This window comes from Myotis daubentonii, chromosome 1 (assembly GCF_963259705.1).
Source record: "Myotis daubentonii chromosome 1, mMyoDau2.1, whole genome shotgun sequence".
Classification (NCBI taxonomy): Eukaryota; Metazoa; Chordata; class Mammalia; order Chiroptera; family Vespertilionidae; genus Myotis; species Myotis daubentonii.
The window spans coordinates 58108942-58630074 of record NC_081840.1 but is presented as its reverse complement, the minus strand read 5'-3'; the positions used below and the strand labels follow the sequence as shown (position 1 = coordinate 58630074).

Genomic DNA, 521133 nt, shown 5'->3' with positions numbered 1-521133 from the left:
CTTCCCCTGCGTCAGGGAGGGAGGAGTGGGCACTTAAAGGGATGCTGGCTGGCGCTATGCTCAGGAGCAGGCAGATGTTAGCATCTTGCACAATGAATTTTTTTATTGCTACATAATACGAATTGTTGTAAAGAGATGAGAAAACACAGATAAGTAAAAAGAATAACAATCACCAGACATAATCACTTTTAGCACTTGTCTGTGTGTGTGAGAGAGAGGAGAGAGAGAGAGAGAGAGAGAGAGAGAGAGAGAGAGAGAGAGAGAGAATGCATAAAGGGACATACAGAAGCCTAAATGTTCAGAGCAGCATTATTCATAACAGCCAAAAAAGTGGAAACAACCCAAATGTCCATCAACAGATAAATGGAGCGATACGATGTGACAGCCATTCAACAATAAGAAGGATGGACGTGCTGACACGCAACAGGAAGAACCCTGAGAACATTATGTTAAGTGAGAAGAGCCAGTCTCCAAGCACCACATGTTATAGGACTCCATTTATTGGAAATGTCCGGAAGAGTCAAATCGATGGAGACCGAAAAGATGGTGACTCGGGCTCTGGAGTGGGGGTGTGAGAAGAGTCAGAGGTTGACAGCAAGAGGAACAGGTTTGGGGGAGTTTCTTTCTGGAGGGTTGCTGGAAATGTTTTAAAATTGGTTATTGTGGTGGTTGCACAACTCTGTGAATATCTTAAAAGTACTGAATTGTACACTTCAAATGGGGGACTTTATAATATGGAATTATACCTCAGTAAAGCTTTGCTTTATGGGAAAAATAATATTGACAGTGGTAATAGCTGACATTTATTGATTCATTAAAAAAGTACCAACACCAAGTTTGGCAATTTAAATGGAAAATTATCCGTTATTTTCTCATCAAGCGTTGCTTCTGCTCCATTATCTCTCTTCTATCCTCTGCAAGTCCAATTATGCTTATGTTAAACTTTTTTACCTTATCTCATAAGTACATAACATATATAATTGTGTATGTACATGTGTGCATATATATTATGATTATTGTATAATATATACATTATAGATATAAATTATATATATATGATATTCTTTTTATTTTCCACCTTCTTGTCTCTGAATTTCAGTTTAGAAATTTTTTCTAACCCATCTTTGCTTTCTCTATTCAGATATACTGTGTGTGTGTGTGTGTGTGTGTGTGTGTTTAAAATTTGGTAAAGAATTAAAAACTGCCCTAACCGGTTTTGCTCAGTGGATGGAGCGTCGGCCTGCGGACTGAAGGGTCCTAGGTTCGATTCCGGTCAGGGGCATGTACCTTGCTTGTGGGCACGTCCCCAGTGGGGGGTGTGCAGGAGGCAGCTGATCGATGTTTCTCTCTCATCGATGTTTCTAACTCTCTATCCCTCTCCCTTCCTCTCTGTAAAAAATCAATAAAATATATTTTTTAAAAAAAAAGAATTAAAAACTATAAAAAGTGAAAATTCTATGCCTGGTGATGTGGCTCAGTGATTGAGTGTCAAGCTATGAACTAGGAGGTCATGTTTCAATTCCTGGTCAGGGCACATGCCTGGATTGTGGGATCAGTCCCCAGTTGGGGGATTGCAGGAGGCAGCCGATCAATGATTCTCATCATTGACGTTTCTATCTCTCTCCCTCTCATTTCCTCTCTGAAACCAATAAAAAATATATGTTTAAATAAAAATTCTACAACTGAAGAAAATACAATAACTCTGAGACTAGGAAATCAATAAGTAGGTTTATCATCATACTAGATATTTTTTCTTCATCACTTTCCCCTAATTGCTCACTTACTTGATAAATATTTTTTGGCCCTCTTCTATCTTACAGTTGGTGATACAGTGGAGACCAAGACAGACACCAACCAAGGCATAAAGAGTTTATAATCTAGGAGGACAGATGCTCCAAAGTTTTCTCAAAGGGGCACTAATAGGATGTCCTTCTATATGTTTTGAAGTTTTTATTAAAACAACCATGAAAAAAACCTGAGTTGTACCTAACAAAGATAGTAAACATTATTCTGAATAATGTGCCTCCTCAGTGTTTGATGCCAAGTCTCTGAGATCCTGGGCAAAGATGCTTGGAAGCAGAGTCAGTTCCCTGGCAGACAGAGAATTTTTTTTAAAGCAGTTATAGGCTCATTCAAGTGTGAGCTTTCTTCATATATATTTTCTATAGCAAAGTAAGTGTGAAATTTTAAACTGAAATAATTCTTGAGAGTTATAATAAGTATGACCAAGTCTAGAATAATTATGAAAAAATTATAATACAAAAATGAATGCTTGCCCAGCCAGCGTGGCTCAGTTGGTTTAGCATCATCCCATGCACCAAGAGTTTGCAAGGTCAGGGTTTGATTCTAGGTCAGGGCACATGCCAGGTTGCAGGCTCAATCCTGAGTAGGGGGCATGCAGGAGGCATCCAATCAATGTTTCTCATATTGAAATTTCTATCTCTCTCTCTCCCCCTCCCTCTCCCTTCCTCTCTCTCTCTAAAGTCAATAAAACATTTGTTTAAAATGAATGCTTTACTGACAGTTGCCTGGCATACAAAAAATTCTTACCAAAAAATCAGAAAGACAATTAAATAATCCATAAAATTCACAATTATAAATCATGTAACCAATCAGTAGTAAGATTGGAATTAAATCATCTATTTTCTTTTTTAAATATTTTTTTTATTGATTACAGAGAGGAAGGGAGAGGAAAAGAGATAGAAACATCATTGATGAGAGAGAACTATAGATCAGCTGCCTCCTGCAGGTCCCCAGTGGGGATCAAGCCTGCGACCCCGGCATGTGCCCTTGACCAGAATCGAACCTGGGACCCTTCAGTCCGCAGGCCAATGCTCTATCCACTGAGCCAAACCGGCCAGGGCTACATCATTTATTTTCAAATGGTGTCCCACAAGAATTTTTAAAACATGCAATACCTGACTATTTAGTCAGGGGCACTGCCCTTTCCCATAGACTGTCAACTTTAAGAAATAACAGCCAACACAACAACAGCTATCCTGTGTAAATGCTCTGTTTTGAACCATGAATGTATAGATCATATAATAAAGTTGCATCTTTTTGTTGTTGTTAATCCTCATATGAGGATGTTTTTAAAAAAATAAGCGCTGCAGAAAACTTTTAATGGCACATTTAAATGGAACGCCATGACTTGCAGGTGTACAGATCCTCCAATATCCTTTTCTTCTTTTAAGTGGCAGAATCTTTAAAAAAATTCGTGGGGTAGAGTTAGCTTTTACTCACTTCCGCCATTGGCAATCCAACTTACGCATTACAGGGAGTTTTAATTTACTCATTTCAACGTCATGGTCAACCCTACGTGAAGTTGGAAAGAACAAAGGAGGAACGTCGCCTCGGTCCGTTTTCCGTGTCATTTCCTCGGGCGAGAGGGGGTTTCGCCGGAGACAGACAGGCCGGGGCCGCCAGCGGGTGCGGGGCTGCCCGCCGGTCCTCCCGGCCGGAACGGCGGCCGCGGCGTGGGAACCGAGGACCCCGGGCGCAGCCCCACGCGCGGGCCGGGCACCGCGCTGGCGTCGTGACGTCCTCTGCCCGGCCCACGCATCACCGGCGGAACCAGGTTCCTTTCTGCTCTTTTAAAATAAAAATCTTGAGAAAAGTGTGTGCGGGGGGGGGGGGGGGGTGGGGGCGGGGGCACGTCTCGCTCGGGCTGACAGTCGCGATCTGGACCCCGCGCCCCACACGCGGGGTTCTCCCCGTTTGACTCCGGGCCTGCGCCCCTCCGCTCCCTCCGCGGAAGCGCCCTGGCTCCCATCTTTCAGATGCCCCCCCCCCCACGCGCCCTACACACCCGCCCGCGAGGACCCGGCCCGCGCCCACAGCGTGGCGTCACCCCGCCCAGGCCGACCAGGAGGTCTCGGGTGTGAGTCACACGGAAAGACCACCCTCGTGGGCGTCCCTCGCACCCAGCGCCGGCCCCGGGCCTCCCCGGCCGCCCCGCGTCTCTGCGCAACATGTTTGGCTCCAGCTCCAGCCCTTGACCCAAAAACCTCCGAGGCAGAGCCGCACAGCCGCCCTCGAGGATATTTTTTTTTCCATTGCTTTTCAGAGTGGAGGGGAGGGGGAGAGAGAGAGAGAGAAACATCAATATGAGAGAGACACATCAACTGGTTGCCTCCTGCACACACCCCGGCCAGGGACGGGAAGCAAATTCTCAATCCAGGTACGTGCCCTTGCCTGGGATTAAAACTCCCAAGCTGCCTAGCAGGTTTGGCTCAGCGCATTGGCCTGCAGACTGAAGGGTCCTGGGCTCAATCCCCAGTGGGGGGCATGCGGGAGGCAGCCAATCAGTGATTCTCTCTCATCATTAATGTTTCTATCTCTCTCTCCCTCTCCCTTCCTCTCTGAAATCAATAAAAATATATTTTAAAAAACAAACACAACCTGCCAGTGCTTGGGCGACACTCTAACCACTGAGCAAAACAGGCCAGGACTAGAATTGCATCTTATTGGCAACATCGCATAATAAGGTTCATCTGATTGGTTCATTCTTGGTACTAAGAATCTTTATATACAAGTACAGGCACCTGATTTTTTAAAAAGTCACTTTGGAGCAAAACAAGTAATTTAATTACTGTTATTATTTTTGTAAATCAATCAAAATTATACCTATTTTAGTGTCAGATTGGCAAAAAATACATTTTTTGGGGTGTGCCACAGAATTTTAATAATTAGTTTATATGTGCTATGAGAAGAAACAGGTTGAAAATCACTGGATTATATAGTACTATGTATTTGTATATGGAGGAAACATTACATATCAACTGTGTACATGAGATCTAAGCTATTCAAATGAAAAACCAAATAAGCAATTAATAAAGTGCAGTGAACAAATTCATAGAGATCAGGTGAAAACTTTTCCAGGAAGCAAATGGTAGTTTTTGGGGGTTACATATATATCTAAAAATGAAAAGCCCTAGGAACTGCATCCAAATTACATTCACTATTTGATTTTCATGGAAGTGAAATATTTTTAAAAGAGCTCAGACCATCAAATGATTTTTTTTAAAAAACCTATAAGACTATCTGTATATCTTTATATTTTGGAAAATACTGTTAGCAAGTCACAAAAATGTTGATACCAAAATTTTGATTTGGAACCAGAAGTATATCTCCAAGGATGAAACTGTGTTTTCCATCACAGGTTACACAGAGTAATCTGAGAATGAATTCAGAGAGCTCACGTCAAACTGAACCCATGTGCATTGAGATGTTCTCATAGCATGGAGAAAGCAAATAGCAAACCTCATTCAAAACTACAATATACCAGTTATCTATAATTAAATCCAAGTACAGTAAATAGTACTCAATGAACCAACAGATACATTAGTTAGTTCATTCCTAAGTAGACCTGACATGATGGGAGGGGTTATTTGTTCAACAGAAGCCAGGTGAATAGAAGAGGCTTTTTTTTTCCTATTTGCTATATAAGCCTGAGTGCTAATGCCTTGGGAACCTATCCATATGGACATAAAGTTCCAACAACCATATTGTGTTTTTATCTGAAAAGGTTCTTCTTCTTGATATATTTTGAATCCATTCTCAAGGTCTTCCAGGTATAAAAGTACAAAGAAACTATAGATTTTATCTGGAAGAAACTTTGTATAGAGTAATGCAGGAAAAAAAAAGTCACTTTGATATAAAAAGTCATATCGGCCAAAAGCATCCATGAATATGTCTATCAACTTATCAATTCCTGTTATGGGCAAGTGTTTGTTCTAATGTTCAATAAATAATATCAGAAATGATCATATTGAAGATATATTGAAGAAACACATATTGGCATACATTTTCATTTAGCAATATGTCTTGGATAAATATATTGGTATACAGATCTTTTTGTTATAAACAAGCATCATCCAAATTACATGGGATTTCACATGTATTCCCTTATCTCTTTCACTTTGCTCTTTTTGAATGCCACAGGAAAAAGCTCCCCAACTCCCAACACTCCACTGCAATGAACAAATAGAGCCACTCAGTGACAGAGTGAAGTAGAATAATTACTTTGCCACTCACATCATGAGAGATTGACATAAGAAGATAATTCCTAAAAGCCAATGAAAAAAAATGACATCCCAAGTCCTTTGGGGAAGGAATTCGGATATAAATAAAATAACAATAAATGAAAATTAGTTGAGAAGCACAGTCCCTGCAGATATCACTCTCATCAGATGAAGATTTCCCAAAGCTTCAGACTCAACTTCAAATTTGGAATCCTAGAGTTCCATAGGGAAGTGTTAAATCTGAATCAAGAAAAAGGCAACAAGACATCTAATGAGTTCAGTGTCTAAGACAGTACATAACCAGTACTATTCTACATGTATAGAAAAGAAATAATTAATTACAAGGAATTAATTCATTAGGCCTGAACACTCAGGGCATTGGGCTTGAATCTCTCATGAACCCTCACCGAGAAAGGCTACTCTGGAAGATATCTGTTTACACATAAAAGGAAATAGCTAACCACCAATGTGGCAAATCCATGCTTACATCATGGAAACGCATTAAGTGCAGATTTCTAAAAACTTTTATATTATTTTATTCTGTACATTCTTTGAACCCTCTGCTCAGAACACCATTGAGAATGATTAGAGTGCAAAGCTTTTCCAGCCCACTGAAAACAGAAGCTCAAAAAGAGAAAAAGGCAACCCATTGCTTTAGTTATAAATTCTTGTCTTGATGATTTCATAGAACAGTGAATCAGGTGTAGTCGATTGAGGATTGATACGAGTCCTGCATAACAATCAGATCTGAAAGAAGTGAACATTGCCAAAGACACCTGAATATTCATTGATACTACCATAGATTTCCTCCCTTTAAGTGCTAATTATTTTCTCCCATCTATGCCATGATATTACAGATCAAAATGCTTTCTCGCACAAGGTTAGCCTCTAGCAGAACAGAAAACTAGAAATAAATTAGCTTTCAGAAGCTTGTTTCCAACAGTCTCAAGGCTCTTCAGGGCCAAACTTAGTCTGGAGGCAAGACTGTACCATGGCTGGGCTCTGGGATGAACACAAGGGTCCTTCTCCACTTCAACGCCGCATGTCAGGGCACCCCACCTAACGTAAGTCCATATATGCACTAAAGTAATGAAAAGCAGACATAGAAAAAGTAGCTTCATGCTACTAAAAATAAGAACTTGCATTTATAAAATGTCGTTTTAGATCATTTAAAATTTATATCAAGGCATTTTTATACACTAATAATGAAGTCTCAGAAAGAGAAACTAAACAAATAATTTTATTACCATAGCAACAAAAAAATTTTACGATACCTAGGAATAGCCCTGGCCAGTTTGATTCAGTGGATAGAGCATCTGCCAGCCGACTGAAGGGTCCTGGGTTTGATTCCAGGCAGAGTCATGTACTAATTCTCAGCCTTAGTAGGCGTGTGCAGGAGGCAACCAATCTCTTACACCAATGTTTCTCTCTCTGCATCTCTCCCCCTCCTTTCTACTCTCTCCATAAAAATTTGTTGAAAGAGAAAGCAGCAGTGAGCCCTGTGGCAGCCACATGTGTGCGAGTTGCCATGATGGAAGTCAAAGCAAAACAAAAATTCACAGAAAAAGGTGCAAAGATGTCACAAGAAAAAAACAGATTTTATAAAAACAATGATTCAGCTCGTGTGATGCAATGTTACATTCAGTTTGGCGATAAAGAGCAGAGGAAACAGGCTTTTGAAAGACTGCGAGATGACTTGGTTGAATTACGTAAAGCTAAATATTCCAGAAATATTGTTAAGAAATTTCTCATGTATGGGGGTAAACCGCAGAATGCGGAGATAATCAGAAGTTTTAAAGGCCATGTGAGGAAGATGCCCCGACACGCGGAAGCCTCAGCCGTCAGCCGTCAGCCGTCGTGGAATACCATACAATGACAAAGCCATTTTAGAGCAGAGAAACATGACAGAGAGCCCTATGGGAACACATTTCAGCTTTACAGGTCAGCAGATCACCCAACTCTGGACAGTGTTAGAGGAACAGCCAGAAACACTAGAACTTATCATGGATGAAATGAAACAGATTCTAATTCCAATGGCTCAAAAGGAAGCTGTGACTAAGCACTCATTGGTGCATAAAGTATTCTTGGACGTTTTTACCTATGCGCCCGCAAAGCTAAGATCAGAAATGATCGAAGCTGTGAGGCCACGGCCCGCGTGGCCTGGGTTCAAATACCTGAAGAAAGGGCTGCATGCAGATTAACACACAAGACAAGAAATATAAATTTGGAAATTATGGGGAAACCAGTTGTGAACTTAGTTCAAGGAACTAAGCTCCACTGAATCTCCATACCCATCTGCTTTTTATTTACTAGAATACACACTTGCCTTTTAGGAATGCAAACAGGCATATCAAAGGTGATGTTTAGTAAACAGTAAAGAGATCATCAAATTTGAGGGGTTGCCTTCGGCTATTGAGTCAGCAGCAGGTAATAAAATGCAGATATCCAGCCTTCTGAACATCAAAGCCCCATCAAAGCCCCATTCTGACGAACTACTCACATTTTTATTAATTACTGTTGATCTTGGCTTCCAGCACGAAGCCATCTGTGAAGTGGTGGTCTACTTGGCACACACACATAATGGTGCCAGAGTGGCCATGCACCGGCACACCCAAGGACAGGACAGTGATTGTGAAAACAATGAAGACTTCTGTTAAAAAGGTGGCTAATGGCCAATACTCCCATTTGGTTTTACTGGCAGCATTTGATTGTGAAGCAGATAATCATATCTGAAACTATTAGTTCCTTGTCTAACATATTAAATGACAAATATGGAAGAAAGGTCCTGTTGTCCTACTAAGACCCCAAGATCCTGCATATACAGTATGAGAAATTATTGAAGTTCTGCAGAAAGGGAATGGAAACGCACACAATAAAAAAGATAACAGAGATCCGTCGCCGAGAGCTCTTAGAATCCATCTCCCCAGCTTTGTTAAGCTAAATGCAAGATCACACTCAAGAAATGGTACTGGGTAAGTCTGCCTGTGTGTTGGTGTCTTGCATTCTGGAAGCTGCCACTGGAGACTCTCAACCTGCCATGAATGCCATCGCCAGCTTGGCGGCAGCAGAACTGTGCCCCGGAAGCAAGGATGGAGAGCTTCACATTGCAGAACATCCTGCAGGGCATCTTGTTTTGAAGTGTCAAGATAAAAAGATGAAAGAAAACAGAAGAGATGGTTATTTTGCAAAAACCATTGTAGAGCATGTCGGTATGAAGAACCTCAAGTCCTGGGCTAGTGTAAATCGAGGTTTCATTATTTTTTCTAGCCTTCTCCAGAGTTCTGACAAAGAAATTGCAAGCAAAGTCAAAGCTGGACTGGAAAGCCTGATTCCCACATTGGGGGGGGGGGGGGGGGGGCGGCGGGGGGAAGCACCAGCAAAGGAGTAGAAATGCCGCTTAAAAAAAACTGTCTGTGTAGATGTAAACAATTACCAAGATGGAATCATTGTTTCTCTTCTGATCTGTTTTCCCAGAGTGGAGAGAAGGCCTAGGGTCCACCTCGCTGGTAATTTGTGTATTCTGTATATGTGTTTCTTCTTTGTATAACAATAAGTGCACAGGTGGGGTCCCTCAGCCTGGCCCGCGATTGAGCTGATCAGGCCGTCTTGCCCAGTCCCAATTGGGGCCATGGGGGCAGGCCAGCCGGGAAGGGACCGAGGGAGGGCTCCATGGCGTGTCCAGCCCTCTCGCCCAGTCCCGATTGGCCAGACCCCAGCAGCAAGCTAACCTACTGGTCAGAGTGTATGCCCCCTGGTGGCAGTGTGTGTCATAGCGACTGGTCGACCAATTGGTCGGACACTTAGCATATTATTACGCTTTTATTATATAGGATGCTTTCTAAAAATGGCCTGTAAAAATAAAAATCTATGGGAATTGAAGGTCAGATAAAGAGCTTCACAGATAAGAAAAAGCTAAAGAAGTTCATCACCACCAAACCAGCATTATATGAAATGCTGAAAGGTATCCTTTAAGAAGAGGAAGAAGAAAAAGGTAAAGATACAAATTATGAACAACAAATACACATCTATCAACAAGTGAATCTAAAAATCAAGTGAATAAATAATCTGATGAACAGACGAAACTGGTGAATATAATAGAATCAGGGGCATAGAAAGGGAGTGGACTGACTATTCTCGGGGAGAAAAGGGGCGTGGGGGGTGAGGGAAGAGACTGGACAAAAATCGTACACCTATGGATGAGGACAGTGGGGGGGGGGGTTGGTAAGGGCAGAGGGTGGGGTGGGTACCGGGTGGAGGGGAGCTATGGGGGAAAAAAGAGGGAACAACTGTAATAATCTGAACAATAAAGATTTAATTTTTTAAAAAATCTATGGAAAAATATCCTCAGGTGAGAATTAACAAAAAAATGAAAATAAATACCATAAAGAACTTGTCAATGTTTCATTAAAAAAAAAAAGATACCTAGGAATAAACTTAATTAAGGAGGTAAAAGATCTCTACTCAGAAAACTACAGGACGTTGAAAAAAGAGGTAGAGGAAGATATAAACAAGTGGAAGAATATACCATGTTCATGAATTGGTAGAATTAACATCATTAAAATACCCATACTACTAAAAGCAATCTATAGATTCAATGCAATCCCTATTAAATTACCAATGGCACAGTTCACAGATCTAGAAAAAATACTCCAAAAATTTATATGGAACCAAAAAAATCCCGAATAGCTGCAGCAATCTTGAGAAAGAACAAAGCTGGAGGGACCACAATATCAGATATCAAGTTATACTACAAAGCCAATGTAATCAAAACAGCCTGGTACTGGTATAAGAACAGACATATAGACCAATGGAACAGAACAGAGACCTCAGAAATTGACCAAAGCCACTACACTCAATTATTAATTGAAAAGGAGGCAAAAGCATACAATGGCATTAAGACAGTCATTTCAATAAATGGTGTTGGGAAAATTGGACAGATACATGCAAAAAAATATATGAAACTAGACCAAAAACTTACACCATACACAAAATGGATAAAGAACTTAAATGTAAGTTGTGAAACCATAAAAATCCTAGAAGAAACCATAGGCAGCAAAATCACAGACATCTCTCGTAGCAATATGTTTACAGATAACCTCATAGGGCAAAGGAAACTAAGGCGAAAATAAACAAATGGGACTACATCAAAATAAAAAGCTTCTGCACAGCAAAAGAAACCATCAACAAAATGAAAAGGGAGCCCACTGTATGGCAATGATACATCTGATAAAGAGTTAATATCTAAATTACATAAGGAACTCATACAATCTAACAAAAGGAAGACAAACAATCCAATTAAAAAATGGGGTAAAGGACCTAAATAGACACTTCTCCAAAAAGGACATACAAATGGCCGAGACATATGAAAAAATGCTCCAAGTCACTAATCATCAGAGATGAAAATCAAAACAATGAGGTACCATCTCACACCTGTCAGAATGGCTACCATCAATAAATCAACAAATGACAAGTGTTGGCAAGGATGTGGAGAGGAGGGAACACTAGTACACTGCTGGTGGGAGTGCAGACTGGTGCAGTTATTATGGAAAACAGTATGAAATTTCCTCAAAAGTTAAATATGGAATTACATTTGACCCAGTAATCCCACTTCTAGGAATATATTCTAAGAAATCTGAAACACCAATCAGAAAGAATGTGTGCATCCCTTTGTTCATAGCAGCACAATTTACAATGGCTAAGATCTGGAAACAGCTCAAGTGCCCACCAGTAGATGAGTGGATAAAAAAGCTGTGGTACATGTACACCATGGAATACTATGAGGTAGTAAAAAAAGGATCTCTTACCCTTTGAGACAGCATTGGAGGGAACTGGAGAGTATTATGCTAAGCAAAATAAGCCAGTCAGAGAAAGGCAAGTATCACATGATCTCACTCATATGTGGAATCTAATGAAAAAAATAAACTGTTAAACAAAACAGATCCAGAGACACAGAAGCATGGAACAAACTGTAATGTCAGAGGGAAGGTGGGGGAGGGTCGACGGGTGGGAAGAGATCCAAATAACTTGTATGCATATATGCATAACCCGTGGACACAGACAATAGGGTGGTGGAGGCTGGGGCAGGGGGCAGGGGTGGGCTTATAAGAGGTCAATAGGAGAAAAAAGGGCCATATGTAATACTTTCAACAATAAAGATGTTTTTAAAAAATAAAATTTATGTCAAATTTAGTGGAAAACTGAAAAAAATATTTTTTTCTCTTCCTTAGTTTTTAAATTTGCTTTAGAATCTTTATAACATTTCCAAGTAACAACTATCAAGATGCTAGTTCACAGATCATTTTACTATATTACCTACCGAACTGATAACTGCAGTAAGAGAATTAACAAATTCCCAAGGAGCTACCTCAAGGACTTTCAAGACAGTGTGAAGAATACGTATTTTCATATGGTAGAATATGGCTTTAATACACAGAACAAAATTTTAACGTGTGAACAAAATATGGTCAAAATATAAGTCTACACTGAATATATGTGGAAAAGATATTTAATTGTAAAATAGAAAAGTAGGCCAGAGTAATTGTTTCTTAAGGGTAATTGCTTCTTTTTACAGTATAGATCATCTAGTAGAGCCTTAGGGTTAAACATTTTCATAAAGCAATAAAACATTAATGTAAGAAATAAAGCAAGAAAAAATATATGAAGTTACATTTTACAAAAAAAGAATAAACAGTATGTCAGAGTGTAATGTTCATACATTGTGGAATTCGACAATATTGTGATGAGAGTAGTCGCAGCACGGACATACAGCTTTCACAGGGAAAAGTAAAAGTTATGGTAGACATCTCTATAGCATCACTGTGGTACAAAAAGTTCTTGTTCTACATACAAAAGCATTTTTTTCCATAAGAATAATTTCCTGGGGGAGGGAGGGGAATGAGTCCATGAAATATTTCAAAAACCCATATGCTTTGAGTTTTCCAAAAACATTATCTTAAAACATACTGCCTTAAAGTGCTTTCATGTGGAAATCATGATGGAAGGCACAGAATACAGTTTCACGTCCCCACTATGAAATTTTCAAAAAAGCATAGATTTTGTAGTTTTCAAATTCAAGTTATCTTGTAAGCTGCTCCTTCCAAGAACACTATCATTCCAATAAAACCAGCTGCTAGTTTACTTAGTTAAGATGACCTACAGAATAAAAGGAGGGTTTTTTCCCCCAAATAACTTTCATTATCTTTGTGGGGAAAATACCTATGCAAGTGATACATTTTGAAATTATAAAACATGCAGGATATGTACAAACACAAAGTTTAAAAAATATTTGCTTCATATACATGTAAATCTACTTGGGTATAGCTGAAGTTGAACAAATATAAAAATTTGTTTTCTAAAAAATGTTTTCAGAGAATCTGAGACAACTTAAAGCTGTACAAACATTTCCTGGGAGAAATCTTCTCTTCACACAGAAGCTTTAACGTACAGGAGCAATTCCAGTATCAGTCCACCACATAATTATGACACATTTGGTCTAATCAACGATCACCCTTAAAACTGTTCTGTTTCTGAGAAATTAAGGTTCGTTCGTACTAAAATCAAAAAGAATTCACAAAAACAGTGGCTTATTGTGTTTTTGGATCTCTTCAACAATCTTTATCAACTCATTTAGAACTGTAAAAAAAACAAAAACTATTTACAGAATTCAGTTTTAAATACATTTGACAACTTCAAAAGTTTTATGTTACAAGGATTCAGACCACATGGCTTTAGTCCAATTATCAATCTGTAGTCTCTTCTAGCATCCTGTCTTCCCATGACTGCACCTTCCTGTGTACAGTTCAAGATTGTATTCTTTCTTGACCAAAAGTAACTCAAACTACATGTTCACTTCAACTAAACAGCTTCTTTATTAGTCTGAAGACGAGTCATGGCTTCTAATTTCTGTCTGTAGGCTTCTGCTTCCTGTTCTTTCTTTAGAAGCTGCTGTCGGTATTTTTGGGCTTCTCGGTTTGCTTCATCCAGCTGTTTCTGAAGAGCTTCTCTCTCCTAATTAAGCAAACAAAAAGTTGTTTTTTTCAATTTTTGCACAAATACATTATTAACATCTACAAGCATACATCCTTTAACAAAAAAAATAGTAGCTAAAAATAGTTACCTATTGATATTTCCTAGACAAGTTGCCTTTTCAACCAATTTACTAATAATTAAAGCCCTCAATTTTGTGTTCCACACTGTGAAATACAGATTGCAAATTTGTTGTTGTTTTTTTTATCTCAAGGAAATTATGCCTAAATAGATATAAGACTAACATAATGAACCCAAATAGGTACTTGTACTCTCATATGTACTACAAAAACTGGTGAAGAACTTTAAGACGAAAATATACCATCATAGCTCTCCATATCTTTATCTGCATTTTTATTTAAAGATAATACTTAAAAAATAAAAATTAAAAAATAAAGATAATACTTAAAAACAGTATTTATTAAGCACTCATTATATGACAAAACAAGGTGATTTCCAAGGACAAGCCTCTAAGACAGATATTATGCCCATTTTACAGATGAGGAAAATGATGCTCGGAGATGATGTGGCTTTTTCATGGTAACATGGATAGGAGTCAGGTTTGTGAGATTCTAATATTACTGCTTATAAAACTATCTTTCTCGATAGCGAGCAAGATTCCTCATCTCTAAAATGAAGAGTGCTGGTCTAAATTAGTTTCCTAAATTATATTATTTTACAAATCAATAAAGTACTGATTTCTCTATTGTGACTAGTGAATTACTCAGGTATAAAATATATGTACTGAATTTCTCAATAAATTGAGAGTTGAAACAAATCTGGTCCTCCTCCTCACTCTGGCCCTATTCAGCTGCCCAAGGGAAAGCATTTCACGGGTTCTTTTCCCATAGCTCTAGTAAGCACAAGAACAAAAGCTCACTCTGCACACACCCAAGCTCAAACACCTTACAGAGAGAGGCCCAGGATCTACTAGTGTGGTGGGGGGTAAGGGTAAGACTATTAATCATAAGAAAGGCCACACTCACACTGGATAAGACACTTGACCAGAGGAAACTGAAGGCAAGGGGTCAGCATCTTGCTGGGGAAAAGGGCAGTGTGAGAGTCTCATCCACTGCCTTCTTGACCCTTATCCATTGTGAAACCAAAAATTCCCTCTTCTTCATTATTCACCTGGTCCACAAGGGGGAGCATATTTACTACGTCTGCCTTCCTGTAAATCCCATTCCCTTCCCTACACTGGGAATAAAGCTACATCTAACATTTATTTTTCCCATGGGTTCATCAAATGTGGGAGTGGTTGACTACAAAAGTAGCATTCAAATCTTCCAATTACACAAAATGTACAAGTAGAAAAAATATGTGCTCTTCACCTGCAATTTAAGAAATTCCCAAGCCCTACTTTGCTACCCTTTTCTTACCCACTCCTTATCCCAGGCAAGATTACAGAGTAGGAACAAGACAGAAAGAACACCCAAAAGATGAGCCTCATGTAAGCAATCAACACCAGTCCCCTGGTAGTGAACCATGGAAGACTGAGCACAACAATGGGAAAGGGGGAGATGGGGCTGCTTCCCCAGGAGCTAGCTAGACCCTCACCAGCTAGCACAGTGATGGTGAACCTTTTGAGCTCAGAGTGTCAGCATTTTGAAAAACCCTAACTTAACTCTGGTGCCATGTCACATATACAAATTTTTTGATATTTGCAACCATAGTAAAACAAAGACTTATATTTTTGATATTTATATTATATTTAAATGCCATTTAACAAAGAAAAATCAACCAAAAAAATGAGTTCGCGTGTCACCTCTAACACGCGTGTCATAGGTTCGCCATCACTGAGCTAGCAGGAACACTTACAGCTATTCGTATGTGTTATCAAATTTCACTTGTGTTAAGAAATAAGATCCTTTGGTAGCCAAAGTTTTGAATGTGGATAAAAGAAATTTGCCCTGATTTGGTAGGAAAAATTAAAACAGATACTCTAAGGTATCTTTTCCTGGTAGCTATTTATTAACATTTAGAAACAGCAAGGGAGTCACAATTATTTCAAAGGATAAAAGCAAACTGAGATAAATAGTCTAACAGTGAAAACAGTTTAATCCTATTTTCCTTATTTTGTATTTTTATTTCAACTAGTAGAATGTATCTTAATATAAGTTAAAAGCATAGTTAACATTATTAAAGTTTGTGTTTTCATTTTTTACTTCTCAGAAATATAGGTATTTGGGGAAAGAATCTTTTTGCCATCTCACTTAGCAAAAAAATAAAAATCTCTAAAAAGTGGAAAATATTATTTATTTTACTCAAAAGATCCTGTTTCCAAATTCATTTGTTCATTTACTGAACATATTTACATGTAAAATACTTTCTAAATACAAACAGTAATTTGGTTTTTTTGCATATAAATAGTGCAACAGACTCACATTTTAGATTTATATTTAAATAGAAATGCCAATCCAATGGCTTTGACCTTTTGCAATAAAACCACAATAAAAAGAATTTTGACATTTTTCAATAAATATACTAATATTATTAGTATTAAATAATTGTACTAATATTAATCCTAAAGTATTTTTCCTTTAACAGACTAACATTGAAAAATTCCAAAAAAATAAATTCTGATAAGATTTGGTAGCAATAAAAGAAAATATTTGTCTTACACAACTCTAAACAAAAGCAATATATTACTACTGCATTAGGCAATGGGACAACAGAGCAAGGAAAGACTTGAGTTTGCTTTTTCATTTTCAAACAAGATTCTTGAATTCTGCTTCAGCTAGTAGCAATTATCTTTTACTGAGCACTTACTATATGCCTACCACTGTACTAGTCTTTCACATGTACCCTCCTTTAAACCTTACACAAACTGATAACGGAGGTGCTATTATTTCCCCCTTTTTATTGGTGGGGAAGCCAAGCCTGCAAAGGTTACATTAACTTGAACAATATTACACAATCAGAAAATTATAGAGTATAATTTAAATCTAAATCTGAGTCCAGACCCATATTCTTAAATTATTAAATGTTTTGTTTAGTTTTGTTTTTTAACATGGAAACTGGACAGGGTGTGTGAGCTGTCCGTTTGTTTGTGTGTAAACATCAATTTTCTAACTGTCATAAGCCAAATATGAACCTAGTTTTATAAATAAAGTTTTATTGAAATACAGCCATACCTACTCATTTCCAAATTGTCTGTGGTTGCTAACCTGCCACAATGACAGAACCAAGTAGCAAAACACAGACTATATGGCCTAAAAAGCCGAAATTATTAGCCTACTGGCCCTTTACAAAAAAATTTTGACTACTCCAGCGCTAGAAAAAAAAATTATCAAAAAGGGATATAACTGCCCAACCACAGTGGCTCAGTGATTGAGCGTCAACCTATGAACCAGGAGGTCACGGTTAGATTCCCGGTCAAAGTACATGCCCAGGGTTTCGAGCTCGATCCCCAGTGAGGGGTGTGCAGGAGGCAGCTAATCAATGATTCTTTCTCATCACTGATGGTTCTCTCTCTCCCTCTCCCTTTCTCTCTGAAATCAATAAAAATATTTTTTAACAAATAAAAGGGATATGACTATAAAAAATTTTAAACTTTGGAAGATCAAAAGGTCCATCATTAATAAAAGGAAAACAAATTTTATTTATTTATTTATTTTTAAATATATTTTATTGATTTTCCACAGAGAGGAAGGGAGAGGGATAGAGAGCTGCAAACATCAATGAGAGAGAAACACCGATCAACTGCCTCCTGCACACTCCCCACTGGGGATGTGCCCGCAACCAAGATACATGCCCTTGACCGGAATTGACCCTGGGGCCCTTGAGTCTGCAGGCCGACACTCTATCCGCTGAGCCTAACCGGCCAAGGCGGAAAACAAATTTTAAAAATTGTATCAAATGAAACATTTTGTAAAGTTTATAGAAATTAATTTTTTAAAGAACACTAAGGATCCCAATTTATCACTGGTTAAAAGATATAAATTATTCATTAAAAAAACCAAAACTTGCTAATAAACATTCATCTTTAATCTCCACAGCAAAAAAAAACAGATAAAGGTATTTCCTGAATTCACATAATTAATAATAGGAAAAAAATCTGTTACTCCTAATATACTAATTACATCTCCTCCCTCCCACATGTACAATTAAGTTTGAACTTCAATTCAGATTAGGCTAGTGTTTATTTATGAAAGAAATCCAAAAACAGCACACTTCTTCCAAAAATATACTGTACAGTAATATCAAGGGGTGATAAAATGATATACATTATTTAGTTTTATTCATACCTTCCTCTAAAAAATAAATCTATTATATTTCCTATATTGCTATAATGCAGATGTGAAAGCCACATTTACAATAAACTTTCTATAATTTAAACTAATTTTTCTGGAGATTATTGATAATCTTTCCAATGTTAATTTGGAAATTGTAAATATAGGGTGTCCCAAAAAATGTATATACACACTTTGAATAATTATAAAGGCAGTGTTTATTAAAATACATTTCATTTTCAAAATTGAGCTATCAGCTGCTAAAGTGTATATATTTAGGGGGGATAGCCTGTATATATTAACACTTTCTTTATAGACAGTCACTCTGGTAGTTGTGGATACACACAGAGAAACCCAAACATGTTAGATTCTATATAACGAGTTAATTTAATTCCTTTACAGCAGTTTCTCTGTCCTGTGCATCATTGTAGGACGTTTAGCAGCATCCCCCTGGTTTCTACCCAAATATCAATGCTATGCCCCTAATTGTGATAACCCAAAACATCTCCAGACATTGTCAAATGTCCCCTGGCATCAAAATTGCCCCAGGTGAAACCACTGCCTTAGAGAGACTTTTGTGAGAATGGCCAAACTGCCACTCAGAGAGGAGTATTAAAAAAAAAAATCTGTCCCAAGACAATTCTATTGATTAAGAAAATAACTTCAAAAAACTACTTCATGTGTTATATGGAAATGATTACCTGATCTGATGAAAACACTAGAGGTCTCCTCATTCTAGACTCCAGCCCACCTCTACCATCTAAACTTACTGCATCCTTCAAGGTCTTTCTATAATAGTTCTAAGACATCATGCAACCTTGGCTTGAACATTTCTGTGGATGGAGAATAAGATTTCCACCACCAGAAAACTCTGCTTACTAAAAACGAAACAAACACTCTTCTTTATACCAAGTTAAAACTCTATCCCCTGAAGGTGTATCTCCATGGTTCTAGATAATTTACACATCTCAAGTCATACTTTCCTGTTATTTACCATTATTTCCTCTTGGTCTCTGAAAGACTGTAAGAGAGGAATCAGGTGGAACTTTGAGAAAACAGCAATTCTCATATTAGATAAATAAAGCTACAGGATGCACATTCAATGATTTAAAAATACAATTGATTGAATTCAATAAGTTTATGTTTAATAAATTTCAAGTAATGCCCTGGCCAGGTGGCTTAGTTGGTTGGACTGTCGTCCCGTATACCAAAAGGGTGAGGGTTTGATTCCTGACCAGGGCATAGGTTGCAGGTTTGGTCCCCAGTCAAGATTGGAGCCCATATGGGAGGCAACCAATCAATGTTTCTCTCACACATCAACGCTCTCTCTCTCCCTCACCCTGTCTCTATCTCCCCCTCCCGCTTCCTCTCGCTAAAATCAATAAACATATCCTTAGGTGTAGATTTTTTTTTTAATTTCAAGAACTTTAAAGATAATTTTTATTAAATAGTTAAAGCAAAGTACACGACAAAATATTTTTCACCTTGCCCTGGCCAGTGTGGTTCAGTTGGTTGGGCATCATCTGGTGCACCAGGAGGTTGCCGGTTCCATTCCCGGTCAAGAGCACATGCCTGGGTTGCGAGCTCAATCCCTGGTGGGGGTATGCAGGAGGTATCTGATCAATGTTGCACTCTCACATCAAAATTTCTCTCTCCCTCTTCCTTCCTCTCTCTCTAAACTATTTAAACTATTCTTTAAATAAAAAATAAATAAATCACTCTTTAAAATATATATATATATACACACACGCATATATATACATATATATACATACATATACATATACAGGGTGTCCCCAAAATTGTATATACACTTTAACCTCTGATTTCTATTACATTTTAAAAATGAAATGTATTTTAATAAATACTGCCTTTATAATTATTCAAAGTATGTACATTTTAGGGAGACACCTGTATATATTTTTTACCTTATGTGCCAGAAAAGATCATCTGACATATCAGAAAAAGATATTTAAAAGATTACTACATAATAATCTAAATTACTAAATAATTACTAATTACTAAATAATAAATAATAGATATGATACTATTCAATGGAATAAATTGCTAGTTTGTAAGAACTTCAATGTACTGAATATCACTTTAAATTTTGAAGAAATAAAACAGCTCACCGTCAATAACTAAAGAGATAATTTTGCCAAATATTATGATTACAAGATGAACCAGATAATATTTTCACCACAAAAATTCTTTGTGATTGTGGCCAATATACCAGTCTTACATTTAAATGAATTTGGGCAAAGGATATTTTCTAATTGTCCTCACTCAGGATTATGTTGCCTTCTAGTGACTTTTTTTTTCTCAAATCCTCTCTTTTCTATTACAAAGAACCTTAAATATTCACCAACATTTACTATTCACATATATCAGAAATTATGAATTTGTGTATAATGAGTATGTAATTTTTTAAATTCTCACAAAAACTCCAAAATAACTTTTTGAATAAATGTATTGTCATTTGATATAAGCTAATATCCAATTTGGGGGACATAATTTTATCTACAGTCATGTGAGAAAAAAAACCTGCAAGGTAACTAAAGATTAGTTATACTTATACAATGGTTTGCATTTATAATCTAGTTTGGAAGAGGGTAAAAATGTCTAAATTTAATTTCCCTAAAGGACTTATTAAGTAAAATAAGCAGTTATCCATGGCTTTATAATAAATCCAGTTGACAAGTATCAACCTTCTTTACAAGGATATCCCCAGCCTAAATAGGCATTTGCACTTCGCTTTTGAAAGAGATAACAATTTTAGTCAATATACAGTGATATTTTTTTTAGTGACTTGTGAGAATGATGTATGTAAATTTAATGGAAAATGAAGGATGGCGTGCAAGAACCAAAGACATTCCAATGTTACCAGGATGACAGACTTCATTACAAACAAATTCTTCACTCATTCATTCATTCATTCAATATTTATTTATTGAGGACTTGCTATATGTATAAAGCAAAAATTAAACAAAATAATACTATATACTTTCCGTATCAAAACAACAGTCAGTAATAAATATAAAAGACCAAAAAAAAAGCAAATTGAATTTATTTTGGATGACTGCAGCAAAACACACCGGGTAAAAGACTCCTTACTTCTATTTCTGCAGATTCCACCCGGTTTTCAATTATTTCAATACATTGTCTCTTAGCTGGTGGTTCTTCACTTATAACAGTTTCTTCAGCAATGTCCGTTGCTGGTACTGTTAATACTAAAGTGAAAAAATATATATGTTACTTCATTTTCAGATAGGTTTAGTTGAAATAAAAATAGTCAACATTATTATGCAACTCATCTAAAATAAATTATATTCTAAAACAATTTCAAACCACTGATTTACTTTTTGAGGATGTCCATATTTGTCTTCATCTTCTTGCTTTTTTACTGCAAATCTCTCCTTGTTTAAGCACCTACTTATTTTTTTTAAGTTTTATATATAAGCATCAGCTAGTTTGGCTCAGTGGATAGTGTCAGCCTGCAGACCAAAGGGTCGCAGGTTTGATTCCAGTCACGGGCACGCACTTCGGTTGCAGGCTCCTCCCCAGCCGGGCCTTCGTCAGGAAGTGTGCAGGAGGCAACCAATCGATATGTTTCTCTCATCAATATTTCTCTACCTCTCCCTCTCTTTTCCACTCTCTCTAAAATTCAATGGAAAAATATCCTTGAGTGAGGATTAAAAAAATTTTTTAAATATTTTTATTGATTTTTTACAGAGAGGAAGGGAGAGGGATAGAGAGTTAGAAACATCGATGAGAGAGAAACATCGATCAGCTGCCTCCTGCACACCCCCTACTGGGGATGTGCCCGCAACCAAGGTACATGCCCTTGACCAGAATTGAACCTGGGCCTCTTCAGTCCGCAGGCCGACGCTCTATCCACTGAGCCAAACCGGTTAGGGCAAAACATTTTTTTATATATAATATGTTCATTCACATGATTCAAACTCAAAACAATATTTACCAAGCATACTTTCAGAGCTCGCACTCCACTCGTAAAACAGATAATCACTTTTATTGGTTTCTCATGTACTATTCTTGTTAATTTATGTAAAAACAAACATGAACATACATTCTTTTTTTGTTACACAAAAGGTATCATACATATAAAACATAGTCAAATATATACACAACAGATATATCATTCTGCAGTTGCTTTTTTTCATTGCACATATATAAGTTGTCTTTCATCTGTATATATAAAAGCCAAAGTGACTGGGTCAACCGGAAAACTGGCCAGTAGCTATGATGCGCACTGACCACCAGGGATCAGACGCTCAACACAGGAGCTGCCCCCTGATGGTCAGTGCACCCCCATAGCGGGAGCGCCGCTCATCTGACCATTGGGTGCCAGACGCAGGGCTCACAGCTGGTGCAGTGCTACCGGCTGGCGCAGTGCTACTGAGCGGCAGCGGCATCAGCAGGCACAGCAGGGCCGGGATGAGCAGGAGTGGCAGCCTTCATTACAAACAAATGAAGTGGTGCCGCGACCACCTACCACTTTGCGAACTACTACAACCCTTGGGGGAAACCAGCAATCCGACATCCCCTGAGGGGTCCCAGATTGCGAGAGGGCACACGCCAGGCTGAGGGACCCCACTGGTGCAAGAATCCATGCAATGGGCCCCTAGTCAGTAGATAAGAGCTTTCTTTTATTTAGTTACATAATAATGTGTGGATATGCCATTATGAATGTTGTCTGTTTATACACTTTGCTTGCTTCTCTACTGGGTTGTTGGACTTTGTCCCAATTTTTAGTATCTCTTCATATGAATGTAAATTATACAGAGAGAGACCGTCCTTGCTTTACTTAACCGTACCTTAGCAGTACGGGACTATAGAAATGGCTGTGCATACTGAAGCCATGCAAAACAATGGGGAAAATTACAATTGTTCCAAAGCCTTTAATGTTTTGTTTTGTCAAAACATTAAAACCTGTCATTTACAAATGTAAACACAAATGAAAAAAGTAAAGCTAATATTTAGTGTAATGTAATTGAAAACATTAGAAATAATGAGAATTAAAGTTTTATTTCTTTTAACTCATATTATATTGTTACACTTACAAATTAACTCAAAAATTTGAGAACCTTGTATTTGTTTCATTGAACTGTCTACATAGTATATATGTTCATATGTCAGTTAAACATTTTAAAATTATGGAATCTTTAAAAGTTTATTTTAATATTCAGTAGGTTTCTCTTATTGTTCTTCTTTTCCAGAGTTTTCTTTCTTTTTCTTCTTCCCTCCTCCTCTATCAGTATAAACTTAGAATCTGTTTAGCTACTTGCAGAAAGAGACCTCTGGTTTTTGTTATGGGCTGAATTGTGTCCCCTCAAAGTTCAAATGTTTAAGTCCTTACCCCCAGCACTTCAGAATGTGACTGTATTTGGAGATAAGGACTTCAAAGAGGTGAATAAGGTCAAAAATAGGGTCATTTGGGAGGGTCCTAATCCAATATGACTGGTGTCCTTATATGAAGAGATGACCAGGACACAGACAATACACACATATGAGGGACAACTATGTGGGGACACAGCAAGAACGCAGCCACCTGCAAGCCAGAGAGAGGTCTCAGAAGAAACTAAAACTGCCAACACCTTTACCTAGGATTTCAAACGTCCAGCACTGTGAGAAGATAAAAAGCTGTTGTTCGAGTCACCCAGTCTGTAGTATTTTGTTATAACAGCCCTAGCAAATTAATAGAGTCTTTTTAAAATATCACACTACACTTACAAATCAAGTCAGGAAAAATTGAGAGCTTCTTGATAATAAGTCTTCCAATTTGAAACTATGAGTTTCTTTCCATTTGTTCATCAGTGAGATTTATCTGTATAAATGTTAGGTTTGGGAAACAAAGTTGTATCTGCTTAATACAAATACTCTGAAAGCTTTCTTCTTTTCTGTATAATTGGATTCGTTCATTAAGGCTTTGCGAAAGCACCTAGGCCTGATGAGCTCTTAGAGCAGCTATCAGCAGGTGATTTCTGCAGAACAGGAAAGAGGCCTCTCAGGCTTCACAGGTCAAGATCTGCTCCTGTCCTGCTACGGTGACAAACTCTTTCCTAAGTGTCATACCCCCTCTGCCGCTAAACCAAATGCAGTTTACAAGAACTTCTACCTCCAGCCTTTCCCTTCTGTAATTCCTTCATTGGCTGTGAGGAGGCATGGTCTCTGCAATCCTACTCATTTTCTAAAAGTATGTGTGTGCACATAAATTTTTTTTCGGGGACTGGGTGCAGGGTGATGCTTTCTAAGCTAGGAACTTTCTGCACCTTCTCTTTCTGCTTCCTCCACTATTCACATCCGATTCTATCTATCTTAGCCCAGTTTTGCTGCACTGCACTTCCTATTCAGTCTGGGCCCTGTCTTGCTTGGGAGTGTGTACTTATTGCTGATTTCTGAGCTCAACCCTTTTATTTTCTTGATGCAACATTGTAGGTTTTCATGAGAGTTCTCTTGCCCTGACTATAATGTTCTTAGATGTTTTTGGAGCACTTAAAATATGGAATTCTGTGGTTTTCTCAACCTTTTAGATTCACTGAAAACATAGTTGGGGCTTCTACTTCATCCATCTTATTGCTCTCTGTGGTTTCCGAGAGGGGAAAAAATTGGAAAAACTGTCAAGAAAGCTGCTAAAAGTTGCTACCACATAGCTATTACAAGTCTTAAGTCCAACTTTTTTTAAGTAGGGTTTTCTTACATGATATTTTTAAAAGCTCATAATATATCTGAATTGCATTAAATGGCCTTAGAAATTATCATCCAATGCTGATTTTGAATTATTTATTTAAGCTCATTTCCAAGCAGAATACTTAGGGGCCAATTCTTCTTTCCACCTGGTATATACTCAGAAAAAGCAAGCTAACTTTAATATTAGCCTAAGCAAATAAAGTGAGGCAACTAAATCTGTTGCAAAGGGTTACAAAACATAACGTAAGGTAAATTGAGAATAAATAGCAACTTTATGGAAATGCCTACTACTCACCTTGCTGTCCATCTGGCATGGTCACAATGATGGGCTGGCCTATTCCACTGGTTGGAATGGAGTGCAAATTTCCAAGCTGGATTCCATCTGTTACTATTGTGATGACTTGCTGACCCCCTGAACTAACTACTTGCTGAATTGCACCATCCACTGATTCTGCAGTAACTACTTCCTCCGTAGCCACTACTGGGGGAAAAAATATAAATGTGAAAATCAGTGACCATATATAAAGATAAAAACAGAAGTTTCTTTTTGCTTTAGTACCTTTGCCTTCCCTGCTTCTTCCTTACACAGAAAAGCTTGTACATGGTTTTAAACTTTAGTCTACAGCGGTGCTATACATATCTATGTAAACATTATGACTACAAGCCCCACAATTTACAATAAGTAAGTTCCAACTATTCATGCATGTGAGTGTTTAAATAAACAATTCCTCTTCATTTAGTTATATGAGGTACAAAATTTGTAAGGTCTCCTAAAGTCACAGATATAACAAAGGGTACACCTGCTTAATAAAATTCCATAATCCAAAAGATGATTTTATATGTGGTTATACTCCATTTACATTTACATAGGAGTTGATAAACATTTCAATATCCAATGAAACATGAAAATTTGTATTTTCCAAGTAGCCAGACTAAACAGTATTCCCTTTTTGAATTAAGTGTACAGGGGTTGCCTTGTTAATAAGTGGCATGCAGATCTGGTATCATATGAATATATTATATTTAACTAATATGTACTTTATTAAGCATAATATATTATGTTATAGTAATATCCTATCTAATAAAAGAGAAAAATGGTAATTGGCGTACGACAATACCCTTTTCATTGGCTAATAAGGCTATATGCAAATTAACTGCCAACTAAGATTGGCAGTTAACTGCCAACAAGATGGCGGTTAATTTGCATATGTAGGCACAATGCAGGGAGGCGAAAGGGAAAGCAGGAAGAAGCCCCCTGCCACTGACAGTGATCGGAAACCCAGGGGGGAGCTAAGAGCTGGGGGGCAGGGCAAAGGCGGCCCTGGGAATGCCTTTGCCCTGCCCCCCAGTCATGATCGGAGAATCAGGCGCCTTTGCCGCCCTGGCCAGTGATAGCAGGAAGTAGGGGTGGAGCCAGCGATGGGAGCTGGACACGGTCGAAACTGGCAGTCCCAGGAGCTAGGGGTCCCTTGCCTGGGCCTAAAGCGAAGCCCACGATCGCGGGGCCGCTGCAGCTGCGGGTCCCCGCTGCCCGAGCCGGACGCCTCAGCCAGAGGCGTTAGGCCTGGGCAGGGGCGGAGCCTGCAACCACGGGGAGCAGGGGGTCCCCTGCCCAGGCCTGACACCTCTGCCGGAGGCCTCAGGCCTGGTCAAGGGGCCGATCCGGTGATTGGTGATCGGAGGGTGATGAGGGTCAACTCCTCTGGTCGAGGCATTAGGCCTTGGCGGGGGGCGGAGCCGGGATTGGAGGGATATGATGGTCCCCTTGCTCAGGCCTGAAGCCTGGGTCAGAGGCGTCAGGCTTGGGCAAGGGGCTGATCAGGTGATCAGAGGGTGATGGGGGTCTACGCCTCTGGCTGAGGCATCAGGCCTGGGCAAGGGGCAGAGCCAGCAATCGGAGGGGTCTGGGGGTCCCCTGCCCAGGCCTGACACCTCTGGCGGAGGCATCAGGCCTGGGCAAGGGGCCGATCAGGCGATCGGAGGGTGATGGGGGTCTACGCCTCTGGCGGAGGCATCAGGCCTGGGCAAGGGGCCGATCAGGCGATCGGAGGGTGATGGGGGTCTACGCCTCTGGCCGAGGCATCAGGCCTGGGCAAGGGGCAGAGCCAGTGATGGGGGAAAATGAGGGTCCCCTGCCCAGGCCTGATGCCTCTGTCAGAGGCGTCAGGCCTGGGCAAGGGGCCGATCCTGCGATTGGAGGGTGATGGGGGTCAACCCCTGAGGGCTCCCAGTATGTGAGAGGGGGCAGGCTGGGCTGAGGTACACTCCCCCCCCCCCACACACACACACACACCCAGTGCACGAATTTCGTGCACCGGGCCCCTAGTACTGGTTATAACAATATATTAATATATGACATATTAACATTTATATTAGTAAAATTCAAAACTATGCCCCTTAATATTTTAAGAGAGGCTCAGAGAGTATTCTAGCATCTGAAAATAGTACTCCTGGATTTGTCTGGGTAAAGAAATCACAAGTTAATACTGCCAAAATCTTCTCCTACAGGCAATGCTATAACCAACTACTCATCACAAAAGACAGGAGCATTCATTGTAGCTTTGCTTAAAATAGTTAAAAAACTTAAAACAAACTAGATAGCCATCCAAAGTAGAATGAATAAATAAACTGTGGTATATTCATACATTGGATACTACACAGCAATTTAAGTGACTAAATGCAAAACATGGATAAATCTGACCAAAAAAACATGCTCAGTGATGTAAATCAGACACAAAATACATATGATGTACTTTCCATATATGAAGTGAGCAATGATTATACATACAGGATTGATCATTTTGTAATACGAGTAATTCATTATATGGCATGCTATGATCTATGCACTTTTCTGTATATGTTATACTTCAATAAACCAGAATCAATAGGAATGAGTCATGAATTATAACACACTGAATCTTTTAAAATCCATTTATCTATGATAATACCCAATGAAAAAGGAGAGAAAGGGAGTATGAGGAAAGTGTCATCTTGATAGAATAACACTTAATAAAGTAAGAAAAATTATCAATGTAACCAAAAAAAAATTATCATTGCACATCCTAAAGGATGCTAAAACCATTGGTGAAATGTTTTGAGGAAACAAGATATTTAAATGTTCCCAGGGTATCACACCAAAGATTAGCATTTGTTTGAAAGGAGGAACTACAAAGACCTAGCCGTAGCCACTCTAACCAGGCGGTCATTATCAGGACAGCCTGACAGGATGTGCCTCCTGATGTGATGCAATGCGAGATTACAAATATCATTGCGTTCTTCCCGGAAATGTTTGGCTTGAATCTAATTATTAAGAATTAAATGAGCCGAAACCGGTTTGGCTCAGTGGATAGAGCGTCAGCCTGCGGACTGAGAGGTCCCAGGTTCGATTCCGGTCAAGGGCATGTACCTGGGTTGCGGGCAAGAGGCAGCTGATAGATGCTTCTCTCTCATCGATGTTTCTAACTCTCTTTATCTCTCTCCCTTCCTCTCTGAAAAATCAATAAAATATATTTTAAAAAAAAAGAATTAAATGAATCCAGAATGTGGGTGATCCTGCAGACAACTGGCTTAGACTACAAACATTTCAATGTCATAAAAAACAATGAAGACAGTAGGATTGTTCTAGATTGGGGGATACTAAAGAGAAACAATAACCAAATACAATGTGTGAACTTTAATTGGACCCTGAATGAAAAACAGAGTTTAAAGGACATCTTGGGGATAACTGAGGAAACTTGAACTATGGACCATATGTCAGTAATGTCACTAAATTAGTACTGATGCTTTTAGGAAATATAATGGAGATATGAGTAGTAAAAGGCTGCCCTTATTCTTGAAAAATACATGCTGAAGTATTAAAGAATGAAGTGTCATGAGGTCTGCAGCCTACTTTCAGATAATTTGGCAAAATAAAATAATTTGCGTCAAATTCTTAAACTTTGGTGGTGGGGATGAACATGCAGATGTGGCAAGATATAATAGCTATGAATATAGGTGAAAGGTATAAAGTTCATCCTCCAATTTTTTTATGGGTTTGAAAACTGTCAACATAAAAAATGTTAAACTATTTCTGAAAAAAGAAGTGACATAAGAACTATTTCTAAATAATATGGGGGGTTTTAATGAGCTATCTGAGGCAACTTTTTACCAAAAGTATAATTAAAAAAAAAAAAATTCTCTCAAGTGCTACTATTCAGATACACAGATGCTCAGAAACATGCTCAATTCCCAGCAGAACATCATGGATATCAATGACCACAGGATTTACTGAAGAAGAGGCCCTACATATGTACCAGTACACTACTTTTTTTTTAAGGCAGGGTAGTACTGGGACCCTACTTTCCAAGGATACACACATAGCACCAGGCCTGGCTACAATTCTGTTAGTGCTTTATTTTATAATCAAGGGTTATAATACAAACTGTAGAAGATAATACTCAAAATGCAAAGAACCTTTGTGCTTTTGATTTCTCTCATTTTTTGTTTGTCTTAAACTATAATTAGGCTTTATCATCAAGCACTTAAGAAAATTTCAGGAAGATAATTATAAAATGAAATGTAGGACATAAAATAGTAATATATTCAATAGAACAACTACTCAGGTTTTCAAACACATAGACTATTGCTTTGATTTTTTTAAGAAAATATCCATATGAAAAAGAAATGTTCACTCAGGTTGAATGCTAACTACAAGTAGTGACTATTTCCAAGCATCATCATCTGTGAGAAATTTCTGAGATCACAAACAATCAAGGCACAACTCCAGAACTTTCATCTTTGCACTATCTGCAATGACTGTCATTAAAATAATAAGAGTTCTTGCCTTTCATCTAAAAGCTTTCTTTTTAAAGATGTGCTATGGTAAGGAATTTAAGAAAAAATAAGGAAACCAATTACACAAGAAGACAATGGACTCCCAAGAAACCCTAAGAACTTAGCATAGAATACATGCTCAGGTGCCTTAAAAAATGGGCTGGCCAAAGACAAAGAAATCAGCAGTCACAAGTTAATCCCTTTAGTTTTATGCACAGGAAAGTACACTATGAGAACACCTCAAATATATATGTTTCAGGAATATACTTGTTTTTTCCAAAATTAGTGAAATGAGAGCATAAGGGGATAAAACAACAAATACTTTAACAGAACCTCTGCAAATCTTGACTGTCAAAAGAAATGTTTAATTGTGCCTAAACACATAGAACTTATACATTATATTAAGACTACAGGCCTGATGCACGAAATTTGTGCAGGGGGGAGGGGTTGTCCCTCAGCCCAGCCTGTGCCCTCTTGCAGTCCTGGAGCTCTCGGGGGATGTCTGACTGACAGCTGAGGCCCGCTGGAGTAGCGGGCCTCAGCTGTCAGTCAGACATCCTACATCCTTAGCGCTGCCAAATATCCTAGCACTGTCACAGAGGTGGGAGAGGCTCCTGTCACTGCCACTGTGCTCGCCACTGTGCTCACCAGCCGTGAGTCAAGCTCAGGGCTTCTGGCTGAGCGGCGCTCCCCCTGTGGTAGTGCACTGACCACCAGGGGGCAGCTCCTGCATTGAGCATCTGCCCCCTGGTGGTCAATGCATGTCATAGTGACCAGATATTCTGCCATTTTGTTGATTTGCATATTAGCATTTTATTATATAGGATGCTAAATCTCTTAACTAGCTAGGTACCTACCATAACAAATCAAATAAAGCAAAATAATCAAAATACTAAAAAGAAAAAAGGAGCCAAAACTAGATTGCAAATTAGATTACTAATATGATCCTGGAAGATGAAATATTAGTAAAAATAAAAGTATAATTCATAAAATTATCAAGTTGAGCAATGGAAGCTTCCAGCAAATATAGTAGATAGCTACTTAACTTAGCGGTAACTAAAAGATAAGCATTCCCTTAGTTTAAGTAAGTAACTACATTTAGTACCATCTTTTTATTATTTTCTTTATTGACTAAGGTATTACATATGTGTCCTGGTCCCCACATAGTCCCCCCACCCCCTAGTACCATCTTTTTAATAAACAGAGGTAATATTAATTTTCTTTAAACCACAATGTTATTAATGCTCACTGATCAGCATCTGTTAAGATATGCAATTTCATGGGAATTCCCATAATCTAAAAAATGTTTCTTAATCTTTGTGAACAGAAATCAATGTGTTAGATAACAGCATATATAAAGAAGGGAAAATTTAAAGATAAGTAAATCCTCGTGGGGCTATAGATTGCTGACAGTGAAAAATTATTTTATTTTTAAAGTGCTTAAGATAACATTTTTCTCATCTCAACATGAGAAATCTGGTCTTGATCATCAGTGTCACCTTTCTGTTTTAATTATATCCTAATTACCTAAAGTCTGCTCCTTAATCAACTCCTGAAAACATTAAGTAGCAAGCATCTAGATATATTTAACTATTAAAGCTATTAAGAAAGCCATTCCTCTCTACCACATCTTTTCCTTGTTAGAGATTCATCTATCCTCCTAATAAATAATTAAATAAATGTAAAATTACATATAGAAATGAAAAAATTGGGGTCATATTCTTAAACTTTGGCGTGCCTTCAGAATCACCTTTGGGAGCATGTTAAAAATACAGATGTCAAGGCCCTCACCCCAAAGCTATTCAATCAGAATCTACTGAAGTGGAACTGGGGCAAATGTATTAAGACAATTCTGATTAACACAAAATTTAAGAACCCTGCTCTTGTTGCTATTATCATATTAGTTAAAACTAACTGAAAGGAATTCAAATTAGTGAAAAACGTGAATTAGAGAATATTTAAAGGAATACAGCCTTCTAATCATTGGGTACATAAATTAACAAATTAATTCCCAACTATTTCCAAGCAGAAGTTCCACTAGTTTGTTTTAATAATGTTAAAAAAAAATAATGACAATTATATTAATGTTGAGTTGCCTGATATTTCTCCTGAATTACTACTCCACTCCCAAATTCTGAAGGATGGTTTAAACAAGGTTTTTAAAAATTGTGTGTGTGTAGCCCTGGTCGGTGTGGCTCAGTTGGTTGGAGCACCATCCTGGGTGCCAAAAGGTTGTGGTTTGATTCCCGGTCAGGGCACATAACTAGGTTGCGGGTTCAGTCCCTGGTCAGTTCTTGCAGGAGGCAACCAATCGATATTTTCACTCTCACACTTATGTTTTTCTCTTACTCTCTCTCTAAAAAAATCAATTAAAAAAAAAATAGAGTCCAGCCGGTGTGACTCAGTGGTTGAGCGTCGAGCCATGAACCAAGAGGTCCCTGGTTCCATTCCCAATCGGGGCACGTGCCTGGGTTTTGGCCTTGACCCCCAGTAGGGGGCATGTAAAAGGAAGCCAATCAATGTCTCACTCCCATCGATGTTTCTATCTCTCTTCCTTCTCCCTTCCTCAATCTCTAAAAACATCATTTTTTAATGTGTGGATTTTTTTTTAAACTTTTAAAAATGTGTGTGTATGCTTTTAAATGCTATAAATTTTTTCACTGACTTCCAAAATGAGTAAGTTAATTTCATATATCAAAAGACAATTATATCCTTCCTTAAAAATAAGTAACAGCATTCTGATTTGGGCATCACCTTTGCATGACTTTGCTACATGTGATTCAGTCCCTTATATCAACTCAGGATATAGGAATAAAATATTTCTGAAACGTCAAAGCCGAAAATCAAACCATGGAAGTTCAATGATAGTATCTTAATTCAGATGACTATTGTAATAACAAAATGAGATAATGCATGTAAAGCACTTGGCACAGCAACAAGCATATAGCAAGAACCCAATAGATATTAATCATTTTTCCATAATTCATTATGCCAACTCAAATTTATGGCTAATATAAATTGTTTCATCATCCTTCTTTGGCGTGGCCTGGACCCAAATAGAACTAATGATTACTTAATAAAACTATGCACATTTGCAAAGGCCTATGGGCTCAGGAAGTGAAATATGTAATTCACAACAAAACCAGTCATTTATTAAAAGTGAACATTAGCAACAAACTCTTCACAGTATACTGAGATTTATCAAATTATTTTCTATACCTCTCTTAGATAAAGAATCATGAAAATTATCCATGGAGACTTACAAATTTAATCAAATAAGTTAAATACTTTTAAAAATAAAGGTTTATGAGAAAAGAATAAAACTGAAAATTATTACATTAAAAACCCCCACTAGATATTCTAATCATCAAGCATTAACAATCTGCAGTTGTATTTGCTTATATCATCAAGAAAAGACAGTGATATAATTTGTTTTCACAATGAAAGCATTCTATCCTTTATCCCATTGGTCTAACATTAAGATTTATCTGTGAAAGATAGCCCTAATGTAATCATGAAGTTCCCAGGTGAAGTGAGTGTATCCTAGACCTAGACCAGTGATGGCGAACCTCTGACACGCGTCAGAGGTGACACGTGAACTCATTTTTTTGGTTGATTTTTCTTTGTTAAATGGCATTTAAATATATAAAATAAATATCAAAAATATAAGTCTTTGTTTTACTATGGTTGCAAATATCAAAAAATTTCTATATGTGACACAGCACCAGAGTTAAGTTAGGGTTTTTCAAAATGCTGACACGCCGAGCTCAAAAGGTTCACCATCACTGACCTAGACTATCACAAGTACCTCCCCTGTATATATAGGACCATGTCAGCCAGCCAGCATCCATTTCAAATGCAGTCCCTCTGCTGCAACATTCTAGCTATTTGGTATCAAGAAGATGTGTTTATTGTACTACTTAGCTGGTAAAAGAAAAGAATATGCGCAGTACCAATTAATGTACTAGTGGTTCTTATATTATGGTCCTCAGTCATTTAAAAAGGACAAAAGAGGAGTAGAACATTTATTTCAACAGACTGCTTCAACAAACACATCTCAAAAGTAAAAGTAGAACAGTGGTACTTTTGATACCACTGTGGTAAAATGATAATCGCATAAATATCTATTTCTATGACAAACCAATCTATAAACATTCTAAAAGAGACCAGTCCTCTGATCACCAGAAGAAACTGAATAGAGGAGACAGTATATTACAGTGGTCACAGACAAACAACTTGGGAATCAGATCTTCAGCACAAACCTCTTTTCACCACTTTATTGCCATGAAACTTTGGGCAAAATTATGTAACCTTCACAAACCTCAGCTTCATCATATGTAAAATGGAAGTACTACTTTATTTCCTAGATCTTAGGATGTCCTTGGAAATATATATATAAACATTTCTAAAACGAGGATGAATCTAACAAGTAATGTTAAAAGAAACTGGAGAGGCAAGAAGCAGAGAAATAATTTGTCTGAATACATACGAATGTATTTCATTATGCACCTTAGCTGAGTAGTTTATTTACACTGGTGGCAATGTACTCACCTGAACTTAACCCAAGTTCTTAAATTATCTTCAAAAAGATTCTGTTATGATACTGCATTGAAATGAAAAATTATTGTGCTCACAGAAGTTTGTAAGTCACATGTAATAGAAGTCCAGTGAAATTACTAATTCTCTCAGTCTAGACCACACAACATTTTCAAAGGTAGAAGTTAGAGAAGTTGGTATGACCAATTCATGGAGCCAAAGATCTAAATGTCAAAACTTCCAGCTGACTTTTAAGAAAAATTATTTAGACCTAAGAGGGTGTGTAGGGGCTAGGAAGAGAAGGATAAAGGGGAGGAAATTGGGAGATAACTGTAATACTATCAATAAAAATATATTTTAAAAATAATAATAAAAAGAAAAAAGAAAGGTTATTTAATTTTCAGATATATACTTCAAATAAAGACAAAAATATGCAAGTTTAACCAAAGAGAAACCACCAATGAAATTAATTTTCTTTTATATGCTTATGTAATTACCAAGGTGGCAGAGATCTGGACATAGGTTATAAAAAGAGCATATCAATATGATGATGCACATAATTGCTAACAGCCAAATGTGATTCAGAAATATCTAAAGACTCAAATACAAAAGGCCTAGACTCAAGCATTAAATGGATAAATGTTTATTATCACTAGTTTGCAGAAGAAGAGAGTGAAAGACAGAAATGAGAGAGATAAGTAGGTTTTCTTCCCCCTAAAAAAAACACATCTTTCAAACAATAGCACTTTAAAGAATCAAATCCAGTAATATCTACCTTCAAGCTTTTTAGTGAAGATTAAATGAGATGATAAATAAATAATTACCCTAGCTGGTTTGGCTCAGTGGATAGAGCGTTGGCCTGCGGACTGAAGGGTCCTGGGTTCAATCCCGGTCAAGGGCACATGCCCGGGTTGCAGGCTCAATCCCCAGCAGTTATCATTAAAATTATTTATAATTTTATAAATATTAGTCCAAATGTTGAAACTACAGTAAGAAGAATTTTGTGGAGTTCTTTTAATTCCCTAGTTAAAAAAAAAATATTTTGCTTACATAATAATTATAGCAAGAACTATTTTAGTTAAGTATAAAGGTAAATTTTACCGAAACCAGCTATTAATGCTGATTATCATCCCTTAGTCATGTCAGTATGCTATTTCCTAATTCTGTCAGTCATTTTATTTATTTATTTTTAAATATACTTTTATTGATTTCAGAGAGGAAGGGAGAGGGAGAGGGAGAGGGAGATAGAAACATCAATGATGAGAGAGAATCATTGATTGGCTGCCTGCTGCATGCCCCCAACTGAAGATCAAGCCCATAACCTGGGCATGTGCCCTTGACCGGAATCAAACTCAGGACCCTTCTTCAGTCCACAGGTCGACGCTCTATTTACTGAGCCAAACCAGCCAGGACTATTTATTTTTTTAATATATCTTTAGTAATTTCAAAGAGGAAGGGAGAGGGAGGGAGAGAGAAACATCAGTGATGACAGAGAATCATTGCTCAGCTGCCTCCTGCACGTCCCCTACTGGGGATCAGCCCTCAACTTGGTCATATGTCCTTGACGGGAATCAAACCCAGGACCCTTCAGTCTGCAGGTTGATGCTCTATCCACTGAGCCAAACCAGCTAGGGCGGTCAGTCACTTTAATAGAACTAACAAAAATATATATGTATACATATATACTTTATTTACACAGTCACAGACTAGTAAAACAAAGGCCAAATTGGGTAGACAGAAATGTTTTCTGTGAACCACACGTTTTTAAAATTTAATTAATTGGCAACATTTAACATTCTTTTAAAATCCAGATTTTCAGCTCCCCATGAAAGAGTAGGATCTGGCAACACTGAGCATATAACTAGAAATAGCTATAGCTGAGAAGCTGAGGCCTCCCTGCCCTGCCCTACTCTCTTCAGAAGGCCATAATCTCAACCCTGCCTAATTTAGCCTGTTATATGACACTAGGAGCCCAGCGCGTGATATCTCGTGGTGCTGCCCACCCACCTGCAGCCCTGCCTTGACACCCGAACCTGTCCACGCAGAGCTCCAGGGCGCCTGGCCCAGTCCCCAAACCCTCTGGCCTTCTCTGGCCGTTTCAAGCCCCAACCTCAGTCCCTCCAGTCACCTCGGGCTGGTCCCACCTTCTCTAAGCGCCTCCCAACTCCCGCCCCCGCCCCCCCCCCCGCCCCCCCCCCCCCCCCCCCCGTCTCTGGAGCAACGTGGTGGCTCCGCCCTGTCATGGCGCCAGAGGAGAGCATGGAAGCCTCCCGCCTGCTGTGCTGTGCTCCTTCCCCTGGCAGGCAAACCGCGGGGCACTCAGAGTGAGGGCAGTGGGTGGTGAAGGACTGATGGGGGGGGGAGGGGTGCTATGGGCTCTCACCCCTGCCCTCCCATGCACGGGATGGTCCCACCTCCTCCAGGTGCCTCCCTGCTTCCGCCCATCTCCAGAGCAATGCCCCAGCTAATATGCTAATGACCTGGTCGTTACCCATTACGGTGTCCCACTCATTAGCATATTAGCTCTTTATTAATATAGATTCCTGGCCTTTGTGACTATCTGAATCTCCAACTTTTAATGTACACATGTGACTTGTTTTGCTAACCTGGAGTTTCTGAAGAATTGGATAAGGGAGCAGAAGCTTCAGCTAAGGCAGCTAATGTAGCTAATACTGATGTAGAGGAGTTTCCAAACTGAACAGCAGACACACCTGTTTCATCTGTGAAAAAAGAGAAAATAGATTTGAATTTTTAAGGAGCTTTAATCTGATATTCTGTTTTACTTTATTCGACTCTTAAATGAAACCTGGATATTACTTTTGTGAAAGAAAAACAAGCTTGGATAGCATTAGTTTTTGAAAGATAATACTGCAGTATGTTTTGCAATATCACCTTTCTTTAAATTATTTTCTCATAAAAATGTAGGTGTTTTTTTAATTATACCAAAGAAAACCAAGGTTTTTCTTACCCTCATTCTCCAACTGTCCTTTCTTAAAAGGATGGATACCTACTAAGGCTTAAAATCCCAATAGCTATCCTATATGCATCTCAATACCTGTTGCCTTGGATGAATTTTCTGAAGATACCAGACCTGTTAGGTTCACCACCCCTCCAGGTCCGATGATAAACTGTGGTGTTGCAGCATGTATCGTCACAGTGTCGGGACTCTCTGGGTTTGTGTTGATTTGATTCTGCATAGCAATCTGGGGGACAAATCACCACAATATTTTCAGAATTATAAGCAGAACATATAGCACAGGCTCTCAACGTACTACAAACACAAATATAAAGGAACATTCTGTAATCTAAGAAGAATCATATAATATAAATGGGTATCTTTTTTATGATCTACTAAGAATATAGTGGTAAACCAAAAGTATTCATTTATATCCTAAGTTCCCATTAGCTAAAGCAGCAAAATCCAATGACAGGAGAAATGGATATCTGAAAGGCTTTTATAGAACACAGCTGAAAGATATGCTGCTGCATTGTGACTTCAGAAATTAAATTATTTAAATCAAATTATTTCCTCCACTATATTCAGCAATCTATAACACTACATATATAAAGCATGTCCTTTCCGATTGTTCTACATCTTCAACCTAACCCCCAAACTGCACTCCTAGGAGTAAAAGAGTTGGAAGAGGCCTGGCAAAGTTCATTTGTCTGAACATATCCTTTAAGTAACTAACTGAAGTTCAATAGAGTCAGATGGTCTTAGAGAAGACTTTTATTGGGAAGGATAACAAGAAGACATGCAAGAAGAGGCCGTAAGTAAAGAAGATAATTTACATCAATGTTGTCTAGCTGAAGAATAGAAATGTTGGTTATTAGAAAAACTTGACCAAAAGCCATAAATAACCATGCTCACAAACAGATTTTCCTGAGGATGGTGAGAAATAAAAGAAACCACTCAGAATGATAAAGACTGTATCACTCACTCAGGGGACATTATTATGGCTGCAAACAAATTTATTTTTAGTGAAATATAACAGACTTTGAAATACCATATGGTCGCCAAAACCATATGGTATGCAACAAAAAGAATAGAATAAAATGTCTAGAAGGAGAATTCAGGAATTTAACAAAGAAAGTAACATCTTATCTAATCTTCTAATGTTACATGCAAAAACTACAGTCTTACAATCAGGAAAATGAAGAGTAATGAACAAAAAGCAAAAGAGGAAAAGGCCTGTCCAAAATAACTTAAATCCAAAATGAAATGCTACAAACTGAATAGTTCAAATCATCCATAAAACAGAGATCTTTTGTTTATTTTCTTAAATTAAAAGAAAAAGTTACCTGTAATATCTCTGCTAAATCTTCATTCCCATTGTCTACTGAAATATCAAATGCAGTTTTACAAAATTTACTCTGCGTGTGTACATCAGCACCATATTTGATTAAAAGCTCCACCACATCTTGATGGTTGTGTTCTGTGGCCCAATGTAGAGCTGTCATCTTTAACATGTCCTTTGCATTGACATCAGCACCATGCTACAAAAATATTTCAAAACAAGAGATTTCTAAAATATGCAATATTAAAAATTGCTGAAATGAAAATTCTAGACATTATACTTTAGAAGAATTTGCTACTAACATGATCAACCATTTTTTGTGTGTTGAATAATCTATATGCTCCAGGATCACCACACATCTGTCACTTAATCGATTTTCTATCATGATGACTTTCCTAATTGCTTTCCTTCTAATTTCTTAGGAGAGCAGCACTGATTTTTTCAGTCACCCAGCTGTGAGCATGAAGGGCTAGAACAGAATAAGAAGTGAAGGAAAACTATGAGCATTCCTCCTAAACCCTATTTTTAACTCTAGTTCTTTATTTACACAAAAATATCCTTTGCTTTCAAAGCCAATGCAATATAAAGAATTTAAAGGGAACCACCTAGAGGTACACTGCGCATTATGGTAGCCACGAGACACATGTGACTAAGCACTTGAAATACAGCTAGTCCGAATAGACAAGTTCTATATGTGTAAATACACACTGGATTCAAAGACTTAATAGCAAAATAAGGATGTAAAATAAGCAATATAATAATGTTTATATTGATTTCATGTAGAAATAATATTTTGTATATATTAAGTAAAATAAAATATAATATTTAAATTGCTTTTTACTTTTATAAAGTAGAAAATCTAGAATTACATACGATTTGCATTTGTAGCTTACATTGTATTTCTTTCGGACAGGCTGATCTAGAGCAGAGATTTTCAACCTTATTCATTTCACAGCACACATAAAATAATAAAGTTACACAACACACCAAAAAATGTATCTTTTGCTGATCTGACATAAAATAGGTATAATTTTGATTCATTTACAAAAAAAATTAATAAGTAATAGTAATTACCTACCCTTTTTGCTCCAAAGTGACTTTTTTAAAAATTAGGTGCCTATCTCTCTATATATAAAAGCCTAAGCAACCAAAGGGCACCAGACGCCGGGCTCACGGCTGGCAAGCACAGCTGTGGCAGCCTCCACGGCAGCCTCCACAGCAGCACTACAGAGCAGCACTACGGAGCAGCACCACGGAGCAGCACCACGGAGCAGCACTACGGAGCAGCACTACGGAGCAGCAGCGGCAGCAGGCACAGTGGGGCTGGGTTGAGTGGGGGCAGCGTGGCGCCTGGCCGGGGCTCAGGCTCCTCCCTGGCCACCTGCTGCTTCGCACACTATTACATCCCCCAGGGGGTCCCAGATTATGAGGGTGCAGGCGAGGCTGAGGGACCCCACCGGTGCACAAATCCATGCACTGGGCCTCTAGTACTTACATATAAGGATTTCAGGTACCAAGATTTAACCAATCAGGAGTAACCTTATTTTGAGACATGACCAATAACATTGGTCATTTTTTTATTTGAAATCTAAGGGAAAGGAAGTCAGAGCTCCTGACTAAATAGGTATTGCATGTTTTAAAAATTCTTGTAGCACATCAGTTGAAAATTGCTGGTCTAGAGGCCAGAATAAAAAGGATTAAGAATACGTAAATCTATCATTCTATTTCAGAATTTTCTTTTTGGCATTTAAATGATTAAAGAAAAATCCCCATTTGCATTATCTGTTTATTTGTTAATTATCCAAGCCTAATATTCCTTTTCCATGAGCATTTTAGTGTTGTGTTAAGACAAAACTATAGTCCCTCACCATGGCAGAGATCAAGGTGTGAGAAATCAATTGTAGGACTTAACTAAGAACGTACCTAGAAAAAGTGTTTTATCCCCTCACAAAGGAAAACTTTAAGATAATTTACATTTGATCTTACACACACAAAATGAGATAACATGGGAGGAGGGATAGATATTCAATACAACTAGTTTTCTTCTTCCTCTTGTAAAACCATAAGTCCTTTAAGGGTTTACTTTTTAAAGTAAAGTACAAAGAGAAAGAACACATACCTGAAGCAAAACCTCTACTATGCTGGCATGGCCCTCAGAAGCTGCCATATGTAAGGGCGTTCGGTCCACTTTGGTTCTGGCATCCCTACTTACACCAGCTCGAAGTAGTACTTCTGTGGTGGAATAATGCCCGTACTGTGCTGCCAGGTGAAGTGGAGAAGTTCCCAGCTATACCACAAGAAAAAAAATCCACATTTATAGTCATTTTAGTACACTTCTTTACTACCTTCTATTTTATATTTTGTTTACATAGCAAAAGTATACTATCTGTTTACATAATTCAAAAGAAAGAATTTATGCTCATGACATTTTCTTCATAGAGGCCTTCAGGAATTTCCTCAGTGAAAAGGAAGCGTCAATATTTCAGATAAAATAACCTAGACAAAAATTAATTTCATCAGGAATTAGAGATACTTAGGGTTTGAGAAATTTTTCAGAATATTGGAATCTTTTCCTCATATCAACCATACAAAACTTCCTTTCATCTATGAAATTCTTGTCAAATAAATGTAATAGTGTTTGTTTTTATATTAAACTGCTTTATATAGGACTTAAAAAAATAAATTAAAGCACCTCAGTGATATTTTTAAAGGAGCTCATATAGTCATGTTTTAAGAAAAAAATATGGCCCTAGCTGGTTTGGCTCAGCGGATAGAGCATCGGCCTTCGGACTCAAGGGTCCCGGGTTCGATTCCGGTCAAGGGCATGTACCTGGGTTGCGGGCACATCCCCAGTGGGGGGTGTGCAGGAGGCAGCTGAATCGATGTTTCTCTCTCATTGATGTTTCTAACTCGCTATCCTTATCCCTCTCCCTTACTCTCTAAAAAAAAAAATATATATGATCTGAGATGTGCTGTCAAAGGTCAGTCAGGACAGAACCAGAACAGAGCCATTATATTAATTTCATGTGGTCTAGGCAAGCCACCACATTAACACCACATTCACAATATACATGGCAGTACTAAAATGTGAGTGAAAGCTTGTTTGGAGATTCTAGAAGGGGAGCGCAACTACTCGTATACCCTTAACCCAATACCGGTTCTCTCCTCTGGAGGGAAGGTCGTCCTCTTTGACCTAGACCTAGCATGCAGCTTCAGGAGGGACATGGATCGGTGAGGGAGGAGCGGGATACCTGCCTTGCCAGCTAGATCAGCTGAATCAACCCCTGGCCATCAATAGGGTGACAGATGTCGCTGCCACATCACCATCACATCTGCTTTGTTTTGTTTTTGTTTTTAAATCACTTATATATCTCTAAATAATATACTTTGGTTTTGCCTATTTTAAACTTTGTTTAAATAGAATCATGTAATGCTCAGTGACTTACCTTCTTTTGCTTACCAGTATATTTATAAGATTCACCCACGCTGGTGAATTTAAGTGTAGTTCGCTTATTTTCTCTGCTCTGTAATAGTCTACTGAATGGATAAGCCACAATTAATCTAACTAATCTACTGATGAACATTTGGGTTTCCAGTTTTGTTACTAAGAAGTATGCTCCTGCTAAAAATAGCCTTATACATGTCTCCAGTTCATAAACAAGAGTTTCTCTTGGGAATGTTTTCAGAAGTTCAACATCACAAGTATGCACATGTTTGAATTTACTAGCTACTGCCAAACTGCTCCACACATCTCCTCACCACTGCTTGGTACTGCTAGACTTTTTTTTCTGGCTAAGCTGGTTGATATACAATGATATTTCATGATTTTACTTTGCATTTATCCAATTAGTAATGTAGCTGAGCATCTCTTCATGTTTATTGGTCAAACTTTCTCTTTAGTATAGTAGCATATCAAATCATCTGCCCATACTTCTTTGTCTTGTCTTTTTACTACTGCCCTGGTAATCCCATGTTTTATGGACACTAATCCTTCTTAAGATCCTTTTGTCTTGATGTACTGTGGTATCACTATGATGTGTCTGCATGTGGATTTTTTTATTGATCCTGCTGGAGATTTTATGAGCCACTTCAATCTGTGAGCTGCCATCTTTCATCAGTCCTGGGAAAAATCTCAGATATCATGTTTTAAAATTACTTCATCCCTATTCTCACTCTCCTGGTGGGTTTATGGCTACATATATCTTAGACTTTCTCACACTAGCCTTCATGATTCCTGACAGCTTTTTACATTTTGTATCAATTTCTGCATTGCATTCTAGATGATTTTTTTCATATATTTCCGTTTACTAATTTTCTTTCAGCTATTCTCAATCTGCTTATACTAAAAAATTATCTGAAGTTCTTATAAGTCTTCTGTTGTCAGTTGTTTCAGTAGGTTATTGTTCAAAATATCTTGTTTCCTTGTCTGTTATTTTTTTGTTTTGTTTTGGTTTTTGTCTGTTATTTTTGACTGTTCATTTTTCTTGGAATTTCATTTGTGGATATAAAGCCTAGAATGAAGGTAGGTTCCCTCAGAAAAGATATTCATTTGTTTCTCCCAGGGACCTAGGATCTAGTCTAAAGATCACTTTACATTCATTTTTCAGTTTATGGTTTTATAGAATGTACAGGACATAAATGTGTGCAAGTAATGGCTTGTGACTCCAAATCTTTTCCTCTCTCCATTTGATGTCTTGGTTCAAGTCAGTTCCTTTACTTTGCAATACCCTAATAACAGGGCCAGGGGCAGAGGCAGGTAGGAGGAGGAAATGGTACTTCTGACTTATCCTTGTATTGAAGGTGCATCTCTTTGGGATTCCAGAGTTTTGGGGAGAGACTTTCCTAGGAGACTTCTCTCTGTGAGCAGTCTCAGATCTTTGCCTTCAGTAATCCATGCCAGTGAGATGGGAAAACCAACAGGCAAATTTACTTAGTTCAGCAAATGTTCTTGGGTAAAATTTCTCTGGGTCCTGCCTTTCACTTAGTTCTTCAGGTTGATAATCTCTATTTTCCCTCTAACTCATGAGTGCACTTAAGATTTTTTTAAATACTTAATCAAAATATCTTTATCTTTAAAGACAGATGTTAAAATATGTATGGGTGAGATGGTTCCTGGAATTTTCTTTAAAATAATACATAACAAAAAAAGTAGATGGGGTTATAGAGGGAACAAAATTCATCATGATTTGATAATTTTTGAGGTTGAGTAAAGGCTATGAAGGGGTTGATATATGTTTGAAATTTTCCATGTTAAAAATTGTTTTGTTTTGTTTTTAATGAAAAATAAAAAAGAACACAGGACAAGCAAGCCAAAAACAACCAAATTAAAAATCTGGAATTTTTAGTTGTTACCAGTGGAAGGGTTAATCTAGATTCCTAACCCCCCAAACTCCCAAAAGCAACCCTTTTGGTTGCACCCCAGAATTAAATAGAATTATGGTTTTTGTCTTCCTCACAATTGCCTTCTATAGTTACTAAGAACTTCCCATTCCACTCTTCCTCTTTGGTCATGTTTGCAATAGTTTTACAAGTATTAATTAAAATGCAAACATTTTTTTTCCTTTTTAGAAACCATTATAACATTAACCCCAATCTTTACCTGTTATTTTCTGAATTAGAAATTGTACCTGTGCTATTTGTAAGACCTTTAAATTAAATCACAACCAGTTATATTTTATATTCATCCTATCTTATTAAACTCCATAGTCTAAAAGAAGAATCCTTTTGTGAGCAGAATACTTGGTAGGGTTATCAAATATCAAAAAAATGATACAAACCATTCCCTTTAAAAGACAGCTATAATTCTAAAGTTGCAAGCAAATTTGAAAAATTTTTACCACTTATAATCACAATACTGACTAATTTTTATCTGAAAAAAACTCAAAAATGAGAAGAAAAATACCACATTAGAATCATTCTTTACCCAGTCTGTAGTAAAAGGAGCTCCATTTGCCATCAAAATACGAACTTCATCATCTTGACCTGCTCGTGCCGCCTCTAAAAGCTTCTTTCCCAAATCTACCAGGGACATCTAAACAAAACATAGATGAATATAAAATCTCCAAAGTTACAAAAATGTCCCAGACTACTGAACCAATAAATGACCCCACTTTTGAGATCTACTCAGAAGAATAAATAAAAATATATTGAAACAGATCTATCAAGAAAGATTATATAAATAAATATGTACGTATATGTACCTACATATAATCATTTTTATAATATGAACAATCTAAAGCCTGGAAAATGGTTAAATTGTGAAATCTAGTAGAATAATATGCAGTAATTTAAAATAAAAGTTTTGGCCCTAACCGGTTTGGCTTAGTGGATAGAGCGTCGGCCTGCGGACTCAAGGGTCCCAGGCTCGATTCCGGTCAAGGGCATGTACCTTGGTTGCGGGCACATCCCCAGTAGTGGGTGTGCAAGAGGCAGCTGATCGATGGTTTCTCTCATCGATGTTTCTAACTCTCTATCCCTCTCCCTTCTTCTCTGTAAAAAATCAATAAAATATATTAAAAATAAATAAATAAAATAATAGTTTTGAAGTTACAAAATAACATTAAAAAGTTATGTCATGTTAAGTGAAAAGAAAATACAAAATGAATTTCTGAATGGCAAAATATGCATAAAGAGAACAAAATGCTGAAAATTATTTTTTTAAAGTTGTGTGATTATAGAAAATTTGCCTCCAGTTCACAAAGCTTCTTCAATGTTAGTATATTATCTTCCTAATTTAAAAAGTGGATTTCTAGGGACAAATTATATTGTGTGGCTGTTAAATAAGGAAATGCTGACATTAAGGAAAATTATATACTACTGACTTACTAAACAGGAAGAATGGGGGGAAAATAACGAAAATGCAGGATATTGAGAACTTAAAATAGCAAACTTATTGATCTTCTTACAAGAATTGGAAAACGATGCATTTGAACAAATCCACTTCTCCCATAATTCTTCAATTATCTTAATTATTCAAAACATCATACTTAAGGACCTAAGATACTTAAGTTACTATGGTTCCATGAGCAATACAACTGTGTAGCAGATTAATATAGCTAAAAACTTTTAAATCAGTGGTTCTCATTGGTAGCAACAATGACCCCTAGAGGACACTATATATGGAGGCATTCTGGGGATTGAGGTCAGAGGAATGGGATGAAAGCTCTACTAGTATTTAATGGTCACGTGCCAGGGATACTAGAGGAGCAGCAATACAGGGAACAATCCACTATGGAGAATTGCCACAGGTCCTGGATGAATTTCAAACATTCTACTGAATACATATATCTAAGGCTAGAATTCAGTATATTAAAAAAATGTATTTTCCACAGTTATTAATGTATCCCAAATTTTCCAAAATGCAACCATACTATAAATCGATTTGTTTGTTCAGGACTTTACTAAGAGTTGTTCACCATTTTGGAAAATCATGTCACCAATCTCAATGCCACTTGGGTATGTGAATTACCACTATAAATGACACTGTATCAATTATGCTTTCACAGCTGTCACATTCACAATGATTCTATGTGCAGGTGGCAACCATTTGACTACCTCTTGTGCCATCTAGTGTGGTGCACTTGAATATTTACATACTGAAATACACATTTTATTATAAGTTGCTTTCCTTCTATTTTTCCTGTATATTAAAATTAGAGTATTATAATGATTCTTTAATTATGCAGATAGGTAATATTAACTATGATTTCCATTTCCAGTTAGAAAAGGGGCAATATAAAATATTTATTATAAAAAGGCAGCCACATTTAAAAAAAAAAAAAAGGCAGCCATAGATCTAGTAAGATTAAAAAATCAATTTCTAAAAAATATACAAGCCCTGGCTCATTTGGTTGGGTGTCATCCTTGTACCAGGAGGTTGCCGGTTCCATCCCCGGTCAGGGCACATGCAAGAATCAACCAATGAATATATAAATAAGTGGAACAGCCAATCAATGTTTCTCTCTAAAACAAAAACAAAAGTCTAAAAATGAAATCTACATTTGCTAAAGGACATGCTAAGAAGGCCATCTAGTGGTAAAAGGAATTACACAAAATTAAATTTTTAAAGCTTAAAGTCTATTTTGCTTTGAATTTCTGTAATTCATAGCTCATAGAGCTTTTGTGAGTTTATAGCATCTACTGGACATGAAAACACTGTAAACTGTAAAATACTAACTTGATCCATGTAAATTGCTACTAGCACTCTTAAAAATGAATATGAGTAAAAACACTTAGAAAATGTAATGCTCTAATATACTTACTAAACCTCAATTGTCTCATTAAAATTTTTAGAATAAAATATCACTTCAATAAAATTCTTCTAAAGTTCTTCATCAGGCAATTTAGCAATATTTATGAACCAACATCCTTTAAGATGTTCATGTTCTTTGACCTAGTACTAGTAATGTCACTCATATAATCTATCATAAGGAAACTATTTGAAGCATAAATGTAACATAATGTTATAAAATGGGCAAAATTAAAATGCCCTAGTGTAAACAATAAACAAAATTTTTTAAAATAAATTTATTGATTTTTTACAGAGAGGAAGGGGGAGGGATAGAGAGTTAGAAACATCAATCAGCTGCCTCCGGCACACTCCCCACTGGGATGTGCCCACAACCAAGGTACATGGCCTTGACCAGGATCGAACCTGGGACCCTTGAGTCAGCAGGCCGACACTCTATCCACTGAGCCAAACCGGTTAGGACCAATAAACAAATTAACATAGATGATAATGGAATACTGTGGGTTTTATTTTTTACTTTTTATTATGAAAATTTCTGAACAAATTCCCAATAGAAACAATAGTATAATGAATTGCCACTAAGCCACCACCTAGCTTCAAAATCATCAATTCATGGCCAACCCATTTCACATGTACACGTATTATTTTGAAGCAAATATCAGACATATTTTATCTGTAAATACTTCAATATATATCTCTAGAAAATAAAGATACCAAATTGAATTCAAATATTTCAAATTAGTATGTTCTAGAACTGAGTTGTCCAATACAGTAGCCACTAGCCAAAAGAAGCTACTATTGAAATGTGGCTAGTCCAAATTGAGGTGTGTATAAGTATAATGCACCCAATTTTGAAGACCTGGTACCAAAAAGAATGTAAAATAGCTTATTAATAGCTTTTATATTGATTACATGTTGAAATGATAGTAATTTTGATATATGGAGTTAAATAAAATATATTATCAATATTAATTTCATCTGTTTCCTTCAGGCTTTTATAATGTGCCTACTAAAAAAGTTTAAATTAAATATGTGGCTTGTATTATATTTCTATTGGACAGAACTTCTTGAAGGCAGCAACTTTAGAATTTGCAAAAAGTTGCAACTTTTTTTGTTGTTGTTGTTAATCCTCACCTGAAGATATTTTTTCCCATTGATTTTCAGAGAGAGTGAAAGGGAAGGGAAGAGACAGAGAGAGAGAGAAATGTCGATGTGATAGAAACACATCGACCAGTTGCCTCCTTCACGCATCCCAGGCTGGAAATCGAGAGTGCAACCAAGATACATGCCCTTGACTGGAATCGAACCCATAACCCTTCAGTCCACAGGCCGATGCTCCAACCACTGAGCCAAATCGGCTAGCTAGAACAAAGGGTTGCAACATTTTAAAATAAGATATAGGGCATTCTTTTATTTATTTATTTTTTAGGGCATTCTTTTAGAAAAACTGCATCTGATGAATTACCCATTATGACACTGGATAGACATTCCTTCTAAAAACTATAGGAGGGTATGTATGGCCTTTGTCCTAAGACTTCACAAATTCATTTGGAATAAAGATACCCATAAATTCTACTAATCTTAAAAAAAAGTGGGCCATCTTGCTTCATCCTACTCCTTTCTAAAAAATATACTTTACACCCTAACCTGTTTGGCTCAGAGGATAGAGCGTCAGCCTGCGAACTCAAGGGTCCCAGGTTTGATTCCGGTCAAGGGCATATACCTTGGTTGCGGTCACATCCCCAATGTGGAGTGTGCAGGAGGCAGCTGATCGATGTTTCTAACTCTCTATCCCTCTCCCTTCCTCTCAGTAAAAAATCAATAAAATATATTTAAGATATATATATATACTTTACAGCTGACACATGGCATTTGGTTGTTATAGCTCTAAATCGATTTTCTTCTAGGACAATTTTCCTTCTCCCGTATCAACCTCACCTTGTTTTTCTTTCCCATGACATTTAATGACCAGTTCACTGGTATGTCACCTAGATTTTTCTGATTGCTTCAGGGTCATACTTAATTTCTTTCATCTCTCCTATTCTTATAAACTGAAAGTTAGCCTAAACTTGACTAAATTTAGATTTTAAATTTTGGACAAAAATATTTCATAGTTGATGCTATATATTTGATACTGAATCATAGAAGGAAGCAAATTTTTTGGTTCCTTTTTAGTGGTATTAAGATTAATAATTCGGTTGGTATAGCCTGATTCTTCCACCATAAAGGTATATTGTTTTACTTTGAGACCAACTAATACTCTGGAGTTGTTACTGTGGCACCATGTGAATATCCAATTCCCAATAAATCTTTTGCCTAACAGTTTTAGCATCCATTAATGGTCCTGGCATCAACTAATTTTTAACAGGTTGTAATAAATTATGGCTTTCTAATTCTATGATTCCTTCTATATTTATTATCTGGCATTCCTCATTGACTGTAATAAGTTTCTACTAAAGCAGGACTTCAAGCGCTTTTTAAAAATTTTTATTTCTTTATTGACTTTAAAGAGAAAATGAGAGGGAGAGTGGGAGAGGGAAGAGAGAGAGGGAGGGAGGGAGGGAAAGAAGGGAGGGAGGGAGGGAGGAAGGAAGGAAGGAAGGAAGGAAGGAAGGAAGGAAGGAAGGAAGGAAGGAAGGAGAGGGAAGAGAGGGAGGGAGGAGGGAAGGAAGGAGACAGACAAATATGCTGTCCCATTTATTTATGTGTTCATTGGTTGAGATATACACACACACACACACACACACACACACACACACACACACGAGAGCCAGTGCATGAAATTCATGTACGGGGGGGTTGGGGGGCTGGGGGGTGTCCCTCAGGCTGGCCTGCACCCTCTCCAATCTGGGACCCCTTGGTCCGGGACTGCTGACTCCTAACCACTCACCTGCCTGCCTGCCTAATTGTCCCTAACCACTCTCCTGCCAGCCTGATTGACACCTAACTACTCCCCTGTTGACCTGATCGCCCACTGCCCTCCCCTGCCAGACATCTTGTGGTAGCCATCTTGTGATGACATTGTGCAAGGGCATGATGCCACCTAGGCTTTTATTATATAGGATTTGTTTTTATTGATTTCAGAGAGGAAGGGAGAAGGAGAGAGATAGAAACATCGATGATGAGAATCATTGTTTGGCTGTCTCCTATATCCCCCCTACTGGGAATCGAGCCTGCAACCCAGGCATGTGCCCTTGACCAAAATCAAACCCGGGACACTCTTGTCTGCAGGCTGACACTCTATCCACTGATCCACACCAGCTGGGGCCATTGACTGATTCTTATATGTGCCTTGACTAGGGTTCTGAACCCACAACCTTGGCACATCTGGATGATGCTATAATCAACTGAGCTACCAGCCAGGGCGTAAATGCTTAATCACCAATTTTTAGGATAAAGAATAGATCTATAACAGTCATCTCCATTTCTTTTTATTGTTATACTAGAAGCCCAGTGCACAATTCGTGCACCAGTGGGATCCCTCAGCCTGGCCTACGGGATCAGGCCAAAACTGGCTCTCTGACATCCCCTGAGGAGTCCCAGATTATGAGAGGGTGCAGGCCAGGCCAAGGGACCCCACCAGTACATGTTCAGGGCCAGGGAGGGACTCGGGAGGTTGGCCAGCCAGGGAGGGATCACGGAAGGGCTCCAGGGCATGTCTGGCCCATCTTGCTCAGTCCTGATGGCTCGACCCCAGCAGCAAGCTAACCTACCAGTCAGAGCGTCTGCCCCCCAGTGGTCAGTGCACGTCATAGTGACTGCTCAAATGTCTGCCTCCTGGTGGTCAGTGCACGTCATAATGAGCAGTTGAGTGGCCTTAGCATATCATTAGCATACTAGAGGCCCGGTGCATGAAAATCAATGCACTGGAGGGGGTTCCCTCAGCCCAGCACAGTCCAGAGCCCTCAGGGGTGGGAGGCGACCCAGCGATCAGGGGAAGGCAATGCCCCCATCACACCTCTGCTGCTGCCACTGCCAGCAGCACAAGCCTCAGCCAGACCTGATTACCTGAGCCTCGGGCAGCCCGGAGCAGCTGGATAGCTGACATCCAAGGCTTGCCTGCATCGCAGGCCAGCCCTGGGCGGCTGGAGGGCTGAAGGGACTGGGGGACTTCAGAGGCAGGCACGCGGAGCGGCTGGACCCACCTTGGACAGGCCTAACCGTGCCACGCGCCTGCTGCCCCAGCAGGGCTGAATGGACTGAGCACTGCCATCTTGCGGCTGTGGGCACCATCTTTGAGGGCATGGCAGTCAATTAGCACATTCCCTGTCTATTGGCTGTGAGCACCACCATCTTGTGAGGAAGTGATGGTCAATTAGCATATTCCCTCTTTATTATATAGGATTACGCTTTGATTGGTTGAATGGCCGACTGGATGACTAGACACTTAGCATATTAGGCTTTTATTATATAGGATGTTGTTTCAATACAGCCAGTTTTTCCTCTACTGATGAAACACAGCACTGTTTTCTCAATTGTGCTCTAGAAGTTGGCCTGAATTTATTGGCTATGTTGTAAAAAAAAAAAAAAAAATTATATATATATATATATATATATATATATATATATATATATATATATATATATATATATGCCGGGAGCAGGTCCATCCTTGCTGTTTCAAGGGACCTGGCATATATGGCATACGGTTCTTAATACGTTTGCTCACCTTCTTGGCGCTGTGTTTTAACCAAGGTCACCTCTCCGAGAAAGGTTGAATCCCCAGGTAGGGATTTTCCCCTGAAGTTAGGGAGGGAATAAAACCCTTCAACTAAGTGCCAGGCGGGTAATTAATCAATTTAACTACAAACAATCATGCTTAAGCTACATAATCTTTACTCCCTGGAATGGAGATAAGAAACGCCCTAACCTTTGTAATAGAAATTGACAGGATTAGAATCAACTGGTATAAATACAGATGCAACAAGACAAAAACAGACAGAACTCAGAACACAGGGCTTGGAAGACAGGACCAAGAGAGACAGAGCCTAGGCACAGAACCTACACAGAACGTTCTCTAGAGACAGAAGAACTTCGCTGGAGAGAGCATGCCGGAGGATCCTGGAGAGGGACTGGCCTGGGAGCCTGGAGGTGGAGCCTGGCGAGAGAGCATGGCAAGGGATCCTGGACTGAACCTGACTGCGGAGATTGGCAAGAGAGCCTGACTAGAACCTGGTGACTGAACCTGGCTAGAGATCTCAGACAGAACCTGGCTGGAGATCCGAAGCAGAACCTCTCTGGAGATCGAGACCAGAACTTGGCTGGAGATCCTGGCTAGGCTGCTGATCAACTGAACACTGTCTCCGTGTCCTTCCTTCTTCGCCGACTCCGTCTACGCCTTTGGGGACCCCTGGACCTGCTGGGGTTGGACCCCGGCATCTGGCGCCCAACGTGGGGCACGAACCCACGACCCTGGGATTAAGAGTCCCATGCTCTAGGTCCAGTGGTTCCCAAAGGCGTAGACGGAGTCGGCGAAGAAGGAATGACACGGTGACAGCGTTCAGTTGATCAGCAGCCTAGCCAGGATCTCCAGCCAAGTTCTGGTCTGGATCTCCAGAGAGGTTCTGCTTAGGATCTCCAGTCAGGTTCTGTAGCCATGTTCCCTCGCTAGGTTCTCCAGCCAGGTTCTGTCTGAGATCTCTAGCCAGGTTCGGTCACCAAGTTCTAGTCAGGTTCTCTTGCCATGTTCTATAGTCAGGTTCAGTCCAGGATCTATTGCCATGTTCTCACCAGCGAAGTTCTTATGTCTCCAGGCTCCGTGTAGGTTCTGTCTTCTGAATTCTGTCTCTCTTGGTTCTTACTTTTAAGTCCTGTGTTCTAAGTTCTGTGTTCTGAGTTCTGTCTGTTTTTGTCTTGTTGCATCTGTATTTATACCAGTTGATTCTAATCCTGTCAATTTCTATTACAAAGGTTAGGGCGTTTCTTATCTCCATTCCAGGGAGTAAAGATTATGTAGCTTAAGCATGATTGTTTGTAGTTAAATTGATTAATTACCCGCCTGGCACTTAGTTGAAGGGTTTTATTCCCTCCCTAACTTCAGGGGAAAATCCCTACCTGGGGATTCAACCTTTCTCGGAGAGGTGACCTTGGTTAAAACACAGCGCCAAGAAGGTGAGCAAACATATTAAGAACCGTATGCCATATATGCCAGGTCCCTTGAAACAGCAAGGATGGACCGGCTCCCAGCATCCATATATATATATATATATATAAAACTTTCCTTCATTACAATGTGAAGTTCACGCTATAAGAAAGATTTGAGAATTGAGACCTACTTAAGAAATGGGAGATTCACAATTTAGGTTAATTCTGGGACTTACGTTTATGAAATAGAATGGTAGGTGGCCAACTACTTAATTATTTTTTACTTAAAGTTAATCCTGTATTCTATAGAGTGCATCCAAGCCCAAATGTAGCCCAACCCAATTCAGCATTTCTCAAGTTGTGTTTCCCAAAGCTCCAGAGGAAGGCCATACTATGAAAGCCAGTGGGAAAAGAAGTAAGCACAGGTTGAAGGTGACATAACAGTTTCATCCTCACTTAAACAAGATCATCTCTAATTGTTATAGGATTCTATATATAACATTATTTGTAATTTTAATAAATAATTAGCATTAGTAAAACTATTTTCAGTAAAAAATCTCCTCTTCAGATATAAAATGGTTAAAATGTTAAATCTCAAGTGAGAATTACTTAACTGCTCTTTTTTTATTGCTAGTCAACACCCAAATCCTTATTAACATAAACTCAGAAAAGAACTACTAAATTCATTTGCAAGTCCTGACATGTATATGCTTTACTTGTGTTATCCTTTTACTTTTTTGAGTCTAGCCAAATATAATCAGGTAAAAGTTGTATGAGAGAAATTAGACCGCAGAAATCAGATTCTGAAATAACTCATTCAAATAAATTTTAAACCCCAAATTATATTACAAGAGCTTCTTTTAGGCAGCACCCACAATGTTGTGACTCTTTTCCTCCATTAGGATAAACCTCCCTTATATAGTTACTCCCAAATGCACTATAAAATATACTTTGGGCCCTGGCTGGGTGACTCAGTTGGTTGAAGCATCATGTATACCAAAGGGTTGCGAATTCGATTCCCAATCAAGGCACATAACTAGGTTACGGTTCAATCCCTGGTCGGGGTGCGTGTGGGAGGCAACTGATCTGTTTCTCTTTCATACCAATGTTTCTCTCTCTCCCTTCCTCTCTCTCTAACATATCCTCAGGTGAGGATTAAAAGTATGTATATGTATACTTTTGTCCTCTACTATAATCTTCCCTAAACCAGTTTTAATACTGCTTTAAAAATTACAACATAATCTCATCTACCCTAAAGATTACGTCTTCATTTGCCGGGGTCCAACCCCAGCAGGTCCAGGGGTCCCCAAAGGTGTGGACGGAGTCGGCGAAGAAGGAATGACACGGAGACAGCGTTCAGTTGATCAGCAGCCTAGCCAGGATCTCTAGCAAAGTTCTGGTCAGGATCTCCAGCGAAATTCTGGTTAGGATCTCCAGCCAGGTTCTGTGTCCATGTTCTCCAGCCGGGTTCTCCAGGTCCTCCAGGTTCTCCAGCCAGGTTCTGTAGCCATGTTCCCTCGCTAGGTTCTCCAGCCAGGTTCTGTCCAGGTTCAGTCACCAGGTTCTAGTCATGTTCTCTTGCCAATTTCTGTAGTCAGGTTCAGTCCAGGATCTTTTGCCATGTTCTCTCGCTAGGTTCTGTCTCTAGGTTCTGTCTCGTTTCTGTCGAGGATCTTTTGCCATGTTCTCTCCAGCGAAGTTCTTCTGTCTCTAGAGAACGTTCCGTGTAGGTTCTGTGCCTAGGTTCTGTCTCTCTTGGTTCTGTCTTCTAAGTTCTGTCTCTTGCTGTCTTGTTATACCAGTTGATTCAATCCTATCAATCTCTATTACAAAGGTTAGGGCGTTTCTTATCTCCATTCCAGGGAGTAAAGATTATGTAGCTTACGCATGATTGTTCGTAGTTAAAGTGATTAATTACCCGCCTTGCACTTAGTTAAGGGGTTTTATTCCCTCCCTAACTTCAGGGGAAAATCCCTACCTGGGGAAACAACCTTTCTCAGAGAGGAGACCTTGGTTAAAACACATAGTGCCAAGAAAGTGAGCAAACATTTTAAGAACAGTATGCCATATATGCCAGGTCCCTTGAAACAGCAAGGATGGACCGGCTCCCGGCAAATTCCCCCTTTTTTATTTTTTAAAAAGCAGGCATTAAAAAGAAAAACCCCAAATGCTCTCTTGTATCCATTTTAAGAGTAGGATTGGTGCTTTCCGCTATTATCTGAGTCCTGATCTATCACCCCAGGGAGAACTTGCCAATCCTGCACTTTCCCGGGGTGGAAAGGCTGCAGTGGGGTTAAGGATAAGGCTCCTTGGGCCTACCTTCTCCCATGCCTCTACATTTACCTTTCCGGCACCTTTCCTTCCTCAGAAAAGCATGGACGTATTTCTTGTATAAAACGTTCTGTCTGACTGGGAGTAACCTTAACTCCTCTGCTAGCAAGCATATGTGTTAAAAGATCAATACGGAGTCTTTTTTCTTTAGACTCAGTATGGCACATCTTCTTAATCTAAAGATCAATACAGAGTCTTCTTTCTTTGGACTCAGTATGGCACATCTTCTCAATCTAAGTTCTGTACTATCCACCTTCTTACCCTACTTATCCTCTATAGAGGGGTCTGCAGTACCCTGGTGGAGTCCTATCCGTCCCGAGTGTGGGGTTCTCAATGGGGGGGGGGGGGGGGCTTACCTATGGGAATCCTGTTCCAGGGGGTCCCAAAGGTGTGGACGGAGTCGGCGAAGACTATCCACCCTCTTCCTACGGTGGAGTCCTATCCGTCCCGAGTGCGGGGCGCTTACCTAGGGGTCCCTGTTCGGGCGCCATATGCTGGGGTCCAACCCCAGCAGGTCCAGGGGTTCCCCAAAGGTGCGGACGGAGTCGGCGAAGAAGGGAGCCAAGTTCTGGTTAGGATCTCCAGAGAGGTTCTGTGTCCATGTTCTCTTGCTAGGTTCTCCAGGTTCTTCAGCCAGGTTCTGTAGCCATGTTCCCTCACTAGGTTCTCCAGCCAGGTTCTGTCCAGGTTCTCCAGCCAGGTTCAGTCACCAGGTTCTAGTCAGGTTCTCTTGCCAATTTCTGTAGTCAGGTTCAGTCCAGGATCTTTTGCCATGTTCTCTCCAGCGAAGTTCTTCTGTCTCTAGGTTCTGTCTTCTAAGTTCTGTCTCTTTCTGTCTTGTTACATCTGTATTTATACTAGTTGATTCAATCCTATCAATCTCTATTACAAAGGTTAGGGCGTTTCTTATCTCCATTCCAGGGAGTAAAGATTATGTAGCTTACGCATGATTGTTCGTAGTTAAAGTGATTAATTACCCGCCTTGCACTTAGTTAAGGGGTTTTATTCCCTCCCTAACTTCAGGGGAAAATCCCTACCTGGGGAAACAACCTTTCTCAGAGAGGAGACCTTGGTTAAAACACATAGTGCCAAGAAGGTGAGCAAACATTTTAAGAACAGTATGCCATATATGCCAGGTCCTTTGAAACAGCAAGGATGGACCGGCTCCCGGCATTCATTCAAAGCTATTTTTATTTCTTCAAATTTCAGGTACCAGAAGATGTAATTAAATTAGAACCATGCTGATAAATCAAGTTCCTATTTTCCACATTAGCTATGTATTTATCAGATATACAAATGCTTAATCTAGTTCTCTAACTACATTTAATGTGTGCATACCAATGTCCCTATTTGACAGTAAAGTTATGACATCATTTCAAAGCTGTTCTCTATAAAACCTAGAATACCAATGTCTGTAATCTAAGGATAAGATATACTTATTGCCCTGGCCAGTGTGGTTCAGTTGGTTGGGCATCATCCTGTGCGCTGAAAGGTTGCTGGTTCAATTCCCAGCCAGACCACATGCCCAGGGTTTTAGGCCTGATCCCAAGTAGGGGGAGTGCAGGAGGCAGCAAATGATGGTCAATGTCCCTCCCTCCCTTCTCTCTCTCTCTCTCTTTCTTTTTCCTTTCAGAAATTTCTCTCTTCTTTTCTTTCTTTCTTTCTCTCTTTCTTCTTTTTCTTTCTTCCTTCCTTTCTTCCTTTCTCTCTCTCTCTCTCCCTCCCTCGCTGCCTCCCTCCCTCCCTGTCTCTCTCTTTTCTCTCTAAAAATCAATAAAAATGATCTTTAAAAAATATTTATCGATGGCTATTTAATATTCATGTGTAATATGAGGTCAAGTTCCATACCTAAAACACATAAATTATATACACACATGCTCTAAACTGAAAAGGAGTAAGAATTTTTCAATTAGCACGTACAGAACTTCCCACGCACATGCCAAAACCTAATCTTCCTCCTGTACTCCTTGAGGATGCTACCAAACTCTCTACCTCACAAATCAAAAACCTAGTAGCTATCCTCAACTCCTTCTTCTCCCTCACATCTCTCCACACAGTTAGTAGGTCATCAAGTCCTTTAGGGTCTACTTCACATCTCTTTTTCTTTTAATTTCTTTTTTCAATAGGCAATGCTTTAGTATAACTCAAAAATCCAAACACAGAAATGCATACATTGAAAAGTCTCAATGAAAGCACTTACACCATTCCCATCCTCCTCCCAGGCACAATAAGTAACCACCTTCACTAATGTCATGGATATCCTTCCAGTATTTCTATAATTACCAAGACAGCATTACTATATACTTGTCTGTACTTGCTTTTATTAAAAACATCCTGAAGATCTTTTTTCCTATTAGTTCATAGAGAGCTTCCTCATTTTTTTTTGTACAGCTGCTTAGTATGCCACTGTGTACATAAGCCTTATTTTATTATTATGCACAACATTCATGCACTGGGGGGGGTGGGGGGGGGAGTCCTCCTTAGGCTGGCCTGAGCCCTTTAGCAGTCTGGGAGCCCTCAGGGATGTCCGACTGCAGCTTAGCGCTGCCATGGAGGCAGGAGAGGCTCCCACCACCACCGCTGCATTTGCCAGCCATCAGCCCAGCTTGTGGTTGAGCAGCGCTCCCCCTGTGGGAGCACACTGACCACCAGGGGGCAGCTCCTGCATTGAGTGTCTGCCCCCTGGTGGTCAGTGCACATCATAGTGACCGGTCGTTCTGCTGTTCAGCTGATTTGCATATTACCCTTTTATTATATAGGATAGATGGTCACTGTTGCTATTATAAACAATGCTATAATGAATAACTTTGTAGATGTATCATTTCATTTCATATTACTGTAAGATAAATTCCCTGAAGTATAATTATTGGGACAAAGATAAATACAGTTGTAATTTTGATAGATATTGCCAAATTGCCCTCTCATTGTTAAATTAGTCCTTTTCTCACCATTCTCTTTACCAATGTGTTCTGATGCCTATATTAATGAAGTTCCCCAACCATTATCCACCCTATTGCCAAACTGATCATTATTTTCAATTTTTAATATACACTATAATATTCTAATTTTAAATGTTTAAAATTACTGAAAAGGCTTAAGTTCCTCTGATCATCCCTCATCTCTACTCCCAAAACCCAACTTCTATCCACCACCCATGAGTTAATTACTATCATAAGTTTAGTATTTTTTAAAATAACCTTTATCTTTTTATTTTAATGTGTTTTTATTGATTTCAGAGAGAGGAAGAGAGGAGAGAGGGACAGAAATATCAATGGTTCATGGGTTGACACTCAAGCACTGTGCCACACTGGTCAGGCAAGTTTAGTATTTATCTTGCCAGACCTTATTCTTTGCATTTGCATGCATATAATATAATACTGATCTGGCATTTTCCTTATTTATATAAATACTATCATACTGTATACACTGCTCTACAACTTATCATGAAATCATTTATGTAATTACTCACTTTTTAAATTGTTACGTTATTCCACAGAATGACTATAGCAACTTACTTGCTCATTTTCCTACTTATAGCCAGTTTTGTTTATTTTTCCAGTTTTTTAAACATTGAGGTGTGAGAGACACATCAATTGGTTGCCTCCCACATGTTCCCAACGAGGGCCGGGGATCAAGCATGCAACTAAGGTAAGTGTCTTTGACCAAAACTGAAGTTGGGGCCCTTCAGTCTGCAGACCAATGCTCTATCCACTGAGCCAAACCAATTAGGGCGGGAATGGCATTTTAAATTAATAGATACTACCAAACTACTCACACCAATTTACACCCCCAAATTGGCTATGTAATTTGTACTCCAAACAATAGTTTATAGTATTTATCATTACCTTACAACATAGTCAATGTTAGTATTACGAAGCTTTTTAAAGTTTTGCCTATATGAAGGGTAAAAAACAAATTATCTTTCTGCTTTAATATGTATCTCTCAAATTACAAATGAGATTGCATATCTTATCAAATGCTTGTTGGCCATTTATGTTTCCTTTTCTGAAACTGACTGTTCATATTCTTTAATAATTTTTCTATGTTACTTTCTTTGTAGGAGTACATTATGTATATTTGTTTTATATGTTGCAAATATTCCTCCTAGTTTTTAAATTTTCTTTATTTTGAGTGTTGCCAAAGTCTTAAACTGTGTTCAAATTTCTCAGAATAGCTTTCTACAACATATTTATAATCATGTATTCCAATCATCCATAGAATACAGGATTAACTTTAAGTAAAAAATAATTAAGTAGTTGGCCACCTACCATTCTATTTCATAAACGTAAGTCCCAGAATTAACCTAAATTGTAAATCTTCCATTTCTTAAGTAGGTCTCAATTCTCAAATGTTTCTTATAGAGTGAACTTCACATTGTAATGAAGGAAAGTTTTATATATATATAAAATTTATTTATTTTTTTTACAACATAGCCAATAAATTCAGGCTAACTTCTAGAGCACAATTGAGAAAACAGTGCTATGTTTCATCACTAGAAGAAAAACTGGCTGTATTGGACTTATTGAGAGATGATATTTGAAAGCTATATGAATTCAGAGCAGCTTTAAGTTACCAAACAAAATGATGTAGTCAAGGAAGACTTTTCTTCAATGAAAGACTTAACCATTTGAAATGTATACTACCTCTCTAATCTTATCACTCCCCCTTATTTTTCTGCTGTAGCCACACAAGTCTTTGTAGTTATTCTTTTTTATTTTTGCAGTTGTATTTTTTTTTGCAGTTGTATTTTTTTTTTTTGTAATTATTCTAACAAGCTAATAAACACGTTCCCACATAGGGTCTTGGTTGGACATGTTGTCTCCTCTGCCTACAGAGCCCTTCACTTAGATAACTACATCGTTCCAGACAGGCAAAGCCAGAAGCTTTCCCTGACGACCTTATATAGTAACCATCTCCCACCATTCTATCTCTTTATCCAGTGTTATTCCCTTCATTGCACTCATTAACACCTGACATTTGTTTACAGTGCTCCTCCTCCTCCCACCCCCAATGTCAGCTCCAAGAAAACAGAGACTTTGTCTCCTGTTTTGTTCATTACTATAACACCAGAGATGAGAACAGTGCCTGGCAAAGGGCAAACATTTCTGAATAGGCTTTGACAGACAAGGAAAAGGAAAAGGAAGCTGAGCCTGAACATGGCATATTACAGAGGAGATACTAGCTTGATAATAATGTTAGGAGCAAAAAAAAAAAGAAAAGAAAAAAAGAAAGAAAAAATGAAATTGAAGATAATAAAAAGGTTTGAAAACCAGAAAGTAGAGTTTGAACTTTGTCCTGCAGACAATTGGGAGTCATTCAACATATTGAGCAAATGGTGATCCATTCAAACATTTATTCAACACAAGTTCAACTCACTTCACTTGGCACAATGGAGAGTGCAAAGGTCTATACCACATGTTCTCTCCTCAGACTGCTTAGGTTTAGTAGCAATGGGTTCAAAAAAGTTTTAGGAAAATTATCTGGCAGTCATATGCAGGATGGATTTGGAGGAAGGAGACTAAAGTTAGAAAGGGCAAATAATAGGCAATGCAGAATCCCAGGACAAACTGCGATCCAGTAAAGAGTAAAGAACTGTACTGATTGCTGGATATAAGAAACATGTATCACAGAAAACTTTAAGATTTAATCATGATGATGATAAAATTAACAGAAAAATCCCCCTTTCTCTCCTCTCTCTCTCTCTCTCTCTCTCTCTCTCTCTCTCTCTCTCTCTCTCTCAAATCAATAATTAAAAGTGATGGAAATTCCTTGAGCCTCCCAATGGACATACTCAGTAAGCCACTGGGAGATACAAATCTGGAGAGTACACATTTAGGAAACATCAGTATATAAAACATCCATCTGAGCCCTGGCCGGTTTGGCTCAGTGGATAGAGCGTCAGTCTGCGGACTCAAGGGTCCCAGGTTCGATTCCAGTCAGGGGCATGTGCCTTGGTTGCGGGCACATCCCCAGTAGGGGGTGTGCAGGAGGCAGCTGATTGATGTTTCTCTCTCACTGATGTTTCTAACTCTCTATCCCTTTCCCTTCTCTGTAAAAAAAGTCAATAAAATATATTTTAAATAAATAAATAAATAAAACATCCATCTGAGAGAAGACAAAGAAAGGGGAGGATGGGACCAACTACTGAGGGGAATAACTACAGTAGTAAAAGGATCATGAAACAACAAAAACTGAAGGTAGTAGTCAGAGAAGGAAAACCTGGATAGCACGCTAACATGAAGGGCAAGGAGAGAATGTTCCTACATGGGACTTAATATATTCATTCATGCACTGCCTAATGACATTTCAATCATTGACAGACCACATATACCATAGTAGTCTCTTAAGATTATAATGGAGCTGAAAAATTCCTAACACCTAGTGTTGGCATAGCAGTCTTAAGGTCATGTTCAACACATTACTCACGTGTCTGTGGTGACACCAATGTAAACAAACCTACTGTGTTGCCAGTCGTATATAAGTGTAGCAATACAATTATGTATAGTGTGTAATACTTGATATAATAATAACCAACTATGTTACTGGCTTATGTACTTTACTATACTTTTTTAATCTTGGAGGGAGGGATAACTGGAAAGAATAGTAGCAATAGTTAATCAAAGTTGATTTTTTCTCTTCCCCAAATATAGAAGTCTGTACATATTTGAAGGCAGGGAGAAACAACCATTGCATACAATGATCAAAATGATCAGTGAGGAAAAATGTGGCACCAAGATTCCTACAAAAAGAAAAGATTCTACTTCCATTCAGTCTGCAACCTGAAAGAGACTTCTCACCAAAACCCAACCATGCTGGTGTCTTCATCTTGGACCTAACAGCCCCAGAATTGTGAGAAATAAAATTCTGTTGTTTATAAGCTACCAGTCTCAAATGAACTAAAACAGCATCATTCACAATAGCCAAGATATGGAAGCAACCTAAGTGTCTGTTGATCAATAAATGGATAAAGATGTTGTATTACACAATGGAATATTAGCCATAAAAAATGAAATCTTGCCATTGATAACATGGACCTAGAGGATATTATGCTAAGTGAAATACGTCAGACAGAGAAGGACAAATACCATATGATCTCATTTACATGGAATCTTAAAAAAAAGTATGAAAAAACAAAAGACTCAGAGCTATAAATAATAAACTGATGATTGGCATAGGGGAGAGGATTTGGGGGATGGGTGAAAAAAGTGAAGGGAAGTAAGAGATACAAACTTAGTTATGTCACAGGAATGTAATATACAGCATATGGAATTTAATCAATGTCACTATAACTTTGTACAGTGACAGATGGTTACTAAATTTATCATGAACACATAAGGTATATAAATGTTGCATAACTATGTTGTACACCTGAAACTCATAATATTGTATGTCAACTATACTTTAATAAAAAAGTAAAATTAGTTTTACCTGTTTGGATATACGGTAAGTGCTATAGACACAAAGGAGTACAGGAGTAGAAGGGCTGCACATCCAATAACTTTATCATGAGATAAGTATCTGTTGGGGTCCAACCCCAGCAGGACTAGGGGTTCCCAAAGGTGTGGACAGAGTCGGCGAAGAAGGAATGACACAGAGACAGCATTCAGTTGATCAGCAGCCTAGCCAGGTTCTATAGCCAGGTTCTATCCAGGATCTCCAGCCAGGTTCTGTGTTTGTCTTGTTACATCTGTATTTATACCAGTTGATTTTAATCCTATCAATTTCTATTCCAAAGGTTAGGGCGTTTATCTCCATTCCAGGGAGTAAAGATTATGTAGCTTAAGCGTGATTGTTCGTAGTTAAAGTGATTACCCGCCTGGCACTTAGTTAAGGGGTTTTATTCCTTCCCTAACTTCAGGGAAAAATCCCTACCTGGGGAAACAACCTTTCTCGGAGAGGTGACACTGGTTAAAACACATAGCGCCAAGAAGGGGAGCAAACATATTAAGAACGGTATGCCATATATGCCAGGTCCCTTGAAACATATGCTGTGCAGATGTTTCTTCCCTGCAGCGACTGTGTCAAGCAGCAAGGATGGACCGGCTTCCAGCAAGTATCCTGATTCCAATGTCCAATTCTATAATATTACGGCTTAGGATAAATATCCACCTCAGTTTCCACATTTACACAATAGGAGGGTATATTAAAGTGAGGTGCCATGATGGCCTCTACTCAGCTCCCTTAAAGAAATTGCTGGTGTAGTAAAGCACCATAGTAAAAACAAAAAAGGCCTTATCCCTCCAGTGTAATGAGACAGAAAAAAGCTAACTGGGTTAGAGGAACTCTCAGGCCTCTTCCAGAAAAGATTCTACACTATGCAATAGAATCATAGTATCTGTGGGTTTAGCATATTTTTTAATCAAAGGAAATGTAAGTGAATATTTTCTATTTAATTTTTAAAAAATATATTTTACTGCTTTCTTACAGAGAGGAAGGGAGAAGAATAGAGAGTTAGAAACATCGATGAGAGAGAAACATCAATCAGCTGTCTCCTGCACACCTCCTACTGTGTATGTGCCTGCAACCAAGGTACATGCCCTTGACCGGAATCGAACCTGGGACCCTTGAGTCTGCAGGCCGATGCTCTGTCCATTGAGCCAAACTGGGTAGGGCTTCTTTTTAATTTTTTAACTTCTAAATTATTATGGATTACAAAGTTATATAACATGAAAATGTGTATATTTTAATATTAAAATAGGACTCAAAATTGAGTAAATATTCTACAGGTTCCTTAACTGCAATTCCAAAGTCCAAAAACAGCTCTGAAACCCAAAATAATTTATTTAGCAGTAAAAACTAGACCTGAACTGACATGAAGCTATTTATAGTCTTTATTTACTCCATTTAGTGTAAATGTTCATACATTTTCCTGCAGAAATAGTAACGTGTTTAAGAAGCTCTGTTGAAAAGTTATATAACATTATTACATTGCCTATATGCAGAAACAATTCTTAATTTCAAAGCCTATTAGACTCCAAGGATTTTAGTGGGCTATGACCCTATAACAATAATTGCTACTATTTACTGAGTTATCAACTATACATCAGACACTGTTCTGATCACTTTATATGCAGTAACTCATTTAGTCCTCCCAACTACCATAAGGAAGGTATTATAATTATCCCTATTTTACAAAAGAGGAACTGAGGCACAGAGTGAACAAGTTGCCTAAAGTCACATAGCTAGAGAGTGACTTGGCTAGAATGCATACAATATTTAAAATATTATACATAAGTGGGAAAAAAATCATAAAACAGAGAACTGATTATTATAGTAGAGTGGTAGGAGTCGGTGATATGTTTCTCCATTCAAGTAATATGTTATTTCTAGAATGTTAAGGGATAAAACAAACAAAAAATACAAAACATTTCAAGCACTTACAAATTCTCAATTATGTGAATTCCTAATTTGCATCAATTGCATAGTATAAAATCCAAACTCCTCAGCTTATGTTACTATCTTTAATTTTAATTGACATATAGCATCTTAATCTTTTCGATTACAAGTAATACACAATACATATTCATAGAAATTAGAAAATTTGAATAAGAAAAAAGAAAATAATCACCTGTAAACCTACACTCAGAAATAACCATTGAACAATGTGGCACATATCCTCCAGATGTCAATGTGTTTCATATCCAAAATGGAATTTTTAAATGGTTTTTCACTCCCATATACCAAGACATCTTTTCCTGTCTTACATTTTTCTAACATCATTTTAACAATGAGGCAGTACCCCACAGTGGGGATATACCCCAGCAATCACTGAAATATTTAGGTTGTTTACAACTTTACAGCATAATGATCAAGTCACTGGCTCTTGAGTCAAATGGCTTGGATCCAAGCTCTGGCTCTACCACTAACTCTGCTACCTTAAGCAAGCTACCTCATTTCTCTACCACTAAATTTTCTCTTCTCAAAAATGGGATGTTATCTACTTTATATGAGTAAGGGGGGTAAATGTTATTACACAGCTTTTATTATCAACAATGCTGCAATTGGTATGTTCATAAGCTACCAATTTAATAGTATCTTTATTAGATCAAGATAAATTCCCTTAAATGGGAATTTCCATATCAGAAGGCTTTTGAGTCTGCCAAATTAAAGCTGGGTTTAAAGACCTCCTCAAATAGCTCTCTCACTTAACACTCTTTTCTTTCTTTCTTTTTTTTTAAATATATTTTATTGATTTTTTTACAGAGAGGAAGGGAGAGGGATAGAGAGTTAGAAACATCGATGAGAGAGAAACATCGATCAGCTGCCTCCTGCACACTCCCCACTGGGGATGTGCCCGCAACCAAGGTACATGCCCTTGACCGGAATTGAACCTGGGACCCTTGAGTCCGCGGACCGACGCTCTATCCACTGAGCCAAACTGGTCAGGGCAACACTCTTCTTTTTAATCCAAGAAAATAAAAACTATGATCCAGTTAAGCTAACCAGCTTGGTTCACTCGATTAGCTTTTGCTCTTCCACTTTTGTAGCTGCAAACTTAAATATATTCCATAAAATCTCAAAATTTGTAGGAAACTTAAGGACACCAAGCCCAAATGTTCACTCTGCACAATTCCTCTAAAGTCCCTAATTTGAACACTGTTGGTGACAGCAGACAACCAACCACCCAAAACAATGTATCTTGGAAGAATAATGAAATCTGACTCCTTCTAACTTCTACAGATTGATCCTAGTTCTTTCTCGTCAGATCAAACCTGGTCTGTGTGACAGGCCTCCAAATATTTATAGACAACTATCATTTCTCAGATAAGCTTGTTGAGCCTTTCCTCCTTTTCATTTCCCCCATGATCAAGGTTCTCTGGTTTTTGTGTCTACCACCTAGGGAACTTGAAAAAAAACTTGTGTCTACCACCTACTGGCCCACATCCTATGCTACTAAAGCGTGGGCCTCTGCGGGGGTGGTGTGCATGTGCATGTGTTGTTCATTTGTTTTAATATGCTTTTATTGATTTCAGAAAGGAAGAGGGAGAGATAGAAACATCAATAATGGGAGCGAATCATTGATCGGCTGCCTCCAGCACACTCCCCACTGGGGATCAAGCCCGCAACCCAAGCATGTACCCTTGACCAGAATCGAACCCCAGTCCTCAGGCCGATGCTCCAACCACTGAGCAAACTGGCCAGGGCAGGTTTTTGTGTGTTTTAATTAGCCTGCCGGGTTATTATGATATAAAGTCTGAAAACTGATACAAGGTCCCACTTATGCTGACATAATGTCCCATCTTTAATACAACCAGCACAAAGTAAAGTAGGACTAACATCATGCTCTTTATCTATGATGTTCTACCAACTTCAGGATGTCATATACTTCAAAAAATAAAATTAGCCCAGCCCGTGTGGCTCAGTGGTTGAACATTGGCCCACGCACCAAGAGGTCCCCGATTCAATTCCTAGTCAGGGCACATGCCTGGGTTTCAAGCTCTCGATCCCTGGCAGGGGCCATGCAGGAGGCAGCCTCAATGATTCTCTCTCATGGTTGATGTTTCTATCTCTTTCTCCCTCTCCCTTCCTCTCTGAAATCAATAAAAATAAAATAAAATTTTAAGAAAACTAGGGCTAAGAGATTTAGATTTCTATTTCTAAATGTATCAATAGCCTTGCATATGGATTTATTATGTTCAGTAGAAAAAAATAACTTCATGCTAAGCCTCTACACTTATGTCATGGACATACTTAGACCAAATAAAGGTGGAGTAGCCCACCAAAGACTGAACTGACAGCTGATTACACCAATGTATCTTCTCCGTGCAGAACACTGTTGTCAACAGTGTGAGCAAATACAAGCCCTAGTACTACTAAGATTTAATAGATTTGCCTTCTAAAGAACATGATGAAACAAGCATCTTCAGAAAATTTAAGTATAATACTAATTATAGCTGTAGAGACTTTAGTGTTATAGAAACATGATTACTAGTTGGAAAGCTGTGGAACCAAAGAAATGATACTTATTAGAAAACTAGGTTGCCCTGAACTCTAAGGTTTGTTTGGCTTGTTTGCAGAGAAAGAAGCGATGGAATCCATCAGTGAGTTCCTCCATGCTCAGGCTACTTGCAAAGGGACAGACACCGCTCAGCCAAAAATGCATGCTCAAAATGAAGTCATGATTCAAGAATGCATGCAATAATCTGAATTCCTCATGACTTGTTTGTTCTACCTGTTACCATTTCTAACTCATAAGGTACTCAAGAGCGGAAAAAAAAAAAAAGTCCATTCTATGAAAGATGTGGCCCATTATAAATACATCTCAGAGATAAGGGCGTCAGGGGCAAACCAAGATCCAATCTGATATTTATTTTCATTTGAATAGCAAACATCAAAAATATACCTGGCATTTTCTAACAATTACAGAATGACCAGATGCTTCCTGTTGATGGAACAGTGTAGAACTACAGACAGAATCTGACTAGAGTTCACAGAAACAACTGGAAATGAATTTAGCTTCATTTCAGAACCATTAAGTCAACGTATGGCCTTAAATTTTCACATCTACATTATAATTGCCCCTCGACATAGAAAACCCAGACTGAATCAGAGATAGAGAACTCAAACTCTAAGTTACAGAACTCTGAGTTTACTTGAAGGGTAAATATATGCATTACAAAAGTATTGTTTACCAAAGGTTTCACTACAGGATTCCTTTTAAATCTAGAGTTCCTAAAGTGCTTTGAGAAGTGTCCTCGCTTCAAAAATTACATTTACATACAAGTTTTCACAAGCACATCCAATATGGCACTCACATTTCATTTGTGTACAGAATCACAAGGGTTATGCAATCTTTATTCATAATGCTGTTTATGCATCTAATTCCCAAACTGAAAAAAGTTAGAGCCTAAGAAAAAAGTGTAGAAATAAGCCATCTTATCCATACTTTTAAAGTGACTGGTAAAAAAAAAAAAAAAAATTCTGGTATAATATCCTGACTTGACTTGTATGGTGAGCACAAGCTACAAATGACACATTTCTCAGTTTTTTTTTAAAAAAAGTATATAGTGGATTGTTCCAGAGGTTTTATGGTGTGATACCACAATAGATTGAATGCAGAAGTAGATTTAAGAATCTGTCTTCCATTCAACCAGTCATTTAAAGTCTTGTAGAAATGCTAAACAATGTCACTCTTCGGCCAACATGTCACTTCTGTTAACATGCAGTGAATTTATTTATTTTTGTTATTTTAAATACTTAAGAGGAAAGTTAAGAAACGCAGATAAAGCAGTCTTTTGTTTCCTTACATTCAAAGTCTGAGCCTGAAAGTGGAAGTGTCAAGGCTGATGGTTACATGTTCCTGAGAAATTTAAACCAAACTGGGTGGACCTATATGTGAAATAAAGTAAGCTATCTGCAAAAAGAACGTGCGACGGCTAACTCCGACCTAACAGATTAGAGTGCACCTTTACTGCTGATGGCACACGACAAGGATCCCTTCCTGACTGCAGCGAACCATTTTCCAGATAAATACTGTACTTCCGAAAGTAACTTGCCTGAACGCAGACAGCACCTCGCTGTCCAGGGAGCACTTACAAACACTTGCACACTCCCAAGCCCCCTCCAGACGCTCTGCGGTCTCCGCCCCTCCTCTGAGCAGATGTCTGCCTGCCACAGTCCAATCAGCTTTAAAGCAAGTTGTGTGTTTCTGCAAACAAGCTTCAAGTGGGGGGACGCACGCCCAGCGGGCCTGCATCGTTCCTCGGGGCTCCGTTCTCACCCTGCACCCCGAGGCCAGGCACCCGGGGAGAGAGCTTCCACGAAGCACGCTTCAGGGCACACTAACAGCGCCCGGGCAGACATGACCCGGCAAAACTCTCCACTTCTCCCGCAGCCAAGCACCGCAGATCCCGCGGCCACGTCCCCCAGGCAGGTCCCAGCGTCCAGGGCGGCAGGCTTCGTCCCCGCAGGGCTCCGGTCCCCGAAGCCGAGGCAGTCGCCGCGGCAGCCCCACGCGGGACGGGGCGGGAAGGGCTCCAGGGTTAACCCTGTCAGGACCGCCCGCACTGCCGCGGCCCCAGCGCCTCCCGGCCCCGAGGGCTCCGCGGCCCAGCGCGCCCGGGCCCGGCCGCCCTTTTCCCGCTCCAGCGAACCGGACGGGGCAGCCAGGCCGCCCAGACAAAGAGATCCGCGGCTCCCGGAAGGTAGGCGCCGAGGCCGGGCCGGGCCGAGCCGCGCCAGCCGCTCTACCCCGCTCGCCGCCCGCAGAGCTCCCGCCGCCCCGGCCCGACACCATCCCCGCCAGAGCCGCCGCTCTGGACCGGGCCGGGGAGGCCGCGGCGCCGGGGCCGAGGAGGGGGCGGCGGCCACCACCATGTCTGCCCGCCCCTCCCCGAAGCGGGGTGCCCAGCGGACAATGCGCGGCGGCGGCGCGGGCGGAGCGGGCGCCCAGGCCGACCCCGCCGACCCCCGCGGAATAAGCGGGGCCAGGAGCCCCGGAAACCCGGCGCCTTAATGCAATAAACAGGAAATCGCGGGGATGATCTGGGTTCCGGGGGAAGTGGAATTATTTTTTACCAGCGAAGAGATCAACTTCCACATCCGGTGGTAACAGGGCCCTACACAGACCCGCACTGACCTGGAAAAGCTTTGGGAGCGGCGGCGGCGGGGGAGCGGCGGGAGGGGTGCGGGACCCGAGGCGCTCCGTACCCGGCCGAGCTGACGCGGCCCCGCTACACACACAGCGCTTCAGCTGCACAGGGCGCTATTTTCCGAAAATGCCGCGTCTGGTCGGCGCCCAAAATCCCCACCGAAAAGTCCCCCGTGTGCGCGCGGAGGGACACATCGTGTGCGAGTGAGTCCGCCTCCCAGCATCCCTCCCGGACCGGCCCCCGGCGGCCGCGCGCCGGAGCCCTTCCGCCCGGGCCGCGTCAGCGGGTCCCCCTCCCACCCGCCGCCCGACCCCACTCCGGAGGGGAGAAGGGGGCGAGAGGGTGTGATTCTCGTTTTTAACGGAGGGGCAGGAAATGGGCCATTTCTAGAGTTGGGCCACACAAAGAAACCGGCGGAATGATCCGCTCTCGGCGCCCGCGAGTCCCGGCTCGCCCGGCGCCTGCGCGCACGGGTGGGAGTGCAGCCATGTGCGCGGGAGCGGGCCGCCGCCACCGGGCTTTCCCGCCTCCTCCTCCTCCTCCGCGGGCTGGGAGTTGGGCAGCGGCAGTGCGTGTGCTAACCTCCCTGTCTGTCCGGCATGAACTCTGCGGGGCGGGGAGTCCGGGCTCCGCGGTTCAGCCAGGCGCCGCGCGGAGATGGAGGGCAGTCGGGTTTCCCTGAACAGCGGCCTTAGGTGCAGCTAGGCAGGCTGGGGCAGGAGTCGCTGTTGCGGTGCGAGGGGAGGAACGAGGATGGTCAGGTTTATGACGTATGTATCACTGTAGCTTTTTTTTAAAGCCTGATGCTGTCTCATACTTGGAAGGTCCTAATAACTGCTCTCTGAACTCCCCTGGGTGACTGTCACCGGAGTTAGAAATGTGCTTTTTTTATTGTGGCCAGAGTGTCAAGAGTTATGTTTTGTGTTGTGTTTAGAGGAGCAAAAGTTTATTTAGATACGGTGATGTGCAAAGTAAAGCCTTATGACTTTAATGTACGCGGGCCGACTTGCTAAGAAACCCAACGCACTGCTTTGTTTGTGGAGGTTTTTATTATTGATTTATTTTAGAGAGAGAAACATCGATTTGTTGTCCCACTTATTTAGGCATTCATTGGTTGCTTACTTTTTTTAAAAAATTAAATCTTTATTGTTCTGATTATTACAGTTGTTCCTCTTTTTCCCCCCTGTTCCCACCCCACCAGGTTCCCACCCCACCCTCCGCACTTATTCCCCCCCCCCCCTCCTCATCCATAGGTGCACGATTTTTGTCCATTCTCTTCCCGCACCCCCCACACTCCCTTCCCCCCCGAGAATTGTCAGTCCACTCCCTTTCTATGGCCCTGATTCTATTATAGTCACCAGTTTATTCTGTTCACCAGATTATTTATTCACTTGATTTTTTAGATTCACTTGTTGATAGATGCATATTTGTTGTTCATAATTTGTATCTTTACCTTTTTCTTCTTCCTCTTAAAGGATACCTTTCAGCATTTCATATAATCCTGGTTTGGTGGTGATGAACTCCTTTAGCTTTTCCTTATCTGTGAAGCCCTTTATCTGACCTTCAATTCTGAATGATAGCTTTGCTGGATAAAGTAATCTTGGTTGTAGGTTCTTGGCATTCATCACTTTGAATATTTCTTGCCACTCCCTTCTGGCCTGCAAAGTTTCTGTTGAGAAATCAGCTGACAGTCATATGGGTATTCCCTTGTAGGTAACTGAGTTTCTCTTGCTGCTTTTAGGATTTTCTCTTTGTCTTTTGCTCTTGGCATTTTAATTATGATGTGTCTTGGTGTGGTCCTCTTTGGATTCCTTTTGTTTGGGGTTCTCTGCACTTCCTGGACCTGTAAGTCTATTTCTTTCACCAGGTGGGGGAAGTTTTCTGTCATTATTTCTTCAAATGGGTTTTCAATATCTTGCTCTCTCTCTTCTTCTGGCACCCCTATAATTCTGATGTTGGTACGCTTGAAGCTGTCCCAGAGGCTCCTTACACTTAGCTTCGTATTTTTGGATTCTTTTTTCTTTTTGCTTTTCCGGTTGGGTGTTTTTTGCTTCTTCGCATTTCAAATCTTTGACTTGATTCTTGCGATCCTCTAATCTGCTGTTGGAACTCTGTATAATATTCTTTATTTCAGTCAGGGTATGCTTAATTTCTAGTTGGTCCTTTTTCATATCCTCAAGGGTCTCACTAGATTTATGGACAGTCTTACTAAATTTATCGGCGGTTTCTAGAAAATTCTTGAAAAACCTTATAACCGTGGTTTTGAACTATATATCCAGTCGTTTGCTTTCCTCCATTTCTGTCATTTGTGACCTGTTTCTTTGTCTCCGCATTTTTTATGCTTCCCTGTGTTGATAGAGTGGCTTTCTGTGCTAGGTGTCCTATAGGGCTCAGTGGCAGATTCTTCTTCTTTGTTTGGGGTTTGGAGGTGCCCAGATGAGGCCCAGCTGTGAAGCAATGCAAGCTGCTGCGGGGCCTTGGGCCTTCTTTTGGATGTTCTGGGTCTCTCTGACCCAGCTGCAGTTAGGTAATTTTGATTGCAAAGGGCCAGGCCATTCATATGCAAAAGTCTCTGCGCACAGCTTCGTGGGGCGGGATCTCAGGGAATCATCAGGGCAGAGCAAACAGCTATGGCTGCTCCTTAGTCCTACCCTAAGAGGCCCTGGGTCTCATTGTCCTGGTAATCGCTGCAAGCGCCTCTGAGAGAAAGCCGCCCTCGGGTTCCGCCCGATGCCAGACAGTCCAATTTCTCCCCATATGAGTCTGGATCCCCAGAGACCCGCCCGGAACTGGAGTTGAGAGCAGTTGGGAGCTTGTGACTCCCTCCCGATTGAAAAGGACAACCGCGCCAAAACCGGTTTGGCTCAATGGATAGAGCATCGGCCTGCGGACTGAAAGTCCCAGGTTCGATTCTGGTCAAGGGCATATACCTTGGTTGCGGGCACATCCCCAGTAGCAGGTGTGCAGGAGGCAGCTGGTCGATGTTTCTCTCTCATCGATGTTTCTAGCTTCTCTATCCCTCTCCCTTCCTCTCTGTAAAAAATCAATAAAAATATATTTAAAAAAAAAAAAAAGAAAGAAAAAGAAAAGGACAACTGCGTCCTCAGCTGCCAGCCCTTTCTGCGCGTGCCTCCATACCTCTGCACTTTACTTCCACACCTCCTCTGAGTCTCAGTGTGCTTTTCTCTTTCCTTCTAGTTCTAGAATTTCCACTCAGCCAGCCTTCCTGTGGTTCTGGATGATGTCCGTTTTGTCTTTTAGTTGTAGTTTTGAAGTGGTTGTGCCAGCCAGCAATTTCAGGCGTTTACCTATGCTGCCATCTTGGTTTCCTTTCCCATTGGTTGCTTCTTGTATGCATGCTGACAGCAGATCAGGTCAAAGCTGTAACCAACTGAGCTACGGGGCCAGGCCCACACTGATGTGTTTTTAATAGAGGAGCCTAGGAATGACTTCCCTTCCCAGCTTCCCCAGCCTGCTATCTGTGCAACTTTTAGCATACTGTATCTAGGAATTGAGGCTGAGACAAATCAAGAGAGCTGACAGGTTTAATAAAATCCATATTGCCCACTGATTTTTTGTGGCCTGGGATAAGTAATTGTTTTCTTCACTTACGCTTTTCCAATATTGATGTGGTAAAGAGATTTGTACAGTTTTTGTGTGACTTTTTTTTTTTTTAAGGGGAGAATGATGATTTTTTAATTTTTTTTTAATATATTCTATTGATTTTTTACAGAGAGGAAGGGAGAGGGATAGAGAGTTAGAAACATCGATCAGCTGCCTCTTGCACACTCCCTACTGGGGATGTGCCCGCAACCAAGGTACATGCCCTTGACCGGAATTGAAGCTGGTACCCTTCAGTCCCCAGGCTGACGCTCTAGCCCAGGGGTGGGCAAACTTTTTGACTCGAGGGCCACAATGGGTTCTTAAACTGGACCAGAGGGCCAGAACAAAAGCATGGATGGAGTGTTTGTATGAACTAATATAAATTCAAAGTAAACATCATTACATAAAAGGGTACGGTCTTTTTTTTTTTTTTTTTTTTTTTTTTTTTTTTTTTTAGTTTTATTCATTTCAAACGGGCCGGATCCGGTCCGCGGGCCGTAGTTTGCCCACGGCTGCTCTAGCCACTGAGCCAAACTGGTTAGGGTTGCGTGACTTCTTAAAGCATTGTGCCTAAAATAGAAGCAGAGTGAACGACCTTGGGGCCATCTTCTGTGTTTCCTTTTGGTCTAATATGTTCATTGCTTCAGTTGATAAGGATTTTGTCAAATTTTCGGTCAGACATTCTTCTGTAACTGAGTTCTTTGAATTTATTCAGCTGATGATTTCTCTAGCATCCTTGCCTTCATTGATCTTATGCTGTAGAATGCAGACAGGTAGGGATCATCAGTAGAATGAGGGTAAACTGTTGACAACTGTGAAACCTCAGAGGAGAGGAATCTCTTACCTTGGGAGGCAGGAATGGAATGGGACTGGAGAAGCAGTTAGCTTTAATAAGGAAATTTTGGAAGGTCCTTCCAGGCAGAGGAAACAGTAAGTGCAAAGGTTAAGACGCAAACTCTGAAGAAATTGTTGGGTGAAGAAGATAATGCTATTTCAGGAGTGCCTGAGAAGCCTAGTCGTGAAGGCCAGAAATGCCATGTGCAGGAATTAGCTTTTGAGAGCTAAGAAGAAGCAGTTGAAAGATTTTACGTAAATAGAAGCATCATAAGGATTTGCATTTTAGACAGATGACTATTGTGCAAAAATCAGAGGCATGGCAAACAGTAATGGGTGAGAGATTATTGAGATACAGTGGGGCCTTGACTTATGAGTGTCCCGACTAACGAGTTTTTTGAGATACCAGCTGTCTCTCGGCAGATTTTTTGCATTGAGTTGACAGAATAATTTGAATTAATGAGCTTCTTAAACTCGTAAGTCAAGGCCCCACTGTAGAGGCAAATAGGCCTGAAGAATACTACCAAAGTGGTTGAGAGCTTGGTGAGTTGGTCGACTGGGAAAGGGAATAACTGAGAGGTAGATGTCAAAGATGACTCCCAAAGTTTGTTGGGAGACCAACTGGGAGAATGACAGCATCTTCATTGAGATTAGAAACCAGGGGAAAGAAATACATATTAGGGAAGGAAGAAGGTTTTTCTACGACCTTGTAGAAATTGAAGTGCTTGTGAAACAAACCAGCAGGTACGTCTAGTAGGTAATTAGAAGTTTATTCATTTATGTTGTTTCAAGAACACCCATCTGTAATTGGCACTGTTCTACGCACTGGAATAGATTAAGCAGCAGCAAGATCAACAAAGGTTCCTGCTTCTGATGGAGGGAACAGACTATAAGTTTTACAAAAGAGGAGGAAAAATAATATCCTATAATATGTTCCATGAAGAACATTGAAAAGCCTTGTTCTGGGGCAGAGAGTGGACAAAATTTTGGTTGTTGGTCAAAGGTGGCCTCTCTGAGAAGGTATTCTCTGCTAAGACTTGAAAGATAATAAGTAAAGGGCAGTATTTGAGACCAAAGGGAATAGCAGGGCAAAGTCCAGAAGTGAGAGTTTGTTGTGTTTAGCAAAGAAGCTAGTGTGGCTGAAGTCTAGAGGGCAAAGAAAGGAATGGTAGAAGATGAAGTCTGCATCCTTGATAAGTTTAAGTGCTCTAGAACAGCAGTTGCCAACCAGTGGTCTGTGAGGTCAAAAGGTTGGCGACTGATGGTTTAAGGAAACCATTGGAGCAGTGGTCATCAACCAGTGGTCCGCGAACCACTGGTCCGTGAAGTCCGAAAGGTTGGCGACCCTGCTGTAAAAGCCATTGAAGGGTTTTAAGGAATGGAGAGTAACAGTAAAGATAAAGTAAATGGGTTGAAGATGTAGTTTGTTGCTAAGAAATCAGACATGAGTGAGGTAAGGGGAAGAATAGTGATTCCTGTCTGGCTAGTGTGGCTCATGGTTGAACCTCAACCTATGAACAGGAGGTCATGGTTCAATTCCTGGTCAGGGCACATGGTTTGCGGACTTGATCCCCAGTAGAGGATGTGCAGGAGGTAGCTGATCAATGATTCTCTCTCATTGACATTTCTATCTCCCTTACTCTCTTAAATGAATAAATATATATATGCACATAGTAGAGGCCCAATGCACAATATTCGTGCATGGGTAGGGTCCCTAGGCTTGGCTGGCAATCAGGGCCAATCTGTTGGGCCATTGGGGGCCCCCACTGGCACCCACCTTGGCCGGCCTGGCACTGCCCACCAGCCCTGCCACCAGTCACCTCTCTCTGCGAGGCAACCGGCGGGGTGATCAGGGGGCCCCAGCTCACACCCACCTTGGCTGGCCTGGGGTCTTCGGGCTAGGGGTAGATCCTGTGTTAAGTGTCTGCCCTGTGGTGGTCAGTCCGTGTCATAGTGACCAGTTCCACTGTTTGGTCGATTTGCATATTAGGTTTTTATTACATAGGACTAGAGGCCTAGTGCACAAAATTCGTACGGGGGCAGGTCTCCCTCAGCCCAGCCTGCGCCCTCTCACAATCCGGAACTTCTCAGGTAGGGTCCCTAGGCCTGGCCAGCGATCAGGGCCTATCGGGGCTTTTCTTCCCCTGGCTGCCAGCAGCTGACCGTGCCCCCACACTGCTTGCCATCTGTGTGGCGCTGCCCTTCCCTCCCCCACCACCAGTTGCCTCCCTCTGCGGGTGTGGGGTGCGATCACTTGGCTGGCCTGGGCCTCCCTTGTTGGGCGATCGCTGGCCAGCCCCACACACCCGCCACAGCATTGCTGGCCTCCCCCTCTGTGGGGCAATCGATCGTGGGCCCCCCAGATTGGTCACCCCGCAGAAGGAGGCCCCTCCCACCCCTTGCAGCACCACTAGCCGGGTGGCCTGGGCCTCCCTCTGCAGAGGAGCTGCCCCAACCCCCCATCGATCACCCGCCGGCCAGTGGCCTTGGCCTCCCTCTTTGGAGCAGTTGATTGCAGAGCTTCCCCATCAGTCGCCCCACAGAGGATGGCCTGGGCCTCCCTCTATGGGGTGAGCATGGGATGATGGCAGGGTCCCATCGACCAATCGCATCGCACCTGCCGTGGCTGGCCTGGCACCAGTGCATATCATAGTATGGTTGTCCAGGTCATTCTGCTGTTCGGTCAATTTGCATATTATGCTTTTATTATTATAGACCAGAGGCTCAGAGCATGAAATTCGTGCATGGAGGTGGGTGGGCGGTCCCTCACCCCGGCCTGCACCCTCTTCAATCTGGGACCCCTTGGAGGATGTCCAACTGCTGATTTAGGCCCAATCCCTGGGATCGGGCCTAAACCAGCAGACAGACATCCCTCTCAATCCAGGACCACTGGCTCTTAACTGCTCGCCTGCCTTCCTGATCAGCCCTAACCCCTCTGCTTGCCTGCCTGATTGCTCCTAACTGTCTCTGTCTGCCTGTCAGCCTGATTGCTCCTAATTGCTCCCCCCCCCCCCCCCGCCAGCCTGATCACCCCTACCTTGCCCCCTGCCGGCCTGATCACCCCTAACCGCCTCTGCCTCTGCCCCAGCCTAAGCTGCAGTCTGGCCTCCCTCTGCCAGAGGTGACCTGGCCAATCGGGGGAGGGCGCTGCCCCCATCACCGTACTGCTGCTGCCCCTGGCAGCCACCATGGCTGCCTGAGCCTCAAGCCTAGCAGCCAGGCACGGCTGCCTGAGCGTCAGGCTGGCCCTAGGCAGCGGCAGCCACCATCTGCAGCTTGCCTGAGCCTCTGGCAGCTGCTGCGGCTTTGTCCAGAAGAATGTCTGGCAGATGTCCGCCCTAATTAGCATATTACATTTATTAGTATAGATTTTTAAAGTGATTCCAAGGTTTGGGGCATGGTTGTCCAGACAACTGTCCAATATAAATATTACACAAGCCACATGTATAATTTTATAGTATCCACATTAAAAAAGTAAAAAGGAACAGTAGTTTTTTATTTAACCCAGTTTATCCTAGAGTATCATTTCATATGTGATCAGTATTAAGTATTACATATTTTTAAAGGTTTTACATTTTATCATTGCTAAGTGTTTGAAATCTGGTGTGTATTTTACCTGACAGCATATCTCAATGCTTGATTTTATAAGATTAACAGTTAAAAAGCACAGTCATGCTCTAACCAGTTTGGCTCAGTGGATAGAGCATCGGCCTGTGGACTGAAGGGTCCCAGGTTCGATTCCAGTCAAGGGCATGTACCTTGGTTGTGGGCATATCCCCAGCAGGGGGTGTGCAGGAGGCAGCTGATCGATGTTTTTCATCGATGTTTCTAACTCTATATCCCACTCCCTTCTCTGTATAAAATCAACAAAGTACATTTTTTAAAAAAACATTCACATACCCAAGACATTCCAAACATGCTTGAAAGTATTGCAGTATTTGAATTATGTATCAGTTTTTTAAATGCAATTTTAAGATTACAATTTCAGATCTTAAATTGGCCACATTTCAAGTGCTCAGTAGCTACATGTGGCTAGTTGCTACTGCATTGTGCCATGGAATCTAATGGAATGTGTAGAATCCACCTGGGAAGGCCTTGGATGCCGTGTTACAGGGTTGGGATTTTTACCCTACAAAAAAAAGGAATAGTGGATAGTTTTTGAACTAAGGAGTGACAATGTTGTCCTTGAGGCTAGGTAAAGGCCACTGTGTTTCCAGCCGGTGATTCAGGACCAAGAGCAATCCTGCATTTCAGGCTCTGGCCCTTAGCCCTTTCGATTCAGAAGTCTGATTTTTGTCAGTGCTCTATAAAAAGTGGTCCATAGGACAATGCCAGTCTGCAAGCCCTTTATTATTGGGCCATGATTAGGCATTTACAGAAATTGAGAGTAAGAATTTAGAAACTTTTATAGCAACTTAACACAAATTTATTGTCTGTGGATCTAATAAAAATATTGGTCTTATATTGTATTTAACTATTTTCTTTTTTATTACCCTTTTCTAGTAATTTGTTTTTATCTTTTAAGATCTTTCACCCCCAATGGTTTTTGAGGCACTGCTCCAGAGGCACTCAAGATGAAGGAAGTCATCCTAGCTGGTTTTGCTCAGTGATAGAGCATCGGCCTGCAGGGTGAAGGGTCCTGAGTTCAATTCTAGTAAAGGGCACATGCCTGGGTGGCGGGCTCAATCCCCAGTAGGAGGCATGCAGGAAGCAGCCGCTCAGTGATTCTCTCATCATTGATGTTTCTCTCTCCCTCTCCCTTCCTCTCTCTGAAATCAATAATATATATGTAATAAAAGTGTAATATGCTAATTAGACTGGACAGCTGAACGACCTTCCGGACAAAGCCTGGGCTGCAAGGGCCGAGGCAAGCCACCGCAGCTGTGAGGGCCAAGCCACTTGGATGAATTTCGTGCATCAGGCCTCTAGTCCTATATAATAAAAGGGTAATATGCAAATGACCAAACTACTGAATGACGGGTCACTATGATGGGTCGCTATGACGTGCACTGACAACCAGACGGCAGACGCTCAATGCAGGAGCTGCCCCCTGGTGGTCCGTGCACTCCCACAGGGGTTCACCGCTCAGCCACAAGCCAGACTGAAGGCTGGTGAGCACAGCAGAGGTGGCAAGAACCTCTTCTGCCTCTGCGGCAGCCCTAAGGTTATCTGACTGCTAAAGGGCACAGGCTGGGCTGAGAGGACCCCACCTCACTCCTCCAGTGCACGAATGTTATGCACCGGGCCTCTAATATATATAGATGTAGATATAGATAGATATAGATATAGATATAGATATAGATATAGATATAAAAAGATGAAGTCAGGGCTGGACCGATGGTGCTCAGTTGGGCTTTTGTCCCGTGTACCAAAGGTTGCCATTTTGATTCCTGGTCAGGGCACATGCCTGGGTTTTGGGTTCGATCCTGGTAGGGGGCTTACAGGAAGCATCTGATCAATGTTTCTCTGTCCTCTAAAAAATTTTAAAAAAATTTTTTTTAAGTTGAAGGGAGTCAAAAGGGCCCAGTTCCCAGAATATTTATCTAAATCCAAATGCCATTTTTCCATTATAGTGAGAACTCTAACAGCTAGGAATGACATCTGCTTCATTTCTCCTTTCATATAGAAATGGAAGGCTACTAGGTTTACTGGTTAATAATGGCAGATTTTGTAATCAAAACACGATAATTTCAAAAGAAACACCAAAAGTGCTTTATTCAAAGTAATGCCTATCGCTAGCTACACATTTTCCCCATCTTTCAGCTAATTTATGGATACCGTCCCAATAGAACTTTTCTTGTTTTGAGGCAAACCATTCAGAGACCCAATTTTCCACTTCGTATGTTTTGAAGTGCTGCTCAGAAAACGTGTGTGCTATCAATCGGAACAAGTGGTAATCTGAAGGAGCAAGGTCTGGTGAATATGGCAGGTGGGTTAATACTTCCCAGGCAAGATCTTTTAACGTGTCTTTAGCTGGTTTTGAAGTATGTGATGGTACATCATCATGAAGCAAAATTACTTTGCCGTGTCTTCTGGAACATACTGTTCGTTTCTCCGTCAAAGCGTGGCTCACATTGATTATTTGTTGTCGGTAGTGATCAGTATTAACGGTTTCACCTGGTTTCCTGATCCCACCAAATGCAGAGCATTGTCTTCTTTCGAAAGCGATTCGGCCTTGCATTCGATGTTGATGGTTGACCTGGATCAACCCATGATTTTGTGAATTTGGGATTGAAAATAAATCCACTTTTCATTGCCAGTTCCAATTCGATGCAAAAAAGACTTTCTTTCATGCCGTTGAAGCAATATTTTACTGATGACTTTTTGGTTTTCCATTTGTCTTTTGTTCAGTTGATGTGGCACCCATTTTCCTTCCTTTAAAATCTTTCCCATTGCTTGTAAATGATCAGAAATTGTTTGCTGAGCAACATTTAATCTTTCTGCAAGTTGTTTTTGAGTTTGACACGCATCTTCATCCAATAATGCTTGTAATTGTTGGTCTTCAAACTTTTTCAGTTGACCTGGACATTCTTTGTCTTTCACATCGAAATCATCACTTTTAAAGTGTTTAAACCAGCATTCATAAGTATCTTGAGATGAAACCAGCATTCATAAGTATCTTGAGATGGAGCATGTTCACCATAAGCTTCCCAAAGTATTCAGCAGCACTTTTCTTCAAAATAAAATATTGAATAAAAACTTCGCGCAAATGTGTTTTTTTTGGCATGAAATTCGACATTTTTAAGTGTAAAAATACCTATGATGTTAACACCTTCAGCAAATTTGACATGAAGTTTTGCAGCTTGTCAATACAACAAAATAGCATACATGTCAAATCGCATATATATCAACAGATGTATAACTCCATCTATTGAAAAAAATCGGCATTAACCAGTACACCTCGTACATGGCAATAACCAAATTGATAATAGTTACCATTTATTAAATGCTTCCTATGTGCTAGCCACTGTGCAAAGCCTATTACATACATTGTCTCATTTAGTTCTCACAACAACTCTATAAAATAGGTATTAATAGCCCCATTTTTCCAACAAGGAAACTACGGCTAAAATAAGTAGTTGACTTCCCTAAAGTTACCAAGGTGGTAAACGTTAAAGATAGGATTCCAATAAAGGTCTAATTTCAAAGTTATTGTACCAATTCACTTTTTTGCCATTATATTCCTAATACCTAGCAAATTCCCTCGCACAGCAATTCTACATTGTTTTTGAGAGAATACATGAGGTTGACTACAAACATACCTCGTTTTATTGCACTTCATGGACATTGCATGTTTTACAAATTGAAGGTAAGACCGTCTGCTAGCAAAAAGATTACAACTGGCTTTATTGCAATTCTTGCTTCATTGCAGTGGTCTGGAACCAAACCACAGAATCTCCAATGTATACCTGTACATCTCTCCCAGATGATTCATTGGTAACTTTTGGACCAGAGTAAGGGGAGGTAGCAGTATTCTAACAGCATCAGGCAAATGAGTTCATTTCTACAATATCTGCTCTGCTCCTACCTAGAATTTATAGAACCACAAATCAATTTTTTAAAAAGACAACTCAATGTTAAATGAGTAAGAGCTTTGAAGAGACCTCATAAAATGACATCTAAGTGGCCAATAAACATGTAAAGGTGCTCAACCTTTTTAATTATTAAGAAAATACAAATTAAAACTACAGTGAGATACTACTGCATGCTCACAAAAATGGCTAAAATGGAAAACAGAAAATGCCAAAAGTTGGAATAATTGATACTACATTGCTGGTGGGGACGCATATTGTTATAGCCACTTTGGAAAATTCACAATTCAAAAAACAGGCCAAACCAAACTACATTTAGGAATATGGAAGTGTAAAAATTAAAGAAAAGAAGAAATGATTAGCTTTAGGGGAGGGGAGTAATGCTTAGGTGCAAGGGGGTTTTTGAGGTGTGCCAATGTTCTTTCTGGACATGAGTGGAGTTACATGGGTATTCACTTTGTGATTCACTGAGCTGTAGGTTTGGGGGTGGGTGTGCTTTTTAGTATCCTATCTAATAATAGACTGTTTGTAATTAACCATAACTTTGCTACCCTTCCCATTGGCTAATCAGGGCGATATGCAAATTAACTGCCAACCAAGATGGCGGCTGGCAGCCAGGCAGCTGAAGCGAATAGGAGGCTTGCTTGCTCCAGTGATGGAGGAAGCCAAGGTTCCCCGCCTGCTGCTGCTGGCCTCTGAGCTGCACTCTAAGAGACATTGTTGCAATTATAGAAGATAAATAAACCCCAGAAACCTGCTTTCAGCCAGCCGGGCCTCAGAGCTGGAGCTGCAACAGAGTTTCAATTATAGAACCCAAACAAACCCAGATTCCTGCTTTCAGCAGCTGAGGCCTCAGAGCGGGAGCCGAGCCTCAGAGCTAAAGCCGGCTCTCAGTTCCAGTGACAGCCATGGAAGGTAAATAAATCCCAGAATAAAGAAAAAAAGGAGCGGTTGGGAGCTTCAGTCACCCGCCAGCCTGAAAAAGGCCCTAAGCCCCTCACCCAGACTGGCCAGGCACCCCAGTGGGGACCCCCACCCTAAAGGGGGTGCAACCAGCTGCAAACAGCCATCATCCCCTCATCCAGGCTGGCCAGGCACCCAAGCAGGACCCCCTATCCTGATCCGGGACACCCTTCAGGGCAAACCAGCCGGCCCCCACCCGTGCACCCAGCCTCTATCCTATATAGTAACAGGGTAATATGCCAACTGACCCTAACAGCAGAATAACTGGAAATGACTGGTCACTATGACACACACTGACCACCAGGGGGCAGTCGCTCAATGAAGGAGCTGCCCTCTGGTGGTCAGGGCGCTCTCACATGGGAGGAGCTCTGCTCAGCCACAAGCCAGGCTGATGGCTGACAGTACAGCGGTGGTGGTGGGAGCCTCTCCTGCCTCCTCAGCAGCGCTAAGGATGTCTGACTGCAGTGTAGGCCTGCACCCCACTGGCAAGTGGACATCCCCTGAGGGCTGCCCGGCTGCCAGAGCGATGTCTGATTGCCATCTTAGACACAATCCCCCGGGGAGCAGACCTAAGCCAGCAGGTGGTCATCCCCTGAGGGGTCCCAGACTGCGAGAGGGTACAGGCCGGGCTGAGGGACCCGCCCTTCCCCCCCCCCCCCGAGTGCACAAATTTCTGTGCACCAGGCCTCTAGTCTCTATATAAAAGTCTAATATGCAAATTGTCCCCTGGGGAGTTTGATCGCTCACTGTGATGTACACTGACCACCTGGAGGGGCAGCAGGGAACGAAGGAAGGCCCTGGCTGACAGCCAGGGAAGGAAGGCCCCGGCCGGCAGCCAGAAAGCCCTGATTGGCTCTGATTGCTGCCCAGACCTAGGGACTTACCCGTGCACAAATTTCGTGCACTGGGCCTCTAGTATTTAATGCTTTAAATTTTTCTGGGGTTAAATTAGAAAGTTTTCCTGGCAAATTCTAGGTACATACTACCAACAGTTTACCTTGCTAACTGAGCCAGTCTTTCTATATTATTATTACAAATGTGAAAGATAAGGTGGGCCTGATTTCTGGGGATGGCAATCATAAAAGAGAAGAAAGATACAAAAAAATACTACAGAACTTGAGGCACTACGTGAAGGTGAAAGAGCATGGCAGTTGGAGTGAGGAGCCTCAAATTCAAGGCTTAACTTACCATTTAGTCTAGGCTGTAACTACTCTGTAGTTACATAACCTGGGCATATCTCAAAACCTGCCTAAAATTCATTTTTCTTAATTGTAGTAAGGGTATTAACTTTTTTTCATTTATAACCCTTTGTAACCTATTAAAAGGTGATATTAGCCCATCCGGTGTGGTTCAGTGGTTGAGGATTGATTCCTTGTCAGGGCACATGCCCGGGTTGCAGGCTCAATCCTTAGCAGGGGACATGCAGGAGGCAGCCAATCAATGATTCTCTCTTATCAATGTTTCTATCTCTCCCTCGTCCTTCCTCTCTGAAATCAATGAAGGTTTTTTTTAAGGAAAGGGCATATTAAATTTGATGTCTTCCATGTCTCTGGATTCACTCAGTTCATCAGTTTGTTGCTTAGATTCCACATAATGATTGCAATCATGTGATACAAAAAGCTTTTTAAACATCAGTGTGAGCGGTAAGGAGTTAAGGATGGTTGAGATTTGAGTCTGATGGAGATAATAGTGATAGCCTGAACAAAACGAGAAAACCAAGAGAAGGAAAAGGAGATTTGGAGAAAGATAACTGAAGCAGGGGGTCCCTTGGGGGTGAGGAGGACGGAGCCCCAACGCGCTAGGGCGTCTGCATGCACGACTCCGGAGACCAGGTTCAATGACACAGATCCGTTTTATTGTGGAACTACAGGGGTATATATAGCATGAGGGGACCAATCAGAGGGAGACACGTTGCTACAGGCGACCAATGGCTGAAAGGCTGGGGTACTGTGTACGTGGCTCTAGGAGTTCGTTCAGGTGGGCGTTGCTACTTCCTGGTGTGCAGAGGAAGCATGTCATGGTGGAGTGTGCTCACACCATTGCATCAGCCGCAGCGCTGAGACATACTTCCCAAGCTCTACATACATCTCCCCCTTCCTTTCTAATTAGCGCCAAAGCAAAGGAGTTGTCACTACTCAGAAGGAGATAGAAGGGTGGCCTTATAGACGGGTAAAAGGAGTAGCAGAGGCACGTGCCACTGGAAACTGAGTACTGTCTACTACACCAACTGGCATGAGAACTCGAGGGTGAGGTGTCACAGCCCACAGTTCTTATCTGTGCGCCCCCGTGCTATTAGCTGTGATGATAGCACACATTAATAAGAATAACGTTCCTGCTGACGGGTTCCCCTCTGGCACCATGCGCGCAGCTTGGTCTTGTAGAGCCTTGATGTCACCCCATGTGATGGGGTGAGCTCGTCGGTGTCTAGGTTGTCTCCGCCGTCGGGGCTGGTTCTCTTCTATGGTCAGGTCCTCCATTTCCTCCACGGGGGGCGATGGTGGCGATCTACGGCTCATCGCTGATGGTGTAGGGTTTGACGTCACGAGCAGGGATCCACACGGGACTTTTGTCGCCTTCTGGAAAAATACAAGCAAACCCTCTCCCCTGGGCTAAGAGCGGGTTGGGGCCTTTCAAGGCTCCGGTGAGTGGGTCTCTCCACCGGACCAAAGGAAGAGGTCTTGGTATGTCCCGGAGTCCTCCCCAATGTTTATACATAGGGGTTAATCCATGCTCATCAAAATGAAAATAATTGAGGGTAGTTAAGGCTTGGGTTAGCAGTGTATGAGGATTTCTCCCTATCACTCCCCCTTTTTCTTTAATCAGTTGGGCCTTGAGTTCCCTGTGTAGTCTTTCAATAATTGCCTGTCCCTAGGGGTTATAGGGGATGCCCATGGTATGCTTGATGTCGTGTGATTTTAAGAAGTCTTGAAATAGAGTGCTGGTGTAGCATGGTCCATTGTCAGTTTTTACCTCCCACGGGAATCCAAGGATGAGAAAGGCAGCCTTGAAGGTGGCAATGCTATGTTTGCTTTTTCCCCCATTTGGGCCTGGGCGAACGTGGCTCCTGAGGAAGTATCTATGACTGTGTGGACATATTTCAATTTGCCAAATGCTGGGACATGCGTGACATCCGCTTGCCATATGGCATTGGGCTGTAGTCCTCGGGGATTGGCCCCTCTGAGTTGTAAATGCCCGAGGGGTAGTAGAGGGCCACAGGATCGGCAAGCACATATGAGGTGCTTGCACTGAGCTAGGGGCAGATGGGGGAAGAGCTTATGGAGAGAGGAGGCTGACATATGAAATTTGGTGTGTAGGAGTCTGGCCTCTTCTATGAGTTGTAGGGTAAGAACTAGCTTGTCCGCTACTGTGATGCCTAGGGAAAGTGGGCCTGGTAGGCCAGTATGAGACCGTAAGTGTTGTATATACCAGGGCTGTTTACGGTTCTCTAGAATGTCCTTTAGGAGTTGGAGGCTCTGATCTAGCGGGGTATCTTTAACTCTTAAGGTGGAATACCCTATATTTTTTGCCATATGCACCGTGTAAGCACTATCTGAGAATAAATTGACTGGACTATTTTGACAGTAGAGAAGGGTGTATTTTATAGCTCTGAGTTCTCCTACTTGTGCTGAGCCTTGATAAGTATATCTAAGATTAGTGGGGTTGGTGGAAGTTTTAGGGGACTTTATTATTGCTGCACAGTAATGCTTCCCCGCGTCAGTGAAGGCGCAGGGTGCCCAGGGATAGGTTTACCAGAGGGGCGTACCAGACCTAGTGTCTCTAACGGTACCTTTTGGAGGGTTTGGAGGAGCCTATGGTTGGGTAGGTGATTATCTACCTGCCCTGGGTAGTTTAGGAGAAGTAACTGTGTTTCTAGATCTGTGGTTAATAGATGAGAGATTTGTTCCTGCGTACAAGGAAGTATGAGAGTGTCAGGTTCTTTTCCATATAGGGTAAGCGAAGCCTGCCTGAGCTTCCGTCCTATGAGGGCGTAGGCCGCTGTTGGGGGCGTTACTTTAGCAAGCTGGCTGTAGGCCAAGTGTACCCAATAAAGAGGACCCTCCTGAAATAGTACTCCTGTAGGAGTCCCAATGGTGGCCAGTACTATCGCTTAGATTGGCTGGGCCAAGTCTATTCTGTGTAGCTCTAGCTCCCTTAGAGCCTGGTTGACAGCTTTTAAGACCTCTTTGGCCTTGAGGGTTAGAGAGCAGGTACTAAGGGGGTCTGTGTCTCCTGCAAGCAATTGGAAGAGGGGGCTTAGGGCCCCGGTGGATATTGATAAGCTGTTCCTAACCCAATTAATCTGGCCACATAGTTCCTATAGCGCATGTAGGGATATGGTATCAGGAATTGCAAGCTGAGGAGCTATGGGTACTATTTGTTCATGTATTTTATATCCTAAAAAGGAGTATGGAGGAATGGTCTGGACCTTTTTGGGAGCTATATGGAGGTTAAGAGCTCGTAGGTTGCTAATAAGTGTTTGGTAGCATGCCTCGAGCCATATAGGGTCCCTATGGGCAATAAGGATATCATCCATGTAATGAGTGATAAAGCATTGTTTGGCTAGAGGTTTGGTTGTCACTCCAACGTAAGCCTGGCACATGGTAGGGCTGTTCTTCATGCCCTGGGGGAGTACCTTCCATTGGTATCTATCTGCCGGTAGTTGATGGTTGGTAGAGGGCACTGAAAAGGCAAAGTAGGGCCTGTCCTCCGGGTGCAACGGGATAGAGAAAAAGCAGTCTTTAATATCTATGATTTTTATATGTGCTCCCCTTGCGATAGCCGAGGGGTGAGGCAGTCCCGGTTGTAGAGGGCCTAGTTTTTTCATGTGTCTATTTACAGCTCTGAGGTCCTGTAGAAATCTCCATTTTACTTTATCCTTCTTTTGTATGACAAAGACTGGTGTATTGTGAGGGCTGAGAGAGGGTTCAACATGTCCAGCATCTAGTTGTTCCTGTACTAATTGCTTAAGGGCAAGTAATTTCTCTTGCGGTAAAGGCCACTGTTCTACCCATATGGGTCGGTGGTGTCCCATGATAACTTTATTGGCTGTGGCGCCGGTGGGTGAACAGTGGCCCCTAGGATTGGGGGGCGGGGCGGTGTATATGATTGCATTGACCGCCTCAAGGATGTCTTGGCCCCACAAAGTGTGGGGGATGTCAGTCATGAAGAGTGGGCAGAAAGTCCCGGTGTTCCTGTCTGAGTCCGCCCAGGAGAGTCCCCTGGCAGCTTGGGCAGCCCTCTTGTAGCCGCTGACTCCCTGAACTAGCGGACCGGAAGTGGTCGGCCATTTGGAACTCCGCTTCTCCTCTTGAATAACCGACACGTCTGCCCCAGTATCTCCTAGCCCTTCTATTCTCTCTCCCTCGACTATTAAGGTAAGGAACGCCTTGCTCTGTGTAAGAGGTAGCGTCCAATATACCCCTTGGGTCGGCTGCTCTCTTACTGGCGGGGCTGAGAGCTGCCCTTCTGCTCATTTAAAGGGGGCAGTGGATTGCCATCTTTATCCTTATTGGATCTGCAGTCCCTGCGCCAGTGTAGTCCCTTTCTACAGCGGGGGCAAACGGAGGGGGGTTTTTCCCTTCCCCTCCCTGTTTTCTCTTCCTGTTAGGGCAATCCTTCGCAAAATGGCCAATCCCTTTACACTCATAACATGCTCCTTTCTGTCCTCCCGATTGTCCTCCTAGATTGATATGAGCGGCCAGCGCTGCCGCAAGGGTGGCAGCCGACTTACTGCCTACATCTCGACAGGTAAGCACCCAGTCATCTATACTGCCTGCTTTAACCAGAGCGATTGCCTGGCGGCACTCAGTATTAGCCCCCTCCCAGACGAGCTCCCTGGTAAGGGCTTCCGCGGCCTGGGCGTGAGTAACCTTACGGTCCACAGCTTCCCTGACTCTATGTAAAAATTCTGAAAACACTTCATTGGAACCCTGTACAAGCTTGGACAGTCGTGTAGGCTTACCCCTCGGATTTATTTGGGCGAAAGCGCGCATAGCACAGAGGCGGACTTGATCAAAATATCTAGCGTGCCCCTGGGCCTGGACAGCAGGGGAAGAGAAAACTCCTTTTCCCTGTAGTGCATCTGCCCCATCGTGCGGATTATGGGCTTTTCCTGCTACCGCGGCTCGATTGCGTTCGGCCTGTTGCTTGCACTGTTCCTAAAACAAAGCCACTGAATCATGTCCCCTGGGGCTAGTATGGTGGGAGAGAGGCGTTTCCAATTATGAGGGCAGTTAAGATTTATACTAAAATTTTCAAGTAGCTGTTGCGTGTACGGGGCTGATAACCCATCCTCCTGTACTGCCTTTCTAATGGCTAGTAGCTCCTTTTGGTTAGGCGGTATCCATGCCTGAGGTTGTGGGGCGGTAGGATTAGTGTTGATGGGGAAAGCCTGAGTTTCTAAGCCCAAAGAGAACCGTGCATGTCCCTCTGCTGGCATTGGGATTGGTATAGCCCTGTCCAGGGATTATCATTCATGTCCCCAACAAGGGGGGCCAGAGCAGTCTGCTGCGAGGGACCTGCGTTTGGCTTCCTGCCCTGCGCTGTTTCGGCCGAGGTAGCGGCTTCCCCGTTTTAGTTTCGTTTTGTTCCGCTTCCTTCTGAGCTCTGTTGGTGGTAGATACTTCCCAATGGTCAGCCTCTGGGGGACCCTCAGGTGCCGAGGGAGTGGTGGTAGTGACCGGGGGATTGTAAGGTGGCAAGGGAAGCTTAGGGGGAGGCTCATCCTTCACTGTGGCTGAAAAGGCCGTGGGTACTGGGAGTGGCGGTTCGGGCGGAGCACCGGACAGGCAAGCCAGGATAGCTAAGATGGCCGGTGTCAGAGAAGGGGGTAACGGTTTTTCCTGGTGGACCTCAGCGGATCGAATCCTTTTCAAGACCTTCTCCCAAGTGGAGGGGTCCCAAATGGGAGCCTCAATTAACCACAGATTGGACTGTAATAGATTTTCCCAATGAGTTTGGAGTTCCTTTTCAGAGACCTTAACTCACCTGCTCTGCAGCAAGACGTGGAGCGCGCGCACTTGTGGCACTCTCGCAGAAGGGGGTAGGTTTCCCATTTTACTGTAGAGGGTTGCTCACCCGTGCAGCCGTTCCAGGGGCCCCACGTTCGGGCGCCAGATGAAGCAGGGTGTTCCTCGGGGGTGAGGAGGATGGAGCCCCAACGCGCTAGGGCGTCTGCATGCACGACTCCGGAGACCAGGTTCAATGACACAGATCCGTTTTATTGTGGAACTACAGGGGTATATATAGCATGAGGGGACCAATCAGAGGGAGACATGTTGCTACAGGCGACCAATGGCTGAAAGGCTGGGGTACTGTGCACGTGGCTCTAGGAGTTCATTCAGGCGGGCGTTGCTACTTCCTGGTGTGCCCAGGAAGCATGTCATGGTAGAGTGTGCTCACACCATTGCATCAGCCGCAGCACTGAGACATACTTCCCAAGCTCTATGTACAGATAATATTCTATTTTATATATGTGTTTAAGATCATGACAGAACATCAGGGTGGCCCTAAATGGTTTGGCTCGGTGGATAGAGCGTCGGCCTGCGGACTGACGGGTCCCAGGTTCAATTCCGGTCAAGGGCATGCACCTTGGTTGCAGGCACATCCCTAGTAGGGGGTGTGCAGGAGGCAGCTGATCAATGTTTCTCTCTCACTGATGTTTCTACCTCTGTACCTCTCCCTTCCTCTCTGTAAAAAATCAATAAAAATATATATTTTTTTAAAAGAACATCAAGGTGGAATTGTTAAACAGATACAGAACTTACAGTTTGGTATTCAGAAAAAAGGTCAGAAATGTTGACAGATAACTAGAAGTTATCCACAATAATAGCGAAAATTAAAGCCATGGAGTAAATGCGATCAGTGGGAGAGAATATCCTATCTAATAAAAGAGAAAAATGGTAATTGGCGTACGACGATACCCTTTTCATTGGCTAATCAGGGCTATATGCAAATTAACTGCCAACTAAGATTGGCAGTTAACTGCCAACAAGATGGCGGCTAATTTGCATATGTAGGCACAATGCAGGGAGGCGAAAGGGAAAGCAGGAAGAAGCCCCCTGCCACTGACAGTGATCGGAAACCCAGGGGGGAGCTAAGAGCTGGGGGGCAGGGCAAAGGCGGCCCTGGGGCCGCCTTTGCCCTGCCCCCCAGCCATGATTGGAGAATCAGGTGCCTTTGCCGCCCTGGCCAGTGATAGCAAGAAGTAGGGGTGGAGCCAGCGATGGGAGCTGGGCACAGTCGAAGCTGGCAGTCCCGGGAGCTAGGGGTCCCTTGCCTGGGCCTAAAGCGAAGCCCACGATCGCCGGGCCGCTGCAGCTGTGGGTCCCCACTGCCCAGGCCGGACGCCTAGGCCAGAGGTGTTAGGCCTGGGCAGGGGCGGAGCCTGCAACCACGGGGAGCTGGGGGTCCCCTGCCCAGGCCTGACACCTCTGCCAGAGGCCTCAGGCCTGGTCAAGGGGCCAATCCGGTGATTGGTGATCGGAGGGTGATGAGGGTCAACTCCTCTGGCCGAGGCATCAGGCCTGGGTGGGGGGCGGAGCCGGGGATTGGGGGGATATGATGGTCCCCTTGCCCAGGCCTGAAGCCTGGGTCAGAGGCGTCAGGCTTGGGCGGGGGGTGGAGCAAGCGATCAGAGGGAGATGGGGGTCCCCTGCCCAGGCATGATTCCTGGGCCAGAGGCCTCAGGCCTGGGCGGGGGCCAGAGCCAGTGATCAGGGGGAGATGGGGGCCCCCTGTCCAAGCCTGACACCTCTGGTGGAGGCGTCAGGCCTGGGCAAGGGGCCGATCAGGCGATCGGAGGGTGATGGGGGTCTACGCCTCTGGCCGAGGCATCAGACCTGGGCTGGGGGCAGAACCAGTGATGGGGGGAAATGAGGGTCCCCTGCCCAGGCCTGACGCCTCTATCAGAGGCGTCAGGCCTGGGCAAGGGGCTGATCCTGAGATTGGAGGGTGATGGGGGTCAACGCCTGAGGGCTCCCAGTATGTGAGAGGGGGCAGGCTGGGCTGAGGGACACTCCCCCCACACACACACCCAGTGCACGAATTTCGTGCACTGGGCCCCTAGTAGGAAAATAAGAGTACTGAGGACAGAGGCACTGAGAACTAAAGGAAGGGAGGAAATCAGCATTCATTGAGCACCTATTAAACTTCGTGTCAGCTGCTCTACGTTGGTCATCTTATGTATTTCCCTCAGATTTCAAGGTAGCTAGTTTAGCCTCATTTGGTTAATTGACTTTGTAGACTCAAAGCAAGAAAAAGAGCCAGCACTGAAGATCAGCTTGACTCAATTTGCACAGTACACTACACCATTCCCTGTAAAACAAGTATCTCTTGCAGAAACCCATGGAGAATTTGACTCAAAGAAAGGCAAGCCCTGAGGGAAAAAACCATTAGATTTTTGTGATGTGTCACCAAGGGATTCCTGGAAAGTGTGTAGCAGTGCCTGCACTCCTGTTTGTTTTGCTTCTATGAGTGTGGGTAGTCCAGACAAACCTTTGTGTTTTAGACCTCTAACAGTAAGAAGACATTGAAAATGGCAACTGTGAAAATTAGTATAATGAAAACAGAGTCATTTGTTAACACCTAGCTAGATACTCTTGCCAGCCAAGTGCTTTGAATCTGAAGGCTTGAAAGAGACAGGGAATAACTCAGTGATTGGTGTTCATGCTTTGTTCATGTACTGCCTGGAACCGTCTTGAGCATCGCCAGTGGTATGGGTCCTTTACATTGGGAAACACTAGGATGTTATGTAATAGTGTTCGCTGTTTACAGTGCAGTTTCAGTCACCTGAAATTCTTAGTGAAAACATCAAGATGGCTTTGCCAGCCACGGTCATTAAAATTTGAATGAAAGATAGCCCTAGCCAGGTGGCTCAGATGGAGTGTCCTCCCGTGTAGGAAAGAGTTGTGTGTTTGATCTCCGCTCCAGGCACATACGAGAGGCAACTGATCAATATTTCTCTCTCATATCGATGTTCCTTTCTCTCTGTCTCTCCCTTCCCCTCTCTCTTTCTCGAATCAATAAAAATACATCCTTGGAATATATATATATATATATATATATATATATATATATATATATATACACATACATACATACATACATACACACACACATACATACATATATATTTGAATGAAAGATAATTTTTGCTGGTAATGAACACATACCTTTTAGAAAGCAGCCTCGCCGAAACCGGTTTGGCTCAGTGGATAGAGCGTCGGCCTGCGGACTGAAAGGTCCCAGGTTCGATTCCGGTCAAGGGCATGTACCTGGGTTGCGGGCACATCCCCATGGGAGATGTGCAGGAGGCAGCTGATCGATGTTTCTCTCTCATCGATGTTTCTAACTCTCTATCTCTCTCCCTTCCTCTCTGTAAAAAATCAATAAAAAAATATATATTTTTAAAAATAAATAAATAAATAGAAAGCAGCCTCAAAATTTAGAGTAATTGCTGTAATCAATGAGGAAGATTCTTTCCTATTAGATTTATTAAAACTGTTTATTTACTATTAGAATAGCATTTTAGCATTAAAGAAAAGTAAAAATATTCCACCACAATACAATTACTGGTTTCTTCCTGCATGTTTTTAGATTGACACATGAATAATGGGTGCATTTTTGGCAGACACTGCTGAAGAATGTTAAATTGATTGCAGGAGCATGATGTCTTCTATCTTTGTCTACCTCCTCTTTCTAAGTTCTAGAAAAGACCTCTGATAAATAAGTGAAATTCTTTGGCAAAGTTACTTACTGATTTCAGAATTCCCCAGACTCACTAAGAACTTTGATTTCCAGGAATTGGTTAGGCACAGCCACTTTACTCAAGCTTATATTTTGCACACCACAGTTAAGGTTGCATTTGGGCTGTCTTATATTCTTAGTCTATTTTAAGATAGTCAGCTTTTAATAATTGTTGGTTGGTTATGGCTCCCAGCCAGATTTTTAAAAATTATTTGAATAATCTATCCACTGGTGCAAAAAACTTTTTTTTTTATTCTCACCCGAGAATATGTTTTTTATTGCTTTTTTTAAAGGGCGAGAGAGAGAGAGAAACATCAATCAGTTGTTTCCCATAGGCACCCCAACTGGGATTGAACCCGAAACCTAGGTATTGTGCTCTGACCCAGAATCAAACCCACAACCTTTTGGTCTATGGCAGCGGTTCTCAACCTGTGGGTCGCGACCCCTTTGGGGGTTGAACGACCCTTTCACAGGGGTCGCCTGAGACCATCGGAAAACACATATATAATTACATATTGTTTTGTGTTTAATCACTATGCTTTAATTATGTTCAATTTGTAACAATGAAATTGGGGGTCACCACAACATGAGGAACTGTATTAAAGGGTCGCGGCATTAGGAAGTTTGAGAACCACTGGTCTATGGGATGATGCTCCAACCAAGTGAGCCATCTGACCAAGGCACAAAAAGCTTTTTAAACATGATCAGCTGTCTTCCATTCATACAGTTCCCACTCCCAAGGTAACTAACCTCTACTCTTACTTTCTTGTGTATTCTTTCAGTTTTTTTATTGCCTATACATATAAGTAATAATAAATATTCTTATTTTTCTCTTTTTATTTAACAGGGAAGATACCATATACACTCTTGTGCGCTTTGCAATTAAGAAATCTTGGACTTCTTCATATTAAATGCATAAAAGGCATCATTTTTTTTTACTCCTGCAGATAATTTAACCAGACATTATCCAGTTGAGGGACATTGAGTTTCTAATCTTTTGTATTCAATTCATGCTTAGATAAGTATCTTTATACACACATCTTCTTTCAATTATGACTTCTCTCAATTCCCGAGTGGATTTGCTCTGCAAAATGGTATATATGTATTTTTAATTTTTAAAATAAATCTTTATTGTTGAAAGAATTACATATGTCCCCTTTTTTTTCTCCATTGACTCCCTCCAGCCTGCCCCCATTCCCCCTCATCTCTATCCCAGACCTTCAGCACCGTATTGTCTGTGTCCATGGGTTATGCATACATGCTTTCAAGGTCTTTGATTGATTATCTCCCACCCACCCACCTTCCCCCACCTTCCCTCTGAGATTGCACACTCTGTTCCATGCTTCCATGTCTCTGGATCCACTCAGTTCATCAGTTTGTTACTTAGATTCCTCATAATGATTGCAATCATGTGATACTTGTCTTTTTCTGACTGACTTATTTCACTTAGCATGATACCCTCCAGGTCTCTCCATGCTGTCTCAAAGGGTAAGATATTCTTTTTTACTGCTGCATGGTATTCCATGGTATAAATGTACCACAGTTTTTTTATCCACTCATCTACTGATGGGTCTTTGGGCTGTTTCCAGATCTTAGCAAATGTAAATTGTGCTGCTATGAAAATAGGGGTGCATACATTCTTTCTGATTAGTGTTTTGGGTGTCTTAGAATATATTCCTAGAAGTGGGATCACTGAGTCAAATGGCAGATCCATATTTAATTTTTTGAGGAAACTCCATACTGCTTTCCATAATGGTTGCACCAGTCTGCATTCCCATCGGTGGTGTACTAAGGTTCCCTCTTCTCCACATCCTTGCCAGCACTTGTTATTTGTTGATTTGTTGATGGTAGCCATTCTGACAGGTGTGAGATGGTACCTCATTGTCGTTTTGATTTGCATCTCTTGGATGATTAGTGACTTTGAGCATTTTTTCATATGTCTCTTATCCCCTAAAGACTTCACCAAAAAAATATTAGATATAATAAATGAATTTAAAATGTCCTCCTTGGAGAAGTGCCTGTTTAGGTCCTTTGCCCATTTTTTAATTGGACTGTTTGTCCTTTTTTTTGTTAAGTTGTATGAGTTCCCTATAAATTTTGGAGATTAAACCCTTATCAGAGATAACATTGGCAAATATGTTCTCCCATGCAGTGGGTTTTCTTGTTGTTTTGATGATGATTTCTTTTGCTGTGCAGAAGCTTTTTATTTTGATGTAGTCCCATTTGTTTATTTTCTCCTTAGTTTCCTTTGCCTTAGGAGATGTATCTATAAACATATTGCTATGAGAGATGTCTGAGATTTTGCTGCCTATGGTTTCTTCTAGAATTTTTATGGTTTCATGACTTACATTTAAGTCTTTTATCCATTTTGAGTTTATTCTTGTGTATGGTATAAGTTGGTGGTCTAGTTTCATTTTTTTGCATGTATCTGTCCAGTTTTCACACCACCATTTATTGAAGAGACTATCTTGACTCCACTGTATGCTCTTGCCTCCTTTGTCAAATATTAGCTGAGCGTAATGGGTTGGGTCGATTTCTGGATTCTATTCTGTTCCACTGATCTATATGCCTGTTCTTGCGCCAGTACCAGGCTGTTTTGTTTACGGTGGCTTTGTAGTATAACTTGAAATCTGGTATTGTGATTCCTCCAACTTTGTTTTTCTTTCTCAAAATTGCTACAGGTATTCGGGATCTTTTTTGATTCCGTATAAATTTTTGGAGTATTTGTTCTAATTCTGTGAAATACGCCATTGGTATCTGTAGATTGCCTTGGGTAGTATGGACATTTTAATGATGTTGATTCTACCAGTCCATGAACCCGGAATAGTCTTCCACTTGTTTATATCTTCTATCTCTTTTTTCATCCTCCTGTAGTTTTCCTAGTATAGGTCTTTTTCCTCCATGGCTAAGTTTATTCCTAAGTATCTAATCTTTTCTGTTGCAATAGTAAATAGGATTGTTTAATTTCTTCTTCTGAGAATTCATTATTAGTGTATAAAAAAGCCATAGATTTCTGGATGTTGATTTTGTATCCTGCTACATTGCCTAATTCATTTATTAAATCTAGTTGTTTTTTGGTGGTCTTTAGGGTTTTCTGTGTACAATATCATGTCGTCTGCAAATAATGAAAATTTTACTTCCTCCTTTTTTAATTTGGATGCCTTTTATTTCTTCTTGTCTGATCACTGTGGCTAGGACTTAGAGTACTATATTGAATAAGAGTGGTGAAAGCGGACATACCTATCTTGTTCCTGTTCTTAGAGGAAATGCTTTTAGTTTTTGCCCATTGAGTCTGATGTTGGCTGTAGGTTTGTCATATATGGCCTTTATCATGTTGAGGTATGCGCCCTCTATTCCCACTTTGCTGAGAGTTTTTACCAAAAATAGGTGTTGGATTTTGTCGAATGCTTTTTCTGTGTCTATTGATATGATCATGTGATTTTTGTCTTTCAGTTTGTTTATGTGATGTATCACATTTATTGATTTAAGAATATTGTACCAACCTTGTATCCCCAGAATAAGTCCCACTGGATCATGGTATATAATCTTTTTAATATATTGCTGGATGCAATTTGCTGATATTTTGTTGAGGCTTATAGCATCCATGTTCATCATGGATATTGGCCTGTAATTCTCTTTTTTTGTAGTGTCTTTACTGGTTTTGGAATTAGGATAATGCTGGCCTCATAAAAAGAGTTTGGAAGTGTTCCTTTTGGCGGGGGGCGGGGGGGGAGCAGGGGGGCGGGGATTGTCTGAAATAGTTTGATGAGTATAGGTGTTAGTTCTTCTTTGAATGTTTAGTAAAACTCCCCTGTGAAGCTGTCTTGACTTGGGCTTTTGTTTGCTGGGAGTTCTTTTGATTACTGCTTCTATTTCATCAGTTGTTATTGGCCTATTCAGGTTTTCTGATTCCTACTGATTCACTTTTGGGAGATTGTATTTTTCTAGGAATTTGTCCATTTCATCCACATTGTCCAGCTTGTTTGCATATAGTTGTTCATAGTATTTTCTTACAATCCTTTGTATTTCTGTGGTGTCGGTGGCAGACAGCAACCCCGCTGCTTTTCACAGCCAGGTGTTATGTGGGTATCCTTCGTAGTTGCAGTGCTCTGTGCTGGGGAGCCCAGCTTGGAGATTAAATCCCAGAGTTCTCAGCGGCACCCCCCCCAGAGCTGAGATATAGCTCTAGAACTTCAGCTGCTGTCTGTGGATGCCCAGCCAGCCCTTTTGCACCTCTACCCCTCCTAGCAGTCTCTATGCGGTCTCCACTTTCAGTCCTCGGCTATCAGGGTTCTCTCCTGCCAGTCTTCCATTGATTATTCAGGAAGTTTTTCTTATTTTATTTGTAATTCCAGTTTGTTCCTGGGAGCATGTCCGTGCAGCATCCGCTTACTCTGCTGCCATTTTTAATTAGTGCTCAAAATTTTTAGAATAAATGAACAGAACATTTCTGAAGTAGACTGAAGAAATGAATGAATTGGATGAGGTCCAGGAAGTCTGTTGAAATTGTTAGAAAACTTGAATAGGTGATTTTTATTTGTGTTTAGGAGTGCAAGTCTCATGTGTATTTTTAATTTTGATAAGTACTGCCAAATTGCTCTCCATATACCAAATGTTTCTCCATAGCATTGCTGAAAGACTAGAGTGTTACCCCAATTTTTGGATTTTTTCTGCCAGCTTTTGAAGGGCAGATTATTTCAGGTCCTGCCTAATATTTTCAGGACTAGTAACAAAATCACTTGGTTAAACTGGGAGAAATAGGGTTCTGTTTATAGGATTAGTTCAGAATACAGAAATGCTTTGCTGCAGCTCTTGCAGCAAAACACCCACAACTAGTAAAACATGGTTGCTTATGGAGTAGAAGCAACCAGAAAACCTGGAAAAGGACCCAGAATGACTACAAAATACTCCACCTACTTTTTTTTTTTTTTTTTTTTTTGGCAAATTTGCAAGCTTAGCAGGATCTAAAAAGATCCTTCAGCCTTTGTGTGAATTGCAGAGATTCAACCTGGTAAGAGGGAGGAAATTAGTTTATTTCATGAAAAATTCCCCTAATATGATAGGAGCTAGAGATTTATTATTTTTATGTTATTTTGCTTCAGTGTTGAGCACAGGAAAGAAGGAAGTAGGTGTATTGGGTCATGAGTTCTACCTGCACTGGGATTATATGGTATGAAGAAAGATTTCCAGGAACGATGATCTCAGATACTTGGAGCCTGAGTAACTTAGGCAGAGATAAAGAATTAGTTGTGACATGCTAGTTTACTGGCTTCTCAGACTTTTTAATAATTTTCTAAATGTGTCAGTTTGTTATGGACTGAATGTTCACGTCCCCCTAAAGCCCCTAATGTGATGGGATATAGAGATGGGACCTTTAGGAGATAAGGAGGGTTAAATTAGGTCATGAGGGTGGGGGCCTCGTGATGGGATTAGAAGAGACCTTATAAGAAGAGGAAGAGAAAAAAATCTTAGCTCAGCCACAGAGGAAAAGCCATGTGAGGACAGTGAAGAGGCCCTCTGCAAGCCAGGAAGAGAGCTCTCACCAGGAACTGAATCAGCCAGTACCTTGAACTTCCCAAATTCTACAACTGTGTTGTTATTATATACTAGAGGCCTCATGCACGAAATTCGTGCACGGGAAGGGGTGTGTCCTTCAGCCCAGCCTGCACCCTCTCCAATCTGGGACCCCTCGAGGGATGTCCGACTGCCCGTTTAGGCCCGATTCCAGTAGGATCAGACCTAAACGGGCAGTCGGACATCCCTCTCACAATCCAGGACTGCTAGCTCCCAACCGCTTGCCTACCTGCCTGCCTGATTGCCCCTAACTGCTTCTGCCTGCCAGTCTGATCACCCCCTAACCACTTCCCTGCCAGCGTGATCGATGCTTAACTGCTCTCCTGCCAGCCCGATTGCCCCTACAGGCCTGGTCCCCCCCAACTGCCCTCCCCTGCAGGCCTGGTTTCCCCCAACTGCCTTCCCCTGCAGGGCTGGTGCCCCACAAGTGCCCTCCCCTGCAGGCCTGGTCCCTCCCAACTGCCCTCCCTTGCTGGCCTGATTGCTCACACTGCCCTCCCTTGAAGGCCATCTTTGACCACATGGGGGCAGCCATCTTGTATGTTGGAGTGATGGTCAATTTGCATATTACCTCTTTATTAGATAGGATATTTGTGTGGGATACTGTTCAAGATACTGAACTGAGCCTAGCCATTGTGGCTCAATGGTTGAGCATCAACTTACAACCCAGGAGGTCATGGTTCAATTCCCGGTCAGTGCACATGCCCTGGTTTCAGGCTCCATCCCCAGTAGCGGGTGTGCATGAGGCAGCTGTTCAGTGATTCTCATCATTGATGTTTCGATCTCTCCCTTTCTCTGAAATCAATAACAGCATATAAAAAATATTTTTAAAAAGGGATATTGAACTGATACTCTCATCTCACTTTTAGCACATAAATTAAGAGCTCAACCTTGAGGGCATTATACTAAGTGAAATAAGTAAGACAGTGAAAGACAAATACTGCATGATCTCACTTATATATGGAATCTAAAAAAACCAAACTCATAGAAACAGAGTAGATTATTTGCCAGGGGTGGGGTGATGGGGTGTGGTGGTGAGGGGAATGAATAAAGGTGACAAAGGGTACAATCTTCCAGTTATGAAGGATGAGTACGTTCTGATGATATAATATACAGCATGGTAACTATAGTTAATAATACTTTATTATATAGTTGAAACTTGCTAAGAGAGTAGACCTTTAAAGTTTTCACTACACCAAAAAAGGTAACTATGTGAGGTGATGGTTGTGTTGACTAACCTTACTATGGTAATCATTTTGCAAAATGTATGTATATTTAATCATCATGTTGTACACCTGCCAGAGCTGACCAGAAGACCCTGAAAGATAGATGAATGATTACTCTGACCCACATTTCTGTGAAAAAGAGGCTTACAGCAGTGATGGCGAATCTATGACACGCGTGTCAGAGGTGACACGCAAACTCATTTTTTTGGTTGATTTTTCTTTGTTAAATGGCATTTAAATATATAAAGTAAATATCAAAAATATAAGTCTTTGTTTTACTATGGTTGCAAATATCAAAAAATTTCTATATGTGACACGGCACCAGAGTTAAGTTAGGGTTTTTCAAAATGCTGACACGCCGAGCTCCAAAGGTTCGCCATCACTGGCTTAGGGTAGGGGCTAGTTGGCATAAGGAACCTAAAAAGCCGTATTCGCCTGCCTCCTTAGGCTTTTATTGTAACAACAGCTTGAATATTGTATCTGATTAACCTCTAGATACAATCAGCAGGCTAAGCATCCTTGAGAAAACACCTGCATCTGTAGTGTCTTTCAAACAAGGACATTTTGAAGTCTAAACATAAAGATTCTAGTAAAACACCTGGGGGCCCAGACTTTTTTGGAAAAGTCAAGGCAGGGTTTGCTGCCTTCAGCAAGGTCCCCCTAAGAGGCCTCTGACCTTTCAGAGAATCCTCCTTACAGACTTTTCAACCAAGTCCCATGCTTCCCCACATACACCTTAAACTTATATAATGATATATGTCAATTATCCTATCCTATCTAATAAAAGAGAAACATGGTAATTAGCCATACCTTCGCTACCCTTCCCATTGGCTAATCAGGGCGATATGCAAATTAACTGCCAGCCAAGATGGCGGCCGGCAGCCAGACAGCTTGAAGCGAACATGAGGCTTGCTTGCTTCAGTGACGGAGGACTCCAGCATTCCCCGCCTGCCGCTGCCGGCCTCTGAGCTTGCAGTTTGAAACATTGTTACAAATACAGAAGCTAAACAAAACCCCAGAAACCTGCTTTCAGCCAGCCGGGATCTCAGAGTTGGAGTTGAAACAGTGTTTTGATTATAGAACCCAAACAAACCAGATACCTGCTTTCAGCAGCCGAGGCCTAAGAGCTGGAGCCAAGCCTCAGAGCTAAAGCTGGCCCAGAATAAAAAGAAAAAAGAAAAAAAAGGAGCGGTTGGGAGCTTCAGTCACCCACCAGCCTGAAAACAGCCCTCAGCCCCTCACCCAGACTGGCCAGGCACCCCAGTGGGGACCCCCACCCTGAAGGGGGTGTGACCAGCTACAAACAGCCATCATCCCCTCATCCAGGCTGGCCAGGCACCCCAGTGGGGACCCCTACCCTGATCCAGGACACCCTTCAGGGCAAACCAGCCAGCCCCCACCCGTGCACCAGGCCTCTATCCTATATAGTAAAAGGGTAATATGCCTCCCAGCACCGGGATCAGCGGAGCCGCGAGGCCTCCTGGCACTGGGATCAGCGTGACAGGGGCCAGAGCCCAAACCCCCTGATCGCCCTGCGGCTCTGTGTGTGACAGGGGGCGGGGCCACAACCTCCCTATCCACCCTGCTCTGTTCGTGACAGGGGAAGGCGCCCCAACCCCCTGATCAGACCTGCTCTGTGCCTGATAGGGGGGAGCTCCCCAACCCCTTGATCGCCCTGCGGCTCTGTGTGTGACAGTGTGCGGCGCCCCAACCCCCTGATTGGCCCTGCTCTGTGTGTGACAGGGTGTGGCCCCCCAACCTCGCCCCCCACGGTCCCTGCTCTGTGTGTGACAGGGTAGAGCCATAACCTCCCAATCGGCCCTGCCCTGAGTGTGACAGTGGCGGTGCCCCAACCCCCTGCTCGGCCCTGCTCTGTGGGTGATGGGGGGAGCTCCCCAACCCCCTGATCAGCCCTGCTCTGTGCGTGACAGGGGAGAGCTCCCCAACCCCCTGATCGGCCCTGCCTTGTGTGTGACAGGGGGGAGCTCCCCAACCCCCTGATGGGCCCTGCTCTGTGAGTGACAGGGGGCAGCGCCCCAACCCCCTGATTGGCCCTGCTCTGTGCGTGACAGGGTACGGAGCCCCAACCCCCCTGATGGGCCCTGCTCTGTGAGTGACAGGGGGCAACGCCCCAACCCCCTGATTGGCCCTGCTCTGTGCGTGACAGGGGGTGGCGCCGCAACCTCCCCATTGAGGGCTTCCAGACTGCAAGAGGGCGCGGGCCAGGCTGAGGGATCACCCCGCCCCTGCATGAATTTTGTGCACCAGGCCTCTAGTATCTCAAAGCTTTGAGGGAAAAGTTCACTTTTAATACAGTTACCTCTTTTCTGTTCCTTCTGCATCCCCACTTTACCCTATCGACTTGCATCCCTCAATTGAAGCCATGCCTAAGTACCTCAGGAAATGGAATAAGTGCAATATAGAAACATCCCCCAACTACACCAGTTGGCCCTGTCAGTCATTGCTTTCTCCTTTCTCTTCCCAAGGACATGTCCAGTTTGCACTTTAAGGGAGCTTGTGACAACACCCTACTCCCAAGATACTTGTAACAATGGAACTTTAAGAAAGAATACTTATGTATAGTGTGGCAGAGTTTAATAGAAGCCGTACACAGAAGTGTGTGGAGGGAAGAGACCAGATTTTATAAACTCTTATAGTTAAAGCAGACTTGAATCCAAGAAAGGGTTCCCCCATTGAGGCCTTAATGTCAGATCTAAGTACTTATACTCCTTTATTCTCCCTCTCTCACCCCCCCCCCAATAAATAAATAAATAAATAAATAAATAAATAAATAAATAAAAAGCGCCTTACTTGGGCAAATGTGGGCTCAACTATGGTTAAAACAATCCCTTGCTGACTACACCCCCCACCCCAGGGTGGGTCATGTGAGACTGACTTGAAGCTCTGTGGGGCACCTTCTTTGCTCCTGGATTTCTGCATCTCCAGCCCAGAGAAAGTTAACCGGACAGAGTTAATAAGAGCACAAACTCCAGTTTTATCCAGAGATGTCCTTTGACCATGCAGAAACACTGAATCACTGGAGGAGCTATGCCACGTTTGATTTTAGAAAAGACTTGAAACTTGAGCCCAAAGAGATTGGAAAACTAGGAAGTGAGAAATTAAACTTCAAGTTCGAGTAAGAGAACACCTACAGATTATTTAAGGGCATAAACTCGAAAATGCCCCTGCCCAACCTCTGGAAAAGGCTTTCAGTAGGATGGCAAGCTGAAAGCTGAGTTTTCCCCCTGGCTAACCCACCTGTCCCTGACAGCAGGCAAGCAATAGGGCATACTGTATTATTTAGTAAAACGTTTTAAACCCAAGTCTTGGTTAAAATTTGGATTTTTAGTTTCTCACAGGTACTAAAAACTGATTTTTCTGCCATCTGCACACAGGTGTATACAGGTATCCCTCTCCCCCTTAAACTCTTCAAATGAAATTTGTTTTGCTTTTCCCCTTCAAGGTACCATACCACCCTTCTCCAATAGTCCAGGCTCAAAACTTTGTTCATTTGTTTAGTTTTTGTTTCATCATCATAAACTTTGCAATCCAGCTAGACTTGGAGAACTGAAGTGAGAGCACAAAGATTATAGGATATAGAGAGCAGATGAGTGTGGTGGGGTGGGTGCCCTCCTGAGCAGCAGAAGGGCTGGTCTGGAGGTTAAGATAAAACACAAGTCAAGTTGCCCTAACTGGTTTGGCTCAGTGGCTAGAGCGTCAGCCTGCGGACTCAAGGGTCCCAGGTTCTATTCCGGTCAAGGGCATGTACCTTGGTTGCGGGCACATACCCAGTAGGGAGTGTGCAGGAGGCAGCTGATCGACGTTTCTCTCTCGTTTCTCTCTCATCGATGTTTCTAACTCTCTATCCCTCTCCCTTCCTTTCTGTAAAAAAATCAATAAAATATATTTAAAAAAAAAAAAACACAAGTCAAATTTATTGGAGTTGTCCACAGTCAGCAACAGGGAGCTTTGTGGTCCTGCCATTCCTGGGCCTACATGCTCCGTGGCTTCCACAATATTCATGTACTCTCCCACCTTCAGGATAAAATTCATCAGATTTCTCCCCACAGAGGGACTTGCTGCCAGTGCTGTTACCGTGTGTGAAGTCACCACCCTGGCACATAAACCCCCAGAACTGAAAATAGGAATGTTTATAACCAAGTCTCTTTTTCCCCAGTGTTCGGAATATGGAAGTTTTCTGGCTGCCTTTGGAACTTTGTCTGCTAACAGCTAGAAGCAGACGTGACCAAGGGCTTGCTACGGAGGGTAATGTGTCCAAGAACGGGTTGACCTTGGCTGCATAGTAGTAGCAGCAGCAGAGTCTGCAAAACCAAATTTTCTTCATTCTTTAGTCCAAAGTGCTTGTCCTCCCTGGAAAGAAACTATGTTCATACCTTTATCTCCACAAACAAGGACTCCACCCTAATGAGCCTTTGTCACTTTTCTTTCAGATTACTGAGTCTTGCTGCCGTTTTTGAATTTAATCTTTCCTTCCTGCCCTCAGATTATCCTGCCTGACCACCACTGTGATCTTCCTCAAGTATTGCTTTCATCTTGAGAGTCTTCTGAGCATTCCCTACAAGGTATCTAGGTAGACATCTAGGCTCCTCCTTGACCTGGCCCTATCTAGCCCTTGGTTTGGGCTGACCTGCAGTCAAGGATGATAGTATTTGAGAACACGTAGCATGGTTCCTGACATAAAAGGCACTATTGCTTCTTTTTTTCTATTCTTATCAAGTTAGTTTCTTTATTGCCAAAGAGTATCACTGGTTATATCTGCATCATAGATTATTCTCCTTCCAAGAAATGTATTCACTCCCATCTTCTGTCTCTCCAAATCTATCAAACATGAACAAATTCAAATTCTACCTTCAAATTTTAAAAGTCTTGAAAATCACAAAATTAGGAACAAATGAAAAACCATACCTTGCTCTTGGCTAAGGAATTCAGCATCATAAAAATATTGTTTACTTAACATATGTCAAAAATACTAACAAGGTTTTTGGGAGAGCAAAGGTAATAATAGAGAGGAGCTAGCCAAGCTAATTCTAATACTCCTGTGGGGAAAATAAACAAGCAAAAATGGCCAGAAAGGCCTGGCAAAAGAAGAGTGATAAGAGGAGAGTAGCACCTGCTAGGTATGAGTCAGATTGTAAACCCTCAGTAGGGGCACTAGTCTACCTTTTATGTCCTAAACAGCTCCAAATACCAGCACATTGGGAGTTAGGTTTCAACATGCAAATTTTGGGAGGACACAAACATTATCTATAGTACAAGATACCCACCTATATAGCGCACCATATTATAGGGGATAAAAGGGATCTATGATTACTGAGAGGAAACCATCAGCTTAATATAAACTTACATCATTATTAGAAAGTATATATAGTGTACTATCTTTTAACAAGGGGAGAAGAGATATATGTACTAGTATTCACTTATATTTATATAAGGAAACCCTTGACAGATTCTAATAAAAGTGGGTACACAAAAAGTTAAGCCCACAGGGACAGTGATGAGAACAAGGTTTTTCAGTGCACACTTTTTGATATTGCTTTGTTATTTAACAATAAGAATTAAATATATTTAATGTCTATTTTAATATGTATTAAAAAATATAGTATACAATATAAATAAAACATTTAGTATAAAACATTATTTTATACAATATAAATAAAATAGAGTATACAATATAAATAAAAGCATATATATATATATATATATATATATATATATATAAATGCTTTCCCCATCTATGAATATAAATGTAAAAATTAAGAGTTGGGGAGGCCTTCAGATATCACCTAAAACAGTTTCCTCATTTTATAAGGAGAAGATGAATGAATATAAGGGCAAAATGTTCTGCATGAGCTAGTCTGTTAAAGAACTGGAATACAGGTCTTGATGGTGTCCCTCTTTAGTCTCTTGAAGTGTTCCTACTCTAGTTCATGCTGATCTCACTTTTGAATAAATCACTGATGTCTCACCTTGTTTGCTGATTAGTTCTTAAAGCTATTCCTCTATAAAGCCTATAACACTTTACACAGTGTTTGGCCTATAACTGCTTTGTTCATTTATTCAACAATTTATTAAATGTTCACTAAATGCCAGGCACACTGATAAGTCTCCAAACTGTTGACTGGAACACTGGAAGTGAAGATAGAAGTTTTAATCCTTGTTTTAAGCATTGAGATAAAGGCAGTAAAGCCTCTAATTTATTCACCTTCCTATGCGAAGCCATATTTAAATTTCCTCTCTTAATTATTCTTCTTGAGGTAGGGCCTAGGCCAGGGGTGGGCAAACTTTTTGACTCGAGGGCCACAATGGGTTCTTAAACTGGACCGGAGGGCCGGAACAAAAGCATGGATGGAGTGTTTGTGTGAACTAATATAAATTCAAAGTAAACATCATTACATAAAAGGGTACGGTCTTTTTTTTTTTTAGTTTTATTCATTTCAAATGGGCTGGATCCGTCGTTTGCCCACGGCTGGCCTAGGCATTGGGTGACATGCATCTTGCTGCTCATATAGAGGTTGTAGGTAGATAAGACTACTGATCATCAAATGCAGTGTTAGGTAAACAGAGAACCTTGGCCTGCCTGGTGTTAATATCCCATAGGTTCCCTTCTATCACTCTTGGTTTTCAGTAGCCTTCTAGAAAAGACTCTCCTGTTTTTATCAACAGTGTGCCCCATGTCAGACTGTCAGTCTCTCAAAGACAAAAACCATTTGTTTCTTTGTATTCTTAGCACCTGTTATAGTGCCCAGCACACTTTACATGTTAGTTGAACTAAACCTAGCAGGTCTAGGGCCATATGCACCCCTGACTTAAGTTCCAAATGTGTCCCCTTCAATGTGTTTCCCACAGAGTGAGTTTCACTTGATTTCTAATCTGTTTTAATGTTTCTGATTCCTAGCTATAAATCCTATAGCCTCCATTCCATTTTCCCACAACCATAACTATCTTCTTTATCCTTTCTGGAAACATTTCCTAATCCCTAAGCCTACTGAGAGGTAAGTGTTTCCCTGATGCTTGAGATAAAACTTGGCAAGTTTATTTGTGTTCCTCAAGGACTTCAATATAAACTTTGATGCAAGCCTGACTCCTGATCCTGGCAGTTATACTTCCCCCAGGTTCAAGGGTTTCTCCAGTCATTTCTCAAAAAACCTTCTGAGTGTATTTATATTTCATGATGAGGTGGAAAAGAGCTTGTGCTTAAGAGTCTCACATACCTGCTTTCAAATCCTGGTTCTGTCACTCACCAGCTCCATTGTATTGAATAAGTCACTAAAGCATTCTGAGCCTTGTTCTCCTTATTTGTCAATTTAGAATAATAATGCTCATCTCATAATGTTATGGTGATTTAGACATAAGGCATGTGAAAATCCCTAGCATATAGTAACTGCTCTAAACACATCCCCCTTTTCTTTCCACAAAGTGGTTTACAAATTAATGAATAAACAAATGAACAGCTTTGCCAAGCAGCAATATTTATTTATGGAAACCTGTACTACCACTTCATGAAGACGGGGACAAACCAGGTCTCCTAGTCGCTTGCCTTGGCCTGTCTTTAGCATTTTAAGCTTGGAACGTTGTGCTCTCGAGGTGTGTCATAGTACGTTCTGATCAAGGGCCTAGTCAATTGTGCCAATGATGTTGGTATGTAAAGGTCCCTCTTGGTAGACTCCATGAGGTCCTCGGATATGACAAGGTGGGGTCTCTGGCCCTTAGGTAATAATCATCTATCAGAGAATATAAAATATTTACATAAATAACAATTACACATGGTAGAAAGTTATATGACATAAGAGGTATATAGAGAAAATGCTATAGCAATTTAATAAAACCTACTTTCAGCTAGAGATCAGAAATGGGTTTACTCATTCAGTCAATAGAAATCACAGGTGTGTCTGTGTAAGGTATTAGACCAGACACTGGGATCCAAAGATTAAAATTGTACTTGCTCTTGAGGAGCATAGTAACTAAAAAGTCACAGAAAAAAAATAACCACAGTGCTTTGGAAGCAGAGATCAAGAGTAATTAACTCTGCCCGGCTAGCGTGGCTCAATGGTTGAGTGTCAACATGAACCAGGAGGTCACAGTTCTATTCCTGGTCAAGGCACATGACCGGGTTGTGGGCTCAGTCCCCAGTGTAGGGCGTGCAGGAGGCAGCCAATCAATGATTCTCTTTCATCATTGATGTTTCTCTCTCCCTCTCCCTTCCTCTCTGAAATCATTACTCTTAAAATATATATATTATACACACACACACACACACACACACACACACAGGCCAGATTATTATGACCATCTGATGTTTGTAGGCAAATTAGCTATAATTTCGCGCTGAAGTTGCTAGCAGTGGTTCTCAACCTTGGCTGCACATTAGAATCACCTGGGAATCTTTTTTAAATCCTGATTTCTGGGCCTCATCCTCGGGAAATTCTGTTTCTTTGTTATGGGGTGGGGCCACAACATTAGTAACAAAGAAACAGAATATCCAGAGGATGAGGCCCAGAAATCAGGATTTTTAAAAAGATTCCCAGGCGATTCTAATATGCAGCCAAGGTTGAGAACCACTGTGCTAGTGGGCCAGATCATTATAAACATCTGAATAGCACAACATACCTAAGTATCATTGCTGATCAAGTTCATCCTATCATGTTGATGGCGTATCCCAATGGAGATGGCTTCTTCCAAAAAGACAATGCGCCATGCCACAGTGCTCATATTGTGCAGGAGTGGTTTCAAGAACATGAGGGAGACTTTACCTTGCTTAGGTGGCCCCCACAATCACCAGATCTCAATCCAATTGAGCATTTGTGGGACGAAGTTAAAAGAGCCATCAGGCAGCTGGTTCCACAACCATCAAATCTCACAGAACTGGACAGTGCTATTCATCAGGCATGGTGTCAGATTCCTCACATCACCTTTCAACATATCGTGGAGTCAATGCCAAGAAGAATCACGCAGTATTGAAGGCAAAAGGAGGCCCAATGAAGTACGGATGGGGTGGTCATAATAATCTGGCCACTCAGTGTGTGTGTGTGTGTGTGTGTGTGTGTGTGTGTGTGTGTAAAGAGTAATTAACTCAGCCCTGCCCGGTGTGGCTCAGTTGGTCGAGCATCGTCCCATGCACCAAAGGGTCACCAGTTCAATTCCCAGTCAGGGCACATGCCCAGGATACAGGTAAAATTCCTGGTAGGGGTTGCATATGGAGGCAACTGATGGATATTTCTCTCTCACATTGGTTTCTCTCTCTCCCTCTAGCTTCCTCTCTCTCAAATCAATAAGAAAAAGCATTTAAAAATAGTAATTAGTTCTTTCTCCTCCATCGAGGTGTGTGCATTTGATTCTCCTTCGCCATGTCTTCCCAAAAGACTTTCAGAACCAAGAGATTCCTGGCCAAGAAACAAAAGCAGAATTTGCCCATTCCCCCAATGAATTAGGATGAAAACTGGTAATAAAACCAGGTACAACTTGAAGAGGAGACATTGGAGAACCAAACTGGGCCTGTGAGAAATCACACATGAGAGATGGCGCATATATTTTTGCTGTATCCAGGTTGCCTGCATCTTTAAATGATTGAAAAGATCTCTTGTGTCTAGTCTAGACCAGTGGGTCGGCAAACCGTGGCTCACGAGCCACATGTGGCTCTTTGGCCTCTTGAGTATGGCTCTTCCACAAAATACCAGCACTTCCACAAAATATCGACTTTTGCGCATGGGCCACGAAGTTTCAAACGCACCTTATGTGCACGCCCGCATGTGGTATTTTGTGGAAGAGCCACACTCAAGGGGCCAAAGAGCCGCATGTGGCTCACGAGCCGCAGTTTGCCAACCACGGGTCTAGACAGTTGGGCGTTTTAATTGGAAAATTATTAAACTCATGATTTTGCTCTGTTGACTTTTTTTTCTGCAGTAGTAGGTTGGTTCAGTAATGTGTGAGACATTTTAAACTGAAAAAAAAAAAAATAGTAATTAGCCCTGGCTGGTTTGGCTCAATGGATAGAGCATCGGCCTGCAGACTGAAGGGTCCCAGGTTCGATTCCAGTCAAGGGCATGTATCTTGGTTGCAGGCACATTCCCCAGTAGGGGATGTGCAGGAGGCAGCTGATCGATGTTTCTAACTCTCTATCCCTCTCCCTCTGTAAAAAATCAATAAAATATATTTTAAAAATTATTTTAAAAAATAGTAATTGACTCAGTTTACAGACAGTATATAGAAAAAAAATAATGTTTGAACTGGTTCTTGAAGGAAGAGGAGTTCACCAGATAGAGAAGGTAGGAAAGGGTATTCATTAAAGACCTTTTATCTTGAAAAATGGGAAGAATTTAGATATTCAGGAATGGGGGGAAATCTAGAACTGCATCAACAAAGGTAGAGAATTTAAAAGAAAGCATGAAGTAAAATAGTTTTTGTGTTGCATCAGCACTGCTAAGGGTGAACCTGAGGAGGGGTGGTGAAGGATTGAAGAAAAGACAGACAAGAGAATACAGCTGGGGCTTGGTGGATCTCCCGTGCCTGGATGAGGACACAAAAGACCCAGCCTGTAACCCGATGCTTTATTTTATAGTCTAATTAAAAACAAGGTTAGATTAACATGTATACAAATATTCTTGTTTTGGCAACACTTGCTGCACCTCCTACAGTTCATTAGCTACTTGGGAAAGAATTAAGGAGGGCTACAAGGTCAGGCTTAATTATGGTAGGAGAGTTTTGCCATCCAGGCTGAAACTTGTTTGTGGCCCTGCCACAGGTCAGCCTGAGGCTTGACCCTAGAGCCGCTCCCTACAAGTTTTTACTATAGTAAAAATAAGTTAATTTGATCCATTTTGTGATGGTATTAAGGACAATGGGGTGCCCTGGCTGGTTTGGCTCAGTGGATAGAGCACTGGCCTGAGGACTGAAGGGTCCCGGGTTCAATTCCAGTCAAGGGCATGTACCTTGGTTGTGGTCACATCCCCAGTGGGGAGTGTGCAGGAGGCAGCTGATCAATGTTTCTCTCTCATGGATGTTTCTAACTCTCTATCCCTCTCCCTTCCTCTCTGTAAAAAATCAATAAAATATATTTTAAAAAAAGACAATGGGGAAAACTATCTCTTCAAACTAGGACATGATAAGGTTAGAACTTGGAATTAAGAGGATTAATCTAGTTTTGTACAGGATAGATTGGACAAGAGCACACAAGGAGCAAGGAGGGCAATTAGAAGACCATTAAAATAGCTTGGTAAGAGATAATGAGATCATGTAGAAAATGGCAGGAGGAATGGAAGGCAGAAGACAAGTGGAATAAGTTTTGTAGACACAGCTGTATAATTGGCAACCTGAGTGTTTGAGAGTGACCCTTAACAGAAAGAGACATGTAAGGTTTGGGGAAGTGAAAAATTCAGTTTGGATACACTAATTTTGAGATTCGTCAAGGGAGTAATTTCCACAGACTGGTATAAACAATAAGATTGGACAAGTGGTTAAGGAGAAATGGGAAGTGAGAAAATAGAGACAGCAAATGTGACTACTTTTTGTGTGCACTTTGGTGATGAAGGAAAAGTGTATAAGGAAAGAGGTTGAGGGTTTTTATTGTATGATGAACTGGGGAGGCTGAGCTTGTTTGTAAGTTGAAAGAGAAAATGAAGAACAGACCAAACACTGAAGGTGAAAGAAGAGATAAATGATGGAGCGAAGGGCAGTGCCCTCAGCGGTCCTGGATCTGTCTTTTGCTTCAACAGTGTTTGGACACAACAGATCCAAGGACACCCTTTCTTCCGGTCTTTGACCACTCTCCTGCATCTTATCCAGTCACCACCTTCAGGAACACCTCCAGGACAGCCAACTGGTTTTTTTTCTACCTTAACTCCTATTGCTGAACCACCATGAGCTCCCAAATTTGTCAGAATTATTCCACCCAGGTGGAGGCTGCGGTCAACGACCTGGCCAACCTGCATCTGCGGGCCTCCTACACCTACCCCTCTGGGCTACTATTTCGACCTGATGATGTGGCTGTTGAGGGCATGGGCCACTTCCGTGAGTTGGCGAGTTGGCGGAGAAGAACATGAGGGCGCTGAGCATCTCTTAAAGTTGCAAAACCAGTGTGGCGGCCGCATTCTCTTCTAGGATGTGTTGAAGCCTTCCCAAGATGAGTGGAGCAAAACTCAGGATGCCATGGAAGCCACCCTGGCCTTGGAGAATAACCTGAACCAGGCCCTTTTGGAGCTGCATGCCCTGGGCTCTACCATCGCAGACCCTCCTGTGACTTGCTGGAGAACCATTTCCTGGGTGAGTGGTGAAACTCATCAAGAAGATGGGCGACCACCTGACTAACATCCACAGGCTGGCTGGCTCTCAGGCTGGGCTGGGTGAGTATCTCTTTGAAAGGCTCCCTCTCAAGCATGACTAGGAGCCTTTGGAGCCCAGAGGCCTTTCAGAGGCCCCTCTGCATTTCCCTGGTGTCTCTGGCTTTTACTAGTACCTGAGCCTCTTCCCGAAACTACTAGTCATTCTTTTAACCACCCTGGAGCCCTCTCCCATGCATTGGACCAAATGAAACAATAAAGCTTTTTGCAGGAAAAAAAAAAAAATGATGGCGCAAAGTCATGGTACCAGGGTATTAGTGGAGGGAAAGATATAAAATACTCCCTGATACAATTGAAAACTTCCAGACACGAGAGAGAAAGAACCTCAGATTCTACTTCAGATGATCTCAGTTTTTTATTTCAGTCCCTTGCAATTAAATCATATCCTCACTGGCTTGCAATATGGCCTACTTGGTAAAAGAGACACTTTGGCTAAAGTAAAGTGGGAGTTGTGTAATTGCTTTCCCTAGGGTTCTGCTTGCAGAGAGCTGCTTGTTCCACTACTTCAGATTTGATATCACAGGGCTCTGTGGTTAGCTTTTAAAGTAGCTCTTCAATTTGGATAGACGTTGGTTTTCAAAACTTTCCCAACTCAAGACATTTAAAAAGTCACGAGTGAAACAATATAGCCTCTGGTAGAGAAGCCAGGTCTTTGAGCATGGCCTCACCTGTGACTCCAGGTTTGGCTCCATTTCCTTAAAAAATAAAGCTTTACTTTCTTGGCTGCAAACTCCTGTTCACATTCGATTGGGCTTTGATGCGTGCAGGTGAACGAACCCCTTTAGTTCAGAAAAATAAGCAGATGGGGAAATTTTTTTTAAATAATAAAGTCTATAGGAGAAAACCTTTTTGACCTCAGAATAGGCAAAATTTTCTTAAACAGGATACAGAAAACACTAACCATGAACGGGGGAAAATGTGATCAATTGGGACTATTAAACAATTATAAATTTTTGTTCACCAAAAGACACCAATAAACAGTGAAAAGACAAGACACAGAGTGAGAGAAGATATTGTCAATATGTAAATAAAAAAGATGCATACCCAGAATATATAAAAAATTTCTGCAAATCAGTTAAAAAAAAAAAAAAAAGCCCAATCAACAGGCATTTCAAGAAAGAGACTATCCAAAGGACATTATCCAATAAACATTTTAAAGGATGTTCAGGTTCTTTAGTCATCAAGGAAATGTACATTAAAACCACAACAAGCCCTAGTCAGTGGTCGGCAAACCGTGGCTCTCGAGCCACATGCGGCTCTTTGGCCCCTTGAGTGTGGCTCTTCCACAAAATACCGGCTCTCCCACAAAATACCGACTTCTGCGCATGGGCCATGAAGTTTCAATCGCACTGTACGTGCACGCCCGCATGTGGTATTTTGTGGAAAAGCCACACTCAAGGGGCCAAAGAGCCACATGTGGCTCACGAGCTGTGGTTTGCCGACCATGGCCGTAACTGGTTTGGCTCAGTGGATAGAGCGTCTGCCTGCAGACTGAAGGGTCCCGTGTTCAATCTGATCAAGGGCATGTGCCCGGGTTGCAGGCTTGATCCCCAGTAGGGGGCATACAGGAGGTAACCGATCAATGATTCTCAGCATTGATGTTTCTATCTCTCCCTCTCTGAAATCAACAAAAATATATTTTTTAAAAATATACATTTTTTAAAAAACCCACAACAAGGCATCATTTTGGCTATCAAAATGGCTAAAATGAAAAGAACAGAAAATGTGTTGGCAGGGGTTTGGAGCAACTAATCTCATACACAGCTTGTGGGAGTATTAGTTCAACCTCACTAAAAGGCAGTTCAGTAACAGGTATAAAAAATCTCGGGATTTCCCATGCCATTTTCAGGAATATCACTTCTGAAAATTTATTTTAAGGTGTCTATCATGGATGTGCAGTAATATTTATGCTACAAATGTAGAGTATATATTTTTATACTCAGTGCTTTTTATAATATTGTTAAATCAGAAATGTAAATATCCAGTGTACTCTTAAATAAATTAGGGGATTATAAAATAATATTTTACAGTAAAATAAAAAACAATTATTTTTAAGATATATCGTTTTGCTATCTGACAATTAATAGTAATTGAAGCTGGGGGATGGGTACATGGGTCTTCATTGTACTACCCAACTTTTTTGGGTATTTGAGAAAGTATCTTTTGTGACACCTTCATGGACTCAGTATTTTATATAGCTTATTCTTTATTAAAATGTGAATCCATATCTTTCATCATAACTGACGCTTCATGCTCAGAATCTCTAAAAGACTTGGCTCAATACTCAAAGTCTCTAGAAGACTCACTTTAAAGCTGTGTAGCAAATACAAGCCTCTTTTAATTTAACATGGAGTGTTTACGCCAGATTACTCCAGAAAGCACTGTGTACCCTAAATACCCACTTAAAATCTAAGCCTGTGGGAGTTTTCAATTTTTAAAAGATTAATAGTTCTTGGTTGATAGTTCTGACCTGCAGCAGAAAAAGTGTTTCAAAACTAGACACAGAAACTCTTTGTTTGCCCCCGTTTTCCTTTCTTCATGTAAATAAAAATATTCCTTAAATTGACGAGCTGATTATTTAACAGTTATCTGTGATTAAACTGTCACTCTCTGAAGCACTTGCTTGAAATACAGTCTTTCTAAGCTAATTGTCTCTTGTGTTTCAGTCAATAGTCTCTCTTACTTGCTTGTACTTACTTGCTGATGACTGTTCTACCACTAACTTATATAAATTGTCTACTTTAATTTGAATGAGAATTTCCTTTTACACCCTGAATCTTTGAATTTAAGAGAGACCAAGTCACATTTCCTTTCTGAGCCCTAAACCCATATTTCTAATTTCTTTAAATATCTAACTCCATTTGGAGGCCTCCTGGCCACTTGAAATCCTCAGTTCAATATTGAGTCCTCTTCTTTCCTCCCCCAACCTGATTGATTCTCTTCTAGTGTCCCCACGGTAGTGAATGACTGCAGCATCCACCCAATGGCTCAAGCCAGAGTCCAGCAGCAGCCTTTTCCCGCCCCCCTTTCCCTGTCCACATTTTCTCATACCCACCTTTAAACTATTCTCTCCCACAGCAGGAAGAGTTATCTTTCTAAAAGTAAATCGAATCCTGTCATCCCTTTGCTTACAATCCTCGAGAGGCTTTTCATGGCTTTTAGGGTAAAAGCAAAACCCTAAATCTATGTATGGTCGCAGTCCCAAATGATCTGGCTCCCAACCATCTCTCCAGCTACCCTCAGCTCCTATGAGTTCCCCCTAAATGCTCTACACCTCCTTCCTACTTCAGGGACTTCAGGTATGATGGTTCTTCAATCTAGAAAGCTCTTTCTCCCCAAACTCCACTGCACGCCTAATTAATTCCCATTAGTCATTTAGGATTAAGCAGCAGTGAACAGCAGCTGGGATGGGGCGGGGGCGGGGGAGGGGCGTCTCAGGGAGGGGTGGGTGAAGAAAGTGATGTCTTTGCAGGAGACTAAGAAGGAACTGTCCACGAAGTGGAAGAGGTAGCAAGAGAATGAGAACTCGCAGAAAGCAAAAGAGGAGAGTCACAGCAGATGCCAGAGAAAGGCTAAGAGGGACAAGGACTGGAACGTCTCCACTAGATCTTGCATTTAGGAGGTCCCTGGTGGCCTCAACCACAAGAGTTACCCCTAAAAGAGGTGAGAAGAGACCCTAAATTTAGACATTCTTTTAATAAACTTGGCTGTGAATGGAAGAAGGGTGAGAGGATGGTAAAAGGGGGATGTGGGATGAAAAAAGTTTGTGTGTGTTTGTGCTGGATCAGAGAGCCATTGGCAGATCCACAGTCTGTGTATAGAAGGGTGCTGGAGCCCAAGTGGGTTGGAAGGGCAGGCTTGAAGTTGCTTTTTCATAGCACTTCACCAAAAAAATTTGATAAAAATGTTAACTGACCCCATTCAAGGATAGGGGGTGCTGATGGAGTAAATTAAGGGTGTTAAACACTCCTCAACTTTCCCTCCAGGATGCTAGCCACCTTTGCATCAGGTACCATGTTTACTGAGCACCTAATATATGCCAGGTATTAATTAAATCTCTTGTATCATAAATGTGATTTCTTTCATATACAAGATAATATGAACGTCTTATGTTTATATTGAAACATAAATTGGAATAATAAAAATCATCTATATAATCTACTAATGGTATTATGCACATTTATCCTAAATAGAAGAAAAATATAGATCTGTTGACCTATTTCATATAGTCCAATGTGTGGTGTGGTGGTGGGGGGGAATGTACTTAACGCAATTTTTAAAATATATTTTATTGATTTTTTACAAAGAGGAAGGGAAAGGGATAGAGAGTTAGAAACATCAATGAGAGAGAAACATCGATCAGCTGCCTCCTGCACATCTCCTACTGGGGATATGCCCGCAACCCAGGTACATGCCCTTGACCGGAATCGAACCTGGGACCTTTCAGTCCGCAGGCTGACGCTCTATCCACTGAGCCAAACCGGTTAGGGCACTTACACATTTTTTTATCCCAAATGATCACACTACCAGACACAGGCATATAAATAGGCTCATCCATTCAATTTTTATCCATGAATATACTACACAAAGAGAGACAGTCACCCTATTACATTCTGAAATACGCTCTCTTGTCTGTAGAGGTACTGTGTAATCACTGAGGTACTTACCCACTTCCAGACTATATGACCCACCGAGAGGAAGCACATTCATACTCTGCCTACCTACCTGTATGTGTAATATACTCACACCTCTGAAATAAAACTACCATAGAATAGCTGGCCATCAAAGAAACATCAATTGGAATAGCACCTCACTCTCACACGTCTACCACAGAAAGGACCGTTAACAATGGCTTAGACAATGCAGATTATAGAATGAGATGCTGATGGACTTTGAATTTTAAAATACTTCAGAGATAAGACTATAAACTCCCCAGTAATTGCATAAAGAATCTCGTTAAACTTTCAAAAATCTTTCTCAAGATTTCTCACAGACAGCTATTTTAAAAATAAACTCAAGAGTGAAGAGAATGTTTTCTCATGACCAGGTGAAGTAACATTTCTTCAGGTCTCATCCATGACCACCAGCATCAGAGTCACCATGGACATCTTTTTTTTTTTTTTTAAATATATTTTATTGACTTTTTTACAGAGAGGAAGGGAGAGAGATAGAGAGTTAGAAACATCGATGAGAGAGAAACATCGATCAGCTGCCTCCTGCACATCCCCCACTGGGGATGTGCCCGCAACCCAGGTACATGCCCTTGACCGGAATCGAACCTGGGACCCTTCAGTCTGCAGGCCGACGCTCCATCCACTGAGCCAAACCGGTTTGGGCACCATGGACATCATAAAATGCAAATTGGTGGCTACGCCGGAAGAACGCCGGGCTCAGAGGCCGAGGGACCGGAGAGCTCGCCTCGGTGCAGCGTAGCCCGGCCCCGCCCTCCGCCCCGCGCACCCGCGCCGGCGCGGCCCGGCCTGGGGAGGAGCCCGGCGGCCGCAGTGCGCGCGCGCGGCCCCGCCCTCCGTGGCGTCAAGGCGAGACGCGTCGCAGCGCAGTGCAAACTGGGAAAGGGGGATGAGCTGGGCTGGCTTCGTCGGGATGGCGAAGGCTGTTTGCTCCTGAGGTTGGTGGGAGATGGGCCTTGGGCGAGGAGGCCGGCGGTAGTGAAGCGCGCCTGGCGCCAAGGTGAGTGCGGGTCTGGGTCCTGGCCTTCGTTCCCCGCCAGCCGTCCGCGGGGAACCCCCTTCCCTTCCTCCGGCTGCTGGTCACCCGGGAGGCGAGCCCTGACGGCGGAGGGGGTGGGACCCCCCGAACTTAGAATGGGCTTTCGGAGGAAGGGCGCAACCTCGACTTTCCCCCGCTGCCCGCCGACGGCTGCCCGGCGAGTTTGGTGAGGATTCCGGCTCTCCGGTCCTACCAGGTGGCCTTGACCATTCCTCCCCCTTCGTGTACACTCAGACCCGAATTTGATAGACTGCCTTTCGCTTCCGTTTTCTCCGTTTTTGCGAACGAGCTACAATCCCCGGCCTGACTGTAACCCCTCAGGGTGTTTCGCCATCCCTCCCCGGTCCCAAACGTGCTTTTAGCGAAGTCCGAGTATGACTTTAAAGAACCTCTAAGCTCATCAGAGTTAAAACTGTGACTTACCTCAAAGAAAAGCTTTTCTTTCTTAAAATGTGGCCTCCCCTAGCGTCGTGGGACAAGTGAATTTCACCTCCACTCCACCTTGGAAATTCTCAGAAACCTGAATCGCAGTGATGTTCATTTATGCATAAAACTGCAGACCACTCTTCTGGGTTTATTTTGTGCCGCCGGTTCATTCTGTGACCTTGAGGCAGGTCACTTAATCACTAACAAATGTTTACCTGAAGACAGGTGTTGCAGAGCCAAAGGGGTTTAATATTTGTTAAGAGCTCAGAGAATTTAAGATGAAAGGGATTCCGAACTAATGGATGTTACTCTTTCTGAATCTGCAAGCATCCTTAGTTTGTAGAGCTTCTGTTGCAGCACTTGAAATTGTGAAGTGATTACTTGTTAAGGATGGGTTCCTCTTCTAGGTTTGCTCTGTGGCTTTGCTGTGTAAGCAGATTTTGCATTTCAACAGATTTTTTTTTTAAGTCGTTAAATGTCTTTCATGATGGATTCAGATAGTTTCTTATGACTCCATAGCACTTGGACCAGTTTAAGTGAAAGGTGATGTAGGTTGTGCTTTGTCTTCATCATATTGCTATGATTGCCTTAAATGTGCATTTCCTTTTGACACATTAGATGCATCTTTAAAATTAGATAGTAAGGACCTTATAATTGTAAACAGCAACAACCTGTCATTAATGACATAAATATGCATTAATTGCACTTAGGTATGTATTGTATTTTTTGAGAAACAATGCATGAGAAAAACTGACAGAAAGTATTTTAAACCTGTCTTTCTAGCCTTGATTTTTTATATATATTTACTTGAACTTTATCATTATGGTCATTTGTTTATTAATGTGAACATAATGGAAAGAACAAGAAAGACATTTGTGAAGTATGACAGTTGGAAAATAAATCCAGCACATTCAATTTTTTTTCCATAAAATTTCCAGCATTATATATATAAGTTGTCCCAAGAAAATGTATACAAACACTTTGAATAATTATAAAGGCATTGCTTATTAAAATACATTTCATTTTTCAAAATTGAGCTATCAGCTGTTAAAATGTATACTTTTTTGGGGACACTGTACACACACACACACACACACACACACACACACACACACACACAGCCCAGTGCACGAATTTGTGCACCTTGAAAGGAACTGTTGGCCGAAAGGCTATGGTGAGGACAGGGGTGGGTCTTAGCCCATCCTCCATGTCCCCACCCAGCCCCTCCTGCCATGGCTCTTCCCCCTCCCTCCCACCCCAGCCCCTGTCTGCTGGCAGCCCTGCTCCCGCTGCCGCCACTTCCATGCGCTGATGGCACATGGCCCTGCTCACACCTGCTGACAGCACGGAGCTATTGAGGCTGGCACCAGCAGCAAATGCAAGCGGGCCTGGCGCCATCAGCCAGTGTGAGCAGCGGCTGCTGGCCCCGATCGCCCCTCAGGAGCAGGGGGAGGTGGAGAAGCCCTGAGGGGCGATCAGGCCAGCAGCCACTGCTTACACCAGCTGCCAGCACCAAGCGATCAGGGCCGGCACCAAGCGCCTGCAGCGGGTGCAAGCGGCGGGTGGGACCGTGGAGCACAGGAGCAAAGAATTTTTAGTAACAACCAGAGACTTGCCCTGATGACAGCGACTGGTGCCCCAACTTGGTCTGGCGCCCGGCCCCACTCACCTGCTCCACCATCCTGCCGCAGCTGACACCTGCCATGTTCTGCGATATGCTGCCTGCTGCTGATGTCCGCCATGTTCCGCATACGCCCCCTGGTGGTCAGCACACGTCATAGCTACCGGTTGTTCGTTTGTTCCGCCGTTCCATCTATTTGCACAAGAGGGTTTTATATGTGTGTGTGTATATGTGTATATATATATATATATATATATTTCTCTTAACACATTTCGTACCGCTCAGGAGTTTTCTCGTGTTCCGTGCGCCATCTGTTAAGGACCGCTCACAAGTGTTCTCGTTTTTCACACCCATGGAAAAAGGAGCAAATCTAGATACTTATGTAAATTTTGTTTGGTCCCTCTTCATAGAGGAAAATGCTTTACGCAGTACCATACGTTAAAAAAGTACTAAGAACTTTAATTGTTTGTTTTTGTAAATAAAAATGTTATAATTATTGAAAAACAACACCTAAAGTGCATTATGATGATTTAAATAACGTGCAGTTTGCCCAAAAACGTGTGGTCCCTGGCATATGTCTTAGAGATTTCTATGTGGTACGCAATGTGTAAGGTAAAAAAAATTTTTGTGTGTAATTATTTTGTTAGAAAAGCAAGCAACAAGTTATAGAATGCCTCAAAAAACACTTAGGACAGTGAAACAAGGACGGGTGTAGAAGAAGCAACGGGAGGGCCTAGGCTGGGTTGCTTTGTCTCACTGGGAAGTCAGAGAAAAGGTTGGCCTGGGATGAGCTGCCACTGCCCATTGCTCCCCTGTTTCTAGCATTATATTTTATTATCCTATCTAATAAAAGAGAAACATGGTAATTAGTGTACGACCGCTACCCTTCCCATTGGCTAATCAGGGCAATATGCAAATTAACTGCCAGCCAAGATGGCGGCTGGCAGCCAGGCAGCTGGAAGCTAACATGAGGCTTGCTTGCTTCAGTGACAGAGGACTCCAACGTTCCCTGCCTACCGCTGCCGGCCTCTGAGCTGCAACTCTAAGCAACTATGTTACAAAAATAGAAGCCAAACAAAACCCCAGAAACCTGCTTTAGTCACCGGGCTTCAGCCAGCAGGATCACAACATTGTTTCAAATACAGAAGGTAAACAAAGGCCAGAAACCTGCTTTCAGCAGCGGAGGCCTAAGAGCTGGAGCCTCAGAGCTAAAGCTGGCCCAGAATTTAAAAAAAAAGAAAAAAAGGAGTGGTTGGGAGCTTCAGTCACCCGCCAGCCTGAAAACAGCCCTCAGCCCCTCACCCAGACTGGCCAGGCACCCCAGTGGGACCCCCACCCTGATCCAGGACACCCTTCAGGGCAAACCAGCCGGCCCCCACACGTGAACCAGGCCTCTATTCTATATAGTAAAAGGGTAATATGCCTCCCAGCACCGGGATCAGCGGAGCCGCGAGGCCTCCCGGCACCAGGATCAGCATGACAGGGGGCAGTGCCCAAACTCCCTGATTGCCCTGTGGCTCTGTGTGTGACAGGGGGCAGGGCCACAGCCTCCCTATCGGCCCTGCTCTGTTCGTGACAGGGTAGAGCCATAACCTCCCCATCGGCCCTGCCCTGAGTGTGAGAGTGGCAGCGCCCCAACACCCTGATCGACCCTGCTCTGTGCGTGACGGTACGGAGCCCCAACCCCCCTGATGGGCCCTGCTCTGTGAGTGACAGGGGGCAGCGCTCCAACCCCCTGATTGGCCCTGCTCTGTGCGTGACAGGGTACGGAGCCCCAACCCCCCTGATGGGCCCTGCTCTGTGAGTGAAAGGGGGCAGTGCCCCAACCCCCTGATCGGCCCTGCTCTGTGTGTGACAGGGGGTGGCGCCGCAGCCTCCCCATCGACCCTGCCTTGAGTGTGACAGGGGGCGGTGCCCCAACCCCCCAATCAGCCCTACCCTGAGCGTGACTGAGGGTGGCATTGCAACCTTCCGATCCGCCCTGCTCTGTGCATGACAGGGAAAGGCGCCCCAACTCCCCAATCGGCCCTGCTCTGAGCCTGACCAGGGGCTGCACCTAGGGGTTGGGCCTGCCCTCTGCCACCCGGGAGCAGGCCTAAGCCAGCAGGTCGTTATCTCCCGATCGGTCCCAGACTGCGAGAGGGCACAGGCCTGGCTGAGGGACCCCCCCTTCCCCCCGAGTGCACAAATTTTTGGGCACCGGGCCTCTAGTAAATTTTTATAAATGAAAATACTTATTTTGGTGGACATGAAAGGAAAATACTAGTAATGTCCATTAAATATGAGTTGCTAATCCTATATAATCCTATATAATAAAGCGGTAATATGCAAATTGAGCATCACACTCTCGCACAAGATGGCCAACAGGGGAGGATAGTTGTGGGCGATCAGGTAAGCAGGGGAGGGAGGGCAGTTGGAGGAGACCAGGCCTGCGGGGGAGGGCCGTTAGGGGCAACCAGGCCAGCAGGGGAGGACAGTTGGGAGCGACCAGGCCTGCAGGGGAGGGCAGTTAGGGGCAACCAGGTGGGCAGGGGGGGACAGTTGGGGGCGACCAGGCCTGCAGGAGAGGGCAGTTAGGGGCTACCAGGCCTGCAAGGGAGGGTAGTTGGGGGCAACCAGGCCGGCAGGGGAGGTCACTTGGGGGGGGTGGTACCAAGCTGGCAGGGGAGGGCAGTTAGGGGCAAATAAGCCGGCAGGTGAGGGCAGTTGGGGGTGATCGGGCTGGCAGGGGAGTGGTTAGGGGCAATCAAGCAGGCAGGCAGGCAGGCAGGCGAGTAGTTGGGAGCCAGCAGTCCCAGATTGTGAGAAGGATTTCTGTCGGTCGTCAGACATCCCCCGAGGGGTCCCTGATTGGAGAAGTTCAGGCTGGCCTGAGGGACACCCCCCCCCCAGTGCACGAATTTTATGCACCAGGCCTCTAGTATTACAAATAAGAAAGACTTATTAGTTCTTCAAATCTTGGTTATTGTTCCAGTTACCTATTGCTCTATAACAAATTGTTTTAACACAAAATGGCGTAAGACTACAATTTATTTTCCCCTGTTTCTCTGGACTGACTGGACTCAGCTGGTTGGTTCTTGCTTGGGGTTTCATGCACTTGTAGTCATCTGAAATCTCCACTGGGCTGGACATCCAAAATAGTTCATTTGCATAAATGACAGTTAATGTTGGCTGGGAGTTAGCTGGAGATGCCAACTGGAGTGCCTGCATGTAGACTCTTCATGTGGCTCAGATTTCTCACGATTATGGAGGCTGAGTTCCAAGAGCAAATGATTGAAGAGACAGGAAGTAAAAGCTGTCTCTTAAAGCCTGAACGCAGAAATTGGTACAGCATTACTTCCAACATTCTCTATTGGTCAGAGCAGTCAGAGCCCTTCTCCCATTGGATGATAGATCTCTATCTTTTGAAGGAAAGAATGTCAAAGAATTTGTGGATTGGAAGAAGTGCCCCCCGCCCCAAGCTACAATAGAATTTCCCATTTCTTTTGACTCTCCAGGGACTGGAGTCACATATTAGTATATAGTGTAACAATTAATTGTTGGCTTAATATTTAATGAGTATTGGTTTGGTTTTGGTAATTAGACTAAGTTAGATATTTGTGATCAGAAGGCAGATGGTGGTACTCTCTTTATCCCCTAGAGCAGCAGTTCTCAACCTGTGGGTCGCGATCCCTTTGGGGGTCGAACGACCCTTTCACAGGGGTTGCCTAAGACCATCGGAAAACACATATATAATTACATGTTGTTTTTGTGATTAATCACTATGCTTTAATTATGTTCAATTTGTGACAATGAAATTGAGGGTCACCACAACATGAGGGAACTGTATTAAAGGGTCGCGGCATTGGGAAGGTTGAGAACCACTGCCCTAGAGCAATGTTACTCAAACGAGCCAGTCTCTGTAACAGGCTTGCAGCTAATCACTGCACTGCTTTCTTCATAGAGAATGTCACTACTATGAAAAGTTCAGTGTGTTTAATTGATTTACATCTGTCATAAGCTTTGTATTTTATCACAGACTTAACAAAAAGTTTCCCAACCTGCACTAGCCTATGGACCACACTTAGGGTAGCATTGCTTTGTGGAACTTTCATACTTTTCAGTGTGACCTATTGTATTAAGAAATACATTTTACTCTTAAAAAAATTATTGATTTGAGAGAGAAAAAGAGCAATTTGTTTCATTTATGTATGTATTCATTGATGGATTTTTTAAAATATATTTTTATTAATTTCAGAGAGGAAGGGAGAGGAGAGAGAGACAGACAGACAGACATCAATGATGAGATAGAGTCATTGATCGACTGCCTCCTGCATGCCCCACACTGGGGATTGAGCCCACAACCTGGGCATGTGCCCTGACTGAGAATAGAGAGAATAGAACCGTGACCTCCTGGTTCATAAGTCGATGCTCAACAACTGAGCCACGCCAGCTGGACCATTGATTGATTCTTGTATGTGTCCTGACCTGAGATCAAATCCACAACCTTGGCGCACTGGGACAGTGCTGTGACCAACTAAACTACCTGGCCACAACCAAGAAATGCATTTTACATTTCAACTCAGTGCTCTATATAAGCATACATACATGCACATAACCAAAAATAAAGTTTCATGAAATAGTTCTTTACTGTGTGTAACATGCTCTCACATTTTCTCTTCAGTTTTATATTTTTAAAAGCTGGTTGTGACCGAAATGGATTTTAAAACCACTGCTCTCATTTAGTACAGTGCTGGACACATAGTAGATACTCAGAAAATAACCAGAAATTTTAGCAGTGACATTTCTTGAAAAGGTTGAGCCTTCTTAATACTTTAGAATTGCTTAAAAAAAATAGATTATTTCATCAATATTCACGGTATGTGTGGCATTTTAACTAGAATGAGTATAAAATGGATTATATGAAATTTAAGACAGTCAGAACATATAATGGATACTCGTGCTGTTGACGGGCAAAGGTGAGGTGAGATGATGGGTGGCAAGGAAGACAAACTTTGCTTTCCTTCCAGCGTTGCCAGGGATCTCCACAGTGGCTGGCATTAAACCCTAGTGGAGATATCAAGACCAGTTTAAATGACCACAAACCTCAGTCTTCACATTTGTAGTCTTTACTCTGTGGTTCAAGTCATCTAATCTCTGCTCTTTCTCTTTGGAAGGATCAGAAGGATGTCAAAAAGAGATGGATATATGTGCCTTCCATTTTCTCCCCACTTGTTAACTTATTTTCTGCACTGCCTGGGTTTTACTTTTGGAGCATTGCTATTTAACAGAAGCTGGAGTTCTTAATCTTTTTTTAAAATATATTTTTATTGATTTCAGAGAGTAAGGGAAAGGGGGAGAAGAAAGAGAAACATCAATGATGAGAGAGAATCATTGATCAGCTGCCTCCTACATGCTCCACACTGGGGATTGAGCCCGCAATCTGGGCATGTGCCCTTGACTGGAATCAAACCCAGGACCCTCAGGGCACAGGCCAGTGCTCTAACCCACTGAGCACGCTGGCCAGGGCTGTGCTGTATTTTTTAATACCAATCACCTTTTTTAAAAAAAATCCTCATCGAAGGATATGTTTTTACTGATTTTAGAGAGAAACATTAATGTGAGAGAGAAACATCGATCAGTTGTCTCCCATATGTACCCTGACCAGCGAGTTGAACCCACAACCTAGGTATGTGCCCTGACTGGGAATAGAACCTACAACCTTTTTGGTAGATGGGACGATGTTCCAACTAACTGACCCACCCACCCGGGGCAACACCAGGCATCTTATTTGACAATATACCTTATACTAGAGGTCCTCTTGAAATCCGGGACCCCTCGGGGGATGTCGGACTGCCAGTTTCGACCCAATCCCTACAGGCCAGGCTGAGGGACCCCACCAGTGGATAAATCTGTGCACCGGGCTTCTAGTATGCATATAAGATCTTTGGTTAATCTCTTCTCCCTCCTCTCCTCTTCCCTTTTGAGATTCATCAGTCTGTTTCATGTTTCCATGCCTGTGTGTCAGTGCACGTCATAGCTACTGTTCGAATGGTGGTTTAGGCTTTTACTAGTATATATATATAGACTAGAGGCCCGGTGCACAAATTAGTGCATGGGTAGGGTCCTGGTGGCCACCGCCCCCCCCCCCCCATGGGAGCCAATCTGGTGCGGGGAGGGGAGGTTGGCTGGCCAGGCCTGCCTTTGATCAGGGGAGGTGGCGGCGGGGGGTTGGCCGGGGGAAGGGGCTGTGGGCGGTTGGCCGGCAGCAGTGGGCATCATAGCAACCAGTGGTTCCAGCATTCCGGTCACTTGGCTTTTTTATATACATACATATATATGTGTGTGTGTGTATGTATATATGTATGTGTATATATATATATTTATATATATACACACACACACACATACACACACACACACATATAATTTTATGAATGAAAGTAGAAACAAATGTAGTTCTTTGGTGACTACTTATTTCAGCTGTTCTCAAGAATCAAATAAGGACAGAAAAGGTAACTTTTAAAAAGTGCAATCTTTCTCATAGAAACCCTCACTAAAAACTTAGATGTCATCATAATCCTATTCCTGTACTTTGCCTCCATGTGTCTAGTCATTTGCCAAGTCCTGTCATTCTACCTTTGCAGTTCCTGTCATTCTACCTTTGCAGTGTCTGTTGTATCTGCCTCCTTTATTCCATCTCTGTTGCCCTAGTTCTGACCTTCATCATCTTTCCTTAAGATCATTCTGATAGGTAACCAGAGTGTTCCTTTTCCCAGTCTTTTAAAGCCTTTGTACTGTTGTCAATTTGGATCACATAACTCAATTGTTAGAACCCTGCTATGGCTCTGTTACTTTTAGAAAATAAAATAATAAATGCTTTATTGTGACATTCAAGGCCTTCCATTTTCTGTTCCTAGACTATTTTTTTAGGTTTAGTGTAGATTCTTGTTCATTCTCTGTACTCACTAGTTCCTAAAGATATTCTTTACTTTTTTTTACTTTTCCTCACAGTGTTCTTAATCTCTGTCAAAAATCTTCTCCCACCAAGATTCACATAAGTGTTATCTCTTCCCATGATGCCTCCCAGGATCCCACTTACTTAGTCATACTTAATCTTTCTTCTTAATTTTCCCATTGTACATTATTTGTATCTCTTTATAGTTTGACATCATATTATATTGTATTACCATTGCTTACAATTTTCTGTCACATTGGTTTTTTAAACTTTGTGAGGAAGCAGATCACATCTGATCTTTGAGTTCCTAAAAACACAGCAGAATACCTGTGAATGATAAAATACAGCAAAATACTGTTCAATGTAGTTTGTTTTTAAACTTTATACAAATGGTGCCATGTAATATGTATTTTATTTAACTTTGAAATAGCTAATGATTTATGATTTTAAGTTGCCTAGGTAGCATAGATAGTTTTAATATTCTTTGTCTTTTAAAGATCCAAACTTTAAAGGTAATCATGAGAAACAGATTCAAATGAGAACATATTTTAGACCTTCATTTTAGAAGGTTCAAATCAATAGCTTTCTTTTCCTAGCCAGGAAGCCTAATTGTCATGATCAACAAAATAGACTCCACCCGACTTTTTTTTTTTTTTTTTTTAATCCTCACCTGAGGATATGCTTATTGATTTTAGAGAGAGGGAAAGGGAGAGAGAGACATCAATCGCTACCTCCCTTACGTGCCCCGACCAGGGATCAAACCCACAACCTTTCAATATAGGGATGATGCTTCACCCAACTGAGCCACATTGGCCAGGCCTCTATCTGACTTTTTGAACATACCGGTGCATTCTGTGGTTAGACCAGTAGTAGTTATGACCCAGATAGAGAATGGAATTGGAAAAAAGATACTATCAGACTGATACTTGGTTACTCTGCTTAACTCTGGCTTTAGTTTTTATCTTAGTACACTTAGTAATGTCACTAATAAAAAATGATTGTTGCTTTTGGGAATTACATTTCAAGAGCTGGCCTGTGTCAGGGGAGCAAATGTTGCCTTCTGTGGTTGGGTAAGCAGAGCTAGTTGGGAGCAAAAAGGTCAGGGATAACTCTTGTTACTGGTCTCTTCTTACTGTCTTCTGGACCTCATTAATAGTTAAGCTCCAATGTCCCCTGCCCTCTGCCACAGTGATGTCTGTTATGGTACCACTAAGACCTCATGTTTCCTTGAGCACCTTCCTGAAAAGTTAGTTCTTTTTTTTTTTAATCCTCACCCAAGGATATTTGTCCATTGATTTTTAGAGAGTGGAAGGGAGAGAGAGAGACAAAGAGAGAGAAACATCAATGTGAGAGAGACACATCAATTGGTTGCCTCCTGCTCATGCCCCGACCAGGGCCAGGGATGAAGCCTGCAACCAAGGTACATGCCCTTGACCAGAATTGAGCATGGGACCCTTCAGTCCTTGGGCTGACTCTATCCACTGAGCCAAACCAGCCAAGATAAAAAGCTAGTAGTTTCTTGATCTTTCTTTCTCTTAGTCAAAAGTATTATTCCTCAACTGCTACTTCTTATATTTCAGAAATCATGTTTTAAAATACCATTCCATCCAATTCCATCATTCTCTCTTTTTTTTGCCAATTTTTAAAAAGTTATCTACAACCTACTTCCATTTCTTCATTCCTCAGTGTTCGTGCTCTTGCTTCCACTCACACCCCTGTACAGAAGCTGTACTCCACAAGGTTTTACACACACACACACACACACACACACACACACACACACACACTCTGAGTGGCCAGATTATTATGACCACCTGATGTTTGTTGGCAAATTAGCTATAATTTCACGCTGAAGTTGCTAGAGGGCCAGACCATTATAAATAGGGAAGCAGGTTGTTTACCACAACAGTAGAAGTGATTTTTTTCTGAAGATATGGGTAAACAATGTGATTTAACAGCCTTGGAACATGGGATATATTTGAACGTGAGTGGCCAGATTATTATGACCACCCCATCAGTACTTCATTGGGCCACCATTTGCCTTCAATACTGCGCGATTCTTCTTGGCATTGACTCCACGAGATGTTGAAAGGTGATGTGAGGAATCTGACACCATGCCTGATGAATAGCACTGTCCAGTTCTATGAGATTTGATGGTTGTGGCTGCCTGATGGCTCTTTTAACTTCGTCCCACAAATGCTCAATTGGATTGAGATCTGGTGATTGTGGGGGCCACCTAAGCAAGGTAAAGTCTCCCTCATGTTCTTGAAACCACTCCTGCACAATACGAGCACCGTGGCACTGCGCATTGTCTTGTTGGAAGAAGCCATCTCCATTGGGATACGCCATCAACATGATAGGATGAACTTGATCAGCAACGATACTTAGGTATGTTGTGCTATTCAGACGTTGTTCCACATGAATTAAAGGGCCCAAATCATGCCAGGAAAACATGCCCCAAATCATAACACTGCCCCCACCAGCTTGAAGGGTTGTACTCATGCATATGGGGTGCATGCTTTCATGCTGTTTCCGCCAAATTCTCACTCTGCCATCTGCATGATGCAACTGGAAACGTGATTCATCGGACCACATGATTTTTTTCCAATGCTCGACTTCCAATCCTTGTATTCCTGTGCGAATTGGAGACATTTTATCTTGGTAACTGCAGACAGAATAGGCCTTTGGCTTCCATATCCCATACAATGCAGTGTGTGTGGCTAATTTGCCTACAAATGTCAGATGGTCATAATAATCTGGCCACTCATGTTCAAATATATCCCACGTTCAAAGGTTGTTAAATCACGTTGTTTACCCATATCTTCAGAAAAAAATCACTTCTGTTGTGGTAAACAACCTGCTTCCCTATTTATAATGGTCTGGCCCTCGAGCAACTTCAGCGCGAAATTATAGCTAATTTGCCAACAAACATCAGGTGGTCATAATAATCTGGCCACTCATTGTGTGAGTGTGAGTGTTTGTGTGTGTGTGTTTATGTGTATTAGGCTCTTCCAATATTCCAAATATTTTCTTAAATCAGTATTTAACAAACACATATTTTGTGTTTGTTTCACCTATAACATTTTTTAAAAATATATTTTTATTGATTTTTAGAGAGAAACATCAATGTTTATATACAATTGCATATTTTTATTCATACTTGCATTGTTATGCTCATAACTTTTCTTTAACATTTTTTTATAAAATACTAGAGGCCTGGTGCATGAAATTCGTGCATTGGGGGGGGGTGTCCCTCAGCCCAGCCTGCACCCTCTCCAATCTGAGACCCCTGGAGGATGTCCGGATGCCTGTTTAGGCCCAATCCCACTAAACGGGCAATCAGACATCCCTCTCACAATCCAAGACTGCTGGCTCCCAACCGCTCACCTGCCTGCCTGCCTGATTGCCCCTAACTGCTTCTGCCTGCCAGCCTGATCAACCCCTAACCACTCCCCTGCCAGCCTGATCACCCCCTAACCACTCCCCTGCCAGCCCGATCGACGCCTAACTGCTCCCCTGCCATTCCAATTGCTCCTAACTGTCCTCCCCTGCAGGCCCGATCGCCCACAACTGCCTTCCCCAGCAGGTCTGGTCCCCCCAACTGCCCTCCCCTGCAGGCCTGGTTCCCCCCAACTGCCCTCCCCTGCTGGCCATCTTGTGTCCACATGGGGGCTGCCATCTTATGTGTTGGAGTGATGATCAATTTGCATATTACCTCTATTATATAGGATGTTAAGTACATCACATAATTCTTTTATATGCTATAAAGCATGATAATAAAATGGTCACCTGTCAGTGTACCACCCAACTTGAGAAATAAAATCTTCCTGATACTGCTGATATTCCTTGTGTATGCCTCTGATTATATCTTCTGCCTTCTCAGAAGTAGAATTTGATTATCATTTCCTGTTTTTCTTTATAGGTTTACCTCATTTATATGAACAATATACTGTTCAAGGTAGTTTGTTTTTATGCTTTATACAAATGGTGTCATGTAATATGTATTCCATTTTATTTTAAAGTATGTGTCTATTCATTTTTCAAAATATGTTTTTATTCATTTTGAGAGAGGAAAGGAGAGGAAGAGACATCATCAATCGGCTGCCTCCTGCACACCTCCTGGTAGGGATCAAATCCACAACCTGGACATGTGCCCTGACCAGGAATTGAACCCACAACCTCCTGGTGCATAGGTCAGTACTCAACCAGTGAGCCCCACCAGTCTTGCATGTATTCTTTTTGTATTCAGCATTAGGAGGATAGGCAGGAGGTGAGGAGATGGTGTGTGTGGGAAGGTAGGGTATGTTCTCTGGCTAAACTGTTCATCATGGGCGGTCAGGGACCATCCTATATAATCCTATGTAATAAAAGCCTAATATGCAAATCAACCGAACAGCAGAACAACTGGTGGAACAACCAGTCACTGTGATGCGCACTAACCACCAGGATGCTCAACACAGGAGCTGCCCCCAGCCTTGTGGCCCCAGGCCCACCAAGGCAGGTGCCTGCAGGGGCCCCCCAATCGCCCCACTAGTTGCCCCACAGAGGAAGGTGACCCGCAGTGGGGATGGGGCCAGCTGGCGAGCGGGATGGTGCTGAGCTCATTGTTTTTAAATTCATAGATCTGATGTTACTAATTAAAGTGTTTGGTTAAAAGTGTTTGTAGATATATAGAGCAAATTTAAATGGAAAAAATAGAGAATCATAAAAACGTGACTTTAGAGAAGGATATAGCTAGGTTTGCTAAGTCAGTGGATTAATGGCACAGGGTTAGAAGGGATGAGTATCAAGAAATCAGAAAATATTACTATTTAATGTAAATGTGACTAGAATCAAAGTAGATTGGGCTGCTTTTGGAGTTTCACGTAGGTGAACAAAAGCTGTTTCTCCCTACTGTTGTGCTTTACTCAGCTTTTTAGAATTAGATGTTAATTGATGTCCATTTATCTAATAATAGTGAAATGATAGAATGAAGAGCATTAAAACAGTGGAAATAAGTGGTTAAAAAAAAAAAAAAAGTCGTGCCCTGACTGGTTTGGCTCAGTGGATGGACCGTCGGCCTGCTGACTGAAGGGTCCCAGGTTCGATTCCGGTCAAGGGCATATACCTTGGTTGCGGGCACATCCCTAGTGGGGGGTGTGCAGGAGGCAGCTGATCGGTGTTTCTCTCTCATCGATGTTTCTAACTCTCTATCCCTCTCCCTTCCTCTCTGTAAAAAATCAATAACATATTTTTTAAAAAAGTCGTAATGTTTTAATATTGCCCTATCCAGTTTGGCTCAGTGGATAGACTGTTGGCCTGCGAACTAAAGGGTCCCGGGTTCAATTCCGTCCAAGGGCACATGCCTGGGTTGCAGGCTCGATCTCCAGTAGAGGGCATGCAGGAGGTAGCCGATCAATGATTCTCTCTCATCATTGATGTTCTATCTCCCCCTTCCTCTCTGAAATCAATAAAGAATATATTTTAAAAATAAATAAGTAAATGTATTAAAGTTGTTATTTATTCAAATTGTAATTAGTTCCTCACAGCTAAAGATCTTGCATACATTTAATTGGGTTACTGAAGTTTTCATTTGGTGACACGATCTTGCCAAGACTCCCCATTTGGTGTGCTCCCCTGATCTGCCCCATCTACATGCATCCCTGCACATGTACATACACACACCACTTAATTGGTATATGCCTAGCCTATTGTTTTTATTTTGTTTACAACCTCCTCCATCTTCCTAGTCATAATTTACCAAAGCAAATGAGGAAATGAAGAATGTCATGAAACATCAATGAGCTTTGCAGAGTAAACCAAAGTACTTAGGTATATTCTGCCAGAAACATGTTCATGTGTCCTTAGCTCCATATAAAGTGGCCTTACCTGCCTGTCCCCCGCCCTCCTCACTTGTTTCCTTTTATAAATAGACTAGAGGCCCAATGTATGAAATTCGTGTAAGAGTAGGCCTTCCTGAGACACAGCTGATTCTCACAGCCAGTTGTCCTGGAGGTCAAATCCCCCTAGTATTAACTACAACAATCAAGGCTTAACTACAACAAGACTGCGCACAAAGACCACTGGGGGTGCACCGAGAAAGCATAAAAAATGTGGAGACAAAGAAACAGGACAAAACTGTCAATGGAGGATATTGAGTTCAGAACCACACTTCTAAGGTCTCTCAAGAACTGTCTAGAAGCCGCCGATAAACTTACTGAGATCTACAAGAAATCTAATGAGACCCTCAATGTTGTGATAAAGAACCAACTAGAAATTAAGCATACACTGACTGAAATAAAGAATATTATACAGACTCCCAATAGCAGACCAGAGGAGCGCAAGAATCAAGTCAAAGATTTGAAATGTGAAGAAGCAAAAAACATCCAACCGGAAAAGCAAAATGAAAAAAGAATCCGAAAATACGAAGATAGTGTAAGGAGCCTCTGGGACAGCTTCAAGCTACCAACATCAGAATTATAGGGGTGCCAGAAGATGAGCGAGAGCAAGATATTGAAAACCTATTTGAAGAAATAATGACAGAAAACTTCCCCCACCTGGTGAAAGAAATAGACTTACAGGTCCAGGAAGCGCAGAGAACCCCAAACAAAAGGAATCCAAAGAGGACCACACCAAGATACATCATAATTAAAATGCCAAGAGCAAAAGACAAAGAGAGAATCTTAAAAGCAGCAAGAGAAAGAAAGTCAGTTACCTACAAGGGAATACCCATACGACTGTCAGCTGATTTCTCAACAGAAACTTTGCAGGCCAGAAGGGAGTGGCAAGAAATATTCAAAGTGATGAATGCCAAGAACCTACAACCAAGATTACTTTATCCAGCAAAGCTATCATTCAGAATTGAAGGTCAGATAAAGAGCTTCACAGATAAGGAAAAGCTAAAGGAGTTCATCACCACCAAACCAGGATTATATGAAATGCTGAAAGGTATCCTTTAAGAAGAGGAAGAAGAAGAAAAAGGTAAAGATACAAATTATGAACAACAAATATGCATCTATCAACAAGGGAATCTAAGAATCAAGTGAATAAATAATCTGATGAACAGAATGAACTGTTGATTATAATAGAATCAGGGACATAGAAAGGGAATGGACTGATTATTCTTGGGGGGGGAAGGGGTGTGGGAGATGCTGGAAGAGACTGGACAAAAATCGTGCACCTATGGATGAGGACAGTGGGTGGGGAGTGAGGGTGGAGGGTGGGGTAGGAACTGGAAGGAGGGGAGTTATGGGGGGGAAAAAAGAGGAACAAATGTAATAATCTGAACAATAAAGATTTAATTAAAAAACAACAACAACGAGTATGCCTTCGTTCCCCCAGCTGCCACCACTGGCTTCCCTCTGGCACCCGGGACCTGGGCTTCCCTCGCAGGCCCAGCTTTGTCCAGAAGGTCGTCTGGAAGGACTTCAGGTCTAATTAGCACATTATACTTTTATTATTATAGATACCAATGAGAAAGAGAAATATAGGTGTCCCAAAAAGTGTATTCACACAGTTTGTATAATTATAAAGACAGTGTTAGAATACATTTCATTTTCAAAATTAAGCTATCAGCTGTTAAAAATGTGTATACATTTTTGGGGATACCCTGTATTTCTAAATTAAGCTTCCTATTTTTGATCTATACATTCATGCAGATTTATCAAGAAAAACATAAAAGCTTTTATTATTCTGTTAGTTCCTTTGACAGGAAAGATTCCTAATACTTAAGGTAAAATGATACAAACAGTAATTAGTTAATGAAAATTTTAATTGTTTATTAATACCCTGTATATCGTGAACTCCTAAAATAGATATATTCAAGATAATTTAAAATCAACTGTTAGCAAAGAATACAGGTTAGCTGTTTTATTTTTTAAACTGCTCACTTGTTTTGTTGTTAATGAGGAAAACTAGTGGAATCATTTGTGTTCATTTTGTTTCAGAAAAGAACTACTTTTACTGACGTACACCATCCATTGTAAAAGTGGAAAAGTAAGGTTTATTCATCATGCCTTCCGTGGCTTCAGATCCTAAAGAACTCTACCTCAGTTCTTCACTAAAAGACCTCAATAAGAAGACAGAAGTTAAACCAGAGAAAATAAGCACTAAGAAGTATGTATCCATTGTTAGTTTGACTGAGTCATATATTAATTTTTAGTTCAATTCCATGTTCTTACATGCGTTACGTGAGTAAATTTAAAGTTTATTTAAACAATGGCATCATCTCTCTATCTCCCCCATCTCTCCCTCTCCCTCAAAAAAAAAAAAAAAATCAATTAAAAAAAAAAGAAAGGCGCATCTAGCCAGCCATATACCAGACTTAGGTAAACAGATTTTAGAGATTAGGGAAAAATACGTGTTCCATGGCTAGAGATAAATTGGGTGGTGCCTCAGTTTATTTTTATGATCCCAAATGGACATTGCTCATTCCTGAACGTTTATAGAGAATCTCCTTACTGTCTTTGGTTTGATTTACCGCTGCCATGTGAGGCACAGCATACACACTGACTGAAATGGTCCTTGTACAGGACCATCTTTGGTCTTAAATAATTGTGTGGTGGTCTAGTTCCTTGGGCTGACCATCTTCATCATTAGTCCATGTGGTGGTCTAGTTCCTTGAGCTTACCATCTTCATCATTAGTCCATGTCTCAATCTTGGAACACAGTTTGAAAAATACAGAAAACAAGATTCACTGCTTTATATAAATAAGTATTGGTAAAGCATATTATATATAGGCATTGGCACTATAACTTGGTTGCCAAAACTTTAGTCCTAAGTGAATGAAATTCTCTTGCAGAAATGCCTATTTTATTAATTTGCTTTCTAAAGACCATCAAACAAGGAAAATGTCTTAGGAATTAATGACATAGAATCCTCAAATTATTTTACTGAAGTAAAATTTTAAGATGACATATTTTTGGACTTTAAGTCTCTTTTCTTCCAGGACCAATGAATCAGAGTGTAGTTCAGCCATTTTGTAGAAAATCTTAATCAGATAAAAAGATCAGGCTTGTGTCCTCTTTTCTTTCCCTAATTTCTTGGATTTTCAAGTGGGGGAGATTTTACATAATGGTTAGAAAGGAGTGAGTAGAATGGAAAATATTTGTTTTAACATTAAAATAATAAAAGATTTTAGCTCCCCTAATTCAATACAAATGGTATGTTCTTTAATTATAGAGTATGGCTATTATGTGGCTGTCTGAGGACCACTTGTCTCAGGATTATCTGTTGTAGCAAGTCTTTTAAAACTGGACTCAAAGCAATTTGAAGAGTTTGTGGCATATAAACAACTCTTATGAAACTGAAGTATTTACTTGTAGCATAAGGGAAATTTTCAGATTGCATCCAAACTTGCATCTAACTTTGTGTCAATTCTGAAATAAATTATGAAATATATTTTATCGAGGTTCTCTGTGGGCTTTATTGCATTACCCCCCCCCCCCCCAGATGTCAAGTGTTTTATTTTTTCTCTAATTTTAAGTTATGTACAGAGTGCCCAGAAGATCTTCAAGACAGCAGAAGAAAGCAGGTTAGATCGTGATGAGGAAAGGGCCTACGTACTATACATGAAATTCGTGACTGTTTATAATCTTATCAAAAACAGGCCTGATTTCAAGCAACAGCAGGTACCTTTTGTTTCTGCATTTTTATTTGCTAAGTTATTTTTGCACAATGGACTTATCTTCTCTAAAAGTTTTAACTATGTTGAAAAGTAGATAACATTATGTAGCATCAAGTTCAAACTCTTATGAAGATAGAAAAGCAAACTGAAGATTTCATTTTATTTGCAAACGTGGATACACACACTATACACACATTCTTTTTTAAAATATGTTTTTATTGATTTTTAGAGAGAGAGGGAGAGGGATAGAGAGATAGAAACATCGATGAGAGAGAAACATCATTGATCTGCTGCCTCCTGCACACCTCCTACTGGCTATCAAGCCCACAGCTGGGACATGTGCCCTGACCTCTTGGTTCATGGATTGACGCTCAACCGCTGAGCCACACCAGCCGGGCTATAGATGCATTCTTAATTTGCCTTGGACTAGTACAAATTTATAGCAACATATAGAAACATAGTTTTCTGTTATGATACATCATTGCCAGGTCAAATAGAATATTCCATTTACTCATGCATTAAGTAAGAAAAATATGACGAGATTGTACTTTCTCAAGATTCAAGGTTTAGTCATTTGTTTTAATGTGACAGTTTTTAATATATCACATTGTCACCATATTAAAGATCTGTTTGAAAAATTAATGCTCATTGTTTCCATTTTTGTATATTATTATTTTACTTTTAATCCTTTGAGCAGGTGCCTTTCTTCCACTTTGCTGAAGCCATGGGCAGTAAGGAATGGAGGGAAGAGAGGGGAAGTGTAAATGAAAAAAGAGAACTGATGACTAGATAAGTGTTGCTAAGGAAAATGGTTGCATTTCAGCTACACCAGCAACAGGCAATAAAAGATCATGAAGACTAGGTGAAAGAAATAGGAAGAATTTTATGTTGGTGGTTCCACCTTTACTTAGGAACAATCTTGTTACCAGACAATAAATAGTATCAAAATACTGCCTATAGATCTTAAGTGGTGGAGAAGCCATTACTTAAGAAAAAAAAATTTTTTTTGTTAATCCTCACCTGAGGATATTTTTTTCCATTGCTTTTTCAGAGAGAGTAGAAAGGGAGGAAGTGAGGGCGAGGGGGGAGAGAGAGAGAGACAGACAGACATGGGCATGAGAGACACATCTACTGGTTGCCTCCAGCATATGTCCCAACTGGGGGCAGGGAGCGAACTCAAAACCAAGGTATTGGTCTTTGACGGGAATGGAGCCCTGAGACCCTTTGGTGCGCAGGTTGACACTAACCACTGGGCAACACAGGCCAGGGCAAAGAAGCTATTCTTGAATTAATATTGAGATTTTTATTTTATTCACTGGTGGTGGAATTTCCTTTGCCTCATTAAAATTATAGAAGTTAAAAAAATTTCTTTTTTAATAGCCTTATATGAATTACATATTACCGCAGACCACTGGTAGTCTGTGAGGTCTGAAAGGTTGGTGACCGCTGGGTTAAGGGATAGCATCATTGTTTTATTTAATGGTGTTAAATCATTGCTGGTATTTCTTCTTACCAATAAGGTTATACTAATAATAGTTGTGGGATTTTACGTCTACCTTTGAAATGGTGGCCCCTTGCATTTAAGGTTCATCCTCCACGAATGGCTGGATTGGTCCTGTCCTTGGAACATTCTTGGGCATATTTATCTGCAGATAGAGACAGAGGCCTGCCCAAATTTAAGCAAGTGTTTGCATGCTCTTCGATGATTATTACAGTTTCTCTTAAAATGGAATTGCTTAAAAAGAAATGTAAAAGTGTCTGCTAAAGTAATTATTTTTGAAAAATTTGCAGATTTGGGTAACTGATAGTTTTGGTGTTTGCTATTTTGTCTATTGTTGTAGGGTCAATTTTTTAATATACTTTTAATTTTTTGCTTTGTTTTTCTAAGTTAGTAACTACTTTTCTTCTTTGACAAGATTGGGAGTGTCTTTGTAGCTACCTTTTTTTTCCTTAACCTGAGAAGGTTGGGAGTAAATTATAATAGGTAAGAGATTTTTTCCTTTTCCACAGACTATTTATTCCATTTCCAAAGGGAGTGTATAGTTGAAAGTGGCAGAAGTTGTTCAGGTTAGAAAGCTCCCTGTTACTCCATATGTTGCAGTTGTTCAGTTTCTGGTTGTCAGTATAAGGATTAATTTTCTTTGCTCTGTCCAAGATACCACATCTGCTTCTGTCTTAGAACTGTTTGTCTTTTATTTAGCCCAACCTCTCCAGTATACTTCAGTATGTGAAATGTTACATTTATTAAGTAAATTTTTTTAAAAATTGATTTTAGCGAGGGAGGTAGGGAGAGACCCGACTTGGGATCTAACACATACCTAAGTATGTGCCCTGACCAGTAATTGAACCCGCAACCTACCCATGCATGGGACCACACTCCAACCAACCAAGCCACACTGGCCAGGACACTAACTAAATTTTGGTTTTTACCTTTTAAAGCCAGTAGGAACAGAATGTAATGTCATCAGTCTTTAGAAACTTTGTCTTTCACTCTTATTTTATACTAGGGAATAGGTAAGATTTTAGATGAAACTTGATAATTTAGCAAACTCACTAGTAGAGGACACATTGCATTTACTCTAGTGTCGTGGTGCGCAGATTCATGCACATTGAAAGGAAATTAATTAGAAGAAATATTTTAATATTGCTATTTGCGTCTTGCTAATGAAAAGAAAATAGGATTCTACCAAGTCTCCTATCTACCTACCCCAGGACTTCTGTGAGGATCAAATGAGATGAGGCACGGGAAAACACTTCACAAACATTTGGTTAAACTGTAAAATGTTTGCACCTGGCTATAAAGCAAATCATGTTCCTGGGCTGAAGGATGCTAGTCACTAAGAAGAGGAAGCCAGGCGTTGCTACGTGACCTCATTACCCGGTGCCCACAGCCACTGTTTCCAGGCTAGGCTGGGCTGTGGGCTGCAGTTTGCACCATGGGGTCTTTGGCAGCATTGGTTGTGGTTTGGTGGGGTGTCGCTCTGGGGCCTATGTCCCACTGGGGGGAAGCTGAGTGTTGGTTTGTCGGCGCCAAGTCCCTGGTGCCGTTTATTTTTAAATCCCAGTGCGCGTCATAGCAGCTCCTGCATCGAGCGTTTGCCCCCTGCTGGTCAGTGCGCATCATAGCTACCGGTTGGACTGATGGACACTCAGCCTTTTGTATATATAGATTGCTTACTCATTGAAAAAAATCAATACATGAATTTTTTCGGGGTTATCTGAAAAGGGAGTAAGGCAAATATGTCTTACTAATAATATTAGTAAGTCTAGATAATATTAGAATGATATTTTTAAATCTGTGGCATTCTTGATAATCTTGAATATTACTGGTAAACCTTTTTATTTGTGAAATCATGAGAGTTGCTTGAATCTGTATGTTCAAGGATAGGAAAGTTCTACTTGGTAAACCTAAATGTTTTTAGTTGTATAAGAATTGGATGTTGTTATTAAAATTCTGCCAATTGTCAGTACTGTTGAAAATTTGAAAATATTTATGCTTATTTTAACTGTGCTCCATTAACAGTACAGAGAGATAATTATTGAAAGGAAACCTCACCGATATTAAGGGAGTGTCTTTTGAGAGTTGGTAATAGGCATAGCCAAACACAAACAATTTTTTCAGCATTTAAACAGAATTATGTTGAGCTTACAGACTGGCTTCTTAATGAGTTTCTATTTAAAAAATTAATAAAACAAGTCATAGTATTTTTTTGTTTTGCTTTGTATTTTGTTTTTATTGGAGAAACCTTACAGTAATGATTAGATTTTATTTTCTGTTAGAAAAGCATTGTGCCCTACCTAGTTTGGCTTGGTGGATAGAGTGTCAGCCTGTGGACTGAAAGGTCCTGGGTTTGATTCTGGTCAAAGGCACATGCCCAGGTTGTGGGCTTGATCCCCAGTAGGGGGCATGCAGGAGACAGCTGATCAATGATTCTCTTTCATCATTGATGTTTTTATCTCTGTCTCCCTCTCCCTCCCTCTCCCTTCCTCTCTGAAATCAAAATATATATATATATTTAAAGGTATTGTATCAGCCCTGGCTGGGTAGGTCAGTTGGTTGCAGTGTTGTCCCGTACACCAGTTTGTGGGTTCAGTTACCTGTCAGGGCACATACCTAGGTTGTGGGTTCATCCCTGGATGGAGTATGGGAGGCAGCTGATCTGTGTTTCTCACAGTTGTTTCTCTCTCTTTCTGTTCCTTCCTTTCTCTGTGAAATCAATTACACATCCTCAGTGAGAGGGGGTGAATATTCTATCAGTTGTCAGGACATTGTGGTAACTAAAGTAATTATAGTTTCCACTGTAATGTTCAAGTGATAGAGTATTGAACAAACTATACTTTTATTGAAATTACATAGTGAATGGCCCTCTTTATTTATTTAGTCTTTAATCTAGAAGAATATACTCAACCAAAACCTGAGCTACTTTTGGGCTAGATAGACATATGATAGCTGTTACCAACAGATTTATTCTACCCAAAGCTCTTGGTGAGGGTCTCTCCATGAGCCAGAGATGGATATTTTTGACCTTCTGGCCTTGCTTCTTTTTTAAAATTTGATTACTATGTCCTTTGTGATGAACTGTACTCGTAGGCTCTATTTGTAGTCATACTGACAAGTTGTGGCAAATTAGATCCAATAATTAGCCTAGTCTAACTGCAGTACTGTCATGTCAAACTAACTTTGATTTGAAATTATCTTTGATTGCAAGATCTAAGGAGTGACCTCTTTAGTGAAGTGATTTTTTAAAAAACAACTTCATTATGCCTATTAGTAAATTATGTGCCAAAATGTGTGTGTGTGTGTGTGTGTGTGTGTGTGTGTGTGTGTGTGTGTGTGTTTTAGAAGGAGGAAGGGGGAGAGAGAAAGAGAAACATTTGATGTGAGAGAGAAACACCGATAGGTTTCCTCTGACCTGGGATTGAGCCCACAACCTGGTTATGTGCCCTGACCCGTAATCAAACCTGCCACCTTTTGGCGAATGGGTCGATGCTCCAACTGAGGCACACAGGCCATGGCTATTTTGTGTTTTTGTGGGGTTTTTTTTGTTAATCCTCACCTGAGGATATTTTTCCCATTGCTTTTCAGAGAGAGTATAAGGGGAAGGGGAGAGAAATATGGATATGAGAATGTTACATTGACTGGTTGCCTCCCACACGCACCCCCAACTCAGAGGCGGGGAGCAAACCCGGCACCCAGGTACATGCCCTTGACTAGGTTTTTGAACCTAAGACCCCTGGAGGCACAGGCCGACTTCTAACCTTTGAGTAGTACTGGCCAAGGCAATTTTGTGTTTTTTTTAAAGGTAGATTATATTATTGATGACTTATTTTCTGTCATTTGACTTTTCATTATTCAATGTTTCCTTAAATATAACACTTGTTTTATGTCTAAAGTATTGAAAGGCCGGTAGCTATAGAAAAGAAAGATGGAAGCAAAACATCTCAATTTAAAACAAAAGAATAAATCCCATACTGAGGATTGACACACAATTTGTTTTACTGCATCTGAGACTAGAGAAAAATAAAACTAGGAAACCTCCTTATAATGGCGAGATATATTATGCCCTTGAAAGCTTTGTGGGGGTTTTTTGTTATTTATTTATAAAATTAAAAAAATAGTACTTATTAAAAGGTGCCTTACAAATAAGTAAAACTGTTACCTACTCGAGTTTTTTTTTATACTAATGCTATAAGATGCTTTTGAAACATTTTGAGAATAAGTTGTGCATTCATGTAGGTTAAAAGTTTAAAAAAATACTTCAATCATAGTAATGTTTTCATCTAAACTTTGCTGTTTTAAGTACCATGATTTTAATGTCTTTAGCATTACAGCTGTGTATAGTACCTAATGCTAACACTATAGGATGGTTTTCCTATAATTTTAGGACTATGTTCATTCAATGCTTGGACCTGCAAACATCAAAAAAGCTATTGAAGAAGCTGAAAGACTTTCTGAAAGCCTTAAACTCAGGTATAGACATTATTTTCAAATCTAATTCCTAAAAATAAGTCCTGTGTTAACAGAACACAAAAATTAAATTTGTTTGCTATATCACTACATTATGTTCATGTATTACCATTAATATTCTTTACTGATGTTTTTTAAGTGCTTAGAATGATAGTTTATTAAGGTAAGCATTAGTATAGTAGTTTAGAGCTTAGGTCTCATTTTTCCCCAAGTTTCTAACAGGATTCTTCAGAAAAATATCATTCCTCTGCTCCATGTTGTGATGTGCTACTGGACACTGGTCTGATGAGAATAAAGTATTTACTATAGTTTTGATCTGCCTGGTTTCAGAAGTTATATATGTGTTGTTTTTTTAATCTAATCCTAGTATTTTCCGTGATTGGTTTGCCAGACTTATAATTAGAAATTAAAAATAGTATGTTTCAATTTTTAGTTATTCCTTAAACAACAAAATAAAAAGGGAACTATTTAGTTCAATATTTTTTCTTTAATGGTTTTTGTGCTTGGATCAGTTAACTATTATAGTTATATACATCATAGCCTTTACTTAAAACTAAACTGCTATATTCTGTTCATCCTTTTTAGAAATTACCAATCTTGGGTCTGGAATATGTTAAGGTGGTTGATGTCATTAAGAATCACTATTCTCTTTCTCCTTTAGCTAGTTAATCAATTAAGTAGAATAGCATTTCTCCTAATCTTTGGATTAGCCATTATTAACTGTTTTTTTTCCTTGGGTTTGCCTAGTTTTTCTCTAATCATACTATTATAATAATCATGTTTCTTTACCTCCTCTTTTTTTGTGTGTGTATGGGGGCGGTTAGGTCCTTTCACTTATTTGTCTTTACTTTTTAGCATTTTTAATCACTTTATAAGTGAGTGAGGTTTATAGTTAATTTTAGGATTATAATTCCTTTCAAAAGGAAATTGTAGCAGATTGGAGTCATTAAAAGGTTGAAAATAATGGTAGGGAAAGAGCAACAAGAGCATTAAACAACTTTAACTTGAAAGCATAGAGTTTCTTTCAAGATTTTCGGGCAATTTATGTAAATCTGCAAAGGGCAAATTTGTGAGTTGTGGCTTATAATGACCATTGGCAGTATTGAATATCAGTTGGAGGGAGAAAATATGTACCCAATGCAGGGTACTAGTATCATGTAAACCTTTACTTTTCATGATCATTGCAAGACATCTTGACTTCTTTTTTCAACTAGATATGAAGAAGCTGAAGTTCGGAAAAAACTTGAAGAAAAAGACAGACAGGAGGAAGAGCAACTGCAGAAACAAAAAAGACAGGAAGCAGGAAGAGAGGATGGTAACACATCAGCTAAAAATTCTTTGGAAAATGTATTGGATTCCAAAGACAAAAACCAAAAGGTATTTTAAATTTATTCTGTGAGATAAAAAGACTCTTCTCAGATGATCTGTTTAAGAAGAGTTGAGATATCACTACAACGTTCATTTGGGCAACCAGAGTAAAATTTGATGTGTTTTTATTAGAAATTGAATAAAATATTCTAGCTTCAGTTGGTTCTCTTACAGGTTTTTGGTTTGAGATTCATATATAACAAGCTGTGTTTATTGCAGTCTGTTTTAAGTTGATCGCTTACAATTGCATTTTAAAAGCTCCATTTTAAAAAAATGTTAATGAAGACTATTCAAGACTATTGTAATATGGGAGATTGAACTCGATTCTTAAAATGTAGGCAGATTTTTGTTCATTTATTTAGTTTAAATTATGTTGATCAGGTTTTCATATTTTTTAAAAAAAATTTTTATGTATTTATTTCAAAGAGGAAGAGGGAAAGAGATAGAAACATCAATGATGAAAGAGAATCATTGATTGGCTGCCTCCTGCACGCCCCTACTGGGGATCGAGCCTTCAACCCGGGCATGTACCCTTGACCGGAATCGAACCTGGGACCCTTCAGTCCGTAGGCTGAGGCTCTATCGACTGAGCCAAACAGTCTAGGGCTAGGCGGATTTTTAAATGCTGATTAGTTCATGGAAAAGTGTTAGAGTATGTTAGTATAGAAGGTTGGTCAATGTGAGAGGCATCTGTGTTTGCTAATTGTCAGTTATGGAAGTTAGGCTCCTACCCTCCCAGAGACTGGGAGATAGGGGCCCTACATTTAAAAATGTTTTTATTGTTGTAAAATACACATAACATAATATTTAATACCGTATCTAGGTCAGTGGTATTGAGTCCATTCACACTGTTGTGCAGCCATTCACTGTTCATCTCCAGAACTCCTTTTATCTTGCTAAACAGAAACTCTGTATCTTTTAAACCAGTGGTCGCCAACTTTTCGGACCTCACGGACCACCAGTGGTTCATGGACCACCAGTTGGCGACTGCTGCTTTATACAGTAACTCCCCAAACTTCCCTCCCCCCAGCTCCAGGCACCTACCACTCTATTTTCTGTCTATGCATTTGACTACTCTAGGTACCTCATATGAGTGGAATCATATACTACATTTTTACTAATCCTCAGTGTTTATGTTTTTGACATATTTTACACCTTTTGTGTGAGTGTGTGTGTGCATGAATCCATTAATTACTATAGTTACACATGATCTTACTTTGTCTTTTAACCTTCATACTAGTTTAATCCATGGTTGACCCCTACTTTTACTAAATGTTTGCCTGCATTAGTGTGTTTTTTTCTTTCCAATATTTTATTTTATTTTTTTAATATATTTTTATTGATTTCAGAAAGGAAAGGAGAGGAAGAGAGAGAAACAACAATGATGAGAATCATTGATTCAATGCCTCCCGCACACCGCCTACTGGGGGTAGAGCCTGCAACCTGGGCATATGCCCTTGACTGGAATCGAACCCAGGACTTTTTAGTCAGCAAGCTGACTGACACTCTATCTGCTGAGCCAAACCAGCTAGGGCTCTTTCCAATAATTAAAAATTTTTACTACTGGCCATTTCTTTTCCGCTTAAAGAAGTCTCTTTAACATTTCTTGTATTGCTGGTTTAATGATATTGAGCTCCTTTAGTTTTTGCTTATCTCAGAAATTATCTCTCCTTCAATTCTGAATGATAACTTTGCTGGGTAGAGTATTTCTAGGTTTTCTCTTTCATCATTTTGAATATTCCATGCCAGGTAATAGCCCAATTTTTATTTCATTGTAAGGAATTTCTCATTAAATTAAATAATAAATTTCTGTAATAATCTGTGCTTTTAAATTATATTTAGCCATCAACTGAAGAAAATTTTGAAGAAATGTCATATGATTCAGATATGCTGCTAGTTATTTTAGCTGTTAACTACCGCCATAGTAACCTGGTAATGCCATTACTGTTCATGTGCATTTTTATAAAATGACAGTACCCTGAGCCCTTCATTTCCTAGGCTTTCAGTTTCAATGAGATATTAAAGTTGAACTTTTTGTTTCTATGAACATTTTTGTTTCTATTATTAATTTTGAAATTTTCTTTTCTATGAAATAGATAAATGGTGAAAACAGTGAAAGAAATGAGACCACAGAGAAAGGTAAGTGTGTTAGCTTCAGATTTTATACAGTGAGATTCTAATATTGTCTCATCCTATATAATAAAAGGCTAATATGCAAATCGACCTAACAGTGGAACAACCATGATGCACACTGACCACCAGGAGGCAGATGCTCAATGCAGGAGCTGCCCCCTGGTTGGTCAGTGCTCTACCACAGAGAGAAGGCTGCTCAGCCAAAAGCCAGGCTCACAGCTAGCAAGTGCAGCAGCGGAGGCGGGAGCCGCTCCCAGAAACTAGACATCCCCCAAGGGCTCCCAGACTGCGAAAGGGCGTAGGCAGGGCTGAGGGACACCCCCTCCCCCCCAGTGCGTGAATTTCGTGCACTGGGCCTTTAGTCTGTATATAACCTTGCCTGTACAAATATACTGAAAATGTATTCTATTCTGAATTTATATATCGTGGGTTATATTTATACTGCTAGAGGCCTGGTGCATGAATTCATGCATCAGTGGGGTCCCTCAGCCTGGCCTGTGGGATCCGGCTGAAACTGGCTCTCCAACATCCCCTGAGGGGGTCCCAGATTGTGAGAAGGCGCAGGCCAGGGTGAAGGACCCCACCAGTACACGATCAGGGTCGGAGAGGGACACAGGAGGTTGGCAGCCAAGGCAGAACCACGTGAGGGCTCCAGGGCATGTCTGGCCCGTCTCAGTCCCAATTGGCCGGACCCCAGCAGCAAGCTAACCTACCGGTTGGAGCGTCTGCCCCCTGGTGGTCAGTGCACATCATAGCGAGCAGTTGAAGTGGCCTTAGCATATCATTAGCATATTACACTTTGATTGGTGGAATGGATGAGTAGACACTTAGTATATTAGGCTTTTATTATATAGGATGCAATTGAAAACATCAAAACCACAGTTAGTCGTTGTCATTATTTTCTTTTCAAGGTAGTTTAACAGTAGTTAAGAACATGGACTCTCAGAAGTGAGACTGCCTGGGGTTGAACATTGGCTTCTCTGAATTTCCATGTGATCTTGAGCATGTTAACCTCTTTAACTTAATTTCCCTTTTTTTTTTACTTTCATTTTAAATAAGTAATTGTTTTTATTTATTTTTATTTTTTTGTTAATCCTCTCCTGAGGATATTTTTCCATTGGTTTTTAGAGAGAGTGGAAGGGAGGGGGAGGGAGAGAGAGAGAGAAAAACATCGATGTAAGAGAGACACATCGATTGGTTGCCTCCTGCACACGCCCCGACCAGGGCTGGGGATCAAGCCTGCAACCAAGCGAGATACATGCCCCTGACCAGAATGGAACCCAAGACCCTTCAGTCCATGGCACAAAGCTCAATACACTGAGCCAAACCAGCTAGGGCTTAATTTCCCTTTTCTAAAGTGGGGATAATAATAGTACCGATTTCATAGGGTTATTGATGAGGATTGAATGAGTTAATATATGTGAAACTCGTAGAATGCATAATAAACTTTATATAAGTGTTAGCTAGTACTGCTTATTACTCTCAGTTGAATACTTAATTATCTAAAAATCTTCTTTACGCCCTTAAAAAATCTAAACCAGTAATTTTGATATTATCTACAGGTGGTGTGGATGCTGTAGTGCAGCGGTTGCCAACCGGTGGAACGTGAGGTCTGAAAGGTTGGCGACCGCTGCTCTAGTGACAGATATATAACCTAAAGAATAAGACTTAGATAGTTGCCCTAAGTTTTTGTCTCAGAAAAGGTTTAACTTAAATATTAATTGAGTATAACACTAAAATAAATAATTTATTTAAAATATTGCCATGCAACAAAAATTAAACCTAGTAAAGTACCTTACTAGAAGCTGTTATCAATTCATTGAGTTCGCATGTCACCTCTGACACGGGTGTCATATAGGTTTGCCATCACTGCTTTAGGTGGTAGAAGCTGGAAGAGGAAAATAGCAACATAGGGAATGTTTATTTTGGCTAAATATTAAAGGATTGGATAGTAAATATTTTAGGCTTGGGGGGGCCCTGTGGTCTTTGCTATTGTAGTGTGAAAGCAGCCATAGACAATATGTAAACAAATGAGTATAGCTGTGTTCCAGTAAATACAGGTGGCCATGGTCTGCCAACCCCTCTCATGGAACACAAATAACAGGCTTTTGGCTTGTTGCTTGGGGGATACATGAAAATCTAAAATAGCTCTCATAAAGCCCCATTAAAGAATGTAGACCCTTTCTTTTTTTTTTTTTTTTTAAATATATTTTATTGATTTTTTACAGAGAGGAAGGGAGAGAGATAGAGAGTCAGAAACATCGATGAGAGAGAAACATCGATCAGCCGCCTCCCGCACATCCCCCACCGGGAATGTGTCCGCAACCCAGGCACATGCCCCTGACCGGAACCGAACCTGGGACCCTTCAGTCCGCAGGCCAACGCTCTATCCACTGAGCCAAACCGGTTCCGGCAAGAATGTAGACCCTTTCAAGAATTTTTGAGCCATAGAACTTTCTTCTAATTGACATTTTTTAAATGGCTTAATTTTAAAAAATGTAATATTTTCCTGAGATGTACTTATTAATTTCCTTTATTTTAAAACAGTAACAGAGCCAACACCAGAAATAATTGTAAACTCAACAGCAAATTTTATTAAGTCTTTATAAATAGAGCGTTGAGTTAGTTTCTTGGTAAATGTCAAAAATGCATGTTATATTTAATGTTAGTTTAAAAGGTAGTAAATAGTGTGATGGAAAAGCAAGTATGTAACACCCAGTATATTTTATTCTTCTAGAAAAAGCTGTGCTTGCCCTGTGTTTAGTGATAACACACAGAACTGGGTGTTACTTATCACAAATATCATCTCTCTTGATTCCTAGGATCAATCACAGCAAAGCAACTATACACAATGATGATGGATGAAAACATCAGCTTGATTATAATGGATGCTCGAAGAATGCAGGATTATCAGGATTCCCATATTTCAGATTCTCTAAGTGTTCCTGAAGAAGCCATCAGTCCAGGGTGGGTCATTGTGTGTTTAGATAGAATGGTAAACTGTGGAGAGTAGTAAATGTTAATTATTAGCATCCAATCTAAATGTGATATAATAGTGTTTTCTTTTCCCATTGACCTTTTCATTTTTGCTTGTAATGTACACCTTACCCAGTCTGGGTGCTCTCTCCTGTCTGTGGCATTTGGAGCCTTAGAAGATAAATGAAGCCACCCTTGTGTACTCTCTCTCCCCAGGTGTTTGTTGACTAACTTCTCATACTGTTTTTACATATGAGCTTTTGAAGCATATGCATCAAATAGACTAAAATTGTGAACTAATTGAATTGTTTTTAATTGGAGATTTCTCATGCTGTTATCTGTGGTAAAAGAGCACACAAATACTTTTTGGAAGAAGACAGTGTATAACCAAGCCATTAAGAGAGAGTAAAGACTCTAAAGGCAGACTATGGTGAGATTATAAATGTCTTTTATTAGCTACCTTACTTCTACCTAGTGACTTAACCTCCTAAGCCCATGTTCCCATCTATAAAATGGGGATAATAATAGTACTTATCTCAGAGGTTTTGAGAAGTTTGAGCCTGGCATTTGTAAGGACTTAACTTAAAAATGTACTTTCTGTCTTTTTTGATAAAAAAGCTTTTAACCTATAAAATTAAAGTTACCATGCATGGGTATGTTGTATATTAGAAACTATCTCATCAGTGACAGAGTTAAAACTTCAGATCCAAGATTATTTTCACTATTTTGAGTATTACATAAATTATGTAACCTCTCTGGGTCTTAGTTTATGGGATTGGAGTAGGTCCATTCTAGGACTAACAATATTAAGAAGATATTTTTAAATTAGGTAATTAATAAAATTTGCATGATATTTAGTATACTGCAGATGTTTGCTAAATGTTTGACCTGAAGAATAGCATGCATTGTAAATATGTTACCTGTCTAATCTGTGTATCAATCTATCCAGCTGTTTATTTACCTGAATTTTAAATTAACTAGTATAGCTGAATGATTTCCTTTTTTACAAAACAAGGTGGCTTCTGCTATTCCCTCCATCATTCCTCTACTGTGAACCACCAAACAGATTAGTAACTACATTATTTAAATATGAGATTCGAGTGCTTAGTCTAATCAAGTAGGTGGGAATATATTCCTAGGATTTGAAAAGAAAAAGAAAGGTATAGTCTAATTTGTACTAACAAAAAGTTCATGGTTTTAACTGAGTTTAATTGTTTCCCAAAATGTGGGATTTGGACTACTGGGAAACTCAGGTGAGTTTAGGTTGAAGATTAAAGAACAACGAATTGCATACCAAGAAAAGCATTCCCTTTTAATTTCTGTTTCAGTCCTGGATTAGTTAAAAGAAGTCTCAATTTGGTGCTACCATTACCTTTTAATATTTGCTAATCTCTCTTTCTTACTAGAGAGCAGGCCTCAGAGTTTTCTGTAGGCAGCAGTGTCTAAAGCTACCTGACCGTGATAACTCTGTTTTTTTATATTAAAACAGTGTAATATTCATATGATAATGCTTATGTAAGTGTTTAGCCCAGTGAATTGTCAAAAATGGAATGCATCCTTTGAGTTAGTATCTGGACCAAGAAACATTAGCATCACTCCAAAAGGTCTTCATAAGCCACCTGCCAGTTACTACCTATACCCCCACCCACCCAGGGAACCACCAACTTGGAATAGATTCCTTTTTATCTGTTTTTGTAGTTTATATAAATGGAATCCTACAATCAGTAGCCTTTTATGCCTGGCTTTTTGTACTCAACCTAATGTTTATGAAAGTCATATATATTATTATATGTTGTTGTAGTTTATTTATTCTGATTGCTAAATGGTGATCTATTGGGTGGATATAGCATAATTTAGTGATCTATTTTGTTTAATTTTAGGATTATTTTTAGGATTATTCTTTATTGGATATGATTCTATTTTTCCATGTATATAGCAATATACATTTTTCTGTTTATTTAAGTAAAGAATCACTTTCAATTAAATTAACAAATAATTAAAGTATTAAATAGTAGACAAGGTAAAGCAAAGTTATAGCGGTGTGTGAAGATGGTACTGGTTGATGCTATTGTTTTCCGCAGAATAGTAATCTTGAGTTTTTAGATAAAAAGTATTTAGGCAAGTATATCCCTGCAGTTAAAAATAGTCCTTAAGAATATCACATTTCATTTTTTCTCATTCTTTGTTGACTAAGCATTTTTTTGATTTCAGTATATCAGATGAGAATTATTATGAGGCATTTTGTATTTCTTCTTTTTTTCTTTATATTCTAACTAGAGGCCCGGTGCACAAAAATTTGTGTACTCAGCTGGGGGTCCCTCAGCCCATCCTGTGCCCTCTTGCCATCTGGGACCCCTCAGGGGATGACCACCTGCTGGCTTAGGCCTGCTCCCCGGGGGATTGGGCCTAAGATGACAATCAGACATCCCTCTGGCAGCCCTCGGGGGATGTCCACTTGCCAGCGGGGAGCAGACCTAAGCTGCAGTCAGACATCCTTAGCGCTGCTGAGGAGGCAGGAGAGGCCCCCACCACCACTGCTGTACTGGCAGCCATCAGCCTGGCTTTTGGCTGAGCAGAGCTCCCCCATGTGGGAGTGACTGACCACCAGAGGGCAGCTCCTGCATTGAGGGTCTGACCCCTGGTGGTCAGTGTGTGTCATAGTGACCAGACCAGTCATTCCCAGTCTTTCTGCTGTTAGGGTCAGTTTGCATATTACCCTTTTACTATATAGGATAGAGGCCTGGTGCACGTGGAGGGGGCTGGCTGGTTTGCCCTGGAGGGTGTCCCGGATCAGGGTGGGGGTCCCACTTGGGTGCCTGGCCAGCCTGGGTGAGAGGCTGATGGCTATTTGCAGCTGGTCACACCCCCTTCAGGGTGGGAGTCCCCACTGGGGTGCCTGGCCAGCCTGGATGAGGAGCTGATGGCTGTTTTCAGGCTGGCCACACCTCCTTTAGGGTGGGGGTCCCCACTGGGGTGCCTGGCCAGTCTGGGTGAGAGGCTGAGGGCTGTTTTCAGGCTGGCAGACGACTGAAGCTCCCAGCCTCTCCATTTGTTCTTTTATTCTGGGATTTATTTACCTTCTATAATTGAAACATTGTTGCCGTCACTGGCACTCCCAGTTCTGAGGCCTCGGTTGGCTGAAAGCAGGCACCTGGGGTTTGTTTAGCTTCTATAATTGAAACATTGTTGCTTCCAGAGCTCAGAGCCAGGCCACAGCAGGCGGGGAACCTTGGCTTCCTCCATCACTGGAGCAAGCAAGCCTCCTGCTCGCTTCAGCTGTGTGGCTTCTGGCCACCATCTTGGTTGGCGGTTAATTTGCATATCCTGCTGATTAGCCAATGGGAAGTGTAGCGAAGGTACAGTCAATTACCCTTTTTGCCTTTTATTAGATAGGATAGATAAAGTAACCTGCATTATTATATACAGGATTTTTTAAAAATGATCTTAACGCCATTTAGTTTTACTTATGAATAAAAGTTTCACCAGTCCTGTCTTGCTTGCCAGTATCGTCATTTAAATAAATGCCTAGGTGCTTTGTTAGAAATAATACGGAGTTTCTTACCTGGAGGAGCAAATCTGTCTTACTGACTCAGTTATTCAGCAGATGTTTACTGACACTTGCTATGGGCTGGGTTCCTGTGGTTTGCAGTGCTGGGACTAAGTCAGTTGAACAAACAAATCTTTGCTTCATGGAGCTTATATTTTACTAGAGGCCTGATGCATGAAATTCGTGCAAGGGGCTGGCCCCTACCACGACAGCGGCTGCCTCTGCCTTGACCCTCACAGCCCCAGCTTCGTCCAGAAGGTCGTCCAGAAGGACGTCCGGTCTAATTAGCATACTATGCTTTTATTATATATAGGATTAACAGGGAGATGAGGTAGGTGAGACAATCAATAAAACATAAATATATGTCTGCTATTGATAAGATGGGTGTGTCAAGCTTGTATATTGGGGTATTAAAGTGTTAATCCAGCTGTAACCGGTTTGGCTCAGTGGTAGAGCGTCAGCCTGCGAACTAAAGGGTCCCAGGTTCGATTCCGGTCAAGGGCATGTACCTTGGTTGCGGGCACATCCTCAGTAGGTGGTGTGCAGGAGGCAGCTGATCGATGTTTCTCTCTCATTGATGTTTCTAACTCTATCTCTCTCCCTTCCTCTCTGTAAAAAATCAATAAAATATATTTTTTTAAAAATGTTAATCCAGTATGGCTTCACTGAGAAGATACTAGTAAGCAAATCTTGAAGGGATAAGGGGAATGACTGATGCATTATCTGAGGGAGTCATACCAGAAGTTATAAGGAAGCCAGTGCCTGGAGTGGGTAAAGGGGCAAGTACATAGTTAATGATGAGGACATTGAGAGAATAGGATTTGGGGGAGGGACCATGTGGCAGGTCCATTGTAAGGACTTCAGGAAGAACTTCAGCTATTCTGTAAGCAAAAGAGGAAATGAACAGCATGATTTATCATAGAGTTGATAATATTCGCAGTTGATGATGTAAGAGGCAACACAACAAACCAGCAAAGAGCTTGGACGTGAACCAAATTGCCTGAGTTTGAATTCTGGCTTCACTTCACAGCTGTAACCTTAGGCAGATTATTAATGTTTTGTGCCTCAGTTTCCCCATCTATAAAATGAGGATAACAATGCCTACTTTATAGTATTGTTGTGAGATTCAGAATAAAGCGTTTGGAATAGTACCTGGCACATAATAAATGCTGTATGTGTTTGTTAAATATTTGGGTATTTGGTTAACTATTAATTATAGGTATCAGAACTGAAATATAAATAATGTTACCTGGGTGATCTTCCAGTCGTTTATACTTGGCTGAAAGATGCTCATAAGGGTTCCTGTTTTCAGTTTGGTCCCCCATTTTTTGGTAAAGGGTCAAAATTTTAGTCTCTAATACTAAAATATATTCCAGTATTATGCAGTTGTGATGTTATTTAACATTTTAGGGTATTTAATATCTTAACACATAGTCTGACCTTAGAAAGAAATCTGTCTTAAAGTTTGCTATGGTCTGATACAGACTGTAGATCAAAACTCAGTGTCTTATATTAGTATATTAGGACCTCTCATCTACTTTTGCCCCAATATAAATGTTAATACATTTCAGAATCACTGCTAATTGGATTGAAGCAAAACTCCCAGATGACTCTAAAGACAAATGGAAGAAGAGGGGGAATGTGGATTATGTGGTACTTCTTGACTGGTTTAGTTCTACAAAAGATTTACAACTTGGAACAACTCTACGGAGTCTGAAAGATGCACTTTTCAAGGTTAGCAAGTTTCCTTAATTTACTATAATTGCAAGCCTTCTCTGAATGTTAGAAAGGTATGTTGACTAGTTAAGGACAAGAAGATCCATTATGCTTTGGTTGTAGATTTTTTTGATATTTAGATATAAAAGACTAATTTTGAAATAACAAATAACAGTTTAAAGCAGAATATTAGAATTTTCAGAAATAGAACTTATCTGAAAAAAGAAATTTTTTGTTTTAAGAATTAGATTATGAAACAAAGACAAAGGAAGGTGTCACTAAGAAAAAAGAGATTGATTTGACTTCATAAAATAAAAACTTAGATGTGAAAAAATACTGTAAGAAGACAGAGACGAAGAGAAAGATATCTGCCTAAAGTCTGAAGAGATTTTACAAATAAATAAGAAAATTAAGATGAAATCATAAAATAAGTAGTTGACTTATTTTATTCTGACATAAACATAAAAGGATATGTAAGTGATAATAACATAAAAGTGATCAAATCAGAGAAACTCAAATTGAACCAATGAGTACCATTTTCACTGATCAGATGAACCAAGATAAAAATACTCAGTTTAATTTGTTAAATTATTAAACAATGATGGCCCTGAATGTTGGTGAGAATGTGGTAAGAATAAAACTTACCTGCTGGAAGGAGGGTCAATTGATGGAACATTGTCTTCTTCCAGGAGGGCAATCTTAAAAGCCTTGAAACAGTTCATGCTTTAAAATAGGGAATCTAGCCCTAGCTGGTTTGCCTCAGTGGATATAGTGTTTGCCTGTGGACTGAAGGGTCCCAGGTTCCATTCCAGTCAAGGGCACATGCCCGGGTTGCAGGCTCGATCCCCAGTAGGGGTCAAGCAGGAGGCAGCCAATCAATGATTATCTCTCATCATTGATGTTTCTATCTCTCCCTCTTCCTTCCTCTCTGAAATTAATAAAAATATATCTTAAAAATACATACATATACATATATAATAGAGAATCTAGAAATATACTCAAGGATAGGTTGATAAATGAAAGTGCCAATGTTTAACTACTACTGACCTACAGAAGAAGCAATTTCTTAAAGTTCAACTTAAGATATTTGAGAATTTAGTGTATGATAAAGGTAACATAACAAATTAGTGAGGAAAAGATGGATTTAAATGAATGGTTTAGGGACAGCAGCAGGCTAGCCAGTAAGTAAAAGAAAGGGATCCGTACCTTAATTTCTTTGACTACACTAGACTCCAAATGAGTCAAAGATATAAATATGTTGATTAAAACAATGAACTACTAGGGAAAAGGATTTTTATTATCTGGGGGAAAAAAGTGTTTTCATTTCTTGATCCTAAAGCAAAACACCATTAAGGAAAGTCAGTATATCTGTGTTAAAAACTTCATAAACAAGGTAAAAATCAATCGGGACAGATTTTGTAACATATGACAAAGACCTATTTTCTTAAATATTCAAAGTACATTTACTATTTAGTAACAGAATAGCAAACTCTGTAGAAAAATGGGCAAAAGATGAGATTAAATCATTTCTATATATAAAAAGCCAGTGTCCGTGATGACCAAACGACCCATCACCATGAGGTGCATTGAGCACCTCTTGGTCCTTCCCGCCCGCCCCCCTGCACCCTCCCCTGGCCCACAAGTGGGGCGGAGTGGGCCTGGGGACTGGTGAGCTGGCTGAAAGGCTGACCTCTTGGTCCCTGCCCCCGGCCCACAGGCTCTGATGGATCAGCAATGGTGAACGGGGGGATCAGCGTGGGTGGCAGGACAACCAAGCTGGCTGTCAGGCTGTTGGGTTCACCAGCTCATCCCCAGCTGCTTAGGGGCTCAGTGGGAAAGTAGGTGCTGGTGAATTCACTTCCATGGGCGTACACAAGGCTGGCCGCTGATGGAACGCGCTGCCCGCTCTGTGCCGCTCATGCCGGACGGGTAGGTCGCGGGCGAACCCCGCAGCTTCCATCAGCCCCTCAAGCCCCAGTGGCAGTGGCAGCGGTGGCAGCTTGAGCGCCCCTTAGTGGGCAGCACGTTCCCTCAGCGGCTGGCCTGGCTCACGCATGTGGAGGTGAAGTCGTTGGCGCCCGCTTTCCCACAGGTCTGAGCCCCTGAGCAGCCGGGGTTGAGCTGGTGATCCCAATGGCCTGACATCCCAGTGGCGGAGGCAGCGTTCAACCTGGGGACTGGCGAATGGGAGTGACAAGAAGATGGCCCCGATTGCAGGAGGCTAGGCCCTAGGGACCGTACCCGCACAATTTCGTGCGCTGGGCCTCTAGTATAATATAAATGACTAATAAACATATTAAAAGATGTTCAGTTCCACTAACAAATGCTAATTAAAACAAAAGAGCATTTATGCCCACCAGTTTGGAAAAATTGTAGAGATTTATAATTGGCATTCTCATACACTGTTAATATATAAATTGGTATTGTTCTTTTGAAGGGTAATTTAGCAGCATCTACCAGACTTTAAACCAATAGTTCTACTCCTGGGATATTATTCTACAAAAATAAATATTTTTTTAGGATCCTTTCAAAGATTAACAATATAAAGATGTTCATGTGCATTGGCTTGGCAACTCCACTTCTGGGGATATTCCCTTATGGAGTTGATTGGGTGTATACATTTATAAGGAAGGATCTTCAATGTTTATAATTAAATGGGGAAAATAACAAGTGTTCAAATGATGAATTCAGTTTTGGTGTATGTGTATGTGTGTTTATATGTGTGTATACAATAGAATATTAGCTGATCATTACAAATGACATACAGCTCTTTATTAATAAACAATAGACATAAGAGCCCTGGCCGGCTTGGCTCAGTGGATAGAGCGTCAGCCTGCGGACTGAAGGGTCCCGGGTTCGATTCCGGCCAAGGGCACATGCCTGGGTTGTGGGCTCGGTCCCCAGTGGGGGGTGTGCAGGAGGCAGCCGATCGGTGATTCTCTCTCACCATTGATGTTTCTATCTCTCTCTCCTTCTCCCTTCCTCTCTGAAATCAGTAAAGAAATATATATTTTTTTAAAATAGACATAAGATAAAAGCATCATCATAAAAGTTTCATTGTTTTGTAAAAATGATGTTAAAAACGTGTGTATCTATGTAGAAAAGTAAGAATAACTGAAATATTAAAGTGGTATCTCTGGGTAGTGAGGTTATGGATGGGTTTTATTGCATATAGACTTATTTTATTTTTCTTCTAAGATCATTGATTGCTTGTCTGACTTTAAAAATCTGATCTACCCATTTGTTTCATTTAATGTTAAATTTTTAATTCCGCTTTCAATTTTTTTTTTAATATATCTTTATTGATTTCAGAGAGGGAGGGAGAGGTAAAGAGAGATAGAAATATCGTTGATGAGAGAAAATCACTGATTGGCTGCCTCTGCACTTCCCCTACTGGGGATCAAGCCCGCAACCTAGGCATGTGCCCTTGACCAGAATTGAACCTGGGATCTTTCAGTCGCAGGGCTGACACTCTTTCCACTGAGCCAAACCAGCTAGGACCCACTCATTTTTTTTTTTATCATTTAGAGGATAAATCTTAAAGAGAGCAATTTTTAAATTCAGGTTTGTTGTGTTCTTGGCTGCCATATTAAAAACACTATTTCCTTATTTTACAGTGGGAAACTAAAACTGTCCTGCGCAACGAGCCTTTGGTTTTAGAAGGAGGCTATGAAAACTGGCTTCTTTGTTATCCCCAGTACACAACAAATGCTAAAGTCACTCCACCCCCACGAGGCAAGAATGAAGAGGTGTCTATCTCATGTATGTATGTGAAAATTTTTTATTACAGTTGCTTCAGTAAAATAAACTTTAAATTATTTATGTTCTTAAGGTAATGTTATTGGTTATATGTGCATTTGTTCTATTAGCTAGTAACTTGTTTTCAGGCATAAAAAATACAAGATGTTCATAGCCTGGAATTATTGTTTAATTCTTTTTTATTTTTTTTAAGAATAGTTTATTGATTTTTAGAGAAAGAGAGGAAGGGAGAGGGAGAGAAAGGGAGAAACATGGATGTGAGAAGGTAACATCAATAGGCTGCCTCGTGCATGACCCCTCCCAGGGATCAAGCCCACGGACCTGGGCATGTGCCCTTGATGGGGAATCAAACTGGCAGCCTCCTGGTGCACCAGACAACACCCAACCAGCCAGGGCTAATTTTTAAATTTTATTATTATTATTTTTTTAAGCAAAGGTGGAAATTTATTGAAGAACAAGTACATACTCGCATGTGGGGAAGGGAAAAGAATCTCACAGCACAGACTCCCACGTTGGGAGGGGGAAAGAGTTCCCTAATTTTTTTTTTTGAGTCCCCTAATTTTTAATTTTTTAATACTATTGTTACCTCATTTAGTTTACATTTAACTGTCACATACAGCATGCATGAGTTATGTCAGTACTGTTTATAGGGTGTGCTATTCTTTTAATTTCTTATTATTCTTTTGGGGATTTTAGTGGATTTTACTTATCCCTCACTGGAAGAACCAGTTCCTTCTAAACCTGCTGCACAGATGCCACCTCTTCCTCTGGGTGAAAATATAGAATTCATAAACAGTCAAGATGAGAGAATGAGACAATTGACTTTACCAACTTCAGTTGAACCAATTGTTACTTCTAAGTCTGATGTTTCACCCATAATTCAGCCAGTGCCTATTGTAAAGAATTTTCCACAGGTATGAATTTTCTTTGATAGTTAACCTCATCTTCATAGTTTCTTCCCACTTCATTCTCTTCTTCTTTTTTAAAAAAAATAATGTTTTTATTATTGATTTTAGAGAGAAAGGAAGGGAGAGAGAAACATCGATGTGAGAGGGTAACATCCGATTGGCTGCCTCCTACACACCCCTTACTGGGGATCGAGCCCACAACCCAGACATGTGCCCTGACTGGGGAATCAAACTAGTGACTTCTTGATGCATGGAACAGTGCTCAGCCAACTAAGCCACATTGGCCAGGGCTGTCTCTTTTCTTTAAAGGATAGAAGTAAAGGTTTATATATAACCTTTAATATTTTAAAAAGAAAAATATCAATGAAAAGAATCTATGCTTTGGTACCCTTATTGCGGTAAAATATTTTTATTATAATTCAGTTCTGTTTAATACAGCAATATTAAAATAGATAACTGGAAGGATTTTTAAACCCAGCTAGCGGTCTATTTACTGCAGGCAATACCAATAAAAGATTATATTATTACCACAGTAAACTTGAACAACTCTCAAGTTTCTGGATTTTTGTTTTTGGGGTGGTTTTTTTGTGTGTATTATTATTTAACCCACAGTATTTTCCCAAATAGCTTGTCTTACAGATGATAAATACGTAATGTCAATATTTGGTTTTGAAACAATGCTTTGTTTCCTTAGAATTTGGCACATAAATAACAGGCGTGTATTAACAATAATAATCTAAAAAATTTTAGAATTTTTAAAGCTTATGTTATTGCACTTTTTTCAATTTAATCAGTGTTATTGAACCCTTATTCCTTTGTGACTTTGAGATATGTGCAATTTATCAAACATATTTTGAAGATTTTCTATATGAAACAACATGAAGGTTTACACATATGATTAAGCCATGGATTCTGTCTGATGTTTAGGAGAGTCTTGTACAAAATCAGCCATAGCATAAGGCAGAATATCATAATTTTTCTAGTAGTCACTGGAAAGAAATTCTGACTGAGGGGAATGTCTTTATGGAGTTTTTATCTGGGCTTTAAGAGTTTAGTAAGATTTGAGGATGGAAAAGACAGTAGAAAATTGTATGACTAAAGGCTCAGAGCATGCTTTGGGGCTCGTAAGTAGTTTTGGCATGCTTGGACGCAGCTGTCTGTTGAGTAAGGTGACTAATAGTAGGTAAGAATGGAAAGATGGGCAAAAGTCATCAAGAGAGATTTGGATGAGATTGGAATTTTATCCTGTAGGCTCAAGGAAACTAAAGAATTTTAAACTTGAAAGTAACATGATCGTAGATATGCTTTTAAGATTAAGGAAAAAGGGATTGATTTACCACAATGTGTATGGAAACATTTATTTTGGTTTCTATTCAACCTATTATAGATAACCTCGTCTTCATAGTGGTTCTTCCCACTTCATTCTCAAGTGTAGAAAGCAAGAAGAGAGAAGAGATTTAAAAAATACACACACACACACACACACACACACACACTAGAGGCCCATTGCAGGAAGATTCCTGCAAGAATAGGGCTTCCTGCGGTCGGAGCAAAGCAAAGAAGGAAGTGAAACCCGCCGAGGTGGGCTTTGCTCCTGCCTCTGCCTTCCCGCTTGCTTCCCTCCCATTTCCACCACCCCGCTTGTTTCTCCGCAGCTTCACTCCCTTCTGCAGCACTTGGCTTCCTTCTACGTTGTCTTCAGTCTTTGCTCCCTGCCTGTGTATGCAGATTAACTGCCATCTTTGTTAATTTGCATACTCATCTGATTGGCTGGTGGGTGTAGCAGAGTGACACCAATTTGCATGTTTCTCTTTTATTAGTGTAGGTAGGTGTGTGTGTGTGTGTGTGTGTGTGTGTGTGTGTGTGTGTGTGTGTGTTATTGATTTCAGAGAGGAAGGGGGAGAGATAGAAACAAATGATGAGAGATCATCATTGATTGGCTGCCTCCTGCATAACCTCTACTGGGGATCAAGCCCATAGTTGTGGGCTGGTGCCCTTGACCAGATTCACAAGCTCTATCCACTGAGTCAAACCAGCTATGGCAGTTGTTTGTGTTTTTTTAATATATTTTATTGATTTTTTTTTTTTTTACAGAGAGGAAGGGAGAGGGATAGGGAGTTAGAAACATCAATGAGAGAGAAACATCGATCAGCTGCCTCCTGCACACTCCCCACTGGGGATGTACCGCAACCAAGGTACATGCCCTCGACTGGAATTGAACCCGGGACCCTTGAGTCTGCAGGCCGAAGTTCTATCCACTGAGCCAAACCAGTCAGGGCCAGTTGTTTTTGTTTTTTTTATGTGACAGGGCAAAAAGAGAAGTGAGGAACAAAGGAATGATTTTTTTCTTCACTAACTTCTTCCTATGATATTATTTTTTAGTGGAAAAACATACAATCCATTTTATAGGACTGCTATGCAGGTTGTTATTAGAAGATATTCTTATAAGTTCTCATTTTTGTTTTAGTAAACTGTCCTCACCAAAAATTATGCTAACATCACTTCTAAAGATTTTGTAGGGCTAGTATGCAGTTAAATTGAAATAATAAACATTTAACACATTAAATCAGGAATTTAGGTGGTTTACTGGTCAACTTGTATTTAGGATCTTATCTTTTAGGAATATTTTATTCATTCTCACAACAATATATGTATTTTACACATTCAGCACTGAAACTTATATTCTAGGAGGAAAGAAGGTTTTAAACAAATAATTATAATTATTTAATCAGAATTCTAGTAAGTACTATTAGGGAAAAGAATCAGGTATTAGGAGGATATATAGATATAACGATACTTATCTAGTTTAAGGATCAGGACAGTCTTTTCTAAGGGAAAGATATTTGCAACAAAATGTAATGCTGTGGTGGGAATTTTCTAGATGAATAGCTAATATAAAAGCTTGCGTTGAGAAGGAGCATAGCATCTTTGAGGAACAAGCATATAGATCAGTAGAACAGAGTAGACAGCCTAGAAAAAAACCACGCCTTATGGTCAATTGACAAAGGAGGAAAGAGCATACAAAGGAGTAAAGACTTCAATAAATGGTGTTAGGAAAATTGGACAGGTACATACACTATTAACAAGAATCAACTCAAAATGGATAAAAGACTTAAAACGCAAAACCATATAAATCCTAGAAGAAAACATTGGCAGTAAACTCTCAGACATCTCTTGTAGCAAAATTCATTTTGCCAGTGCATCTCCTCAGGCAAGGGAAACAAAGAAAAAAATAAACAAATGGGACTGCATCAAACTACAAAGCTTTTTGCACAGCAAAAGAAACGATCAACAAAATGAAAGGCAACCTACGGCATTGGAGAACATATTCACCAGGGATGCATCTGATAAGGGATTAATTTCCAAAATATGTAAAGAACTTGTACAACTGAACACCAGGAAGACGAACAACGCAGTTAAAAAATGGGCAAAGGACCTGCATAGACATTTCTCCAAAGAGTATATACATATGGCCAATAGACACACGAAAAAATGCTTAAAGTCACTGATCATCAGAGAGATGCAAATGAAAACCACAAGATACCATCTCACATCTGTCAGAATGGCTATCATCAATAAATCAACTAACAACAAGTGCCTTGAGAACTTGGAGAAAAGGGAACCCTCATGCACTGTTGATGGGAATTCAGTAGTGCAGCCACTGTTGAAAACAGTATGGAGTTTTCTCAAAAAAGTAAAAATGGAACTGCCTCTTGACCCAGTGATCCCACTTATGGGATATAGCCTAAAAAACCTGAAACACTAATTCAAAAAAATACATGCACCCCTATGTTCATTGCAATGCCAAGATCTAGAAAAAGCCCAAGTGCCCATCAGTAGATGAGTGGATAAAAAAGCTGTGCTACATCTACACAACAGAATACTATGCAGCTGTATAAAAGAAGGATCTCTTACCCTTTGAGATAGCATGGAGGGACCTGGAGAGTATTATGCTAAATGAAATAAGCCAGTCAGAGAAAGACAAGTATCACGTTCTCACTCGTATGTGGAATCTAATGAACAAAATAAACTGATGAGTAAAATAGAAACAGGTATAGACACAGAACAGACTGACAGTTGTCAGAGGGGACTAGGGTTGGGGGACTAGATGAAAGAAGGCGAGGGATTCAGCAAAAAAAAACCCCACAAACCATATATATACTAGAGGCCCAGTACATGGATTCATGCACTGGTGGAGTCCCTCAGCCTGGCCTCTCGCGATTCAGAACCCCTCGGGGATGCCAGCCTGGCCTGCAGGGATCGGGCTTGTTCCTCAAGGGATATAGTAGTGGGCAAAGCAGCAGGCAGCCAGGGAGGAGCCAGAGCCCAGTTCAGGCGCTGCGCCACTCCCACTCATTCTGGCCCCACCTCGCCTGCTGCCGCTCAGTAGCACTGCTGCAGAGGCGGGAGAGGCTCGTGCTGCCACAGATATGCTCGCCAGCTGTGAGCCTGGTGTCTGGCAGCCATCTGTCAGCTGAGTGGCATTCCTGCTTTGGGAGCACACTGACCTCCTGGGGGCAGCTCCTGCATTGAGCGTCTGCCCCCTGGTGGTCAGTGCACGTCGTAGCGACCAGTCATTTGGTCACTTAGGTTTTTTTTATATATAGATATAACACAAAGACACAGACAACAGAGTGATGATAGAGGGGAAGGGGCTTAGGGGGTAGGTGGAGGTGGGCAAAGTGGGGTGGGAAAATGACGGAAAGAGACTGCTTAGGGAGTCGGGCGCATGATGCAGTGTGCAGATGGTGTTTTATTGAGTTGTACAGTTAAAACCAATATAGTTTTGTGAACCAATGTCACCCCAATAAACTCAATTTTGAAAAAATGAATAAATAATAAAAGAAGAAAGTATGGATGGACCTAGAAAATATGGATGGACCTTATACTAAGTGAAATAAGTCAGAGAAAGACAAGTACCGTAGGAACTCACTTCTATATGGAATCTAATGAACAGAATAAACTAACAAATAAAATTGGGTGAAAACAGTGGAGGGAATAAGCAAAGAAAAAAAACCCTCATGGACACAATAGTATGGTGATTACCAGAGAAGAAGGGGGTGGGAGGTCGTAGAAGAGGGTAAAGGGAGATTTAATAAATGGTGATGGAAGGAGACTTGACTTGGGGTGGTGAATGTGCAGATGAATATATAATACAATACACAGATGATGTATTATAGAATTGTACACTTGAAATTTATAATTTTATTAGCCAGTGTCACCCCAGTATATTTAATAAGAATGGGGTGTGTGTGAAAAGGAAAGTATGGCTGGTGTATAGGATGGTGTGAAATAAGATTGGAGAAATAGGCAGAGGTGAGACCACCATGGTAAGGATTTTAGATGTAATCTGGGTACAATGAGTTGCTGTTTAAAATAGGGTTTTAAGCAGGTGAAGAACATAGATTTGTGTTTTAAAATTATTGCTCTGGCCACAATGTAGAGAAATAGAAGGGAGGCAAGAGAAGGAATGAGGCAACTGGTTGTAAGCTATGTAAGAGAGTGTTGGCATGGACTTGGTTGTTGCTAATGGAGAAGGAGGGAGAGATAGAGGAAGATCATCAGACTGTGGAAGGGCAGGGGAGACCAATATGAGACTCAGTTTTCTAGTTTGAGCTGCTGTTTTGATAGCGTTTATATCCACAAACTAACCATGTTTGTGGGGGGAAATCATGGAATTCAACTTTGGTCATATTAGGTTTGTGTTATATATGAGATACTCACATGAAGTTATTGAGTAGGCAACTGAATATGTAGTAATGGAACCTAAGTCTAGGTATGCCCAGGTCTAGGATTTATGTTTTAGGATGAACTCTTCCATATACAGAACACACCAGGATATACTGAATGGGTGGAATTGAGAGTGCCAAGTGCCTCATGAGGGTAGTTTACAAATAGATATTCTGGCAGATGTCTCCATAAAGTGATGGTTTTTTTGTTTTTGTTTTTGTTTTGTTTTTTATCACAACTTGACTTCAAGACATGAGTTCCTGGATTTTGACAAAAGTATATTTTGTTCTGTTTTTGTTGCTATAGATTGATCGTACTAAAAAACCAGCAGTCAGATTGCCTGAAGATCATAGAATAAAATCTGAAAGTACAGATCATGAGCAACAGTTTCCTCCGAATGGAAAAGTTGTTCCTGATCGTTCCACAAAGCCAGTACTTCCCCCTCCAACTGCCATGTTAACAGATGAAGAAAAAGCTCGTATTCATGCAGAAACCGCTCTTTTAATGGAGAAAAACAAACAAGAAAAAGAACTTCGGAAAAGACAGCAAGATGAACAGAAAGAGAAACTGAGGAGAGAAGAACAAGAACAAATAGCCAGAAAGAAACAAGAAGCTGAAGAAAATGAAATCACAGAGAAGCAACAAAAGGTAAAAGAAGAACTGGAAAAGAGAGAGAGTGAACAGGCCAAGAAGGAAGATAAAGAAATCTCAGCAAAGTGGGACAGAGAGATAACAGGAGTAAAAAGACAAAGTAAAAATGAACATGAAACTACCGATGCCAAGAAATCTGTGGAAGACAGGGGGGAAAAGTGTCCCACCACCGAGGTACAGAAAAAGTCAGTGGGAGATGTGCCCCATTCCTCTGTGGCAGGAGATGCAAGTTCAGGCAAGGTAAGCAGACAAACAGTATTAATTGTCAGCTAAGGGAAATAAAATGTACATAAAAAGATGACACCAGGAGGATTCCATAATCAGGGCAGGCATTCTAAGTAGTTTGGTAGAGGGGGATTTGTACTGATCCATCTGCATTTGCTCACATATTCTCCTTTGATTGGTTGAGAATGGAATTGCTCTTTATGTCTGTGAAATACAACATAATTTTAATAATTGAAATGAATAGCGACATTCTTTTTATTTTGATGTATGATCATCAAAAGACTAGAATGAAATACATTCTTCCTTTCTCTATGGAGGAATTAGGTGCCCAATCCTATCTAATAAAAGAGAAACATGGTAATTAGCTGTATGCCGCTACCCTTCCCATTGGCTAATCAAGGCGATATGCAAATTAACTGCCAGCCAAGATGGTGGCTAATTTGCATACTGCAGGCAGGGAGGGCCAGCTTGAGCTGCTGTCCGGCCCGTGTGGCACCTAAGCCCCAATGCCAGCCGGGACCCCAGTGTGTGGCCCAGGGCGGGCGGGGCCTCCGCAGCTGCAGTGTTTGGACCCAGGCCCCCAGCCTGCCCTGGGCTTCGCTCAGGGAGGGGCTGGGGGCCTGGGGTTTACTAAACTTTACTGGAGCTGCTCCTCACACCCCAGCCCCTGCCCCAGAACCACACTGCCCGCAGCAAGGCTCCTGGCAGCTTCCTGACAGGTGGGCGGCCGGAGAGCTGAGTAGAGCGGGGCTGCAGGGAGCCACGGAAGGGCTGGGCCGCGGGATCCAAGCTCCCGGGGGTCTGAGGAGAGAGCCTGAAGGTAGAGGAACCTTTGGCAAAGCGACTCCCAGCCAGGAGCCCGGCCATGGGGTCTGCAGGCGTGCAGACAGGCCTCCGCCTGATGGGCGATCCTGGGCAAGCGCCATGGCTTCGGGGAAGCGGCTGGCCAGGAGGCAGGCGGCCCAAGGGGCGCAGAGCGGCCCAAGGTGGGGTGCACTGGAGAGGGCTCAGGCCTGGGCAGAGTGCTGGCGGGTGGGGATCTGCCTCACCTGCAGAGAGTGAGGTTCTGTATTGGCCCCAATAGGCGGGAAACAAGAGGCGATGACTGCAGGCGTGGAAGGACGCCCGGGCGGAGGGGCGCAGACTCTCAGCCCTGAGGCGGGGGTGGAGGGGCAGCGCCACCTCAGTGGAAGAGCGCCCCACTGCTGGGTACCCCACTGCGGCGGTTTGGTGAAGCTCCGGGCGCTGACCGGGTCTCACTGCGGCCTGCACACTTGAGAGGCCAGGACTCCTGCTCCCGCCTTGACCCAAAAACAAGCCTGCGCCCGCCCGGCCCCCAGTTCTCACCCCACCCCATGGGGGTGCACACCTGCACAGTGAGTGCAAGCCTACCACCTGCTCCCAAGAATGGGGTAGGGGCAGGGGAGAGGAAAGAATGTGGAGCATCCATGATGAAGAGGTGCTGGAGAATGAGGCTTGGAAGCCTCATGGGGAGGTTTGTTCTGTTTGCCCTGCGGCTGTCCCTTAGGAAAGGCGGAGAGCCGGCTGTGAGGGCTCCTGCGAGGAGTCCAGTTCCTTAGCCAACTGGAATTGGCCTCAGTTTCCTGCTCTGTAAAATGTGTTAAGCATGTCCCAGTGCCTTCACTGAGCTTTGAGGGCCAATTGAGATACTATATAAAGAAAATGAGGGAAGAAGTGAGAAAGAAAAGGAAGGGCAAGCAACACAAAAGAAAGATTGAAAGGAACCTGTAAACCTATTGTCACTTAAATAGGGAATAGCGTCAACAGTGTTGTAATGATGGTATGAAGCCAGGTGGGTACTGAAAATATCAGGGAACACTTTTTAAAGTATATGGTTGTCTAACCACTATTCTGTAACTAATAAACCTGAAACTAATACAAAATAATATTGAATGTAAAGAAATGAAAATAGGAGTGAAATTTTTCTAAATTTCAAAGTTTAAATAAAGGCTATAAAGGAAGGAAGGGGGAGAATAAAAATAGTGTTTTTCATTTTACCACTTTATTGTCTTTTCAGTATATGAAAAAGACAGTTGTCTTTATATGGTGCTTTTATGCTTTTCTAAGTCAGTATCTCATTTGATGTTCAGGGCAATTTAAAGACAAGATAATTATTCCCTCCACTATTCAAAGAAAGGAAATCTTGGTGCCTGGCCCCAATGATTCAATCGTCAATCCCTTATTATAAAGCAGGGTTAGTGAAATTTTCTGTGAAGGGTCGTATCTATAGTAATAAAAGCCTTGGGGGTGATCTGGCCAGCAGGGGAGGGCAGTTGGGGATGATCAGGCTGACGGGAGTAGTTAGGTGTCAATCAGGCCGGCAGGGGAGCTGTTAGGGGGCGATCAGGCTGGCAGGCTGAAGCAGTTAGGGGCAATCAGGCAGGCACGCAGGTGAGTGGTTAGGAGACAGCGGTCCAGGATTGTGAAAGGGATGTCCAACTGCCGGTTTAGGCCCGATCCCGGCAGTTGGACATCCTGGGATCAGGCCTAAACCAGCAGTTGACATCCCCCAAAGGGTCCGAGATTGGAGAGGGTTCAGGCTGGGCTGAGGGACACCCTCCTCCCGTGCACGAATTTCGTGCACCAGGCCACTAGTCTATACTAATAAAAGGGTAATATGCTAATTTGACCAGACGACCATCCGGACATCCTTCCAGACAAAGCTGGGCCTAGGAGAAGCCGCCCACCCTGTGGTCCCGGGCACCAGTGCCTGCGGCTGAGGCCCGGGAGAGGGAGAAAAGTCTCCCGCCCTGCGGTCCCAGGCGCCAGCGCCTGCGGCTGAGGCCTGGGACAGGGAGAAAAGTCTCCCGCCCTGTGGTCCCGGGCGCCAGTGCCTGCGGACTGGGAGAGGGAGAAAAGCCACCTGCCCCACGGTCCCGGGCGCCTGCGGCTGTGGCCCAGGCGAAGCCACCTGCCCACGGTCCCCTGTGGCTGTGGCCAGCCTGGGCGAAGCCAGTCCACGTCCCAGGTGCCTGCAGCCTGCCGGAGGAGGCAATCCTGGGTCCTGGGTCCGAGACAGAGGCAATTAGGGGCAATCAGTCCAGCAGGGGAGCATTTAGGGGTGATCAGGCAGGCAGAGGTGGTTAGGGGCAATCAGGCAGGCAAGCAGGCGAGCAGTTAAGAGCAAGCAGTCCCAGATTGCAAGAAGCATGTCCCCCGAGGGGTCCCAGATTGGAGAGGGTGCAGGCCAGGCTGAGGGACCCCCCCCACGTGTATGAATTTTGTGCACCGAGCCTCTAGTATTTTTATAATAGATTTTGTATCTGTTTAGAATATATGCTAAATCAGTGATATCTAAATGGACTGATATTTTTTTGTTTACAGTGATTTTTTAAAACTTTATTTGGTCAGGTCTGCCATTTTGTTTGTAATGGCATGTAATCAAGAATACTGGCAATAACCCCATTCATGTAGCCTTTCTTTGCCCTGGGCTATCCCCCAGAATTGGTTTCTTTAACTATTGGGGACATTTTTTGTCAATTTTTTTTCTCTGTTATGCAATTAACAGTGCCTTTCCCTTTTGAACACTAAATAAGTTTCTATAAAAGCAGGAATAGTTACAGCCTTTTTAACCTACATTTAAATGGAAATACAATTTTGGTAGTGTGAAAATGACTTTTGATGGAAGGTGAAATGCCATATTTAAAGATTGTTCATTTCTATACTTCTCAAGCAGCAGTTCAGGCATATACCAAAGTTAACAATTATTAATGCCTCACTTATCTAGGGAACTCTGATCTGGTAACCTTAGCTATCAAAAATATAGCTGTAACCTTTCTAAACACCCAAAGTTAGAGAAATGAAGCCCATGTACTAATACTTTATTCATAGGAGAATCAGAACTTATGAGCTCTTATTATTTAAATATTATTCATTGAGTAGCTACTATAGATCAATGTTTTTCCCTACATTATCTTATTCTTCCTATTGATAACTCCATGAGCTATTCTATTTACAAATGCATTGAAGTTTAGATGTTAACTTGCCTAAGATCACATATGCAGTGAGATTCCAGAGTGACTTTCTTTCCATCTTGCTATACTTAGCGGTAGGCAGTCACAAGAACATATAAAGAACGTAAAGCATTCATATTTCTGGGGTCATTTAGTATAGGTGCCAAATATTCCTACAGATCTAAATATCCCCGAGATTACCACATATAGTGTTTGCTATTTCTAATAACACACTAGAGGCCCGGTGTGTGAAATTTGTGCACAGGTAGGGTCCGTAGGCCTGGCCATGATCAGGGCCAATCGGGGCCTTCCTTCCTCCGGCTGGGGCCTTTCTTCGTTCTTCACCGCACCCTGGTGGTCAGCGGTCAAACTCCTGGTCGGTCGAACTCCCAAGGGGACAATTTGCATATTAGCCTTTTATTATTGGGGGGAAAAGTTAAGATTGCCTTCGTTCTTTTAAAAGTAAGCGAAATATGTAATTTATTCTGGAATAAATTTTATTAGAGTTATTACACATGCCCTAACCGGTTTGGCTCAGTGGATAGAGCGTCAACCTGCGTGCTGAAGGGTCCCAGGTTGGATTCCAATCAAAGGCACATGCCCGGGTTGCAGGCTCAATCCCCAGTAGGAGGTGTGCAGGTGGCAGCCAATCAATGATTTTCTGTCATCATTGATGTTTCAATCTCTCTGTCTCTCCCTTCCTCTCTGAAATCAATAAAAAATATTTTTTTTTAAAAAATGAATAACTGCCCTAACCGGTTAGGCTCAGTGGATAGAGCGTCGGCCTGCGGACTGAAGGGTCCCAGGCTCAGTTCTGGTCAAGGGCATGTGCCTTGGTTGCAGGCACACCCCCAGTAGGGGGTGTTCAGGAGGCAGCTGATTGATGTTTCTCTCTCATCGATGTTTCTAACTTTCTATCCCTCTCCCTTCTTTCCTGTAAAAAATCAATAAAATATATTTTAAAAAATGAATAATTATCTCTAAAAAATTATTACACATTTTTTACTTTACTGTGGTTATTTTTAAATGAAGTATAAAATAAAGTGAATTTTTCAAATGTTTTACTGATTTTTTAGAAAGAGAAGGAGAGAAAGAAACATTGATGAGAGAGAAACATCGATCGGCTATCTCCTGCACAGCCTCTACTAGGGATTGAGCCTGTAATGGTGGCATGTGCCCTGACCAGAAATTAAACTGGTTATCTCTTGATGCATGGGACAATGCATCTGAGCCACACCAGCCAGGTTAAAGTGAATTTGTAAAATAAATTATGCTATGTTCTAAGAGGAGGTAAAGTGGGATTTTACACTTTTGAATATCACTATAAAATTTTACAATCTCTTTACTCTCTTTAATACATTATTTTTTTTTTTTTTTTGGAACATGCCACCTTCAAGGTAACCAAAATCATATGAGGTTTAAATAAAAGCATATTTATTTATTCTTCAAAAGAGGACTTGGTGAATTACACTAATGACTAATATCTTGTACTTTGCTATGTATTATGAATCAGTGCTTCACAATCCACTCTGACTTGCGTCAGTGTTTTTACCCTACTGATTCATCAGAAATTTTTAGTTCTTTATCTTTAGTATTAGGAAAACTCACATGGGCTCTACCACCTTTACTTTGACAATAAAATTGCATAAACTTTTCAGAGGTCTCAATTTTTTCTCCTTTTATATTTCAGTTTGGTAAATTTGCCTATATTAGGTAAGTAGGTGTATATTGGGGGGAAATTCAACTGTTTTTTCACTTCTGAAATTTTAATAATTTTACAGCCTGTTAAGATTAAAGGACAGCCAGAAAGTGGAATTCTAAAGACTGGAACTTTTAGAGAGAATACGGAAGACACTGAAAAAAATAAAGTAAGTAGTCGTTCCCTGGGTGGAGAAAAACATGGATTATAACATACCATATGTTATTTGTTACCCTAGCATTCATTCTCTATCTTAAAATCTCTCTGAAGGAATCTTTGCTACCTCTGGTAGCTGATTTGTGTTTGTTTTTACATGATTATATGCTGTTTGTCCTCCTATTTAAAGTACAGTAGTATATTCTATTTATTTTACGAAATTAAAAAATACTTAGGCCTTACTATATGATCCAGGAATTCTACTTCTGGATATGTACCCAAAAGAATTGAAAGCAGGACCTCAAAAAGATATTTATACATCCATTTTCATAGCATATTATTCACAGTAGTTAAAAGATGGAAGCAACCCAAGTAACCATCAGCAGATGAATGTATAAACAGATGTGGCATGTACAAACAGTGGACTATCAGCCTTAAAAAGGAAGGAAATTCGGACACATACTACACCATTGATCTATCTTGAAGATGTTATGCTAACTGAAATAAACCAGTCACTAAAGGACAAACTGTGATTCCATTTGTGTAGGGTACCTAAAGCAGTCAGATTCATGGAGATAGGAATTAGAGTGGTAATTGCAAGGGGTCCAGGGATGGAGTGAGTAGGCAGTTGTTTAAATGGGTACAGAGTTTCAGTTTTGCAAGATGAAGAGAGTTCTGGAGATGGATTGTACAACAATGTGAATATACTTATGCCACTTAAAAATGGGTAAGATGGAAAGAAAAAGGCTAAGATGGTAAATTTTATGTATATTTCATCACAACTTTTGAAATAGGCCTTTTATGAGACATCTTTCTTTGCCTCTGTTTTTAAGAGCTTTATTTAAGAATCTATATATATAAAAAACCAGAGACCAGGATGCTAGAACAACTGGTTGCTACGACGCCCACTGCGGACAGCGAACCGGCCTGATCAGGGGGTGGGGCCGGCTGCCCCTGATCACCCAATAGGGTGCGGGGCTGGCCGGCCAACCTCCTGCAGCCCCTCCACCCAGCCCCACCCCAGATCGGCCCCCCACTCTGATCATGGGCAGGGCAGGCAGGCCAACCACTCATGGCCCCTCCCCCAGGCCGCTGGCCCCTGATTTACCCCCCATTAGGGGCGGGGCTGGCCAGCCCATTGCCCACAGCTGGCCCCACCCCCAATCGGCCCCCCACACACACACCAATCGGGGGTGGGGCCTGCCAGCCAACCTCCCACGGCCCCTCCCGTGCCTGCTGATCCCCGATTGGCCCCCACCCCATTTGGGGGTGGAGCCAACCGGCCAATCGCCCACAGTCCCTCCCCCCAGCTGGCCTTGCCCGGATCAGGCCCCCATTGGGGTGGGCCAGCCAGCCAACCTCCTGCCATCTCCTCCTCCTGATAGGCCCGGCCCCAATCTGCCCCTATAGGGGCCAGGCCAGCCAGACCCCACCTGTGCATGAATTCATGCACTGGGCTTCTAGTAATATATAAAGGGTAACCAACACAAGGTTTTTGGTTCTCTGGTACAAGTAGCTTAAGTTTGTATATGACAAAACTTATTGAAAAGTCAGATTTTTTTTTTCTCTTTTTTAAATAAACAAGGCCCGGGAGCCTTTGACAAGAGCACGAAGTGAAGAAATGGGGAGGATCGTACCAGGACTGCCTTTAGGCTGGGTCAAGGTAAAATTCAAAATTAGCACAGAAATAAATACATAACATGGTCATTGTATTCTTTGGTGGGGGAGGGGAAGGTTTTTTGTTGTTTATTCTACATTTTTAATGCACTCAGTTCTGTTTCATTATAGAAGATTTAGCTCATTTCCCTAATTATAGCAGGGTTAGATTTTTGAGTATCCAATCTGAAATGCTGTGTGTAATGTATGTGAGCATTACTGTCATTTGTCATTTAAAACCTGAAGTTTTTTGGAAGTTTAATTATAGAAGTGATTATCACCATTCTATATAAATTATTTTAATTCAAAAGCAAATTGAGTAGTGGAATACTTTTGAGTGTTTTTTTTGTTCACATACTGGTCATTGTTTTTTGACCTGTTTCTATATTTTTTTTTTTTTTCTTTTCCAATGAAGTTTCTTGACCCAATCACGGGAACTTTTCGTTATTATCATTCACCCACCAACTCAGTTCATATGTATCCACCGGAAATGGCTCCTTCATCTGCACTTCCTTCCACCCCTCCAACTCATAAAGCCAAGCCACAGATCCCTGCTGAGCGGGACCGGGAACCGTCCAAGCTGAAGCGCTCCTACTCCTCCCCAGATATAACCCAGGCTATCCAAGAGGAAGAGAAGAGGAAGCCAACAGTCACTCCAACAGTCAATCGGGAAAACAAGTAAGTTTATCCTAACTCCTGAAACTAGAATGATCTGCTACATTTGTAAGCTACTCTGAACATAACTTATTTATGTCAGGAAGTCAGAAATTTCTGTGGATGGCTTCACCAGCCACTGTTTTTTACCATAGAGGGAAAAAGAAATTACTGGATTAAAATGTCCTTGGTTTTTCTCCCAAGTGCTAATTTAAATATGTCAGAGAAGATTATCATAAGCATTAAAGTAGATATAAAGGTATATTCATTGTTACATTTTAAGACACTATGCTATAGACTACCTAGAAGTTTTCATAATTCTTTTTTTTTTTTTTTTTTTTTTTTTTTTTTTAATATATTTTATTCATTTTTTACAGAGAGGAAGGGAGAGAGATAGAAAGTCAGAAACATCGATGAGAGAGAAACATCGATCAGCCGCCTCCTGCACATCTCCCACCGGGGATGTGCCCGCAACCCAGGTACATGCCCTTGACCGGAATCGAACCTGGGACCTTTCAGTCCGCAGGCCGACGCTCTATCCACTGAGCCAAACCGGTTTCGGCTTTTCATAATTCTTATATCTCTTTTTAAGGAGCATAATTTATAAGCTTGTTGAGTTTACCTTGTTGCACCTCTCAGATTCTAAACTTTTTTTAAGTCAGTAATGTGGGAGCAAACTTATATAGTATTAAAATAACAAGCGTTGTACTGTGTGTCAGCTCTTAATCCTTATTCTCTTCCCTTTTTCTTCATTACATTTCTGCTATACTGTTCACAAACAGTGATCCATAGGTTCATTAGTTTCCCCAAACAGTATCTTGTTATATGTTCCTGGCTTTCTCTCTTGTGAATACTCTAATGTTACCAGCTTCTGATCGATAGGGTTATGAGGAGATAATATTTAAGTCCACTTACCACTGCTAATATTTACCTTTTTGAGGAGGGGAATAGATGGAAGTATAAATAAATGGCTTTGTTTTCCTGTTTATAATATACACCTTGTTAATTACTAAGGAATTCCAACTAGGCTGTCTTTTTGGTCCCTTTGGTAATACTTCCCAAAAATGTAGTTGATATATATTCCTCATGAGAAACTTACATTGCCAATTGAGGACTTACTTGGAGATTTTTTTTTTAATCTGTAAATGTAGTTACAGATGTTAGGGCTCACTATTAAATATTAAAACTGGTGAGATTTAATTCCTTCTTGCATCATCATTCTTTTTTTTTTTTTTTTATAACACCAAGCAACTTACAGGGCTACTGCTTCTTGCATCATCATTCGTAATAGAGCTTGTTAATTTCACAGTTTTAAAGACTATTACATGTGCACTTTATGTATTTTTATATATATTGAACAGAGAAAGAGTAAATGAGTGCCAACACCTGAGCACATGTAAAGAAAAGCAATTGAAATATAGTTCAGTGTGTTCTCAATATTCCTTCAGGATGGCCCTAGCTGGTTTTGCTCAGTGGATAGAGCGTCGGCTTGAAGACTGACAGGCCTGGGTTTGATTCTGGTCAAGGGCACATGCCTGGGTTGTGGGCACGATCCCCAGTAGGGAGTGTGCAGGAGGCAGCTGATCAATGATTCTCATTATTGATGTTTCTCTCTCTCTCCCTTCCTCTCTGAAATCAATAAAAATATATTAAAAGTAAGTATATATATACATATATATATATATATATATATATATATATATATATATATATATGTATTATATTCCTTCAGGGTGGAACTATTAATGATTAGGATCAATAATAACAGAAAGATCTACAAGTTAAGATTTTTCTTAATGCTACAGTAGTTCAGATATCCTGAATGACAAAGTCTTTGAGGCATTCACTAGTCTAATGCTATCCAGTAGACATGTTGATAGAAATATTCTCTATCTTTGATGATAGAGGTGTTTTGGATCTGTACCTCCAATGAGGTAGTAGCTACTTTGGATTGTGACTAGTGTAACTGAGGAGCTGGATTTTTTTTATTATTAATATTTTTAATTTAAATATCCATCCCTCTGTAGCTAATGGCTACCATATTTGTCAGCACAGTTCTCAACCTTAGGGAATAGTACCCAAATAACCTCTTCCTCCTTTGATATACTCCATAGTAATATACAGGTCTACAACTGTGAGTACATGAAACAGAGTTTATTCTTGTACTATTATTTATTAATGTATTATTTTCCATATAAACTACTGTTGCCCACCCAGGTGTGTATGTTTTATTCCTTTTTTGCCTTCTGTTGAATTCAACATTTGGTAATACTAAACTTCCCAGAATCATTTAACGGAGTTTGAAAGAGCCTTCTTTACTATAAGACTCTACCTATTTATGAGAAGCAGAGATCTCAGGATGTCTGAAGACCCATGGACCCAAAAAAGAGGTTAAAGCAGCAGTTCTCAAACTGTGGGTCGCGGCCCCTTTGGCGGTCGAACGACCCTTTCACAGGGGTCGCCTAAGACCATCCTGCATATCAGATATTTACATTACGATTCATAAAGTAGCAACATTACAGTTACGAAGTAGCAACGAAAATAATTTTATGGTTGGGGGTAAAAATATGAGGAACTGTTTTAAAGGGCCAGAAGGTTGAGAACCACTGGGTTAAAGGTATTTGTTTCATGGGAGGGTCACAGGATATGTGTCACCTAGATGGTAAATGTTTAGTAAGACCTAGGACCTTAGAGCTAAGTAATTAACACTTTACAAGATTAGTGTGTACTATAGTGTACATCCTAGAGTTTGCTGCCATTTGTCATTTAAACCTTATTTTCACATGCTGTGCATTCTAAGACATCTTGTATGCTTTTTATTCCTCAGGCCAGCATGCTATCCTAAAGCTGAGATCACAAGGCTTTCTGCTTCTAAGATTCGGAACCTCAATCCAGTGTTTGGAGGATTTGGACCAGCTCTCACTGGACTTCGTAATTTAGGAAATACTTGTTACATGAACTCAATACTGCAGTGCCTATGTAATGCTACACATTTGGCTGATTATTTCAACCGAAACTGTTATCAGGATGATATTAACAGGTAAAGAAATACTTTTTGCAGTATAATATTAAAAGAGTGATATAGCCCAGTTGGTGTGGCTCAATGGTTGAGCATTGACCTATGAATCAGGAGGTCATGGTTTGATTCCTGGTCAGGGCACATGCCTGGGTTGCAGGCTCGATCCCTAGTAGGATGGGTGCAGGTGGCAGCTGGTCAATGATTAACCAGTTAACTGCCACAATATATTTAATTAAAAAAGGTCCGCTGCTTCCGTCTATAGAAGTTTAAGGCTTACAAATGGTTAATTCTCCCTCTCCCTGATATCAATTAAAAAACAATTTGTTCTTAAGAGTGATGTAACCACCCAGCTCCTTCCAGTGAAGTCAGAGTAGGAAAGGGGAAAATAACTTTTTTCTTGAAAAGCCTCCTCTAATAAATAAAGGACAGACAGGAAAGGAGCAGTGCAAGAGGCTAGCCAGCCATGGGCAAACTACGGCCCGCGGGCGGGATCCAGCCCGTTTGAAATGAATAAAACTATTGAAAAAAAAGGCCGTACCCTTTTATGTAATGATGTTTACTTTGAATTTATATTAGTTCACACAAACACTCCATCCATGCTTTTGTTCCGGCCCTCCGGTCCAGTTTCAGAACCCATTGTGGCCCTCGAGTCAAAAAGTTTGCCCACCCCTGGGCTAGACCTTCACGGCCATAAACTGGAGCCTGTGGACGAGTAAAAAGAGACAGTAAAGGGCTGGCAGCCATAAAGAAGCCAGTCAGAGGCATGTAATCAAAGTCAGATTCAGATGGGTGTTTGGTAATAAACCTATCAATAAGTATTTTAGCATAAGGCATAGTACATTAATAATTTAATGTTGACATCAAGATCCCACTGCACCTTGACTGCTTACAACTTCCTTTATTGCTTTTTTGTAATTTCATTTGCCAAGGTCGAATTTGTTGGGTCATAAAGGTGAAGTGGCAGAAGAATTTGGCATAATCATGAAAGCATTATGGACAGGACAGTACAAGTATATCAGTCCGAAAGACTTTAAAATCACCATTGGGAAGATCAATGACCAGTTTGCAGGATACAGCCAGCAAGATTCACAAGAACTGCTTCTGTTCCTAATGGACGGTCTCCATGAAGATCTAAATAAAGTAAGAATTTTGATTGTTCTAAGTTGCAAAGGCTCTTTAGGGTTGTTCAACATGTAATTTTTATAGCAATTTAAAATTATAGTTGGTGCTTGTCCAGTGCTAGTTTATCATGTCTAGTGACTTTGTACTAATGCGTGAAACTATAAAACACATATATCAGATAGGTCTAGTATTTGAAGAAGTATATACAATTTGTAGTTACTCACTAAAATGTTAGCAGGTTGTATTGTGAGAAATTTATAAATGTTAAAATAGTTATTGTGTTTGTGACCCACATGTATGTGAAAGGAAAATTATAAACATGACTAGAGGCCTGGTACACAAAAATTTGTGCACTCGGGTGGGTCCCCCAGCCCGGCCTGTGCCCTCTCGCAGTCTGGGGGCCCCGTCCCCTGGCTGCTGGCACCAGTTTTCCTCGGGCGCCCAGAACCCAGGCCTTCGCTCTTTGCCGGGAAGGGCTGGCGCGGCGGGCAAGGGGCTTAGCTCCTCACTCACCACGCGCGGGCCCCGGGGACGTGGCGGAGGCTGGCGTGGCAGGCTTCCTTCTTTGCTCTTCGCTCGCCACGCTGGCCTTCGCTCGCTGCTCCTGCCCAGGGCCAGCCGGCTTCGCTCCGTTGCTTGGTGCCTAGGTATGCAAATTAACCGCCATCTTTGTTGGCCGTTAACCACCATCTTTCTTGGCAGTTAATTTGCATATCGCCCTGATTAGCCAATGGGAAGCGTAGCGAAGGTACAGTCAATTACCCTTTTTGTCTTTTATTAGATAGGATTTTATACAAGATTAACTGTGGACAGCCTGAGCATCTTTTTTATTACTTTATATATTACTAATGGCCCAGTGCACAAAATTCGTGCACGGCTGCGGGGTGGGGGGGTTTGTCCCTCAGCCCAGCCTGCACTCTCTCGAATCTGGGACCCCTCGAGGGATAACCGGCAGTCGGACATCCCTCTCACAATCTAGGACCGCTGGCTCCTAACTGCTCGCCTGCCTGATTGCCCCTTACCGCTTCTGCCTGCCCTCCCCTGCCACAACCAGACGCTGGGACTGGCCTCCTCTGCGTCGCACAGAGCTGTGGGACCCCTAGGCCTCACTGCGCAGAGCAGCCCCCAGGCCCCGCCTCTGCTGTGCACGTGGCCATCTTGTAGTGGCCATTTTGTGACGATGTCATGCGCGAGGGCCACCTAGGCTTTTATTAGTATAGATTGCATATTATATGTATTTATTATGTTCTGTATGTATTATAATACTAGAGCAGTGATGGCGAACCTTTTGAGCTCGGCGTGTCAGCATTTTGAAAAACCCTAACTTAACTCTGGTGCCGTGTCACATATAGAAATTTTTTGATATTTGCAACCATAGTAAAACAAAGATTTATATTTTTGATATTTATTTTATATATTTAAATGCCATTTAACAAAGAAAAATCAACCAAAAAGTGAGTTCGCGTGTCATCTCTGACACGCATGTCATAGGTTCTCTATCACTGTATTAGAGGCCTGGTGCACGCATTCGTGCACTGGTGGGGTCCTTCAGCCTGGCCTACAGGGATCAGGCCAAAACTAGCTCTCTGACATCCCCCAAGGAATACTGGATTGCAAGAGGGTACAGGCCAGGCCCAGGGACCCCACCAGTGCACAAATTCGTGCACCAGGCCTCTAGTATGCATATAAGCTCTTTGGTTAATCTCTTCCCACCGTCCTTCCTCCCCCTTCCCTCTGAGATTCATCAGTCTGTTCCATGTTTCCATGCCTGTAGTTTCCGCTGCTGCATTGAGCATCTGCCCCCTGGTGGTCAGTGCGCATCATACCTACTGGACAGTCGGCTGTTGGCCAGTTGCTTAGGCTTTTATATATATAGACTACAGGCCCAGTGCACAAAAATTTGTGCACTGGTGCCGGGGGGGTGGGGGGTGTCCCTCAGCCCCACTTTTGCCCTCTCACAGTCTGGGACCCCTCGGGAGATAACAACCTGCTGGCTTAGGCCTGCTCCCGGGTGGCAGAGGGCAGGCCCAATCCCTAGGTGCAGCCCCTCGTCAGGCTCAGAGCAGGGCCGATTGGGGAGTTGGAGTGCCGCCCCCTGTCATGCACAGAGCAGGGCAGATCAGGAGGTTGCGATGCCACCTCAGTCACGCTCAGGGTAGGGCTGATTGGGGGGTTGGGGCACCGCCCCCTGTCACACTCAAGACAGGGTCAATGGGGAGGTTGCAGCGCCACCCCATCACGCACAGAGCAGGGCCCATGGGGAGGTTGGGGCGCTGCACCCCGTCACACACAGAGCAGGGCCAATCAGGGGGTTGGGGAGCTCCCCCCATCAGGCACAGAGCAGAGCTGATCAGGGGGTTGGGGCGCCTTCCCCTGTCATGAACAGAGCAGGGCGGATAGGGAGGTTGTGGGCTCGCCCCCTGTCACACACAGAGCCACAGGGCAATCAGGGGATTTGGGCACTGCCCCCTGTCACGCTGCTCCAGGGACCAGTAGGCCTCACGGCTCCGCTGATCCCAGTGCTGGGAGGCCTCGCGGCTCCGCTTGACACTGGGGCAGTGAGGCCTCGCTGCTCAGCTGATCCCGGTGCTAGGAGGCCTCGCTGCTCCACTGATCCCGGTGCTGGGAGGCCTCGCTGCTCCACTGATCCCAGTGCTGGGAGGCTCCGCTGATCCCGGTGCCCGGAGGCCTTGCGGCTCCGCTGATCCCAGTGCCGGGAGGCCTCGAGGCTCTGCTAATCCCGGTGCTGGTAGGCATATTACCCTTTTACTATATAGGATAGAGGCCTGGAGCACGGGTGGGGGCCAGCTGGTTTGCCCTGAAGGGTGTCCTGGATCAGGGTGGGGGTCCCGCTTGGGTGCCTGGCCAGCCTGGATGAGGGGATGATGGCTGTTTGCAGCTGGTCACACCCCCTTTAGGGTGGGGGTCCCCACTGGGGTGCCTGGTCTGTCTGGGTAAGGGGCTGAGGGCCGTTTTCAGGCTGGCGGGCGACTGAAGCTCCCAGCCTCTCCTTTTTTTCTTTCTTTCTTTTATTCTGGGATTTATTTACCTTCTATGGCTGTCACTGGAGCTGAGAGCCGGCTTTAGCTCTGAGGCTCAGCTCCAGCTTGAGGCCTCGGCTGCTGAAAGCAGGAATCTAGGGTTTGTTTGGGTTCTATAATTGCAACATTGTTTCAGTCCTGCTCGCTCCAGCTTTGAAGGCTGAAAGCAGGTATCTGGGGGTTTTTTTGCTTCTATAATTGCAACATCGTTTCTTAGAGATCAGCTCAGAGGCCAGCAGCGGCAGGCGGGGAACCTTGGCTTCCTCCATCACTGGAGCAAGCAAGCCTCCTGTTCGCTTAAGCTGCCTGGCTGCCGGCTGCCATCTTGGTTGGCAGTTAATTTGCATATCTCCCTGATTAGCCAATGGGAAGGGTAGCAAAGTTACGGTTAATTACCATGTTTCTCTATTATAGATAGGATTATACTTTTTTTCTAAAATAAGTATTCTACGTAACCACAAATAATTCATGTCAACGATGATTATTGTGGCATATCTCTACATAAGTGACCAATCTGTTTAAACACTATGGTTTCCTTTTAGCACCAAGCTGTCCCCCATACATACCTATACACACACTTTTACATACGTAAACATAAATATAGTGTGTGTGTGCGTGTGTGTGTGTGTATCTTCTGTATATGTGTGAGAGGATATGAATATCCTATATAATAAAAGTATAGTGGGCAAATTATCCCCTTGACCAGAGTTCTTCCGGGAGTTGACCAGGGGGCGGCCCAGCCAGGGAAAGGGAGGGAGGCCCTGGCTGGCAGCGGCAAATGACCACGGGAAGGGAGGGAAGCCCTGGTGCTAGCAGGTGGCTGGGGGAAGGGAGGGAGTACCTGGCCAGTAGCTGCTAGGGACCCTGTCAGGCATGAGTTTCGTGCACTGGGCCTTTAGAGTGTATATGTGTGTGCGCGCATCCCTGAGACTAGGACAGCACAATAACATCTGTCTAGTTGTAGCCCAAACTCCCAGCTACATGTAGCATGTTTTCTGTTTCTAAAATCAGACTTTTCAGCTTTTTAAATAAAAATGTATTAATCACTTCCAACAAGTCACACTCTTCTGATAAAGTGGGGTTTTGGGCTAGAATTTTTTTGTAGTGCTTAATGAGATTAGAACTCCTTTATGAAAAGAATCAGAAGTATTTCAAAATCCACGAAGTGTTTGTCTTTAATACATTTCTGTCAATTTTATATTTCCATGCTGACTTTAAGATATTAATATAGAGTTTAAATAATCTTATTTCCAGGCTGATAATCGGAAGCGACATAAAGAAGAAAATAATGATCATCTTGATGACTTTAAAGCAGCAGAACATGCTTGGCAGAAACACAAGCAGCTCAATGAATCCATTATTGTAGCACTTTTCCAGGGTCAGTTCAAATCCACAGTACAGTGCCTCACCTGTCACAGAAAGTCTAGGACATTTGAGGCCTTCATGTACTTGTCTCTACCCCTAGCATCCACTAGTAAATGTACATTACAGGTAAGTTGATTATTGAGAGCAAAGGATTTACTGAATAAAAACACTGTTTGTGTGCATATAAAGAGATACTTTATTCAGTCACTTATGTCTGTTTTTTTACCCCTATAAACATAGGTAAAACTAACACATAAATTGTTTTATGTGGCTTAGAAAAAAATTTCCCCAGGAAAGAATTCTTTTGTTTTACAGATCTATTTTCTTATTAAATATTCTTTCAGAGCTGATAAATAATAGGTGGGTTTTCGTTTTTTTTAAGTTTGTATTTTAAAGTTAATTTAAAATTATGGAAAATTTTGTTGACTTTAGTTTAGGTCTTCTTTTTATAAGAATTTGCTTTACATGAGGATATTAAATAAACATCCTGTTTTCCATACAACAGCAATGTGATTTAGGTCGCTTGTTGATCTCTCATGTTAGCTTCTTTGAGGATGTCATTTCTTCCAGTAAGACTTCCCTGAGCCCCCAGGAGAAGTATGCTCTCAGGAGATGCAGTACCTCTTCTGGTCACCACAGGCAGCACTCGCCACTCTGTGGTGTCAGTGAAGGCTCTCTGATCTGCACTCCTCACCAGATCATAACTTTGTGAGGGCAGGAACTATTTTGTTCTAGTTTACTATTGTACCCTTCATCTAGGCAGAGTAAATTACTGAATAGATGCTCAATGACATTGTGTTAAAGAAATGAATTAATGAGTATCTACTACTTCTTTTTGCCCTCCAGGATTGCCTTAGGTTATTTTCCAAAGAAGAAAAACTCACAGATAATAACAGATTTTACTGCAGTCATTGCAGAGCTCGAAGGGATTCTCTAAAAAAGATAGAAATCTGGAAGTTACCACCTGTGCTTTTAGTACATCTGAAACGGTAAAGGGCACAATATTTTCTACCTGTTTAGATAAAGGAATTCTAAATCCTTTATTCTAAGTCACTTTGTGGTATTGCCTGCTAAGGATGCATCACCAAGGAAGATTTCTCTGGTTAGAGTATCTCCAGGGGAATAAGGTGAAATGATGAGACTCTGGTTCACCTTAGTATTTGCAGTAAGAGCAAAATGATACCACCACTCACTCTTCCATGTAATTCTGTCTTTAAAACATCAGTGAAACTAAATTATTGCATTTCAGATATAAAAATGTTAAATCATTACAAAACATAAGTGAAAATGTATTAATATGTTATTTAGTATAACATTTTAGCAGATAAAATTTATCATTCAGCCCTAACTGGTTTGGCTCAGTGGATAGAACGTCGGCCTGCAGACTGAAGGGTCCCAGGTTCGATTCCGGTTGGGGGCATGTACCTTGGTTGCAGGCACATCCCCAAAAGGAGGTGTGCAGGAGGCAGCTGATCGATGTTTCTCTCTCATCAATGTTTCTAACTCTCTATCCCTTTCCCTTCCTCTCTGTAAAAAATCAATAAAATATATATTTAAAAAAATGTATCAAACAATAAACTAAACATAGATTTAATCTTGTGCTGAAAATGAAATGATATTTTTAAAGTGTCATTTTAAGGTGACATTGTTGAGTGCAGACATAGTTTTGTCCAGATTTTTCCGGCCAGTGAAAAAGATCTGGCCTGTAGCAGTAGAAGGAATAATGGGAAAGAGCTGTAAAATATGTCTCCAGTCTTCTGCTCCAATTCTTTTGTCTTTATGTATTCCATCTGTGGAGTGGTAACTTTGAGTCATTTTTTTGAAAAACTTTTTAAAAGAAATGTCATCTTTTTATTGAGAACTATTTTTTAAATATTTTTCTTCATTTCAGAGAGGATCCATTGCCTACTTTTTAAAATATATATTTTTTTATTGATTTCAGAGAGGAAGGGAGAGAGATAAATATATCAGTGATGAGAGAGAATCATTTATCAGCTGCCTCCTACACACCCCTTACTGGGGATTGAGCCCACAACCTTCAGGTTCATAAGTCAGTGCTCAACCACAGAGCCACTCCCGACTGGGCTATGATTTTTGTTTTATATTTTGTATTATTGGAGATTCTTATATTTTAACATTGACATGTTCAAATTCACCTTGTGTAAATTTCCTAACAAAACTGATTAGATCAATTATCCTTTTCTAATTCTTGAGGACTGGAGATAAACACTACACAAATAATCACACACTTGTTCTGTTAAAATTTTTAATGCTTTGTATTACTCTTGGAGAATATCTAAGAATATAAATGATTCAGAATTCAGGTTTTTTAAAAATGATTCTGAAGTAATCATATTACTCCAACCAAAATACCCGAATTTTGGTATTTAAAGGAGCACAATATGCCAGATAATGCAATGGCATTATTTCAGTTACTAGTCTACATGCTTGCAGTCTCCAGCTCTAGTTTCTCCAAAAGGGGAAGCTTCAATTGAGAGTAGCTCTCTGCAGTCTTTCCTCAGTACTTTGGTAGAGATTAGCATTACAAGTGGGGTTTTTCAGAACTGTTACCTCTATAGAGGATGCATCTAACCATCCTAGCTAGCCTAGGGATCAAGGGACCAAGGTGTGGCCCTATTTCTGCCACTCTAGCTGTTTGACCTTGGGCAAGTCATTTGATATCTATGTGCTTAGGTTTCCTCACTTGTAAAATGCAGTGAAACCAAATGTCTTTTTAAAAAATATATATTTTATTGATTTTTTACAGAGCGGAAGAGAGAGGGATAGAGAGTTAGAAACATCGATGAGAGAGAAACATCGACCAGCTGCCTCCTGCACACCCACTACTGGGAATGTACCTGCAACCAAGGTACATGCCCTTGACCAGAATCGAACCTGGGACCTTTGAGTCTGCAGGCTGATGCTGTATCCACTGAGCCAAACCAGTTAGGGTGAAACCAAATGTCTTTAATAGGGCCCCCCACTACTAAAATGCCGAGTGTGTGATTGAAATGGTCTTTGTGGTCCTGGTTAGATTGTTAAAATGAATTAGGGTTCATTCTTATGTCTTTCCTCTGTCATATAATTGCTGTAATGTTTGGCTTTGCAGTTTTTCCTATGATGGCAGGTGGAAGCAAAAATTACAGACATCTGTGGACTTTCCATTAGAAAATCTTGACTTGTCACAGTATGTTATTGGTCCAAAGAACAATTTGAAGAAATATAACTTGTTTTCTGTTTCAGTAAGTATATCATTGAATTAAATACCTTTTCTTTCAGAGCAAACTAAAAATAATTTTTCAAATGGTTTCTTATCTTGTAGGAAAGTAACAAAATAAAGCTTTGAAATTATTGACCTATTTTAAATAACTCCGTTTGAATTTATTTTCTCATTTATTTGGCACAGAATCACTACGGTGGGCTGGATGGAGGCCACTACACTGCCTATTGCAAAAATGCAGCAAGACAGCGGTGGTTTAAATTTGATGATCATGAAGTTTCTGATATCTCCGTTTCTTCTGTGAAATCTTCAGCAGCTTATATCCTCTTTTATACTTCCTTGGGACCACGAGCAACCGATATAGCCACATAAGCAGTAGGTTGTAAGCTAGTTATCTTTTAGAAGGCTGAGCAACACAACTCTGGAAATGCTTATAAAGATCCTGGCTAGCTCTACGTGGCCATTTAGAGGAATTGTAAGACCATGAGAGCTGTGTTACTAATACCATATATCCCAGGTCAGTGCTATTATTAAAAAACCGACCAATAACATTTAACAAGTATTGCAGTAAGCATTCCTTAGAGGTATCATTGACATCATAATAACTTTTTTAGTTTGTTCCAAAGTTAAAATAAGTAGCTATGCATTATTATTCTACTGGTCTAAAAACTGTGTATCCGTTGTTTTCGTTTTCACTGTTATGGCCTTTTCACATTTCTAAACCTCAGCTTGATCTATGAATATTCTAGAATGATATGAAGCAGATAGGAATGTATGTGTATATATTTATTGCACACTTGCACATCAAATCGATGTACATAGTATCATGTCGTCCTTCCGTGAAATCTAGAAGTCCAGGGATTGCTTTTTTTCTTTTGGCCTATTCTGAGTAACTGCAGTGCTTTCTTAGGGAAATGACAGGGCAAAGCTATTTTTCTTTTGGCTTTGGGCTGTATTTGTGCACTAAATCTTTATTCTAAAGAAATAAATGGAAACTTTTCTCTAATTTTTTTAAAAATGAGAATTTTCATTTACACCTATATTAAAATCTTAATGAAAAAAATAAAACCTTGTAAGTGTTCTGTCTTTAAGTTTATATTATCAATTATAGGACAGTAGAACTATAGATTTTATACACACACACTCTTCGTTACACTACACTGACCTAAAATTCAGTTCACTTACCTTGTTAGCATCAGGATTCAATTCCACTCATTTTTCAACTTGACCCAGAACTGCATCTAGCACTTAGGGTTCTCAGATTTGAGAGTCACAAGATATAACACCCAGACTCATTCTATCAAGAGTAGTAGAATTCTTAGAATTGAGATAAAAAGGAATAGGAATCACATGTTACTGCAAAGTGAACTGCATTATGAACCCCACATCTTTACAGAGTGATGTATTAAAAGGAATAGAGGAGCTTAGAATTTATCATTTACCTCAGGGACTCATTAGTCTAAGAGACATAGTTTTTTGCTAAATTATCTGATCAATTAAATATTTTCCAATCACATTCTTAAGCACACAGAGCCACTAGCACAAAAGTTTTGTTTTATTAAATATTTTTGGAAAATAATTTGTTGGAAATATACATCAAATTATCAGATGTTTTATGATAAAAATCCACCCTAATAAACATTGAATTTTAAAGCCTGAACTCACTGCATAATCTGCAGTGCTTAAAAGGCCCCCAATCCATTAGCATTGCATTATTTTCAATATGCCAGGACCCATTTTTTTGGCTATAGACATCTATAATAATAAAAGCATAATATGCTAATTAGACCAGACAGCCAAACGTACTTCCGGACAAAGCCGCGGCAGCTGCAAGGGCCAAGGGCAGGCAGCCGCAGTGGCCGGCAGCAGTGGGGTGATGGGGGCAGCGCCTACTCCTGATCAGCCAGGTCGCCTCCTGCAGAGGGAGGCTGGAGGCAGCGGCAGGGTGATGGGGGTGGCGCCTTCCCCTGACCAGCCCGGTTGCCTCCCACAGAGAGAGGCCAGAGTGTGGAGCGGGCCTAAGCCGTCAGTAGGACATCCCCTGAGGGCTCCCAAACAGATGGGGCAGACCAGGCTTAGGGCACTGGGCCTCTAGTATCTTATATAAGGTTGTATAATAATACACCAGAAAGAAAAATGTCAGTGATGCAAGTAAGTTACAAGAATTTAATAAGGCAAAACTTAAGTACCAGTTTCTGATTGCTTGTTTTGCAACTTTCAGGAAACACCATTTTCCTAGCATTTTTCTATAGGTATAGAAAAGGGCTGGCAGCTGTAGAACAGGAGATATGCTGTAGCAGTTTGAACTGAAGTATCTGGAATCTCACTGACTCGTGTGTCGTCAAAGCTAAACCACGCTTGGGTCACTGAGTTCTTGCAGAAAGCAGTGTAATGGCCACTGTCCAGATCACCAAAGTGGTTCTAGGGGAGGAAAGAATGTCAGACTTAGTATTTACATGCAAATACTCCAACTATTGGGTCAAAAAAGGTAGGGCCAAGAAATCTTTTTCATAATTGTCCCTTATACTAAATTAAAAGAAAATGATAATTGTGTTCAGTTGAACCAAACATATAATCTGACTTCTATATTGTTTTTTTTTTTTGAATAATTTTTTGTTTTGAGAGAGACATCAGTGTGTTGTTCCACTTATTTTGGCATTCATTGGTTGATTCTTGTATGTACTCTGACCAGGGATTGAACCTGAAACCTAGGCATATTGGGACCACACTCTAACCAACTCAGCTATCCAGCCAGGGTTTATAATGTTTTTCATTTAATTGAACTACTTATATATTGTACCCATTGACTACTCAACAGAATCTGTGAATTAAATCGCATAATACTTGACTAATATTTATCAGTTAATACCTACTGGGCACTTAGCTGTACAATAGACTATTAAACATTAAAGGAAATTTAAAAAGTAAGAAGATAGTCATCTTTCCTAAATGAGCTTATAGTGAAAAAAGACATTTAATATTGGACCAAGACATTTCCACACTGCATATTGCCACTGTACAGTGTGAGGAGGTTGTGCAGCAACAATCCCCTCAATCACTGAGGGCCCCCAAAAAACCTGTTCCATTCTCTTTTTCCCTTATCTCTGCTAACCCAGTAAAGGAATAGTTGAAATAAAGACATTAGATAATTTCATTTCTCAGAAGGTGGTATAGCGTGGAGCTAGGGTGACAAACCATTTGCATGGGCCAAATCCAGCCTGCTGCCTGTTTTTGTATGGCCTGTGAAGACTGTACCGTATATTTGTACTAGAAGCCCAGTGTGCAAAATCACACGACCTCGACCTCGCCATGCTCGCAGCCCCGCCCACCCGCGTTGGTCTTTGGTCAATACGGCGTTGGGGTCACAGGCCTTTTATAATGTAGATATGGTTGAAAAAAATCAAAAGCATAATATTTTGTTATGTGAATATTATATGAAATTCAGATTTCAGTGTTCTTACATAAAGTTTTATGGGAACAGAGCCATGCTTATTCTTTTATGTTTTTCACTGGTTGCTTTTACACTACAACAGTAAAATAGTTGCAAGAGAGACCATATGGCCTGAAAAGCCTAAAATATTTACTGGCCTTTTACAGTTGCTGATTCCTGGTGTTGAAGGAAGAAATGGTTTTTTGTAGTCAATTCTGACTGAATTTAGCTCTAACACTAAGAAAGGACCTTAAGGAAGTTATTTAACCTTTCTGAGCTTTACTTCCCCATCTATTAAAATGGGATAATAAGACCTGCCTTGTCTTATACAGCTATTGTCAGGCATTTCATATTATAGAGGTAGCACGTAGGACGTACTTATTAAATGTTCCCATAGACCTTTATCTTCTCTCCCTTGACATATTAGAGAAATATTCCAAAGCTTACAAAAGATCTAGTCTTGGTCTTTGCCATGTGACCTTAAACTGCCATCTTCAGTTTCCTTATTTATAAAATGGTGCCCAAAATAGTGTGATGTAATTTGAGAAAAACAAAACATCTGGTGGATAAGTAGTGCACAAATATTGAAGTAATGTTCTGAAATGATTAGAACAGAACTAGAGTATTATGTTCAGTTTTGATGACTTAATGTAAAAAAGAAAAATGACATAGAAGACAGTCAAATATTTTTCTAGACTTCCATTTCCAGCAGATAAAGGAGATAATTAGGTAGCCTGAGAGCCTTAGTTATAAAATTGTAAGGAATGCTGGATAAAACATGATAAACATCGTTTGAACTGTATGGCTGACTTTAAAGATTGTTTTTCAAGGGGAAAAACCCCAGGGGCCAGAACCAAAGGAAATAAAAGAGCATGATGTGTGGCCGATGCTGTGACTGCCTCAGAGTAAAGATAATTCCTGGTCTCTGTAACCAAGGTGCTTCAGTTTTATAGGTCACACGAGGACAGGAGGTAAACTCTTAGGTCCTAGCAACGTGAGGAATTGGATTGAGGTCCACACACCTAGCAAGGACTCTTAAAAAGAGATTCATCAATAAAAATCCCATCCTTTAAAGCTTAGCTTAGCTTAGGGTATGGGGCAGAGAATAAAAGTCAGTCATTCCTAGGAATTTATTACCACAGAAAACTGTAAATCTAATGTAAGAAGTATTTTTGGGGTGCCAGGCAGAAAGAACGCAGAGCCCCAGCCCGTGTTGCTCAGTGGTTAGAGCGTCAGCCTGTGCACTGAAGAGTTGCAGGGTGCATGCAGGAGACAACCAAATGATGTGTGTGTCTCTCGCCCCTCCCCACTCCTTTCCACTCTCTGAAGTCGATTTTTAAAAAGGGTGAGAACACAAAGAGAAGGTAGGGGAACTGCAAGAGCTCTACAGAATCAGAGAAACAGTGAGTGCCATTGTTTACGTTTCCCCAGTGCTTGGATAGAGGATGCGAGTTCTAACGAGGTGCTCTGGTTGGCCTGCGATGCTGCTATAATGCCTCCCCAGCCACTCCAGCAGCAAAAGCAAAGTGCCATAGTGCATGCACAGGACTCCACCAGAAAGAGTGCAGAAGTAGCAAAGTGCTGCAGGACCTGCGTGCAGAGCTGTCCCCTCCAGAGAAACTGCAGAGTAGGGTGCACTGCTGCATGAGCACATAGGGATGCCCCATCCAGAGACAGTGTGGAGCTAGGGTGTACACCTGAAACTAATATAATATTGTATGTCCACTGTAATGGAAAAAATAAAAAATAATGATAAAAAAAGAAAATACAGAAAAGAAAAAAATCTCACTGTTAAAGCAAATATATAACAAACAGTGAATCAACCACTTAAAAGACTATTATGGAAGTTAAACAAAAATATCAAAATTAATAAGTAGGGGATATACAAAACAAATGATATAAAACTTTATGACAACAATATGAAGTGTGAAGGGAAGTAAAGATGTAGTGCTTTCAGAATACATTTGAACTTAACAGTAGACTGGTAGAGATATAGATGGATATATATGTGAACTTCATTGTTACCACAACCAAAAACCTGCAAAAAATACACAAGAAAATAAAGAAAAAGGAACCAAAAAAAAATGTTTAAAAAAACCCAGCAAATCAAAAGAAAAAAGATCAAGAGAAGAAGAAAGTGACAGAGAACAGCAAAAACGACCATGAAAAAAATAATGAAATGGCAATAAGTACACACCTACCAATAAAAGTGAATGGACTAAGTGCTACAATCAGAAGACATAGGCTGGACTTCATTCAAGATGGTGGAGTACGTAAACCCTGAAGACCAGCTGAACAGTATTCCCATTACGAAGGATATAAAGAAGCTATGTTAAGGAGGGGTGATGACACAGAACAGGCAGGTCTCACACCCAGGGTGTGTCGTCACCCCTCCTACCAGTCCGTGAAAGTCCCCCCTGAGGAGGGGTCCCAGCCCCACACCAGGCTCCCAAACCCACAGCATCATGCCAGGACGAGGAGTCCCCATAACATCTGACTGCAGACCAGTGGGGAATGCATCTGAGGAGACGGGCTTCTGGAGTCCCAACATTCCTCTTGAAGGGCCATGCATGGATTTGCTACCTCACAGACTCACAAGCTCTTTGCTCCAGTGTGGGGAGACAACTCGAAAAGGCCAGGGACATACAAGAAGGAACCGAATTGCCTAGCTTCAGAGCCAGGGCTGGAGGGGCAAGGGTCAGGACGGCTTTCTCCAGAGACATTCAAGCCGGCAGGTGCCATTTCTCCTTTGTTGATCCCACCCAAATTTCACAGGTAAGTGTGTAATCTTTGCTCTCCACCCACTTGGCTAATACTGTTTGCCCCACCCTGGTGACTTCCTGAGATCCCACCCCATCCAAATTGCGTGCCAGCCTGCTCTGTTTTACGCAGCTTCTCCACACAAACAGCCTGTCTGGGCTCACACTGCAGACTTTCCTAAACTCTCTCAAAGGTCCATAAACCTAAGCAAGCAGTGGATGGCCTCAGTGTGCCCTGTACCTCTTGCTAAGTAGCTAAATTCCAGCACAAGCAATGACCAGTCTCAACTTCCATTATAATTCACTTTGGGTGGCCCCAAGCCTAGCATAAGATGTGGCCAGTATTGACTTGAAATGTAGCTTCGACCAAGTGCCTACAAGTTTGGCACATGTGACAGCTCGCCTCAGTTCCCATTGTGGTGCCCACCCAGTGTCCCAAGCCCAGCACTCGTGGCAGCAGGCCTTGGTTTGCAGTGCAGCCTCTCCTAAGCACCCCCAAGTCCAGCACAAGAGACGACCAAATGTAGCTCCCACCAAGCAACCCCAAGCTAGGCACAAAGGGTGGCTGAAATGGCCTGCACTGGAGCCCCTCCAAAGAGGCTTCAAACCACACCAGAGTTCCAACTAACCAGCTCCACAAATGACACACCTAAGGGTGGATTTGGCTGGCACCACAGCCCCACTAAAGCAACTTCCGTTCCATGGAGTCATCCCCCACACAACAGCTTGTCTGCCCACCTCATGGCCAGCCCTCACAGCCAGTCAGCCTGATGTGCCAACAGCAATAAGAGCTCAACTACAACAGGACACAGACAACTCACACAAGGGATACCCCTGGAGCTCCCAGTAGGAGACAGCCACTGGGCCTCACAGGACACCAAATACCTAAGGCCACTCTGCCAAGACTGAGAGACATAACAGCTCCACCTAATACATAAAAACAAATACAGAGAGGGAGCTAAAATGAGACAAACGTACAAATAAAATAACAGGAGAGCCAAAACCGGTTTGGCTCAGTGTATAGAGCGTAGGCCTGCAGACTGAAAGGTCCCGGGTTCAATTCCGGTCAAGGGCATGTACCTGGGTTGCGGGCACATCCCCAGTAGGAGATGTGCAGGAGGCAGCTGATCAATGTTTCTCTCTCATTGATGTTTCTAGCTCTCTATCTCTCTCCCTTCCTCTCTGTAAAAAAATCAATAAAATATATTTTAAAAATAATAATTAAATAACAGGAGAAAAGAAAAAAAAACCTCCAAAAAAAGAACAAAATGGAGACAATCTACCAGATACAGAGTTCAAAACACTGGTTAGATGGATGCTCAATGAACTCACAGGAAAAATAGATGAACTTAGTGAGAATTTAAAGAGAGACAGGAGCCATGAAAAAGAACCAGTCAGAAATAAATACAATAACTGCAATAAAGAATACATTAGAGGGAGTCAACAGCAGGGAAAGCAAAGGACTGATTCACTCATCTGGCAGACAAAGCAGAAAACACCCAACTGGAAGAGCAAAATGCAAAGAATTTTAAAAAGTGAGAACAGTTTATACCCAGCCAGCGTGGCTCAGCGGTTGAGTATCAACCTATGAACCAGGAGGTCACAGTTTGATTCTCGGTCAGGGTACATGCCCGGGTTGCAGGCTTGATCCCCAGTGTGGGGCATACAGGAGGCAACAGATCGATGATTCCCTCAATCCCTCTCCCTCTCCCTCTCCCTCCCTCTCTGAAATCAATAAAGATATACTTTAAAAAAAAAAGTGAGAACAGTTTAGCTCAGTGGATAGAGCTTCAACCTGCTGACCGAAGGGTCCTAAGTTAGATTCCGGTCAAGGGCACGGACCCTGGTTGCAGGCTCCTCCCCAGCCTGGGCCCTGGCAGGGACTCATGCAGGAGGCAACCAGTTGATACGTTTCTCTCACATCAATATTTCTGTCTTTATCTTTCTCTCCCACTCTCTCTAAAAACCAATGGAAAAATATCCTCAGGTGAGGAAAAAAACAAATGATCCAGAGACAAATTGGGGCGGGCGGTGGGAACCAAGGACTTGGACACAGACACTGGGGCAGTGGGGACTTGCCCAGGGTGGGAATGGCTGGGGGGGTGGAAGGGTTCTATAACTGGGGAAAAAGAAAACATGTAAAACTTTAGACAATTAAAACAAATAGAAAAACAAAAACAAAAAACGATAGCTCATATTCCTAAGAGGGAATTTTGCATGAGGCTTATGCTTGATAGAAAATCACACATCTGGGATGATATTTTTCTATTAAAAAGTATTTAATTTGGGGGGGAAAAAATGAGAAGAGTTTAAGAAACCTCTGGGACAACATTAAGTATACCAACATTGGCATCATAGTGGTACCAGAAGAAGACAGCAAAGGATTGAAAACCTATTTGAAGGAATAATGTTAAAGCGACTTTTTAAAGAAGAAACGATAAAAAATATGAATAACAAAATACAGGAAAGAAAAACTCATTGACAAGGGCAAACATTATAAAAGCAGTGGATGAGCCAACTATATAGCTAGCATAAAAGGTAAAAGAAAAAGGACTATCATGTACAATTACAACAATAAAGGATACACAAGAGGTAAAAAAAAAAAGGCAATAACATAAATATGGGGGAGTGAATAAAAATCGTAGTAATTTTAGAATGTGCCTGAAATTAAGCAACCATCATATTAAAATATACTGCTATAAACATAGCTTGGTATAGGAAACACATGGTAATCACAAAGACACCACACACACAAAAATAATAAAATTATAAGCCAATATCCCTGATGAACATGCAAAAATCCTCAACAAAATATCGGGAAACTGGATTCTGCAATACTTTACATCATGCTCTGGCCTGTGTTCTCCGTGGTTAGAGCAACACATGGATGTTTACTCTCTCCCTCCCCCTCTCCTCTCTTTCACTCTGAAGAGCAATGGAGAAAATATCCTCAGGTGAGGATAAACAACAACAAAAAATCATACTTCATAATCAAATGAGATTTATTTCCCGGATACAAGGCTGGTTCAGTATGTGCAAATCAAATAACGTGACACACTACATAAACAAAATGAAGGATAAAAGTCATATGATCAAATCAATAGATGCAGAAAAAGCATTTTCCAAAATCTAAAATTGATTTATGATAAAAACTCTTAATGGGATATAGTACTTCAGCATAATAAAGGCCATATATGACAAACCCACAGCTAACATCATGCTCAATGATGAAAAGCTTAGACCTTTTCCTTTAAGACCAGGAACACGACAAAGATGTTCACTTTCACCTCTATTATTCAACATAGTATTGGAAGTCCCAGCCATGGCAATCAGACGAGAAAAAGAAATAAAAGGGCCCTAGCTGGTTTGACTCAGTGGATAGAGTGTCGACCTATGGACTGAAGGGTACCAGCTTTGGTTTCTGTCAAGGGCACGTGCCCAGGTAGCATTCTCGATCCCCACTAGGGGTCATGCAGGAGGCAGTTGACCAATGATTCTCCCTAATCTTTGATGTTTTTCTCTCCCTCTCCCTCTCTGAAATAAATAAAAAAATATTTTTTAAAAAAGGAAATAAAAGGCATCTGAATTGGAAAGGAAAAAGTAAAACTATCATTATTTGAAGATGCCATGATGCTATATAGAGAACCATAAAGATTCCACCAAGAAACTATCAAAGTAAGTGAATTCAGCAAAGTATGAGGATACAAAATTAATATTCAGAAATCAGTTGCATTTTTATATTCTTTTTTTTAAAAATATATATATTTTATTGATTTTTTCACAGAGAGGAAGGGAGAGGGATAGAGAGTTAAAAACCGATGAGAGAGAAGCATCAATCAGCTGCCTCCTGCATACCCCCTACTGGGGATGTTGCCCGCAACCAAGGTACATGCCCTTGACTGGAATCGAACCTGGGACCTTTCAGTCTGCAGGCTGATGCTCTATCCACTGAGCCAAACTGGCTAGGGCTGCATTTTTATATTCTAATTAGTGACCCGGTGCACAAAATTTGCGCACATTAAAAGGGAATTAATTAGAGAAAATATTTTAATATTGCTATTTGCCCTTTCTCTATAATAGAAGTGTCAGAGATGAAAGAAAATTAGTAAAATGTATATGAAAATCTTCCTTCTGTTAGAGTCTGGGGCATGCCACAGGAACCAGAGTCAAGTCCCCACCCACCCACATGCGCCTCAAAATCACGTGAGACTCAGACCTGGCCGGCTGGGCTAGATCCAGACCCAGCCAGCCCCACCCCCATCAAGCCCTGCTGGGACGGGGGCCGTGGCCTTGAGGTCCCCTGGCCCAGGTCAGGGGGCATGGCCCAAGGTCCGCCAGGTGGGGGGGCACAGCCTCAGGTCCTCTGGCCTGGCGCTGGGGTGGGGGCACGGCCTGAGGTCCCCCGTCAAGCCCCGCCAGGCGGGGAGTGCACCCTGAGGTCCCCCAGCCTGGCACCAGGGCGGGGGGTGTGGCCTGAGGTCCCCAGTCAAGCTCCACTGAGTGGGGGACGCAGTCTGAGGTCTCCCATCAAATCCTGCCAGGCAGGCGGCGCAATCTGAGGTCCCCCAGCCTGGCACCAGGGCGAGAGGTGTGGCCTGAGGTCCCCTGTCAAGCCCCACCAGGCGGGGGAGGAGGGTGCAGCCTCAGGTCCCTGCTGATTGCTTGTTAAGGCTCGTTATGGGAACTCAGTCTCCACTGTGGGTGCAGCCATCTTGTGTTATGGAATCTCTGCCTCTGCTGTGGGCACAGCCATCTTGTGCTACAGAATTCCTGCCTCTGTTGTGGGTGCAGCCATCTTGACCATTACAGCATGACGGTCAATTTGCAAATCCCCTCTTTGTTACATAAGACTAGAGACTTGGCCTCTAGACTAGAGTCCCTCAGCTTGGCCTGCGCCCTCTTGCAATCCAGGACCCCTTGGGGATGTCAGACTGCCGGTTTTGGCCCCATCCCTGCAGACCAAGACAAGTGACCCCACCAGTGCATGAATCCATGCACCGGGCCTCTAGTACGCATATAAGATCTTTGATTAATCTCTTCTAGCCCTCCCCTCACCCCTCTCCCTCTGAGATTCATCAGTCTGTTCCATGTTTCCATCCCCGTGTGTTGAGCATCTGCCCCCTGGTGGTCAGTGCGCACCATAGCTATTGGTTGAACGGTCGTTTAGGGTTTTATATATATATAAAGATAATGAACTATCAGAAAGATAAATTAAGAAAATAATCCCATTTACAACTGCATCAAAAAGAATAATGTAACTAAAATAAATTTAACAAAGGAGGTGAAATACCTGTACTCTAACAACTGTAAAACATTGAAGAAGACTGAAAAGGACACAAGTAAATAGAAGGCTATATTGTGTTAATGGACTGGAAGAATTAGTAGTGCTAAAATGCACATACTAGTTAAAGCAATTTATTCAGTGCAATCCCTATAAAAATACCAATGGCATTCTTTTCAAAACTAGGACAAATAATCCTAAATGTTATATGAAACCACAATTGAGTACAAATAGCCAGAGCAATCTTGAAAAAAAAAATAATTAGAGGGCCCATCTGGTGTGGCTCAATGGTTGAGCATTGACGCATGAACCAGGAGGTCATGGTTTGATTCCCTGTCAGGGCACATGTCCTGGTTGCAGGCTCGATCTCCAGTAGGGGGCGTGCAGGAGGCAGCCAATAGATGATATTCTCTCATCATTGATGTTTCTAGCTCTCTTTCCCTCTCCTTTCCTCTCTCTGAAATCAATAAAAACACATTTAAAAAAGAGTTGGAGGTATCACACTCCCTGATTTCAAACTATACTACAAAGCTATTATAAAACAGTACTAGAGACCCAGTGCACAAAAATTTGTGCACTCGGGGGAGGGGGGGCCCCTCAGCCCAGCCTATGCCCTCTTGCAGTCTGTGACCCCTTGGAGGATGTCCACCTGCTGTCTTAGGCCCGCTCCCTGGGGGATCAGGCCCAAGCTGTTAGTCAGACATCCCTCTGTCAACCTGGCAGCCCTCAGGGGATGTCCACTTACTAGCAGGGAGCAGACCTAAGCTGCAGTCGGATATCCTTAGTGCTGCTGAGAAGGTGGGATTGATCAGATTTTTATTTTTTTGATATTGAGTTGTATAAGTTTCTTATATGTTTTGGATATCTATTACTTATTGGATATAACATTTATGAATATCTTCTCCTATTCAGTAGGTTGCATTTTCCTTTTGCTGATGAATTCCTTCTTTGTGCAGAAGCTCTTTAGTTTGAAGTCTCATTTATTTTTGCTTTCGTTTCCTTTGCTTGAAGGGATATGATGTCAAATAGGTTATTACCTATATTTTCTTCTAAGAGTTTTATGGTTTCAGGTGTTACATTTAAGTTTTTTATTCATAAGAAAGTGGTGTAGTTTTTGTTTTTGTTTTCATGTATCCAGTTTTCCAACACCATTTCTTAAAAAGACTTGCCCTGGCTGGTGTGGCTCAGTCATCCCATATAACAAAAGGTTGCTGGTTCAATCCTCAGTTGGGGCAACCAATAGATGTTCTCTCTCACAGTGATGTTTCTCTTTCTCTCTCTCTCCTTCTCTGTCTCCCTCTCCGCCTTCTTCCCTCCCTTCCCTTCTCTCTAAGATCAATAAGCATATCCTCAGGTGAGGATTAAAAAATTCTTTTTAAGAGACTGTCATTTCCCCATTGTATATTCTTGCCTCCTTTGTCATCTATTAACTGTGTAAGCAAGGATTTATTTTTTGGCTATTTTGTTCCATTGATCTATGTGTCTGTTTTTATGCTGGTACCATCTACAATCTACACTAATAAAAGACAAACATGCCTATTGACCATACCTTTGCTACGCCTTAAGCCAGGGGTCCTCAAACAACGGCCCATGGGCCACATGCAAATACAAATATTGTATTTGTTCCCATTTTGTTTTTTTACTTCAAAATAAGACATGTGCAGTGTGCGTAGGAATTTGTCCATAGGTTTTTTTTAAACTATAGTCCAGCCCTCCAACGGTCTGAGGGACAGTGAACTGGCCCCCTGTTTAAAAAGTTTGAGGACCCCTGCCTTAAGCCATGCCCACCAGACAATCAGAACGACTATATGCAAATTAACCCAACCAAGATGGCAGCCGGCAGCCACAGAGCTGGAGCGAGCAGGAGGCTTGGTTGCCCAGTGATGGAGGAAGCGAAGCTTCCCGCCTACCACAGCCGGCTCTGAGCTCCACTCAAGGCTACAAAGTTTCAATTATAGAAGGTAAATAAATCCCAGAATAAAACAAAAAAGAAAAAAAGGAGAGACTGGGAGCTTCTGTCACCAGGAGGCTTGGCCAGCCTGAAAACGGCCCTCAGCCCCTCACCCAGACTGGCCAGGCACCCCAGGGTGGTGGTGGGAGCCTCTCCCACCCCCTCAGCAGTACTAAGGATGTCCGACTGCTTAGGCCTGCTCCCTGCTGGTAAGTGGACATCCTCCTAGGGCTGCCGGGCTGCCAGAGGGATGTCTGATTGCCAGCTTAGGCCCGATCCCCCAGGGAGTGGGCCTAAGCCAGCAGGTGGACATCCTCCAAGGGGTCCCAGACTGAAAGAGGGCACAGGCCGGGCTGAGGGACCCCCCTGAGTGCACAATTTTTTGTGCACCAGGCGTCTAGTACTGTTTTATAATAGGCACAGTTTGCTGACCACTGGTGTAGGGTGTGTGTGTGTTCACATCTTTTTTGTTGTTGATGTTCACATCTTTTTTTATCCATTCATCCGTCAGTGAACTCTTGGGTTGTTTTCATATCTTGGCTATTGCAAATAATGCTTCAATGGACACAGGGATGGGGGATATCTTTTTGAATTAGTGTTTCGTATTCTTCGGATAAACACCCAGAAGTGGAATAATTCAATCATATGGTAGTTTTATTCTTAATTTTTAAGGGAATATCCACACTGCTTCATAGTGGCTGTAATTTACATTCCCACCAATAGTGCACAAAGGGCTCCCTTTTCTTTGCATCCTATTCCTTGCTTATTAGTTCTTGTCTTTTTGATGATAGCCATTTTTAAAAAATATATATTTTTATTGTTTTCAGAGAGGGAGAGGGAGAGAGAGAAACATCAATGATGAGAGAGTATCATTGATCAGTTGCCTCCTGCCTGCCCCCCACTGCGATTGAGCCCGCAACCCGAGCATGTGCCCTTGATCGGAATCAAACCCGGGACCTTCCAGTCTGCAGTCCAATGCTCTATCCACTGAGCCGAACCAGCTAGGGCTGATGATAGCCATTTTAATAGATGTGAGGTGATATCTCAATGTGGTTTTAACTTGCATTTCCCTGATGTTGAAGAACTTTGTGTGTGCCAACTGGCCATATGTACAACTCCTTTGGAAAAATATTTATTCAGATCCTCTGCCCATTTTTGTTGTTGTTAATCCTCACCCAAGGATTTTTCCCCCATTGATTTTTAGAGAGAGTGGAAGAGAGGGGGGAGAGAGAGAGAGAGAGAGAGAGAGAGAGAGAGAGAGAGAGAGAAGAGAGACATTGATATGAGAGAGACAAATTAATTGGTTGCCTCTTGCATGTGCCCTGACTGGGACCAGGGATTGAGCTTGCAATCGAGGTATGTGCCCTTGACTGGAATCAAACCAGAGACTGTTAGTCCATGGGCCAATGCTCTCACCACTGAGCAACCCAGCCAGGGCTCCTCTGCCCATTTTAAAATCAGGTTGGTTGTTTCGTTGTTGTTGGTGAGTTATATGACTTCTGTATATAGTGTGTATATTAACCCCTATCAGATGTGTAACTTGCAACTATCTTTCCCATCCAGTGGGTTACCTTTTCCTTTTACTGATGGTTTCCCTTGCTGTGCAGAAGCTATTTATTTATTTACTTATTTTTCAAAGAAGGGATTGCTAGTCAATTGTTTTTTAAAATATATTTTTATTGATTTCAGAGAAGAAGGGAGAGGGAGACAGATAGAAACATCAATGATGAGAGAGAATCATTGATCACCTGTCTTCTGCACACCCACTTCTGGGGATTGAGCTCACAACCTGGGCATGTGTCCTTGACCAGAATCGAACCTGGGACCCTTCAGTCCGCAGGCCGATGCTCTATCCACTGAGCCAAACCGGCTAGGGCTGTGCAGAAGTTTTTTAGTTCCATGTGGTACCACTTTTTGTTTGTTTGTTTGCTTTTGTTTCCCTTGCTGTTAGAGTCTAATCCACAAAAACATCACTACCAGTAAGGCTGATGTCCAGCAGCTTAATGCCTGTGTCTTCTTCTATGTATTTTACGGTTTCAGGTCTTACGTTCAAGTCTTTAATCCATTTTGAGTTAATTTTGTGTATGGTGTCACATAGAGGTCTATTTCATCCTTTTGCATGTGGCTGCCCATTTTTTTCCAGCACCGTTTACTGAAGAGACTTTCCTTTCTCCATTCTATATTAACCCCTATCAGATGTGTGATTTGCAACTATCTTTTTCTATCCAGTGGGTTCCTTTTCCTTTTGCTTGACTCCTTTGTTGTAAATTAGTCTTTCCAGGAGGGAGGCGAGTTTGATTCCAGGAGCTTGATTAAGCCTGAGGGCGGGCTCTTGTTTGGCACACAGCTGGGGGCCTACGGAGGTGCTTTCAGCGAACTTGTGCAGGTGGAATCCATCGTTGCGCTCTCCCCGGGCCTTCCTCCAGCTCACCGGTATCTCCCAGAAGGACCTTATTTTTGCAGCTGCTGCCAGGGAACCCCTCTACCTTGCCTGGCTCTGGTGGCCCTGGGGGCTTAGCCTGTGGGTCCCACAGGACTTGAGCCAACAGAGAAAACGTCCTTAAACTGCCGCCGCCACCAAGGCACAGCAAGAAGCCACCGATCCAGGAGCTCTTTCTGTGGGAAGCGCGCCATTAGCTTATTATGACAGTTGCCTCGGGGACAGACTCCTAACCAAAGACACATCTATGGGCTGATGTAATCCTTTCTGGGGACCTCAGAGGTAGGCACTGTCTTTCCACTCTCCCCTGGCCATGCTCTGGAGTGCCAGTATCGCCCCAGGAGAGCTGCTACATGTATCTGGTGTCCTGGTTTTTTGGGCTGCGGCCCGCCCAGGGGATTCCCCTTGATTTCCTGGCTCTGGTGGCCAAGGGGAGCTTGGGTTTTGGGGTCAACATTCTAGCCAACTGTGCTGCCCGGCCAGGGCTAAGAGGTGGCTGTTTTATCTAATGTATAGAAACCATCACAGAGAATCAAGTAAAATGAAGAAACAAAGGAATATGTTTCAAATGAAAGAACAAGATAAAAACTCAGGAAAAAAACTTAATAAAATGGAGATAAGTAATTTACCTGATAAAAAGTTCAAAGTAATTGTCACCAAACTCAGGAAAAGAACTAATGAACACAGTAAGAACTACTTCAACAGAGAGGGAAAAATAAGACAGTACCTAAGAGAAGTCACAGAGCAAAAAACGCAAAACTGAACTGAAAAATACACTAGAAGGCTTCAACAGACTAGAAATGAAAGAAAGGATCAGTGGACTCAAGGATAACAATGGAACTCACCCCATCAGAGTAGCAAAAAGAAAAAAGCAATTTTAAAAGAACAATAGGAGAAACCAAGATGGGGGCATAGGTTAATGCAGGAGATCGCTGCCTCGAACAACCACTTCAGAGATATAACCAAAGGACAGAACGGACATCATCCAAAACCACAGGAAGGCTGGCTGAGTGGAAATTCTACAACTAGGAGGAAAGAGAATATCATACCCAGACTCAGAGGAGGCGCAGTGCTGAAGTGAAATACTCAGGTGCGGAGTGCGCGCGCGCGGAGCGGGCCGGTGGTGGAGGGCGCGGTTGTTGTTTTCAATCGGGAGGGAGTTTCAGACTCTGAGCTCCAGATCCAGGCGAGTCTCTGGGGACCCAGACTCAAACGGGAGAAGCGGGACTGTCTGGCTTCGGTCGGAACTCAAAGGCAGCTTTCTCTCCGAGGTTTGCAGCCATTGCTGGGACTCTGAGAGGCAGAGCCCCTGGGGAAGGAACTGAGAGCAGCCATAACTGCTCGCTCCGGCCCGCCCTGTAGATCCCCTGGGACCCGCCCCGCCCAAGCCCTGCGCAGAACCATTTGCCGGATAGCCTCAGGCAAAGGCTAGATTAGCACCGCCCTAGAGATCCAGCACAGAAGCCCTCCCACTGCAGACACAGCGGACTCTCATAGCCAGTTAGCCTGGAGGTCAAATCACCCCCGGTATTGCCCACATCAATCAAGGCTTAAAGGCAACAAGACTGCGCACAACGACCACTAGGGGGTGTACCAAGAAAGCATAACAAAATGCGGAGACAAAGAAACAGGACAAAACTGTCAATGGAGGATATTGAGTTCAGAACCACACTTTTAAGGTCTCTTAAGAACTGTCTAGAAGCTGCCGATAAACTTAGTAAGGCCCTCGAAAAGACTGGTGAGACCGCCGATAAATGTTGTGAGATCCTCAAGAAATCTAATGAGACCCTCGATCTTATATTGGGGAACCAACTAGAAATTAAGCACACACGGACTGAAATAACGAATATTATACAGACTCCCGACAGCAGACCAGAGGAGCGCAAGAATCAAGTCAATGATTTGAAATGCGAGGAAGCAAAAAACACCCAATGGGAAAAGCAAAATGAAAAAAGAATCCAAAAATGCGAGAATAGTGTAAGGAGCCTCTGGGACAGCTTCAAGCGTACCAACATCAGAATTATCGGGGTGCCAGAAGATGAGAGAGAGCAAGATATTGAAAACCTATTTGAAGAAATAATGACAGAAAACTTCCCCCACCTGGTGAAAGAAATGGACTTACAGGTCCAAGAAGCGCGGAGAACCCCAAACAAAAGGAATCCAAAGAGGACCACACCAAGACACATCATAATTAAAATGCCAAGAGCAAAAGACAAAGAGAGAATCTTAAAAGCAGCAAGAGAAAGAAACCCAGTTACCTACAAGGGAATACCCATACGACTGTCAGCTGATTTCTCAACAGAAACTTTGCAGGCCAGAAGGGAATGGCAAGAAATATTCAAAGTGATGAATACCAAGAACCTACAACCAAGATTACTTTATCCAGCAAAGCTATCATTCAGAATTGAAGGTCAGATAAAGAGCTTCACAGATAAGGAAAAGCTAAAGGAGTTCATCATCACCAAACCAGGATTATATGAAATGCTGAAAGGTATCCTTTAAGAAGAGGAAGAGGAAGAAAAAGGTAAAGATACAAATTATGAACAACAAATATGCATCTATCAACAAGTGAATCTAAGAATCAAGTGAATAAATAATCTGATGAACAGAATGAACTGGTGATTATAATAGAATCAGGAACATAGAAAGGGAATGGACTGACTATTCTTGGGGGGGAAAGGGGTGTGGTAGATTCGGGAAGAGACTGGACAAAAATCGTGCACCTATGGATGAGGACAGTGGGTGGGGAGTGAGGGCGGAGGGTGGGGCGGGAACTGAGAGGAGGGGAGTTATGGGGGGGGAAAAAGAGGAACAAATGTAATAATCTGAACAATAAAGATTAAAAAAAAAAAAAAAAGAACAATAGCTTAAGGGACTTATGGAACAACATCAAGAGGGCTAACATTTGTATTATAAGGGTCCCGCAAGGGAAAGAGAGAAAGGGGCAGAAAACTTATTTGAAGAAATAATGGCTGAAAACTTCTCTAACTTGAGAAAGGAAATAGATATTAAAATATAAAAATTATATATTAAAAAGATACAGGAAGCCCAGAAAGTTCCAAATAAGATGAACCCAGAGACCCACGCTGAGACACATTACTATTTAAAAAGTCAAAAGTTAAAGACAATGAGAGAATCTTAAAAGCAGCAAGAGGAAAACAACTTGTCACTACAAGGACCTCCCTACCTCCTCTCCCCCGCCTAAGGTTATCAATAGATTTTTCAGCAGAAACTGCAGTCTAAAAGGGAGTAACACAATATTTTACACATACTGGATGTCCTAGGGAGAGAAGTAGGACAAGAAAAATAAACAAGAGATGTAATAATTGGAAAGAAAAAACTGACATTTACCAATAAAATTAAAAATGTAAACAATGTAAACAATGGACACTTTTTAAATATATATATATTTCTTTATTGATTTCAGAGAGGAAGGGAGAAGGAGAGAGAAATAGAAACATCAATGATGAGAGAGAATCATTAATTGGCTGCCTCCTGCACGCCCCCCACTGGGGATCAAGCCCTCAACCCAGGCATGCGCCCTTGGCCGGAATCGAACCTGGGACTCTTCAATCTGCAGGCTGACGCTCTATCCACTGAGCCAAACTGGCCAGGGCCACAATGGACACTTTTAAGAATAATTTTAAAAACTGTGTTAAGGCCCTAACTGGTTTGGCTCAGAGGATAGAGCATCAGCCTGCAGATTGAAGGGTCCCAGGTTTGATTCCACCTAAGGGCATGTACCTTGGTTGCGGGCACATCCCCAGTGGGAGGTGTGCAGGAGGCAGCTGATCAATGTTTCTCTCTCATCAATGTTTCTAACTCTCTATCCCTCTCCTTCCCTCTCTGTAAAAAATCAATAATATATATATATATTTAAAAACTGTTAAGGTAAAACCAAGCTTTTTATATGATAATATAAGTGAATATCTTCATGATCTTTGGGGAGGGTACCTTGTGTCATGTGCCTTCATCATTTAATCTAGTCATCACAGCAAGCCTATAATCGAGTAGCAATGCTACTATTTTACAGATGAGAGACTGGCACAAGAGTCCCATATCCTGTAACTAGTAAGTGGCAGCGTTGGGATTTAAACCAAGATCTATATTTTACAGTCTATGTGTTCTTTTTTCCTTTTACTCTATGTATATGTGTATGTTTTTATATGTATACTAGAGGCCTGGTGCACGAAATTCATGCATGGTGGTGGGGGTGGGGGTCCCTTAGCCTGGCCTGCGCCCTCTTGCAATCCAGGACCCCTTGGGGGATGTCTGACTGCCAGTTTAGGCCCAATCCCTGCAGTTGGACATCCAACAGTCAGACATCCCTCTGGCAATCCAGGACCATGCCCTCCCAACCACTCGCCTGCCTGCGCACTCCTTACTGCTCGCCTGCCTGCCTGCCTGCTCAGTGCACATCACAGCGACCAGTCATTCTGGTCATTTCGTCGTAAAGGTCACTTAGGCTTTTATATATATATATATATATATATATATATATATATATATATATAGAGAGAGAGAGAGAGAGAGAGAGAGAGAGAGAGAGAGAGAGAGAGACTAGAGGCCCGGTGCACAAAAATTTGTGCACTTGGGGGAAGGGGGGTCCCTCAGTCCGGCCTGTGCCCTCTCGCAGTCTGGGACCCCTCGGGAGATAACGACCTGCTGGCTTAGGCCTGCTCCCGGGTGGCAGAGGGCAGGCCCAATCCCTAGGTGCAGCCCCTCGTCGGGCTCAGAGCAGGGCCGATTGGGGAGTTGGAGCACCACCCCCTGTCACGCACAGAGCAGGGCGGATTGGGAGGTTGTGATGCCACCCTCAGTCATGCTCAGGGTAGGGCTGATTGGGGGGTTGGGCACCGCCCCCTGTCACACTCAAGGCAGGGTCGATGGGGAGGTTGCGGCGCCACCCCCTGTCATGCACAGAGCAGGGCCCATCAGGGGGGTTGGAGCTCCGTACCCTGTCACACACAGAGCAGGGCAGATCAGGGGTTGGGGGCGCCGCCACTGTCACACTCAGGGCAGGGCCGATGGGGAGGTTATGGCTCTACCCCGTCACACACAGAGCAGGGCCCGTGAGGAGGGGTGGGTTGGGGCGCCGCACCCTGTCACACACAAAGCAGGGCCGATCAGGGGGTTGGGGCGCCGCACCCTTTCACACACAGAGCAAGGCCGATCAGGGGGTTGGGGCGCCGCACCCTGTCACACACAGAGCTGCAGGGTGATCAGGGGGTTGGGCACCTTCCCCTGTCACAAACAGAGCAGGGCGGATAGGGAGGTTGTGGCCCTGCCCCCGTCACACACAGAGCCGCAGGGCGATCAGGGGGTTTGGGCGCTGCCCCCTGTCACGCTGATCCTGGTGCCAGGAGGCCTCACAGCTCCGTTGATCCTGGTGCTGGGAGGCATATTACTCTTTTACTATATAGGATAGAGGCCTGGTGCATGGGTGGGGGCCAGCTGGTTTGCCCTGAAGGGTGTCCTGGATCAGGGTGGGAGTCCCCACTGGGGTGCCTGGCCAGCCTAGGTGAGGGGATGATGGCTGTTTGCAGCTGGTCACACACCCTTCAGGGTTGGGGTCCCCACTGGGGTGCCTGGCCAGTCTGGGTGAGGGGCTGAGGGTTGTTTTCAGGCTGGCGGGTGACTGAAGCTCCCAACTGCTCCTTTTTTTCTTTTTTTTTTTTATTCTGGGCCAGCTTTAGCTCTGACTCCAGCTCTGAGGCCTCTGCTGCTGAAAGCAGGTATCTGGTTTGTTTGGGTTCTATAATCAAAACACTGTATCAACTCCAGCTCTGAGATCCCAGCTCACTGAAAGCAGGTTTTTGGGATTTTGTTTAGCTTCTATATTTGTAACTATGTTTCAAACTGCAAGCTCAGAGACCAGCAAGGCAGGCAGGGAACGTTGGTTTCCTCTGTCACTGAAGCAAGCAAGCCTCATGTTAGTTTCAAGATGCCTGGCTGTAGGCCGCCATCTTGGCTGGAAGTTAATTTGCATATCGTCCTGATTAGCCAATGGGAAGGGTAGCGGACATATGCTAATTATCATGTTTCTCTTTTATTAGATAGGATATACATACATTTGTATATGTGCTCTTAATATATGTATATACTTTATATATATATTATGATCTAAATGTATATATATGCCATATATATGTATGTACACACCCATTTTTTTTTAAGTTATTGGTTTGAGAGAGAAAGAGAAACATCAATTTGTTGTTCCACTTATTTATGCATTCATTGGTTGACTCCTGTAGTACCCTTACCGGGGATCAAACCTGTAACCTTGGTGTATCAGGACAATACTCTAACCAACTGATCTACCTCGCCATGGCCCACACACCCACTCTTAATATATGATATATAAATTGAAATAATTCTTGACAGACAGATGGTAGGTAGGTAGATAAACATTCCTTCTCTCTACTTACCACTGCACATCCCTTTAATATATTGCCATGGCTAATGACTAAACCACATGGTACCCATCTATAGCACAGGCTTTAAAAATAATTGTACGTATGCCATAGAATTGTTGAAATAATTAAATGGGAAAATACGTGTTAAGTACTTAACATAATACCAGGCTCAATACATGATGGCAATTGCTATTATTAACTACTATCTATATAGTAGACAACTTGGTCTGAATATACCCCATGCTTTCTTTCCTTCTGGGAATCCTCAATGATGAGAGTTGACACAGATCCCAAAGGCGAGTCTGGGGGTTGTGTACCTAGGACTGGATGTATACAGGCAGTGAGTCTGTGACTATTATGTACCTAGTGTTTGGGGGCTTTGGCTGTACAGTGGCTCACAGTTACTCAACATAAAGTTATCGAAACCAACTTCTACTTCCCCCAGAGCACAATCTGCAAATGAGCCTAGATCTGAAACAGCCACTGGGTGGGGGGAAGTGAGGAGGCAGTAAGCAGGGCATTTTATTCTTTCACTGCTCTACAGCTCAGGGTCAAAGCAGGGAGTTTCCAGGCTCTATATTTTGTTTTAAAAAGCAGCATATACTGCCAAACCGGTTTGGCTCAGTGGATAGAGCGTTGGCCTGCGGACTCAGGGGTCCCAGGTTCGATCCCGGTCGGGGGCATGTACCTTGGTTGCGGGCACATCCCCACTGGGGGGCGTGCAGGAGGCAGCTGATCGATCTCTCTCATCGATGTTTCTGGCTCTCTATCCCTCTCCTCTCCCTTCTTCTCTGTAAAAAATCAATAAAATATATATTTTTTTAAAAAGCAGCATATAGGAGAAGTCGGGGAAAGATAGAAGGCGCAGGCATTTAAGCAGATGATTCTACAGTTTTCTTCAAATTTGTGTTTTTTAAATAGTTGTATTTTACTCACCACCACTGCACAGAGATTATATTTAGGATGTTTCCGGAAAACTGGACAAATGTAAGGAGTAAGGTCCAAGTTAGTGAGTGGGTAATGAATATCGGTTCTCAGTTTCCTTTTCATTGTACCCAGAATGTCAAACCTGGAGCGACAATAAACGTGTGAAATGAAAAGTGAGTCTGTGCGGCACTCAGGAATGAAGTCCCCATACCTTGCCCAAATCTAAGTACAGTTCAAAGTAATTTCTCAAACAGATTATTTGGTGCAGATGTGTTCACAGAAGTGTTTCATATCTGCATATACTTAGGAGCTCTACATCCACAGGCCTTGTCAACACCGAGACTGGAGAGGGCCAAGAGCTCGAGTCAGGACCTGAGGCAGTGTGGAGTCAATCCGGGGGGCTCCGGGGAGAAGGAGCCACACTGGCAGCACCTGGAGACTTCACTGCAGAGTGGCTGGTGCGTTCACTCTAGCCAAGCTGCCTCAGTTTCCCTCTTCTGGATATCAGCACACGTGGTCTTGGCGGTGGCCAGCTTGCCAGCTCTTAGGCTTTAACATCTCTTTAATAGGATAAAATTTTGTGAAACGCTTGCCACATTCTCTATTTGCTATATGGAGCAGCAGTTCCCATCTGAGTCCATCGCAGAATCACCCCGGAGCTCCTTAAAAATAAGTTAGGTTCATTTTGGAAAAATGGCTGATTTAGGTCTGGGGCAGGGCAATTCCTGGATGAGCCTGAGGTAGGCTATGCCTGAAAGCAAGAAGCCTTGTTTGCACAAATGAAGGGACCATATGACCCAGCAATCCTATGCCTAGGTATCATATGAAAAGAAATGAAAACTTATATCCACATGAAAATCCATATGCTAATGTTTATAGCAGCTGTATCCGCATCTGCCTCAAACCGGACACAACCCAAATGTTCATCAACTGGTGAATGTGGTTCCTTCATAAAAGTGACTACTACACAGCAATAAAAATACTACACTACACTGCTCTACAACACACCACGAATTCATCTCAGAAACATGGTGCTAAGTAAAAGAAGCCAAACTCAAAAGGCTGCATATAGTATAACACAGGGCATTCTGGAAAAAGCAAAACTGTAAGGATAGAAATCAGATCAGAAATTTCCAGGGGCTGAGAGCAGAGAAGGGACTGATTATTAAGGAGCATGAGAAAGCTTTTGGGGGTGATAGAGATAGTCTATATGTTGGCTGATGGTCACATGACTGTGTGCATTTTTAAAAATTCATAAAACTGTGCATCTAACAAGGATGAATTTTGTGCCTGCAATTATATTTTATTAAAACTAAATGAGCTAACTAATGAGGTAACAAAAGCTTGAAGGGATCTCACTGGCCAATTTTAAACAACTTGAACATCAAGAAGAACGATGATAGTAATGGATACGGAACACATAAGGTTTAAGTGTCTGTAGGTCCAGAGTGATACCAATTACAGGGGGAAAACTACAGCTTTAAATGGCGAGATCTTGCAGTCACCACCTTACCTAAGAGATCAAACCTAACAGTACTAATAGTGAGAGAAACTCTTATGGTGTGCCTCCTGATGCAAAGTGATCAGCACACAACATCATCTATGCCAAATTCTTGCTAAAAATAAAATACAATAAAACAAAAATTTAGCCTGGCCCGGCTGGTGTGGCTCAGTGGTTGAGTGTCCACCTAGGAACCAGAAGGTCACAGTTCAATTTCCAGTCAGGGCACATGCCTGGGTTTCGGGCTCAATCCCCAGTGTGGCTGCAGGAGGCAGCTGATCAGTGATTCTCCCTCATCATTGATGTTTCTATCTCTGTCTCCCTCTCCCTTCCTCTCTGAAATCAATAAAAATAAATTTTTTAAAAATTTAGCCTGAATCTAACCATGAGGAAACAGTTAACTAAATCCAGAGCAAGACACAGTCTAAACCAGTGATGGCGAACCTTTTGAGCTCGGCGTGTCAGCATTTTAAAAAACCCTAACTTAGCTGAAACCTGTTTGGCTCAGTGGATAGAGCGTCGGCCTGCGGACTGAAAGGTCCCAGGTTCGATTCTGGTTAAGGGCATGTACCTGAGTTGCGGGCACATCTCCAGTAGGAGATGTGCAGGAGGCAGCTGATCGATGTTTCTAACTCTCTCTCTCCCTTCCTCTCTGTAAAAAATCAATAAAATATATTTTTAAAAAAAACACAAAAAACCCTAACTTAACTCTGGTGCCGTGTCACATATAGAAATTTTTTGATATTTGCAACCATAGTAAAACAAAGATTTATATTTTTGATATTTATTTTATATATTTAAATGTCATTTAACAAAGAAAAATCAACCAAGAAACTGAGTTCACGTGTCACCTCTGACATGCGTGTCAGAGGTTCGCCATCACTGGTCTAAACAATGGGCTCCTCAAAGGCTCAATATAAGAAAAAAAAAAGTTTAGATATATAAAAAGGGGGAAAGACTGTTCTAGATTGAAAGAGACAGCCAAATGCAATGTAGGACCCTTGATTGGATTCTAGATTTCAAAAAAGTAATAAAAGACATTTTGGGGATGGGAGAAATCAGGATGGACTGTATCGTAGGTGATATAAAATTATTGTCACATTTCTTAGGCGTGACAATGGCGATTGTGCAGGAGAATGTCCTTATTCTCAGGTGACACGTGGTGGAGTATCTAAGCATGAAATGCCATGTGCTGCGTCTTACTTCAGATGGTTCAGCTAAGAAAATGGAGGGGGGAAGGAGGGAGAGGAGAGACAGAAAAGAGAAAGGAAATGTGGCAAAGTGTCACCAACTAATGGACGTTTTAGGGCAGATGGGTATTCATGACATAGTTTCAACTTCTTTGTGGATTCGAAAGTTTCAAAATAAAGTTTGGTGGGGGAAAATAAAAATTAAAATAGGAATGCTTAGACTCTGCCTCAGACCTGTGGAATCAGAATTTGTACTGGTGGGGTCAGGGAATTTATTTTTTAAAAGCACTCAAAGTGAATGCCAAATGTCCATCTATAGATGAACAGATAAACAAAATCTGGCATACATACAGTGGAATATTACTCAGCCATAAAAAGGAACGAACTTCTGGTACACATGGACGAACCTAGAAAACATGATGCTAAGTGAAACAGGCCAGCAGAAAGGATGGATGCTGTTTGATTCCACTTACATGAAGCACCTGAAATAGGCAGAATTATAGACCCAGAAAGTAGATGAGAGGTTACCTGGGGCTAGGGGATGAGGAATGGGGAGTTATTGCTTAATGAGTGCAGAGTTTCTGCTTGGAATGATGAAAACATTTTGGAAATAGTGGTGATTGTTGCACAACATAGATGTAATTAATGCCAACAAAGTATACATTTAAAACGGTCTAAAATGGCAAATTTTATGTTACATATACTAGTATTTTACCACAAAATTTAAAAAATCAGTGTAATATATTGGATACCATTGAATTGTACACTTTAAGTGGATGTATTGCATGGTATTGAATTCTATCTTGATAAAGCTGTTCAAAAAATATACTCGCCCTAGCTGGTTTGGCTCAATGGATAGAGCATCGGCCTGCGGACTGAAGGGTCCCAGGCACATTGCCCGGGTTGCAGGCTCGATCCCCAGTAGGGGGCGTGCAGGAGGCAGCCGATCAATGATTCCCCCTCATCTTGGATGTTTCTCTCTCTCTCTCCCTCTCCCATCCTCTCTGAAATTAATAAAAATATATTTTTTAAAATATGCTCACAAAATGTCAAAATCCATACCTTTTCAAGTGAAAGATCATTATTTTCGGTGCTTTGGAAATGCTGGCCCTCACAGCTGCTTCTTGCTTAGTTTCACAAAAGGAGCAGTGAATCTGGTTGTTCCAGGTCAGCGTGTCTTGCTGGAAAAAGCACTGGAGACAGTCCTGTTGAGGTGAAGAAGCTTTGGGTGACCAGCTGGGCCCTCGGTGACCAGGCTCTGTTCATACTGCAGCCTCCGAAGAGCCTGTGAATACAGCCCCTGCTGCCTTCCTCGGCGCCAGCATCACAAACTGCACCTGGGAGGGGGGGCGGGGGGAGGGGGGAGGAGGGGGGATGGGGGGATGGGGATGACATCTCCCTGCAAAGGAGGTGCTTCCTGCTCACTTCCGTCACTGAAGTGGGCCCATGTGCCCATTGGGATCTAATCTCTGAATCAGCATGTTAACTTCAGAATAATATTGACGGTGAAGTTTCCACTAACCAGTCAGGCAGCTGTTTTACATTATTCGTCTCGTCACAGAAGTGACCTGGTGATTGGACAATGACCACATCTCAGTGTTTTGACCTGTGATTGGACCATGACCAAGTCTCGGGGTTTGAGGTGACCCATTTAAAGCCAGCAGAACAGAGAGAACGAGAACCCATGCCCGGGAGATGTCCTCAGTGTAGCCAGGTACCCTCAGCTCTGCAAACCATTAACCTAAAGGGGAGCAGGACAGATTCTGCCTTCAGTAGACACACCAGCACCTCATTTAGAGTCTTTGGGATTCGTTTCCAGCCATGTGTAGCCATTTGATCTGCGAACAAGTCCCGTTCTGAATTAGTAGGATTCTATTCTCCAATTCTGGTAAATGTGTATCACCCTGCGAGGAGACGCATTGCTCCCGCCTCCAACCTGTTCCCTGCCTTCTACCACCACACCCTCCGCTCCGTTAGCTTTTGGTATTATGGTGAAGAAAATTCAAGAAGTAAACTAAGGCACTAGATTCCATTCTATTTTCCCCACACACTTCACAGCTTTTGTCTAAAAATGTAACAGCTTGCCCTAACTGGTTTGGCCCAGTGGATAGAGCATCGGCCTGCGGACTGAAGGGTCCTGGGTTCGATTCTGGTCAGGGGCACATGCCGGGGTTGTGGGCTTGATCCCCAGTAGCGGGGCGTGCAGGAAGCAGCCAATCAATGAGTCTCTTTCATCACTGATGTTTCTATCTCTCCCTCTCCCTTCTTCTCTAAAATCAATAAAAAATATATTTTAAATATATATAAGTAAGAAAATATAAGAGCTCAAGGATGGGTCAGAATCTTTTATATCTAGTTCCCAAAATGGACCTACAGACCTTTGAGATAAGGAAAGGCCAAAAATTTTTTGCAGGAAAGTTTAAATTCCTTATATGTACCACGCCTTGACAACAGATCGAATAAACCCCATTAATCTTTTCAATTTTACAACAAGGTTTCTTTACTGAGTACACAGAAATGCAGTAGAAGTCACAGTAACTTTTGTCACTTTTCTATAAAATGTTATCATCATGGCTTCCATTTTTTTTTTTTTAAGCTATAAAGCAGCCCCTTTCTTACTAGAAAATACAGGAAACAGGCCTAAGAGAATCCAGGGCCGGATAGAACCAGACAAGAAAGCAAGCAGGAGTGAGAGCCCTACCTGGAGAGAGCACTTGTATTCAGATGGGATGGGGAGGGGGAGGACTGTGAAGACTTCGCTCCTGTAGGTGCAGTTCTCACACTTGAGGCACCTGATGCTGTAGCTGAGCTGCCCTTCAAACAGCCGGGTGACGATGGAGGCCTCGCTGGCAATCGCCTTCCTGCAGCACCTCGGAACAGACCCTGTCTCGCACGATCTTCTTCGGTGGAACTGCATCAAGGGATGGAAACCAATGACGGGTTATCAAAAAGGTTTTAATAGATGACTTGCCTTTTTTCTATCAGAACAATACACTGCCGCCAGAAACCATGTTGTGGATTCAGACAATACATAGAGAGAACTTCTTAAGAGCATGTAGTACGTGTGACTTCTGATAATCCAGCCAGTCGCCCCCTCAGTGAAGCTGAGGAGTGATACCCTAACCTGGTGACACACACATGGCCATGGCTCCGGAAGCTCACAGCCTCACGATGGAGTGACAGAAGCAGTTTCTGGGTAAGTTTCAGACTAGCTTTCAGTCATGCAAGCTGATCTGGAGATGCAATCCAGGAATTTGTTCTCTCCGCCAGTCCCTTCAGGCTATGCTCCCTAGCTACTTCTCCTTTTGTTAGAAAACACTTTTTATTTTTTAAATTATTTTTATTTCTTTTTAAATATATATATATATATATATATATACATATATATATATATATATATATATATATATATATATATACATTATTGATTTTTTACAGAGAGGAAGGGAGAAGGATAGAGAGGTAGAAACATCGATCAGCCGCCTCCTGCTCACTCCCTAGTGGGGATGTGCCCGCAACCAAGGTACATGCCCTTGACCGGAATCGAACCTGGGACCCTTCAGTCCGCAGGCTGACGCTCTATCCACTGAGCCAAACCGGTCAGGGCTATTTTTATTTCTTAATTAAAACTTTTTTCAATTACAGTTTACAGTCAATATTATGTTGTATTAGTTTCAGGGGTACAATATAATGATCAATCATATACTTTACAGAGTGCTCCACCTGATATTTCCAGTACCCACCTGGCACCACACACAGTTATTACAATACTAGAGGCCCGATGAACGAAATTTGTGCAAGAATAAGGCTTCCTTCCCCAGGCTGCTGGCACCAGCTTCCCTCTGGCCACCAGCAGTTTGGTCTTGGGAACCAGAATGCTGTTTATTTGTGACTGGCTGACAGTGAGAACCTAGGTGCTTTTTCTGACCACCACCCTCCCTCTGGCTAGAAAAAGTGCAGCCATGAATACTTTATAAGGAGTTAAACTGAACAATGGAACCGAGGGATGCAGATGAGAAGGACCAATGGCTATGTTGTGATCCTTTATGCTGAGTATTTCCTGGAGCCAGCAATGAGGACACCGCCTAACGTCAAGGACACATCTTTGGGGACTGTGGGTCTCCAGTCAAGGCAGAAGGCAGTGAGTCGTGTAAGTAAAAGCAAAACTCATAGTAAGTGGCAACTTCATGGGTTTATTAAATGTCCTAACTGACCGAGGGATTCAGGTTGGGCGTGTTTGGCATGAAGATGGAACGTTACGGTACACAGATCTGCCTGTAATCTAAGACCGAACTTAATAGTTTCTTGGGTTTGTTGTTCCCGGGAACACTTATTTTAAGTTGTAAAGTTCTGGATCTTATAACTCAGGAAGAATATTTTTTATTAAAAAATGTGATTTTCACTTTTAAAAAGTACTAGTAGGCCATGCAGATGTAATTGGCAAAGGGAACAGAATTAGTGGTTCCCACACCTTTTGATCCCTGGAAATACCAGGTGAGCTTTCCCAGAGCACAGCCCAGACATCCCCCCCACCCCCCAGCTCTGGGGCGAGGCCTGGCAGCTGCATCCTGACTCTTCCTGGTGGTTCTGATGACCGGCTAAGTTAGGGAAGCACAGACTACTCAGATGCTGACCTGAAGCCCCTCAGCACCTGTGCTTGGCACGAGCAGCAATACTGACCGAACAGACGAAGGAATGAAAAATGACAGTTGTGGATGGAGCTGAAGGTCTACCCTATGTCAAGGCCATTCATTGTACTGACCTTTTTCAGAGACTCATGAAGCTCGTTCAGGACATAAATCAAGAATTCCTGGGCGTCTTGTTGCGTCTTTTTCATAAACGTCGGGTAGAGGTTGCCAAGAGCTGACCGAAATATTTCTGGCGAGACACAGTCCGAGTCTCCAAGCCACATGTCCGTCATCACGTAGGCAAAAGCAGTGGCGACTTTGCTGCAGTCCCTGGGAGGAAGGGAGCTGCGTGTCTGGGGGCTCTCATGTAAGGGGACACCTCACACTCAAGCATGCGGGCCTCGGACCCCAAACACCCCAAACGGAGCTCCCTTCCCTTCCTGGCCGACCCCCCCCCCCCCCCCGCCCCCGACCCGCCCCACTGCACTCTCCCTAGCCAGCGGTTCTCAACCTGTGGGTCGCGACCCCTTTGGGGGTCGAACGACCCTTTCACAGGGGTCGCCTAAGACCATCGGAAAACACATATATAATTACATATTGTTTTTGTGATTAATCACTATGCTTTAATTACGTTCAATTTGTAACAATGAAATTGGGGTCACCACAACATGAGGAACTGTATTAAAGGGTCGCGGCATTGGGAAGGTTGAGAACCACTGCTAGACTGGTGTCTGGGCGCTGAAGCCCCCACCGGCTGGAACAGGGGCCCAGAGGTTCCCTCCCCAGCCCCGCCGGGGGGCGCGGGCGGGGCCGGCTGCAGGCAGCACCGCGGGCTTACTTGTGAAGAGCCGTGATGTACTTTCCGGAGAGAAAGTACTCCACCAGCGGCGAGATGCTGCAGAGACACTGCAGGACGGCGTTCATGTAGCACGTGTTGCCCAGGTTCCGCAGGCCCGTCACGCCCTGCAAGTGCGGCTGGCTCCCGCCCGTGTGCGCTGGGGGGCCGTGGCAGGGGTCTGCACACTCGGCACTGGGCGCCACAGGGAAAGAAAGGAGCGTTTTGAGGGAACAGAAGACTCAACCACAGAGCTTGTATGCACATCTGCATGACCCATGCACACAGACGTGGGGGTGGTGAGGGCCTGGGGGGGCGGCTCGAGGGGGTCAATGGGGGGAAAAGGGAGACCTATGTAATACTTTCAACAATAAAGATTTTTTTACAAATAATTTAAAAATATGTCTCTTTTCAGGGATGCCCCCTCTCACCACTCCTGTTCAACATAGTACTGGAAGTGTTAGCCATTGCAATTCGGCAAGAAGAAGAAATAAAAGGCATCCAAATTGGAAAAGAGGAAGTAAAACTGTCCTTATTTGCAGACGACATGATATTATACATACAAAACCCTAGAGATTCCATCAAAAAGCTACTAGACTTAATACATGAATTTGGCAATGTAGCAGGATACAAAATTAACCCCAAGAAATCTGAGGCATTTCTATACACCAATAGTGAACTTTCAGAAAGAGAGATTATAAAAACAATCCCGTTTACCATTGCACCAAAAAAATTAAGCTACCTAGGAATAAACTTAACTAAAGAGGTAAAAGACCTCTACTCAGAAAACTACAGGACGTTGAAAAAAGACATAGAGGAAGACATAAACAGATGGAAGAACATACCGTGTTCATGGATTGGTAGAATCAACATCATTAAAATGTCCATACTACCCAAAGCAATCTATAAATTCAACGCACTTCCCATTAAAATAACAACAGCATACTTCAGAGATCTAGAACGAACTTTCCAAAAATTCATCTGGAATAAAAGAAGACCCCGAATAGCTGCAGCAATCCTGAAAAAGAACAAAGTAGGTGGGATCTCAATACCAGATATCAAGTTGTATTACAAAGCCACTGTTCTCAAAACTGCCTGGTACTGGCACAAGAATAGGCATATAGATCAATGGAATAGAATAGAGAGCCCAGAAATCAGCCTGAACCAATATGCTCAATTAATATTTGACAAAGGAGGCAAGAACATACAATGGAGCCAAGATAGTCTCTTCAACAAATGGTGTTGGGAAAATTAGACAGATATATGCAAGAAAATGAAACTAGACCACCAACTTACACCATACACAAAAATAAACTCAAAATGGATAAAGGACTTAAATGTACGACAGGAAACCATAAAAATTCTAGAAGAATCCAAAGGCAAGAAAATCTCAGACATATGCCGAAGCAATTTCTTCACTGATACAGCTCCTAGGGCACTTGAAACTAAAGAAAAAATGAACAAATGGGACTACATCAAAATAAAAAGCTTCTGCACAGCAAAAGAAACCATCAACAAAACAACGAGAAAACCCACTGTGTGGGAAAACATATTTGCCAATGACATATCTGATAAGGGCCTAATCTCCAAAATTTATAGGGAACTCATACAACTTAACAAAAGGAAGATAAACAATCCAATCAAAAAATGGGCAAAGGACCTAAATAGACACCTTTCAAGAGAGGACATTCAGAAAGCCAAGAGACATATGAAAACATGCTCAAAGTCACTAATCATCCGAGAGATGCAAATCAAAACAGCAATGAGGTACCATCTCACACCTGTCAGACTGGCTATCATCAACAAATCAACAAACGACAAGTGCTGGAGAGGATGTGGAGAAAAAGGAACACTTGTGCACTGCTGGTGGGAATGCAGACTGGTGCAGCCACTATGGAAGACAGTATGGAGTTTCCTTAAAAAACTGAAAATGGAACTCCCATTTGACCCTGTGATCCCACTTCTAGGAATATATCCCAAGAAACCAGAAACACCAATCAGAAAGGATATATGCACCCCTATGTTCATAGCAGCACAATTCACCATAGCTAAGATCTGGAAACAGCCTAAGTGCCCCTCAGTAGATGAATGGATTAGAAAACAGTGGTACATCTACACGATGGAATACTATGCTGCTGTAAAAAGGAAGGAACTCTTACCATTTGCAACGTCATGGATGGAACTGGAGAGCATTATGCTAAGTGAAATAAGCCAGTCAATAAAGGAAAAATACCACATGATCTCACTCATTCATGGACAATAGAGACCATTCTAAACTTTTGAACAATAATAGATACAGAGGCAGAGCTGCCTCAAACAGATTGTCAAACTGCAGCGGGAAGGCCGGTGAGGGTTGGGGGGCAGGAGGGAGGGGGGTAAGAGATCAACTAAAGGACTTGTATGCATGCATATAAGCATAACCAATGGACATAAGACACTGGGTGATAGGGGAGGCTAGGGGACTGTCTAGGGCAGGGGGGGGGGGAATGGACACATATGTAATACCCTTTGTAATACTTTAAGCAATAAAAAATAAAAAAAATAAAAATATGTCTCTTTCAACTTCATGACACAGAATTCTTTTTTTTAATTTTTATCCTCACCCGGGGATATGTTTATTGATTTTAGAGAGGAAGGCAGAGAGAAAAAACATCGATGAGAGAGAGAAACATCCATCGGCTGCCTCCTGCCTCCTGTACGCCCCGACCAGGGGATGCAACCTTTTGTTGTACAGGACGGTGCTCCAATCAACTGAGCCACCCGGCCGGGGCCAGAAGCCTTCTTCTTAAGGCTTCCATCAAGCACATCCCTCACAAGGACAGAAGTATTCGAGCTTGGAGTCTAAAACTGCATTACTTAGGCCAGAACTCTTTGAACGGTGCCTGCGGCCAAATAAGCGGAGATAAAGCTTGCTCCTCAGACCGAAGGGGCCAGAACAGAGTGACCTTTCAGAGCCCTAGAATTGCTTGGCTAAAAACGCAGACTCTCCCTCTAAATAGCAAAGCACGTCCCTTCTTGTTGGGCAAGACATTTAATTATTAGTAGTAGTAATAATAGTAGATAGTAGTTAATAATAGCAATAGCCATCATGAATTAAGCCTGGCGCTATATTAAGTACTTAACATGTATTTTCCCATTTAATTCTAGAAACAGTTCTATGGAGTGTGCATAATTATTTTTAAATCCTGTGTTCTAGATGAGGTACTATGTTTCAGTGGTTTAGTCATTGGCCTATGGCAATATATTAAGGGGTGTGCAGTGATATGTAGAGAGAAGGAATGTTTATCTACCTGCCTACCTACCTACCTACCATCTGTCAAGAGTTATCTGGAGTTATATATTATACTAGAGGCTCAGTGCACAAATTTGTGCATGGGTGGGATCTGGCTGGCCCACCCTGATTGGGGCCCATGGGGCCAGGCTGGTCAGAGGGAGGGGCTGTGGCCAGCCCCCAAAGGGGGAAACCTGATTGGAGGCGGGGGGTGGGGGTTGGAGGGGAGGGGCCACAGGCGGTTGGCCAGCCACCCCGCCCCTGGTCAAACTCCTGGTGGAGGGGACAATTTGCATATTAGCCTTTTATTATATAGGATATTAATAGTTGGGTGTGTGTACACACATACATATATACATATTGAGAGCATATTATGTACATATACTAAAAGCACATATATACATATGTGCATATTATATATGTATATATAGACATAGACAAACACACACATGGGAAAGAGAGGACAAGTATGGACCTTGTGTGAAAAACAGCTTGGTTTACATCCCGACCTGCCGCTTACCAGTTACAGCAGCGGTTCTCAACCTGTGGGTCGCGACCCCTTTGGGGGTTGAATGACCCTTTCACAGGGGTCGCCTAAGACCATCAGAAAACACATATATAATTACATATTGTTTTTGTGATTAATCACTATGCTTTAATTATGTTCAATTTGTAACAATGTAAATACATCCTGCCTATCAGATATTTACATGACGATTCATAACAGTAGCAAAATTACAGTTATGAAGTAGCAACGAAAATAATTTTGTGGTTGGGGGTCACCACAACATGAGGAACTATTGAAGGGTGGCGGCATTAGGAAGGTTGAGAACCACTGCGTTACAGGATCTGGGACTCATGCCGGGTTCTCATCTATGGGACAGGAGCACTGCCCGCCTCAGAGGCTGGTGGCGAGGATTAGATTAAATGATGCAGGCCTGTGGCACAGACCGCACAGCGAACAGGAGGTAGCCTAAGGTCTTTTTAAAGAAGTGACTGATCTAGGACGTCCCCCACAGGAAGCTCCAGAAGGAAAGCGCTCAGGTGAGTCAGCCGGACCTGCGCGGGGCGGGGACTCGCTGGGCTCCTGGGGAGTCCTCCTCCCTCCACCGTTTCCTTGTGTAAGTTGGCTATTGGCCAGGCAGCCCGGCATCTTTGTCCTTTATGAGTTGTCTTTCCATCTACGGTGTTAAGTGGGGTCTCCATTGATGGCCACCTCCCCCCGGCACCACCCTGCGTGTCCGAAAGGGCTCACTGTTACATGGAGGGTCGTTTCACTTCTATTTACCGATGTCACGGGAGGTCTGGGCTGTCGCCCTTCAGGAATATCTACTGCCTACATGTCAAATAGCATCTTCCCTTCCTTCCCGGGGACCTCCAGTGGGTAAGGTCTGGGGGAACCCTCCCAAAGGCGGCAGGTTCCCCGACTGCGTTAGCGTGGGCTCCCGCCCCCGCCCCAAGTGAGAAAGCCGCGGGGGACAGAGGCTCACAGGACGTAGTAGATGCCGAAGTCATCGCCGGGGGGAGGCCGCTGCGAAGTCATGTTAGTGAAACCACGCTGGACTTTTCACTGCTATTCGGGAGCCACTTCTAGTCCTTTGAACTTCATTTCTCCGAGCCTGTTATCTTGGCTCTTTTTGTTTGTAATAAACTATATGTCCCTCCCCCCACCTTTCAGTAGCTGCAAACTGGTGTTTATCTGCACGTCAGCTACATTCCAACCTGGATTTTCTATGCATCATAATCCTTTCCATTCACCTTCGATATTCTAACATGTTGCCATGAGATACTGTTACTTGGTTGCTTAAAAACTTTGTAGCCGATTCCGTTTCAAAGAATGAACTAAATATATAACATCCATTCCTCCATCACTCAGGTTCTCTTGTATAGGTTTATTGAGCAAGCGTGCACGTACACACACACGCACACACACGCACACACACACCGGGAATCAGTGGACACCATGGAGACGCCCGCATCCTCCCTCCAGTGACTCACATTCCAGGACTGGGAGTGGGGGGACCGTTTCTTACCCTGGGGAGGGAGGCAGTTGGACTTTCCCGCTTCCAAAAATGCGTAGCACTGAGGTGGACTGGATCATTAATTACAGTGCAAAGGGGGTGCACGCACATGCGTGTGCACACCACACACATACATAATCCCACTAGTGCCCAAAAGGGCAAACATAAAGGGTTTACTATAAAATAATTTATGAGCTAAGCACACAATGATCTCCTGAGCCTCATGTTCTACAGAGAGACCTGTGCTTAAGAAAGCTCTTCAGTCCGCTGGGGTGGCTGAGGCTGAGCGTCCACCCATGGCGCAGGAGGTCACGGTCGGATCCCTCATAAGGGCACATGCGCTGGGTTGGGGGCTGGATCCCCAGTAGGGGGTGTGCAATCAATGATTCTCTCTCATCACTGATATTTCTATCTCTCTCCCTCTACCTTCCTCTTTCTGAAATCAATAAAAATATATTTATTTTTTGCCGAAACCGGTTTGGCTCAGTGGATAGAGCGTCGGCCTGCGGACTGAAAGGTCCCAGGTTCGATTCCGGTCAAAGGCATGTACCTGGGTTGCGGGCATATCCCCAGTGGGAGATGTGCAGGAGGCGGCTGATCGATGTTTCTCTCTCATCGATGTTTCTAACTCTCTATCTCTCTCCCTTCCTCTCTGTAAAAAATCAATAAAATATATTTAAAATATATATATATATATATTTATTTTTAAAACAAGAAAGTTCTTCAGTAAAGAGGGATTCCACCCTCCTCTCCTCCCCCATCCAGTGCTCTCTCTAGAGGAAAAGGGGTCAGAGAATATACGCAGCCTTGGAGAATGAAAGCAACCTGGCCAGGAAGTGGTTTTGTTAGCATGGGGAGCCCCCAGAGCCCCATCACTGGTCCCACCCTGTTCTTCCTTTGTGCTAACTCAGAATCGGTAGGGCAGCGATTTCCCACCTTTTCATCTCATGGCGCAAATAAACTAAATTACTAAAATTCGGCAGCACACCAAAAATATATTTTTGCCCACCTGACAAAATAGGTATCATTTTTTTTTTTTAACCTGAGAGAATTCTTTTTATTCAAGCAAACAGAGAGGAGCAGAGCGTGCAAGGCTCTGCCTTCTGCCCACAGCTGCTCCGCACAGGCTGCCGCCCCGATGCCTCGGTCCCAAGGCCGGCTAGTCCAGGGGTCCCTCTTGGGCGGCAGGGGCAGGAGGAACGGGGACATGAGCTGGGGGGGGGCCCTACCAAGCATCACTGGCCTCCCTCTCGCCCCCATGCTGAACTGCCAACAGCCAAGATCCAGTCGAGGGGAGACAGGAGGAATGTAAGATAACCCGCCCTGAAACAACACAGCCAAGAGGAACCCTGGTCTGCAGCCCCAGGCCTGGGAGGAGCCCCATCCCACTGGCGACTTCTCAGAGGGCAGAGCCGGGGAGGTGGGGCCGGCCGCAGAGAAGGAAGCCCGGAGGAGACAGAGCAGCGTCCCCTCGGCGTGCTGAGCGAAGGAAGGAGTCCCAGGTGCTTCTCCACAAGCGGCACTTGTCCATCCAACAGGAAAGTGGCGCGGGAAGCAGGCAGACGCCAGCACACATGCCACGGTCTCTGCACACGTGCACGGCTGTCTGGCCATGCAGCTCACCTCTCCTTCACATGGTTCTGTGCCCCTGCACCCCCACCGCTGGCCCGGTCCGTGCCGCCCCCACCGCTGGCCCCCGCCGCTGCCCAGCACCTCCGTGAGGTCGTCCATGACGGCGGTCTTTTGGGATCCAGGAGAGTGGACTCCCTGGGGAAGAGGATGAAGTGGATGTAGAGGGCGTTCAAGTGTCCATGCAGCCCGAGCGCCAGGGTCTCCTAGAAGTGGGACGAGTAGAAGCGGGCCAGCACGTGGACCAGGTACCTGCAGATCTTCTTCACCGGGGACTCGAAGGAGCTGGGGAGCGCGTCCTCGTCCGTCACCAGCTTCTGCACAGAGCTCGTGACCAAGTCGACGTCCCGGGGGGCAGTGCACTTGACCTTCGTCCCTCGCTCGTCACACCGGTAGATCCGTGCATTGCACACAGCCATGGTCTGGCACGCCTCCCCCGTGCGGAGCTCCCAGATCGTGCTGTACTGCGGGTTGACGTGGCGAAGAACGTGGTGGTGTTGCGGGCCAGCCACTCGTTGAGGTCGATCTCCCGGGGCGGCACCACCAGCTCCCCGAACTCGCAGTCGGTGATCCTGGGCTTGGCATTCTCTGGCTCCAGGTACACCTTCTTCTCCGGCCGCAGGCTTCTTCCCGTTGGGCTTTGCTTTGGACGCCTCCGCGCTTTGCTACTTAGGAGCAGTGCCACCTAGTGACTCACAAACATGCCTGAGCACTAGCCTGGAGAGGCCATTACAGGAGCGGCCACAGCCAGCCTGGCACCATCGTGGTCATCGCAGAGGCCTGCACGCTTCCTGTCCACGAGACCCGTCCAATGTCACAGCCCCCGCTCACCGGTTGTCGGTGTGGCCCATCTGTGCTGCGCAGGTGTGAGTGAGGCCTGCTGGGCCCACTGGAGGTGCTGTGGGGATGCCCCCGCATCGGCTAAGAAAGGACTCTGGCTCTAGGGACACACAGAGCACTGGTGGGCTGGCCCCAGCTGAGGGGACACACCGAGTGCCAAGCACCAGCCTGCCCCACAGCCCACGGGACGCGGCCCTAGGCACCTGGCTGGCATGGTCCCGCCCTCTGAGGAGCAGAAAATAGGTATTATTTTGATTCATTCACACCAGATGGCTATTGTTGTGTTGGCTGTTGTCATTTTTTAGCTTGACAGTCAGAGGGAAGAGGTCAGTGCCGCTGACCAGTCAGGTATTGCATGTTTTACAAATTCTTGTGGCACACCAGTGTGCCTGCCACAGCATGCGGGTTGAAAATTGCTGATATAGGGAGGAGGTAAGAAACAGCCTTCAGTCCGGAGAACCAAGATGGCGGCATAGGTTAACGCCGGAGTTTGCTGCTTTGAACAACTACTTCAAAAGTGAAACCAAAAAACGGAAGGGACATCACCCAGAACCACAGGAACGCTGGCTGAGTGGAAGTCCTACAACTAGGAGGAAAGAGAAACGCATACGGACACTCAGAGGAGGCGCAGTGCTGAAGTCAAATTCTGAGGTGCGGAGTGCGCGGAGCGGGCTGGCGGCGGAGGGCGCGGTTGGCGTTTTCAATCGGGAGGGAGTCGCAGACTCTGAGCACCGGATCCGGGCGAGTCTTTAGGGACCCAGACTCAAACGGGAGAAGCGGGACTGTCTGGCTTTGGTCAGAGCGAGTGCAGCTTTCTCTCCGAGCTTTGCAGCGGGTGCTGGGACTCATAGAGGCAGAGCCCCTGGGACAGGACTGAGAGCTGCCATAACTGCTCTCTCCGGCCCACCCTGTTGATCCTGTGCGACCCAACCTACCCAAGCCCTGCACAGAGGCATTTGCCGGATAGCCTCAGGCAAAGGCTAGATTAGCACCTCCCTAGAGGACAGAAGTTCTCTCACTGCTGACACAGCTGATTCTCATAGCCACTTGGCCTGGAGGTCAAACCCTCCCTGGAATTAGCTACAACAATCAAGATTTAACTATAAGACTGCGAACAAAGACCACTAGGGGGTGCACCAAGGAAGCATAACAAAATGCGGAGACAAAGAAACAGGACAAAATTGTCAAAGGAAGATATAGAGTTCAGAACCACACTTTTAAGGTCTCTCAAGAACTGTTTAGAAGCTGCCGATAAACTTAATGAGATCTACATGAAAACTAATAAGACCCTCGATCTTATATTGGGGAACCAACTAGAAATTAAGCATACACAGACTGAAATAACGAATATTATACAGACGCCCGACAGCAGACCAGAGGAGCGCAAGAATCAAGTCAATGATTTGAAATGCGAGGAAGCAAAAAACATCCAACCGGAAAAGCAAAATGAAAAAAGAATCCAAAAATGCGAGGATAGTGTAAGGAGCCTCTGGGACAGCTTCAAGCATACCAACATCAGAATTATAGGGGTGCCAGAAGATGAGAGAGAGCAAGATATTGAAAACCTATTTGAAGAAATAATGACAGAAAACTTCCCCCACCTGGTGAAAGAAATGGACTTACAGGTCCAGGAAGCGCGGAGAACCCCAAACAAAAGGAATCCAAAGAGGACCACACCAAGACACATCATAATTAAAATGCCAAGAGCAAAAGATAAAGAGAGAATCTTAAAAACAGCAAGAGAAAGAAACTCAGTTACCTACAAGGGAATACCCATACGACTATCAGCTGATTTCTCAACAGAAACTTTGCAGGCCAGAAGGGAATGGCAAGAAATATTCAAAGTGATGAATACCAAGAACCTACAACCAAGATTACTTTATCCAGCAAAGCTATCATTCAGAATGGAAGGTCAGATAAAGAGCTTCACAGATAAGGAAAAGCTAAAGGAGTTCATCACCACCAAACCAGGATTATATGAAATGCTGAAAGGTATCCTTTAAGAAGAGGAAGAGGAAGAAAAAGGTAAAGATACAAATTATGAACAACAAATATGCATCTATCAACAAGTGAATCTAAGAATCAAGTGAATAAATAATCTGATGAACAGAATGAACTGTTGATCATAATAGAATCAGGGACATAGAAAGGGAATGGACTGACTATTCTTGGGGGGGAAAGGGGTGTGGGAGATGTGGGAAGAGACTGGACAAAAATCGTGCACCTATGGATGAGGACAGTGGGTGGGGAGTGAGGGCGGAGGGTGGGGCGGGAACTGGGAGGAGGGGAGTTATGGGGGAAAAAAAAAAGGAACAAATGTAATAATCTGAACAATAAAGATTTAATTAAAAAAAAAACTCTAAAAAAAAAGAAAAAGAAAAAAAAAGAAACAGCCTTCAGGGCCAACCCAATTTGTCTCCTACCAACTCTTCATCAAGTAAAATGAAGGAGGTAGTAAAAACACCTCTTCAAAAATATCAATGTCAGGAACGATAACGAAGGCTAAAAACGACACCAGATTAAATAAAACAAGACAAATATTATACCCAATCCTGGATGGGATGCTGGATCAGGAAAGTAAAATTGCTGTAAGAGGACATTTTGGGTACAACTGATAAAATCTGCGTGTGGGTTATAAATGGATAGTTTGTGCCAACATTGAATCTTATAAAAGTGTACTGTTTGTGAAAGAGAATATCCTTATTCTCAAGAAATACGTCCTGACGGATTTAGGGTCATGACATGTGCAACCTGCTCTCAAATGGCTCAGGACATGCACTGACACAGACACGTGTGGGGAGACGGGGGGAGTGATTAGCAAGTCTGCAGCAAATGCAGCCAACGTCAGCATGGGATGCCCGGGGGAAGGCATCCTGGAGTTCTTCCTGCTATTCTGCAAGGTTGAAATTATCTCAAACTAAAAAGTTTGTTTTTTTAAAAAAACATATTTTATTGATTTTTCACAGAGAGGGAGGGAGAGGGACAGAGAGCCAGAGACATCAATGAGAGAGAAACATCGACCAGCTGCCTCCTGCACACCTCCTACTGGGGATGTGCCCGCAACCAAGGTACATGCCCTTGACCGGAATCGAACCTGGGACCCTTGAGTCCGCAGGCTGACGCTCCATCCACTGAGCCAAACCGGTTTGGCTAAAAAGTTTTTTTAAAAAATGAATGAAGCTGCCGAAACCGGTTTGGCTCAGTGGATAGAGCGTCGGCCTGCGGACTGAAAGGTCCCAGGTTCGATTCCGGTCAGGGGCATGTACCTTGGTTGCGGGCACATCCCCAGTGGGGAGTGTGCAGGAGGCAGCTGATCGATGTTTCTCTCTCATCGATGTTTCTAACTCTCTATCCCTCTCCCTTCCTCTCTAAAAAACCAATAAAATATATTTTAAAAAAATGAATGAAGCTGATATACTTGTGAATGTGGATTTATCTCCAACTATATCACTGGTAAGTCCAAAAGGCAAGATGCCGGAGAGTTTGCCTATAGTATGCACCCCACTGACGTCCCAATGGTTTTAAGAACATACAGGTCTGATCAGGCTGCACAAGACATTAGGAATTCTTTCTTTGACACCCGGATAAGGGATCCTGGCAACTAGAGGCACCGACTCTTGCAGCTGTTTGATATTCGGTATTTGTGGTCTATTCCCGGAGCTGTTTCTTTCTTTCTTTCTTTCTTTTTTTAAAATATATTTTATTGATTTTTTACAGAGAGGAAGGGAGAGAGTTAGAAACATCGATAGGAGAGAAACACAATCAGCTGCCTCTCACACACCTTCCACTGGGGATGTGCCCGCAACCAAGGTACATGCTCTTGACCGGAATCGAACCCGGGACCTTTCAGTCCATAGGCCGACGCTCTATCCACTGAGCCAAACCAGTCAGGGCCGGAGCTGTTTCTTGAAGTCACGTCGGAGGTGGTTCTACAGGACTTGAGTCCTGTCATCCTGCTCCCTTTGCCAGAGAAGTTCTCCAAAGCCATTGTTTCTCCTGATCAGTAGACTCTTGTTGAAAGTTCATTTTATGTTTGATACTGGTAAGTAAAAACCTTTCGAACCTTAAGTCTAATTTTTATAGTTTTTAAATTTCTCTTCAAACACACATTTAAGTCGTCTACAGAAATACCAGTCTTGTTTTTTCCTTTCCAATCCCTGCGACTTTTCTTTCCTTTTGAACTAGCTGGCACCTCCAGGAAAATAGAAATGGGGATGGTAGGTATCCCTAACATACTCCTTAACTAAGCAGAAAAGCTTTGAATAATTCACCACTAAGTATGATGTTTGCTAAAGACATAGTTTTTTTGTTGTTGTTGTTTGTTTGTTTGTTTGTTTTAGAGTTGTAATCATGAATAGATATTGAGTGTGGTCAGGTTTTTCTGACTTTTGAGATAATCATGAGATTTTTTTCTTCTTTATTCTGTTACTAGTGTCCCAGTGCACGGATTCATGCACATTGAAAGGAAATTAATGAGAAGAAATATTTTAATATCACTATTTGTGACTTGCTAATGAAAATAGGATTCCACCGAGTCTCCTATCTACCTACCCCAGGACTTCTGTGAGGATCAAATGAGATGAGGCACGGGAAAACGCTTCACAGACATTTGGTTAATGTTGTAATTTGTAAAATGTTTGCACCTGGCTATAAAGCAGGTTGTGTTCCTGTGAGGAAGAAACTCCAAGGAGGCTAGTCGCTAGGGAGAGGAAGCCGGGAGTTGCTATGTGACATCATTACCTGGCACCCACAGCCACCACTTCCGGGCTGGGCTGGGCTGTGGGCCGCATTTTGTGCCATGGGGTCTTGGCAGCATTGGCTGCAATTTGATGGGATGTCACTCTGGGGTGGTGGTGGGGCCTGTGCCCTTGGGGAAAGCCAAGTATTGGTTGGTTGGCGCCAGGTCCGTGGTGCCGTTTATTTTTAAATGGCCAGTGTGCATCATGGCAGCTACTATGTTGAGTGTCTGCCCCCTGGTGGTCAGTGCACATCATAGCAACTGATTGGATGGACACACACTTAGCCTTTTATATATATAGACTAGAGCAGCCGTGGGCAAACTACGGCCCGCGGGCCGGATCCGGCCCGTTTGAAATGAATAAAACTAAAAAAAAAAAAGACCGTACCCTTTTATGTAATGATGTTTACTTTGAATTTATATTAGTTCACACAAACACTCCATCCATGCTTTTGTTCCGGCCCTCCGGTCCAGTTTAAGAACCCATTGTGGCCCGCGAGTCAAAAAGTTTGCCCACCCCTGGACTAGAGGCCCAGTGCATGAAATTCATGCATGGGTAGGGTCCCCAGGCCTAGCCAACAATAAGGGCCAATCTGTGGGGCGACTGGTTCACACCCGCCTTGGCCTGGTGCCACCCGCTTGCCAGCCCCGCCCCCCCCACTGCCACCGCTGGTTACCTCCCTCTGCCGAGCAACCTACAGGGTGATCGATGGCCCCGGCTCGCACCCGCCTTGGCTGGCCTGGCGCCACCCACCCACCAGCCCTGCCCTTCACCACTGCCAGTTGGGGCCTGTCAGCTGGGGGCAGCTCCTGCATTGAGTGTCTGCCCCCTGGTGGTGAGTGCATGTCATAGCAACCAGTCATATTGCTGTTTGGTTGATTTGCATATTAGCCTTTTATTATATAGAACTAGAGGCCCGGTGCACAAAAATTTGTGCACTCGGGGGGGGGGGTCCCTCAGCCCGGCCTGTGCCCTCTCGCAGTCTGGGACCCCTCGGGAGATAACGACCTGCTGGCTTAGGCCTGCTCCCAGGTGGCAGAGGGCAGGCCCAATCCCTAGGTGTAGCCCCTGGTCAGGCTCAGAGCAGGGCTGATTGGGAGTTAGGGCGCCACCCCTTGTCATGCATAAAGCAGGGCCATCGGGAGGTTGTGATGCCACCCTCAGTCACGCTCAGGGTAGGGCTGATTCGGGGGTTGGGGCACCGTCCCCTGTCACACTCAAGGCAGGGTCGATGGGGAGGTTGCGGCACCACGCCCTGTCACGCACAGAGCAGGGCCCATCAGGGGGTTGGGGCGCCGCCCTCTATCACCCATAGAGCAGGGCCCATCAGGGGGGTTGGGGCTCTGTACCCTGTCACACACAGAGCAGGGCCAATCAGGGGGTTGGGGCGCTGCCCCCTGTCACGCACAGAGCAGGGCCCATCAGGGGGTTGGGGCGCCGCCCTCTATCACCCATAGAGCAGGGCTGATCAGGGGGTTGGGGCGCTGCCACTCTCACACTCAGGGCAGGGCCGATGGGGAGGTTATGGCTCTACCCCGTCACACACAGAGCAGGACCCGTGGGCGGGGGGTTGGGCGCTGCACCCTGTCACACACAGAGCAGGGCTGATCAAGGGGTCGGGGCACCGCAGCCTGTCACACACAGAGCCGCAGGGCGATCAGGGGGCTGGGGAGCTCCCCCCTATCAGGCACATAGCAGGGCTGATCAGGGGGTTGGGGCGCCTTCCCCTGTCACTAACAGAGCAGGGTGGATAGGGAGGTTGTGGCCCCACCCCCTGTCACACACAGAGCCGCAGGGCGATCAGGGGGTTTGGGCGCTGCCCCCTGTCACGCTGATCCCGGTGCCGAGAGGCCTCGCGGCTCCGCTGATCCCGGTGCTGGGAGGCATATTACCCTTTTACTATATAGGATAGAGGCCTGGTGCACGGGTGGGGGCTGGCTGGTTTGCCCTGAAGGGTGTCCTGGATCAGGGTGGGGGTCCCCACTGGGGTGCCTGGCCAGCCTGGGTGAGGGGATGATGGCTGTTTGCAGCTGGTCACACACCCTTCAGGGTGGGGGTCCCCACTGGGGTGCCTGGCCAGTCTGGGTGAGGGGCTGAGGGCTGTTTTCAGGCTGTGGGTGACTGAAGCTCCCAACCGCTCCTTTTTTTCTTCTTTTTTTTTTTATTCTGGGCCAGCTTTAGCTTTGAGGCTTGGCTCCAGCTCTTAGGCCTCTGCTGCTGAAAGTAGGTTTCTGGCCTTGGCTTACAATGTTGCGATCCTGCTGGCTGAAGCCCTGCGGACTAAAGCAAGACTAAAGCAGGTTTCTGGGGTTTTGTTTAGCTTCTATATTTGTTACATAGTTGCTTAGAGTTGCAGCTTGGAGGCCTGCAGCAGCAGATGGGGAACGTTGGAGTCCTCCGTCACTGAAGCAAGCAAGCCTCATGTTAGTTTCAAGCTGCCTGGCTGCCGGCCGCCATCTTGGCTGGCATTTAATTTGCATATTGCCCTGATTAGCCAATGGGAAGGGTAGCGGTCGTATGCTAATTACCATGTTTCTCTTTTATTAGATAGGATTATATTAGGTGTGCAGCATAGTGGTTAGACATTTATCTTAAAAAGTGATCCTCCAGCCCTAACCGGTTTGGCTCAGTGGATAGAGCATCAGTCTGCGGACTGAAGGGTCCCGGGTTCGGTTCTGGTCAAGGGCATATACCTTGGTTGCAGGCACATCCCCAGTGGGGGTTATGCAGGAGGCGGCTGGTTGATGTTTCTCTATCATTGATGTTTCTAACTCTCTATCCCTCTCCCTTCCTCTCTGTAAAAAATCAATAAAATATATTTAAAAAAAGTGATCCTTCAATAAATATAATAACCATCTGGCAATATACTTATTGACTATATTCCCTATGCTATACTTTACATCCCTATGGTTTTTTTTTATAACTGTCAATTTGTACATTTTAATCCCTTTCCCTTTTCACCCCCCCCCCCCCACCACCAAACTCCTTTCTCATCTGGCAACCATCAAGTTCCTCTCTGTATCAGAGTTTGTTTTTTAGATTCCACATGTTAAGTACAACCATATGGTATTTGTGTTTCTCTGTATGATTATTTCACTTAACATAATACCCTCTGGTCTATGTTGTCACAAATGGCAAGATTTCACTTTTTTATGGCTGAGTAATATTCCATTTGCCTATTGAAGGATATTTAGGTTATTGTAAATAATTCTGCAATGAATATAGGAGTGCATATGTCTTTTCAAAGGAGTATTTTGGAATTCTTCAGGTAAATACTCAGAAGTGGAATTGCTGGTCATGTTAGTTCTATTTTTAATGTTCTGAGGAATCTTCATACTCTTTTCTAGTGGCTGCACTAATTTACATTCCCAACAGTGCATAAGGGTTCCCTTGTCTCCACACTTTTGCCAATGCTTGTTTTTGTTGATTTATTTATGATAGCCATTCTGACAGGTGAAGTAATATCTCCTTAAACTCCTTTTCTTTTAAAAAAATATATTTTATTGATTTTTTACAGAGAGGAAGGGAGAGGGATAGAGAGTTAGAAACATCAATGAGAGAGAAACATCGATCAGCTGCCTCCTGCACACCTCCTACTGGGGGTGTGCCCACAACCAAGGTACATGCCCTTGACTGGAATCGAATCTGGGGCCCTTCAGTCCGCAGGCTGATGCTCAATCCACTGAGCCAAACCGGTTAGCGCTAAACTTTTCTTAACAATATTACTTTGATAGGTGAGAATCCTTAAGTCAATCTGATTTTTTTCCTTTGTAAACTTTTTTCTTCTTTATTTGCAGTCACCAAAAAATGCCATAAAGTAGGACCTTTTCTTTCTTTCTTTCTTTCTTTCTTTCTTTCTTTCTTTCTTTCTTTCTTTCTTTCTTTCTTTTCTTTCTTTCTTTCTTTCTTTCTTTCTTTCTTTCTTTCTTTCTTTCTTTCTTTCTTTCTTTCTTCCTTCCTTCCTTCCTTCCTTCCTTCCTTCCTTCTTTCTTTCTTCTCCCTTCCCTTCCCTTCCCTTCCCTTCCCTTCCCTTCCCTTCCCTTCCCTTCCCTTCCCTCCTTCTTTCTTTCTCTCTCTTTCATTTTGGAACTTTAATAGATATTCTCACTCATTAATCAGAAAATACTGTGCGTGCATCTACTTTGTGCCAGTCACTGTGCCAGGTGTTGAATAGTGATTAAGGCATAGTCTTGGCACCTGGGGGCAGAGCGCTCTCGTGGGTAACAAGTTAACAAGTTTGCCGAGGCGATGGTGGCCTCCTGGACTGCATGCAGCGGAGAAGGACAAGCCCGCCCTCTGCACACCGTCCATGGGGGGGGACGGCCTGATGGAGCCCGGGGGCCAGTGAGTTCTACTCCATCAGAACCCGCCTGAACACGGGGGAGTGGAGGGGAGGGGAGGAAAAAAGAAGAGAGGAAGGGAGGGAGGGAGAAGAGAAGCTGAAAAGATGGGCAGAGGCCTTGGTATCAGGTTAAGATGCTAAGACCTTATCTTAAGGCAGCGGTTCTCAACCTGTGGGTCTCGGCCTCTTTCGCAATCGAATGACCCTTTCACAGGGGACGCCTAAGACCATCCTGCATATCAGATATTTACATTACGATTCATAACAGTAGCAACATTACAGTTATGAAGTAGCAACGAAAATAATTTTATGGTTGGGTCACAACATGAGGAACTGTATTTAAAGGGCCAGAAGGTTGAGAACCACTGTAAGATAAGGGCATTAAACATTTTAAGGAGGGAGGTACCATGATCAGATTTTAGGTTTAGGAAGATTACTCTCATCTCTTCTCGGCCTTTTGGCTAAGATCAAGTGTAGAAAGATTACTCTTAAGATATGCCTTAGCACTAGCTGGTTTGGCTCTGTGGACTGAAGGGTCCAGAGTTCGATTCTGGTCAAGGGCATGCAGGAGGCAGCCGATCAATGATTCTCTCTCATCATGGACGTTTCTATCTCTCCCTCTCCCTTCCTCTCTGAAATCAATAAAGATATATTTTTTAAAAAATATATGCCTTAAAAATGTTAAAGAATGTGAGATGATTGGATTTTCCACTGAGAAAGACTCCCTTATCTAAAACAGCTAAGGGCGGGTAAGGTTTGAGGCGGAGAGAGATGAGATATGCATTTTAAAACTCACTCCCCTATGGGACCTTACAAGGTATAAATGGAGAAGTAACAGGGGAGCCAGAGGAAACGTAGAGCCAACGGTGAAAGTCAAAACCTCCACCATGTCCTCCATCCGCTTCTTGTGCCATTTCTGCCGCGGGCCCCTGAAGCGGACTAGTTCCTCGGAGACCTTGGGCCTTGACCCCAGCCAAGACCCTGCAGCTTCGAAATTCCCCTCAGCCCAGGGGGAGCCAGGAGCAGCTCCGGAGGAAAGCTCTGCCTCCGGGACGGAGACAGGCCTCGAAGAGCTGCAGGAGAGTGCCTCTGGCTGGACCACCCTTAGTGAGGACGAGATTTCCTGGTCCAGGCCCAGCAACTTCACCCTGCTCGGGGAGCTGTGCTCTGTGGGGACTCTCAGTAGCATCCACAGAGCCACGAGCGGTGTCTTTGACATCCTAGCCGGTGAAGAGCTGGACCACCCCGTGTGCGAGGGCTGTACTGACAACCTTCTGGAGCAGCTGGACACCCAGCTCAGGGCCTCAGAATCTGACATTCAGGACTACCAGCGCTGTTTGGAGACCAGGGATGGATCAAGTGAGGACGAGAGGGAGACACTGCAGGAGGAGCTGAAGGCCGTGGAGCTGGAGGAAGCGAGGCTGGTCCAGGAGCTGGAGGAGGTGGAGAAGAACCGAGAACAGGCAGCTGTGGCTCTGGAGGCAGCCGGGGCAGAGACGGAGACGCTGGAGCAGCAGGAAAGGCAGTACTACAGGGACCTCAGTGAGCTGCAACGGCAGCAACTGGAACTGCAGGATGAGCTGGGCAGCCTGGAGGACCGGCTGCTGTACGCCCAGACCCAGCTCACCCGGCTGAAGAGAACCAACGCCTTCAAGGCCGCGTTTGAGATCTGCTGTGATGGCCCCCTGGCCGTCATCAATAGCTTCAGGTTGGGCTGCAACCCCACTGCCCCCTGGAGCTGGAGTGAGATCAACGCAGCCTGGGGGCACACGGCCTTGCTGCTCCTGGCCCTGTCTAACACAGTCGGCCTGCAGTTTCAGAGGTACCGGCTCAGCCCGTGTGGAGACCACTCCTATCTGAAGTCCTTAACAGACGACTCCGTGGAGCTGCCTTTGTTCCACACGTCGTGGCAGAGCGCTCTCGTGGATAACAAGTTTGACGAGGCGATGGTGGCCTTCCTGGACTGCATGCAGCAGTTCAAGGAGGCAGCGGAGAAGGGGGAGCCCGCCCTCTGCATGCCCTACACCATCCACGTGGGGGACGGCCTGATGGGAGACCCGGGAGCCGGTGAGTTCTACTCCATCAGAACCCGCCTGAACACGGAGGAGCGGTGGACAAAGGCACTCAAACTCATGCTTACAAATTTTAAGTGGAGTCTCGCTTGGGTCTCCTTAAGGTATCCTCACAAGTAAGTTTATTTGAACGTTATGCTAAGTGAAATACACCAGTTAGAGAAAGAACAAACGATAAAAACACACTGTAGAACAGGCAGACAGCTCTGATGGGGGAGGGAGGTATGAAAAAGGGAGAGGGGTGGAGGGCTTTAATAGGGGGGTTCTATAATCTGATAGAGCACCTGAATTAATCTGAAAAATAATCATATTTTAAATCTTAGAACACATATACTTATGTGACTAGGGGGCTAAGTTTCTTATATGTGAACAGGGGGTTACATTTTAAGTTTCCTTTTCAAGGCCTGTGTGAAGCGATTAAGGAGGTGAGTCAGCTGTGAATCCAGCAAGCAGAACTGATAAGCAGGGTGAGACGGACCCACCTGGAGTCAAAACATCATCTCATCTACATCATCTCATCACCTGATGACTAAGGACAACAGCGGACCTCCAGGGCTGCCTCACCCCAGCCCCTTCCCTCCATAATCCTGTCCCCTACGCCTTACTGGGAAGACAGGATTTGAATGTTTTTAAGTGCCCTGTCTTCTTGGTTGACTGGCCTTCTCAATAAACACCTTTTGTGATTCAACCCTGCCTTCATTATTGGACACAGCGACAGGCAGCCCGAGCCCAACCAGGGGTTTCCCGCAACAGATTGAGCAAAAAAAGAGAAATCACGGGCACTGACAACAGTGTGGTGATTGCCTGTGGGGAGGTGGGGGTGTAAGAGGGTATGAGGGCATAAATGGTGATGGAAAATAACAAAATAAAATAAAGGGAAAAAAGCTCTGCTGGTGTGGTTCAGTGGTTGAGCACTGACTTATGATCCAGGAGGTCACGGTTTGATTCCCTGTCAGGGCACATGCCCCGGTTGTGGGCTCAATTCCCAGTGTGGGGCATGCAGGAGGCAGTCAATCAATGATTCTCTCTCATCATTGATGTTTCCATTGAGAATGGAAACATCAATGATGAGAGAATTATTGATCAGCTGCCTCCTGCACACCCACCTAGTGGGGATGGAGCCTGCATCCCAGGCATGTGCCCTGATGGGGAATGGAACCGTGACCTCCTGGATCATAGCTCAATGCTGGCCAGGCTCATCATTGATGTTTCTCTCTTTCTCCCTCCCTCTCTGAAATCAATAAACATATATTTTAAAATAAAAAAATAACTTAAAAGTCTTTATATAGCTTACATCCTATCACTTGGATTTATTGTCCTTCCAATTCATTCCACATATTTTCCATTATTTTGACTGTCTTACACATGCACTTGTACATGATTGAGCCCTCGTATGGTAACTTTACTTGAATTCTCTTGATGTTTTAGTTTCACATTTATGCGTATGCCTACTTCTTACACTCCCCCCCACCTGAATTTCACTTAGAAGTGCCTTCAAATGTTGAGATACATATGGAACAGACTTATACAATTTGACACACATTGAACTCAACTACCTATCTCTTAAACTTGTGCTTATGTTAACTATACTAAATTGCAAAGAGAAGTTACATAAATTCCTTTGCAAAGAGAAAAATCACTTAGAATGTTCTCTATGACCTCCTGGTTCATAGCTCTAAGCCTCTTCTAGTAACTAGCTCATTGGAACTTCCAAGAAGGTAGCATGGAGACCCGTGACTTGAGTTTGGCACTGCACCTTCACAACAATATGAAGTACTGTCAGAGCGACTTGCTCAATTAGCTGGTCACTCATGGAATAAGTGGCAGAGCAAGAGAGTCCAACTCTGTCCAGCTCCATTTTGCAGTGTATTTGCAATGACAGAATTGGAAGGCACATGAGGTGTTGTAGAATATAGATAGCATCAGCATTTGCTTTTTATTGCCAGATAACATTCTATTGTGTGGATACACCATATTTCATTTACCCATTAACCTGTTGGACACTTGTTTCCACTTTTTGGCTATTATCGATAATGCTGCTATGGGCATTCATGTACAGGATTTGGTGTAGACATTTAGGGCTGGGCAAAAAGTAGATTTGACAATTGTGAGTACACAAAATAGAGTTTATTATTGTTTACTATTGCATTATTTTATATTACAACTGTAAAACTGCCGGGAGCCGGTCCATCCTTGCTGCTTGACATAGTCGCTGCAGGGAAGAAACATCTGCACAGCATGTTTCAAGGGACCTGGCATATATGGCATACTGTTCTTAATATGTTTGCTCACCTTCTTGGCGCTATGTGTTTTAACCAAGGTCACCTCTCCGAGAAAGGTTGTTTCCCCAGGTAGGGATTTCCCCCTGAAGTTAGGGAGGGAATAAAACCCCTTAACTAAGTGGCAGGCGGGTAGTTAATCACTTTAACTATGAACAATCACGCTTAAGCTACATAATCTTATCCTGGCTACAGAACCTGGATAGAACATGGCAAGAGAACCTGACTAGAACCTGGCGACAGAACCTGGCTGGAGAACCTTGCTATGATGATCACCTGAACACTGCCTATGTGTCATTCCTTCTTCGCCGACTCCGTCCACACCTTTGGGGACCCCTGGACCTGCTGGGGTTGGACCCCAGCATAAAACTACTTTTGCTCACCCCAGTATTTTCCTTCTTTTTTTTTTAGAGGACGAGAGAGCAATAAACATGGATGTGAGGAACACTGAATCCATTGGTTACCTCCCGTATGTGCCCTGACCGGGGACCAAACCCACAATCTGGGTATGTGTCCTGACTGGAAATTGAACCCACGACTTTTTGGTGTATGAGACGATACTCTAACCAAGCCACATTGGTCAGGGCATTACCCCTGCACTTTCAACTCTAGGGCAGCAGTCGCCAACCAGTGGTCCGTGAGGTCCAAAAGGTTGGCGACTGCTGCTCTAGGGTATATAACCAAGGAGAAAAATTGCTGTCCTCTGGTAACTGTCTAATCTTTCAAGGAACTGCCAGACTGTAGTTGGCTACACCACTTAAATTCCCTCCAGCAATGTATGACAGTTCCAATTTCTCCACATCCTTGTCAATACATATATGTTTTGATTCTGGTTATTCGAATGGGTGTGAAGTGGTATTACATTGCAGTTTTGATTTGCATTTCCCTCAGTGCTAATGATGCAGTTTTTCTGTCTTCTTTGGAGAAATGTCTATTCAGATACTTTGCTCAGCTTTAAATTGGGGTTGTCTTTTTATTGATAAGTTGTAAGTTCTTTATACAAGTCTTTCATCAGATATATTACTTGCAAAAATTCTCTCTCATTCTGAGGTGTCTTTTCATTGTTGGTATAATGTGAAGCACAAAATTTAAATACTTTGATGTTCAATTTTTCCCTGGGTTGCTTTTGTTGGTGGTGTCATATCTAAGAAACCACCAAGATTTACCCCCATATTTTTCTAAAAGTTTTGGCTCTTACACTCAAATTTTTTATCCACTTTGAGTTACTTTTTGTATATGGTATGAAGCGGGCATTCAACTTCACTTTTTGCATGTGGATATGTAAAGAGCACAATTTTTTAAAAAGATTACTTTTTTCCCATTGAGTTGTTTTGGCACCTTTGTCAAAAGTCAATTAACCATAAATTTCTGGACTCTTTAATTCTATCTTATTGATCTATATCAGCAGTTCTCAACCTGTGGGTTGCAGCCTCTTTGGGGGGTCGAACGACCCTTTCACAGGGGTCACCTAAGACCATCGGAAAACATATATAATTACATATTGTTTTTGCGATTAATCACTATGCTTTAATTATGTTCAATTTGTAACAATGAAATTGGGGGTCATCACAACATGAGGAACTGTATTAAAGGATCGCGGCATTAGGAAGGTTGAGAACCACTGATCTATATGCTTTAACACACTTCATACAGTCACTCTGTATTTTAATAGCCTTTTCAGATAACTGTAGATATTATTTGCAAAAACACCAAAACTGGACAATAATAGTTTTCTAAAGATCAACTGCAGTGTAGAATCTGAAAACCTATAAACTTACCCTACTCTGCTCTCTGCTAGGTTTTTCACTCATGCATCATTTATTTATTTACGTACTTACTTAGTTAATCCTCACCAGCAGATATTTTTCCATTAATTTTTAGAGAGAGTGGGAGCAAGGGACGGAGATAGAATGTGAGAGAAAAAAGAGAGAGAGCGAGAGCGAGCACCAGTGACGAATTAATAAATCTAGGCAACGGCCATCAAAAAGACAAGCAGACCTTTCTTAGTGGGCGTATACACCACCACCAGAGAGCATTCTTGTCAAAATAGAATCTTGAATCTGACTAAGCCTGTACACTTATGGCATAGACAGGAAGCAGAAACATGTACGACGACACCTCAGGGAACTCAGCAAAACTCTGAATGTGGGAAAGTTTTTAACAAATAAGTTGGTTCTTCAAACAATAAATTGGGGGGAAAGATGGGAGGAGAAACCTATATGTTAGAAGAGATTTTAAAGACAAATCAAGCAACTGCAATGTATGAATCTTATCTGGGTCCTGACTCAAGCAAACTGCAAAAAAATTTTGTTTGAGAATGATTACATTATCTGATGACATTTAAAAAACATTATTTTTCAGATGTAAAGATGCTGGTTTTTATGTTTTAGAAACATATACTAAGACACTTATAATGAAAGTAAAGTTCCGTAATGCAGGATTGCATAGAAATTCCAAAGGAAAGAAGGCATGCCCCACAACAAGGAGGATATGCATCGTTAGGCGATTTCATCCTCGTAGGAAGATCACAGAGTGCACTTACACAAACCTTGACGGTACAGCCCACTGCACGCCTAGACGATAGGGCATAGCCTACGGCTCCTAGGTTACAAGCCTGTACAGCAAGTCACTGCACACAACAGCATGAGATTAAATCAAGCACAAGAGAACATGACGCAATCAAGTGATGTGGTAAACACAAGATGTCTGAGGCTGCTGCCAGTCAGTGTAGCATGGCAGTTTAATAGCAAACTTTTTTTTTTAAGCAGAAAGAGTATACTCTAAAATAAATAATAAAGGTGTAGTATGATAAAAGCATAAAGCGGCAAGATAGCTGTTTATCATCATCATCAAATATTATGTATTGTATATCACTGTATGTGCTACACTTTTATACGACTAGCAGTACAGGTTTGTTATACCCGCATCACCGCAAACATGTGAGTAATGCATTTTGCTATTAAAATGGTGATAGGAATTTTCCGCTCCATTTTCATCTATGGGACCACCCTGGTATATGCAGTAGGTCATCAACTGCAATATTGTTATGCAGCACATGACTGCAAAGGAGAGAGCTAAATGCTGGCGGGGGCAGGGCATGAAAAAAAGTACATGTTTGATTGGTGCTATTTACTGTGGGCCAGAGGTGAAATCATGCTCACCAAGGTGAAATCATGAACCCCAGGAAGGTACTCTGCTTTGAGAAATTCCTGTAGTGCCTAAAAGGAAAACCAATTCCTCACAGGATCAGAACCTGAGCTGGGATTTTTCCTAAGAAAAAGCTCACAGATCATCTAATATTGGAAATATTCTGTGGCACCTTTACAACACATTTTTATTGAGCACCTATTTTCTATGCTACAAACTCCAGCAAGGCACTAAACGAAATACTAAAGTAAATAAGACAGCTCTTAGTTTGAGACAGACATCGGTGGTCAAGAGGTTTCACCCCAATAGATCATTACTGAGCACTTTACCAAGTGCTAGTTGTGACTGGTCTGGGACCTGGTTCCTCTTAACAGTTATCCTATATAATAAAGAGGTGATATGCAAATTGATGGTCACACCCTCACACAAAGATGGCCACCCCCATGTGATCACAAGATGGCCGGCAGGGGAGGGCAGTTGGAGGCGACCAGGTTGGCAGGGGAGGGCAGTTGGGGACAATCGGGCTGGTAGGGGAGCAGTTAGGCGTTGATCAGGCTGGCAGGGGAGTGGTTAGGGGGTGATCAGGCTGGCAGGCAGAAGCGGTTAGGGGCAATCAGGCAGGCGAGCAGTTGGGAGCCAGCAGTCCTGGATTGTGAGAGGAATGTCCCCTGAGGGGTCCCAGATTGGAGAGGGTGCAGGCTGGGCTGAGGGACACCCCCGCCTCCCAGTGCACGAATTTCATGCACCGGGCCTCTAGTCTATAATAATAAAAGCACAATATGCTAATTGGACTGGACAACTGAACGACCTTCCACACGACCTTCAGGCCTCTAGGGGTAAATAAGGAAGATCACAAAAATCCCCGTCCACAGATGCATCCTTTTCTGAAAATAAAGACTTCTCTCTCTTAGAAGTGATGAAAACCTACTTATTGGGTACTCTTGCCTTGATTGTCGACTTAAACACACAGACTATACCATTGTGATCTACCTTCCTCAAGAAAGTTTGATATTGTGGAAAAACGTTCTAAAAGTAACTTTTTTTAATGGTATGCTTTATCACAAACCATGTGCTCTGCAAGCCATGTGATGCTGAAGTAGTGAACTATCCTAAGGGTCCTTCCCTCTGCAAAGTGTAAAATCTAGTGTGGTAAGACATCAGACAGTACTCTTGAAAGCAACACAGTGCAACAGAAAGGTGGAAAGGAGGTACCTCATAAAAATAATCAACATAAAGTTGGGAGAACCAAGATGGCGGCATAGGTTAACGCCGGAGTTTGCTGCTTTGAACAACTACTTCAAAAGTGAAACTAAAACACAGAACGGACATCGCCCAGAACCACAGGAACGCTGGCTGAGTGGAAGTCCTACAACTAGGAGGAAAGAGAAACGCATACGGACACTCAGAGGAGGCGCAGTGCTGAAGTCAAATTCTGAGGTGCGGAGTGCGCGGAGCGGGCTGGCGGCAGAGGGCGCGGTTGTTGTTTTCAATCGGGAGGGAGTCGCAGACTCTGAGCTCCAGATACAGGCGAGTCTTTAGGGACCCAGGCTCAAACGGGAGAAGCGGAACTGTCTGGCTTCGGTCAGAGCGAGTGCAGCTTTCTCTCCGAGCTTTGCAGCGGGTGCTGGAACTCAGAGAGGCAGAGCCCCTGGGGACAGGACTGAGAGCCGCCATAACTGCTCTCGCCGGCCCACCCTGTTGATCCTGTTCGACCCGCCCTGCCCAAGCCCTGCACAGAGGCATTTGCCGGATAGCCTCAGGCAAAGGCTAGATTAGCACCTCCCTAGAGGACAGAAGTTCTCTCACTGCTGACATAGCTGATTCTCATAGCCACTTGGCCTGGAGGTCAAACCCTCCCTGGAATTAGCTACAACAATCAAGATTTAACTATAAGACTGCGAACAAAGACCACTAGGGGGTGCACCAAAGAAGCATAACAAAATGCGGAGACAAAGAAACAGGACAAAATTGTCAATGGAAGAAATAGAGTTCAGAACCACACTTTTAAGGTCTCTCAAGAACTGTTTAGAAGCTGCCGATAAACTTAATGAGATCTACACGAAAACTAATAAGACCCTCGATCTTATATTGGGGAACCAACTAGAAATTAAGCACACACGGTCTGAAATAACGAATATTAAACAGACGCCCGACAGCAGACCAGAGGAGCGCAAGAATCAAGTCAATGATTTGAATTGCGAGGAAGCAAAAAACATCCAACCGGAAAAGCAAAATGAAAAAAGAATCCAAAAATGCGAGGATAGTGTAAGGAGCCTCTGGGACAGCTTCAAGCGTACCAACATCAGAATTATAGGGGTGCCAGAAGATGAGAGAGAGCAAGATATTGAAAACCTACTTGAAGAAATAATGACAGAAAACTTCCCCCACCTGGTGAAAGAAATGGACTTACAGGTCCAAGAAGCTCGGAGAACCCCAAACAAAAGGAATCCAAAGAGGACCACACCAAGACACATCATAATTAAAATGCCAAGAGCAAAAGATAAAGAGAGAATCTTGAAAACAGCAAGAGAAAGAAACTCAGTTACCTACAAGGGAATACCCATACGACTGTCAGCTGATTTCTCAACAGAAACTTTGCAGGCCAGAAGGGAGTGGCAAGAAATATTCAAAGTGATGAATACCAAGAACCTACAACCAAGATTACTTTATCCAGCAAAGCTATCATTCAGAATGGAAGGTCAGATAAAGAGCTTCACAGATAAGGAAAAGCTAAAGGAGTTCATCACCACCAAACCAGGATTATATGAAATGCTGAAAGGTATCCTTTAAGAAGAGGAAGAGGAAGAAAAAGGTAAAGATACAAATTATGAACAACAAATATGCATCTATCAACAAGTGAATCTAAGAATCAAGTGAATAAATAATCTGATGAACAGAATGAACTGTTGATTATAATAGAATCAGGGTCATAGAAAGGGAATGGACTGACTATTCTTGGGGGGGAAAGGGGTGTGGGAGATGTGGGAAGAGACTGGACAAAAATCGTGCACCTATGGATGAGGACAGTGGGTGGGGAGTGAGGGCGGAGGGTGGGGCGGGAACTGGGAGGAGGGGAGTTATGGGGGGAAAAAAAAAAGGAACAAATGTAATAATCTGAACAATAAAGATTTAATTAAAAAAAAAAAAAACATAAAGTTACTCAACAGATAACCCACATCCCCGTTTTCTGACAAAACATGAACAGATGAAAAACAACACAGTAGCCGAAACCGGTTTGGCTCAGTGGATAGAGCGTCGGCCTGCGGACTGAAGGGTCCCAGGTTCGATTCCGGTCAAGGGCATGTACCTGGGTTGTGGGCATATCCCCAGTGGGAGATGTGCAGGAGGCAGCTGATCGATGTTTCTCTCTCATCGATGTTTCTAACTCTCTATCTCTCTCCCTTCCTCTCTGTAAAAAATCAATAAAATATATTTAAAAACAAAACAAAACAAAACAAAACAAAACAAAACACAGTAGGAAACCAAGATCACTTTAAACACTGTATAGGACAGGGGATCAAAAAGCATAGGTATGCAAACGATTCATTTAAAAAACTGATACTCTGAAAACAAATTAACACTGAAAATAGATACTTTTTCAGAATGATTAAACTCACTAAACATCTGTAAACAAGAATAAATTTATTTAATTTCTTTTAAAGATTTAATGATATACAAAATGTATATAGTTTAATATCTTTAATACATTTTTCTCCCCCCCACCCCCATCAATATTAAACACTTATTTTAAACAGTTTCTCTCTCTTCTTGCCTCGTCTGTATCTATGAGATACACTACTGAATACAAGTAAGATTTACACTGCTCTCTCCCAATAAAAATAAAAATTAGTACCTAGGAAAACAAAACAAAATGAAAAAAAATATCAAAGCATAAAACTTTAGTCAGATGAAAAGCTTTTCTTATTGTTGAGTATTCAACAATATGTGGGCAGTTAAATTATATTTTATTAGCATAAAGTTGCATTGCAATCTCCCGACATGATAATCTAACTCAATTTCTTAAATAAGTACCACAAAAAAATTCATGTTTGGATATTTCTACACAATTTTAAATATATGTAAGAGTTCATGTTTACATTCTGATTTGATATACTGGTCAAGTCAACATAATCTTTGGAGAAATATGTAACTTCCAGGTTGCCACTAGAACTATAAATAGGAAAAAAGTACTCTAACTTTTCTCACAAGGTAACTTCTCTTGAACAATGAGTTAAATTTCTCCTTTGATATATTTAGGTTATACAAGTCTACGTGGCTTTCTTCTACTTACAATAACTTCATAAAACAATGCTTAAAAAACCCCACTTATACTTCTGCACAATTTTGGCTCTATTTTACAAAAAATTGGCTCTATCTTTAATTATGGAACCTAACCCTGATTCATAAAGTCTCTCTTAGAAAATGCTTGGGTTTTTTTTTCTTTTTATTTTTTAACTCAGGCTTCTTATACATCCTTGTGGATCTAGAATTATAACAAAGGCATCACCTTTCCCATGGCCAAAAAGCATCTAGCTGCGAACTAGTGCTCCATCACTGAACACCCTAAAACACACTGAGGAAGATATCTGAGTGCCATTTAACCCAAAGGCTGGGGGATTGCTTTATGCACTAGCTGAATGGCAGTAACGCAGCAGCAAGTGACATCTGCACTGACACCTAACTTTGGTTAAGGTATTGCACCACGTGAGAGAGAGATCACCTTCATCAGAACAAAGTCAAATAAAGTCCTCTGCTAAAAAGAGACTTTTATGAAGTTACAAATACTAATTTTCTTTTACCTTTAAATTTTAACAGCTGCTAGCTAGCTGTATCCTATAGGGAGTTCCTGACAGACTAGTTTAATTGCTGAAAAAACAGAAAACAAAAACAAAAAAGATTTGACCTTTTAACTGTTCCAGAACTAGTATATTCAATTTGCACACACTTTTCTGTATTACCAAACTACTTCATCCTGAATGAAAAGTGACACAGTAACATTGTTGTGAGGTGTAGGCAAAACCAATGATTCAGTTATAACATTAGACGAATAGAATGAGTTGATTCTGATTCTTTGGTGGAATTTCCAGGCTGAAGAGTAGAATCTGAAGGCTCATCCTGAGGAAATATAATTTTATCAGGTGTATAGTCATTCCTCTTCAGGTCTATAGTCACCACCCCAACAAAAAAAAGGGAGAAAAAAGTCAGTATTTCTAAGAAATGGAAAATTAAGAACATTTCTATATCAACTTTCACCTAAATATGCCAGATTTATTTTCTACCACATTGTTATAAATTCAAAAGTTACAAAACATATAAACATAAAAATGAAATCATTCATTCATCAAAAAATTACTATGCTGTGACCATGAGTCAATAACTCGTCTAAGTATGGAAACATAACAATGAACAAAGCAGAGCAGGTCCCTGTTCCCATGGAGTTTATTTTCTAGTGGAAAAAAAAAAAAAAAAGAAAAATGACAGAACTATAAGTAGTAACAAGTGCTTAAAGAAAACAGTGTGATGAGGGCCGGATTAGAGATGGCATAAGGCGATTCCTTAGGGTGGAACAGAAAAGCCATAGGAGGCAACATCTGAGTAAAGGCCTAAATACTGAGAAGTGACTATCAAAGCTTCAGGAGGAGTGTTCTAGGCAGAGGGAGGCTAACTGCAGACGGTAAGGAAAGGAACTTGGTGTGTTCAAAGAATGGCAAGAAAACAGCATGGCTTGCATGTAGTGAATGAGGGGAAAACCAGTGCAAAATGAGGTCAAGCAGCAGTTAATGGACAAGGGCTATAAAACCACTAGAGGCCCGGTGCACGAAACTCTTGCAAGGGGCTCAGCCCTCGCAGCCACAGCGGCTTGCCTCGGCCCTCGAAGCCCCAGCTTCGTACAGAAGGTCATTCGGCTGTCTGGTCTAATTAGCATATTACACTTTTATTATTATAGATAGTCTGTGGACCAAATGTGGCTGGCTATTTTTGGCAAATAGTTTTATTTACCAAATAATGAAGCCAGGATAATTTGTTTGGAGTGTCTATGGCTATTTCTGCACTACAATGGTAGAGCTAGGTAGCTGTGACCTGGGCCATATGGCTCACAAAGCCTAAAATATTTGCTACTTCGCCTTTTACAGAAAAGTTTCCTGACCCCAGACTTATGGGATGCAAGCTATGGTAGAAAGTACAGATTACAATGAAGATCCACTGGAAGATATTAAAAAATTAAGCAGTGTTAAGGGAGAAACATAATCATATTTGTTTTAAATGACTATTCTGTCCTGTTAAGTCTTGTTAGAGGCAATTGGCAAGAATCCAGGAAACAAATGGTGGCAACTGAAGATGAAGAAAAGTCAATTAATTTCAATGGAGAGTTCAGAATTACAGTAGACAGACTATGTCAGATTGTCTAAGAAAGCTGAGAGAAAAAAGAAATTGGCTAGCTTTTAGGTTCTGAACAACTGGGTAACCATTAATTAAATGGAGAAGCAGAGTTTTGTGAGCAAGGGTGGGAAATAAAAGTTGAAAGTTCTAGAATGAACATGTTACTTATAAAGATGCTTTAGGGTATCCAAGTAGAAATGTAGGAAACAATATAGAAATAGGAACTCAAGAGAGAAGTTAAGGCTTCAGTTAAATGTGGTCTATCAGTATGTAGACTGCATTTATAGCTATGGGATAGAATGAAATCACTTAGGGAGTTATAGACATACTAGAGGCCCAGTGCACAACTCTTGTGCTTTGGGGTGGGGGGATGGGGGGGGGTCCATCAGCTCACAGTCTGGGAGCCCTTGAGGGATGACTGATAGCTTAGGCCTGCACCCTGTGGGGAGTGGGCCAAAGCCACAGTTGGACATCCTTAGCGCTGCCTCAGAGGCAGGCCATTGCGCTTGCCAGTCGTCAGCCCAGTTTGTGGCTGAGCAGCGCTCCCCCTGTGGGAGCGCACTGACCACCAGGGGACAGCTCCTGTGTTGAGTGTCTGCCCCCTGGTGGTCAGTAAATGTCATAGTGACCCGTCGTTCTGCTGGCCATTCTGCTGTTCTGCAGCTCGGTCGATCTGCATATTACCCTTTTATTATATAGGATAATACAATGGTTGAAGAAATGGAAAACTGAATGTAGTAATAATCAAATTTATAATTTAAACTAATCACAGTCATGCATATACCTTTATACTTTCATCTCCATACTGGAGGCCCAGTGCACAAAACTCATGCATGGCTGGGTGGGGGTGGTCCCCTCAGCCCAGCCTGCACCTTCTCCAATCCAGGACCCCTCGGGGGATCCAACTGCCTTTAGGATCAGGCCTAAACCGCAGTCAAACATCCCTCTCACAATCCAGGACCACTGGTTCCTAACTGCTCACCTGCCTGCCTGCCTGATTGCCCCTAACTGCCCCCCTGCTGGCCAGATCACCCCCAACTGCCTCCCCTGCCGGCCTAGTTGCCTCCAGCTATCCCTGCCTCGCCAGCCTAGTCACCCCTAACTGCCCCTCTGCCGGCCTGGTCACCCCCAATTGCTCCCCCACCAGCCTGGTTGCCCCCAATTCCTGTGGGCCTGGTCGCCCCATGCAGCCTGCTACTCAGTTGTTTGGTCATCCCTCACTAACGCCCCTGCCGCCCTGGTCGCCCCACGCAGCCTGCTGTTCAGTCGTTTGGTTGTCCCTCACTAACCCCCTGCCAGCCTAGTCGCCCCATGCAGCCTGTTTGGTTGTCCGTTTGGTTGTGATGGTCACTTAGGCTTTTATTATTTATAGACAAAATAGAACTGACCTTTAGAATATGAGCTGTTCCTTTTGAGTAACAGCTTATATTTAATTATCCAAGTATGTATTTGCTAGTGCATGAATACTTTTTGATAAATTTTGCAATCAAACCTATGCCAGTATGGACTTAGGGAATGAAAACATATGTGTAGCTGTACTGTACACAAAATACAATTATAATTCAAGCCCTGATAATGCTGTTAACTAATCATGTAACCAGGGGCAAATCAGAGTCTCAAGTTCTGGGGGACAGTATCAAAAGTTCTAATATTCTTATTATGGGAGTCTGAAAAAAAATGAACAGACTGATGAACAACAAATATTTGCAGAACTAACAGCTAAAAACTCCCCCAATTTAATAAGGATCATAAATATGCAAATTCAAGAAGCTAAATAAACCTAAAGCAGAATAAGCTCATAGGAAGCTAAAACTAGATGAATCAGAATCAAACTGTTGAAAACCAGACAAAAAAATAATCTTGAAAGGAGCTATAAGAACAATTCAAATGACTGTGAAGTTATCATCAGATGTAATAGAGGCCAGAAGGCAGCAGAATATTTTTTAAGTGCTTAAAAAGAAAGCAATCTCAACCTAAAATTCTACATCCAGTGAAAATATCCTACAGGAATGAAGGCAAAAATACACACATTCTTAGATAAAGAAAATGAAAGCGATCAGTAAAAAATTAAATGTAAAGATAAAATATAGAATACTAAAACAGAGAGGCATACCCCTCCTCCCAAAAACACAAACCAGATATCAATCAGAAAAAAAATCCACACAAAACAGGTCTAAAACTAACCACATCAACAATTACATTAAATATAAAGGTTCTAAAACATCAATGAAAAGATGGAAATTATCAGATTTCAAAAGACAAATTAAACATAGGACCCAACTATATGCTATTTACAAGAAACTCACTTTAAATATAATCAATATGTATAGGTAAAAAATGGGGAAAAAGACATCTGATAAAACCACTAATCAAGTTAGCTAGAGCCCTGGCCAGTATGTTCAGTGGTTAGAGCGTTGGCCCATGCACTGACAGGTTGAGCATTTGATTCCCAGTCAGGGGCACATGCCTCAGTTGCAGGTTCAATCCCAGGCTCCAGTTGGGGGTGTGTGTGGGAGGCAACCAATAGATGTATCTCTCTCACACCTCTCTCTCTACTTCTCTACTTCTCTCCTTCCCTCCATCCTCCTCCCTTCAACTCTCTCTAAAAAATGAATAGGGAAAATATCCTCGGGTGAGGATTAACAAAGAAAAAAAAAAGAGAATATTATGTTAATATCAGACACAGTAAGCTTAAGAACAAAAGAATTACCATGACATTACATAATGATAAAAACAATCAATTCACTAAGAAGACTAAGAACTGTAAATGTATATGCACCTAAGAACAAAGCTTCAAAACATATGAAGGAAAAACTAATAGAAGTGAATGGCAAAACAGATTAATCCAAATTTATACTTAGAAATGAGGTCTCTAAGTAATCAGAACTGGTCAGAAAATCAGTAAGAATATTAAAACCTAACACTATCAAAAAACTTTCCTTAATAAACAATAAAATTTTTTTAAGTTTATTGATATGTGTGTGTGAGAGATTTGTTGTTCCACTTATTTATGCATTCATTGGTTGATTCTTATATGTGTCGTGACCAGATATCTCTGGCATATGGGGATGATGCTCTAAACAACTAAGCTACCTGACCAGGGCTCCTTAATTAGCATGTACAGATACACTACCCAACAACAGAATATTCTCTTCAAGTGGATATGCAATGTTCACCAGACAGGCTATATATGGTAAAGGTTTTTTTAAAAAATTGAAATCATTTAAAGTATGTTCTCTCATCATAATGAAATTAAATAAGAAATCAACAACAGAAAGATAACCAGAAATTTACAAATATTTGAGAACTAAAAAAAAAATAAAAAATACCACTTTTAAGTAATCCATAGGTCAAAGAAGAAGTCTCAGGAGAAATATAAAAACATTTTAAAGAAACTAAAACATACCAAAATTTATGGGATGTAGCTAACACAATGCTTAGAGGGATATCTGTAGCACTAATTGCTTTGTTAGAAAGGAAGGTCTCACCCAGCTGCTCAGTGGTTGAGCATCAACCTACAAACCAGGAGGTCGCTGGTTTGATTCTCAGGGCACATGCCTGGGTTTCAGGCTCAATCCACAGTTGGGGGTGTGAAGGAGACAGCTGATCAATGATTCTCTCTCATCATTGATGTTTCCATCTCTCTCTCCCTCTCCCTTCTTCTCTGAAATCAATAAAAATATATTTAAAAAAAAGAAAAAGAGATCTCAAACCAATAATCCAAGCCAATTCCAATCTAAATCAATAATAAACCTTAACAAACTAGAGAAAAACAAAGTAAACACAGAGAAAACAGAAAGATGGAAATAATAAAGAGAATAAATCAATGAAAGAAAACATTAAATAGAGTAAAACAATGAAAACAAAAGCTGGTGCTTTGAAATATCAATAAAATTGAAACACCTTAGGCCGACTGACCAAGAAACCAAAAGCATTACCATAATGACAGACATCCTATATAATAAAAGCCTAATATGCTAAGTGTCTGGTCTGTTCAACCAATCAAAGCGTAATATGCTAATGATATGCTAAGGCCGCTCAATCGCTAGCTAGGACATGCACTGACCACCAGGGGGAAGACAGTCGACTGGTTGACCAGTTGCTATGATGTGCACTGACCATCAGGGGGAAGATGTTCCGACCGGTAGGTTAGCTTGCTGCTAGGGTCTGGCTGATTGGGATGAGCAAGACGAACCAGACACCCTGGATCCCTCCTGTGGTCCCTCCCAGGCCCCAATCGTGCACTGATGGGGTCCCTCGGCCTAGCCTGAGCTCTCTCACAATCCAGGACCCCTCGGAGGATGTCGGAGAGCCAGTTTCAGCCCGATCCCGCAGACCAGGCCGAGGGACCCCACTGGTGCACGAATTCATGCACTGGGCCTCTAGTTAAAAAAATACGATAATATAAACAACTCTATGGCCATAAATCTGCCAACTTAAATTAAGTGAACCAATTCCTTGAAAGATACAAACTACTAAAATTCACTCAAAAAGAAACTGATTGCCCCAACAGTCATACATTTATATATAAAAAAAAATTAGTTGAAAACCATCTGACAAAGAAAACTTCAGACTTAGATGATTTCACTAGACAATTCTACCAAACATTTAAAGTAAGGATGATATCAATTCCATACAATCTGTCCCCCAAAAGAGAAGAGGTGTGACACTTCCTACTTATTTTTAAGGTTAGTATTATCTTGATACCAAAACAAGACAAAGTATAAGAAAAAAAATAAAAGGCCATAGATCAATATTCTTTATGAATACAGAAATAAAAATTTTCAAGAAAATATTAGCAAACTGAATCCAGAAACACATAAAAAAGATGATTTATCATGATCAAGTGGAGTGTGCCCTGATAATGCAAGACTGGTTCAACATTTCAAAAATCAATCCATGTAATACTAACCAATTAAAGAAAAACCAAATGGTCACATAAATAGATGCAGAAAAAACATCTGACAAAATTCAATATCCATTCAGGATAAGCATTTTCAAGAAACAAGTACAGTAGGTCCTTGGGTTACGTCGGAGATCCGTTCCTACGGCGTGACGTAACGCAATTTTCACCGTAAGACAGAACCCACCTACATCACTCACATGGAGCACATACACAGCAGTAATGAAGTGAAACAGTAAAAAAAAATTTGTAAGAAAGATAATTCCTGACCTTTACTGCGGTAAATAAATAATAAAAAACATAAAGCACAGATGTACATACGTCAAAATGACAGAACTTTATTTTTTTTAAATAAATAAATGGCAGATGGCGATGTAACCACGAAACGACGTACGTCGAGTCTGATGTAACCCAAGGACTGTCTGTAGTAGTAGAATATGTCCTTAACCCAATAAAGCGCATCTACAAAATCCTTACAGGTAACATCACCTTAATGGTAAAAGGCTGAATGCTTTCCCCTTAGGTTATGAAAAAAAGCAAGGTGTCTACTCACATTATTCCTATTTAAATCAAGTAAAAGGCATACTGGTTGGAAAGGAGGTAATAAAACTGTATCTACTGCCCAGCTGGTATGACTCGGCAGTTGAGTATCAACCCATGAACCAGAGTTCACTGGTCGATTCTGGGGCAGGGCACATGCCCTAGTTGGGGGCTCAATCCCCAGTAGGGGGCGTACCAAAGGCAGCCAATCCATCCTTGTTTCTATCTCTCCATCCCTCTCCCTTCCCCTCTCTCTTAAAAAATAGATAGATAGATAGATAGATAGATAGATAGATAGATAAATAAATAAAAACATATATTTTTAAAAAATACAACCCCCCCCCCCCAAAAAAAAACTATTTAGTGTCTACACAGGAAATTCAAAAAATTTACAAACAAACAAAAACCTCCTAAAAATTTAGAACTAAGCAAGTTTAGCAAGGTTACAGGATTGCAAGATATAAGGTCAGTATACCAAAAAAAAAAAAAGGCCTCTACAAATAGGTATTTTCTGCCCTAGCTGGTTTGGCTCAGTGGATAGAGCGTCGACCTGTGTACTAAAAAGTCCCAGGTTTGATTCCGGTCAAGGGCACATGCCCAGGTTGTGTGCTCGATCCTAAATAGGGGGTGTGCAGGAGGCAGCTGATCAATGATTCCTCTCATCATTAATGTTTCTGTTTCTCTCTCCCTCTCCCTTCCTCTCTGAAATCAACAAAAAAGATATTATAATATAGGTATTTTCTTGAACCATGCAGTCTGGCTCCTAAGTCCAAGCTCTCAACAACTACATTATTACTTATAATGGGAGGGACTTTTAAAAATGCAGCATAAGGGTGAATCCCAGGAATCCATAATTTTTAAAAAATTCCACAAGAAATTCTGATGCACACCAAAAGGTTAGAACCACTCGTTTATACTATAACTTACAATTCAATAATAGCTTGCAATTCTTCAAATACAAAGATTTAGCTCCTATTCCTGCTACATGAAATACTCTTTTCCCAACTCTTCGACAGGCTAACATGAAAGTCTATTCCTTCTTCAGTTTTAGACAAAACTGTCAGTTCCCTTGGTAGCATTCCCTGACCTCTAGGTTTGTATTAGGTAATCTGCTTACCTGCTGCATTTTTTTCTGCCTGTAACTCTGTTAATCTTGTCAGTTTTCAAGATCTGACTAAACTCCAACGAGGGCAGGGACCATGCTTGTCTAGTTCCCTATTGTATTATCAACATCTAGCACAATTCCTGGCATCTAGCACACACATAATAAGTATATATTAAATGAATAAACTTTGTGTTTTTATAAAGAAAGAAACCATCGATTAATGTATAGTCAACAACATATATTTGTGCCTCTGGCCTTATAAAGTACTGCAATAACAAATTTTACTAACAATTTATACATTACACTGATTAAGAAAATGTTTACCTGGAAGTTTAAGCTTTCTACAGCAAGAATTACAGTGATGTTTGGCTCTAAAGTTTTTTATTGCATCTTCTCCTAGATTTGCTGGGCCAAAAACCATATCACCGGATCTATGGCATTGGTAGTTTAAATAAAAAAAGGTTAGTTTATACAAGTAGAAATGTAGAACTTGAAAATATGAAATTGTCTTAATAAACTTATTAAAATTTATTACCTCTTTTCTTCTGCTTTTATCACAGATGGGTCAGTCAAATTTTCACCCACGCCTTTATATGTATATGTAAAAAAGTTAATTTATATAAGTATTGACATTTGGATAATAAAAATAGTCATGAGAGATTTTATAGCAGCATCATTTACATAATGTTAAATTATTCAAAAGAGTGTTTTTCTCTCTTGATATTTCATAGCTTGTCTTATGACTTCAACATTGCACCCAGAACACAACTCCTGCAATTGTGACTCAGAGTTAAGTGTCAGAGCCGGTAGGTGTGCTCCTGATGACACCAGCTTCTGATGCAACACGGCCAAGGTTGCAAACAAATATCTGCTTATACAAAAGGTCTACACGATCTGCCACTGTTGCACTTCATTTAGCAAAGAAAAACTAGGATCATAGAGGCATAATCGATAGGCCATTTAAAAAAACTGTAAACCTACTTTTGCCCCACCCTGTATGACTATATCTTCCTAAAAAAGATTCAGATAACATAAAGAATAAGATTGTGATGCAGCCTGGGTGGCTCAGTGGTTGAGCATTGGTCAACCAGGAGATAACAGTTGGATTCTCAGTCAGGGCACATGCCTGGGATGGGGGTGGGATCCCCAGTAGGGGGCATGTAGGAGGCAGCCGATCAATGATTCTCTCTCATCATTGATGTTTCTATCTCTCTTTCCCTTTCCCTTCCTCTCTGAAATCAATATATATAAAACATAGCTATAATGTAAAACTATCATTCAGGCAGAGCTGGAAACTTGTTTAGTTCTACTTTCCTTTGACCCTGCCATGAAGCTGCACTTGACATTACATTGAGCAAACCTGCCCTCTCCAAGCCACGTTTTGTTTGTTTGTTTGTTTTTTAACATGCTGCTCCACTGATCAAGTGCTGGAATATATTCCCTGCCATTTGAATCTGGGCTGGATCTAAGAGTTTCTGCTTTCTCTCTGGAAGAAACCAGCTGCCATGAAAGAAGCCTAGCTACCTGAAACTCTGCTGCTATGGGAAAGCAAAATGAGCTATCACTTGCTGGAGAACTGACATATTCAGCTATCACTGAACAGAGACCTCAGACATCTGACTCCAGTCAGGCTGGGCAAGCTAGTATCCAGTCATTCAAACCCTCCAAGGGAACAGCAGACATAAGCAATCCCCACTATGCCCCATCCAAATTCCCCAACCAAAGAACTATAAGCAAATAAAATGATTGTTTTAAGCCACCTAAGATTTAGGTACTTTAGTTCACAGTAAGAGATAAAACATAACATCAGGAACAACAGAGATACTGTTAGTGTTTTAAAGAAACAGTCTTCATACTTTTAAAAGAATAAGGCTACACATGTAAGAGCAGAATAGGGTATTTTTGCTTATCAAAATATCTGTATTACCTAAATAACAATTAAGATAGGCATATTCCACGATTCAGGGCTCTGATGGCTATACGCTATGGCTGTTATTGACTTGCTTATAAAACAGATTCTACTGACCTAAGATTTTATCTACCTATAAATTAGCAGATTTCTGTACATTATTCATAACACAGGAATAGTTGAGAACCTACTGCACAATTTCACTTCAGTAATATTTCAATCGATTTACCTTGTAAATCAAGTACCAGCAATTCCCCTCTTGTATATTCATAAGTCCAGTGGCTAAAGGCTAACATGATCTCTTCCAGTGTATTAGTTGGAATAATCTCATCACCGTTATTATTATTGTATTTTCTAAATTCTCCAGTCATACATTCTTCCACAGCAAACCACTGTCCTGCTGAATGGCAATACAGCAGGAAAACTTCAAGGAACCTTATGAAAAATAGTTACAGATATTACTAGCAGTTTTGTTAAAAAAGTTCTAATTGATCTTTAAAATAAACAAATAATTACAGATTCAACATCAATAATAAGGTGAAAAGAGAATGCTATCCACATAACATTTATATATCCCAGAAAAATTTAAAGACTTACCTCGGAGAATATGGTATGGATTTGGGCTTCATTTGGTTGAAGGCAAATGTGAGCTTTTGTGCTGCTCTCTGTTGCTGAATTTCCTACAGAACAGAAAAAACAAGCCCTTGTTCAACATTACCACTAAGATTTTATTTGGTTTATTATACTTCAGAAGTGAAAACATAATGCTCCACCATTATGCATTCAACAGCACTTACTCTGAGACAGAGATGTAGAACCGTATCCTCTTTGTAAATACTTGACCATGTGTTAACCACCTCAGGAAGAAAAGATTTGATAATATAAAGATGCCCTGATTTGAGGATATCATGTTCTGACCAGGTACATTGTACTTTGACAGCTCTCCGTAAACCTCCTCCCATCTCTTCTTTACTTAAAAACTCTATTTTGGCACAGAGGCCTAACTGTGACCAAGAAGACATGCTGTTATTCAATATGCTGGGCGAACTCTCTTCCAAGCGATACACTGTGACGGGCTCACCTGCAACATGAATGAATACATTTTGAGGTCAAATTATGACACTTTAAAAATGACAATGTAGAATAAAAACTGAAAGGTATCTGGTTAAGATAAAGTAAGGAATAAAAGAATGAGTTAAGTTGTAGTTTTATAAAGGGCAACAAACTTTTAGAAAGCGACCAGACTAGTATACACTTCTAAATTAAACTGTTAGACAAGAGGTTAGAAGTCTCTGTTCCACAAACCCCGTGATGTCAATTTATCTATGCTTTCATTACTAGACAATGAATTAAGAATTTATCTGAATTAGAGTTCACCACTGCTTCTGGATATACAAAAAACAGAAATTCAATACTTTTGATACTTCCTTTTTCTATAAACATACCTGACTCTTGTAGTAGTCACGCTAATTAATTTCTATGAAATCAAACACTTCTTGATGTTATTCGTCTATTAACACCCATGTTCTATGTTGTAACTAAAAATCATATATTAATAGAGGACTAATTTTCCCCCTTTCTTTCTTTACTTTTTGGATTTACCTCTTGGAGGCACAGGTGTAAAGGGAATGCTCTGGGATAATCTCATCAAGTTATTTCTTTCCACAGCTGTATAAAAATGAGAGAGAAAAAAAATGAAATCCCTAAAAGCTAAAAACATTATTAAATGTTGTTTTTAATGTTACTGACCTGAGTAATAGTAATTTGTATCCATAACTGCCTTAAATGGAGAAGCAAGACCTACAATATCAAACAAATGAGACCCTTTTAAAGGTACTAATGCAGCATAAATTTTTGCTCAGACAGATATTCTCATACAATCATCCTAAGTTTCCTTTATGTAAACTCTCTCTTCACAAAAACATAAAAAACAACGAAACATGTCCATCATGTGCCATATTACCCCATTGCACTATGTCAAGGTTCATGGTAAGTGCACTCAGACACCGGGAAGAGAAAAAGCACATGCTTTACACTCTGCTGTCCTAAGTGCATGCCTCTACCCCATGCTCAAAAAGAGAAATATCTTTTAGTTTTGGACCTTTGGGGGCTGGGGCCTGTGGCCATGAAACTATTTTAGTGTGATGACCATGAAAAGATGAATTTCTGTATTGTGAAACATATGAAAAAAGCCCCTCCATCTCTAAATTTAGTTGAGGACTTTACTTTTTAATTGTAGTGAGAAAGATGGAAAATAAGTGGAATATGCTGTGTGTTAAGCTTCTAGAATATAAATGAAAAAATATCCAATTGTCTTGCAGGAGGTTAGTCAAAAGTTTTAATGCTGTGTGATAAGCATATAGTATCTATACTAGGGGCCCAGTGCACAAATTCATGTACCTTGAAAGGAACTGTGGGCTGTGAGGCTGCAGTGGGCACAGGGGAGGGTCTCGGCCCCTCCTCCACGCCCTCACCCGGCCCCTCCCACTGCGGCCTCCAGGTCCCCTGTCTGCCAGCAGCCCCGCTTGCAGCTGTTGATGGCGCAGAGCGATTGTGGCAGGCACCAGCAGCAGGTGCAAGCAGGACCAGTGCTGGCAGCAGGTGCCAGCAGTGGCTGCTTCCCTGATCGCCCCTTGGGGGCAGGAGGGGTGGAGAAGCCCTCAGGGGCAATCAGGGCCAGCAGCAGCTGCTCATATCCATTAACGATGCAGAGCGATCAGGACCAGCGCCAGGCACGGGCAGTGGGTGCGAGCAGTGGTTCCGGCGCCGGCTGCAAGCAGGGCCAGCACTGGCAGCAGGTGCAAGCACCAGGCGGGACTGCGGCGTGTGGGAGCCAAGAATTTTCAATAACCACCAGAGGCTCACCCCAATGATAGCGATTGGCACCCCGCCTTGGTCTGGCACCCCTGCTCCCCTGCTCCACCATCCCACTGCTGCCAACATCTGCCATGCTCTGCGCTGTGCCGCCTGCTACGGACACCCACCATGTTCCATGCACACCTCCTGGTGGTCAGTGCACATCATAGCGACCGGTTGTTCAGTTGTTCTGCTGTTCGGTCTATTTGCATATTAGCTTTCTATTATATAGGATATGTAAAAGGCCAGCAACCGGAACGGCAGAACAACCAAGACAACCGGTGGCTATGACGGGCACTGCAGCAGCCAAGCACTGAGGCAGCCAATTGGCCTGATCTGGGCCCCAAGGCTCCTAACACCCTGATCAGGGGCGGGGCCAGCTGGCCAACCATCTACACCTCCTCCCCCTGCCCCACCACCGGCCTGGCCCAATGGGCCCCCATCAGGTCGGGTCAGTCCGACTCCACCCATGCATGAATTAGTGCACCAGGCCTCTAGTATATACGTAACTATACACACACAAAATAGGACTATAGAGGAGGGGGTATCAAACACCTCCTAGTTTAAGAATTTCAGGGCTGATATAAGAATGATCTATAGGGTTTTTTCAACATACACCTACCCAGAGCTCACTCCTAATTATTCTAATTCTGTAGGTATGTATCATCATACAAATGATTCCCTACATATAGTATTGGTTACATACAGTATTCGGATATGTAACCAAGATTGCAAATTAATGAGCAAGATGATAGGCATAGCTATGGGAGGTAAAGCTACAAAAGCAAGGAAAAAATTGTTAAGAGCCAAATATACTGTACTAAGAAAGGACACTGGGCTTTGTACAATGACAGTGAGGAAAATGTAAAGCAGAGGAGTGAAAAGATCAGATCTTTCAGAAGAATCATTTTGGTGACAGAATAGAAGATAGACTAGAAGGGAGGACAAACTGGCACAACCACTTCGGAAACCTATTTGACAGTAACTGCTAAATGTGAACATACTCATACCCTACTACCAGCAATTCTATACCAGGTATATTTCTCAAACAATATAAACAAGAATGCTCCTAACAACACTATTCATAATAGCCACATACTGGAAGCTACTGAAATGCCCATCAAATAATAGTATGGATAAGTAAATTCAGTATTTTCACACAAGGAAATTGTGTATAGTAGTGAGAATGCATAAATACCACTACACACAAGAGTACATATTGTATGATTCAATTTATATACTACACACACACACACACACACACACACACACACACACACTCTCTAACACTCATACAAACCCATCTATTGTGTTATTGGGGACAGAGGTTCTAACAAGAGGACACAAGAAGCTGGAATGTTGGCAATACTCTGTTTCAGGATCTGGGGGCTGATTACATGGATTAGTGAGAATTCACTGACATGGAGGCTTATCTGCACTCTTCTGTATACATATTATACACTTCAATAAAAGGTTTACTGGTAAAAGTGATGAAGTTCTAAACTGAAAAGAGGATGTATAGTGGAAGATAAATTCTAGACATAATTTAGGAGGTAACTACAACAGGACTTTGTGAGTGCATGGTCAAGGGATCAAGAATAACTCCCACTCAGGTTTTAACTACCTAACTGAAACAGCATCATTCACTAACACGGAATAAAAGGAAAAGAGCAGGCTCAGCTGCAGGGAAGCAGGGGGTGGGTAGCAATAGAGAGGTCATCATTCACACGGTGACTTCATGTGTTTGTGAAACATCTATATTGAAGAAAAACTAGCTGCGGGAAGAACTTTGTATTGCATTGGCTTTTTAAAACACAAAATCTAAAATTTTAGGATAATGTAGTACTTGCTATAATAAATCATATATGATCCTCACTTTTTTCATAATAAATCTACCACATGAACTCACCATTTAATGTTCCTTCTTCAGATGGTCTAAAGAAATACCAAAAAATATATTGTAAGTTATGTCATAACTTTAGTTTTAGCTACCCATAATTATTTACTTCATGAAATTATGATTTAATACGTTACTAAGGAATTCTGAGGCTGAGATTCACTTTTTTAAATTTTAATATGTTTTTATTGACTTTTTAGAGAGAGGAAGGGAAAGGGATAGACAGAAACATTGATAAGAGAGAAACATCATCTATCGGGCTGCTTCCTGCATGCTCCCTACTGAGGATCAAGCCCAAAACCTGGGCATGTGCTCCAACTAGGAATCGAACCTATGACCTCTTAGTTTTTGGGTTGATGCTCAACCACTGAGCCACACTGGCTGAGCCAGATTCACTTTTGTTTAAATATTTGCCCTTTCCCTTAAGCCAATGCTAAATGCATACATGAATATGTAGATATCCGTATGTATATACTTTATCAACCTGGACCTCCAATTTATGCCTATATAAATGTTATTAGTAATCTGGTGTCAAACTGATAGTTCAATACTAATGATGCAATATTCCATGACATCTCTATGTGTGGAGACTCAATATAACAATGCCTTAAAATGACTGTAGGATTTTAAAAATAGTTCAATAGAATTGACGGGCAAAGAACTGAGAGGAAAGTAAATAGGTGTCATTTTGCAAAACTCAATGTTGAACAAAATTTTTTCAATACTGAATGTATTATTCATATCAATGTATGGAGGTACTAAGTGTGAAGGTTCTATTAATTCCATGATTTCAGTGCAAATTAGAGAAACAGGTGTAAAGGAGAGTGAAATGGAAAAAGAAAAATGGGTTAGAGGCTTAGCTGTCCCATTATACAGCTCTGTGCCTTGCTAAGGACTGAAAGAACTAGACTAGAAAGGACCTCCGGAATAGAGGACCTTTGCAGTCTCTTTCTAGTTGTTACATTCTATCTGATCCTGATGTTTCCTGTTGATTTGTAATAACATAAACATTCTTTGCTGCCGATAAGCCACACTCTTCTCAGCATCCAAAGAATGCTGACCAGCTCCACCTTTCTGGGTACTTCTAAGGGTCAACATCTTTAAGACAATGTTCTCTTGTTAGCTAAATTAAAGCAATTCTGCCCTAGCCAGTGTGGCTCAGTTGGTTGGAGCATCGTCCCATTTATTAAACGGCTTTGGTTCAGCTCCTAGTTAGGGCACATACGGAAGGCAAACTATCAATGTTCTTTTTCACATCTATGTTTCTCTCTCCCCTGCCCCTCCCCCCTTTGTAAAGTCAATAAGCATACCTTCAGGTGAGGATTAAAAATAAAAAATAAATCAACTTTACCTATTCTGTATTTTACTTTCTATGGTTTTGGCTATAAAAGATAGTATTCTCTGAGGAGGTCTGATATAGACAGGTTTTCCAAATGCCATTCAGGGCCAAGGTACCCAAAGAATTTCAACAACTGCATATTCATGAGGCATCTGGTTTATTTCCTTCTGAATATATTTACATCTATTTCTTTTTTTTAAAAAATATATTTTATTGATTTTTTACAGAGAGGAAGGGTTAGGGATAGAGAGTTAGAAACATCGATGAGAAAGAAACATCGATCAGCTGCCTTCTGCACTCCCCACTGGGTATGTGCCCGCAACCAAGGCACATGCCCCTGACTGGAATCGAACCCGGGACCCTTGAGTCTGCAGGCCGACACTCTATCCACTGAGCCAAACCGGTTTGGGCTACATCTATTTCTGATGCACAAAAGGAAATGGGGAAAACACTGTGGAATAATCTCCATCAAATTGGCTTCCCTTCTCAAGTAGTCCATATCAGAGTGTAACCCTACCATACTTCTAGTATCAAACGGATGTCAAAGGCTTTTTTTAAAAGTTCTTTGGAATCCTAACATACTAATTCCCAAGCTGGAAACACAGAGATTCTCTTTTATTCTTTATCTTTAATCTATACTAAAAATTTTTACTTTCTGGGGATGATTATAGTTCAGATTGCTGTTTGCTTCCAGCTTTCTAGTGGGCCCCCCTGCAGGGAGGCTCTGTGTATTACTGCTCTAATTACCAAAGTGCTTTCCAAAACTGGTGTAAGGTTTGTTGCTTAGAATGAAGGGCAAAGTAATTATGCAAATGCAAAACTAAAGTGTAAAACTAGGTCTTTGAACAAATTTATTCAAGATAAAGTTGAAAACAAAACTAAATAATAAAATCATAATTGTATATTTATAAGGATGATTTTAGTAGTTGTAATTATAATCTGACTATAATTACAGTATAACTAGATACAATTACAAATTTAAATTAATACATTTAACTCATAATACACGAGGTTCCCCAATCTCTTCTATGTTAAGACAGGAGATGCTAAAATAATTATTACCTGTTGATAAAGGAGTGTTACAGGGATGATACAAAGAGAGAGAAAAAAAAGACTATGATACTTGACAGGCTAATAAGAAAAGGCTTACTTACATTTCTCTGTCTGATGGTCTATCTTGTAACCAATCCTTTAGTCAAAAACAAACAAAAAAAAAGTTAAAGAAAAATATCTCTAGATTAATCAGAAATGCTTAGCACTGGTTTGTTTCCTATAGTATGTTTTAAGAATGAAGGGCTAAAAATAATAAATAATGCCATTCCACATATAGCCTAGATTTTGATAGCTAGTTTATTTTCTTTAAATATGCACCTGTTTCTATGACTTCAAAGGTAAGATGTGCCCCTTGCCAAAGGAAAAACACATCAAAGCGTTAAGAGAAAAATTAGCCTGACTTGTGTGGCTCAGTGGTTGAGTGTCAACCTATGAACCAGGTCACCTTCAATTCCCAATCAGCACATGTCCAGGTTATAGGGCTAGATCCCCCCTGGGGACGTGCAGGAGGCAGCCAATCAATGATTCTCCCTCTCCCTTCCTCTCTCTGAAATCAATAGTTTTTTTAAAAAAGAGAAAAATTAAAATACTGCAAATTGTTAACAAAGAAATCACTAGTAATGTTTAGGCACTTTTCATTGAAGTCTTTTTCTGTGTCTATGTGTGCATGTGGTTTTCATTCTGTAGTTTTATAATGATATTTATAGCTGTGGATTTATTTTTACTTCCCCAGTTTGGGCTACACTTCCTGAATTCAAATCCTCATATATTTCAGCATTTTGCAAAATTCTAAGCCATTTATAATCTATTCAAATTCTGTCTATTCTTTCAAGGCCAATTTAGAGGTATTTTCTGTATTTCTTTGTTAATTATATTTTCCATCTAAGTATAATTTTACATTACATTCTGGTCCAATTGAGCAATTCTCTGTTCTGCTGTGCCTAATCTATTATGTTCACCTCCAATGAGTTATTTATTTCTAGATTTTTTTTCAAATTTGCGAGTCTTTTCGAGTAGTATTTTTTCTTTTTTTCATATTTGTAATACTTTCTTTTATGGCTTTAATTACTTTACTCATATTTTACAATCTGTAACCAATAATTCTGCTATCTTCAGTTGTTAGAGTTCTAATACTATCTGTTTTAAGTTGACTCCCAAGAGCTTTGTTGTTCCACTTATTTATTGCATTCATTGGTTGCTTCTTGTATGTGCTCTGACTGGAGGTCTACCCTGCAACCTTGGCATATCAGGACAATGCTCTAATCAACTGAGTTACCGGCCAGGGCTGACTCCCATGAACTTTGTAATTTGGCATTGTGAGGTCATTTTCAATGGAACTGGATTTGGGGCAATGCTGTGCAGCTTTAAGTTCAAGATGGATCCTTCCAGAAAAAGTAATTGTGACTGTGAAACTCTGTTTATGAACCCCCTTTCCCCATTCAAGTAACTTTTTCAAATAACATGAATTTTAATAATATAATCTATCTCTGTATAGCAGAAAGTCAATAATGTTCTTGACAATCCAGGATCAATTAAGAGCACTGATTTCTATACTTAATTACAAAGAAACAATTTTTCTGCTTTCTATCAGAGTCTGCTTTTAAAGAGGGTTTATAAAAGCAACTTATTACCTCAACTGGCTGGGAATTACTTCATATAATAAGTTTCAGTTCAAACAGAGGTTCCTACCTTTCCTTTTTTGAATAATTTTTTTTAAAGAATTCCTGGCTATTCACTACAGGAAGAAACTCTTTTCTAAAACTACCATAGAGATACCAGTTTTCTCAGTTAAAAATTCTTTTGAAAGCCAGATATCATCTAAAATAATCACCGTGTTTTAGCGCTTCTCTAACAAATGTGCATTTAAAAAGATGCACTGTTAGCTGAAATGTACAAACCGGTAGTAAAGCTGCTTTGGAGTCTACTTCGTGAGTTTCTTCTGTAGATGGCCTTCGACTGCTACTTTTCACTTAAAGAAAATTGAAAACAAAAGTTATACAACTCAATTTTTTTTTTTTCAAAAAACAACTAACCAAACACAAAGTGTTTCTAGGCATAGTATAACATTCATAAGATAATTTATCCTTCCCTAAGCACTGCTGAACATCAGAATTACATGAGGCTCATGGGTTTCTTGGCAGGACATAAAAATTACTCAATTTATTTTTGTGAAAAGGCAACAGGAAACAAGAGTATGAAGAAAAAAATCTTGCTCTTCTTCCTCCTCTTTTCCCACATTTCTTATGTATCCTTTCAGGGATATTTTGGGTGTTTGGGTCTATGTATATGTCCCACCCCCCCTCCCCTTCCTTTCATTTTTTTACATAAATGGTAGCATAATATACATTATATACCTAAGGAATTTTGTTTGCTGAATTTTAAAGCTTAACCTTGGAGATCTGTGTATATCAGTACAGAGTTCTCTCTAATCTTAATGCTATATAGAACTTCATACTATGGATACATAATTTATTTAACCAAACACCTACAGATGAACATTTGATCTGATTTCAATATCTTGTCTATAACAAACAATGTTGTAATTAGTAATCTTGTAAATGTATCACTTCATTGTAATGGCAAAAACAGAACACTTCATCTTTCCTCCTGATTTAAGATGCCACATTTGTCATACCTATTTTGTTGATTCTAAGTAAACTAGAAATAAGCCTATTTTTTTAAAAAGTCAGGATGTTAAGTTATAAATTAACTTAGAATTTACCACTTAATGATACAATAAATGAAAACCTCTGAATAAATGGTGAACAGAAATCTTCTAACAAAATTTATATTCTAAGGGGAAAAAGACCAGACTGAAATGAAACATTCATTACTCATATGTGTAACAGACATAAAATACATTTAAAGCTTAAATGTGTATGCTTGGTAACATAATTCAGAGTCAAAACACTTACCTTGTTCTGAATGAAGAGGAATAGAAGTTTGGTGACACTCAGTAAATCCAGCATGAGAACTCAGGTGTTTCAAAATGTTTTCAGAAGGAATATCATTCTGAATATTGTACATACACACAATTTAAAAACAATTAAAATAAACTTCAAATAATTGTCCTAAGTAGATCTATTTAGTTTAATGTGCTTTATTATTCTACTTGGACACCGAACGGTGTATTACAAATTACAATTATTTTCTTCAATGTTAATATAAAAAAACTGCATCAAAATACCCCATCTGCTATTGCTGCTCCTGTTTTATACTAACACTGACAGTGATAATAGTGATTTGGAGGGTAAAGGAGGGGAAGGGTAATTTCGTTTGGGGTATTTTGGTAGCATTCTTATTAGTTGCTATGAGCCATTTATATAACAAAGATCTATCTGACCATTACTTGTCAAATTTCTATTTTTTTTCTAAATTACTTTGACTTATCTATGCTTACATTTTTAAGTACTTAAATCTCTTTACATCCTTCCCTTAATATTTTCTATTCTTTATATGCTTAGAAAACTGCCCTGGTTTTACTAACTTAGTATTTCTATTTTCTAAAGTTTTATATAATTTTTTATAAAATTAAGTTTTTTATAATTTGAATTTTTAATTTTGGAATTCATCTGAGCTTATAAAGTGATATGAGACGATAAAGAGACTTTTACACATTTCTACCCAATTGACCAATTTGTATTCATTGACAATACATTCCGTCTCATCAGTTTCTAACCCAATCCTCCTTATTAAATTCTTATTTGTAGAAGGATTATTTTGGAATCAAAAAAATGTTTCTCTAACTATTCATGTTTCAACTGTTTTACCTACATATTTTGGTATTCAATAGCTAATTCTTCTTTACCGATTTATTTTTCCAGAGAAAGTAATGAATTGCATTAAAGTAATATGGTGAAGATCTGACACCTTCACATTGTTTCTCTTTTCATCTACAAACAGTTCACACTATGATGAAACTTTAAAAGTACTTTCTAAAAATCCGGTTTGGCTCAATGGATAGAGCGTTGGCCTAAAAGTACTTTCTTTGATAAATACGCTATGCTGCAATGACATATTAGTTTTATAGAACCATCAATGACAGAAACTCTAATGTGGGACTGATGAGTGTGTTTCAAGGTATTTGTAAAAATCTATACCTTAATAGAAAAATTTTTGTTTATGTTCATTTTTCTGTGAAGAGGGTCTATAGTTTTGAGATGGGTATATAACCCACAAATGCTCAAGAACTCAGTACCTATATTTTGAATTATAGTTTACCCCTGCCGCCCTCGTCGCCCCATGCAGCCTGCTGTTCAGTCGTTTGGTCATCCCTCACTAACCCCTCTCCTGGCCTGGTCACCCCACGTAGCCTGCTGTTAGATCATCCGCCCTGTTGTTTCGGTCGTGAAAGCCCCTGGCTTTTTACATATTAAGATGTTAAGTCCACTGAACTTATACCTACTTCTTCCATCTTAAGGCATAGGTATATTTTTAATTGACTTTGACTCCCACATATACTAAAGAGAATTTACCTGATATTTAGGCAGCTCCGAATACTCCAGAATTGTATTTCTTCTATCATTCTGCTGGTCCTATTTGAGATAAGAAATATAAACTTACAGGCCAATATGAAAACAAAAAGAACCCTATGTAATCATTCCATCTCAATTTGCATATAATCGCCAATTAAATCTCAAGTTAACAAAATCTAGTTAACAGACATTAAATTAAGTTATTTATTTTGGAGAAACCAAGATGGCAGCATAGGTAAACACCGGAAATTGCTGCTTCACACAACCACTTCAAAAATACAACTAAAAGACAAAACGGACATCATCCAGAACCACAGGAAGGCTGGCTGAGTGGAAATTCTACAACTAGAAGGAAAGAGAAAAGCACACTGAGACTCAAAGGAGGTGCAGAAGTAAAGTGCAGAGGTATGGAGGCGCACGCGGAAAGGGCTGGCAACCGAGGACATGGCGCACATGGAAAGGGCTGGCAACTGAGGACATGGTTGTCTTTTTCAATCGGGAGGGAGTCTCAAGCTCCCGACTGCTCTGAACTCCAGTTCCGGGCGAGTCTCTGGGGACCCAGACTCATAAGGGGAGAAACTGGACTGTCTGGCATCAGTCGGAACTCGAGGGCGGCTTTCTCTCAGCGGTGCTTACAGCGATTACCGGGACACTGAGAAGTGGGGCCTCTTAGGGTAGGACTGAGGAGCAGCCATAGCTACTTGCTCCGCCCTGTTGATCCCTGAGACCCCTTCCCACCCAAGCTGTGCCCAGAAGCTTTTGCATATGAAAGGCCTGGCCCTTTGCAATCTGAAAATTACCTAACAAACAGCAGCTGGGTCAGAGAAACCCCAAACTTCCAAAAGAAGGCCCAAGGCCCCACAGCGCTTGCATTGCTTTACAGCTGGGCTCCTGCTGGGTAGCCTCAGGCAGAGGCTAAATTAGCACCTCCTTAGAGATCCAAGAGCCAGTGTACCCAGTGGTCAGAGTGGGACCATCCAGATTACAACTCCTCAGATCCATAAGGGACACACTCAGGGGGCAGACACAGTGAGCACCAAAGCCCCACTGAAGCAAGTCTTGCCCCAGAAGGGTGTCTCCAGCACAGAAGTTCTCCCACTGCAGACACAGCTGATTCTCACAGACAATTGGCCTGGAGGTCAATTCCTCCCAGTGATACCTACAACAGTCAAGGCTTAACTACAACAAGACTGTGCACAAAGCCCTCAAAGGGGTGCACCAAGAGTGTCCACCTCTGGTAATTGGGCAGGCTGAGCCACTGGGCCCTATAGGACACCTAGCACAGAAAGCCACTCTATCAACACAGGGAAGCATAAAAAATGCGGAGACAAAGAAACAGGTCACAAATGACAAATGGAGGAAAGCAAACTACTGGATATAGAGTTCAAAACCACACGTTTAAGGTTTTTCAAGAATGTTCTAGAAACCGCCGATAAATTTAGTGAGACCCTAAAGAAATCTAGTGAGACCCTCGAGGTTATGAAAAAGGACCAACTAGAAATTAAGCATACACTGACCTAAGTAAAGAATATTATACAGAGTTCCAACAGCAGACTAGAGGATCACAAGAATCAAGTCAAAGATTTGAAATACTTAGAAGCAAAAACAACCAACCGGAAAACAAAAAGAAAAAGAATCCAAAAATATGAAGATAGTGTAAGGAGCCTCTGGGACAACTTCAAGCATACCAACATCTGAATTATGGGGGTGCCAGAAGAAGAGAGAGAGCAAGATATTGAAAACCTATTTGAAGAAATAATGACAGAAAACTTCCCCTACCTAGTGAAAGAAACAGACTTACAAGTCCAGGAAGTGCAAAGAACCCCAAACAAAAGGAATCCAAAGAAGACCACACCAAGACACATCATAATTAAAATGCCAAGAGCAAAAGACAAAGAGAGAATCTTAAAAGCAGCAAGAGAAAAACAGTCAGTTACCTACAAGGGAGTACCCATACGACTGTCAGCTGATTTCTCAACAGAAACTATGCAGGCCAGAAGGGAGTGGCAAGAAATATTCAAAGTGATGAATACCAAGAATCTACAACCAAGATTACTTTAGCCAGCAAAGCTATCATTCAGAACTGAAGGTCAGATAAAGAGCTTCACAGATAAGAAAAAGCTCAAGGAGTTCATCACCACCAAAACAGTATTATATGAAATGCTGAAAGGTATCCTTTAAGAAGAGGAAGAAGAAGAAAAAGGTAAAGATACAAATTATGAACAAATACACATCTATCAACAAGTGAATCTAAAAATCAAGTGAATAAATAATCTGATGAACAGAATAAACTGGTGAATATAAGAGAATCAGGGGCATAGAAAGGGAGTGGACTGACAACTCGGGGGGGGGGGGGAGTGGTGTGGGGGGTGCGGGAAGAAACTGGAAAAAATTGTACACCTATGGATGAGGACAGTGGTGGGGGGGGGAAGGGCAGAGGGTGGGGTGGGAACCGGGTGGAAGGGAGCTATGGGGGGAAAAAAGAGGAACAACTGTAATAATCTGAACAATGAAGATTTAATAAAAAATAAAAAAATAATCTAAGTTATTTATTTTAGTACAATACTTCAATCAAAATATGTTATTAAATATACAAATGTTATTATTTATATCATTAAAATGCATTTGAATCTTTCTTTTATATGCAGGACAATAAGTGATATGTTCTGACAGTAATTACACAATTAACTATGGACATCTGAGGAATAATCACTCCTAGAAACTGGCTATAGATTTGTTTTTCATTATATTTGTCACTTGATTATTTTCACCACTTCCGTTCTTTAAAGAAAGGAGAAGCTTAATACTTCTCTAGTCGTTTTTTTAACCAGTTAACTGCCATGACATTTGAATTTAATTAAAAAAGATCTGCCGCTTGCGTCTATAGATGCTTATGGTGTACAAATGGTTAAAATACGTCTTCTTTTTTTTAATTGACCTTAGAGAGAGAGAGGAAGGGAGAGGGATAGAGAGATACAAATAGAGAAATATCATTGATTGGTTGCTTCCTATACACCACCTACTGGGGATTGAGCCCCCAACCTGGACATGTGCCCTGACCAGGTATTGAACCTCAGTGTGATTCATGGCTTGACGCTCAACCTCTGAGCTACACCAGCTGGACCTCTAGTCTTCTTAATTTCCTTCCTGTAACTACGTTATAACCTCTAAGACTCTAAATAGTTATGATTAATTTAAGAAAGCAACAAAAACTAATTTTCTGCCAGGAAACACAACTTTTTTGCCAGTTGTTCTCTATATTTTAAAACTTATTTAAGAAACATTTATTGTATATTGCAGTTATGGGCCTATCTAGCTCCTTATCGCTAGACTACAGGTTCCTTGAGAGCCAGCCAGGTTTATGTTCTCATAATCTTCTGAGCATGGGAAAGAGTTGAAGTTTGTACATTTTTGCATATTTGTTAATTGTTTCTTTTTTCAAATTATGCTTAGCTTCAAGTATTTGGAATCATCATGTTGATGATGGTCTCTGCTAAATCTATATTTTTACTAAAAAAATGTTTAATTCTATTTTGAACAAAACCCCAAAATAAAATTGAGCTATGTTGTTATAAAAATTTACTTACGAATATTTCTTCCTTATTTGAGGTTTCTTTAACCCTCTGTAAATCCATGCTATCTCTGTGTCCTTAAAGAGAGAAAAAAGATTACAACAAAAATTTGTTTTTTTCTTATCTATCCAAATGGTGTTATCGACTTAAGTCTATATTAACAAGTGATTTGTGTTGTTTTTAAGTAGTTTTGATGGCTTTAGCAGTTTGCTGTAGCTCTTTTGATAAATACTAAAAATATCTCTCAAGAAGCTAGAGAAGATGAGTAGCTTAGTTTAGAATAACAGCAAAAGCCAAAGGCCTCCTACAAAAAAAGTTAACATGTGACAGGAAGTGAACTGCTTGAAATATAAAAGGAAAAAGGGGAACAAACACTTTTATTACTTTTGATTATTTTTACTATTAATAAAATGTAAAAGTATTATATGTAATATATATTACATATACATATTATAGATAAATACATCATATACATATTTAATATATATTATATATACATATTATATAAACACATATCATATACACAGGTATATAAATCTCCATCCTATCAGCAACGTAGTATTAACAAAAAAGACTAAAATGTGTTTTTAAAATATGAATTGGGCCAAAACCGGTTTGGCTCAGTGGATAGAGCGTCGGCCTGCGGACTGAGGGGTCCCAGGTTCGATTCCGGTCAAGGGCATGTGCCTGGGTTGCGGGCACATCCCCAGTGGGAGATGTGCAGGAGGCAGCTGATGGATGTTTCTCTCTCATCGATGTTTCTAACTCTCTATCTCTCTCCCTTCCTCTCTGTAAAAAAATCAATAAAATATATTAAAAAAAAATGAATTGGGATAAATTTCATGTCAGATTTTATGTATGTTTCTGTACAACCACTGAGAACTCTATGTAGCTAGCAGTAGAGACCAGTATGCTCAATACCTAGATAACTTAAAGAGTTGGCCTTAATTTGCATATTTTACATGGATGTAACATATTCTCTGAACTATTTCTATACATGTTCCATGACTTGGTAAATTTCTAGTCCTGGAAGGCTCAAGCAAGTATTAAAAACAAGGTGACAAAGCCACTTAATGGAAAAATTCAAACCTACAGAGATAGACTCATTCATACCTTAAAACAGTGGTTCTCAACCTTCCTAATGCCGTGACCCTTTAATACAGTTCCTCATGTTGTGGTGACTCCCAACCATAAAATCATTTTCGTTGCTACTTCATAACTGTAATTTTGCTACTGTTATGAATCATAATGTAAATATCTGATATGCAGGATATATTTTCATTGTTACAAATTGAACATAATTAAAGCATAGTGATTAATCCCAAAAACAATATGTAATTATATATGTGTTTTCCAATGGTCTTAGGCGACCTCCAAAGGGGTTGCGACCCACAGGTAGAGAACCGCTGCCTTAAAACATTCTGGGTATGGCCACAAACAACCCAAGTTGTTTTCTAAGAACTACTTTGTTATATACTTTGTGGTGAACATACAAATTACAATCTTTAATAATCTAACAGGAAAATTTTTAGAGCAGTATATTCTCACAAACATTATGGACCTAACCAGCTCTATAATGCATGCCCTCCTCACCTTTCCCCTCCATATGGTAGACGGTCAACATTTAAATATGCTTAAGTCTCCATCATCACTAAAACCATAAACATATACACCACAACAGTAGTTATTTCTTTCTCTTACTTTCATTGCCAACCTTTTTGGAGTTGCCCCACCCCAGTCACTCCCTTTACATTCCCTCCTCCTATTCATACTTTGTTTCACTATACTCATCTGGTTTCTTCCTCCACTAATTTCTCCATTGAAACAGTTTTCACCAAGATCATTAATATGTTGATCAATGCCTCTCTCCCTCCCTGCTAAAACCAATTAAAAACACCATCAAAATATTCTTCAGTGAGGATTAAAAAACAAAAAGGGCCTGGCTAGTGTGGCTCAGTGGTTGAACATTGACCTATGAACCAGAAGGTCATGATTCGATTTTTGGTCAGGGCACATGCCCAGGTCCAGGGCTCAATCCTCAGTAGCGGGCGTGCAGGAGGCAGCTGATCGATGATCCTCTCTAATCATTGATGTTTCTATCTCTCCTTTTTCCTTCCTCTCTGAAATCAATAATAATATATTAAAAAAAAAAAGAATGCATCATTCCTGATGGGGGGAGGTAGAAGAGAATAAAGGGCAGATAAATGGTGACGGAAGGAGACTCTTTGGAGTGGTGAACATACTGGTACAATATACAGATGATGTATTATAGAACTGTATACCTTATACCTATAAAACTTCATTTACAAATGTCACTCCAATGAATTCCATTAAAAAAAAGAATGATCACCTTACAATATTTCTGCAAACTTGCTAATATTAGTCTAAATCTATTTCAAAATTAAAAATTTAAATAAACGGACGAATTATTCTTTTTTGAAACGCTCTCTTCTCTGGGTACATATAAACGGGTTGACTGTAAGTAGAGTTCTGGCTTTCATTACTGTCCTGATGTAATTATTAGCAGTGCACCCTTTCACTCTTAGAAATGTACAGGTTTAGATAAAAAATTATATGGTTACCCAACTTATAAGTCAATTCTCTTTTCCAGTTATTTCCAGTTTTCCCTGTACATTCCTATTATTCCCCAAGTAACTAACACTTAGGTTCTTTCAATACAGGTTGATCAAATTCAAGAGAAGATCCTCAAATTCAAAAGACAGGGTTCAAAAAAGTTTCCCAAACAATTGTTATCATAGGAAACTGCACCATAGGTATAAATATTTCTCCCATTTCTGTTTCCTTGCAAAAATTTTGGAATCACACTCTATTATTAGGTCTATATATACTCCATTTGTCACATGAGTAGTTTTAATTAGCTATTTCTAATTTTTATTTCTAAGGTAATGATTATAATTGCAAAGTACATAATATTGATATCCAAACATCACTTTGCCAAACTTACCCACAAATGCTCCAAATTCTATATCTCCTTCTGCAGCTTTAGAGCAAACAGTTCCTTGATCTTTGGTTACAGTTTCCAAGTGGCTTTTGCAACTTGGCTGGGACGGTGTACTAACAAAAAGTTTGGTTGGTGGTGATGATAGATGTGGTATACTGTTAGGTGACCTGCCTAACTTATTTTTACTAAATTGTTTTAAGGTTTCTACCCCATGCAGTCTCTGTCGCAGTTCTGGAGGAGAAACAGCACTTTGGAATAAGGCACCACAAGAGGAACCAGCCTCTGGAAAGTTGAATTCTTTTCTCTGGGGTATTAGAGGTAAATCCTGACCCAATAAGTTACATTGGGGATCTTTTTCATCTTTCATAAAAATATTACAAAGAAAAGGATTATTACTTTCAAGACTACTTTGAGGAAGAGAGGAGCTAAGGGTATTTACAACACCCTGCTTTTTCCATACAGAAGGTCTTACAGGACCATCATCAATAAGGTTTTGAGCCAAATGTTTGGAAATGCTCAATTCTCGTGTAATTTCATTGTGAACTTTACTAGCTTCTGAAGCTTTCTGAGCAGTGAGTGTTTTTAATGTATCCACAGTCAGGGCTGAAAGATCTTGCAAATGCCCAATTTGAGAATCTAATGACTGTAATGATCTTTTTATATAGTTGACTCGATCTCCAACTTCTTTCATCTGAATGCACATTTGCTCCACTCTATAAGGGAAAAACAGGCATTTTACAAATGTTGAAAATTAATGTTTTAGAAATTTTTTTGTAACTTCAATAAATTATAATGGTGAAAAAATTTTCACATGCACTCAAACAAGGTAAGTTATAAATCAGGTATGATTATTTATAGAAAGTACACTTTATATTTAAGAAAGCTCCCGTGCCAATCCCATCATAATTAAATACAAAACTTCCATTACCATTATTATATCTACACAAATACCATATGCTTTCATAATATAGCATAGCTGATAGAAACAAATCACTTAAAATAATAATAGTTTTAATTTTCTCCCACTAGTAAAAACAAAAACCATTAATTCTTCTCTGCCCTCATTAACAAGGATCAAAAATAACATAGGACTGACTTACTGACATACATGAAATATTAGAAGTAAAGAATTGAACTACCTCCCAAAATACAATGTAAAACTATCACTAAACTTACTTGTTTGATAAACATAAATTGAATAATGACCATATGTATAAGAGACATAACTATAAGGATCTATTCTGATATATAATCAATTATAATTAAAGAGCTTCTAAACCTTTCAAAAGTGACACGAATTCTCTCTTCACTCCCAGAATTGAATTTGTCATCTTTTTCATTAAAATACATCTCAACACACTGCTCTTCAAAATCATGAAGTTTCTTTTGATCTTCTTCTGTTAAAAAAAGTTCTATGGCGGGAAAAGAAAAAAATAAATCAATGAAGGCTATCAAGATATCAAACTTTAACTCATGAGTCATGAATTACTCAGGGTTCAAAAGCCTATAAGCATCATTTGCATTTTTTTTTCCTCATTTTATAGCTGTATGTCTAAAGCACTAACAAGTATTTCTGTTTCTTTTTTTATTCACAGTGTGATCTCAGCAGAACAGTTTCAAGTACTTCTGATCTAATGATCTTTCCCCATAAAACACTCTTCCCCAACAATTTCTCAGATCTCTCCCGCACATATCCAGGTAGAGGAATTTAAGAACTGAACTCGTAAAACAGAAAGAGATTGTAAAATTTTAAACAGTTTGATATGATAATTAGTCCCGTGCAAGTGTACAAAATTTAGTGAAAGTACTGTTTCCAAAGCAGCAAAAATGGTTTGTAGAACAGAAAGTGTTAATGTACATATTACCATTTAAAACAAACTGAGATGCCATATCCAAAAAGAAGTTTAATATTAAATTCATTTTACAGATGTCATATTTTTCTTAAAATTCTGTTTTGGAAAATTCAACAAAAGTTTTTACAGTAACATTAATCAATTAAGTCTTTTGAATAAAATTAACACTTAGTCTTTAGGCCCTGGATGGGTGGCTCAGTTGGTTAGAGCACCGTCCTGCATACCAAAAGATTGTGGGTTTGATTCCTAGTCAGGGCACATAACCTACGCTGCAGGTTTGATTCCCCCGTCAAGGTGCATACAGGAGGCAACTGATGGATGTTTCTCTTTCAGATGGATGTTTCTTTCTCTCTATCTCCCTATCTCTCTCTCTAAAAATCAAGTAAATATATCCTCTAGTGAGGATTAAAGAAAAAAAACTAATACTTAGCTTATAGGGTATACTAATGAGTGATAAAATGTAAACACTGGAATAAAAAACAAACAAACATAAACATTTTAATATATTTTACTTACTTGGTCCATCGGAAGTCTTATCTTTTTTTCTTCTTTTACATATGCAGCAAAACAGAGAAGCTATATGGCTAAGAATGATAAGTGGTGGAGGCAGAACTGGTTTCTCATGATAAGTCATAATGAAATGATATCGTTGGTACTTCCATACAATATTGGAAATTGCCTTCACTTGTAAATATACATTGCTTGGATAAAAAAGAATGAAAATAGAACAAACAGCTAATCACATTTTAAATACTAAAAACTTAATTGTAATTCTGTTCTAAACAAGGATTCGAAAGAGTACCTTACCATAAATAAGACAAAAAGTCAAATGAGGAACCGGAAAAAATACATGCAAGTAGTATAAGGCACAAGGTTTGATATTGTTGAGGATCTTAATTACAAACTCCTCCAAAAATGGGCAAAAAATTATTAAGATGTTAAAATTATATATAACTGACAAAAACATAAGTAAATATTCTATCTTAGTAGCAACAAAATAAGTGCAAATAAAAATAAGATCCTTTTATGTACTATCAAATTAATAACCATTAAAAAAGATAATACCTAATGTTGGCAGATTTGAGGACATGGGCCTATTTTGACTTAAGTAAAAAAAAAAAAAAGCCCTAAAAATACATATATTGAACAGTTCTACTTTTAAAAAACATTCTAAGAAAATACCTAAGGACTAATAAGAAATTTAACCACAAAGTCATTTTGGGAACAAAAATTATAAACAATTGAATTGAGCAATATAACATACTAGCTTGAACAATTATGGTCTATATCATGCAATACCAGATAGCTATTAAAAATAAACAAGAGGGCCCTGGCTGGTGCGGCTCAGTAGGTTAGTGTTGCCCCATGCACTTAAGAGTCACCAGTTTGATTTCCGGTGAGAGCACATACCCATACTGTGAGTTTGATCCCTCACTGGGGTGCATATGGGAGGCAATCAATTGATGTTTCTCACATTGATGTTTCTGTCTCTCCCTTCCTCTTTTGAATATCAATTAATATATATATATGAACATTATTATTTTATTGTTGTTAATCCTCACCCGAGGATATTTTTCCCATTTATTTTTTAGTGAGAACAGAAGGGAGGGGGAGAGACATAAAAAGAGAAACATCAATGTGAGAGAGACATACTGATTGGTTGTTGAGCCAAACTGGGTAGGGCTATATGAACATTATTTTTGAAAAGAAAAAATAGTTCCTATGTATTCATAAAAAAATGATAAAAAGATGTACACCAAAATATTGAGAATGGAATTACTGATGAATTTTTTATTTGCTTTTCTGTTTGTATACTGAATGGGTATTTGACAACTTATTAAAAATCCCAAATAAAGGTTCACATTTATAAAAGAACTGCATGTTGAAAGATATTTAATAAAGTCTCGAATTCAGAACTCACTTAATTTGAAAATGAATGCGTTCTTATTTGTAAATTTCAAAGATAATTTTAGTTTAGGCCTCAATAAAATTTTTAGAAAACTTTATTTCCTTCAAACTGAGTAGAAATGTATGCTAAATGATCTCATTACAATAAGCAACTGAATAAAATTCTTACTTGAAAAATGCAATAAGAAGATTGACCATAATGATATACTGTACAAAGAGGTAGACTGCTTGAAGAAATGGAGTCAACCACGTCCCAGGACCACAGATTTCACGGATAGTAGAATCATTTGCACACACTTTAGAAAGAAAATATGTATATACTTAGTACTTCACCAGTAACTGTTTCTAATGAATATTCATGTTTGTTTGGGTAAAGGAAGTTTTGATTATATACAATTCTGTTTTACAGATTGTAGCAAAAGTTCTGGGCAGGCAGCCACAGGAACACCAACTTACAAGTATTCCAACACAGAAGAATTTTGTGAGGGATATGGATATGTATTGTACCACTCTATACCAAACAAGGAAATATATTTTTGCATTATGTCTAACCTTCGAGGTAGGGGTTAGCCTGAGGAGCATTAAGGAGAATAAAATTCCCAGATTCAGCCACACTATAACATTTCCATAAGAAAAGTAATGGAACCATAAAAGAGTATGGTAAACTCACAGTCCATTTACAAACATAAATATTACTGAGTTTATCTAATTATGTCACAAGAGAGGGTTTAAGGAGTGGTTCAAATGCCTCTCAAATATATAATGATTAGGTTTGAATTCTTTGCTTTCATTATCCCCACCGGAAATGTTTCTGAAGTCAGAATATAGCTGAATACAAAAATGTGAAGAGCTTTAAAACCAGGCACAAAGTTATTTGAGTAAAGCAGGCAAAGATTAGAAGTAAGTAATCATTAATTAGTGATAAATTTTATATCACTCTTAAGAAAGTTTACAAATCTATTTCCATTTTACTCAGATTAATTTGATGGAGCAAACCCAAGAAAGAGAATGCAGGAGACTAAAAAACTATATCCAATGCTTTATAACAACTAAACTAAAGCCACATCAGAAAGAGTATAATCAATGAAAACCTGGAAAGGAAACTGAACAAGAAGCGATTAAACACAAAATTTGACCAAACTGGCAAAATCTCATTGTTTCAACATCTGATAACAACTGATGACCACGAACTGGCCATCCCCTGACCCAGTCACCTATAAATAGGTGGGTAGGGAGCAACACAGGTATGGGGTGAGAGAGCAAGAGAGATCAAGAGGGAGCTAACAAAACAAAGATTCTACAACCCAGATGAGGCGGTCAGTAGAAGAACATCTCTGAAAGTTGGCTGCATCACCTATGTTAACAAGTTATTTAGCCCAATTAACTAAAACAATCCAAAAAAACACAAAAAACTTATCACCTAAATCCACCATGATTGGTCTAAACTAATCAATACAACCCCATCACCATTGCCCTGTTTCAGAGCAATTGAAATTGAAGAGCATTTGAGCCAGTGAGATAAAAGTACAGGTATAATAGGGGCTTCTGGAAAAGGGATTTTCCCCTAAAGAGTACAATGGAAAACAGTATCTCCTCCTGTTGCTTGTTACATAGCCTCATAATCATAAGGGAAAGTTGTATCAATCAGACACTATGATTACAAAGCCACGGGAGGCAAGAGAACAGATGTCCTTAGCTATGAATTAACAACCCCTTAAGACCATTCTACCTCTGAACTTTGTTATGTGAACTAGTAAATGTCCCTATTATATAAGCCAGTTTAGGCCACACTTTCACAATTTATAACTAAACAAAAACCTCTACAATACTTTTTTTCAATTAATTTTTCTTTTGTCTCTACTGGGATTTAACTAATGTATTATGCAAAGAGTTAGGCTGGTAAATATGTAATATTACTATAATGCAGTTTCCTACTTTAAACATAAAATAAAAAGTCGAATTTGTAAACATAAATCCTTACCATCAATTTCATATGCATAAACTTCACCAAAAATCATCCAGTATGGATGAAAAACTATATCTTTAGCAAGAGTCCAAGATGGTGCTTCATGAGGATAAAGTATTGCTTTTCTGGGAACACCAAAACTAAGTAATACAAGAGCCATAATCACTACAATGTAGAACATATTGGCCACCTGTTGAAAAATGAACACTGTTAAAACACATGGAGTTTAAACACAATGACAATATTCATCTTAAAAGTTTTTAGTGTTCTAATAAATAACTAAAATATCTGAGTTTCTTTTTATTCCCAATATTAGCATTGGAAAAAAATCTCATTACTATATAAACCTTTAACCAAGGAAATTATGTAAAAAGTAGAGGCCCGGTGCATGACATTTATGCACAGTGTGTGTGTGTGTGTGTGTGTGTGTGTGTGTGTGTGTGTGTGTCCCTCAGCCTGGCCTGCACCCTCTCCAATCCAGGAACCCTTTGGGGATCTGGCCTAAACCAACAGTCAGACATCCCTCTTGCAATCCGGGACTGCTGGCTCCTAAAGGCTCACCTGCCTGCCGGCCTGATGGCTCCTAACTGCCTCTGTCTTGGCCCCTGCACCTGGGACCGGGCTTCCCGCCCTCTGGCTGGCCATAGGCACCTGGGAGCCGGGTCGGCTTTGCCCGCGCCAGCTGCTGGTGCCTGGACCGGAGGCAGCTTCACCCAGGCCATCCGCAGGTGCCCAGGACTGTGGGCAGCTTCACCAGGGCCGGCTGCAGCCGCCCAGAATCCCGGGCGGCTTCGCCTGTGCCCAGCTTTGTCAGGAAGGACGTCCGGAAGACATCCAGACTAATTAGCTTTTTATTAGTATAGGTTGATCTGTGAAGCTAGGCAAGTCATGGACATATTTTATATAATGAACTGTATCAGATTTCTGGTTCTAATTGGAATCTATCTAGAGTAAAGGTCTAGACCAGTGGTTTCTGGATTGACACTCAACCACTGAGCACACTGGCCAGGCATAAACCAGTAATTCTTAAGTGGGGAGAATAGGACATTATCCTGGAGAAAAATGTAGTATGAAAAAGCAAATATAATAATAAAACTTTATATTTAGAAAATTTAAAAATCTTGTTTTCATTATGTAAAGTAATGCTGATCATCCTGTGAGCTACTCTAGTTATTTGGAAGGTAAATTTAATTTAGAAACAAGATTAAGAAAAAGGGTTTCAGAAACTCTAGAAATAGATTTTTATATTTAAGTAGAGGCCTGGTGAATGAAATTTGTGCATGAGTAGGGTCCCTAGGCCTGACCAGCGATCAGGGCCAATCTGCAGGGCGACCGGTGGGGTGATCGGGCCCCCCCCACTGACACCCGCCTTAGCTGGCCTGGGGCCTGTGGGCAGCTCCTGCATTGAGCGTCTGCCCCCTGGTGGTCAGTGCACATCATAACGACTGGTCGTTCTGCCATTTGGTCGATTTGCATATTAAGCTTTTATTATATAGGATAAAAGGAGGCAGATATTTAAAAAGAATTGAGAAACAGCATAAATATAGGCCCATTTTGATAAAACTATTATATACATTTATTTGTGTGAAGTTTGACACAAATAAACACATGTATTCATGAAGGGTGGAAAGGTATACACATATCAAACTGTTAATAGTGGAATAAAATTTGCATTTTTTACCACTGAAAATATTTATGGTAGTAGACCCAATACATTTTAGATGGTTCAGTTCAGTGTATAAAGAACTGCACATTAGCCCTGGGTAGGTGTTTCAGTTGTTTGGAACATTGTCCTATAACACAAAAATGGTGCAGGTTTGAACCCGGGTCAGGGCAATGTGTACAGGAGGCACTCAATCAATGTTTATTTTTTTCTCTCGCTCCACCCCTCTCTTCCTCCCTCCCCCGTCTCTAAAAATCAATAAAAACATACTCTGGTAAGGACAACAAAAAAAACAAACAAAAGAATTGCACATTAAACCTAACATCTACATTTAAAAAAAACAAAAACTGCCAGATGGTTATGCCTATGGGAAAGAGCAAAAAATTGGGCATACTACATCAGGAAATGATTAGATGATCTGGATGTAACTTTTTAAAAAAAATTTTTTTATTGATTTCAGAGAGGAAGGGAGAGGGAGAGAAAGATAGAAACATCAATGATGAGAGAGAATCATTGACCGGCTGCCTCCTGCACGCCCCCTACTGGGGATCAAGCCCACAACCCAGGCATGTGCCCTTGACTGGAATCAAACCCAGGACCCTTCAGTCTGCAGGCCGACACTCAATCCATTGAGCCAAACCAGTAGGGCTGGATGTAACTTTTAATACTAGCCTGGATCCATAAAGACAGGAGGAAAGAGGTAACTAAAGACATAAACTATAATAGTATTTGTCCAGCTGGCATTATCTTGCAAAGTACATTAATAATGGGACAAGACGCCCTGACCGGTTTGGCTCAGTGGATAGAGCGTCAGTCAGCCTGTGGACTGAAGGGTCCTGGGTTCAGTTCCAGTCAAGGGCATGTACCTTGGTTGCGAGCACATCCCCAGTGGGGGGTGTGCAGGAGGCAGCTGATCAATGTTTCTCTCTCATCGATGTTTCGAACTCTCCCTTCAAAAAAAAAAAATAATGGGACACGGTCATGTGGTAGGTTGGAGCTGAGAATGAGAAACAATTGTGAGACATTTTTTGGACTGCCTCACTTGTTGAAAATCATCATAATGAACAATCTGACTAGTTGCTTTCAACACCCATACCAAAATGATAAGGAAAGACAAAGAAATGTCAACTTTTTCCTTTCATGGAAAAGAAGTCAAGTGGGGGCAAAGGCTAGCACTCTTTGATGTTTCCCCCTATATTTTCCTCCCCGAAAGTCCCAGATTTTAGTGTTCGATATAATTCAGGCTATACCCTGCCTATTCAATTTGACTGCTAACTACTCCTTATCTTATATAATAAAAGCATAGTATGCAACTTGTCCCCTCGACCAGTTCTACCAGGGGGTGGGGCCGGTCAGGGGAAAGGAGGGAGGCCCCGGCAGCACTAGGGACCCTACCAGTGCGTGAATTTCATACACTGCGCCTCTAGTCATAAAAGCAGCTCCAGTCATGATATTCTTTTTTACTCATATCTTCTCTTAAGCTTTCTAAGAACAGCTCACATCCCATTAGTTTATTAAATGCCTCCACAGATTAATCTCTATCCATGAATCCCTATATTCCCTAGCCATCAATTTAATCAATAGGCCTCACTGATAGCTTACTAACATTTCATGATTTTCTAAAATACTTTAAGTGGGACAGGCTCCTCAAGCTAGATTACACAATTATTAAAAACAAGTACAGGACTGGTAAAGTCAAAAAAGAGAGACATGGTTTCACAAAGTTCAGAGGCAATATCCTAATACTTACTGCATTTCTTAGGTATCAGTGAGAATATAAGAAACATTAAAAACTACTTGGTAATAATTAGTTTAAATTTATAATTTCATATAAGAAAAAATTTTAAGGATCAACCTATTAAAATGAATGTTAAGCATTTTTATGCTTTGTCGTTTTTCTATTTTATTTTATTTTATTTTTTTAAATATATTTTATTGATTTTTTACAGAGAGGAAGGGAGAGAGATAGAGAGTTAGAAACATCGATGAGAGAGAAACATCGATCAGCTGCCTCCTGCACATCTCCCACTGGGGATGTGCCCGCAACCCAGGTACATGCCCTTGACTGGAATCGAACCTGGGACCTTTCAGTCCGCAGGCCGACGCTCTATCCACCAAGCCAAACCGGTTTCGGCTCTTTTTTCTATTTTAAATGGCTTTATCCATCCAACCAACAACTACGTCTTATGGAGAACCTACTATGTGACAGGCACTGTGATAAGTTCCAGAGATATAAAGGTGACCAAAATGAGACAGAGTTCCTATTCCAAAGTTTATAACCTAAAGCAGCGGTTCTCAACTGGTGGGTCACGACCATCAAAAAACACATTTAGCATATCAGATATTTACATTACGATTCATAACAGTAGCAAAATTACAGTTATGAAGTAGAAACGAAAATAATTTTATTGTTGGGGGTCACCACAACATGAGGAACTGTATTAAAGGGTTGCAGCATTATGAAGGTTGAGAACCACTGGCCTAGAGGAAAGTATAAATAACCCAGTAAGATTAGGATTTAAAATACAGTTAGACATTAATGTTCTGAAGGAAAGAAACAAGGGTCCCATAAAACTATACAGCAAATAAACTTGATCCAGCTGGAAGAAATCAAAAAAGCTCCCCTGGAAAAAAAAATCATTTTGCAGCTGAGAACTGAAGTATAAACCTAAGTTAATTAGTCAAAAAGGCTACATGAGTGTAGATGAGGGTGATCACTCCAGGTAGAAAGAACATGAGCTATGGTACTCTGATAGGGGCTATATTAAAGAACATATAGGAAGACTTGTTTGAATAGAGCACAGATAGAAAGAAAAGCAAACTGGGTAGGACTTAAGAGTTTCACTAAGAATATTGATCTCTAAGAACAATGCAAGCCCTGACCAGTTTGACTCAGTGGTTAAAGCGTCAGCCTGCGGACTGAAGGGTCCCAGGTTCGATTCCGGTCAAGGGCATGTACCTTGGTTGCGGGCACATCCCCAGTAGGGAGTGAGCAGGAGGCAGCTGATCGATGTTTCTCTCTCATCGATGTTTCTAACTCTCTATCCCTCTCCCTTCCTCTCTGTAAAAAATCAATAAAATACACTTTTTTAAAAAAAAAAGAGCAATGTAAAACCATTAGGTTTTTCTTAAAAGGGGAAGTGACACATTCAGATTTATATTTTGAAACAATTACTCCAGCTATAATGTAGACTGAAGATAAACCAGAGTGGTTGTGAATAAACAGATTGCTAGACTGCTGAAGGTACAAGAAGATGATAGATTGGCTAAGGGCAGGGATGGATAGCATCTGGCCCATGGACCACATAAGGCCCGAAAAATTATTTGGTCTGGTCCTGCCAAGAAATAAGGAGTGAGTTAATTAAACATCTGACCATATTTTTAAGCAGGCGAAGTTTTAAGTTGGTAATTTTGTATGGCCCATGAACGATGTCATAAATATCCAGAAAAAAGGTTCCCCACCCCTGGTTTAGGGTAACAACAATAAGGATAAAAAGAAATTCAGATAGGAAATAACAAATTCTTGTCTTTCATTCCAATTTCAAATATTCCATAGCAAATAGCATTTAAAAACTAAAGCATTTCAAAATAAATGTGTTCCCACCCCCTCAACAATATACATAAAAATATTCTCTTCAGCCCTAACTGGTTTGGCTCAGTGGATAGAACGCCGGCCTGCGGACTGAAAGGTCCCAGGTTCGATTTCGGTCTAAGGGCATGTACCTTGGTTGTGGGCAGGAGGCAGCTGATCTATGTTTCTCTCTCATCGATGTTTCTAACTCTCTATCCCTCTCCCTTCCTCTCTGTAAAAAAATCAATAAAATATATTTAAAACAAATATATTCTCTTCAAAAGTTAATACCCTTAGGAATGGTTGATTTGGAGTACAAAGCAAATACACATGAAATAACATTCTCTGGTTCAAGTAAAGCTATGTTAACGTTTTTATGACTTTAAGAAACAATATTGATAAACTGATATGATTATCAGATACCTCTCAACTTACCATTTTTCCAATCATCATTACATAAGGTCCTGCCTGTTGATTTACAGCTAGAAAATCTAGCAAACGCACATACCAAAATATTATGTTAAGACAGTAAATTAATCTTCCAGCCACAAAAACATGATTTTTATATCCTTCCTCAAAGTTCCATTTTGCTCCATATCTTAGTCCAAATCCAATGAAGAAAGAAATTATGGCAATTGTATCACTGATATTGAAGTAATCACTAAACCACACTTTAATCTTCTGGCTTATTTTTCCAGCTTCAGACATAAAGATCTAAAGGTTAAAAAAAAAGTTTAATCAGTTTCTTCCTATTAAAAAATATAACAACATTCATTTATAACATTACAGTAGATTTTTACATATCTTTTGGTATTTCAACGTATTTTTTATTTTCTTGGCTTTTGATGATGCGAATGATCACCAAAACAATTTAGTAAGATATCAGAGACAGATACTTCTTATCCTAATTTTGTATATAGAAAAACCCCCCAACATAAAACCACCACCACAAATGACTTGCTCGATTAAATAAGACGCTGAAAATCTTGGACTGGACCATAGTTTTCTAAATTGGAATGTGAGGTGCTTTTGCAAAGTTGTTTTGTATTTCAATGAAATAACACTAGGATAGCCTGGTAAGATGTCTCAAAGGTGCCTTATTTACAGAAAGTAAACAACTCTCTGGTTTAAGTAGCTGTACTTATTTCTTTCCTGAATATAAAAATTAAAAAAAAATTTGTGTGAAATGGTAACACATTTACATCTTCAAAATCATAATGTATCATAAAGTAAATACTGAAAAGTCTCCTTGACTTTTCTGCCTTAGCCAGTTAAGTCCTTTCTCCATTAGAGACAACTACTTTTATTATAGGCATAGCTCATTTCATTGTACTTTGCTTTACTGGCTTTAAAGGTGTTGCCTGTTTCACAAATTGAGGGCAAGACCCTTCACCAGTAAAAAGATTATGACTCGTTTTAGTGACAGACCTGCTTTATTAGAGTGGGCTGGAATCGTATCTCTAAGGTATGCCTGTGCTATATAATGAATCCTTGTAGAAATGTTTTATTTATGTACTGGTACTAGAGGCCCAGTGCACGAATTCATGCAACAGTGGGGTCCCTTGGCCTGGCCTGTGGGATTGGGCAGAAACCGGCTCTCTGACATCCCCCAAGGGGTCCTGAATTGTGAGAGGGTGCAGAGCAGGCCGAGGAACCCCACCGGAGCATGACTGGAGCCCGGGAGGGATGCAGGAGGTTGGCCAGGTGGGGAGGGACCGCAGGAGGGCTCCAGGGTGTGTCAGGCCCGTCTCACTCAGTCCCGATTGGCTGGACCCCAGCAGCAAGCTAACCTACCAGTTGGAGCGTCTGCCCCCTGGAGGTCAGTGCACATCATAGCGATTGGTTGACTGCCCCCTCGTGGTCAGTGCGCATCATAGCGAGTGGTTGAGTGGTCTAAGCATATCATTAGCATATTATGCTTTGATTGGTTGAACAGCCAACCAAACACTTAGCATATTAGGCTTTTATTACATAGGATATTTAGAAGAATTCTTTGAAACTTGCTTTTATTATTTAACAACCTAATTTCTTCAAACAAGTTGGTAAAACAACAGATTTATAAACATATGTATCATAATACCTAGAGAAATTTAAAATGCATAGTAAGCTATTTTATAAGATAAATTCCTATGATACCCAAGTGGTAGAGCAAGGCAATGCCTTTTATTTATTTTTGCAATTTCATGTATTCTCTAAATGTAAGCAGAGACATAAAATAATTCAGAAATTATTAAGTAAATGTGTTATAAAACAACTTATGTAGTTACGAGTTTGAATTGAAAGTACAAAATTTTCCCTCTATATCAGGATATTAAAAATTTACAATTAAAATTTAAAACTTTTATAGACATAGGATCTAAATCTGTATGACAATTTAATGGGCAATAGGGTACACTTAAGAGGGCAGTGCAAGATAGGAACCTATATCTAACTTATATACCTATATATAACCTATATATATAAGTGGCTATACGTATAATTAATTCTTTTTGAAGAGTGGCAGAGAGAGTAAATATATATGTTCAGAAAATATGTAAGCAAAAACAGGTTATGTTCCCGCGATAAATCACTGTCTGTAATTTGTGACAAACAACACACTGATCTCTATTCTTTTATAAGTAACTAGTGCCTCGATGCACTGATTCATGCACATTGAAAGGAAATTTATTAGAAGATGGCTGGTGAGGTGGGACTTGGCAAGATTGGCCAGACACGCCCTGGAGCCAACCTCCCACCGTCCCTCCCCGACTGGCCACACCTGGGGCGGCACCGCAGCTCGAAAGGTGTCTGCGGAGTGAGTGGGTTCCCTCTGGCAGGTGGAGTCCCTTGGGCTGGCCTGTGGGGATCGGGCCAAAACTGGCTCTCTGACATTCCCCAAGGGGTTGCAGATTGCAAGAGGGCGGTTCTCAGGTGAAGCACCCTGGAATTGGGCTCCCTCCTCTCTGGTTCCGAGGTGGGTCATCTGAGAACCACTGCTGTCCAGTCACCACAGCTCGGCAGCTTGGGCATTGAGCAGTTTGCTCCCTGGTAGTCAGCGCACGTCATACGTACCAGCCAGTTGGACAGTCACTTAGCCTTTTTTATATATATAGAGAGATTTTTTAAATTTATTGATTTTGAGAGAGAGAAACATCAATTTGTTCTTCCACTTAGTTATATTCATTGGTTCATTCTTGCCTTGATGGGAGATTGAATCCACAACCTTGGTGTATGGGGATAATGCTCTAACCAACTGAGTGACCCAGCCAGGGTAGGATCTCTATTCTTTTGTCATGATTTTTATAACAGCAAAAATAAACATGGTCCACTATAAAGTCACTCACCTATAAAGTCATCACTTAAATTATCATACACATACCCATACACATTCCCAAAACAAAACAAAAGATTCTCCATATATACAGTAAGTTACTGGTAGGAAAAACTAAAGACATACCGCACGGACTTTCTCAATAGCATAGGTAAAAATATAAGCAATAACAATCCATTCTTGAACTGAAGGTAATTGTTCCATTTGTACAAGAACCACAAATGTATAAAGCATCAGAAATCCTAAGTAAGCCAACTAATAAAAAAGAAAATACAAGATATGAATAAAATTAATTACAAATTAAATATTTTACTCTGAAAATTTTCAATACACAAAAAAAGAGACTAAATGAACTCTTGTGAACTACCTCCCAGCTTTAATCATTAAAATAGTTTTAGAAGTAATTCTTCAGTGCAGACATTGCATTTATTAATCAAAATATAAATGATCTTGAGGGTATGTGTTGTTCTAAAACTTAGTTGGCTTTTTAGTACTTCCCATAGGATAGTGGTTCTCAACCTGTGGGTTGTGACCCTTTCACAGGAGTCACCTAAGATCAGCAGAAAACACATATATAATTACATATTGTTTTTGTGATTAATCACTATGCTTTAATTATGTTCAATTTGTAATAATGAAAATACATCCTGCATATCAGATATTTACATTATGATTCATAACAGTAGCAAAATTACAGTTATGAAGTAGCAATGAAAATAATTTTATGGTTTGGGATCACCACAACATGAGGAACTGTATTAAAGGGTCGCGGCATTAGGAAGGTTGAGAACCACTGCCATAGGGAGAATTTTATAATACCAAGGTTTATGTTCTCAGCTTAGCCTACATAATTCCATTTAACTTATAATATACCTAAAGCATCATAATATATTAAATTTACTAAAGAACTTCACCATCATCATCAAGAAATACATGCCAGGTGTACCGGTAATAATGGCAGATTTTGTAATCAAAGAAAACACGATAATTTCAAGAGAAACATCAAAAGTGCTTTATTCAAAGTAATGTCCAACGCTAGGTACCCATTTGCCCCATCTTTCAGGTATTTTGTGGATACCGTTCCAATAGAACTTTTCTTGTTTTGAGGCAAACCATTCAGGGATCCAATTTTCCACTACTTCGTATGTTTTGAAGTGCTGCTCAGAAAGTGAGTGTGCCATCGATCGGAACAAGTGGTAACGTGAAGGAGCAAGGTCTGGTGAATTTGGCAGGTGGGTTAATACTTCCCAGGGCAGAGCTTTTAGTGTGTCTTTAACTGGTTTTGAAGTGTGTGATGGTGCGCCATCATGAAGCAAAATTACTTTGCCGTGTCTTCTGGCACATTCTGGTTGTTTCACGATCAAAGCATGGTTCAAATTGATTATTTGTTGTCGGTAGCGATCAGTATTAACAGTTTCACCTGGTTTTAGAAGCTCATAATACACCACATCTTCCTGATCCCACCAAACGCAGAGCATTGTCTTCTTTCCGAAGTGATTTGGCCTTGTAGTCGATGTTGATGGTTGACCTGGATCAACCCATGATTTTGTACATTTGGGATTCTCAAAATAAATCCACTTTTCATTGCCAGTCACAATTCGATGCAAAAAAGACTTTCTTTCGTGCCACTGAAACAACATTTTACTGATGACTTTTCCGTTTTCCATGTCTTTCGTTCAGCTGATGTGGCAACCATTTTCCTTCCTTTAAAATCTTTCCCATTGCTTGTAAACGATCAGAAATTGTTTGCTGAGCAACGTTTAATCTTTCTGCAAGTTGTTTTTGAATTTGACATGCATCTTCATCCAATAATGCTTGTAATTGTTGGTCTTCAAACTTTATTGGTTGAACGGGACGTTCTTTGCCTTTCACACGGAAATCACTTTTAAAGCATTTAAACCAGCGTTGACAGGTATCTTGAGATGGAGGATGTTCACCATAAGCTTCCTGAAGTATACGATAACTTTCAGCAGCACTTTTCTTCAAAATAAAGTAATGAATTAAAACTTCCCGCAAATGCTCTTTTTTTGGCATGAAATTCGACATTTTTAAGTGTAAAAATATCTATGATATTAACATCTCCAGAAAATTTGACATATAAAGTTTTGAAGCTTGCTGTCAATACAACAAAATAGCATACATATCAAATCACATATATGTAATTCCACTATTGAAAAAAATCCGCATTATTAACCAGTACACCTGGTACTGCCTGCTTCTTCCCTCCACAAACAACATAGTATTCCTAGGAAAGACAACTAGCTCCTCGTCACTGAGGTTGAAATCCCAAGAAATGGAAACCAATATGAAAAGCATCTGCTCCAGGAATGGGAAAATTCCACTTTTGATATTCTTAAAAAAAAAAAAAAAAAGATGATAGGGAGGTGATACAGTCTATATAAAATAACATCTAAACAATCATTTCATTTCAGAGGAAAACCCAGATTCATCGATCCTTGAACAATTGTGGCTAAGAATCATCTTTGTCTCTATTGGTCTTAAAATAAGCCACATCATGATTTCCCTATGGCAGGATAGGGAAGTAAGCTGCAATAAATAAAAAGAGAAATTCCTGCAGCCACCTGGGTTGTTCATTTTAATCCTTCACATGAATGCAAACTACGATACCTACATTTTTTTCCATTAGTGGGGACAGAATTTGGGGATTATGTTAGATAATTCAAATGTGCAATTTCAACACCTGAACAAGATGAAGCAAGAAAATTTCCATATTGAAATGGAAACGTGATCAATTAGTCTTACGTTAATGGGCATGTGTGTGGTTGAGAAAACAATGCTTGAAGGAACAAATTCTCAAATGTTCATCTTAGTACAAAGCTATTTGTATACTTTCGCAATTCTTCAAGTCTGACGATAAAAATGAAAAACAATAAAATAAAAACAACTTAAGCCATAGCCAGTGTGGCTCAGCTGGTTGGGGGTCGTGCCCTACACCAAAAGGTTGCTGGTCTTTTTCCAGTCAGGGCACATGCCCAGATTGTGGGCTCGATGCCAGGTAAAGGGTATGCAGGAGGCAGCTGATCAGTGTTCTACTCTCACATCAATGGTCTCTCTCTCTCTCTTTCTCTCTCCCTCCCTCCCTCCCTCCCTAAAAAAAGGTCAATAGAAAAATATTTAATTAAAAATAATGCAAAGCAAAAAAAGCTTAAGAGTTTTTCTGGGAAGGAGAGTAAAATCTCATTTGCTCATCCCTGGTTAGTCTCATGTGTTTCTTCAGATGAGACTATTCTCTATGGACATACATGTTCATCAGTAAAATCCATTCCTCCATAAATCAAGAGAAAAGCTGATTATTAATAAAACTATATGAATTATCTAGATTACTTTTCAACATCAATTAATAATGCAAGAAAGGCTTATTTCCAAAATTTTAATATTATCTGCAAAAACCCTAAAACACAAAGCAGTTATAATTTTGAATTAGAGTTTCTTTTAATTAATCTTGACCAATTTTTTGGGTAGATGATTATTATCTGTTACCCACTTACAAAGGCATATAATTACCACATATTTGTTCAGTAAGTTTCTGGTTCCAATCAGAACTAGTTCCAATTAGAACTAAGATTTGTTAATTTTTATCATTCTATATGATAGCTGTTTGGATAAAACTAATTCAAACTTATTGTTCTTTTAAATGGAAAATGGCGTTTCAGTTATTAATTTACATCAAGATCAGTATGAACTCTAGACCAAGCCTGTCTTTTAAGATCATTATGTTCATAGAATTTATAAACATACCGTGTTAAACCAGAATTTTACAATTGGTGCATGATAAAAGGCATAAAACTTTCGTGTGATTGGAAGCTTTTTTGATTTTATTTGTATCTCCATTTCACTCTTTCCTTCATTGCTGTCCAATATTCTTACTTCTTTAAATACTTCCTAAAATAAAAATAATACTTATAAATATACATATTTATTCACAAATTTATAGTCACTTAAAAAAAATTCCCCCCCCTTACCATAGGAATCTCTTCTGTGATGTTCTGAAAGTTGTTTTCACTATCTTCCATTGTCATTTGATGGGCATCTTGAGATTGTGGAATATGAGACATTTCAGCCTTAGTTTTATATTCTAGCATTAATATGGTAGGTGGAACTAAAATGCTTAATATAACCTAAAAATTTCAGAAACATAAATTCACATTTTAACATTAATAACTTTCAAGAATATAATACAAGCAATAAAAAAATATTAAGTATCCCTACTATTAGTCAGCCATTTTGCCCCTGGTGGTATAGGGAATAAACCTTAAACTTCATTTCTACTTACAACTATTTTTAAAGAGGCCCAGGTTTAATTGTTTTAAGGAGTAACAAAACATTTAAGTATTATGATATGATGCTGTAGAAAATATTTAAGATTAAAGACTTGTCTTTAAAAAAAATCAAATTACAATCTGTTCAGAAAACACACTTGTTTAAACAAAATTCAAGCCTTATGAAGTTACTATGTGCTTAATTTTATCCTAAATCTCTTCGCAAGTGTTCCATGTCACAACATCATCACTCAGCTTATACCTCCATTAAAAAAAGCATAATTTATAAAATTTTATGTTATGAAGCACAAAGAAATTAGAATTGTGTATCAGGGTTTCTACTAGTTAATCTTTCACCATTATTTTTAATAGATGATTAGTATTTGTTATCTACTTATAATAGTTAATGATTAAACTCCTTGCCTGATTTCTGCCTTCTACATTTCTGTACCTTATCTAAGATATAAGATAACAAAAAGGGAGTTTAAAGTAATATCTCTCACTATGATAAAACTGAAGGTACCAGCCCACATTCTTGACCATAAAAACCAGGCATATTGCCTGGCTGGTTTGGCTCAGCGGATAGAGCATCGGCCTGTGGACTGAAGGGTCCCGGGTTTGATTCCAATCAAGGGCACATGCCTGGGTTGCAGGCTCGATCCCCAGTAGGGGACATGCAGGAGGCAGCCGATCAATGATTCCATCTCTCTCCCCCTCTCCCTTCCTCTCTGAAATTAATCCATATATATATATATATATATATATATATATATATATATATATATATATATAATCTCACACACACACACACACAACCCAGGCATATCCAATATACTTCAAATAAATTAAAAGTAACACATTAAGTTAATAGATAGGTCCTGAATTTTAGTATTTAGGAATCACTGCTCAGGGCTGTAAATGCCATACTTTGATTTGCTGGCCTCATACTTCTGGCTCAGATAGGGGCAACAATCACTAAACACCACACCTGGAAAGGATTTAGAATGAACAATAGGAAGGAAAAGGACACTTCATGTCACTTTGGATACAATGCCAACACCATCACCCACATCATCCTCATAAATAAAAGCATTTTACTATACATCTGGGCTAATCCCCCCTTTTAATCTAATCACATTATTTATATCAATTTTTTTCTAAGGTATACCTTGTACCAGGAATTTTTCCTCATATTCAGCCTTCCCATCCACATATCAGATAACAACATTTGTGTACAGGTGTGGGCTACAAAAGGCCTTAGTCTTGAAGAAACTGCTAACTTAAGGCAGGTGGAATTACTCCAGTTTTTCAGTTCATAAGTGAGCAATTTCATAGCCATGGTTTCATCTTGTCTGAAGGATTGTTCTAGTAATTCAACTGCTAGTTGACCAAAATCACTATCAAAAGATAAGAGCAAAGCATACTCATTTACCAAATTGTAGTTTTTAACCACTATTCTTACATTCATTCATAACATGTTCTAGTTTTTAATATTTTCACACACATACAATACAAACAATAAAAAAAATTAGGGAATTGTGAGGCAATAGAATCATGGTATCTCTGTTTTCAGATATCTACTACTATGTGGAAATCACAAGGTATTTAAAATGTCACATTAAAAATAAGACTGAAGCCCTAGCTGGTTTGGCTTGATGGATAGAGCGTCCGCCTGCGGACTGAAGGGTCCTAGGTTCGATTCCGGTCAAGGGCACATGTCTAGGTTGCAGGCTCGATCCCCAGTGTGGGGCTTGCAGGAGGCAGCCAATCAATGATTCTCTCTCATCATTGATGTTTCTATCTCTCTCTCCCTCTCCCTTCCTCTCTGAAATCAATAAAAATATATTAAAAACAAAACAAAACTAAACTAAAAAGGTGACTCCAACCCTGGTTGGTATGGCTCAGTTGGTTGGAATATGTCCTATGCACCAGAGGGTTGTGAGTTTGATTCCTAGTCAGGGCATATACTGAGGTTGTGGGTTCCATGCCTGGTTGGAGTGCATTTAGGAGACAACTGATCAATGTTTCTCTCCCTCTCCTTCCTCTCTCTCTAAAATTAATAAAAAACATATTCTCTTGCCCTAGCTGGTTTCGCTCAATGGATAGAGCGTCAGTCTGCAGACTGAAGGGTCCCAGGTTCGATTTCGGCCAAGGGCACATGCCTGGGTTGCGGGCTCGATCCCCAGTAGGGGGCGTGCGGGAGGCAGCCAATCAATGATTCTCTCTCATCATTGATATTTCTCTCTCCTTCTCCCTTCCTCTCTAAAATCAATAAAATATATTTTAAAAAATCCACAAAAAACAAAAAACATATTCTCAAGTAAGGATTAAAAAAAAAAGGAGTGACTCTAGAGCACTTTCCTCTCGTCTTGAAAATAAACCTATAGTACTACAGGAAACCCAAACCAACAATGTTCATTAAAATTTTTCTATATAGTTATTTCAAACAGAAAAGAGTTAGTACCCAGTAGAAAGGAATGTGAATGCAGACTAACCTAATCATGAAAAACACCTAAAACTTAAATCTCCAATAAGTAATCATCAGATCCCTGCTTGAATTATTTTTAGTAATAACTCTTACCCTTTTCTAAAGTCAACCTATTTTGGGAGAAAGAGGTCCTATTCTCTATAATAAAGCTTCCTAGAAACTACCTTAACAGCTTACTATTCCATTAGTGCCCTAATTAAACAAAAACTTCTGTGAAATGTTGCATTCTCATATATATGTAGTTCCACCATCTGGAATGCCCTTCCAGCTGAACTCATCTCCTTAGAACACAGCTTAAACCTTGCTTTCTTCCTTCCTTTCCTTGCCATTCCAAGTGGAACTTTTCCTGATCTAATTATTAGTACGTCCAATTATCAAACTAACTTTTGGCATTTCTTCTTTCTTGAATTATTTAACTCAAATTGCAAACAAAATAGTAACTTCTTTAGCATATGCATAGGTAGCCAAGTTTCTTTCTAAATTTTTAAAAATGGGTTTCTCTTAAGTAAACAAATAAAATTATACATCTATAGCCCCACTTAGTCCATGATATTATAATCTTCACTTAAACATGGTCTATTTTGTATTTTTTAAATGTTCCAAGTCGTAAATATAACTTACTTGGAATACTGTTTCAATTCTTCTGAAGTATCATCAACCAGGTCACTCTGCTTTGCTTCATAGGCCATTGAACGATAGATCTTACAGGCAACTAATGCTTTAGCCATTGATTCTTCACCATGCTGCCATAAAAATCGGGCCATGACCTGCCTCTTCATAAGGCAAGCCCAAATTAACAGTTCATTAAGTGGATAAGGAAAGCGCTTGGTTTCTGGATCATCAATATCTACAATTTCATCTTTGGTTCTTTTCTTCTTTCCTTCTTCCACAGCTGTATCAATCTTCAAGGGGGAAAAAAAATATTATAAAGCTCCTTATAAAAAAGGCCATGATAGTCATGGGGAAATTTTTATAAAATCTATTATGGTATTCTTCAACTTCATATAACTGTACAAATTATACAGTATCAATTTTATACACTTAATTTTTATTATAGCTCAAAATTTATTTTATAAAAATGGCATTTCCAAAAAAAATGCTTTTATAACAAAGTTTCTCGAGATTAAAGAAACGGACTATATATTTCAACTAATACTTGATAAAACACAATTTTATTTTATTTTGGAATATGTTTTTTTTAATCCTCACTTGAGGGTATGTTTTTATTGACTTGAGAGAAAGAGAAAGAAACATCAATCAGTTGCCTCCCATACTCGCCCCAACAGGGAATCAAACCTGCAACCTTTTGCTATACAGGATAATGCTCCAACCAACTGAACCACTGGCCAGATCCATAAAACACAATTTTAAGGAAAAAGAAGTTTCAGTCCTGACTGCGTAGCACAGCTGGTTAGATCATGGTCCCAATATGCCAAGGTTGCAAGTTGGATCCCTGGTAAGGGCAAATACAAGAATCAATAATGAATGCATATTTCTCCTCTCTCTCTCTCACCTTTCTTCTCTCTCACAAATAAGTCAATAAATTTTTTTTAAAAAAGAAGTTTCAGTAACACCTTTGTCTTACATGCTGTTAAGTAAAAATGGAATAAAAGGAGGCAGTAAGCGTTTATCAAAACGTTTAAAAAATAGGGTTGTTATATAATCAACTCACAATGAATATCTTTTCGTATATGGGAAAATGAAGAATCAAAGATATATCTAAAAACAATAGACAACTCTTACTAAAACAAGTAGTTTTTTTATTTCATAGCACTCAGTAATTTAGAAAGAACAAAATCCAAAATCCAGAAATCGTAATATTTAAACAAAAATACCTTTGGTCGGTAGGGCTGTGCTGTTTTAATGAAATGATTATGTCTCGTTTTTTCCTTTTTGTCTGCCCTATTGCCGAAAGATTCATGACTCTTTCGCAACTGAGGAGTGCCACTGGAGGTATTTCGGCCAGACCTCTGAAAATGAAAGCTTATTAGTTTTTATAGATTTAAATATGCTGATATCCTTTAAAAAATTCAAGAATCAGTTTATATTATGTATAAGTTTGTGTTCACACACACACATGAAAAATATGACTTGGTTAGGATATCAATTATAAAAAATTTCAAAATACCTAGCTGAACATCTCATTTTTAAAAAAATGTTTTTATTGATATCAGAGAGAGGAAGGGAGAGGGAGAGAGAGAGAAACATCAATGATGAAAGAGAATCACCAATTGGCTGCCTCCTGCACACCTCCTACTAGGGATTGAGCCCACAATCTGGGCATGTGCTCTGGGAATCAACTGTGACCTCCTGGGTCTATAGGTCAAAGCTCAACCACTGAGCAACACTGGCTGGGCAAAATCTCATATTTTTAAGACAATGCTACTTTAACCATTTTAATGTAAGTAACTTTAAACTTTTAAAGTGTATGATTTAATTTTAAAGCAAATATATAGACTTCCCCCCCAAATATTACATACCCGATTATTTCCACCAAGACTATTATATATTAATCGAAAACGTTTCCGAGTGTAGGTGCATCTATAGGTTCCTCCCATAAGATATTCAATAACAAGTCCTATATCAATTAGGGTGATCTTATATCCTGGAGGAAGATTTCCCTGGAAACAAAATATTAGTTTTAAAAAGACAGGATACTATTTCTCAATAATTCCATGTGATGCTCTAAAATGACACATATTTACTTGTTACAGAAAGCTGGAAGAAGCTTGTTTCTCTTCTTCCTTTTCTAAGGAAAGAGGATTATAAAGTTTGAAGTCTCAAAAGGTGTGCTGCAGGACACCACAGGTGTGGTTTACAGGAGACAGTTTGGTCTCCACCACCCTAATACTTGACAGGTGGGGCAAAGGGACTTCTAAGAACCAACTATTCCATTTTCACTGTAACACTTATCATAAATATCATTTTCCTGTAAAAATAATGCTATAAAAGTTAATATAATGTTCCTCAAACAAAATCTTATTGCTATTTTACAGATTACAGGAGATTTTACAGCCTTGTCTAGGATTTAGCTACTACTTATAATCCTGTTTAGAGCTGAAACTTCATTTCCCCAGGGCATCAATTTGTAAATGAACTCTTGGAACATAATTCATTTATGAGTTTGGAAAGATTGTCTGTTTCAGAACCAACCATTTGATTAATTTCATTAATCTTAAAAGGGTTTAATCATCAGATGACTTACATATATTAACCAATTCTACCCCCTTACCATCATCATTCTTTCTACTTCTCAATTATAATTTCATGAATTTAGTACTTTTAAAAATGCTTGTACTTTTTTACATCTTGGTTTCATCTGTGAAGTTTTTTATTTTAGATATCTATATTTTTAAAATCTCAAATTTAAAAGTTTTAAAAATGTTCATCATAAATATAAGGTTATTTTTATTTTATATCTAAAACCTCAAACTATGCTTTATGATTGAGAATGTTATGTATGATGTTTAGTTTTTAAAAATATAACAAATACCATTATGGTATGAGTCCACTTGAATGGGAAATATTTAAATTAAGTAAAATAATGTGAAACTATATAAATAACTTGTACAAAACTCAACTTATTAATTTGAATCAGCAAATACTCAATTACTGCCTTTACTTTAGGATTTTTTCCCCCCCAAAAATTGGGCCACTGATGTAAAAAAAAAAAGAAGAAGAATTAACAACTGCAGTTCTTTCAGCTAGCCCACATAAGTCAATCAGAATGCAAATGTGTTCTAAAACCCCCCTAGACTAAAGGTCTCCCCCATGACTCAAGGTTTCTGGGTAAAAAAAAAAAAAAAGTTTTAAATTATTTAAACAACAAACAATTAATGTGAAATGTTCACAAGAGGCAAATCCATAGAGCAAGGAAGTAGATTAACAGTTGCCTTGGGCAGGGGCAGAATTCTTGGGGGTATTTGAAATACTTTAAAATTAGACTGTGGTGATGGTGTATAATAAAAGCCACTGAACTATAACTTTAAAAGGATGATTATGGCAATGAAATACTTTTCAATCAAACTATAAAGAAAAGCACATACAAAAAACAAAATAAAATGTTTCTTTAAGTATAATAAAGTCTAGGTTCTTCATATGGGATAGGCCTAGTTTAGTATTAAATAAGTTATAAAACAGGAAATTACATCTCTAATTTTTCAGCTTTTTAATACTATATTCACTTAATAGCAAGTAAATGTTTGAATGAAGAATTCTAGAAAGCAAGTATTTTAGTTCAGAAACTTAAAACTATTTCAATTAAGTGAATACTTTTTCACCAAGAAAAATTAAAAACTATTGGATACCAATAAATTAAACAGCTTTATTTTTCAATATTCAAAACTTTTATTCTTTTTTTATATCCACACCAAGAATGTTTTTTTTTTTTTTAATATATTTTATTGACCCTTCACAGAGAGGAAGGGATAGAGATAAAGAGTTAGAAACATCGATGAGAGAGAAACATCGATCAGCTGCCTCCTGCACATCTCCCACTGGGGATGTGCTCGCAACCCAGGTACATGCCCTTGACCGGAATCGAACCTGGGACCCTTCAGTCCGCAGGCCGACGCTCTATCCACTGAGCCAAACCGGTTTCGGCAAGAATGTTTTTATTGAGGGGAGGGGAGGAGAACATTGATCAGTTGCCTCCTGTACGGTCTCTGACCAGAGATCAAACCTACAACCCAGGTATGTGCCCTGACCATGAATTGAACCCGCCACCTTTTGGTGTTCGTGAAAGAGGGGGAGTGAGTGCACTTGCACAGGAGCATGCTTTTCAGCATTTTTATTGACAAAATCTGCCATTAATGATCATAACCTAGTGATTCCCTCAAAATCCTTGTTCAATGTCTTTTACATGCCCTGGGAACAAATTTCTTCTGAACACAGGGAAAAAGATACATTGATCCTATCAATGATCTTCCTTTACAGACCAATGAGCATTATGAAGTTCACCACACTTTATGATGATTAGAAGCTCAGGAAACTCAGTAATAATTTCATAAACTTTCTTGATTTCTGATGTATCATGCAAAATCTTTACTTCTGTCATTACATACTAAGTATGTACTTACTTTATTTTGTTCTAAAAAATGTCATTTTATTGATACTTTTAAGGTGTATTTAAATGATTTTTGGAAACAGATAAAGTATAACTTTTTTAAATAACATTTTTTGGGGGAAAAAGTCTCTTACCTGTTTGACATCTCGAACAAGATGAAATAGCATTGGATTAGTTGGACCTTGTTTCTTTAAGGAGAAAAAATTAGAGTAAACTATTATTTTTCTTCTAAAATAATGTAAACAACTTCCCTTTTTATTACATATAGAACTTTTATGAACCCACTTGCCCAAATTATATATTTTTTTAGTTAAGTTCTGTTCATAAAGTGGAGCAAAAAAGGCTATACCCATTTCATATTATTATATTTGCCTTAAACAACATATATTATTTTCTTATGTTTTTACTTATGTAACAATATGTAATTTTTATTTCTATTTTTTAGAAGTCATGCAAGCATTACAAGCTTCACAATTATATTGTTCCTTTACATTCCTTTCATTGGTAATAGAGGTGTACATGCTCTTTATTGTTAAAATTTCTGGACTTATTTCTGCCATTAACCATCAAGTTGAATCAATACTTCAAGTATTTTGGGTAACAAACTTTTAACACTTAAATATGTCATCTTTTCCCTATTATCTTAATTCCACTGACGTATACTAGTAGACTAAAAACTTTTCATTTTTATATTAATCTTATTTTGATGGTATCCTATTTTGAAAAAATACCCGAGTTTATCTCCTCCATCAAGACTGAGAGGTAAATGGGCCAAAAATGTATTCTTCTAAACTTTTTAAACAGTGCTTTGACCCATCTGAAATTTATTGTATTAAATACTATACAGTACAAGCAAAGATACATATTTTCAATATTTTAAATCTATTGTCTAAAAGAAATAGCAAATGGGATTTTTTCTCCCATTACTGTGTTGTAACTTTTTATGAGGTTATCATAGCAATGAATGCAATCTACTTTTCCATTTTGACCACATATACTTGGTGATACATTTCTGGATAAACCTATTATTTTTTTGAAAACAGTATTATTTTCTTTGCTATTCCTGACTTTCAAATTCTATATATCTAAAGATGACGATAGCATTATTGAATATAAACTATATTTTACCTCTGTTGTCTTATTACAATATTTAGTCTATCCACTCAAGAGCTGAGTTTTCCCTGCCCATTCTCCCCCACTTAAAAAAATAAATGTCTTCTAAGTTAATATGAGGTATATTATATTTTTTAGTTATTAGAAAGTTTCACTGTATTTTCTCTAACAGTTTATAATCACACACAAAATGCAATTTTTAAAATTCTATCTTATCTTAACCCATTATTGTTTGTTCATTAAATATAAATGCTTAGTAAAAAATAAATATACTTTAGTACAGCAGTTCTCAGAGTGTGGTCCAGGAACCCATGAATGCCCCAAAAGACCCTTTTAGAGGGTCCATGAAATCAAAAGTATTTTCAGAATCATGTTAAGATGTCATATGCATTTTCTCATTCTCTTCCTCTCAGTGTTCAGTAAAATTTTCCAGAAGCCTCTTGATGGGTGATATCATAAAAATTAAACTCAAAAGCAAATATGAGAATCCAGCTGTCGTCCATGAAGCCAGACATTGAAGAGATTTGTGAAACCAAAGAAGTATTCTACTCTCTTTAATTATTTTTGTTTCTTGAAAAATATGCTTTAATGTTAATATGTAATGGATTTATTATTGTTATATAAAATGTAATAAACATTTCTTGGTTTTATATCCTAATGTGTTCAATATCAACACCTCTTTACATAAATAAAACCTCTTTAAAAATAGCTCTGAGTTATTCAATAATTTTTATGCAATAGGAAATTGATACCAAGAGGTTTGAAAACCACTGTTTTGTCATGTTATAATTAATCCCTTAAACTTTAAAAATTTAATAATTGATGCTGAAAGTAACTATTATCTTGATAACTGAGTTATACAATTAAAAAGAATGCTTGCCTTGCTAATGGGACCAATTTTTATTTTTATTGTTTTATATTTGCTTTATATTTCAGGGATAAACCTTACTTCAGCATAATGAATAATCCTTTTAATTTTTACATCTGTTCGCTAGAGACACAGTAGCACTCCAACAAAGTTCAATGTAACTGTGCTAGATACTATTAAAGGAAAAAACTAAAGATATAATCCCTATCCAAAGGTAATTTACAATTCATAGGGGAAGATATAATTGTACTTAATTGACTATACCATTGGACCTCATGAAGGCAATGGCATGGCATTTACACCAAGTTCTAAACAATAAATAAATATCCAGCAAGTGGGGAGTAGTTGAAAGAAAACCACAGACCAGCACTGTGTAAAGAACAAAAAATTTTTTTTTTATTATATTGGGGGGCAGGAGAGAATTTCAAGTGAACAATGTAGTTGAAATACCCCATATAAGGGGATGGGATTAGAATATAAAGGTCAAATGAGGGAGATACCTAGAGCAAATGTTCGAAAAAATGGAGAGCTTTGAAAATCAAGCTAAGGGTTTGGGTATTATTCTATATACTAGAGGCCTAGTGCATGAATTCGTGAACGGATTGGGTTCCTCGGCCTGGCCGGCGATCAGGACCAATTGGGGCCATTTCTTGGCCATGGAGAGGGACTGTGGGAGGTTGGCCGTGGGAGCACACTGACCACCAAGGGGCAGCTCCTGCACTGAGCATGTGCCCCCTGGTGGTCAGTGCATGTCATAGTGACTGGTTGATATGGTCGCTTAGGCTTTTATATATATACTAGAGGCCCGGTGCACAAAAATTTGTGCACGGGGGGGAGGGGTGTCCCTCAGCCCGGCCTGTGCCCTCTCCCAGTCTGGGACCCCTCAGGTGATGACCACCTGCTGGCTTAGGCCTGCTCCCCAGGGGGATTGGGCCTAAGCTGGCAATCAGACATCCCTCTGGCAGCCTGGCAGCCATCGGGGATGTCCACTTGCCAGCGGGGAGCAGACCTAAGCTGCAGTCAGACATCCTTAGCGCTGCTGAGGAGGCTGGAGAGGCTCCCACCACCACTGCTGTACTGGCAGCCATCAGCCTGGCTTGTGGCTGAGCAGAGCTCCCCCATGTGGGAGCACACTGACCACCAGAGGGCAGCTCCTGCATTGAGCGTCTGCCCCGTGGTGGTCAGTGTGTGTCATAGTGACCAGTCATTCTCAGTTGTTCTGCTGTTAGGGTCAGTTTGCATATTACCCTTTTACTATATAGGATCGAGGCCTGATGCACGGGTGGGGGCTGGCTGTTTTGCCCTGAATGGTGTCCTGGATCAGGGTGGGGGTCCCGCTGGAGTGCCTGGCCAGCCTGGGTGAGGGGCTGATGGCTGTTTGCAGCTGGTCACACCCCTTTTAGGGTAGGGGTCCCCACTGGGGTGCCTGGCCAGTCTGGGTGAGGGGCTGAGGGCCGTTTTCAGTCTGGCTGGCGACTGAACTCCCAGCCTCTCCTTTTTTTCTGTGTTTTTTTTTTTTTTTTTTTTCTGGGACTTATTTACCTTCTATAATTGAAACTTCGTTGCCGTCACTGGAGCTGAGAGCCGGGCTCCTGCTCGCTCCAGCTCTGTGGCCACGGCCGGCTGAAAGCAGGTATCTGGTGTTTGTTTAGCTTCTATAATTGAAACTTTGTTGCTTTAAGAGCTCAGAGCCAGGATGCGAGAGGCAGGGAACCTTGGCTTCCTCCATCACTAGAGCAAGCAAGCCTCCTGCTCGCTTCAGCTGTGTGGCTGCCGGCTGCCATCTTGGTTGGGTTAATTTGCATATCGTGCTGATTAGCCAATGGGAGGTATAGTGAAGGTACAGTCAATTACCATATTTGTCTATTATTAGATAGGACTAGAGGCCGAGTGCATGAAAATTCATGCATTGGAGGTGGGATCCCTCAGCCTGGCCTGCCCCCTCTCACAGTCCGGGAGCCCTCAGGGGCAGGAGGACACCAGGCAATCAGGGAAAGGTGACACCCCATCACACTTCTGCTGCTGCCACTGCAGGCAGCACATGCCTCAGCCAGCCCTGGTTACCTGAGCCTTGGGTGGCATTGAGCAGCTGGGCAGCCGCCATCCAAGGTTTGCCTGCACCTCGGGCCAGCCCTGGGCACCCGGGGGCTAAGAGGACTGGTGGCCTCCGGAGGCAGGCATGTGGCAAGGCCCTGGAGGGGTTGAGGGGACTGGCTGCGAGCACCGCCATCTTTGAGGGGGGCAGTCAATTAGCATATTCTCTCCTTATTGGCTGTGGGTGCCGCCATCTTTGCGACGGCATGAGAGTCAATAAGCATATTCCTTCTTTATTAGATAGGACTAGAGGCCCGGTGCACGAAATATGTGCACTGGGGGATGGGTGGGGGGTCCCTTCAGTCCAGCCTGCGCCCTCTCACAGTCCAGGACCCATGGGGGGATCATGCCTAAGCTGGCAGACAGACATCCCCCTTGCAGTCCAGGACCCTTTGCTCCTTACCACCCGCCTGCTGGCCCCTTACGGCTCGGCTCACTGTTCCTTAGTGCTGCTGCAGAGGCGGGAGAGGCTCTTGCCACCGTCGCTGCGCTCACTAGCTGTGAGCCCAGATTCTGGCTGAGCAGCGCTCACCGTGGGAGGGCACCGACCACCAGGGAGCAGCTCCTACATTGAGCGTCTGCCCCCTGGTGGTCAGTGCAAATTACAGCGACCAGTCATTTTACCATAACAGTTCCTTAGGCTTTTATTATATACACTAGAGGCCCAGTGCATAAAATTCATGCCTGGTAGGGGCCCGGGGGGCGGGGGTGTTTCTCAGCCCAGCCTGAACCCTCTCCAATCTGGGACCCCTCGAGGGCTGACTGCCCATTTAGGCATGATCCTACCTGCCTGCCTGATTGCCCCTAACCGCTTCTGCCTGCCAGGCTGATCACCCCCTAACCACTCCCCTGCCAGCCTGACCCATGCCTAACTGCTTTCCTGCCAGCCCGATTGCAGCTAACTTCCCCTCCCATGCTGGCCTGGTCACCCCCAACTGCCCTCCCTTGCCGGTCTAGGACGTCTCCAACTGTCCTCCCTGCCAGCCTGGTCGCCCTCAACTGTCCTCCTCTGCCGGCCCGGTCACCCCTAACTGCCTTCCCCTGCAGGCCTGTTCGCCCACAACTGCCCTCCCCTGCCGGCCATCTTGTGTCCACATGGGGGCAGACATCTTTGACCATATGGGGGCGACAATCTTGTGTGTTGGAGTGATGGTCAATTGGCATATTACCCCTTTATTAGATAGGACTAGAGGCCCGATGCACGAAATTTGTGCAAGGGGCTTGGCCTCTGCCACCGCCGCAGCCAACACTGACTCGGCCTCCGCCACTGCGGCTGTCTGGAAGGTTGTCTGGAAGAACATCTGGTCTAATTAGCATACTATGCTTTTATTATTATAGAAGATGGATAAAAGAGCATCAAAGGCTTTTAAACTGGAAAAAGATGTGGTAAAAATATGTGCTTATAAGAATAATTAGTTTAAAATATTGATGTAAAGAAAGACTAGAAAAGGACATTAGAGCACAAAAGTGGTACAGACTGTTAATTCCAAAGACATTAGGAATGAAAAGGAGGTGATAAACAGGTAGAAAGTGATAAGTAAACAAACAGCTTATCAGAGAAGTCAAAGCTCGTAAGCTAAGATTTGGTTATAGTTCTCAAAGTAGAACTCAATTAAATTCATATTGGTAAAAAATGGCAATAAGAAGGGCAGTATTGGAGAAACAAGATGGCGGCGGAATAGGCAGACACGTCCCAGGTCTTGTCCTGGAGCAAATGGAGTGAGCACCTGAAACTAATAACACCCACCCCAAATTGGCGAAGTATACTCAGCTGGTGAGACAGTTTGCAGCCGGGAAGGGCAGAGTTCCCCTGGAAAGGTAAAAACCAGGGATCTGGGCAGGAAAATTTGCCAGAGCTCTGAGCTCAGAGGGTCAGAGGGAGACCGCCTGCACACAGCCGCATCTCTTGGGACAGACACAGCCCCTGACTGGGGAAAGGGACTGCTGGCACCAGGGGATTTGAGATCTGGGTTCCGTAATTACGGAGGACTAAGCCTAAAAGGGGCAGCCTGAAGTGCTGACCAGACCACGCAGTGCTGGTAAGAGAGGAGCTTGGAGAGACTCAGCCTTCCCCGTTTCTGCGGCCGGTGTTTGTGTGTGTTTTCACTGAACCCTGTTCATAGGACATTTTGGATACAGACACTCACCTGTGCTGAGGAGCAGGAGAAGGTGTGGACGAGTGGAATCTGGGGAGAAGCTGGGGAGAGAAGGGGGGCCAGGAGAGGTGGCAGCAAATTGAGTGCTGAGTCACCCCTGAGCCCAGGACTTGGGCAGCCATTTACCCCTGAGGTTATAACTCCTCCCTCCAAGGCCCCAGGCAAGGAATATAGCCACACCCAGATTCCACCCTGAATGAGATGAAGGATTAAAATAATCTGATTAGTCCCTGGGAATTAACAGGGTCCAGCCTATAGAGGGCCATTCAGTCCCAGCAACAACAACAACAAAATCACAGACATTCCAGAAAACTGGGATCTTAAGCCAGCCAAAGGAATGAAATTTCTGTTTTTCATTTTTATTTTTTTAATTATTATTTTATCAGCTTTTTTTTCTTTTTTCTTAATTCTCCTTTTTTTTGTTTGTTCCTTTATTTCCTACTTCTCTTCACATTATTTTTTTCAAGCACGTGAGCAGCAGACACATGAGCAGTGCACTCTTGTCCAGGGAGCATCAGCCCTGTAAGCAGCCTGCCTCGAGCCTAAGAGCAGCAGCCTCATGTGGCCTGCCCCTGTCCAAGGAGCAGTAGCTGCGTGAGCAGCCCGCTTCCCTGTCCGAAGAGCAGCAACCACGCGAGCAGTCCAACCTGTCTGAGGAGCAGCAGCCACACGAGCAGTCTTCCTACCTCTGAGGAGCGGCAGCCCTGCACAGCCTGCCCCCATCCGAGGAGCAGCAGCTGCGCACAGCCCGCACCCTGCACAAGTCCAAGGAAAAGCAGCTGCACAAGCATCTTGCCCTCGCCCAAGCAGCAGCAGCCGCACAAGCAGCCTGCCCAATCCGAGGAACAGCAGCTGTGTGAACAACCCGCCCCCTTCCGAGGAGCAGCAGTTCTGCGAGGGGCCCAGCCCCATTAGAGGAAGAGCGGCAGCCCATCCCGGTCCGAGGAGTAGCAGCCATACGAGCAGACCGCCCACTTCCGAGGAGCGGCAGCCCTACGCAGTACACACCGGTCTGAGGAGCAGAGCCACAACAGCCTGCACCTGTCCGACAAGCAGCAGCCGGTCTTAGGAGCAGTAGCCCCACAAGCAGCCCACCACATCAGAAGAACAACAGCAGCGTGCAGCCAGCCCCCATTCAAGGATCAGCAGCCATATGAGCAGTCTGCCCCAGTTCAAGAGTAGCAGCTGCATGTGTTGCCCACCCCCATCCAAGGAACAGAAGCCTTGTGATCACCACATCCTCTGTCTGAGGAACAGCAGCTGTGTGTGAAGCCTCCCCCCACCAGCCAGAGGACCCACCACAGCTGTGAACAGCACCCACCAGAGGAGCTGCTGCCAACTGAGGAGCAGCTGCTAACGCAACCACCCAGGGAGCAACCACAGCCCGAGGAGCCACTGCCACCCAGGGAGCAGCCACTGAACGACTCAACATCTAGATATGTCGGTGAGATCAAACATGGGTAGACAAAGAAACCCCAAAGGAAAGAAAAGGAGGGCTCGCCAGAAAAGCAGCTAAGCGATATAGAGGCATGCAACATGACAGAAAAAGAATTAAGAATAAGTGTCCTAGAGTGCATAAACCGGATGGAGGAAAAAATCAACACCTTATGCAAGAAGCAAGAAGAAACAGATGAAAAAATGAGTAACTTATGTAAGACCCAAGAAAAAATGAAGAGCGATATAACTGCAATAAAAAAACACCATTGAAAGTATCAACAGTAGACTAGGAGAAGCGGAGGACCGAATTAGCAAATTAGAAGACAAGGAAGAAAAACACATGCAAACTGTACTTCAATTGGAGAAAAAAATTAAAAGACAGGAGGACAGTCTAAGGGAGCTTTGGGACAACATGAAACGAAACAACATATGAATAAAGGGGTGCCAGAACAACAGAAAGATGAACAAGGATTAGACAACCTATTTGAAGAAATAATATCAGAAAACTTCCCTGAGGTGGGGAAGAAAAAAGTCACACAAGCACAGAGAGTCCCAAACAAGGTGAACCCGAAAAGACCCACACCAAGACACATCATAATTACCATGGCAAATGTTCAGGACAAAGAGAGAATCTTACAGGCTGCAAGAGAGAGACGGAAAGTTACATACAAGGGATCTCCCATTAGATTATCAAATGATTTCTCAACAGAAACACATCAGGCCAGAAAAGAATGGACGGAAATTTACAAAGTGATGCAAAGCAAAGGAATGAATCCAAGAATACTCTATCCAGCAAGGCTATCATTCAAAATTGAAGGGGAAATAAGAAGCTTCACAGACAAAAAAAAGGCTAAGGGAGTTTATCACCACCAAGCCAGCAATGCAAGGAATGCTAAAGGGACTAGTGTAAAAAGAAGAAATAAAAAGCTCAGAAAGAAAACAGCCACAAAAAATAGAAATGGCTACAAACAAGTACCTTTTAATAATAACTTTAAACGTAAATGGACTAAATGCTCCAATCAAAAGACATCGAGTGGCTTAATGGATAATAAAAGATGACCCATACATTTGCTGTCCACAAGAGACCCACCTCATAAGAAGGGACTCACACAGACTGAAAGTGAAGGGATGGAAAAATATCTTTCAGGCAAATGGAAATGAAAAAAAAGCTGGGGTAGCAATACTTATATCTGACAAAATCGACCTCAAAGTGAAGGCCATAACAAGAGATAAGGAAGGCCACTTCATAATACTAAAGGGATCAATACAACAAGAGGATATAACCCTGATAAACATATATGCACCCAATGCAGGAGCACCCAAATACATAAAAAACCTCCTGGAAGATATCAAGGGAGAGATCGACAACAATACAATCATAGTAGGGGACTTTAATACACCACTGACATCACTGGATAAATCCTTTAGACAAAAAATCGGCAAAGAAACAGCAATCCTAAATGACTCACTAGATCAGATGGACTTAATTGACATCTTCAGAACATTTCACCCCAAAGTCATGGAATATATGTTCTTCTCAAGTGCTCATGGGACATATTCAAAAATAGACCACATATTGGGTCACAAGCAAAGTCTCCCCAATTTTAAGAAGATGGAAATCATACCAAACACCTTCTCAGACCACAAGGGCATAATATTAGAAATAAACTACAATAAAAACAACCCAAAATACTCAAACACTTGGAAGCTGAATAGCATGTTATTAAATATTGATTGGGTTACCAATGAGATCAAAGAAGAAATTAAAAACATCCTGGAAACTAATGACAATGAAAACACAACAATCCAAAACCTATGGGACGCAATGAAAGCAGTCCTGAGAGGGAATTTTATAGCTCTACAGGCCTATCTCAAAAAATAGGAAAAAATGGTAGTAAATCATCTAACTCTACATCTCAAAGAATTAGAAAGAGAGCAACAAGAAAACCCCAGAGGGGGCAGAAGGAAGGAGATAATAAAGTTTAGAGCAGAAATAAATGACATAGAGACCAAAAAACAATACAGAAAATCAATGAAACCAAGAGCTGGTTCTTTGAAAGGATAAACAAGATTGATGAACCTCTAGCCAGGTTCACCAAGAAGCAAAGAGAGAGGACCCAAATAAACAAAATCAGAAATGATAGAGGCGAAATAACAACAGACCCCACAGAAATACAAATGTTTGTTAAAAAATACTATGGACAACTCTACTCCAACAAACTAGACAACCTGGAGGAAATGGACATATTCCTAGAAAAATAGAACATTCCAAAACTCAATCAGGAAGAATCTAAAAATCTCAACAGGCCAATAACCATGGAAGAAATTGAAGCAGTCATCAAAAAGCTTCCATCAAACAAAAGCCCAGGACCAGACGGCTTCACAGGGGAGTTTTACCAAACATTCAAGGAAGAACTAAAACCTATCCTCCTCAGACTACTACAAAAAATTCAAGAGGAAGGAACACTTCCAAGCTCATTCTATGAAGCCAGCATCACCCTAATACCAAAACCAGGTAAAGACAATACAATGAAAGAGAATTACAGGCCAATATCCCTCATTAACATAGATGCCAAAATCCTCAACAAAATCTTAGCAAATCGGATCCAGCAGTACATCAAAAAGATCATACACCATGACCAAGTAGGATTTATCCCAGGGATGAAAGGATGGTACAATATCCGCAAATCAATAAACGTGATACATCACATAAACAAATTGAAAGAAAAAAACCACATGGTCATATCAATTGATGCAGAAAAAGCATTTGACAAAATCCAACACCCATTTTTGATAAAAACCCTCAGCAAGGTGGGAATAGAAAGATCATACCTCAACATAATAAAAGCCATATATGACAAACCCACAGTCAACATCATACTCAATGGACAAAAACTAACACCATTTCCCCTAAGAACAGGAACAAAACAGGGATGCCCACTCTCACCACTCCTGTTTGACATAGTACTGGAAGTATTAGCCATTGCAATTAGACAAGAAAAAGAAATAAAAGGCATCCAAATTGGAAAAGAAGAAGCAAAACTGTCCTTATTTGCAGATGACATGATATTATACATAAAAAACCCTAAAGACTCCATAAAAAAAACTACTAGACTTAGTACATGAATTCGGCAATGTAGCAGGATACAAAATTAATGCCAAGAAATCTGTGGCATTTCTATACACCAATAGTGAACTTACAGAAAGAGAGACTAAAAAAACAATACCATTTACCATTGCACCAAAAAAATTAAGATACCTAGGAATAAACTTAACTAAAGAGGTAAAAGACCTCTACTCAGAAAACTACAGGACATTGAAAAAAGAGATAGAGGAAGACATAAACAGATAGAAGTACATACCATGTTCTTGGATTGGTAGAATCAACATCATTAAAATGTCCATAGTACCCAAAGCAATCTATAAATTCAACGCACTTCCCATTAAAATACCAACGGCGTATTTCAAAGACCTAGAACGAACTCTCCAAAAATTCATCTGGAATAAAAAAAAAAGACTCGGAAAGAACTCAGCGATCCTGAGAAAGAACAAAGTAGGTGGGATCTCAATACCAGATATCAAGTTGTATTACAAAGCTACTGTTCTCAAAACTGCCTGGTATTGGCACAAGAACAAACATATAGATCAATGGAATAGAATAGAGAGCCCAGAAATTGGCCCGAACCAATATGCTCAATTAATATTTGACAAAGAAGGCAAGAAAATACAATGGAGTCAAGATAGTCTCTTCAATAAATGGTGTTGGAAAATTGGACAGATATATGCAAAAAAATGAAACTAGACCACCAACTTACACCATACACAAAAATAAACTCAAAATGGATAAAGGACTTAAATGTACGACGGGAAACCATAAAAATACTAGAAGAATCCAAAGGCAACAAAATCTCAGACATATGCCGAAGCAATTTCTTCACTGATACAGCTCCTAGGGCATTGGAAACTAAAGAGAAAATAAACAAATGGGACTACATCAAAATAGAAAGCTTCTGCACAGCAAAACAAACCATCAACAAAACAACAAGAAAGCCCACTACATGGGAGAACAAACATATTTGCCAATGTTATCACAGTAAGGGTTTAATCTCCCACATTTATAGGGAACTCATACAACTTAACAAAAGGAAGATAAACAATCCAATCAAAAAATGGACAAAGGACCTAAACAGACACCTTTCAAAAGAGGACATTCAGATATCCAAGAGACATATGAAAACATGCTCAAAGTCACTAATCATCCGAGAGATGCAAATCAAAACAACAATGAGGTACCATCTCACACCTGTCAGAATGGCTATCATCAACAAATCAACAAACGACAAGTGCTGGAGAGGATGTGGAGAAAAAGGAACCCTTCTGCACTGCTGGTGGGAATGCAGACTGGTGCAGCCACTATGGAAGACAGTATGGAGTTTCCTCAAAAAACTAAAAATGGAACTCCCATTTGACCCCATGATCTCACTTCTAGGAATATATCCCAAGAAATCAGAAACACCAGTCAGAAAGGATATATGCACCCCTATGTTCATAGCAGCACAATTCACGATAGCTAAGATCTGGAAACAGCCTAAGTGCCCATCAGTAGATGAATGGATTAGAAAACTGTTTTACATCTACACGATGGAATACTATGCTGCTGTAAAAAAGAAGGAATTCTTACCATTTGCAACAGCATGGATGGAACTGGAGAGCATTATGCTAAGTGAAATAAGCCAGTCAATGAAGGAAAAATACCACATGATCTCACACATTTATGGGTAATAAAGACCATTATAAACTTATGAACAAAAATATATACAGAGGCAGAGCTGCCTCGAACAGACTGTCAAACTACAGCAGGAAGGCCGGGAGGGTTGGGGGGCAGGAGGGGCGAGGGGTAAGAGATCAACCGAAGGACTTGTATGCATGCATATAAGCGTAACCAATGTACCTAAGACATTGGGGGAAGGGGAGGCCAGGGGATTGTCAAGAGTGGGGGGGGGGGGGGGAAGGACACATATATAATACTCTTTGTAACACTTTAAGCAATAAATAATAATAATAATAAATAAATAATTAAAAAAAGAAGGGCAGTATTTTCCTTTACCAATGTTAGTAACATGAAATCTGAAATGAAATGAGAAAGGCTTTGTGAAGAAAATAATTACTTTTCTGGAGCTCTTCAGAATACTAAAAAAATAGTATGTAAGCTAAAAGGGCAACACCATAAGGTCAAATCATGAATGCAAACACAAAGGAGAAAAGAAAAAACAGTGTGTAACTTCTCCATTAGGCAAAGGAGTCAAAAGAAATTTGCTGCAACAAATGATCACCGGAAAAAAAGAAAGGTCCCCAGAAACAAGGAAAGTTTGCCACTTGCATATAACCAATCCACACTGACTACTTGTAATTTTTCGATGTGGTCTAGCAAGACATTAAAGGTTTTATCAAAAGGATCGAATATGTTCAGGTAAAACAACATTTCCCAAAGATGATAAAACTTAGCTAACAAAGAATTTTTATCATATACTTACAGTGTTGTAAAGTTCTTCCAATCTAGGAATGGTAAGGAATTTATGCATGCTTACTCCATTCTCAATAAGAAGTTTTACAAATGCAACTCTATCCATTACAAGAGCATCAAGCATAGCTTGTTCCAGGGATCCAACCTAGAGTATCAAAATTAATAAGTTAGGTTTCACACATTCTAATTATACAGTTCTAAATGCAAGTCTTTCGGATTTATACCTCTTTGATTCTGAAGAGTTTTAGAATATAATTTCAAAAATGGAAAACAGTAAAAGGCTAAGACTTAGGGTATACAGAAAATAGATGAAAAGACATCTCTAGAGTAGCATTCCTGAAAGAAGTCTATAACAATTACTTTGTAAGAGAGCAATTGTGACATGTGGGGGGTGGAGGGAGAAAAGAATCCATCATTAACTAAAACTGGGGAAAAATAACTTAGATAACTTAGAGCAATGATTCTCAATATTTAGGAAAGGTTTTCAGAGAGATCATTTCAATAATTGAGGGGCATTACTAACATTTAATGGGTAGTACCAAAAGATACCACAAACCACACAATATGCCAGCCATCTCACTCACAAATGAACTGTCCCACATTCTACACAACTTTCTATTATCCTGCTAGATGCTCATGAGTGAAAATCCAGTAATATTGCTTTACATATAAACAAAAATCACTCTCATCACTCTCTCATGGTTTACTCTACAATAAACTTTCTAAAAATACAACTACCATGTAAGTTAGACAAGATTGTACTTAGTTTTCTTTAGAACTTTAACAGAAATTATTCACCATTAGAGAAAAATCTCTTAACAGCAATACAACCTGTGATTCTTGAGTTGAATATAATACATGTTTATCAGTCAACATTTATAGCTATCTCTTATAAGTTTTTAGAGACTCTTTTACAGACTTTGACAAATTCCGAATCAAATACTATTAAATTAGTGGAGGCCAGGTGGTGTGGCTCAGTGGTTGAGTGTCGACCTATGAACTAGGAGGTCATGGTTCGATTCCTGGTCAGGACATATGTCCAGGTTGTGGGCTCTGTGAGCTTGATCCCAGTGTGGGGTGTGCAGGAGGCAATCAATCAATGATTCTCTCTCATCACTGATGTTTCTCTCTCTCCCTCTCCCTCTCCTTTCCTCTCTAAAAATCAATAAAAATATAAACTAAAAAAAAAAAATTAGTGGAGACACAACTATAGGGATTCACTGAGTATCATTAACACTAGATTGCCCAAGGAAGTCATTTTGACTGCTTTTAAATTTCAATTAGAAAAACAATTATGTATATAAGGACACAATGTCTTAGAATTTTGTGACTTTTTGTACAACATATAAATGCGTTTATTAATAATTGTAGTTACCTCCCCCTCCTTCATTTCCGGTATATATATGTGTTATGCCTATATTGCCCAAAAGCAGTCATTTTGACTGCTTGGGGGAAATTTTAAATAATCAAATGACTCTTATTATTGAATTGAGTAATAACAGTTCGGCTCTGTATTGAAATAACAGTTTTCATTTTTTTTCGATTACCGTCACATGATAACATACAAGTACATGATAAATTGTCGATACTTGATAAGTTGCAGTTGCTCAATAAGCTAAACTAGTACTTGTTATTCGAATCTTTATGCAGTGATACTTGTTCTAATAAGTTGTTTATTTTATTTCTTTTGCGCCCTAAACTCATGAAAGAAATGTCGAATAGAAGTGAGTTATTGGAAAAGCTAAGGAACATAAGTGAAGAGTGCTCCGATATTATTCTTTCACAATGCAGTCATTTTGACTGCTTTTGGGCAATATAGGTATATACTAAATTTCAGTCTTTCTAGTGTTAATAAAGGTTATGTTATTAATAAAATATCATTAACATGTTATTACTTTAATAGCTCATGTTATTGCTTCTGCATATTTTGAATATTTTTTAAAATGTTATTAACTTTTAGAGAGAAGGAGAGATAGAAACATTGATGAGAGAGATACATCAATCAGCTGCTTCCTGCACATCCCCTACTGGGGATTGAGCCTGCAACATGGGCATGTGCCCTGACTGGGAATCGAACCAATGACCTCCTGGTGCATGGGATGGCACTCAATCCACTAAGGCACATCGGAAGGGCCATTTTGCATATCTGATACCACATGATTTAAAAACTTTGTGGTGAAAAATCAATACCAACAACAATGTTGGGTTTTTTTTTATACCTGCTGTTTTTCCAGCTTATTCTGATTTTTTCTTCAGAAGTTTACCATATAACTAACTATACAATTTCTCTACAGCAACCTCTATTACCATTTCTTTTTCAAATTATTCTCTATTTACAATCACTTAGCAAAGGATATGGTCTCCAAGACCTTTTTAATATACAGACTAAATGCATGCCTTATTCATAATAGTATTTCAAGATAGAAGATGTTTTCTATGTTACTTTTCACACTCAGCTCATGTTATAACAAGAAAAACGTGTTGACATTGCACTTAAAATGAAACTAATTTATAAAAATGTAACATTCCTTTTCTCATATCAACAGCCTGAAATTTATCATGGTATGTTATTCCTATTTTAGTTAATATTATTTCCTTATTTCCCTTGTCACATAACAAATTTTATTTCTTATTACTTATTCTAACATTAACAACTTTTATTCTATTGCCCACTTGGTTCTCTCACTGATCTTTCCTTGTCCTTATAAGTATTGTTCTGCTGCCCACGGATTTTAAGTTAACAACATTCCTGTATTAGTCTGCACTCACAACTGCAGAATTTCCCTGATTCTATCAACAGGTGCAAGCATCTGATTACTTAGTATGCCTTTTATAGGTTGCCATTCTTGAGCATCTGAATTTGAAATACTATTTTTATTATACATCACTTTCATTTCTCTGTCTTTATTACAATTAGGGCATTATATTGTGTGTTTTTCTAATTGTGTATTTATAAAATTTCATTTTTAATATAATAAAATAATAAAAAGGGGCATAATAAATTTGTTGTTTTAAAAAAGCAGTGTTGCCCTAGCTGGCTTGGTTCAGTGGACAGAGCGTCAGCCTGTGGACTGGAGGGTCCCAGGTCCGATTCTGGCCAAGGGCACATGCCTGGGTTGCGGGCTCAATCCCCAGTAGGGGGAGTGTAGGAGGCAGCCGATCAATGATTCTCTCTCATCATTGATGTTTCTCTCTCTCTCTCTCTCCTTCTCCCTTCCTCTCTGAAATCAATAAAGAAATATATATATTTTTGCCCTGACCGGTTTGGCTCAGTGGATAGAGCATCAGCCTACAGACTCAAGGGTCCTGGGTTCGATTCCGGTCAAAGGGCATGTACCTTGGTTGTGGAAACATACCCAGTAGGGAGTGTGCAGGAGGCAGCTGATCGATGTTTCTCTCTCATCGATGTTTCTAACTCTCTATCTCTCTCCCTTCCTCTCTGTAAAAAATCCAATAAAATATATTTTAAAAATATATATATATATATTTTTTTATTTTTTTTTAAAAAAAGCAGTGTTTGATCTTATTGGTTTATAACCACTGCCCTAGAACAACAACAAAGCCTAACAAAATGTTCATATCTGAGAAAAAAAATTTAGTTTAAAAACAGTATATGCTTTATAAGCAACATTTCTTGATATACTCAATGCATACTTTACAAACAATCAAGAGAAAAAAGGTAAAATATTTGTTCTACAAAGTGTACATTAAGCATAAAAGCCCAAAGTCAAATAGACGACATTGTGCAGAAATCCATGAGATAAACCATATATACATAGAAGATGAAGACTCTGTCAAGCTTTATCTGAAGAGACAAAAATCCAATGAAATTATTAAATAGAATCAAGGTTGGTTTATTATAAAAGTTTTACACAGTTGATTAACATCAGTTTCTTCCTCTGAAGTACTGTGAGAAGGGAAGTGACCAAATAGTTTAGTAGTAGTAGTAGTATATAGGAAAATAACATTATCATGATTTAAAAAAAATCAAATATCACCAAATGGTATTAAAAAAACCTTTCTTTTCTTAGGCCCTCATGTTGAAGATATAGGCTATATTTACAGTCTCCAGAAAGATTCTATGACCACACAGTGTATATGAATATGAATATGCACTCATAAACAAAATTTGCCAAAATTAAGATCATGCTAAACATACTTTTCTACAATTTGCTGTTTACATTATGTAGATAGAAAAGGCCTAACTCATCCCCTTCAAGGCAGGATAATATTCCAAAGTACAGATAAACATTTAAGCTACCCACCCTCCTACTGATTGAGATATGTAATAAAATTTGGCAAACACTCACTATGTGCCAAACTGTGAATAAAGCAGTAAACAAAACTAAAATATATTCTTGGCTTTCATAAAATGTACTTTCTAGGAGTAGAAGTAAATAACTAAAATATATGGTTTATCAGAGAGTGATAAATGCTAAATAAATAAAAAAAAGAACATAGAAAATGCTGTCACAGAGGGCTGCTATTAATATTGGGTGAATGATAGGAGTCAGACTGGGTAGAAAACATCTGGTTAGAAGTCAGAGAGAGAAGAGGAATCAAGTCCAGGAAGTTATCTAGGAAGTTCAAGACAGAAAAAACAGCAAGTATAAAGCCTAGAAACATTCTTAATATGTTCTAAGAACAAGAAGGTGAACCTGGCTACATAAAAGAGAGTAAAGAGGACAGTGGTATCATGTAAGGTAAGAGAGGTAGTAATGGGACAAATGTAAAGTCTTGTTGGCCATCATAAGGGCTCTGGACTGTGCTGTGTAAATGTGATGTGATCCATCTTCTGTCTGTAAAAGGAGAGGAAAAATGAGAGTAAGGAAACTATGCATGCTGCTATTAAAACAATACAGAAGAAGGATGATAGTAGACTGGACCAGAATAAAACTGGCTATTTTGAAAGTAGATTTGAAAAGATTTACAAATGAAATTGGACTGCAATATGTAAGAAAAACAAAAGATGACATTACAATTTTTTTGTCTAAGAAACTGGTTTGTGCCATTCAGTAAGATGGGGAAGACTGCAGAAGGAACTGGTCTAAACATCCAAGAGAACACTGTAATTAGTTATCTTCTACATAGAGCATTACTTTTTTTTTTTTAACCTAAAACCCTTCACCCATTTCTTCCACCCTATCTCTGGCAGATAATAATCTATTCTATTCATAAGCTTGATGTTTTTTAAATTCCCTGTGTAAGAGGTCATCTGGTATTTATCTTTCTGTCTGACTTATTTCACTTAACATAATGCCCTAGAGGTGTGTGTGGGTATGTGTGTGTGTCACAACTGCTTTATGCACTCATCCATCGATGACACATAGGTTACTTCCATATCTTGGCTACCGTAAATAACGCTGCAATAAACATGCAGGTGCATGTATTTTTGAGTTACTATTTTCATTTTCTTCAGATACTAGTAGTTTGATGGCATCCTTGTTTATGTATGTTTTTGTTGCTTTTACACTATTGTTAGATTAAAAATATAATCACCGAAAATTATGGAAAGGAGCTTACTCCGTATGTTTTCTTCTAGGAGTTTATGGTTTTAGAACTTACCTTGAAGTCTTTTATCAATTTTCAGTTAAATTTTTGTGAGTGGTATAAGATGGTGGTCAAGTTCCATTCTTTTGTATGTCAAAGTCAGTTTTCCCAACATCATTTACTGACAAGACTGCTCTTACTCCGTTACATATTATTGGCTCACTGTTGTAAATTAGCTGGTCATATATGCGTCGGTTTATTTCTGGGCTCTCTATTCTGTTCAATTTATCTATGTGTCTGCTTTATGCCAATACCGTAATGTTTTAATAACCATAGATTTGTAATATAGTCAGAAATCAGGAAGCATGATGTCTCAAGCTTTGTTCTTCTTTCTCAACATGGCTTTGGCTATTTGGAGTCTCTTGTGGTTCCATACAAATTTTGGAATTATTTATTATGTATCTGTGAAAAATGCCATTGGAAATTTGATAGGGATTACACTGAATCTTTAGATTAATTTGGGTAATATGAACATTTTAACAATATTGATTCTTCCAATCCATGAGCACAGAATATCTTTCCTTTTATTTGTGTTTTCTTCAATTTTATTCATTAATGCTTGTTAGCTGTCAATACACAGGTGTTATACCTCCTTGGTAAATTTATTCTTAGGTATTTTATTCTTTCTGATGCCACTACAGTGTTTCAATTTAGTTGCTTAATATTTGGTTGAGGAATTTTTAAAAGCTGCTGCCTAAGAGTCTGGCTTCCAATCAGCCTGAGTCTAGGTGCTGAGATCCTTCCCTTAGGAGCACTGGCAACTACTTGTTGTTATTAAAAACATAATAGTCTGCTTGGACAAGCACAAAGATTTCAGTGACAATAATGAGCTAAGGCAGGATTAAATGACAGGGTTCATCTCCTACACAAGGCCATTATGTCAAGAGTGAAAGGGGTGGTTGTTTCATGTACTGTATAGAAACCAATAAAAGAAAGTCAAACAAAATGAAAAACCAAAAAAGTAATGGTTATAAAGTTGCTCACTTCACTGGGGAGAAGAATGGATGTACATAGTGAGAACTTCAAAAAAAGAGATGGAAAATACAAGGATGTACAAAATAGGAGTCACAGACCTAAAGAATACACTAACTGAACTGAGAAATACACTAGAAGGCTTCAATAGCAGACGAGATACATCAACGAAGGATCAGTTAACTGTGGAGCCAACCCAATCACAGTAGCACAAAGAAAAAAAAGAATGAAAAACAGTGGCGATAACTTAATGGATTTATGGGACAACAGCAAATGGAATAGCATTCTATTATAGGACTTCCAGAAAGAGGAGAGAGAGAAAGGGGCAAAAATCTTACATGAGAAAATAATAGCAGAAAACTTCCCTAACCTGGGGAAAGAAACACATCAGATCCAGGAAGCTGAAAAAGTTCCAAATAAGGTGATCCTACCACTCCCCCTACCCCCTGCAAAATCATACCAAGACACATAACTAAAATATCAAAAGTTAAAGATAATGAGAAACTATTAAAAGCAGCAAAAGAAAGACAACCTGTTACATACATGGGAACCTACATAAGGCTATGAGTAGATTTTTTTTTTTAATATTTTATTGATTTTTTACAGAGAGGAAGGGAGAGAGATAGAGAGTTAGAAACATCGATGAGAGAGAAACACCGAACAGCTGCCTCCTGCGCATCTCCCACTGGGGATGTGCCCGCAACCCAGGTACATGCCCTTGACCGGAATCGAACCTGGGACCTCTCAGTCCGCAGGCCGACGCTCTATCCACTGAGCCAAACCGGTTTCGGCGAGTAGATTTTTTCAGTAGAAACTTTGCCCATCTGGCCTGCCTCAGGGGTTGAGCATCGACCTATGAACCAGGAGGTCACTGTTCAATTCCCAGTCAGGGCACATGCCCTGATTACAGGCTCGATCCCCAGTAGGGGATGTGCAGGAAGCAGCCAATCAATGATTCTCTATCATCATTCTATCTCTCCCTCTCCCTTCCTCTCTGAAATAAAAATATGTTATTTAAAAAAAAAGAAACTTTGCAAGCAAAAGGGAGCAAACAATATATTCAAAGTACTAAAAGAAGAAAACTTCCAACCAAAAGTACTCTACCTTGAAAAGTTATCCTTAGACTTAAAGAAGAGATTAAGGGTTTTCCAGACAAACAAGCACTAAAGGAGATCATTATCACTAAACCACCTTCCAATAAATGTTAAAGGAACTTCTTTAAGCTGAAAAGAAAGGATGCTAAGTAGTAACAAGAAAATATATGAAAGGCCTATCCAGCCTGGCTCAGTGGTTGAGCATTGACCTATGAACCAGGAGGTCATGATTCAATTCCCGGTCAGAGCACATGCCAGGGTTGCAGGCTTGATCTCCAGTGGGGGTCATGCAAGAGGCTGCCAATCATTCTCTCTCAACATTGATGTTTCTCTCTCTCTCCCTCTCCCAAATTAATAAAAATATATTAAAAAAAGAAAATATATGAAAAAACATCTCACTGGTAAAGTAAACACATAGTAAAGATAGTGGATTAATCACCTATAAAGCTAGTATGAAGGTTAGAAGACCAAAGTAGTAAAAAGAACTATGATTATAATTAGTTAAGATATACATAAGATAAAAATATCTTAAAAAACTAACATCAGCCCTAACTGGTTTGGCTCAGTGGATAGAGCATCGGCCTGTGGACTGAAGGGTCCCAGGTTCGATTCCGGTCAAGGGCATATACCTTGGTTGCAGGCACATCCCCAGTAGGGAGTGTGCAGGAGGCAGCTGAATTGATGTTTCTCTCTCATCAATGTTTCTAACTCTCTAATCTTATCCCTTCCTCTCTGTAAAAAATCAGTAAAGTATATTTAAAATAAATAAATAACATCATAGGGGGAGTAAAAATGTTGAGCTTTAGAATGTGATCAAACTTGTTTTTATCAACTTAAAATAGACCATTAGAGATATAAGCTATTATATGTAAGCCTTGGGGTAACTATAAAGAAAAAAAAACCCTCTTTTGTAAATAATAGACAAAAGTAAATAGACAACAGAGAAAGGAATTTATCATTAAAGCAAGTCATCAAACCACAAAGGAAGAGAGCAAGAGAAGAAACAGTGAGGAACTATAAAATCATCTAGAAAACAATTAGCAAAATGATTAATATGTACATATCTATCAATAATTATTTTAAATGTAAATGGACTAAATGCTCTAATCAAAAGACAGAGTGGCTGAACGTATAAAAATAACCCATTGTATATGCTGCATACAGGAGACCCACTTTAGATGTAAAGACAGACTCAGACTAAAAGTGAGCGGATGGAAAAAGATACTCCATGCAAATAGAGAACTCCCCCTCCCCCCCAAAAAAGGCTGGAGTACCTATATTTATAGCAGACAAAATCGACTTTAAAACAAGACTGTAATAAGAGACAAAGAAAGGCATTACATGATTATAAATCAGTCCCTCCAACTAGAGTATATCACATCTGTAAATTTATGCACCCTACGTATAAACAACTAAATATATAAAGCAAATATTAATAGGCCCAAAGGGAAAATCAACAATACAATAATAGTAGGGAACTTTAAAATGAGAGCATAACATTGATTGGGGGTGTGCACCCATGCACCCAAGCATGTGCCCTGATCAGGAATTGAACCAGTGACCTCTTGGTGCATGGCACAGCACTCAATCCACTTACGTCAATGGGGAGATCATCCAGACAAAAAATCAATAAGGAAATATAGGCCTTAAATGACACATTAGACCGGCTGGACTTACCAGATATAGACAAAACATTCCATCCAAAAGCCACAGAATACACATTCTTCTCAAGTGCACACGAGACATTTTCAGGCCACTACACAAATTTTAATAAATTGAAGAGGACTGAAATAATATCAAGCATCTTTTCCAATCACAATTGAAATTAGAAATTAATTACACAAAGAAAAATGGAAACTTAACAAATATGTGGACATTAAATAACATGCTACTGAATACCCACTGGGTCAAAGAGAAATAGGATAAAGTCAGAAAATATGGAAACTAATGGAAATACAACATAAAATTTGTAGGCTATAGCAAAAGCAGTTTTAAGAGAGAAGGTCAATGCAATAAATGGCTAAGTCAAGAAACATGTGAAGTTTTAACCTAACTTTTCACCTCAAGGAATTAGAAAAAGGAGACCAAAAAAAGCCCAAAGTGAGTATAAAAAAGAAAATAAATATTAGACCAGAATAAAAAAAACTAAAGACCAAAAAGACAACAGAGAAGATCAATGAAATAAGAACTGGTTCTCTGAAAAGATAAACAAAATTGACACACCAAGAAGAAGAAAAAACTCACCAAAAAAAAGAGACAGTACTCCAATAAAGAAAATGAAAGGGGAAGTAGTACAACTGATACACAGAAATACAAAGGATCATACGAGACTACTATGAACAAGTATACACCAATAGAGGGGACAACCTAAAGAAATGAATAAATTCTTAGAAACATACAACTTAACAAGACTGAATCATGATGAATAGAAAATCTGAACAGACTTATTACTAATAGTAATCAGTCAAAAACATCCCAACAAACAAAAGTCTAGGAACAGATGGATACACTGATGCATTCTATCAAATATTCAAAGAATTAACACCAATCCTTCTAAAACTTTTTCAAAATATAGAAGAGGAGGAAACTCTTCCAAACTAATTTTATGATACCACAACCAGACAAGGCGGTCACAAAAAAGAAAATTACAGGTTGATAGCCCTGATGAACATGGATGCATACACTACTTTCATGACTTTTTTCAGTTCTAGAATTTTTAGAGATCTCTATGCTATAAAAAAGCAAGGTTTTACCAAAGAAGTAAATAGAACTTATTAAATCCTAAGTAGATTTAAATGTAGAGGTGTCTAGGTAATCAGATCTTGCACTTTAGTATAATTTTTACTTGACAAGTAAAACATCAAGTTAGGTCACAGTTCCAACAAACACTTTGTTAATTACTTAGTTTAATTTAATTACATTATATATATAGGATTTTTTACATACCAGCCACTGTTGTCCATAAACAAATACATGATTTTTGGCAATGTCAACTCTATCCCATGCCAATGTAAGGATGAGCTGGTCAAATGCAGATGCATTAGTGCCTAATCGAATAAAGAAAAGTTGACATGTTCAATTAATTTATCTCCATTAAAATGTAAACACTTATGAATTCTTCCCACTCCCTTTTAACTAACTTACACAGCTGGTATCAGTCACTGTTCAGAAGTACCCTGCCTCAGAGAGGTAAGATTAACCCTAGGGTTGAGGGCTTTTATTTTCCAACTATAGATATATACAGCCTTATTCACTACAAACAATTTAGAATGTAGAACAAAAAGAATATAAAGATGACACATTTCTATCAGAGATAGTACTGACTGTTAAGATTATGGGAAACATCCTTACATGTGCTTTTCTGTGCATATATAAATTCATATGTACACTTTCAATTATTTATGCAAAAGTAGATCGCACTATATAATGTATTCAGCAGCAGACTTTGTGTGTCTTAATACCATATACCTTAGTTTTCTATGACTGGTGGATATTCAGGTTATTTTGATTTGTTTGGTAAGTATATTTGATTTTTTTGCTGACATATATTTACATAGTATGATTTTGTAGAAGCCAATTTGGAAGGATATTTTAAAGCTTTTTACTGCCAAAATATATTCCAGAAAGGTTATAACATCTATCAGAGGTATAAAAATACCTAGTAAAAGGATAAAAAACTTATTTTTAAAATTTACTTTTAAAAAAATATATTTTTATTGACTTCAGACAGGAAGGGAGAGTGAGAGAGAGAGAGACATCAATGATGAGAGAGAATCATTGACTGACTGCCTCCTGCACATCCCCTCTGGGGATCAAGCCTGTAACCTGGGCATGTGCCCTTAACTGGAACCCGTGACCTTTTAGTCCACAGGCCAACACTCTATCCACTGAGTCAAACCAGGTAGGACAAAAATTTACTTTGTAAAAGATTATTAACACTGAACATCTTTCCACAAACTCCTCAAGCATTTGTATTATTCTGTTAATACAATTGATAATATAAATTCTGGCTTGTTTTCCCATGAGGTAATCATCTTTTTATTATTAATTTGTACCAGCTCATTGTTATCCCTTCACATTTCTATTCATTAATTTCCTCATCTATAAAATGAGGAAAGTAATAGAAAATCCTTCCCTTTAGGTTATTGTAAAGATAAAATGAGATAAATACTCTCAAACGCCGAAACCGGTTTGGCTCAGTGGATAGAGCGTCGGCCTGCGGACTGAAAGGTCCCAGGTTCGATTCCGGTCAAGGGCATGTACCTGGGTTGCGGGCATATCCCCAGTAGGAGATGTGCAGGAGGCAGCTGATCGATGTTTCTCTCTCATCGATGTTTCTAACTCTCTCTCTCTCTCCCTTCCTCTCTGTAAAAAATCAATAAAATATATTTAAAAAAAAAATACTCTCAAACACTAAAGAACAGTGGCTAGCACACAGAAGTATATGGCAAATATATTTTTATATTTATGCAATCCCATTTATTGATCTCTCTTTTAATGGTTTCTGGGTTTCCTATTACTATGGTCTCTTGTTCCCAAGGTGATGTATATGTAATCTTACATTTTATAATAGTATTTTTTGAATGTTTCGTCTATTGGCAATTTATTGTCGCCTAGTATTTGGGAAATTCTTGTGAATGACAATAAGACAATAGTGCTTTCTTGCTCTGCTCCTGCCAACTCACTTACATACTTGAACTTTTAGGCACCCAGATGGGATATCATTTTAGTTTCTAATTTTTTAAAAGATTATTCATTATAATTATCACTTGCTATATCAGTTGAATATCTTTGGCCAGATAATGGCAGAAAAACAGTTCAATGTGCATATGCATTAACTTCTTAATCATATAAGTACCCTTAGTTTTCTTTCCAAATTTATCTTCAGAATGAAAAAAGCATGTTTAAGAACACTCTTAAAGTCTATCAACTAATATACCTTTATTTTTCAGCCAATTAAAAATGTGACACATTCTTAATAGGATAATTAAATGGGTCTGGTGGCACAAATACTGCTATAACCTTAAAATAATTCTATAAAATAAACACTAACTTACTGTCAAAGAAAGCTAACCTGTCTTTCACAAAGAAAAATTACTGAAAAAATTGAGTACCCAAACACTTTGCTAAATTTAAGTGTTTCTTATAGAAAAGGGATATAAATGAAAGATCTTATCTATATATATGAAGAGCCAGGGGCCATTGCAACTGAACGGATGACCAAACAGGCTGCGTGGGGCGACCAGGCCGGCAGGGGGTTTAGTGAGGGACAACCGAAAGACTGAATAGCAGGCTGTGTGGGGCGACCAGGCCGGCAGGGGGGGCAGTGATGGGCGACCAAATGTCTGAACAACAGGCTATATGGGGCAACCAAGTCAGCAGGGGGGGCAGTTGGGGGAGACCAGGCCAGCAGAGGGGGGCAGAGGGGAGACCAGGCCGGCAGGGGGGGGTGTAGTTAGAGGTGACCAGGTCAGCAGGGGGTGCAGTTAAGGGCGACCAGACCGACAGAGGGGGGGCAGTGAGGGGCGACCAGGCTGGCCGAAGGGCAGTTGGGAGCGACCAGGCCTGCAGGGGGGCAGTAAGGGGCGACCATGCTGGTGGGAGGGGGGCAGTTAGGGTCAACAAGGCCGGCAGGGGAGGGGGGCAGTTGGGGCCAACCAGGCCAGCAGGCAGAGGCGGTTAGGGGTGATCAGGCTGGCAAGGGGGCCAGTAGGGGCGATCAGGCAGGCAGACAGGTGGGCAGTTAGGAATCAACGGTCCTGGATTATGAGACGGATGGGCCTCAACTGGCAGTTGGACATCCCCCAAGGGGTCCCGGATTGGAGAGGGTGCAGGCTGGGCTGATGGGACCCCCCCCCACACCATGCACGAAGTTCATGCACCGGGCTCTAGTAAATAAATAAAAATATTTAAACCTTACCTTTAAGCAGTGCAGTAAGTATCGCTACATCTATATCTTGATGTTCATCTGATCCAATGTGAAAAACAGTGATCTATATAAGGATTAATGAATTAATAATATGCCTTTACATTTCAAAAACTAAAGTAATTTCAAACTACACATGAGATAGTTTTGGAATGTGTATTTTTTTTGGTCAAAAATAAGGAACCAAAAAACATGAAATTAAGACTTTGCATCATTTACCAAGTAAAATGGCAAGTAAATTAAAAATGTTTGATTTCACATTACATTCAGTTTTTCATCTATCTTATGTCCTTCACTAAAATAAGAAACTTATGGACTGGGAAACTTATGGGAAAATCCTGCTATTTCTTCTACAGAGTGAACATTACTTAATCCAAACAGTTATGTGTCTTTGATGAGAAATGTTTTTTTTAACTGGAAGTTTCTTTAAATAAATTGCAATGTAACAACATTTTAGACATTTTTATGTAATAACATCTTTCATAAAGAAAAAGACCATTTTACAAAATTTTCAACTAACTTCATTTCGAATTATAGAGAAAAAAACATGGAAGAAAACAGCAAATCATCTACTACTCAGAGTTGATAAAAATTTTCTCTATAAACGGAAGCCCATGTTTAGATTACTAAAAGTAAGCAGCACTAATCTTTAATTTACTTTTAGCACTCAGAGTAAAATAGTTTAATTTTTTTTGTTTCTAAATATATTTTAGATATGCCATTAACAATTCTTTAGTATGTTTCCTTATCTCTAGATAAAAATCTGTTGAGGCCTAGTTATGAAATTTTTCCTAAAATAGAAGTGTAAATATATGCCTCAATACCATATAAAAGCTGTAATAGTCCTTCTGTATCTTTCAGCTCAAACAACAAAAAAAGGTACCTTTAACATGGTTAAGTAAGATTTAAAATCTTAAAATGCAAATGAAAAACAAGTTTCTCACCAATTTGCAATGTTCTTTGAATTAAAGGCTTATTCTGCTAAAATCTACTTACAAGCTCCTTTCTTTTCATGCACTCCATCAATGTTTGAAATAAATGAACTGCTTCACTCTGACTGAAGTTAAATGTTTTTTTGATGGTTGAAATAATATCGGGTTCTGCTGCATCTGGAAGATTCCTAGAGTAAGAGGAAGCATAACTTAATTCACTGATTTAAATTTTCATTATTTGTAGAATCTAATATAAAATACAGGTGAATCTATGCAAGACTTTTAAAGCTACTGTATTAATATTAAGAACTTGACCCTTGGTGAAATTTTATCCTTCATGAGACTCCCACTATAAGTCATAAAGGGGGAAATGGAATGGAATGATTTTTCTCTTTGAATTATTTTGAAGTTTTTTACAAGGTATGTGTTTCAATATTAGTACTCATATTCTATAAGATACTATATAAAGACTAGAGGCCCAGTGCATGAAATTTGTGCACGAGGGTGGGTCCCCTAAGCCCAGCCTGTACCCTCTCTAATCTAGGAGCCCTTGGGGGATGTCCGACTGCCGGTTTAGGCCCACCTAAACCGGCAGTCGGACATCCCTCTCACAATTCTGGACCGCTGCCTGCCTGGTCCTAATCACTCACCTGCCTGCCTGCCTGGTCGCCCCTAACTGCCCCCTCCCCCCCCACACACACTGCTGGCCTGATCACCCCTCACTGCCTCTGCGTGCCGGCCTGGTCACCCCCAACTGCCCCCCCTGCTGGCCTGGTTGCCAACTGCCCCCCTTTGCCGGCCTGGTCTGGTCACCCCACACAGCCTGCTGTTCAGTTGTTTGGTCGTCCCTCACTAACCCCCCTGCTGGCCCGGTTGCCCCACGCAGCCTGCTGTTCAGTCGTTTGGTCTTCCCTCACTAACCCCCCTGCCAGCCTGGTTGCAGGCAGCCATCTTGTGAGGGCATGAGGGTTAATTTGCATATTACCGTTTTATTATATAGAATCGTTTTAAGATACTGTGGTATGTAAAGTAGTATTTCACCAAAATGTCTTAAACACAAGCGCATGCACGTTTTTATTTTTTTCTAAGTATTATATTTACACTAGGGGCCCGGTGCACGAAATTCCTGCACTGGGTGTGTGTGGGGGGGGGAGTGTCCCTCAGCCCAGCCTGTCCCCTCTCACATACTGGGAGCCCTCAGGCGTTGACCCCCATCACCCTCCAATCGCAGGATCGGCCCCTGGCCCAGGCCTGACGCCTCTGGCCTAGGCGTCCGGCCCGGGCAGCGGGGACCTGCAGTGGCAGCGGGGGGGGGGGGGGGGGGGGGTGCCGCGATCGCGCGGGCTCCGCCCCTGCCCCTGCAGGATGCCTCTGGCCTAGGCGTCTGGCCCGGGCAGCGGGGACCCGCAGCGGCAGCGGCCCCGCGATCGTGGGCTTCGCTTTAGGCCCAGGCAAGGGACCCCTAGCTCCTGGGACTGCCAGCTTCGTGCCCAGCTCCCATCGCTGGCTCCACCCCTACTTCCTGCTATCACTGACCAGGGCGGAAAAGGCACCTGCCCCCCAGCTCTTAGCTCCCCCCTGGGTTTCCGATCACTGTCAGTGGCAGAGGGCTTTTTCCTGCTTTCCCTTTCGCCTCCCTGCATTGTGCCTACATATGCAAATTAACCGCCATCTTGTTGGCAGTTAACTGCCAATCTTAGTTGGCAGTTAATTTGCATATAGCCCTGATTAGCCAATGAAAAGGGTAGCTCGTACGCCAATTACCATTTTTCTCTTTTATGAGTATTGATGGCTCAAAAATCTATATATATAATAGCCTAAGCAACCCTTACGACTGAACGACCAGAACAACCAGTTGACCAGTCACTATTACTCACACTGACCACCAGGGGGCAGATGCTCAATGCAGGAGCTGTCCCCTGATGGTCAGTGCGCTCCCGCAGCCGGCCAACCTCCTCCAGTCCCTCCCTGCAGCCAGCCTACCTCCCGCAATCCCTCCCCCTGGCAAGCCAACCTCCCGTGGCCCCTCCCCCCAGCCAGCCGGCCGGCCAATCTCCTGTGGTACTTGCCCCAGGCCAGCAGGCTCTGATCAGGGCTGGGTGAATTTGTGCACCAGGCCTCTAGTATAATATAAAACACTCTAAATATAAAAATGTGAAAATTCATAATGAAAGCCTCCTTCCCACTGTCTTCCATCTGCCCAGTTTCACCTCAACTGCTGAAAAGGAACACTATTAGTGTGACTAGCTTTCCAGGATCTCTTTCTATATATACAAATAATTATCCTCTCTTTCCTTCCTACATAAAAGGTATAGCACAATATACATGCTACTCTGCATTTTCCTTATTCTGCATATATATTTTAGTAATCTTCCCAAATCTAGTACACAGATGACAATCTCACTCAGTTACAAACTATACCATAATTTACCTAGTCCCTTTGATATATGTTCTATTTTGTTGCAATCTTTTACTATTACAAACAATGCCGTAATAAGTGACTTTATACATATGTTATTCATATATGTACCAGTACATCTGCAGAAATAATTGCCAGAAATGGAACTACTGGGTCAAAATTATGTGCCTCTGTATATCTGACAGATCTTGCCAAATTGTCCTTTATAAAGATTCATGTATTTTAACTCATTTCAATAATGTGTCAAACTATTTCCTCAAGCCTTAGCAAGGTATCATATTAAACTTCAAATTTTCGTGTTCATAACATACTGAAATGAATCTAATATTCTAAAACACCACAAGCCTCTTTACATAGTTATTAGAAACTTGTTGTTGCCCTGGCCGGTTTGGCTCAGTGGACAGAGTGTCGGCCTGCGGACTGAAGGGTTCCAGGTTCGATTCCAGTCAAGGGCACATGCGTGGGTTGCGGGCTCAATCCCCAGTGGGGCCGTGCAGGAGGCAGCCAGTTGACGATTCTCTCTCATCATTTATGTTTCTATCTCTTTCTTCCTCTTTGAAATCAATAAAAATATCTTTTTAAAAAAAAACAACTTGTTTTAATCATACACACTTACCCTCCTTCTTCTGTTTGTTTATGAATATACGCTAGTAGATCTGCAGCTCTGCCTGTTCCCTCACATATGACAACTGGTACAGGAGGACTTTCCTGAAGGTATTCTAAAACTGTGAGGATAACATTTGGCCCACCTTCAAAAATAAGTGCCACCACAGGGACACCTTGACCAATTCCTAAAAAAAGGAAAAGATTCGTTAAGATATTAGGCAAAATTAGCAATTTAATCTTATTTTTAATTCATCAAAAACAAAATAAAAATAAAAGGCCAATATAATTTCTTTCAATACAGTGTTGACTTCATTTTAAGCATTTAACATGGTACTAGTCTGGCATAAATTAAATACTGAATAAGTTACTTTTTCATTGACTTAAAGTCTGTTTTAATTGACAAAATTAGAAAATCCAATATATAATTAGACATACACTAGAATTTATGTATTTTCTGAAAAGTAAAAATATTTTGTATATTTCACTAACAATTCTTGGTAAGAAATGTATAACGTTAATTTGTTTTAGAGTTTGCTTCTAGTTGAATTTCTAATATATGTCTGTTTTATTTATTACTAAAACATGTATTTCTGATTCCAAATAATTGAGACATTAATAAACATTAACAACAGAATTAGGGTTACATAAAGGGAGCTGATTAATAAAATACAAGACCTCTACAAGAGTAATAAATAAATTTATTAAAGAATGTCAATTTTTGTTTTTAATAACCTCCAATGCAGCGAGAGAATTCAAAATATACATAATTATAGGATTAAAACATTCGTAATTTTAAAAAGAGATGCTAAGACTCCATCATAATTTGAATACAATGTTCTATAATTTTGAATTTCTATTTCCCTTTGTCATAGAGCTCACCTTCTTGGTTTCCTAAGATTACACAATTTCTCCTTTTTAAAATAAATATCTAGACGTTGAGGGAACCAGAAAGTTTGACTATGGTTGAAAAGGAAGACCAGTATTAAGAATACCAACTCTAAGACATACCTACCAAAAAGAGATACTTACTCATGTTAAAAACTTTAAGCAAGGTTATTCTTACTTTGCAATAAAGCATATTTTTCTTTTTACTCTTCATCTTGAATTTCAAAGTCATGCATTAGAATATATCACACAATAAGATTATTTCTGAATTCTTTGGGCTACAATAGGATTACATGGCAACAGAGCATCCAATGGAGCTTTGTGGCTTCGACCTCAATACCTGAGTACCCTCAGATATTTGGCCTCAGGCTTCTTTTCCTAGGTCACCTTATTTATCTAAGGTCAGTCATCCTTGGTTGTTTCACATGCTATCTTGCTACATAATAAAACCAGTGCTTCAAAGAACATTCTATCTTTTAAGAATGTTGCTGGCAAGTAATATAGCCCAGAATAATTTCAACAACAAATTTATAATTTCAATAATGAATTTATATATTCCCTTACTAGCATGAATTCTTTGCTGATTAACAGTTTTTTCAAGTTCTCTTCTCAGCCTGACTTCTGCCCCATACTTTCCAACAGTGCCATCATCCACCAATATGAAATGGGAATGTAGATTATTCAGAACATTCAATTTGCTCAGAGGGTTCAATAAGGTTTGATAAGGAGCAACCACCTAAACAATATCAAATATAGGAGTTAGTGGGAAAGATTAAATATAACATAATGTAAAATAAAAATAAATTGAAATAATCTATAAAGGAAAGTAAGGTAAAATTCCATTTACCTATGGCAACAAATAGAAAGTATCAAAGAATACATAAAAAAGCACTAGCTTTTAAGCAGCCAAAGATTAATCAGTAATTGGTTGAATGATATAACTAAATTTTGTTTCTTATTGCAGAATATATTTCATTATCACATGCAAAGGAAGCAGCAGCATATAAGTAAATAATGTGAAAAAAACACGATTAGTTTATTGGTGAATAAAGAGTTAATACATAAAGCACACTAAATAAGAGCAATCAAAAGTTATATTGCTATTTTTCTAGCCATAAATAGGATCTTTAAAATTGATATTAGACATTTAATTGCACTTAAAAGGAATCATTATAAATTAGTCATTCCTTTTTGATAGTCTCTTGATAAACATAGCCAATTCACATCTTTAACCTATTCAAAGCATTTGATTACTAGTCATAGTAACAATAAATTAATTCTTAATGTTATGCAATCATTAAAAATTTAATTACAAAGACTGGCATGAAATGGAAAAAGTGTGAAATAATTATCTTAACAAGGCAGAAACCAAAATCTACTAACACTCTAATGATAATTACTTGTATCTATGACTGTATATTCAAGATGATCAGAAGGAAACCTTAGAAAAATACTTTTAAAAAAGTAAATTTGAAAAGTATTGTACGTCCAAGAATATTTTTAGTTGACTAAAAGATCCTTGTTTTAATTTTGCTTACAAGTAAATTTCAAATACAAGAAATTTAAAAATCATTCTTACATCTCTCCCAACAAGATCATTTCTGTTTTCAATCACTCCCCATGGAGCTATTCCAATAGTGCAAATCTTCCGAGATGATCTGGAAGCATGTTCTTTGAGGGCATCACCAACATGTTTGGCCACACCTGTTCATACAAAATAGAATTCACTTTATCTAAGAGTCTTCATTGTGTTCAGAACAATCGTGTGCTCCATCTGTAACATTACAATTTGTGATATTTTTCTTAACACATACAAGACAAAAAGGCAACAAGGTCAAAAAAAACAAACTTACAAAGAAAACTCAAGGACCAAAGAGGAAAAAAAACTACAATTTCGGATCACTACAACTGCCTAAAACACATATAAAACTTTTACCATGTTCTTATGCTTACTTCTCTCTTAGATTCCTCAATGTAAGTAACTATCGTTTTTTGTTATTGCTCTACACACCATCTCAAAAAACAAAAAGTATGGCTTAGGACTATAAGCAACATACATACACCAACACACACACACACACACACACACACACACACACACACACACACACACACACCAAATAATTACAAAAGTTTTCTAATGAATCAAAACCTGGGAGAATAGTAGAAAAGACAATTCAAAAGACCACATAAGTCCTCATTATGATTTGTTATGAACTTAACTGCATCTTCCCCAAAATTCCTATGTTGAAATCCTAATCCTAGTACCTAAAAATATGACTGTATTTGGAAATAGGTCCCTTAAAGAGGTTATTACATCAAAATGAAGTGGCTAGGGTGGGTCCAAATCCAACCTGACAGGTGTCCTTACAGGAAAAAAGAGACACAAAAAGAGGCACCATGGACGCACATGCACAGAGGAAAGGCTACGAGAGGACACAATGAAAAGGTCACCATCTGAATGCCAAGAAGAAAGGCCTCGGAAGGAACAAAACCTGCTAACATCTTGATCTTGGACCTAGAGAAATATGAGAAAATAAATTTTTGTTCAGGCTACCCTAATCTTGTGGTATTTTGTTATGGCATTTGGCATTGTGGTATTTACAGTCTACTTTCAAAATATCATATAAGTGATCTTTGCTCTTGTCAACTCTGCTTAAAACCATCCCTTCTCATTCAGAGAAAAAGTCACAAGTGATTAAAATGGATTAAAGGCCTACTATAAAGATCTTCCTATTGTCCCTGGTATTCACCATGCTACCCAATCCTCACCACCATCACACACCCACAACTTTCTGATCTTACCACCTAGTACTTCTTGCTCTTTCCACTCCAGCGATACTGAATGACCCCTTATTACTATTCTCCCAACACACTAGCTGTTTCTTCTTTAAATGCTGTACTCCACATTACTCTTATCTTACTCCTTCACTTCCTTCCATCTCTACTAAAATGTCACTTTATTCGTGAAGCCCTAGCCACCATCCCCATCATCTCTACAATATATTTCATGGGTCTGCATAGCACTTATAATCTTATTACACATTTGTATGAGTTCAACATAGGTTTTATTCTTTTTTTTCCAATAACAGTTTACATCATATTATGTTGTACTAGTTTCAAGTGTACAGCATAATGATTAAGCATACACTTTACAAAGTGCTCCACCTGATATTTCCAGTACCTATCTGGCACCATACACAGTTACAGTTATTAGTCACTGTATTTCCTATGCTGTGCTTTACATTCCCATGACTATTTTGTAACAACCAAACTGTACTTCTTACTCACTTCACCTTTATCACCCAGCCCCACAAACCCACCTCCCCTATGGCAACCATCACTCTATTCCCTGTATCTATGAATCTGTTTCTGTTTTGTTTCTTCATGTATATTGTTCTTTAGATTCCCACATAAAAGTGAAATCATATGGTATTGTCTTTCTCTGACTGATCTATTTCACTTTACCCTCTAGAGTCCATACATGCTGTTGCAAATGATAACATTTCATATTTTATGGCCGAGTAATATTTCACTGTATATATGTACCACATCTATTTTATCCACTAATCTACTGATAGGCACTTGGGTTGCTCCCATATCTTGGCTATTGAAAGTATCACTGCAATGAACATAGGAATACACATATTCTTTCGAATTAGGGTTTCTTTGGATATAAACCTAGAAATGGAATTTCTGGATCATAAGGCAGTTCCAGTTTTAATTTTTTGAGGTAACTCCATACTATTTTCATAGTGGCTGTATCAATCTGCATTCCCATCAACAATGCATCATGGTTCCCTTTCTTCCACATCCTCACAACACTTGTTTGTTCATTTATTGATGACTAGGGGCCCTGTGCATGAAATTCGTGCACTGGGGGGGTGGGGGGTCCCTCAACCCACCCTGCCCCCTCTCACATACTGGGAGCCCTCAGGGGACGTCCTACTGATGGCTTAGGCCCGCTCCCTGAACCCCTTGGGGAGTGGGCATAAGCTGCAGTCTGGCCTCCCTTTGTGGGAGGCGACTGGGCTGATCAGTGGAAGGCACCAACCCCATCACCCCACTGCTGCAGCCACTGCTAGTCACCGCAGCCACCAAGGTGTTTGCAGCAACATGGACTCCAGTCCCTTCACTATGAAAAATGACAACTTTCTTTAGGCATTTTCAAGATGTGTCTTTCATAGGATATGACATTTCTTTCTTTATTATTTTTTTTATCCTCACCTGAGGATATGTTTCCATTGATTTTTAGAGAATGTGGAAGAGAAAGGGAAAGACAGAGAGAAACATCAAAGTGAGAGGAACACCTTGATTGGCTGCCTCCTGCATGAGCCCTGACCTGGGCCCTGGCCAGGGAGGAGCCTGCAACCTAGGTACATGCCCTTGGTCAGAATTGAACCCAGACCCTGCAGTCAGCAGGCAGAGGCTCTATCCACTGAGCCAAACCGGCTAGGGCAGGATACGACATTTCTTAGCCCTCCAGCAGGGGACCTCATTTTTTTCGCCAGGAGTGTGGTGGAAAAACCCTAAGTCACCTTCTTGGATTCTTATTACCCAAGTTACTAAGAATATTACCAGTGGCATACAGGGAGCTTAGCCAATGAGCGGTCAGAAAAGGTGTTTCCTTTGTAGTTCACACCAACTGCCTTCTTGGCCACTGCCCAGGCCTAAAGCCTCGGGGCCTGGGCAGGGATCCCCGAGCTCTCTCCCATTGGCCCCTGCCCAGGCCTAAGGCCTCTGGCCGGGGCTTTAGGCCTGGGCAGGGAACCCCCAGCTCCCTCCGATCGCGGACTCCGCCCCTGCTCCCACTGATCGCCAGCTCCGCCTCTGCCCAGGCCTAACGCCTCTGGCCACGGTGTTAGGCCTGGGCAGGGGACCCCCAGCTCCCTCTGATTGTGGGCTCTGCCCCTCAGCTCTGATCACAGGCTCAGGCCCTGCCCAGGAGCCCCCTGGCTCAGGCCCTTCCTAAGCTGCTCAGGGCCCACACAGGGCCTACCTCAGAGTGACCTGGGTGCCCGATGATGTTCCCGGGACCCAGACCGCCTACATATGCAAATTAATGCCATCTTTGTTGGGTTAATTTGCATACTCTCCTGATTGGCTGGTGAGTGTAGCAGAGGGACGGTCAATTTACATGTTTGTCTATTATTAGGTAAGATAGCCATTCTGACGGGTGTGAGGTGATATCTCATTGTGGCTTTCATTTGCATTTTTCTGATGATTAATAACCATCTTTTCATATGTCTATTAGCCATCTATATTTCCTCTTTGTGGAGAAATGTCTATTTAGGTCCTTTGCCTATTTTTAAATGAATTATTTGGTTTTTTAGTGTTGAGTTGTTCTGAGTTCTTTATAAATTTTGGATATTGCCCAACTGGCATAGATCAGTAGTTGAGCATCAACCTATGAACCAGGTGGTCACGGTTCGATTCCCGACCTGAATTGCAGGCTCGATCCCCAGTGGGGGGTGTGCAGGAGGCAATTCAATGATTTTCTCTAATCACTGATGTTTCTATCTCTCTCCCTCTCCCTTCTCTGAAATCAATAAAAATATATTTAAATTTAAATAAACAAATACATTTTGGATATTAACCTCTTATCGGCTGTATCAGTGAGTAGCTTTTCCTATTCAGTGGTTTGTCTTTTCATTTTGTTGATGGGTTCCTTTGCCAAACAAAAACCTTTTAGTTTGATATAATCCCTTTTTTTTGTTTCCCTTGCATGAGGAAAAATATTACTCAGAGAAAATAAGATATTATACATTTAGTTATCTGTTTGTTATCTGCATCTCCCCCACCAGAATGTAATCTGCATGAAGGCAAATATTTTGTTTTGTGGAGTGACATATTTTCAGCAGCCAGAAGGATACTTAATACACAATAAGGCTCTAAAAACAATTGTTGATAATGAATTAGATATTTGCAAACTAATTTAAGTAATAAGTGCTTTACTTTGGACATTAAAATTAATTGGTCTTTCTAAAATCTAACCTGCAGATGTGATAGGGAAGACTTAGAAAGATTATAGTATATTAAAAATTAATTTTGAAAGCTACTTCTTACTACTGGCTAGGCAATGGATTCCATTCTTGTACCAATTTACCAGTAGCCAGAAAGTGACAGGAATAATAATAATACTTTTCTCTTGCCCTAACCGGTTTGGCTCAGTGGATAGAGCGTCAGCCTGCAGACTAAAGGGTCCCAGGTTCAATTCCGGTCAAGGGCATGTACCTTGGTTGCGGGCGCAACCCCGGTGGGGAGTGTGCAGGAGGCAGCTGATCGATGTGTCTCTCTCATCGATATTTCTAACCCTCTATCCCTCTCCCTTCCTCTCTGTAAAAAATCAATAAAATATATTTAAAAAACAATAATAATACTTTGCTCTATAGTAGGGGTTACTAACCTTTTTTTGTAAAGGGCCAAACAGTAAATGTTTTAGGCTTTGCAAAATATAGCTTTTGTTTTCTGCTAAACTAGAACAAAAGTAGCCATAAATAACACAAAACCAAATGAATACAGCTATGTTCCAATAAACCTTTATTTACAATAACAAGGAGTGGACTGGATTTGGTACATAGGTCATAGTTTGCCAACCCGTTCTAAAACGTATTATTTTTTAAAAAGACTAAATGAAAACCAAAAACTTTTACAGTTACCATTTATATCTAGAAACTGTAGATTATTTAACAGAAAAACTGAATATATTTATATTCAATGTTGACTATTGTTTCAAATATCTAATTGATATTCTGAAAAAATTATAAACAGACTAAATAAAATTAGTATAATTATCACAGTACCTGTGTTTACTCCTCCAGTTAAAATCCAGGCTCCAGTTGTAACTGCAGCTTTAATAAGACCTTTTCCAAGCAACTGCTTGATTCGTGGGTGAAGCTCAAATTTCTGCATGCCCCCATGTACAGAGATAACAAGTTTGGGTAATTCCATTTGCCATTCTTTAAGCAGAAGTTGCAGAATGACTTCAGTTTTGGTGTCATATGATAGTCTAACATACTAAAAAAGACAAAATAATTGACTTTTTTAAAAAGACAAAATAATTGACTATGTTCATCGGTTTCATAATACAACATTACACAACTTTAGAAAACTTTTATTTTAATTAATTATAAAGTAGATTTCATAGGCTACTTTTAATATATTTACACTTTGAATAAGCAAGAGCAAATGATTTTAAAGTTGGAAAGCCATTTTGTACGAGCTATAGAAGTAGTGGCATTCTAATGTTTAAAATTTAAGATTAAGATATAACTGTGTTACACTTCCTGCTTATATAAGTTCATCTACTGTTCATCCAATTTACAAATTTATCCAGTTTTTATTAGCTTGTTTAACTATGAGTATGCAGTGAATGAGAGGTATTAAGGCTAACTACAATGATGGAAAAAAGAAAAAGAAAGAGCCCTAACCGGTTTGGCTCAGTGGATAGCGTCAGCCTGCGGACTCAAGGGTCCCAGGTTCAATTCTGGTCAGGGGCGTGTGCCTTGGTTGCGGGCACATCCCAGTGGGCCGTGTGCAGGAGGCAGCTGATAGATGTTTCTCTCTCATCGATGTTTCTAACTCTCTCTCCCTTCCTCTCTGTAAAAAATCAATAAAATATATTTTAAAAAAAAAAGAAAAAGAAAGAATGATGAAAATAGAGGCTTCTACAACTCTTGCTATTAAAAAAAGCAAATACTACATTATCTATTTGAAAGTTTTGTCAATGATCAAGTCCATTTATAGAAGGACTGTGGCTATGCAGTAAAGTAACAAAAATATTTTTTATATAAATGATGGTTTCCCTTGATGGAAGTAATTATAGATTTGATCCACCAATTACCGAAAATAATAAATTTTACTCAATATTCTAAAGTGTTCAGGTGGATTTACCAGTTTATTTTTTTTAAATCATTCTATAGAAAATAAACCATCATTTCCTCTGATTTAGATTTTAAAAATTATATTTCTCTTAAGTGACATCACAAAATTTACTTGCTATGACCACTCTACTTCATTCTCTTTGTCTAATGCACCTATATGATTCACCTCATAAGAAATCTGAAACATTCAGATGTTGGAATAAAAAACACTTTTAAACATCTCTAAGAAAGGTTCTTTACAAAACAATATATTGCCCATTCCATTACAAATATCAAACACCAATAAAAAAATATGCTAAAGTATCAGAATTCTTCAACAATGAGTAAGATTCCAGAGTCCCTTAAGAATGATTTGAAAAATATTTGTTCTATACTAAGTATTTCTGCATTAGTTTAATTTAACTCATTATTATAATTAATACACTACACACAGTAGTGTTTGAAAAAGAGTCTAAAGCTAATTTTTTTTTAAAAGATTATGTTAAGAATAAATGAGGAATTCTACTTCTGACAATGAACTAGATTGCTCTGGACCATCTCTGCCCCTGGAAACTAGAAAAACTAAAACTAGGTAAGTAACATCTGTTTTGAGGCATCAGAGGGCTATCAACGCAATGAAAACTTGTGGGTTAAGGATCCATGAGAATGGGAAAACTTTTAGAGATGGGAGACCAATTGGCACTATTTTCCCGTCAAGAGAAGGAGGCAGGAAGAACAATGTAAAGAGTAAAATGTTGGTAAATATAAATGAAAAACAATTATGTTTTGGGGTTTAAAATACACAAAGAAATAAAATTCATGCCATCAAAAAGCACGTAAGCCATAAGGAAAGTAAATGCACTTATAAATGTTCCAAAGGATCTTGCATTGTCAGAAAGTAGTATAGTACTAATTTATAATAGTAACAAGTTAAAAATGTATTCATAGTGTTTATAAAAATACTGTAAGCCCAGCTGGCGTGGCTCAGTGGTTAAACGTCAACCTATCAACCAAGGAGGTCATGGTTTAATTCCCCAGTTGGGGCACATGCCCAGGTTGCGGACTCCATCCCCAGTGGGGGATGTGCAGGAAGTAGCCGATCAGTGATTCTCATCATTGATGTTTCTATCTCTCTCCTTTTCTCCCTTCCTCTATGAAATCAATTAAAAATATATTTTTTTTAAAAAGAGAATATAAAAATAGAAAAAATGTATAAATAACATGCTAATAAGGAGGAAAAGAATAAAAAAAATTTAATCCAAAGACACAAGGAAACAAAGAAAAAGTGAGACAGTAGACACTACTTTTTAAATTTTTGAAAAGAAACCCTTAAAGAAAGGTTAACAGTAAAATAAAAGAAAAAATTAGCTATGCTGATTACTGAAAAAAGCAGGCTTAGTCAACAAAACTGACAAAAAATAAAAGACATTTTATAATGATAAAAAGTTCAAGTCACCAAGGTATAACAATTATATATTTTCCTCACTTCTACAAAGAACTTAAAAATATGTAAAAGAATTACTGGGACTGATTTCCTGACATAGCATTATATAAACTGTCAGATAACAAGAATATATCATTTAAATAACAACGTAAATGAAGTAAAGAAACCAAATATGTGACATACTTTAGCTCTGTAGGAATGAGAACCTCCTTGAAAATTAATGACTCCATAAGCATCCGTTGGGCTCTGTTCCGTATGCTTTTCCACAGACCATTCTTCTAATGCCTGATTAAAATGGTCATCCAATTTCACATCTGAGTATTTCATGGCAAGACTTGCAGTAAAACAAGCATGTTGCTTGACCAAGCGACCACAAAAACACCTAAAAAAAACAATAAAATTAAAGACTTTAAAAAAAATTAGGCAATGGAAAACTGAATTAAGATGAATGAATAAAGAGCAATATAAAAATAACTTGAGCTTTTGACTTTAATATAGCTAATACCAGTATCTTCACTATAGCACTGAAATAGTACAAATACATTAGTATATAATGATATATTCATCTAAATTCAGTGTGAGCTTCTACAAAATATGGTATAGTTATATAATAGGAATAGTATTCAAACACAGAAAGAAATGAACTACTAATAGACACAATAATATGATGTATCTCAAAATCATCATGCTGAATGAAAAAAGCTGGATGCCACCAAAGAGTGCATATTTATATGATACCATGTATACAGAATTCAAGAAAATACAAATTAATTTATATACCCAAGGATATGTTAAGAACTGCTACACAGAAGGCTATATAATTTCTGAAGTTCACAAAACACAGGCAATAGTTTGTGTTTCTATCAGAAAGAATCAAGAGATCTCATAATACGGGAGGTCTATAATATAACAGGGTCCTCAGGAGAGTAATGCCTATTAGAAAGGCTAAGACCAAGACTACATATGCCCTGACAGAGTTTAAGAGCAAGACTTCAAGGACCAAACTGATCCAAAGTTACTTAACTGCATGCTAAAATAAGTCCAAAGCTAGTGGAATACAACAAAATCCAACACCCAAAACATAAAATTCACAGTGTGCAGCAACCATCAGAAAATACAAGGCAATAAAAAAAGCAGGAAAAAGTAAGTAAAAAAAAATCACTAATGATGACCCAGAAATTGTACAGAGGTAATGAAATTAGCAGAAAAGGACACTAAAACAGCCATTATAAATAAGTTCAAACTATTAAGAATATGTTTGGAAAAATTAGAGAAAAACATTAACAGGATGAGGGAGGAACTGGAAAGGTTTTCTTTTTAAAACTAGAGATCTTGTGCACGAATTCATGCACCAGTGGGGTCTCTCGGCCTAGCCTGTGGAATCAGGTTGAAACCAGCTCTCCAACTTCCCCCAAGGGGTCCCGGATTGCAAGAGGGCACAGGCCAGGCTGAGAGACCCCACCGGGCACAATCGAGGCTAGGGAGGAACACGGGAGGTTGGCCAGCTGGGGAAGGACCATGGGAGGGCAATAGGGCATTTCCAGCCTGTCTCGCTCAGTCCCAATTGGCCAGACGCCAGCAGCAAGCTAACCTATCGGTCGGAGCATCTGCCCCCTGGAGGTCAGTGCATGTCATAACAAGTGGTTGAGCAGCCTTAGCATGTCATTAGCATATTATGCTTTGATTGGTTGAATGAACAACCAGATGACGGACACTTAGCATATTAGGCTTTTATTATATAGGACTAGAGGCCCGATGCACAAAAATTTGTGCACTCGGGGGGGGGGAGGGGGGTCCCCTCAGCCCGGCCTGTGCCCTCTCACAGTCTGGGACCCATCAGGGGATGACCATCTGCTGGCTGAGGCCTGCTCCCCAGGGGGATTGGGCCTAAGCTGGCAATCAGACACCCCTCTGGCAGCCTGGCAGCCATTGGGGGATGTCCACTTGCCAGCGGGGAGCAGACCTAAGCTGCAGTCGGATATCCTTAGCGCTGCTGAGGAGGCAGGAGAGGCTCCCACCACCACCGCTGTACTGGCAGCCATCAGCCTGGCTTGTGGTTGAGCAGAGCTCCTCCATGTGGGAGCTCACTGACCACCAGAGGGCAGCTCCTGCATTGAGGGTAGAGTCTATTTCTATTTTGGAATTGCCAGAATTACTCCAAAGTTTTCCAAACTATTTTTTACTCCCAATTCAATCTCCACTGCATTGAAAGAAAAAAAGAAATGAAAGAGAAAAAGAAAGAAAAAAAGAGAAAAAGAAGGCGGTTACTTCCCTATACAATATCCTTTTAACATGAAATCAAAACCATGTGGCATATACACAAAGAGCTTAAATGATTTGGTCCCTACTCATTTTTCCAGAGTCAGATCTCTCCAACATCCATCTTACATTCTCAAGTTTTGTGACAGAACCATAATCTCTTCCACTGTCAAGTATTCCCACATCCTGTTCTCTCTGCCTAAAATCACTTCCCATCCATCTTTACACAACTAATTCACAATTAACTTTAGAACTCTGCTCAGGTAGCTTCACTTGAGTTTCAAGCAACCTTACCTGATCTTTCACCTCCCAGGTCTGAGTAAAGTAACTCTCAAATATATAGCCTATAAGTTTTATCCCACTGTTTTCTGATGTTTCTAATAGATTAGTTTTATTTTTTAAAATGCGTGGAATAGAGTTATGTTATTAAACTTACCTGACAAGTTGCTGACAAATTTGACATCCTGGAAGGCATCTATAAACAAGGTAAATTTATTACTTAATGGGGAAAAGTTTTTATAGTTTAAACTAACCTATATAAAATCTATATAGAAGTATAAAACAAAGAAAAATTATATGGTTTATTTTTCAGTTGATATCATAGGTCATTTTTATACTTTATTTACACATTCAAGTAACTACTTTTTTAAGCTCACATGGTTTTCATATTTTTAAATACAAGTAGGTATAACATAAAATCCAGAAACTATAGGAGAAAAAACTGATAGATTTAGTTATGTAAAAATACAACATTTCTACATGACAAAAATGTGCCACTAATAGTCTGAAAACAAATTGAGAAAAATATTTGCAGACCAAAAGGTTAGTTTCCCTAATACATAGAGCTTCATCAAATCAATATAAAAAAAGGAAAATATGTGAACATAAAATTCACACTAAAAACATACATATGAAAAGACATTTGATTAGAAAAAAATATTTTTAAAAACCTTTTAGATAATATTTTCATGAGAATATAGAATATAGTAGTAATATCTCCTGAGGGGTGTATACTAGTAAACTGATATAATCTCTATGAAGGGCAAGTTGGCAGTACTCATCAAAATAAAAAATATAGACTTGTTCTCAAAATCTAATTCCAGTACTAAAAGTATACGCTAAAAAATATCTGTAACACATGTAAAATGATTAATGGACAAGGTTTATTCATCACAGCTTTTTTCGCCTAACAGCAAAAAGAAAAACAGAGCAGCTAAAATGTCCATCAATTCAGGACTACTAAAACAAATTATGATACAGACATATAATTTAAAAGGATGGAACAAATTAGAACAAAGTGGTTATCATCAAGATAAACACAATGAACTAAACAGTATGTATTTAAAGTAGAGAGGGAGAAGTAGAGAAACATCAACGTGGACATGCAAATACGGTATTTCTGGAAGGTATTCCAAGAAATAGGCAATAATGGTTTCCTTAAAGAAGGGGAACTTAAAGGAGGCTTTCACTTACTAGTGTAACTTTTGGTACTTTTGTAAATCCATTTGTTAACCTATTCATATAAAATTAATTTTAAGCCCAACCAGCATGGCTCAGTGATTGAGCATCGACCCGTGAACCAGGAGGTCACAGTTCAATTACTGGTCAGGGCATATGCTCAGGTTGAGGGCTCCATCCCCAGTGTGGAGTGTGCAGGAGGCAAGGCAATCAATCAACGATTCTCTCTCACCTTGATGTTTCTCTCTCTCCCTCTCCCTTCCTCTCTGAAATCAACAAAAATACATATTTAAAAATTTAATTTTAAAATCAATTAGTGTAAAAAGAATGACCAGTTGTGTTTATAAATTATGTCTTCTGTGAGTTGCTACAGCCCAGGATACTTACTTAATAACAGCTTGAGATTCCTTTAACATTTAATGAGTACTTTTATTATGAAAATGAAAATGATATTAATAATATTATAGGGAATAAATTAAGGATAATACAATCTATTTTTTAAATAAAGCAATATCATAATTTTCTCTCAATGAAAGAATAACAGTGTTTTATTTTAGAACTGGCATACTGAACTATGGATATCTAAACCCCATCTCTATGAATTGTTACGGCTTTTAATATGTAAATTAGCAATACAATTTACATCTAAATTCCTAGAAGAGTCCAGAAGAAACAAAGGTGTTCTTACCTGTGAGGGTCTTTGGAACTTGGTATAATATATACACATTCCCTCTTGGTCAAAGTGCTTTCTATCCAGGATTTCTGGGACTAAAACAAAAAGTTTCAAAAGATGGTTTATAAATTAACCCAATAATATTATAAGGAAAGAATGTAATTACAAATACATGAAAAGAAATAGTTCCATACTATTTGTTTTTCAGTTTGCTAAGTATTTATTACAAACTACATACTTCCTGATGACAGCACATCTAAATTAGAATCAAGTCCAGTGTGATTTACATTACTAAAAGAATCCATAATACCATAAGCCACACTTGGCACCAGCATCTTAGAAAAACAGATTGGGGGGGGGGGGGGGGGTTACAGGTTGCTAACAAAGAAGTCCTGGGATCAACCATGCAGCAGGGAGCTCAAGTACAAGGTGACAAGATACACACTGAGAAGATACAGGATCTGCCTTACTTCATGCCCTTCAAAAGCCAATATTCCTCAATACAACCTCATAGACATAGCTTCCAAGGCCCCCACAAGGGATATGCCCAATTACAGGAGCCACCACATACACAGGAAAACTCAAAGCTATGACTTCCCTATTACTAGATATTTAGTTTCACAACCCACATATAATTTACCCACGTCATAAAAAATGTTGCCTAAAAACATAGTTGAGTACTGCCAGGTGGCTCAGCTGGTTGGAGCATCATCCCATACACCAAAAGATTGTGGGTTCAATTTCCAGTCAGGGAACATATCTAGGTTGTGAGTTCAATCCTCAACTGGAGCACATACTGGAGGCAACTGATCGGTATTTCTCCCTCACAGCGATCTCTCTCTCTCCTCTCCCTTCCTTTCTCTCTAAAATCAATATAAACATATCTCAGGTAAAGATTAAGAAACACAGCTGAGCCCTAGCTGGTTTGGCTCAGTGGATAGAGCGTCGGCCTGCAGACCAAGGGGTCCTGGGTTGGATTCCGGTCAAGGGCACATGCCCGGGGTTGTGAGCTCGATCCCCGGTGGGCGGCGTGCAGGAGGCAGCCAATCAATGATTCTCTCTCATCATTGATATTTCTCTTTCTCTTTCCCTCTCTGAAATCAATAGAAATACATTTAAAAAATTAAAAAATAATAAAAAAAGAAACATAGCTGAGCCCTGGATGGGTGTTGGTTGGAGCATTGTGTGGACACACCAAGGTTTCAGGTTCCATCGCCAGTCAGGGCACATACAAGAAGCAACCAATGGATGCATAAGTAGGTGGAACAAATCAATGTTTCTTGCTCTCACTGTCTCTCTCTCTCTCCCCTCCATTCCTCCTTCTCTCCCTCTGTCTCCAAAATCAATAAATAAAAATGTTTAAAAAAGATATAGTTAGCATTGTATCTCTTGTAAACCTTTGTCCAAAGTGCATATAACAAGAGCTAACTTTAATTAGCAGATACAGCGTATTTGCCAGGCACTGTTCTAAATATTTTACATGCACCAAGTTATTCTATATTCACAATAATCTTCTAAGTTGGGTACAATTAGTATTCCCACATTACAGATGCAAAGACTTAGTAGTTAGATGTGTAAGTTAGGGAATTGCCCAAAGTCACACAGCTAATAGTTTGCCCTGGCTCCAAAGCCTTTACTGACATTTTAAGAGAAATTTAGATATGCATTTCAAAATCACTTCATAAGCTTTAAATAAGCCACCTTTCTTACATTTTTTATAAAATCTATAAGTAGAAATAGATTAATGATTTCCAAAAGAGAAATTTTTATGTGATCATTCTGTATAAAAATGTTTTGAATTTGGCCCTGACTGGCTTGGCTCAGCAGACAGAGCGTCGGCCTGCGGACTGAGCGGTCCCGGGTTTGATTCCGGTCAAGGGCATGTACCTTGGTTGCAGGCACATCCCCAGTAGGGAGTGTGCAGATCGATGCTTCTCTCTCATCGATGTTTCTAACTCTCTATCCCTTTCCCTTCCTCTCTGTAAAAAATTAATAAAATATATTTTTTAAAAAAATGTTCTAAATTTGACCCTAGCTGGTTTGGCTCAGTGGATAGAGCATTGGACTGTGGTCTCGAAGGTCCCAGGTTCGATTCCGGTCAAGGACACATGCTTGGGTTGTGGGCTTGATCCCCAGTAGGGGGTATGCAGGAAGTAGCCAATCAATGATACTCTCACATCATTGATGTTTCTATCTCTCTCTCCCTCTCCCTTCCTCTCTGAAATCAATTTTTAAAAAAGTATTTAAAAAATGTTCTGAATTTGGAAAAACACAGAAAGAACAGAGAGGTTAACTAACTCTCCTAAAAGGTATTGCTAATTACTAACTACTGCTAACCAGTATTAGTTTTTCTCCATTTCTTTCTCCTATTTGGTTCTTCATCAATAGCCTGCCCGAAGCAACTCTATGGTTAATCAAATCAGGGTGAAGATAGGGGTGGAGGAATTAGACCAACAGATTTCAAAATGACTGCCCTATTGCAGTTAAATCTAAATGCCAGTTTGAAAAACTGTGGATATTTGTTAATTGAAAAATTCATAAAAATGAATTACAGGTATATATTTTTCATAGCTATGCCTTCCTACTAAATGCAAATGAAAATATTTTCATTTACATTTTTATTTAAGAGAGTTATATATGGAAGAAAAATAAAACCCAAGTAGCATTTAACATAAATGATCAGAATTCTCTTTAAGACAATTAATCTGGTAGAGAGACAAGTAAAAGTAAACTAGAGCCACCACAGTCTTTTGGGGAGGGGCAATGAGGGCATGGACCAATAAGAAATGAATACATGACTTAGGGTGGTGAACAGATGATGTGTTATAGATTTTGCACTAGAAACCTGTTTAATTTTGTTAACCAGTACTCCCCCCACAATAAACTCAAGTAAAAAAATAAAAGAGAAATGAGTACAATAGGTAGTTTTCAAATTCTTTTGTTTAACACAATGCCTCATAAAAAATAAACACTACAGATTGATTATTAAGATCATCCTGGTTTCTCATCTTACCTTCAAATTCAACTCTACAGTTATTTCCAACAATATGTGCAACTTATTGGGGCTCAAATGAACACCTTCCCCTTAAACTGATTCACCTTCAATATCCCCACTTCTTAAGAAAAGTATGGCCATCCTCTAAAGGGGGAATCAGCAAACTTTTTCTATAAAGGGTCAGAAGGTAATAGGGTTTCTGGACCATATACAGTCCCTGTTACATATTCTTTATTCTGTTTTTTAAACCTTAAAAAAAGTAAGACCCATTTTTAGCTCAAGGCCGTGGCCAGACATGGCATAGTCAGTCAACCCATGCTCTATATCCCTTAAAAGCATGGGTCTTTCCCACTACCACTGAGTCAATTCAATCCAACAAGCATTTGCCAAGTCCTTCAGATTCTTCGCCTGTGCTGTTTCTCGGGCACTACTTCCCTTCTACCCAATTCTACAATCCCAATAAATCCTTGTATTAAGAGCTGCTTTTCTCATTTGGGTGTACATTAACAAAGTTATCTTTCCTGCAAGACTTTCAATAGAAAAAGTATTTAAATAAGCCTAATGGATGTAACTGTAAAACCACAACAATCACTGAGCAAAAAATCTAGTGTTTGAGTATGTACAACTAGCTTTTTTCCAGAAATAAGTCTTTCCCAATCCAAGATGCTATACTCACTTTTAGTACTCATTTTTATCAGTATTTTATGATAAAATATAAAACTACTCAAAACACGGATGTTGTTGGATTTCAAACCTAGATCAAATCTTGTTCACAAGTTTCATTTTATCATTCTTGTTTTAAACAGTCAGTACTATCTTTTTTACGATCTCAAACCTCCCATAGTAGTTTTAATTGAAAAATCAAACCAAAACTTTAGATATCACTTTGCTAAAGTCACTTAAGTCATGTCACTCCAATGCTCACAAATTTTAACCAAGTTTATTACCATGTTTCAAGATTATCTCCTACAGCTTTCCCTAATCCTTAATTATTCATTAATTTTATTTCAAAAACTACAGCCACTCATTTTGTTTGTGTAACTGCCAACTATAAGTATATTCTCCCTACACACAACATTCTTGTTATTTACAGCCTTCATTTGTTACATTAGTATTGGCTTCAGGTACCTGATAAGTCACGTACCCCAGCTAAGAGTTGTAAACCCTTCTCAATGATAGGTTTCTACAATTTTTGATTTTCTGAGTTTTGTGCTCTACTATCATTACCCAATTAAATGTACCCTGAATTATATATACACATATAAATTCCTAAATTTATACTCCTCCTTTGGCTAGGCTGCATTACTGAATTCTACCAACAGATGGCACACTACAAACACAAATCTGAAAATTTCTAAACTTTAATGTTCTAGTAAAACTAATTATAATCACAAAATGTTAGCACAAGAGAGAAAACTTAGTCAACTTCAGTAGTTAAAGAGATGCTGGAGTCAGATTAATCCAAGTTAGAATTCTAGCTCTGTTGTTCAGTATCTATGCAACCTTAAGCAAATTTCTGAAATGTGTTTATCTGTAAACTAGAATAATAATACCTAACTACAAATGTTGCTCTGAAGATTAAACAAAATAATCCATGCAAGATGTTTTAGCACAACACCTGGCAGCACATAATTAAATTCCCAACAATGCCTCAAAATTTCATATATTATAAATTCTTCCTGTCTACTAGGAATAGGCACACATACATTATAAATAACCCTCTAATAACATCCTACTCTCCAAACAAATCAATACCAGCACACCTTTCGTGCCTAAATGCTGATGGAAAAAACTAGGGGGGGAGGGAGGGGGAGGGGAATAAAAAATTGCTTTGAAATTCTACTTCAAAGTAACATGTGGAAATATATTTTTACAACTAAATACACTCTATGACTCTGTATTAACATTAGAAAGGCGCACCCACATATGAAGGTTCTATGGGACTAACCTTCCCACTGACAACCATAAACTCTGGACAACATAAAATTTTTAAAATGACTACTTAGTGGCACTGAGAGCAACCAAAAGAAGGCAATAATTAGATGGGGTCTGTATGCGAAAAAAAGTAACAGCACAGAGTGAGTTTCCCATTATTTTAAGTTTTTCTGTATGAAGACAGGACCCACTCACATCTACTGAACAGCTAAAACTCCAACAGAAATACCAGTTTTATTGGCTTGAAAAACCAGAATACCAAACTCAAGATGGCAACAGCAGCTGGAATGTGGTGGGGGAAAAATCCTGCAAAATAGTCACAGAAAGGGAACCTTAAATGCTTCATATTAATTGCTCAAATCTCTGGCTGACTCATTAAATATATATATATATATATATATATCAGACTCCAAGCAATCCAATCTAAACTAATAAAAGCCCAGGTGGTCATCACACCCTCGTGTGACGCCGCCACAATATGGCGGCGTGGAGGAGGCCGGTCCCGGAGTCTCCGCTGCCTCACACGGAGGCCGGTCACGGCAAGGGGAGGGCAGTTGTGGGCGATCGGGCCGGCAGGGGAGGGCAGTTGTGGGCAATTGGGCCGGCAGAAGAGGGCAGTTGGGGGTGATCTGGCTGGCAGGCAGGCGAGCGGTTAAGAGCCAGCGATCCCAGATTGTGAGAGGGATGTCTGCTGGTTTAGGACATCCCCTGAAGGGTCTCAGATTGGAGAGGGTGCAGGCTGGGCTAAGGGACACCCCCCCTAGCCCCCGCACAAATTTCGTGCATCGGGCCACTAGTTAAGAATAAAACAACTGCACAGCTGATACGGCTCAATGGTTGAACATCAACCTATGAACCAGAATGTCAGTTTGATTCCTGGTCAAGGCACATGCCCTGGTTGCGGACTCAATCCCCAGTAGGGGGTGTGCAGGAGGTAGTCGATCAATGATTCTCATCATTGATGTTCCTATCCCTCTCTCCCTCTCTAAAATCAATAAAAATATATTTTTTTAAAAGAATAAAAGAACTGAGCAGATATTTTTGCTGCCCTCTGAAGGAGACAGAGTTTAGAATTTGAGTACAGCCAAGTTAATCAACTGTCTTATTCTATTCAGACTGCCATAACAAATACCATATTTCAAGGTAGTAGTTAAGTAGTTGGCAGCCAATTAAGAGTAAGCGCAGAACTTACTCTTGACAGAACTTACTCTTGATATTTGGTTGACATAAACAACCAAATTTAATTTTTTTCACAGTTCTAGAGACTGGAATTCAAGATCAAGGTGCCAGCAGGGTTAGTGTCTGGTGAGTGCGCTCTACCTGGGTTGCAAACAGCTGTCCTTTCACTTGTGTCCTCACGTGGTGAACAGAGAGAGCAAGTTCTCTCGTGTCTTATAAGGGCCATACCTTCATGACCTCATCAAATCATAATTACCTTCCAAAGGCCCCATCTCCAAATACCATCACATTGGGGGTTAATTCTGGGGGGACAATACTTAATTTGGGGGGATGATACAAGCATTCAGTTCATAGCAACTACTTTAACAGAACCCACAGTCTCAAGGTTACATTCACAACGTCTATTGCACAATCTAAAATTACTAGATATAAGAGAAAAAACAGGAAAATGTGACCCATACTCAAAAGAGAGGGCAATCAAATTAAAAAGGAGTTTGCCTACTAATAAAATGCATATACTAAAAAATTAAACACTACAGACCTAGAAACTTCAAGTTATGTGATAAACCTGTACATAGGTCAACATGCCTGCCGACAATGGCACAATAACAAAGAAAAAGTAAGGCCAGCTCAAAGTAAAATGTTGAAATATGTAGGCACTGCCTAACTTCCTCTTCCAGAGTCCAGTTTATTTGACCATCTGGCACTCTTGCAAGCCTTTATTCTGAAGTTCTGCGCTTACTCTTAATTGGCTGCCAACTACTTAACTACTAACTTGAAATTATTAATAATTCAGATGTGAATCCTCTGATACAGTTTTAAAGACACTGTTGAAAAGCCTCTGTGGAATGACAAAGAGTTGGTAAAAGTTTTGTACATTAAAAAATTAAACTAAATTAAATTCAGAGCCTTGACTATGTTTGTAAAGAGAGTCCTACTATATCAAATCTTATTTTCTGTTGGTTCTACTTTCCTGCTGATCATACAGTAGTTGTTACCTTAACTGTTTAACAGCCCAATATGGCCTCAGATTTGTGGAATAGAAAATAGAAGGGTAGCCCTAACCGGTTTGGCTCGGTGGATAGAGCGTCGGCCTGCGGACTCAAGGGTCTCAGGTTCGATCTGGTCAAGGGCATGTACCTTGGTTGTGGGAACATCCCCAGTAGGGAGTGTGCAGGAGGCAGCTGATCGATGTTTCTCTCTCATTGATGTTTCTAACTCTCTATCCCTCTCCCTTCCTCTCTGTAAAAAATCAATAAAATATATTTTTTTAAAAAAAGAAAATAGAAGTGTAAGCAACTGCCATCCTAGCATACCATGGAGTCCAAGATATTAAATAATTGAAGACTAGACAGTCTAAAAAATGGCCAACCTCAATTTAGCTCAAACAGTAGTATTTTTCCTGAGGTCTTCTAGAGAAAGTCTTAGCTAGACTAATTCTTTTTTTTTTTTAATATTACTTTTTACTAGAGCCCCGGTGCACGAATTCATGCATGGGTGGGGTCTGGCCAGCCCACCCCGATGGGGGCCGATTGGGCTGGGCTGGTGGGGGGAAGGGGCCATGGGAGCTTGGCCGACCCGCCCCCAATGAAGGTGAGGGAGCTGACCGGGGGCAGGGCCACCCAGGGGGAGGGGCCGCGGGCAGTTGGCTGGCCAGCCCTGCCCCTGATCAGAGTGGGGGTGCTGATCAGGGGCGGAGCTGGCTGGGGGGAGGGACTGTGGGCCAATCGCAGTAGTGGAGGCCCATTGGAGGCAGGGCTGGCCGAGGGTAGGGGCTGCAGGAGGTTGGCTGGCTGGCTCTACCCCCGATTGGGCTGGTTTGCTGGCCACAGTGGGTGTCATAGCGAGCGGTCGTTCTGGTCATTATAGCGTTCCAATTGCTGGCTTTTTATATATATACATTATTATAATCTTCACCCAAGGATATATTATTGATTTTTAAAGAGAAGGGAAGGGAGAGAGAGAGAAACATCAATATGAGAAACATTGATTAGTTGCCTCTCGTACACACCCTGATCGGGGATCGAACCCACAACCAAGGTAAGTGCACTAATTAAGGAATTGACCCTGTAACTTTCTGGTGTACAGAATGATGCTCCAGCCAACTGAGCCACCCAGCCAGGGCAACATTCAACATTATTAGTAACCAAGGACATGCAAATTAAAGCAATGAAGAACTTCTTCACATTCATGAGTCTAGCAAAATAAAATAACCTAATCAACTAAATGTTGGCAAATAAGTTTTAAAAATGGGGACTCTTACACTTCTACTAGAGGCCTGGTGCTCGAAATTCATGCACGGGTAGGGTCCCTAGGCCTGGCCAGTGATCAGGGCCAATCAGGGCCATCTGGCTGCCAACTGGAGCCTCCGTTCACCAGCTGCCAGCCAGGGCCTTCCTTCATTCCATGATGCCCCCTAGTGGTCAGCGCACATCGTAGCAAGCGATAGAACTCCCAGTCTCCTGGTTTAACTCCCCCAGGGACACTTTGCATATTAGCCTTTTATATATATAGACTAGAGGCCCCATGCATGAAATTCATGCATGGGTAGGGTCCCTAGGCCTGGCTGGTAATCAGGGCCCATCTGTGGGGTGACCAGTGGGGTGATCAGGGGGCCTCTGCTGGCGCCCGCCGGCATTCTCCTTGGCCAGCCTGGCACCACCTGCTTGCTGGCCCTGCCCCCCGCCCAGCAGGGTGACCGGTGGGGCAATCGGGGGATCCCCGCTCACATCACCTTGGCTGGCCTGGGGCCTGAGGGCTGGGGCAGCTCCTGCATTGAGCATCTGCCCCCTGGTGGTCAGTGCTTGTCGTAGCAACTGGTCGTTCCACTGGTCATTCTGTCGTTTGGTCAATTTGCATATTAGGCTTTTATTATATAGGATTAGTGACCCGGTGCATAAAATTAGTGCGGTGGCGGGGGAGGGGGGGGGTCCCCCTCAGCCCAGCCTGCACCCTCTCCAATCCGGAACCCCTTGGGGGATGTCCAACTGCCAGTTTAGGCCAGATCGACATCCCTCTCACAATCTGGGACTGCTGGCTCCTAACCGCTCGCCTGCCTGCCTGCCTGATCACCCCTAACCCCTCTGCCTGCCTGATTGCCCCTAACTGCTCCCCTGCTGGCCTGGTCACCCCTAACTGCCTCTGCCTTGGCCCCCTCACCTGGGACCCAGGCTTCCCTCCCTCTGGCCAGACACAGGCACCTGGGACCTGGGACAGCCACAGGCGCCCGGGACTGCGGGCGGCTTCGCCTGGGCCGGCCGCAGCCGCCTGGGACCAGGCTTGGCTTCACCCAGGCCTGGCTTTGTCAGGAAGGACATCTGGAAGACATCCGGTCTAATTAGGATATTACCCTTTTATTAGTATCTACACTAATAAAAAGAGAAAAATGGTAATTGGTGTACGACGATACCCTTTTCATTGGCTAATCAGGGCTATATGCAAATTAACTGCCAACTAAGATTGGCAGTTAACTGTCAACAAGATGGCAGTTAATTTGCATATGTAGGCACAATGCAGGGAGGCGAAAGGGAAAGCAGGAAGAAGCCCCCTGCCACTGACAGTGATCGGAAACCCAGGGGGGAGCTAAGAGCTGGGCTGCCCCCCCAGCCATGATCGGAGAATCAGGTGCCTTTTCCGCCCTGGCCAGTGATAGCAGGAAGTAGGGGTGGAGCCAGCGATGGGAGCTGGGCATGGTCGAAGCTGGCAGTCCCAGGAGCTAGGGGTCCCTTGCCTGGGCCTAAAGCGGAGCCCACGATCGTGGGGCCGCTGCAGCTGCGGGTCCCCGCTGCCTGAGCCGGACGCCTAGGCCAGAGACGTCAGGCCTGGGCAAGGGGCCGATCCTGCGATTGGAGGGTGATGGGGGTCAACACCTGAGGGCTCCCAGTATGTGAGAGGGGGTAGGCTGGGCTGAGGGACACTCCCCGCCCCCCCCCCGCCGCCACACCCAGTGCACGAATTTCGTGCACCGGGCCCCTAGTAGATTATAAACATGGTGGGGCAAAAGTAGGTTTAGTTATTAGTACACAAAACACAAAGATTATTCTTATGTTATTATTTATTAGTTATAGTATTATTTTCCATACGAACAACTATAGACCTACTTTTGCCCCACCCTATATACTCTATGTGACAATACTATAAAAGCATGCAAAGGAACAGTAAAGACTAAAGTAGTGTTGTCTGCAGAAGCGGAAAGTAAAATGGAATTTTGATGGGATACATAGGAGGGTTCAATTTTATTTGTAATTTTTTATTCCTTAAGCTGGGTAGTAGGTACATGTATGTCTGCTGTATTATGAACTCTCAACTTTTATATATCTGAAATCCATACCAGAAACACAATTACCAAATAACTCCAATTATATACATTTATTTCAAAATGTTATGTACTTGCAGTCAAATAGTGCAATTTAAATTCTTCACTTTTTTAAAATATATTTTATTGATTTTTTTACAGAGAGGAAGGGATAGAGAGTTAGAAACATCGATGAGAGAGAAACATTGATCAGCTGCCTCCTGCACGCCTCCTACTGGGAAGTGTGCCCGCAACCAAGGTACATGCCCTTGACTGGAATCGATCCTGGGACCTTTCAGTCCACAGGTCAATGCTCTATCCACTGAGCCAAACCAGTTAGGGCTAAATTCTTCACTTTTATTCCCATCTTTGTTAAAATATTTTCCCCAAAGCAACAGAATCTGTTGAATTAAATGAATCCATCACATATATCTAATTCAATGCAACTGTTGTTTTGAATCAATTAAAACCTAATACAACTGTTGATGTTTTCAGATGATGCTACAAAAAATTAATCTGAAAAAGAAATCTAAAGAAAATATTATTAGGACATTCTCTATTACAAAGCTTGAGCATTCATATTGTGAGTAAAATATATCAATCTACTGTCTATCCCTTAACATGATGATCAATTTCGTTGATACATTCATGATAGGTTTCTATGGTTTTTATTGAAAAGTACCCATCACAGCCCTAGCCGGTTTGTGGATACAGCATCAGCACGCAGACTGAAGGGTCCTGGATTTGATTCCGGTCAAGGGCATGTACCATGGTTGCAAGGGCATGTACTCTGGCCCAATGGCAGAGCACGTGCAGGATACAATCAATCAATGTGTCTCTCTCATATCAATGTTTCTCTCCCCCCATCCTTTCCACTCTCTCTAAAAATCAATGGAAAAATATCCTCGGGTGAGGATTTAAAAAAAAAGGAATACCCATCACAAAAATCTATTTAATTTCATTAGTGACTTTTCCAATCTACTAAAGATCTATTCAGACTAATGTCTCTGCACTTTGTCAAAATACAATGTATACAACTGATTTGTGAAATAACCTATCCTAAGGTTATTACATACACATTTGGCAACAAATAAAATTCTTCTAGGTTTTATAGCATTTGAAGGTATGGTATAATTTTTTTTAAGGTAACACATTTTCCAGTGATGTTAACATTTTTACTTAACACCTATCATCTGAGATCTTACAAATATACATATACATCCCCCAGAATACCAAAGACCCTTCTCCCAGTTTTGTAATTTGGCAAGTCAACACCTACTCTACCACTTATTAGCCTTATGACCTTTGGTTCTCTGTTCCTTATATAAATAATAAGAGGACAACAGTGAAGTAATTCATAGAGATTTCTTGAGAATACTATATGCAATTGATATATGTAAAGAATTCAGAGCAAGATCAACCGAAGGACTTGTATACATGTATATAAGCCAAACCAATGGACATGGACAACAGGGGGATGGGAGCATGAGTTTGTGTGGGGCGGGGAGGTTGGGGGTTAATGGGGGGGATGAGGACACATTTGTAATACCTTAATAAAAAAAATAAAAAAATAAAGAATTCAGAGCAATGGCCACAACTAAATGTTAATGTTACCTAATATGATGAAAATTTGTCTAAAGTCTATTACTCTTCTTAGTCAAAAGTACCTTCTGACTTGTATGCATGCATATAAGCATAACCAATGGACATAGACACTGGGGGGTAGGGGAGGCCAGGGGATTGTCAAGGGCGGGGGGAAAAAAAGGGCACATATGTAATACCCTTTGTAATACTTTAAGCAATAAAAAAAAAAAAAAAAAAGAATTCCAATCAAAAAAAAAAAAAGTATCTCTGGGTATTGAGTAAGGTAAATTATACTCAAGACAAGGAAGACCATTGATTCACATACTAAAGGGCAATTTATAGCCCTATATTTCTAGACTAGTTAATGCTTCCCCAGTCTCCTCCTCATAGTAATAGTCTGTTTCTCAAGGTAACTTTCCTTCTATCATTCCCATTCCTAACTGTCAGAGGAAAGTAGGTAAGCAAGCCTACTAAATTTCATTTAGTACGTATTTTTCAATCAATGAACTCTGGGCTCAAGGTTGTTCTATTCCTGAAAACGGCTTAACTCAAAAGCTTTTCTTCTTTCCACGAAGAGCTGGGTTACCAAAGGTTGAAGTTTCCAGAAGTCTGGCAGCTGGAGAGTTGAGGTATTACATTATTAACATGTTTTAATGATGCAAAGATGGACAAATTGTGTTTCACAGACTTTAATCCTAGTAAATTGCTCCTCAGGTTAAGCAGAGGAAAAATTATCAGCAGCCTTTTACAGTCAGAGAATTTAAAAGTGATGTTCACAAAGGAATATGACTTGGAAAAGATGCTTAGATGAAGAGCTAAGTCTACCAACTTCAAAGAATTATTTACCTCCATACACCTAAATTTCTTTAACAAGGTTCTAAAACACTTCAATGGTCAGGAAGCTAATCACACATTCCCCAAAAGATCAGACCAATTCTCTATATCCAAGATGAACTGACCCAAGGGTCAACAAAATATTAAAAGTACTAATTTAATTCAAGTTAGAACCAGTCATTTTTTATAAAGATAAACTAGAATATGTCTAATTCTCCAAGTCAAACATTTCACTCATATTCAACTAATCTAATAATTGCAACAGTGACACACATAAGTTCTTTTATATAAATTCACATAAATGACTTAGTTCAAATCCCCATAGACAGCCATAAGATGCCCATATCCTAAACTAATCTTAACCTCTCTGAATTTTGCCTCCAGGTGCCAAACTTAAAACAGGCATTTAAGGAGGAGTCACTTAAAATAAAAAACTTATAACCGCCCTGGCTGGTGTGGCTCAGTTGGAACGTCATCCCATATACCAAAAAATGGCAGGTTTGATTCCTAGGCAAGGCACACACCCAGGTTGCAGATTTGAACCCTGGACGGGGCATGTGTGGGAGGCAACGGTTTGATGTTTCTCTTTCCTCCTTCTCCTCTCAAAAATCAATTTTAAAAAATTATAACAGATATAGTTATATCAATAATCATCAATGGCTACTACGAAAACTATTATGTGAATGTATGACAGTGAACTTCACAACTGAAAGATCAGGTGGCTGACAACATGAACCTACTGGTCAACCTTACATCAAAAAAAGGAAAACAGCCCTAGCCAGTGGATAGAGCATCGGCCTGCAAACCAAAGGGTCCCGGGTTCCATTCCGGTCAAGGGCACATACCTCTGTTACAAACTACTCCCTAGCCCAGGCCCTGGCAACCAATCAATGTGTTTCTCTTACATGGATGTTTCTCTGTCTTTCCCTCTCTCTTCCACTCTCTCTAGAAATCAATGGAAAAATATTCTTGGGTGAGGATTTAAAAAAAAGGAAAACAACCAGACATGTGCCTCAAAGCACACAGCGCTACCTGTGAAGTATTCTTGCCAAAATATCAAACTAGAATCTGACTGAGTCTTTAGAATAACCAGTAGTGAACAGGAAATACAGAGGAGAAAGGACATGTTACATGACACTACATGGATGCAGTCAACAAAATTCAAACTGTGGGAATTTCTAAAGGGCAAATGATCTAGATTTTGTTCATTAAATAAATGGTAAATGACAAGACAAAAAAAGACGTATTTATCAACAAATGTGTGGAATTCTTTGCATCCTGATTCAACAAACTTACTAAAAAAACATGAGACAATCAGAGAAATATGCTGAATATTTAATGATATTAAAGATTAATTGTTTAGATGCGTTACTAATACTTCAGATGTGTTAAGAGTCCTTATCTTTTTAGAGATACATGCAATGAACTATTTATAGATGAAATATATCTAGGATTTGCTTTTAGATTACAGTTGATCCCCTTATTTGCAGCTTTGCTTTCATTTCAGATATTCAAGGTCAATCATGATCAGAAAATACTAAATAGAAAATTCAAAAAATAAACAATTCATAAGTTTTAAATTGCAAGCCATTCTGAGTAGCATGCTGAAATTTCTCAACATCCTGCTCCATCCTTCCCAGGACTTGAATCATCCCTTCGTCCATCATATCCATACTGAACATGCCACCTGCCCGTTACTTGTAGCCTTCTCGGTTATCAGACTGTGTGTGGGGGGGAGGACGGGACGAACCATATTCACATAATTTTTATAACAGTACATTGTTATAATGTTCTATTGTATTAGTTATTATTGTTAATCTCTTACTGTGCCTAATCTATAAATTAAACTTTATCATAGATGTATGTATAGGAAAAAACATAGCAGAAAGTTCAGTACTATTCACAGTATCAGGCATCTAGTGGGGGTCGTGAACACATCCCTGGAGATAAGAGGAGATTACTATATCCAGTTAAGGGGAAGTGGGAAGGATAATAGAAAAAACAAAATTCATGTTTCCAACTGTTGAAACTGATCATGGGTATGGTGATTAATTTTACTATTTTATCTTTGTATATTTGAAATCTCCCATATTAGAATGTTACAGAGAGAGAATATCATAGCACTAGATCAAAAATATCTATCATTAGTAGAGTTCTCACACAAATTTTACAGGTGCTTGATTCAATAGATCTTTACTTAAAAATCAAAAGCTAAAATGCACATTTTAGCCGTAGCTGGTTTGGCTCAGTGGATAGAGCCGTCAGCCTGCAAACTGAAGGGTACCGGGTTCAATTCCGGTCAAGGGCACATGCCTGGGTTGCAGACTTGATTCTCCAGTAAGGGACATGCAGAAGGCAGCCAATCAATTATTCTCTTTCATCATTGATGTTTCTATCTCTCTCTCCCTCTACCTTCCTCTCTGAAATCAATAAAATATATTTTAAAAAATAAATATAATAAAATGCACATTTTAAGTATTGCCTTAAGTATTAATTACGTTTGCACATATTAAATTATGACTTCAACTATTACATGTTTTCATTTTGTCTGGTTCTTATTATTGACATTTGCCAACACACACAGGCAAACACATTACTCCACAAAAGTAACCAAGTTTTGAATATTCTAACTCCTAAACATCTCAACCTTTTTCTTCTTTTCTTCATTTCAAGCTCTTAGTATTTTGGTCAGTTTTGCTATAGCCTCCTATTTATGGGTCTCTCTTTTCAGTTTTAGCATACCAATTCATCCTATATGTTGTTTCCTTAAATGGACCTTCAATATCTCCAGAATAAAATCCAAACTCCTTTGCATGACATACACCGCCCTCAAAATCTATCTGGTCCTTGCCTATTTTAATAGCACTCTCATCAGTACTCCATATCATCCCATACTCCACTCATTCTAAAATATGTACAAGCATATCTAATTTCATTGTACTTCCCTTACTGCTCTTCGCAAATACTGCTTTGTTTTTACAAATTGAAGGTAAGACCCTTCAACAGCAAAACACTATAAGATGATGGCAAGCATTTTTAAGCAATAAAGTATTTTTAAATTAAAGTATGTACATTTTTTTAGATGTAATGCTATTACATACTCAACAGACTACAGTATAGTGTTAACATAACTTTTATATGCACTGGAAAACCAAAATGTTTGTGTGACTTGCTGTACTGCAATACTCACTTTATTACGGTGGTCTGGAACAGAACCCAAAATATCTCCAAGGTATGCCCGTACAGTACCTATTTACTAGTTCCCAGAATAAACTAAGATGCTCATCTCTTCTAAAGCTCAGTTCCCTTAGAATAAAATCACCAATTTAATGCCCCTTCTAACCCTAGGTTAATTCCAATTCCTACTAACTCTAAAAGACTAATTTCTACTATCAGCAGCTTTGCAAACCTACTGACATCCCTTTTCCTCTCCATGATTACCCTATACTTTCACAGAATCTACACAATAGTATTCTTGTTTTTTGCATATATATATATATATATATATATATATATATATATATATGACTATTAAGTATCACTGTGCCTGCAACATAGTAGACACTAAATGTTTGTTTTATGAAGTAGTATGTGCACCTTCCACTGATGACAAGTAGATCTTTTATAAATAACTAGGATGGTCCTAACCGGTTTGGCTCAGCGGATAGAGCGTCGGCCTGCGGACTCAAGGGTCCCAGGGTCGATTCCGGTCAAGGGCATGTACCTTGGTTGCAGGCACATCCCCAGTGGGGAGTGTGCAGGAGGCAGCTGATTGATGTTTCTCTCTCATTGATGTTTCTAACTCTCTATCCCTCTCCCTTCCTCTCCGCAAAAAATCAATAAAATATATTTGAAAAAATAAAAATAAAAAATAACTAGGATGTAAGCTGTTTGAAAGTGGTAAACTTGTCTAACACATCTATGCCATTCCAGGGCCTATCACAGTGCCTGGAATATATTAAAAACTAAATAAGTGATTGCCAGATGAATAACACAAATATTTCCAGCAGACATAAGTAGATAATTTTGTACAACATTTAAAATTTGATCCTCCTCTAGTTTTAAACTTGTATTTATTGGTATTTTGTTTTGTATTGTTTTTTAAAATATACTTTTATCAACTTCAGAGATGAAGGGAGAGGGAGAGAGATAGAAACATCAATGATGAGAGAGAATCATCGATCCGTTGCCTCATGCACCCTCCTTACCCTGGATCGAGCCTGCAACCTAGGCATGTGCCCTGGCCGGGAATCGAATCATGACCTCCTAGTTCATGCATAAGTGGACGTTCAACCACTGAACCACACCATTCGGGCTGTTTGTATTGATTTTTGGCCAGTTGACTGATTCGTTTTACAGCTTTTTAAAAATGGAAAATATTTTTGTATGCTTTTAGTGTCCAAGAAGAAACTAATTACCAGAAGCAAATGCCTTACATAAGAGTTTATAATACGAATTATACAGTGCTGACCTAAAGGTTGAAGAGACTCAACATTTTATCATTATTGGAGATCCTCCTCAGTTTCAGGTGTCACTATAATTTAATTGGAATAAAGAAAATCACAACTCAATAACAGGACTCAAACAATGTAAAGAACAAAATCAGACTCAATTTCAAATTTTAAAGTGAGAATTTCTTCCCTTTAGAATCAACAGGATTGCTAACAGCATGTACAACTAAATACTGAGTTCTTACTATGTGCCACGGACAGTGCTCAATGTATGTTTGGGGGATCACATCTATTATTTTTAAGAACATTGGACATAAGTAAATACAAACAGAAGAAACTCAGACCACACCTTAATGTTTGAAGGCTAGGTTTCCAAGTATGTAGATAGCATGACATTAAGAAGCTGGCTGCATTTAAGAACACCTGAGCTAAGACTAAAGAATTACAGACTTTCAGTAGAAAGTCACTAGAAACAAAGTGGTGTGGTTGCTTTAAAAAAAACACATTAGGAAGCAACAGCTTTGAAGATGATGAATCATCTTATTCCCATTTTCTAACCTATCTAAAAAATGTTTTCAAAATACTGAATGGGTATGTTCAAGTATATGCTATTTACCATCTAAAAAGAGAAACCTAGACATATCACGTAAGAGTCAGTATTAACGGTTTGCTTTTTTTCCCCTTAAACAAAAGGCACTTTGACTCAACTTCCCCCCACACCCCAAAATAGGTTCCCTTAAAATCCATTTAAGTAATAAATTTAAAAATTTAGCGACGGTACAGAAACTTAAAATACCCTTCTTTTAAAAATTAGGAAAAAGGCAAAATGGCGTTTTTATTGACTACGTTTCCAAAGAAGGTGGAAAGTAGCGGAAGGTGCGCTTTTTGCTCCAAGTACGGCACTTGAATCGGCTTCTGAAGGAAAGTAAACCTGCCAGACTCCAGCAAAGTTGTTTGCCTGAAACCTATCAAGTTCAAGTGCTGGACCAGAAATCCATACCTCACTCTTGAAATCCCTGATCTAAATGACTTTCTTTAAAGGAATTTGATTCCTGACCTTACCAACAACAACAAAAAGCTCTATCAAGACCTGCAATGCACCGCATGCCTCTCTCCATTCTGCACCTTCGGTTGAAAACACGACCAAACCTTCTCCAGGGCACCGGATGCGGTGGTTCGCCATACACCTAGACAACGCATCGCCGCGGTACCTACAGGAGGGCCCCCAGAAAGCCCCTAGTTCCTGCTAAAGACAATTCCAAGCCAGAGCTGCCGTCGATATCGTCAGATCCCTCCCTCTTGGCTCCAAAAGGGAAATGTACCTGTGGAGCACCCGCTGCGCAGCAAACAGGGCACCGCTCCAACCTCGTGTCCTCTCTCCCTTTTGTGTTCCCTCGCAGTCCTCCCTCCCCGGGCAGAACTTGAGCAGAGCACTTGGCTGCCTGATCGGCCAGCTCCCGGCGCCAGGAGGATCGCGCTCCCGGGAGATGCAGAGCTCGGAGGCTGAGCGCGGCGCCTGGCGCGCAGCAGCCGCCCGGCGCGGCCAGGGGCTCCCTGGCTCGCGCCTCCCCGCCGCGCGGGGCCCTCGCGGGGGCTCCGGCTCAGCATTCCCGCGACGAGCTGTTGCACCAGGTTTGCTACCGGCGTCCTGCCCCTCACCCCGGCATGGACCGCACTCCCGGCCGGCCAGGTCAAGTCCGGAAGTCTCCGGGCAATTCGGGGGGTCCTTCACTCCAGCCAGCGCGGCTCGGCGCACACCCCGGTCTGCTAAATCCTACCCCTTCCCTGCCCACCACCCCCAAGGCCATTTCCCCCGCCGGCCGGGGACTGCGTGGGAGCGGTACCATTCTCCTCACGGGGCGGACTCCGGAAGGGCAGCAACTCCTCCTCCTCCTCCTCCGCGGCCTGTAGCCATCTATCGGGAAGCGTCTCCGGAGTCGGCAGCTGAGGCCGCCGGACAGGGACAGCCCAGGGAAATAGCACTAACTCGGCTCGGGCGCTAGCAGCAGAAGCCGAGTCTTTCATAATTGTGCGACCAACTCCGCCGGGTGACCCGCCACAGGGACGCGCCCGCGCCCGCCTCCGCCTCCGCCGGCGACGGGGCTGGAGACGGACCACGTGAGAGGCGCGTCCTGTGCGTCGCCGCCCGCCGCCCGCCGCCCGGGTCACGTGAAGGGCGCGCGCTCCCGCCTTCCAGGCGGCCTCCGTGCGCGCCGCGCGCGCGCACGCGCTGGGCACGGGTGTCTCAGCCCCCGCCACCCGGGTAGCTCGAGGTGGGTGGGGTGCCCTCCCCAGATCTCCTTTGGACACCGAGGCAGGACTGGCACGAACTTCTGTCTCTGCTCCGGGTTTGAGCCCGGAGGAAGCAATAGTGGGAGGTGAAGGTTGCAGGCCTCCGGGATCCAATCTGGAGTTGCCGCGTGCGCTCATCTGCATGTCACTGGGCCTGGCCTCTGGCTAAGCTCTCACGCGGCTTCTCCCAGCCCTTGGTGCCTCAGCGAGGACAGAGGCCTTGAACAGTCCTCTCCTCGTCCAAAATGCAGAATCACCTTACCCCCAAACTTGTTCTTCCTCTGGTTTCCCGTTTCTGCCGGCACAAATTATACTCTCGTCTCCAACTTTGGGCACCATCCTGTCCCTCCACAGATACGGCCCGCAGACACGCATGCCCCACACACCTGAACCAGAGACTGCGAGTTGTTCCCGGGCCCAATGCATTGCCTCTCTGTCTTTCCTTTCCCTTTGTTATCACTCCAGTCCAGGTTTGACTATTGGGGATAGTTCACTAAAAGTTGCTTTTCACACATCACATTCCTGCTCCCCCAAAACTTCCAGTTCCTCCACTTCAAGAGTTCCTCCCTCTGCCCTCGCCCCCTGTGACTCGGTTGGTTGAGCTCGCCCTGGGCACTGAAAGGTTACTGTTTGGATTCCCAGTCAGGGCACGAGCCTGGGTTGGGGAATGGACCGCCCCACCCCGCCCCCCACCCCGGCTGGGGGCATAGGCAGCCAAGGTTTTGCTCTCCCATCAATGTTTCTCACTTCCTCTCTTTCTAAAAATCAATGAATAAAAAAAAAAAAGTTTCTCTGCGACCTGACCCTTAACTTTAGTGGGGATATTGAGAAAGCTTAGAGGCCATAAACTATGAACTAAGCCTTGGGGAAGAATTGGAAAGGTTTGTAGAGAGGAAGGGAGTTCCAGATAAGGAGAACACTTAAACAAAGGCGGGGAGGCATAACCCCATCATATTAACTTTTATAAGTGTATCACTCGGTTTCCAGTAATAAACCCAAACAGCCTCTTCCCTAGGCATAATTTGAGAATGATCCTTAGGTTTTTCTGTACTTAAAACCCTTCAGCATCTCTTGTTCTTAGAACAAATCCAAATAGCTTAGTATCTGACCCCATTTTATTTTTTCAGTCTTATCTCTAATCACTTCTCCTAGTCACCTCTCTACCCCCTTCAAATATCTGTCATGACTCAACTCATAGGTACCTTCATTCAATATATTTTTTTGTCACAGCATTATTTATAACTAGAGGCCTGATGCACGAAATTCATACAAGAGTAGGCCTTCCTTCCCCCAGGTGCTGGCACCAGCTTTGCTCTGGCACCTGGAACCCAGGCTTCCCGCACAGCCCCGGCTGCATCCAGAAGGTCATCCAAAAGGACATCCAGTCTAATTAGCATATTATGCTAATTAATAGATCTATAATAATAATAGATAGCCAAGATATGGAAGCAACCTAGGTGTCCATAGATAGATGAATGGATAAAAAAAGACATGAGATATCCTATATAATAAAAGGGTAATACTGTAGGCAAATTGACCAAACAGCGGAATGCCCACGGCCCCTCGCTCCAGCCAGCCTGCCCCCAAAGGCCCCAATTGGGAGCAAGCCGGCTGGACCCCACCAGTGCACAAATTCGCTCACAGAAACAGAGATCAAACTGATGGTTGCAGGACGGGGAGGGAAGCTGGGATGGGTAAAAAAGGTAAAGAAGAATATAGTCAATAATGTGAAAAATTTGCATGGTGACAGATGAGTACTGGACTTAGTGAGTTGGTCACATTGTAAGGTATATAAATATGACTCACCATATTGTATATCTGAAACTAATATATTTTACACCAACTATACTTGAATAATAATATAAAGAAACAAAAATTTTTATAAAACACTAAAATAAAATGTCTTCTTCCACAAAAAAAAATTTTTTTGTTTTATTCTACCCCCAGGTGCGCCTCCTATATGTTCCCTTTGCACACTGTACAGTCACTGTTATAACATTTACCTACTGCACGCTAATTACCAATTTACTTGCCAATCCCCTCACCTCTTACCACTAAATGTCATAATCTTATCAATCTTATTCACCAGTGTGTCCCACCTTGATAACATATATGAAGGAATCATTCAATATTATTTATCATAGAAAAAAACAAACCCTCTGATAGGCCAGACTCTGAAGCTATAACTTTGTCCTCTTATTCTGGCATGCAGAGTTTCATGTCATATTAAGATAAAATGCTACTTATACCTTGCAGAGAGTTGTAGGAAGCATAGCAGAATGTGGAAGTCTGTGTTCCCACAGTATGTTGTTTAATCAATCAGCCATCCTTTATTCATATTTGCTGAACATCCACTGTTGATCACACAGTGTGCTCTAGGTCACTCCCTTGCATGGTTCAGGCCCTGTGCTACTATTTGTGCCTGTTTCCTGAAACATTTTGTTCCAAAGCTGATCAACTACATTGGCCTACGCTTTTAAGTGTCTGATTCCCTGCTGCATGTGGTATGTAGGAAACACCATGAGATGTTCTATAAGAAAGTAGAAGTGTGAAGATGGTGATATAGGTAAATGTGGTACTTGCATCCTCCCATAACCACATCAAACTTATAACTAACACACAGAACAACCATTGGTCAGAACTGCCTGAAATCTGGCTGAATGGAAGTCCTACAACTAGAGAATCAAAGAAGAAAGCACACTGGGACTGGTAGTAGGAGTGGAGGTGCAGAATGGGCTGGCCCGACTACCCTCCTGCAGCAATTTTTTAATTGGGAGGGATATCTTGGCTGCGGAGGCCACCTGTGAGAAGCAAGAGGTCCAGACCCACACCAGACCCCTCAGCTCAGGGTTCCAGTACTGGGAAGAGAAGTCCCCATAACTTTAGAATATAAAAACTAGTGGAGATTGTTGCTGGGTGACACAGGTTGCTGAAGACCTAGACAGCTCTTCTTAAAGAGCCAGCACACAGACTTACTCAGGCTCACTCCCTTTGAGCTCCAGCACTGGGCAGCAGCTTGAAAGGATCCAAGGACGTACAGGGAAGAACTAAATTGTCTAGCATCAGGGCAAGAACTTGGGGGTAGCTATCTCCCAGACAAAAACGCTCCCAGAGGTCATTGTTCCTATGCTGAAACCTCCCAACCGCAGAACTGACTGGCAGGTGCTATATCTGAGTCGCCATCAACCTGGCTCACCTTGCCCTGGTGATTCCCTGAGACCCTGCCCCACCCAATTTGCAACCCCACACAGACTGTTTGCAGCAGCTTTTCCATATGAATGGCCTGTCCTGGCTCAGGTTTCAGACTTTCCTAAAATCTCTCAAACAAGGAGGAGCTGGACTCAGGGTGCCCTATACCTCTTGATAAGCGGCCCCAGGCCAGCACTAACAGCAGCCTGCTTTGGTTCACAGTTTGGTCTCTCCTGGGCACCTCCAAGCCCAACACAAGTGGCAGCTGCCTGCAGATCACTCTGTAACTTGTACTGGGTGGCCCCAAGCAGGGAACAAGCAGTGGCTGACTTTGCACCTCCTGAGAGATCCCAGAGCACCTGGAGGACAGCTTCAGACCTTATAAACATGGTTTTGAATTCTGTATCCAGATGAATGCCAGATTACAACTCTACACATCCACAAGCAACACACTCAAGGAGCAGACTTGGTAAGCACCAAAATCACACTGAAGCAAGTCCTGCTCCATAGGAGTTCTCCTGCAGCAGCTCTTCCACCATAGTTGCAGCTGGTCCTTATAGCCAATTGGCCTGGAGGTCAATTCCTCCCAGTGATGCCAACAGCAAGACAGGCCCAACTACAACAAGACAGTGCATAGAGCATCGTCCTGCAGACCAAAGGGTCCTGGGTTCAATTTCAGTCAAAAGCACGTACCTTGGTTGCAGATTGCTCCCTGGCCCAGGGCTCATGCAGGAGGCAATCAGTCAATGTGCTCACATCAATGTTTCTCTCTGTCTTTCCATCTCTCTTCCATTCTTCCTAAAAATCGATGGAAAAATATCCTCGAGTGAGGATTAACAAAACAAAAACAAACAAAAAAACAAAGACAGTGCACACAGCCCACACAGTGACACACTTAGCGTGCCCAACTCAGGTGACTAGGGAGACTGAGCCACTGGGACCTACAGGACACCTGCTACACAAGGCCACTCTGCCAATTCCAGGAGATATAGCAGCTCTACCTAATACATAGAAACAAACACAGGGAAGCAGCCAAAATGTGGAGACAAAGAAATATGTCACAAATGAAAGAAATGGAAGCAAGAAAACTACTGGATACAGAGTTCAAAACCATGGTTATAAGGTTACTCAAGGATCTTCATGAGTTTTAAGGATTTTAGTGAGAATGTCAAAGACATGAAAAAGGACCAGTCAGAAATTAAGCATAGATTAAATAAAATAAAGAATAATTTAGAGGGATACAATAGTAGAGTGGAGGATTCCAAGAATCAAATCAACAATTTGGAATATGAGGAAGCAAAAAACACCCAAGCAGAAACACAAAAAGAAAAAAAAAATCCAAAAATATGAAGGTAGTGTAAGGAGCTTCTGGGACAACTTCAAGCATACCAACATTCGCATTATGGGTGTACCAGACTAAATGGAGAAGAGAGGGAGCAAGATAGTGAAAACCTATTTGAAGAAATAGTGACAGAAAAATTCCCCTGCCTGGTGAAAGAAATAAACTTATAAGTCCAGGAAGGGCAGAGTTCCAAACAAGAGGAACCCAAAGAGGCCCACACCAAGACACATCATAATTAAAATGCCAAGGGCAAAAGACAAAGAGAGAATCTTAAAAGCAGCAAGAGAAAAGCAGTTAGTTACCTACAAGGGAGTACAGTGGGGCCTTGACTTATGAGTGTCCCAACTAACGAGTTTTTCGAGATATGAGCCGTCTCTTGGCCGATTTTTTGCTTTGCGTTGAGAGCTAAAATTCGGGTTACGAGCCAGCTTCAGATACCCCACTGCTAGTTGGCGCAGCGAATGTCACAGTGAACGCCTCAACATCAGCCCAGCATCATGTGTCTCACTCGTTCACTTTAAGCGGTTAGCTCTTGGTTGAAGCATCAGTGTTGTGCTCGCATTTGTGCTTGCAGTTATTTTGCAAAACTTCGTTTTTTCAGCCATGGATCTGAAGAAAGTAAGTGCGAAGGACAGGGCTGAGAAGAAGAAGCGGATGATGTGCATTGAATTAAAGAAAGAAATTATCGAAAAACATGACCAAGGCGTGCGTGTGAGCGACTTGGCGAAGCCGTATGAGCGCAGCACTTCTACACTCTGCACCACACTGAAGCAGAAGGAGTCGATACCGGCTACAACTCCAGCCAAGGGCGTTACAATGATTTCTAAACAGCGGACATCCATCCATGAAAATATGGAGAAGCTGCTAATGGTGTGGTTAACGGAGAAGCAGCTCGCAGGAGACACCGTGACGAAGGCTATAATCTGCGAGAAGGCAGGAGCTATTTACGCTGATTTGCTGCAGCAGACCCCAGGCACTTCAATGGACGAGGCATAGGGTGAGCCCTTTAACACTAGATTGCCCAAGGAAGTCATTTTGACTGCTTTTTAATTTCAATTAGAAAAACAATTATGTATATAAGGACACAATGTCTTAGAATTTTGTGACTTTTTGTACAGCATATAAATGCGTTTATTAATAATTGTAGTTACCTCCCCCTCCTTCATTTCCGGTATATGTGTTATACCTATATTGCCCAAAAGCAGTCATTTTGACTGCTTGGGAAATTATGACTCTTATTATTGAATTGAGTAAATTTCTTATATGACCAGTTCAGCTCTGTATTGAAATAACAGTTTTCATTTTTTTTGATTACCGTCACATGATAACATACAAGTACATGATAAATTGTCGATACTTGATAAGTTGCAGTTGCTCAATAAGCTAAACTAGTACTTGTTATTCGAATCTTTATGCAGTGATACTTGTTCTAATAAGTTGTTTATTTTATTTCTTTTGCGCCCTAAATTCATGAAAGAAATGTCGAATAGAAGTGAGTTATTGGAAAAGCTAAGGAACATAAGTGAAGAGTGCTCTGATATTATTCTTTCACAATGCAGTCATTTTGACTGCTTTTGGGCAATATAGGTATATACTAAATTTCAGTCTTTCTAGTGTTTTAAAGCCAGTCGGGGCTGGTTCAAAAATTTTAAAAAGAGGACTAGCATTCACTCCGTTGTCAGACATGGTGAGGCAGCGAGCGCGGATATAAAGGAAGGTGACATCAAGGAGCTCATCGAGGAGCACTCCAAGGAACTGACAACCCAGGAGCGAAAGAAGCTACAGACGCAGCAGCACACAGAGGTTTTGCAGGAAATAGATGACACGGAGGAGGAGGAGGAGGAGGAGGAGGAGGAGGAGGAGGAGGAGGAGGAGGTTATCTTTATAAGTGAGATAAAGGAAATGTTGGGAATGTGGGAGAAACTTTCAGACTTATTCAAAAGAAACACCCAGAAAAAATTGCAACTGGGCGTGTGATGGAGCTATTTAATGACACTTGCCTAACTCATTTCAGAAATATTCTGAAAGGGAGGATGAAACAGATCTCATTGGACAGGTTTTTATCGAAAACTCCTGTAGATGAAAGCGTGGCGAAAAGGGCAAAAATCAGCAAATAAGATTCAGTTATTCAGTTCAGCCTTTCTCCTCCAACTCCATCAGCATCTTTAAGTCGTTTGATCTCCAAGGTAAATGCTGTACATTAAACTTAATAAAACAAATTTATTGCACTACATTCTATTGTTCAGTATTTTGTTTTTATACAATATTCATTATTTTTAAATACATTTTTCTTATTTAAAAACATTTAACAAAACAATTGCGGTGTTTTTTGGGTGTCCGGAACGGATTAATGGCATTTCAATTCATTGTAATGGTGAAAATTGATTTGACATACGGGTAAATTGCGTTACGAGTTCTGTCAAGGAACTAATTAAACTCGTAAGTCAAGGCCCCACTGTACCCATATGACTGTCAGCTGATTTCTCAACAGAAACTTTGCAGGCCAGAAAGGGGTGGCAAGAAATAATTAAATGTCAATAGCAAAAACCTACAACCAAGATTACTCTGCTCAGCAAAGCTCTCATTTAGAATTCAGGGTCAGATAAAAGTTTCACAAACAAGAAAAAGCAAAAGGAGTTCACCACCACCAAACCAGTATTACATGAAATGTTGAAGAGTATTCTTTAAGAAGAGGAGGAGGAGGAGAGATAAAAAAAAATATGAACAATATAAAGGCAACATTACATATCTATCAACAATTGAATCTAAGAATCAAAATAAACAAGAAATCTAATGAACAAAATAAACTGGTGAATAAAATAGAATGAGAGGCATGAAAACATGGAAAAGATTGACAAATCTCAGAGGGAAGTGGGTAGTGGGGGCGGGGAAGAGATTAATCAAAGATCTTACCTATAGCCGAAACCGGTTTGGCTCAGTGGATAGAGCATCAGCCTGCGGACTGAAAGGTCCCGGGTTCGATTCCGGTCAAGGGCATGTACCTGGGTTGCGGGCACGTCTCCAGTGGGAGATGTGCAGGAGGCAGCTGATCGATGTTTCTCTCTCATCGATGTTTCTAACTCTCTATCCCTCTCCCTTCCTCTCTGTGGAAAATCAATAAAATATATTTAAAAAAAAAAAAAAGATCTTACCTATAGACATAGACAGTAGTATGGTGAAGACCTGGGGCAGGGTGGGAACTGGGTGGAGGGGGGCAATGGGGGGGGGGGAAATGGGGACATTTGTAATACTCTCAAAAATAAATATCAAGCCCTAGCTGGTTTGGCTCAGTGGATAGAGCATTGGCCTGCAGACTGAAGGGTCCTGGGTTCAATTCCAGTCAAGGTCACATGCCCGGGTTGCAGGCTCGATCCCCGGTGGGGGGCGTGCAGGAGGCAGCCAGTCCATGATTCTCATCATTGATGTTTTTATTTCTCTCTCCCTCTCCCTTCTTCTCTGAAATCAATAAAAATATTTAAAAATAAATTAATAATAAATATTAAAAAATAGAATGCTGGGGATATTAAAATAATTTAAATAAATTAAAGCATCAAAATAATAAAATAGAGCCAATATATAAAGTTTTTAAATATAATTTTCTCTGCTACTTAAAATTAGACACTTATAAATGTTCAGCAAATTCTTTGTTTATATAAGCAGGTAGTGATTAAACCAGTTCCAACAAATTTTGCTGTACTTTGGATAGAGGATTAATGGATTTTCTTTCTTAGGCTTTCTTTCAAAAGAATTAACCTGGTTTGCAAGAAGAAAGCTTATGAAATGGCAAACCCAAAATACATGGAATGTTTCAAATGTTAATCTTTAACCCCAGTAGCTTAATACACTCCCTGGCATATCATAGGTATTCAAAAAATAGTTCTTGATAATTGAGATGAAAATCAGCCTTCTTTTATTATGTGAATATGCTAATTAGTTACACCATATACAATAAACATTTTTTTAACCTATATCTTTGGCCTTAGTTTACTTTTAAAGGAAAAAAAATCTTTTTCAACTTTTCAAACTCTGCCCCCAAGTGACTAGATTTAGGCAAAAGCTAGAACAAATTAGTAGTAACCATAGAGAGAAATTCCCCTTTGAATGTAGCAAAGCCCTTGTGTTGATGAAGAATGTTATTGCTGGGACTATATGAACTTCTCTGAGGCATATGTGCGTGTATAATGAATGGATTACTTTGGCTGGACAGAGAATTTAGAAGGGTCTAGGACTAAATGCATCAGACTATGATGAACAATGATCATTTCCTAAAATTAATTTTGATGGTGTAGCTATTCCTAAATCATTTGACTCAACTACTTTCTGAGAAAGTGGGGGTGGGGGGTGAAGAGGGGGAAAATGATGCAGCTTATGTAAAAAACCAGTCCCTACATTTCCATTAAGGCAGAGATTTAATCACATAAAATTGAGGAATGAATGATCAGATTGTACACATTAAGCGATCTTGGATTTAGGGATCATGAAACTGATGTAGATTTTAATTTTTATAATTTTTAAATTTTTAATTGGTGGTTCTAGTTGTGAATTGTTATTCACTTGCACTGACACATCAATGTGTTTGAACAAACCCAAGGAGTAAGATATGTAAAAAAGCAAGTCTGTTTAAACTTGATTATTTAGTTTGAAACATGTATTTGCTTTGATAATTATTCTGGATTGCTGGGAAAAAAATATGTTCTTTTTAAAAATATATATATATATTTTATTGATTTTTTATAGAGGAAGGAAGAGGGATAGAGAGTTAGAAACATCGGTGAGAGGAAAACATTGATCAGCCGCCTCCTGTACATACCTTACTGGCGATGTGCCCACAACCAAGGTACATGCCCTTGACCAGAATCTAACCTGGGACCCTTCAGTCCACAGGCCGATGCTCTATCCACTGAGCCAAACCAGCCAGGGCAAGATGTTCTTTAAATAGGTAAATAATTGAGAACTAGGAATCTCAAAAAATGATTTTCTGATACTGAAAATTATTATTTTTACTATATAGTAACATGACTAACATATATTTCCTAACTTAATAGCAATTTACTAAGATTTTAACATTATAAGTTATATAATGAAGGTCCTAAAGTATAAGTTACATGGTATTAAAATGAAGTTACTATATGTATGTGTTTATATGTATGAGTATGTGTATACTTGCCTCACTATTCTTAAGAGATTTTCATCTTGTTTCATGAGGATCTCAAAGGAATAACATTCAGGTAGCTAATCTTAACCTAATAAACTTCAAGATCATAAGAGCCAATTACAGTATACATAACACTTTAAGTAAAACTAAACATGTAAACATAACCAAGCAACCAGCTATTAATTGGCTCTGTGCTTTGAATAACATTTAAATACAATATAGGTGCTTAATACTAAATGATTACAAATGCATAGCTGAAGGAGTAAAAACATAAGGAGAGATGCAGATGAAAGGTGATGAGTTGAACACACTTAATTTTGCGCCCTTGTGAAATACAATGAAACAACAGTTTTCAAAGATATTTCATGAAAAATTTCATACATATACAAAAGTAGAAACAAATACCTGTCACCTGTATTTAATGATTATCAATATTTTACTGCATTTACTTCACCTGTTCTTTCCTTTTCTTAGCTGAAATTGATTTATTTTAAAGTAAATTATAGACACCCTGTTATTTTGCTCTTCTGTATTTCAGTGTGTATATATATATGTATATGTATGTATGTATGTATGTATATATACTGGAGCTGAAAATTTCCCATCAGTTTATTACATTGTAGCCATCAGAAGAATGGTAGGGCAAGGCATTCATTACTCACGTGTTTGTGGTCATGCTGGTGTAAACAAACCTACACCTACTGTCCTATAAAATATAGCACAATTATGTATAGCACATAATACCTGATGATAATAAACTACGATGTTGCTAGTTTATACATTTATTATACTATACTATACTATACTATACTAAACTATACTACTTTCTATCACTTTTTTAAGACTGTACTCTTTTTACTTCTAAAAAAAAGTTTACTGTAAAACAGCATGCCGTGTTAGGCTGGCATTAGTCGCATACTTCTCATGTTTACTGTGTCTCTTGATTACATCATTTTCTCATGTGTTTGATTTAACCTTATGTTGTTTTGTACAGTGACATGCTGTACAGACTTGTAGTCTAGAGCAATAGGCTATACCAGATAGCCTAGGAGTGTAGTACGCTGTACATCTAGGTTTGTGTAAGTGCACTCTATGATATTCACATTTCTACAAAATGGCTTAACAACAAACTTATCAGAATGTATCTCATTGGTAAACTGTGCATGAGTGTACATCTGTTAAAAAAATGGACATGATGCCATTATCACATCTAAAAAAACACCGAACAGTAATTACTTGGTATTACATATGGTTCATAACCAAAATTTTCAACAGTTGGCTCACAAATGTCTTGTTCAGTTAGCTTGCTGAACTGGGATCCAAACCATGTCCACACCAGGGATCTGGATGTCATGTCGTAAAAGTGTAATTTGGAGGGCAGCTCTCCTTCCTCACTTCCCCCCCGCTATTGATTTATTACAAGAACCAATTCAGTTTCAGAATGTCGCATATTCTGTATTTTTAAGTTTTCTTCTTTGAGTGTCATTTAACTTGTTCTTTCATCTTCCATATTTCTCATAGCTAGAAGTTTGTGTTCTAGATTTGATTAGATTCAGGGTTTTTTGTTGTTGTTGCTTTGCAAACACACTTCATGGTGCTTTGTGCTTCATACTGCATCACGGTGAAAGGCCTACAATGTCTGGTTGTCTCAGTTTTAGCAACGCTAAGATTTGTCAATGATTTCAGGCGCTGGCAATTTAAGCCCTCCTTTCATCTAATGGTTTCATATACTGATGATCACTGCCTAAACCAATTATTCCATTTGGGATTATAAAATGGTTATTTTCTAATTCTATCATTCATGAAGAGCCACAGATCTCCTCCTGCACTTTATGTAGCTGGGCAAATGTCCCTCCCTGACTCTGCCAGAAAACTGGAGGTTTGTTCTCTGAAGAGAGTAAAATAGTGGCCTGGAGGACACCAGTTACAATTGAGGGCACGCATGAGTAATGCAGTGAAAATGATGTTTGAGTGAGTGCATACAGAATCCCGAGACTCTCCACACTTTCCCCAACCACATGACTCCAGGAGGTTGGAAGAAAAATGATACAAATAATTTAATATTTAACCATCTGTTAGTATGGATACCTATAACAAGGAAAATACTAGTAATTCAATAGATTTTTATAATTTAAATTTTGAATCTTAATAGAAGCATATTATAGAAACTGTAAAAAGTTTGAGTATACAGTAAAAAAAAATACGTTTCCCTCTTATCCCTGTGCCCTGGCCATTGCGCCGCCTCTCTTCTTAGACACAGCCACTCTTCCCAGTTTCTTATGCTTCTTTCCAGATGCATGGGCCTGTGGGATGAAACAAGGCTTCTCTGCAGCAGGCCATGGGGGGTGGGGGGGTGGGGTGGGGTGGGCAGGACTTCCTCAATATGTGGTCAAGCCGAACACAAACACTCTACAGAAACATATCTGGGCTAACCATATCCGAGTCAAAAAGCAGGATGGCAGTAGGATCTTAGTAATTTGTGGGAACAATTTTAGCAAAGCTAAAAATGCCATGAATATTTATCACAAGAAGTATGATCATTTCTCGGTTAAAAAAAGTCTATAACTAATTCAATAAATATTTATTTATTTTTATTATTTTTTTAAAATTATTTTTATTGATTTCAGAGAGGAAGGGAGAGGGAGAGAGAGAAACATCAATGATGAGAATCACTTATCGGCTGCCTCCTGCACGCCCCCTACTGGGGATCGAATCCACAATGTAGGCATGTACCCTTGACCAGAATCGAACCCGGGACCCTTCAGTCTGCAGGCCAACGCTCTATCCACTGAGCCAAACCAGCTAGGGTCAATAAATATTTATTAATGGCTATTGGGTATCAATATAAATTTCCAGTATGACACTTATGGAATCAAGATTTTATGGATAATTTGTCAGACTTAAATAACCACACAATTTTATACATGATTATTACCATTTGTATACTATGTGAACGTGATCTAGTTCATTTTTCTTTTTTTTTTAAACATTTTTTTAAATATATTTTATTGATTTTTTACAGAGAGAAAGGGAGAGAGATAGAGAGTCAGAAACATCGATGAGAGAGAAACATCGATCAGCTGCCTCCTGCACATCTCCTACTGGGGATGTGCCCGCAACCCAGGTACATGCCCTCGACCAGAATCGAACCTGGGACCTTTCAGTCCGCAGGCCGATGCTCTATCCACTGAGCCAAACCGGTTCCGGCTAGTTCATTTTTCAATTATTTTTCACCATTTAAAATAAACAAATTCAAATTTTATTTTAAAATAGAATTTATTGCATGTCATAGTGAATTCAATACATTAAAAAAAGTTTTCTTGTCAGTATTGGCACATAATGAAGAGTTTTAAAGTACTGCTAAATTAACACTTCAAAAATTTTTAAATCATGTTCCATAAAAAAATAAAGCCTAATAGTGTTATAAAGTATTAATTTACACTAACTTACATATCAAAGTGTTTAAAAAAAGAATTCCACGCTAAAACCAATAAACTAAGAAGTAAAAATCCAATCATATATTTTTAAAAAGGTTCTCATTTAAACAAAATACAATGGAAGGTATAAAATAGGCAACAACTACAAAATTTACATTGACTTGTTCTGCTGGGAAGTCCTGCAATCTAACCAGATAAACTTTGGATATTTTTTAAAATCCATATTCCAAAAGTATGTTGTTTACAACAACACTCTATGCCCAATTAAAGAAACATATGACATTAAGTATTCTACAGTTTCCTTTCAGTTTCCATTTAATTGCCATTATTACAGGACTATTCTAAAATTTTAGTTTTAAGAAATCATTTTCCTCCATGATCATTTTCATAGACACAAAGGCTGTTCTGAAGTACAGAAATGTTAAACAAGGAAGTTCACATATATGGCCTTCACTATAATATGGCCTGTATATTACTGTATCAATCTCATTTTGTTTACTCTGAAAACTCAGTAATCCAAATCATGAGTATTACACAATTTCTTTCAAATTCCAAAAAGTTGAGTATGTAATTTGATTCAGATCTTTTGAATTTACAGAATATCTTTCTTTCAGGAAGCATAAAGTCATTTATATTCAGTACTTTGACTTTATTTACATTTCTTACCCCAACCTGTTTAGAATTAACTTCTGAGGGGAAAATATAACTGAAAATAAAAATTTTAAACTGTAGAATTTGTTATTTGATATCATCTTGAGTAAATTCAACTCTTTTTCTTGTTAATAGAAAAATATAAAGCCTTTCAAACTAGTACATTGCACCAGTCTGAAATGCAATTCCTATGTTTTTGAAATCTCATTGGTTGAGATCAGGCTAAAATTTTAGAGATCAAGCTTAAATAAATTAGTTTAAATACTTTTTTAGTCAAATGTAAAAATGTCTGCTTATACCTAAGGAAAAAATTGAAAGAGCAAAAGAAAACTAGAGAGCTCATTTGTATTTAATATAAATGTATCATTTTAACACAATCTCTATGGACCTTTAACTAAAATCTATGAAAGCCAACTGCAGATGGGTTAATATTTTCTTCTTTCTAAAAAGAAATAAATTGTGGATTTTACTAATAAGGTATTGCTAATCTAAAAAGAAAATACAAGCTGGAATATAATGTGTTAGAAATAGCAAGGTTTTCCTCACAAACCGAAATTATCTTTGCTGAAGTAAAAACTCATTACAATTTGAGATATTTAGTGATTAATGTTTGATAAGCTGCAAAAATGTTCACAGAGAATATCTAAGGAGTAACAATTTTTTCAATAAGTAATAATATAGGATATACTATTGTTTTTAAGACATATTTAGGAAAAAACCAACTTATCTTCTCAAAGTAACTGGTGATGGGAAGGCAAGAGAGGAAGAAATAATAGAGCCTTTTAAAGACAAATTCTCATCTCCCCTACCCTTTGTTTACTTTGATTTCTAAAATAAAATATTTTTGTACTTTATTGTAATTTCTTTAAATATTTTCAGCGGGGTTGGTAGGAGAATTATTTAAGTATAATGTGAAGCTGACACTGAGGATGGAGAAACTTAAGGAATTTCCCTGTTTCTTTCTTATTTCTATTTAATCAGTAAGATTTTAATAGCAAACTAGAACAAAATTTTACCTCCTTGATAGTTAATGGTTGGATACAGTAGAATGTGTATCAAAAAACTAAAATTTCATATTTATAGATTGAAATTTTCTTTAACATTTTTCATAAAATGTGGTTGAGGCTTTTGAATATCAAAAAGCTGGGATGAGAATGCAGATAATTTTACTAAAAAAGATGTATTTTGGCAAACATTTTATTGATATTAAAAACAAAAATATAGTTGGACCTTTAAAATGGCTTCACCTGTTCTATCAGCATCTGCCAAATAAATTAGATTCTTTGGAAAAAATTCAAACTTGATATATTATGGAGAGAGAATGAAGAATAACCCTTACTGGTCAGACACTTGTCATTTACCGAAGGATCCCTAAGTGTATTAAATGGACAGAGGGATGTCAAGGGAGCTTCTCTTATCTGCTATTTACTCAGCAAAAGTTAACAAACAGAAGCATCGAATTCCCTCAAATGCTAAATTTAGTTCAAATACCTAAGCTCTCATCCATTTTAAAAGGCATTATATTTATATTTTAACCAGCTGAACTGGCCTTAGAATGAAAGAGCATAGAGTGGCTCATATATCTTGTATATTATTTCTAGAGAATGCAAAATTCCACTGCCTTTGGAATTACTTGTCATTTGGAAATTTCTTAGAAAAAAAAAAAAAAGGGAAAGATAATATGACCTCTGACTTCCAGGAGAATGTTCAAGGTCACAAGCAAAGCAAAGAATGAGAGGTTTTTTTTCCAAGTTGTAAGGTACTAGAGTGGTTAATTGGTCTAACCCAGCAATTTTCAACCAGTGTGCTGCACTCTGGTGTGCTGCAAGAATTTTTAAAACATGTAATATTGACTATTTAGTCAGAGGCACTGACCTCTTTTCCCTTAGATTGTCAAATAAATAAATGATAACAGCCGACACAATAGCTGTCCAGTGTGAATGAATCAAAATTATACCTATTTTTTCGTCAGATTGGCAAATATATATTTTTTGGTGTGCTGCAGAATTTTAGTAATTAGTTTATGTGTGCCAAGAGATGAAAAAGGTTGAAAATTGCTGGTTTAACCTACTCATTTTGCAGATGAGAAAACTGAGACATCAATGTCTTGCACTAAGACAATTTACTTACACTTCTGTAATGCAATTAAATTGACCCTAACATCCAGTCTCCTCTCTTTCGTCTCTAATTCTTTGTTCTGAAGCACATCTGGTATATTAGTATACCATCCTCCACCAAAATATAAAAGGTTAGCTGTGGTTTCCTTTGGAGAAAGGAGTAGGAATTAAGATAGTGGCGGGGGCGGGGAGAATGGTTAGGGATATTACACTCAAATGGTGAGCCATAGGTATTAATACGTAATTTTATACAAAATACTAAGCCTGAACATCAACAGAACCAAACTTCAGAGATCAGAAATACCATAGTGAAACTGAGTGTTACTGTACAAATTTAAGCTATACCTTCAAGGAAATAGACCACTGAAAACTGTGGATGCCAGTTTTCGTATCCTTTTAATGACTAGTTCTATATATTATGTTTCCCTATACTTGGAAAAATATTATAATACAAAACATAGCAATTTGAAGCAATTCAGGTTCTCAAGTTTAAAAAAAGGAATGGTATTTTTTTTAAACTTATGCTATAAAAATATTCTCAGATTATATTTTTTTAACTTCTGCAGTTTCTGGAATTTCATTATGGAACTTCCTTCTTGCATGATCTTTACCAAATTTCTGTGGAGCATAAAATTTTCATAATTCTTTTCAGTAAAATCTGTTCAGGAACTCACTTGGGCAGAAATACTTTTACCTATCATTAGAGTTGAAAAGAAATAGATTTCAGTAAGAAAAATACAGGGATGGATCAAGACTTTTTTTTAGAAAAATATACTGTATATAATACATTTTGAAAGTTATACAGACCATATCCTTTTATTTAATGTGAAGGCACAACTTTAACATAGTTAAAAGCAAATGTATTTTAATTACTTATGACATAATCGACAGTACCAGCTCTTAAAAATGTTTATTTGCAAGCATATCATTGAAGATTCTTTCAGATTGTCAGTTCAAAAAGCAAAACTCTTTTGCAGAAAATCAAGTGAAACATTATGGCAGGTCCACATAATATTACTGTTGGATAATCTGTTCACCAGCAGCCACAGGGTTTTCTTCATTTGTTGCATAGTCCGGCTGGTCCATCATCTAGGCATAAAGATGTGAGAAAATACCAATTTTCAACTTGCACTCAATATTGTCCAATTTGGCAAAAGGATTCCCAATTTTTTTTTAAAGAAAGTTTTTTCTCTTTATTTTTAATTGATTTCTTTTAGGAGAAGGAGGAGAGCTAGAGATAGAGCTAGAGAGAGAGAAATATTGTTTGGTTGCCACTGAATCCGCAACTTGGGTATGTGTCCTGACTGGGTATCGAAACTGACACCTTCTGGTGTACAGGATGACACTCCAACCAACTGAGTCACCGACAGGGCGGATTCCCAATTTTAAAAATGACTCAGAATGCTCTATGGGACTGAGTACTCCTCTTGGAGCAATGTACTGGTTCAACATCCACGCTCCTAAGATACGGTCAAAGTGACAAGGAAGCCTCCTGCCACAAGCCTAATCATCGGACTCAGGGCCAATGTGATAAATGCATCCTCTGGATCTTCTGCTATTTCCATCTCCCTAATGGATACGGCCCTACATGGCAGTAGGAGCTCCACCACAAAAGGGAGATATTCCCGATGCTATTCCAGGACACAACCGCCGGTAGTGCCCACTCCGAGAAGTGGCAAAACTACAAGTGGCCCCACAACTCACTGTGAGACTATCTGCTGGTTTGGGGACAATGTGACCTGGATGACACCTTAAACTGACCTTAAGATAATTTAAAAATGATAGGTGAGCCCTAGCCAGTGTGGCTCAGTTGGTTGGACATTGTCCCATGCACCAAAAGGTTGCCAGTATGATACTCGGTCTGGGCACATGCCCAGGTTGTGGGCTTGATCCCATCCCCGGTGGGGTTGTGCAGGAGACAATCGATTGATGATCAAAGTTCCACTCTCACAACAATGTTTATCTCTCTCTCTTCCCCCCTCCCTTCCTCTCTCTCTCTCTGTCTCTAAAAACAAATACAGTATTTTTTTAAATGATATGTGAAATTTTAAAAACACTGTATGACAAAAATTTCTACTAAAAGCAAATAACTTAAAGGTACTTAAAGGTCAAGTGATACCAGAAAACAAAATCAAGACTACATTTGCTATAGACTAATTTTAGAGAAATTATCAGTTAAACTTTTCTCAAATGATCACTTCAGCTCTGCCTATATTCCCATGAAAATCTTTCTATATTTGGGAATGAAGGAAGAAAGTGTTTAAATGTTTTTTGTGTTTTTACTCAGTTCTTCAGATAAAATTACTTTAAAATGGAAAAAAATAATGTCTGTGAAAATTATCCAAGATTTTAGGTAAATGATTAAATTTCAGTATTGGGATATACTTTTTTCCTTCTCTTTTATCAAGAAATAGAAAATACCAGCAAGATAGTGTTCCTATTTTTGTAAATTGATTCCAAAAGCTTTAGTGTTTTTTTGGAAGAGGAGGTAAAGAGAGGAATAATTCCCAAATGGGGTCTCAGGACTTGCCAGGCAAGAATAAGCCAGAACTAAGGCATTTAGCTGACAACTATCTTAGGTAATGGAGACAGCTTATACAGCCCACACCTGCCGATAATCTCTGAGCCATCTCAAGTCCCCAAACTATCAGTTTTGAGGTCCTCTATTTGCCAAACACAACCCCCAGATGAAGGTAGTTACATGTTTGCAGCCCTTCGAGGGGGGAAAAAAGCCAAATCAAAACAGGTAGCATATTTATTAAAAGCATTTCACTTCATGAAATATAAGGTGAAGTTGTTGAAGAGTTGATTTTAGTCATAATTTAAATGAAGGAGGGGAAGGAGAAGCATGTAAGATATATTTAGCCCCTCTTCCTTCTAAAAATGTAGAAGCTCTGGGTGTAAGACGTTGGAGCTGTAGGGGAAAGAACGGAAGCAGCCTCAGTAGAATGGATGGGCAGAAACCCCTAGACCTGCTGACTCTGGCAACTGTAACCTAATGAAATAATAGCCTACATACCCTAAGTTATAACATGCTTCTTTCGCCCCTAATTGGCACTTTAATCCCTAAATATAGAAATATATTACTTTTAAAAAAACACTTTCAAAAATCAACTAATTCAGAAGTAAATATCTCTATTCTGTATTTACTTTTCTTTACTGATTTCTCAATAAGAAAATATTATGCTAAGCTAAATAAACCAATCAGAGAGAGATAAGTATCACATGACCTCACTCATATGTAGACTCTAATGAAAAAAATATACTGATGGACAAAACAGATCCAGAGACATAGAAACATGGAACAGACTGATGAATCTCAGAGGGAAGTCAGAGGGTGGGGGTAGGAGAGTGGGGAGAGATTAACTGGAAAACTTAAACGCATGGACACAGATAATAGTGTAGTGAAGGCCTGGAAGGGGTGGGTGCCAGGTGGAGAGGGTCAATGGGGAAAAAAGGGGGGACACCTCTAATACTTTCAACAATAAAGATAAATTTTTAAAAAATCTCTATATATGTATATATAAAACAAAAATATAGGAACATCATTTACTGATAGCTCTGCTTATTTATTTAAAAATATATTTTCATTGATTTCAGAGAGGAGGGAGAGATAGAAAGAAACATCAATGATGGGAAAGAATCATCGATCAGCTGCCTCCTGTATGCCCACCCTCACTGGGGATCGAGCCCACAACTCAGGCATGTGCCAACTGGAATCCTGATTCATAAGTCGATGCTCAAACACTGAGCCATGCTGGCCGGGCTAGCTCTGATTATTTACAGATGATCCAGGCTCCAGAAACAGTCTAATAAAACAACCATTAAAGTGGGGTAACTGGAGAGTTGTTGACACTAAAGTGAAGTTGTTCGAAGTAGCTCTACTCTCACTTGTCAGTCACAGCTTGTGGCTTCTAAAAATAATTAGAAGCACTAGTGATATTTAACAGAGACAATCCCATTGTTTGCTGATTATCAACAAACTGAAAACTTACTTCCCACCTAGAGTAAAATTGCCCATTGGAGGTGGTTGCAGAAATCTAACTCCAGCCCTGGCCCATGTGGTCAGCAGTTAGAGTGTCGGCCCATGCACCGAAGGGTCTCAGGGTCGATTCATAGTCAAGGGCATGTACCTGGGTTACAGATTTGATCCCTGGCAGTCATGGCTCATGTGGGAGGCAACCAATCGAAGTGTCTCTTTCATATTGATGTTTCTCTCCCCCTCTCTCCCTCCTTCCCACACTCTCTAAAAATCAATAGAAAACATATCTTCAGGTGAGGATTAACACAAAAACGAAAAAAATATAACTGCAATGATTTAAGAATAGAAATAAACAAAAATACCCTAAAGTGATGGTTTCTCTCAATTGTTTTATGTGCCAAAGTAAGTATGCCACTGCTGATTTCTCTCCAGAGAAATGAACGTTTATTTACACTAATTAGATATTAGACTGAGTATAACTAAATGTATGAAACCAAATACTGTACTCTTGAAGCATTCTAGAAAAAAATTTCATAGAAAATAGTGATAAATAGCTTTGAGCTATAGAGAATACAATTAAGATTTCCAAATTAGTATTTTAGAGATATGCTATAGAAATGTTACTATTTTTTATTGATCTTAGAGAGAGAGGAAGGGACAAGGGGGGAGGGTGAGAGAAAGACAGAGAAAGAGAAAGAGAAAGAGAGAGAGAGAGAGAGAGAGAGAGAGAGAGAGAGAGAGAGGCATCGATGTAAGAAACATTCCCTCAATTGGCTGCCTCCTGCATATATCCTGACCTAGCATCAAGTCTACAACCTGGACATGTGCCCTGACCGGGAATTGAACTGGCGACCCTTTGGTGCACAGGATGATGCACCAAATCAATTGAGCCACGCCATCCAGGGCAGAAATGTTACTTCTTTTGATCAGAGAAACTCATGGAAAAAATATGAGAAAAAGTGAAAAGTGTATAACCAAAGTTGTTTTATCTTTTCAGACACTTTTAAATGGATTTTCCTACAATTAATTGTCTGATTTAGCTACTATGTCATATGGTCAAAGCCCTGCAGTCTGCCCTTCTGGGCAGTTCACTACAGCCTTGTGTCCAGCTGCAATGATCTTTCTTTCCCTTTATATGTAGCTGCTGTGAAGCAGAATAATAATGTTTTTCAAGATCATAATTTTTAAGAGTGAAAACTCAGAAGGTCCAGGGCAGAACATCTGTTCAAAGGGAATATAAATGCCTCCATTGGTTGAATTCCTTCCTTATCTACCATCATCCCCTTTCCCTTCAATAAACATCATGGAGGAGAGGAACTAAGATGGTAGCATAGGTACATGCTTGTACTTGCTGCCTCGCACAACCACATCAAAACTACAACTAAAAGACAAAACGGGTATCATCCAGAACCACGGGAAGGCTGGCTGAGTAGAAATTCTACAACTAGAAGGAAAGAGAAAAGCGCATTGAAACTGGAAGGAGGTGCAGAGGTAAGGAGGGACGCGAGGGAACGGGCTGGCAACTGGGTACTCTGTTGTTTTTTTCAATCGGGAGAGAGATACAAGCTCCCAATTGCTCTGAACTCCAGTTCCAGGCGAGACTCTGGGGACCCAGACTCATACGGGGAGAAACTGCACTGTTTGGCATTGGGCCGGAATGTGAGGGCAGCATTCTCGCAGAGTTGTTTGCAGCGATCATTGTTCCTGCATGGGGCCATGGGACACGGAGACCCCGGGACCACTCCGAGGCATAGCAGACTAGCAGCCATTGTGGTTTGCTCCGCCCTGATGATTCCCTGAGACCCCGCCCCACCCAATTTACAACCCCAGCCAAGCTGTGCTCAGAGGCTTTTGCATATGAATGGCCTGTTCTTTTGCAATCTAAAAGCTAACAAACTGCAGCTGGGTCAAAGAGTACCCAAGCTTCCAAAAGAAGGCCTAGACCAGTGATGGTGAACCTATGACATGCGTGTCAGAGGTGACACACGAACTCATTTTTTTGGTTGATTTTTCTTTGTTAAATGACATTTAAATATATAAAATAAATATCATAAATATAAGTCTTTCTTTTACTATGGTTGCAAATATCAAAAAATTTCTAAATGTGACACAGCACTAGAGTTAAGTTAGGGTCTTTCAAAATGCTGACACGCCGAGCTCAAAAGGTTCGCCATCACTGGCCTAGACAGCAGCCTGCAATGCTTCACAGCTGGGCCTCATCTGGGCACTTCCAAAGCCCAAACAAAGAGTAGGAATCTGCAGATCTCTCTGTAGCTCCCGCTGGGTGTCCTCAGGCAGTGGCTGACTTTGCACCTCCTTGGAGATGCAAGAGCCAGTGTACCCAGTGGTCAGAGTGAGACCATACCAGAGTACAACTCTTCACATCCATAAGCGACACACTCAAGGGGCAGAGTCAGTGAGCACTAAAACCCCACTGAAGGAAGACCTGCCCCATAAGGGTGTATCCAGCACAGCAGTTCTCCCATTGTAGACACAGCTGGTCCTCACAGCCAGTTGCCTGGCAGTCAATTCCTCTCAGTGATACCAACAGTAATCAAGACTTAACTACAACAAGACTGTACACACAGCCCATAAAGGGGTGCACCAAGAGTGTCAACCTCAGGTAATTATAGGACACCTAGCATACAAAGCCACTCTATCAACACAGGGAAGCAGCCAAAATGCGGAGACAAAGAAACATGTCACAAATGAAAAAAATGGAGGAAAGCAAACTACTGGATATAGAGTTCAAAACCACGGTTATAAGGTTACTCAAGAATCTTCTAAAAACCTCCGAGAAATTAAGTGAGACCTTCAAGGATATGAAAAAGGACCAATTAGAAATTAAGCATACACTGACTGAAATGAATAATATACAAAGATCCAACAGCAGACTGGAGAACCCTAAGAATCAAGTTAAAGATATGAAATACAAAGAAGCAAAAAACATGCAACTGGAAAAGCAAAAAGAAAAAAGAATCCAAAAATATGAAGATAGTGTAAGGAGCCTCTGGGGCAACTTCAAGCGTACCAACATCCGAATTATGGGGGTGCCAGAAGAGAGAGAGGGCAAGATATTGAAAACCTATTTGAAGAAATAACGACAGAAAACTTCCCCTACCTGGTGAAAGAAATAGACTTACAAGTCCAGGAAGTGCAAAGAACCCCAAACAAGAGGAATCCAAAGAGGACCACACCAAGACACATCATAATTAAAATGCCAAGGGCAAAAGACAAAGAGAGAATCTTAAAAGCAGCAAGAGGAAGATAGTCAGTTACCTACAAGGGAGTACCCATATGACTGTCAGCTGATTTCTCAACAGAAACCATGCAGGCCAGAAGGGAGTGGCAAGAAATATTCAAAGTGATGAATACCAAGAACCTACAACCAAGATTACTCTACCCAGCAAAGCTATCATTCAGAATTGAAGGCCAGATAAAGAGCTTCACAGATAAGAAAAAGCTAAAGGAGTTCATCACCACCAAAACAGTATTATATGAAATGCTGAAGGGTATTCTTCAAGAAGGGGAAGAAGAAGAAAAAGGTAAAGATTAAAAAGTATGAATAACAAAGTGACAACAAATACATACCTATCAACAAGTGAATCTAAAAATCAAGTGAATAAAAAATCTGATGAACAGAATAAACTGGTGAATACAAGAGAATCAGGGGCATAGAAAGGGAGTGGACTGACAATTCTCGGGGGGAAGGAGGTGTGGGGGGTGAGGGAAGAGACTGAATAAAAATCATACACCTATGGATGAGGACAGTGGGGGGGGGGGGGGTAAGTGCATGGGGTGGAATGGGACCCGGGTGGAAGGGAGCTATGGAGGGAAAAAAGAGGAACAACTGTAATAATCTGAACAATAAAGATTTATTAATAAAAAGAAATAAACAAAAAATAAACATCATGGATAAAGGAGAAGTACTACAATAGACCTGAGAAAAAGTAAGCTGTAGAATATCCCCAAAGGGACACAACGTTATTACATCTATGTATATAACATCTCTAAACATTCAACTCTTTACACTATGTGTTGGCATAAAAAGATCTGAAAGCTCCACAGAATTAGTTCAAAGTAGCTGCCCCTTGAGGGTGGGTGTGGGGGTAAAAGACATAGAAAAGAGTCTTCTATGTTTACTTCAGACACCATTGTATTGCTTTTAAAAAATGCAAACATCACCCTGGCTGGTATGGCTGTTGGTTGAGCTTCGTCCTGTGTACCAAAATGTCGCCGGTTTGATTCCTGGTCAGGGCACATGCCCAGGTTGCAGGTTCAGTCCTGGTCAGGGTGTGTGCATACAGGAGGAAACCCACCAATGTTTGATGTTTGTCTTTCATACCGATGTTTCTCTCTCTCTCCTGACCCCTTCCTCTCTCTAAAATCAATAAAAACAAAAACATTTGAAAATAAATAAGTAAACAATGTGGAATTTAAAAATGCACACATGCATTACTTTGTAATTAAAACACAAAAAGAAAAATAATCTAAAGTAAAAGCAGGGCTAGAGTCTATATAAAAATATTAGTTCATTAACTGCCAATAATATTAACCTAGACTTTATTATAATAGAACAAAGATGACCAGGAGTACTCTAATGAACATCTTTTCACATCAATTTTACTCAAATTTTTATTGTTTTGACAATCTGCTGAAGAGAAATTACTGGGTCAAAGGAAATGGTAAAATAATGTATGGCACATGCATATGAGATAATACTACATAGCCATTAAAGTGATTTCTGCAAGGAATTTAAAATGAAATAACTAACATGCAGTGGGGAAATAAGATAGAGAACTATTTAGAAGGTTCATGCACGGGGGGGTGGGGGGTGGGAGTGGGGAGATTGGGGGGGGGTGTCCCTCAGCCCGACCTGCACCCTCTCCAATCTGGGAGCCCTCAGGGGAGCCCTCTCCAATCCGGGAGTTTCTTTCTGTCTTTGCAATCATATGAGCGAATTGTCTGAGACCCCCAATCCAGTTTGGTTTGTTGCTCACAGAATAATAGAGGGATTTTTCTTTTTCTTTGCTTCATTGGTGGAGATTTCCTGGAAGTTTTAGGATAATTTCCCTTTAATTTTTCCTAGACATTCTGATTTTACTTATGTCTCTCACCTTTGCTTTCCCTCCCTCCCTCCATGAAGTAACTTGCTTCAGACTCAATTTGCTCTAGTGTCTAGGTCACACACAGTATTTCTCAACCTTCTGGCCCTTTAAATATAGTTCCTCATGTTGTGACCCAACCATAAAATTATTTTTGTTGCTACTTCATAACTGTAATGTTGCTACTGTTATGAATTGTAATGTAAATATCTGATATGCAGGATGGTCTTAGGGAACCCCTGTGAAAGGGGTTGTGACCCACAGGTTGAGAACCGCTGGTCTAGGAGATCCGTCTGCCATCAGAACTATGATTCCCAGCATTCCTGGTGCTCCCTGCACTCTCGGTTTCCGCTTCTGGTCCTGGGACTGCCATCAGAACTACTATTCCCAGAATTCCTGGTGTGTCCCTGATTTCCCCCCCCACCCCCCGCACTGGGAGCAACTGAGGGAGCTATGGCCCCCCAAGCCTCCGGCTCTCCTGCTCTGCTCCCTGCCCGGTGACTGAGGGAGCCACATTTCCCAAAGCTGCCAGCTCTCCCGTTTCTGCTCTCTGTCTGACCCCTGTGTATGCACATTAACCCACCATCTTTGTCTGGTTAATTTGCATATTCACTCCTGACTGGCTGGTGAGCGTAGCAAAGGGAGGTCAATTTACATGTTTCTCTTTTATTATATAGGACTAGAGGCCCGGTGCACAAAAATTTGTGCACTCGGGGGGAGGGGGGGGGGCCCTCAGCCTGGCCTGTGTCCTCTCGCAGTCTGGGACCCCTCGGGAGATAATGACCTGCTGGCTTAGGCCTGCTCCCGGGTGGCAGAGGGCAGGCCCAATCCCTAGGTGCAGCCCCTGGTCGGGCTCAGAGCAGGGCCGATTGGGGAGTTGGGGCGCCACCCCGTCACGCACAGAGCAGGGCCAATCCGGGGGTTGAGGAGCTCCCCCCTGTCACTCAGAGAGTAGGGCCGATAGGGGAGTTGGGGCACCGTCCCCTGTCACATACAGAGCAGGGCGGATCAGGGGGTTGGGGCGCCGCCCTCTATCACCCACAGAGCAGGGACGATCAGGGGGTTGGGATGCCACCACTCTCACTCTCAGGGCAGGGCCGATGGGGAGGTTATGGCTCTACCCCATCACACACAGAGCAGGGCCCGTGGGAGGGGTGGGGGTTGTGGCGCCACCCTCTATCACCCACAGAGCAGGGCTGATCAGGGGGTTGGGGCGCCACCACTCTCACACTCAGGGCAGGGCCTATGGGGAGGTTATGGCTCTACCCTGTCACACACAGAGCAGGGCCAGTGGGGGCGGGGGGGTTGGGGCGCCGCACCCTGTCACACACAGAGCAGGGCCGATCAGGGGGTTGGGGCGCCGCACCCTGTCACACACAGAGCCGCAGGGCGATCAGAGGTTGGGGAGCTCCCCCGTATCAGGCACAGAGCAGGGCTGATCAGGAGGTTGGGGCGCCTTCCCCTGTCACGAACAGAGCAGGGAGGATAGGGAGGTTGTGGCCCCGCCCCCTGTCACACACAGAGCTGCAGGGTGATCAGGGGGTTTGGGCGCTGCCCCCTGTCACGCTGATTCCGGTGCCGGGAGGCCTCTCGGCTCCGCTGATCCCAGTGCTGGGAGGCATATTACCCTTTTACTATATAGGATAGAGGCCGGTGCATGGGTGGGGCTGGCTGGTTTGCCCTGAAGGGTGTTCTGGATCAGGGTGGGGGTCCCCACTGGGGTGCCTGGCCAGCCTGGGTGAGGGGATGATGGCTGTTTGCAGCTGGTCACACACCCTTCAGGGTTGGGGTCCCCACTGGGGTGCCTGGACAGCCTGGGTGAGGGGTTGAGAGCTGTTTGCAGCTGGTCACACACCCTTCAGGGTGGGGGTCCCCACTGGGGTGCCTGGCCAGTCTGGATGAGGGGCTGAGGGCTGTTTTCAGGCTGGCGGGTGAGGGAAGCTCCCAACCGCTCCTTTTTTTCTTTTCTTTTTTTAATTCTGGGCCAGCTTTAGCTCTGAGGCTCCAGCTCTTAGTCAGTCCTCCGCTGCTGAAAGTAGGTAATCGAAACAATGTATAACTCCAGCTCTGACTCCAGCTCTGAGATCCTAGCTCGCTGAAAGCTGGTTTCTGGGTTTTTTTTTTAGCTTCTATATTTGTTACAATGTTCAAATTGCAGGCTCAGAGGCCGGCAAGGCAGGCGGGGAACGTTGGTTTCCTCCGTCACTGAAGCAAGCAAGCCTCATGTTAGTTTCAAGCTGCCTGGCTGCCGGCTGCCATCTTGGCTGACAGTTAATTTGCATATCTCCCTGATTAGCCAATGGGAAGGGTAGTGGTCGTACGCCAATTACCATGTTTCTCTTTAATTAGATAGGATGGGATCACCCATTCAGGTATCCATTCATCTAGTAAGGCATAAAAAAAACCTCACCTACATTTTAGGAGTGGCTATCTCTAGGTAGTGGGATTACTGGTGGACTTAATTTTCTTGTCTTTTCAAACTTTTCTGTAATAAGCACTATTTTTATAATACTACTTCAAAATCTGTACAGGGTGGGGCAAAAGTGGGCTTACAGTTGTTCATATAGAAAATAATACAATACAATAATTAATACTACAAGAATAAACTGTTTTATATATTAACAACTATAACATATTTTTGCCCCATCTGTATTAAATGAAAGGGACAATTTTAGAAATAAGAATAAAATGCAAATAACAAGAAATACATTTACTTCTGTAAGATATCACATGTACTCTCACTAACAATCCCAAATTTAAAGTCTAACCTAAGTTTTAATGCTAACCCCAAACAAAATTCCCCATGTTGTCCTATGTCATAATCAGTTAATCAGATACTAGTAGGTGCCCTAAGAGTTAGAAACCTTTTGCACATCAGGGGACATTTATTCAACTGCCTAGTATTTCTTCCTGGTGGTCCTATAGATATTTTGAAATGTTCAAAATTGAATTCATATTCAACATTTAACATGTCCAACACTGAATTCGTCATCTTTTTCCTCAAATTTGCTACCATTCTTTATCTCAGTGAATGGTATCACCATCCACCCACTCAATTACCCAAGCCAGAAACCTTGGACTCCACTTCCTTCTCCTCCCCCTCCACTGAATCTATTACCACATCTCATTAATTACACTCTTAATTTCTCTGGACTTTGTTCACCTCTCTCTATCGCACTGCCTTCCAAATTCTGGCTACTATTGCTTCTCACTGTAATAGCTGGCACCAGGAATTGAACCCGAGCCCCTATGGTGGGCAGGCTGACACTCCAACTACTGAGCAACACTCTAAATTTCTTAAAACCCTTAAATGGTCCCCAATGTTCTTAGCATAGTATTCAAACTCTTTAACATGGCTTATAAGATCCTACAGGTTCTTACCCTTGTTTCCTTCCCCAGTTTTCATTTCCTACAGCTCCCCTATGCTTACTCAACATTATAGTCATCCTAAACCACATCTGGTCCCTAGAATGTGCCATGCTCGCTTCCCTCTAGCCTTTGAAGACATGGGTCCCTCAAGATGGAACACCTGGCTCATTTTAAGTCTCAACATAAAGTTAAAAATTTTTTAAAAATACATTTTTATTGATTTCAGGAAGAAGGGAGAGAGAGTGACAGAAATATCAATGATGAGAGAGAATCACTGATCAGCTGCCTCCTGCATGCCCCCTACTAAGGATCCAGCCCACATCCTGGGCATGTGCCCTGATTGGGAATCAAATCATGATCTCCTGGTTCATAGGTCAACACCCAACCACTGAGCAACACTGCCCGGGCAAATTTAACATTCTTTAAAGCATTCCCCAAATCACCTTGGACTCAGTCATGAACCTATAAGCACTGGGTGTCCCCTGCTAGCTTTCATGGCACCTACCATAACTAGTACATTTATCACACCCTATCACTAGTGATTCCATCTGTATCCCCCACAGCACTCTCACTTCTAAGAGTTAGACCTGTATCTAACTTGTTCATATTTTATTACCAGCTAAAATAGTACCTGGGTCACAGAACTGCTCAATAAACATTTGCTAAATGAAAAAATATAAAATTATTTTTAAAAAATAATGATGAAGAGCCTGGCTGGTGTGACTCAGTGGTTGAGTGTTAACCTATGACCCATGAGGTCACAGTTCGATTCCCAGTCAAGGCACATGCCTGGGTTGCGGGCTCGATCCCCAGTAGGGGATGTGCAGGAGGCAACCAATCAATGATTCTCACTCATCATTCATATTTTTCTCTCTCTCTCCCTTCCTCTCTGAAATCAATAAAAAGATATTTTTAAAAAATGATGATGAAGAGCACTTTTTGGGTTGTGGCTTTCAAAGGCTAGTATAGTAGTAGAATATGTGTTGTAGGACATACTTTATTTTTTTAAATCTGTAAAAATAAAAATTCTGTGTGTCCTTTTAATGGAAAAGTTGCAACCTATCTTACTAGTTTAGTCACAGACCTTGTGACTATAAACTGATTCTACGTGTATAAATACATGTTGAGACAATGGCATTGTGAAGTAAGGGAGGTGTTGTTATTTTTATCTAAATCTCAGAGAAATTACAAGATTTATCCAAAAAGAATTCCAGACCAGTGCTTTTCCAACTGGTCTAACTTAATGTGTTAATCACTTCTTGTTAAATAAAGATGATACTACAGACCAACTACAAGATGAATATGAACTTTGAACTGTTTATCTACTAATAGAATTGCGTCATCCACCCAAAGTACCTCTGTTTTGTTCATGTGACCACTGACACACATGCATGGGGGGTGGATGGAGGAGGGCAGTTTGCTGTAATAGGGCAAAGCAGTGCTAACTGCCTTGTGAAGGGATCAATGCCATGACCCTGACCTTGATGGCTAGGGTTTCCCAACCCTCTTTCATTTCAATGCAAACAGACTTCAGTCGAATACCAAGAACATTCAGAAAAAGGAGAAAGGAGTTTAACTTCAATGAAGGCACAACTCAAACACAGTAGTCTGGTATTAAGATTTTTTGTGTCCTGAAATTTTACAAAAAGGTCAATCTAAAATGAGTGCTCTATTTAATTTACTTAGGCCCATTTAGATGCTGAAGAGGGTATACTTTTTTTTTTTAATCCTCACCTGAGGATATGGTGGTTTTTTTTTTTAATGATTTTAGAGAGAGAGAGAGAGGAAGGGGAAGGGAAGGAAATGGAGAGAGAAACATTGGTGTGAGAGAAACACTGATCAGTTGCCTTCTGTACATGACCAACCTGGGATTGAACCTGCAACCTTTTGGTATATGGGATGATGCTCCAACCAACTCAGCCACACTGGCCAGAGCAAGGATATACTTTTTATCTGAAAAACCTTAGGACTCTCACTATAAATAGCTAATGTCAGTCTCAAAATTCAGTAGTTAAACATAGTTTTATATTCCATGAAGTCTACTTTTGTGTGCATTCTGAAAACATGTCGAAATATGTTTTGCTTTTTCCTGATGCCCTCCCACTCCTTCCTGAGTCACCAGGATTTTGGCATCAGATTGCAGTGGTGATGAAAACTGATGATGCAGCAGGTGGACAGGAAGGGGCAGTAGTGGAAAAAACTTAAAGGACAGCCTGAGAGATCCAAGATAAATACTTGGCACATAAAAGCTTAGATACATATAGGCAGTTCCAGCCAAAGTTAGTCACTGAATTATTTCATAAGATAACTTGGTATCTAAAATATAGGCACATACCTGATAGCTGCTACCTTTCCAGAACTTTTTCATTTCTTTACGTCTCCAAGCAACAATTGAGGCAGTAATAAGTGTGCACGGTACTAAATAGAGGAGAGCAGGTTGCCCCTTTTTCATCAGCACCAGAACAACAAAGGTAATTATCATGCCAACAGCATAGGCTGCAAAAAGAATAACAAATATCAGTCATTTCTAATGCTTCCAAAGGTGGATTTTAAAAGATTAAAAAAATGTATTTTTGCCGAAATCGGTTTGGCTCAGTGGATAGAGCGTCGGCCTGCGGACTGAAAGATCCCAGGTTCGATTCCGGTCAAGGGCGTGTACCTTGGTTGCGGGCACATCCCCAGTGGGAGGTGTGCAGGAGGCAGCTGGTCGAGGTTTCTCTCTCATCGATGTTTCTAGCTCTCTATCTCTCTCCTTTCCTCTCTGTAAAAACTCAATAAAATATATTTAAAAAAAAAAAATGTATTTTTATTTTATTTCAGAGAGAGGAAGGGAGAAGAGAGATAGAAACATCAATGATGAGAGAATCACTGATCGGCTGCCTCCTGCACACTCCCTACTGAGGATCGAGCCTGCAACCTGGGCATGTGCCCTGACCAGGAATCAAACCATGACCTCCTGGTTCATAGGTCGACACTCAACCACTGAGCCACACCAGCCGGGCCAAAGGTGGATTTTTTAAATCCCTAGTTGAAGTACTGGTTTTCAAGTATTTGAGGACGATTTTACCTATGACTTCTTTTCATAATTTCATTATTTTCCTAGACTGTAATTAGGAGAGACATTCTATAGGGCTTTTGAAAAACTTGGAAACTGGTTAGTATAAATACTAACCATCAACCATAGGTAAATATAATAATTCAAGGAAGTCTCATGTATCTGTTACCATTAAGGATTTTGAGTTGTCTCACATTTTAGATAACTAAAATTTGGACCCGTAGGTACTAATGACTGCTTTGAAAAAAATCTTCCTCACATTGATTATGTATTTCCTGGTCTTGTGCAACAAGAGCATACCAAATATCATTTCATCTTTTCTTAATGACTCGGGGTCTCATTTTGAACATGGGATCTGAGAATATTGGAGCTGGAAGGGCCTTTACAGACAACTGAGTCTACCTCCTCATTTTACAGATGCGGCAATGGAGGACCAGGGAAGTGAAGTGAGCTGGCCAAAGTGACACAGCAGAAGTGACACAGTCCCTATTATTCACCTTTTCACCGAGTGTTCTTTTATTGTATCACAGTAACTGGTGCTAGGCTCTTAATGTTAATGCCCTTAGAGCAGCGGTTCTCAACCTGTGGGTCGCGACCCCTTTGGCGGTCGAACAACCCTTTCACAGGGGTCACCTAAGACCATCCTGCATATCAGATATTTACATTACGATTCATAACAGTAGCAACATTACAGTTATGAAGTAGCAAGGAAAATAATTTTATGGTTGGGTCACAACATGAGGAACTGTGTTTAAAGGGCCAGAAGGTTGAGAACCACTGCCTTAGAGAGTACACACTTCATGGCCTCAGATTGCTCTTCTTTTTTCGTTTTTTATCTCTTCATTCACTTGTTGTTTCTAGTTATCAGGGTACCTATTTCTAGCAACACCCTTCTCTACTGCCAACCTACACTTTTAATTTTCTAAATTTAATTTGATTGTGGAATGGAAAACCTTACTAGAACAGTACCTACTAGTAAATGGCTCTGGTGCAGGCCATTTACCTAAAAGAACTCTGGTGTATGGACTTTGATATACCTATTTGATATGTTCAGTAGTATTTTTGGCTCCCTTCCTGCTCCTATCTGTCCTCAACAATAGAAACAGAGCCCTAACTGGTTTGGCTCAGTGGATAGAGCGTCAGCCTGTGGACTGAAAGGTCCCAGGTTCGATTCCGGTCAAGGGCATGTACCTTGGTTGCAGGCACAACCCCAGTAGCGGGTGTGCAGGAGGCAGCTGATCAATGTTTCTCTCTCATTGATGTTTCTAACTATCCCTCTCCCTTATTCTCTGTAAAAAAAATCAATAAAACATATTAAAAAAACAAACAAACAATAGAAACAGAGAGATAAGTAACAACTACTTGCTGTCCTAGGTGAGATGTTATTGTGCCATAAGTTCATTTATATAAATACATAGTTATCCGTACAGTATTTTTTTAAAATCTAGTATTATATAATTTGACTACTTGTGTGCCAGTTGCTCTAATAAGTATTTTACATATAAAATGTAATGTTTTTCTTTCACATATAATTTCCTTGTTAAGCCTCAAAAACCTTGTGAAGTAGGTAGTAACATATAATTATTCCTTTTTGATGGGAAAAAATATTTGTCTTATTAGTTAGTGATGACGAATTAGAATTTAGAGCTCCTTATTTTTAGACCTCTACCTTTTCCTACATATAACACAATTCAACATAATAATAAAAAAAAACACAAAAAAGTTACCAATTGTGGAGGAGACATAGTATATAGAAGAAGAAGAACCAGTCTGCTCATCAAATCTTCTACAGTATGCAATCAACAGGCCTTAAAAGAAAAAACTCTCAGCGTTATTTTCTTAAAACCACCACCACAACTCATAACACAACACTGTTATATTTTCTCTCTACTTGGCTTTACTACGTAAATAAAATGTTTTTTTGGTGTCTGTGCGTATTTTTCATAAGAGCTAGTACTTTTTACCCATCCACAGGCACTTAGGACCCAGGGAAACGGTAAGAAACGTGAGGAAGGACAAAGTGTCAGCTAATTGAGAAATATTAATTACTTCTAAACTGTATTTTTAGTGGGCTAGGGTGAAGTTTATTCTACAGGTAGCCCAGTGAGGAAAATAATGCAGAGCTGCAATAACGGTCAGAGAAGACACGTTAAAAGCTCGTCAACTCCACCATATGCTATGCTATATGCTTTGTATTATAGTGCCCTATAGGGCAGTGTTTACTATGTTTCTAAATCATTTTTACTAAATCACTTTTCCTAAAACGTAACTATTATTTTAAAACAGAAGTAACAGAAATTATAATACATGTGGTATTATTGAATTAAATTTTTAAAAAGGGTTTTGAATATATTATACTTCCTTAAGGAAGAAGGTCAAACTGACCCTAGTTGCTTCCTCTAAGAGACTTTTTGAGCCATGGAAGATACACTTTGGTTGTTACCAACTGGGCTTTGTCTTCTACCACTCAAAATGCTTTTTTCTTTCTTTATCATTGATCCCAGCTCTAGCGATAGCCAAGAGATACTTAATACAGAGTAGGTAACTTTTAACAAATACTATACATCTGACAAATTGAAATGATCAGTATTTTTTACTGAAATTGTTACAAACAATTGCTTACCTGGTACAATAATGTCTCCAAAACCCAATATGGAAACTGGCATGGGGCATACACTCATTACTGAGAAATATGCCAGCTTTGGTACTTTGATGACTACTGGTAACTGTAATTATTTAAAAAAAAAGAAAAGAAAAAGGGTCACCAATAAACCCTCTTGGGAATTTTTACCCATACCTTTTAGAAAAGGAAGAATTAATATTAGAATGATTGTTTTAACATTTTAAAACTGACATTTAGAAGAACTTGAAATTAGAAAACATAAACTAGACACATATATATTCCGAATGTATAGGAAGCTTGAAAGAAAGAGATATGTAGTTCTGGAAAAAATGAAACACGTGTAGGGTTAACAGTATTACTTCTAGTATCCCCACATCTAACCTCTTTTCCATTTTTAGCAAAAATATGACTCAGGCCTTGAAACAGATTTTTTTTATTTTATTTTATTTTTTTTTTGGCAATCTGGATTGTTTTCCCCCAAAGAAGAGTCTTGTCTCAGAGGCTATAATTTAAAGTCCAATGAACATATCTGAAATACAATCCTTACTTTCTCATGGGGAGCTGAGGGTTGACCAGTGGCTTCCACCAAGTTTCCATCATTCTAGGATGAAACCCAAGTCAATAGGTATTTAATAATTTAGAATAACTAAGAAAAGGGCTATATTCTGTGAGAAATAAAGTTTTACAATACCTTAACATGCACGACATGACCAATTAATTACACAGGAGGGCAAATTATTAACTGGACACACATACATACAGTGGCAGCCAGTTCTGTTTAAATGCCATCGCTACCTTTTCATTATTTCCAAAAGGTCCAGCTGCAAGTTCAACCATGATACTCTCGCCGTTCTAAAATTGAGAAGATGAAAGAAATTGTCCAATCATTTAAAGAGAACAATCTGACAGTATTCAAGAATGATTTGGCCCTGTGGATTATGGCCTACCATAAATTGATTTTTTAAATGCACCATAAGCCCAGCTGCTGTTGCTCAATGGTTAGTGCCGACGTATGAACCATAGGTCAGTTTATTCCCGGTCAGGACACATGCCCAGGTAGCGGGCTCGATCCCCAGTAGGGGGCATGCAATGATTCTCTCTCATCATTGATATTTCTACCTTTCTCTCCCTCCCCCTTCCTCTCTGAAATCAATAAAAATATTTTAAAACTAAATAAATAAAATAAAATACTCCTTTTTTCCTAAAACAGTCTCTATAGATAAGTTGGAGTAATCAGAAACAAAATCCACCTAGCAACACTGTTCCACTTTATCAGAACTCAACAATTTTCAGAAACTGACAGATAAACCATATACAGCTTATTCAAGTGAAGCTTTGCACACTGGTTTGTATTGACAACCATATCTAGCATTTCTAATGGGCTATAAATTTTTCTGCTTTTAGTTATATTATGTCATATGTTATGTGTCCTTAGTCATTTTTAGTGATAACAATTAATGGGGACACAAGAAATATTTATTTTTTAATATTTAGATTTGTATTCAATATTGGTAACTTTATTTGAATAAATATACATTTGATCTCTGGCTACTCCCCACAATAACAAAACAATGAAGCCAACTCGAGAGACCCAGCCCTAAAGAACTTGAGATGCTTCTCTACCCTAACTGCTGTCCAATATCAGCCCTGCCTGCTTTTATGTCCCAATCAAAACTTTAACCTTAGCTGAGTTCTCTCCCTTGTGTCTGGCTCAGGCTTGTTATGTGGGCTCTGTGACGAGCTCATTAAAAAGTTACTTCCTGCCAGCCAAGTCTGCTGTGGAGAGGGGAAACATTCTGAGGTAGCGAGCTTCAGAATAGGTAGTGGGAAGGTAAATAAATGCTAAAGTTTAGAAAAATTGATTTACTAACTATAATATTTTACATGTGGGTGGGTGCAAAGGAGAAGTCACCGGAATGTTTTTAGGAGTACTTTGCTGATACCTGAGCTAAGTAGGAAGAAGGATAAAGTCCCGAGCTATAGAAATCTTTTCCTCATGTTAAGCTTTGGGTTACTGAAGGGTTAAGTTACAAAGTTTAGAAAAATAAACTAATATTTAATACAGTTCCTTACAGCAAACTCCCATCATGTGATTCAATTTTCAGTTAAAAGAGTTTGGCTTGTTTTCTAACTGTTATTTCAAACATTTAACTAAAGAACATCATTGATGGAGAACCAAGATGGCGGCATAGGTTAACGCAGGAGTTTGCTGCTTTGAACAACTACTTCAAAAGTGAAACCAAAAAACGGAAGGGACATCACCCAGAACCACAGGAACGCTGGCTGAGTGGAAGTCCTACAACTAGGAGGAAAGAGAAACGCATACGGACACTCAGAGGAGGTGCAGTGCTGAAGTCAAATTCTGAGGTGCGGAGTGCGCGGAGTGGGCTGGCGGCGGAGGGCGCGGTTGTTGTTTTCAATCGGGAGGGAGTCGCAGACTCTGAGCACCAGATCCGGGCGAGTCTTTAGGGACCCAGACTCAAACGGGAGAAGCGGGACTGTCTGGCTTCGGTCAGAGCGAGTGCAGCTTTCTCTCCCAGCTTTGCAGCGGGTGCTGGGACTCAGAGAGGCAGAGCCCCTGGGGACAGGACTGAGAGCCGCCATAACTGCTCTCTCCGGCCCACCCTGTTGATCCTGTGCGACCCACCCCGCCCAAGCCCAGCGCAGAACCATTTGCCGGATAGCCTCAGGCAAAGGCTAGATTAGCACCTCCCTAGAGGACAGAAGTTCTCTCACTGCTGACATAGCTGATTCTCATAGCCACTTGGCCTGGAGGTCAAACCCTCCCTGGAATTAGCTACAACAACCAAGATTTATCTATAAGACTGCGAACAAAGACCACTAGGGGGTGCACCAAGGAAGCATAACAAAATGCGGAGACAAAGAAACAGGACAAAATTGTCAATGGAAGAAATAGAGTTCAGAACCACACTTTTAAGGTCTCTCAAGAACTGTTTAGAAGCTGCCGATAAACTTAATGAGATCTACACGAAAACTAATAAGACCCTCGATCTTATATTGGGGAACCAACGAGAAATTAAGCACACACAGACTGAAATAACGAATATTATACAGACGCCCGACAGCAGACCAGAGGAGCGCAAGAATCAAGTCAATGATTTGAAATGCGAGGAAGCAAAAAACATCCAACCGGAAAAGCAAAATGAAAAAAGAATCCAAAAATGCGAGGATAGTGTAAGGAGCCTCTGGGACAGCTTCAAGCGTACCAACATCAGAATTATAGGGGTGCCAGAAGATGAGAGAGAGCAAGATATTGAAAACCTATTTGAAGAAATAATGACAGAAAACTTCCCCCACCTGGTGAAAGAAATGGACTTACAGGTCCAAGAAGCGCGGAGAACCCCAAGCAAAAGGAATCCAAAGAGGACCACACCAAGACACATCATAATTAAAATGCCAAGAGCAAAAGATAAAGAGAGAATCTTAAAAACAGCAAGAGAAAGAAACTCAGTTACCTACAAGGGAATACCCATACAACTGTCAGCTGATTTCTCAACAGAAACTTTGCAGGCCAGAAGGGAGTGGCAAGAAATATTCAAAGTGATGAATACCAAGAACCTACAACCAAGATTACTTTATCCAGCAAAGCTGTCATTCAGAATTGAAGGTCAGATAAAGAGCTTTACAGATAAGGAAAAGCTAAAGGAGTTCATCACCACCAAACCAGGATTATATGAAATGCTGAAAGGTATCCTTTAAGAAGAGGAAGAGGAAGAAAAAGGTAAAGATACAAATTATGAACAACAAATATGCATCTATCAACAAGTGAATCTAAGAATCAAGTGAATAAATAATCTGATGAACAGAATGAACTGTTGATTATAATAGAATCAGGGACATAGAAAGGGAATGGACTGACTATTCTTGGGGGGGAAAGGGGTGTGGGAGATGTGGGAAGAGACTGGACAAAAATTGTGCACCTATGGATGAGGACAGTGGGTGGGGAGTGAGGGCGGAGGGTGGGGCGGGAACTGGGAGGAGGATGAGTTATGGGGGGAAAAAAAAAAGGAACAAATGTAATAATCTGAACAATAAAGATTTAATTAAAAAAAAAAAAAAAAAAAGAACATCATTGATATCCTCTCAAACAGTCCAAGATATTTGAGTAACTACTATCTGCAAAATACTATAACAAAAACCATGGTGTATGAAATAAAAATGATGCCCTAGCCAGTTTGGCTCAGTGGACAGACTAGCATCAGCCCACAGACTGAAGGGTCCCAGATTCGACTTTGGTCAAGGGTACGTACTTCGGTTGCAGGCTCGATCCCCGGCCCTCATCAGGTTGCATGTGGGGAAGCAACCAATTGATGTGTCTCTCTCACATCAATGTTTCTCTCTCTCTCCCCCACCTGCCCCCCTCCCTTCCACTCTCTTTAAAAATCAATGGCAAAATATCCTCAGGAGAGGATTAACAACAAAAACGAAGATAGGCTCTTATTGTCAGTACTAAGAGACACTGGCCCTGCTAACTCATTAAAAGTTTACTAATACCAGGGTTGAGAACATGTTTAGATTGTCCAATATTCAATCCTTGAAATTTTCAGTGAGAACAACAAAAATAAGAAATTGCATATCTGATTTTGAGTTACCTACTAAAAGTAAGGTCTATAATTTTAATAAAAACAAACCAGACTGAGAAGACAGTGTTAAAGTAAATCTGTAACAGTGAACAGAGCAAAGAGCACTTCAATCTTTCCACCTGATCAGACTACTAAGAATTCCTAGTTGGTGGGAACTAAGATAGAAAAAAAGGAGATGAAGAATTCCCTAAGCACAGAAGAAAGAAAGAGGACTCAAAGACATTTTTATTATTACCCTATACTTTTAAAATTCAAAAACTCTTTATGTATAGAGATTGGAAATAGTTTGCTGGCAGACATGTTTGACATTTAAAAAGTGATACTAGTGTTAAAACAGAATGGAAAAATTATTTTAAAACAAGAATTTACATAGCTATAGCCACTGTAAAATTTATGTGTCATATGCTATGACGATCTGTTGACCTATGACAATGGCTTTATAGAGAGAATGGTTTACTTTCATTATGAGATCTCTGATGGAGTGCCTTACAGAAACATCTTATTGAACCAAATACATTGATACAAGCTAGGACAACTTTAGATAGAACTTTTAAAAAAATGCTTTAATAAGTTAACAATTTTTGTTATAATCCGTAATACTAGTTCTATGCTTTTGTGGGGTACTATTGCAAATAAAGTCAATTAGTCAAATGGCTCATCATCAAGGCACAGAAAGGTGCTAGTAAGATGGAGTAGTTGTGATTTGGGCCAATTTTAGCTCTCCAATGGGGCATAGGCTTGGCTTACGCCATTATAGCAAGTACCTACTAGAAGTGCAGAGTTTTACAGTGATTTTACAGATGGTAGGGGCTAAAGAATGGATAAAGAACTAATGGGGAAAAAAGTAGTGATTATAATATCAAATATTAAATATGTGAAAGTGACAAAGGATAAAGAGATGATAGAAAGTTACAAAGCAAGACACGAAATAAAATAGGGGAAGTGGGAGAATTAGACAATAATTTAAAATATATTCATGAGATAGAAATAGGGACAAAGTGGAAAAATTGGGCAAATAATGAAAGACTATCACATTCACCCAACACCTCCCCCTTATTCTGAGAACAGCACCTTCATTTTATTGAGAAGCTAGTGGCAGAGCTGCAAATAGATGACCTAGGAGATGCCAGTTATTATGATTCTAACATAATGGAAAAAGCCAGTCTGAGACCATGAACACATGGACAGAAGCAGAAAGGGAGCAGATGTAGGCCTGCGTCTAGTTTCTGCGGAGGCTAGCCCCATCTTGGCCTCTACACACAGCTTGGATAGACGGGACCTTTTTGGTACAGAAGGGTAGGTTGGGTTCTGTTAGTTGCAACCAAAAGAATTTTACTGGTGGAAGAGGGAGGATGAAATGCTAGTAATACGCCTTCACACAATGGATTAGGAAACTGAAGCACAAAGAGCTATCTGACTTATCCAGGGTTAAGGGTACACGTTAGGTCTTCAGATTTCCAGTGTGGTACTCTCAGATGACAGCTACAGAAATGGGAGTAGCAATGCCACATTTTCATTATTATTGTTGTCTATTTTATCTACGGCAAACATTTACTGTTTCACAATAAGAAAAGATACTTTAAAAAGGGTGGGAAGCAAATTTAGAGATATTCTCATATTTAAATCAGTCAGGAGACATTTTTTACTTAGCAGAATGGCTTAAAGGCTTGAAAAAAAATCCTCCATTAAAAGGCCAATTTTGCCCTGACCAGTTTGGCTCAGTGGCTAGAGCGTCGGCCTGTGGACGGAAGGGTCCCAGGTTCGATTCCGGTCAAGGGCATGTACCTTGGTTGCGGGCACATCCCCAGTGGGGGGTGTGCAGGAGGCAGCTGATGGATGTTTCTAACTCTCTATCTCTCTCTCTTCCTCCCTGTAAAAAATCAATAAAATATAAACAAACAAATAAATAAATAAATAAAAAATAAAAGGCCAATTTCAATGACAATTTTCTTAAAAGAGTTAGAACTCACTCAGGGTAAACATCTGCAAAACCAATAATCTAAGAGCAGGTTTAAGATTCTTGTCTTTTAGCATGTTTCTCATGGGTTTCAAAATATCATACCTTTGTGATGAATGGTGTTATGAAAACAAAGAACACATCATAGAGGAGGAGAAGGCCTAGAAGTATCACACATGACTGTTGAAAGAAACAAATTTAAAGGTCAAACTTCCCATATCTAAATTAAGAGATTATTTTTCAAGTTATAAATAAACATATGAACATACATTTGAACACTATTTTTAAAAGCATTAATGGTTATTACTATTTGTAGTTTTCTCTACAAACCCCATTAAAACTTCTATGTTCTTTATCCTATTCTTTTTTATATAAAAAAAGAATCACTGAATCAAAGAAATGTTCTTCCCTGATATTTAGTCCTGTAAGAATTTTATAAATTAGGCATATTATGTAAATGATTTTAAATATTTTAGCTAGCAAATCAGTAGTGACCTGGGCCTGGGGTTTAGGATTGATTGCAAAAGGCATGATAGAGCTTTTGGAGAGATGAGAAATGTTGTTTAACTTGATTGTGATGGTGGTTACAAAGTTATACATTTGTAAAATTTCAATAAACTTCACAGTTAAGATGGGTATAATTATATGTAAATTATACCTCAGTAAAGTTGTTTTAAAAAGAAAATACTATCGCCCTGGCCAGGGGGCTCAGTTGGTTGGAGCATCGTCCCACACACCAAAAGGCTGCAGGTTCAATTCCTGGTCAGGGCACATACCTAGGTTGCAGATTTGATCCCCAGTCGGGGCACATATGGGAGGCAACTGATTGATGTTTCTCTCACAATCGATGTTTCTCTCTCTTTCTCTCTCTCTAAAATCAATAATAATTTTAAAAACATAAAAAGAAACAATTACTTTAGCTGTCAGAGTAGTATACCTTACCTTGAAGTTGGGTAACTTCAGTGTTTTAATTAAATTCAGGCAGAAAGCAATCCCCAAGATATCCTGTAAAATCCAAGCCCACCTAAAATCAAAAGAAGTTACTCTATTATTTTATCCAGTTATTTTCAGATGGAACTTTCCTTTTCTTTTTTAAGTTTATTTTTTGTTGTTGACAGTATTTTCCCACCACTTCCCTCTCCACCCACCCCCCGCCCCACCCCAAGCCTTCACCACACTATTATCTGTGTCCATGAGCTGTGCAAATATGCATTAAGTCTTTGGTTAATCTTTTCCCATCCTCCCACCTCCCTCCCCTGTCAGTCTATTTCTCAGGTAGAACTTTTCAAAAGAATAGATCACTAAAGTAAAATTGTTCAATTGCTATGATTTGATTATTCAATAATCAAGCAGCAATTACAAAAATAAAATGAAAAACCTCTCCTATTTTTCATATTTAGTTATTTACTGCCTTAATAGAATAATTAATACTACTATAGTATCAAACATAAATGCATATTTATCTTTAATCTTTGAATTTATACATGTCTCCTTCTAGAAAGGTGGCGTATAACAAAGGATAGGTAACTTGAACATAAAGGAAATAAGAGCTGTGCAACATACTCTATCAGAAATGGATATGCATAATTCCCAAATGACTTTTCATACCTGAAGCTGCCTAAAATGTATGAACTTTCCTCCCAAATTTTAGGGTATTAAATCCTTTGGACTTTACTAATTTCATTAATAAAACACTAAAGAAACTTAAATATATATTTTTTCTGGTTATCCTTCCTGTAAATGGATGAATACCTATATATTTTTCTTATATTCCTTCTTTATTAAATAAGAGGTAGCCTACTCTAGTATACTTATATTTTCTTGCATTTTTTTCACTTAAAAATATATTATGGAAATGACTGCATATCAATTCATAGATATCTTCATTCTTTATAGTTGCACTGTACTCCATTGTATACTAAATTATGGCTACATCATAATTAAGCATATATGTAATTGTCTATTTCAGCTTAGATGTTTAAATTATGATTCATTATTTCCTTCTCTATATGACCTCAAATCCACTAATACGAAATCTGCTTATTTAACAAGTAACTTTTTTCAAGACTATGGTGTTCTGGGATAAAAGCAAAAACTTCCATAATAATCATAATGAATAATTATCAGGACAAGACATAGAATAATCCATCCGTAATCTAAAAGCAAATAAACTAAGTGCTTATACCTATCTTCATTTCTAAACACGGCCCAAACAGCAGCTATTGCTATGCACAGTCCAGAGAGAAAAATAAGTCTCACTTCAATGCTTTTGCCAGAACACACAATCCTAAAACGACAACAAAAGAAACACATGGAAATAGGTTAGTTTACCTTGCAGATGAAATAAAATGTTTATTTACTGTGAGAAATGACAAATATTAACCACAGTCACAAGAAAACTATTGCAATAACAATTTAAAAGTCTTGATTTTAAATAAAATGTAATAAAATAATAAAATGTTTATCAGTTCAATAGAACCTTCTGTGATGATACAAATATTCCATATTGGGACTCCAATATGGAATATATTTTATTTCTTTTTTTAAAATATATTTTATTGATTTTTTACAGAGAGGAAGGGAGAGGGATAGAGAGTTAGAAACATCGATGAGAGAGAAACATCGATCAGTTGCCTCCTGCACACCCCTTACTGGAGATATGCCCGCAACCAAGGTACATGCCCTTGACCGGAATTGAACCTGGGACCCTTGAGTCCGCAGGCCGACGCTCTATCCACTGAGCCAAACCGGTTAGGGCTATTTCTTTAAAAATATATTTTATTTCTTTAAAAAGAGATTTTTATTGATTTCAGAGAGAGGAAGGGAGAGGGAGAGAGAAACATTAATAATGAGAGAGAATCATTGATTGGCTGCCTCCTGGATGCTATCCACTGGGGATCGAGCCCACAACCTGGGCATGTGCCCAAACCGGGAATCAAACCATGACTTCTTGGTTCATAGGTTGACACTCAACCACTGAGCCACAGTGGCCTGGCCATGTGGCAATTTAGCACTTGAAATGTGGCTAATGAAACTGAGGAACTAAATTGTAATTTTACTTAATTTTAATTAATTTAAATTTAAATAGCCACATGTATACTAAACTGCACAGATTTAAAATAAGACTACTTTTTCTTGTATTGTTTTATATTACAAAAACCAACATTACAGGATGCCTCATAAGAGATACATACGTGCATTGTCCATATGGTATCTTACGAATTAGTGCAGCAAGACAGTTGTATAGACTCATTGCTGATGCTATGCAGAAAATTGCTATCATAACATAAACTAGGAGAAAACAAAACAAGACACTAAATTATATGAGAACAGAAAAAAATGTAACAAGAAAATATTTACACAGCAATATCAATTCTTTAGCTTTCTCATCGGATCATGATACTTTCAATGCACTGGCCATATTATGATCTGAATTGGTTACTAAACTGAAAATATTTACATCTTTTTTTTTTTAATATTTACATCTTGAGTTTTTAAGAGTAATTTGTGTTGTTTCAATTCCTTTATACATTGGAAGGATGATTGCTTAAAGGGTTGTGAAGCTGGCTCTCCATTTACTATCATTCAAACTGACATGTTTGTTAAAGATTTCTATGAAGGGAGTTGTACACATTTATGAGTATTTAATTTTAATGTAAGAAATAGAAGAATGAGTAAGTCATTATAAACACTTTTTAAAAATTAAATTAAAATTTTTTTATTGTCTCAAGTTTTACATATGTCTCTTTTTTCCCCGATTGACTCCCCCCACTCCCCTCAACCATTCCCACCCTGGGCAAGCCCCCACCACCCCAGTGTCTGTGTCCATTGGTTATGCTAATATGCATGCATACAAGTCCTTTGGTTGCTCTCTACACCCCCCCCCGCCCCCCACCTCCCCTGCCATTTGTCTCTGGATCTATTTTTGTTCATCAAATTATGTTGATCATTATATCCCATATGAGTGAGATCATGTGATATTTATCTTTCTCCAACTTGCTTATTTCGCTTAGCATAATGCTCTCCAGTTCCATCCGTACTGTTGCAAATGGTAAAATAGTTGCTTCTTTTTTATAGTGGCATAGTATTCCACTGTGTAGATATACCACAGTTTTTTAATCCACTCATCTGCTGATGGGCACTTAGGTTGTTTCCAAATCTTAGCTATGGTAAATTGTGCTGCTATGAACACAGGGGTGCATATATCCTTTCTGATTGGTGTTTCTGGCTTCTTGGGATATATTCCTAGAAGTGGTATCACTGGGTCAAACGGAATTTCCATTTTTAACTTTTTGAGGAAACTCCACACTGTCTTCAACAGTGGCTGCACCAGTCTGCATTCCATAAACACTTTTTAAAATGCAGCTTAGGGATGAGAACTGACACCTTAGACATTAGCCATGCTCTCTATATTTTTCTAAAGTCAAATTTATCTATAACTTGGCCTGCGGTAAAACCAAATCCATTTAAGCAAACCTCTTTGTTATGAAACAATATTAAGGCAGTTAAAATTGACAAGTGTTTTTCTTTTCTTTTTTGTTTTTAAGTATTTTAAAAAATATATTTCCATTGATTACAGAGAGGAAGGGAGAGGGAGAGAGAGAGAGAGAAACATCAATGATGAGAGAGAATCATGGATCAGCTGCCTCCTGCACGCCTTCAACTGGGGATCGAGACTTGCAACCGGGGCATGTGCCCTTATCCGGTATTGAACTTGGGACCCCTCAGTCCGCAATCCAACACTCCATCCACTGAGCCAAACCAGCTAGGGCGACAAGTGTTTTTCTATAGTAGCTATACTTATTTGAGAATTCTTTAAAATTAAAAACATTTGGTCTCCTTGTTGTTAAAATAGGGGGGGGGGAGGCTTATTGTACTCTAAAATAAAATAAAAATAATTCGTTTTCTGAACTTGATCGAAATTTCACAATGGAAACACAAATTTTACCTGAATTTTTCAAATTCCACTAAATTGTAGAAAACTGTAATTGCTCTGCAGCTGAGAAAGAAAGTAATCTAGAGATGGTAGCCATTTTCTAATTGGTGATCTAGACAAATTACTTTTTAGTCCCTGAGTCTCATCTTTAAAATGTGAAATATAATTATACCCATGTCAGGGTTATTGTGAGGATCTGGCACATAATTACCTTTATATAACTCTTATTTGTTGCTATTTTAATTATCCTATATAATAAACAGCTAATATGCTAATTAGACTGAAACAGCAGAACAACTATCCAGACGACCTTCCGGGTGACTTTCTGGACGAAGCCGGGGCTGTGAGGGCCGAGCCCTTGGCTAGAATTTCGTGCATTAAGCCTCTAGTTCAATGGTGGTGAACCTATGACACGCGTGTCAGAGGTGACACGCGAACTCATTTTTTTGGTTGATTTTTCTGTGTTAAATGGCATTTAAATATGTAAAATAAATATCAAAATTATGTCTTTGTTTTACAATGGTTGCATATATCAAAATATTTCTATATGTGACACGGCACCCGTGTTAAGTTAGGGTTTTTCAAAATGCTGACACACTGAGCTCAAAAGGTTCACATCACTGCTCTTGTTGGTTATATACGGTAATATGAATAGTAAGATAGAGAGTCAAAGACTGTCAAATTAAGGTTGGTGAGTCATCCATCACAGGTCTCCAACCCAAGTTTTACAACACTGGTGGAAATGAGGCTCTCGGGGCCCTAACAGATTTTAGGTGCCTCATTCAGTGTCTTACTATACTTAAGAAAATAATTGGGTGTGGAAAAGAATTTGGTTAATATAACTGTCTTTAGTTACTTCCTTGAGCACGACAATCATAAAATGGCAAGAGGAACCCTACCAATTTAGTATAGTCCCATTATTTAATATATTAAGAAAAGGCAGCATATTGAGCCTTATGTGATTATTCATAAGATTTAATTCACCACTTAAAGGTGAATTAAATCTTACAATAATCACATAAGATATTCTCAGAGTTATAATTAAATCCCATGTTCTGGGATAACGTTGAGGTTTAATGATTTTTCTCTTACATCAAAAATTACATTTATAAACAGGGTGAACTTTTATTTTATTTTATATTATACTAGAGGCCCGGTGCACGAATTCGTGCACAAGTGGGATCCCTCGGCCTGGACAGCAATCAGGCCCGATCAGGGCTGCAGGAGGCTGACCGGCTGCAGGAGTGCACTGACCACCAGGGGGGAGCTCCTGCGTTGAGCATCTGCCCCTTGGTGGTTGGTGTGCGTCACAGCGACCAGTCGACCGGTCACTTAGGCTTTTATATATATAGTTTATTTTATTTTTTAAAAAATGTTTTTATTTATTTTAGGGAGACAGGAAGGAGAAGGATAGAGAGAGAGAGAAACATCATTCAGCTGCCTCCTGCACACCCCCTACTGGGGATCAAGTTTGCAACTTGGGCATGTGCTTTGATTGGGACTCACACAGGTGACCACCTGGTTCATGGATCAATGCCTAACCACTGTGCAACACCAGCCAGACTTATTTTTGTTTTTTTCAGTGTATGCTTTTGTGTTTATTTTAAAGATTTTTAAAACTGATTTTTAGAAATAAGAGAGTGGGAGAGAGAGAACATCGATATGAGAGTGAAACATCGATCGATTGATCAGTTGCCTCCTGCATACCTCCTACAGGGATTGAGCCCACAACCTGAGCATGTGCCCCAACCAGAATTGAATTGGCAGCCGTTTGGTTCACAGGACAACACCCAACCAACTGAGCAACACCATCAAGGGCAGGGTCAACTTTTAAAATAGCAATCAGCCGAAACCGGTTTGGCTCAGTGGATAGAGCGTCGGCCTGCGGACTGAAGGGTCCCGGGTTCGATTCCGGTCAAGGGCATGTACCTGGGTTGCGGGCACATCCCCAGTGGGGGATGTGCAGGAGGCGGCTGATTGATGTTTCTCTCTCATCGATGTTTCTAGCTCTCTATCTCTCTCCCTTCCTCTCTGTAAAAAATCAGTAAAATATATTTAAAAAAATAAAATAGCAATCAGTTTAAGAAAATACCTTACCAAAAATTGTAACATGCTTTATGATAGGGTACAGAAATCTTTTTTTCCTATCAAAGGCCACTAATATATTGACTGAGGGTCAGACACAAACAGTTCAAGACCATTAAAATAGAAAAATGAGCCACCCAATGACAACATAATACAAACAACACCCTAGAACAGTGATGGCGAACCTATGACATGTGTGTCAGAGGTGACACGCGAACTCATTTTTTTGGTTGATTTTTCTGTGTTAAATGGCATTTAAATATCTTCACTAATAAAAGAGAAAAATGCTAATTGGCGTACGATGATACCCTTTTCATTGGCTAATCAGGGCTATATGCAAATTAACTGCCAACTATGATTGGCAGTTAACTGCCAACTATGATTGGCAGTTAACTGCCAACTAAGATTGGCAGTTAACTGCCAACAAGATGGCGGTTAATTTGCATATGTAGGCACAATGCAGGGAGGCGAAAGGGAAAACAGGAAGAAGCCCCCTGCCACTGACAGTGATCGGAAACCCAGGGGGGAGCTAAGAGCTGGGGGGCAGGGCAAAGGCGGCCCCGGGGCCGCCTTTGCCCTGCCCCCCAGCCATGATCGGAGAATCAGGTGCCTTTTCCGCCCTGGCCAGTGATAGCAGGAAGTAGGGGTGGAGCCAGGGATGGGAGCTGGGCACCGTCGAAGCTGGCAGTCCCGGGAGCTAGGGGTGCCTTGCCTGGGCCTAAAGCGGAGCCCACGATCGCGGGGCCGCTGCAGCTGCGGGTCCCCGCTGCCCGAGCCAGACGCCTAGGCCAGTGGCGTTAGGCCTGGGCAGGGGTGGAGCCTGCAACCGCGGGGAGCTGGGGGTCCCCTGCCCAGGCCTGACACCTCTGCTGGAGGCCTCAGGCCTGGTCAAGGGGCCGATCCGGTGATTGGTGATTGGAAGGTGATGAGGGTCAACTCCTCTGGCCAAGGCATCACGCCTGGGTGGGGGGCGGAGCCGGGGGTTGGGGGGATATGATGGTCCCCTTGCCCAGGCCTGAAGCCTGGGTCAGAGGCGTCAGGCTTGGGCGGGGGGTGGAGCAAGTGATCAGAGGGAGATGGGGGTCCCCTGCCCAGGCATGATTCCTGGGCCAGAGGCCTCAGGCCTGGGCGGGGGCCAGAGCCAGTGATCGGGGCGAGATGGGGGTCCCCTGTCCAAGCCTGACACCTCTGGCGGAGGTGTCAGCCTGGGCAAGGGGCCGATCAGGCAATCGGAGGGTGATGGGGGTCGACGCCTCTGGCCGAGGCATCAGGCCTGGGCAAGGGGCAGAGCCAGCAATCGGAGGGGTCTGGGGGTCAACGCCTGAGGGCTCCCAGTATGTGAGAGGGGCCAGGCTGGGCTGAGGGACACTCCCCCCCACACACACACCCAGTGCACGAATTTCGTGCACCGGGCCCCTAGTATAAAATAAATATCAAAAATATAAATCTTTGTTTTACTATGGTTGCAAATGTCAAAAAATTTCTATATGCGACAAGGCACCAGACAGAGTTAAATTAGGGTTTTTCAAAATGCTGACACGCCGAGCTCAAAAGGTTCGCCATCACTGCCCTAGAACCACAACAGATCAAAATATGAATGATAGTCGAAGAATGATTATTTTCTAATTGGAAATATGTCAATAGATTATATTTTCAAAATTGCTGCCACAGGGCAGGAGAAATTGAATAAGCTCAAACTAACCTTAAGGCCTCAATTTTCTAGTCCAGAAAGTATTCTAATGTTCTCCAAATAAGCATTGTAGCCTTTGGTGGTTTTTACAAGTTCTCATCTATCACCCCCCAACCCCCCATTTCCCTGGTCTCTCCACCTCCTCTTTGTACTGTATGTTGGCCAGGAATGGCAAATTCCCATCCTATCAGACAATTAAGAAGATTGTCCAGGGGATGGACAAGCCATTATGTTCCTACCGCTACCTACTTAAAGGAATAAGTATCACTTACTCTCTAGATCACAGGCAAATGCCTGTGTGTCTTTAGATGTAGTATGACCCTAACTGTTAACACAAAACAAAATTCAAGTAATGTAACATCTTGATTTATAAACTGACAAAAGAATAAACTACACTTTGGGGGTAAGCAAAGGCAATAAATCAGTAATTTGAATAGCTTCTATTTCATGTAACTAAATAGAGCCACCAAGAAGTCCTTAGCCTGCTCTTTATTTTTAAAAACTATTTTTATTGATTTCAGGGAGGAAGGAAGGAGAGATAAAGATCAATGATATTTATTATTGATCTGCTGCTGCCTGTATCCCACATCCCTACTGGGGATAGAGACCACAACCCAGGTATAAGCCCTGACCAGATTGAATTGTGATCTCCTAGTTCATAGGTCGATGCTCAACCAACGAGCAACACTGGCCATGCTAACCTGCTCTTTAGATGTTAGGATTTCCTGCTTTACCTACAGGGAGGGAAATGTAGGGACCATAACAATTCTTTCAAGTCATTCATGAAGAAGTGTTCTTATCTCAAGACAGTATATTTTTAATCTGAATATTTTTTTTTACCCCACAGTAATGGAGACCTAACATTTCTAATAATTTAAAAAGTTAATATCACTTTTCATTTATTCACTTAAGTTTTCCGGGTAGAAGGAAAAGATAAATCTGCCAAAGTAAGTGAAAAGATTGTTTGCTGAAAATAGCAAATATAAAACATGATTTCTTACCCAACCATTTGTAGAAGAAATAAAGTAAGACCATCATAACACAGCAGATGGCCACAAATATTACAACTGTTAGAGGACTGAAAGTGAAATATTCGTCCTTCTTTCTCCTCATGTCTCTGTCTTCAGTGTCTGCCATTGCTTTCATGCTTTCCCTGAGTAAACATACACAGGAACTTCAGCAAATCTCTTCCAAGTAAAATCATCTGTAAAATCCATCTTTAACACCAACTTAAATTTGTTATTGATTATAAATACACTTAACAAAAACCCACCCAAACACCAAAAAGAAATGTTTAATCCAGAAAGTAAAAACTCTCTATTATTCTACCCTCCAGAGATAATATTTTTAACCAATGTTTTGACTTTTGAAACAGCACTTTTTTCTGATGCAAAATTGATGAAACAGGTGACATATATAAACAAATTAAATTTTGTGGATGTTTATATTATCTGATTTGGAAACTATATTAATGGAATAAATTTCAGATGATAACCAATTCTTCTTACACACTAAATATTATCAATTTACACAGTCAAGTACTAAAATTAGCTTCTTTTAAATGGAAACACTAAAAGTTGTCTATCAACTCAGTATTTACTGTATGCTCATCAATATATTATGAAGGACTCATAGGAGTTCAAGACATAGCTTTGTCCAACTTTGATTTACAGCTTTGATTTACAACTTTGACAGCAAAACATTGTTTTTAATTCTTCCAACAATCCTTGCTTTCTAAGTCACACAGTTAATAAAAGGGAGAGACTGAAGTTGAAGAGGAAAGAGCCTCAAGGGCCCCTTGTTGAGCAGTCTCTGTTCTGTCACCTATTGTCTCCTCCCAGCTGTGTGGAAGCCACTACAGGCTTTTCCAGCCCCAATCCCATCAACTCTGGTCTACCAGTGTGCACTCCCGGGCCCCTCATCGCCTTGGCTCAGTACAAACGTTAGTTAAAAAAGAGTTTACTTCTATCAAATTACATATTTGCCAAACTGCTTCTTTACCAAGTGCCACTATCTTATAGGAACCTTGTTAACTGGGATGGCTACCACATTAAGCATCTGTGACTTTAGGCAGGCTACCGGGGACAAGAGAAGGGAGAGTCTGAGGACAGACACAACAGCACCTCCCTGAAACTGTATAGCTACACGGTTATTAATGTAAGTTTCAATAAAAGTGATTCCCAAGTGGGAAAACGTGCCACCTATGGTATCTATCATTATAAACAAGTATATTTATTTACTTATTTATTTTTTTCAATTAGCAATAATCGCGCCTCGGATAAATCTCTTTGGCTATGATACTGCTACTGTGCAAAGCTATATAAACAAATTAGCAGCCCTGTGCACGAATCCGTGCGCGAGTAGCTCGCTGCCACTTGCCTCAGGTGGCCACCCCACCCACTGTGGCTGGTAGCTCTCTTGCTCATAGCTCGCTGCCCCGCCCTCCTATAGATTGGTCGTGAAGTTACAGTGTCCAGGCTAATTTGCATATTCCTCTATTATTATAATAGATATACTTAAACACATTTTTTAATCAGAGTACACATGTAAGCCATAATAATGAAGATTTACATGTTCGTATTCAGTGTAATAGAAAACACGAGGCAATTTCTTGAAGGGAAAACATATACTAGACTAGCGGTTCTCAACCTGTGGGTCGCGACCCCTTTGGGCAGGGGTTCTCAAACTTTTTAAATAGGGGGCCAGTTCACTGTCCCTCAGACAGTTGGAGGGCCGGACTATAGTTTAAAAAAAAACTATGAACAAATTCCTATGCACACTGCACATATCTTATTTTGAAGGAAAAAAAAACGGGAACAAATATAATATTTGTATTTGCATGTGGCCCACGGGCCGTAGTTTGAGGACCCCTACCTTTGGGGGTCAAACGACCCTTTCACAGGGGTCGCCTAAGATCATTGGAAAACACGTATATAATTACATATTGTTTTTGTGATTAATCACTATGCTTTAATTATGTTCAATTTGTAACAATGAAAACACATCCTGCATATCAGATATTTACATTACGATTCATAACAGCAGCAAAATTACAGTTATGAAGTAGCAACGAAAATAGTTTTATGGTTGGGGGTCACCACAACATGAGGAACTGTATTAAAGGATCGCAGCATTAAGAAGGTTGAGAACCACTGTACTAGACTGATATCAGATTACAACACTACAATTCATGTAAAAAAAAAAAAAGAAAATACTAGAATTCATCTTTTTAAAAAATTGTTCTCTTAAATTTCTCAAGAGCCACATGCTAAGCTCTCCTCCATGCCATCATGAGTTTAGAAAACTTGAGGACCAGTGATCTCATTATAGTAAGACTTCATATTTCTACTGAAAAGTCTTTATATGGAACAAAGGCATCCTTCCCTTTTGTATAACGTGTACTTTGCACTTGGCAAGGTAATTCTGGGTTATGAGGTCCTGTTCTGGCAAAATTTCCCTGCCCTAAGCCTTATTCTCTTTCCCTTCTCTTTCAGTTACTCTTTACTTGCTAAATGATAATCCTTATGTCCTTAATAATTCTACTTTTCATGGAAATTTTTTTCTTTTCTTTCCTTTTTAAAAAAATATATTTTATTGATTTTTTTTACAGAGAGGAAGGGAGAGGGATAGAGAGTTAGAAACATCGATGAGAGAGACACATCAATTCAGCTGCCTCCTGCACACTCCCCACTGGGTATGTGCCCGCAACCAAGGTACATGCTCTTGACCAGAATCGAACCTGGGACCCTTGAGTCCGCAGGTCAACACTCTATCCACTGAGCCAAACTGGTCAGGGCGAAATTTTTTCTTTTTATCACTGATTCATATTCCCTTTTTTAATATGTTGTCACCCTCCCTACCCCAATCACACATACACTTACTTCTTTCTTTATCTTACTCTTAGACTCAGCTACCTCAATATTAAAATCCATAATCTTAGAGGCAAAGGACATCTCTCCCAACCTGGCTATTTAAGGCAACAAAATCTGTTTCTCCCTATCATGATGTTTTATAAATAAAAAAGCTTATATGCACTCCTCTCCCATCTCTAGTTTTCTTGAGTAGACTGCCCTGATATATATATGTGGAGCCTGCCTTGCTAACTCAAAGGGTGGTCAATGGCCAGCAAAATCACTTGGGAGCTTGTTAGCAATGCAGAATCTCATTCCCCACCCCGAGCCTCCTAAATCTGAACTTCTATTTTAATGAGATCTCAAGACAGTTTGTATGCATATTACAGTTTGAGAAGCACTACTTTAAAGAAACAATGTACATAGTAATGGAAGTACAGGGTGAATTTATATTAAATAGAAAAAGATTCTTAATGAATTAGAAGCTTTTGGGAAATTATAAAGTTTCAACAAATAATCTAGAAAATAACTGGAGACCTAGTTACATGCCTTGTTTTCTAAAGATTAATATTAATGAAGAAAAAACGTTTACAGGAAAACACGTGACTCATATATTTTGAAACATGTTTTCCAAATATGTAAAATATTTAAAGCTCAATACTCAGGAAACCTATACTTGTTAAAGCTGAAGATTTCTCTCTCTTTTTTTTTTTATATTTTATTGACTTTTTACAGAGAGGAAGGGAGAGGGATAGAAAGCTAGAAACATCGATGAGAGAGAAACATCGATCAGCTGCCTCCTGCACACTCCCCCTGGGGATGTGCCCGCACCAAGGTACATGCCCTTGACCGGAATCAAACCTGGGACCCTTGTGTCCGCAGGCTGACGCTCTATCTGCTGAGCCAAACCGGTTTGGCAAGATTTCTCTCTTGATGTATATAAATCAAATTTTAGTATTTTAAAAATTGTAAGTAAGCTTATTAGCTTCATTTAACTGCAAATAAGCCCTTTTTAATGAAATCTAGAGCAGCGGTCACCAACTGGTGGTCTGCGGACCACTGGTGGTCCATGAGGTCCGAAAGGTTGGCGACCGCTGATCTAGAGATCAATTCACAAGGTGAATATATTGTCCTTCGTGGATGAATTAATATGCTGTGAGCACTTTTTTAAAATTCAGAGTTATAAGTATGAAATGATCTTTCTCTAATATGTTGCCTACTTTAATCTAGAGCCAAAGGTACATAACTGTAAGAAGATTGGGTTTAGGTTGTTATTAAATAGGGAAATCCAAACTTATGTACATTTGAAATTTCTACATTTAAATTAAAATATGGACATGTTTAATATTCTCCCTAAGGCATTGAACAGAATGATGAGGTCACACTGTATTGACTTAACTCAAAAGGAGCTGGGAAACCCCTCACCTTCTCTTAATTGTCTTCCAATCTAAATAAACAGGCATGTTAGGGAACTAAGTATCTTCACCTTCCTGGGAGACATCACTGAACATCTTAATTGAAGAGTCTTTGACAGAACGGCAGTGTTTCCCTGCCAGCTGAAGAATTAGAGGAACCTATGACCCCCTCCTCAGTGATAAGGCGAATGACCTGTGTGAGAACAAACTGCAATCTGATCTTAACCACACTATTTTCTGAGGTGGAATTTAAATGTTGTTATATGATTAAAGTAATTTCAAGTAATAATTTTTAGCCATTTATCATAAAAAACACTGAAGTTTAATTAAACTTACAATTCAAGTAGTCCACTCCAGTATCCTCCTAATGCCACAGTGAACACAGAAATTGCAAAAATAACCACCATCGTATAGTCAAAGTTAGACCATGACGGAGAATACATTTTCACAGTAATGTTATCTCCAAGAGTCTGAAAGGCAAAAAAATGAGAGTTAAAACACCAGTGTTAGTTTTCTTCCCACTACAGAGTATGGCTGTAGCACTCCAATTTTGCTCTGGAATGGACACTGCGTCAGGCAGTCAAGAATACTGGAACTAGTTTTGACAATATGACATATTCTCTTGTCAAAATTAGGAGGCTATATTTTGGTTTATTAAATCTTGAAACTGCAATATTCCATACAATCAGAGGTTTTAAAGAAGTCAAAACAAATCAATATCCTTTCTGAAGTCAGGGCTCGGAAACACTTTGTGCTAAATGGGAGGTGATTACTTCCCAAGTAAAGACTTGGTAGGCCTTCACAGCTTCTTGTTACCAAGTGTAGCATGTATAATCATTTAAGTTAAATATCAGTGGTTAAAAGTAAAGAGTGTACTAGGTATGAACATTGTCTAGTATGTAATTACTAATTTACCTGCTTCATATCTTTGAAGTCTTTGTTGTTTATAAATGCAATCAGTATTTTCATATCATGAAATTCAGATTTGTTCCCTGAGGGAGCAAACTAAAAGAAAAACACACACACATATTATGAAAACGTATGAACTACTAACATATTTACAGAATAAAATCCAAATTATTCCAATAGAATATCACATCTTTATCAAGTTATAAAACAAAGTTTCAAGTGTTCTTAATATTATAGCAAGAGTTCTCAAACTGATATATACAGGTATATCATATATATGTAACTCTCACACACACACTATACGTACTTGTTCCTAACAAAGTCTTGTCTACTTTAGGAATAGAAAAGAAACTACAAAATATTCCAATTAAATGCCTATCATAACCAGAATGTTTATTTAAAAATAATCCTATTAGATTATTCAAAACTCCGCTCCTAAACCACACACACAGAAGATAGTTCAACCTGTGAAATTTGATATCATGAGCTCAAAAGAAATTATTATCGATAATAATAAAAGCATAATATGCTAATTAGACTGGACAGCCAAACAACCTTCCGGACATCAGTCTGGATGAAGCCATGGTGGCGGGGGCCAAGGCCGAGGCGGTTAGGGGCGATGAGGCAGGGAGGCGAGCAGTTAGGGGTGATCAGGTAGGCAGGCAAGTGGTTAGGGGTGATCAGGCAGGCAGGCGAGTGGGTAGGGGCGATCAGGCCGGCAGGCAGAGTGGTTAGGGGTGATCAGGCAGGCAGGCAGGCCAGCGGTCCTGGATTGCAAGAAGTTATAGACTGGGCTGAGACACCCGCCCCGCCCCCAGCACAAATTCCGTGCACCGGGCCTCTAGTAGTTTTATAACTTACTAAGACACTGTTATTGGCAACCAACAATGCTTCAGCACCTCCGGTTTGTGCAATTCTGGCTTTTTCAAGAAAATGGCAGGTTCCCCACTGAACCACAACTGCTTTGTTCTTTATTCCATCAGAAGGAATATCAGAAATGTTGCACAGAGGTGTGGAAGTTAGATTCTTCAAACTAATGGAAGTCTGAAAAGAAGAATGTTAGCATGGTAAATATCGTATTTCACCCTAAATGCATTTAGTGACAAAGTATCTATTGATTTAATATAATGTTCCTTTAAATCATGCTGATCAGGCTTTGAAATATTTTAAAATTCCCTAACTTGTTTCTCCCACAGAGAGAAAAATATTTAAGCAAAAGCAATAAAACAATTACTATTTATTAATCACATATTACAACTAGTTCATACACTGAAAATAATAATCACTCATTTTCACCTTTCAATATTTTTGTTTACAAAGAAATAGTAACTGTGATGTACTTACTGCATTTTCTAGGGTTCTTGGCAGAGCTGTCCAATGAGGGTTATAGAACATGCAGTAGTCCTTAGATGGTGAAGGCGTGCCAATTCCTGACGCATGCAGGATTGCTTCCTGAGCAGCTGTCTGGGACATGAACAATAATTTTCACATTAGCGATGATTTGGCTCTGCCAACAACTAAGGATTTTAATAAAGCTATTTATATCTAGGTTGGACCACATTTCCTTAAGAGGGAAGGTCTTCTAGTGATTTTACTTTTTCTTGTTTGAGAAAACACTGAAACAATACACATTTGCCTAGAACACATTCTGTGAGAAAGTCACTTTCTTATGGGGATATTGTTATGGCCCTTGTTGTAAGAGCCATATCCCAGGGAGGATTCTTGCTGTGCTGTGATAACTTCGGAACTCCCTTCACTGCCTGAAACTTTCCTTCCAAACCCCTTTGGGAGCTGTTACTTCATTATTTATGTTCTGTAACAGAAAATCCATGTGAAATCCGTAAACCCACTTGTACCTTCCATAGTATGAATAACTAAGATTTTTTAAAAGAACATTATTTCTAAGTGCTATTTTCAGAAAAGAACCAAAGAACTCTCTTCAAGATTCTGCAACTGCCTATTCAAAAAGAGCAATCCAGAGTTTAAAGTGAGGGAAAAGACCTAGAAAAATGTTATTTCCTTTTGCCTCATTTCCCACTATCTGGGAAAAAGAAAAAAAGAAAAAAAAGGAGACAAGACGTAAGAAGTGACTGAAAAGAATAAGTATTATACATGAGGGTGAGAGTGGAGAGTATGAAATGATGAAACATCCCAAGATAATTAGAATACCACTCCACATCACGATTCCCTTCAAACTTGGATCAATTCAAATCCCACTTTCCTCCTCCTTTGAACAAATCTTTCTCTAAAACATAAGGGAGAAAAAAGATTGCTTGGCAAATGAAGATGATGGACTAAGCCTCTACCAAAGCATGCATTAGGTTGAGCCACATCACATTGCTGATAATTGAACATTTTGTTCTATAAAACTGGCAATTTCATGTAAGACAATCTAAATTTTTAATGAGTACAAAATGCTCTAACCCATGCTCTCCTACCTAAAATTTCCCTTGAACATTTGGGATTAGACAGCTTTCTGGCATAGGGACTTCGTTAGCTTACGGATCTAAGCCAGTATACTGAATTCTTTTAAAATGCCATCAAATTACATAGAATAATTAAAGATATTATTTGTGAAAAAATAAATGTAGTTTTCATTTGGCTATATATATGGTGGCCATGAATGGATTCTGACAGCAGAGATGAATCAATATGTTAGATTCTTACTATACACCAAATTATTTTTGTTATAAACAAACTGTACAAATGAAACAAAGTATATTTAGGTTATTTTCATGCATTTGTCTGATTCAGTACCACTGTTTTACAAATGAGGGCTTTGAGACTCAGAGAAGTTATTAACATAGCCTAACTAAGGTCATATGGTAGAATCATCCCCAATTCTAACTACAAAAGGTAATCCTGCGGATAATTATGAGGGTGGATTAGGTTTAGATTACATATTTTTTAAAAAGAATACTCTATAGGTGAACTGGGTACTTATGGCACATGAGCCCAGCTGGCGTGGCTCAGTGACTGAGCATTGACCTATGAACCAGGAGATCACAGTTCAATTTCTGGCCAGGGCACATGCCCGTGTTGCGGGCTGGATCCTCAGTGTGGGAATGTGCAGGAGGCAGTGGATCAATGATTCTCTCTCTCTCCCTCTACCTTCCTCTCTGAAATCAATAAAAATACATTCTTTTAAAAAATGGCACATGATGTCAGGATGTCCCTCTACTAGTGCTGCCGAGTTTAATTACTTGATTACTAGCAGCTGCAGGATTTTTCTGGTGTAAAGTTACATATTTTCCCTTTGTGATTGGTAAGGAATCTGTCGCACCATACGAACAGATTGACGATCTTTCACCTAGTGTTTTAGCTTCCATGAGCATCCATGCCTGAAATTTATTTTACACATTATGTTGGGTATTACAAAACAGTAGATTTTTAAAATATGTTTTTATTGATTTTTAGAGATAGGAAGGGAGAGGGAGAGAGACAGAAACACTGATGATAGAGAAACATCAACACCAAACAGCTGCCTCCTGCGTGCTCCTTGCTGGGGATCGTGCCTGAAGCCCTGACCGGGAATGTGCCCTGACTAGGAATCAAACAGGTGACCTCTTGGGCGGACACGCAACTACTGAGCCACACTGGCCAGGCAGTAATTTCTTTTAAATACTGTCATTCCTCCTACATTTACTCTTTAAAAATGTTTTACTCTCTCCCTCTACCATCTTTTGTTTAGTATCATACTCAATTTCTTATTAAAAAAATATTTTTTTATTCATTTCAGAGAGGAAGGAAGGGGAGAAAGAGAGAAACATCAATGATGAGAGAGAATCATTGATCAGCTACCTCCTGCACACCCCCCACTGGGGACCAAGCCCACAATCCAGGCATGTGCCCCGAAGGGGAATGGAACTATGACCTCCTGATTCATAGGTTGACACTGAACCACTGAGCCATGCCGACTGGGCAAGACTCATTAATTTTTTAAAAATCCAATGTAATGTAATTACAATTATGCATTTTGCTGATCAAATTATCCCAAATTTGGCCAGTAGAAACTCTTCCAGCTGGTTCTTTGTATCCTTTTGACAGGACTTCATTAGTCTTGGAGGACTTCCATGTTTTTTGGCACAAGATGTCCTAGGCTGGCTTTATCCTTTACCTGCCACAGATCTGGAACCAGCCATTCTACTAAGCTCCTTTAGGAGAGGAACAATATTTAGATCAGGACTTCAGTTATTGTGCACACTAGTGGTCCGGTGCACGAAATTCGTGCACATTAAAAGGGAATTAATTAGAGGAAGTATTTTAATATTGCTATTTGCCCTTTATAATAAAAGTGTCAGAGATGAAAGAAAATTAGTAAAATGTATATGAAAATCTCCCTCCTGCCAGAATCTGGGGCGTGCCATGGGACGCAGAGTCAAGTCCCAGCCCATCCACACATGCCTCAAAATTGCACGAGACCCAGACCTGGCCAGCCCTACCTCCGTCAAACCCCGCAGGGTGGGAGGCGCAGGTCCCCTGTCAAGGCCCTTCAGGTGGGGGGCAGAGCCTCAGGTCCCCCGTCAAGCCCTGCTGGGTGGGGGGGTGCAGCCTCAGGTCCCCCGTCAAGCCCTGCCAGGCGGGGGGGCGCAGCCTCAGGTCCCCTGGCCTAGCCTCAGGTCTCCTAGCCCCGGTGTGAGGGTGTGACAACCATTTGCATATTAGCTCTTTATTATATAGGATGGCTGTTGAAGTGGTATAGCCTTTATAATAGACAACTGGTAGTATCAAGCAAAAATTTTAATACATAGAATCCTCTGATTCATATCCTACAGGTGTGTTATGCAAATGCACAAAGATAAATGTATAAGGATATTCACTGCAGTATTATTTGTTATTAAAAAAAAAAAATCAGCAACTTCCACCGATAAGGAGCCCATCATAGTACACAGCTATTAAAAAGAAACAACTAAACAATCCAATCAAAAAATGGGCAAAGGACCTAAATAGACACCTTTTAAAAGAGGACATTCAGAAAGCCAAGAGACATATGAAAACATGCTCAAAGTCGCTAATCATCCGAGAGATGCAAATCAAAACAACAATGAGGTACCATCTCACACCTGTCAGAATGGCTATCATCAACAATTCAACAAACGACAAGTGCTGGAGAGGATGTGGAGAAAAAGGAACACTTGTGCACTGCTGGTGGGAATGCAGACTGGTGCAGCCACTATGGAAGACAGTATGGAGTTTCCTCAAAAAACTACAAATGGAACTCCCATTTGACCCTGTGATTCCACTTCTAGGAATATATCCCAAGAAACCAGAAACACAAATCAGAAAGGATATATGCACCCCTATGTTCATAGCAGCACAATTCACGATAGCTAAGATCTGGAAATAGCCTAAGTGCCCATCTGTAGATGAATAGATTAGAAAACTGTGGTACATCTACACGATGGAATACTATGCTGCTGTAAAAAAGAAGGAACTCTTACCATTTGCAACAGCATGGATGGAACTGGACAGCATTATGCTAAGTGAAATAAGCCAGTCAATGAAGGAAAAATACCACATGATCTCACTCATTTCTGGATAATAAAGACCATTATAAACTTATGAACAAAAATAGATACAGAGGCAGAGCTGCCTTGAACAGACTGTCAAACTACAGCAGGAAGGCCGGGGAGGGTGGGAGGGCAGGAGGGGGGTGGGTAAGAGATCAACCGAAGGACTTGTATGCATGCATATAAGCATAACCAATGGACATAAGACACTGGGGGGTAGGGGAGGCCAGGGGATTGTCAAGGGTGGGGAAAAAAAAAAAAAAGGAGACATATGTAATACTCTTTGTAATACTTTAAGCAATAAAATAAATAAATTAATTAATTAAATTAAAAAAAAAAAAAAGAAAACAACTAGATCTTTCTGTAGAAACAGATGTCCACAGTGAAAACAGCAAATTCCAGGGAGATACTTATAGTGTAATCCTATTTTTATGAAAGTAATGACCCATCCCTCCCCCCCAAGCTCCTTATAGGTATTTACTAAAGACCCGGTGCACGCATTCATGCACCCATGGGGTCCCTCAGCCTGGCCTGAGCCCTCTTGCAATCTGGGACCCCTCGGGGGATGTTGGAGAGCTGGTTTTGGCCTGATCCCCGCAGGCCAGGCCAAGGGACCCCAATGGTGCACAAATCTGTGCACTGGGCTGGTTTTGGCCCGATCCCCGCAGGCCTCTAGTATGCATATAAGATCTTTGGTTAGCTCTAGCTGGTTTGGCTCAATGGATAGAGCGTCGGCCTGTGGATTGAAAGGTCCCAGGTTTTATTCCAGTCAAGGGCACATGCCTGGGTTGTGGACTCGATCCCCAATAGGGGGTGTGTAGGAGACAGCTGATCAATGGTTCTTTCTCATCATTGATGTTTCTATCTCTCCCTCTCCCTTCCTCTTTGAAATCAATAAAATATATTGAAAAAAATTAAAAATAAAGAAACCACAGTCTTAAAAAAAAAATCTTGGGTTAAATTATTCCCACCCTCCCCCCTTCCCTCTGAGATACATCAGTCTGTTCCATGTTCCCATGCCTGTGCATTGAGCATGTGCCCCCTGGTGGTCAGTGTGTGTCATAGCTACCGGTCGAATGGTCACTTAGGCTTTTATATATATAGATGTGAGCTTGAAGAAGGATGTGGAGAGAGACACACCAGACTATTTAAAATACAAACAAAAGAACAAAACAGAGTGAGAGGAAAACAAAAACAAAAGTGAGGATGTAAAAAGACTGGAAAGAGAAACTTAAAAAAGAAAAAAAAAGGCATTCAAGCAGAACAGAAAGGTATAAAGCCCCTCCCCCCCTTATCTGCTCCTTACTGCTTGCCCCAAATCCTCCCTCTTCACACCAGTTCCTACAACCACTGGTCATGGAATCAAGTGTTCTCTAGGGCCATCAAATCATCAACCTCATACCAGTGCCTTTATTTTCTGCATTTCACTTGACCCTCACTTGCAAGGGAAGTAAGTAAACTAGCCCATCGTATAAAGTAGTCCTTTCTTTTTTGACTCAAATTCACCTCATATAAAACTTCATGGGATGCCTGTTGTTCGTGAACAATTCCTAATTTATTTACTCAGATCACTTGACTTCAATCATATTCCATCATCTTCTTTTCAAATCAAAGAGTATTGATGTTTAAGTCTAGCTTAATGTTATAGCTGCCTATTCCTTTGATCATCTTTCTCCAAATAGCTTTTGGTATGACAAGTGTCAAACGATTACCAAAATCTAAAAAAGAACTATAGTGGTGGATACCATATTCACATGCTTGCAGGTCTACTATCTCCTCATTTTCCCGGACCAATCAGAACTTAAAGAGGCACATGTCTAAGGACTTTTTTAAATAAGCATACTTACACTGAGTCAATTTTGCTCTAACCTTCACATCCCTGCCTCTTGGGGCTGTGTCCATGCTTTACACTCCTGTCACTTGGCAGTTCCAACCACAGGCATTTGAATTCCCGGCCTCTGTTCCAACAGTCTCTTGATGCTGACTCACCAGCCCAATATTAACTTACTGGAAACAGGCCTGTTCTACTGTCCAAGCTAACAGCACAGTTCAAAGATTCTTCTTTGACCTTGGTTAACAGGTTTGATTTTTTGTCTTCTACCCATCTTTCCCTTCAAAAGGTATCTTCCAGCACTGGATCTATCTTCTGTATTCCTTTCGAAAATAACAATTCTCTAGCTAAAAGTTTACCTAACATACTACTCCCAACCCTGTATCGGTGCTAGGGCATCAAATAGGGACTTACAGGGAATCGAAGGAGTCTGTGCGTTAGGGAAAAAGTAGAGCCAGAATCATTCCTTGCACTTGGGAGAATCTGGGGACATGTAATATACAGGCTAAGAGGTACTAGGTTTGGGAGAGGAGACCATGCATTCATTCAACACTCTGCAGTCTGCGAGGTAGTAGGGGAGACAGTAGAGAATGAGTCAGATAGGATTTCTCCTTCATGGGGCTTATCTTCTACTTGCTATGTAGATCCAGACTTCTTCCTGGTTTTTCCTAAGTAATCTTACTACTTAATGATGTATCTCAGATGTTAGAGAATTTATGAATTACACCAGAATTCACAAACTCAAATGCTTAAAAAGCTAAGCAGGCAATATAAATGCACAAATCAGAGTTGATTTAACACCATAAGGCATGGTTAAGTTTGGCAAATTCTGGCCTAACACAATAAAAAAAATTTTTTTTCTTAATAGTATCTTGGAGTAACATCCTAAGCCTGGAGACCTTATGGCCTAGGTTTTTTTAAACAGAACCAATTTCAGGTGATTTTTAACAACAACAAAATGATCAAATATACAATAAACATGACTTCTCCTATCTAAACCTTTTCTTATGAATAACTTCACAAATTTATCCAGACTTGTGATTTATTTTGCATTCACAAAAAAATAATTATTACAGAATTTAGTGAAAAAAATATTAAGAAATGCCTAAAATCCCTTGGTTCTAGTCTTCTTTTTCTTAACTTCCTATGTAATCTAGGACATCATAACCTTCCTGAATCTTTAAGGTTTGAGTTTAAAAGGAGATGTATATGGAAGTGTTGCATTTTGGGAAGAAGATACACAGCTGTCAGTGACTTAGAAAGCAGACAATGAATGAGATGCAGAATTCACAGAGATAACTCAGAAGAGAGAAGGTAAAAAAACAAAAACAAAAAAAACCCTGCAGAAAATCTCAAAGTTAAAGGAGGAATGTGACAAAACCAGCATGTCTAAGCTCAGGGTACCATAACAAAATACTATAAATTGGGTGGCTTTATCAACACAATTTATTTTCTCATAGTCCAGAACCTAAAAATTCAACAGCAAGGTACTAACATGGTTGATTCCAATAAGAGCTCTTTCTAGCTTATAGATGGCTGCCTTCTCACAATGTCCTCACAAGGTGGTGGTGGGGGGGGGCGGGGAGGGGGGGTGAGGGGAGGGGAGAGTAAGTCAACAATTATCATAAGGGCCCTGCCCAGACGATCTCATTCGAATGGCCCAATCTCCAAATACCACTACACTGGGGGTTAGGACTTCAACTCAACAATTTGGGAGCACACAAAGCAGTCCATAGCATCTGCCTCTAGCCCCCCAAAGTCATGCCCTTCTCACATGTAAAATACATTCATTCTACCCTAACAGCCCCTAAAGTCCTAACTCATTCTGAAGTCTCAATCTAAATATCTACACCAGATATTATGGTAAGACTCAAGCTATAATTCATCTTGAGGCAAAATCCCTCTCTGAATGTGAATCTGTAAAACCAGATAAGCTATGTGCTTTCAAAATACAAGGGTGGGCAGGCATTTGGATAGACATTCCCATTACAAAAGGGAGAAACTGGAATAAAGAACTGGGTGATGGGACACAAGGAAGTCTAAAACCCAGCAATACAAATTCCTTTAGATCTTAAGGCTCAAAAATAATCCTTTTTGGCTCAACATCCCCATCTTTCAGACCCAATGGGGTGGCAGCTTCACCCCCATGACTCTGGGGGTGGCCCCGCTGCTTTGGCTTTGTGGAGCCCCCCCCCAAGGGTCCCAGCAGGTGCCTAAGGCTTGCTGAAACTGAGGCAGTCGCCCTGATGACCCCTGAATCGCCTTTGGGATCATTTCTCCCTCTTCCAGAAGAATAATGCAAGTTTACAGCCACATAGCTCCATCATCCCATCCTGTCAAATCCAGTAAGTCCAACAAAGTTTCTTCATTTTGCGCCATCTCTAGCTCCGTCAGTCCGAAGTGGCAGTGCTTCTGCTCAGATAATCAAGTGGTTGTTCAGCTACACCCTGTTCTCAGAAGCTTTCTTATATTTTGCAATGCGGATAGGCTGGGAATTTTCAAGTCTTCAAATTCTGGTTCCTTTTTCTTTTCCCTGATTCATTTGCCTTTTATTATTTTTTATTTTTTTATTGTCTGAAGTTTTACACTGTTTCCTTTTTCTTAACAATTCCTTCTTCAATTCCTCTCTCTCCTTTTGCAGTCAAGAGGAACCAAGCTGCTCCATGAACACTTTGCTTAGAAATCTCCTCAGCTGGTATCTAATCTCATTGTTCACAATTCTTCCTTCCACACAACACTAGAACACAGTTCAGCCAAGTTCTTTGACATTTTAACAAGGATTTCCTTTCCTACAGTTTCCAATGACATGTTTGTTCCTCATTTCTGTCACACATCTCACCAGAATTGCCCTTAAGGTCTACATTTCAAGCAGGCACCCCAAGTCTCTTCTATCCTCCTCCCATTACCCAGATATAAAGCCGCTTCCACATGTTTAGGCATTTGTTACAATAGCACCCCGGTTCTGGTACCAAAATCTGTCTTAGTCAGCTTGGGTTGCCATAACAAAATATCACTGAGTGGGTTGCTTACACAGAAATTTATTTTCTCACAGTTCTAGAGACTAGAAGTCCAAGATAAAGGTGCCAGCATGGTTGGCTTCCATGGAGAGCTTTCCTTCTGGCCTGTACAGACTGCCATCTGCTCACTGTGTCTTCACATGTTGGTGGGGGAGAGGGGAGTTGAAGGGAGGAGAGGCAGGGGGGGAGGAACAGACAGCAAGCTCTCTGGTGTCTTTTTTTATTATTATTTAAGGTCATAAGGGACCTACCCTATGACCTCATAGAAATCTATTATCTCCAAATACCATCACGGGGGGGGGGGGGGGGTGTTAGGGCTTTAACATGGATTGGGGAGGGGGCCACAGTTCAGACCATAGCACAGCAGCTCAGATAGCCTGGGTAGCAGAACACACCTAGTTCCCCAGGAGGTTGAAAGAGGGCAGAGGAGAAGGAATTAAAGAAGATTCTTTGAATTGGTGTAATATACCAAAGGAATGCAAATTTCGGCAAGAGATTTTTCTGCTGGGGATCCTGACTATCACTTCATTTCAATAAGTTCAAGATGTGGCTATATAACACTTAAAAATTTTTGAAGATATAAACAAATGAACAGAACTTTTGTAAAAAACATTATGAAGAAGACTCAGGATTCTTCAGAGAACTTTGAAGCAATTTTAGAAAACTGATCCAGGCTAAAAACTTCATTCATTCTCTCTGACACAGAACTTTTGTGACTGTGTCCAAATAACACTATGAAAGAAAGGTCAAAACGTTGGGGCTGGGAGTTGGGTTGCACTGGAGAAAGATGAGTGTGAAATGGAAAATGGCAAGGCCAAGAAAGAATCAACTATCTACAAGGCACTCTTTTTAATTCTAGACTTAAGGTTAATGGGTTTCGAATTCATTAAAATAGCTGGATGTGCAGTAGCTTGATTTCAATATACAAAATGAGGTCATTGTTTTGAAGAAGATAAGATGAGGAGGCTCCGTGATGTGAAGGGTCTTTCCAATGCTAAATTCTACAAGTCAAAGCAGAATGCTTTGGGTCCCTCGGCCTGGCCTGCGCCCTCTCGCACTCTGGGACCCCTTGAGGGATGTCAGAGTGCTGGTTTCCACCAGATCCCCACAGGCTAGGCTGAGGGACCCCACTGGTGCATGATCAGGCCAGGGAAGGACCGCAGGAGGGCTCTAGGGCATGTCCGGCCCATTTAGCCCAGTCCGGATTGGCCGGACCCCAGTAGCTAGCTAACCTACCAGTCAGAGCGTCTGCCCCTTGGTGGTCAGTGCATGTCATAGCAACTGGTCGAACAGTCAAATGAATGGTCTGACACTTAGCATATTAGGCTTTTATTATATAGGATTTTTCTTTTCCATCTCTGAATTTACTGTGCATGTGGGATTCCCATACATATGTATGCATTAAAGTTGGTTATTTTCTCTTGCTAATCTGCCTCATGCCTATTTGATTATTAGACCAAAGAACCTTGGAGATAAAGGAAACTTTGTTCCTCCCACAGTCCACACAACCCTGGGACTGAGGAGTTCAGAACCCAAGATTAATACAGAAAGATGTAACAAAATATACATGGGCAATAAAAAAGAATAAAAACGAGAATGTGGGGGTAATAGGCTAACTGCAATTTACAGCAAGGGCAACCTTTACATTCGGTAAGCCCTTAAGTTCTCTGCCTCTTCGACAAGAATGCAGCAGCAGTTTCTGGAGCGCTGCCTCTAGATGAGGATGTTCTTACATGACTAAGGGGAAAGATGCCCAGCGGTGCCAGCATCAAGAGCCCAGAAAGGAGAAATGAAATGATTAAGCTGGCGTCATTAATGCAAATGAACTCAGAGAGGCCACCTGGGGCTGTATTTTGGGGGAAGAGGAATAAGCAAGGGCTTCAGAGAGAAAATGGTAAGAAACAAAACAAACAACTAGTACTAGAGAGTGTTGTAGGGAAGGAACTAGGTATCCAGTAAGTAAGCAGAAGGGAGAGAGGGAGGGCTCTGGCTGAGGAAAAGGGTACTAGATTTATTTGAGTTCCTCAAAAAAGGAATGAGAATTTAGATCATTTCAGGAAATTAAAGGAAGAGACAAGAGGAAAACAAACCATTGAGAAAGCAACAGGAAATAGAAAACCAATAATACTGATTGGCACTGAAAAAGATCTTTACAATTGAAAAAGTTCTTGTTAGTTTATTCAGTCACCAGCACAGTGCCTGGCATATAACAGATACTAAATATTTGTGCAGTGAAAGAATGTTACTGGGTTCTATGGGTTCAGAGTTAGTCCCCCCCCCCCCCCCCCCCCCGAAGATGTGCCTCTGTGTTATGTGGATTGTTTTGAGCTAAGGGTAATTTTACCTGTAGGCCAGGAGAAACTTCTACCCCTCTCTTGCCTACCTGGAAGAACTTCAATTAGGGGTCTTGCCCATAATGGGAGATCATCACAGATAACAGGAACTTCTATTTACTAAACATCTGCTTTTCTTATCATCCTGCTATGCTTCTTTGAAGCCTCCAAGTGACAGTACCTCATCCCTAACTCAGAATGCCTCTTTTTTTTTCAATCCTCACTGGAGGATATGCTTTTCATTGATTCTAGAGACAGAAGAATGGAGAGGGAGAGAGAGAAATATCGATGTGATTGAGAAACACCAATTAGTTGCCTCCCATTCGCACCCCAACTGAGGATTGAACCCACAACCTGGGTATGTGCCCCGACTGGGAATTGAACCCTGGACCCTTCAGTGCATGCTCTAACCTCTGAGTCACACAGGTCACACATTTTCCTTTTCCGTCTCTGAATTTACTGTGCATGGGGAGTTCCATACATATGTATGCATTAAAGTTGGTTATTTTCTCTTGCTAATCTGCCTCATGCCTATTTGATTATTAAACCAAAGAACCTTGGAGATAAAAGGAACTTTGTTCCTCCCACAGTTCACATAACCCTGAGACTGAGGAGTTCAGAACCCAAGATTAATACAGCAAGATATAACAAAATATACATGCGCAATAAAAAAGAATAAAAACTAGAATGTGGGCCCTAACCAGTTTGGCTCAGTGGATAGAGCGTCGGCCTGCGGACTCAAGGGTCCCAGGTTCGATTCCGGTCAAGGGCATGTACCTTGGTTGCGGGCACATCCCCAGTAGGGAGTGTGCAGGAAGGAGGCAGCTGATCGATGTTTCTCTCTCACCGATGTTTCTAACTCACTATCCTTCTCCCTTCCTCTCTGTAAAAAATCAATAAAATATATTAAAAAAACAAACTAGAATGTGGAAGTGATAGGCTAGCTACAATGTAGAGCAAGGACAACCTTTAAATTTGGTAAGCCCTTAAAATTATATGAAAAAGTCTGCTTACATTTTTCTATTGAGAGGGTTCAGAGCTTTTTGTTTTGTTTTTTTTTGTGAATCCTCCTCACCCAAGGTTATTTTTCCCACTGATTTTAGAGAGACTGGAAGGGAGAGGGGGAGAATGGAGGAGGGAGGAACAAGAAAGAGAAAGAGAGAGAGAGAGAGAGAGAGAGAGAGAGAGAGAGAGAGAGAGAGAGACATCAATGTGAAAGAGACACATGGATTGGTTGCCTCCCCCACACACCCAGACATGGGCCAGGATCCAACCTAAAACTCAGGTACCTGCCCTTGACAGGGAATGAACCCAAGACCCTTCAATGGGTGGGCAGATGCTCTAACCACTGAGCACACCAGCCAGGGCTCAGAGCTTTTATAAGAATTTCATCTTGCTTATTTACTGAACATTATACTATAAAATAAAATGTTTAAAAAAAGAATTTCAATGTGAGTTTATGAGCAATTGATGTATTATTAGGTTAGTTATTAATTTGTGTTGAGAAAGGATTAGTGAGAATGTGATATATAAGATACATTCCTACAATTAGCTTAAGAAGTTCAAATGACAATGAGTGCAAAACCACTCAGACACGTTTTACATCTAGGTTACGGTTTTATGTGCATTTATATACTACCTCAATTCTTACCTTTTGGACATGTCTGACTACAAAACCCCTGAAAGGTTCAGTCTAACACTGTTACTTTGTTGTTTTGCTTATATTGTACTCCCCCCACAAACAATGTTTAGATTCATTACCTCTTCATGTTGCTAATGTTGCCTAGCAAACTATGAATACACCAAAGGCACGCATCCACTTTAGGTTTTGCTTTTGGTTTCTTAGTAAATGTTAAAGCCACTTCCATATTGAATATATTCACTAACAGTAATCCTTTAAAGTGGAGAATATGCAAAATACACTCTTTCAAAGAAGCTGCCCATTCTAATGGTAAGAACTAGGCAGGCATACATCCTACAAATTCCGTGTAAATAAAGCTCCTAAAAGTTTCCAACCTGAAACTCCCTAAGTGAAATCGACAAGGAACAAAAGCCGAACCACGGAACACAGGCTCCTGACCACCCACAGAAGCTCGTTGTTTGATACTGAATTTTCAAACATGACCACTTTCCTGTGAAGTATGAAAACAAACTTGTGAGTACGTATTTGTCCCTTTCAAGTGGGCAGAGAACTAGAAACCACTTTCGTATGTTCTCTTTAAAGTTATTTTAAATTATTACCAAAACCTCCCAGAATGGAATCAAAGGAACCCTAGGGTGAGGAAGGAACTACAGCGGAAGGAAAAACAAAACAAAAACCAAAACAAACACCGATCAGAGCGATGAAACTCAAGCGCGGTCCTGGAACCACGGCCGACCTCCCGGGCTGACCTCCCTGGGGCCGTGGGCATCTTTTCCCCCTTCTTCCCGAGGAGGGAGGAGGCTAAGCAGCGGCGGCAAGAAAGGCTAGACCGTAAATCTCAGAGGTCGATTAAAAACGCCCAGAAACCTCTAGAGAGGCACCAAGGTCAAGGTGGCACCAGGGGCTTTCTTGGGGTTGGCACTTCCAGGGCTTCCTAGGACGCGAGCGGGGGCGGGAGGGTGGAGGGGGAAGGTGAAGCGGTGGCTGGAAGGACGGGGAGTACCGGGAAGGGGAGGGAACGACGGGGAGAAGCGGAGCAGGCCGCGGAGAGGTCGGGCCGGGTCGGGGGGAGGGGGAAGGAGCCGGGCCCAGCCCCGCCCCGGGAGGCCCGCCCGCCGCCCGCCCCCCTTACCAGCCGGAGCAGGACGCCCCAGAGCAGGGCGGCCGCGGCGCGGAGCGGCGGGCGCGGCGGCCCCATCGGCGTGCTGGGCGCCCGGCGGCGCGGCGGGCGCTGCTCGGCGGGGCAGGCTCGGGGTCCCGCGGCGCTGCCTCCGAAGCCGAGCCGGACCGGGCGGGTGGCGGGGCTTGGCCCGGGCCGCCGCTGTTGCTGGGGCGGCCGCTGCGGCACCGACTTCCTTTTCCGGCCACGCCCGGAGGACGCGGAAACCCCCGCGCGGAGCACGTGGAGCCCGGAGTCCGCGCGCGCCGCGGCCCCGCTCTCCCTGCCGCCGGGGGGCTGGGCGTGTCTCCTGCCAGACGCCCGACCTGAACCCTCCCCGGCGCCCGGGAACGCCAGGGACTTTCCGAGATCCTCCTCCTCCCAGAGGTCGCCCGGCGCTGCTCTGTGCCCCCGTCACTGTCCAGGTGCCCTGAGCCCGAACCTGTGGCTCCACCAGCAGGTCCTGGCCACCGGCACACACGGATTCCAAGTCCGTGCACTTTCTCCAGAACCGCTGCGCCCACCTTCTCCAGGACACTACCTCTCTCCTCCAAACTGGGCTCTGTTTCCATTCCCGACAGCCCATCATCTAAATAGCTGCCCCTTTAAAAAGAGGCCTCTTTAAAAGTGTAAGTCAGCTCATGTCACTCCGCATCACACTTGGGGCGAAATCAAAGCCCTCGACAACGTTTACATACAGTCCCTGCCTTCTTTGATCCCATATTCACTCCTCGCCCACGTTTGCCACCGGGATGCCCTTGGTTCTCTCACAATACCTGGCGCACTTGCCAACTGGTGTCACTTCCCCAGAGGGACCTTCCTGACATACTAAGCTAAGGCAGCCACCCACTTTCATATCTGATTTAATTCTCTACATAGTAGTTTCACTCATATTCTCTTGCTTATGTACTTGTTCATTTATTATGTCACCTCCCAATGGATAGCAAGAAGTGTCTTTGCAAAATAAAAAAGTGTCTTTGCATTTTTCACTGCTATATCTCTTACACCTACACATTGGGCATAAAGTAGGTCCTCAAATATTTGTTGGATGAATATTCAATACCAAACACTGAATAGGATGCTCTCCCTGCTATCGCACAGCTCAGTTTAGTGAGGGACACAGATCATGACTCTGTTTTTTATTTGCATGAGATGCTCTGGGAGTATCAAAGGAACCTGTAAAAGGGGTGCCAGGAAAAATTCCAACTTAAGCCGAGCCTAGATGGGTGGGTTAATTTTAGCCAGTCAATGGGCAGGGGAAGGGGGAGACTTTCAGAAAGTGTCAAAGCCAAAGCTGACAGTGGAAGAACTGCAAATCTTGAGCTTGGCTGAAGTTATGAGTGGTGAACGATGAAGTGAGAGAAGAAGGCAGAGACCAAATCAGAAAAAGATTGGATGGTTTGCTTGGGACTTTAGACTTCATCCACTTGATGGTGGAGAGTAAATGAATAGTAAGTAGAGCATGACAGACCATTTCGGGTTTTCCAAAGCTCTCGGGGTGGCAGGTGAAGTGGCAGATGTTCTGAAAAGGCAAAGTCGAAGGAGGCCCAGAGACCTGTTGTACAACTGTAGTAACCTAACCCAGGCCAGGCATTGTGAGGGCCTGCCCTGAGACAGTGGCAGAAGAAATGGGGAGGAAGAGATGGATCTGAAAGATTTGTAGCAGAATTTTGTAACTGAGAGGACTTGGAGATGGAGGAGAGGAGGGATGAGTCCCAGGATCCTGCCCTAGGCCATTTATTGAGATGATCACCACAGGATATGGGGGTGGTAGTGGAATAGGTGACATGATCACCACAGGAGATGGGGGTGGTAGTGGAATGGGTGAGAAGATCACTACAGGAGATGGGGGTGGTAGTGGAATGTGTGAGGGAGGGGAAATACTTTCGGATGTGAGTTTGAAATGCTTGTGGGATCTGGCCAGAACTCAGTTCTCCTGTCAAACCCTAGTCTCTTTTCACTTCCATGTTCCCCTTTTGTAAAATGGCTGGATGACTTCATTTCTAAATACTCACTTCTAACCATGGTGGCCCTTATCCTAGCAAAGCTCCAAGTTGGCTCTGCGCCTGTCTGAAATCTGTTCTTGCTACTCTTATGCACATTTTTCCTTCCTGTGTTATATACCAGTTCCTTGTGCATTTTCTTTACCTGCTTTAGTTTTCTCAGCTGAAACGGTGGCTAGCAATACCTGTTCTGCCTGTCTCACATGATTATCATAAAAATTACATAATCTAAAGTTTGGGTAAAATTACATAATCTATAGTTTGGGTAAAATTACTCTGAAAAAAATTTTTTTTTAATTTAAAAGGAGGAGGAGGAGAGAAAGAGGAAAAGGAGAAGAAAAATAGAAGGCTGTGTTATTGCTGTAGTCCAAAGTATAAGCACTGTTTGCCATAATTCGTCTGCCAGAATGGTTTCTCTTTGTCAAAGTCCAAGGATGAAGTGAAGGAAAATAGGAGGGTTAATGGAAGATTAAAAGATTCTTGATTAATGACTTTACTAATGGACTGGCTGTTAAAGTTTATTTGGAGTATACCTCTGTTATGCATGAATTTTCCTGCAAATATTAGGTAGGATAAAGAGTACCTGGATAATTTAAGTCAATGTATTTGGTAGGAAGAGGTCAGGAAATATTGGCTCCATTTTACAAAAGAGGAAACTGCTAGGTTGGCAGTAGAAGGAGGAGCTCCCAGCACACTAGATCATTCATACGGCACGGTGTTCTTTACTCAGGGGACACTGATGAAATGTTGGTCATGAGCCCCAAAGACTTTCTTGGACACTCCAGAGAATTACTTTAGTATAGAGTAGCGATTTTCAATCTTGACTGTTTATGAGAATCACATAGAAGAGCTTTAAAGGATAAGGATGCTTGGATCCTCCTTTCCCCATGCAGATCCTAAATTGGTCTGTTTGTAGCTTGTGTATTACAGTTTTAAAAGCCCCTCAGGTAATTCTAATATACAACCAAGGTTAAGAAACTTTGGCTTACTCAGTGATACTTTATAAATTATTATTTTTTTATTTCCCAATTACCTGTAATTACTTTCAGGTATATAACAGTGATTGGACATTGATATAATTTATGAACTGATAACTCTGGTAAGTCTAGTACCCATGTGACACCATACATAGTTATTATAATATTATTGACTATATTCCCTATGCTGTACTTTACATCCTCATGGCTGTTTTTATAACTGGCAATTTGTACATTTTAATCGCTTCCCCTTTTTCATCCATTCCCTCCCACCCCCTTCCCATCTGGCAACCACCAATTTGTTCTCTGAGCCTATTTGTTTGTTTCTGTTTTGTTTGCTCATTTATTTTGTGTTTTAGATTCCACATTAAGTGAAATCACATGGTATTTATCTTTCTAGTCGGTGATCCTAGAGCAGCGATGGCGAACCTTTTGAGCTCGGCATGTCAGCATTTTGAAAAACCCTAACTTAACTCTGGTGCCGTGTCACATATAGAAATTTTTTGATATTTGCAACCATAGTAAAACAAAGACTTATATTTTTGATATTTATTTTATATATTTAAATGCCATTTAACACAGAAAAATCAACCAAAAAAATGAGTTCGCGTGTCACCTCTGACACGCGTGCCATAGGTTCGCCATCACTGGCCTAGAGTGTGGTTTCTGGACCAAGCAGTATCAATATCACCTGGGAACTCTGAGAAATGCAAATTCCTCCAGACTCACTAAATTAGAAACTCTGGGAACAGGGCCTAGTAATCTGGGTTTTAATAAGCCCTCTAAGAAATTCTGATGCATGATAAAGTTTGAGAATTATTGGTTCAGAGCAACATTGCTTAAGTGTGGTTGCATATTAGAATCATCTGCAAAGTTAAAATAAAAAACAAACCTTATGCTGCAATGCTAGTCAAACTGAAAGGACAAATAGACAAATCCATAATTATAGTTAAAGGTTTCAGCACTTCTCTCTGAATAATTGGAAAAACAAGTAGTTAAAAAATTAGTAAGGATATAGAAGACTTGATCACACCATCAACCAACTTCACCTAACTGGCATTCTCAGGACACTCCACCCAACAGCTGTGTAATGTGCATTATCTTCACGTGTATGCAGGAGTTTTGCCAAAATAAACCATTTGGCCATAAAACAAGTCTCATTAAATTTTAAGGTTTCAAATCATACAAAGTATGTTCTTTGACTACAGCAGAATTAAATTAGAAACCAATAACTGAAAGATATCTCAAAGATCCTATCTAATAAAAGAGAAACATGGTAATTAGTGTACGACCGCTACCCTTCCCATTGGCTAATCAGGGTGATATGCAAATTAACCGCCAGCCAAGATGGCGGCCGGCAGCCAGGCAGCTGGAAGCGAACATGAGGCTTGCTTGCTTCAGTGACGGAGGACTCCAACGTTCCCCGCCTGCCTTGCTGGCCTCTGAGCTTGCAGTTTAAGAAACATTGTAACAAATATAGAAGCTAAACAAAACCCCAGAAACCTGTTTTCAGCGAGCCGGGATCTCAGAGCTGGAGTTATACATTGTTTCGATTATAGAACTGAAACAAACCAGATACCTGCTTTCAGGAGCAGAGGCCTAAGAGCTGGAGCCTCAGAGCTAAAGCTGGCCCAGAATAAAAAAAAGAAAAGAAAAAAAGAAGCCGTTGGGAGCTTCCGTCACCCACCAGCCTGAAAACAGCCCTCAGCCCCTCACCCAGACTGGCCAGGCACCCCAGTGGGGACCCCCACCCTGAAGGGTGTGTGACCAGCTGCAAACAGCCATCATCCCCTCATCCAGGCTGGCCAGGCACCCCAGTGGGGACCCCCACCCTGAAGGGTGTGTGACCAGCTACAAACAGCCATCATCCCCTCACCCAGGCTGGCCAGGCACCCCAGTGGGGACCCCCACCCTGATCCAGAACACCCTTCAGGGCAAACCAGCCAGCCCCACCTGTGCACCAGGCCTCTACCCTATATAGTAAAAGGGTAATATGCCTCCCAGCACCGGGATCAGCGGAGCCGCAAGGCCTCCCAGCACTGGGATAAGCATGACAGGGGGGAGCTCCCCAACCTCCTGATCGCCCTGCGGCTCTGTGTGTGACAGGGTGCAGTGCCCCAACCCCCTGATCGGCCCTGCTCTGTGTGTGACGGGGTAGAGCCATAATCTCCCCATCGGCCCTGCCCTGAGTGTGAGAGTGGCAGCGCCCCAACCCCCTGATCAGCCCTGCTGTGTGTGTGACAGGGGGCGGTGCCCCAACTCCCCTATTGGCCCTACTCTGTGAGTGACAGGGGGGAGCTCCCCAACCCCCTGATCGACCCTGCTCTGTGCATGACAGGGTACGGAGCCCCAACCCCCCTGATGGGCCTTGCTCTGTGCATGACAGGGAGCAGCGCCCCAACCCCCTGATTGGCCCTGCTCTGTGCGTGACAGGGGGTGGTGCCGCAACCTCCCCATCGACCCTGCCTTGAGTGTGACAGGGGACGGTGCCCTAACCCCCCAATTGGCCCTACCCTGAGCATGACTGAGGGTGGCATCACAGCCTCCCGATCCGCCCTGCTCTGTGCATGACAGGGGGCGGCGCCCCAACTCCCCAATCAGCCCTGCTCTGAGCCCGACCAGGGGCTGCACCTAGGGATTGGGCCTTCCCTCTGCCACCCGGGAGCAGACCTAAGCCAGCAGGGCGTTATCTCCCGAGTTCCCAGACTGCGAGAGGGCACAGGCCGGGCTGAGGGACCCCCGTCCCCCCGAGTGCACAAATTTTTGTGCACCGGGCCTCTAGTCCTCAAATAATTAGAAACTAAACACATTTCTAAAACCCATGAGCCAAAAGAGTCACAGGGAATTAAGAATATATTTTGAATTGAATGAAAATGTGACAAATCAAATGTTGTGGGATGCAGCTAAGGCATTTTTAAAAAGTGCTTACAAAGATATTTGTAGCATTTATAATAGAAAGGTATAAACACAATTAATGACCTAAGCTTCTACCTCAAGAAACCAGAAAAAAACTAATTAAATCCAAAAGTCAGCAGAAGGAAACAAAAATATCTGAGCAGAAATCAACAAAATATAAAACAAAAAGCAATAGAGAAAATTTGTGAGGCCAAAAGCCTGGCTTTTTGAGAAGATTGATAGATTTTGGAAACTCTAGAGAAATTGATTAAAGGAAAAAGAGAGAAAATACAAATTACCAATGTCAGGAACAAGAGAGGGAATATTACTAAAGGTCCTCAAGACATTGAAATAACAGCCAGTGCCCAGCCAGTGTGTTTCAGTGGTTGAGCATCAACCTATGAACCAGTAGATTATGGTTCGATTCCTGGTCAGGGCACATGCCTGTGTTGTGGGCTTGATGCAGCCAATCAGTGATTCTCTCTCATCATTGATATGCATATTGCTCTCTCTCCCTTTCCTTCCTCTCTGAAATGAATCAAAATATATTTTAAAAAATAAAACAAAATAACAGCAATATTTTATGCCCAAACCGCATCACCAATAAATTCTGATTTATTTGGTCTGGTATAGGCCCAGACATCAGTATATTTTGAAAGTTCCCTTGGTGATGCTACTGTGCAGCCAGGGTAGAAATAACTAGTGTAGATAAATCAACTCCTTATTACTACTAAATGCAAAGAATTTCTAGGAGTTTCCAGTCAAGGATGCTGTGGGCCAGTTCTTATTCCTTCTTTCTTCTCTTCTCTAAAAGTGGAAAATGAAGTATCCCACCAGTTTTGTTTAGTGGTTGTGTTTGTTGGGGTTGAGTTCATGTGCTGGTATCTATCTCTGAACACAAGTTTTAGAAGGCAATGTGCTTATCATTCTTTTTCTAAACAGCTCTATTGAGATAAAATTGACATGTAAGCACTGTATATGTTTAAAGTACAAATTGCTACTTCGATGCATATACATTTTTTTTTTAATATATTTTATTGATTTTTTACAGAGAGGAAGGGAGAGAGATAGAGAGTTAGAAACATCGATGAGAGAGAAACATCGATCAGCTGCCTCCTGCACACCCCCCACTGGGGATGTGCCCGCAACCCAGGTACATGCCCCTGACCGGAATCGAACCTGGGACCCCTCAGTCCGCAGGCCGACGCTCTATCCACTGAGCCAAACCGGTTTCGGCGCATATACATTTTGAAATGCTCACCACAATCAAGCTAATGATTATATTCATCATCTCCACATAGTTACCATTTTCTTTTGTATATGTGTGGTGAGAAGACTTAATTTTAGATCTATCCCCTTAGCACCTTTCAAGTGTACAATACAGTACTGTTAACTATAGTCCCCATGCTGTATATAACATCTCAAGAACGTATTCATTTTGCATAACTGAAATTTTGTATCCTTTGACCCAACATCACCACATTTCCCGCTGTCTCTTCAGCCCCTGGCAACCACCACTCTACTCTCTGCTTCTATGAGTTTGACTATTTGGAATCAAAAAAAGGTCAGATCAGGCTGTATTTGTCTTTCTGAGTCTGATTTTTTTTTCACTTAGCATAATGTCCTCCAGGCTAATCCATGTATTTGCAAATGGCAAGATTTCCTTCCTTTTTAAGATTAGCCTTAATTGTTTTGACTCAGTGGATAGAGCGTCGGCCTGCAGACTGAAGGGTCCCAGGTTCGATTCTGGTCAAGGGCATGTACCTTGGTTGCGGGCACATCCCCAGTAGGGGGTGTGCAGGAGGCAGCTGATTGATGTTTCTCTCTCATCGATGTTTCTAACTCTCTATCCCTTGCCCTTCCTCTCTGTAAAAAATCAATAAAACATATATTTTTTAATAAGATTAAATAATAGTCCACTAAATATTTATATACAGGGTGTCCCAAAAAATGTATATGCACTTTGAAAGATTATAAACTCAGTGTTTATTAACACACAATTCATTTTCAAAGAATCTACAGAAATGAATAATTTTTTGTCAATGCTTGTTTTCAAACTGATGACTGTTCTGGTCCAGCCACTACTGATAATGGAAAGCAATGGAATCGCAAACATCAAGAATCATTTTATTCAGTATTTGTACTCCTTCAATTCATTGATTGTTGCCAGTTTTGTACTGTAAATGTTATACTTTATGTATCCCCTTTTTAAAAAAGCCTAGTGGTAACTTAGGATAAATTGTCTTTGTTCAAAGCTTAGTCTGGTTTCACCCATTATTTCAAATTAGTTAAACCTGAAAAGGAGTGAACATTAAGTGAGTTAACAACTGTTAAAGTGTTCTTTTTTTGAGAATATATATAGTTTTCTTTTATCGATTCATCCATGGACAGACATTTGGGTAGCTTCTGTGTCTTGGCTATTGTAAACAGTGCTGCAATAAATATGGGAGTGCAGGTATCTCTTTGAAATCTGGATTTCAATTCTTTTGGATATATATCCTGAAGTGGGATTGCTAGATCATATGGTAGTTATATTTTTAATTTTTTGAGGATATTCCACACTGCTTTCCATAGGGGCTGCACTATTTTACATTCCTACTAACAGTGCACAAGGGTTCCAGTTCTCTACACACTTGCCAACACTTTTTCTTTTCTTTTTTTTTTTTTTTTTTATAATGGCCATCCTAACAGATGTGAGGTAATATCTCACTGGGGTTTTGACTTGCATTTCTATAATGATTAATGATATTGAGTATCTTTTCATATACCTATTAGCCATTTGTATGTCTTCTTTGGGGGAAATGTTGTTTGTTTAAGTCCTTTGCTTATTTTAAAATTGGGTTATTGGTTTACTATTGAGTTGTAGAAGAACTTCCTTATATATTTTGGAAATTAACCCCTTATCAGATATATGTTTTGCAAATATTATCTTCCATCCATATGGTTGCTTTCCACGTTAGTAACTGTTTCCTTTGCTGTGCAGAAGCTTTTTAGTTTGATGTAGTCCCTTGTTTGTTTTTGTTGCCTGTGCTTTTGGTGTCTTCTCTGTGAAATCATTATCGAGGTTTATGTCATAAAGCTTGTCCCCTGTTTTCTTCTAAAGGTTTTATAGTTCATCCACTTAGAGTATTTTTCTGCTTATCACTTTTTAAAATTTAAATTATAGGAGAAAGTTTAGAAAGTTACAGAGGTAGCAGAAGTGAGCCAGCCGGGCTGTGTAGGCTCAGGAAACCAGAGACAGGGCCAGAAGGGCCCTTGGAGCTCAGCAGAGGGAAAGGGTAAGGCTCCTGAGGGAAGGAGGGGGAAGGGAAAGGGGCAGCGTGCTCCCGAGAGGAAGAGCGCTGTGCGTATCACTTTTGTACTGGGAATAATCAATCTGAGTACCCCAGTCTAAGTAATTATCTCGTCCACAAATTTAAAAGCTGGTTAGAATTTCCTAGTTTTGTTTTTCGGTGGAGAATACCTGGTTTTGGTTAAATGCTTTCCTCCCCTACTACCTGTTTATGAGGCATTTCTCCGTGCGCAGAACCTGTGACTTGAATGCGTCCTGGTTCACCAGAGGTGATGAGAACAGAGGTGAGCTGTTCTCTTGGAATTTTGTAAATCAATGAAACATAGTAAGTAATAAATATAATTCCTACATGAGAGGAGAATTTAAATATTAACTTGAATCTCGGTGTGCAGAAATGAATTATTCAGTAGATGGAAATACTGGGAGAAAGAAGTTCATGAAGCTCAGAGTTGTGGGATAACATGTGACCAAAGGTGATAAACCAAGATTCAGGCTCTGGTCACTTTCTCTTAGAAAATCTTTGTCAGCTCTCAGCAAGAGAACTTCTCGAATACAAAGCCATGCAAGTTTTAATTAATGTCTTATAAACTATTATAATAATAATTATTATTATTTTAAAGCTCACATTTATACCTGTGGTAAGTACTTTGTATACATTAGCTAATGCTATTCATTTGAAGCAATTTTATGAAATAAATTATTAATCCCATTTGCAGATGAGAAAATTTAAAGGTCCAATTATGCCTCTGAAATCTCCCAGCAAGATATGGAGCAAGAATTTAAACCTAATCAGATAGGATCTATCTATCTATCTATCTATCTATCTATCTATCTATCTATCTATCTATCTATCATCTATGTATCTCCTTTTGTATGTATGAATAATTTTATAACATTTCTAAAAGAAGTAACCTATTGTAAGCTAGAGTTATACTGTTCTTGGTGTTGAGGCCTAACAAGCAGTGCTATTTCAGTGTGAGTGTGAGGAGCAGTGGTTGATTTAGATGTAGCTGGGAAAGGCAGAGCCTAGCCAGGGGTGGGCAAACTTTTTGACTCGAGGGCCACAGTGGGTTCTGAAACTGGACCGGAGGGCCGGAACAAAAGCTTGGATGGAGCGTTTGTGTGATCTAATATAAATTCAAAGTAAACATCATTACATAAAAGGGTACGGTCTTTTTTTTTTTTTTTGGTTTTATTCATTTCAAACGGGCCGGATCCTGCCCGCGGGCCGTAGTTTGCCCACGGCTGGCCTAGCCCATTGCCCAGCTTCCTAGGTGTAGCAAATTGACTCACATTTTCCTAAAATCCTCCTCTGGATCCAGATGAATTCATTAATTGACATAGTTTTTTTTTGCTTGAGCACTATACTATTATCTAGATTCTAGTGACATGTTAAGACTATGCTCTGGGCTCTTCACCTTTTCTGTCTGACTTGTTTCCCTTAGCATGGTATTCTCAAGGTTACTCTGGGCTTTGGAACCAAGGTTGCTTATTTATGGGAGCCTCCAGATGAAGAGACTATCACCCACAGCAAGTAAATGTCATCAGATGCTTTTAAATGCACAAGATACTTTCAAGTTTTTGAGATGCCATTCATGATACAACAGAGTGTATTCTACATGACCTTTCTGGCTCTGTTTTGCTGTGATTCTGTGAACTATTAACTGCTTAGGGGAAAACAGACTCAGAACTTTTGACTAAGAGTGCAAGTCAACAAAACTATATTGAGCCCCTCTTATATACATGATGAATAAGGGCTATTTTTGGTGATAATCAGCACCTTTTCTCCCCCCTGATCAATAATGACACCAGTTCATGAAAAGATTTAACATTTTAGTCTTGACTGGTTGGGCTCAGTGGATAGGGCATTGGCCTGCAGACTGAAGGGTCCCAGGTTCAATTCTGGTCAAGGGCATGTACCTTGGTTGCAGGCACATCCCCAGTAGGGGGTGTGCAGGAGGCAGCTGATTGATGTTTCTCTCTCATCGATGTTTCTAACTCTCTATCCCTCTCCCTTCCTCTCTGTAAAAAATCAATAAAATATATTTTTAAAAAAGGATTTAACATTTTAAGTCAATATTTTATCAACTGTCTGATTTGGCAAGGAATTTTACATTCACAAGCATGAGTTCTTCACTGAAAATACAAAGAATATAATTAATCTTTTCTCATTAACAAACCTTGATAGGATTAAACTCCCCCCACCCCTCCTTGTTTTTCATTAACTTACACCTGGCATTCTGCATCAGGTGTACATACCAGAGATCGTGGTGATAGAGGCACATAGTATCACCAGCCAAGTCTAGGCATTCATGTATGACCCAAGTGCACCTGGTCATTTCCAGCCACTTGGGTCAGTTGAGATGAGAACGTCAATTTAAATGAATGTGTATTTAGGGTGGTGACCCACTGTCACGAGATACAGACTTAAGGCCCGAGTTTTAAATTCAGTGATGAAAGGGTGAACACAAGAAGTGAGAGAAGTATTTGACAATTTGTGAAAGTAAAAGAACACTCTGTGTCTTTAAGTTAACCTTTTCCTGAAATGTAATCTACAGACAGGAAAGAGTACATATTGTAAGCATATACCTTGATCCCACACATCTGTGTATCCAGCGCCTAATCAAGAAACTGAGCATTGCCCTAACCGGTTTGGCTCAGTGGATAGAGCATTGGCCGGCGGACTGAAAGGTCCCAGGTTCGGTTCCAGTCAAGGGCATGTACCTTGGTTGGTTGTAGGCACATCCCCAGTACGAGGTGTGCAGGGGGCAGCTGGTCGATGTTTCTCTCTCATTGATATTTCTAACTCTCTATTCCTCTCCCTTCCTCTCTGTAAAAAATCAATAAAATATATTAAAAAAGAAAGAAAGGAACTGAGCATTACTAGCGCCTTGGAAGCCCCTCTTGTGTTTCCTTCTAGCTAGTTGGCTAGTACTGTAACTACTTTCTGACTTCTTTTTCCCCAGGGTTAGTGAAATATAATTGGCATATAACGTTGTGTATGTTTAAGGTATTCAATGTGATGACTTGACATACATATATATTGTGAAATGAGTATCAAATAAGGTTAGGTTAACACATATGTTACCTCACATAGTTACCTTGGGGTTTTTTTGTGGTGAAAACATTTAAGATGTTATTAAATTTTGAGTAGACATACCATGGTTAAGAAACCATGGTCATCAGGCCGCATATTAGATTGTCAGAGTTATTTATCTTATAACTGTAAATTTGTACCCTTTGATTGACATGTTCCCATTTCCTCCATCCCCCCACCCCCTAGCCTCTGGCAACCACCAATCTATTCTTTGTTTCTATGAATTTGTTTTTTTAGATTCCACATATAAATGATATCTTCCAGTATTTATCTTTTTCTGCCTGACTTATTTTATTTACCATAATACCCACAAGATTCATCATTACTGTCACAGATAGCAAGATTTCTTATTTTTTATGGTTGAATAATATTCCATTGTGTATATATACCATATTTTCTTTATTTTTTAAGAAAACATTTTTTGTTGATTTCAGAGAGGAAGGGAAAGGGAGAGAGATAGAAACATTAATGATGAGAGAGAATCATTGATCAGCTGCCTCCTGCACACCCCCTACTGGGGAACGAGCCTGCAACCCGGACATGTGCCCTTGACCAGAATTGAACCCAGGACCCTTTGGTCGGCAGGCCGATGCTCTATTCACTGAGCCAAACCAGCTAGGGCCCATATTTTCTTTCTTTCTTTATCTGTCCATGGGTACATAGGTTGTTCCCATGTCTTAGCTATTGTAAATAATGCTGCAATGAACATGGGAGGGCAGGTATCTCTTCAAGATCCTGATTTTACTTCCTTCAGATACATACCAAGAAGTGGGATTGCTAGCTATATGGTAATTCTATTTTTAATTTTTTCAGGAACTTCTATACTATCCTATATAATAAAGATGTAATATGCAAATGGTCATTACGTAATGACCGACTGCATAATGACTGGATTGTGGATCAGCAGGAGGTTAGGGCAGTGAGCTACAAGTGGGTGGTGGAGAGCTACAGGAGAAGGCAGGACAGCAAGCCATGCGGGGGGCGGGTATAAGGGACAGGGGGAGCTACAGGAGGGTGGCAGCGAGCTACTGGCACATGGATTCGTGCACAGGGCTACTAGTATTTCATAATGGCTGTGCCAATTTACATTCCCACCAATAGTGTACAAGGCTTTTCTTTTTCCACAACCTCACCAGCACTTGTTAACTTTGTTTTTGTTTTTTTGTAATGGTTATTCTAAAAGATGTGAAGTGATGTCTAACTGTTTTCTATTTGCATTTCCCCAATGATTAGTGATGTTATACTTTTTATGTACCTATTGGAACTGCTTTCTGACTTCTATCACCACATATTAGTGTTGTCTCTTCTTAAACTTCAAACAATAGGAATCGTACGATTTTTATCCTTTTGTGCCTTGCTTTTCTCTCAATATCATGCTTGTGCAATTCAGCCATATTTTTGCATACGGTTGCAGATCAATCATTTTCATTGCTGTATAGTATTCCACATTGTGAGTGTATTACAATTTATTACCTATCCTTTGCTTCTGGGCATTTTGAGCAGTTTTCTACTTCTGGTTAATACAAAAAGGAACAGCACATATTTGAAATAGTAAAAAATTTGATTTTACAAGGTCCTGATGCCCTGGACCAAACTTGTTCCTCTAGTCTCAAGTCATTTCCTCATTTCACGGAATGTTCCAGTCATACTCAACTTTCTGTTATAGAATCCAGCCATTCATCTCTTACACTCTTCCTGGCTTTTGAACATTCTGTTCTCTCCCTAGAACACCTGTTTCCTAACACTGCATCTTAACCTGGATAACAGCCATCCCTCCTTTGAGCCTCGGGCTGGACACACCTTCCTCCAGAAAGCAACCCCCTCTCCTTAAACTACGAATATTGGTTATCCTTCTGCATTACCCATTTGCTAAAATGTGTCCCCAGAAGACTTGGGCAGAGACCATGTCTTACTGTGTATACCATCCCCAGTGCTAAGTGCAGAGTGGGCACAGTCTGGTTGAATACATTTGCTTTTTACAATCTAAGAAGTATTAGTCCAGTGACTGATAGATTAATCCATTTACTCATCATTGTAAGACCAAATAAACTTTCATAGAAACAGGATATGATCTGGTTATTATATTATTCCTCCTCAGTTTTAATGAATACAGAAATTGAATGTGATGGGTGAAGTGAATGGTCAGATCATGAAGGGCTTGAGAAAACTTAATAGGGGCAATTGCTTTCTTTTTTTTTTTTTTTAACAGAGTTAAAATATAAGGTGTCAAATGTTAATTTCTCAGATTCCCTGCTGAATTCATAGATGGCTTCTGAATTGCTTTATTTAGGCTGGTTTAACCTCTAGACTTACATTGGTAGCCACTAGCCACAGGTGGCTATTTAAATTAATTTAAACTTAAAGTATTGATTTAAATGAATTAAAATAAAATTAAGAATTCAGTTTCTCAGTTAACGGTGGCCGCATTTGAAGTGTTTAAAAGCCTTACATGGCTAACAGCTACCATGTTGGACAGCACAAATATAGAAGGTTTTATTGAATAGGGCTGCTCTAGGCAGCAAACCTTGCTGGGCTTAACTATAGACTGGGCCCTGGCTCTTAGCCTTTTTGTGGGTGTTGTATTTGCCATAGTAGACCTTTTGGCAAGGACACCTTGGTACAGGCATCCTGGAGCCATCTGCCCAGATTGTAAGTTTCTATTTCAGAACCTTATTTCTGAAAGGAGCTTTACATAAAACCTATAATCTCCAGAAACATCCTCCAGTTCATTTATATATTCATAAAAAGTGAGTGGTCACTGGCTATTACCTTGCTTGTATAACCTGTTGTTGTGAAAAGAAAGGATGGGGTTGATCCAAATTACTGGTCACAGTGGCTCAAATTACAACCCAGAGACTTTAATTTATTCATTTATTTATTTTGTGGTTGTTTTCAATACTCAGGATTCACATTTAAATAGTGATTAAATCTGAGATATACTAGTAAATTGCCCAGAGTCAAGAAATGCAAAACAATCCTTTAATCTTTTCTGTAAGAAAGGATGCTTTGTAGGGTTAATTCTGGGTTTTTACCCCATACTTCCCCAGTGCTACCACTCTGTGTGTGGTGTGAGACCTTCCAAACTTGGACATCTGACCAGGAACTTTTCTCTAAATGGTTCTGTGTGGTGAAGGGAAAGCAGTCTCTGAACTTCATTAAAAAAATGGCAGTTATCCTGTGAGCTTCTAAGCTGGCTTAGGTGAGCAAGATGATTCCTGAGCAACTGGGAGCCCATTCTTTATACTTCGTTAGATAGAGACAGAGATATGCTTCACGGGAACATGGGCATAGGTGAGCAAGGAGGCCCGGCTGGCACCTGTGGCTCCTTGTGGGTATTTCTCTGGGTCGAGGCTGGGTCTTGTGGCCAGTCATCCGCAGACCACTCCAGCACCCCTCATGCAGTGTTCTTCCCCCTCTTCCCTCAGCCAAACACAGTCCGGAATTCCACAAGATTGGGTTTTCCTCTCCCTCCAAACTTGCCCTGTGGCAAGAATCTGAGAAGTTTATTCAACTTAAAATATAAATTACTTCTCCTCAAAATATCTGGGCCAGTCCCCTTGTTGGTTTAAGGTAGAGGGAAAAAGCTCTAATTGTGGCATTTCAGATATTGGTTAAGAGTCTCTCTCTAGTCCCTCTGAAATAATTTAATATTCACAGTTAGGGGAACTACATGTCCAGTTTGCCTGAGACAGTCCAGGTTTACACCTATCGCACGTGCATATTTATTAAGTGTTCCCTTTCACTCTCAAAGTATCTGGATGATAAGCTAAACAATCACCTTAGGTATAGTCCCTTTCCTGCCTGAAGTCTGGAGAACAGGGGCCAGGCAGGATCTTCTCAAAATCACTTCCTCGAGTTGGCTTCCCCCAGTAACTCTATGCCTTTCCCTCCTTTCTCAAATTTCATCCTCAAATTGGAAAGCACCAGGGACAAGTGACAGTGTGTGGAGTATGACGTTTTTCAGCATTTGACGAAATCATGTACATAATGTAAATCTCGGTCCTTGAATAAAATTCCAAAGGAGCGCACCTTTACCGGCCACTCCTTAGCACTGAGCGACCCTGATTCCAAATGTTTCCCTTTTTGTGTGTCTAGGAAAGTGTGTTTCCTCTGTGAACTCCTTTATTCAATAGTTTCTTCTTATCTCTAGAACTGCAGTGACTCTGTTCACAGACTTTTGTCCAGAGGGCATGCAATTGGAATTTGTTATGGTCTTGTCTTTGGGTCCTATGTCTTATCTGAAATAACTGCCTGGAGTATCTGGCATCTGTAAAATTCATTCCCAGACAGACTAGCCTCGAGGCAAACTGGAACACCAGTCATTCAGGCAGCAGGGAGCTACACCTGCACGCATATAAATGGCATTTTAAGAAGTGGAAAGCTTAAAGCCACAAAGTCATAATGTGACTTTAGAGCTGGATTGGAGCTATAAAAAGTACAGCATGCAGGTATTTACGTTTTTACATGTTCTACGTCTCTATTGGTTATTATGAAAGTATATGCATATTCATTTGGATTTTTATGTCAAGGAGGTATTTTAACAGTTCTCTTCACTTGTGCAGTTGTTTTCCTTAATATATTGGTTATATACCTTACAACTTACCATTATGAATAGCCAAGCCAAAAAGAATTTGTCTTGACATGTTACTTAGCACATTATAGAATTTATAAATTCAAGTGTGACTTAAGAATTTTCATAATTCCCCTCCAGCCCCCCGTAACCCTTTGATTCCAATTGGTTACAAATATAACCTATTTAATGTCCTTGGGAACAAAGGGTTAAATCCTAGCATCAAGGTTAATTGAAAACAACAGTTGGCCTCCTGTGCAAACATTCTCTTCCACTTAAGGGTACAGGCAATTCCACACGCCCCCTTTCCATTTCATGCCAGTTTACAATTCAGTGAGCTAGTTTTCTATTTATAGTGTCTTCACCTTAAATGTTATCCCTGAAATATCAGGAATCATTCCTGAAACATGAAAAAAGGATACCTATCTTCATACCAAAAAAACTACATTGACCAAGAAAATTACAGTAGTATTAGCAGTGATAATATGAAAACTATTAGTGCCTATGTATGAGAAGATATTAACAGTTTAACTCTTTCCATTAACTGAAGAACTTAAATAGGCAAAGAAATAGTAACTGAAGAGAAATAAAAATGAACATGTACAACTTTCTGTCTGAAGGAAAGGAAGGATGCATTCTACTAGTAACTAGACAGAAAGATGATATTCAACTTTAATTAAAATCTCCCGGATTTATGGTTGTAGTTGGAGACACACTGGTTGTGGGCTAGGAAGGTGGATTATTCGGGGGAGCTGGCTTTGGTGATTCTTCAGGCCTGGGCTCTGACTCAGCTTAGCAGGCCCTGAGACTCACTTTTGTTAGGATATCTACTAGGAATCACAAGAAAACTAATGAACAAATAAGAATCTTCATGTATTCATTTTTAACTTAAAAAAATTATACCTATGTATATAGATAGATAGATAAACATATCTGTAGATATGCTTGCCTGCATGTGCTAATTTATTTATTTGGATCTTCAGTGCAGAAGGTTGGGTTAATGGCATTCTTCAGTTACTGGCATGTTACCATTATTGGTCCCACCAAGATCCCTCTTTCCTAATTATAGGTCCATCCATCAGTCTGTCCATCCCTTTTTCTCATCATATTCTATTCCTATTCCATATCTCCATAGATAATTTAACATATTTAATGTGCATCTCATTATTTGAATGCATTGTGCAAATGGTTTACATGAATATTATTGCATTCTATATCTTTTGTCACTAATACTATGTTTGGAAGATCTCTTCTCATTATCCTATATAATAAAAGGCTAATATGCAAATAGACAGAATGGTGGAACGCCGAACAACGGGTTGCTATGAGGTGCGCTGACCACCAGGGGGTGTGCGTGGAATATGGCTGGTGTCAGCTGTGGCGGGATGGTGGAGCAGGTGAGCAGGGGTGCCAGACCAAGGTGGGGCGCCGGTCGCTGTCTTCAGGGCAAGCTTCTGGTGGTTACTGAAAATTCTTTGCTCCCGTGTGCCACGGTCCCACCCAGAACTTGCACCCACTGCTGGCGCCAGAGCTGCCGCTTGCTCCTGCTGCCGGGGCTGGCACCGGCCCTGATCACTTGGCACTGTCAGGAGGCTTCTCCACCTCCCCCTGCTCCTGAGGGGTAATCAGGGCAGCAGCTACCACTTGCACTCGCTGTTGACGCGGCCCCACTAGTACCTGCTGCTGGCGCTGACCCCAATGGCTCCACGCCTTCAGCAGGAGCGAGCGGGGCTGGCGCTGTCAGCATGTGGGAGTGGTGGCAGCGGGAGCAGGGCTGCAGGCAGACAGCAGATCGCGGTGGGAGGGTCCAGGCGGGGGCAGGGAGGATGGGCGGATTCCTGACTCTGTGCTCATCCCAGCCTCGTGGCCCACAGTTCCTTTCAAGATGCATGAATTCATGCACTGGACCCCTAGTGTGATCCATTACATCCAACCTATTTGCTCTCTCAGTAATAGCCACCCCGTTTACCTCCAACTCCCCAGCACCATAAACAATGTTCTAGTGAACACCCTCTTATGTGTTCCCTGAGATACTAGACTAATTAATGTAAACTATCTCATTTTCTTTTTGAAGCTTTACTTAAAATTTTCTCCCAGATGGGGAGCCAGTTTCCCAACGTCTTTTAAACAGTCTATTCCTCTTACAGTGATTTTCTACTCTTATTGCACAAAAAGTTTCAATTTGACATGGGCATGTCTCTGAACTCTTCTCTCTGTTCAAGTATTTATGTCCAATGGGAACTACGGACTCTCAAAGAAACAATAAACTTGCATAGATGCCTTAGGGAAGCTCTCCACCCTTCCTGGTGTCTGATTACTTGGCAGATCAAATGAAGAATTGGAAATTTTCCTGGTGAGCATAGAGTCAAGATAAATCATTTTAAGGGATTTTTTATGTGTATGTTTAATCCAAATGAACATGATCTGGCCCATAGAAGAACAATTCTCTGCTGAGCAGATTCTTTGTAACCACACAGTGCTTATTTAGCTCTTCACCTCCAGGCTTTATTTTTTTCCTATTTTTATAGCACATTCATTCTTCATGCTACTGTGGTACAAGTCATCAGACTTGAGCATGTTTAGAACAATCACATTCTAGGCTTACCTTCTGAGATGACTCCAGGTCACCTCAGTTAATTCAACAGATAAAAAATAGGATAGCTTTGGACACAGGTGGGGTTGAATCCTGGCCATACTACTTCTTAGCTATGGAAGATACTGTTTAATGCCTATCCATCGATTATTACCCTCCACTTTTCCTGCCGGGGCCCAACCCCAGCAGGTCCAGGGGTCCCCAAAGGCGTGGACGGAGTCAGCGAAGAAGGAAGGACACGGAGACAGTGTTCAGTTGATCAGCAGCCTAGCCAGGATCTCTAGCCCGGATCTCCAGCCAAGTTCTGGTCTGGATCTCCAGAGAGGTTCTGCTTTGGATCTCCAGGGAAGTTCTGTGGCCATGTTCCCTCGCTAGGCTCTCCAGCCAGGCTCCGTCCAGGCTCTCCAGCCAGGCTCAGTAGCCATGTTTCCTCGCTAGGTTCTCCAGCCAGGTTCGGTCTGAGATCTCCAGCCAGGTTCAGTCACCATGTTCTAGTCAGGTTCTCTTGCCAATTTCTGTAGTCAGGTTCAGTCCAGGATCTATTGCCATGTTCTCTCCAGCGAAGTTCTTCTGTCTCCAGGCTCCCTGTAGGTTCTGTCTTCTGAATTCTGTCTCATGAGTTCTGTCTCTCTCTGTCTGGTTACATCTGTATTTATACCAGTTGATTCAATCCTATCAATCTCTATTACAAAGGTTAGGGTGTTTCTTATCTCAATTCCAGGGAGTAAAGATTATGTAGCTTAAGCATGATTGTTCATAGTTAAAGTGATTAATTACCCACCTGGCACTTAGTTGAGGGGTTTTATTCCCTCCCTAACTTCAGGGGAAAATCCCTACCTGGGGATTCAACCTTTCTCGGAAAGGTGACCTTGGTTAAAACACAGCGCCAAGAAGGTGAGCAAACATATTTAGAACCATATGCCATATATGCCAGGTCCCTTGAAACAGCAAGGATGGACCGGCTCCCGGCATTTTCCCATGTCCATCCCCACCCATGTCTTCTTCGCTATCATTTTCTGAACTGGCAACGCACCCAGTCTAAGGGAATGGATTGTGCTTCTAGCCACATGCGGATGTGATGATCGGAGCAGCAATGGCCGTTTTGTGGGCACGAGGAAAGAACCTAAGATAAAAAAGTCAGCTTATTGATGATGGCACTTTAGAAAAAGAGAGAGTCTATGTCCTGAAGGGCATTGTAGAGCTGCTGAATCAATCCTGGAACCGCCTACCTCCAATGTTCTCACTGAGTGAACAGTAAGTGTTCTTGTGGTTTAAACACTTGGCTACTTAAAGTACTGTCTGCAGACCAGCATTGGCATCATTTGGTTGCTTATTTAAAATGGAGAGTCTTGCCCTACCTGGTTTGGCTCAGTGGATAGCAGTGATGGTGAACTTTTTGAGCTTGGCGTGTCAGCATTTTGAAAAACCCTAACTTAACTCTGGTGCCGTGTCACATATAGAGATTTTTTGAGATTTGCAACCATACTAAAACAAAGACATATTTTTGATATTTATTTTATATATTTAAGTGCCATTTAACAATGAAAAATCAACCAAAAAATGAGTTCGTGTGTCACCTCTGACACGCGTGTCATAGGTTCGCCATCGCTGGGATAGAGTGTCGGTCTGCGGACTAAAGGGTCCCAGATTCAATTCCGGTCAAGGGCACATGCCTGGGTTGCGGGCTCCATCCCCAGTGAGGGGCGTGAAGGAGGCAGCCAATCAACGATTATCTCTCATCATTGATGTTTCTATCTCTCTCTCCCTCTTCCTTCATCTTTGAAATTAATAAAATATTTTTAAAAATGCAGTCTCACCCCAACCCCAACCTGCTCAAGTAAATCTGCAGTTTAACAAGGTCCCAGTGATTCTTATGCACTAGTGCCCACCTTGTGGAAATGCTGCGGTGAGTAAACAAGTACATACTCTGTGCAGCACAGTGTCCGACACACATTAACCCTCCATGTTAGCCATCTTTACAGAATTCTGCAAACATCCTAGTGCAGATGTAAAGTTGGAGAGCAAATGCACTGCTCTGCCCTTCCAGGATGGAAACTGGGTGTTTCCAGGACATCTGTGGGGTGAGGCTTTTATTGACATTGTTGCTGCCAGGAGTATAGGACAGACTACTTCTGGCAGCTGCTTTCCTGAGGACTGCCAATTTGCACGTTGTGCCTACAAGCAGCAGGCTTGATTTTATTTTTTAACTTCCTTAAGCTCAATAATAGAAGTCATTATTTAGAAATGACTAGGCCTATGTAGCTGGGCAGGAAAGGCACAGGCCAGCTGATGAGAACAAGGCGCAGTAAGAAGGACTGTAGGGCAAAAGTGAGATCAAAGAAGGAAGACACTTTAAACGCTTGCATATGTGGTGACTGAGCAATAGGACAGCTGGCTGGGACTTTTGTAACCTTGCGTATTAATCATCAAATGCTAAGCTGAGAGTCCAGTAGGCCTTGATTTAGTATAAAATAACGTATGCATGCAAGCATATACTAAGTGTAGCATATCCATATCCCATAAAAACATAACGCCCTAAAACAGTGGTTCTCAACCTTGGCTGCACATTAGAATCACCTGGGAATCTTTTTAAAATCCTGATTTCTGGGCCTCATCCTCTGGAAATTCTGTTTCTTTGTTATGGGGTGGGGCCACAACATTAGTAATAAAGAAACAGAATTTCCGGAGGGTGAGGCCCAGAAATCAGGATTTTAAAAAGATTCCCAGGTGATTCTACTGTGCAGCCACGATTGAGAACCACTGCCCTAAAATCACTAATATTTGTGAAACTCTACAATTAGAAGACAGGTATCACAATAAGAAGCATTCACCACATTATTAAATGCCAATGAAAAAACACCCTGATAATTTCTGAACTGTGCAGTCTCAGAACTCTTCTGTGAGGCCCCACTACTTCGTCTAGGCTGGAGAGGAAGGTCAGGATACTTCCCTCCAGACTCACCCACCCCAAGTGGCGAAAGGTAGGGCATGGGCCCAGCTGAAAGTAAAGGCTCTGGCAGCTCAGCAGGGCAAAGGGGCCTCAGTGATCTGCAGGTGAAACGGGAATAATTGAAGCAAATGCCTGGTCTGCCAACTGGGGGATTAAGGTAGAGCTAGGTCCCCCAACCTGACAGGGGGAGGCAGGGTGTGAAGGGGCAGGCAAGACTCAAGACTCTGCACAGGCAGAAAGCTGGCTTACCACGGTTACCATGGGTAATGAATGTGGAATGGCCTTTGGAGGAGGAGGCATGGCTCTGGTGCAGGATCCAGCAAAAGCAAAGCAAAGTCTCATTACTAGGAGCTCCTGGGATATTAAGCTATAACCTTCAAAAGCAAGATGGAACCTTAACCGGTTTGGCTCAGTGGATAGAGCGTTGGCCTGCGGACTCAAGGGTCCTTCTAAGCCCTTATAGATTGGGTGATAGATGACTGGGATGTTCCAAGCTGCCTAAGTGCTTTTTATCCCAGCCCTGGATGGGTAAATATAAGGTTTTTAGTGCAATCAACAGCCCCAAAGCCTAATGGGGTTAATTACTTCTTATTAATATCATAGTCCAATTTGATTGGTTGGGGTGAGGTGAGTGAAAGTGTACTCCACACAGTCATTCAGGGACTCAAGTTCCAAGCATTTTCCATCTGATGGCTCCACATCTTGGGCCTAGAATCCCCCACTGGTTCCTCTGTATTCAATCGAAGGGACAAAGGGTGAGGGAGGACCTCAAAGCAGCTATTTTACGGGTTATGTTTGGAGGTAGGTACATCATTTTTGCTTACTTCCGATTGGTGAGAACTAGTCACAAAGCCCTTCCTAGTTGCAAGGGGATTGATGAATGTTTTCCAGGGGTATGATAAGGAAGAGAACACGAATATTGATGAATAGGTAGCCAGTCTGCCATGAGAGAAGAAAGCAGCTGCAGCAGCAGCAGGAATGAGGTGGGATCTAAAGAAGGAAGTGAAAATGGTTTCCCTTCTATAAAGCTCATTTACTTATGGGGAAAGGAAAGAGATAATCATTTTTCATGAATTGATTTGTTCATTGCTCTATTCATCCAATCGATAAACAGTTTATGGAAGACTGACTGTACTGGGCACATCAAGATGAATTCACTTAACAAACATTTGTGGAGCAATTACTATTGCCAAACAGTGTTCTAGGTGCTGGGACCAGAACTGCAAAATAAAATCAGACAATGCCACTGGCTTCTAGTTATTCATAGATTAATGGGGGGATATAGACATGGATGCAAAAAATATAATGGAAGGCACTAAGTGCTAAGATAGAGCTGCTATGGGAACCCAGAGGAAAATGCATCTGGATTTAGCTGGGGTGATGGTGACCTTGGGATAATAACACAGCCTGTATTTTTGCTATATGTCAAACAGTGTGCTCAGCAATTTGCATAACCCATGATATTTAATCTCACAGCCACTCTATGCAGTTATTTTCCTCACTGTATAGTGAGGAAATTAGAGCAGAGAAAGGTTAGCTTTCTCAGAGTTGCTTAGCTTGTAAGAGATGGAACACACTTTTGAACCTGAGCCTTGCAAATTCTGAAACCCATACTCTTTCCTCTGTATGCCATGCTGCCTTTCATTACACAGAAGAAGGTGTCGGGGTTGGATCTTGAAATAGGAGTGGATTGATGGCTAAGGTGCAAAAACCTTTTAGGTTCATAAATAGTGCGTACAAAAGCATGAGGAGGGTTGCATTTAGGGAACTGTTGTGAACTAGGACAAATTAAATTAAGTTGTGACAGACAACCCCCAAATCTCAGTGGCTTACCACACAAGAATTGGTTTTCCACTTGCACACTGTTCCAGGCAGATAGGCAGTGGGTTTTACTCCACATTGTCACTCAAGGACCCATGAGGCCACTCAAGAGGAAAAAGAAAAAATTCTAGACAATCATGATCCGGCTTTTTTTCCTGCCTCAGCTTGGAAGTTATACACATCAGTTCCCTTCCAAGCCCGTTGACCAGTTGTCACATGGCTCCAATTACCTGCCCATAAACTGGGCAGAGTATGGGAGATAATGAAATAGAGCATGAGTGTCTGCTGCACCTTGCATTTATTTAAAATTTTTTTCAAGTTTTTTTTTTTTTTAGTTGTTATTGTTTTTTAATAGTGAAGGTAGAATGCATCAAAGTAAAAAATTCTGATTCCTGACCTACACCTTGGTGACTGGTCTGATTTTAACTTGTCTCAGGTAAATGCTCATTAAAGGTAGAGAGGACCAACTTTTCAGAGCAAACCTTCCTTAGGTCCAGAACTGACCCACTGTGCTCTGTGGTCACAGATTAACCTGGAGCAGGCCACACCTCTTGGGCATTTATATAATTTATTAGAGGCCCGGTGCACAAAATTAGTGCACAGGTACAGTCCCTAGGCCTGGCCTGCGATCAGGGCCATCTTCCCTGGCTGCCCATAGCTAGCCCTGTCCCTTACCACCAACCACCCCGGTTTCCCATTCGCCATTGGGCAATCGGAGCCTGATGGCGGGGGAAGGGACCAAGAGGTAGTCAGTGTGCCTCATAGTGACTGGTCAAGAGGTCATTCTTGTCGTTCTGCTGTTAGGGTCAATTTGCATATTACCCTTTTATTATATAGGATACCTTCAGGGTATTTTATATAATTTCACTGAAAGCTTTTCTTAAAACTGACTGTGATTAATCAGTTTTAAAATGAAAATAGAAATGATTTTTTAATTCATGTATTTATGAATCTTTTATTAGGCTGTTTAATAGTAAATAATTAGGAAAAATGCAAGCAATTCTAAAATTATACTTACTATGGTACACTACTATATTTTGATAAAATATTCCATATTCCAAAGCTGTGTGTAATTTTTGTGTTAGAAGGGTAAAGGGGTTAGCAAGAGGTTGGAGAAATTAATAACTGGATTATTTGTATTAAAAATCTCCTCTTACCAGACTTGTGATTAATCCTTCAGGAGTTTTTAAAGTGGTGTGCTTTCTTTATTGCAAATTTGTGTCAAAATTGGGTTTTTAATCTTATTTTAACAACAGCAAAAGGACAAAACAATTCCTAAGTGCTTACCATCAGTTAATCCTGTTTTCCAGGTAAGAAAGCAAATATCTGAGAAGTTAAGTAACCTGGCCAAGGCATCAAGCTGGAATTTGAATCCAGGCTGACGGGTTTACTTGTTCAGTAGACAAGGTGAGTGCAGGCAGCAGGATAACTGACACAAAGGGGGAGTGAAAAATATTCTTTATTCTTATGGTGTATATTTAAATCTAGGCTATCAAGTAAGCTTTTCAAAGAAATGCTCTTTATTTTCCTAATCTGCTCATGTGAGAAATGTTCTTGGTGCTTACCTTCTGCTTCCTTTTTTAATTCCCTGAACCATTGCAAGGGTGGGTGGGCTAGACACATTAACAAGTCATAACATGCAATCACCCGTGACAGGCCTTTTGTGTCCTGGCATCAGCTTCCCAGAAGTCAGAGAGGTGGCTCAATTTGTACTTCCAGTTTATGTTGCCACCAACCAGAGGGAAAAACGTATTGGGAATACACTGTGTCCATCATTTAAAGACAAAACTATCTTAATCTCTTTTTAATAACATAATGATCCCATTAGACCAAGTTTTACAACGGGAAGTGCAATTCAGTAGCGGTGAATAGAATTTTTAATAGACTTTATTTTTTAGAGCAGTTTTAGGTTCATAGCAAAATTAAGCGGAAAGTACAGAGAGTTCCTATAGACACCCTGTCTTGCTGCATATATAGCTTTCCCCATAATCAACATCCTGCATCATAGAGGTACATTTCTTGCAATTGGTGAACCTACTTTGACACATTATTATTGCCTCCAATACAGATATTTTTTCACTTGAAAGTTCTAATTGTCTGATTCAAAATGACCCAATCACACAAGTGGTAAATTCATTGTGAACATTCAGACTAAGCATTCTGAAATGTAATGTTTACTTAATATACATAATCCCAGTATATTCAGAGAGTTTCAGGAGATTTTGGTAGATTTTTTTTTTCTGGAAATAGCTTTATAATTTTCCTATTTTTTCACCCCTTTTTATCATTGAAAATTAAAAATCCATTGAGGCAGGCAAGGATGGATTGGCAGGACACCCAGAAAACTAGGCCTATGTGCAGAGACGCTAACCCTGATTAACCTTGAGCCATACTCATTGTCATAAGATAATCAGAATGAGATTTTCTCTTCCAACACAAGTTGGAAAACAGAAATTTCAAATTCAGTTTGGAACCAGCAGAAAATGTGTTAGACATAATAACATGAATAGCTAATATTTACTGATTAAATAGCATTTATACTATGTGCCAGACACTGTGAAAATCCTTTGCATATGTTATCTCATTTAATTCTCACCAGCATCCTGTGAGATAGGGATGATTATTATTTTACCTTACAAATGAGTAAGGAAGGTCACACCAGACTGGTGAAATGCAGAGCTGGGATTTAATCTCAAGTGTCTGAGAGTGGGGCAACTGGTTTCTCAATCCCCAAATCACAGTGATGTAACACAATGAAATTTGTTTCTTGCTGGAGCAAAGTGACGTGTGGCTGGTCCTCATCGGGTGGCTCTTTCGGGCCGCTCAGCTCTAAGCACTGACGCATGTGCACAGGACCCTTCCATCTTGTAGCTTGAACATGTTGTAGCTTCAAGATCTCCCCACCATCAACCAATCTTGAGTGATGGCAATAGAGCACGGAAGACTGAATAGGATGTTTCATGGCCAGACCTGAAAGTAGTGACACCACTTACGCCCACATTCCATTGGTTAGCACGCAGTGTCATGGTTCCACTGAGATGCAAGGGAATCTCGGGCATGTAGCTTAGCTCTGTGTTCCAGAAGAAGAGACAGCCTGCATTTTGGTGAACCCAAGAAATCTCTCCACGCAGGTTTGTCTGACGCTAAACTCTTCACCACTAGAATCTGCTGTGACTCTTTTGTCCCCTAATCTTTGATCAAAAAGTAACAATCAAGTCTCTCTGACTCAACCCTGCATGACATAAATCCATATGGGCGTTTAAACAGTATCAAGGAGTGGCACAATGCAGCCATTGTGGTCTGGGAGCTAATGCTAAACCTGATGACCTGTTTATTAACGAGGTGACCTTGGGAAAGTTTCTGAATGTCTGCTTTTTCTCACATTTTCCTTCGTGTGTCTCACAGATTGCTATGCTTGATAGTCAAAGGAAATATTTGTGTAAAAACACTTTGCAAAAGGTAAAAGGATCCACAAATGTCAGATGTTGTTGATGTGGCGATTATTGTTACTTCCTAAGTGCCAATATGACTGACATAGATCATAATCACTCTGTAATGCTGGAGGAGAAGGAGTCACTGTGCGCTGGGCTGGTCAGGGAAGGCTCTACAGGAGCGTTGAAATTTGAATCTGATCCAGAAGGAAACGTAGGGAGAGGGCTTTCAAGGCAAGGGGCATTGGACCACCAAACAAGTAGATGCTGGAAGGAGCTGCATGCTGTGTAACACTGAGAAAACTGTTTGCCCTTCAAGGCTTCTGCGGTGGGGGTGGGCAGGGACACGTGAACTTCAGACTGCTGGCACCTCTGACTCACCTCAGCCACCTGTTGACACGTTTCTCCGCGGCCACTCACATTTCTGCATGTCTTCTTGCATGTGAGGCGCTGGCTGCCCTTTATTCCAGACTGCCTTTGCAAGGATGCCTGACAGTGATAGCGTGTCCCTCTGGAGGAAAGGGAAGGCATGCTGACTGCCCATTATAAAAGATTCAGGGGACAAAGGGAGGAAGGGAGGACATTATAATAGTGTCAACAATAAAAAAGTTATCAGTGTACATTTTGCATATGTCCAGTTTATTGCATGCTAGTTATACCTCAATAAAGCCATTAAAAGAATCCAGGGGAGGTGGCATCCATCTCCGAACTAGCATCAGGACTGCTCTCAGACCCCTCATGAAGCACAAGATGGTCAAAAAGAAGCTCAAGAAGTTCATCTGGCACTAATCAGACTGATCTGTCAAAATTAAGTGTAACTGACAGAAATCCAGAGGCATCGACAGCAGGGTACAGAGAAGACTCAAGTGCCAGATCCTGATGCTAAACATTAATCATGGCAGCAACAAGAAAATGGGGCATGCGCTGCCTAGTGGCTTCTAGAAGTTTCTAGTCTACACCATCAAAAAGGTGGAAGTGCTGCTGATGTGCAGCAAGTTTTACTGGGTTGAGATTCTTCATAACCTTTCCTCCAACTACTGCAAAGCCACTGTGGAAAGAGCAGCCCAGATCCCAGAAGTCACCAATCCTAATGCCAGGCTGCACAGTGAAGAAAATGAGTAGATGGCTCATGAGACAGTTTTATTTGCATTAAATAAAACTATACAATTTTGCAAAATAAAAAAAAAAAAAAGGATTCCCTGAGCTCAGAGTCCTTCATGTACAGGAGTTAACTGGCCTTATTCACATTGCCCTGTGGAAAGTAGGTCTTGGGGAACTATCTTTTAAAAAAATGCAGATACCCTAGCTACTACTGTTGCTGTGATTAATAAACTGTCTTGGTTTCTGCCGCAGATATTTCATGTCTTCTACCAGTATCCATGAAACTGTAATAGGCTAAGTTGTTAACTTGCATGTAGGGTAAAACTCAGACCCATTACAATTCTTGACAGAGCCTGTCTCCAAGAGCGATTTCACTGGACAAATACCACATACCAGGTATGGTACTAAGTGCTGGGGACACAGAACCCAATGGCACAGTTCTTGCCTACAAGGAACTGCCAGTGTACAAATTAGGAGCTTACTGAGTTTGGTTGTAAAGTCCTCACTTAACAGCGGCAATGGATCTTGGAACGGTGGCAAAATATATTGAAACTAATTTTGTCATAGGGTAATTCATATAAACAGGAGTTAAATTCCTATGGCATCTCAGTAATATTATAAGAAAATGACAGGGACTAGCAGACCTGCTGTAGTAGAGTTTCCATGTAGCTAAATCTTTAAGCTAGTGAACACACAAAGAAGAAGGTCAAATTCAGACTAATAAAATTCTAGCCATGATTGTGATTACAGCATAACAGGGTGGAGACTATGGTTTTAGTCCTCTGAGAATAGGTGTATTCTCTAGAGATGGCAGGAGCTGAGGAACACAGAGGTACATGGAGACCTGAAGGCTTTGAAACAGTACCCTTCAGTCCTCAGCTGCCAAGAAAGGAGGTTGCTTTGAGATGGACTTGCTCTTTCTATCATTCTTTCTTGAATAAAGTGTTCTGAAGGATGACAGTGAGGAGTACCCCTTTCTGTCCCAGAGATCAAGGGTGTATCTGCGGTACAGACACCTGGTGATGCTGGTAAGTGGGATTTATAACTCTGGGACTTCATCTAGGATGGCAGAAACGATGTTAAATGTGGGCACAACCAATAAACAAAACTGCTATGAAAAGCAGGAAGTCACATATAGAAGGAGAAGGATCTAGACTAGACCTCCAAGGCTGTGATCTCTGAAACAGATTTGGTCTCACGTACAGAGCCCAAGGGATTGGCTTTTTTTAAAAAAATATATTTTTATTGACTTCAGAGAGGAAAAGGAGAGGGAGAGAGAGATAGAAACATCAATGATGAGAGAGAATCATCGGTCATCTGCCTCCTGCACACCCCTGCGAGCCTGCAACCTGGGCAACCCTGGGCAAGTGCCCTGACCGGGAATAGAACTGGGACCTCTTGGTTCATAGGTTGACACTCAACCTCTGAGCCACGCCAGCAGGGCGGGACCGGATTTTTTAATAGATAGAAGACTCTAAAGCAGTGGTTCTCAATCTTCCTAATGCCATGACCCTTTAATACAGTTCCTCATGTTGTGGTGACCCCCAACCATAAAATTATTTTCGTTGCTATTTCTTAACTGTACTTTCGCTACTGTTCTGAATCATAATGTAAATATCTGATATGCAGGATGTATTTTCATTGTTCGCGACCCACAGGTTGAGAACCGCTGCTCTAAAGTATGGAACCCAGGGTGGGAGCTTGTCTGGCCCATGTCTGCAGGTGGTACTGTTCTTGTGGGCAGGTGATTGCGCTACTTCTGACCAAAGCTTGGGCCAGGGATGTAGATTAGGGACCTTGAAGCCTAGTGGCTGCCCATCTTGCCCCTGAGATGCAACACAGTGATGAGTTTGCCATCATCATCAGAGGCCCTGAGCCAACTACTGTGTGGGAGTAGAACACATGTCCCTGATTCTTGAAACCCATAAATACATTTCTCAAAACATGAGGAAATATTCTCCAAATAGTCTTCTCTTTGGTATTGGTTGACTTTTGCTACTCCTAACCTTTGGTGTCTACTGCCACTTGGGACAATCCAGCTGTATCACCTCCAAAACTAGACCAAAGGTTGTGTTTTTAGTGTCAGGCAACTTTTAATTTTGGCCCTGCAACATTAAAGCTACTAAATACTCCCTGAGGTAAAGTTGGCTACTTTCCTTGGATGGGAAGACAAAAATACCTATAGCAGCCAGAGCAAGATACAGATCAACCTCTCAAACAGTTGCTCCACCAAATACATATTATCTCATTTCTTTTCTTTACAACAGTCTTATTGAAGAAATGAAACAAGGTCAGGAAGGTTAAACAGCTTGCTGAAGGCCATAAAAAGAGGAGAAGAACAAGAATTCAGTCCGAGTTGTCTCACTTCAAGGCCTATGTTATTTTCACCATCTACACTCCCATTTACCACACCTAAGAGCTTTAAAGAAATTCAGAAACAAATTTGTGAGACTGCCTGCCAAAGTGTGTAATCTTGTGTAACTTCCATTCTTTAGAATGAATCCTGAGATTTGTTTTTTGAGATTCCAGATGCAATGAGAGAGGAATTGGAGCCTGCTAGACACATATCTATTTTTGCATTTTAGAAAAATAGGGACTGTCTGTTGCACAACATCAGGGAATTAATCAATGTTCTTGGTTTTAGTTCCAAAAAGCCACTAAGATGCTCAGAAAAAAAGCCCGACATTGTGAAAAATAAAATTAGATGAATATCACTTGTAAATAAAATAGAATTGATTGTGAAATGCTGTTTGGTCAGTTCTTACTGTTTGCTGCCCTCTTGTTTCCTATTCCTATCGTCCTACTCAGGGGAGGTGTGTTCTAAGTGACAGGGCAGACAGACTCTCCGGGTCTGGTTTTGTTGATGGTTTTTATTGTTCATCAAGAACACACACTCAGGATGAAGACAAGGATGTATTATACTTTAAACATTTAAATCATGGAACATAAGACTCCCCCCCCCCACACACACACACTCTTTTTATGCTAAAACCAGACTATCAACTCCAGATCCTAATTGCCTCATTGACACCCTTAGAAAGGGTATAGGGCAGTGGTTGGCAAACTGCGGCCCCTTGAGTGTGGCTCTTCCACAAAATACCACGTGCGGGCCCGCACGTACAGTGCGATTGAAACTTCGTGGCCACACTCAAGGGGCCAAAGAGCTGCATGTGGCTCGTGAGCTGCAGTTTGCCGACCACTGGTCTAGGGAAAGTAGGTTAGGGAAGAGGGATGGGAGCTAAGCATGAGTGTAATCCTGTGAAGTCTTGGCTTTGGCCTGATCCTGTGGGGGAGCCCTGGAACATAGATTACACCTCAGGGTTTTTCTAGTCTTGAGGCAAAGGAGCTGGGCTTTCGTATTCAAGCACCAGCCATCAATGGCTATGGTCCCAGGGTAATATGAATTTCTGCAAATACTGACAAAACAGCTTCATTCGAAACAAAGCAAACAGAAGTTGGGAGATAGACCCCGTAGCTGAGACTGGTAGGTACACTGACAGCATCAGCTATGCCGGAGACCCTTGATCCTATAGTTTGTAATTCTTTCATTCTAGGTTTGACAATCTTGATCTACAGACAAAAGGTCTATTAACAATCCACAGAGGTGGAGGAAGAGGCTCTCAGGTGATCTGAATTGTTAGAGTAGCCCAAAGAATTCAAACAATCCCCTCCCCAAGATTCTAGGGAAATCAGCCTGGCAGGAATATGGCTGCATCTCCTTACATAGTATAAAAAAAATCTTTAGGCAGCTGATCAAAAAGTATGCGCCATGGCACCAGCACTACAGGCAAAGCATTTAAACCACTCAGGCAGTCCTTGGGATGCTTACACTACACAGAGTTGGGTAAATGCGATTCACGTGTATGAAGCAAGTATGAGTGACACTGTAATTAGAGACTGTTCGATTCTGAGAAAAAGAGAAATAGACTTCCTTTGTCTACTCTTTCAGAGACTCACAGTATGAGGGGTGATTAAGGTGAGATCAAGCCCATGCACGCAGTCATTCAACCAATGTAAGTGACGTCTTTGTGTCAGATGATAACTGTGTTAGGGCTGAGGGCTGTGGGAACAGATCACAAGATAGTGTCATAAGTACAGTGATAAGGTGCACCTTGGGGGGTTATTTGGATGCTGTTAATATTTTTTAGTAGAAAGCTAAATTGCTGTATTTCATTGACTCTAAGATGCCATGAATAGTAATATTTTATATTCTTTTATTTAGCATTAAGAAAGAAGGAGCCCTAGTCGGCTTGGCTCAGTGGATAGAGCGTCAGCCTGCGGACTGGGGGGTCCCGGGTTCCATTCCGGCCAAGGGCATATGCCTGGGGTTGGAGGCTTGATCCCCGGTAGGGGGCGTGAGGGGGCAGCCGATCAGTGATTCTCTCTCATCATTGATGTTTCTGTCTCTCCTTCTCTCTTCCTCTCTGAAATCAATAAAGAAATATACTTTAAAAAAAAAGAAATAAAGAAAAAACCCTGCCTGTTTTATTGCGATGCCATCAATTGTAAGACATATCCAATTGCAGCAGTGTTATAATGTGAAATAAATGTTAGGATTGATGAAATGGGGCTACAAAAGACATGGCTTGTCTTAATCCTCATCTCTGGCTTTCCTTTGCGTTTATTTTTTAAATATAGTTTTATTGATTTTAGAGAGAAAGGAAGAGGGAGAGAGATATAGAAACATCAATGATGAGAGAGAATCATTGATTGGCTGCATCCTGCACGCCCCACACTGGGGATCAAGCCTGCAACCCGGGCATGTGCCCTGACCAGGAATTGAACCCTGACCTCCTGGTTCATAGGTTGATGCTCAACCACTGTGCCAGGCTGGCCAGGCTGTCCTTTGCTTTTAGAGGACAGACAGAAGAGCGCCCATCTTCCCCTTTCTATAGTTCTTAGTGTTGTCAGTCTCTGCATTTCCTAAGGAGAGAGGAAAAATGATAACAAGAAGGCCTTTGGTTTCTCTCACTTTTATTTAGTACTAGCTCAATAATATAGTAGAGGCCAATAATAGTATTTGAAATAGTAGCTAATATTGATCAGATGCTTAGTATGGATCTAGAACTGAGTTAGTTGCTTTTTATCTATCACTTAATTTAATTGTCATTTAATCCATTGAGTAAAGACATTCGTGTCTCTATTTTACTGATAAACTGAGATTTAAGGGGGTCACATAGCTGCAAAGTATCTGTGATGAGATTGGAGTGCAGTCTGTCTACCTCCCAAGTTTATGTTTTTAACCACTATATTAAGAAGTGATTTGATAAGACCCGATTTCCTGCAAAGGAAAAAAATTAAGACTTTTCATTTCAGTCAGCACTTACCAGTAGCAACTTTCTTAGGAATCTTTCAGACAGCAACACATGGTTATACAGACTAAAGAGAAGGCTGAGTGACCCATCATAAACTATGACTATATTTCTGATGTCACTATTGCATAACTAGTCTTTATACAGTCTTTGCGAATTATACTGCTGGATAATGGATTTTAAATTGCATGTCTAAGTAGACTAAGAACTCTGTAGTTAGTGGGTTATATTTAAGTGACCGCAGAATAGATAAGGCGCACAATTAAAGAGTATATTTCCTCCAAACCCCTAATTTGTGTTGGGATATTCAATTATCACCCTCTATGTGCAGGCATGAATTTTGATCCAGTAGCAATGAAGTCAGGCCCAGAAGTGTGCAGATTCAAAATTATTTATCAGCAAGTATTACTTAACCCACACTTGACACAACTGTTTGCATTCACAGACAATTTGGGGTTATCTGATTTTAGAAGTTGGCTAATCCTTGAGGGAATGAGTAGAATTTTAGGATAGAAATGTCCGTTCTAGCATCTTAATGGGTCTCATTTGATCACCCTATAAAACTAGACCAGTAATTCTCAAACTTTTAGATCTCAGGATCTTTATATTGGTACTCTTAAAAAATATTGAGGACCCTAAAGAACTTGTATATGAGGATTTTATCAGCCACTATTTTCCACATTAGAAATTAAAGTGGAGAAATTTAAACAATATTTATTAATTCATTTAAAATAATAACTCTAGCCGAAACCGGTTTGGCTCAGTGGATAGAGCGTCGGCCTGCGGACTGAAAGGTCCCAGGTTCGATTCCGGTCAAGTGCATGTACCTGGGTTGCGGGCACATCCCCGGTGGGAGATGTGCAGGAGGCAGCTGATCGATGTTTCTCTCTCATCGATGTTTCTAACTTTCTATCTCTCTCCCTTCCTCTCTGTGAAAAATCAATAAAATATATTTTAAAAAATAAATTAAATAAAATAAAATAATAACTCCATTACATGTTATCATAAATAACACATTTCATGAAAATAATGGAAACTATATTTTCCAAAACAAAAAATTTCAGAAGGCGTTGTTTCACATTTTATTTTTTAACATATATTTTTATTGATTTTACAAAGGAAGGGAAAGGGATAGAGAGATGGAAACATCAATGATGAGAGAATCATTGATTGGATGCCTCCTGCACGCCCCATCCTTGGGATGTGCCCCCGCTGGGAATTAAACTGTGATCTCTTGGTTCATAGGTCAATGCTCAACCACTAGCTAAGCCAGCTGGGCTGTTTCACATTTTAAAAACCCTCTTGACTTAGCCAGTTTGGCTCAGTGGAGAGAGCATTGGCCTGTGGACCAAAGGGTTCCAGGTTCGATTCCGGTCAAGGGCCCAGGCTCCTCCCAGGCCTAGGCCCTGGTTGGGGTTGGTGCAGGAGGAAACCAATCCATGTGTTTCTCTCTGTCTTTCCCTCTCTCTTCCACTCTCCCCCCACCCACCCCCAAAAAAATCAATGGAAAAATGTCCTCAGGTGAGGATTACCAAAAAAAAACAAAACAAAAAAACACCAAAACCCCACAACAAACAAACAAACAAACAAAACAAGCCTGTCTGGTTTGGCTCAGTGGATAGAACACTGGCCTATGGACTGAAGGGTCAGGGGATCGATGCCAGTCAAAGGCGCATGCTCAGGTTGCCGGCTCAATACCCAGTGGGGGGCGTGCAGCCAATCAATGATTTTCTCTCATCATTGATGTTTTTATCTCTCCCTCTCCCTTCCTCTCTGAAATCAATAAAAATATATTTATAAAATAAAATAAAACAAAATTTTAAAAAAAGCCTCCTTAGTGTCTGGTCTAATAGAAGACAGCTGAATTTTCAGACCTGCTCCTGCATTCAGTCTTTTATGATAATGCACACCCTGTGACCTCTGCAGGAGTCCAATATTCACTCATAAGCGAATGAATTGTTTTCAAAAAGGCAAATGACATCTTAGTTATTAATATGAAAATAATTTGACTTCATGAACTCTCTGTAAAGGGTCCCTGGACCACACTTTGAGACTACTGAACTGGCAAAATGGGTTATACTCATTCAAAGCTAAAACAATATTAGATGTGATATTTTCTAATGGCCAATATTCTTTGAGTTTTTGTTAACATTTTTTTTCAATGATTATTGTGGTAAAATATATATAACAAAAGTTACCATTTTAACCATTTTAAGTGTACAGGTTAGTGGTATTAAATACATTTACATTATTGTGAACCATTAGCACCATCCAACTCCAGAACTTCCTCATCTTTGCAAACTGAAAATTTGTACTCATTAAACTATAACTCCCCATTCCACCTTGCCCCAAGCCTCTGGAAGCCACCATTCTACTTTCTGTCTCTATAAATTTGACTATTTCTCATGGAAGTGGAATCATACAGTATTTGTCTTTTTGTGACTGGCTTAGTCACTTAGCACAGTGTCTTCAAGGTTGATCAATATCATATAGCAGGTGTCAGAATTTCATTACTTTTTAAAGCTGAATAATATTTCATTTCATTGCATGTATATATCACGTTTTTTATCTATTCATCTGTTGGTAGACATTTAGGTTGCTTTCACCTTTTGACTATTGTGAACAATGCTGTTATGAACATTGACCTACAAATGTCTGCTCATGTCTCTGTTTTCAATTCTTTTGGATATATACCCAGAAGTGGAATTCCTGGACCCCATAGTAATTCTATATTTAAAATTTTTTGAGAAACTGTCTTATAGTTTTCCTGTGTCAAAATTTTTAACATTGCTTATTTCCTGCTAAAACTTTTAGATTACATTTTTCATAGTAGTGAAATGTTTTTTATTTTCCTTAGATTTTGTCCAATAATTAACAAACATTCACAGAGTAGCTCATGGATTTGATATATAATATAAAGAATGATGAGTTTTCTGTAAGATAGCTTTCTTAAAGCCCTAGTTTTCAAGGAGCTCTTAAACTAAACTAGAATGTGAAAGTTAAATTCTACTATTAAAAATAATAAAAATGAGGAACAATATTTATTCTGCACTATGTTCCAAACACAATTCTAGGTGTTGGGATTCAGCAGTGAACATATTGGAATCCTTGCCCTCAAAGGTGAGCTATAGCTAATTTCAAAAGTTCTGAAATAGTGATCCTCAGACCATGAGTGATCAATGTATCTTCAGGTGATCTGGGGGCTGTCAGAAAAATCAATAGTTCACCATTATTGATGAACTATTGGCCAGTGCCAATCCTTCACTAGTAGTGCAACATTGGGCAACCTTAGGAGACAGTCCCAGTACCATCCTGTCCACCCAAGAATTTAAGGAGTGATATCCATGAAATGCTAAATACCTCTGCTTTCCAACACCCCAAACTCCAAGGACCAGAAGAAACGTTTCGAAAAGTTCTTTCTAGAAAGAACAAAGGAACAGGAAAAAATAGAGAGAACGCTTTTCAAAGGGAAGGAGTGGGCAGTGGTTCTAGATATGTTTGTGCTCCCTCTACCCACCTTCCTCCACCTTCCCTCTGAGGTTCCGCAGTCTGTTCTATGTAATAAATTCTTATTTTATAAAAAACATGCTAGCACAAAGAACTCTTGCATTTTTTCTATTCTCCGTGTTATATTTTCCAGAATGCATTTGGCCCTGCCATGGTCCTTCCCACATTACTGTTTCCTTTGCTAACTATGTTTGCATAGTTGCTCTCTGTGTTATTTTGTTTATGCTTAATGTTTTTCTTTTCTTTTCATTCTTCTTATGCATAACATGGACAGACCTTTTCTAGATATGTTTTTCTCTGATATAGTATAGGTAAGTCTCTCTCAGCATCCTTTCTGCCTATGTGATAAGTGTTATCATTTTCTATAGCTAGGTTTGAAGATTAATGTTAGGAACAGATTTATTATGACCCATGAAATGAGAAATGAATGAATGGAAACCCAGAAATATCTCTCTGCTGGGCTATGACTTTTCCTAATTTCAGAAATCTCTCTGCAAATATGAATTATGCTGAACAGAGTATAGTCATGTTTTTGTTTTTTAAAAAGGACAATTAAGGGCAACTTGTATTAAGTGTATAACTAAGTAATGTTCATTAAGAAAGTTTTATTTTTTAGGTTACAAAAATAATGCAACCTCAAGATTAAAGAAAAATGTATCATACAGCCTTGCTCTCCTTACTCTTACTACTAACTGTACCACAGCTGTGGACATTGGACTCTGGTTAGAGGTTTATGTAAAAGTCTGTGTAAAAGCTCTGCCCAACAAAGACCCCCAATATGGCATAGTGAATGTCCAAAACAATCAGATGCTCTTTTTGAGGGCATTTGAACTTGAGACATAAGAGAAATAGTTCGGTAATATTAGTAGTAGAAGCAGAGTTAGAGTATTCCAGTTTCCTTAAAGGCAGAGTACAAATTGGAATGGAAAGCTTAATGTTGCTTTGGTGATGACAATACAACTTAATGTCTTATACCTTAAGGCTTTGTAGTTCTGGAATTATGTCATCCTTATAAGCCATGCTATTATGTCTCAATAAAACACCATTATAATTGTGGTTGGAAACTTAAGAGTATAACTTACAAAAACATTTAACTTGCTTCTGATTTTTCACTATTATATATGAACAACTTCATGCACATAGCTTTAATCTTCTGTAAAATTTTTTCCTAAATTATTTCTAATTATAGCCTAAACTCCCCAAAGTAGACTTACTTTAGATTTCAGAAATAAACATTATGAGTTTTGCTACCTATGTTGCCATGTTACTTTCCAAAAGGATTGAAGGGATTTATCAGCAAGATTTAAATATGGATTTCACTATACTCCCATGTATTATTTTTTCTGTTAATTTTATACATACAATTGTACCTCAAAGCTTTCTTAGTTTGAATTTCATGATGTCTATCAAATATCACTGAGAAAATTTTTTTAAAATACTTTTACTGATTTCAGAGAGGAAAGGAGAAAGAGGAGGGAGGGGCAGGGGGAGAGAACATCAAGGATGAGAGATAATCATTGATTGGCTGCCTCTTACACACCCCACACTGGGGATTGAGCCCACAACCAGGCCATGTGCCCTGACCAGGAATTGAACCATGACCTCCTGGTCAATCAATGCTCAACCTCTGAGCCATGCTGGCTGCGCTCATTGAGAAAATTTTGATGAACTTTGTGCAGACCCAAAAGTACACATAGCTGATTAATTATAATTGAAGAGTATGGGCAAAATACTTTTTCAGGTATGCAAATACTAAGAGAATTTATTATCCATAGATATATTATGAAAGAACTACCAAAGAATGTACATCAGCAAGGAGAATGAATCCAGGAGTGAGACATGGAAAGACACTGAATTTAGGAAAAATCACAGCTACATTTTAAAAAGTGTACAATTATCAGTTTAGCCTTGGGAAACACATTTCTATTTCATGTCAAATACAATGCTGAAAGACAAATTCTTGCCTCTGCAAATGCTTCCAGTAGACACTGAAGTTATAACTGTCATAAGACAGGTAAAAAATGTTTGGTTTTCTTAACATTATGCCCAGACTTGTACCACAAGTATCACAAACTCTTAAAAATGAAAATTATATATTCACACAGTCATAATTAAGCCTACAGCTAGGGCTGAGTAAAAAGAGAGGTCAGCTTTTAATTTGGACTTACCTGTTATAAATTCCTGTAAGTGTTAATACCTGAAGTGAGATGGAATTCCCAGTATTAATCAAGAATAAATGACTTCAATCTCCAAACATCCTAAATTTTGTCTGAGGTGAGTCTATCCTCATTGCCTTCGACTTTTTGTAACCTTTCAACTTCTTTCTTAAATTAAAGGGTTTGAAGAAGACTACAATACTTATTACTGTAAGCCTGTATTTCTGTGGTTGTGATGGGTATATTAGCAGTTCTGAGGTTGACCTCAACTTTTAAATACCTTATCATTTGATATCTCATTTTGAACATGTTATTTTCTACTTGCGTCTTCCATTATAATTTTTCTTCGTATGAGGTCAGGTGGTTACTTCAAGGTGAAAACAGTTGCTCAAATGAACGTTAGTCATTTCAGGCTAAGCACAGAGCATTTACTCAAATAATTTAGAAAATTTTAGTTGACTTAAGAAACAGTTCATGATGCTGCAATTTTTAACCATGACATCTCCCAGGATGTTGATGAGGAGGTATGAGTGTAAGTAAGACCTGGTAGCTATCTATGGGAAATCTACAATCTGCTGGGGAGATGAGATGTGGGAAGTGCATGGGGCCAGTTTATAGTTGTCTCTACTGACAGAGTTGAGCAGTTTGAACTTGATCTGAAAGTTGACTTTCCAGAGTAAGCAAGTGATGTGCCAAAAATATAATGTTTTAGAGAATGATATAAGTATAATCTGAACATTGTCTTATGATCTTTGCAATTACTGCCAGTTCTTTATGATCCATATCAAAGTTCTTTACATATTGTGGGAATTAACTTCAACAGCTATTTAGACTATAAACTGGAGCCAACCTGTCATTCAGCATGCTTGTGGCCTGCCTTCCCCACCATCTGTTAACATGCTCTTTGAAATGTAAATTTTAACATCTGTCTAACCAAAAAACAATTAGAAAGATAAAATTGTAGTCAAAGTCATAAAACCCAATATAAATGATTTCCTCTCATTTCTCCCTTTTTGCCTAAAATCTGCACCTTTTGGCATTATAAACCACTCTCTTTTATGGCTTCTTTATGATACAACACCATCCTGTTTTTCATTTTTAATTATAAAAATAATACAAGGAAAATATTATTGTGATCTTGTTGTGGGGAAGGGTTTCTTAAACAAGATACACAAAGTGCAGTCCACAAGGCAAAGAGTCAGAGCTGTGTATGGCTGCATATGTCATACACTGCACAACTCTGGGGGTGAGGGCGGAGGGCATTTACATAGATTTCTTTTTAATATATTTTTATTGATTTCAGAGAGGAAGGGTGAGGGAAGAAAGTGATAGAAACATCAATGATGAGAGAGAATCATTGATTAACTGCCTCCTGCAAGCCCCCTACTGGGGATCGAGCTTGCAACCAGGGCATGTGCCCTTGACCAGAATCAAACTTGGGACCCTTCAGTCCGCAGGCTGATGCTCTATTCACTGAGCCAAACCAGCTAGGGCTACATAGATCTTGATGTGAATGCCTTCCCCAGAGTTGTGTGATGTGATGGCCTGGTGACAAATGAGTGAATTTGACACCATCAGCAAACTTAAGATGGAGGACAGAGTGAGAGGAGGTATTTTCAATGTCTAAAACTAACTAAGAATTAATATCTTGAACAGCATGTCCAATAGTAATATAATGTGAGCCACAAATATAAGCCACATAAATAATTTAAAGTTTTCTAGTAGCCACATTATAAAAGATAAAAATAAACGGGTAAAATGAATTTTAACAATATATTTGACACAACACATCTAAAATACTATCATTTCAACATATAATCAATATAAAATTATTAATATTTTACATGGTTTTTGTACTGAGTCTTTGAAATTGGGTGTGTATTTTACACTTACAGTACATGTCAGTTTAGGCTAGCCATATTTCACGTACTCGGTAGCTCCTGTCTGACTAGTTAGCAGTTAGTAGCTAGTGACTACTGTATTGGACTACACAACTCTAGAACATAAATGATACTCCTGAAAATCAAAAAACAAATGGACACTTATTAGAACAACATGAGAAAATGATACACTCAAGCAGTTTATTGAAGGAGAAACCTGAAATCTGAGGAGGTATTCATACTCATTAGAAAAAAAAATTAACCTCAATCAATAAGATGCAACTTTATATCCATCACATTGGCAAAAATGAGATTACCAAGTATTGGTGAAAATGATAGCAATGGGAACTCTCATGATCTGCTGGTGGAAATGTGGACAGTGCAGCAGTTTCTAAAGAGCATTTCGGCTTTCTCATATGTACGTGGACATGATGTGGTAAGTGGAAAAAATCACACAGTGAGAGCTACAGCATAATGCCATTCATTCACATTCAAACATACAAACTCCACCAAACCCCACACATTTTACAGAAATCTATATAAATAAAAGCCTAAGTGACCGTTTGACTGTTCAACCATTCAACTGTTCCAACCGTTTGTTAGCTATGGCACACACTGACCACCAGGGGCAGATGCTCAATGCACAGGCATGGAAACATGGAACAGACTGATGAATCTCAGAAGGAAAGGGGAAAGGGGAAGGGCGGGAAGAGATTAACCAAAGATCTTATATGCATACTAGAGGCCCTGGCCTGTGGGGATTGGGCCAAAATCAGCTTGGTGCACGAATTCGTGCACCAGTGGGTTCCCTCAGCCTGGCCTGTGGGGATTGGGCCAAAACTGGCTGTCCGACATCTTTTAAGGGGTCCCCCAGATTGTGAAAGGGCTCAGACCAGGCTGAGGGACCCCACCAGTGCACACCTGGCCTCTAGTATATACATATTTGAGGATAATCAGAGTGGGTGTCTTGAGTAGAGGGAGAAAAGGGGATCAGGGATAAAAATGAAAAACATGTAATACTGCTTATGACTAAAAGTTCACAATGCATAAGAGCTCATTCTAAATTCCCCAAACCTCTCCTGATTTCTCTTTTGGGGGTGTGGGGGTGTCTCTCTCTCCCCCCCCCCACAATCCTGGAGGGGTTTTTCACCATTTCTGCTCACTATTTTACATACTCTCTGAGAGAGCCTGATCTGATTTCAATTTTCTTCTCTATGATAAATCCTCCTACATCTCTACTTCCAACCAAGTCCTCTTGGACTATTTCTTACTGCACATTCTCACCATCAGCTAAACTCAACACTGTGAGCATTATTTTCACCTCCAACCTAGACACTGCTCTCTTACTTCTACCACCATCATTCCTTCCGTCTCTAAGAGTAGCATTATAATAATATTTCCTTCCATTTCTTTAGCATCTAGGCAGTTATACAGACTTACTATTTTTACACTGAACATCATTGCTGTTTTGTTTTCATTGCCACCCTCTAAACCTAGAGAACTTACCATCTGCCTTTAGATTTTTAAAACAAAACAAACAAACAAATAGCACTTGTTAAAGAGCAGTTCTAGGTTAACAGCAGTTTGAGAGGAAGAGATAGATTTTACATATATCTTTGCCCCCACACAACCATAGCCTCCCCCATTATCAACCTCTCTTACCAAAGTGGTATATTTGGTACAATTGGTGAGCCTACATTGACACATCATCAGAAACCAAACTCCATAGTTTACATTAGGTTTCATTCTTCATGAAATACATTTTATTTTCTAGAAAGGACTGGATGAATGTATGATGACATGTGTCCATCATTATAGTATCATGCTTTGAAAATCCTCTGTGCTCTACCTATCCCCCCTCTACCTACCATCATCTTTAGATTTTCATTCCTCTAGTGACTAGAGTCTAGTCCATTTGCAAATTGCCAAATCTCCCTATAGCACATTTTCATCATGTTGCTACCTTGCTCAGAACCTACAGTGGTGCCAATAGTGAGCTTTTGTTGCTTTTGGATGCTCAGCATTTATTTCTCCTTCACACTTCATTCCCTTTTGGGGAATTCTCTCTTCCTATTGTATATAGTTTGGAAAAACTGTTAATCCAGTACTCATCTTCTTTAGCTATGAGAAGGACATGTGACCCAAGCTAGGGCTTTGGGACACTCTGTCCCTCTATTTGAATCCTCAGCAGTGTGATAAAGAGATCAAACATTGTTGATATTCATTCATCCTAGCATGGTGCTCTGGCCTGCTTCAAGACCACTCTTCTGGTTCCTGCTTTTTAGCTCTTGGAGGCCACCTTGCTTTCTAATGCTTCCAAACCTGATTCTCCAGGCTCCCTATTGGTTCTGATATCTTTCCAATAAACTCCTCTCTTGAAGTTTGTCAGAGTTGGTTTCTGATGCTTGCAAGCGGAGCCTGATTGATCACTTCTCTGTTGTACAGAGTGTGAACTTCTTTCCTGGTTTTGAATCCTGCATGATCTGGTTGTGGCCTTATCTTCTTACTAACACCACAGCCAGGTCAGTCACCTCCTGACTCTGGGAAATGCCATGTTAGTCTTGCTTCTATGCTTTATGACATCCTGGAATGACCTACTCTCCTTAGTGCATCAATATCCATTTACTGATTCTTCAAGGTTCCGCTCAGGACTTGTTTTCTCTATGAAAATAAATATTATGCCCTAAAATAGTCTTTTACTATCTTTGAAATCTGTTAGTACTTAGCGTCTGTTATTAATTTTATAGTTGGAATCAAGTAATTTTGCACTTACAAGAACATTTGATGGACCAATCTCCTACCCCTCCAATTTTCTTTTGACTGATAATCTATTGCATAATCCATTGTTGGACAACTGTAGTTAAGAACTCTTTCTTACATGAAACTGACATTTCTCATCCTAGTATAACCCATTAGTTCCTTTGCTGATTTCAGCTTGACATTCCATTAAACTAAGAATATCTTGAATATAGACTCTGTGCTTAGCTAGTGTCTAGTCCTTCCACCCTTGTGCCATCTGAGAACTTGGTAAGGCTGCCTTCAATGTCTATATCTAGGCTGTTGATAAGAATATAAAAGGGAACAGGGCTGAAGACCACATACATTGATATGATATTTAATTAGCCATGAATCACTTAATAACTTACATTTCACATATTTTTAAAAGAGATTTGTGAAAGACTTTGGGAAAGGCTTTGCTGAAATCAAGATACAGTCTGCCCTGATCAGTGTGGCTCAGTTGGATTAGTGTCATCCTGTGCACTGAAAGGTTGCAGGTTCAATTCCATTCTGGTCAGGGCACATGCCTGGGTTGTGGGCTCGATCCCCAGCAGTGAGTGTGCAGGAGGCAGCCACTCTCATATAAATGTTTTTTTCTCTCTCTCCCTCTCCCTTTCTCTCTCTCTCTCTAAAAAAAAAATCAATTTAAAAATGTTTTAAAAATATATATTCAATGTCATAATATAACTTAAAAAAAGACAATACACACTAAGTCTGTGATATTCCCCTGATCTACTGACCTAGCTGCCCTACCGAAAGAAAATAGGTGATTTTGTTGTGATTTGTTTTAGGGAATCCCTGTCAGCCGCTGGTGATCACCATGGCTGTGTTCACAAACCAACTACTTAACAATCCACTCTAGACTTTTCTTGATCAGGCTCAGACTTTGTAGTTTGCAGTTTCCAGAAGCAATACTGTTTTCCTGTTTAAAAATCAGAACCTTTGACTATTTTCAGCCTCCTGCCGCCTCTTGCCTTTTCTGTGGATTCTTAAAGTTGTTGATAACAGACTGTGAGGAATGCACATTTTGGGACTCTTCTTCACCTTGGAGCAGGCTTTGTCTGAGCCCAGGCATCAGAACAACTCTAAGACAATTACATTTTCTCTGACTCTTTACTAACCTTGGGCTATAATATCCTCATGGCCTCTCTTTCTCCTCAATTTGCATTTTAGTATATATTTAAAATTATGGAAATGATATATGCTCATTATAAAACTATTCAAATATTACAGAAATGTACAAAGGAAAAATTAAAGTCTCCTTCCCAATCAATCCTGGTGTTAACCGGCTGGAATGTATCCTTTTAGAGTTTCCATGCACTAACAAACATGTTCTTACATCATTTTAAAAATTAGGTCATACCCTGCACATGTGCTGCAATTCCGTTTTTCACCTAACAATATATCATTAGCATCATCCTGTGTGTGTTATATAGACCCATCTCATATTTTTTTTCCAATATGTACATGGTATTCCTTTGTAAACATTGCAAAAATGCATTCTTGTACACATGCCTCTTTCTTCACTTGCTTTTCTACCTGCCATTCCTTGAGACGAAAGGGGAAACTGCCTTAGACAAAATAAGGGAGGAAGGGCTCTGCTCTGTCCCAAGTATATGGTCATGTTGTTATCTCGAAATGGCAATTTATGGTTTATGACTGCTTTCACATTTCATTTGCTCTTCACACAAGTCTGTGAAGTAGATAGGCGAGACGGTTAAATTATCCCATTTTATAAAGTCTCAGAGGTATTACATGACCTGACTCACGCCTCACAACTACTTAGGGGGAGAGTGAGGTTAGAATCCACGTCTTCGGTCTCACAGTCCACGGCTCATTACAGCGGAGACAGCTGCTCCGCTGCCGCATGTGGAAGGAGAATAGGACTAACTGAAAAAAACCCGTGCCATGATTCACCGGGGACCTCGGGGTCATGGTTGTCAGGAATGTGCCCTGTCAGCCACCTGGCGTCATGGGGAGCAGTGCTGGTGTGGGTAGTTTTTTTTTATACGGTAAGCAACAAAGAGAATGAAAGATTCTCCATGTGCTTCTAGGTTGATCAATGACTTCTGCCTATGCAGTAGAGATAGTATGCCTATGCACTTACATTCTTAAAATGTAAGGCTGGGATTCTTAACCCTGTGTGTACATTGCCATCACTAGGAGAGCTTTAAAAAATAATTGCCCCTGGGCCTCAAACCACAGGCAGTCTGACTCACCTGTCTGGAAGGGGAAAGCTTCTCAGGTGATCCTAATGTGCAATCACCGTTAAGAATCACCGAGTGGAAGGGCAACCTGGATTGTGAGTGAATTGAAGCTTTATTAAGTTTCTGGGAAGAAACATTTCCCCCCTTTCCTGCAAGTCTGCCCCAGCAGAAGGATTATGAACGAGATGTTTGTTGATAACTGGCCTGATAGGTTGTAGAAGGTTCAGCAGTCAGCAAACAGGAGAGACAGGAAACAAAACCAAGGCCTCTTTTCTGGGAATTGGAGGCTGTGGGTGGAGGAGACCCATTACAGAGTGGGAAAATCAAGATTTTCTGCATAAGGGAAATTCCTTAAAGTAGTGTGACTTTTCTTTCGGGTAGACAATAGCCAAGTGGTGGGCAATCTTTCCAGGGAAGGGAGCACTTGTCATTCCTAGGCCCTCCACAAGTCCTGTTTAACACTAGATTGCCCAAGGAAGTCATTTTGACTGCTTTTTAATTTCAATTAGAAAAACAATTATGTATATAGGGACACAATGTCTTAGAATTTTGTGACTTTTTGTACAACATATAAATGCATTTATTAATAATTGTAGTTACCTCCCCCTCCTTCATTTCCGGTATATATATATATATATATATATATATATATATATATAATACCTATATTGCCCAAAAGCAGTCATTTTGACTGCTTGGGAACTTTTAAATAATCAAATGACTCTTGAGTCCGCAGGCCGACGCTCTATCCACTGAGCCAAACCAGTCAGGGCAAATGACTCTTATTATTGAATTGAGTAATAACAGTTCGGCTCTGTATTGAAATAACAGTTTTCATTTTTTTTCGATTACCGTCACATGATAACATACAAGTACATGATAAATTGTCGATACTTGATAAGTTGCAGTTGCTCAATAAGCTAAACTAGTACTTGTTATTCGAATCTTTATGCAGTGATACTTGTTCTAATAAGTTGTTTATTTTATTTCTTTTGCACCCTAAATTCATGAAAGAAATGTCGAATAGAAGTGAGTTATTGGAAAAGCTAAGGAACATAAGTGAAGAGTGCTCCGATATTATTCTTTCACAATGCAGTCATTTTGACTGCTTTTGGTCAATATAGTGTTAACCCCATGTTTGCCTGCAGGGCTAAAGCAGTAACTCATTTCATTTCAGCTTCTGCTTGTAGTTCTGGGGTCTTAGACCCTGGGCCCAAAACTATACTCTGAACTTCAGAATGGCCTGTAGCTAATATGGCATCCATTTAGAGAATATTAATCTTTTAACCAGGAACCAACACCTGAAAGATACAGCTTAAGTGGGCTGAAGTCACTTTAAGAAACCCTTAAAGCAAATTTGGTATTCTCTTTACACCACAAATAAAGGAGAAACTTTCAGGAGAAGCTTTCTGATTGCCCTGAGTGAATGGTTACCCAAAGATCCCAAGGCAGGCAGTAGCAAGAAAATAACCTAGATTTTACTTCCACAAACACTATAGACTTAAGGAAACATCTTTAAATGTTACATGGTTTATATCTCCAGACAGAGACTGTGTATGACTTCTTCCCACTCTGGAAAGAAAATACCATGGGGTATGAATGCAAACATACAGCCAGAAACAAAGGCACTGAGTGCAAGTAGGTGGAAAAAATCTGACAGAAACCAATAGCTCCCAAGATAAAATCAAAATAGGTAGGGAGGCGCCAACCTTACACAGGTAGCTTAGTAAAGGAGAGATAAGTCATTGTATCCATGAATTTTTAAAGACTAGCCTGTGGATAAATATCAAATTAAAGGATACTTAAAGGGAGGGTAATCAACCATCTCAGTTTTCCTGAAACTGTCCCGATGGAGCAGGCCAGCGCATACACGTCCCGATGTCTCTCCTTCCTCCTCTGACCTCTGCTAGTGCTCCCCACTGGCCAAACCCAACCACAAATGAGAAGGAAGGAAGCCATGGATCAGCCTCCTGGGGTACAGAACAGCATAGAAAAACGTGGAGAGTGGATCTGAAGGACAAATGGAAGCATCTGACACAGAAAGAAAGAATAAGTGTCTATACCTATGTTTATCTGTGGAAAACTAGGAGGATATAGAACAGTAGCTGCTACCCAAAGATAAGGCTTTAGCCCTAACTGGTTTGGCTCAATGGATAGAGTGTCGGCCTGCGGACTCAAGGGTCCCAGGTTCGATTCCAGTCAAGGGCATGTACCTTGGTTGCGTGCATATACCCAGTAGGGCGTGTGCAGGAGGCAGCTGATCGATGTTTCTCTCTCATCGATGTTTCTAATTTTCTATCCCTCTCCCTTCCTCTCTGTAAAAAAATCAATAAAATATATATTAAAAAAAACACAAAAAAACAAAAACAAAACAAAGATAAGGCTTTGGAGAGAGAAACATGGATAAAAGGGATAACAGATTTGACCTTGGGATTCAAAATGCTGAGGAGACAGAGGCTTCAAATTGTTTAGGTAAATGTTGTCCAATAAAACTTTCTGTGATGACGGAAATGTTTTATATCAGCCCAGTACTGTGACTGTTGAGCAATTGAAATCTGAGAATGTACATTTTAAATTTTATTAAATTCTAATTTATTTGAACTTAAAGAGACACTGGTGAGGAACTGCCAGACTATTTTCCAAAGATACGGATTGGATGATGTAGGTCTATGTGCAGGGGTCATCCATGCCAGAGTACTGTTGCAGCTGGATAGAAGCCAAAAAGAATTATATTTCACAGCACTCTCAGCCTTATCTTAACTGCTATGAAACATTTTTCACTGATGAGTATCCCTTCCTTTTTAAACTGTTATTTGTTTTGGCCTTTTATGATACTACTAGAGGCCTGGTGCACAAATTCGTGCACAGGTGGGGTCCCTTGGCCTGGCTGGTGATCAGGGCCGATGGGGACCGGTCAGCTGGGGGGGAGGGACCACAGGAGGTTGGCCAGCCATGGAAGGTTGGTTGTGGGAGTGCACTGACCACCAGGGGGCAGCTCCTACATTGAGCGTCTGCCCCTGGTGGTCAGTGCATGTCATAGGACTTTGTTCTGTTGACAGGTTGTAACGGTCACTTAGGCTTATATATATATATATAGGTATCCTCTGTTTTTTCCCCTTACTTTTTTGTCCATTTCTTCTCATTCTCTTTTGTAGGCTGGTCTTCTTCACTTGCTCCTTAACTGTATCTCAGTATGTGAGGATACTTTGGTCTGCAAATACCAGAAAATCCAACTCAAAAAGATTTAAAAAGTAAAGAAATTTATCTCACATTATAAGAAGTCCATAATTCAGGTGACTCAAGGGTTGCTTCACTCAGCAGCTCACCTGAGTCGCTGAGGTCCCAAGTTCTTTGACATATTTCTTCTCTGGAATCCTTAGTGTGTCAGCTTTTCCCTTGGACTAATGCTTTTCATGGCTGTAAGACAGCTGCTGCAATTCCAGACACAATGTTCAGAAGAAGAGGTTTCCTTTCCTATAACTCTTGCTAAAAAGCTGTCCTAGAAACCCCAGAAAAACTTCTTACATCTTGTTGGCCAGAGTTGCACATATGCCCATGCCTAAACTAAACCCTAGCAAACTAACCATGATTAACTCAGACTGGTAGTTCTCTAGCTTTGCTACACATTTGGGTCACCTGAGTTTTTTTAAATCCTGATACCCCAATCTAAATAAACTCCAATTTTGGGGGATTCACAGAGATTATGCAACCATTGCCATGGTCAGTTTTAGAGCATTTTTTATCATTCCCCGAAAATATTTTCTCCCATTTTGTGGGTTGATTTTTCACTTTCTTGATGATATCCTTTGAGGCACAAAGGTTTTTAATCCTGATGAAGTCCAATTTATCTATTTTTTTTCTTTTGTCACATGTACTTTGGTGTCATATCTAAGAAACCGTTGCCAAATCTGAGGTTATGAAGATTTACCCCTATGTTTTCTTCTAAGAGTTTTATAATTTTAGCTCTTATATTATGTCTGTGGTCATCTTCAGTTAATTTTTGTTTATGGTGTGAAGAAGGGATCCAATTTAATTATTTGCATGTAGATATCGAGTTGTCACCACATCTTTTGTTGAAGAGACTATGCTTTCCAATGAACTGTCTTGGCATACTGTAGAAAATCAACTGACTAAGTGTGGGGTTTGTCCCTGAACTTTCAGTTCTATTCCATTGATCTACATGTCTAATACCACTGTAACTTTGTAGTAAGTTTTGAAATCAGGGTGTGAGTCTTCCAACTTTGTTCTTCTTTAAGATTGTTTTGGTGATTCTGGGTCACTTACATTTTTATTTAAGGATTAGCTTGTCAATTTCTGCAAAAATAAAAGCCAGATTGGATTTTGATAGGGACTGTGTTGAATCTGTAGATTAGTTTGAGAATTGCTTTCTCTTAACAATAGTAAGTCTTCTGATCCATGAACACAAGATGTCTTTCCGTTTATTTAGACCTTTCAAAATTTCTTTTAACAATGTTTTATAGTTTTCAGAGCTTACAAACTAATGCCGGGGGTTGGAGAGTGGGTTGTTGTTAGGTGTATATTTAGCTTCCCACTAATGCACATGAGTTGCATGGGAGAGAGGAAACTCCAAATACAGGCATACCTCGTATTATTGAGCTCTGCTTTATTGTGCTTTATAGATGTTGCATTTTTTACAAACTGAAGGCAAGACCCTCCACCAGCAAAAAGATTACAACTAACTTTCTTGTTAGTTGTAATCAATACTCTGAGGTATGCCTCTAAAAATCTAGGTTCTCTTTACACAGAACTAAAGGGTATATGATGAGAACTAATTCCTTGGGCTTACTTCTAGCATGTTAAACTCATGGCCCCAGAGGCCACATGCAGCCCACAATGAATATTTTTGCAGCCCAGCCAATATAATGGTATGTAAGAAACATTTTAATAAAAATCTTATAATTTAATTTTTATAATATCCTGTTATACATAATTATTAATAACAAAATACAATGCTCACTAATGACTGATTACTATAATCATGTTGTGCTGGAGGCTAAAACCAGCAGGTCATAATTATGCAAGAAGTCCTTCAGAAGGCTGATGGACCTTGGGCTTTTAGCAAGGGCTAAAGGTTAAGCACTGATTGTTCTGTCGAGACAATGGTGGCCGAAGGCAATTCCCCTAACCTGATAACCTTTTACTGTTTACCAAACTTTACCTTTGATATGTTTGTTTGCTTTGCTAAAGGGCAAATGTATGTTCTAGTAAATAAAAGCAAAGGGGACGGAAAAGTCAGAGAGATTCTCCACTAGAGGGTAGTGATCCACCTGGTTCCCCATGCCTTCCAAATTTATATTTCTTGTCTAGTGTATCCATTTATGTCGCAGCCCCTTCTCCAGATTCCTGAACCCTTTTGCAAAAAGACTGCAGCAATGTTGTATTCATTTTCCTTACAAGCCTTACGCACAGGCACACCATTTCTCTCCACTAATACTAGCAGCAATTATTTTAGCAGCCGATTGCCATGTCATTAGTCTTGGACTGACTTGATTGGTGTGCGCAACAGGAAATGTTTCACTTTCGGAGAACAAGAAAAATAGGTTTATTTGTGTTATGCTTATTAATTTGTGCAGTTATTCAGTGTCTGGTAAGTTAATGCTAAAAAAATATTAATTTTTATTAAAATGTTCTATTATTTTATGTTAATGATTACTCATTTATTTCAGTCCTTTGTATTCAGCATGTCTCTATCAAAATAAACCTACATTTCTATGAAAATTGAAGCTTTTGTTTTTTTGCAGCTACATAAATTTAAACCTTGTTTATTTGGCCCTTGTTAGCCTTTGAGTTTGACATGCTTGGCTTACTTGGTGCCTTGAGAACCCACACTGAGGACGGGGAGGTGGAACATGGTTTATTTTTTACACTTTTTTGCTCCTTCTGTTCTTTTGCAGTTCTGGCTCCTCAAGGTGGTGGTGGTGGTGGTGGTGGTGGTGGTGGTGGTGGTGTGTGTGTGTGTGTGTGTGTGTGTGGCAGGTAAATAGGTGAAGGCTGGTGCTATTTACCGTTTTCTCTTTTCTGTAAGATGCCTTTGTTGTAATGTACCCCGCGAATCACAGAAGGGCGCCTCAAGAAGTCGAATTAAAGAGTCACATTTATTGCAATCTGGGACTATGAGGGGCCATTCCCCAAATCTCATGGCAATAAGATGGTCGCAGCTCCAAGGTTATATAGGCAAAAAATCACAAAGGTATTGATTACATCCCAGGGTTTGGAATGAGGAACCTGGCTCGAAAAAAGCAGTTTACAGAAGCAGAATTAAGCATGTTAATTATAGTTTTGGGTCTCGGGGTCACTGAATTGACAGAAATACATTATCTAGAGCCCTCAGGTAACCTGGGTTAAACTTAGGCATGTTATCTAAATTACAGTTTTGTGTCTAGAGCCCTCTGACCTTGGGATAACTGTGCTGTCCTTCCCAGGTGAAGGAAAAATGTGCTTTCTAAGACCAGTATGACCACAACCCAGGGGATATTCACATTACACTCAATAAGGCATTTAATTGAATGGGATGATTTATATAATTCAGAAAATCAAACTAACTGTCCATTGTTAAACAAAGCAAATAGGTACCATACTTCACCTCCTATTATAGCAGGTGATCAAATGTCTCTCCTTTGTGGGGCATGTTTATGTGTTCTGTGGCAAACCTGTGGTGGGCCTCCACACACCTTTCTGTGTCAAAGGTAATCTTTTCTCTGGGTGACTTTTGGTGATCTCCCCTCACCTTTTCTGTCTTCTGTGCGCACATTTCCTCTTTTGGGCCAGAGGGTAGGAGCTGTCACTCAGTGGTCAGTTCCCTCGGAGAAGGTTCTTTCAGACAGCTTATATGGGGCTCCCTTTGGCCAAGGAATCCATGTACTCTTGCCATGCCCAGTTGGAAGTACAGCATGACCACTCTCGCCTTGTCTTGCTGTCAGGGTAGCTCTAGCAAGTCTCCTGCCTTCGAGCTCCTCCCTATAAAGAGAAGTCATCAGGGCTAAGACTCCTGCTACACTTCTCAGGCTCTCCCAGGATTCCCAGGCTTTGCTCTGATGGTAAGTACCCTGGGGCAGGCCTATAGTTCCTATAACTCAACCAGCATTCATTCAGCTAATCTCTCCTGTTGCAGTGAATCTCAATATCTATGAAGATTCTCTCCGAACTCTAGTACCTGGCTTGGGGGAGGGTGACAGGGAGAAGGAAAGGGAGCCCAATGACCTTGCGTGGATTAGAAAAAGGACCTTACTCCTCAAGATACTTTACTGCCACCTGCTGGAAAATTGTGATAACCCTATAAATGGCCAATGAGTGTGGAGTGAATGGTGCCCCCTGTAGTTGTGCAGTGTACACTTAGCTCAGTTGTAAGGAGTGTTCCCAAGAAGAAAAGTCTCAACAGCCTTTGCTTCTATGAATTCCTTTTAGTGGCTCCTTTTCTAACAACCTCTTTTCTCATATTTTGATTACATGTAGATAGATAAGGGTTTTATCTTTTTGTAAATCCTGCAAAGATGTATTTAGCACATTTCCTACCAATGTGGTAGTCTTTATCACCCTTTGTCTTAAACTCTGTGGCCTTAGATGAAATTCTCAAATGATGGAAAAATCATATTTTACATCTTGTCATTGCCCTTTGTTAGCCATTAGGCAGAGTGTCTAGGTCAGGGGTGGGCAAACTTTTTGACTCGAGGGCCACAATGGGTTCTTAAACTGGACCGGAGGGCCGGAACAAAAACATGGATGGAGTGTTTGTGTGAACTAATAAAAATTCAAAGTAAACATCATTACATAAAAGGGTACGGTCTTTTTTTTTTTTAGTTTTATTCATTTCAAACGGGCCAGATCCGGCCCACGGGCCAGATCCGGCCCGCGGGCCGTAGTTTGCCCACGGCTGGTCTAGGTCATTTATGAAGAATCCAAAAGATAACAGAGCTTTAGAAGTATAAAATATCTACGTAAACTTTCCTCCATCTACAGAGTTAGGAGCAAACAAACTTACTGTGGATAAGAATGTATCAAAGAATCTAAAAAGCCCCAATCATATTTAAAGCCAGGTACATAGTAGATATTTGATGAATGAATGAATGAGAAAATGAGTGAATAAACAACCAAATGGAGGCCATCTCAGAATCTGAGAGTCGTTTGTTATCATTCATCAGGGTATTTCTGTGAGAATATGCCTCACACCAGTTATATTAGTTTTTTAGACCTGCCATAACAAATTACCACAGACTGGGTGGCTTAAAACAACAGACATTTATTCTCTCCGTTCTTGGGGTCAGAAGTCCAAAATCGAGGTGTTGGCACGGTTGTTCTTCCTGGAGGTTCTGAGGGAGAATCCGTGCCAGGCCTCACTCCTATCTTCTGGTGGTAGCTAGCGATCGTTGGCATTCCTTGGCTTGAAGCTGTGTAACTCTAGTCGCTGCTTCCATCTTCACATGGCTTTTCCTCTGGGTCTCTCTTGTATCTAAAATCTCCTCTTTTCTCTTTTAAGGACAATTGCCATTAGATTTAGGCCACCCTAAATCTAGGATGATCTTACCCTGAGAATCTTAAATATGTCTGCAAAGACCTCTTTTCCAAATAAGGCCACATTCATAGGTACCAGGGTTTAGAACTTAGATGATCATTTTGGGGGGCCATCGTCCAACCTGCCACACCAGTGAAAATCACTCATACTGTAGTCCATACTGTGTCCTGCAATACAAATGAATGATTTCCCCCTAGTTGCTTTTCAACAGACAGTAGGATTCTATTTGGCAAGTGCAAGTGTGGCTTTGACTTTGTCACCACCAATGTCACCACCCACACTAACAAGGTCATAGGGACCTTGCATGAGAATAAACTAAAGGAAATCGCAAATAGAAAATCATCTTGTCCCAAACATTCTCAGAGGTACAGCCATCAAACCGAGATGTAAAAAATGAGTCTTTTTGAAAATACAGAGAAACAAGAGGCACCCTAGAAGATTCCTTCCTTGTTAGCGCAATGGTTTTTCCTGATACAGTATAATTTGGTATTCTTTCATTTTCCCATCCAGTAAAAAGACAAACCTCTCTTAGCCCCACAGCCTAGAGGGACATTGTGTACTAGTTACTATGTATTTGAGTACAAGGCTGGCTCTCCTAAGATTCTTTCCCATCTCAAGAACCAGAACATTCCCAATTTATGCAAAGGATCTGTGCCTAACTTCCCATTATAATATCTGGCAGGTAGTTATGGAAGATGTTTTCTGCTCAGAATCATTGATTCTGTTCAAAGTGAAAATTGAAGGGTTTTGGCCTGAAGGCAAAAGGTTTTAGCTCTTCCTCTGTGCTTTCCCTTACACAATGACCTAGGAAAATAGAGACCTGAATGGATGTGAAAGTAGAAGTCACAGTCTTAGGATTATGAACCTGCAAGTGAGGTCAGACCTCAAACGCTATCATTTTGAGGTTAATGGGGTATCCTAGAATTTTTTTGTTTTCTCTTTTCCTTGGCCACAGAGCATAAGCAGAGAACCTATGGTCGTGAAAGCTGCCTAAAGAGCTGGCTGCAGGGGTATTTGTCTGAACCATATGGGAAAGCACAAAAATCTTAGAATAATCCATAGGCAGCAAAGTATCAGACATATCTCATAGCAATATGTTTACTGATACATCTCCTAGGACAATGGAAACTAAGGAGAAAATAAACAAATGGGACTACATCAAAATAAAAAGCTTCTGCACAGCAAAAGAAACCACCAACAAACAACAAGAGAGCCCACTGCACGGGAGAACATATTTGCCAATGTTATCTCCAATAAGGGCTTAATCTCCAAAATTTATAGGGAATTCATACAACTTAATAAAAAAAAGATAAGCAATCCAATAAAAAAAATGGGCAAAGGACTGAAATAGACACTTTTCGAAAGTGGACACCTGTCAAATGGCTATCATCAACAAATGACAAGTGCTGGAGAGGATGTGGGGAAAAAAGGAACCTTAGTACACTGCTGGAGCGAATGCAGACTGGTGCAACCACTGTGGAAAACAGTATGGAGTTTCCTCAAAAAATTAAATATGGAACTCCCATTTGACCCAGTAACCCCACTTCTAGGAATATAGCCCAAGAAATCAGAAACACCAATCAGAAAGAATATATGCACCCCTATGTTCATAGCAGCACAATTTACAATAGCTAAGATTTGGAAACAGCCTAAGTGCCCATCAGCAGATGAGTGGATTGAAAAACGATGGTGCATCTACACAATGGAATACTATGCTGCTGTAAAAAAGAAAGAACTCTTACCATTTGCAACAGCATGGATGGACCCGGAGAGCATTATGCTAAGTGAAACAAGCCATTCAGAGAAAGATAAGTATCATATGATCTCATTCATTTGTGGAATATAATGAACAACATAAACTGCTGAAGAAAAATAGATCCAGAGACATAGAAGCATTGAACAGACCATCAAACTACAAAGAAAAGACAGGGGAGGGTGGGGAGGGTAGGTAAGATATCGACCAAAGGACTTGTATGCATGAATATAAGCATAACCAGTGGACACAGACAGTAGGGGGGTGAGGACCTGTGCCGGGCAGGCTGGCTGGGAGAGGTCAATGGAGGAAAAAGAAGACATGTGTAATACTTTCAACAATAAAGAATTTTAAAAATAAATTAAAAAAATAAATACAGCACCTACATTCACTTTTGCATAAAGTGGCTGATTTCAGAGCAGCCAAAGCAGGAATGAAATTAACTTGGTGAATCTCAAAACACCACCCTATGGGAAACCCATCCAGTACTCACAGTAGGGTAACAAAGATTAGGTTTGCCTGAGATGAGATGGAAGTGATCAGAAAGAGAAGGACCAGTCAAGGAAAAGGAATTACATGAGTCATAGGATCATTTTAGAATGTGAAACAAATATTTTACCTCTGTGGTTTTGTTTGTTGCGGAGTTTGAAGATGCAAAATAAAATTCTCTCAACCTTAGCTCACTATCCTGGTTGCTACCCCTAATGTTGGTTTCTATACTATGGTCTGCTACTGTCTTTACCCAGGCTGAGAGAAAGACAGATTATATACAGGTCAGGAGAGATTGAGGATTGGGTAATGATGGGACCCAGGTCTGCAAATGAGCTTGTTAGCTCCCTTTAATTACAAGATAGACTTGGACATTACCAGTTTCCTTTCCCAAGAAATTCCACTAGGAAGAGTCTAGTCCCTAAGAGAATTGCTGCTCCATCTAGGCCACTCTAGTCCCTCGTGTATCTCAGTTCATTCCTTAGTGGTGGTTCCTCCTCCAATTCCTTCATTCTTCCAATTCCCACACCTGGTGTCCATCACACCTGTCTTCCTGTTCCAAATTATTGCCGAGTACCACTTGATTCCTTGAGGGTGGGAAGCATTCAGAGGGGAATGAGTATTGCTCCAAGTTTATCTCCTACATTCTCTCCATCACATGGATAGAGTGTAAAAGCATGAATCCTAACCACATTTTAAGCAAGTCTCTCTTCTATATTTTATTGGTCATAATAGAATTTTATCTGCAATACACATATAACAAGTGATTTATACTTTCCTTCTAGTAATTGGATGTAGGAATCACATACCCTCATTAAACTATTCTCAGCAGTTTACACTGTAACTTCAGTTTATGACAGTGCCTACCTGCAACAGCCACCTGATAGATACTCCCCTCCCTGAAAAGAATTTTCTTCTCTTGTGCTTCCTTTGCTCTTTTGTGTATAAACTTCTTTTGATATATTCTTTCATGGTTTGTCGGAATCCTGCTGTCTACGCCCTTCCTTTTCCTCGCCGCGTTCAGAGGCTTGGGGGTGGTGCGAGTCCTGGGCTCCTCCCTCTTTAGTGGATTCTCTGGTCCCCCTGTGCTCTTTCTTCTCCTGCCTCCTGCTCTCTTGTCACTGGCATCTCCAACCTGCCTTTTCTTTTTCTTTTCTTTTTTTAAAATATGTTTTATTGATTTTTTACAGAGAGGAGGGGAGAGGGACAGCGAGTTAGAAACATCAATGATGCCGAAACCGGTTTGGCTCAGTGGATAGAGCATCGGCCTGCGGACTAGAAGGTCCCAGGTTTGATTCCGGTCAAGGGCATGTGCCTGGGTTGCGGGCACATCCCTGGTGGGGGATGTGCAGGAGGCAGCTGGTCGATGTTTCTCTCTCATCGATGTTTCTGACTCTTTATCTCTCTCCCTTCCTCTCTGTAAAAAATCAATAAAATATATTTAAAAAAAAAAAAAAGAAAGAAACATCAATGAGAGAGAAACATCGATCAGCTGCCTCCTGCACACCCCCTACTGGGGATGTGCCCACAACCAAGGTACATGCCCTTGACCGGAATTGAACCTGGGACCCTTCAGTTCCCAGGCCGATGCTCTATCCACTGAACCAAACCAGCTAGGGCCATACAGATATTTATTGAAAAAAATCCACCTATAAGTGGACCATGCAGTTCAAGCCTCTATTGTTCAAGATTTAACTGTAGTTGTAGTTTTTGTGTAGGATCTGAAATTTCTGTTGCAGTAACATTTCATGGAGGATAGTTGGGCACTAAGGAACAGAGAGGGGAAGTTGGGCAAAGAAAGAAAAGAGCGAAGGGGTGGACCCCAAACAAGCTAGCATGGGGTACTTGGGAGTTAACCCTGAAAATAGACGCACTTTTATAATATTTATCATTTATAAAATGCTTTTCACATTTGTTACCTGAATTATTTAGTGTATCCGTATGCTTCTTCACATTTTGTAGATGAGGAAACTGGGGCTTTCCATTAAGAATGATAGAACTGTGGAGATGCAGCTTGTAACAGCAGAATTGGGATTTGGAACCTCAGCTCTGTTCCTCTGTTGGCCATTCCATAGCGCCAGGAGAGATGAGGAGGTCGAACTCAGGGAGATTTAGGTCATACAGGCTATGCTTTCCACAAATTTAAAAAACCCAAGAGTTAAGACTTAAACCCTACATTATTGTAATTAATTTTTCTTGTGGTAATCAGATAATTTAAAAATTAGGCATGTTTGTTATAGCATCACGCCGTGAATTATTGTCCAAATTGGGAATATCCCTTAATAGTCAAATGAATAAGTAAAAGTGTGAAAGAGTAAATGTGCTTAAAGATAAATGTGAGATGAATGTGCTGAAATTTAAAACATTCCTGCGACAGTGACAGAGTACTAGACCCGATTTCCCAGCGGGCAGGATCTCCCTGTCTAGAACAGCTTTGCTGTGGTCCTGTGCAGAGGCAGAAAGATGGGCGTGGAGGCCACTCAGGGTCCCCTTCAGCAAGTCAGGAAGGGCAGGCGTGTTCGTGGGTCATTTCTGTGATTTCAGCAATCTGGCAGATCCTAGTCCCCCTCCTTCCTGTGCCGACGGGAGCTGCTCGTTCTCCCTTACAGCGCCTCAGGTCCACCAGGGCAAACGTTCTGAGCGAGGAGCTCACTGAATGTAAACAGGCCGCCCTGTCACTGCGTTTGGCAAGCGGTCATCGGAAGAGTTTGCAGGCGGGTGAAAGAACCGGCGCGACAAACTGACACCACGGCCTCTGCGGCCGACCTGACGGGAGTGCGTTCCTGTTAGGAACCTGAGCAGAAGCTCTGGCCCGGAGGCCTCTATTTTGCTGGAATCCTGCCCCAATTTAAAGGTCAGATTGCAGCTCTCCTGAAAAATACCCGGTAATAGGCTGCACTGCAGAATTGAAAATTCCAACAAAGCACCAAAATGTCTGAGATAAGAGAGCTCTTTGTAAATTAAGGAGAAAAATAAAGGACATCAGCATAATCCTATCTCTCAGCCAAATCTGGATAATGTTAAAGGGCTTCCAAATAGCACCATTTAACTCCTTCTTTGCTAGAAGTACAAGAATCTGCCTTTAAAAGTTTTTTTTGGTTTTTGTTTTTGCCTTTTCCACCCCAGCAAAGCAAGCAGCAACACCTCGTGAACTTACTATTTAAACTGTGGGGAAAATGAAGGAGAAAAGTGGAAATGAAGATAAAGTGAGAAAACAGCAAGGAGGTGACCCACTCTTAAATACTTAAAAAAAAATTGCAATGCTGATATTTGCTTAAAGAATTTCTACCCCCCATTATACCTTTACTTCCCTTCTTAGGCAACTTCGATTCATGGTCCTCGAATACACCCCGCTTTGTTGCCCCTCTTTCCTTCTATAGTACTTGCTTGCCAAAGTACTAACTCAAATTAAAACAAGCTCTGTCTAGCCCTAGCCAGTTTGCTCAGTGGTTAGAGTGTCGGCCTGTGGACTGAAGGGTCCTGGGCTTGATTCCGATTAAGGATACATACTTTGGTGGCAGGCTCCACCCCCAGCTCCAGTTGGGGTGCATGCCAGAGGCAACTAATTGATGTGTCTCTCTCGTATCAATGTTTCTCTCTCTGTGTCTCTCCCTCTCCCTTCCACTCTCTCTATGGGAAAACAATATCCTCGGGTGAGGATTAACAACAACTAACAACTAACAAAACAAAACAAAAAAAACAAGCTCTGACTATTTCACCTGTAAAAATGTTGGCTGAAAAAATACAACCATGCCACTGGACTCCATTTAAATTTATGATCATGGGTACCCCAAGCTGCCTGACTATTCCATTGCATGGCCCAGTCCTCTGGACGGCTAGTTTCACCTGGTGCTCCTTTGTACTTTGAGGGTCACCTTGATTACTATTTCCTTATATGAATAACCGGAGGAAACTTCCATGTGCTCCCATTACCCCAATTCCTCCGTGACTCACATCTCGTAAGCCCTTGGAAGATGGGGCCCAGCATTGTGTTCATGCTCCTACTCTAGTTGCCACTTTCTTAAACGGCAGAATATTTACTGAAGTTAAAACAATCAGAGACTACGAATCAAGATAGCACCTCCCTGGGCATGCTCCCTGGTAGCAGTATACCTTTGCCTCCTGTGGCTGCAGCTCTTCTGTTTGAAGCTTCAATAAGCGAACGCAAGCCTGTTTAAACTAGGGCCCGAGGGAATGTCCCCTGCCTACATTTCTGCTGAACTCCTGAGAGAATGCTGAGTGTACAGACCGCTTTGGTTCTCACCACTGCTGTTAACCACGTCCAGATGCCTCCCAGAGCCCTGCCCAAGGCTTGCAGGTGCATGCCCCAGGGGGAAGGTGGGACCAAGGGACAGCACCTGCACAGGGCTGCCCACGGAGAGCTGAGAGCGGCCCTGCTTTCTGCCGCTTCTGATGTCTGCCAGAGAAAGAGACCATGGTAGGGCTTAGGAAAACAATACTGGCTATATTCATAATATCTACCATGATCGAGTATCTGTTACGTGCCAGAGCCTTACGTGCATTAGCTTACTTAATTCCCACAACCACATTCCAAGGTGAGTTTCATTGTCCTTACTTTCTAGATGTGAACACCCTTGTAGTCTCAAGAGCCTCCGTTTCAGATTTCTAGATAGTAGTTTCTCTGGCAAGAATACCCTACCCCCCATCCCCCCCGCTTTTTTTTTTTTTTTTAAAGGTACAAGCAAGAGGCTGCTTTAATTGGTTTAGATTCATATAGAAAGACAAGAGACATTACCTCCACCTCAGAAGAGACAAAGCAGGAAGGGATGAAGCAGTCTCAGCAGGAAACAACTATGTTACCAACGAGACACCTCGTCCAGGTCTCCGCTGAGCACATCTGCATGGAGGTTTCCTCAAAGTGCTCTCCATGACCCAGGAAACCATGAGTTTCACTTTTTATAAAGGGTTCATTTCACAGAACAAACGGTGACATCTATGAGTAGTCAATTTTTTGCCTCTTCCAGTGGCTCTCCACCTTCTGGCCCTCTAAACACAGTTCCTCATGTTGTGACCCAACCATAAAATTATTTTCGTTGCTACTTCATAACTGTAATGTTGCTACTGTTATGAATCGTAATGTAAATATCTGATATGCAGGATGGTCTTAAGCGACACCTGTGAAAGGGTCGTGCGACTGCCAAAGGGGTCGCGATCCACAGGTTGAGAGCCGCTGTTCTAGACTGAAACAATAGCTTTTCCTCACCTTTTAAAATCTTACAATGTCTGGGCATCCTGTTGAAAAAACTCCATTCCAAAGATTAGATAACTGAGATTTAGAGGCTTGATATCTTACTCAAGATCTTCCAGGACATGAGCCCAAATCTTTAGGTACATATATTCCCTGCATTCTTCATTGTGGAACGCTGTCAGTTTAAACTACTATAAACTCAAAGACTTTGAGAGACATTCCTTAATAAGGCCTCAAGTTTGAATATGCCCCTGTGTATTTTTTTTCTATGGAAAAGAAACTAGCCCTAAATCTCCACGTGACTATAGGTGGAAAAATAAGTACGGATGAATTCTACACCATTGAAGCTTAGAGGTGTAAGCAAATTCTAGTTATTATCTAATCCAAATCCATCATAAATTTTAAGTATAAGGAAAAACTCAGAATAGCCTTATTTAAAACAAAAACATGCCTTTAGATAGCAATGATGCTATTTTCATTGACACATTATTGATACATGAATATATTGAGACAAAAATTATATTAGGATAAGATATCTCTGAGGCCATGACTGGTCCTTTTTATATTACTGGTAAAATTACAGGTTCAAAATATATGTTAGGATGAAGGTGAAAAAAGTTACTTTATGAGGACTGAAAATATAATGAAAGTTTTGGCTTTCATACAAGGTTTGAATTTGTTTTGTAGATTCTTCTTTATAATTAGATTTAGGGTTTAGATTATCCCATGTGACTCTTACAAAAATAGAAGTTTTAGCCAAGCACTGACAAGCAAAATATAAACAAACATCTTTTTCCTTCAGGGACTAACCTAGCTATAGTTTTAGCCGGAAATTCAGTAATGCATATACACATATTATGGCAAGTAAATCTAGCTTCTAATAAACTTAAAGTTAAATTTTAATGTCCTTTTATAGCTGGATAATAAATTATGTAAGTTAGTCATAGATGGAGACCTTAGTTTATCAAATGTCAAAAGATAGGACTGATGGATACACTGCCAAGAAAAGGGGCCTGAGAAATCTTATCTAAGTCTGCCCCCACAGGTCCTTAGCCAAATCACTTAGCTTCTTGGTTTCCTCGTTGGTAAAGTATGATGGTTAGGCTCGGTAATTGTAACATTGTCACTAATGTGTGTACAGTACTTAAGTCTCCGAAGCTCTTCTCTGTGCATGGTTTAACTTAATGCTTTAATTCTGGGAAGTATGGATGATTCTCATTAAACAGATGAAGAAACTGAGGCTCACAGAGGTAAAGATACATGACCAAAGTACTGCAGTTTGTAACTGGTGGAGCTAGGGTTCAGACACAGAGCTTCTGACACAGTCCTGTGTGGGTGGGGGCACACCACGCCTACCACCTCTAAAAGTCCGATATAATAAAATCGTGTTTAGTCATTACTCAATTATAACCAGACTTTTAAAGCACCTTAAACACTATTCAACAGGTACAACATGTTCTCTAGCCTGCAGGACTGAATGCTCTTGTGATTCCACTGTAGGAGGATCCAATTAAGTGCTAAGTTAATAGCCAACTTTATAGCCAAGCTAATAAGAAAAGCCACATTACACTGGCTCCATCTTGTCAGACCAGCCACTTTTAAGACTTCGTGCTGATTTATGTCCCCTGATATTTATTGGAACCTCTAGATTACTGGGGGGAAAGAAGAGCATTCTCCCATTGCTTTGTTAACTGAGACGTGTTAAGTCACAATAGTAGCCAACTAGTTACGCCCTGGCTGGTTTGGCTCAGTGGATAGAGTGTCAGCCTGTGGACTGGAGGGTCCCTGGTTTGATTTGGTCAGGGGCATATGCCCAGGTTGTGGGCTTGGTCCCCAGTAGGAGGCATGCAGGAGGTAGCCAATCAATGGTTCTCTCTCATCATTGATGTTTCTATCTCTCCCTCTCCCTTCCTCTCTAAAATCAATAAAAAAAATATTTTTTAAAAAAAAGAAACTATGCTAGTTAATTCCGGTCAGGGGCACATGCCTGGGTTGTGGGCTTGGTCCCCAGTAGGGGGTGTGCAGGAGGCAGCCAATCAATGGTTCTCTCTCATCATTGATGTTTCTCTCCCTCTCCCTTCCTCTCTGAAATCAGTTATATATATATATATTTTGAAGTTTGCTTGTATTATCATCTTAAAGACAAACAATGCCCCATACACTCCTTTCTTCCCAATCATAAGAGAGAGCATAGAACAGTGGGAATGTTAGGAGATCCTGCTGCCCTCCTTAACTTGCTGTATTCACTATTTCGTTTTATACTTATGAAACACCAATGTGTAGGTTGAAGTTATTCTCTGAGGTCTCCAAATAGCTATTCATTTATTTACTTAGGCTCTGATTTTCTGTCTGTTTTTAACCCATTGGGGCATTCTAAACGTTGAAGAATGAATACAAGAGGGCCATAGAACTTCCATGAAGATAACAGAATGAAGAACAGTAAAGTGTGCTATAATCCCCCTAAAGTCTGTAGTGCTTGGAAGCAACAATGATAAAATAGAGCAACACGTGTTTCAAAAGCTCTAAATCAACTTAAAAAACATAACCGAGATTCAGCAAATGTGCAATTTGAAAGGATAAGAGAAAGTTGATAGGAATTGGCAAAGAACACCTTTGCAGAAATGCCAATAACAAAGAGGCCGAAATAAATTAATACTACTTATTTTTTAAAGACAAATAAATAATTGAACACAACTTTACCAAAATGCATAAATGGTCAAAGTAAGAGAAGAGAATGTGGCATGAGGTTAATAGTTAGGTATCATGATTTAATAAATAATCCTTTTTATAATAATGTTTTAAAGATTATTTGAACGTGCTAGTTTCTACAAAGAAGAAACATAGTCTGAAGGCATATATACCACTTTATTAGCAGCAATTGTCAAGGAGAGAATATTTATTTGTATGGACTTTCATCTGATCTCACACAGAAGTTTCTAAATGTTCTTGAAATAAGTGACAGTATTCTCTTTCATTCATAAGACAGTAGGTTCAGTCTGCTTTAAAAATCCCAGCTGGAGAGCTACTGATCTGCCAGTGACCTTACCGTCCCTTGAGACATTTTAAAAGTCAGTGTGTTTCAATCGTGGGCCCGTCAGAATTTGGCTTTGTGCCTTTCTCATACATTCTAATGAGTGAGGGAGAAGGAAGAGAGGAGAGAATAAGATCTAGAAGTCACAAGACGAAGGATAAAATATTACGGTCGTATTTTAACTTATCCAGGAACAGAGAGAGGAGCATTTTAAGTCGAACGCTCACCATAGTGTATTTCAGAATATCCAGGGCTTCCTGGCCATTTTATGTCTGGAAAGGCTCCAGACAAAGCCCAACGTGGTTTGCTGCCTTTTGGGGACTATCTGGCTCCGTGGTTTGCTGCCTTTTGGGGACTATCTGGCTCCGGCTGGAGTTGTTTTCCTCATCTGTCCCCTCTGAGTGCACCTAAGTGGCCACCTAGTGGCTGGGTTAGGAATTGCAGCTTCCCTGTAACCAGGGGCAGTTGGGTCAATTCAGATGTGGGATGAGAGAAATTAGGTTTGCAAGCCGCTCTCTAACAGAGATGACCTTAATGACCCACTTTGCAAGTCTGTCTCTTTGTCCAGAAGCATCACTCAGAGAGCCTTAAATTCTCACATTACCTCACAAGGGGATAAGCTGAAATTACATAAACTGGAACATATAAATGTAGTTTTAAAATTACTGCTGTTGTTTTTGTTAGTGGAACCCTAGGACTAGGTCACTGAAGAGCCTTGTTAAGAGCAAGTATGTCAAAAAATCAGAGATGCTAAGGTAGGCGGGCTTGAGAAACTGATTTCAAGAATGAGGAAGAGGCCCTAGGCCTAGCCGGTTTGGCTCAGTGGATGGAGCACCGGCCTGCGGACTGAGGGGTCCCGGGTTTGATTTCAGTCAGGGGCACATGCCCAGGTTGCAGGCCCGATCCCCAGTGGGGGACATGAGGGAGGCAGCCAATCAATGATTCTCTCTCATCATTGATGTTACTATCTCTCTCTCCTTCTTCCTTCCTCTTTGAAATCAATAAAAATATAAAAATAAAAAGGGGGTAGAGTTTGGAGGTGGTGGTGGGGGAGAGGGGCAGACAAATTACAGCTCATTATAAAGGATGCTTCAATTGCAGGGTGTTGTAGGGGAGCCCCAAAAGTCTAAATTTAGGGTCCATTATGAAGAACTGACAAATTCATAAGAGCTTTAATAGGAGAAACTTACAGACACGGGCACAGTGGTGGCTAGCTGGGAATTATCCAGACTCCTCCCAAGACAGGGTCTCTTTTTTATAGAGGGTTAATAGTAAAACCATTTGGGGGCGTGGGGGTTAGACCTGTAGACCACCAGAAAGAACAGTGCATTTCTAAGTTAACAGGTAGCATCAGGCAGTTATCCACACTCTGTAAGTTCATTAACCCCCTTCCTGGGGGCATGTTTATCTTTGGACAGAATTTCAGATTTCTAGCTAAGGGGTCAGCCAAGCCTGAGGCTACAGAGTTAAACAGTCACAGAAGGTTAAGCAGAGTGCAGCATTTCCCAGATGCCTTTGCTGCTGGAGTCATATTGCATCTCTAAGTGAGTTCCCCTCTAAAGGGTTAGAATGGGGTCTCTCAGGAGATCACAGTTAAGTTGAATAAGCACCCACTTCCGGGCCAGCTGTACCTGGGTATAAATTCTGGCTCTGCCACTTGGACTATGTCACTCTAGGAGTCTCAGTTCCACATTTGTAAAATGGGGCTAGTGCCAGCTACCTTGCTGGGTTACTTTCAGGAGTCATGACAATGTCTACAACATGACTAGCATGGGCCTTGGCCCATAGGAGGTTCTGAATAAGTTAGAGAAGTTATTTTCAGTAGAAAATTAAATAGAAGGTGGATAACACCTCAATAAGGTGTTAGAATATGTATTCAAGCATTAGTCACCTCTGAGTCCAAGAATTTATGATTCTTTGTACCATTCTTTGTAAGTTTCCCAAGATCACACAGCTACTAAGTGGCAGGCCTTCTGTCCTGAGAGCAGTCTACTCTGTTGGGCTGCCTTAGGCAAGAGGATTACTAGTTGTTAATCAGTGAGTCACATCCACAGCAGGCCCTGAGGTATAGGGGCCCGTTCCTTTAAATTTGAGTGTTCTCTGAAAAAGTTTGGAGGGGGGAAGGTTATTGAAGCAGTGGCTATGAACACACAGGCTTGAGGATACCATGACTCTGGGGTGGGTAGGTGGGTTGGGAAGATGGGAAATTGTTTGTAAAAAGTGAATTAAACAGGAACCACGATGGCAGCATAGGTAAACACCTGAAATTGCTGCCTCCCACAACCACTTCAAAAATACAACTAAAAGACAAAATGGATATCATCCAGAACTACAGGAAGGCTGGCTGAGTGGAAATTCTATAACTAGAAGGAAAGAGAAAAGCACACTGAGACTCAGAGGAGGGGCGGAAGTAAAGTGCAGAGAGATGGAGGCGCAAGTGGAAAGGGCTGGCAACTGAGGACGCGGTTGTCTTTTTCAATCGGGAGGGAGTCTCAAGCTCCCGACTGCTCTGAACTCCAGTTCCGGGAGAGTCTCTGGGGACCCAGACTCATACAGGGAGAAACTGGACTGTCTGGCATTGTGTGGAACTGGAGGGCGGCTTTCTCTCAGAGGTGCTTGCAGCAATTACCGGGACACTGAGACGCGGGCCCTCTTAGGGTAGGACTGAGGATCAGCCATAGCTGTTTGCTCCGCCCTGTTGATTCCCTGAGACCCCGCCCCACCCAAGCTGTGTGCAGAGGCTTTTGCATATGAAAGGCCTGGCCCTTTGCAATCTGAAAATTACCTAACAAACTGCAGCTGGGTCAGAGAGACCCAGAACTTCCAAAAGAAGGCCCAAGGCCCCACAGCAGATTGCATTGCTTCACAGCTGGGCCTCATCTGGGCACCTCCAAACCCCAAAGAAGAGGTATCTGCAGATCTCTCCATAGCTCCTGCTGGGTAGCCTCAGGCAGAGGCTAAATAGCACTTCCTTAGAGATCCAAGAGCCAGTGTACCCAGTGGTCAGAGTGGGACCATCCAGATTACAACTCCTCAGATCCATAGGGTACACACTCAGGGGGCAGACTCAGTGAGCACCAAAGCCCCACTGAAGCAAGTCTTGCCCCAGAAGGGTGTCTCTAGCACAGAAGTTCTCCCACTGCAGACACAGGTGATTCTCACAGACAATTGGCCTGGAGGTCAATTCCTCCCAGTGATACCTACAACAGTCAAGGCTTAACTACAACAAGACTGTGCACAAAGCCCACAAAGGGGTGCACCAAGAGTGTCCACCTCTGGTAATTGGGGAGGCTGAGCCACTAGGTCCCATAGGACACCTAGCACAGAAAGCCACTCTATCAACACAGGGAAGCATAAAAAATGCGGAGACAAAGAAACAGGTCACAAATGACAGAAATGGAGGAAAGCAAACTAATGGAAATAGAGTTCAAAATCACACTTTTAAGATTTTTCAAGAATGTTCTAGAAATCGCCAATAAATTTAGTGAGACCCTCAAGAAATCTAGTGAGACCCTCGAGGTTATGAAAAAGGACCAACTAGAAATTAAGCATACACTGACTGAAATAAAGAATATTATACAGAGTTCCAACAGCAGACCAGAGGATCGCAAGAATCAAGTCAAAGATTTGAAATACGAAGAAGCAAAAACAACCAACCGGAAAAACAAAATGAAAAAAGAATCCAAAAATACGAAGATAGTGTAAGGAGCCTCTGGGACAGCTTCAAGCATACCAACATCCGAATTATGGGGGTGCCAGAAGAAGAGAGAGAGCAAGATATTGAAAACCTATTTGAAGAAATAATGACAGAAAACTTCCCCTACCTGGTGAAAGAAATAGACTTACAAGTCCAGGAAGCACAGAGAACCCCAAACAAAAGGAATCCAAAGAGGACCACACCAAGACACATCATAATTAAAATGCCAAGAGCAAAAGACAAAGAGAGAATCTTAAAAGCAGCAAGAGAAAGAAAGTCAGTTACCTACAAGGGAGTATCCATACGACTGTCAGCTGATTTCTCAACAGAAACTATGCAGGCCAGAAGGGAGTGGCAAGAAATATTCAAAGTGATGAATAGCAAGAACCTATAACCAAGATTACTTTACCCAGCAAAGTAATCAAAAGTCAGATAAAGAGCTTCACAGATAAGAAAAAGCTAAAGGAGTTCATCACCACCAAACCAGTATTATATGAAATGCTGAAAGGTATCCTTTAAGAAGAGGAAGAAGAAGAAAAAGGTAAAGATACAAACTTGAACAAATAAACACACATCTATCAACAAGTGAATCTAAAAATCAAGTGAATAAATAATCTGATGAACAGAATAAACTGGTGAATATAATAGAATCAGGGGCATAGAAAGGGAGTGGACTGACTATTCTCAGGGAGGAAAGGGGTGTTGGGGGTGCGGGAAGAGACTGGACAAAAATCGTACACCTATGGTTGAGGACAGTGGGGGCAGGGGGCGGGGAGCGGGATTTGGGCAGAGGGTGGAGTGGGAACCGGGTGGAGGGGAGCTATGGGGTGAAAAAAGAGGAACAACTGTAGTAATCTGAACAATAAAGATTTAATTTTTTAAAAAAAGTGAATTAAACAAAAAATTGGAAGACAAACAGCCTGCCTCACCATTTTCCAGGGGATTAAATTAATACATCATAAGGCATAAATTAAGAGATGCTATTTGGAAAACCAGTTTCTTCATTTGCAAGGAAAGCAATAGATTCAATCCACATAGACAAGAAAAACCTGGGTTAGTTGTAGCACTTTGGGTTAAGTTTTCCCAAAGCCTCTTTCTTACCCTGACTCTAGGCTTCTTTTTTAAAAATATGTTTTTCTTGATTTTAGAGAGAAAGGGAGAGGGATAGATAGATAGAAACATCGATCAGCTGGCTCCAGCATGCCCCATACTGGGGATCAAGCCCACAATCCGGGCATGTGCACTAGGAATCAAACTGGCGACCTTCTGGTGCATGAGTCAATGCACAATCCACGAAGCCACACCGGCCGGGTGACTCTAGACTTTTTAACCTTTACATTTCCAAAGAAAAGATTTGTTGGAGTGGGACCTCTCAGTTTTTCTCTAGGCCCCTTTCCTGACCCCTGTTGAATATTTATTTCCTGAGGCAACAAAACATTTAGAAACAGTGTCTCCTTGTTTTAGGCCTTGCACACTGTAGCCAGACTCACTTTTTGAACTTGCTTATTCTCTACAGCTGCTCGAATGCTATATCTTGGCCCATACAACTTTCATATTGGATGAAAAATAAATGGTATGAATTTAGCTTGCTATAGCTTTGGCCTTAATTAAAGGACAGAAATACCAGCAGCTTCCTTCTGCAAGCAGCAACTTATTTTAGCATTTTCCCCTGTTCAGACTAAAGCCTTTGGTAAAAACCAACATTACAGCCCAAGCCCACACAAAAACCTCAGATTTTAGTCATATGTCTCGCAAGGATGTTACATCATTTCTTAGTTTACTAAACACAGACATTTCCTGAAACACAGAGACCCACTGCAGAAGTTTGCCTAAACCATTTGGGATGATCTGAAACTAGATCTCCTTACTTAGTTATCCCATTAGACAGTGGTTCTCAACCTTCCTAATGCTGCGACCGTTTAATACAGTTCCTCATGTTGTGGTGACCCCCCAACCATAAAATTATTTTCGTTAATACTTCATAACTGTAATTTTGCTACTGTTATGAATCGTAATGTAAATATCTGATATGCAGGATGTATTTTCATTGCTACAAATTGAACATAATTAAAGCATAGTGATTAGTCACAAAAACACTATGCAATTATATATGTGTTTTCCGATGGTCTTAGGCGGCCCCTGTGAAAGGGTCATTCGACCCCCAAAGGGGTCTCGACCCACAGGTTGAGAACCGCTGCATTAGCAGCTATTTCTCCTCCTTGGACAGCGGGCCTGATTTTTTTCACAGGCAGAATACGAAGCAGTTGGCCTAATTTTGTGATCCCAAGAAGCCCCTAAAAGACGATGTTAGGTCCTGTGGAAACAATGGCACACTCAAAATGAGAAATTTGAGGAGACTATGACAAAAGGACTATTTACAAAGATAAACAGGGTTTTGTGGGGGGTGGGGGGGAGGTGGGAATAACAAGGGATTGGACAGTATCCCAGAGTTAGTAACTGCAAGCAAAGGAAAGGGAGCAGTTAGTGTCAGCGGTGGTTTCAAACTTCACAGGCATCAGAATCTGGGCCTCAACCTGGACCTTCTGCTTCAGTGGGTTTGGGGTAGGACTGGGGCGTTTGTATTTCTCACAAAGTCCCTGGTGATGGTGAGGGAAAGCAGAGTTTGCAGCCCAAAATATGCTTCTTCGGATATTGATTATTTAAAGCTGGTTAATTTTAGGAAACAAAAGACTCAGAAAGGACCTTGACCCTCTCTCCCTTGCCTGCCTACAGGAATTTAGAGATCCTGTTTCAGGGAACTGTTATCATAGATAAAGTACAGTTTGATAGGAACTGAGTGTGATAGACAGGGAGGGACCACGCAAGGTTGATCAAAGTCCCCTCTGTGTCAGATGTTAAAGATGATGGCCCAGCAAACATTTGTTTACCAAACTCATGTGAACTGCCTTCCTGCCCTTTGAAGTCCCAAACTACAACACTGCCCCCCCCCATTTAAGCCTCAACTGCCCGATTTGTCCTCTGCCCCCATAGTCTTGTGGAACCCCTGTATGTACATACATAATAAACTTGGTTATTTTCTCCTGTTAATCTGTCTCATCTCAATTTGATTATTAGATCAGCCAGAAGAACTTAGAAGGGTAGAAGGAAAACTATTTTTCCTCCTGCACAAGGGCCGTGCTGCTGGGCTTGGAGAAAATTGTATGGAGAAGGCAGTGTGACTTGAGCTGTACCCTCCATAGGGAGGTGCAGCCAACCTGAGGAGACCCAGCAAGGAGGATGCTGGCGGAATCGAGTCCAATCAGAGGGATAGCTGCCCCGCCATTCCCCTCTGTTGCTACTCAGCCATTAAATTCAATCAGCAGCCAAAATACAAGGGAGACCATTAGTTCAGTTCAGAAAGAACAGCCTGCAGGACACAGACCAGAGTGGAGAGTGAATCTGGAAGAGCAAATGGCAAATAGTAGCACTTTCACCCAAAGTGCCTTCATGTACTTTGTCTTCACCATTTTTTTCATACTATGTTCTTTTTCTGTCATGCTTTTCCAGTGTACATGAACATGTATGTACAAGGTATTATGTGATTCTCACAGTAACCCTACTGGGGAGGTGGAAATGATATTTATGCTCATCTATACTAATAAAAGGGTAATATGCAAATGGTCGGGACGCCCTCACACATAACGACTGATCAGCTGGAGGCTGCAAGTGCAGCAGGCATGGGTGGGCAGGGACTTGCAGCGTTGGGGACGGGGGCAGGGCCACGGCGGAGGCCTCCTCCAGCTCTGGCCTACCTTTTTGGGGCAATTCATTGAGGAGCCCTGGATGGGTGGGTGGGCCTACCTCTTTGGGGCGATGGATCATGGGGGCTCCCACATTGTGACAGGGCACAGGCCAGGCTGGGGGACCTCCGCTCCCTGAGTGCAAGAATTTTGTGCACCGGGCCACTAGTTTACAAATAAGGAAACTGAGGCTCAAAATGCTGCACTTTGGATGAGCTGGAACTTGAACTCAAATTTTCTGGTTCTCAATTTGGAGCTGTCCCCAAGACTGACTTCACACCTGGGATATGAGGGAGTCTGGTAGTGACTCTGGTCTCTCCACCCCAGGCTCCTGCAAAGCTGTCTCTTCATCCCTATGTGCAAGCCCCTCAAGCTGCATTGTCTTCTAGAAGAGGTGCCTCCCTTCCTAACTGAGAAGCTCAAGGGCATTTGGTGAATTTCATCTCCTGCTAGATTCATTTCTTTGAGTTATTCTCTGGCTTTCAAACTTTTCAGTGGCAGGGCTACTTAAAGTCTTGATTTGGGGGCTTTGAAAAGTCCAATAAACCACAGCTCTTACCCCTCCATGTTCAGAACCTTTTGAGAAACAGACACACAAATCAGACACATGGAGATAAGAATGTCAGCTTTGATGGGGTGAGGCCAAAGTGGAGGAGAAACCAGACTTTCTAAAACTCACCCCCCGCCCCCGACCTTCTGGGGAAGCTGGGGAAGCAGGAGTGCATGTGTGTGAGGGGCTTGGGGCTGGATGCACCTGTCTGGTGGGCAGGCTAGTCCCAGGAGAAGGTGCAGACGGGGCCGCACATGCTCAGCTCTTTTCCAGTGCCTCTTTAGATGGGTCACTCCTTCCTTGGGGAAAACTGAGAGGGGAGTAACAGGAAGGTAAATGCTCTTCACAATTTTAAAGTGGAAGTTTCTATTTTATGGAGCGAGGAGAGGGAGATAATGGCTTCCCCCAGCAATTCTGCCCCTTGAAGAACATCTTGCACTTAGCAGTATGTAAGAACAATCAATGTGACTGATTCTGTCGGATGATCTAGGTACCAAATTTCCAAAAAATTCTTTATTATTGAAAGTATTACATATATCTCCTAGGTACTGTATTTTTAAAGACTTGGCTCTCATTAGTACATTAGTATAGCTTTGGGCCTCAACAGTACTATCACCTGGGGAACGCTACTTTTGCTTCCTTTTTTTTTTTTAATATATTTTTATTGATTTTTTACAGAGAGGAAGGGAGAGAGATAGAGAGTCAGAAACATCGATGGGAGAGAAACATCGTTCAGCCGCCTCCTGCACATCCCCCACCGGGGATGTGCCCGCAGCCCAGGCACATGCCCTCGACCGGAATCGAACCCGGGACCCCTCAGTCCGCAGGCCGACGCTCCATCCACTGAGCCAAACCGGCCTCAGCTACTTTTGCTTCCTTTAACGTGATTCATTTCTGGGTCCCTTGATCACTTTCTACAGTGCTTTGGGATCAGGGCCTATTTGAATATTGAGAGTTCCCATGGTTTCCTTCTGAGAAGATTCTTGCTTATCAAATCTACAGCCTATCTCTTTTTCTTGTCCAGGATTAGGTAGACTATTGGGAAAAGTCCTTACAAAGACTTCTTGGGAACTGCATTTTTAAAACTGCATGTCTGTGGGAAAATACTCTCCAAGTACAGAGGGGGTTCTGTTTTTGCCTCCACTTACTTCTCAGGCTCCTTGGGGAAAAGAAACTATTACAGGTCAAATCTTTTCACAAGTAAGCACCACTGGACTGTACAAATACGTGGTATGGATTAGAATTTTGTTTCATTGACTACAGCTTGAATTAGGTTAGACATACCCTGGGCTCTGGAGGACTCCTCGTTAAAGATGTTCATTGCGAAGGTATTTGTTGTAAGGGAGTTTAACCTGCTAAACATAGCTCTCTCCCAGCTGATGTTTTTACCAGGCTGATTCAGAGTGGGGAGCAGGAGTGGGAAAACACTGTGTACACAGTCTGCTGGCCAGCGATCAGGGCAGAGGAAAGAAAACACAGGCAAAGGTCTGTGTGAAATGTGCATCTGAGTCACAGAGGGAGAGGAAGAAAATAGCATGTGTCATCCTGAAAAAGCTACTCTCAGGGCAGTTTCTTTTGGCTGTACCTGCTGCTTCTCCCCTGGAGAGTCACAGGACCTCACTTGGCTCTTCCTGCCGCCTTTTCAGACTCAGAAGGAAGCCACCTTCAGACAAATTCCGTCTTCTGCCCAAGAAAGAAAATAAAAGAAATTGAACGTCCTGGTCTCTGAAGAACCTGGGTTGGTTTTTGAATGAACCCAGGAGAGTGCCCTGCCTTCAGGGGCTGGGAATGTCTATGGGCACAACTGGGACTTGCTCCTCTGGCGCCCCCTGGGGCATGAGGGTGGAACTGTGTTCTTTAATGTTGCCTAAATCCCCACCATTTCAGTCCCTGCAACTCTATCCAGTATGTCTCCCTTTCTAATCCTTGCCTTTCAGCCTGGATAGTTTCCCCACCAACTTCTGGCCATTCCCAAGGCTGATCTCTTGAAAGTTTTCTCTGGTTGTCCCAGCGGTTCTCAACCTGTGGGTCGCGACCCCTTTGGCGGTTGAACGATCCTTTCACAGGGGTCGCCTAAGACCATCCTGCATGTCAGATATTTACATTACGATTCATAACAGTAGCAACATTACAGTTATGAAGTAGCAACGAAAATAATTTTATGGTCGGGTCACAACATGAGGAACTGTATTTAAAGGGCCAGAAGGTTGAGAACCACTGCTAGACCCTCCTTAGTACTACTATTTCTTAAAAAATTCTTTCTCTTTCCATGTCTGCATGCACCTCTGGTCACTAAATCCCAGAAAAAGCCTGGAGCAAGCTGTCAATTAATAATGGACAAGGCCGAAACCGGTTTGGCTCAGTGGATGGAGCGTCGGCTTGCGGACTGAGGGGTCCCGGGTTCGATTCCGGTCAGGGGCATGTGCCTGGGTTGCGGGCACATCCCCAGTAGGAGATGTGCAGGAGGCAGCTGATCAATGTTTCTCTATCATCGATGTTTCTGGCTCTCTATCTCTCTCCCTTCCTCTCTGTGAAAAATCAATAAAATAAATTAAAAAAAAAATAATGGACAAGTACTCCTGAAATTCATTAAAAATTTTTATCATTTTATTGAAATGTAATTTATATACCACTAATTTCACCCATTGTAAGTGTATAGTCAATTATTTTTAATAAATTTATAGTGCTGTGCAACCATTGCCAACTCCCTCATGAGTATCTGCAATCAATCCTCAATTTCACCTCCAGTTGCAGTCAATTACTGACCTGATTCTTTGGTCAGTTTTTGTAATTGGCTTCTTTCACTTAATATAAAGTGTTTGAGTTTCATTCGTGCTGTAGCATGTATCAGTGCTTTATTGGTTTTATGGCTGAAAGATAGTCAGTTGTATGGGTATACCACATTTTGTTTATTCATTCATCCGTTGATGGATATTTGGGGTGTTTTCGGCTTTTGGCTATTATGAATGGTACTGCTTTGAACATTTATGTACAAGTCTTTTTGTGGACATACATTTTATTTTCTCTTGGGTAGATACCTAGTAGTGGAATTTCTGGGTCATATGGGAAGTTTGTTTAAAAAAATTCCAAGATTCTATCACAGTGTGGCTGTTCATTTTGCATTTTTGCCAGCAATATATGAAGATTTCCCCATATCCTCTCCAACACTTGGTATCATCTGTCATTTTTATTATAGCCCTAGTGGGTAATAAGATGTAATGCTAGAGATCAGCCAAAGGACTTGTATGCATGCCTATAAGCCTAACCAATGGACACAGACACCAGGAGGGTGAGGGCATGAGTGGGAGGGTGGGAGGGACATTGGGAGGGATAAGGACACATATGTAATACTTTAATCAATAAAGAAAAAATTATTTAAAAAAAGATGTAATGCTATCTTATTGTGGTTTTAATTTGCATTTCCCTAATGACTAATGATCTTGAGAATCTTTTCAAGGGATATATGAATGCTCTTTAGCCATTCATATATCCCCTCTGGTGAAATCTACATTCAAATGTTTCACTCAGTTTTTAATTGGATTGTTAAACTTATTAGTGGTTCTTGGTATATTTTGGATACAAGTCCTTTATCAGATATATGATTTGTAAATATTTTCTGTTAGTCTCTGTCTTATCTTTGCAACTTATTATGAGTATCTTTTGAAGCACAAACATTTTCATTTTGATGAAGTCCAATTTATTACTTTTTGTGTGTGTGAACTGTGCTTTTGATGTCATAATTAAGAACTCTGAGGTTGTAAAGATTTTATCCTATGTTTTCTCCTAGAACTTTTTTAGTTTTACTAAAAAAGTGTAAGATCCATTTTGAGTTAATTTTGTATATGGTGTGAGTTAACTTTTTGTGCATATGAATTTCAAATTGTCCTAGCATCATTTGTTGAAAATAATGTCTTTTTCACCAAACTGTTAGCTAGTTCCTTGAAAATCAATTGACCATAAATGTAAGAATTATTTCTGATTCTTAATACTGTTACATTAATTCATATGCCTATCTTTATACCAATACCACACTGTCTTGATTACTATAGGTTTATAGTAAATTTTGAAATAGGCAATTTTAAGCCATCCAGCTTTGTTCTTCTTTTTCAAAATTGTTTTGGATATTCTACTTAAAATTTAGAATCAGGTTGTCTGCTTGTGCCAAAAAGGCTGCTGCAGCTTTGCTTAGAATTTATAGGTCAATCTGAGGGAGATCTGCAATCACAATATTGGTTCTTGCCAATCCATGAACATGGAATATCTATCCAGTCACTTAAGTCCATCTACCGTTAGAAGCAAAAATTGACAAAATTGAAGGGAGAAATACAGGCTACAATAATAGTTGGAGTCTTCAGTATCCATTTTCAGTAACAGTTAGAAAACCAGACAGAAATATAATAAACGGGGGCCTTGAGCAATGCTGTGCACTGCTAGACCTAATGGACACACACAGAACACTCAAGTAGAATATACATTCTTCTCAAATGCAGATGGAATAGTCTCTAGGGTAGAGTATATGTTTGGCCATAACACAAATCTTTTAAAATATATTTTTATTTATTTCAGAGAGGAGGGGAGAGAGAGAGAGAGAGGTAGAAATATTAATGATGAAAGAGAATCATTGATCAACTGCCTCCTACATGCCCCCTATTGGTGATCGAGCCCGCAACCCAGGCATGTGCCCTTGACTGGAATCAAATCCAGGACCTGCAGTCCGCAGGTTGATGCTCTATACACTGAGCCAAACCAGGTAGGGCCCACAATACAAATCTTACTGCATTTTAAAAGTTTGAAATCATATGTGCGTGCAAAGTATTTTTTTTCTCACCACAATGAAATGAAACTAGAAATCAATAGCAGAAGGAAAACTGAAAATATGTGGAAATTAACATACTCTTAAATGATCAGTAGGTCAAAGGAGAAATCACAAGGGAGATTAGAAAATACGTTGAGGTGAACAAAAATGAAAACACAACATACCAACACTTATGGGATGCAGAAAAGTCGTGCTAAGAGGGACATTTATAAGTACAAACATATACATTAAAATGAAAAAGGAGCCCAGTTGGTGTGGCTCAGTTGGTTGAGTATAATTCCATGCACCAAGAGTCGCTGTTTTGATTCCCGGTCAGGGCGCATGCCCAGGATTTCAGGCTTGACCTCCAATAGGGGGCATGCAGGAGGCAGCCCAATCCATGTTTCTTTCTCTCCCTCTTTCTTCCTCTTTTTAAAAATTAATAAAAACATACTTAAGCCCTACCTGGTTTGGCTCAGTGGATAGAGCGTCGGCCTGAGGATTGAAAGGTCCTGGGTTTGATTTCACTCAGGGGCACATGCCTGGGTTGGAGGCCCGATCCCCAATAGCGGGTGTGCAGGAGGCAGCCGATCAATGATTCTCTCTCATCATTGATTTTTTATAGCTCTCTCTCTCTCTCTCCCTTCTCTCTGAAATAAAAAATATATATATTTTAAAAAGCACAACAAAAAAACCATACTTAAATAAAAGAAAAAGGGTTTCAAGTCAGTAACCTAATTGTACATGTTAAAAAAAGAATATTAAAACAAAACCCAAAGCTGACAAAAGGAAGGAAATAATAAAGACTTGACCAGAGATAAATACAATGGAAAATAGTGAAACAATAAAGAAGTCAAAATATCAATAAAAGGATAAACAAAATGGACAAACCAAATTGACTTAAAAAAAAAGAAGACCCAAAAAAGTCAAATCAGAAATTAACAAGGGGACATTATAAATGATGCCACAGAAATATAAAGGATTATAAGAGTATACTATGAATAATTGTACACCAACGAAATGGATAACCCAGGTGAAACTGATAAACTCCTAGTAACACAAACCTACTAAGACTGAATCATGAAGAAACAGAAAATCTGGACAGACTCATAATTATTAAGAAGATTGAATTAGTAATCAAAACATCCCAATGAACCAGGCTGGTGTTGCTCAGTGGTTCACGTCAACCCATGCACCAAGGCGCATGCCCAGCTTGTGGGCTCTTTCCCCAGGATAGGGCATGAGGAGGCAGCCAGTTGATGTTTCTCTCCCATCAATGTTTCTATCTCTCTCTCCCTCCCCCTTCCTCTTTCTCTAAAATTGAAAAAAAATTAAACAAACAAGCAAAATGTCCCAACAAAGATGAGGGTCACTGTTGAATCTACCAACATTTAAAGAATGAACACCAATCCTCTTCAAACTCTTCAAAAAAGGAGAAAAAAAAGGGGTCACTTTTCCAAACTCAAATAAATCAAGAACCTAGCATTACCTTGATACCACAAAGTCAGACAAAGACACTACAAGAAAAGAAAACCACAGACCAATATCTCTTGTGAACATTGATGCAAAAAATCTTCAACAAAATACCAGCAAACAGAATTCAAAGAATGTTAAAAGAATGATACACAATAACCAACTGGGCTTTATTTCTGGAATATAAGGGTGATTTAACATATAAAAATCCATCAATGCATTATACCACATTGATAGGATGAAGAAAATACAAGTAGCTCATACAGATTTAATATAATTATAAATATGGTTGGATTCATGTCTGCCATTTTCTATTTGTTCTCTATATGCCACGTGTTTTTGTTCCTTTTTTATTGTCTTTTGTTATATTTAATAAATATTTTTGTATCCCATTTTAATTACTGTGTTTATTTTTTCCTACATTTTTTGGGTTATTTTTAAGTGGTTGTTCTAGGAATTATAATGTGCATCTTAATTTATCACAATCTATTTCAGATTAATAATAACTGGAATAATAATAATATTTCAGTAAAATACTATAGAAATTTTGCTCCAATATAGTTCCTTACTGCTCTTTCTTTTGTGTAAATATTATAATACATATTACATCTGTATATGTTATAAACCCAACAATAGTGTTATGATTTACTTTACAAAATCTTTCATTTTTTAAAAGTTCTTAAAAGAAAAGAGAAAATATATATTTATAATCTATTTATCCATATATTTACCATTTTTCTGTGCTCTTCATTTCTTTGTATAGTTTGAGTTGCTATCTGGTGTCATTTCCTATTATCCTGAAGAAATTTATTGAGTAGTTCTTCTAAGGCAAGTGTGCTACCAACAATTCTTTGATTATGTTGAAATGTCTTTATTACACTTTCTTTTTTTTTAAACAGGAGAAAAGCATACACATTACTTAAGTTTTATGTGACATGGGAGCCTTCAAAAAGAAAGACCTTCACTTTCATTTTTAAAGGTCGGTTTTACTGGATATAGAACTCTTTTTGTTTCTTGATTGATTTTTAGAGGGAGGAAGGGAGAAAAAGAGAGAGAAAGAGATTGATTGATTGATTTGTTGTTCCACTTATTTATGAAGGCATTCATTGGTGGTTTCTTGAATGTGCCCTGACTGGGATTGAACCTGCATCCTTGGTGTAATCAGGATGATGGTGTAACCAACTGAGCGACCCGGACACGGCTTTGGATACATACTTGAATTTTCAGCTCTTTGAATATATTACCTTACTGTCTTCTAGTCATTGCTTCTGATGAGAAGTCAGCCATAATCGAATTGGTTTTCCCTTGTACATGATAGATTGTTTTTCTCTTGCTGTTTTGAATATTTTTCTGTTTTTTAAAAATCAGATGTGAGAAGTTTTTAGCCATCATTTCTTTTTTAAAAAATATATTTATATTGATTTCAGAGAGAAAGGGAGGAGAGAGAGATAGAAACATCAATGATGAAAGAGAATCACTGATAGGTTGCCTCTTGCATGCCCCCACTGGGGATGTAGCCCACAACCCAATCTGGGCATATGCCCTGACTGGGAATCCAATCATGACCTCCTGGTTCATAGGTCAAGGCTCAACCACTGAGCCACCTGGCCTGCAATGGTTTAAGTATTCTTATTCCCTCATCCTTCCTCATTCTCTCTAAAGATAAATAAAAACATATTTTAAAAAGAAAATAATACAATAATTAACAAATAATGATACAAGAATAAACTCTGCTTTGTGTACTCACAACTGTAAACTTACCTTTGCCCCACCCTGTGTTTGTTCCACAGTCTAAACAGCTCATTAATCCCAGTTTTTACCAAATGGTATTTTTAAGTTGTTAATAGATATTTATTATAAAAGGTAATCTGTGGCAAAATTCACTGGAAAATGCTACACACTGTATTCTGCTCACACCCTTGCTCTTGGAGATATGAAATGGGTCTTGTCATATACATGACATTTTGGATTCAGACTATTTTGACCTGATAATAAATAATATGACCAGATTTCTAAGATACAAAGCTCTCTCTGAATGTTTGGCTGAAAAAAGAAGCTGATAATAATGGGTGACTAATTAGAGTGTTTTTATAATAATCCAGGACAGAGATGAGGTAACAAAAGCAAGATGGTGGCAGAGAAAATGGAGCAATGGGGGGTGTATTAAACATGTTATTAGAGGTAAAAAGAGGCAATTTAGCTATAAATGGGAAATCAGAATTATTGGTGAAAGCTGACTAGGGTTTTGCAGGGAAAGTATTGCCAAATGTTAAACCCATAGGGCAAAAGGATGAAGAAACCTAAATAGAGTTGAGATGTCTAGGGGGTTGGGAACAGAATGGATGACTTGGAGCCTACTGAAGAGTCTGGCCAAGGACAGAGGGTGAGAACTGAATGGATATGTGTGTGTCCTGGAATTCTCCTTCCAGATGGTTCCCAGGCAAATTCCCAGGATGGCATGGCAACCTGGAGTAAGTGCGCATGAACAACTGCTGTCAGTCTTCAACAGGCCCGTTGAATGAGGGCAGACATTTTCAGAAAGCTATTACATGAAGGAAAGCTTCCCTAGAGATATATCCTGGAAAAAAGGGGGCTGAATTCTCTGTGGACATGGGGGTGGAACCTAAGGCTTTCAAAGAGAAAGCTAATGTTTATGTATAAAATATTTCTGATGAAATAGATTATACCGGTTGCTTTTAGGGAGAGCAAGTGCGTGGCTGGGGGATGGGAGGGGAAAAAGACTTTTCTCAGTATAACTTTTTTTACATTTTGTATTTTGAATAAAGTGAATTTAACATCTATTCAAAATTGCCGGGAGCCGGTCCATCCTTGCTGTTTCAAGGGACCTGGCACATATGGCATACTGTTCTTAATATGTTTGCTCACCTTCTTGGCACTATGTGTTTTAACCAAGGTCTCCTCTCTGAGAAAGGTTGTTTCCCCAGGTAGGGATTTTCCCCTGAAGTTAGGGAGGGAATAAAACCCCTTAACTAAGTGCCAGGTGGGTAATTAATCACTTTAACTACGAACAATCATGCTTAAGCTACATAATCTTTACTCCCTGGAATGGAGATAAGAAACGCCCTAACCTTTGGAATAGAGATTGATAGGATTGGAATCAACTGGTATAAATACAGATGTAACAAGACAACAGGACACAGAACCTAGACACAGAACCTACACAGAACCTAGAAACAGAACCTACACAGAACCTAGAGACAGAACCTAGCGAGAGAACATGGAAAAAGATCCTGGACAGAACCTGGCTACAGAACTTCACTGGAGATCCTAACCAGGACTTGGCTGAAGAACCCGGCTACAGAACCTGGCAACCGAACCTGGCTGGAGAACCTAGTGAGAGAACATGGCTACAGAACCTGGCTGGAGATCCTAGACAGAACTTGGCTGGAGAACTGGCTACAGAACCTGGCTATGATGATCACCTGAACGCTGCCTCTGTGTCATTCCTTCTTCACCAACGCTGTCCACACCTTTGGGGACCCCTGGACCTGCTGGGGTTGGACCTCAGCACAAAATAAAAGATTTTTATTTTCTTATTTTTTTGTTAATCCTCACTCGAGGCTATTTTTCATTGATTTTAGAGAGAGTGGAAGAGAGAGGGAAAGACAGAGAGAAATATTGACGTGAGAGAAACACCTGAATAAATTGCCTCCTGCATGTGCCCTAATCAGGGCCCAGGCTGCGGAGGAGCCCGAAACCGAGGTTCGTGTCCTTAACTGGCCTTTGGTCCGCAGGCTGACACTCTATCCATTTAGCCGAACTGGCTAGGGCAAAGATTTTTATTTTTACTTTAAATATATTTTTATTGATTTCAGAGAGGAAGGGAAAGGGAGAGAAAGAGAGAAACATCAATGATGAGAGAGAGTCATTGATCAGCTGCCTCCTGTAGGCCCTCTACTGGGGATTGAGCCAGCAACTGGGGTATGTGCCCTGACAGGGAATCGAACAGTGAACTCCTGGTTCATGTGTTGCTGCTCAACCACTGAGCAACACTGGCTGGCCAAAGTAAAAGATTTTTAAAAGGAAAGTTAGGAAATACACTGAAGAGAAATAATGTTTTTATTGTCCTTTCACACGTCTGCATGCATTTCTAAGTGAGACAGCCCTGCTTGGAAAGTTTGTGGTGAGGCTGCTGATATTCTTATAGGGAATACACTAGTTTGTGAAGTATGGTAGCAACCATTTCAGGTGGAAATTGTAGTTTAACTCTAACCCTGTTGTTTGGCTTAACAATATAAAAGTTACTTTGATTTTCTAAATTGTATAAGTCATCCCATTCGATTGAATGCCTTATCGATTGAATGACTATTCCATTGATTGTTATCATACTGGTCTTAGAGAGCACATTCTACTGTGCCTGGAAACAGGACAGCACAATTACCCTAAATTGTTTTAGTGGCCACAGGTGGTGCATTCCAGCTGCCTCAGTGGTCTGAGACCAGGACAGCACAATTAATCTAAATTGTCCTGACAACTCAGTGGTCAGGAGACCCGAGGGCTCTAGATAATGTGTTTCTATCAACACAGTGATCCGGAGACCCAAAACTGTAATTTAGATAACATGCCTAAGTTTAACCCAGGTTACCCAAGGACTCTAGATAATGTATTTCTGTCAATTCAGTGACCCTGAGACCCAAAACTGTAATTAACATGCTTAATTCTGCTTCTGTAATCTGCTTTTTTGGGAGCCAGGTGCCACATTCCAAACCCTGGGATGTAATCAATACCTTTGTGATTTTTGCCTATATAAGTCTGG

At 40.8% G+C, this 521133-nt stretch overlaps 6 protein-coding genes, 2 long non-coding RNA genes and 5 pseudogenes across 41 annotated transcripts; 7 read left to right on the top strand and 6 right to left on the bottom strand.

The window, feature by feature from the left end:
- Nucleotides 1-7554: 7554 nt before the first annotated feature.
- Nucleotides 7555-9411, top strand: LOC132215500 (pumilio homolog 3-like; annotated as a pseudogene).
- A 3101-nt stretch (nucleotides 9412-12512) lies between these two features.
- Nucleotides 12513-70619, bottom strand: GABPB1 (GA binding protein transcription factor subunit beta 1). 17 transcript variants are annotated; one of them, XM_059701660.1, is made up of 10 exons: nucleotides 70471-70619; nucleotides 44558-44665; nucleotides 40754-40921; nucleotides 38639-38833; nucleotides 37392-37539; nucleotides 36943-37056; nucleotides 25284-25469; nucleotides 21395-21510; nucleotides 19765-19872; nucleotides 12513-14030 (listed from the first exon to the last, which is right to left on the bottom strand). In XM_059701660.1, exons 2-10 carry the CDS (start codon nucleotides 44663-44665, stop codon nucleotides 13878-13880), a joined length of 1296 nt encoding a protein of 431 aa, XP_059557643.1. In that variant the 5' UTR covers nucleotides 70471-70619; the 3' UTR covers nucleotides 12513-13877. The 17 variants fall into 17 exon arrangements, with proteins under 17 accessions (XP_059557643.1, XP_059557634.1, XP_059557682.1 ...); XM_059701651.1 differs by lacking the exon at nucleotides 70471-70619 and adding an exon at nucleotides 69876-70051; XM_059701699.1 differs by lacking the exon at nucleotides 70471-70619 and adding an exon at nucleotides 69815-69848 and having other exon boundaries at nucleotides 21376-21510.
- On the top strand, nucleotides 69959-94709 carry LOC132237370 (uncharacterized). Its single transcript, XR_009453519.1, has 2 exons — nucleotides 69959-70091; nucleotides 93417-94709. It is a non-coding gene; the product is annotated as an uncharacterized LOC132237370 (long non-coding RNA).
- Nucleotides 94710-109449: 14740 nt separating this feature from the next.
- On the top strand, nucleotides 109450-109925 carry LOC132219192 (large ribosomal subunit protein eL39-like; annotated as a pseudogene).
- Nucleotides 109926-111474: 1549 nt separating this feature from the next.
- LOC132237359 (ferritin light chain-like) lies at nucleotides 111475-114045 on the top strand (annotated as a pseudogene).
- A 4212-nt stretch (nucleotides 114046-118257) lies between these two features.
- On the top strand, nucleotides 118258-186993 carry USP8 (ubiquitin specific peptidase 8). Of its 4 annotated transcripts, XM_059701486.1 has the most exons (21): nucleotides 118271-118410; nucleotides 131356-131391; nucleotides 135359-135527; nucleotides 136898-137042; nucleotides 142924-143009; nucleotides 144221-144383; nucleotides 146471-146513; nucleotides 149330-149474; nucleotides 154602-154764; nucleotides 158364-158508; nucleotides 159202-159419; nucleotides 165450-166034; nucleotides 171775-171861; nucleotides 173434-173511; nucleotides 173920-174182; nucleotides 176986-177198; nucleotides 178107-178317; nucleotides 182595-182831; nucleotides 183552-183694; nucleotides 185815-185947; nucleotides 186112-186993. In XM_059701486.1, exons 3-21 carry the CDS (start codon nucleotides 135424-135426, stop codon nucleotides 186295-186297), a joined length of 3348 nt encoding a protein of 1115 aa, XP_059557469.1. In that variant the 5' UTR covers nucleotides 118271-118410; nucleotides 131356-131391; nucleotides 135359-135423; the 3' UTR covers nucleotides 186298-186993. The 4 variants fall into 4 exon arrangements, 3 of the variants coding, with proteins under 3 accessions (XP_059557460.1, XP_059557481.1, XP_059557469.1); XM_059701477.1 differs by lacking the exon at nucleotides 131356-131391 and having other exon boundaries at nucleotides 118258-118410; XR_009453494.1 differs by lacking the exons at nucleotides 131356-131391; nucleotides 183552-183694 and having other exon boundaries at nucleotides 118258-118410; nucleotides 186112-186253.
- Nucleotides 186994-188160: 1167 nt separating this feature from the next.
- On the bottom strand, nucleotides 188161-222097 carry USP50 (ubiquitin specific peptidase 50). Its single transcript, XM_059683490.1, has 7 exons — nucleotides 222045-222097; nucleotides 217287-217478; nucleotides 216583-216778; nucleotides 214522-214731; nucleotides 212883-213025; nucleotides 209139-209271; nucleotides 188161-188346 (listed from the first exon to the last, which is right to left on the bottom strand). The coding sequence occupies exons 1-7, from the start codon at nucleotides 222095-222097 to the stop codon at nucleotides 188161-188163; spliced, it is 1113 nt and encodes a 370-aa protein (XP_059539473.1).
- A 2097-nt stretch (nucleotides 222098-224194) lies between these two features.
- LOC132227853 (MOB kinase activator 2-like) lies at nucleotides 224195-225122 on the bottom strand (annotated as a pseudogene).
- Nucleotides 225123-235012: 9890 nt separating this feature from the next.
- LOC132219143 (beclin-2-like) lies at nucleotides 235013-236574 on the top strand. Its single transcript, XM_059671387.1, has one exon. The coding sequence runs from the start codon at nucleotides 235013-235015 to the stop codon at nucleotides 236315-236317; it is 1305 nt and encodes a 434-aa protein (XP_059527370.1). The 3' UTR covers nucleotides 236318-236574.
- Nucleotides 236575-245248: 8674 nt separating this feature from the next.
- TRPM7 (transient receptor potential cation channel subfamily M member 7) lies at nucleotides 245249-365238 on the bottom strand. 13 transcript variants are annotated; one of them, XM_059701512.1, is made up of 40 exons: nucleotides 365108-365238; nucleotides 346007-346086; nucleotides 344297-344335; nucleotides 341785-341983; nucleotides 339099-339312; nucleotides 333875-333999; nucleotides 332860-333031; nucleotides 331421-331595; nucleotides 328450-328573; nucleotides 327448-327520; nucleotides 324474-324574; nucleotides 313922-314056; nucleotides 300854-300907; nucleotides 298135-298275; nucleotides 297490-297624; nucleotides 296276-296556; nucleotides 294335-294563; nucleotides 292870-293025; nucleotides 292646-292789; nucleotides 289013-289141; nucleotides 286012-286290; nucleotides 280358-280532; nucleotides 278546-278672; nucleotides 276985-277169; nucleotides 275895-276027; nucleotides 274619-275328; nucleotides 271669-271730; nucleotides 268082-268141; nucleotides 266522-266618; nucleotides 265505-265575; nucleotides 263708-263742; nucleotides 261227-261252; nucleotides 258211-258261; nucleotides 258064-258129; nucleotides 257259-257542; nucleotides 257059-257141; nucleotides 256691-256896; nucleotides 255088-255139; nucleotides 254877-254983; nucleotides 245249-246785 (listed from the first exon to the last, which is right to left on the bottom strand). In XM_059701512.1, exons 1-40 carry the CDS (start codon nucleotides 365108-365110, stop codon nucleotides 246655-246657), a joined length of 5649 nt encoding a protein of 1882 aa, XP_059557495.1. In that variant the 5' UTR covers nucleotides 365111-365238; the 3' UTR covers nucleotides 245249-246654. The 13 variants fall into 13 exon arrangements, with proteins under 13 accessions (XP_059557495.1, XP_059557504.1, XP_059557512.1 ...); XM_059701521.1 differs by having other exon boundaries at nucleotides 245249-246738; XM_059701529.1 differs by lacking the exon at nucleotides 289013-289141.
- A 13686-nt stretch (nucleotides 365239-378924) lies between these two features.
- SPPL2A (signal peptide peptidase like 2A) lies at nucleotides 378925-436730 on the bottom strand. Of its 2 annotated transcripts, XM_059701453.1 has the most exons (16): nucleotides 436493-436730; nucleotides 422372-422491; nucleotides 421889-422071; nucleotides 421034-421123; nucleotides 420455-420588; nucleotides 415854-416005; nucleotides 409336-409432; nucleotides 408327-408428; nucleotides 407084-407165; nucleotides 406247-406321; nucleotides 400376-400432; nucleotides 400128-400181; nucleotides 399581-399683; nucleotides 398685-398765; nucleotides 396238-396398; nucleotides 378925-382535 (listed from the first exon to the last, which is right to left on the bottom strand). In XM_059701453.1, exons 1-16 carry the CDS (start codon nucleotides 436556-436558, stop codon nucleotides 382461-382463), a joined length of 1632 nt encoding a protein of 543 aa, XP_059557436.1. In that variant the 5' UTR covers nucleotides 436559-436730; the 3' UTR covers nucleotides 378925-382460. The 2 variants fall into 2 exon arrangements, with proteins under 2 accessions (XP_059557436.1, XP_059557445.1); XM_059701462.1 differs by lacking the exon at nucleotides 400128-400181.
- LOC132223338 (U4 spliceosomal RNA) lies at nucleotides 417049-417170 on the bottom strand (annotated as a pseudogene).
- A 1095-nt stretch (nucleotides 436731-437825) lies between the features above and the next one.
- LOC132219093 (uncharacterized) lies at nucleotides 437826-475135 on the top strand. 2 transcript variants are annotated; one of them, XR_009449377.1, is made up of 3 exons: nucleotides 437826-437970; nucleotides 462028-462124; nucleotides 474685-475135. It is a non-coding gene; the product is annotated as an uncharacterized LOC132219093 (long non-coding RNA). The 2 variants fall into 2 exon arrangements; XR_009449373.1 differs by lacking the exon at nucleotides 474685-475135 and adding an exon at nucleotides 467517-467789.
- Nucleotides 475136-521133: the final 45998 nt, after the last annotated feature.

Coding starts and splice junctions, on each gene's coding strand:
- GABPB1 (XM_059701632.1), bottom strand. CDS start 69,838: ATGTGGAAGTTGATCTCTTCGCTG. Junction 40,922..44,557: donor CTCCTTTTACTACAGACTGG/GTAAAGAATGAT, acceptor CTTGTGGTATAG/CTGGGAACTTCTCCACTTCA. Junction 37,057..37,391: donor AAATTCATCCAAGGCAACAG/GTATTGAGATGC, acceptor CTTTTTTCACAG/ATGAAACAGGTGTGTCTGCT.
- USP8 (XM_059701477.1), top strand. CDS start 135,424: ATGCCTTCCGTGGCTTCAGATCCTAAAGAACTCTACCTCAGTTCTTCA. Junction 143,010..144,220: donor TCTGAAAGCCTTAAACTCAG/GTATAGACATTA, acceptor TTTTTCAACTAG/ATATGAAGAAGCTGAAGTTC. Junction 183,695..185,814: donor CTTTTAGTACATCTGAAACG/GTAAAGGGCACA, acceptor TTGGCTTTGCAG/TTTTTCCTATGATGGCAGGT.
- USP50 (XM_059683490.1), bottom strand. CDS start 222,097: ATGACTTCGCAGCGGCCTCCCCCCGGCGATGACTTCGGCATCTACTAC. Junction 216,779..217,286: donor TACATCACGGCTCTTCACAA/GTAAGCCCGCGG, acceptor CCTTCCTCCCAG/GGACTGCAGCAAAGTCGCCA. Junction 213,026..214,521: donor AATACAAGTGCTCTCTCCAG/GTAGGGCTCTCA, acceptor TCACCTCAACAG/GACTGTCTCCAGTGCTTTTT.
- LOC132219143 (XM_059671387.1), top strand. CDS start 235,013: ATGTCCTCCATCCGCTTCTTGTGCCATTTCTGCCGCGGGCCCCTGAAG.
- TRPM7 (XM_059701512.1), bottom strand. Junction 296,557..297,489: donor CACAGCCCTACCGACCAAAG/GTATTTTTGTTT, acceptor TCCCCCTTGAAG/ATTGATACAGCTGTGGAAGA. Junction 276,028..276,984: donor TAAGACTTCCGATGGACCAA/GTAAGTAAAATA, acceptor TTCCCGCCATAG/AACTTTTTTTAACAGAAGAA.
- SPPL2A (XM_059701453.1), bottom strand. CDS start 436,558: ATGGGGCCGCCGCGCCCGCCGCTCCGCGCCGCGGCCGCCCTGCTCTGG. Junction 409,433..415,853: donor TTTCTTCTACAAATGGTTGG/GTAAGAAATCAT, acceptor GTTTTCTCCTAG/TTTATGTTATGATAGCAATT. Junction 400,182..400,375: donor CTTTTGGAAATAATGAAAAG/GTAGCGATGGCA, acceptor GTTTCATCCTAG/AATGATGGAAACTTGGTGGA.